Source organism: Leptosomus discolor, chromosome 4 (genome assembly GCF_034619465.1).
Source record: "Leptosomus discolor isolate bLepDis1 chromosome 4, bLepDis1.hap2, whole genome shotgun sequence".
NCBI classification, from domain to species: domain Eukaryota; kingdom Metazoa; phylum Chordata; class Aves; order Leptosomiformes; family Leptosomidae; genus Leptosomus; species Leptosomus discolor.
The window spans coordinates 37,806,754-38,383,469 of record NC_141394.1 but is presented as its reverse complement, the minus strand read 5'-3'; the positions used below and the strand labels follow the sequence as shown (position 1 = coordinate 38,383,469).

General features: G+C 37.2%; 1 protein-coding gene across 1 annotated transcript; it reads left to right on the top strand.

Annotated features, from left to right (window-relative positions):
- The first annotated feature begins 95,944 nt into the window (after positions 1-95,944).
- On the top strand, positions 95,945-573,132 carry GALNTL6 (polypeptide N-acetylgalactosaminyltransferase like 6). Its single transcript, XM_086464318.1, has 12 exons — positions 95,945-96,082; positions 267,484-267,592; positions 292,755-292,893; positions 311,048-311,214; positions 485,750-485,935; positions 490,799-490,982; positions 524,719-524,836; positions 536,277-536,384; positions 547,924-548,145; positions 558,684-558,800; positions 566,794-566,943; positions 572,965-573,132. Exons 1-12 carry the CDS (start codon positions 95,945-95,947, stop codon positions 573,130-573,132), a joined length of 1,806 nt encoding a protein of 601 aa, XP_086320444.1.
- The last annotated feature ends 3,584 nt before the right edge of the window (positions 573,133-576,716 follow it).

Here is a 576,716-nt window from a genome sequence, read left to right as displayed (position 1 = left end):
GTATTGATTTACAACACTATCCTGTTTACTCCATTTGAAATATTTAGTTTGCATTAACATTAATACTTCATTTGGGCTTAACGGGGCCTTTGATGACCAGTTAGGAAGAGGAGAAAAAAAAAGCAGGCTGACATGAGACCATCTGTTCGCTGTCTGAAGGCAGCTACAACCTAGGCCTTTTAACACACAGAGGAAATAATTCTAAAACACTAAAACTCTAGAAATGTGAGGAACAACAGGCCTACAAAGGGGTTTCTGAAAAAAATACCAATGAAAAATCAAATAGAATTACACAGAGAAGTATGTTTGATATGAAAATTCCTTGTGAATTGATCAGTATGTTTAGCAGTTCAGGAAAAGTAGCACTTATATTTTATATATTATAGAAGAGAAGGAATAGCAGGACCATAAAATACAGAAATGACTGGGGAAAATGATCTTTTACTGTAGTGCACAAAGTAATGTTTGTATTCTAAGCTGAAATAGCAAACAACTGGAGAGCCCTTTTAATCATACTAAAGAATATATCATGATATACCGAGGCCACAATGTTCCTTGGTTACTGCAGCAGTGTGGTAAAGTCATACTGCCTATTCATACCCCAGCAGCAAAAGCTAGGAAAACTTGCCTTGGCCTTGCAGAGGCAAGTCATCCATAATCTTAGTGTGTGGAAAAGGAAAAAGAGATGACAAAAGTTGTGGAGTCTTCAGAGTTGCCTAGGATGCTCTTTATGGCACAATGATTCCTAGCCTCAGAATAAAATAACTATTACTTGATAATGATGTCACAGAAAATATTTATTCTGTAATATTCTGGAGTATTGTTTACTTAATAATTTGGTTTTGAAATGTTTTATTCTACAGCATACCCATAAGAGTAACAGCCATAACTTTAATGATGTTTTAATAATATGAGATCTCATTATAACAGTCCATGTATTCAGTTTTTGCTGATAAGTGAAGTAAGAATGACAGCTGTTCTAGTTGAATTACTGGGTCCATGGATTACTAAAAAGAAAATTAATATAGTCATTATTCTTTTTTTTTTTTTCCTGTTGAGTAGCATTTAGAGGCTCCAATCAGGATTAGAGCCTCATTATAATAGAGGCTGTATAAATATTAAAGATGGCCTTACATGGTAAATATAACATGCTGTTGTTCTTTCGTTTAATGTTGAAACAAGCTGAGTTTTGTTTACAGTTTCAGGGAGAGAGGTCATGTTTAAATAATGTTGTTCATATTTAACTAATACATTTAATTCAATCATCCAAAACCTGTGTAAAGACTAACAAAAATTGTATCTCAGATCTGAGATTACACTGAAAATGGTCTCAAACCTACTTTACTTATTTTATACAGCAGCCTAAACATTGTCTTGCATACTGATCTTGGTGGTGAGGAAACGGAAGTAAAACAAATTGGTTTCTCTCATAAAACAACAGTGAATACAGTAGCACTATTTTGTTTATAGCATAGATGTGTATTTAATCAATTTATTGGTAGCAACCTAAAGAAAAGTGAACCAAGTTGAAAAAATATAGCATTTCATCACATACTGGAAAAAAGAATGTGTATAGATATATAGCAATTTATTGAAATTTACTGCACTTTGAGATATATTGCATATTGCAGGAAAGATAATTTATCTTTATATCTTGTGTTATTATCATATGTGTCAAATGGAATTTTAGCTTGTCACATTTCTAAAATACATAGGCTCATTTCGGGAAAGAAGTCATCACTGTATATGTATGTTTGTCATGTTTATTTAAAAATCTTAACCATCATCTTGCCTTGATTTTTCTTGGAGAGATGGAAAGAAATGACCGTATTTCTCACTGTTTAAAAGAGCAAACTCTACAGTAAATGGGTAAAGTCTCTAAAGATGATTGTAGCATTAGCTCATCCGGAGTGTGATGTAGAGAAAAAAGGGTAAACAGCATTTCTGCCACGATGTTCTAGTAAACAATTGGAATGAGCCTGTTCTTGGAACCAGAAACCTTCTCATGTAAAGAAGGTGCTACAAAAGCATTGTCAGCAGTCTAATACATGGCCTTTGGACTTCTTGTGATGACTGTTAGCAATTTCATGCTGGGCAACAAGCACTATTTGCCTATATTTTCTGTCTGATGCTGCTGGCAGGTACCTAAAAAGATAAAAGAAGAATAAAACCACCATCAACTGCTGCATAGCCTGGAAATAATAGTGTATGTATAGACTTTTGTCAAGCAGACATAATAATGTACAGCTTCTAATAGGTGAGGTATGAATGGTGTCTATTCCACAAGTGAAAATGTAGTGGTTTTGTGAATTTTATGATTACCAAACACTTGAAGCTCTGCACGTAACAAATTATCTCAATAGGTTTAAGCAATCAAGCATAAAATATTGCTGTCTGTTGGAAGTTCGTAGCAGTAGTTCATAGTGTCAGCAGAGGCAAATAGGCAAGAGAACATGGAAACGGTATGCAGCGTTTGTGTGCATCTGGTGCATGGCCTGCTGACTTCAGTGTTCAATGCTACTGGCAGCCCTTTGGTTCATAGATGTTGGTCTCCCTCGCTCTATGGATCAGGCAAAAGAGCAACCATGTTATTTGTTTATATCTGGATCCAAATGTATAAATAGCCAAGACATAATCCTCCTGTTAATGTATGCTGATGCCACACATGCTGAATTTTGCAAATGTCAGAATAGGCCTATCCTGTCTTTTTTATTTTATGATAGAGATGATTATTTGTTTCTAACTGGCAGATTGTCCAGTATCAGGTATATGTAAGAAGTCTCTAAATACAGTAGAAGTTCTTTAAAAAAATCCCTGAATTTAGAAGGAGCAAAAACAATGTTCTGTGATTCGATTTGATACATAATACTTTAAACCTAAGTTTTCTGACAAGTAGAAGTGATTTCTTCTGGGTTTCTTCCACTGACAAAATAGGGCATTTTGAAGGGTTCTATTTTAAGAAGTGACTGTAATAATTCAAAAATTCACACAAATTTTATTTTTCCAGCAAGAAATGTGATGGGTTTTAATAAAAAAATAAGTATTCAGGTTTTTCTGGTTTTAAGAGAATTGCCCTGTTCATATACATTTTTCTAATTCGTAGTGAAAATGGTACCTTATATGCGTGTGCTACCTTTTTCAGTGTGATTTTTCTATACTAAAATGAACTTCTCAATCTCAATTGTACTTCTCAAACTATTGAAGTAATTCAAATGTTTTTAGTTCTGCTTCTTGAAAATCATTTTAAAATTGGTAAATCATGCCAAAATGTATCTATTCAAAATTCTTTGGGAATGGGAAGCTTTGGAATTTTGCCCAAATTTCACTTTTTATTAAAAAAATCCATACTGTTTATGCTATCATTCAAGTTTAGCAATAACAAACCTTAAATAGTAAAGCGCTCACTTTGATTATACTAGTATATTAACTACAAAGAGAAGCAGCTCAGTTTTTCAGTTATTGGCTACGAGGAAAGAATCTTCAAGGTTATTAGGCTGGGGTTGGAAAGGTCTTTGAGGATCTAGTAACAAATCAAGTAAGTGACTATTTTTCTTCTTTTTGTTTTTGTAAGAAACCTTGCATTTGAAAGAAAAAATTACTCTGAGATTGTATTATAGCTACCTTATTTGGGGGTTTGGTTGTTCTAACAAAAATATGTACAAAAATGAAGATGAGAAAATAGATTATACTTTGCTTTTTCATTTTATATTAAATTGAATATTTTCATATAACAATTTTTTGAAAATACATTAAACTTTTAAATTTTATCATTGCAAAAACATATGTCATACAAAACAACAGTTATCCCTTGTAGATCACTTGGAAAAAAAATGCAACTCATTTATATAAATTGATAGCCCAGAGGAATCCAAGAACCATAAAATAGATATCCATAACATTACAGCAGATAAACGTAGCTTCTGCAGAAATCACTTCCAGAGCTTAATTAGAAATGTCTATTTTTGACAGAAACCTTGTGGTTTGAATTAACAAATGTAATAAAATATTCAGACTAGGAATTATAAATATGTTTTCCTTTACCCTTCGAGACAGGACTTAAATGGTAATGGAACGCAGTCAGCAATTTTTTTAATTATTATTTAGCAGTACAGTAATACAATGTTATAGCCAAAAATTAATCCTCAGTGTAGCAATCTTTTCTTATTAGTACATGGTCTGTGGTTTAGTAATATATTTACAGAACAATACCTGACAGTTTGATCACTGTAGTGTTTTCCAGAACCACCTCATTATTTCTAGGAGCAAGTCTGTGACTACTGTAGCTAGGTGTGGTCAATATGGAGCACAGAAATTGTTTTCTATATTCATTTGGTTTTTTGACATTATCACAGTCTTTAAACAGGCTGTAAACAAAAACTCCAGCTATTTTTGTTATATATCCTAAAAGAAATACCAATAACTCAGTTACAGATGATTCATTCATCTCCAAACAAATTCATGTCATTTAATAATGTCAAAAATTTAAGTTCAGCATAACAGAGAAAAATCCAAGAATAATATATTTGCCTGTATCAGTCAATCTTACTTATATTTTGCAAGCCTTTTTACTCCTGTCATGTTGTCAAAGGTTATACATGCAATAAGGTTTATGTGAGAATGTCTCAACCTTCATAATTATGACACAAACTCTCCGAATGTACAGTAAATATTTCAATTATGGAAAATTTTTGTTTTGGGAGCACTGTGGTAACTCTTGCAATAGCTCACTGTAATAAGTTTTGCGGGAGTTGCAAAGATTAATTTTATGCAACATACAGATCCATCAGAGTTCAGTGAATAAATTAGACCCATGTTGCACTTCAATGCAGTGTGATTGCCAATTGACAACGAGCATTGCAGGGTAACTCCAGTAATGTCTAGCCAGCCAATTCTCAGCCTCTATACTTCTGTAAATATTTGATATTTTCCCCTTTCTTGCTTTCAGCTGATCCAGTTATTTCTTACCCTCTGTCTTGATTCCTAATGACAGGAATTGTCTGGAAGTGTGCACCTGCAACAGGGAATCTTGGAGACACTTAAATTTGGTCTTCCCTAGCCAAACAGTTCCTGTCTCTTCTTTCCTATTTTCCTGTGATTCTGAGCTTTAGGGTTGGGTTTTTGTTTTGATTGGGGTTTTTTTTAGTTGATTGGTTGGTTGTGTTTTTTTGAGGGAGTAAGAACAGGTGCAGAAAGGCAAAGAGAATCAGTTAAAATAGTAAATACTCTCGTCTTGAATTGTATGATACTTGATACAGCTGTCTAGTTTGTTATTAATACAGCCCATTCTTCTAGGATGCCTTCCCATGGAATTGTGGTGAAGAAACTGGCTGCTCATGGCTTGGATGAGCATAAGCTCTGCTGGGTAAAACTGGCTGGATGGCTGGGCCCAGAGAGTGATGATCAATGGAGTTAAATCCAGCTGGTGGCCGGTCACAAGTGGTGTTCCACAGCGGTCAGTACTAGGGCCACTTCTCTTTGACATATTTATCAATGATCTCGACAAAGGGACAGAATGCTCCCTTAGTAAGTTTGCAGAGGACATCAAGTTTAGTGGGAGTGTTGGTCTGCTTGAGGGTAGGGAGGCTCTACAGAGGGACTTGGACAGGCTGGATCAGTGGGCCAAGGCCAACTGTATGAGCTCCAAAAAGGCCAAGTGCCGGGTCCTGCACTCGGGCCACAACAACCCCATGCAACGCTACAGGCTTGGGGAGGAGTGGTTGGAAAGCTGCCTGGCAGAAAAGGACCTGGGGGTACTGATTGACAAGCGGCTGAATATGAGCCAGCAGTGTACCCAGGTGGCCTAAAAAGCCAATGGCCTCCAGGCTTGTATTAGGAATAGTGCGGCCAGCAGAAGTTGGGGAGGTGATCCTCCCCCTGTACTTGGCATTGGTGAGGCCGCACCTTGAGTATCATGTTCAGTTTTGGGCACCTCAATACAAGAAAGACATTGAGGTGCTGGAGAGAGTGCAGAGAAGGGCAACAAAGATGGTGAAAGGCCTAGAGAATAAGTTTTACAAAGAGCAGCTGAGGGAAATGGGGCTACTTAGTCTTAAGAAAAGGAGGCTGAGGGGAGACCTTATTGCTCTCCACTGCTACCTGAGAGGGCACTGTAGACATGTAGGTGCTGGTCTCTTCTCACAGGTAATTAATGATAGAACAAGAGGGAACGGACTCAAGCTGCACCAGGGTAGGTTTAGGCTTGACATTAGGAAAAAATTTTTCACTGAAAGGGTTCTCAGACATTGGAATAGGCTGCCCAGGGAGGTGGTTGAGTCACTGTCCCTTAATGTGTTTAAAGGTCATTTAGATGTGGTGCTTGGAGATATGGTTTAGGGGTGTACTTGGTAGAGTAGGGTTGAGGGTTGGACTTGATGATCTCAAAGGTCTTTTCCAACCTGAATGATCCTATGATTCTATGACTATCAGAAATGTTAAGAAAGTGTGATGAAATTTATTATCCCTTAATCTGAGTCCCAAGGTACTCATTTTCCACCTTGCTCAGCTGATTCAAATTCTAACTGATGTATAGCATGGCTGTATTATGAAAAGTTATGTCACATTAACAATGTTATATTTCAGCAGGCAAACACCAGGCACTGTGTAGTAGCTTCAGCTGTTCACTGGTGTGGTGATGATATCCTCTGTCCTATTATGGCTGCTTAGATGCTCAGAAGAAAGGACTTATTAAGTTAACCGAAGATTTGTAAAACTGTCTTTTATGCCAGACAGGTAACGGGATGTGCAAATCAAAGGGCTGCTGTCATTTCTGGCTGAAGGCCAAAAAAACTTAGAACAATTCAACAGAGAATTTTAATTGCTCACTCTGTCATCTATGGTGGAACAAGGCTAATAGTCAAAATTCCTTTTAAGTGATCAAAAATTTATGCCAATGAAGGCTCAAAGTGTTGGAGATGCATCTTATGTATTAGGAGTTAAAATATCAGATTTGGATACTTCTGGCAATGCCTTTGTCTGGTGATGCTATAATTTCAGCAGCACCTGACAGTTGTAATAGAGACTGCTGAGCTATCGCAGGTAAGTTGCTTATCATGTAGCTTTGCACTGGAAGAATATTTAGTGAAATTAGTGTCAGTGTTAGTGACAGTGAAACTCTTTGGCAAATCTAGCAGGGAATTTAAAAGCTAATAAAGAAATAATCTATGTATCTCACCCTCCTTGTCCCTGTAATGTATAAACCTAAGGAATCTCATATCAGGTAAATCTCCCACCTGATCTAAAATAAATGTTAATAATTAATTAGTTACAGAAGTATTGATATCTCTTCTGAAAACCTGATAGCAAATTGGTCAGTGTTATCTTTTTCAGATAAACCTAAGACATATGTATCTTTGACCAGTACATCTTTCCTATTGTCTGTGAGTGGCTTGGCAACCATGCAATACCAAGGCACAATTTTCTTCCATGTTTATTAAATATTATTATTCCTTATTTTCTTTAGATATCAAAATACAGTTTTCCTCCTAAGTGGAGGAAAATACAGCTTGTCTTTGTTGCACCTGGGGAGATCTTGGCCAAGAAAAGGAAGACCAGGAATTTTCAAGGGTTATGTACAAAGTATGAAAGGTGAGAATTGGGAGTTGGAGGAGGCAGGAGTGGAAGGGCTGAGGCATTGAAATCACACCACACAAGTGAAGGGATGCTCCATACTAGGCAGAACTCACCAGGAGGCTGCTGCTATCTTTGCCTTCATCTTCTGTAGTAAATCTGCACATGTTGTCACCTTGGTGCATCAGCATGCGGAGGAATAAACCATCTTAATAAGCTTCAAAGGTCTTCCTCCTCTCTGCTCATGACAAGAACTGAGTAGTTGTCTCTCAATTGGACTATAGCAGCCACCATGGATTACTTAGGCAAGGCAAAAAAATTTCCTTTTACCTGGGATTTGTAATGTGTCTCCCCACTCCTCTGTCCAAGTGTTATATCACATCAGGACAGGAATTCAAGCTCTAAATTACAATAAGATTAAGCATACAGTTTTCTGGTTTTGGTTTGGTTTTGGTTTTTTTTTAATGTGTTACAAAATTACTTAACTAAATAAGATTTGATTATATGAATATCAAGCATTCACTATCAGACTTCTTGCTTTTCAGATTACCTTCAATGCTGATAAAAATTATTCTAGTGAATGTACGCTATAATGTAAATTCTGTGTGTTTACTTCTGCATTTCAAACCTAAATGGTACAAGCTGTTTCCTTTTAACACTTACATTCATTCTGGGTTTATTTATGATCTCCTGAGAACAACCACAAAAAATCTCAGTGTTAGTTGTCTTATCTTAGATAGTGGACAATGGAGCCAACATGTAAAACCATCTATTAGCATGTCAGTCAGAGTATTATTTTACTCCCCCAAAATAGTAGTCCTACTTTAAACAAGACTGTGAATTATGATTCAGAATCACAAAAACTCTCTTTTTAAGCCAGTAAAGATGACATCTGGGAAGAGCAGATCTAAGCCTATTCAAACCTCAGAGTTTTTACCTTCCATAAATTCAAATTATCTGCTTTCAGCATTGAACCAGCGTTTCAGAATGACAAAAGGAACTCATCACTGGTGTACAACAGGCTGACTTAACCACAGGCTTCACTGACAATGTGCAAGAGAGGTTTTGTAAATGTGCCATTAAGAATAACTGGTAGATATCTTATATTTGGAGTGAGCAAGAAAATAAATTCAAGTAAATATAAGTGATAGTTTTCAGATGGCAGCTCCCTATAAATTTATGTCTAATAATAATTATACTTCTGAGGAAATTAAGGAACTGTAAACTCTACTGAATTCAGATTTTAGATGAAGCTTTGAGAACCTTGGGGTTTGTCACATACAGAGTAAACAAAGCTGAAGGATCTTCACACACTGAAAGTCAATATGGTTGAAACTGAAGCTGCGGAATCCAGAGCAGAAACATGGATCACAACTGTCTGATGTTCATGAAGTCATCAGATTCCTCTATGAAGTTTGGTGATGTTATCTTAAATGCCTGCTTTGTGCTGAATGTGAGAGGTGGAATAATAATGTGACAAATAAGGATTCTGATTTCAGAATATTTGAGGGCAACAATTTCACCGACTTCAGTTGAGCCAGGAAGAAACACAGTATTTTTGCATGTTGCAAATATAGTGGAAAATGTAGGACCTACACATTCTGAGATCTGGTTCAGTATATTTGAGCCTCCTGTCTCTCTTTTCTACCTGACCACATCACAGAATTCCGATTGATCCCTTTTAACGTACTTGACATATAGTCTTTAAAAAAAAAAAAAAAAAAGCACAGAAACATTGGCAACATGCTATCAGACCAATTTCTGAATTAGAGTGGAAGTATTTTGTAGAAGGTGAATTGGAAAAACTGACACTGAATTTGTCAATGCAAAATGCTCAGCTGTGTTCTAGCAGTTTTGTAGAGGATTTGCCTGCTGGATCCAAGTGCGTGTACAACTGTGGTAAGAAATTTTAAACGTGACCTTCAGCAACACTTTTGCGCAAGAGGCGAACAGCCTCTCAGAAATTGCTAATTCTGAACACAATGAAATCTACCACTGGCTTCAAGTAAGAGCAGGAGAGGCATTTCCAGCAGTGATGAATGATGTAATTGCTTTTTCATGTGAGCAAATGGACACTCAGTGTATATAATTGTATTTCTTTAGTATCACTTGAAAATGTGTAATTCATTTAGTGTTTCATAAATTGTTATTTTGGGGTTGGGCCAGAAATTACAACAAAATTACAACAAAAATTGAAATGGCCATAATGCGGGAGCTGAGTGAGGACACTGACATGATCAATGTGATCTAACAAGTGAAACTTTATTTCAGTATTTCCAGTGCAATTTATAACCCTCAAACACACCCAATAAATACTGATGGGCTTCGTCACAAATAACGGCCCATAGTCCAACATGATTGGCGACATTGTGAGTCATGTTCAAGTCACGTTCACAAATGTTCACACCCATCTTCTTCAAGAAATTAAAACTGCGTCATTAATGGTGGCTGTCTCTTCTCCTGCACCTGAAAGATGTTCATGCCCCCTGCACCGGAAGTTCCAGTATGTCCCAGCTCAGGTTCTCTGGAAAGGCTGGATTGTTCATATGTCCCTTATTTCGTAGATATCCTTCCACAGCCATAATATTATTTTTTAATATGGAGTGCTCTTATAAGTAGAAGGAACCAAATCCAGACATAATTCAGGCTCATTATAGATAGCATCTTAACACTGAAATGTGCTGATATGAAAAAAAAATAAGTACAGGATAAATTATGCAGAAAAATAAAGTGAATACATGCAATAAACTAATTAAATATGAACTTGTTCACAGAAAAAGAATGTTTACCCTGTCCAGAGATACATTTAAGGTCTACTGATAATTAGAAAATCCTGCTAAAAGTACTACAGGACACTAAAAACTCCTTTACAATATTTCATGAAATGGTAGGATTTGAAATACAGGAAACTTCATGTACTTTCATTCTTTTTAGTACCATGTGCTTTAGCAGTTTTTAGATATGCTGCCTTCTAGAAAGCTATATCTTCTGTATGACACTGGCCTCACAATATTTCTGCTTTACTGTATTCTCCTGTAACAGATCAGATTTGGTATTGAAACCCTTCCAGGTTATTTGGACTGTTTAGCCTCTTGCACCAGATGGAAATTAACTTCTCACACGATCAAAATTCATCAGAACAGCATTTACTATAACAGATATTCACCTATTCTGCTCTAAGTGTCCATCCTTGGAGACTTTTGATGTGTAGTTTATGTGAAATACTAACTTTAAATGAAGAAGGAGTTGCACCAAAGGTTATGTGTCAAGTAGTACACACCCAGCAAGAGAGCTTGTTGCTAGGCTAATGGGGAAAATACAGTAAGTCAATGAAATGCTTAGAAGTTTCTAACAGGCATGTAGCTGTAACCTTTCTTGTTAGACTCAAGTTTGCTTTAGCACAATATTGTAATTTGCTGCAATCCAAGGGTGCTGTTATCACTTCAGCACTGTGTCCAATACATTCAGATGGCATAATGTATCTGCTTTTCCTGTTTGCTACATTCATTACTCAAGGACACCTTTGAAAAAGGATCAATCATTTTGTGCACATCTCCCAACTTTTAGAAAGGTTCCCAGACTACTATAGGAACCACATTTTTTGTTATTGATCATATTTTCAATATTCAATAACACTCATAGAGTTTGGCCATTGGAATTCTCAGAACACAGAGGATTTAATCTAATTTTAATTACGAATGTATTCATCTTTATTATATGTATTTATGCAAATTGGTGGCTAAAATAGAGATGGCCCTGAACTAAAATGTTGACTGCAAATACTCTGAAGCCTTTTAAATAGAAGTACTGATTCAAATTTTGTGTATCTCATGAGATTCTAGTTAAAAGGTAATTATTTCTGCCATAATTACTCTTAATCCCAAACTTCTAGGTAAGATTCAACTCTGAAGTCTCCTCAACAGTAAAGATGTGCTGTCTGTCATGGTGAAATGAGTAGTGATGAAAATAGTGGCTCAAGAACAATAACAGTTCTTTATTAGTCAGAATTTCCACTCCAGATACTTCTTTGCAGAGTTTCGAAAGCACTGATCCAACTCCAGCCCAGCTCCCACAAACAAGGACGGAGTAGTTTGTGCAGGTAGGCACTGCACTAAGCTGGATCTCTAAGAGATTTCAAAGCTTGAAACAGGGCACAGACAAGGGACCAAGGGTCATGGCCTTACCTCTGATCTCTTGTTTGAGCAGGAGTGAGAGGCTGTTCCAATAAGTACATGGAGCCAGTTCTTTCTATAGATGAGAGACGAGAAGTGGCAAATGATCTTTAAGCACGGCAACAACAGGGGTTTTTTTCACCTATCTGTCTACTCTCTATACATATACATGTTTCAGGATCAGATGAGAACCTTGTGAAATTAAAGAATTTTTGGGTTTTCTTCCTTGTTATGTTTTACCTATAAGAGCTTTTTTCTTTTTTGTTTGTTTGTTTGTTTGTTGTGCTTTTCTGTCTTGTTGAGGGGTATTTCTGTTTGCATTTAACTTCAGGCCAAAGCCAAGACCCACTGATTAGGAGAAGTATTTTTGTGTGTTTCAGAGACACCAGTTTTTTGAAATCCCTGAGACAGCTCCACTTACAGAGAGTGTTCTGGACCCTTTATGACGTTACATGATGGTGAATTTTGTAATTGTTTACTACTGCATAGGGTGCTAATAAATGCCTATAAATGCCTCTCTAATAGGCAAATACTATTTCTAAAATGTTGATTACTGTAAGTGATTCAGAAATCCTAATGAATAGTTATGTATAAGGAAGTAATCTTGAAAATGAGTTTTTGGAGTGCATGAAAACAAAGAAATGCAGCTTGATTAGGAGGTGCTGATGAGATCAAACAAGTCCAGCAGAAAATGGAGTTCTTGGACTTGACGGGAATAATTTTCTTAAGTGTGAGCAGATATGGTTCCCAAGAAGTGTAAGCATCCAAATAAGAGGCATTTAATCTTACAATAAAACAGTGCTTGAAGCATTTGCAAACATTCATCAAATCCTTTCAGTGTGGGCAAGGAATATTTTAGGCTAGATTGTCACTATCCTTTCTGGCAGAATTCAAGTTATGAATACAAATGGCCTCTACCTAGATGGCTAATAGTAACAGGTTACAGAATGCCTCAGGATCAGTGTTGAGACAGTATGCCTTTGCACCCACAGTTGGCTTAAAAAGAATATGAGGAATGAGGAGGTCACAGGCTACTTCTGGGTATGATGTTTCTTATGGCAATGGTTAAATTTATAGATTTGGCTGATATAATTTCCTGGTTGATAAATCACAGCTCAGACCTGCACTTTTATGCATTTCTTTCCCCGAGTTCATTTCTTTTGAGGAATTTATTTCTTGTCTGAGCTCAGTCCTAGAATACCCTTTTCCTCTCAAGCTTTCAGCAAACCTTCTATTTCACTTGTCCTCTAAGTAAAACTTTCTTTAATATTTCAGGAGTCCTACAGTGTTCCCACTGTCCCCTTAAACTTCAGGTGCTGGGAGATTTGGAATTTATTTTTTGGTTTGGGCTTTTGGGGTGGGTTTTTTTTTTTCAGTAAAAATGTTAACGTTTTTTCTTCTGCAGGATTTTTTGAAGTCTTTCCCAGATTGTCTGAGAAAAATCTTCCAAACAGCTTCTGGCTTCTTACTCTTCCCTTTTAGCTCTGTACAAAACACACACAAAAGTTCTCTTTCCATTTTTTTTCCCCTCTGTGGAAAGAAAACTTTCAGAAAGGCTGCCTTTCTCTTTGCTTGCTATCTAACACTCTTTTGTTTGAAGTATTGAGGTAGTGCTGAGTGAAAGGTATTTGTTTTTTGTTTGCTTTCAGGTAAGACTGGATTATCTCATGATGCCTTGCATTAAAATTTGAGCTATAAAGGATGATGCTGCCTACATACTGAGCCCTGTGTGCCAAGGTGCCTGAGGATATGATGTGCTTGATGTACAAACCCTTCTGAGATCCTCTTGCACATGTCACATACCCTCTTCTGTCCCCAGTTCAGACAGGATCCCAGGAAGCTATACATAGTATGAACATTAGTAATGCCACAGAGTTGTGTTCAGGTTGTGGGTCCTGTATCAGTAAAAATGGACTTTTAATTGCTGATTAACACAGAAAAGAATTATACCAGAGGTTTAGACTGTGAAATGAAGACAGGAGCATTTGAACTGCCAGCTACTGAAATACAAATGGTTCACTATTATGTTAGTAGTTTTACTGAAAAGGATATGCTATCAATTTCACAATAACACTTCCATGCTGACTGCTGTGTACATAAACTCTTGTTTAAAATACCACCAATGAGAATCAGTGCATAGACACAGATAGTTATGTCGTATTACCTTCCCCTGGACAGTGGATTTTGGCAGATGGGTACATCTGAAATTGTTCTGTGGTAAACACCTGGTTTTGTGAAAGATGATTTGTTCCAAGAAGTTTAACTAGTGGTTATTAGTCATTTTACATTCTAAGGGGATGCTATTTAACAGACTGGCATCTAGGCAGTCAGACAGATTTAAGTAGTGTTACTTGAAAACAAAGCAATGGTTGTTCATCAGCTGCCAAAGGTTAAAGTGATATATATTCATGTACAGGAAGTCAAAGGAGTCATTTCTGATGAACTAGAGCTGCTTTTCGTCTGTTACTTCAGATCAGAAAAACAATGGCTATTACACAGAGTGTCAGAAAATGCTTCTGGTAGTCAGACAACCATTCTCTCCAGAAAATGCAGTGAGTGAAGTGTGCTTTCATGGAAGCACCTGGAGGAGAATTCAAGATCATGCAGCTTTTGGGAAAAAGGAACTCCAGAGCTTGACCAGTTCAGTGTCTGCCTAGGAACATGAAAGACGTTTTCAGTACTTTATGTCAGCTTTTAGTCCTAGGTGACCTGACTCTGTGCTCTGTGAACTCATTATGAGTAGTGCAAAGTTTAAACTTCCTTCTGTGATTCTTCCTAACCTGTGTCTGTTTTTCTTCCAGACTTTGCTCTCACATATCTTTTCAGAGTGTTTTTAAGGTATCCAGATTGATGACATCTAGACAGGCACAACTCCACCTCACTCAGAATTTTACTTTGAGCTCTGTTATTGGTAGTACCTCATATATATTCTGAAAATGGTGAAAAAAGTCATGGTTTCAATGTTGAGGATGAAGGATAAAGTTTACAGATGGAGTGAGAGCACTGGGAATCCTGGAGTTTTCATACAAGTATTCAGCACATTTTAGATCCCAAATTAACAGCTGATAATGAAGTTATTTGTCTGTATTCAGTTCTAGTAAAAGTTATTAAATAGTGTAATATTTCCAAAATACTAAAAAAGTAAAGAATGTTATTCAGACATCAGATTTTTTCAGAAAGGAAGATAACTTTCAGCTCAGACACTTCTGATAAAATGGTAAAAAACAAATAAATCACATCATCAGTGGAAGAATAAAACAATCCTAAAAGAACATTTACTCTTTCCTTTTTTATACATGGGGAAAGAACTCATACTTCTTTAAGCTGGGGTTGTACTGGTTTCAGTTTGGTCGAGTGATTTATAAGGATGTGATTTTTTTGTGACAAATGGGAATTTCTTGTTGGTATTTTATATAAAAACACAGAGAAGTGATAAGAAACCTAATAGGCATTCAGGCCACAGGAGAAGCTTTGAACCACACTTAGTTCGGTAGGAGTGTACTGCACTCATCCCTGAATGAGATTTAGTTACCTTGTGCACAAATTATGATATCACCACAATAACGATGACAAATGCTCTGATTTGAGCAGGAACCCTATCTGGATGTTAAAGATCCTTCTCCAGGCATTGCCTTTGGATTTCTAATTTACTAACCCTGTTCATTATGAAAACTATGAGAGACATCAGCAATCCATATTTTAATAAAGAAAAGGAAAGAAGGAAAAGCATCCAATTAAAATTCCCTGGGAGAAAAGCTTCTTCAATATAAACACACAGACACATGCACCCACACCCCCGCTTTTTCCATTACAGAATTCTTAATTGTTTTGGGCCTCTCTCCAGTACAAACTCTTCACGGAGGACCTGACCAATGTTGTGTTTTGTCAGGTGCTCCTAAAAAGTGTTTACTGTAGGATGGATCAAGCAGGTGCGGTCTGAAAACCCTGACTCCAGTATAATAAAGTGAAAAGTGAAGATATTTGCTGACAGCAAAAGTTCTTTCACAGGGAAATGCAGGTAAAAAATTAAGTCTTTCATCAGGTCTCAAATATATGTAGCACAGTCTTTTTCCAGCAAAATAATGATGGTCAGCCATAAAGCTTTCCAGAGAAATGAGAAGAGGAGGTAACATAAAGAGAATAGAAATACATTTTGCACTTTGATTAAGTTTATTTGTGAGCTATTATATATGACATTAACTGACTCGTTAAAGCTTTCAAATCTGGCATCATAAGGCATTCATAAGACTTACGGTTAGTGATTGTGGCCTTAAAATGTCCTTGATCTGAGCACACTTGCTATTTTTTTCAATATGCATACCTACCTTCCTAAGTTTCTCCGTGAATATTTTTGTTGTTTTCATATTTGCATTTTATGAAACAATCCACTGGCTTCAGTCTGAAGTAGAACTCTCATTTGATCCACTGTTGCTTGTTCACTGTAATTTTAAACTCTTTTTGGCTTTTTCCTTGTGTATAATAGCTGGTCCTCATACAATGACTGTCTGTAACCAGGAGGTCCTGCTGAAGTTGGAAAATTTCAATGAAAATTTGGATGGGGAAACACAGTTTGGACTGTCAGTTAGACTGTGTTTATTATGGTCATGTGAGTTTTAAAACTTAATTTTTATTAACATACTGCCATTAAACATTTTGCAAAATTTCTCTTAAGAATAATTGCATAAACCTGGCTGTCCTGTGTAAAATCAAGCTCAGTCACCCAAACCTCTATTTATCTTTTTGCTAAGTTCATCAGATACATAAAATGATGCCTTTGTACATACACTACGTAACTTGTGTTTCCTTTGTAAAGATACTTTGATTAACTATTTGGTAGAAAATAACTGCCCAAATGCAAGATGATTCTAACAGAAAAGTTTAACTGTAGTATTTATTTAGTAATAAAGGCAAACTTATTTGTTAAGAAAAATAAATCTTTTATAATTGGAAGTAATCTGTGTGCTTCATGTAATCTGGCAGTAAATGACCGTGCACCCAGAGGGCTACTTAAGTTCAAAACCAATTTGGTAATCTTCCAACTGGAAATTACAATAAATTAAGGTCATTTCTCCAAGGAGTGACGTAAACACTTAAGTAATGGAGCTCCTCTCTTTATGTAGAATTACAGAAATAAAATTAGAGACTGCTTAATTACATCTATTGTTGAATGTTTTGATCAGGCATTTAAATACCTGCAGTGGGGCTCAAAATTGCCTTTCTCCTTGCTAAGACGGAAACTTTAAACCCCCAAGCAATCAAGGCAAGCATATCTGTTCTGCAGAAAAGGCAGTGCGAGAAAACAGGGTAACTAATAAAGCTATTAAAAAAGAAAGTAAACAAAAAAAAAAAAGGCCAGCCCTACAGATTGTGGATTTTTACATTTCATATTAAAATATATGCTGCTGTCTATTACATTTTTACACCATGTCATTAAAAAAAAACAATTATCAGTTGCTCATAGTGGTTTATGGTTTGTGTTTTATTTTTTTCAAATGCTATAAAGGTAGAATATAAGGGTAAGCAGGAATTTTCCCTTCTTGTTTCTCCGTATTTCCATGTAATTTTGCAAGATACACCATATCTTCAAAGGAGAGACTGATTAGTGTACAATATCATGTGGGACCACATAGCTGGATTGTCTTTAGTCTTCTCTGAACTTCAGAAATGATCATATGTAAATACTCTCATTTTCTAGTGTGACTACATGGAAAACCTCCTTTTGGTATTCAGAATTTTCTTCTTGGCATTTTTTATTGATATCATCTTTAATCAAACAGCAAAGTTATTCAGTGGCACAAAAACAGATTTTTGGAAATAAATGTTTAAGCAACTCAAGTCCTTGATGTGCTTTCCATGTTTCTGTCCTGGTAGCCTGACTCTGGCTTTTGAGATTTGCACAGGCTTTCTGATAGTAGTACTGCGCTAAGAAAGATGATTCAGCTTGGGGCTACCATGCACCTTCTAAGAGAACAGATGTGAGACATTTGAGCGGATTCTTTGCTGTTCAGTTTACTCATTAACCTAGTTAGTTCTGCACTCCACAATCCCTTGTTTTCCTTCCTTAAGATCTGATAATGCTTTCTCATGGGTCTTAAAGAGGTAGAAAGGAAAGACAGTACTGCACTGAGAAGACAAGAATGTACAGATGCAGCAGGATCTAGTTCAGGCCATTAGGTCTTGTGAGCAATAGACACTAAATTTAAAAATGCCTATGAATGTCATGTTTTTCATGTTTAAACTTTTTGGCCTATTTAGGTAAACAGATATGCAATAAGCAGATGCAAGAAATGCCAAGAAGGACATTCAGATGTATTAGCTGAAAAAGCCTGTGCAAACTACAGTTTATGTTGACAAGTGGACTATGGAGTCTGTGTTTTGTTGTATTTTGTTCAGTTTCTTAATGCATGAAAATGACAGGAGGAAATGTATTAAACTTATGCATATGGATGTGACAGTCATGCATGAACGTTCTGAATATAAAAAACTACTTATTCATCTTTCTCAGATAATACTGTTTGATGTTGTTCTCAGAAGTGCTTTAAAAATAAGCAGATAGTAATAATAAAGTAATAGAATTTAATTTTAACAGGAGTTTTATTTAAGTTCATGAATATGCATCCAGGTATCTTCTGCCTCTGGACTGGATGTCCATGATTTTCAATGCCTGTATAGCATGACTGTAGTCTTAGGTAGTCAATTAAAAAATGATTATTCATAGCAACATATGAATAAACCAAGAAGACCTCCTATATGGTCTATCTATGATATAGATACAAGTCTATATCATTATAAGTATCATTCAATTTCATGTAGACAAAATTGGATGTTTCTGAACATGCTTTTGCAATACATTATAATTGGGCAAATAAAGTTGAAATTATTTTCCTTTTTATATTTTTTGGAACGAGAATAGTGATGAGTAAGAGATATAAAAAATGCATGAAATCAATTTCTCTTGTTTATTTCATATGATATTTTATGTACCATTATATATTTACAATTAGGCTTTGTGAGGATTCAAATGATACAAGTGACAAAATACCCATTTTTTTAAAGACACATTCTTATCGTAGTAATGTTTAACAACTGAGTTAAAATAATTTTCAAAAGCTTCCTTTGCTCTGTACAATAACAAAACAACAACAGAAAAAGATAAAAGATGCATTTCAACCTTGCCCAACAATTAAAACTTTAAAATATATTTATACTGTTACTATATGTCATTATTAGTGCAGGAAACATGGGGTTTTCGGAAAATGGACAGGGGAAAAAAAAAGACTAAATCCATTCATTATACAAGGATGATAAAGGACTCTAAATTTATTTAATCCTTGCTTAAGGGTTTGCAAAGTCACTCTTTATTTCATCTCAATGGTGAGGTACTTGCTTCATTGAAAGAAAAAAGGTTTGCCATTGGCTCCAGCAGCAACCAGAATTTTTCCCTGGGAAGTGCAGAGTAATGCAGAGATCTCATTTATTTTCTCAATAAGGTGCTTATTGTAAGGTGTTACAGAAGTTTCTCCAGATCTGTGCTCAAATAAATTTCACCCAGTATGAATCTCAGCAGAACTCGCTGGCTGGAACCTGAGTAGAAATGCAAACATCAATGTACATGTAAAGAAAGGTTTGACTTAAGGTGCATGTGAGTTAGTAATACTTTTTAAGTGAAAACTATATGGTTTTGACTCAAGTTGTTCTAAAATTGGAAAGGTTATGTTTTGTATTTCTGAGTACAAAGCACACAACGGCCTCCTCTAGCAGGCTAATTTGAAAGCTCAGCTAAATATGATTAGATTGTAGCTTGCTTAGTAGTGAACTGTGCTTTGCTGTGAGACTGTCCTGTTCCTAGACAGAGACAGAGACTAAGATATGCTTGAACTTAAGGAAATGCTTTATAACATGCCAGTAGCCATGGCTCAGTTTATCTCACTTTGATTTCAGTGAGGATTGGAAGGACTTCTGTATTGATTATATGGGTTTTGTGAGAATGCTAAAGTATAAACAAATTATTAACAAGTGTATTTGGTTATTACACATTGTTTGGCTGAGAACAAATATCACCTGTCTAAATGGTTGGTTTAACTTCAAAGTTGCAGATCATTAAGATAATTTTAAAATACTGCCAATAAACTAAAGGAAAGGTTAGAATGTTTGTTCTACTTTTTCCTTCATTTCAGTATTTCACTATTAAACTGCTCCAGCCAGAAGCAGCTTTTCCACTAGGCTTCTGTGAATATCCCACCACCACCACTTTAGGACAGATCTTTTTATTTTTGAAAGAGGGGGGCGGGGGGGAAGAAATCCTAGAAGATCTCAAAAAGATCTTCATACCCCTGCTCACTCTGCATATCATAAAGTGTAAAATAGATACCTCACTTTAAACATGGGTTAGTATTTCTATTACAACCACATCTATAAGAGTGCATTTGATCAATGGTTCCTCTGTGGGAGACATTGCACCTGTTAGTACAATACACTCCTACCTCTAAGAGCTTATGATCTCAAGGTGCTAGTCTTATAATGGATCCCAGTGACCAAAGGGAGAACAGAAAAACCTGAAGAAAAGCCTGTAATATCCAGACTTACAGACCTTTGATTGTAGAATTGTAAAAGCAACAAGCAGTGCTAGCAGCAATATGGAAGAAAAATTTCAAGCTCCTTTTGTTAGTTTATAACAAGGGTCCATTCAGCAGTGTCTAGTCACAGTGTTGCAGTGCTTTAAGCAATTTCATTATAAACCCTGCTATTGAGAAATTTATAAGACTGCTATAAAACTTCACTCAAGGCTGATCAGTGCCAAAGAACATTCCTTTTCCACTTAAAAATAACATGTGGCTGCTGTTTATAAATGATAGGGTTGCAAAAGTGGAGAGCGAGAGATAGATTTTCAAAGGCATAAATTGAGACTGGACACCCATTCTTTGTTTCTTGGAATATCAGTCAATAAATTCAAAACAAAAAAGGTGAGGCAAAAAAACACAATTCCTGTGCAGCAAGCATAAATTTTGATGAATAGGAGGAAATAATGATGGAAATTTGCCTGCCTAAAAAAGAAATATATTTTTCCCCCTCAACAGTCTATTTTTTTCCAACTTTGTCTTTTAAAATTATAATTAGATTTTGGATTATGTTCTTTTGGTGATTGAAACTTTAAAAGGACAAGTTGCTAGAGTTTCAAAATTATCTTCTATAACTTTTCCTTCATATAATTTTATACCTGCCCATATTGTCATTTTAACAGCTTCCTGCTGTGATAAATTGTAATGACTATCTGCCCATGATCACCTGTCAGCTATAAAATATTGCAATATACATTTTGAAACTGGACAAATTAATCTTTGTGTGATAGACTTTTCCACTGTCTTATTTCTTATATACCTCTGTAATATTTCTTCTTCCAAATTTGGCGGCCTTCTAATTAATAAAATTAAATAAGAAAAGTTAGACAAAGGAAATTAAATTCCAAGTTGCCAAAGGACAAAGAGTGTGAGTAATCTACACAAAAGGTATTACAAATGAGGGCTCCTGTTGCACTTCTGTTCTTGAAGGATTTACAGATAATACAGGTTATCGCATCCCTTTCTTTCTTTTTTAGTATGTATAGTAAGTATATATGGTATTATTAACACTATATATTTGCTGGGTGTAGTTTCTCATTTCCATCAACGATGCTGATTTCTAGTAAGGTGCAGTTGGTTCTCATCAACTCAGATATAAAAGTCTCTCTTATAAGCACTCTGTCTCCTCTCCAAGAACAAATCTGTTGCATGCTTTTGACATGGATACAAGAAAAAGAAAGGGTAGCTCCAGATATGAACAAAAGGAAAAGGAGATTTTAAGGAAAAGGCATTTCTGACCATTACCCTAAAATGAAAAACTGAAAAATAATTCTTCTAACAGATTTGTAGTTTTTAACTTCCTTTTCTCTGGTGCTTCCTTCTATGGTGGAAGATCAAGAGAATGCCGCTGGTAGATGACAATCTAGTAAAAAGGAATGAATGCAGACATATCACTACTAAAGTAAGCCAAGTTCTAAGAATACAACTAGAGCATGGGATGTTTTTGCAACTTCCTTTTATTTGCAACTCCAGCCGTCTGAGGCTTTAGGCTTTGTGGGAAGGACTGACTTCTGCTGAAAGGGTACAGAACATCTACCTTCTCCCTCTAAAATCCTTAGGCACTGAAATGGAAAATCCCATAGAGTTGCCTCTTTGGAGAAGATACAAATTATGCCTAGATCAGTAAAATTTCTTAAAACATCTTTTAGTTGCAGTTAAACCATTAGCCAGATCAAACTCAGAATTAAAAGACAGAAAATAATTGTGCCTCCTGTCACATCTGGTGGCCTTTAGCTCAGAATTCTTAACTTATTTTAGAAAGGAATAAAGGACCTGTTACCAATGTGAGGTAAATTTTATCTAATCTAGCATTGTGTTGTTATTTCCCTGTTTCCAAATACATATTTCTATACCCACATAAGGAATAAAGGAGAAATAACATTGCTGGATTTGCCTGTACAGCTGGTTCATCATTTCATATATGCATATACATACAGAAAAAAATATTATATATACTGTGTGTAGGGATGTTTTGTCTTGACATGGAAAATCTGTTCTCATAGTAGCACATGATGGCAGGAATTTCTTCCCCCATGTATGACACAGCATTGAAATATGAGGTGTATGATTTTGTGGGAGAATAACGGTTTTAAGTATATTACATGTTTAAAATCCCAACTGAACATAATATAACTTTACAAGCTCATTTCTCCTGAGGCATCAACACCATTTATCACTACTACTTCCATCTGGCATGTCTGAACTATCATGATCAGCATTTTATGTGGAAATGAAAACATTCAATATGGTCTCACTTCTCTAATGCTCTGAGGTCAGACACTATACTGCTGGAGGCAGTGAAGATGCATTTTTATCACACACTTGAGAGACATCCATTTGACATATTTTATAGGTTTCTAAGTTAAGACCAGCCGAGATTTTTCTTATTTGCACTGCCCTGGCATGGGGTCATTAGCTGTAATAACAGTCTAAGATTAATTCAAATAAGCTTTGTTATACTGCAGTGTTAAAAGTTTGGCATATGCAGCCAAATATTTGGGATCTGCAAACCAAATTTTTGGGATCTGCAAACCAAATTTCTACTACCTTTTTTGCAGAGCTTAGAAGAGCAATGGAATTACTTTACCAACTGTTTTCTTCCCAAGGAAAGGCTGCATGTGGTTCGCTTAGCTGAGGTCTTTGTGAAGAGGTGTTAGTTGCTCTCCATTTCTCATGGAAGATTCATGGAATGTGGGCTGTTGACTTAGTTAAGAGTATCTTGTAGTTTAGGTTTAAAATTTCAAGTGTGTAAAAATATATGGCTGTTCCTTTTTACACTGCAAATTCATGAGTCTGTGTCAATTTCTAAGCCTCAGTAATCCATTACGTGAGAAGCAGTGTTACCACAAGTGTGTTCTATCATCAGCTCCTTCACAGCCATTTGTGATGATTGTTTTAAGACAGAGGAGGAGTTCTAGAATAAAATACTGAGCCTGTAACTCTCCATAGATCACAACACAATCCTTAATTTCTTTAGAATTCATCCTAATAATATATATCTACTTACATCATTTTAAATGCCATTTTTCAGTGTGACATTAAGATAAGCACATTGTTTTCATGACACTATACAGGTCATGAAAAATACGGGTAAATTTAGTATAGTCAGGTTGTGGTAAGTACATGGGAGGTTTCAGATATGTATGAAAATTTATTCTGAGCATTGCCTTTTATTGCCTCATGCTTTTTGTTGGTCAGGTAATATTACGTTAAGGCAAAGAATCTTCCAAAAAATTGTCATTTATTAAGATTAAAGAGTTGACACTTGATGGCAAGCACTGTCAGTTAGTCAGGAGAGAACAAGTTCTCTCTGTATACTACTGTTTTTTCTCATAAAAGCCTATTCTTCATTACTCACAGTGGATGTAAAAGAAATAAAAAGACTTTCCATGCTTACTGATTTTCAGTAATTCTACATCAAGTCCACAGAGCAGCAGATAAAGGGTCAAATTCTAGAACAATAGTTAGCAATTTACTCTGCTATTGTTCTTGTATTACTGCAAAAAGAACAGTGGCATATGATACTGTGCTAAGTGGAGAAGACTAGTACCTTCCTCCACATGATCTGTTTTAAAATTGTAATCTCATAAATACATTCAGAAGGCTAAAAATTACTTGATGGAAAATGTAACTTAAAAACACACACCTTATCAGAGAAGTTTGTTCCTTTTTTTATTACCCTTGAAAATTTCACGTTAGATAGATGCTGTCCTTTTGAAAAGCAGACAGATTACTTAAATTCTGTGGTTTTCAAATGTTTCCTAAACAAGAACCATCAGCAATTATCTGCAATTTACAGCATACTTACAGTGTCTACCATGTTTAGAATTCGTTGGGATTAATAGGTGTCCCTCATTAAAATGTTGTGATGTGACGCTACCCAGAGTTCTTGCAGTGCCAGTGTTTTTATATAGTCATGTTTAAAGGTGACCTCTCCGTTTAGAAGCTCATAAACATTTTAGCAGATCTTTCCATTATTTCTTTACAATCAAAACTTGGAATAATTTCTCAGCAACATTTCTAAATTCAAAATCTAATTCTGAATACATTTAAAATCTTGGGGGAAGACTGTATCGAAAACTGACATTTTCCTTTGGGTTCACATGCTGCTAAGAGAAAAGCACAAAGTGTAAATAATCCAATCTAGCATAATCAAAAAAAAAAAAAAAAAAAAAAAAAAAAGTAGTGTCTTAGTTTTAAGATGTTTGGGCTTGATACTTTTCTGATGGTGCCTGAGTTGAATGTTGTCTCTAACAGGCAGAAAGTAGCTCAGCACAGTAGTGGCAATATATTGGGGTTTTTTCTTATTGTTAATTTTTTCCCAACTTTCTACAAACCTAATCTTGAAAGCGCAAGTGGTTTCTCCTTCCCTTTCTTTATTTTTCCACCATTGTGAAAATTCCACATGTTTTAATTTTTAAGCAGCCAAAATATCTTCTCTGTATCTGTAGTCATATGTTGTCTTCCACTTGCCAGCTCAAAAATTAGAAATTCACTGTCCATTAAAATATTAAGAATAAATGGACCAGAGTACAAATGTAAGATTCATACATGGTACAGCACGTATATCATTAGGAGAGAAAAGGTAAATAACTCATATGGTCACCATCATCTCTCAAATTTCTCTTTCCATCTGTCTCGTGTTTTGTCAGTAACCTTGATCATAAGACAATATACTGAAGAACTGCTGAAAGTAATTAGCACCAGTGCCAAAATCGAGTTCTGCTTTTCTGCAATATTAGCTCAGGTAAACTATAATCTTAATATTCAGGCATAAACCAAATTATATAAATATATTAACAGTTAAATTATATTATTAGAAAGCCTCCAGCTATCTTCAGCATGCTTGGATTATTCAGAAACTCTTATGAGTAATTAACATAATAAACATGTATAAAATGAGAGTCTTTGCACATCATTAATGAAATATTTCCAAAAACTGCTATATAATGAATACATTATCTGTGATATCTCACTAAGATGATTCTGATGATTAGATAATTATTGTTGGTCCTTTTTGCAGTCTTCTCAGCTATGGCCTTTGCTACAAGTGCTACAGGATAACAACATTTTGGAGTCATTAATTTTACTTTGAAAATGAGGACTGTGTCTATATTTTAAGACTAATTTTAAACAAACATGATTTTAAAAAGATAGCGAAAGATTTTCAAAGTAGATGAGGTATTTTGTAAAGTTAAGTCTATGCAGTTAATATTCTTTGATTTTGATAGCTGACTAAATTTGAGTAGTCATTTACTGGGTCGTGAAAGTAAAATACTGAAATTGTTCATTTTATTCTGATAACTGTTGAAAATGGGACATAGTCTAGTAAAGCTGTCTTAATATTTTCTTTATCTTGAATTTTATTTTATTTTATTTATTTTATTCAGAAACATGTATATCCCTGTAGTTCTGTTATATATTTAATGAAAGCTTTTTGAGGGGAGGAATCATCTCTGTGCTTATATTGCCATTCTACTCTATTTATTGAATCAAATTAAGGGAAATGTCCTACATAGTGGTATTCCAATTACAGTCTCTAAACTTCTTCTAAGGATGCTGGGAAAACTAACTTAACTTGTTGTCCGTTGGTCTCTATGCATTATTCAGGAGTCCACAACTTCATAGACTATACCAAAGATCTATTTCAAAAATCACTTTTTTTATGAAGTATTAATTGTGAAAAAATTGAGTAACTCTCTCATCAATTCTATGGGGAACCTGATACCAGTTCTCTGACTAAGCTGAAGTATGTCTACTTCAGGTAGAAAAAAAACAAAAAACAAAAAACAAAAATTGAAATGGAGTAAAATGTCATTTAGATTTTAAAAAAAGACAAACCAAAAAACCCAAAACAAACACACACGCACCCCCCCAAAATCAAGCCAAAATTAAAAAAAAAACCCAAACTAAACCAAAAGAAAAAACCGCACGAAACCCATGTTTCACAGTTAGGTATTCCCATAATATTACAAACAGCACTTTAAAACATAACAGTGAAGAGCAGGTCACATAAGTGAAAAGTTACCAGCTATTGAAATCACAGCTGAGTGCACCGGCAGAACTCAAACATAAGAATAGATCTCCTGAATTTATTGTCTTCAAGGGCAATCCCCAAACCATCTGTCCTACGCTAGAATAAAACAATCAGCAAAATGGATGGGAAAAAATAAATCTCTTCTAGCAAAACTTTTGCAATAGGCAGGCTGACTCCCTAGGAAATGTGTCTTGTAGAAGCTGACAGGACTCATGTCACCACAAACTGCAGAATCATTGGAAATGGAAGAAACTGCAGATGTCAGTAAATCCTTCAAGATAGACAACATTAAGTTCAAACAAGGATAAGGGAGACTATGCAAAGCTTTTCTGGAAGAAATTCAGAAGACAGGAATACTTAGAACTTAACCGACTCCTTTCATCATCTGCTGTTAATACTGCTAGTCAGCATGTCTTATTCAGGATTGTGGCTTTATTTCTTTTCTTTTACATATGTATACCATGAAGACTTCAGCTAAAGGCAGCCCTTCTTTACGTAAATCGAGGTCCAGTTTATGTTAGGACATAACTAGTGCCAGGTTAGGGCCTGAACTCAAGCCCCAGCTCCATATATCCATTCCAATCTGCCAGCAAACCTGGATGTATATACATGTGAACATATGTATGACCCCATCCAAAAGCATCTTTAGAGATAGAGAGAGCACAGGATAAGGGAAGCTCAGTTTCTAAGGGCTCTTGGTTTTTGGAATAAGGGTGATTTTTCTAAATTCTTTGTGTAACACTGAAACCTGAGTTAAGCATCCTATTTCAGAGGTTTGAGCAGAGGAAAAACCTCTCTCAGCCCAAGTTAACCACCCATGAGCAGGAGAAAAACCATTCGAAACCTACAAGATCTCTGGTGCAGGTGACTTCCCAGCTCCTTCTGGTGATGGCACATGAGCAACTTCACTTCTGCCTCATGGTATTCTGCTTGCTGTGAGAAAGTAGTCTTGAAGTGTGACCCTGCCATCCATGGCGACATCCAGGGGACCAGGAGCCTGAGACCAGCCCCCATGCATACCACCTGTCCAGTATGGATAAACTTGATGGTGCTCAAAGTCAACCTTTTCCTCTACATTTCTCTCCGACATAGTTCAAGTATTGTATCACTAAGGTTGAAATTCTTCATGTGTCTGCTTGGAAGGCTGGTCACTTACGCTAAGATCAGAAATCCTGTTAGGAAAACTTCATTTTGGCAGGTAAAGTTTAGAGATGTCTTTGAAAAATCTTATGTGTTAATCCAGTGCTTAGTGTTGTGCTCAATAACACACAGGTGCAATGAATACCTTGAGGAGAAGATAGCAATCACAAAGTACTAAAATTTGTTGTGAACTGAATTCAGCTACATTACTTCACTAATATAGACATTTAGTTTATTTTCAGAAAGTAGATAATTCCAGAACAGAGGCAAGGCTAAAAGACCTTCACTGTTATTATAAATATCTGTTAATAGAGTGAAAAATTACTTCTGATATATTAACATAATAATACCATATACAAATATATTTACATTATCACAACTATTTTGCACAAATTTTTAGAACATCCATCTCTGTTAATACTGAAAAGCTGAATATTTTAATTATTTTTTTCTTAACTCACTGCCTAGCCGTTATTACTTCCAAATAGCTTTTCTCATTCTCTGAAAACACACATTTCAGTATTCATTGAAGGAATTAAAATTAGCATGAATTTGGAGAATTAAACATGACTGAATAGGATAGCAAAGAGTCCCGAGGGAATGGTTCTTTGTAGTTTTGCAAAATGCTGTGGGAGACCTGTGGGAAATAAATAATCACTAAGGTTTTTTTCTAGCTTCATATATGCTTCATACTCTTCTCAAGAGATAAACATGTTGTATACACTCTCTAAAGGGAAAACGTAACAACTTGATTTATTTATATTTGTTTTTTGAAATCTCAGGCTTGAAATCCTTTGAACAGTCAAAAGAAAAATGGAAACTCTAAAACACAGAGTTCCTAAATTACTACCATCCCAAACTGAACTCGGTATCTGTGTGATAGCCAATGATGTCACTGACGGAGGTCCTGAAAGGCTTTAAGTATCCAGATCAAAAGGAGCCATTTATTATACTAAAAAAACCCCAGAGTTCATCACAAGTATTTTCTTTTGTATGAGATAAGACAAGATTAATGTAATATTCTGTATATCAAACCATAGCTCATCAAGAGAATAATTACCATTTATACATTTATTTGCGGTTTTTTTTCCAGATGATTTTATGTCATTTATATACAAAATTCATGTTGCTGTGAATGATGTTTTTGAGCTACCATCTCCCTGGTGGCTTTGAAAGTTTGATTTGAGCTGTCTTTATCACTCTTCAAAAATACTTATTGAATATTCCTTTTCCTTTTTTTTTTTTGAGTTACAAATAAGTAATACAATGGGGAAAACTATGAAAACTACCTCAGAAGGACATACATATTTGAGTTGAAAGTGCTTATATGTTAGAATATTTGCGTTTAATCTGAGTTTATGTACCACTGTCCTAACATACAAGATATTAGACACTGATTCATGACCATTTCTGGAATTCCCCTGTAGTTTTATCTCAGCAAAATTATATCCTTAGGTAGAACTGAAATGTCAGTTGATGATTAGTGCCCTATTACACCTTTTCGCTGGATGGTAATGGAAAGCGTCTATAAATCTACCTGGTAAGAAGTCAATACAGATTATACCGGCAGTTAACTTGGGGGTTTGCTATTCTTAGGTTGGCAATTACATGTCACATTAAAGGCTTTTATTAAGCCAAATTTCAAATACCTATCACATAATATACTTTCCTGCAGATGCTGCAAGAAGAGCTTGTTTTTCACTATTTTGTGGTGATCCAACCAATGCCAGTTTATTGCAGAAAACGTACATCACAAATGAACTGAGACAAGCTAAACAAACCTTTCAAAATCTAGGACATGGCATTCATTCTCAGTGTGTGCACGATCATTTGTACAAGCCTGAAAGAAATTCGTTATGTCATCTCTGTTCAATGAGGCTAGAGAAAGCAGAAACATTAGCATCACTGAACTGTCAAAAAGCAGACCTATTTGCAAATGTTGAGTTTGAAGCACAGAAGGGAACATTCTGCACAGGATCACCAGCTTTGCCTAATGAAGACACGCTTGAAAATGTGGGCAGAACAAGTCTCAGGCATCACAACTTCAAGGACATACTTCACAGCACGTTCATGCCTCAGCTTTTTCTAGGTTTTTTGTCATGTTTCAGAGCGGTATATGGTGGAGAGATGGTACAGGAAAAGAGCCACCTTTGAATTCAGTGAAAGCAGGATTGTGCCCATTGCAACACTTCGAAAAGTATTTCTTTCAACTACAGGTAATACCAGTCAACAGAAACTACAGTTTATAACTCTAGGTTTTAAAAGGTCCTGCAGCAACCTATACACAGTGCCATCAAGTTTCAATAACCAGTCATTGCATACCTGCACCTCAAGATCTTTTCCTTGGGATTCTGGTTGGTGCCTGTGAAGCTAATAACATATTAAAGGATGAGGTGGCCGATTCACTTTTAAAAGAAGTTTTGAAATGGCTGCAGCTGAAGCGTGTCACAGTTTGAACAGTTCTTTTAACATTGCCTAGTTTTTTTTGGTCAGTCTGTACTATATCCACTTCACAGTGCTAGGTCCCTGCTTATTTAGAAAAACAAATAAAAACACTAAAAGAACGTGTGGAGAAGGAAGGGTCTTTTTAATTAATTAATGCAACAGGACAGTTCCCATGGCAAGGTGCCAAAACTCTCTTACTTACCATGAACACATTTTGATGTTCATTTATTGGGAAAAACTTTGACTAATAAAAGATAAATATTTGGAGGGCTTGAACCTGTATTGTGCTTTAGTGGCTTTCCCTGCAAAATGAGAATGGTATTATTTTCTTTCTTCTGTTCTTTGTTTGCCCTATGTAAATATACAAATAAAAACATATATACATTTACAGTGAGATTATATGGTTCAAGCTTTTGTGCTTGAGCACCTGTATTGGAACTTAGTCACACAAATGACCTTATTTTAAGAAATGTAAAATACTTTGTTTACAGAGAGGAATCAGTGTCTGCAAAAAACATTGAGAAAAATGCCGCAAAAGAATCTTCCAAAAGAATCTGAGTCTCTGTGTAAATATAGAAAATATCAGCTAAGCATTGTGAAGTTTAGAATTTATTCTTGTTGGATTTCATGACGTCTGTGCTGCTTTAGTAAAAAGTGACTAAGAAAATGATTCAATACTATTTTAAACATAGTCTGTCTTTCTGCCAGTTACAAACAAAATTCTAAAGACTATTGTAAAAGAAACTGCAAATCCGATTTGAAAGTCAGTTCTTAAAATCACTGAACAACACTGATACCAGTTTTCCCTAGCTTCTTTCATCTGCTTTCTGTACTTGCAAACTGTTCTCCATTTCAGATATTATTTCTCATATTTTCTGTAGTTAGTATGTGTCTCCTGAGGTTGGATGTGGATTCAGCTATTCCCAATTATTTCATAAAGCCTACAATTAAGGCTGTATCTCATTTTTAAAAGTCATTTATTCTTTAGAAGAATTTTGAGCCTCTACTAATCAGTAAATGTAGCAAAAAAAAATGGTACAATACTTATCACAGAGAAAAGAATGTCAGCTAGATATAACAACTTGGACCAATTTTGTTTCACCTGGGATCTTTTACAAAATGCTGTTCCTTGATTGCTTCCACTTATTTCTGCTCTCATATGACCTCTTTTCTGTCCTTCTTAGTCTTTCCTTCTGCTACTGCTCCTCACCTCCTTTCAGCTTTCTTTTGTTGCTTTTTTGCCAGGTTTCTAGAAATATTTGGTGTTCATAATCATTCGGATTAACAATTAATCCACATTGCTATATAAATGCTTACCATGCATGTAGCTTAATTAATATTTGAAATATTAATAGATCATGATACAACCACAATGTGGGGATTTCTTTTGGCATAATTTACATAAAGCAATTGTTCTTTATCTAGTGTAATTAACGAGCATTACTCAATTGATAGATCTTGGAGGCTTTACTTCCAAATCCACATGTTGTCTGTATCGTAGATAATGAAGACACTGAAAACTTAAAATTACACTAACAAACAATATCATGTAGTTAGATAGTCAAACCTAAAAACTGTAAAGCAAAACAGTAGGTAGTAGCTTGCTGTTTATTTGCACTAAGTAGACATTCAGATATTAATGGGGCTGTGAATAATCTGTGGATTTAATTTTTGCTGGAGCTGCTAAACAAACTCAAAGATGAGCCATAGTTTTTATCCTGGAAAAAGTATGATCATGAAAAATAGAAATAAACTAGACAATAGACTTGAAAAGTAGATTTAAATTCTAAACAGCTAAATGAAGTTAATACTTAATCAAGGCCAATGTGTAAGGGTAATTAATCCTGTTGTTGCATTTAGCATTCAATAAGTTTGTGTAGGGAAGTTAGGGTGCAAATACACATACATTTTTAAAATCATAACCACAGATTTACACCCTATCAATCTAGTAACAGAAAAAAACTTAATTTAGTTGTATATAGGTCTAGAACAATAACCTTTCTTAGTGTTGTGAAATAGAAAACTGAATATCTGATAGCTGTAGCTTCAAAGGTTTGCTGTCTGAAAAGGTGCTCTGTATAAATCCATGTTAAGTTTTACGGAGGCATTGGAACTACTTTACTTAAACAAAAAAGATAAAGAGTGATTCCTGAGCATGACACAGAAATAGCAGCATGAAGATACGAAGAAAATAACTTGAGAGAAAGAAGAGAATGGGGGGAAAAAATCCACTGGAGCTAAACTTGAAGAAATAGGGAAGGAAAAACATAAACTACAGTATATCTTCAAAAGGTATGCACGGGTGAAGAGTATGCTACTTAAGGAAACCAAAGGTGTTTTTTGATACACTAAATATACTTAACATTTTTATTTAAGTTACACAAAAGAGACCGATACTAGAGAAGTTTAAGTAGTATGGCGCTGCACGTATAAATGAATTATTTTTTAGATTTCAGAAATTTATTTTACAGGTAAGGCGTCTTTCTGACAGGGTCAAGTTTGTGCTGAGACCTCCTAAGTTCCACCCTAGTACTTGTTTCATAAGTAAAGCTCAGAACGGAACACTAAACTGAGAATGTAGTTTAGTGGGGCATGGGATTATGTGGTTTTCAGATAAGCATGATCTTAATAATTTAGTTCTACCATCACAAACTAACAGTGAAAAAAGATTGAAGGTTAACAAAGTGATGGCCAGACAAAGTTGTAGAATCAGACAGAGTTGAATTTGACATTGCTAATTTATAGCATGACAGCAGTGAAGCGTATTTAGGTGCTTACAGAAATTTTTATGAGAAACTGGGAATTTCAATGCCTGTAATAGATTCTGGTGTTAGAGTAACTGAGATATTACAGGCATACGAAGACTCAGAATAAAACTGGATAATACAAAAAATCCCTGAAATCACTATTGTTTTATCAAAATGACACAGAGCCTATCTATGATGACAATTTTTTTGTAGTAGCATTATCACTTTGAAATTGATGATCCAAGTCAGTCCTAAAATAGGGAGGGGAAAGCATGTGAATCTCAAGTTACTTACAGGGAAGACTGAAAAGAAAAAGGTGAATGAATTACCAAAAATGCAAACAGTATCATTTTAGAGAGGGGATTTTAGTACGCAGCTTTTGTTTCCCCTCCCTATTTCAGAAAAGGCCAGTATTTCTGAACAGAAGAATAACATGCCTTGTAAGGCAGCTCAGACCATCATTACAGTGCCTGAAAGTGATTGTGCATTTGACAGCACTAAGTATGAGTGACAGACAGCACTATGCACTTCAGAGGTTAAATGGCATTATTAAATTAAGTCAGTGGATAGATTATAAATATTTGGAATTAACACAACAAAGTTCTGTAAGTTGTTGTTGTCATCTTTGCCTGGAAAAAGACAGATGTGAAATCAAAACTTACATGCCAGTTTTAGGCTGGTTAGATCTGCCCTGGTATATCGGCTGGTTTAGACAGTGTGAGATTGAAACTGTGGAAGCTCATGGATTGTTTGGTAGGCATGGGTCAAACCGATCATTGGGTAAAAGGTCCATAGCTTACAACTACATTGTGTCCAAATTGATTTCATACTCAGAGACAAAACTCATAATATACAGGATACGCGTGCTTACAAAACCATAATAAAAGCAAAAAACCCATAAGCTAGGGCTCTTTGATATCAGCAATAGCATCCATCTCTCTGGGTGTAATTAATTTAATTTCTTTAAGGATAATACTTTTCCTACATTCCTGCCCATCGTAAGAGGTAGACAGTGAGGATTTAAAGTAGCATTTTGTTCTGTGCAGATCCCCATGAGGTCTTCTGCTGTGCGGTTTGGGAAGGGACCCAACTCATCCAGGTTTGTAAAAACTGAGGTAAACTCCTGACTAAGTTAGTTTGGCTTGTACTCCTTGCATTCACAAGAAGACGAATGTCTGACCTAATTTATGCAGTTTACTAGAGAATTACATTTTGACAGAGCACATTACACACAGCTATGGTGTCTCATCAGATCTAGTTCCTGCTGTCTATGTTGCATAAGCCACTCTCTACTTTAATTTCACTCAATTCCCCAGTCATTTTCCTCCTTTCTACCTGCTACAGAGAAGTGTGATGTGTTAATTACCTAATTAACACATCTTCTTTGTAATTAACCTGGCCTTTTCTTTATCCTGACTATCCACACGAGAAAGACGGATGTCAAGTGGATCAATTCACAGCAATCCAAGCTATTTACAAGCATATAAGCAGTTTAAAACAAGTAGTACATTGAAAAGGTCTCAATAGGGTTTTATTATCAGCTACCGAGGTAGTAAAAAATTTCATTTTCATTAGAATGATATCCATGCTGTACTGTCTAATACCCAGCTTGGGAAAAGCTGAGGAGTATTTGATAGAAAAAAAAAAAGAAAAAAAGAAAAAAAGAAAAGGAAAACATGCCCTACGTGGCAGAAAAAGGGAAGAGGAAAAGATTAGTCTAAAACAATCACCTGCTGTAAGAGTACAGGATCAGAGGGAACTTTTCCTGTCAGCAGCCTTTGGATGAGGCATTAGCCACTCTCTCCTGCTTGAAGTGTGTTGCTTAGTGTAGGTGAGTCTCCTGTGGAAAATCCTGCTAAAGGGTAATTAGGAGTAAGAGGTTTTCAGGGACAGACTACTGCTTTATTCTATTTGATTTAAGTGGATATTGTTATGGAGGGATTTCATGTTTAATTCGTATGGTTGTGAGTGTAACAAAATATTTTTAAACAACTAAGGCTAATTCAGAAATTTATGTATTGCTACTGAATACTGCTTGTGCCTTGCTTTCAGGTGATTGATCTCCTGAGAAGAACTCAAAACCTCGTAGGAACTCTTCAGTGTAGAGGTGTATTTTAAATCCATTCCCTCTCCAGAGCACAGGTGACCTACCTACCAGAGGCTCAAAGTTTTAATTTTGTCTACTTTGGAACTCTGGTGTGGAGAGACTTGTTGATAGTTTTCCTTTAAAAAGAAACATTAGAGAAAGGGAAAAGGGGGGGGGGGGGGGGGGGGGGGGGGGGGGGGCGGCGGCGGCGGCGGCACCAAACAACCCAGTAGTTGCATTTTGTGTTGTCAATGGTAGCTGATTACCATGAGAAGTAGCAGTGGTACCTTACATGTCTTATCCAGTTAATGTTTTGTGAAAATATGTAAATAGCCACCACCTGGTGCTTCCCTTCATAGGTAAGATTTTATTTTCTTTTTCTTTCATAGCTGTACATGTTCTCTTTTTGTTCTCTTTTTACATGGTCTTTCTAACAACTGAGCTACTATGTAAGAGGAGTTGATAATATTTTCCCATGCAATGTTTAGAATTAAGAGGCAGCTAGTATGACTTTCTGTGTAGCTTTATTCTGAAGGCATTCTATGAACACTTTTCAAGCAGTAAGAATCACAGAAAAATAATTTTAAAAATAATGCCAGTTTCTTATATGATATTAGATTTAGATGGGAGACGGTATAGTCTGTCTGCTCAGCTCTGTCAGTAGTGAGGTGCTTGTGGAAACACATTGAAGAAAAACTTTCAGCACTTGAGAAACTATCAGGATAAAAAAGTGGAGGCAACAATGACAATTTGAAGTGTTTTAAGTGTGGTGAGGTAGATGAGCAGGGATTTCCAGAACTACAAATTCTGACTTAAGTGGTTATCTTCTGCCTAAGTCATACTTCAGCCGCTGAAAACTTATTTTAAACCAGGTTGCTAATGCTTGGGTAGGAGTGGTATAAACCCAAAAGAGTAATAGCTCTAAGTTTCTTGGGTGCAGTGAAGAACAGCAGAACCAGGCTTTTTTTTTTTTTCCTCCCCACCCTTCTCACAGTCTCACAGCCTCACAGCTTTTTGCTTAAGAAAAAGTGAGAGTTGCGTTTAAAAAGGCTTCCAGAAACCCTTTTCAGCTTCTTTCTAGACCTTGGCCAGTGTTCAAATGCAATGTAATAGTTAACTCATCCTCAAATCAGGTGATTTTTCCAATTTTTTCTAAAGATAAAATACTTTCTGTTGCAAATGAAGTTTCAGGAGCACCCTCTTGAGTGCAATGCCCACTGTTTGGTGATGCATGGCATGAAGGATGCAGTCTTATGCTGCTACATGACTCACAGCGGAGTATGTCCTCAGTGAAAGGGGATGCTGTCAGCTTATCATGCTTTTTTTAATCTGAGTTCTTTTACTGTAGTTGTTCTTCTGAAAACATGATCAACTTAAAAAATTAGCACCCAAGCTACCTTTAACAGATTTGGATACTTAGCTGAAAGAAAGCAAAACTCTATGACATTTCTCACTTTGCTCTGTTGCATTCATCTGTCTCGGCCAGAGCTTAAGGCTGAGCCTGTAGATATAAAGCGTTGCCTTACCTGTGTGCCTACAGAGGTAGTTAGGATGGGAACACAGACTGCCAGAAATTAGTTTGTGTTATTCCAAACTTTACCAGTTCCAGAAAAAATATGAAGTGCCTTTTTGAGACACATCATCAGGAACTGACATTAAGGAGTCCAGACATTCAGTGTGCTGCAGGACCTGCCTACCGCCTCGCAGAATTGCAGGGAACAGGCTTGTCCACACAAGCACAGATGCCGTTGTCTGCGTGGTCTTTGAAAGTGCATCTGTATGATTCTGAATGTCTTTACTGTCTCTGGGCACCATGGCGGTGAGAACTGCAGCCTTTGGAGATGCTGGGGGTGTGCATCAGCTATTGATATCAACTCCTTTGTTTGTTAGGGAGGATCTGTACCTTTGAGTCCTAGCTAAGAGCTGGCTGCCTCCAGACAGGAAGAAATTGGCTTCCCGGTGTTCCTCTAAGGATGCTACCTGCCTTACGGCTCTTCTTGTGCATTCTTCAATCCACTTTAAAGCAGTATCAGAAATTTTCATTCATACCAGCACAAATAAATGCTCATTGAAGACAGTGGGGAACCTGTACCTGTGCTACATCCTGCTGCCTTTAAAGTCAGCATCACAAAGTAACCACACGGTACTTGAGAATGAGGTTCTGTGCAAGTCTTACAATTATTTCTTTACCGAGTACATTATTGCTCCAAAACGATGGGGAGAGGTGATGAGCATGGATAATTGCGTATGTCTAAGTTAAAAAATCCTGAACCATAAAGAGTGAAATAAAGTACACATTATAGCCCAAGCAACAGCCAACTAAATCACCCCTGATTATTCCTGACATCAGCCTCTGGGATTCCCTTTTTCCTCCTGAACTGTGTGCTGTAATAAGAATTTACAAAATAAAAAAATTGCCAACTACTGTTCAAATGATAAGTGGTGCATGCTAATTACATTTTATATGGTGATTAAATAAAAATAACCATGCAAATGTCTAATTTAAGAGTCACTCAGTTCACTAAGTCTTCAGACACTGCTTAGATGCCCTAGGCATTTGGTGGTTAGGCAATTTATTCAAGCTTTCAAAATATTCTCAGGATGTCTAAGTTAATGAAGGTTCTTGAAAAAGTTCCAGCTAGTTTGGAATATATAAACAGAGGTTTCAGAACAGTAAAATAGCACTGCATATATTTGCATTTTTGAGCCAAAGTACTCTGTGTATACATAAAAATAGACCAGGAAAGGAATAATAGATGTTCTAAATAATCTGAATATTTAGCTGCAGTGTATAGTGGACTAGTTCATAGATTATTTAATTGGCTGAAGAAAGTGAAACATAATCTTACTCAGATCTGACTTCTTTTTTTCTTTAAATAGGAAGACTTTGATATACATATAGACAGGGCCTTTGCCTTACTCACAAATAAATATAATTTTATCAGGAGAACTACATCATAAATGTGACTTCATTCAAATACAGTGAATTTTAATCAGTGGAATATGCAATTTACAGGACAGATTACAATGGCCTAGTGGATGGGAGAATAAAATGCACAATATGAAGAACATTTTCAGAAAGTAATGAATGAAAATTTACAGAAGTATAATTTACTATTTTTGCTAATAAGAAAGTAATGTTAATACCTGAATTACTATCTTAGGATCTCGGTTTTTTGGTAGAATTTTAATTGAATCTGGTCAATATATAACAAGAAAAAAAAAGAATGAATGTATGTCCAAGAAAACCCCTGCGTTTAGTTTCATGTTTCTGTTTATGTAGAAAACAGTACTGTAATAACTATTGCCATGATTCTTGCTAGACAAGATAGTTGTGGTGTCTGTATCACACAAGAGAATGTATGCTGTTCCACAGCATTGTGCTCTCCTAACTTACTTTTTTTTTATTTTAAGTCTCTTTACTAGATACCAAAATGTTTTCCACAGAGGTGAATGAGTCTTGGAGCATGACAAATGAACTTAAAAGTATCATCTGCACTGGGGCAGCTTCACCCCATTAAAGGAATAATTGATACAGCCATGTTGAAAAAGAGAATGATGTTGTAAGGGTATTAACCGTGCCATTCTGGGCCCAGTGAGAATTGTTTAATTCAACGTATGCAGCAAGTTTGTCTGCAAGAATATTCTGGTATTAAAACAGAGAAAAATTAGATCAAAAAATACAGAATGCACTTATTTTACCATGCATTAGTGATGCTTCTACTGCTCTCCAAATATTCCAACAAATAATTAGCTATATAAAAATATCCTGGCTCACCATTAGCCAAGCAATTAAAAATGATTCTTTGTTTCTCCAGGATGTTTGAATTAGAAAACTAATTTTTTTTTAAAATATCTTTAGAATAATAAAAATAATAGGTGGAAAACATAATACATATTTTTAGCAAAGTATTCCATTGCTCTTCCACCCTTTGATTAAATTTCCTTATGCTGGAAGTCCCTCAGGTTGGTTTTGTCATAATATTGGTCTGAATCATTTATGATCTTACTGGTGATCAATCGGTGACAATCAGTTGAATATCTCCAGTAAGTAAAACAAAGGTATACTGTTCTGGGTATTTCTGCTGTTCCTTTTTCCTTTTCTCACTTTTTTGGGGTATTCGCAGGAGGTTTTATTGCTGCTGTTTCATAAGTATGTTTTATTTTCACCTAGTATTTGACAGATTGGCTCTCAGCATGGAAATTATTTGCTGGGAATCTTGAAAACTCAGTTGAACCATTGCTGAGAACCGAGTAAGGAATAAAGATGCTGGTTTTGGCAGAGTGCTCTGTATTCATCACTAAAAACATCTGTTTCACATTGGTCCGCAGCACAAAAGATCTGCCTAAGACCACGAAGGGGTCATGACTCAAAAGCATCAATGTATTCCAAACACACTCTCTTTGTCTGGACAATGACAAAGGACAAGGCTTATTGGGAAGGTGTGTTACTGCTCTAAGCCTCCCCCGCCTGTACGATCAAGAAGTCCATGATTTCGTTCTCTCATCCCACTAGAGCCTGCTAGCACCAACTTCTACCCTTTACTGGTAGCCCCTACAGGTACAGTTCCACCCCTGGGTTCTGTAGAGGCAAACATAGGCAACAAGTCTGAGAAATTATGATTGCATTAGATAAATGCTAACTCACTTTACCCTAGACATCTGTGCTCATCTCCTGTGTGTACACAACAGCTACATTTAGCCTGTGGAACAATATGATTCAACCAAGTTGCTAATTCTGATGAGCCCTAAATAACACTGTTAAACAAACTGCTATTCCAAGTGCCTGAATGTGATTGATCTATTTTCTTCCTTTATAAAATTTGCCAAAAAAAATATATATATTGAATTAAATGGGAAACTGGCTAATAGGATGTCTCACTGAGCAGAGCTTGTTCTCCCTTTTCTTTCAGACTGTACAAATGTTACTTATTCATTAACATATAAAGAGTATAAACGTAATAGGTGTTTACATTTCAGAACAATAATGATGACTCCATCTAATTCTTTGTAGCTCTTTTGATCCATACTTTATCCTCTGAACTATTTCTAAAAAATTTTAGTAGAGAAACTTTACATAAAAATTCTGCAAAGAAAAATACCTAAACATTTGATAAGCTTATTTACCCTTTTTACAGACCCAGTTACCATAACAACTTGAATTGTAACTATAGTAATATTCTTTTATTATGAAATACAGTATTTTTTGTACATAAGTTATTTTCATAGGCATCTTGACCTTCAAAATTAAAGTTATTTAAGAATTTTTTCTGGAAAGTATTTCATAGTTTCATAGGACAACCTATACAAGGGATATTTTTTAAAAATGTGGTCTGATTTTTGTTTAGAAAAATCAAAAACTTCTCCCCAGAAATAATTGAAATATTACATACTTGTATTGTGAAGTCCTTTACTATCCCCTTACAAATTTATTTGGTTTACTCCCTTAATTCATTGGTTTATGAAAAGTAGAGAAGGTAAAGATTTTTTTTAAAGCTTATTTTTTCTTCTCACGTTTCTCTTCTCACATTTACAAGGGTGTTAGTTTAGTTACTTGAAAGTTGATAATTTCTATTTATATATGTAAGAACCTGAGGATAAAAAAAAAAAAAAGATAATGCAGGAAATACATTCTACTTCAAACAAAAAAATCCCATGCATAATAAGTATAGTAACGTAAACATATGTCCATAATATTTAATAAATATATAAATGTCAGAATATATATTATTATATATAATATATAATTTATTTGAAAAAATTGCCCTTTCTTAAGCAGCTTTGTATAAGCCGTGAGACAAATATGTAGATTTTCTGTAAAATGATTATTTTTTTCTAGATCCAAACAATGTATTGTAAAGGTATTATATTTTTCTACCAGTTTCTGTTTATTTCTCCCTTCACAGTTTCCTATTTTTTTCCTTTGTGAAATTTCATCTTACTTCTACTGTATAATGAGAAGCTGGTTCTCCAAGGATAGAAGACAGTCAATCCCCAGTACTGTGTTCTGAAGAAAGACTTAGCAAAGGAATCAAAGCAGTTAAAAGTTGCATTCTCTACAGCAAGTTGTTTCTTTAAAAAAAAAACAACCAGCTGAAACAAGAGAATTGAAGTTTTCAGAGAGATGGTACTCTTATGCCAGTTATTTTAAAAAACTTACACATAAACATCAGTATCTATCAGAATTCTGATGTTCTTTAAAAAGAAAATTGTATTAGGAGGTTGATACTATAAGTTATTGTAATTTCTTCAGGTCTGATTGTATCTTGTGCTATTTATTGTTAGAACCATATTTTCCTCACTGGTGCATCCTGCCTGAGGCCCACATGTTTTGAAGGTGCTGTCCCAGGAGGTGAGAAATGTGTAGTGGAGAACCGAATGTTCATGCTTTGGCACACAGGCTTTGTGTAAGAGAGTTTAGCAATGGCATCGTGACCGCTCCTAAAAAAAAAAAAGTTATTGCTACCAATTCTTTTTGTTGCAAATCCCATCCTTTAAAACATAAAACTCAAAATTTAAGACCATTGAATGAAGCTCTTTAGGAGATTTACTAGAAGAATGTGTGTTTTGTGACTCTTAAACAGACTGAACATAAGTGCTGAGCAGTGAAATATTTCTCTTTCAGAACTAGGACGTAGGTAAAAAACTTTAAGATCAAAAACTTCTTTAGAAGGCAGTGTAATCAAACCGCGTTATGATTGAGTAGATTTTAATGCTTGCAAATGTGTACTTGGACTGTTGGACAGCTCCAGCCAAGTCCTCATTCAGACGTCTTCCTTCCCGGTGTTAGTGACAGCCTTTCTGCAGTTATAAGTGTTTGTAAATTTTCTCTGCGACATTACACAGAGACTATCTTTGTCCTGATGTAAAATATGTTTAACAAGTGCAGTATCTCAATATTGTGGTCTTCTGGTACTGAGCATCTTTTTAGGTGATGCTTTTTGCTTCAGCATGGCCAAAGCTACATCCTCCATAAAGAAGCCACTTAGCTAGTTCGTTTATCTCTGGCTCATACACAACTTTTTTGTTGTAGAAGACTACAATCACTAATCAGACACTTTTCATTTGAGCAATTTTATGCTTCTCTAATTATGAATGTATTGATTATGTATGTACGTGTAACGATGTATACATATATATGAATATATACACATATACGTATACACCTATACATCGTTACACGTACATACGTAATTAATGTATATACATGTAACAATGTTAAGAATGCTGGAGGTCATCTTTGAGTGCGTTTTAATGCCATAAGTGCAAAATCCACAAGAGTGTTCATTTTCTAGAAAGAAGGCCTACAAGGCATATATGTTATGAAGAATTTCCAAATTATATTCTGTTATTTTCTGTCCACATGTCTGGAATTTTTTGATTTTTTCATACTGTGCAGCCTTTTAAAAAATATTCACACTTTCAGTAATTGTGATGATAAAACGCCAAAATTACTTTTAGTACTGTCTTTCACTATTTTTCATTTTCATCTTACAATCAGCATCTTGTTTCTCATTACTGTCTAGTCTGATGTTATATAATAGGTCTTCAGGAGAAAGAGTGCTAGCTTTCAAGTAGGTATGAGACCATTTTTATTCCCAATATTTATCTCTATAAGATTATATCTACTGTATAGACACTGATAGTATGTGTACGTAGCATAGTTATATATGTCCAGCAATTCATAGTGCACTTTCACTATCAGTGTCTATATAATGATCTATTTCTATATAATACCATAGACAAACTGCAGGAGCAGTACTGCAGTTGCAAATTTATGATTGCAACATAGAGGCTCTGAAGTAATTACATTGATAGGTCTTTGTTTTAATAACATGGAAATTTATCTTCTACAGGTTGAGAGCAAAAGTTCAACCATAGTTATTCTAATAGCTTTTCTGATAAGTTGTTATTCTGTAAGAAAGGTACTAAGTCTTTGGTTTAAAGTTTGCAGCAGAGGGCATACTACATTCAACAAGGCTTTAAATAGTGTTTAACAGTGTAATATTTTTATGCCTTGAAAGGGCCAGGATGATATTCAGTAACAGTTATTCATCTCTGGAAATACTTCATTTTTGTTGTTAGAAACAATGAGGGGGTTCTTACAGAAACAAAAATTAATTTGGATTTAACTCATATCCCGTTATCCTAGTACATAAAAAAATTCTGGGGTAAAAAGTCGCTTCTGTGAAATCAAAATCTGATACTAACGTTAGGCCTGTACAGAACCGTATTTTACTTCCAGTTGTGTCTTGTGCACAAGCTGTTGGAATACAAGATTGTGCTTACGGTGCTGTAAGGGAAAATTTGGATGCAGGAGCGAAAAAGCACTCCTACCTGCAGAAGCCAGGCAGAGGTATAACCAGCCCAAGCTTGCCACTGTATATTTCTTCTGTCCCTGCAGCAACACAAAATGATCAATGTCATGCAGAAAATCCATGACTCTGGAAGGATTCCAGTACTGTATTTGCAAAGACCAGTAAGACCTGTAAGTCGGTCTGCACTCAGATTAGAGCAGTGTGGCTGCATTGTGAAAAACTAGATTCAGCTACCCATATAGGTGCCTGGAGCAGGGATTAGGGAAAATGCTGTACTGTAACCTGCTCCTTAATATAGATAACTCCTAAATTTTAGTGTTAGAGAGGCCTGCGGGACATGAGGACTGAGGCCTTAATAGGTGAAGTGAGCATTCATGAAAGAAAGTAGATTGACTTAATTTTCATGTACTGTCATCTATTTATTTCCTTAACAAGGTTTGAACAGAAGGGCTCTTCTATATTCCCCTTTTCTCTTCCCACGTGTCATTTTGCACTAGAGATACTGTAGTAATGCTTTTTTTGCAAGCCAATGCTGTCCTTTGCATCTGAGATGCTAAAAATGTTAATTAATGAGCTTTCTTTCCGGTCCCACCCCTCTATTCGTTTGCAAGCATTCTGTAAGCCTACCAGAACACTCACGCAGTACTTGTCAAATAAGCGAATTAAGAATCAGCTTGTATTTTCAGGGTCAGTTTGGGCTTTATAGTTAATTATAGGATTTTTCTACAAATAAAACCAAGTAGTTACACCTAAAATGCATTCTAAATTATCAAGTTACAAAAAATATATTTTACCTTTTGGTGATATTCGTTCTAGAGACCCAGAACATTAAATTTAGTCTCATAAACTTCTGAATTTAGAAACACAGTCCATTGCTGTTTGAACCTTGGTATCAGGAAGTGTGAAGACAATAGCTGATGTCAAACTCCCCACGAAGACTTGCCACTTAGCCAGGTGGTCTGTGGAAGAGAAGAAAATGTCTCATCACATTAGAAAATGTTACAATTGTGAGGGTCTTGGGGTTCTGGTGACAAAACTACATATGTGCCCTGGTTGTGGCTGGGATAGCAATAATTTTCTTCCTAGTAGCTGGTATCGTGCTGTGTTTTTGATTCAGTATGAGAATAATGCTGGTAACACACTGACGTTTTAGTTGTTGCTAAGCAGTGCTTACGCTAAGTCAAGGACTTTCAGCTTGTCATACTGCCCTGCCAGTGGAGGCTGGGAGGGCAAAAGGAGCTGGGAAGGGACACAGCTGGGATAGCTGACCCAAACTGGCTGGAGAGGTATTCCATACCATATGATGTCGTGCTTAGCATATAACCTGGGGAGAAAGCTGGCCAGGAGCCCGTTGCTCAGGAACAGGGTGGGCATCAGTTGGTTGGTGGTGAGCAATCGTTTTTCATTTGCATCACTTTTTTCTTGCGTTTTATTTATCTTTCTTTTTATTATTTTCCTTTTCATTGCTTTTATTACTATTGTCATTATTATTATTGTCATTATCATTCTCATATTTTATTTTATTTCAATTATTAAACTGTTCTCATCTCAACCCATGAGCTTTCTTACTTTTCCCTTCTGATCTCTACCCCATCCCACTAGGCAGAGACTGAATGAGCGTCTGGGTGGGGATTAGTTTTTGGGTGGGATTAAACCATGACAGGATGATTAAGTCAATTGAATATTACACTGATTTCTCCTTCTGCTGGAGGATATTGAAGTGTCTGGTTTTAACAGCACGGAAATAATTTTGTGTGCTAAACTATGAGTGCAGTTCTATTAATCTGCAACCTAGTTAAGATGAACACGTGCCACTTCTCATTCAAAATTTAGCAATTTCTAGGACTGTTCTTTTCAGGATTTTCTTTAATGTTGGCACAGGTAAGAATAACTGGAAATTCAGAACTTCATGTATCTGATTTCCCAGCAGAGATTTTGCTGCCACAGGACGGAACCATAGTTTTACAGCCCTTTTTTTTCACCTATTAGCAATCATCCCTATGGAGCTATAATAACAGCACATACCTTTTGTCACCCAGGAGATCAGGTGGTGAAATATCTACTGATACCTTCCCTCACGAAAGAAGCTTCATGCAACCTAGATAAACTATCAATTTTTACAAATTTAGCTACCATAGATTTTTTTTTACATGTTCTGAAATGAAACATTTACAGAAGTCTGCACACATTCTGCTTCAGGTCTCTGCAAAACCTGTTTTTAATATTGAACTAATAGTTTGAACACTTGCACATTATAACATTCCCATCACCAAGGACAAATTAGGGATAGTAGGTAGATCAGTTAACATTAATGATATTTTAGAAATAAAAATATAGGACTGTAGTAAATAATAAAATACATCATCCATCAGTTCTCTGAGGCTTATGGCAGCCTAACTGGAACAGTTGTTCCTGTTACTGTCACACTTGTTTTGGTAATATGAAAACAAACAAGCGAAGCCAGAAGGATGCCTTTGCAAAGCATAAATCCAACTTGCAGACATATCATGCCCATTTCAACAAAGATTTTGAAGGAAAAACAGAACTATTACTGTTCAAATGGCTTATAAAAGTTCAAACTACTTGTAAAAATTTTGGAGAACAGTTAATCTCAAAAAACACATCGAAACTACCTAAAAGTTATGGGTCTGGTTTTGGACCATATATCTCCATTTATTTTTATCTTGTTGAGTTCAAATGATGTTGATGACATTATATAATTCATCAGTGAAGATATTGTGAGATTGGTCTTTTCTCCTGTTCTTAAAATCATCCTTGTATGCTAGATTAAATCAAACTCTAATTCTACTTTTGTATATTTCCTAATAAATCCAAATAACTTCAGTTAGGTCACTTAAGTTACTTTTTCTTACACCAATATTAATTAACGGACAATATGGTCAAGTTTATGCTTTTTGAAGTGAAATAGTCTATCTACAAGTCTACATTATGTGGTATTTTGTTAACTTACTAAAAAAAATTGTTATTTATAATAAAATATATCTATTCAGGCTTAGGTACCTTAAAACTTAAAATAAACACTTCAAGAATCATCTTACTGAATTTAAGAAATTCTGTTTCTCATGTAGTCATGCCCATCAGTGGCTAAAGATTATCTGAAGCTAAAATGATGGAGGAGAACTGCAAAATCCTTAACAGTTCTATATAAGACCTTCAGTTGTTCAAAGCAACCCTTCAAGTGGCTAATCTCAAACAACATGAGTTTGCCATTCATTTCTGAAGGCAGAGGATATTTGGAAAAGGTGAAGTCTTTAAACGCTTCTAAGAATCAGCGATAAATTACTTTGTAGTTTTTAAGGGATGACTTAGAGGTGGGGTCACTGTGAGAAGGAAGGGACTAGGATGAGAGTTATCTTTGTAGGGGTGACACACAAGAAAGAATTAATAATAAGATATTTTGAATAATCTTGAAAAAATTTGAATAATACTAAATTGGAAAGAGAAGCATAATAGTAAAAACTTGATATAAATAAACTCCACATTTCTCATGACACTCACATCCTTGATCCTGAATGATTCCTAGTACAACAAAATGTGCCTAGTTTCAGCTCATGAAACAGCTCAGTTTCATGCTCTTCAGCAGCAGTAGCTGAGTCTTGCTCACAAATGAGAAAGCTTGAAACCCAAATAGTTCCAAAGTTCCCCCCCAACAGTGACTGTGCATTTGCATTACTGCTCATGTTTTCTGTTTAGATAGCAGCAGAACCAACAACCTGTTCAGTGGGTTGAAGTGAAAGTGTGTTGTTTTTAAAAGATTAATGGTTCTGCAAAGCAGTAACATACGTAATTAAGAAGCCTAAATTCCTACTTTTAACCTGATTCAGTGCCCTACTCTTAAAAGAAATGTAAAATTTGGCATTTGAGTTGAATTCTGTCACAATATGAACCAAAAGCTATTTAATTGTAGAGCTTACACCAAAGTAGAAAGAAAGCAAGACTGAAATTATCTTGTTTTAGTCAGAATCAAAGGCACCTTTTCATCAAGTGAGGTAGAGGTCAAATTATGGAGAACAGTGATATAACTGTTGGATCTGGAAGAATCAGGAGTAGTATCACAAAAAGAAGGTTATGGCTAATGGCAGCATTTATGATGGGTACTTGCAAGGTAATGGAACCTGCAGTGGTCAGCATGGCAATAAGCTAAAGCTAAGCCATTCTATTCAAAATAGTATGTAACTGTAACCAGCAGGTAGACATAAATTCTAAGATTACTGCACAGGATATTCAGAGCTTTGAATAGCTGTTTCTTGTTTAACTGTAACCAATACACAACACAAACGAACCAGAGATCATCAGGTGCACTGATAACTTTATTTTTGTATTTTGTTTGATAGTGTGGGAGACAGGTTTTATTTCACTTTTGGTGCTTTATTTATCCCCTAACACTATGAATATACCTTAATTGGCTCTGATTATGTCTTGAAATAACGAATTGTAACAAAATACAACATGGTGTCTTATGGTATGTAGAAGTTTAGTGTATTGCGTCCAAGAGATGTTGAAATGTTGGTTATACCTTGTTGTAAAATTTGTATTAATCTTTTTTTCTTTTGGTAGTTATCAATCTCTGAGACTATTTTAGTGATTAAAAAGAAATTAATTCTAACATTGCAAAAAATACTTAATTTGTGTGATATATTTCAGAGTAGTACATGTATGTGGTAAAAAAGGAGGGGAGTGTCATGTGCAAAACCAGGATGTAGCAAATGAAACACATAGATATCATGGGAGATAAAGTACTCTAGACCAATTATAGTGACGAGAAATTTGGTGTTAATAAAAATGCAGGGAGAATTCTTAGCAAGTTCCAGAAACTCCAAGGGAAACTAGTTTGGTTTTTTTTTTTTAATAATTGCTTATTAAAGTAATAGTTCTTTAATAACGTATCTTCAGTAAACTGCCAAGAATTACAAAATAATATGTTATGCACTAATATAAAGATAGCTTTCCAGCAAAAGGCCAGAAAGACGATTAAGGGTTTGGAGCATTTTTCATAGGAGGAGAGGCTGAGAGAGCTGGGATTGTTCAGCCCAGAGAAAAGAAAGCTCAGGCTTATCCATGTGTACAAATACCTGATGGCGAGGCGGGGAGGGAAGTGAAGACAACAGATGGTATTTACTATTGCTATTTTTTTACGAGGGCCCCTAATGGATGTCACACAAAAATATTGAGTATCTTGGTAGCTGTAGGCAGCTCCAGTTAAATAAATACAAATAGTGTAAAGGTTATCATATCCGATTAGACTAGGAATAAGAGAAAATACTGCTATGGTTACATTAATGAACATGAAAGGGCAGAGTTATGGACATTTCTTCTTGGTAAGAAAAAGTGCCATGATAAAGAAAGAAATTTTGCATTACATCTTCTACTCTGAAATAACAGTTCAGAGTGGACATAGTTTTCGTGAATTGAATTCTTGTTGGTGTCCAGCATCTCTATAATAAACACTCTGGTAAGGCATAGGAAGAGAGAAGGAGGAAAGGTCATAAATAGTAATAATATTTGTGAAACATTCATAAAGGCTTTTATAATGGTGATTGTAATATAAATGTCTACAGAAGCTGAAAATCTCAATGGACCTCTGATAATAAACATCATTAGTAAGAAGTCCAGAAAATTACACAGCATGGTTGCTACTCCCTGGGGAAAGTACTTTCCCTCCATGACTCACTGTTAGATTATCATTTCTGTCTGGAAACTTAAGGCAAGTTTAATGGACATTGACTATTATCTGTGTCTTACAAGGCTTTTGTTTCTTTCTTTTTTTAAAAAAAAAGCAGACATGCTTATGTTAGTACTTTGCACACATATTACTCACAGATCTTGCATACTGAATTCATAGGGTAGTTTCTTGACCCAGCAACTACAGTGATTGAATTACATCATATTACACAGCATGAGACTATATTGTGTTACTGCTTGTTATGGAATATTATTTTGAGTTCTGAGTGACATGCAATATTCAAACAGTAATGCACACTATTTTTCAGCGTAAAACAGCTCCCACATTTATGTTGTTTTCTCAAGGTTGTAGGTTTGGATGGCAATTCCTGATTCATGGTACAGATTTTTGGCTGAAATGTGCTGTCCTAAGGAGGAACGGCATATGAATGCTTTCATATTTCCAGCTATTTGGCTAGTGTTGCACTTTCAGATCATTAGTCTCACAGAAAGGTACAGTTTACGTCAGTTTAAAAGTCTACAAGAAAGAATTGTGGCAAGGCAGGCTGGTTCACATAGCTTTGCTTCAGCTTGCTCACTAAGTGAAGATCTTCCTAAAAGGTATGGTAATCCCTCAGTCCCTTCAATGAAACATAAAAAGTAATGAAACTTTGGAAGTCCACAGAAATACCTATACAATGAGCTAATAATATTTTAGTTTATTAGTTGAGGATAATGTATTGTAAGGTTAACTTGGTGATGTGCTGAGAAATCGAAAGACTAGGCTAGAATGGTGCTGGAGTCTAAGAATCTGGTATACGGCAGGATTAAAATAAGATAATTTGTAATGTGATATTTAGTGATAGTATACTTTTCAGTATTTACTTATCACAGAACACAGAAGGGGTTTTTTTAACAAAGCCCAAGGGGAAGACACTTGAATATGACTTGCTAAAATTGACCTTTACTTACACATTGTGACTGTTACATGGCAGTATTATGATAAACTGACTGTAGCTTCAGATTTATTACTCAGACCTGACCTTTGATTGTATTAGAATATTGCTTTCAACCAGACTAAATAATAATGTCTCTGTGAATGTAAGGAACTGGCAGATCCAAGATGTCAATTGCCAGCTCAATTTTCCTTTCACCTGGGAGTACAGCATGTCACAGTGCCTTATTGATCTAAGAGCCATTAGAGTTCAGTGTCATAACTCCAGTTTTCCACACACTGCAGTACAGTGCACTGTAAAAGAGATGAAGCGTGAACTGGAGTGTGACTCTAGTCAAGACTGGTCAAAATTTGGAACATCTGTCTCATCAGAAAGAAGTGTAATTATTTTGAATATTTTTTTTTCTTAAATTGGAACATGCAGCCCAAATCTCTTTGGAAAGATATTTCACCAAAAAAGATCCTTCCAAAAGTATTATTGCATAGTATTTTTAGTATATTCTGGGAACAAACTCTTTTTGATTTAAATGCTTAGTTTTGATGAGTACTTAGTGATGAGCAGATTGAGAGCAGACCTGTGGAATAGGACTTGGGGGTGCTGGTGGACAAAAAACTGAATATGAGCCAGCAATGTGTGCTCACAACCCAGAAAGCCAATTGCATCCTGGGCTGCACCAAGAGAAGTGTGGCTAGCAGGTCGAGGGAGGGGATTCTCCCCCTCTATTCTGCTCTCATGAGATCCCACTTGCAGACTGCGTCCATCTTTGGGGCCCCCAGCGTAAGAAGGACATGGATCTGCTTAAGCAAGCCCAGAGGAGGGTCATGAAGATGATCAGGGGGCTGGAGCGCCTCCCCTGTGAAGATAGGCTGAGAGAGTTGGGGTTGCTCAGCCTGGAGAAAAGAAGGCTCCGTGAAGACCTTAGAGTGGCCTTCCGGTACTTAAAGGGGGCCTACAGGAAAGATGGGGAGGAACTCTTGATCAGGGAGTGTTGTGACAGGATGAGGGGTAACAGTTTCAAACTGCAAGAAGGTAGATTTAGTTTACATGTAAGGAAGAAATTCTTCGCTATGAGGGTGGTGAGACCCTGGAAGAGGTTGCCCAGAGAAGCCTGTGGCTGCCCCCTTGCTAGAAGTGTTCAAGGCCAGGTTGGATGGGGCTTTGAGCAACCTGGTCTAGTTGAAGGTGTCCCTGCCCATGGCATGGGTGATCTTTAAGGTCGCTTCCAACCCAAACCATTCTATGGTTCTATAATTCTATGTTATTTGAACACTTCAGACAATTGCATTGTTGGAACTGTGTTATGCTCCTTTTGACAACAGTATAGTAAATTATTTTGTTTTCATGATTGAAGGTAATATTCAAAATGAAGGACATAATTTTACTGCAAAGAAACAACTTGAGAACTTTTTTTTCCTAAATATCAGTACTGTTGATAGATTTTGCTGATATGTTTTGATTTAATAAAATCAGTATCTGCTGATAGAAACTGTCTAGGTAGTCAGAAAGGTTTCAGTTTGCTATAAACCAGAGGATGATAATGAATAAAAGCACTTCATTTTCACTTCTGCTCATCAAGCTTCAGAAGAATGATTGTATTTCTGTGTAAGAAGGTCTTTCCAGTGATGCAGCAGCTTCATGCGCCTTTGTTTTTCAGATAGGGACTGAAATCAGTAGGACTTTACCTTAGAAAGGACTAAGATTATATTCCTATAGAAACTTCCATTATTAAAATAATAATTAATTTACTTAGCCTCTACATAAAGATTAAAGCATTCGACCTACTACTATTATTACGTCATTGGTGCCAGGATTCTTCTGGATACTGAAGCATATGTCTGCTAGTATTCAGGCCTTAGCCAATTTTAAGCAAGTTCATAAAACTGTTAGTTATTATTGAGTCTTAAAACAACTTGTCACATGCTTCTGTCTCCTGTGTTGCTATGTGGATGAAGATCAGAGCAACTTATTCTTCCTTTTATGAGGCTCTGTAACTTTTATAATTATGTAATTATTTTAAGTGTACGTTTTTCCTTCCTTACTCATGGTGGACAGAAACATACTTTAGAATCTACCAAAGCAACTTCATAATGGAGGCAATAAGTCAAACTGAAAACGCTGATATTGTCTTACAAATAGCAATGTCTTTCAAATTCCCATTTATTAAAACCTAATTTCGTGATTACTATACTTGAAGACATACTTAGGTACTGTACACAAAGTTTTACACTTTTAAACATCATCTTTAAAATTCACCGGTAGTCATTCCACCATCACAAAGAGGTCTCCAGTCATCTTTCTTTAAAATCAGAACTGTTTACAAGAGATACTGGATTTTGCTAGTTTGTTGGCAGCAACAAGGTTACCTTTAAAGTGTTCACATTAAAGCAGAGGTTCTTTCAGGAAACAAATTCAGTATGTGATGCTTTGAAAGCAGCCATCAGTCAACAAAATGGTTGTAGAAAAAGATTCCACCAACTATTCCTCATTTCATTTGACTGATTGATCTGGTAAGGCCAGCACAGCAGAACCAGTTTGTTATTCCAAGCACTTTAAACTTAATCTCACTTAAGGAAAAAAAAAACCCAAAACCAGGAAAAAAATCAATTGTAATTTTCAGCTTTTTAGAAAACTCTGCATCTTATTTTACAAAACAAATACTTGTTCCTATTATGATGGAGGAAATAAAAACGCAACTTCTGTCTAGAAATTACTGCTTAGCTTATTGCTCTTTTACGAGCATTTCTTCCCCTCTGACTGAGAACACAGTTTAATTGCTCAATAAAATTGTAAGGTTTTAAGACAAAAAATCTACTATAAAATTAAATGAGATTTAAAAAATGTATGCTAAACAATGTGTCAGTTCATTACACCGGTGCTGGTGGTTTTGAGAGCTGAGAATTAGAGTCAGATTCATTAAAAATATATTGATGTCAGATGAAGTTGAGGCAGCATTTTGTCCTAAGTTTACAGCATACTCAAATTCAGCAAAACATTGAAACAAAAATTTTGTGGAACTGATCACTACTGGGAATATGAGGTCTTTATTCACAGACAACCTCATCTTACCAAATTGGAAAAAAATAAAAAATAAAAAAAAGTCTAATTGCAACACTGTTGTTCAGCGAGTTTGGCCTCTGTGAGATTTTATCTGTGAATTTCATTTACTGGGCAATGACAAGGTAGACAAACAGAGTTCTCCATGCCTGCTCTGCTATTCCAAAATTAATTAGAAAAGACAGTAAAAACAGGTTTTAAAGAAACTGAGGAAAGGGTGTTGGAGATGCACCACAGGGGAAGGATTTTTACCTCTAGCATTCTTAAGGGTTCACAAGATTTGAGAATAAAGCCAATGCCTGACACTTTGATGTGATGACACTCCACAAAAACTCCTGTCAGCCATTGCCTTCAACCTCCATGAGGTGTCTTGTATTTCTGTGCTGGAAGAAACGGTGTAGCTTCTTTAACCTTCAAACCGTAGCCAGGGCGCTTTTTCATACTGGCTTTGGCACCTTGTCAAAACAAAAGTAGAGTTTTTCAGGGACTGTAACCAAACAGCAGTCAGAGGAACAGGCCTGAGACTGGTGTCTAGCCCAGGTTTTCACCTTGTTATACTCGTGCAGGAGGTGGGCACTCCTCGTCTGGGTATCAGGAGACCATTCCCCTAGACTGGGTGTCAGGGTGCAGCAGGCAGAAACAGTGCAGTGAGCAGACCGCAAGAAACTGTGGATGAGCAGTTTGAGGTCAAGTAGAGGCTTCCAGCTCCATTTTGTTACAAAATCAGAAAGTTTGGGAGTTATTTGGTTTCTTTAAAATTACTTACACAAAAGCAAAATTCAGAGTTTTATAAGTCAATATGTTACTGAAATTAAATTGTGAATCCCTTTCAGAATCCTGGCCAGGATTAAAGCATATTGATGAGAGAAATATTATGAACATTTTTATACATATTTGCTCTCAGTTTTTTATATATACTTCATTGTTTGTTAAACCCTTACATCACTAGAGAGCCTAAAATAACGTTCTCCTAAAGCTGAAACCAAATGGACTTTATTATAATAAAAATTACATACTTTATTCTTCGTTATTTTTTGGTTTCACCATTAACCTTTGTACCTCATAGCTTTCCATCTGCTACTTATCTTTGTTCTACAGTTTTGAGAAGAAAGAATTTCGTATCAATAAGCCCAAATTGAGTAACAAGATAAACTCACTGGCTGTACCCTCATCTTCAGCCATGGAGGCAGGACTATTTCTTGCCAGTTGTAACCCTGAGTCTCAGGCTTGCTTGTTGTCAGAGAAGTATAAATCTTTATAGGAATATGCTAGCAGAATTGCTGAATCTCTCACAGTTCTCATATTAAATTTAGATTCCATTTTGTGGATAGTCATGTATTTGTGGATTTCCTCCTTTATGAATGGTTACATCACAGCAACACAGCAACTTTTACCACACTGCTGAGCAACAAGTGGTACAAATTTTGAGCCAGTGACCACTTCAGAATGAATCATCTACCGACAGCAGACACTTCTCTGGACTTCCGTTATTCTGATTGACATCTCTGCTTTTCTGAGATTAAACCTGTTTCCAGATGCCCTTTGAATATTTGCAGTGATGAAAATATACACATGAAGCATGTGGGGAAAATGCCTCTTATAGAAATGGAAAAGGAGAGAAAGATCCAACTTGGAAAAGCTCTGGACAATCCTACCTATTGATGTTTCTCCACAGAAAGAACAATATTAGATACTACTTTACCTATTGCAACCTCGTAAAATGCAGGCAGAGATAAGCTGACTTTTCAATTCATGCTTGCAGTTCCTCTAGTATGCCTTTCATACTTGGAAGAAAAGAAAGAATATTTATTTTCATTTACATTTTTTTTAGAAACAGTGGCCTTGAAGTCAGCCATTAACACAGTAAAATTAATGGCCTAGTGTTGCAGCTCCTGAGCAGAGAAATCCTGTTGACTTGCACAGGAGGTCTCAGATTGCAGCTGACAAATTTAATTTTGGATTGATCCTGATGTGTTTTCTCCTTGCAAATGTTTCATTTTCTGTACAAAAAAGGTGGTGATATTCATCCTTCTAGCTACTTCTAGCACTTCAGAAAAAAAAAAAAAAAAAAGTCTTCCTTACTTTGTTCTAGAATGTGACACCTTTCATTAAAAAAAAAAAAAAAAAAGAAGTCCTAGTGTCTGGACACTAAGTGTTACAAATATTATGTGAAAGTTAAAAATATTGAGGTCATTTTTACAACTACATGCTCTGATGTTTTTTATGTGTAATTCATTTTCTGTTAAACCCTTACATCAATAAAGAGCTTAAAATAACACCTTCAGATCTACGTGGGCCAAATCTTTTTCTTCTCCGTTTAACAGTTCTTAGTCAGACCAGTGGCTTTTGATAGCTTTTGATAATTGGTTATGTAAGAAGACACAGTATACAACTGCTGCTGAGATTGCATCCAGATGTTTAAACTCACTTAATTTTCCATGCTATTTTTACCTATTTTTGTCAGTCAAGTGAGTCTATTTGTGCAATAATGTGTGTTTCTATGATGGGTGTCTGAGTAATAGATGTATGTCTTCCTGCATAGAACTTTTATTAAGAAATACCCTATGATTCTCTGAATAAATTAATAATTCAGAATTTCAAATGTTTTCTAAATAATATTTTAATAACTCAGCATTCTACCAAAGAACTCTTTCACCCACTTTTGTATTCCCAAGGCTTTTAATTGTTTAGCACAACTGGAAAGCTTCACTGCAAGTGGTCAAGGTTGTGAGTGACTCAAAGCATTGTGGGAATTAACATCTTCTATTCTGATAAAATTCTATGGTAGGTAATGTGCTCATTCATTTTGAATGAACATTGCAAAATTTGAAATTAATTTACACTGATTCTCCTGCTGTTTCATTTTCTGAAGCAGCCTCAGTACTCAGTCTGAAGCACTTTTTCATGCTTTTTGGTACATAAATTATAAAGATGTACTTTGATACTTTATTTCACTTTAGAAAATCTTGGCCACCAATTGGAAGGAACCTTACTGCTCTTCAGGACATGTAGGACTCAGTAAACAAGTGGAAGAAAGTTTTTCATTTTCCTCTGCCAAGACAAATGGGTCAGTGAATGAAGTAGGCAATGTATTGAAGATGTACCCATCTTCCTCCCTAGAGCACTGAGAGAGATAATTCTTTGTTCTTGGTTGTCGTGTTTTCTGTAATTAGAATATATTTTTCAATTATTCCAGGTGCATTGAAGTTGTAAGTGGCTCAAGATGCACGTAGCAAATTACTATACTGCTGGTCTGTACTGGAAGCTGTATGAGCCATTCTGTACACTGATTTATTAAAGGAAGATAAAACAACATAAAAATCAAGCTGAAAGGTACAAAAAGCATTGCTGCTTTGGTTTTCCTATTTATGAAGCACTGAACTGTAGAGTACTCTAATGATAGCTTGTATTAATTTTAACAAACTTGAAAGTCTTGCTGACTAGTCTAACATTTAGGTGCTCTTTAATTCAGTTTCTCATCAACCTTTAGCTTTCTGCTGGAGGCACCACATTTGTTATGTTAGTGTAAATAGATAATTACAAACAGTGGTAAAATGAAACACTACCACTGGTAAAGATAAGAGGCTTTTAAAAGCTTCGTCCCACTCAGTTAAAAAAAAAAAATTAATTTAGATTAAAATACATGGATTGTGAACACACCAGTTTTATTAACACAAAATCCATTTTTGTGCTGCTTGCTAAATAGCTCCAATTTTATTAGAAAATACTCTCTTTCCTAAAACTAGCATTTTCTGGTTCTTGCTTTCTACTTACACATGAGCAGTGGAATTTGTCTTCAGAAACTACCCAGGGGATTTGAAAAAAATGTAATGCCTCTTCTCACAGATTGGTCTTTAACTAAAGGTTAAACTGTATAGCAGTTGAAACTTTGGTGATCCCGAGTCATCTGTTGGAGGTGATCTTTAGCCTTTTGTAAGCAGAGTTTTATTTCGCAAAAACACAGGGGACATGTTGTAAGGGAGATAGGGTATAATGCCTGCTGTGTTGTACTGGAGAGCTGAAGAAGAGAATACTAAAGAGGGAATAACAAATGTTTAGAGAATAGCACAGGGCACAGCAAGTTCCTCCTCTTCAGTTGAGTTTAGGAAATAAAAAGACCACTAGTGGTTCATTTGGATCTTCAACCCATAGCTGCACCTACTGATGCTGCTTCAGAACTTGCTTATGTCTAGGTAGAATATACTTTATCCTATAAACACTACAGCTCTTAACGCTTTCTTTGGCCTTTGTTTTGTATTCCATTATCCTCTGTGAAATTCATCCTGAGAGCATATACTGGGCACAGGATTGCACGAGAGTTAAGGAAGTTGTCAAATTAAAACATAAATGGGACAGGGACTATGTGCTAGCCCTTTTCCCAGGATGAATTTCACCTTTTTCAACATGAATTTCTGACTCTTCTTCCTTTGTGAGAGCTCTTCTATTTGTGTTATGGAGTCCTTGCACTCTTTAGAAATGAATATATATTTTAGTCCTTTATTAAAGAATGTGACAAGATTATTGACCACAAAGTAATGTCTTTGCTTTCCATTCTTACTTCTTAGTAAGACTGGTTAGGGAAAAAAAAAAGATTGGTTAAGGAAATACAAATGGACTAGTACTTCATAATACCTGTTCATAAATAACATCCTTGAAATCATGTTGCTTTTTTTTTTTTTTCTGTACTATTTCAATATCAGCATATGCCCTAAGGGGACATTACAAAAAATTGTAAATATGTTATTACCATTTCTTCATTCCCATGCTATGCAAAAGAGCAATCAATGTTGCAGCACTGTGGGTTTTTTTGATCCTCCTGACTTTATTACACATGAAGAACGCATCTTGCATCCACAGGTATTTGCTAGTAACCTTATTTTCATATGATTCTTGATAAGAATAAGGATAATATCCTATCTTAAATCTGTAGACATGGATGTATTCTGAACTAATATTTTTCTAAACATCAAGTTATAGAATTTAATTTTAAAGCCTGCTTAGCACTGACTTACCAATACTTGTGTTTTAGAATTAAATTAATTTGCTGGTTTTTTCAACTATCACAGTAATTTTTAAAGAGGTTTTTTTGCACAAAAAGTTTGTGTGCAAATATTTACACATATGGCAAGTCAATTTTCTGTATACTTCGTGAAGGTCACATTTTCAAGGAAAGCACATACAGTTCAGGGAAAAAATTCCTACACATACATGAACACATACAGACAAGCACAAATGCTATCTTTATGATGTAGTTTGTTTTGACAGAAAGAGAAATCAACTATATTGGGTGTAAGGGAAATTTTTAGGCTAAAGAAAAAATGCTTTACTTGTTGTCCTTGTGTAAAGAGAAGAGGAGAAACAGTAATCATACGCAGTTTTCCAGGGACATTAAGATGGTCAAGTGATAGAACTGTGTAAGAAAACGTGTATCGCAAGATGGGGGTGAGACATATGGCAAAGTTGTTGAATATCTTATTGAAGGAGTTGTAAACTGATTTCAATTTAGGTCAGTCACTGACGTTCCCCAGAACTCAAACCATAGCTTTAATAATCCTTTTTTAGCAATATTCTGCTTTTCTGTTAAATGTGGTGGATTTAAAAAAAAAAAAAAAAAAAAAAAAAAAGGAGTAACGGTCTTGCAGTTTTAAAGTACTTTTAGGAGGCTTTAAGAGGCAAAACCATGAATGAAGTGCTTTATATCAAGCTAAATAACTGAAAAAAGAAGTGTGTTGTTTTCCAATTTCTTTTTTTATGCTACAGGTTCAAAGTGTGATTAACTGGTTGTTATATTGTCATAAATATATTTCAACCGAAGAGGTGTTCAATCGGATGTTAACACTTTAAATTTATCAGTGTGTACCTCACAGTCAGCTAAAAAATCATTTTTGTGACTCATTTGTATGTGTAAAGTGCCATCTTTATCTTCTTCTAGTACAAAATATATACATGCTTTCTCCACAATATCTTTAAAATAGCTCTAAAGTGATCTCCAGGGAGCATACTTGTCATGAGATAATTACTGTCCTGTACTGTATAAAACTCTTGGCTGCTCTTCATGTTTTAGGATATCCCAGGAGAATAATCACTGTATTACAATGCCTTTTCTATTGTGATTTAATATCTTCTTGCACTGATTGACAAAGCAGTCAAGATGAAATTAATTTATCTTATATCAGTATTTTCCCAGCACAGACTGAAGTGCAAAGACGTTGGGTAATGCTGCTCAGAAGTGTACAACAGCCTTCCTTTCTAAAATTAGACTTCAGCTACCTACTTTTAGAAGCTATGAAACATGACATCTGGCAAGCTCATTCTTCTCAACCTGTTTTTATAACCAGACTTAAGATCTCACTGGATATTCCCTAGCTGAAGGTGCACAACGCATAGCTGCTGATACAATATGTAGATCTTGACACACACAAGTGGTACATAAACACACACCTGGAGAAGGTGCTGACATCCAGCGCTTGAGCAACTCATAATATGGGTCTCACTGGGGTTAGGTCACCACTGCCAGGTGGGGTTGGCTTGTGCAAAGCTAACCCAGATACCCAAATACAGGAGTGAGTAAATCAGGAGGAACTTTTCAGGCTGACTTCACTGACCAGTGAAGGGACTGGATAACTGCTGAGGAAATCCCTGTGGTTATGTTCACATCTGTCCTGGGAGAGTCACACAACTTTTCTCTTAGGCTCTTCAAGGGTTGTAATGTACGTCTCAGTCAGATTAAAACTTAGGTAGGCAGCTTCTTGGACTAAAAACTTTGCTATTTAGGTGACCACATGCCACCTTCACTGAGCTTCAATGCCATATAACAGCATTACATCGTGCAGCTTTTCACCTTACTCCCCTCCCAACCTCTGTGGTGCCTAGCTGCCAGAACAGTCCCTTCTTACTCAGAGGGCAGAGTCTACATTATTTTGTAAGATTCTCTGACTTACATCGGTAAAAAGACCTGTTCATGGTATTTTGAAGGAAAAGGGAACCAGACCAGAGGTGACTTGGGAACAGGGAAGAAAAAAAAAAAAAAAAAAAAAGAAACTTTTGCAAATCCAAATGAATATTTAAATTGTCAAAGGAAAGATGACTGATTCTTAAAGACAGGAGTTCAGTTGTGTGAATGCTTTTGTCATTGCATGTGCTTTTGAAATATGTACGTGTGTTTTCACAAAAAAAAAATACCCCACCAAAACACCTTAATACCTGAATTTTTAGTACCTACATAATGCAGCAAGGAAGCATATGGAAATAAGGCTGGGAATCATTTAAATCATTGTATGATATATCATGAGAGGAAAAATAAAGTTGTATGAGAATTTCTGATTCCTTTTTCTCCAGCTGAAAGACAGAGAAAAAGAGCAATATAGTGATTATTCGTGATGCAATTTATGATTTGCCCTTAAGATATTTATGGAACTATTATCTTTATTTCCCCTTTTTCTTCTCATATAATTTGATTTGTGAGAAAATTAATAAAAGAAATTACATACACAAAAGCATAGCCCATAAATGCTGCATACTCAAATTGATAAATGTGAACCATACTCAGTGTGATATTTAACAGAAATGAAAATATGATGGTACTAAAGTTATACCTCTCTTTTTTTTTCTCTCTTCATCGGCTCCGCTATTAAATGAAAGGATATCTGAATATTATGCATCTTTACAATGGACTTTTGCACAGTAAAACAGCATTTAGCATTATTAAAATGTGAGTTATTCTTGTAATTGCAATTTTTTTCAACACTAGAACAGAGATTGATGTACAAAATAGTCACTTGATAAGTCACAGAAAATTTCTTTAAAGCAATTAAGCTGTCTTTTGTTAACATTGAAATTACAGCCAAAGAATACTTACTAGGTTAATAATTGTATTTGTGGCATATATAATTGAGATTAAGGTAGAAACTAATCTAAACTGAATCAAAATATATTTTTCACATAATATGCTTCTATTAATATGTCTGCTTGTTTAGACAGACAACCACAAGCTCAATCTATGCACCTTGATGCAGAAGTGGAAACATCACCAGAAAACTCATCACAGAAAGGAAGCTTTGAAAATGGAAAAGCCAGTCCAGTGCTTGTTTCTTTCATGCTGTAGTAGTGTGGTTTCTCTATCTTCTATGTAGAAAATAAGAATAAGAACTTTTTCTTATTGCTATGTTGTCTTCCTCTGTTGTAAGATCATAAAGAAAGCTTTCAGATGCTATGGTAACAGTGGCTTATGAGCCTGAGAAATCACTAAAAACACTATCATTTGAATAAAATGAAAAATGTATTTTCTTGTAGACCCTAAGAAAATCAAAAGGTAGAAAAGCCTGGAAGAATGATTTGCGCAAAACAAAGAACGCAAGTACAGCATGCAGGTGAAACAGTGCTGTGGTGACATGCAATGAAGACTTTCATAGCTCAAATAAGAATGACTTCCAGAATAACCTTAAAAATAGGAATTGTAGAGAGCTTTCCCATTGTGGTGAAGAAACCGTTTGTCATACTTTAGCAATGCATGTTCTGTGGTGGTTACAAGTTTTACAGAAAAAATATTTAGAAAATGTATTCTTCTTAATTACTTTTGTTACCAGTTTTTGTGGTCATTAACACTGATTCTTGTGCATAAAGACTGGCTACTCAGTACGTGGAGCAAAACATATAACTGGGCATATTTTAGAAATCTAAAAATTATCTAAAAAAATCTTCAGTCTTACTGTCATAATCCAAAGTCTCACTACCTCTTTATAGGTTATAAAATAGAGGCCTTTTGTGCTTTTGGAAAGTTAGACTTCTTGAATTCCTATTATTGGAGGCTCAGTGAAGCTTCATGTGCCAAATATTTCTCTAATACAAAATTAAGTGTTGCTAGTTTAGGATTGAATCTTGGAGGAAAAATTCCATGTGTGAAAGCAAAGCACTTTATTTTTTTTTAAACACTGTAGTTGTTCAAAGCTATTCAGAGGTTATACCATAGCTTTGTCAAATTTTCTAAGTTTTCTTAGAAAACTTTATAAAGTGTGCTTCTAAGCAAATAACGAATCTGTTGTGTGTCTAGATAAATAGTATCACTAAAGTCCTGCCGTGTTTATTTCTGGATTTCCAAATGATCTGCCTAAAATAGTGTTTTTCACCCACATACAGACTTTCGGCATAAAGAAGGGAACCAAAGGGCAGGAAAGGCTTTGCTTTCTACTGGTTTGTAAAGTAGATGAAATACGCATGCCTGAGCATCCAACTGTTACTGTGGGCAAGCCCCCAGTAGCACAGGTTGTAGTGTCCCGGGGTTACAAATTAACACCATCATACCTGGGAAGTTGTGGGTTTGCTGTGGGTTTATTTCATTCCAAGTTTCTGCAAGTGTATCACACCATAAAGCTATGTGTTTGTTCTCTCCTGGGTGGCAGGACTGACCTTCAACCAAATATTTAAGAAACTCTGCAGAGCCTGATGTACTCACAGTGCATGACTCACCGAGAAGGAAGCCTACCTCTACAGGAGGTCATCGAGAGAGTAAGATAAAGCAGCACTCTGAAAGGAACAGCAGCAGGACACGGCTCAAAATACTACCAAAGGAAGAAAACTGTTTTCTTAAAGGGCAGCAGTATCCATTGCAGAGGCAATACATTTGCATTGCAACACTTTTAGAAGGTATGTAATTTTCAATGAGGTGTCATGGCATTCAGACAAAATGCCACACACAAAAAGAGTTCTTATAATCTATTGTATGTTTTTTAAAACTGCCTGAATGTGTGTCTGCCACTATGAAGAACTTAAGCAGTTTAAAGAGAGAAAGTTCTGCAGCTTCCTCACCTAAACAAAAGATATTTCTTTTCTCTTTAAAGGATAGACACAGATAAGTGTTGTAAATATTGGTTGTAACTTTATAGATGTGGTATAAAGCGGATGCGGTAACAGCACATTACAGAAAATGTATCTTTTCAGTCTCATTTTTTTTCTTCAGAATGTATTTCTGAAGGGAGAATTTAGGCTCTTACATGTAAAGGCCAGGAGCGATATTTTTAAACAAAGATACAAGACCAGTACTTTCCCTATGACTTAGTGATTTATGGTAGCATAGTGAGGCCTTTGATAAAATTCCCCTGACCTCACTATGCTCCTTAAGTCCTGTTGAGCAAGCGTATAAGCAGTCAAAGAATATATCTCATAGCAAACAATAATTGGTATTTAATTGTCTTCCTTTGCTTTTTAATCCAGTTGTACAGAATTTGAGTCACCTGGAGTACCCCATGCTCCTTCGAACTCTTATGCTTTAACATTGCAGCAGTTACTTCAGACAGATATTGAGATTTTGAACGAAGGCATGAGTGACAGAAAAGAGGAGAGTGGAGAGGGGAGGAGTAACATAATCCTCTGTATGGCCAGTGACCAGCCAGGCTTCCTCTGGCTCTCTTCAGATCCATGTCTCTAAGAGGACAGTAGTTGCTGGGTAGCATGACTGCACCTATTTAATTAGATGTTTATACAACAGCGCTATCCAGCTGTCAATTCTAGAAGTCCACTCACCGAACATACGGGAAGATGATTCTTTTCCCTATTATTAATTACCCTGTATAGTTCTCTGTTAGATTCATCTCTGTTAAATGTTCAAAATACTTGAGGAAGGGTAGCATTCTCTTTTGTATTATTTTTTTTTTTTAGGTAAAGCTATACTTAGATCTCTCGTACGTGCATGTATACACACAAATGTTTATACACATATGCACATGTACACACACATAGATGAACCCAAATATATAAAAGATTTTAAAAGGTAGATAATGGCATTCATACTAAAAAATTCATAAAACATCTTATTTAAAAGTAGATTTTGATAATCATATACACACATGTCATATAATATTGCAGTGTGTTTTAAATACTGTTTGAATGCTCTATAGCACTCAAACATATAACATCAAGACTGTCTGAAGGCAAAGGAATGTCAAAAGAAATATATTACAAGAATAAAAGTTACATAAAACTGCCCTTCTAAGTAAGTAACAGTCAGGCATGGCACTGGCAAATGTCAAAACAAGTAACAATTATCACGTGCAAATTCATATCTGAATGATATTATAGAGTAACTATGCCATGAACCCTGTACCTTGTCTGAATGTTACTTAATCTCTCCCTCAGATTTTGCCCACTACTATAGGTTTCGCACTACTTTAGCTTTTAATATGTAATGTGATAAAATAAATGTAAACATCTCAGTTTAAAAGATGTGCATAGTAGTTGTCTTGTTTAAAAAAAACCCCAACACCCTCTCTCTCAAAAATCCACCTCCCACCTTTTAAAAAACACAGCCATAACTAGATTTATTAAAAAATCTAACTGAATTAATCCAGTTATCAACAGACACTTTGCGACTTCAAAATTTATCTACAAGTTTCTGATATCCTGCTTTCCCTGAATATGGTTTGATTGCCCTAACATCCTTTTCTGCCAAAGTGCTATAACATTAGAACTGTAGCAATAGCAGTTACATTGGGATGATCCTACTGATTAAAGCAACAATCCGTCACTGCTATATCCTGTCTCTGACAGTGGCCAGTCACAGGTGCATAGGGAAAATATATTGAAAGGAAAGGTAGAGTAGGTGCATGAGCCTTTAATATTTCCTCCAAGTTTTTTTTTTAAAAATCAACAATTTCTGTTTTATTGTATTATTTGCACCCACATCATATACAGTAGCTTTTGATGGGTTTTCTTTTATTACTTCTTTAATTATTTCTTAACCTATTTTGGCTACTGCTAAATGCCATGGCAAAGGTACGTAATTTTATAATTGTTATTTTCTTTTGGTTGTTTTAAATCTGTTGCTTGATACTTTAAACATGTGTCACCTAGTTCAGATGTTTTGGTAGGAAAAAATGAATAGGGTTTTTTTTTTCCACTTAATTCAGAGCCTTCATAAGCCTATAGCACTCTATCCGGTTCTCTCTGAGCCATTCCTTTTTCAAGGTGGATAATATATGGCTTACCTGTAAGTTCTTGTATAGAAGCCACTCAATGGTTAGCCTCAGCACCCTTTTTTTCTATCTCTAATTCTTTTTGAAAGTACTATTTCAAGTCTGTACTACAGAAATTATCAGTTTTCTTTGCTCATTGTTGCAGAATAACCTAGACAGACTGCCTCTCCTCTGGCAGTAAAGCTAATATGAAGGATAACTAATATACTTAACGTGTTGGCAATTTCACGTTGAAATACCAAGCAAATATCACATGATCTCTGTGATTTATTAATATTTGATTTATTGATCTGTTTTTAAAATTATCTATTAGCACGTCTAACTGAAACGATTCTGCAGACGTATCTCCTATAAAGAAAGGCTGGGGTATCAGCTTTCCTTAGGCTTCTCTGCTATGAACATCAAAGCACTGGGATGCTCAAATTTTCTGTGATAGCTTTTTCTTCCCATAGCATTCTTGTGGTGTCCACAGGATCCATTGACCCTGAAATTGCAGATATTTGGCACAGGATTGCAAGGCCATACAGCTATTTGACAGATTCCATGCTTATAAGTCTATAAAATTAGTCATTCCTCAAATCTTTTCTCTGTCTTGCTTCATTAGCGGTTTCCTAGTTATGCTATAAAAGGTAGTGTTTCTCCTGTTCTGATTCACTCCCAACTTCCCTGTCTTTGATGTATTTCTGCCGTTAAGATCCTCCTGTTTCGTTTAATTACGGTACATCCTGTAAATAAGATGGCCCTTTTTTCAGAGAGGGGACCTTTTAGATGATGTTGATGTTACTTTTATTCTGATTGGCTAGTGTGGTGCATTTAGCTATTTTGCATGTCGTATTTTACCCTTTCAGCTGCTCTTTTTCTTTTTCTTTTCTTACAAGCTTCAAATTTTTATATACTACTGCTAATTGAAGGTAAGCAATAGTGTTATGAATAGTTAATACTATATCTCTTTTCTTCTATAATGATATAGGTCACTGTTACAAAGTCACTATTTGACTGAGGTATTTTGAACCAAATCTTGCTCTTATTAGAACTAAATCAGGGTTTTTTTCCTCTTTTTGTGTGTTCTGCAATGAGTTACTTTGAGTAGCAGTCCTATATGATATCAAATATCTGTACTTTGCATTATATATCATTTGACGTTTATCCACTGTGGATTATGTTCTCATTTTATTGAACACTCGGAACAAGATATCCATTAATCAGTTTAATTGAGCCTTTCTTTTGACCTAAAAATAGATCAATCAAACTTCTGATCTTTCTTACATACAGGGAACTGTATTTACTATTAAAATGGATCCCAGAATTAACTTGGGAACCTTAATTTCAAAAAAGCCATGGTAAATCTAGTCCACAGATAAGGAATGGAAAGAAAGCATTTTTTAAAAGGGGAAGAAAGAAAGGTCTTCTATAAACTGAAGAAGCTGATATCAAGAGATGTTTAAAGATCAAAGGAAATTTCTCCAAAGAGCAGATATAGAGATAGTCCACGGAGGAACCGTGGAGTTCTAGAAGAGTGAAACAAAGTTGCTTACAGAGATTGTTGTAAAATTTAGTGATAGCTAGGTTATGCAAGACCCAAACAATAACTCTCAAACCTCTCTTTCCCCCAGAACTACAGGATAACAACTTGCTTATAATATGTGCTTTAATTTAGACTCCTGTCACTTGGTTCGGGTGAGTTTTGTAATTTGATGTGACAAAGTTTCAAGATAAATGGAATAAATATTTTCCTGAATGCTAAGGTATGTCTCTTGTGTTGAGTCTGTGCACTCACTATACGCTAGGTTTGTACTTAACTCTAGAATTCCATCTCTGAAATAGCAAACATATCCATGACACTTCATATAAACGTCATTTAAATGAAATGTTAAACTGAAGTACTAGCTATGAACTGCCTAGCCACATAATCTGTAAATTACTTTTAATAATCCATAAAAGGAAACAGACTGTGTCATGTTAAAGGTTTTTGCTGTACCTCAACAAGCGCAGCTCTGTAGAAGTCGCTTGAGCTCTTCAGTTGCATTCATTCACTCTGGGAAAATCTCCTAATGCCTCAGGTGGAGAAAGGTCTTCAGCATCTAATCGTTGTAGCCCAGGTCTCCAAGACTGCAAGAAAAAGATGATCCTGTAGATGTTCAGATAATATAGTCTCCCTCTCTGGCCCACAATCCTTGAATGAATAGCTGAAGTCTGAAGAATAGCATGGCAAAATTGAGCAGGGAAGAAATGGAAATTCCATCATGTTGTTCTGATTTACTACACAGCATAAATGCGTGTTTTATACGAAAAATTCTGAGAGAACTCTGCAGAAGTGGAGTGGTTACTTTGAGGGTTTTCTCTCCTGTTGATGTACTTCTACCTCAGAACACTCTTGGTACCACGCTAAAGGTAATGTTACTACATAACATATGTGTACCATGATCCCATCCCTCCAAAGAATACAACCAGGCCGCATCCAATTATAGAAGTGGTCTCTTGTAAAGTTGTTGTCAGATCTAACAGCTCCTGTATATACTAGTCACTTAGTCATTGAGGACTACTCAAGTGTTTACAGAGAATTACAAAGAATTTACAGGATCATTGTGAGAGAGAAAAAAATGTTGTCTTCATAAATGCTGAAAAGTTCTTAATATAGAAAGACCAGTACGGGTGCTTTATGATCCATATCAAAGATTTCAGTGTTGCTGATATTTCAGTACAACTGTATAACAAGAAACAGCCAAAAGAATAAAACTACATGGCTGAGATTCAAATATGCTTGTAAAGCATAGTGTTTGGATGCTCAGTGAGCTTTGTAGCCCAAATAATTCCCACTTCTGTCACATCAGGAGCCTTAGGCACTCTTGTCCTATGACAGCATCTTGTTAGCAAGCAGCAGACCCCAGTAGAAACAAAAGCTTAGGGCATCGCTGCCTAACTGCCCATGAACTCCAGTTTCGTTAGAATTCTGCCTAACAAGAGACCTGGTTACTAATTTGATTTATAGAGAAGCAAAACCCTGGCAAATTAAAAGCAGCAAACACTCCTAAGTGATTTGCTGCAAATCAGAATATATGAGTAACTGCTTTAAATTAATCATATTCCATTAATTTCACATAACAGCAAAACCAGGATTTTTTTCCTAGTTTGAGTGAAGTTGTCTTGTTTGAAAATATTCATTATTGGAAACATTGATAGTAAAGGTGGTTTATAGACAAGACTTAATTATGTCAGTCCTTGATTGAAAAGTTGCCATTTAAACAGTATTATTGATGCCAGGAGACAACCAAGTCATCGTCACCTTACTCAAAAACTGCTTCAGAGTTCACAAGAGAAATGTATTTGGAAAACAGTAGGAAGATTTTCATACTTAATATAGTTACCACACAGTTACAAGGAATTAGAAATATTTGTCACATGTATGCCGTGTAGACTAGTAAAATAGTTCCTCAAACACCTAGCTTTGAGATCAAACAAGCTGAGCATACTCAAAGTATATTTTGCCATAGTTTTCCCATTACAAGTTTTTACAAGACATTGTAACAAGAGCTAACTTTGTAGAAGAAATTAAACAGGTGAAAACTGGAACAGACGGGTCTATTCTAGGTTTTGACATACATTTGGATTTGAGAATCCAAAATATCTTGACCTACTTAGCAGGATTAAATTGTAGAAATTATTCTTCTCCTGATTTAAATAAACGGTTTGTATATTAATCTTTACTCATCTTAGCCGTTGTGTGACTGAAAGCCAAATACGCATCTTTAACCATATGCTTGATGAGCCCATTTGGTATCCAGTCCCGCAACAGGAACGAGATGAAATCATTTGGGTTATTAAGGCAAGCTGAACAAGTGTTTTCTGGACTAACAGTCAATTGTACTTAACTGTTCCTCACAATCAGTAGAGATAACTGAAGTGAATTGTGATTATTATACGATTTCTAACAATCATGGAAGTAAAACGCAAGTTCCCTTCTTGGAGGCCATTTAGGATTGTTTTTTATTCTGAAGTGTAAAAGATACAAACTACAGAGTAGGTACAGCCTACAGAGATGCATGCTATGTGTAATGCTCAAAATTATAACTTGCTGATACTTGTGTGAAAATCTTGAGAAATAAGGTGATATTCTCTTACCACAGAGGTTGCTTAACTGCTATAAAGCCTAGTGTTATTTCTATGTTCTTAATTATTAAAATATCTATTTACTACCTAGAAATATATAGTGGGTTTTCTGTGGAAAGAGGTCAACACTGGGGTCCCACCGGAATCTCTGTTTGAACCCATGTTTATTAATGTATTCTTAAATACCCTGGAAAGGAAGTTGAATAAGTGAGAGCAAATGGTTTGCTGTTAAACCAAAGTTGTGGGAGTGTAATAAAGAAAAGGACCAACTGTGAGTAATTACAAAGGGACAAAAAACCCCACTGACAGACTGTGTGATGAGTGATGACAATACATGTAATGTAAAGTAATAGAGGAAAACATTTGAATTTTATGTATGCAGTGATGAGTTCTGAGCTGACTATTGTTATTCAGCAATGAGATTATGGAACTGCAGCAGATAAAGCTATCCACATTACAATAAATGTTTCCTAAGAAAACAGCATTTCAACACATTATGTTCAAAAAAAGCAAACAATATCAAAGAGGAGCAAACAGAAAAAGTCATTCTGCCGCTCTCTAAAACAGAAAAAAATCAACATTGTGTGTTGAAATGCTGCTTTCTTAGGAACCTTGCGAGCACCACATTCTTTTGAAAACTGTGTACAGTGTTCTGGTTTGTTTTCTCAAAAAGGATAGTGTGGACCTGCATGGCAAGGCGTGACAAGGATGCAACAGGATTTAGGGCTTAATTGGGCATTTGGTCTTGCATGTTTTGTGTGCTTTCAGAGACTAGCAAACCTCTGCCAGGAAGATGAATGCCTGGGTGAGAGGATACTCCATTTGGCCCACTTGAATTGCCCACCAGTCCACTTGCAGATCTGTTGGGGACAGAGAAGCCTCTGTGTAAGACAGAACACCCCTCTGGGACTGGTGTCAGAAAATCAGCCTGACTGCGCGTCCTAGTGCTGATCTGTTGTTTTCTGTCTCAGTGCTCCTCCAGCTCTTCAAGGTTCATTCAGTTTGTTGGTGACAATTTTCTCATGTCCCTACAACAAGCTATCACAATTTGATAAAGGAAAACACTCCTTACGAATGATATAGGTATCACACTGCATAGCCAGTGATACATTCCAACATTGTAGTCGTCTTTTCCCAGTTATGTTTTCTGTGCTTTTAAGTGCTGCCCTAGATGACAGCGGAGCTAGTCTGACACTTGCTCAGCAGCAGTTAACAACAGACCAAAAAAGCTTTTATAACACTGTTTATACCTAGTTGCGGTAACATTCAGATTTTTCATGTAAATTGGAGCTTTTTTTTCTTTCTTCTGAAACTTGTATTCACATAGTTAAGCAGAATAATTTTTCATTCTTGATGCAGAAATAATTTTGAGGTCTGGAAAGGTCGAACAGCTCATGGTCTGTACTATTTTTACAGATAAACTGGCACAAAAAATTGTTATAAAGCTTGGAAATTCATAACAGGAAAATCATCAGTCTGTGAAGAACCTGCTTGTGGGAATAAGCTAGGTAAGGCACAAAGGAGAAATAAGTTTCCTGTCCTCAGCCATTTGTGCCTTTCCTAAGCAAGAAAGGATAGGAGGTAGTTCTCACCATTTAGAAGCTTTGTGCCATAGTGAATACTAGAGCAGTAAAAACCACAGTGAGCATCCTTAAGGAGTAGATAATCAAAGGAACTAAATTACTAAGGCTTAGCTAGGTATCATTTAGTAACTGACAGCAGAGGCTCCCTTTACCTCTTCAGCTGTGAAATGCACTGGTTTAATATACCATACTTTAGTTTTTAAAAATCTTGATTTCGATCGTTTCCTCTGTTAGGCTGAATCTGATAAGGAAACTACATTTTTATTTCCAAGCAAAAATGCATTATTTAATCATTTAAATGTAGATGTGGGAGATGGTCATGGGCATGGACCAGCTAATGCCTTTGACTGAGTCCTAATACCTATAAGATGGTAGGCATTGCTCTAGAGAAGAACAGCTGTGGAGCAGCAGGATTTTTCAGACATGCATAAACCTATTTACTGTGGTCATTACAGCACAAACTCTTACTGTTCTGCACTTATGGTGTCTAGTTTTTCATGTACTCTTCTTGATAATCATTATCCACCAGAGGGAGCTGTGCTAGAATTATTTAAAAAAAAAAAACAGATTTTGTGTGAATTTTGGCTTCAAGATATTCTTCCTCACCTTCAGCCTAAAGGAATAGGGATGTCTTAGAAGTATGTGTGCTGAAGTAAAAGATCAATCTTAATACATGCAGTATGCCTTTTTGTAACCATGTGTCATGCTTTTATCCTTTTTATAAACAACTTTCAATCCTAGGGTTCATGGAAAATATAATGTGCAAGGCTCTGTGCCAGTTTGAGGGTGTAGTTATTAAGATATGATGCTAATGGAAATGACCTCTGTCAGTAAGATGGACTAAGCTGGTTTCTGAAGCCTGTCTGGTCTTTACCACTTCTGTATTTCAGATGCTTCCTTAGGCACATTAGTGCACTGGCACATTAAGTTACAGAATTAAAGGAAAGTAAATTCCACCACTATAAACATTCCTGCAAGTAAAGTAAGTAAAAAAAAGTTCAAACTTTCTCAAAATTTTTTGAGCCGGTGACTGCTGAATACCAAATATTTTCTTTTCTGAATGCTAGCTTGGACTGTGTAAAAGCAGTTGAATCTTTCAGTATTGGACTGATTTGATCTCTTATTTTACTGGTGTGCTATCTTCCTTTCACTTTTCTTTGTTTCCCAGTGCTCTGAAAGAATCCACCCAGATTATAGATAAATTTTATTATACTTCATTATAATTAAAGCTTATTCATAGGAATAATCCTCCAATCCTGAAAATTAGATACATGTATCATCATCATACATTAAGCTGTTCACATCTACACCAGGTATTTCCCAAGTCGAGACTTTTAACTGTAAATTACATAGCAATTCAGATCAAGTCTGCAATTTTTAAATTAGAATTATTTGTCTTGGTCATCCTTTGGGATATTTTTACAAATATGTGTAAATTAATAGATTGGTTTAAGAACTAGTTGCAGGTTTTGCTTGTTTTTCCATTGAGAGCCAATACAATCATGTTTAAAGTATTTTAAGATAAGCTTATTCTTCATATTGGCAGTGGATTCCGTGTATGCAAACATGAATGGCCCTTAGAAAATATTCCTATCTATATAAATTTTAAATTTCCATGTATGTAAAATAAAAAGGGAGTAACTGGATGCATTTTTACAGTACCTAGTTTATCTGTCTCCCTCACAACGAAATATAATCATCTATCTGTGGAGCACTCTGAGAAAGGACAAAAAACAAAGCATTTTGAAAGAAATACCTTAACAGTCAGGGACTAAATTTTTTGCTAGGATGCTAAAGCTGTAGTACCCTATTTTCTAAGGTTATATAAAGTGGTAATATACTAAATGTTTAGATGCTTTGTTATCTTCAGAAAATCAATATTTTTTGCAAGCCCCTGCTGAGTCTGATCAATCATTTGTCTATATTCTGCTCCAAAGTCTGCAGATGTGTTTTTAACAAAGATGATCTTTTGTAACAAACAGTAGACAGATTAAATGCAATTTATTGAGATTGAGTTTGAGGCAGATTTCTGAGCTGAATTGCCAGTTGCATCTTTTTGAAAAGCTACAGGTAGCTGCAGAAAGATGCTTTAACAACTTCCAATAAGCCTAAATCTGAACAATCAGCAGCATGCCTGAGGCTGCAGTGAAAAACTAGGGCAGATTCATTGCCTTAGAAGCCAATAAAGGCAAGTTTGCTACATGCTACAGCTACTGACAAGGGAGAGCATCCATTCAGCACCTGCTATATTTCAAGCTTCATTGAGCTTCTTCTGGGCAGCTCATCTGATAGCCCTGAAGGAGAGTTTAAATTTGAGCAAAGTCCAAAGAAAAGTCAAACAATCGTATTGTGCCTTGAAGCACTAGATAGAAAAAAATATTATGTATTGCATTATGTGGTAACTAACATACATTCATATATGATTTACACAATTTTGTAAGTGTTAGCCTTTTGTTTAACTGATAAAATGAATGCAAATAAGCCTGACACTGCATCTTTTTTTTACAGTTCTGGAAGCAGAAGGAGGCGCTTTGGATAAACTGTGATGTGACGTGGTCTTTCCTGTGAGTACTCTTAGTGGTCACAGTTCCTAAGAGTCCAGTCAAGTCTAGATACTGGTCTTAACACATAGATTTATATAAGGAAATTTATAATAAGGAAGAATTATTATTACTTGTACCATTGTTGTAATTTCCACTTTAATTTCTTTTCTGCCTTGATTCATTGTGTATGAATTCTTGGTACAGCTTCCACATTGGGAAAGAGCATCAAAGCATGGACTTTGACATTCCAAATGTATTAAAGCAGGTGACCCATTAGATTCCTCCATCGTCATGGCTTTCTTAAATTGGGACTGGTTGTCCTAGCTCCACAGCAGATTATCAGCAAAGTATTTCATTGCTGCCTTAGGCTTTTTTTATGAAGAATTAGCCTTGAATTTAATTTCAGCACTATCAGCTCATGACACAATATTTTTCCAGACAGAAATGTCATGTTTTAGACACAAACTGTGCTTTTTTTTTAATATTGTTTGCTTTCCTGCCTTTTTTCAGTGTTCGACAGCCTAGACAAAACTGCATGAAAATAAACATTTTTTTCTTCATTTCACTTGATCAAACTAGAAGGTCTGCTGAGGCATTTAGTGCAGAAGGAAAAGGAAACTTCATTTTTCAATTAATTTATTTTTCATAGAGATAACTTCTTCTGAAGTGTGATTAGAGCTGAAGAAAGAAAAAGAATTGCAAGGAGCTAAAAATTTCTGGAAAGCAGCTTCCCAGTTACTATGGAGGAAGGATTTTTAAAAGCCTGCTACAAATTTGGAGTTTCTTTCCGAAGGATCTGTCTGTTACTTCAGATTTGAGAAAACCGAGAGACACTGGGAACATTGAAATATTAAAAGAAGTAAAGTTATTTTCTTTTCTCAGCACAGAGTAAAGCTATAGATGCTTCATGGAGATACAAAAGCAAAAGGAATATTCTGAGATTGAGGCTATTTAGTCAATATATTCTCTAAGGGAAATTACAGAGTGATTAACAACATGAAGCAGACCCAGGGCATACAGCCAGGGATTTATCTCCTCTAGTAAGCAAGACATGAGAAGAGGCTATTGCAATGGTATTATTCAAAGATTCACTGAATGCGGTTATTATTGGAGCATTTAGCCTGACCTCTACAGCAACCAGTCCTTATCCTTTGCCAAGATAGATACCCTGTACTGAATCCAAAAATATTCCTGGATAAAGCATGTCTTCCAGAAAAGCAGCAGGTGAGTCCACCCATCCTATTAACAAGGCACTGCAATAGTTAATCCCAGTCATTGTTGAAATTGCATGCATTTTCTCACAGGAGTTTGTGTGATTTTAGACTTTCAGTGCCTGTTTCTTGATCTTGCCTTTTTTAAATGTCATATGCTGTTTTCTCCCTGTGAAGGTACCCAGGCATTACTTGAATTTTACCATTACAGGGCGGGGCGCAGAGGAAAAAAAAAAGGCAGTTTGCAAGGTCACTCACTGTAAGGTGTGACTTTGTGATGTCTGTCAGAAGGTGCATCAAATTACCCACCAACACATTTCACCTGGTAATGCTTAAATCTTGTCGCTTTCTGTAGGCCCATTCTACCACGCATTTTCCACAATACCTTTAACTTCCTATATCAGATTTCTACATCATGTAAGTTTTAAGTTTATACTATTTTCTGTTTCCTTCTTGCTGTTTTCTTATGCTGTTAAGTACTCGCATTGCCCTGGACCAGAATGCATTTTTGGATGTAATTCTTATCTTGATAATGGAATTGCTGCATGATTCTTGCTCTCTAGCAGCCATCTTATTTTTAAAGAATTACCAAATTTCTTTTGTCATCTTTCTTTTTAAACATTGTTTCCTAATGCATTTTGCTTATGGTGGCCTTCACTTCAGGGAAAATCATCCCTCTGGAAATTTATGTACTAACACAGTTCTTAAGGGCTGGGACTATGTTCTTTGTCCTTATGGAGAAATTGGTGGGCAGCTGTATTATTGCTATTGGTTTGTAGGTTCCAAAACGATGTCCAGTTCTGGTTTTGATTAATCTTTATTCAACATAACAACATCCAAATTAAATCGGAATTGCAATTAGAAGCAGTGCCTTTTGAGCCTGTAAGTTATCTTCTTCATCCTTCTTCAAACTGTATTGGCCAAAATCCAGATTTTCTTTATGCGTGTTAGAAAAATACTTACGAATTACTTTGTCCTGGTAATCTTTTTTTAAATCACTGATTTAAAATATTTGTATGATCTTTCCTAATTACCATAGTTTCTCAACTATGTTTTTTAAAAAATTTATTTATTACAGGAGTTCATATGCATTAAGATTCTGCATTATCCGTACTTGATATAGTTACAGATTTATCTAGTATAGAGTGACTCCCTTATTGGTGAGTTTTTAATTTTTGCAATAATCTGACTTGTTCTGTCAGGTTTCAGGCAATTCCTTTGCTCTTCTCATGAGTCATAATGATTCTTTTCCTTAGTGAAACAACTAGCATTGGTTATATAAGCAGTTTTATATTCTTTGTCAGTTCAGCTGAACTTGTTTGCAACACGCTGAGTAGGAGTTTGCGTGACAGTTGTCATCTCAGCACCATTTTCTCCCTGTTGCTAATGCAACAGCCTCCTTGATGTCCAGCTAGTCTCTGAGATCATTAGCTTATTATCATCATCAGTGGAGATGCAGCCTGTTCTCTTTGTCTGGCCTCCTCCCTTATGGGGATGTTGTATGCTATTTTGCAAAAACAAATCTTTCACTTTCCACTAGCTATGCAAATAGTAGTATGTCTGCAGCACTCACAGACTGTGCTGCAAGAATAGCTCTAGAACTTTGTTAATTGTGGGAGGACATTTATGAAATAAGGGACATGTGAACAATCCAGCCTTTCCAGAGAATCCAAGCTGGGACGTACCGGAACTGCTGAAAGCATAAACAACTTCCGGTGCAGGGGGCATGAACATCTTACAGGTGCAGGAGAAGAGACAGCCGCCATTAATGACGCAGTTTTAATTCTTGAAGAAGATGGGTGTGAACATTTGTGAACATGACTTGAACATGACTCGTAATGTGGCCAATCGGGTTGGACTGTGGGCTGTTATTTGCGATGAAGCCAATCGGTATTTATTGGGTGTGGTCGAGGGTTATAAATTGCACTGGAAACACGGAAATAAAGGTTCACCTTTTAGATCACATTGATCGTGTCAGTGTCCTCACGCAGCTCCTGCAAGTGGCGCCCGAACAGGGACCCTCAGATTCCTCAGAACAAAGTTGCAAGACTTGGAGAGGAAGAGGGTGGAAGGCTGACCGGAAGAGATCCGCTGCCCCAGCGGAGTAATAATTAAAAAAAAAAGATAAAAAGAGTATCAGCGATCCACCCAGTCGCTAAGTGGTAACTCACATAGTTACCAGGAAGGAGGAGAGAAAAGGAAGGTGCGCACCTCATCGTGAAACAATTACGGAATCTCACCCTGATCAGGTGAGCAGTCGGGGAGACAGATGGGGTTGGACAAGCAACAGGAGGCTGTCCTAAATCTGCTCCAACACATACTCTCAGTGAGAGGACTTAAGTATGAATCCTCGGCTCTTAAAGGGCTGTTATTATGGGCATGGAATAGAAGTTTAATCCCTTCTGTGGGAGTTGCTTTTGAATTCGCTATGTGGGAGGCCATAGATAAAGAGTTATGGGAAGATATAAGCTCGGGGGGAGCGAGAGCAAAAGAAGCAGGCAAGTACGCCACGTTATGGAAATTGCTTATGGAGATGTTGCATAGTATGAATGCTGAAAGAGCTGCTGCAGCTTCTGCCTTTGCTGCCTTTACCCCCTCCTCAGACGATTCTTCGCCAACAACTACTACTTCTACCTTTTCTACGCGAATTTCTGTTGTTGTTCCACCTCCCTTGACCCCTGTTAATCAGACACAGACCACGAGTTCGGGGGCTAGTGGGGCCTCCGCGGGGACCGCACCCTCGGAGGAGGAGGTGCGCCATAATGGCGCCGACCCGATCGCAGTAAGAAGGGACTCAGAAAAGAATGTGGAAAAACTAAAAGGGGGTGTGGGCAAAGAAAAGGGGGAAGTACGAGAACCAGCAGACCCACCCAAATCCCACCCCTATCCTGATGACACAGCGACCCACCCAACATCCCGCCCTTATCGCGATGTCACAACGACCCACCCAGAATCCTGCCCTTATCACACCGTCACAACGGCCTGCCTACAGGAAGACTCTCTTTCTCCGGGATCATGTCGAAACAAAAGCAGAAAAAGGAGCTGCTTGATGAAGTCCTACAGCAACTTATAAACAAACTATCGGCACTCAATACGGCAGCGGACAGCAACAAGAAGAATCCAGAAAACGCTGCGACTCATAATTCTTTTGCTGTACCATCATCACTACCAGTGCCTTTGTCGCAAATGCCTGTGCCAACTACTTCATTGTCAAATACGCTACTAAGTGAACAAGAAGCAGGACGAAGATGGAAAGGAGTTATTCGTGATGCCCTAATTGAAGGAAATTTTCTTCCTTCTGCCTTTCCTATCGTTACAGATCAGGCAGGAGGTAGAAAATGGGAACCGTTTGATTGGAAAATCCTTGAAAAAGCACATTCAGCAGTATCACAATATGGGCTTCAATCTAGTTATACTCAACAATTATTACAATTTATTTTTACAGCAGATGTTCTGTTACCATATGATTCACAACAGGTTGCTAACATTCTTTTGTCCCCTTCTCAACAGCTTATGTTTACCGAGGCACGGCAGCAACTCTGCGACCACGAAGCTGCACGACCTCGGCAGCAGGGAGATCCATTGTATGGTATACAAGCCCAAATGTTAATGGGCCAAGGTCCTTTTGCAAATACGGGTTTACAACACGGTTTTATAAGAGAGGTATTAGAATTGTCACAGCAGTTAGCTTACCAAGCAATAATTTCAGTCAGGGAACCAGGAAAGGTATATTCCTTTGCCAATATTAAGCAGGGTCCACAAGAATGTTTTCCTTCTTTTATTGATCATTTAGATCAGGTTATTAAAAGTCATCCAGATTTGGATGAGGGAATGAAGGAAAAGGTTTTTAAAATGTTTGCCTTTGAGAATGCTAATGATACAACAAAAAGAGCTTTAAGTACCCTACCCAGAGATGCACAAGTAGTTGATATGCTTGAAGTTATAGAACGCACCAATGGTACCGCGTCCTTACTTGCTGCTGCTGTATACAATGCTGTTCAACCCCTCACAGATAGAAAGGAGAGAGGCAAGCAAAAGAGATGCTTCAATTGCAGGACAATGGGTCACCTTATGAGCCAATGTAAACTCATTTCAGTCCCTCTGTAAATCAAACTTTCGCAGTTACACGGTGTACCAAATTCTAATCGCACTGTAGGTTTGTGCTTGCCAGGCAGGTTTAAAAAGTGCTTAATTTTTCAGTCATTGCAATAGGGTCAAAGCAGGTCCTTGTTCTAAAACTATTTTTTTTTTTTAAACTGTCTTATGATCTGTATGTGTCTGGTCAAAGATAAAGCTTCAAAATGCTATTTTTATTCATGATGTTAACCGGCTGTAAAATATGACACATTTTATCTAAAGCAGGCAAAGAAATTCAGGATTCATTTACAGGTTGCCTATAAAGTTGTGTAATTTGAAAAGCAGTGTTCATTATGAAAGAGCTCAAGTTGCTTGTAAAGATAATCTAATTAAAAAAGATGATGGAAAAAGGGGGATCTGCATAAAACATATAAAAGCCTTTGACAGATTTCTTGAAGTGCAATGGTGAATGGAAAATACCTGCTTGATAACACATAGTTGTTATTGAGTTTTCTCAGATTCAGTTGACAACCCAGATGCGACAATCTCTGTCCGGCTGCAGGAGACAATGAGGACTGGGACTCCCTAGGCGCGCCCCGGGACCCTTTCTCGGAGGGGCTCCCTGACTCATCTGGCTCGCTGCAGGGGCAGACACGGTCCATCTATGGAAAAAAGGTATTCTTTCTGGTCTGTTTCTGTAATTTGCTAAATGTTCACACTGTGCACCGATCGGCATTGATGTCAAAGTGTATTTTCACCACTCGCACTGATATTTAACTACGTGAATGGGGTTAGTCTGCTTAATGCTATAGTTGCTATTGTAGTAATCATATTTGCAAGCGTCTTCTTATGTCTTTTGTGTGAATGGTGTAAAGGAGCTCCTTGTGTGATAGTGTAAAAACTGGTTATCAATATTTGAATGTGTGAGTGAGACACAGTGTTATTGTTATCATTATATAGAAGATATTTTGTTAACAGCACTTTGCTGCTTTTCACGAAAAAAAAAAAAGAAAAAAAAAAAGACACGTGGGACAGCTACCGCACAGACTGGTGAAACTACACGACATGTTGAGCGACAGCTTTATGCATGCTTTGCTGTTTTAGGCATTCCACTTGAAATTAAGACAAACAACGCACCTGCTTATGCTTCGCTTCGCTTTGCATGTTCTTGCAATCTTTGGGGTATTAATCATCGTACAGGTATACCTCACTCTCCTACCTGTCAGGCAATTGTTGAGCGCTCTCACCAGACACTAAAAACAACATTGTTAAAACAAAAAGGGGGAAACCAGGGTTGGTTGCCTAATGATCAACTGATGAAAGCATTGTATGTTTTGAATTTTTTAAGTCTACCAGGTAACAGTGAGGAGCCACCAATGTTAATACACAGCAAAGGAATGGGTTCATTCTGGGAAGGGCTTCTAGAATTGCTTTATCATTATTTTTGCCAGGAGCTGTTGGGGGCAATGCCTTGCGTGAACTATCGCATTTAGCATGCTGGACTGCTAAGAAAATTAATCTGACCTCAAGCATACTAACAGAATTGCTGGAAGATGTAGATAGTGTTAGACATGCAGTATTACAGAATAGAGCTGCTATAGATTTTTGTTATTGGTATTAGGTCATGGGTGTGAAGATTTTGAGGGATTTTGTTGCATGAATCTTTCTGATCATTTCACAAGCATATACAAAATCTGCAAAAGAATATTAAAAAGATTGGCATTGATCGTTCTCTGCTGGACGTGTGGTTGAGTTCTTGGGGTCTAAGTGGATGGTTACTGCACTGGGTGAAGTATGGTATCCTTATTGTTATCATGATATTAATTGTACTGCTGATGCTACCTTGTATCCTACGGTACATAAGCTCAATGATCGAGCGGGCTGTAAAACAAGTCTGGATTGTTCAAAAAAAAAAGAAGAGGGATGTGTGGGAGGACATTTATGAAATAAGGGACATGTGAACAATCCAGCCTTTCCAGAGAATCTGAGCTGGGACGTACCGGAACTGCTGAAAGCATAAACAACTTCCGGTGCAGGGGGCATGAACATCTTACAGGTGCAGGAGAAGAGACAGCCGCCATTAATGACGCAGTTTTAATTTCTTGAAGAAGATGGGTGTGAACATCTGTGAACATGACTTGAACATGACTCGTAATGTGGCCACTCAGGTTGGACTATGGGCTGTTATTTGCGATGAAGCCAATCAGTATTTATTGGGTGTGGTCGAGGGTTATAAATTGCACTGGAAACACGGAAATAAAGGTTCACTTGTTAGATCACATTGATCGTGTCAGTGTCCTCACGCAGCTCCCGCAGTTAATATCCTGAAATCTGCTATTGAAGTAGGTCTCTGATGGCAAAATACTAGAGGCAGCTTATAATTTTACAGTTCCATGAAATTTACAGTTGCATTTTTACTGTTGCTCCAGACAAATGGCAAGCTGTATTGTACTTCGTACTGAGAGCCTTCGCTCTCACCTGAGCTGTAGTAATACTTCCAGCTCTTTTTCCTCCTTCCTCACAGTATAAGCAGGCACATCTTGTAGCTGAAGAGCTTACAAATTAGAAAGGTATGTTTTAGTTCAAACAGTACTGCTCAAGATTGATTCTTACTCCAGAGCTTACTTAACCTCTAACACTAATACAAATGGAAATTCACTACTAACTCACAATGTATATTTCAATACCTAGTTTTCCCTTGTGTTTAAATGAATGGATCAAATAAATGGAGGTGGATTGAGTATGATAGGCCAAAAGCTATGTATGAAAATGTATTCTGTTAGTATTATATGTCTACCACTGAATAGGAAGTATCCTTTCCAAAATGAGTACAGGATGTGCATGTCAGTTGCACATGCAACCTAAAATTTGATAGTCACCCTAATTGCTAATATATCGAATGACCCTCATACATACAAATGAACACTTAACACATTTCTGTAGCTCATTTACCCATATAAGTGTTTTTAAAGGGCACAGCCCTGAAAATTGTGTCTCCAGAAATTTGCAGAGCTGACATCCAATTACCACTCTCAAATGAGGAAGAAATTTAATTCCTTCTGTGTCGGTTACCAGTGAAGATGCTGTAGAAACTTGGGAGGGTGCTTTTAATTCTTTACATCAGCCAGCAAAACTCAGGCAACACCAAAGGAATCTTCTCCAGAAGTAACTAGGAACCGAAATCTGGGCTCCTCAACTCAGAAAGTGCTCTTTCTTTGCTTTAGGACAAGAAATAACCCACTGTAATTAGACATAAGTGAGTCCTTATGACAATACAATTTTTAGAAGGTTTCAAAGCGAAGGCTCACAAACCTATAAAATTGTACTGCAATATGCAACAAGAAGCAGACCTCTCTCTCAAACGTATACCTCTTAATTGGTTTAGGAGACTGTCATCCTATACATGCATCAAATATCCTGGACTGTCTGTGACACCCAGTAGTCCATCCAGAATAACAACCTGGCATTTGAACTCTCATTCCCACAAATTCACAAGCAAAGTAGTAAACTGGTAGGGTTTATTCTTTTGAGTATTCCCAGTGTGATAAGAAGAGATTTATTAGGAAGCACCCATTTTCTCTCCTTCTAAGGCTCATAAAAAAAAAAAAAAAAAAAAAAAAAAAAAAAGCCTGACATGACACAGGCAGCAGCATTGAGCTTCACTCACGACTTTGGGTTTGGTGGTTTTGATATTTTTTTTTTTTATGAAAGAGCAGTACATATCTAGTACAAAATATCCTAAAATTGCTGTTCTTATTTTAGATCATTACTTTTTACACATATAATTTTCATGTGTAGCTGAGTATTAACAATTATAACACTTAAAAAATAATAATTTTAAAGAGCAGAACAGCTTTCAGTTTTGGAAATGAGATGATTAAGGCTTCACTGAAAAAAAGATGTATATGGTGCTTTGTGTTTTAAAATGTGCTTGTGAATAGAGAAGAATTGTCTTTGGTTTTTGAAGCTAGTTTTGGAGTGATACTTTAACAAAGGAGTGATTTATGCACTTCTCTGTTAAGATGCTTTATACTGAATTATACTTTTCATTGACATGTAAAAGTATTTACCTAAAATCAAAGATGCTGACTGTCCCCGGAACACTTGATTATAGTCTGAAATCTTTGTTGAATCACTTTATTTGTATTATTTCCTTTCTGAAACGGGAATTTCCCCCTTGCTCTGGTATACCTGTGATATAATCTCCATTCAGCAGCAATGAAACTTAATGACTGGCTCTCTACATAAACAACTATTTCAGTTAACGAAATAAACTCCTTGAAACACTTCTTCAATTGCAACTAGGTCTAAGAAATCGCTGTTATGCAGGATATGCTGGAACAAAACGTTCCTGTAGGAAGCTGGATGCTCTCACACTTACATTACATTTCTGATTCTCTCGCAGCAGTAAGTGTAAAGCTCATGCTTTTGGCTCCACCATGGAGCTACCAATTGTAACTGCAACCGCACTGTTGACTCATCGTACAACTTGAATCTTAAACTTAAATGTCTTCATATTACTATCTCTAGCCCACCTGTCTGTAGTATAACTTCAGGTAGTTATAAGACATTTTAAAAGCACATGATATTTTATCGAAAAATAATTAGGAAGAGGAGAAAGATTGCTAAACTATCAAAAGCAGTAATTATAGTTTTTGAGTTAATGAATTTTTGAGACCACTTAGAAATACAAACATGAAAAATTCTTTTAAATTCTCAGTGAAGAAGCTGGTTTAGTACATTCCTATTTATCAAACAACTCTCTAACTTGCCGAAGTTCTTTAACTTCATCATCATATTCCTATGCTTATGAACTTCTGGTAGTCATAAAAATGTGCCTTCTCAGTACATATCCCAAAACTGCAGAATTTTGGTCTGTTTTGGTGAAGCTGTTTGATGTTGTTCTCATCTTGAAAACTGTTATATTCCATTTATTTCATGTTTCGTACTGTGTCATTTCCATATTAGGCTCAGCTTTTAAATTCTATTGCTGTCTTCCACAAAGGGTATAACTCCTTTCTCACACACCTGTAAGAAAAAAAAAAAAGCTTTAAAAAATGAGCTTAATGTAGTTTGAAACATAACAAAATGATCACACATGTCACATAATACTCAATTCCTAGTATTCTGTCAGATGAGGACGTAGCACAGTTCACATTGTTAGAGTCACTGTGGTTTAGACATAGGCAGTTGAAATAGCAGTTATTAGTTTTAGAACATGTTTTGTGTGTATTGGGAAGATTCATCAACCTTATTTGATACAGATTGCTGTGTGTGGACTAATCAAGAAGGATGACTAACCAAATGACTGTGCCATATTAATAACTTAAATAAATGTGTGCAAAGTCTAATTCTGCCTTACTTCAGGCATCCTCTTTATAAAGTAGGCTCTCTGACACATAAGTTTCTGAAACTTACTGGCATCTAAAATTTTGATGAACTTCTGTGGAGCTTTGGCCATGCAAAATACTGGGCATTCCAACTGGAAAAAACAGCATCTGAGACCTTGTTAAACCAGGAACTTTATGGGGTGGATTCCCCTCAAAAGTAAAATTTGAGTTTATCACAATGTATACTGAGGAACTTTGACATCTTTTAATTTGTCGTCAATGCCCTTATGCAGTTACATTGACCAAAATGACTCAAACTGTGTACACAGCTTGCTTCCTTCAAAAATAAGCAAACAAACAAACAAAATCTTAAGATGTATTTTGTCTTCCATTTTTGGACCTTTGCTCTGAACCAGCTGGAAAAGAAACAGGAGGCTTCTGTGACTCTGTACCTAGTGGATGACCCAATACATAGAAGCAGCTTTATTGCTTCCCTTAAAAGGCACTCCAACCGGATTCCAGCTTGGTTTCAATACGGTTTCTGTTGGGCAGAAACAATACTTTTCTTTCTGTGCTTTGCCTATTTCATCTTCTGTTCTTTTCCTTTAGCAGCTGACTTGTCCAAGAAATCAGGTCATTAGCAGTTTGAAATGTAAGCATTTTTGAAAGGATCCAGTTTTGAAATACTAATTCTTGGATGCAGACAACTGGAAAACTAGGTAAGACAATGCTCCTGGCCCTTGAGTAGGAGGGGAATACACAATTTTGAGAGCTTTGGACTTCTTCATAACATTTATTAAGAAAGGAGGGAGGAGTAGCATTATTCAAATGGATTAAGCAAGTCATTTGAGCCCCTCAGGCTGGAAGGGACACCTGGACCTATCAAGCAAGGTATCTGCTACTGCATAGAGTCACAATGTATTTTCCTAATCATAAAGTTAGTAAGGTCCTTTTAAAACAAATTAAGTTGTTTTCTCCTAATACTTGATGGACTTTTAGTTTGCTAGTTAAAATTTCATTCACAATTTTCACGATCTTTTTTTTTTTTTTCCCTAGACATTTTGCATACGATCTTGTCCCAAACTGTACTAAACAGATTCACATTTATTATTCTAGCCCTCAAGGTCATCTGGCTCTTCCTATATAATATTCTAATCATCTCCTTTGTTGACTCTCAAAAAGTCATTAACATATACCTACTTCCGTGCTAAGGTCACTAACGTGATGTTCAATAGCATTTTTTCCCAAGACCGAGGCTTGACCAGCCTTTACAAGAGCTGAATTTTACAGTGAAGATAGATTTCTTTTTTTAAAAAAGTATATCTAAATTATAATCTGAAATAGCACATACTCCCTAAAGATGTAAGTATATTTCTCAGTCAACTTGATTGAGTACAGTGAGAAATTCAAGAATGAAGCTGAAGGGAAAAGAAAATACCAAATAACTCCTGACAATAATGAAAAGTGCTTCTAAATACAGGTCTATATGCAGATGGCATCCCTTTTCTTTCATAATAATATTTAATATCGGATATGGGTTAATTTTTTTCTCTGTACAGAACCTCAAGAGACCAGAGGAAATTTTTCAGACTGAAATTTGAATTAGCTTGTGCTAAGAATAACATTTTGACTGACACGAGGCTGACCAAAGACTGACGTAGTGCTGCGTAATTAATCACGAAAACTAGGTAAGCTTGGCCAAGGCTCTTTTCCTTCTTGAGAATTTTTTCCCATTGTCTTCTGCACTGACAAAATAAACCTATTACCAAACAGATAGGTGCAGTCTTTCTGAAAATTAGGTACTATAGATGTGCCTCTATAAGTATATTTATGCAATTATGTTTGTTAAACCTACCATGAAAATGACTCATAGCAGTGAAAGCATGTTTTCTATATGCTGCCTGTGAGCATCTTCAAAACATGCTTCCCTGCTATAATTTTAGGATACTTTTCAAATTGCTATTCAAACAAGTGTGCTTAAGCAGCTTTTTAAGTGCAGATGCATAAATATGGTCAACAACAGTGTATAAAAAGCTACTGAAACCCCGGCTAAGCAAGGGCTATTGCAAAATATAGAAGACTCTTTCTTGTGAAAGCATGAGCTGTTGGATGCAAAACAGATTTGTGTTCATAGTGACGACAGGTCCTTAGCCGCAGTGCCCTAAGTCAGAAATTACATGATAACAGATATAAGCAGTGTGGCTGGGTCATGCACAATGGCAGTTCCATCTTCACTCAAATCCAGACATAAGCAGTGTTCAGAAAACTCTTTAAACAATGTGGGGGATTTTTCCCCCTTTTTCATCAATAAGATTGTGCCTCTCTGCAAGATATAAGAGTATGTGTCATTGTTATTCATGGAAACTGTCAGGCTTTTTAACTCCACCAGGAAACATGAAGAGTGAATGACAGATGGGGACTGCTATCTTGGCAAGGAAGTTCTCTGCTAGCAGAATGCCATGGTATGAGACCTGAAAGAAAGAAGAGATGACAATTTAACTTGTTCTTATACATAAACATCATCTGAAAAGAGACATTTCATTGTGAAGTAGCCTGAGATGCCATGATATCCGCTGCTATGTGTACAGGCTTATACTGTCTTCAGTCTTACCCATAGATGCCAAATGGTCGTGAAAATCTTGAAACAAAAATTAGGCTTAATACCATGAACGCATACTGTTCTGGTGGCTTCCCAAAGGCTGGAAAGCATTTAACTCAGGTGGGATATCTTGAGAATACAAGCTTGAAGGTTATTTATTGTATTTATTAAAAACTTCATAATCCCTACCTATTGCTGAGCTGTTGAAACTGGAGTGACTCTTTATCTTGGTAGGTGCCTTGTATGACACATTTTCACAAGCATATTACATGCTTTTCAGGTCAGGAACATGTATCAGAGTAATTAGCTCCAATATTATACATCTACATTCATGATATGCCAATGTCTTTGATGTAAGGTCATTTAAAACATGGGAAGCATATAAATTAAAAACTGCTCAACCAAGCCTGTGTGTGTGGGAACACAGATGGGCAGGAGAAGGAGGCTGATGGCCTTTCTGATGGCAAAATGGAATATCTGAAAAAGAAAATTCATTTTGGTCTAAACAAAAACCCTCACATACATTGAAATGGAACACTTCATTTAAACTTTTTTTTTTTAGGGTTTTTTGCTATTTCAGATTTTCATTTTCCTTACAGTGTTCATGTTTTACTTTTTTTTTGGGGGGGGGGTTGTTGTTGTTTAGTTTTTAACTAATCCATTTGCTTCCACATAAATCCAAATTCCGATTTTTTTTCATTCAGTAGAATCTATAATTACAGCAGAAATCTTCTTCCTAATGTTTTTCTCTCTCCTCTAGTATATACAAAATTGCAGATGCATGTACCTGGAAAAAGTTCTAGAGAATTCAGGATTTACTACTTGACAGACTTCATTAATCACTTCATAAAGAGCTCTTAACATTAGCTATTCTTAAATTTATCATTAAGTTCAGGATGAAAGTTTTTTGAAAATCCATTTGACTCTATTCTTAGCTATTTTTTCTCCTTGAACATAGAATGATCTTCTTGATATTGTATTAAATGACTAGAATTAGCTCCCCAAGATGTGGAAGTCCCTCTATATCTTAGTTTTAAAAAAAGGTTTCCTCTAAATAATGAGGGGGCAAAAATTCCCTGTTACATTTGCGAAGATTGGGTATTACCACGGAACATTTCTGCTCCAGAATGTTAGCTTTTTTAAAAAATGTTTGTCAAGTCACACGAACGAGTACTGTTTTATTGCCTGTAGCCTGATTCACCTCTCATTTACTCTGCATTGCTGTAGCTAAAATGAAGTTGTTCTTGTTCTCACTTTAAGGAAACACTTCAAGCCAGATATGTGTGTTCAAGAGTTCTAACTTTGAAGTGAAAGGACAGGAGAGAACGCTTATTTCTTCACATTACAGCAGCAGAGGATGTTGCTGGCTTTCTCCAGGTACATTTCAGTGTTGTCTAAGGACTATCAGCTCTCAAGTTAAGTTACTGCCGTTCCAGCACCTGACTTCTGACTATTTGGAGGCAAAACAAGATTTAGAAGCATGTAGTAAGCTGGGTTTTTCAAAACAATGGATTTGTGGATACTTTAACACCACAAATTGCCAGCTCTCATGAATAAAGAGATAAACATATACTCATGGAGATGTCCACAAATTTGATAAAACTGTCCCTGCCTTCAGTTTCCTGACAGTTAGTCTTGTCTTTTATTTAGGGCGTGAGGAGAAAAAATAAAAACATACAAACAATCCAAAACCAAACCAAAAAAAAACAAACCACATGAAAAAAAGCCTCAGCTTCTTTACATTCAGAGTCACTTAGATTGATGTAGTATTTTTTTTACATCTGAGAGCCACTAATACTTCCTCACCTTTGTGCTAATATGAAACTTGTTGAAATTACATGGTTTAGCTCAAAATTTTCAATACGCTTTTGATGAAACTCTTTGGTTAGTTTTATCTTTATTTCCTTCCTAATATTCAGTCATGTCTGTATTTCTTATGTTTGACCCTATAATGTGTTCCGAGTCCTACTACTGTTGAATATCCTATGAGCCTGAATGAAGTTTGAGATTGAAAAGACAATATGTGATGTCGGAATTGTAATAGCAAAAAAAAATCTTCCAGTTCTCACAATGGCTATTTTCCTTCCAAGGAAAATACTAAACATCTGGTTAGTAAGACTATAGATCAACCTGACAGTAACTACTGGTTATTTAATAAATATTTTTCTGGGTGGCGTTCTAGTTCTTTACGTTTTAGTTTTGGTTAGCTTATCTCTAGTCTTCAAAGTTCACATGTAAAATGGCAAATACTAATCATTAAAAAGCAGAAAAAACTCTTACTAATACCCCTTAGAGAAAATACTTTCTGATATAAAGTATTTATCTTAGGCCTTATTTCTTTCAACATTTATTTCCTTACTTGTATATGGTCAAATCAATATTGCAAATCACATTCATACCGCTCATCAGAAATTGCTGGATTTGGTGATTATAATTTTAAATAAAATGACATTCTCTCCTTAATGATGGAGCAATACATAGTCATTAGAATCCAGGTTACGTAATTGCTAGGTTGCACCCTAGAATATATAAAACCATCACCTTGCCTTCTATGGCATCTATGATGCCTTTCTACAGCACACCATGGAATTCAGTGCAGTAATGTAATATAAGTGTGCTCCTTCTTACTTGCTTTGTGTTTTTATATATTTATACTAACAATTTGCACTGATGGAACTGGAGCTGTCAGCATTATTATCTTAATTTAAATTCTCTTTGGCAGTTTCCTCATCTTCAAATCTGGAAAAGTATTTGTATAGCATTTGTTGTCCTAGGTATACTTCACAGAAATTAATAAACTGTTGGTGAGTTAGGGAAAGACTACACATTATTAGCATTGAACTGTTAATAGCAAACCAAGGTTTTAGTTTGCTCACTTTTCAAGATGATATCTTGATCTCTGACACAACGGTAAGAGGAAAAGGTGCAAGCCATTACAGTGCTTGAGGTGACATGAGGTCTCTGTGCAAACCACGACAGTGACTGTCTTCAAACCGCAAGGATGTATAACATATCCTAGGGAATGGCACGAAGGCATGGTGAGGGTTTGGGGCATGTGGTGCTTAGCTGGCTGGGAGTGCACGGAGGATGACAGAGATAAAACACAGCGACATCTCATCCATTCATCCTTTTAATGTGGTTAAGTGAAAAAATTACTCCTGGTGCTGGACGTGGGCTTAGTCTTGTACAGAACCGTTTTGAGCAGCCCAAAACAGAACTGGAAGCAAATGAGCAACAATGTAACTTGGAGCTCCCCCTAGCCCATCCTCCTCTCCTATTTATCACTGCAGATACCTCCGAAGTTTGTTGGCGATGTCTCTAGTGAGAAATCAGAACTGAAGGTGACATCTGCTACCTTTTGATATATTCTGCATATCTTACAAATTTGGTGAAATGAGACTTTCAATCTTGTTAAGGAAGCTTTGCAGAATATACTACTTTATTTCCAGTAGTATAATGCTATTTCAGATCCAACCTGGACCAGGTGGTGTGATAAGAGTGTGGAGGCCCTATGTATTATCAGACAAAGGAAACTCTTGGATGTGAAAAGAGAAATGTTGATGTGAGGCCTTACTAGATACTTGGAAAATGTATAGTAAGCTTTCTGAAATGGGCCAGAGAGAAGACCCAAAAGGACGGCTGATCTTCAAAAAAAGCTGAATGCTTTTCCAGCTAACACAGGGTTGAGTTTGTTCTGTTCTTGTAAAGCTAATATGTTCCTACTGTTTATTGAAAAAAGATGATCTAAAAGAAGATAAGTTTTTTCATCCAACTTCCTGCAAAAGCCATGTTCCTGTGCCATATTTAGGTCCAAATTACTGCGAATTTTTGTGAAAGACAGAATGAGCAACTATTTTTCCTGACACCAGTGTTTTATGATTACTGAGCTATTTAGAAATATTTGACATTGTACTGATTTTCTCTCAAAATAAATTTTTCTGATTACCCTTACATTTCAGTTATTTCTTTTGTGTAGTAATGAATCTGCAGCTTATGAGGTAACTGGCAAAAAGTCTGATCCATCAGCATTTTTGTTTGCTTTCTTGAGTTTATAGTGGCACAGCAACAATGAAGAAGCAATCATCCATCATCCAGCTAGTCAAACAGAATAAAGATTTGTAAGTGGAAATAATGCATGGCGTTAGCTTTACTCAGCTAACTTCTATGTGACTTTTACTGGAGCAATAGTTTTTCCTTGGAATCTAAACCAAATTTTATAATTCTGGAATAGGGATGACATAATTTTCTAAATGTCAAAGATTTTTGCGGGGACTCCCCCTGAAAAACTTTTCATATTATCTAGATCTTTACACTGCTATTAAAGTTTTTATTTAAAGTAATGGACCTTTAAGTGTACCGTGCCTAGAAAATCTTCACCAGCTAAAAAGACAAGGTCTTCAGCAGTATAACTACTTCAATTTTAATAAATGTTTGTAGTATACTTCTCAAGTAAGTTTTCTGGCTCTGTGCAATATTGCCAAACCTAGTAACTTTAAAAAGTCAGGATCCAAAAATCTTGATAAAGGACCTTCTTTTGTGTTTCTCTCTGGGGACTAAATACCTGTATTTCCTATATGAGTAGGAGGGCTCCTAACTCTCTCTTTCAGCTGAAATTCTCAGTTAACTTTGAGAACAAGAGTTTGATTCTAAGAAAAACCCAACGAGTAAGATTTAAAAAAAATACTTCCATGGTTAGCAGCATTACAAATATGTGACAATGATTTTGGAACTTAATGACAAAACGGGAAACAGAGGAGGCCAAAATGACTTAGAAAAGGAAGGTCAATAAAAGCCTGTTACATGTACTGTTATTTATAGCCAGAGTATATATATAAATGAGCATTTCAGTTTTTGAGGTGAATATGTTGAAACTTTTCTCTGCAGAATATATTGAAAATATATGTTCTCTGTGGGAGTTTGCAGGATCTTGGATTTTGAACTTCTGTAAAGGAGTACTTTCTTATCCATTTCTATTTCTAGTATGCTACCAGTGTCATGCCTTTTCCTTGAGGTTTTAGTTGATCTAAAGTGATCACTAAAGACAAGTGATACAGAAAGAGGGTGTGAGGTGCTCTGAGGGACTGATGATGTCTGAGGATGAAAACCAGACGTGATAAAAGCATGTCAGTCCCCTGAATATCAGAATCGCCAATTGTTCGCTACTCCATTTGAGTTCTGGGTTATCCTAGTAGAACAGATCCATTTGCCCCTCTTCCTGCCTTTGAGAGTAGTTTGCAATGCTACGTGTCATCTCTAGCTAAGCAGACTGAAACAAAATGTGGGAACAGACCTAGTCATTTTACATCCCAAGTTAGCTGGAGGTAAATACTGTAATCAAAGCAAACTCCCATTCCATTACCTTTATTCACTCTTTTATATGGCAATATTACAGATGGTTAATCATGATTTTACTAAATTCATTCTATGTTTAGAGCATATCAACCTCTGCTGTTTGTAACATTGAATACGAAGGTGGCTACTTTATCTTTCATGTGAGTGCTGAGTTTGGCTCCTGCAGTATAATTCACTGAATAGTGGCTTTCCTGCATGAAGAGTATTGATTAGCCATGAGCCGGAGTCTCTTTTAAATATTTCTATATGTAAAGCTGTGACCTCAAAAAAGATTTACTTTGCAGGCTGTCTGAGTTCAGCTTCTATGTTTGAAATGCATGGCTGAAGAGCTTCTTGCAGTTATCTTGCTTTGTAGCTCTCATCCCTGCTAGGGTGTTCTACACTCTGCTCTGACTTTCTGTCCAAGGTTGTTTCAGAAGTCTTGGTGGAACTTTCAGCTTAGGAGGACGTGTAGGAGCAGAAATGAAAATGTGTCCCCAAGACACTAAATTGTGGTGCCACAGTGTGCACAGTTTCAGAATGGATCTCTTTTGTTCTTTTTCATATATGGCTTGAGATTTCACCCGGCAAATACTTGAAGGTTTCAATGTATACCCACTGAAGAAAGTGTATATTCTGCAGCTCCACTACAAGTTATTCTAGAGCAAGCATGTGTTATTGCCACATGCCTTGATGTGTGTTTGCAGCTTCTAATTCACTGAACAGTGACGCTTCTTTTTTTTTTTTTTTTTTTTTTTCCTTTTTCCTTCCATTAAACTAGCTTAGCATCTTTAAAATTCAACAATTCTTATTAGGGCTAGGTGGCTTATGATTGTGCGAAAAAAATACCTGCTGAAAAATGTGCCTTTATTCTTTACAAAGCAGACCTGAATTTGCCAGTTGTGGACTATGACCCTTCCTACAAAATCATTCTCAGGATCCAGGAAATGAAATTGAATTTCATCTCCTGGGAGTGAATGTCTGCATTCACTTCGACCTCCAGAGAGGGATTTAATTGGCATGCGGTGGAATTCCACTACACAACATCTCCTAAATCTTTCCTTCCAGTAGTCCTACTTTTTCTATACAATCATTATATGATCTCATGACAATCATTTCTATACTTAGGATGGTTCTAGCTATTATGCTTCTCGCGCTGAGTGGAAGAACATCAGGGCTGAATCCCTTCAGACAAAAAGGCAGCTGAATGAAAGTCTTCTATACGCTGGGAAAGTTTCCTAACCCTGGATTACGAGCTAAAAAAGTAAGTGGAATTTCTGACAAGAAGATCACTGCCCTTTGGTTTTGTGAATACTTCTAATCTTTTGGTGGATTCAGCTCTTGAATACAAACTCAATTTTTAAAAATTTGCCTGAACTGAATACCTTCTTGGTTAGCTGTAACAACCAAAAAGTGTAGCTGCTTGCATAGCCTTTTTGATGATCTTCCATGACATCCTTACATCCTGGCAGGGGTAAAAAGAAAACAGTGAAGTATATCCTTTGTCACCAAGACAATAGAGCAAAGACTTGCACATGACACTCTGCTAAGCAAGATTAATTTACGTAGGTCTTGCAACTATCAGGGTGTGTGTGAAATTGTCTGGAACCTACAGAGAGAGTACAGTATCAATGGCTCACTCTCAACTGTGGGAGGACACATTTTGCAGAGCTCTGCAAGGATCTGTCCTGCATGTGAGCACATTGAAGTCCTTGCTAAGAGTCTGGATTACAGAATAGAAATTATTTATCAAATTTGTATATGACAGTGGAAAGTAGGCTAAAATTCAAAGTGATTTTGACAAACTGGATAAATATTCTGAAAAAAATTACGATATTCAATAGAGACAGTGCAAAAGGGAGTATTCAGCCATGGAGATAGAAACAGGAAGAATGAATTAGGTGGTAGTTAATTTGAGGGAAACAAAACCAACCAGAGCTTAAAATGTATCACAAAAGGGTCCTCTACTGCTGTTACAACCAAAGCTTGCATTGCACATGGAAGCATGGAAAAAGAGTATACACTGTGACACACACACAATTACCCTTTTCTTACAAACACTTACAAGGTCCCAAGTAGCATATTACGTCCAGCTTTGGACATTGCATTCAAGAAAGGTACAAATCAGTTGAAGACAGTCCTGATGAAAGCAGTAAGACATGTCAGCTGTTGAGATGCCCTGGAGTGCCTGTGAAACAGTATCTGCAAGTGGGCTTTAACTATGTAAAGATTGAAGGGAATACTGTGCTTGCTGCCTCTTTGGTGGCTAACATAATACTCTGAAATCACAGCAAGGAAGATTCAAGTTAAACATTACGGAAAAGTTTGTAACTGCAAGTCAGAACAGATTGCCTGAGGAGGCTGTAGTGGTGCTGTTGCTGGAGGACTTCAGAATGGGTTAGACAAACACTTGTCAAGAACAGCATAGATGTAGTTGATAGTGCCTTGGGGCAGAGCCGTGGAGGAGCTGACCTCACAAGGTCCCTTCTAGTCCTACTTTTACGAAGAGTATTATGCTATTCCCTCGCACCCCACCTTCAGCGTTCAGAATTCTTCTGTTCCTCCCACAAGCATTCCTTTATCTCCAACTACATTCCTAAAAATAACCTTTTACTGCCTCTTTTACTATTTTATTCATGTGTAGAAAATGTTTTCTGCACAACACAGTTCTGTGGATGGACAAGATCGACCTCAGCTATGAAAAAGGACAGGACTACTTCTCACCATTCATAGAGATGCACTTTGTTTACAGAAAGAGGATTCTCACGACAAGATTTAGACCTAGACATTCAGAAATATTTTAGCCACTGGTAGAAATATGGGCTGTGATTGAAGTGGTAGCTTTTTATATGCAGGGCAGGGAAAAAAAAAAAAAAAAAAAAAAAAAAAAAAAAAAAAAAGGAAGTTAGAGATACCTTTGTTTTTCAATATTCATTCTAGACAGATTAATGTTACGAATCTGGTACACATTTTCACGTGGTTTGATGTGACAAAGCTGAAGGGGCAGTAGGTCCTTGCAAGCTTAACCTAAGTGCCCCCTTGTTCTCTGAGAGGACGTAGTTTCAGAAGAAAGGGTAATTGCACCAGGTACTCAGAACGAGCAGCTGAACTCAGCCCAGAAGCCCAAACGGGTCTGATGCAACAAACAGGGCAAAGCCGACAACCGGAGCGACATCGCTTCGAACATCTCCTTCCCCCGGCGCTGCTCCCGAAGCTGGATGACCTCGGCCCCCGCGGTGCGGGAAGGCAGGGGTCGCAAGAGCAGACGGCCGGCGGGCTGGGGAAGGCGGCGCGGCGGGGGGAGGCCGGCCAGCCCCCAGAAGGTGAGCGCCCCGGCACTGCCTGGCGCAGCGGGCCGGGGCGCCGGGCAGGGACCCGCCCGCGGGCTCCCAACGCCGTTCCCCCCGCGTTTCATGGAGGACGGACTGGAACGGGAATTGCAACCCCCGTCCCCGGTGCGCGGCGGCGGTGGTAGCAGCGGCGGCGGTCGCAGTGGCGGCAGCGACAGCGGCGGCGGCACCGCCCGGCTGAGAGCCGCGGGGCTCCGCTCGCCGCCGCCGCGGAAAGGTGCGGAGCCGGGGGGTGGCATCCAGGGGGCGGCCGGGATGAGGGGGCGCGGCGGGGTGGGGCGGGGCGGGCCCGGCGCTGCCCGCCCCCGGCCCGGCCCGGCCCGGCCGGCGCACGTGGTGGCGGGGGGCGCAGGGCCGTCCCCTCCTTGCCTACCTCTCCAGCGCGGAGGGGCGCGCTGTGCCGCGGCGCCGGCCTCTGCGCTCCTCTCCTATTTTTTTAAAATTATTATTATTATCATTATTTAAACTCTTGCTTAGCAAATTGCGCGTAATGAGCTCATGATGCCGCGCCCCCCCACCCCAGGCAGGCAGGGGGAGATGAGGCGGGCGGGCGCGGCGAGCCGCGGGGATTCCGCGTAGCGCTAGCGCTCCCGCGGTGCCCCGGAGCCTCGAGGAGGGGGCGCTCTCTCGGGCCAACGCCGGTTACTGGACTCGGGTTGTGGGGTCTTTTTAACCTCCGGTTTTTTTAAATTTTATTATTCCCCCCCCCCGCTGTGTGTCGGGCTGTTCGCCGCTCTGTGCGCAGGTGGCTCCATGAGCTCCCCCGGCAGCGGCACCGCCGCCGCGCAGCGCCACGCCGGGGCGGGGGGAGCGGCTGTCAGCTTCGGCCACGCCGCCGCCGCCGCCGCCGCCGCGGGGGGCGGCCCCGCCCGGGCACGGGGCGGGCGGCCGTGAGGCGGGCGAAGTTTTTCCGCGGCGCCGGGGCCCTCCGAGGGAGGACAGGGAGGGAAGGACCTGGCCCCGTGGTGCTGGGGTTACTGCTACTGCTGTCGCCGCCGCCGCCAGCAGAGCCGCTCGGCTTTGGCCATGAAGAGGAAACAGAAGAGGTTTCTGCAAATGACGCTGCTTTTCACCGCGGCTCTGATTTTCCTGCCCGACATCGGCCTCTGGTCTCTCTACAAGGAGAAGCACCTGGTGAAGCCCGCCGAGCCCGCCGAGCCGCAGGTAGGTGCGAAGCCGCTCGGGAGCACTGCCCCGCGGTGCTCCGCGCCGCTCCGCGGTGCCCCGCTGCGCCGGGCCGGCGGTGGGCGCTGCCTCTGCGGGCGCGGACCCGGCGCTCTCCCCCTGCGGGGCTGAGCGGGGCCCGGCGCCGGCGGAGGGGTCCGGGGCGCGGGGGCCGCCGGCGCGGAGCGGAGCGGAGGGCGGCAGCGCATGCGCTTGTCCTGCCTCCGCGCCGGAGGGAGAAAGTTGCGGGCGAATGAATGAGCCTGCCGGGCAGGGCTTCCCCGGGCAGTGCGCGGGTGAGCCGCCAGAGCTGGGGTGAAATGAGGAGGATGTGGGATTTTGCATGTTCCGTCCCTTAGCCGAGGGCGATGATGTTGGGCTCTAATTCCCATTACGAGAAGTGGAGTTTTTACCGCAACTTTTGTTTGTCTGCCTGCCCGTAATACTTCATGAACCAATGTGTGGCTGTGTGTCTGCTAAAATTGCCCAGGATCCATTTGGGTAACTAGCCGCCTGGATTTTTTGTTTCGTCTTCCTTTCTGCTGAAAACTCGACAGAAGTGACTGACGGTCTCTTCTGAATGTTACTTATGCGACCTGATACAACTACGCCGTGTGTAACTGCTTGTCAGACTGATGTCACAACGAACTTTTAAATATTTCCAGTTTACGATCTCTTCAGTCACCACTATTAATAACTGCAGTTGACATAAGCAGTTTTTTTTTTTTTTCTTAAGTTATTCTTCAACTAGCTGGGTTTATGTATGGCTCATAAATTACAGCATGACCTGCATTAAGTGAAGTTTAGTTTTAGGGAGTTGTTGTAATACAGTACTTTGAAACCCTACCTGTAATTTACCAAAGCTTATATGTGTTCTGTTCAACACTGCTATGCTCCTACACTGTAATTGTCAGTGTAATTTAACTGTAACATAAATATTTCATAGATCATTAGTAAGAAATTATGGGATTGTTTGATCTTTTAGCTTGTTTACCACTTGCATGGCCTTCATGTTAGAGTGTATTGGACAGCATCATGTATCATTTTACTGTATTAGTAGTCTTAATTTCAAGGGTCATCACCCATGTGTATGATGCTCTTTCCATATACTAAATGTATTTAAGTCAATGGCTTCAATCGAACAGTAACATATTTGATTCTTTGTTAATATAGCTATCCATTACAGAAGTTAGTCCTCCAAAGTATCATAACTGGTTAATGAAATACTCTGAATGGAAGATACTTTATTACTGCAAGAGGAAGTTAGGGATAGCTTCTTAATTGGAAGCTTACTTTATCTTTCCAAGGGTTTTAAAATGCAGTAGGTGTCAGGTCCTAGATTTTAGTTGGAAGTAATTTCAGCTGAAAGAAAATTATACACAATTATAAGTGTCTGTCATTAGTTTACAAAGTGCACACTGTAGTCTTTTGGAGTTTCTAATTTACTTTGTGATTTAGGGAAAGCTAAGATATTTAATTCAAATAATGATTTTCATGTTTATTGCATAGCTCTTTAGAAGACACATGCCTTGACATAAGATGAAATTTCTAATGTTCAAGACTGCACTCTTAAGTATAGCTTGACTGGATAGCACTCAAAGGGAAATAACCTTTTTTTAAAAAAAGGTTCTGGATAGAATGATGGAAGAAAACCTTGGAGATCAGCAGCTGAGTATACATGAAGTGAGACTTGCTAATGAGACCCCAGCAAACTTTAAATGCTGTTTTCTGAAAGGGGCTTTTTACTAGCTTCCTTTTCTCTTTTTTTTTTTTTTTTTTTTTTTTTTTCCTTTCCTTTTCTCCCTACCTGAATACTAATTGAGCAGTAATGGGACTGTTTAATGGGAAAACAATAAAAATAAGCAATGAAACTTTGAACCTTATAGCTGACTCTAATGTAATTCTGTTATCACTGTCAGAATTGAAATCATGTTGGGAATGTTACTACCCAGTGAGGATAGCAGGTTGAAGTAGAGGTGAGTAATGCAATTATGGTACTTGCGTCTTTTGATGTGCCTTTTGTAACCCAAAATGCATACAAGGAACAAGGGTTGAAGTACAAGTTTTGAGTTCAACTCTTTTAAGTATAAAGGAAATCGTAAGAAGATGGTCAGTGTATTTCTTTGAGACCACACTAGAAATGAGGTCAAACTAGAAAAGACTGCATTAGAAAGAGTGAAATAGTATCATAGTAGAAATACAACTTTTTCCCCATGTTAAGTTAGTAGGAGATGCAAGAATTTCAACACTCAATGCCGTCACTCTTTGCCCTTGAGGTGTTCAATTGATACTTAGTGTGACAACACAAGTTTCAAGGTCAGTCCTACTGAAACTGCAGCAGACTTTTCTTATGTATTCTAAAGTTAAGTTACATAGGTATGTGTGTAGAGTCAGCACATAACAGTGACTAACAGTCAGAATGCGATAGTGTGTCCTGACCATGGAAGAGGGACAGAGCTGTCAATGATTTCAATAAGTTAGCCATAGGCTGAACTGGTTTTGCCCTTGTGGGTAAAGTGTGTCTAGTGGTATTCTGACATCAGCAGTACTGTTTATAAATATGACATCTTTTTTAAGAACAATTAAATTAATGTTATTGATCAGGTGCTTTTGAGGAGATGGCATGGTGAAATTCTGATTTTCTGATGTTATAAACTAAACTTTCCAATTCAATGCTAAAGCAGATATCCCCAAACTTCCCTGTGAATGAGGGCTCTGTCAGCCTCTCCCACCACCTCAGCTGCTTGCCACAGTGTTGGAGCGAGGGAGGGAGAGCAGGCTGATGGAGGAGGCATTGATATCCTGACAGCAGTAAGAAGAGAAGCTGTTCAAAAACAGACCACAATGCAAAAATAGTCTGTTTCTATCAATGGTAGAACAGTGTCCCCTGGGGACTGTGTCGTTCCCAGTGCCTAGAAGAGGGCACTTGTGCTCTTTAGTGCTATCCAGAAGTTTTAATATGACAAAATAAATTGACTTTTTTATTCTTTAAAATAGTGCTGCAATAAGTTACATAAGAGTATTTTTTTTGTCATCATGCAAATTCTGTTGCTGAGCAGAGCAGCTCTCCTTTAGGAAAGATTAAAAGATGTGAAAATGGTATTGACAACTCTGATTTCAGACAGCATTAATGATTATGATCACTGTACATTAATTCTATAATCATTATTAACCTGTAAGTGTTTCATACAAGCTTACTTTTTTTTTTTTTTAACCTATCTTGTTTTCCTAAGGTTTTCACTTGTGAATTTGATAGGGTTGATCTTTGTATTTTGATAATTGTTATTAACTTGGTTTATCACAGTGTTTAAAGTGGAGCTTCAAGAGTAAGTGTACAGATACTAAGGTTCTGAGTTAGATGCAGCAGCAAGCTCTCCATGAAATACAGTTTGAGAATAAAGTGGTACACGTGAGGAAAAAAAAATCAATTTCTGGTTTAATTCTTTCTTAAGTCAGTCTTCCTTGCTGTACTATGGGAAGAAGGGAAATTGAATAGCATATTTTCATTGCCTTTTTAAAAAATCTTATAAATTCCTTAACACATTATGGTCTCCTTGAGTTTTAATTACAGTTTTTGCAGTTAGTTTAACTTTGGAGGGGTTTTTTGGGTTTTTTTTTGTGGTGGTTTTTTTTTTTCCAGTCACTGAAATATTACGTATGTGTTATATAAATATCCTGTCTGATCTATTCTTTTGATAAAATCCCAAGGCCCAGGGTGTTTGAATGCTAAGTTGCATGGATAAAACTTTTATTTCAGTTTTGTTGTCTGTGGAGGAAAAGCAACAGTGCTGTACAACTGGTGGGATGTAATCCTAGTCCAAACCTGGTTATCTGATGCTATCTAATCTAAAGTTAATTCTACTTTATTTGGCTACAGTAAGGCTTTATCCTTGTCTGTTTATATTCTTCCAGTTTATGAAAAATAACCTAATGTGAAATAAGGGAATTTCTTGCAGCAGCTTTCAAGTGTCTGTAATATAGGTATTCGGTGAAAAGTATTGTCAGATGTATTTCTTTGTTTTTATGGGATGCTAGTGTGGTTGGGTAAAAGGAGGGCAGTCTGTTGAAGTAACCCCCAATGCATTTCAACTTCGTGTGGTACTTTTTTTTTCATTCAGTTGTCATTTTCCTGCTTCCTGGTGTCAAATCTCCTTACTTAAAATTGGATTGAACAGCAGCATCTCTTAGTCACAGATGCTCTGTAATACTTACTCATAGGTGTATTACTGAAATGCTTTATGATGTGTAAAGTGAGGAAAGAAGGTAGATTTCTGGCTTCATTTCACTTATGCTTTGGCGCAGTGGGGCATGCTGGTTTAACCTCCTGCTTTAGGCACTTCTGCAGGAGGAGCTCTCAATGGTGTTGGCCCTTTTTATTTTTCGTGCATGCACGGTGCCTAAAGCAAAGACCAAAATACAGTCATGCTGTAAGGGAAAGCTTTGTTCCATGGGATAGAGTCACACTCTCTGTCCTGTGAATGCTGTATTTCTTTCTGGTTAACCCCATGATTAGGTCTTTCTCTTGCGATATGCGAGGAACAGATTTAAATGAACTCCTCAGGATAACAACAACTTAGTTCTTACAAATCCTGGGCCTGTACTGTAGTTGGAAAATGGGCACAAAATCCACCTTCCAAGGCTGGTGGCTGTGAAAGTCCTGACTTTGCCTCCTGAATCCAGGAAGCAGTTTCAGCCTGCCTTGCAAACAGTAGTTAGTTGCTAAAGCCCATGAAAGAGGTGAAAATTTAAATTTACCCCAAAGTACAATGTTTCCTACTGTTTAGTACACAGGTTCTAATAATCATGGTTGTTCCAGGACAGTTAACTCTGTTTATTCACTATTGATGCCAGTGAAGTATGAAGCTTGGGTTGGTGAATTAGTTTCTGGAGCTGTGTAAAAGATGCATCTTGAAAGTGAAACTTACTTCCCCCCCCCCTTAGCTGTATTTTCCTTGCTTTTCCAGTTGATTTCAACAGCTACAAAATCTTGTACTAAGTGTGGTTTGGTTAGGACACAAATAGACACCTATTTCCTATGATTGCACTGTCAGGACACGTGTCAGTTATGTATGTATTTAGTTCCACTGTCCTGGTTATTACCTTTGCTTTCACCACAAACATGTGAGGTGGGAGAGTTTTGTTTCTCTTTAACAGAGGAGTAAATAAAGGATAGAGTGACAAACAGGCCCAAGTCTACAGAAGTAGCTGCTTGACTATTGCTGACATTAATTTATACTATTATGGGAGAGTACATGGCCAACCATAAAAAATAATGGTAAAATGAAGTTTCCTTTTCTATGCTCAGTTTCTATGCATGTGCTGTTGTGAGCAAGTCCTCATTTCTCTCCCCAGAGCAGATTGATGTGTTCAATCCATTCTTATTCTACAGCCCTGTTCATTGCTGTGCTGCTATGTCAGCTCCAAGGGCCCCTATACATGGCAAGGCAAAACAGAACTTAGTATCTTAAAATACAGTGCATTGGCAATCTGCATTTTCCATTTGAGTATTTTAAGCATCATACAGTTAACGCTTTTCTAATTTACTTCTTTATCTGAATTGTTCCTGTATAATTTCATTCCCCTGTATATATTGGAGCCTACTGAGGAAAATATCATTTGAGGTCTAAAGCCTTTGTTACTTTTAAGATACAATATAATTTTTGGCAATTAACAGTATGTTTATGTTGTATTCAGCATACCAGAGGGAGCCCTCCTGTGGTTAATTTAATACCTATCAATTTTCAGGAATGTTACTAAACAGAGTATATCTTGCAGGATAAAATTAACTGTTTTCTATATTTAGTTTTCTTTCCATTTAACTCAGATTTTGTAAAGCATTTCAGCTAATATTATTGTTTGTAGTGTTGTTTTTTTTTTTTTTTGTTTTTAGCACAGCCATTTCAAATTTATCCAGATCCAAACATGAGGTCAAGAAACCTCTGTGCATGCCAACATTTGGACTTGTAGAAAAAGCACTGTGATGAGGGGGACTCTGTGACCTTACTAAAGCAGTGGGATGCTGGATTCCTCACTGATGGGGAGAGGGGCATACCCAGGCTGTATTTTGTCCCCTCACTGGGACATGATGTTCACTTCTTTCCTAAACTTCCTCATCTCCCCCTCATCTCCCTGTGCAGGGAATGTAGCTCTTGTGTTTGGGTCCGGTGAACCACAGCAGTACAGTAGGTGCATCCTGGTTGGGAGCCAGACTGCACCGCGCCACTGTGCATGCTGTTCAGTGGAGATGCAACTGCATATGTAGGCAGTTGTCTAATCACGTATAGATAAAAGAACAATTCAGCTTTGCTTTTCTTTTCTTTCTTTCTTTTTTTTTTTTTTTTTTTTTTTTTTTGAATGCTCAGACAGGTAACTTACGGTCTTTGTCTGGCAATACGCTGATGTGCACATTTACAGCAATTGACTTCAGCAAAATGGAGTGTATGCTAACCATTTCGATGGATTGGGGCCAGGAGCAGACATGTTTGGTTACTTTAAATAAGGCTGAAAAGAAAAAACCTCAGAGGTTGACATATTAACTACAATGCAGCTCAGAATCCCAGGCTAAAAATTCTACATCTATCATAAATGTTCCTCACTGTCAAGAGACTGAATTACACTGACTGAAAGAAATAGCAGTCCCGTTTTTTAGTGTTTATTTAAAATGGTAAAAGGCTTTATTATGAGATGTCAACCTGCTGAACCAACTCCTTTCAGAGAATTCCGATGTGAACTGTTTTTTAAGGCCAAGCTCTATTGTGATTCATTGGTTTCAAACTGATTTTGACAATTGTCACATTTGGAGGAGTTTTGCTGGGTGATGGGCTTGGCTGGGTAATATTTCTCAAAATGTCTTCAACAGAGAAATCCTTTCACTCATCTTTATGAAAAAATGCTATAGAAGAGACCTACTTGAGGAGGTTTCCTCGAGAGGTAAAGGAGAGAAAAAAGTACTATTGCAGGAATTTAACAGGATTTCATGCTTCTCTTTCACATTCTTCACCTTCATTTCCATAATTTTCACACATCGTTCTTCATAGGGAAGATGACATGACGCCAAATCTATGCAAGCAGCTGGTAATTCAAGTCAGCTATTTAATCACTAAACTAATAGCAATATATTAAGAGAATTGTAGGAATAAAAATGATTGGGTGTGTGTGCAGCTAACATGGAAAGGCTACAATATCCCACTCCTTTTTTACTGGATGTTTGTACTCTGCAGGGTCAGAGCTGCCATATTCCTGTTCAAGGTAGTGCTTCACAGGGACAATGTTATCTTACGCTGCCATTTTAAGATCCCCTGGCAGATCTTATTGAAGGAATTTCCTATCCCCTCTTTCTCCTGGAAAGATCCTGTTTGTTGAAGACCTCTGCCCTCACTTTAGAAAGCACTCACTAGCTGAAATACGAGGCTTTCATCTGGGCACGTGTGGATTTAACAGCATCCCTTTCCCCCTGTCACCTCCAGCTGTTGGTTACCATCCAATGCCTGAGTTTTTCAGCCAAATCTCTGGTGACAGGACTTAACAGCATTTGACAGATGCTTCATTGGATCATCTCAAAACACCTCCACAACAGTTTAAGTCTATCTGCCAGACTTTTCCCTGAAGTAGCTGAAGAATATTTGCATGTCTTCGTCAGAGCCATGTGAGCAGTAACCCCTGTGAGAGCTGCAGCAACAAGGAGTTTGGAGATTGGTGACATCTGGCAGTGCTGTGAATGTGGAGTGCCCTGAAACTTCTGTCAGGTTTCTGCCAGCTAAGGGTTACCATGTCCAGTGCAGTTTCCTACACTTTGCCAGCTGGTTTTGTTTTTTTTTAATGTCAGATTTACACTGCAAATTGGACATAGTTGACTAGAAAATCTGTCCCATACAACTTAAATGTTTCATCAATCAGTGATAAACCGATTCTGTGCTTAAGATGTAATGGCAATTTAACAGTTTACTTCTCTGCTATACAGTAGTTTATGACAGGATGTGATACTACTAAGAGATTTAGGTAGGCAAAGTAATTATCTGAACTAGAATTTGGTCAGGACACCAGTGTTAATGCAGAGTACTTTAGAAATTGGATTGCTCACTGAAGTGTGTAAGTATAGATTTATCAGACTAACTTAAAGTGCTCATTTGCTTAAAGAAGTATAATTTTTCATACTTGTACTTAAAATAGAATAACAGATGAGTTTATTTAGAAAATTTTTGCCTGTTTACTTATTGTTGCTATCTGAAAATAGTTTCCTATAAATTAAGTGCTAGGGGAATGCAAGCAAATGTTTAGGACAAGGAAGAACATTTTATAGCCAGCCTGTGACAAGTTCTGTTTATAGATGAAGATAGGGAAGCGCGAGGGCTCCCTGTGTCTCTGTTCAGAGCCAATGTCTGTAAAATACAGGCCCTGCACATGTATTCCTGCAATGGTAACAGCTTCTGTAGTGCGAGATAAGTATTTTATCCCATATGTTTTTGCCTCACTTAAAATCTCCCAGTTTTGCATTGGATAATTGTCTGTCATGGGCAGATTGTCTTTCTGTTTTGTCATCCAGTCCCTGAGCTAAAAGTTGTGCTTGTAACGTAACATTTGGGTAGTGCTGCTAAAGCTTTACATGGTTGTGTCAGAGAAGGCAACGTCAAACAAGTGCATATGTACTTGGGAGATTTGAGATATTCCCACCCACAAGATTTAGCTCCAACAGATATTGGCAACTGACATCTCTCTTCTGCACAGATTAACTCTACCCTTGGCAAAATTTTGCCAGTCCCTGGCAAAGCCTGCACAGATGCAGCAGTGGTTAGCCAGAGATAGATAACTTGAGGACAGACTGTAAATTGTACCAAATCTTGTGCTGAACGACTATCCTTCAGTGGTTCGCCAGCTGTGAATCATCTGTCTTGCACAGAATGTAATACATAGTTTAATGCAATAGTTCACTTTTATGTGAGGGGCAAAATACCTACTGTGGCCCTTCAATGGGGAAAGCCCTCTTATTTTCAACATAGCAACATATCTCTGCTTCTTGCCTCTTTTTCCTTTTTATTTGCCTTTTTTGGGAAAAAACACATTTCAGTTTCTTTAATATTTTTGCTATCTCATTTCATTGCTGGGTAAATTATTACATTAGATTGCTTGAATCTTGGAAATTTTTCTACAGAGTGGTAGTTTCACATTAACATGGGGAATGCATGAAAAAGACACATTAATGCCATCCTACAAGAAATATATTGCTATTTTTCGGTCTCTGATAAGCGACTACATTCTAAGTTGCTTTTGATATGGATGCAGAATGAATGACAGGTTTAAACAGATGTTGTTTTTCCAGAATTGCTCAACATAAACTAAAGTGACAGTCAAATTGCTGATCAAATTTTGCAATTACAACATCAGTATAAAAATGTAAATCCATAACTTTTATGACATTAAGTAACAAACTCTCCACTAAAGTTACAAAATCGTTAGAGACACACCGTACATGGACATAAAAAGTACTTGGGATGGCTATAAAAATTAGCAGAAAAGTAAAAAATGACATGCAAAAGCCTCACAGCAAAATATTCCTGCAATATATTTAACCTGTGTGGCACATCAGATTAAATCTTTTTCAGCATAAAGGCATTCTTGACATAATTTCCAATGATGGTGAAGCAGTGGGAATTTCTCCAAGTGTATCAAGACACTCCTCCTAATGATGGTCAGATTTTATTTTGATCTATATTAACTCTTGATCTATAGAGTGGTCTGAGAGAAGAATGGTTTTATCTCTCCATTTTCTCTAAAGTAATCCATTTAAGAGGTACAAGCCAAATGAAAGCACAGCCAGAACATATATATTAGCCTATGCTTTGCTAACATAAAGTGAAATTGCATTCATGTCCACCAACTGCCTATACTAAAGGAATTTAAAAACAGAATGGAAAGCTGCCGCCTTTGGCAGTGCAAACGGACATGCCATGCGTGCAGGAAGGGCTGCGGAGGAGAGCAGGAAACTTCCGGAGCTCCATCAGGGAAAGCAGCAAAGCTGCAGAGGGACGGGGAATAAATCTGACTGGAAACACAGTCCACTGCCTTATGTCATCTTTCCACATCTTCTCTATCTCCTCATTTTGTGAGGAGAGAATACACCAAGAGCAGTAAAAATGCTGAGACATTGTTTAAACAATCCATACACAGTGTAGAGAGAAACTGCTTGACAAAGAGTTGTTATTAACATGAGACTTACTTTTTATAAAACTGAGGTGGTATCTCAGCAAATTACGGCTCAGAAATTCCAAGCGCTGCAGTTTGTGTGCTGACCCCACACGAGTGATAGTGCAGTCACTAAAGATAAAGGTGTTTTCATTGAAGCAACTTCAATATGAACAAGTGAGAGAGAAATTTTTCTTCAAATGCTCAAGACGCACAACAGATGTCTCCTTCAGAAGCAATGAAAAAAAATTGTATTTTATACTGGGAGAAGGGAAATGGAGATGGCATCATGCTAAGCAGCAACCTGCTTCTGCATCTGGAATGGATGTGCATGACAAATCAGCACAGGAGATCAAGCCCAGGACACATGTATTTACTGCCTATGCACGTTGTAACCCCTTCAGACAAAGATCTTGGAAAAACTTGCCTTTTTCTTATGCTTGTTCCGTGACTTATGAGTAAAATCTTACTGAATTAAGTTCAAAACTGAAGTTCAGTGGATTGAGACTCATCTTCAATGCATTTTAAAGAAATTATTAGTAGAATAGATTCTTCAGAAACAGTTATTAGTGTGGGCTTTGAGGTTTTCGTTTTATTTTTGTATATATACACACACATGTACACATGTGTATGATTGTTTATGGGCAAGAGGAGGTGAGGAGACCATGTTTGCTTCCTACAGGGAGAGGGAGTTTATTTTTCTCCGTGTAACATGCCCTAAAAATCTTACGGAGAATGGAATGATTTTGTGAAAGACACCGTGTGAATGTGTGGGAAAGCTTATGTTTGTGAGTATAAGTTCAGTACAATCTACAGTGTCTTTGGCATTTTCCAGGTTTTTTTAATAAATGTGGGGGTTTTGTTTGTGTTTTATCTCTCCTCCCTCTTTATGCACAGCTTGTATGTGGGCTGGCTTTATGTTCGGGTTTTGAACAGTGATAACTTTAGATGATCCACTGAACTTTTTTCCCCCCGATCTCTTTCTAAGTCTTGAAATATGTAGGAAATAAAGATGTTGGCTCACTTCATCTATGCCCTTGATTCTTTCCTGTAAGTCTTTTCTACTTTTTAGACAATGGACTCCCATATAGATTTCTTTAGGAGACCATACACAAGTTTGTTTGAAAAGTACTTGCCCAAGGCTGCTATCTTTACAATATACTTTGCTAACTGCTTTTCTGCTGACTTGTGTGATCTAAAAAAAAAAAATAATCAAATGACTGGCCTTCTCTTCCATTTAATAACCTTCTTCATATTTCAGATTAACCTCCAATTTACTGATCTGGTTGTTAGAGAGACCAGCTACTCTCTTTCAATGATAACTGAGAGTGAGAAGCTGCCAGACTGTTAGTTTGGAAGTGACAGGTAGGAAACATGAAAGAAAAGAAAATGTACAGCCAGGACAATAGTAAGGGAAAATACATCCCATCAAATATATTTCTGGAACTTCTAAGTCATGTTGCTATCATGTTTCCTATGCCTTCTCTTTCATGTTGCTCTAATCTGCATCTCTGGCATGTACTGTTATCAGATTATTATTTTTTTTAAATGCATGCCACCTGCAACCTTGCTTCTCTAGTCTAATTTGTTATAGCATATTAGTAAAGCTGCTTTGGAATACCCTGGATTAATGATGCATTTAAACTGTTTTAAAATGACCCTGGGCTAGGTCAATTATTGAAGTGGTGCCAGCGAGGAATATTTTATTTTGATTGCAGTAAGCTCTTAGTTTTGTGTTAACCGCATCGCACAATCATGACCTGTGGGCTTTTAATGTAGGAACTGAAAATGTGGGAATAAAGCATGCTTCATATTTTTATGTAGCAAACTGAGGGTCCTTCTCAAAAGGAGACTCTATAATCTTGTTTTCTTCTAGTGTACACACGGCCACCTTTTTGTGCTAGTGCTATGTCTGAGAAACCGGAAGCTGGAGACAGGCTTTGCAGAGGATGTCCAAGGAACAGAAGTGCATGGGGAGAGGAGGGCCTCAGTTCCCGCATGGCACTGTGGAAACAAACAGTGTTGATGCTTGGTGATATGCTGACACAGGGCTCGGAGTGGCTTCCCTGAATCAAGCGTGCCACAGCTGGGCAGAGTGTGGTGTCAAGCAGTGTTTAAATGTGAAGTGATGGAGCTGTTAAGGTGGTCTATGACGCATACTGGGCTGAAAACTATAGGAAGGAAGCATATCTTGTGCCCAGCTTTGGTATACAAGTGGGAAATTACTCTTATTTACGGTTTAGGGTGAGAGAATTCTATAATACAGGTTATTTCTCAAAACTTTATTTGTAAAAGCAGTGCATTTAACTTTTTCTTGTAAAATTCACATCCATGATTATTGCACAGGTAACTTCATATTTCTTTTCCCTTTTGGAAGTGGAAAGTGCTGTATGCTGTGTCCTGCCTTGGAATTGAGATGGAACCAGGGCTTATTGTGTCGTTTTCAAAATGCAGGGATGTGTTTTTTCACATCCCAAACATCTTTCTATGTTTTAAACTGGTCTGCTTTTCTGTGCAAAGCTGTACTGTAGTTTCTTCACTAGATTCTAACATTATGGGCAGCTTATGCTTCAAATTTAAACCACGAACAAACAAACAAAAATCAGCTTAATAATAAAATTTAGTAATGTAGTCTCATCTTGATAAAACTGGCCTTGCCCACCCTTCAGTGACATTGGACTTCACAGGTTTGGCAGTGCTTTGGCAGCTTGAGTAACTTAAGTTTCACCAGTAACTTTAGGCTGTGGTTGTAGTTATTTGTTAAATAGGTCTTCTGCAAGAGGAGCTGGAAACTGACACCAGTCAGGGCCTGAAAGTAGACCTAAACAGAACTTGTAGAAATTTGCTTAAAATGAATAGGATGTGCACCCCAGAACAATGTTTTCAATGAACTATCTAAGAGGAATAAAACCAGTGTTTAACATCAAGACCCCTACCTTGTGTAAGAGAACTGTGATTTGGCAGTGACTGAGACGCTCAAGAGATCAGCAGAGATCTTGAAGAGCAAGCACTTAAGAGGAGAAACAAAATGTAAAACAAGACCAAAAAGATGCATTCCAGTTGCTTCAGAAGAATCATGGGAAGGAAGATAAAAACCATGTTATGTTTTGGGGTTGTTATTAGTCTGAGGTACTTCCAAGGTGCTTGAAAACTAAGATGATCCATGCCTAGGAAACAGGGGCATAAACAAATGATCTGTGGGATCAATAGTCAGTATTTGGAAGATTCATTATAATGGGTTTATATAGAGAGTTTATATAATGGAAGAGAGAGAAAATAAAAAATAGGAAATTTGGGGTAGGATATAGGCAGAACTTTACTGCTATAGTTAAAGAACTCTCCACATAATCTCTTTTTTCATCTAACTCTCTGAAGTAAAATGTGGATAAATGTAAAAGAATGTATATGGGAAAGTAAATAATCCTAGTTGTATGTATACAGCAATAACTTTTGACATAGTAATCAGTACTCAGGAAGGAGCTCTTGATGATTATATTAATTTTATGAAAATGTTAGCTTTCGTTTCAAAGAGGGTAACATTGTTATGACCACTGTGTGAATTTGTTGTGTACTCTCAAATACTATATGCAATTCTTGCGCAATCATAATCACCATAGATGGGGTGGAAAAGATACCTATAAAGGGTGACTGAATTAACTAAAGGCTTCGTTGTTGAGTGACCGATGAGAGGACTAAGAATATGATAGAGGTGTCTGAGAAGAGAGTAACATGGAAAAGATATGCAGGTATCACTTACTCTCTCAACAGAAATAAAAGCATCAAATTAAATACTGTACCAGGTTCAAAACAAATGACAGGTACAGGTCTTCCTACAATAGGTTATTAAACTGTGGAGCTTTCTGAACCAGGGATTGTGGGTATTAAAAGCTTACATGGCTTCAAGAAACAATTGAATACATTAATGGAAGAAAAACCCATTAGCGCTAACGACAGCACCTCTGGCTTGCAAAGTCCTTGAAGCACCAGTTGCTGGAGGCTGGAAGGGTATTGTGAGTAAGTGGTTTGTTTGACATGTATTTATATCTTTCTTTAGGATTTGCAGTTGATCACTGTCAGAAACAGATAGTTGGCTAGATGGACCTTTTTGTACGGCTTTTATAAAAGTCATCCTTAAACTAGTAACGTGTAAGTTAAAGTCATACATAGTAGCTGCTGATAAGAAATGAAGTTGTGGAACAGGAGGAGACTTTGAATAAGTTGCTGGATGCTGCAGAGTGTTCTGGTAAACCAGAAAGAATAATAAATGCCAGATAGGTTCAGTGTTATAGCTCCACAATGAATTTGAGTTCTGGTGCACTGAGAAAGCACACACCTTACTTTTACAGTGTAACTGTAAAAATAAATGTTTGCATTTTCCTATTATAAATGCATGTCTTAGTGTGTGAGTGAATATTTGAGGGACACTAAAGACACAATTTCAATATTCTAAACTTGATACTTATAGGGGCACTGACCCCATCATCTCCATCCTCTCTTAGGTGCTAGCAAATAGGATCAGAGAGCCTTGTGCATACTTAGTTTGCTTTTAATTTTTATGTGACATTTTCTCTTTCTGTCTCCTAAATAGTGTTAAATTTTTCATACTCAGGACAAAACAGGGACATACTGAATACGGTGGAGTCTCGTAAGGAACATCCTAAGTCTGAGATCGTGATACTGTGTTAATATGTGGAACAGCTTGAGGAGTTGTGTTTTTTGTTTCAGGTTGTTTTTTTTTTTTTAATACCAAAGGGAAATATTTGCCTACATTGATGTATTGCATATAAAGAGGAGATTATGGCCTTGAAATACTTGAATTACTCTGTGGAATATCCACAGAGCTGTACATTAGTATCTGTGTAACTCAAACTCTTGTGTACGTATAGATATGAATGTGATGTTTTGCTATTTCCAAATGGTTCCCATTTTACTGGTATTGAGCTTTGTTTGTTATCAAGGCTGTATTTTTGATTTCAATGTGAATAGACTCTATCACAGGAATGTGTATCTTAACCAGGTAAGAATGAAGAAAAAGTCTTGTCTTTCCCCCCACCTCGGTAGAAGTTACTTACAGGAAACCTTATTCATTAGGATTCTGTAGGCTGAGCTCATCAGGGATTTGCCAGGTGCTTACCAGAACACCACTTAAGAGTTTGCTGACAGTAACTGGTAAAGATAAAAGCTCATGTATCTTTTTCCCTTTCCTTTTTTTTTAAGTTTTTTTTTTTTTCATTTTTTTAGTGAATAGCATAATGTGAAGTTGCTAATGCAAAGCAGTACAAGTAAGATGGAAAACTTGTTTTTAAGGAATTCTCCTGGAGTTTAGTTTTAGAATCATAGGATGGGTTGGGTTGGAAGGGATCTTAAAGACCATCCAGTCCAGCCCCTCTGCCATGGGCAGGGATATCTTTCACTAGACCAGGTTGCTCAAAGCCCCATCCAACCTGGCCTTCAACACTTCCAGGGAGGGGACATCAACAGTGTCTCACCACCCTCATCATTAAAAAATTTCTTCCTTATGTCTGATCTAAATCTACCCTCTCTCAGTTTAAAAGTGTTGCCTCTTGTCCTGACACTACAAGCCTTGGTAAAAAGTCTCTCTCCGTCTTTCATATTGAGCCCCATTTGTATATTGAAAGGCTGCAATAAGGTCTTCTGGAGCAATGCATGCTTATTTGCTAAAACCAGCTTTCACGCTGCGCTTTTACTTATGATGTAGAAATGTGTTTTATTTCTCTCTTTCCTAATACATGTCTGCTATATAGTCCTAGCTTGTATCACACTGCCACTTGTATATACTGTCAACTATACCGTTGACCAGGTGTCAGGGCTTGAATTTTAGAATTACACAAGTGCTTCCAGAGTATTTAAAGCAAAACAACAGGATTTTCAGAAAAATAGTCTTTGTTGCTATCATCCTCATTACTGGAGTAAAGCTCCCATTGCCTTCAATTGGAACTGGGTTTTGTAATCAATGCTGTCAGTCACCATCTGGACTGACTTTCTCTTTCATATCTGATTCTTACCATAGATTCCTTCTTTTCTGGGATGCCATCTGTCAGGCAGTTTCTTTTGACTTATTTCCAGCATCAACCTTTGTACCTTCTTTCATGTCCTCTTTTGTGCTCCCAGTAACCTTTCAAATCTTCGTTCACCCTGCTGTTTTCAAAGTACATTTTGAAAACTGTGTACACAATGAAGTACCCTAGCAACAATAGCTATTACCAAACCGTAGGCAACATCACAGTCATCTGAAGAAAATCTGTCGAGGCCAACACTTGGAAGGCATTGACCCCAAACCCTTTTTTCATCCCTACGAGTGATATTTCAAAGCAGTGGCTGAGGGAGACGTTTGAACCACTGATGACTTTGATAAAGTGAATAAAAGAAATCAGTTAGTATAGCAGTTAACCTAATAATAGCTTACAAAAGTATCAGCTCTTACAGGTTTAAAAACAAGATCAGGTAGCATTAATGTCAACAGTATAACTGTTTTTGAAAGGCTTTTACTCAGTAAAGCCATATTTATGAAGACTTAAAAAACCTGTATTTTTGAGCTGATGGTTGCTAACAGTCCTGCATACAGTGTTCTCATCTTGACACAGTTGGTGTTAAATGCCAACAATTTATTTTGCACTTTATAAGCAAATAGAATGAAAAGTGTGAACCCAAAACCTTCCAGTTTGAAAGACAAACCAAAAATAAGAATGTATTAGAAATAAATACATAACTTTGAAAAAATAAAATAAAATTTGAAAGTAAGTCTAAGATAAGGTTAAAAAGGGATGCATCTTCTTAATGAAATTAAGATCAGTAGTTAGCATGTGGTTTAATTAATGAGTTTTAAGTATAATTCAGGTATGATATTCACTGTAACTCCTGCATGGAGGAGATTTGTATGCAGCCTTTCTTCCAAGTGGTTTCAGGGACACGATTTTTTCCAAACAGAATTTGAGTGAACTCTTGTTGGTTTGTGAATTTGATTTGAACTATAAACAAGGATGTTTTAGACTTTCAAAGAGAGAGAGAAAAAGCAGTAATTTTTATAGCAGTAGCTTTTTTTTACTGTGTATACTTAAAAAAAACCCAGCTCTCTCATATTATGACTAGAGAGCCTACAGGTAGAAACAAACCAATTACTGTGTTCATATTGTATTAATTCTGAAAGGAAAACACTATCTAGTATGAAAAGTCCTGCTTATTTCAAAGGTTAGAAAATGTGGCAACAGAAAATTGTGTAACAGAAAACTGAAATAGAGATTTTGCAGGATCAAGGCTTGCCAACACCTTACCATTCTATATTTGCTCGTGGTTATTTTGCATGAAAAGTAATAGTAGAAGACTGCATTGGGAAAGTACAACTACATTGCAGAATGATTAAAAACTGACACACAATATCTGTAGATAATTTTGTTTGTTTAAATGTATTGAAATGAGAACAAGCGATATTCTTCCTGAGAAGCTAAGTTGGCATAAGATACATGCCTTTTTCCAAATATCAAATCCACTTCTTGCTGGGAAATGGTGTGAATGACCAAGTATGGGCCTGTCCCTAGGTGACTGAGGCTCTATTCATGACTCTTCAGTCTCTCTGTGATGTCTAGCTTATCACTTCGTCTCTCTGTGATTGGCTTCCCTTATTTTTAAGATGCAGCTAGGAAAACTTCCTCTGGAAAGCAGTTTTCAATTGCAGATGAGAAGTGATACATAAGAAACAGATGACTAATAATTGTTGTATGGCTGGTGTACCTGCTCAGCTTTTCCTTACAATGTTTTCTGGTAGATGCTGCAGGGAGCTGGCTACTTAATGTGCCTTTTTTCCTAGGATAAGATAGCTGTGATTATCTTACACCTCAAACTGCACGTTGTCGTTCTTGTACTATTCCCCCTTGAGAGGAAAATGAAGAGATTTGTCTGACAGAAAAGTTAGAGAGATTTTTAACCCAGGTTAGTGACACACTTAAGTATTTTTCAGTCTTACATTAAACCTTCAGGGTTCCCCAAGCAATCAGTCTGACCTATTTCTATTACGGAAAACTAGCCATTTCCCTCATGTCCCTCTTCCTTCTAAGCAGTCAAATAAGTATGAAAAAAAAAGTATCGTTTGAAGTTTGACACCAAATTTACTTGTGGTGCCTTTCTCTAGAGTAATAATAGTGTCAGCAAGGATGAAGAATCTGGCTGTAGTCTATCAACTTTCAGCAGCTCTGATAGTTTACCAGACTCGTATTTTGCAAGGCAGAGCTTCAGCAGCTCCTAATTTGGATTTCTTTCTGTCTGTCCTGGAATTTTTCTGATTCGGTTCATGCACTCTTAGCTGAAATGGAGGAAAAAAAAAAAAGTCTGAGGAACAACCACTGTCCTCATGTCACCTTATGGCTCCCCTCTCCCAGTCAAATTTCACAGGATGGTGGCAGCCCTTGCTTTAGGGGCCAGTGAGCTTGTGGTGTCATAACCTATGTAGAAAGATCATGTATATGATTAGGTTTTCTTTCCAGGCAGTGAATTGCGTACAGTTAAGATGCTGCTTGGAACTGTAATAGAGCAATGTATGGGAGTTTTTTTATATACACCAGAAAAAATTGTTGCTACAGACTTTGTTGGATGCTTCTGCCTTGAGTGATCTCTTCAACTGTATTTTGTCGGTATGGGGGCTTTCAATTTACTTATTCATGGGCACAATTCCATCATTTTATCACTTTTTTATGACCAGGCCCTGAGCTGTTATAAGGTGTGAATCAGTCTTGTTCCCACAAAAGCAGCTAATTTCAAACGCCTTCTATGATACAGTAATCAGTTAAACATGCAGTCGTCGGGGAATTGTAAAAAGACAAGGCATTTAATAGTGGGGGATCTTGTCTAGTGCAAAAGGATTTTGCAATTAGGAAAGATGCTCTAGTGGGCCTGTTGTACTTCTGTTTCTTACTTAAGTCTTCTGGTGGTCTGACTGAGCTTCTTCAGATAGCTTAGCAACATGTCTCTGTCTTAGAATTCCTCTGAAGTAGTGGTTTCCCAGGGAAACCCCACTTTTTTTAAAGAGTCACTTTAAAAATCTGGGCATTATGAGGAACCAGGTAAAAATTACTACTACTTAATTTTACTATGTAAACTTTTTTTAATAAACATTCGTTAGCTTTCGTTTGGAAGTGTTTAGCTTTTGTTGTAACTATTTGCCTTTTTCACTTTATTGCAATGAATAGTCACAGTATATTTACAAAATAAAAGCTTCTTTATTGGATAAATCTGTTTCTATATCAGTTTCATTATCCCTTCTCCAGCCCTGGCTACTAAGAGGTGTTACAGAGGATTTTTTTTTTTTTTTAAATGAGTTCCTGTGATGGATGGTTATGGAATAGCAAGCCCACAGGGAAAATTATTTCTTCCTAATCCTTGTAAGTTAGCGCTTGGCTTATGTCCTGTAGTCTGAAGACTTATATCCTGTATACTTTACAGCTAAGTTCTTGCAGTACTTCATTTTAGCTGATTTCAAATTTTGTTCATTACTGACTTCCAGCTTGGGAATATTATTATTCCTTATTATTTGGCACTTCAACAAAATCAGTCAAGAGGCCATCATTCTAACAGAAAGCTGTGACCGATTGCTTTAAAAATAAATGATACTTGCACTGACACAAGGGAGAAAAAAGTTCATTAAGACTCATGTTGGAGAACTCTCATCACTTTTTCCATTGCATTTGACATTGCCTGAGAGACTGTTATATATTATGTTTATTTTTAGAGACTATTGTTCTCTTTCTCTTTAAAACTGCTCTGCAAGTTGAGGAAAGCAATAATGCTTTCAAACAGAACTTTTATTTACAGAAGCAGGTCTTTGCGTGTTTTTGTTATAGTAAGAGGCTATCTCATGAAAAATCTCTTAAAAACAAGTTTGACTTTGACAAGGAAGAAAAAAAAAAACGTAAGGAGAATCAGTCTGCTTTGGGGCACATAGATTGAAAACCTGTGCACCTTTTATCAAGAACGTAATGACATTTATAAGTGCGACCTTCAGCACCTCATGCTTATTATAATAATTTCTTTTAAAGTGATGAAAAAGTAAACTAGATTTTTCATTTAGTGTACTTCCCCAAGATTGACCTACTCTGCTACTTAATGTCCTGCTCATGTACAGAGCTCATACAAAACTAATGTATTTTTATAATTCTACAATTGGGAAGGAAAAATATCCTTTCAGAGCTAAATGGTTAGAGTAAATGAATTGGAGTATGCTTCAATTCCTTTCTTAATGAATGTAATAGAAAACAATATGAAAATGTCAAATTATTTTTGTTTTAGCATAGACCAAATCTAAAATACAACTAGTTTCAATTAGAACATACTTAAATGCACAGAAGCGTATGGTTTAACCAGATAAATGGTAAACCAACAAATTTCCTGGATTTTGCAAATTGGTAAGCAGGTTCACGGAAAGCCACACATTTTCTTATGTGTCTTGTTTTCTTTGTCCTCCTCTGTGTTTCAATTCCTAGTCACTTTGCCAGGATAAAATACTAGTTATTGCAGGGGCCTTCTTTCTCCTTTTGAGTACTTTGTGGGTTTATCTCATATAGTTAACATCAAATGGACTACAGGATTGTGGTTTCCAGGGGCTGGGACTTCAAACCACCTTTGCAACTCCCTAATTTCAGCCTTCAAGACTGACTTTTGGTCAGGTGACCCAGACTACTTCACCCTCTTTACTTGCAAAACATGCCGTGCTGCTCCTCTTTCCCAGTAATACCAGAGCATCATGACTTGCTTTTACCTGAGCTGAATGCTTGTAGGGAGAAAGAAATTTGTGACTAAATAAAAATTCAGAAAGTAAAGCTGTCGTCATATATTCTACATTGCTGAAGCAGCTAACACAGTATAACAGCTGCCAAATTACGTGTAATCAGCATCTACACAATAGAAGGCACTCTGCATACCGATGAAGTTGTGATTAACACCTATTAACAACATGGAATTTGTCAATGAAAAAGTAAAGACGATTCAGTGCAATATTCGGAAAGAATTACTGTCTATGAGGTTTCCTGACTTTGGACATAGTAATTTTAGACTGTTGTCAGAAATTTGATAACATTCTAAAAACATGCCTTGAAAAGCTGTGTTCATAACTGCTAAGAAGAGGAAATTTGTTGCAAAATGATACTTTAATGGAAAAAGTAGTGCACCTGTGCTCCTAGCTCTTCCACTTTCCCTTCTGACTGTGTTAAACCATGAATTTTTTTAGGCATTTCAGGTCTCTAATTTTCTTGGTATTGTCTAGATTTTTTTTTTCTTTCTCTCTTTCCTTATTCTGCATCCAAGCTCAATAAAACTTGCTGTAGTAACCTGTGATAGAAGGATACGCTAATTACTGTAATACCATCCTTGTTAATCCCCCTGGAATAATGTAGAGAACACATGGGCTTCTCTGCTGAAGAGTTACTAGAAGAAGCATGTCAAGAAAATGTGATTTTGCTTATGGTTTGGTTTTTGGTTTGGTTTTTTTTTTTGATGTCCCCAAGAATCTCAGTAGATAAGTAGGGACACTGAATAGGGTATTCTAATTATTTCTGATGCTGAGTTTCCAGTTAGGGCTTGTCTTGGGACTTCATGATACAAAAGTCAGCTTAGAAAACTGTTTATGGGTTTTAATCAGCCTGGAGTCCTAGGGTAGTGTCTTTACTCTGGTAAAGTCATAGAAATGCACTTTTGGAATGGAATGCTTTGGCTTGGTTGACTTAAAGCTAGGTCTGAAAAGAGACCTGGATGTTAGAAGTGCTGAGCTTTTCAACACTTATCACTTAGGACAACTGCAAAGTGTTCCAGAAGCCTGTTTGACCTTGAGGATTCAGCGTGTCGATCATATGCTTACTTGTGACCTGCTTAAGGACAGGGGGAATGGGCCTGCATAGAAGTAGCTGGAAAAACAATGCGGCTCAAAATGTCACTTAAGAAGGCAAGCTGAAGGGAGATGCAGACAGCTTTCATTGATAGTGACCCTGGAGCTGTATTTTAGCATCCTTTCTGTAAAGGAGTTGCAGTGGTGTTGTTTTTTTCCTCAGCATTTTTCTCTCTGACATTAACATAGTGATGAGAGCATGTGTAGACTCGGGTTCAGTTCCCTTCTTTGCCTGAAGGGAGCTAAGTGTCAGTTTTCATCTCTCTGGTGAAAGAGAACTACCAATTTTCAGGCAATTTTAAGACAAGAATGCTCTCCTGTTCCCTGCTGAAGATGCACCTGAAGAGAATTCAGCACTTGTTGGTTACCATCTAGGGGAAATGATGTTATTTCAGTGTCTGTCTCTCAAGTGGCTTAACTTTCAGGTATGCTCAGTATTCACAGCACCTAACTGGTTGAAGAAATAGGGGATACTGGGCAACTTACATGCTGTGCTTGGAGTGAGAGGTTTAATGCAACTGGGTTAGCTTCTGAGTAGTGGAGAAGTAGGTGGATTTCTGAGCTAAGAAAGCCTGCACATGAGGTCAGCCTATTTAGCATGAGTTCTGGAAATACAGTATCATATCTCTTAGCTTAGTTTGGCAACAAAAAAAATAGCTTACTTAGAGTTTTGTGAAGAGAGGTATCAACAAAGCCTGTCATAAAACATACTCACTGTGTTCTACTGAGACATCTTGTTGTGTCAGAGTTCCTGGTTTGTTCTCCTTCTGCAGTGTATTTTGTCAGGGTTTTTTATACTACTCCATTAACAAAATGGGCTTGTCAAAGCCCCTCATCATGGTTTAGAAAAAGAATAAATTTAGTAGTGGCTAAGTTGTTTGAAGATTAGTCAGTCTCTGTAGTAGTCTAGTATGTTCTGCTAGGAGAGTAGCATTATTAGCCAAATTTAGGGTCGTTGTTTCATCTGTGTAATCCTCACTGGTGCCAACAGAGGCACACAGCTGTATCTAAGAATAACTGGAGCCAGAATATGTAAAATCAGAAGTTGTATGCAGACAACTGTAATGACCATGGTTTTTTGTCATTAAAGACTATGCAAATTTTAAACAGTTGTGGGGTTTTCAATTGATTTAAGGATGCAGCAGTAGAGATGGAAAACTTGCAATGCTGTGCTTTTTTTTTTTTTTTTTTTTCCTGGTGAGATGACAACTGGCAGAACTCATGCTGCTCTGATAAGACTTATGGGGGATAATTAACTTGGGATTTTGGGCTTTCTTAGTGTATACATCTGTCACTAATGCTGAAGCTTGCAAACTGGAAAAATGTGGTTTATTAGGTTAGAACTATCTGAAATGTTTACAATGGACAGGGAAGAGCTGGACTCTGATGTCAAGTTATTAGACAAATTTGTATCAATATAAGACTTTTTTTTTTAATAGACAGGCATTTGAAAGGTACAAAGAAAAGTTATTCCCTGAAGTCAATAGGCACCCATGTTGAGGGAAGACAAGTTGAACTATTTGTATGTCTAGAGTTGTTCTATGAAAATGAAAGCTGATGTTTTTATGACTAGAAGAATTCTTTAAATCTCAGAGGTCTGTATTTCATATGTGTAAAGCCCCTTAAAAAGTGAAAGTGCATGATGGTGTGAGGCACTTAAGAGTATCTGGTGCTATAACTCAGCTGTTCTCAGTGCTACCAAAAAATAATACTACTTCTGCAAGATGAGGTATTGTCTGAACTATGTAGAATTTACTGCCTCTTGTTTCTGTGGGTTTGCTTCCCTTGGAGCTGGTGCAAGGTCGTGTCACTGGACCTTGATGACCCCTAAGGCCTGGGTAACCTGAACCCCATGGAAATCATTGTGAGGTTATGCAGGGAGAAAATTAGAAGGGTGCTGGTGAGACCACACCTCAAACGCTGTGCAGTTTTGGGCCCCTCACTACAAGAAGGATATTGAGGTGCTGGAGTGTGTCCAGCAAAGGGCAATGAAGCTGCTGAAGGGTCTAGAGAACAAGTCTTGCAAGGAACAGCTGAGAGAACTGGGGTTGTTTAGTTTGGAGAAAGGGAAGTTGAGGGCAGACCTCATCGCTCTCTACAATGACCTGCGAGTATGTTGTAGCGAGGTGGGTGTCAGCCTCTTCTCCTCAGTAACAAGCAATAGGACAAGAGTAAACTGTGCTGGGGAGGTTTAGACTGGACATTAGTAAGAATTTCTTCAGCAAAAGGATTATCAAGCATTGGAACAGGCTGCCCAGGAAAGTGGTGGAGTCATCATCCCTGGAGATATTTAAAAATCACGTACACATGGTGCTTAGGGATGTGGTTTAGTGGTGGACTTGGCAGTGTCAGGTTAACGATTGGGCTCGATGATCTTAAAGGTCTTTTCCAACCTAAGTGATTCTATGATTCTGTCTGTGGAGAGTGAGAGTGGATGTGCACCAGAGAGAGAGTTAACAAGCAAAATCCTTTGGACTCTGGAGTATGAGTGTGCGTGCGCTGCCACACGTGAAGTGCCATCTGGGGAGCGCCAGTACTGTTCTGCTAGCTAAAGGGAATCCAGACAAACCAAGAACTGTGACAGGGAGGAAAGTGCTGCATGAAAGCCTGAAATTTCATCTGCAGTTTTGCACAGCAATTCGAAGAGTCATTAGTAAAGTATCACGAGTGAAGTGTCAGGAATCATTGGTAACTGGAAGAACGCCGGTCTTAGACATCTCCAGTTACGCTGGGGAAAAAAATGACTAATTTTATCATCTTCTTATTAATAGACTCACCATGAAGCTGATTGTTTTCTGGGTTCTTCTTTAAAGGGAGGAAAAATGGAAATTGTGCTGAATGGTGTTTTGCCAAGAGCAGAGACCTATACAGCCAAGTCTACATGGTCATGCAATTAGTTTTTGCAGAATCAAAAAAATAGTTCAAAGGAATAAGCATGCAGAATAAATTATGAGGAGGCAGTGAGAGTGAAAGCAGCGAGCTTCGGTGGATTCAATGGTACATCAACGAAGTTTTAAAGAGAATATAGCAAACATAAGTAAACCCAAGAGGTTCAGAGATATGTGTCCTGTCTGTGTGTGTCCCCCCGCTTAGAGATTCTTAGAACTAAATTTCATCGAAAAGCAATGCTAAAAATCTGTTAAAAATAGATTTATTTATTTTTTTTTTTTTTTAAATAGGCATTCAAAAAAACAATACAGAAGGACAATTTCATCAGCAGGCTAAACAGGTACAATGTCAGTGTTTTCTGACTGCTTCCACAGAAGTCTGTAGCTGGAAGAATATTTACTTTGAAGTAGACATATCTACATGAAGAGTCATGGTTGTGGACTTCAATACCATTGCTCTCGGCAGAATTCTCCTGGGCAATCTCCCGTTCCACTTTTATGTGTGTAGTACTGCAAATATGTGAGTACTCCAGACTTCCCATCAACCTGGTCATCTGTCAGGGAGTTATTCCTGTGACTCACCAAGCAACCAAGAACAATGAAGTTCTGTTTACTCATCCCTCACTTGCTTTCGTCTACTCCCTAAAACATACTGGATCTCCAGTTCTCCTTTACATGCATAGGATTAGTCTTGGAGGATGAATTTTCCACTGAGAATAGATATAAAAATTTACCATGGTTTCTTGCAAGCAATAAAGAAGTGAGAGAGGGGATAAAACCTTGAATTAATAGCAAATAGCCAACACTATTTCACTGTATGATCAAAATTTTGTGAAGACAATTGAAAAATATATCTGGCTGATCAGATTTTCACAAGAGAGTAAAAAAACCTGACTCAAATATAGTCACAGGCCTTGAAATCTCTGTCCAAAATATTTTAAAGGCTTCTGTTTGTTCTGCTGCCTTTCAAAGATGATTTGATTCATAATTTTTTTTTTGTTGTTCTGATGACAGGAAAAACGAACTGTAAATTTGTAAATTATTCATTTGCAATGTGGAGTGTGATTCAAGAAGTTTGACTGGTTCTAAACCACAAGATCCTTTCCTTCCTCCAGACACTGTGCTTCCAAGCTTCTTAGGAAAACCCCACAACTTGCTATCAAAATTTCATGTGTTTCTTGTTTATTTTTAGATGAAGAAAAGAGTGGGTGGGGCTGGTTGGAACGGTAACCAACTGCAGAGTTGGAAGGCTTTTGACTGTAGCTGAGGCTGCCTGCTCCGCTCAGAGGCGAATTAATCTCTGGGCAGTGCCATGTGCTTCAGTTGCTGTGCTTAAATCATTAACCTAGAATGTGAACGTTTTCGGGAATGGAATAGCGGGATTCCTATCTCTTACATAACTATTTTGGTAGTACTTGAAGGAATAACCTTAAAGTGCCATAACTTCTACAAATATATATGCTGAAATGTAATAAAGTTTCAGACCTAGTATGGAAAACTAATATCTCATCAAGGTTACTGTTTAAGTTTACTATTTTCTGCTCAGCATCTGAGTAACATGCAATAAAGCAATTCAGTTGTTTGGAAAATAATGTAAAACAGTGAAATATGAGATTCATCCAGCAAATGGAGGTAAGTGTATTGCAGAGAGGGTGATTGATTTTTGGTGTTTTCTAGTGCTTCCAAGTTCCCTTTTCAAGGTGTTTTTACATTATTGAAAGTTCTCCACGTATTTTTCAAGGACTAAAGGACTCAATATTGTTGTGCTGTATTTTTTTTTAAATTTTGTTGTTGTTGTTTTTGTTTTAATCTGCATTTTAAGCATAAGGGACCAGTTTTCTTGTGTGTTGTTTGGGTTTTGTTTTAGTTTGTTTTTTAAACAGTGTGTTGTCACCTGTGTGCTTTTAAAGAGGGAATAAAATCTATCAAAGCAGAACAGCAGTGTTTCACATCTGCTTTGCACCTGGTTCAGAAGGCATAAATCTTAACACACAGTACACATCATGCTCTTATTCTTCATTCTTGAGCAGAATTTTTTCTTTTTTATGGAAAATGAAGCAACTTAAAATATTTTTCTCTTTGTTTGTTGCTGTAGGTGGTTGCCAGATAAATCTTTATTGTTTACAGCTATAGTGACAAACCATTTTAAGACAAGAATTTGCTTGTGCTTAAACAGAAGTTCATATACTTTTAAAATAAATAAAATCCAGTCTGGTCTAAGCATAGTTTCTGGTGTTTGTTTCTGTAACAAACTGTAAATGTGACATGGAAGTACACAAAGTCTCAACTGATGCTATTTTTATGCCAGAATCTGGAGAAGAGAAGGCTCTGGGAGGACCTTATAGTGACTTTCTGGTACCTGAAAGGGGCCTGTAAGAAGGCAGGGAAAACTGTTCACAAGGGTTTGTAGCGATAGGACCGAGGGGTGATGGTTTTAAGCTAGAAAAGGGTAGATTTAGGTTGGACATTAGGAAAAAGTTCTTTAATATGAGGGTGGTGGATCACTGGAACAGGTTGCCCAGAGAGGCCGTGGAATCCCCATCCCTGGAGACATTCAAGGTCAGGCTTGATGGGGCTCTGAGCAACTCAGCCTAGTTAGAGGTGTCGCTACTTACTGTAGAGGGGTTGGACTAGGTGGCCTTTAGAGGTCCCTTCCAACCCAATGCATTCTATGATTCTGTAATCTGATATATGGATAGATTGTCTGGTTGCACTGTGTGCTAACAAAACTGGAGCTATTAAAGGTAAATGTTTCTTTCACAGAGATCATAACCCAGGGTTTTTATCAAATTTGAGGAATTTAATAAATTCAGATACTGCTATCTGAACCCAAACTATTTGTGTTCAAATTGCAATAGTGTTACTTCAATTTTTTCCATCAGGTAAGAGTAATATGGGAGGATTATAATCATACTTTGTTCTTGTATCGTCTGACTATCTAGATACACTAACCCTGAAATGTTACTCACAGCATTATGGTTTGGAAGACAGCAGCTGGTATTTTCTTCTCTCCTACAGGCTATGACAGTCTTTTGCCAGATTGGGGTATTGTGCCCCTTGCTTTCAGACAGATTTGGATAGTTCATGAGTTTTCAGCTCTGGTGTCTGTCACCTTTTTGTGGTGGTAATCTGTCTATACCCATCTGTGCAGAAGTAAGAGGTTATTCAGGTATTGAAGTGGGAAGGAAACAAAATAGCAAGTTGGATTAAGTGGAATTCACAAGTGAATGTTAAATGGAAAAAAAAACCAAACAAACCCTACCTGATAAAGAAACCTCTCTGGTGGAAAAGAGCAGGAGGGAAATGAAATTGTTGAAAGAGCACAGAAGGGGAAGGGAAGTGACTGCTAAGAGCAGACATAGGTAGACGAGCCCTTTGGGTAGATTTTAGTTTTTGTCGCCACCAAGCTGATAGTTTGCCACCAAAAAAAAAAAAGGAGGGGGAGGGGGGGGGAGAAGGAGAAATGCCAACTCCATGTCTACAGCCAAGTATATTCCTTGGTTTTTTTTAAAAAAAGAAGAAAAAATATGATCCAATAGACCACCTCCACAGAGCCAGAACAAAATGTAATAATCCGTTTCTGCTTCGGAGGGCAGCTTCTGAGCTGTATGCAAGTCCATGGCTTGTAGAAATCTTAAATAAAAGTCACATATTTTGGGAAACCTAAGTGAATTCACTCTTGCTATTGCGATTGACTAGAAATAGTGTGAAAGATACAGAAACCTCATTATTTTAGGCTGGTTTTATCACCATGCAATGCAAGAAAATAAATTAATCAAAATAATCCTGAGGAGAGTCCAAGACCTACGTTTACTTTTTTCAAATGTATTTTCTCACATGCTTCTGCACTGCCAAAGCAGCTTATTATACTGGATTCTCACATTAAAAAAATAAGTAAATGTTTGTTTAAGCTGCGTATGATATTAAATAAACAAACCCACACATTAGTTTCACTTATTTTATGACTTCATGTTTGAATATAAAGTTGGAATTTATGGTTAAAGTTTCTTTAACCTCTGTTTTTATATTATTATTGTTATTCTTATTGTGTAGTATTTGAATAATTTAATTAAAAATTTAATAATTTATCTTGGCAAGTCTAGATTAATTAAGATTGAGACACAAAAAGCATTTTGTCTTGCAGATCTTCTGTTTATTTGAAACATTAGCTTATTTGTAGGAGTATTTCAGTGTATTCCATGTCCTTCTTTCATGGAATATTTAATTATAGCAATATTTCAAATATAATTTTTTTTAATGCAGTGGCATACTACAGTGGGAGGAAGAGTGGTCAGCATCACAGCTGCTTGTCTTCTACTCCTTTGACTTTGTTCTCAGAAATATATGCATCAAGTCCTATTGAAAATGTGAGTTCAATGGCTCTGCATAAACACTTAACCATATGCATGGGTTTCTTTATGATCAGTTTAAAGGACTTATGCTGAATCTGTGTCTTGAATGAAAGATTAGTCAAAAGGAGTATGAAGACACATAAACCTTGCTTAAAGTCAGTTCCATCACAACTGTTCAGAGCCATTTTGCTTCACATTCCTCAGAGTTTAAAATAATAATAATAAAAAAGCAATTAAGAGGCCTGTCTCTGTCCCTTCAGTCTAGCCCCAATTTCTAACTTGAGGTCTATCTGCTCAGCTTGGCTTACTGGTCTTTAAAGCTCAATGAAACATGAAAAGCATTTTGGGAAAGGCCTCAGTAGGGCAATTTGAAATTAACTTAGGCCAACTACAGTTTGCTTATTCTATATTGTAGATTTTGGGGGTTTTACTAATTATCTTTATGAGATTGCAGACTCCTTGCATTTATAGTTCTGAGTTAATATATACTTTTGAAAATAGCTGGAGTTAAAATAATGCTGATATATAATGATTAACTGATTACAATCAATTATAAATTTATATAATTTATACAATTTTTTTTTTGCTTTGGCATTGAATGTTTAGTTTTTCCTCTCTTGCCCATGTTTGAATATGCTCTGCTTGCCTCAAAAAATTGTTTCCTGTTGCATACATATTGGGAGAGGGGAAAAAGGCATTTAAAAAAAGTTGTTCAGAGGACTTCACAGTTGCCTCTAGAAAAAAATATAAAACACTTTAGAGTAATTTTCAGTGGTGATGTTCTGCTAACTTTGTGAGAAAAGAAATGAGTTTCGTGGGATCTGCACAGATGGAACCATTTCAACAATCCCTTCTGTTCTCTTTCTTTCTATCCATGTTTTAACAAAATGACTCACCAGCGTTGAATCCTAGATTTAATAGTCTGATTTAATAGTCTGGGCTTCTAGTGTTTAGATGGGAATGAATTAATCTGGTCAGTGTGTGACAACTTGTGTAATCACTGAGATTTTAAAGTGTTAAGTCTTTTTTTTTTTTTTTTTTTTTCCTTCTATACTTCAGTTTTGTACATCAAAAGAGAAACTATTTGAGGTATTACGTGGTTAACAGAATGTTATAGTTTTGGCTTAGTTTAGGAGTGAAAACAATGATGTTTGCAAGCTGTGGGAGAGGAAGGTTTGTGTGCAGGTCAGAGCTGGCACTAAGGTGGCCATGCTGGTGGTGCCTGGCTGCAGCCGTCTGCTAGGAACTCAGCCCATGCCAAAAGGAATTTTCACTTGGCAGATTCAAGTTCTCCTTTTGAAGAACAGGAGCCAAATCAACCGGAGCACTGTTTTGTTAGTCTACACCAGAGAGTTTGATAGCCCCGTGATGCTAGTTTTGAGGGTGTGGGAAAGGAAGAAGAATGGTATATTTCTGTGGATTATTTTCTATACTGTCCTAGTGGAAACAGTTGTGCTGACAATCCTAGTGGAAACAGTTGTGCTGACAACGTTTCAGTGCAAGCCTAAGTCAATTCTGTAGCTATGGGCTTTACTGAAGATAGAAATTGTGTTTTACAAGTGGAAAGTCAGATGTCGGGAACGCAGCTTTGGTAAGAAAGTGCTGACTGCGTAACTTAGGAATGGCTGTTGGCCAACTCCTGGGGAAATACAGTGCGTGTGTCTTGTGCCCTCCTAGTTACACTGCACCGGCTGGTTTGAGGTGACATGGAGGGGAGGTGTTAAGGGGTAGTAATCCGCAACATGCCACCAACCATGCAAAACTGGTAGAAAGCCGGATCTGTGCCTGATGCTGTCCACAAACCTGTTTGGACTATGTGTAATGGTGTGCCAGGCAAGGGAAAGATCTGAAGTTATGCACACACAGACCAACCAAAGTCATTTAAATCAGGTGTAAAATATCAAAACCAACTTGAATAATCAGCAAGTTGTGGATTGCCTTTCTGCAGGCACTTTGTGATGCATAAGACCCGTTTCAAATAAAACAAAGTCTTTTTTTTTAAATGTAAGAGCTTGAGTTAGTCCGTAAGTGCACTTCTGTTGAAAGACAATGATTATTTGTATGGAAGCTTTTCATTAAATGAACAGTGTATTGAGTGGGTTAAATTTGAAGCGATTCTTAACATTTTTTACAGGTTTCTCCTATTTCAAGTGTGACAGCAACGAATGCATTTTGCAGAGTTATAACCTGCTGTCACTGCATGTTTACTTTTAAAACAGAACGTTTTTCCCTAAAGTTACTCAGTGTTGTGGACTAAGTCTTTAACTCTTCTCTATTGCTTGGAATCATCCTGGTACTACAAAGTAGTTTTTAATTTGTCTTAACTGGACCCTTGAGATTTTCTTTGCTGTGATTCTACATCACTGTTTAAGAGCACATCACTGGTGTGGCCCTCACCTGCTGGAGAGTGGTAATTTGATCACTGACAATAGAATAATGTGCTTTAATTTGAAGATGCAAATGCAGTTAGGGTGGAATAATGAGTCATTTCCTTCATCATGTAGACAGTAACAGCACCATTGACTTCAACAGACCTGTGCTGTTGCACATCAAGTGAGAATTTGACTCAAAGCCTGACTAATGAACTCATTAAACTCCTGTGACTCAGAAATAGGACTTTTTTTTTTTCTTACCATAGCATAAAGGGTGAGGTCTATTTAAACAGATTTAATTAACCTGTCTAAATTTGATCATCTGACTAATAGGTGTTCCTGTTCATTTAGGGATGAGGCAGAATCATTGTGTTTTCTAATGAAGAACTAAAACTAAGGCTGTGTGCCAATTTGAGATATGTAGCGTTTGGATTGGAAGGGGAGATTTGGAAAGAAAAAGAAAGCCATCTGAAGACTTAATAGAAAAGAACTTGGCCAGGAAGGAAACATAAGCATTGCTGGCTGTTACTTGAAGATAACAACAAATAGATTAGAGACTATGCTTTTATTTCATGTATTTTGTGGTGGTCTTGTGTGAGAGTTTGCACACCTGGTGTTTTTCTTCTCTTTCAAATTTATTTCTCATTCGATTTCCTTCTTTCTCCTGGTTCTCCTCTGAGAACTGAGACTGTGGGAAGGCTGGGTTTAAGGTTATTTCTTTCAGGAGAGCTCTGATTCATCCTACCTCCAGCTTAAGTAAAATATTTACAGTATAATCATGGTTTTTTTTTCTTTTTTCTGTTTTTTTGTTTTGTTTTGGTTTTTTTTTTTCCTTTTCTTTGTTTTCCTTCCCTGTTCTCTCCAGTCCCCCGTGCCTGACAGCTCAGATCTCCTTGTCTCCTGTACTGAACTTACCACCTGCTTCCATGCCCCTGTTATGTGTGTTACCAATTTCAATGCTTCCGTGGCACTTCTCTGAATCATTGGGAAAGTCGCTCTTATTTCTCTCCCCTAGGGCAACTTTGTTTTCCCTTCGACTCAATCTGAACTACTGTTGTCTCCCCCCACCCGAAACCATTGTCTCCTTCTGTGTGAGCTGAAGTGACATTGCAAATGCTGTCTCTGTCTTGCTCCTGGTTGTTCTTGGGCTGTTTCTTTGCTTCTGATTCCCTCTCTGCACTCTGACCTTGATACAGCTATTCTTCTTCCTACTGTCCATCCTTTTCTCTCTAGGATGCTTCAGAACTACTGGGAGGGATATATTTAGGGCAGCACAAATTAGGAACATGAGCAAATCTTGGTGATGCTGCTGCTTTATAAGCTGATCATTACCATTTTGATCAGAAAAATGTGCCTGTCTCTGGCCTATACTGTCATTTTCTTGTGCTTGCCTTTCTGTTATATAAAACCAATATCAATTTCTGCTTTTTACAGCCACTTTCGCTCTGTATCCTTGTTTGCCATGCAACAGTGGGATGACTTTTCTGTTCTCTTTATTTCTCTCAGTTGGTGAGATTGATCTTATTTTACTGAAACTTGCCGTATTGAGGGCTTTGTAGAGAATGGATTTTTTTCAGTTTGCTAGTAACTGGAAAAGTAGGAATTGAAATGAGTTTTAAAATATACAGTGGACAGTCATTTACACTTCTCATTCTCCATATCTTTAATAATTTTTAGAGATTTTCAGACATCTATCCTGTTTTCTGAGTCATCATCTTTCCTGGAGATGGAGAATCCCAGTCCATTTAATCTTGCCTCATAAGAAGACAGGTTGTGTGCTTGTGATCATCCATTCCCAGTGCTACTGAAGCTTATGAAATTAGGAGGACCAAAATTTCATGCATCCTTCAAAATGTAGATACATCTTGACTTACACAGCAGCGCAGTAATATTTTTTTATTACCTTTCTAATAATTGTTGGCATTCTGACTGTGTTCTTGGATATCTGCCGAGCACTGTCTCTAGTACATACTTTACTTTTCCATAGCATGTATGATGTGTAATTCTGGCCAGTAACTGAAGAGAACATGTCAGTGCACTGACAATTTCAGGTAGGCAAAAATGCAAACCATGGAATTTGGGTAAAATATTTGTAATTAATAGACTGGTGTAACTGATTTAAAGTTTCTGTATCAGCTAAGGAATTAGAGATCATTGTGATAAACTTTAAAACTAAACTTTACTAAGGTAGGCAATCACTAACACCATACCTCTTGCTGATAGTTTTTTGTACCTTATTAATCTTTGTCACTGTGTATTCAAAGCAGTCAAGTCCTTTAAACTTGCATTTTACGGATGATGCAGTAGGAGCTGGCAAATGCTGGTAACACAAACATCGTGAGCATGAGCCAAGACAGCTTGAGGTTTTCCCACCTCCCCATTCTACTCCTTCACTTTTCACAGCAGATCTGGAGGAATTTTTCTCTTCTCGCTCTGAATCATAACCAGGTGCTTGTCAGAGGAAAATGCTGGGAGGAGCTGGATGGCTCAGCACTCAGGAATTCAGATATAGTTGATCTTTGGATCTTTGTGACCTGACCCTACTCTTGGACGCATGGGTAGAAAGATCCTATTTGCTTTAGTGGTAGATCATATGAATCAATGCACTCAAAAATACAGAGAGAAGTTCTCTCTGGTTTGGGAACTGCAAATCTCAACTCAGCACTCATTCATGGCCAGCAGACACTGCCTGTATGGTTCAAGGAGGCCAGTATTAACTTTCTCTGTGATTACTTTTCCAGAGTTGACAGATAGTAAGTTTTAGAACATGGCTTAGGTGAATGGACAGTGGGGTGGATTGGAAATTGGCTGAAAGATAGAGCTCAGAGGGTTGTGGTCAGTGGCACAGAGTTTAGTTGGAGGTCCGTGACAAGTGGTGTTCCCCAGGTGTCAGTACTAGGTCCAGTCCTTTCAATATATTCATCAACAACCTGGATGAAGGGGTAGAGTTCACCCTCAGCGAGTTTGCTGATGATTGATACAAAACTGGGAGGAGTGGCTGATACTCCAGAAGGTTGTGCTGCCATCCAGCATGACCTGGACAGGCTGGAGAGTCGGATAGAGAGGAACCTAATGAAGTTCAACAATGGTAAGTGTGGGGTCCTACACCTAGGGAGGAATAACCCAATGCACCAGTACAGGTTAGGGGCTGACCTGCTGGAGAGCAGCTCTGTGGACAAAGACCTGGGAGTCCTGGTGGACGACAGGTTAACCATGAGCCAGCAATGTTCCATTGTGGCCAAGAAAGCCAATGGGGTGCATCAAGAAGAGTGTGGCCAGCAGGTTGAGGGAGGTCATCCTCCCCCTCTACTCTGCCCTGATGAGGCCACATCTGGAGTCCTGTGTCCAGTTCCGGACTCCTTGGTTCAAGAAGGACAGGGACCTACTGGAAAGGGTACAGCAAAGGGCTACAAAGATGTTTAGGGGGCTAGAACATCTCTCTTGCAAAGAGACACTGAGGGACTTGGGGCTTTTTAGCTTAGAGAAGACTGAGGGGGGATCTTATCAATGTTTATAAATACTTAAAGGGTGGGTGTCAGGAGGATGGGACCAGTCTTTTTTCAGTGGTGCCCATGACAGGACAAGAGGTAATGGGCACAAACTGGAGCACAGGAGGTTCCACCTGAGCATGAGGAAAAACTTCTTTACTCTGAGGGTGACAGAGCACTGGAACAGGCTGCCCAGAGAGGTTGTGGAGTCTCCTTCCCTGGAGACATTCAAAACCCACCTGGATACTGTCCTGTGTAACTTGCTTTAGGTGATCCTGCTCTGGCAGGCAGATTGGACTAGATGATCTCCAGAGGTCCCTTCTAACCCCTATCATTCTCTGATTCTGTGATTTCAATTTTGTGCAATTTAACGACATAAAAAAAAAAACAATTGAACTACTGGTATTCGCTAATGTCAGAAAAATTTTGGTCAAGATTAACGACCTGAAGGCAAAGAGCATGTGCCATGACTGATCTTGAGTTACTGTAACTTATGGTAGTTTGTAATTTCAAGCCAATGGAGCTATACAAGTTTACAATGGCTTAGTTTTTAAAAGTAAATTAACACGATTAGATTCTGTAAATATGGCATTTCAGCAGCCAGGAATAAGAACAGTGTGCAATTCTCTGTACTAAATGAGTGAAGCATTTTTGTGGGAATTCTGGATGTGACGAGCACTTTAGAATAAAAATCATATCTAGGCACTTTAGGCATCAAATTCAAATGCTTTGGCTATGTTCCATAACGTACACGCACACATACGTGTATGTTTATGTTAAGGATATATATTTCTCTCTCCATGTCTCTCATAAAATTCAGTTGTATCAGTCTAACTGCAGAATTTTACCCAAATTACACAGTTTGCATTTTGCAAACTTAAAACTGACAGAATATATTTGTAAATAATATATCCAGATATATGCAGAAATAGATGTTTTCAAGTAAAGCTAGAAAGCTGTGTTATAAATTCTTGCTATGTTCTTACCAGAACCGGGATTACGGTATGCAGAATTTTACATATGCCCTTGAGAAATGAAGCTTTCAATGTTTAAAAAAAAAAAAAAAAAAAGAGGGGAAGAAAAAGAAAAAGGAAGTGGCAGCAGCTTGTAAACTATGCTTAACAAAGTACTTAAAATTTTCACGAATCTTGTATTGGGAAAAGTGATACTTTTTTTGCATTCAAAATAAAGAGAATTCAAAAAAAGTGAGATTACAGCATCAGCTAATGGAATATGGCATCTGGCTATACTGCCAGACTTGCAAGAAAGAGGCTAAAGTTGCCATGACTTCAAACAAGATGTTTCAGGTTGTTTGTTGATCTAAAATGGTTTGGTTTAGTTCAAAATAACTCTTAAGAAAAAAATAATTTACATTTTCTACTTTCTACAACATAAAATTTTCCCCAAAGGGAAAAAAAAAATGAGCTTCTTGGAAAGCATTTTGAAATTTCCCAATGAGATTGAATTATTATACTTTTTATTTTAATTTTTTTTCTATCTCTGTTTCATTATAAAGGTTTATGAAGCCATTATTGATAGGGATATGCAGCCATTTAGAAACTCCTTCAATACTGTCAATTTGATATTGAGAGATTTGACTTATGTATAGAACTCATCTGTAGCTTAGTCTGATTAAATTTTGTTATTGGCCTCAGAATTGCTGTGGGGAGGGAGAGTTGTCCAATTTCTGCAAATACTGGGGTAGCGGTTTCAAACTGAAAGAGGGTAGCTTTAGGAGGGAGGAATTCTCTACTGTGAGGGTGGTGAGACACTGGAACAGGTTGCCCAGAGAAGCTGTGGATGCCCCTCCCTGGAAGTATTCAGGGCCAGGTTGGATGGGCCTTTGAGCAACATTGTCTAGTGGAAGGTGTCCCTGCCCATGGCACAGGGTTGAAACTAGATGATCTTTAAGGTCCCTTCTGACCCAAACCATTCTATGATAATGTCAAAGTACATCTGAAAATTACATGCACGAATTTTCTACTCACGATACTGATAAGCCACTAGAACTATATTGTACTGATAATTTCGTGCAAAGTTGGGGTGGTTCATCACTACAAAGAACTGGATTTTCTTTAAGTAAGGGGCTAACAATTGAAAGGAAATCATATTATATAAAAATACAGAAGATCTTTTATCTAGAGCTTAAGAATTTCTTCTCTAAAAAGGGAGCTCATCACCTGGAAGTGACAGCTGAAAAAAAGCACCTAGTCTCATCAGGTCATTAAATAATTGCAATCTACTCATGTGGTTCAGCCAGAAAAAGACATGTTACTGATTTTATGAGGAAAGAGAAAGGAAAGTGCTAGCACAACCCCACACATCGCTGGCAGTACTGTGTGCCCTGGTTCCCCTCTCTTTCTGAATGATGAGTGTAAAAAACAAAAACATGCAGAGAGACTTCTTGGGTAACCAGAGGAGGGGAGATGAAGCACGCAGGAGGAGATTAAAAGATCCTCTTGTATTTTGCCAATCAGGAAAAACAAACAAACAAACAAAACCAAAACAACAACACCCCCCCACACCCCCAAACAAACAAATGAAACAAAAAACAACCCACCTTCAACCGTCCAGCATAACTGCAGAAAATAGCCCAAAACATTACAGTCAGTAACACATCAAATTGGAAATGTGAAGGAGGTCCTTAAATGTAAAAATCATGCAGAAATAGCACATCAGAGCAGTAATAAAGTGGAAAAGAATCCTTGAAGACTATGTTTGACTAGTTTATGAAATAGATTAAGTTTTCGAAGTAGTAGGCAGCTGGAGTCGGTGTCTTGGGGGTTTCCTTGCTGTTTCTACCCTACAAAATACTAAATTGTGTTGAAGGAACATTCAAAATATACTCCAAAAAGTAGAGATGCCACATAAAAGCTTAAGGGCTAATCTGTTTAGTATTAAAGATTTTATCTGGACAACATAATTAAAAATACAAACAAAAGTTGTGTTTTTAAAAGACTTTCTAAATCAGTATTTTGGAGCTTGGTATTGTAATATGCTGGATGCTTCTAACACCACAATTTTGTGAAAGTTCAGGGTGTCAGCTGCTCGTGTGGTTGTACTTTCAGTTCTGATTTGGTTTGATTTAATTATGTTAGGTTTCTTTGAAACTGCCAAGTTACTCTGTGTGATAATACAGGTCTCATGCATAGGGGGTTGCAGACTTTGCATAAATATTCAGAAAGGGAATTTTAATAAGCAGATTTACTATGCGTACCATGAACAATGATTTACTACCTAATACCAACCAACTGTGTTTCAGGACACAATTAGTGAATTAAGTGTCAGTGCTTATATATTTCCGTTATGGTTATGTACTTTTTAAGAAGTCTCCTAAGCTCCTGCATGCTACTTAGGTACCTAATTATTATAGGAAATCTGCCTCCTGATTTTTAAATCTATTCAGTATCATTAAAGAAAGTCAGAAAAGAGGAGGGCAGCTTGAATCACAGAAATTAATTTATAAGAAATAGTCTAAGTTTTTTTCATGACAAAAGTTTCAGCATGCTCAGGATCCATGCATATTTTCTGAAATTCACAATGCCATTCCGACATAAATAGTTCACTAAGATATTTCCGTCTGTGATATAGGAAAGGATACCTAGTACAAGTTTCAGGTCTCTTAAACAGTGCCAGAAAGCCTCCAAAGCAGGATGGTTCTGTCTTGTGTGGAAAGGGGAGCAATTACAGCTATATGACAGCTTCAGCAGCAGCTGTGGAAACTTCGTTAAGGTGTGGGCATTGCCCCATGGGTGAGGCTTGGGCTCCTGAGGAGCCGTAAGTACCTGCCAGGTTCCTTCTTGCAATAGCAGCAGGCACTGTTCCACCTCTTGTACTTCAGCGGAGGCTGCCTTTCATCTTGCAACTCAAGCAGAGGCCTACTTGAAACGTACGTATACTTACATGCTGTAGCAGTTGATGCTTTCTTGTGCACAGTAAAAACAATATCGTCATTGCTAATAACCTTGAGCTCACTGTGCCTGATGTGAACAGGCATTATGCTAACAGTGTGGGGCCCAGTCCTGGCCTTTTATTAGGCTCATTATCAATTATGAGGATGTGCTGTGCAAGCAGGGTGGTGGCGCTGGTTCTCTGATGATGTTGTACAGCCTAAGGGTAGAGGTAACAGCAGAGGCCTTGCAAGCGTGGGCACAGGGTGCGAGCAGAAGCCCCACAGCCACTGTGTCCCACTGATGGGCGATGAAGAGGGCAGCCTAGAGATCTGTGAAAAGACTGGTTTCGTTTTAAGAAAACTAGCCAAGCAACAGGACGAGGCAGCTGCTGTGGTCTGGGAAAGAAACACCCGTGAAGAACCTTGCAGCAGGTGATGCAGGGCAAGGGGTTGCCATTGTCTGCAAAATCAAATGTCTGACAAAAGGAAAAGATCCCAAATGTGGGAGGGGGAAAAGATCCCCCTTTCGATTCTGCTTCCCCTCCCAGATAAGCTCTCTTGAGTCTGTTTGCTTTGCCCTTGAGCATTGAGACCATCAAAGTTGAAGTGACCATCAGCTCAATGGAATCAGAACATCTGAACAAAAAAAAAATCGCAGAATTTCTTCTGTGATGTTAAAATGAACGTGTAATTTCATATCTCATCATTGATAGTGTCACGTTTGCATAATCTCTGTAATGCACCTGTATTGCACCTTACTGACAGGATATCCTTCGCTCATATTTTGAGGGCTGTGGTTGGCAGATTTCTGTTTACGTCAAGCCCTGGATTGCGGAGTAGCAGATTGTGCGGGGCGTAGCTCCATTTATTAGAGCAACCTACACTATAGTGGGCTGTAGTAGCTATACTAGTATACTACACTAGTATGGTGAATTATGAGGAATGTGTATCTAAGGAATACCATATACAAACCACAATATACAGGCGAGCCATAGGATAGACTTTTAAATTCTGCAAAGTACTTTGTTCTGGTATAGTACTAGTAATTGCAGTGTGGAGTCTTTTACCTGTAGTGCAGAAGCCTAAATTGAGTAGTGGTCATTGCTTGCTTGGGTACTAGCTGCAGGAGATGCTGGATCCAGTCCAGCTTCTAACAGACAAAACTTTGTTTGTGTACAGAGAATTGCAATCCCAGCCATGGAGATGTTCAAAATCACTAAGAATTATTCAATAACTCCTTTTTTAAATAACAAAACAAAACAATACAAAACCCACCATAGTTTATTCTATCTTCAATCATTTCCCTCTCCTAGATCATGGAAGAGAGAGAAGCTTATTTTTCAGCATGAGTGAGAACCAGTTTGTATTACTTTAGGGAGTCTGACTAATAATTTGAAAGCGAGAAGCGGGAGTGATCTGAAAGGTTCAAGAAAAGAGAGTATTTTTTCTTTATGAGTTACTGAATATAAAAGACTGGTTCTGTCTTTTGTTTTTGTGGGGGATAGAACTCATCATCACAACACTACCAACACCATCAATCGGAACAACCCAACAATTTAAAAGTGTTCTGTCATAGCTTGTGGTTGCATGATTGTTCAGCTTCTCTCTCTAGAGTGAAATAATCTGATGTAGTATTGAAACTGCCACTAAGAATTGTTAATGTGTAATTTATCCTTGCAATTAAAAAGCATTTTTAACTAAGTGTCACAACACAGTGACAAGTAAATTAGGCTGTGATTTACATTATAGTGCATTGCAACTTGATTTAGTGTCACTCTGGAGGAACTGACAAACAGCCCCAGTGGAGTATGACAGTGCTTTCAGTAAAGAATGAATTCATTTCCCATGTGTTAGTAAGGTTTGAAAGATAGCTGCTGCCTGGTACTGAAACAATGATTCATATTTTTTATTTGTTTTCTAAAATGTTAAGCAGTACAATTGCAAAACTTTCTAGACAGAAAGAATACTTAGGTCAGACACAGTGATTGATAACTAGGTGTTTTTATAAAATAAAACTTAGTTTAACACCTTAAGGCTTTTTTTATTGTTACAGTGAGAAAGGAAGATGAAATCTGGTTATTTTATATTTTCTTTAGTCATTGTCTAAAATTGGGAGCTTTGGAATGCCAGGATATGAAAACCATGAAGAAGTCAGGTTAAATGCTGCTAAATGGAACTCTCCAAAGGTAAGTTAGGTGAAACACTATTACTATTTGATTTAGAAAAAAATATAGTCCCTTAATTATCATCAGTAATATCAAATATTCACTACATTAGTATTTTGGTATATCATTCACTGTTAGTTTTGGATATTTCAGTTTTTTCTTGTCTTCTTTCCAATGAGTACAATAACAATATGGAAAATAAGTGTGAAACTCTGAGCCTATAATGCGGGTGTGATTTTTGTTGAGGGGAAAAGGAGAAAAAAATTCTCATACAATGAGCTAAATGAGTCAGTCATTCTTCTCATTAGCTCTAGTTAGCTGTTTCTAGGGAAACTATACCAACAGTAATGGAGTGAGATTTACCAATTTGTTCCATCTGTACTTGCTCTGTTCCAGTAACTGGAAGTAGCTGAATGAACTTCTCAATGTCCTGACAGTATGAGAAATGTTCTTTCGGTCCGTGGGATGACTTGGTAGTTGCAGTCACTGGAGGTGCTTAAGCAAAGACCATTTTTGCAGTGGGAAGGAACCTCCATTATTGTGAGATAATCATAACGTTCAATCCTCTAATCCACAGTTCTTCCCTCTCCTCATGTTAAAAAAATAAAAAAAAGGAGAGTGCAAATTCAGTTGTTGATTAATTATCTACATTATATGGACATGTTCATCTGTCAAATAGTTGCTGGAGGTGCAAGTGGGTGATACTCAGTAGTTCACTGACTAGCTGCTCAGTTCTTCATTGCTGTTTAGCTGCCTGAAGCTAAAGGACAAAGCAAGGAGGAAAAATACCATAAAAATTTAGAGTCCAGCCATGACTGTTTTGTAAAAACACAAGCTTTCACACTCCTTAAAATCAGAAAAACATTTTGTCTTACAAATACTTCCTGTTGGATATGTAGAAGAAAAAATATATTACTGGTCTTTTTTTTTTTTTTTTTTTTTTTCCTGTGCATTGCCAGAAAATTATCATTTGGAAAGAGCTGGTATTGTAGGGAGGAAGAAGTGTGTGTGTGTGTGTGTGTGTGTAAGTAGCATGTTAAGCATTTATCGGGGCCTTAGAGTGGGTTTAGCAGTAGTCTTTTATACAAGGGAGTATGTCTTGCTGTAGAAAAGAACATTATTATCATTACATATAAGCAGTTCTTGGGTAAAATGGTCTGACTCTGGCATATTTTAATACTTTGCCAGATAAAAGAAAAATTACAGACCTTATTAAGTGTGTATAGTGTCAGTGAATTGGCAATGTACTTTTCTGTGTAACCAAAATGTTGCATAACAGAATTTGGAAAGGTGTGTGCTGATTGGCATTATTGGAGGAGGTACTGAAAAACCTGTGGGTAGAAACTGTTTTAAGATGGGATAAAATGAGGTTTGGGCCTTTGTGTTGTCTTGGCTTATGTCTGCTGTGTGAATTACATTCTGCCATACTCATGTGAGTATCCTGAAAACAAGGCAGGTATGTATTTTTGTTGCTTGTTTTTCTGCAGACAATCTCGGGTTTACTTCATGAAGGGTGGGAAAATACCCTATGGTACAGGGATTTTTCTCCCCAGCTCCCTTTAGATCCTCTTCAAGAAAGATGATGAAAAACTGACAGGAAATCAATGTCATCCAAACAGTTGCAGACAAGTGAAAAAAGGTGACACTAATTCCATATTCTAGGCACATTGACTACCTTTCACAGTAAATTATCAGAGTGGATATTCATACACAAATACACAACATCAGCTATAAACCAGTGAGTATGAGCTCTGCAGGGCATGCTGTGACCTGCTTACTCTAAGGTCACAAACTCTCAAGAGCCTGCAAGGAAAGAAGTGTTTTTCATAGCTTACAGAAGCTGGTTTCCCCACCATTTTTCAAATCGGTCAGCTTTGGCAAAAAGTGTAATCCTTTACATCACAAAGTGATTTGGCATTACCGTGACTCAAGTGCCAGCTATTGTTTTACAAAATATAGGTAATAAGCAGGCAGGTCTAGTGACTGATGGTATTTCCAAGAACTTTTTCTTCGTGAGGGGTTACTCCTGTTCTTATTCATCTGCCGTAGCCTTAGTACCTTAATAAAGTGTCCTCAAAAAATCGTGAAACAAATTGACTAAATTTGGAACAAATTACATGGCTTTTTTTTTTTTTTCCCTAGGGAATATTAATTCAGCCATAAATAAAAATTCTTAGCTGGGACTTATTATACAAGATCTTGTTAGACAAATACCTTGCACGCCAGAAAAAGTATGACAGCACAAAGGCAAGATTATCTTTTGGTAAAGCTCAGGTGTAGCAGCTTCATTTCCTGATTTCTCAGGCTGATGGCTGGAGTACTTTGCATGCATAAGGTGAGGTGTGCCATGGTGTCATCTGCGCCAGACTGTAAGCCAGAAATCAAAACATCATAAAGTGAATTTTCCTCCTTGAGGAGATTTCCTTCTGTTCCTGCTCCTGCTGTCAGTGAGGTCAGTACCAGGACTGACTTCAGAGCTGGAAGTTCAGTCATCTTTGGTCTTTCCTGTGCAAAAATCAGGGAGCAGAACAAGGGTAAGACTGGAGCAAGAGGTGTTTGTTATATACTGATATGTCTTTATTAGGAGAGCTATGGACTCAGTCACAGTGAAGAAAGAAAATACTTCTGTGACCTTCCCTACAAGAACATTGATCGTCACACTTTGTAACTCTTGGAAGTTACTAATTTTCAAGTTTTGGGAGGTTTTTTGGTTTGTTTTTTTTCCCTCCTCTGAATTCTCATGGGGTTCTTCTTTGTATACTGGTGGTCTAATGTGTTGAGAAGATACTTAACACAAATGGAATGGTGCCCCTTTGGTACCTTTTTTTCCGGGTGATCCAGTTAAAGTAATAGAGGTATAAATGCACATGTGTGGTGAGGTCTGTGAAGAGAGAGCTTCATACTGAAAAGCTGGGTGGACCAATTCCTGTTCTTTCCCAATTTTGGTGTTAGAAAGATGTATTTTGTATGGAGAAGAAAGTAGATAAGTCCTCCTTTCGATAGCTATGAAATGGTGTTGAGAGCACAGGAGCCAAGTTTGATATTACTGATTTTTATAGATGTGACTTGAAAGGTAGCCAGACTTTTGTATTTTCTGGTCTTAAAATGATGAGATAGGGTTGTTTGTACTGTGTTCTCCTTGGTAACTTACACTCGTCTTATGCCCTCTTTTATTTCTCTCCATGGCATTACAGAAAAACTCTCTTATGTCTGTCTAAAGTGATTATATTGTGCTATTTATCTATGCATGAAATATGTCTACATTATTGTCCAATATAAGCTAGATTGTATAAGGGATATTACCTGAATGCATATGGGAGCAATAAATAGAGAGAAAAGGAAAATCTTGCAGTGTGTCTTAGGTATTGAATAGAGGAGCTGCTGGCAAATCGTGCTGAGGGGAGGGTCTGACTTATTTCTCTTTTTTGTGTGTGACAGACAGACAGAGGTATGAGTGGACTTATATTTAACACTGTACTTATAAAACCAAAATATAAGAAATATTAAAAGAGAAACTACATGGAGGCATGAGCTCGTGTCTCCATCCCTTTATTCCTGCCTTTCTTCAAAGATCCGAGAACTGTGTGGCATTTAGTAAGAATTAACTGCTTGGAGCTGGGCTTCATACTTTCCATGAGACTGTTTATACATGTTTATATACAAAATAATATAGTTTTCTACTGTGATTTATATTATGAGTTTAAATTCATTTTCTGGTGCAGTTAGGGTGGATTAGAAACAGAAAAGAGACAGTGGGAAGGGAAAAAAAGTAAAAGTGGTGGGGCAGGAGACTTCAGGAGAAAGGTGATGTGGCAATAGCAGGAAATAATCCTTCCAAAGAAAAGAAAATATGTTTATTGCCAATGGAAAGGCAAAGATGCCTGGGACTGATAAGGAGTGTAAAAGAAAGAAAATTACAGTGCCTTTGAGTTTTCTGCTACAAAGGATGTTACAGGACCTTCATCACAGGACATGGACAAAGAAGCAATTTTCTCTCAGGGTTGCTTGGCTTGTTTCTATTTAGTGTTTTAAAATGGACGCTAAATACACTAATTGCGTTGTTACAAGTATTGTTATAAACAGCAAAAATGAAAAGGCAGGTTTCTGTGGCATTTCTTCCACACCAGCAATTTGGGAAGTTGACAGATGAAACAGGCATTTAAGGATTATTAAACAACATATTTTACAAAATATATTAAAGCAGGTATAATTTCCAAGCCAGTTTTACTTTGAGTATATCACATGTTGATAATTTTTACTTAACCTCAGCTTAAGCAAACTAGAGTGCACAATCTTTCCTAAAATTTGTTAGATTATTCTTAAATTATAGGAACATTTGCAATACTGTTTGCATATAATAGGAGCTTTAGTTGTAGAAGATGTACTGTGAATACTTTGTTGCTTTATGTAATTATATATCCTTAAAGCTGTTTCATATGTTGTTAATGATAGGGAGTTTGAAGGCATTTAAGTTTGTACAATGCACAGATAGACAAAAGAAGGAAAGGATTTGCTTTGTTAGCTTTTGTATTTTAGTAGGTCTGGGAAACAGCATAACAACGCTGATCTGGAGGGAATAAAAGCTTGATAAATGTTGGGATAAATTGTGGGATAAATTGTTTGACTAAGAAATTGGTATTAAGTGGGATGAAGTCGTGCTTCTGTTCTCTCTTTGTTTCTATGTCCTGGTCTTTCAGTCTTATCCAAGTAAGCATCTGTTATCCTAAAATTTCTCCACATACCCTTATGGCATGCTATAGAAGTCCTCAGCACTGTGTTATGTATGTACTGGCAAGTTGCATCACAGTCTTAACAGTGCTTTAAGTGCATTGAATTGAAAAACTCAAAATTATGTCATGGGCCATAGAAGGCTCCCAGCTGGGGCTAAGTACCATGCCATGAAGGTCCTTCTGTGAGCAGCGTGGATGTGAGCCACTCTAGCCTGAGAAGCTGCTTAGTTCTAGTACCAGAGATTGCTGCTGAGTGTGAAAACATGCACAAGGTAGATACAAGTCAGAAAAATTTGCTATGTAAGCTATTTGATTTTACACTGAAGTGAAATGTCTGCTGTCTCTCAGCTGATCGCAGTGCCTGTCTGGATGAGGTTTTTTCCATCTGCTTCCATCCAGCTCAGAAAAGTGCTGCAGATAGCGTGAGTTAAAACAATTTGTCATTTTGTAGATCAGAGAACAACTGAAGCAGGCAGGTACTGGTCTCTGCTACAAGGCCACAAGCTGAGGGTGCTGCCCAACTCAGCTGTTTGTCGCCAGTGGTTCTCCTCCCTGCTTCTTGTAGAAGGTGTCTAGCTCCATCCAAAGTGTCAGAGGAAGCTTTCTTGCCCATGAAGTAGGGAACAGGCTTTGTATGACTGCAAGCCTAAATAATGATCAAATATGCAACCTGTGCCTTTGAGATTTTGCCACAGGGAGTTAACTCTCAGACTGATGTGGGGAAAAACAAGAGTAACTCACTTTTTTTAGCAAAATACAAAAGTATACAAATGTGCATTCAGGGAGACATCTTACTGAGAAACTAGCTACAAGTAATAACATTAAAATTTGCTTGAGTGTGTGAAGGAGCAATATTGTCTGTTTTCAAGACTTAAACTTATGATTACGTTTGTTATGCAATCACATTCATGCTTCTTTACTGGCATTCTTTCTAATCGTAGAAAATGTATTGTTTTATTAGATTTTAATAGTGTATCTGAATTCTCAGAGTGGTACTTTGAGCACTTGCCAGTTTATATTAAGAGAAGTAACTGCAGTCTTTCATTCCTTTTTTCATCCCCCTTCTCCATTTATCTTCCTGGAGGAAAACCATGGTAGACTTTGCATTTATGTACTAAGTATTGTTCAGCACTGAGCGTAACATTCCAACTAAAAAAAGTCCATAATATTTAATGCTAGAGAGGAGGATTGAGTCAGGGATGGTTCTAGCTGTTGTGGAATTGAAACAGAAAAGATAGAAACATTTAATGTATAGGATGTCCGCAACTGATACTAAGGTTTGGTATTTCTAAGTCTAGTAATTATTTCATTTATAAATGCATTTTATGTTAGCTGAGAGAGAGAGAGAAATAAGTGGTAATAGGAACCATGTCATAAAACTATCTGATCTTGAATTCTTAGTTTTTTAATTTACTCCAGTAATCTACTAGTTGTAGTTTGGTTGCAGAGTTGCAAGTTCCAGCCATTTAAAAATTATGACAGCCTTAACAATTTTGTACTATTCACTTTCAATTAAAAAAAAAAAAAATCCAAAGACATACAAAATTACAGGTAAACACTTAAAACACCTGTACCAGATTTTAAGTGGTATAAAGTGCTGTAATTTTACTGACTTCAGAATTAATTCTAATGTGTTGAGAAACTGTCTCTTCACTTTGAGTCTTCAATAATTTATCACAGTAGTTGAGCTCAGGGAAAATTGATGATAGATTGCACAAACCTGAAAGAAAATGCAAAAACTGTAGGGGAAAAAATATTCAGATGAATGTTTACAATATTTGGTTTTTGACATCCTGTTCATGAGGAAAAATGTTTATATATGGAATTTATATAATGGAAAAAGCATTCTATTTTAAAACTCAGAAGGACTTCAGAAACTGCTTAAGGAGACACTGAACTGCTTATGGTGAGTCTTCTTAGGAGAAGAAATTCTTCACTGTTTAGTCTTTCAGTAGTGATTTATCTGCTGTTGCGATATGATTTTTGATACACCTTATTTAAAAAACCCTATGGTTTTAAGTCCTATCACTCAAGCAAATAATTAGCATGAATACCATTAAAAAAATTCTCTTTCTGTTCCCTCAAATTCAAGTAAGTGACATGTGATGCTGATTACTGCCTTCCAAATACGTAAATGCTGGAGGGTTGGATTTAGAGCATGTGTATTGGTAGCATTGGAATATTTTGTGTAAATCCTTCTACACTGAAAGCAGAGTCGATAAGAACGTGTTTTCTCACATTAACCGATAATGCTGTGTGGTAGAAGATAGTATTTGTAGAAGACTCAGTAAACAAAGTAGGGTCATAAAAAAGGTCAGTGAAATATGCAGAACTTTCAGGCCAGAAAGAGGCCTACAGCAGTAAGAATAAAGATTTTTGTTTTCATAGAAAAAGAAAAGAAGAAAATAAATGTTCAGGTGAAAACACTGAAATAGAAGGTCAGGCATAAACACATGTATGTCTACATGAAGGGCTCTTCATGCAATTTTGTCATTTTTACAGTAAATGGATAACCAATATAGTCCTTGGAGCCTTTAGAGTGATTTCACTTGTCCTAAAAAGGATTAGGTCTGATAATCAACAGAGGAAAGAAAGAAACAAGCAGATTAAGGCATTTGTAATTTGTAATCTGGATTATGTAGAAACTCCAGTGAGGAAAAAAATATGTTCTTTATAGACACTTAGAAGTGATTCTACAGCACTCAGTAAAATCTTGTAAACTGGAGAAGTATATATAAAAAAAATTGTCAGAAGAAAAAAAAAAAAGACTCTGCAGATAAGGCAGTTATATTGGATGCTGTGATAATAAAAGATAATCTGCAGGAGTGGAGTAATGGCAGTGCACTAATGAGTTCTGAAGGGGAGAGAATGGCAAAAAAAATGTGTTAACTTACAATTGCCACAGATCCACAGATACAGGACTTTTAATTGGGGCTTCATTCACTGCTTTTAAGGACAATGAGTAAGGATTTAGTTCTGGGTTTTATGAAGACATCAGCTGGGATGTCTCAACTGTTTTATTTTGAATAACATCCCTGCAGCTTTGTGCAATTCATAGCATTCTGTCTTTTCTCTCTTGATCTTTTTGTGGTCATGTCACTTCCTTCACAGAGTAGAGGGATGACTGAGGGAGACGGGCACCTGGTGTAATGAAACTGTCACTAGCAAAGATACAAATATTGAAAGGCTATAAACTAACATTTAATATTTGGGTATTTTGATGTGTGATTTCTCTCTTCTCCACCCCCCCACCCCCCCACCCTTAGTGGAAATACTTAACTGAAACCGATTCAGTAAGTAAAGATTCCTTCGGGTTTTATGTTTGGTTTTTTTTTTTTTAAGTGAAAATATATTTTTTTACTTTGAAATGGGCTGTGCTTGCTATACCTCTTTTAGAAGGTTCATTCATACACAGGCACACCAACATGTACTTTTTTCTGTGTACAGATACTGTAGCAGTTCTGTGAGAATGTGAACTCAACATTGTTTGAATTAGAGATACCTGTAATGCTGCTTTTTTATTACACAGATTTCAAGAACAAACAAATAAAAAACCAGAAGCCGGACAATAACCTACATGTTTGTAGTAAAGTAATAGAGTTCTGAAACTATATTCCACAAATATGATCTGTTCATTCACAAATGTCTTGAAACTTCTAATTTGATTTGAGGGTTAGTGAGAGATCTGGATGGGAATCCCAATAAGAATGGGGTTCCTTATTTCTCGTGGCTAACATTTTATAGATTTTTAGAGAAGACAATCAGAAAGACAATTCCACAGTGCTTTCAATAAAAATTAAAGATATAACCTTCATGTTTGGAGACAGGGGGAAAAATAAAATCTCTGCAAACCATAATCTGTATCCCAGATGAGTCTAAGAGTTTTGCATGCTGTGAATACATTAACTATGCGTGCTAATGCAACATTATCAGTACAGCAATCTCCAGCAGTATTGAAGTACATTCCACATTTTGGGCTTGTCTGAATTTTTTAATTAAATACTGTATTTTATATTTGAAAAAGTGTGTTTTCTGTGCATTAAGGGCTAATAAGTGCGACACACCATTTATTTTCTAATCATCAGCAACTTGTCTTCAACCAAATTGTAATGGAAGCCTCTGCTCTTTCCTGAATACTTCAAAAGGGGACTTTAAAAATAGAAGCTGTAGCTAGAGCAATCGTTAAAAGCAGCGAGGAACACCTGAAGAAGTTTTGTCAAATGTAGTATTTTAAAGAAGTTCATATTTGTCGTCATAATTATGAATGCTAGTTCTTTAACTTAATAGCTGCAGAGACTTGGACTAGTAACAGTACATTTTTCGTTCATAATAAGCTTCTATAGATGGGCATACTTTTTTTCACTTGAACAAAATCTCAATGACATCCACTGGTCCATGTGTATGCCGTTTCAAAGCAGGAGCTCTTTGAGATTCATATGTGATGAAGCATTTCAAAACCTACTTACCTCTAAGCACATGATTTTAATGTGGTGATTCCAAAGTGAAACAATGTTTCACTTTTAATAAAAGGAGGCCTGAGAAATTTTCAGTTAAAAAAAGGAGGAAAAACGAATCTACTATTAAGATTCTAAAAGTGTCTCCTTTCAGAGCCTTGGTCTAGAGATGAACACTGCACCCTTGCGAAGGATCCAAAATTGGTTTTGCTCTGTATTGCAATGAAGACAAAACTTTTGCATATTGTTTGTAAAATGCCGCAGTCCTCCTATATATGTAGCACAGGAGCGTTCATTACAACTTGAACAAGTTCAAGGCAATGCCCTACTTGATTAGGGTAAGAATTATTTACTTCAGCAACCCACCTAAAATGTCAGAGATACTTGAGTTGATACTGCCCAAGTGACTGAGTGTAACTGACACCAGTAATGATTATTAAAATTTAGTAATGATGTTTAACAGCAACTACTTGCTGCTCCTGGGTTTGAATCTGTATCTACCCTGCTTTGGTGTTTGCTAACCTCTTATAAAACTGGAATTAAGAGTAGGTGTTGCATTAAGCTATTGCTTTTGGGCACGAGGAAGTTACATTTGAAAAAGGCTACCTGTGCTTAAATGGAACTAACGTATTCACTTATTCACAGGTGATTTAAACACAAGATCCACAGCCTTAGAGAAGTAAATCTTGATTTTTAAATTTAACCTGGGAGTCTAACTCCTATAAGAATCTGAACATGGAAAACAAGATCTTATGTAAATCAGTAGGACTTACCATTTTAAGTGCTTACTTTATTTATGTATTTATAAATAAATACAATTTTTCTATATTTTATATAAAGAATATCAATTTCTTTTTATCTTAAAATTTACTGAAAGATTAAGTTGGTTTGGTAGCTTATAAGTAATGAAAGCTTTGCAAATATGAAATCATGTTAATAATTCACTAAGTCTGAAGTAATTTTTTTTGCAGATCTTGTTAATAAATAGTAAAGTATGTTAAAAGATGTCATCATTCTCCACTAGCTAGCTTGTGTAAAAATGTGCCGTGCAATTTGCAGCATAAAAATTTAAACTATGAATTCTATCAGTTGATTACCAATTATTGCTAAAATGATTCTTTATAAACATTTATTACTTATGTTTCTAATTTTCTCAAATCGCTGGGTTCTTACAATAAATTTCATAGGACCCTTAAATGCTGCTTGGAACAGCTGTTCTTCCAGAGTACTGACACTCCTTGTAAGTTTAGTTCATTTTAGTGTCTGCTTAAACTTGTGCATGGCCTGGTCCCATTATTTTGAAGGAATATTGCGAATAGGATAACTTTGAAATTGGAGAGTTTCCAAAGGTGCCTGTTTTTGAGAAAATAATGGAGAAATGAGATTGTAATGTCTCTAATTGTTTTTATATTGGATAAGCAGAAAAATAGCTGTGATAAATATTTCATACTGCTGCCATTAGTTTTCACTAGGACGAGATCTGTGTGATTGATATCTTCTATGAAGGTGTACAAGATTTGTTATTTAAGAAGCATCATTGCCAAATGAGGGCTAGGCTATAATCAAGACATTACCAATGCTGTCATTCATTTCCAGTTATAGGATGTTGTGTTCAATCTTAATTGGCAGTACTTTAAGTTAAACCTGAGATTTGGTTGCATGTGACAAAATCTTCACTAGACTGAGACATCAAGTTGAGAAGGGTATTCTGTTCCATGTTCAGATGCTTGTTTCTCATGTGCTGTTCTCCTAGTTTTCAGTGGTAATAATTACCAGGTGAGTAAAAGGGGCCATTTTAGTTATTTGTAATGTAGGTATGTGTAAATAGCTGTATGTATGAGATGTATGTATGTACGCATGCTATTCAGTGTAGGTATAACATATAATGCTCACATACTTTCATATACATAGATGTCAATTCTTTCCTTATTGATCTGTCACATCTCTATACTACCTACACACAGTATGGTTGATACACTATTTTTGTAAAAAGGTAATTCAATGTAACAGATACCCAGAATAAGAAAATACAGTAATCAAAATGATAGAGTTTATGAATTACAGTAACTACATGTTTTATTACATACACTTTACATTTTATCATAGTATACATGTTATGATTATTACAAAGATTGTAGCTCCTGAAATAATTTAAATGTTGATTTGATACTGGTACTAAATTGCTCCTTACTTTTAGCTGATACAGCTATTGTTGTTACCTGTTCTATTGCCTGGTGGAAAACAAATAAATAAAAATTAATGGGAACAAAAGATTCGCAGGCCCAGACTAAGTTTTGCATGTGCAGACTGTGGTTCCAGTCAAGTCAAAGAGAGTAACATTGCTGTCTAGCAGCATAATAGCAACATGGACGTAGTTTAGTGGAGACTCCTGAAACAAAGAAATCCAAAGATCTGAAATGCAGGATTGTAGCGTAGGTAGCACAGCAAAGGGTCACAAACCTAGCTTAAAAGCCATCTGTGGCTGATGAAGTTGAGTGTCAATATAGGAGAAAGTGTGATACTTCATTATTTGCTTTAAGCACAACTATGTATGATGAGTATTCTCTGTTAAAAGGAGACTGGGCTATTGCATACTGTCAGTTTTGAAGCAAGGATGTCATTATAGATGTTCGTAAGTGAGGGGTAGAACTCAGAATTTCTGTGTAAAGAATCATTTTTTTTTACTGTTTTGAAGTATGTTTGTATAGCTTTTTGTTTTCAGCAGAGATAGTGTCTCTAGTCATACGCTATCTGCTTAATGAAATGCCCTCTCATGACTTCTCTCTTCTGTGAGGATAAGTTTGTATTTTTAAGAATATATTTAAATTTGGGAAGTCCTGATGAACAGTCTTCACTTTGTCTCACTGACTTCCATAGGAGTATTGCCAATGATCCGTTGCCAGTGGATCCAACAAAATACTTACATTTGGTACTTGATGCAAGACTGTTCAAGAACTTTAAATTTAGATGAAATAATATGAAATGAAAACTGAGGAGCAAGCAGGGATGGAGCTTCTAGTCCTTGAACTATTTAACAAACAGGGTAGAAATTTTCTTTGGTGAAGTGTGAGTCTGCCTTAATCCCAGCTGTGCCCATTGGCTTTCATGTCTTTATTAATACGGCATAGGATTCTCACATTTCTAATCAATGCAGCATTTGTACGGTGAGCCTGATGCTTTTGGCTTATTGTAAGTGTGTTGGCACATAGTTGCTGATTCAGTGTGGTGTGGGTTTGCAGGTTGAGCCTGGCAAGTCTAATGAGCTGTGATGGTGCTGGATTCAATATGCAGGTGTCAATTTTACTGCACGGTAAACTCATTGTGGATATGTTGGACTCGCTATTAGCACACAGCTAGTCCTGTGCTTGTGCGTCTGTAAGCTGTGGTTTTATCTTTGCTCTGGACAAATTTCTGAGAGGAAAAAAAAGAGGACTGCATATGGCAGTTCTGACTTCAAACCCTGTGAGTAGTTGTGTATGGTTTTTGTATTGTGAGCAAAATGCTTCTTTGTTGCAGAAATGAGCTGGTATTTGTAGAATATCAAAGGAAAAATTGAGATGCTTGTTGCATACTTTTCTGTTCAAAACAAAATTCTGAACTTTTTCAGTCTTCAGTCCTGTCAAAATATAGTTGAATGGGTTGCTTTATGACTCCAAGGATTAGTTGGCAATCCATGACACTGAATATTTCTGATAAATAAAAACTTTTCCTGTAAAAGGAAAATGTTTCTCGTGCCTTTGCTAAATTTATGCATAACTTTTTTTCCAGGTAGATTGCATAACAAAAAAAGCATAACAAAACAGTCTATTGAAAGGTTTATGCATAGTGGTTTTTTCATGTATGCAAATCGTTAATACATAAAGAATTAATGGGCACAGGTATTGAATTCAGTCTAGGACTGGGAATATATTTGAAAGGAAATGATCATGAGTGATACAGCTTAGTGTCATCAGCGTAACAGTGAAAGAGGAGAATGTAATAAACCATGATTTGCCTGTGGAGTGGAATGTGAAAAAGCTGGAGGGGAGATGTACTCTATAGTTCTTTGGGCCTATCCAGATGTCAGAAAAAAAGAAAAAGAAACAAGTGGGCAATAGATTGGTTTCCCCTCACCATTAGTAAGTTCACTGGGGCCTGTTTGTGGAACTGATAAATCTGGATAGGAATTTCTGATATTCATTCATAAATAGTTAATCTTTTTATAAAGTTAGGCTCTCTAGTTAACTTTATTTAAATTGTGCATCTGACATGATTTCATTAGTCATCTGATAACTCTAATCAGCATCACTGTACTACAAAAAATGCGTATTGTTAAAAAAAATGAGGTTCTAGTCAGACTTGACAGTCACTGGAAGGTTTTTTGGATTATACAGTCTTTTAAATTTAAATGTCATCTCTGAGGGGTATTGAGCAGGGGAATAGCTTGTGCTTGACTTAGCATATCTGTGATTGTGCTGTGTATCCTCAGATGGTATTCCCTGGAGCTGAGCAACTGTATCACTCTGTTTCTGAAAAGGGTAGGAAATGTGTCCATTTCTGACATCAGAAGTAGTTCTTTCTCTTTATTTTAAAACATGCCTTTCTAATTCAGAAATGGAAAATAAGAGGGAACATAGGATTAAAACATCAGGATCTCTTCCTGAATTGGATAATGACTTGCTGAACAGAACTCCTGAGCCTGATGAAGTTACACTGTTGTATCTCTAGAAGAATGTGACCAAAAAAATTAGAGTTTTCAATATTTCAGGATTACTTTAGGTAGGTTCTTTCATCTGTTTGGAAGGGGCCAAAGAGGAATTGAAGACCTCCCTTCCAGATTTCCAAGTGCTTGGGGGGGATTCAGAGGAACAACATGCTGACCCAGTTCTGTTAGGGTGATTTGTAGCTTCAAAGGAGATGTGCCTCATTGTTTTTCCTTTTGAAGCACAGCTGAGGTCAGCACTTCTTTGAAGCCCCACAGTTATGAAGAAGAACCCAAGCTCCTGACTGCATGATCTAGCCTATTCAGACCACTACTGGGCGTTCTTGCCCATCTATGTGGCTATGCATCTGTGAGTTGCCTTTGTGTATTGTCTGTGTTTGTTGATTAAATGCGTGTTAATATATTACGCTGTCAGGCAATAAATTTAGTTTGTTTTCCTTTGGTCTCTTTCCTTGCCCAATATTTGAAGAACTATTTCCATCAAGGCTATACTGGTGTCCTGACCAGTTAAGTCAGTGCTGGACAGTAACTCTGCTAAGACATAAATGTATAAATAAATATATCAAGAGTCTTTCCTTTCTTAAATGTGGAATTTATTTCCCTAAAATTACATTTTGATTTAGAGTTAGAAGTCTTTGTTCCTAGGTTAGTAATTGCGTTAGGCACTAGGCTGAAAATGAGAGCTCTGCCATTGATTTAAGAGGTGTACCAGTTTCAGTGAGGAAAAGGAACTGGACATACTTCCACAGATTTTTATTTTTTCATAACTCATTTAAATGCCATGAGTTAGTTTCATGTAATTTCCTAGCTATCAAAACTTCTGGGAATTAATTACTTTAAGTGTATTTTAGCATAGAAAAAGTATTACGGGGCAAACCTTAGTTGTTTTGGGGTTTTTTTCAAGGTTTGGAATGACGGGATTTGTAATGCACAGTTAAAAAAAAGTAAGTTTAAACAAGTTCTCTGAAACATGTTATAATCTTTGACCTTAAAAGCATATTGTGTAAATTATATTGTAATTGGAAACTTAATTAATTCCCTTCAAAACTATATGCAAATTGTGTGGCATATTTTAGATGTTGTATGGCTATGTCATTGAGTAATCTTTAAGAGGTATTCATAGAATCATAGAACAGTTTTCGTTGGAAGAGACCTTCAAGATCATCGAGTCCAACCTTTGTCCTAGCACTAAACCACCACCTTTGTCCACCACTACACCACTAAACCATGTCCCTAAGTACAACATCTACCCATCTCTTAAACACCTCCAGGGATGGTGACTCCACCACCTTCCTGGGCTGGCTGTTCCCATGCCTGACAACCCTTTCAGTAAAGAAATTCTTCGTAATATCCAGCCTGAACCTCCCCTGGTGCAGCTTAAGGCCATTTCTCCTTGTTCTATCGCTTGTTACCAGGGAGAAGAGACTGATCCCTGCCTCGCTACAGCTTCCTTTCAGGTAGCAGTAGAGAGCAATAAGGTCTTCCCTCAGCCATCTCTTCTCCAAGCTAAACAGCCCCAGAACCCTCAGCTGTTCCTCATACAAGTCATGCTCCAAATCCTTTACTAGCTTGGTAGCCCGCCTCTGTACCCTCTCTAGCACCTCAATGTCCTTCTTGTAGAGAGGGGCCCAAAACTGGACACAGTAATTGAGGTATGGCCTCACCAAAGCCGAGTACAGGGGAATGATCACCTCTCTGCTCCTGCTGACGACACTATTCCTGGTGCAAGCCAGGATGGCATTGGCCTTCTTGGCCACCTGAGCACACTGCTGGCTCATGTTCAGCCGGCTGTCCATCAACACCCCCAGGTCCCTCTCTGCCTGGCAGCTCTCCAGCCACCTCTCCCCAAGCCTGTAGCACTGCTGGGGGTTCTTGTGGCTGAAGTGCAGGACCCAGCACTTGGACTTATTGAAACTCGTGGAATTGGCCTTGGCCCAGTGATCCAGCCTATCTAGATCCCTCTGTAGACCTTCCCTACCCTCAAGCAGATTGACACTTCCACCCAACTTGGTGTTATCTGCAAACTTAGTAAGGGTGCTCTCTGTCCCCTATTTGATGGTGAAGGGAGGCAAGTAGTGTGTTGGAAGTAACTTTACCATGCAGTCAAGTGTTCTCTCTCAATAGATTAATGCAAAGTATTTGATTAAAGAAAATTTCGTTTCAGGTGGGTCACTTGTCTACACCTTACTGAAACTGCATTCTCCTTGGACTTGTTCCATTCAGTCAGAGCTCTCAAAGTCATCAAGGTGGCTCACAGCAGCTTGCAAAACTGGGATTTTACATGTAAATCCAGATGGCCTAAATTCCACCCAGGTCCCCTTTTCATATCTGTTTCTTTATTGAATGCCTGTAAGCCTCTAGAACCAAAGATCTCAGGAACACAAATAGAATTCAGGCTATCTGGACCTGAGCTTTTGTCCTCAAGATAAAATGACATGCATAGCATGTACAAATTGGTGTTTGTGTCCTTTAGCTGGTGTTCCATATGCAAGTGAATTTCACCCTTTAAAAATCATTAGTGTCTCCTGTTCTTAAAAGAGAGGTTATCATCTTGAAGTTTTCTGTTTTCTTTAAATAGCTCAATGCTAAACTTCTAGCAAGTAGGGAAAATTCTGCTTTCTTACAGTGTCTCATGTGACTTTTTGGATAAATAAATAGACAACACTGAGAGAATACAGAAGCCGTGTCCAAAACAGACAGAAGAGCAAAATTAACAGAGAAACTTGGGGTATCCAGTCTATCTACACATCATTTTCATAATTCCTTTATGTATTTTTTTTGTGGAGAAGTTTGTGATAACCTGCTTAAGAAGTATATTCATTTTGAGTTGTCATGCCTGTGAATTCCCTCTTGAAAATAACAGAGGTGAGGAGTTGTTACTCTGTTTTATATTTTAACTTCTAGTGATCTTTTGAAAGGAATTTATAGTCTTTCACTTTTGCGCCAGGAGAATACTATTTAGGGAAAAAAACCCACACCTTCAAAGAAGTTTTTTTTTAACAGAATTCTATCATCTCGTTGGACAAATGATAAAAAAACTTTTCAACCTTGATGGATAAAGTAGTGTAGAATAAAGCAGTGTAGAATAAAACACCAAACTAGTTGCAAACTCCTTTTAAATGCAATGTTTAATTGCGATAGGATCCTTTTCTATTATTATTATTTTACCCATGACAATTTTTAGATAAAAGCACGGAATAGGCACACTTAATTACCTAATTGTCAATTAAAATTTAAGTTAATTGAAACAGGTTTTGCTAATTTTTTGTACTGTGTTATTTATCATGAAAATGATTTAGTATTTAACTTTGGACTAGATGGCTCACATAAGGTTCCAGCTTTGACCTCTGTTCACATTGCAGGAAGGAGGTAGTTCAGTTGCAATAAGTAGCATCTATCTTAGATTTTTTTATGTTGTCTGGTAACCGTTTCTTGGGTTCAGAATTTTGCAGCAAGAAGTTTAGAGCCTGAACCAGCTAGAAAGAAGAAATGATTGGGTGAATTGAGTTGAAAGCAGACTATTATTTCTGCTTTTTTTCCCCTCTCCATACTCTTATAGAACAAAATTCCAAGCAGTATCACATTTTTTTCCTGTAGAGTCTCTGTGTCTTTCCCTTTGTTTCAGTAGTTTATCTGAGTCCTTTTCCATAAGCTCAGTTAGTAGAAATGAGAATATTGAATAACCTTTGAAAGACAAATGATGATGTCTTACATCACCTGACAGATGAAAAAGAAACAATGGAAAAATTTAATATTCCCCTGCTGCTCCACTTGCACCCGTATAGAAGAGCCAAGGAGAAATCAGTCCTATGCTAGTATTTAATTTCTCTTTATGTTGTAGTGCATAGCAGCGGATGTTTCTTGACTGAATATAAGTGGAAGGGAAAAAATACTTTTTTTTTATATGCTTGCAGTAAATACTGTCTTAATCTGTATTCAGACCACTGAAATTAAAGACGTGTCTTCTGCTGTCATGTATCAGCTGTGACAAAGTATGCCAGAATCTGTCCCAGAGATTCCCATGAACAAAAGACTTTCATACACAGTTATTTTTAAAACTACAGAGCTCTAAAAAGAGTTGTAATAAAATTAGAAAACCATTTTATTTCCCACTCCATTTTACAGGAAGTTTCTCTGCTAAAGTGCTTATAAAAATGAGTTACTGTATTTTGTACAAGCAATAATGTGTAATTCTAGGTGTATGTGTAGTGGATACTACAGGGAGATCACACATAGGTTCACAGAGGACTAACAGGGAAATACGCCTTACCTTCCAAAGGTGCATGGAGACTTTTTCCTGAAAATGCCCAATATAGATCTTTGTTCCTCAAATAGAAATAAAAAGGAGTTTTATGCCCAGTATTGTGTAATCTTTGCTATAAGGTCAGAGATGGACAGGAATATAGAAATTATAGCATGGGAGGAATGTAATGGATTGACATCAAGGAAGCAAACATAGATAATATAAATAAAATTGAGTTGTTTTAAAACATAGGCCTGAAATGCTGTATTACTTAGAAATTGCCTAATCTCTCTTTGAATGTACTTTCTTCAAACTTAAATCCTGTTTTCATTATGCTTCAATACTAATGATATAGCAAGGTGTAAAATTTAAGCTTTGTTAATATGGTTGGATGATTAATTATAGATGGAAAGTGAATGATGATAACTGGAGATTAATTAAGTACACTTATCTTTTCTACTATTATAATGCATTGTCTTTACCTTGTAATATGCCTGGTAAAAAAGAAACATTAATACATCCTCAGTGAATAGAGTTGAAAAATCTGTCATATGTTTTTATTTTGCTATTGAATATTTGTTTCCAAACCAATCTGCTGCAGAAAGACAATCGCTATGAGTCAGCAGCTGCTATTATCACTAAATAGAGACTGTTGGTTTCTTTGAAGATGCAGTTTTCTACTCTTTGTAAGATTTACATAAGTGGTTTTCTGAACACAATGAACAGTTACAGTCTAGACATTTGGTGTTTTCATTTGAATCTTCTGGTCGCTTTCTCTTCTGCTAGACCTGTCGTAATGCAGATGAAATCCACACAAATAATCAGATAAGAACAAGTCTTTTTCTTCGGCAGCTTGCATATACGATCTGATCTCTCTCATCAAAGTCACTGGCTAAGCTTAGAGTTAAAAAAAAAAACAAACAGAAACAAATATGGAATTTGAAATTCATGTCTGTTGTTGTTGTCTAGTGAGTTCATTTCACAAAAAGATGCATGCTCTGTGCTCTCAGCTGGTGACAATGTTCATAAAGAAGCTCCGGCTAAGACTCATATAATTGGAGCTTTCACAATAGTATTTGCATTTCTCTCCATGTGGTAAATCCACAATCAGTAGTAACAGGTAGAGCGCGCCCTGGGAAGGTTCATGATCAATGGAGAGCAGCTGAACAAGGCAGCCCAAAGCCAGTGGGCCTGCTAAAACTTTTCAAAGGCAAAATCTGTCCTAGATGGGAAACAGTTGGTAGATGGAATGTCTTGTTTGTGTAAAGGTCTCCTGTTGTACAGCCCTTCAAAGAAAGGCAAATGCTTTGTAGGCAGAATGGTTGTGGAGATTTTTTTGGCACTATTTGTGAGTTAATACTCATGAAAGGCTGGAGAAAGTGAAATTAATATTAAAAAGGAATAAGATTTAAGGAATTTTTGCAACCTGCTGTAGGTGAGCCTGCTTCAGCAGGGGGTTGGACTAGAGAATCTCCAGAGGTCCCTTCCAACCGCTACCATTCTGTGAAGAAATACTTTAGTAATATGAGATAGATAAAGGTAGTACGTGAAATATGATTTAATGCTTAAGTCTAATGTGTAATAGAGCATAGATATTTAAAAATAATTAAATTCATCATGTTTATTGCACCAATCCTTAAGTATTAGTGAGGTATATGCTTCCATAGGTCTGTAGTCCCCAACTCACCATAACTGTAAACACAATAGTAGTACAGAGAAAGATGAGGGGTATAAGCTATATAATGTGCAATAGTGTGATTATTGCACATTTGAGGACTGTTGGCTCCCCAAGGAGACCAGAAAAGCTAATTATAAAATGTCATACAGGGATTTTTAGAATGAGAGGCTGCTATCCATACCAGTGATAAGGGAGCAAAATACCTCTCTCCTTATCTTCAAAGTACTTCCGTGACAGCTGTCAACAATGTAGACGATTACTATGTCATTTCAAAGGGAAAATGGGATGCTAAATAAATATATGGCACAACTGAAAATATTCAATGATTGTATTTTGAATAAAATGATTTGATATTTTCAATATGGGCCTCAGTTTTAACTTGTCCCCAGTTGGTTAGCTAAGTCATGGTATTATTTCTATTCCTTGAAAGAATGTTTGCAGTCATGAACAGTTCAGGAAGCAGTCGTGAGACTTTTCTGTAATTTGCTATCTGCAGAATTTGAACTGCTACTTTTTCATAGCTTGTTCACTAAGATTGTATGTTATTTTATGCAACATTGCACATTACGTGTTTTATGTGTACCTATACACATTAACTCCCCCTTAACTCTTGCATCTCTCACTGCGGTGCTGTCTGTGTTTTCACTGATGCTTTCGCAGAGCCAAACCTGTAATTTGGGTAAATGCTGATGTTACAATGTAAGCTGTAGATTTTTGGGTTTGGTCATTTTTGTTATTGTGGTTCCCTCCCTCCCAGTTGTAGAAGCACTGCAGAAAAAGATAGAGCTGTAGATTTATTGTCTGTCTTGCTTGCTTTTTTCTCTGTTTTCCTTTTACGCTTTCCCTACCACTATGTTCTCTGTTACTTGTAGAAGCAAAGCTTGAGTTAATAGTTGACTGAAATTGGTTTGTCTTTCCTAAAAAATAAGAATTAATTATTTTTCTTTCTTTTTTTTTTTTTTTTACTGCTCCAACTTTCAGTGACACTTGGGTAGTTGACATTCACAGTCCTGTTGTTCCTAAGCTCAAAGAACTAGTTTTTTGAGCAAATTTTTTTCCACAAAAGCAATGAAGTAAAAGAAAAAAAATAAAAAACAACAAAAAACCAACAACAAAACTCCCAAACAAACAAAACCTAACAATATGCAGTAGATGATACATACTTTGCAACATGTATCTTCTTTTCAATAAGATTATTTGTGTGTTTTTTGCATGTATATAATTGCAAATGTCATATAAATAAATGCTACATACATACTGTGAAAAATACGATACTATTACAGTGATTGCAAACATTATTCTGAGAGGAGCAGGGAAGAATTAGGTGTCTCCTTTTACCTTAACACTTCCAAATTTTTTTTCAGTAGTTTGAATAACCAAAAATTTGATGAAACCATTTTGACACAGTGAGGTAAATTATACTCTCTTCCTTTGCCTGTTCTTTTGTTGCATCTCAAAACTTCTACCTAACTAGGTCAGAAGTTTCCATCATTTTCACTGTGATTTCTCTATGCAGTAAACTTTCTTTGTAGTCGATGAGAATTTGAACAAAGAACAGCCGTAAGATCAACCTCTTTCTGTAGAAAGATTTTGCATCATTGAAGCGAAACAGCTGAGGATGTGGCTCTCAGTGATTGAGACGTTTTGTTGAGTTTTTTTGGTCTCAGGCAGCTCTACCAGACTGTTTAATATAAATGAACGTGCCATGTTTAGCAGTAATAAAACAGATGGATGTAGAACTGTTGGTTCATACAAAATGGACTGTATCGGAATAGGAGTTGAGCAGAACACCTTAGGCTAAGTACCTTTTTGTTCTTTTGTAACTGCATATGCAAATATATATCCTCTCAATGTGTTTCTCTTCCTGCAGCTGGCTTGTTTTCCTCTATCTACAAATCACTTACCAAGAAAATGTCAAAATCCTGAGAAGAAAGGCTTGTGTTGAAAAGATACTGAGTATTATAAACATGTACACTGACACGATTTATATATATTCACTGTGGGAAATTTTCTTTGTATTATTTGAAGGAATAGCTTTTAAGCAATTTATTTACCTACAGCAATAAATCAATTAATGTGTTACATCTATGAATAGATTTTGAAGTGTCCACCCAAACATAAAAAAACCTCATTGGTATTAAAAGCCATTATGTTCTGAAACTGCAACATACCTTGAGCTTCTTACTCAAGAAGTTCTTAATACGATCAGACATGTTCACTATGGTTACTAAAAATATGCTTGATACTGAGGTGGGATTTAATTTAATAATTTAAATTTTAATTTTAAAATTATTAATTTTTCCATGGAATGTCTCTAAATGGTTGGGGTTGCATTTATAATCGTATAAAGTTTTTGGAAGCATGCTTGCTTTTTGTGTAATTTGGTTGAGTTTTGTGCATGCATAAGTTGTATTCTTTAAAACATGAAGCTGTACTTTGTATTTTATGAATGGTTAGCGGTCACTCTTCTCTTCGCCCCACTCCCATGTGTCTCTATGCTATTAATCTATGATAACAAATCAAATACAAAACATACTGCACTATGATCAATTTTAAAAGGGAAACCAATATCAAGAGCTGTTGTAATTCAGAACCTCCCCTCCATGTGAAAAGTGTCTTGTTTTGCATTTAAGAATGCAAAATTAACCATTTTGATGTAACAAAAGAAAAGCAGTTCTCTTAATACCTTGTGAATTAAGAAGCACTGATTTACTGATTATTTGTGACTGATCTCTTTGACTTCTCAGTAGTCGCAAGCAGCAGAAGAGGCTGCTGTCCTGGGCAGGTTTTCTGTGCACACATGCATAGGTGCAGGTGCGCACCTGATTCTGGAGATGGATTCCAATTTTATTCTGGTGAAAAAAGTTATCTAGATTACTATCTTAAATGTATTGCTTGACTATCATACCCTACGCCTTCCCAGACTGCTTCCAAGAATGCTATAGAAATGCTTATGGGATTGCTTACCAGCCAGCTGCGTGACATTGGATTGCTGTTCTCTTAGCACTAGTCTGACTTTGTCAGATTTACATATTCAGTTGTCTTAGTTTTGTTGGCTGTCTGTGAATTTCAGTATTTTAATGTGGGATGTTGGAATATTTTAATGTACAGTTTGTTAATAGAAAGTAGTTATAAGAGGAGTAGTACCTGATGCAGAAATATGTAAAAATTACTGCAATTCCTTACATATCCTTATATATCCTTACATATAAAAGCTGTGTTGTTCCACGCAGTTATGTCCTAGGCTATAAAATATCTTTCTCTACTCATCAGATTCCTTGAATTATTATTGTGGAACTAATTTATTGGAAAAAGAAACTCAAGCTTCAGATTTATTGTTATTCCCTGTGAAATGCTATGCATTTGAGAAAGACCATAATTGTTGAGCATCTGAATTCCTATTCTTTTTTCTTTTCCCTAAGACCTTGTAGTATTCTGGTTTCCAAATCACAGATTACAGTGTCTTTTTATCACTAGCATTAGTTCTTTATTACAAAACAGGTTGCACAAGGTGAAGCAGAGTCATTATAGCAACTGTAAGTCCTTACATAGTAACAAAATCTACTTTAGTCTTTGGTATGATCTCATCTGGCAGACAAGATAGAGAAAAGAACAAGACTCGTATGCAATGCTGAGCTGTGTTAACAATTCCCAGCTTGGAGCTAAAAGAAAGTGTAAGTGTGTGTTTTCATAAATGTCTTATACTTTAGAAAGTGATTTAGGAGCAAGTAACCTCCAAAATACAGTGCCATCTGCACACTCTACAAACATTAAAGTGAAGAATCTTGTAAACATTGTATAAACAATAGTACCTGAGGATTTCAAACTGTATTTAAGCTACGCCAAGTTTTTTTTGCATAAATTTGCCAAATTAAAAGAAAAGCCTCGCACAACTTTTGAAAAACAAGTGAGCTGGTCACTAATCTCTCTGTTCCCTATTGTGAACACCAAAGATGCAACATTTTGTTTTAAATGCTTTCCCCTCTGTGCAATCTGGCAATTCTCCACAAGAACAGTATTCCAATGTTGCAGAAATATGAGCAAGTAGGTGTATTTTCCTTTAATGACTCTGTGAAGAGTCTTTCCTCCAAAGCATTGTGCAGAGCACTAGATAGAATGCCAGGGAACTGGTTACAAAGATATCCATAAAAGAAAAATACCAGCCTCATAATTTTGTATTGATTACCTAAGCATTAGTGACTGCTGCACAGCGTGTCTTCTGAAATCACTGGATATGAAGTGTGAATACTCTTTAAAAAATTTTATTGACTTCAAAATGACAGTTTTATTCTCACGTTAGTAAATTTCTGAGTGCTTCCTTTTTCATGTGACGTGTCTAGAAATTCAGTTATCATTACCAGAACAAAGGCTACGTTGCAGGTGTACTCTTATCAATAACTAAGAAAAAGATTGTCTCTAAGTGCCTAAAACTGTGGAGGAGCCTGTGTGCCTAGCTACTGAATAACTGAAAATGCCTTCTTGTAAATATTTCAATATTATGATGGCAAATGAAATCAGTCTCCCTTATTCCACACACTCACCCTCCAGAATCCTGTGGTATCTGATTTCCAAATGACAAATAAGGGTTTTTTTCATTGTTAGCATCAATTTGTGGCTGCAAACCATGTTTCCTCATCTGATTTCTGTTGATTTGCATTCTTGACCTTTGTCTGCTTCTGTGGCTGCAGGTTGGGTACCTAAGCTCTGGTTCTTTCTGATGAACTAGATGCTGTAAGGGACATCCTTCTTTTCATGGTGAAGGCTTAGCTCTTTTAAAAGTAGTGCTATTTGTGTTGTAGCAGCTTTCCTACCACTTATGCCAGGGAAAGGTCTCAATAAATCATAAAAATTCTTGTTTTCCCTCTTCCCCTCTTTTTGTGAGTACCAGTCACAGCCAGTTGACAGCAGAGTACGATGCACACTGTTGCTGCTGGAGGAGGTAGAGTTTTCACCAGCCAGCTTCCTACTATCTCCTGGAAGGCTTGTATTTCAATATCAAGATAAAACTCAGCTCTTTTGTAAGGCAGAGAAAGGTCCAAGTGAAATTTATGATTTATTTTTATTTTTATTAGTGGTAGCTGTTACCACAGTGCAGCTCCACAGGATTACAGTACAGTTCCTCTTATACTATATCAAAACCAATGCTTCAACCATTCTTAGTGTTTGTAGAAGTTTTGATCTAGACATGGCCAGTACAAATGCAGAAACCTGATGAACAATTAAAATGCAACATCTCTGAAATCTCTGTGAAACTATGTAGCCAGACTTGATCCTTGTCGTTTATAACCATTTTTAAGTACTGCTTTTTTTATCTCTTTTTTTTTTTGGGGGGGGGGTGGGGGGCAATTGTTGGGTTTCCTTTGTTTACTTTTGTGTTTATTTGGTGAAGGTTTTTTGAAGCTAGGGAGAGAAGTTTCTTCCTGGGAAAGAAATAAGAAAAGAGTATTTAATTTTTCTCATCCTGTTTGTGAAAGTATTACAAGGGAAATAAGATTAAATATAAATTATAATTTCCTCTGAAAGTGACAGTAAATGGGAAAGATATTTTGTTTGTTTCTTTTGAACCAGTAGGAGACATAAACAAAGAAGTAAGTGTTGCTTTGGGTCAGCCTGTGGTACTTGTCTTCTGAAATAAAACTTTTGCATAAAGTCTTTCTATTTGTTCTGACATTACAGAATTTTTCAATTTGAAACTAAAATAAGTAGCATATATAGTAATTTGTGTATGTCAGTGACTTCAGTATTGAAGTATTGAAAAATTATGACTGAGGTCAGAAAATATATGGTATATTAGCAATGTTTAGACTCTTTAGTAAGTTCGGAAACATACACAATTCTTTTCTTTCAAGAAATAGTTTTAAAACGTGCTCATTTATGTAAATTTGCTGAGAATATTCATTCAGAATGCACATTTTTCATTTACGTGAAAGAATGCATGAGTATTAATTTCAGAATGCACATTTTTTGAAACACGCTCAATTTCTAAATGTACTTACCTTGATGTAGTAATGGCAGTGATCTAAAAAATGCATGTGCACATGCATGTGTGTGTGTGCATGTTCCCTTGTGACTAGGGAGCAGTTACTCAATTTATGAGCGTAACTAATTTCAGAGTATGTCTCTGGATCAGCAACGTTCTCTTCCACACTTGAGAAGTCAAACCAGTTTCTTCTACAGGAAACTGCTGTTCACTTTGAAGGCTTTGCTTGGGTTTTTGTGAGTTGCTGCTAGTGCCAGAACTGCTGTGCGAAGAGGTGATCCTTCCCCAAGTTCCTGAGTTGATGTGAATGCTTGCTTTTCAGGTGAAGTCTGCCACTTCAATGGCACTTGATACTATTCCAGGTTCAGTGGGCTATCCAAGCACCTCCTTATTTTCGAATAGATATTTAGGAATAATTTTGTGCTTAAATAAAATTGAGGATTTTGTTACACGCTTTACTAAATTGGTCACTGTGCAAGGTGATAAAAGGAGGAACCTTATAATGTAAGGCTAGTCCTTAGATCTTAGGAATTACAGGTGCCCTGAGCCCCTGCAAGTCTTTGAGTTATAGGCATGATTGGTCTTTGAAATTCTGTATTCTCTCTAGCTGTGAGAGGGCAAAGAGTTTAATGAAGTTAAGATTTGCTCAGAAGATTTATTTTGTAAGTGATTTTTTTACTTCTTCTGTGGACTTGGGTATTTGAAAGTCACATCTGTTTCTTACAGAAATGTGTTTTCTTCAAAGGTGAGCACACTCAGATTTAATATCATTGGCATGACAGACAGAAGTCATATATATGTATGTATGTTTATATTACAGGGAAAGCTTTTTGAGATCTAAATATTTAATGAAGAAAACATAGATGAGGTAAATTATCACTGTCCTTTCAAAAATAAATTACTACTGTGATCTCTGAATCAAGATTTCAAGGTTCGTTCATGTTATCTCGCAGTATGTAATTTCTTACATACCTTTGTAAATCCTATAGCTGTGTCATATAGCCTAATCGTTTAGCTACTGTACACTTGTGTGCTAGTATTGCAAAATGAGGAATACTCTGCCAATTCTAAGGGTGCATTTACTCTATTTTTTAGCTGACAGAGTAGACGTAATTAAGAATGGACTGATTTCCTGGATATATTTGAAAGTCTTTACAGAAAACTAATAATTTTTCTTTTTTTTTTTCTTTTTTTTTTCTTTTTTTTACAAATAAAACAACTCTAAATGCTTTGTTGCTGTTGTGTTTTGTTGACAAAGAAGCAGTGGAGCAGATGCTTCCACATCAGTGTCAAGTCCTACTGTAGAGGCTGAGGTTTGCAGATTTCTTTGACTAATAGAACTATGCAAGGCTGTAGGTCAAAAGTTTCTTCTTCAGAGTCAGCTTATTTAATTCCATTGTTGTTATGGTTAAAATCTACTACTATTTCAAAATATTGTCAAACAGTATTGGTTACTTGGTAGCTTAAATTATTCTCTTGTCAAAGCAATGTTTGGTTTGGAGATAGAAATTTTCAGGAGGTTCATAATCTCTTTATCATAGCCCAAGTGGTTTTTCTTTTTTTTTTTTTTGTTGCAGTTTTAGTAAACTCTGAACAGCAGCAGTGCAGCAGTTACTCAATCCCTTTTCCATATTATTTGTTGAACATACTGAAAAATGCAGAGCTGAAGACAGATGTTGTAAAACCTGTAAATATTGCTTGTTGTGGAAATGACCATAGGTTCTTTTCTTTGGTTTCCCATCTTTCATACATAATCTTCTACAAGAATGCTTTTGGTTTTATTCCATGCAAGTTAGTTTCTTTAAGAAATTGTGAAAAACTACAAAAGCATTTTGGGAATTCAGGTAGGCAATAAGACCAGCTGATTCTTTCTGTACTAATTGAATTTTAAGAATCCAAGTATAAATGTGAAATACAACTTTCTTCAAGCTGATACTTACCATACACCATTACATGGAATGCCACCTGAAGCGCTTCTCTGGTGGATGAAATTTACCCTTATGAGTCCTTTAAGTTAGTGATTTTGTTTAGAAGATATATAATCAATAGTTTTACGGTGCTGCATAAAATATACATGAGGTAATGATTAATAGAGGTGGTACTGCATGTCCTTTTTATAGAGGTTTCTATCTGCTGGCCATGTATTTGCCTAACAAGGCCAAGAACCAACATTATGGCTTGACAATTCTTGATAAATGCTGTGGTGAGGTCTCTTACTCCATCAGTGTCTCCCATGAATTATGCCAAAACCAATATAGTCATTCCAATCTGCAATAGTTTAATGAGGACAAATAGGCCCTCAGAGCCAATCTGCAAAAATGTATGTCATGTACGTTCTCTGTGTGACTATTCAAGTATCTTCCATGGCCCTGATGCTGCATTGTTAAAATAATACGTGAACTCAGTTGGGACTATATGGTTGTTATATTATTGGGTGTAAAAGGCTGGTGATTATAACCAGTCATTACAACAGAACCCTGCAGCCAAAACACAGGATGTAAAAGACTGCGAATGGTAAAGAAATGCTCTTTGAAAAATGCAAATGCTTTAGCAGAATATAAATAAGGAATTGTCAGGCTCATAGTTAGATTTGTCAGCAGGAATAAACTCCTTTAACCTAATCAAACATTAATATCTCCTTCTCACTGACATTAAAGTAATGCTTTGAATAGTTGAAAACTGTAGATTGTCATTATCGTGTAAAAAGAAAACATTTTCTATGTATATTTGTTGTTAGTAAATAGTGATACAATCATTTTTCTAAAATCTTTTCATCTCTCTCCATCTGAGGTGCTCATCATAGTTCTCTTCTGTCTTCATGTTCTGTTTTTGCTTTGATGGGTAAACACAAGCTGTAAACCGGTGTGAATGTCATGAGTCCAAATTTACAATTTCTTTAGCTTATTGCCTTCTTTAGCAGCAAACATGCGTATAAAGTAAAACAGGTATATTTCTTGTTTCACTGAATCTGTACGTTATCTGGTGTTCTGCTGCTCAGGACAGCTTCATAGAAAGGACCGTTTAGTAGATATGTTTGGAAATGTATCTTTTACATTATTATTCTGAATAAGATAAGTATGAAAATCAGAAAAAATAATTTTCCTACATGGTGTGTTTGTGAGAGAGTGTTTTACATACAGATGGTCTGATATCTTAATCACTTAGGGCCACATTCAACCAAAAATATGGACAGACTCTGTTCCATAAGCTGGATAGCAGATTAAGGCAGGCTTCCTAACTCATTCAGGTGGCTATGGTGAGAAAGGGTGAAGCACTGTGCCTTGCATGCAAAAGAGCAAAGTAGAGAAATTTTCTGTGTTTGCCAGAATTTGTGACAATCTTCTTTAATCTTTCAATTCATAACAATATTGCTCATTCTGGAATGTCTGGAGTCATCATATATAGAGTTGTTAAAGCTCAGTCTGTGGAAATGTCACATAGACACAGAATTTCTGGGTTTTTTTTTTAATAAGAAAAGTCTTGTAATTAAAATAGCAAACTTTTTAGTGTTCTGGTTCAGCATTTTTCACTGCTAAGAGTCTTTGCTGTCTTCATAACTCATGCTTTTTGGCTTATTTCAACAAATGTTATATGAGTCTCAGGAAACTATATCAGATGTATAAATCATTAAAAGTTGGAAATCCTTTAACTTAACTTTGGTGCAGTGTGCTCAAGTCCTCATAGAGAGCTTTCCACTTTTTGTTGCTCATTGTATGAGATGGCACATATTGGGTCAAATGCTTCCAGGGGATGTACAGAGGGATACAGTAAAGTTGTAACCTGGGAAGAAGCTCTTCCCAGCCCGCACTGTATGGATGTTCCTTCAGGATCCTAGGTGCTACCTGGTCAGTAAGAAAATATGCTTATGGTGATCCTGGAAATCTCCATCACTGTGATGTGTACAGAAATTCAGGCACTGCAACAGAAGTTGTGAGGTCACGGAGGATCACGCTGTATTTGGGAATGATGAGATCCAAGATAATTTTGGGGAAGCATGGCAAATTCCTTTATTTTTCTGAGAGATGTAGCAGTAGTAACATTTTGGGTGTGAGTAATTCACTGAGGTTAGCAGAATTCCTCAAAATTACAATACAGAGTGAATTTTCAGAAGTGTTACACTAAACCTGTGGCAAGAGGGGAAACAAAGCAAAATTAACACTTTTTTTTCCCTTTTATTTTTAAAAGTTTTGGGGTTTTTTAATTATGATTTTTAAATTATTTTATTCATGTTTCAAGACCTGTCGAGGGCAGTAGTTCTGATTATGGTGGGGGGTGGGGGTGGTGTTGGTCCTTATTGGTTGGTTGAGTTTTGGGGGTTTTTGGTGCATACCTTGGGTAACCCAGAAAGTAGGCTTGTGTATCTGGCTAATGTAATATCCTATCAGAAATTAAGTCCTGCACTAGGGATACTTTGACATTACAGGGTGTCTAAATATATGTGCTTTAAATGCTGATGCAGAAATAGTAGGGCTTTTGCTTTGTGGTTTGTTTTTGGTTTTTCCCTCTCCAAAAGAAAGTACAATACTATTCATAATATTTGATGCTTGAGGAGGCTTGGAAGAAGAGCAGAAGGGAGATCTGTACTCTTGCTACTAATAATTAACAGTAAATAAATGTGACAGGGTAAAACACATGGAGGAAGCAGGACAAGCGGATTAGCATGGGATACAGCACGCTTGCAGGTTTTTTTTGCCAGCCCAAATGGTACAAGATGGAAATCCTGCTGCCTGAGTTGAACTGTGAGAGTAAAAGAGAATAAAAAGATATAGATGCATATAAATGTCACCTTTGCCATGTGAGATAGGTTGTCTGTGTATAATGGAGGCCAGAGAAAAAAGAATTATCTAAACCAGTTCTTTACCTTGCTGAAAATGAGTGATTGGTAGAATAATAACCTAGCAAAAGGGCAGTGAAATGAACACTGAGGAAACAGATGTTATAGCAATAATCTGCTGGGAGTCCAGAAACTCTTAAGAGTGTGAGCAATAATCCATTGGAAATGGTTGAGAAAAAACTGTAAATGTATTACAGCACTCACTATGGAACTGCAGACAGATTTCCCAGTTACTCTCTCAAGTATTGGCAAAATTAAGCAGTATAATATATTTTGTATAAGGTAAATTTCAGTTTGATAATGAGCTGCTAGTTTATCTTAAGGACCCCAATGAAGAATGTTGTGCTGAGTGTCAACAGATGAACTAGTTTCATGTTTTTGCATAGCGATGTGTGATACTCTGGATCCCAGCTGTAAATGAAGAAGAAATCCAACCTATAGATTGTGTGTGAGAGGTATTTTTATTTTAAAGTTTTCAGGCTTTTTTTTTTTTTTTTTTTCTGTTAAATATTTGAGCTTTTGGTCCTCTGTAACTAGGGCAACCAACTTCAGTTGCAAAAGTTTAGAACAACTTAAAATTTTGCTTTGAAATTGTTTCATTATTGTATCAGGTCTGGAGACCTAGGCTTCAAAGTTAGTATCTTGCAGACCCTAAAACTGAACCCAAATGTGCCATGATACTGGATTTTCATCTGATTTAGCTGAACTGCTGTTTAGCAGTAATAACAACTTAAAAAAATATTTCTTCTTCTTGATATGACAGAATAATCCAAAATAATTGTTACTTAGTTAATTCTGATCTGTTGCTCAGTCTAAGTGTTTTTCTGCCTTTTACCGTGCTCAGTAATGACTCTAAGCCAAAAGCAGAAGTCCAGCGTGTGAAGCAGATGAACTGGTCTGTGTCATGTACAATAAACTTCCACATTCTTGGCAGAAACAGTCCTCTGTTTCTTCTTTTCCCAGTTAAATAGACTTATAACTAATAATGACCAATATTAGTATCTCAAAGACTTTTCAAACCCTTAGTTTGAACCACCAATGTCTGCAACACTGGATGAACTTTCAGGACTCCCCTAAACATTAGTTCCTGTTGGCGAGTGCCAGTTAGTCTAGTAGTTTGCCTTGATGTCGTATAGCTGTTGCTAATCTGAGAGAGGTTAGTTGAAAAACAGTTTGTTGATTTCTTTCGCTGCCTGTTTAAGGAACTAGAGAATTGTTTCCTGTTTCTTCATGGTACATGTCCATGTGGGTGAGAATTGCATGTCTATGACACCTCTACCATTTACTATCATGGAATTGGATTGGGACAGTGCCATGTTCTTAGCTCTTGGTAGCAATTACTGCTACCTTAATTTATATATATTAAGAAAAACATGGAAAAAAAGCTTCTCATTCTTCTCCTGTTGTGTTCAGCACCTTGATGACAGAAATCACATGGGCTTGAGCCCAGTAATAACTTCTTGTTCCTCTTAGAAATCTTGCCATTTTCCATTTTTATAATGTATCTTTTGTTTCCAGTGAGTGCTAGATTAGTAAGATTAAAATAATTATTATCAGTTCTTAACGCTTTACCTTGCTCATGGTTATTCACTCACTGATAATAATGCTGCTCCTGGCACACATGGGACTCTGTCACAGTCAAACCTGAAACAAATGAACTCTTTATATCCATTCACACTGATAAGCTGATCATTTTCTCTTGCAATGTTTCTCCAGTCCTCCTATGAAAAACTTCATTGAACTAGTTACTTTTCTTACTCTTTTTTGGAGGTGCTGCCCTTGCTCTGCTGTGTTTTCACATTCAGTTTTTGATCCTTGCAAAAACTTGCAAAGTGGGTAATATATTGACATTTTTTTGCAACTTCTTCCAAGTTTAGATACTGCATAGACTTGTATCACTGCAGTTTGTGTGGCTTCAAATACATGAGCTGGTGTTTGGGTCGTCGGGGGTTTTTTGTGGGTTTTGGTTTTGGATTTTTTTTTGTGGAGTTAGCTTTTTTTAGTTCTGTTTGCTTTTCTTTCTCAGGAATATTTCTCGAAGTACTTTACTCGTAGTGCAGTGGTGTTTCTGTCAACTTCTTCATACATATTATGCAAGCACTAGGGGTTGTAAACTGTTGCAAAGGAATGGAAAGCGGATTGTATTTTTGTGTCATTTCCCAGACACATTTTTAGACTTTGCCTATTTTGTACACTATGACTCCAGAACAGGTTTTTTTGAACTCTCTCATAAAGTTTTTGCCCATAGTCTCCCCTTTTCTTGTAGGGTCTTAGGTTGCTTATAAGGTTAGAAAATGTCAGCACACTCAGCTGGGACATTCTCATGGTTTTTGCAAGAGTTGTTTTGAGACACAATGCCAGGATGTATCTTTCTGAGTGTTTTAGTCCAAAACAGTCTGGTCATGTTTCAGGTACCCAGTAGTCTGGAAGATTTTTAGGCAGGTTGCAGTATTTCTGAAATTTGTCACGTTCTTAACATGCTTGCTTTAAGTTAACTGATACTTATTGCCCATTAAAAAAAAAAAAAAAAAAAAAAAAAAAAAAATGCTAAGAACCAGTTCCCCTCTTCATTAAGAAGACACAATATTTTTTAACTAGTGCTCAATAATTTGCTGTGTGAAATTCCTTTATTTCCTAGAAATTTCTATTCTTTTAAAGACTCTTTTCTAATATACATAGTGATTATTTTTTCAGCTTCTTTATATTTTCAGAAATTGCATAAAGTCATGAAGCTCTACTTAATAGTGCCTATAATCTAGTCTGCATACCATAATTCCTGCATAAGACAGGAACAAGTTCCAACAACTAGTTTAAATGGCCCAAGCCTTTTAATAGTACACTTACTGACATTTTCTGAGGATAAATGATGGCAGGGTCAAAAGTATAAATTGTTTTAGTTTGCAAAGAGGTTATTGCTTAGATGCATGCCAATTTTTGCATGGTAATGAGGCAATTTGTTATTATATGTTAATATGTTATTTTTCTATTTTAAAAGTATAATGAATGCTTGATAGGTAGTAAAATATTCACATAAAATATTATGGGTCAAATTCATGGATCTTCTGAGTTTGTAATGAGACATGAAAATATTCTAGTTGAAAAAGGTTCTTAATATGGTACATAGAGGAATGTGACTGTGAAATATGTCATGAGAAATGGAACAAAACAAAAAGATAGTATTTTCTCTGAAAGAGATTTAAAAAAAAACAAAACAAAACAAACCCCAAAAAAACCCCAAAAAAACAAACACAAGGAACCTTCCTTATCAGGAGAGCTTCTTATACTGTTTGTTGTCTCACTCAATCCAAACTCTGTTCAACTGACCTTGGGAAAAAGATCAACAGTGGAGAAACCAATTAAGAATTTAGTAAAAATTGTGATGTGGGGCAGAGAAGACATGTACATTATTTCAGTCAATAGGCAGAGGGATTTGATATAAGTAAACAAAAAAACAGGGCCAAGGTATGGCTCAGAGCGCTAGCACGTAGTTCACTATACTGCTATACAGTGAGCAATGTAAAGAAATGGTGTTGCTTATGCCAGCTACTGCTCTCTTAAATAGTGCATGAACAAAATTCAGGGCTTGAGATGGCAGGTCACCACTTATAAATTTGTTTTGACGTGGCTGCACTGATTTGAGGGCTTGGAGAATTTAGCATATAGTATATCAATTAGTTTTGGTGCCAGAGAATGGTGTCTGACCAGTTTTATTTACCAGTGTAGATACAGGTTAAATGAGTGCCGGCAAATGAAGTAATCAACTCATTTTTGTTCATCTTTGTTAGCTAATGGTGTATTTATGTACTGCATATTCCAGTTTAGTACACGCAATGTAAACACTGGTGTCTTTGAACTGAATTTAAAACACTTGGCCAGGACTTGGGCCTGTCTGTGAATTTAGCTTGTAATTTCTGAGAGCTGTTACTCAGAGCATTAGCTACATATGCAACCTATAGTAACAGAAAGCCTAAAAAAAAAAAAAAAAAAAATAATCAGAGTGGAATATTTTTTAAAGTGATGAGCAATAGCACAGAAGATAATTTCTGTTATAAAAGTTATGCAATTATAAGGTATTGATCAAATTCTATAATTCCATAAATATTGATAGAACAGTAATTTATTTTAAGAATAAGACCATCTGAAAGATGGTGCGAAATGACTGAATAACATCAGAAACCTTGAGTTACTGGACAATTTTCTAGAAGCTCTCCTGAAAAAAGAACTGCTGCAGCCATGCTGTCTTCTCCTCTCAGTGATTGCCTGGTGTGCCAGCACAGCTAAAAGAGTACATTTATCTCCCTACACCTCATTTGAATCCCTTATTAATGCTGACATCTGTTCAAATCTTAATTACCACATTACCACAAATAGTCCCTTGTCAAATCTAACCTAATTTAAAAATAGCTCAAAAACAGAAGTGCAAAATGTGTCTCTATGTAATACAATGATGTTTTATTAATACAGTAAATGGATAAATCATTTGCATAAAATTAAAAGCACCAAGATTACAAAGATTTTATTAAGTTTTTGGAGATTTTTGGCATGAAAATCTGTATTGTTGATAACTTTTGTATGTATTAAAACTGACTCAAATGCATCATGCTTGGAAGGATGATCCATAATCTTCCCAGTGAAACTTTTTTTATGAGATATATGGTCATTTCTAGTTTTGTGTCCCTAGGTGATACTTTTTACAGAACTGCAAACGTTATTATTAAAAAAGAAAAAAAAAAAAAAAAACACCAAGACTGAAGATTTTTGTGCCATTTTTGATACCTAAATATTGAGCACATTATCAAATGTTTGAAATTAGTACTTGAGTAGCAGAACAAGACTGTTAGAATATTTCCTGTTATCCAAGAAAGAGTAAATCAATGGCCTTTCTTCCTTGATGCTCCAGATGTGCCTACCAAATGTTATCACACTGTTTATCTTTCTTAATGATATTGTTCAAGCCTTTGGACAGTCTCATGGTCTTTACCCGTCAGGTAAAGTGACGAGATCTTGATGGTCAAAATCACAGCAAAACTAAAAAATTTGCCCCTTAGGGTTATATAGGTGGATTGTAGGGCTTTCAGGTGCATCTAATCCTTGATCAGTGGTAAAAGAGATGTAAAGAATTGTGAAGATGTGTTACTCAGGCTAAGAAAAAAGGGTACCTTCTGGTATACTGCTCATCCACTTGTAACTAAACAAAAAAAGTGAAATAGGGGAAAAGTGTGTGTGTGTGTGTGTGTGTGTGTGTGTGTATATATATGTGTGTGTGTATGTGTGTGTGTGTGTGTATATATATGTGTGTGTGTGTGTGTATATATATGTGTGTGTGTGTGTGTGTGTATATATATGTGTGTGTGTATATATATATGGACCTTCCTGCCTGGGTATTTAGAGCTTGATTACCAGAGCTTGTATCTAAAATGTGATTGTTAACACCCCAGCTGTTGGCAAAATAAAAGCTGTATCTGAAACTTATGTATTTCCCTTACTACAGGGGTTGTTGCTTTTGGGGAAGGTTTTGAGGCAAAATCTACCAGGTCGGATTTGAGAACTTGACAATCCCTAGAGTTTTCCTTTGGTACAGCTCATCTGTGCAAAGGGACTTTATTAATAGTTCTGTCAAACGTAAGAATACAAAAAAATCACTTTGTAAACTAGACTTTCAAAATGTCAGCTAGACATTCTTGTATCAAGTTGAATGAAGCTGCTTCAGAGCAGGCCGTGAAGTTGGTTGGTTGTTTCTGAAGGGATATTCTAAGGTGTTGAAGGAACATAGGAGGTTAAGCGTGAGAAGTGGTATGAGCAAGCACTTCTAGCCAGTGCACAGAGGGAGTACTTCATAAGAGGCATGTGTTGAAGCAGTCCAAAAATTGTTGGACCCAGTGTGGTGGGTTGACCCTGGCTGGATGCCAGGTTCCCACCAAAGCTGCTCTGTCACTCCCGTACTCAGCTGGGCAGGAGAGAGAAAACATAATCAAAGGCTCGTGTGTCGAGATAAGGACAGGAAGATCACTCAGCAATTACCATCATCAGCAAAACAGACTCGACTTGGGGAAAATAGTTTAATTTATTACCAGTCAAATTGGAGAAGGATTATTAGAAATAAAATCAAATCTTAAAACTCCTCCCCACCCCTGCTTCTTCCCAAGCTGAACTTCAGATTTTCTCTACCTCTTCCCCACAAGCAACGCAGAGGGATGGGGAATGATGATTGCAGTCAGTTCATCACACATTGTCTCTGCTACTCCTTCCTCATCGCGGGGGGGGACACACTCCTCAAATTCTTCTCCTGCTTCAGCGTGAGGTCTCTCCCACAGGAGACAATCCTCCATGAACTTCTCCAACATGAGTCATTCCCACGGGCTGCAGTTCTTCACGGACTGCTCCAGTGTGAGTCCCTTCCATGGGGTGCAGTCATTCAGGAACAGACTGCTCCAGTGTGGGTCCCCCACGGGGTCACAAATCCTGCCAGCAAACCTGCTCCAGTGTGGACTCCTCTCAACAGGTCCACAAGTCCTGCCAGGAGCTTGCTCCAGTGCAGCGCAGGCTTCCCACGGGGTCACACTGCCCTTCAGGCATCCATCTACTCTGCAGGTTGCAGGCAGATATCTGCTCCACTGTGGACCTCCATGGGCTGCAGGGACACAGCCTGCCTCACTATGGTCTTCATCACAGGCTGCAAGGGAATCGCTGCTCCAGCACCTGGAGCACCTCCTCCCCCTCCTCCTTCACTGACCTTGGTGTCTGCAGAGTTGTTGCTCTCACATACTCTCATTCCTCTCTCTAGCTGCAATTGCACAGGTTTTTTTTTTCCTCTCTCAAATACATTAGCCCAGAGACGCTACCACCATCACTGATGGGCTCAGCCTTGGCTAGCAGTGGGTCCACCTTGGAGCCATCTGGCATTGGCTCTATTGGTCACAGGTGAAGCTTCTAGCATCTTCTCACAGAACCCACCCCTGTAGGCCCCCTGCTACTAAAAGAGCTTGCCATGCAAACGCAATACACCCAGCCAGAAGCTGATTTGTGGTTCATAAACCTCCGGGTACAGAGAATGGAAGATGTAATGTATTTGCTCTTTCCCTGTCCAAAAGATCCCTGTAATACAGAAAACCAATGGTCATCTATAAAAATGTTGTTACTTCTGTGCGTCATGATGTCATTTTGTGCTTCTCCAGTGAAAACCCAGCTGTCTCATCTAGACAGCAGATTTCTGTAGTGATCTAGATGAGGTTCAGAGCACTTCTAATGTGGGAATCTCAGTGACGGCGAGATGGTGGATTTCATCTCTGTTCTTTGAGTTGCTTTCAATCTGTAAGAAGTAATTACCATTTAGATACTTTTCTTCTATTGTTTTAGGTGAATTATATGATTGTGGTAGTCAAGAGGAGGACAATGTTGTAAATCAATGTTAGTGACATAATCTATGAGAATTGTTCACTTAGTGTCTACGCCTCAAGACGTCAGGCGACCACACTGTATAAACTTCTTTGATTCTAAGCACATAAGTACTATTTCTGACTTTTCTGATGATTTAATCTTTCCTCATGAATACAGTCAATCTCTGTATCTTGCCATTGGATTGGCTTCTAAATACATATGTATGTGATACACTTATCTTGGGGATTTTTTTTTTTTCTGAAAATAGTGTGCCGTAAACAACACAATGCTAAGATACTGTAAAGAGGTAGAAGTAACATCTATTGTGCAGTTCTAAACATATGCGGTACCAACATTAAAGGTCGTACCCTCTGATTGCATAAAAGAATAAAGTTCCCCCAAATGCAAATTTTAATCACTGTGCTTTTAATTTAAATGTAAAGCACAGATAGAGTGTATGTTGCCTTCCATGTTTATGCATACACTTTTATTTAGTTTGCAAGCTGAGACTACTCATACGTTCCTGTAAAGATTTAAGTGGAAAATATCTTCAGGTAAGCTTGTAAAGAAGAGGAAAATCTCAATTTAGGTCTTAATTTTCAATTCTGTACAATATGTTTTAACTTCATCTACCACCTGACTGTTAGAAGAGTCAGATGATGATGTTTTCTTTGAAAGATTTTAAAGCTGAGATCATGTCTTTCAGGAGGTCTGATGAATGTTGGTATTTGGATAATCTATTGTGATTGAGAATGAGTTTATCTGCTGGCTTGTCATACATCAATAAGACTGAATATTTTTTGGTAATGCCTTTTGCGAATAAAAACTTGTAAGAACCTTTGGAAGTTTTGAATGAGACAAATGAATGAGCTGAAAAATCAAATAGTGCCTTCCTCCTAAAATTATGTTCTCTTGAGGTATTAGGAGTATGAAATTTATGACTAAAGCAGGCAACTGAATTTGCTATTTTCTTATCTCTATACTATCAGTAAAAAAAGAACACGTTCTGTTAATTTTCCCAAGCTCTTGAGTGTATTGGGCATCAGTGATTTTTAAAGAGCTTAAGGAGTGGGAGTTTGCTGAACATAAGGTGATGTGTCACAAATACCTTTTTTTTTTAATGCTAAAAGAGCAAACAAATATTTGCTTTTAATTTTTTGTGTCTTTTGTTATGCAGAAATTAACTTATATCTATGATCCAATGCATGCTAGATTCCTTCCTCCAAAAACAATACAAAACTTCCCTCTCTTCCCTACCAAATAAAAGAACTGAAGGGTGGGGCATGAAAGAGGGTCAAGTTATCCTTACCTTGGGGCAGCCTGATCCATGTTCAATTAAATACTACGTTCTTTGGCTCAGCATTACTCTGCTCTAGACTACATGTGAAAGAATGATACAAGAGTGTTGAGTAGTTTCTGATTTTGTGTATTTCGTTACATCTAGTGATGAATTTTATTGTTTGTTTATTCTGGCACAGTTTAACACCATAATACATCATCGACTGAGTTAGCTGAATTCCCTTCTAGTGCAGAATGGCTTACCCACAACTAATGAGTGACATCTGCGAGGTTCCAGCAAAAGCAGCTGATGCTTAGAATCCATTTTGGATTACCAAACCTTTAATATGTATAATCGCATGATAGCAAAAAGTCCACTGATCTCTGTAGCCCACAGCTGGCTGCTGGGGGGAAAATAATCTGTTTTCACATTTAAACACAGATGATTTTTGGTAGCCAGTAGAAACAGAGTGTTTGGTGATGCATAGTTTAGGAGTTTAAATTTTCTAATGGGTATCTAGGTAATTGCATGCTTTTTCCTGTTACAAGCAAGTGAATGAAGCAAGAATCAGGGAATGCTGTTCAAAATTGTTTTCTAATTATTGAGCCATCTACCTCAAAATATACCCACAGTCCTCAGTCCCTTCTAATTTCTGTCACCTTGCGTCTGCTTTCTTAGTCCCTTCAAGAGCATTTAAGAACAACAACGCTTTTTAGCAGTCACAGCTTGCTGTCTATATCAGGAGTGCTAAGATCAATACCATGTACTCTACCTCCAGAGGAGATTAGTGCATTTTATGCTTAAAACTTAGTGTGTCATCAGCACTTCTGTTTTAGAAATGCTAATATAATTCTGCAGCACTAAGGACCTTGCTGAAGGCTTACACACTTGAAACCAGCAGCAAGTCTCTTGCTGTAATTGTAGTGTGCTGTTGCTGATTGTTATGCCTGTTGGGTGGGCTGCTTTAAATGTGTGCTTCCTTTTCTATCTTTTCATGTGTCAGTCTCTCAGAAGTTTGGAGGGGCTTTAAAAACAAAGTGGGATTCAGTAAATGCATGGATGACATTCAGTCACTTTTGTTTTGTTAAAAAGGAGGTAAAGTTCTGAAATGGAAAATGGAGCTTTGGCTTTTCTTCCCCAGCAGTGAAATATTTCAGTCTTCTGGTCCTATTTACTCACTTTTACAAATACTATATAAAGTGTCATATCACTGTATTGTGAAATATAGTCTAAATGTCTTAGCAACTAATTGATTCATTATCTTTTCATCTGCAATGATCCAGTTGACAAAATTGAGGATGTGTAAAGTCAAGTTTTAGCTATATCTGTTTTTCAAGATGGGCTATCCAAAAGTTTACTGAAACGGGTGGAGCTGATCATTGCAGTCAGTTGAACAAGAGTAGGTTGTAGAGGCTCTGCTTTCCTGAGGAGCAAACACTTTCTCAGGAGCTTGTCTTGGATCCATCACATTTTCCCATAGATCTTAAAAATTAGAATGCCTAGGTGGTAAATAGTAAAGTTTTCTGTTCCACTAACAAAATAGCCCAGTAGTTGTATGGTCTACACATGCTATAGGGAGATAAATTTACTACATTTGTGATTATGATGCATCTCCTTTGTCACACTGATGCATCTGCTTCATCACAACTGTCCTGTCGAGGTGTCCTTGCTTGGTAGAAGTGCTTATGTGACTCAGTTTATTGATTTCTGAACAGTATCTGTACAGGGTCATTAAACAGATCTTGCTGCTCCTTCTCTGGTGATGTGCATCTCTGTACCATACTGAAAAGACTGTCTGATTTTATTGCTGGGAGTGATCAGTTTCGCATAAATTTATGTTCCACACTGATGTCTCAAGTCACGTAACAGCACACACATTCCCATCTCAGTCTTCAACCATGGAGCTTATGTTACTGGAATGACATTTCTGAAATGGCTGCTCACTCAGCATTGCATACTGCAAAGATAGGAGTCATTCAAACTAATTATCTTTGTTATTTCACTGATATCTTGATTTGATACCTCTTGGCCGTATTTATCATTACTCCATTCATGTTGGGCTCCTTTTTTAAGATTTACTCGTCACCTTTATTTCCAATTCAGTGCTTATCCAGCGCCAGTGAAGTCAGATATTCAGTCTCTTCCTTGTCTTCTAATTCTCATTCTTTGCTGAAGGGGAATGTCCATTCATTCATCACAGAACCACAGTCCTCTTTGGCTTCTCAGGTGAGTATTGCTTTTCTTTTAATATAGAGAATATGCATTCTAAATTCTTGTTTGCTTATGGGACCATATTTTTTTTCTTGAATATGTTCGTTGGACTCCATCTGCTGTGCTACAGATTTTCTGCCCACCTATGCACCTGCATAATTGTAATTTATAGATATACATATATAAATATCTACACACGTCATTTTTTCCAGTGCAAACCAGCATCATATGAATTCTGTCTTTGCTTTGCAACTGTGTTTTCTTTGACTGCCTCTGATCTTGTCACCCTTGGCACTTCTTTTTAGCCTGTAAGTATCCTTGTTGCCAAAGCATACGTAGGGGCAGAGATCTTGCATTAATTCAGGTTATATTTATCTAATTAAGCATCTGTTTATTATTGCTGTTCTTGAATTCTTTGTCTTTCCTTAAAATTGGGACTGTCTTTTCTTCTATCTCTGAAAGATCTACATCTTTGACTTTTCACTAAAAAAGTAACCTCAGGTTGGAAACCAGCAAAAGGTTCATAACCCAAGAAGAAATCTTCTACCCTGTTAGGCATCAGATGCCTATTTGCTGTGTAACAAAGATGAAGTAATTGCTGGTCTTCCATGAATATAAGCATATTTCTTGAAATGAAAGATGGGATTATATTTGTTAGAATATTCTTAGTAAAGTAATAGTGACACCATCGTTTGACCAGTTTTGGCGAAATAATCAATTTTTAATGTCTCTTGGAGTTGGGGATACCTCGTTTTCAGTTTAGATTAAATGCAGCTTTGTTTTTTTCACCTCTGAGGAAAAGAATCCTGCATTACATAACCAAAACCAATTAGCTCCATACTTTCTTTCCATATGTAGGATGCTAGTCATTATTGTTCACAATTATCACTAAGTGTAAAAACATTTTTTTAAAAAGTGGGAGAAGTAGCTTAAGTACTTTTTTTAGTTAGGTAAAACTAGGTGCACTGAAGCATTTTTCCATGCAATTTTTTTCTTATACTTAGAAAAACATAGATATAATTTTTGATTACTACACTATGTATATTCCATGTAGCATATAATAGAATTACTGATAAGAGAAGCATTTGTTGCAGTTAGCCTATTGTGATTACTGTTTAAATTTCTATAGCTTTCAATGTGCAAATTTATGTTAAAATGTAAACAGTTTGCTAGAACAGCATCACTATATGGGCAGAATAAACTTAATTATATGCAAACATTTTTGGGGTTTATGCCTTTCTGAATGATAGGAAATCTTTTCTGAATTCTGTTTTATTTTAGAAATGTTTATTTTAGAAAATGGTTGGGTTTTATAAGGATCCAAATGATGGAGCTTTTGCTATGTTTCTCTATTCAGTTTGGCCATGATTAAGCAGGTCTGCATGCTATAGAGCTGCTGTTGTCTGTGTGCTAAAAACTACTCCTTGCATTGCTCTTTACTGACTGTATTGATCCACGATTCCTGACACACTATGTACTGAAAGCAGCAAGAAAATTTCTGTAGTCGTCAGCACTGCATAAGCAAATTCAAGTAGTGTATCTTCCTCCTCTTGTGTCCAAGGTGTTCTGTCTCATGGGAAGTCACAAAATAATTTAAAATGCTTTAGAATGGATGAAGACAGTTTTAATTTTCCAGCCTGCAGGTAGTATGGGCTCTTTTCAGGATGATTGTGGTGCTTGTCTCTGTCCCTAAGCACATGGTCACTCTTAGCTCCACTTCACTTGAAAAACTGTTTTTGTCCATCATAGCAAGCATTTCCTGTGCTGAGAGGGACTTTGCTAAGCATATTCCACTAAGCATGAAATGCAGTAGCTCCAAAACAAGTGTTAGGAACCTTTCCTTCTGATCTGTAATGTCTTTTCCTGGTGCTCAGAATGTCATTTCATCACAGTAGGTTATCTTTCATGGGAAGAAGTACTTGATTCTGTATGTAAACTTATGTTTATGAGTTCAAGAAATAGCAATTCCTAACTTCTTTTGGACTTTATAGTTATGGAAAATGTATGTGTCCATAACATCGATAAATAGAGTGCCCATGGCATAGCATGTGGTGGCCATGGCTGTGTGGGTGCACAGCTTCCTATTTATATTTGCATCCGTTCTTTACAGTAAGCACATTTAATTCAGGTAGATTACATCATCTTACAGTTAAAAGGGCTGAAACAATGCTTGAGATAAGTTTTCTTCAGAAGGAAAGGATTGCAGTATTCTAGTACCTTTCAGGTGATCTGTATTTGCTTGCTCTGGTTTTCATCATACTTCTCTTGAAAAAGAAAAACTGTTTTTATAGTATTCAAATGCATTAGATGCTTCCTTTGAAGTGTTGAAACTGTATTCTTAGCCACATCTTACCTAATTAACCAGCACATTTCACAAAAATAGTATGTCAAGGCTCGGACAAGAAAAGCTACCATAACACTAAATAATCAGTTCTTAAATGAAAGGTATCCTATAAGTAAGTTTTAGTCTCTGTAAAAGAGTATCCTCCTAGGTGGAGGAGTACTATGGTTTTGAGCTCTCAGGGAGTCTGATTACCTACCAGTTGAATTACTTCCTGAATGAAACCCCTAGTTTTCTTTTGTGCAAAGGGTTTTGACAGCTGTTTTTTGGGGTTTTCTTTTTAATTACATGAGATTTATGAATGAACAGACACAGCAGTCATGCTGTAAGTATATAGAGGAGGAAATAGCAGAGGGAAGAAAAATTAGGGTTCCTTTCTTACTTTGAAAGATAACTTCATTGGACTTGGAAGGAAAAAAAGATTCAATTAAAAAATCCATTATCATGTTTGAGTTTAAATGTATCTATTAACTAATTGAAAATTATTACTAAGATTATGACAGTGTATTCCTTTTCTTAAAGTAGGCATTTTGTGTGTACGATTTTTGTCTTTTAGCTTTTTACTTAAGACATGCCTCATCTGAAAACAAATTTTCATTGCATTTCATTTTTCAGATACCTATCCAATAGAAGGCCATGAGTTGGCTGCCGGTTAATGGTATATGATTTTTTTGTGTGTAAACTCTCTCTTAGAATAATTCTATTGAACCTCAGTTTTAGGTAAGCTGATACCTTGCTGAAGAAAACTGACTTCTAATAATTTCTCCTGCTTGTTTTGATATAATAGCATTACCATGCCATTATTTGTCAGCTCTTTTATGGGGTTGAGTCAGTATATTCAGACCCAAATGAGCTCCAGACCTGCAATATGTTGCCACATGTCCATTCAACTCTGAGATCCTGAGAATGCTGTTTCATGCAGAAATGGGATCTTTGTTTTACGTGTGTGTGAATCTGCACCGTATTTCCTTAGAGAGGTGTTTGTAGTTAAGAAGTTATATAGTGATGTGTCATTTCTTTGATATTTCTTTAACATGTATTTTAAGATGCTGGATTAGCATAGAGTTTGGGTTTCGAAGACTACAGCTCTGTAAAATCTTTAACAACAGTGAGACCAGAAAGGGGGACCCTTGTTTAGGGAACTAAAGATTGAGTAAGTCCCTGAATTGTTAAAAGATATCAAAATCTGATCTGAGATTCTGGGAGTTTTTAGATCTGGAGTTTTTGATTACGGCCAGATTTCAGTATTAACAAAGTTATCTATCCCAATTTTTGTTGTCTTAGATTGTGGAGATCTGTAATATCTCAGTTGACATAAATAGATTTGCGTCTATGACAAGTGTGGAAAATGACTGCAAAACTGAAAATCTTTGACTGCCTGTACTTTAACAACAACAACAAAATATATGTATAAAAGAGGATGAATGCTTTAGTATTCTTACCTTTTTATGACAGCCATTGCCTTTGACAATATTACTGCACTGCCCAAAGAAAAAGAACAATCTCTGTTATGCTTTGCTTTCATTACTTGAGTTATCTTAAAGAATAAATGTAAATTGTAGTTCTGTTGTTGGAGTGTGCCACAGGTGACAGCATTTCATTCTGCGCTCATGTTTTTTCATAGCATAAGCACTAGATGAATTATTTTGTTGATATTCTCTTTATATTACATTTATTTAAAAATCAGTGAAGAAGCCATATTAAATAAATACATTTTTTTAAACTGTCTGCTTTGTTTTTTCCAATGCTGGCATTTTTCTTAGGAAAACAAACAAAGAACAACAAAAATACTCTATTTCCCTTGTTAATTTGCAATAATGTCGGTTGAGGAGTTTATTCATGAATTTGTTAGGAGGGCTTTCATGTAGGTTATAGAACTGCGTATACCGTAGAAGCGAGTTAAGTCTGAATCCTTGCAAGTTGGAAAAACTTCTCGAACTTTTACATAAGCTGTGCTCACACCTGTTTTGTAATAACTATCTGGAACTGTGTTGGGAATGTATGAGATTTTTTTTTTTTTTTAACTCTAAAACCTGATTAATATTTGTGGCAAACCCATAGCACAGGTGTTTTTCTCTTAACAGTGACCTTATAATATATGTTTTAGTTAAGCTTTTTCTTAAGTTAATTTTCTTTTATAGAATAGCATTAAAATGTAATGACAAATTCTGTTTTCACTTATGCCATTTTGATTCCATTAGCTGGCAACAGAATGTGGTCACTGGTGTTTCAAAACCATATATCACAATTAAATACTTTGTCTTAGGGCAATGTGCTTTCAGGAAATTGATTTTTGAGTTAAACACTGAACATGGTAAATCTGGGAAGCCTTTATATGCTACTAATGCTATTTGTTATCTGTCAGGTGGGGAATGGACTTCCATGTTTTGGAATGAGATCATCCCTTCTTTCTGATTGAGGAAAACCTGGTCACGGTGATTCAAAAGCATAGTAGTAGTCACACTGGGGTAGATCTTTCAAACTGCTGTGCTTATGCTGGTATATCCCTGAGAAATGCCAGATAAAAAAATTGCTTTCTCTCTCTTTTTCTTTAGATCAATAGGAATGGACTAAAAGAAAAGAGAATTAACCCCTATTTCCGTTATATCTGGGAAACAGCACAGAACATTACTGTTTGTTTTGGCAGCAGTTTTTTGTCTTTAATTCTGCGTGGGGCTACGAGTACCTACCTAGCCATCCCCCGCCAATTGCCAGTGTTTCATGTCATATAGGAACTGGCATTTTTTGAGCTTATGTTGTTCTGCTTATTATACCAGATATATCATGACAATTAAGCAAGTGAGTGTCTAAAGAAGGTAGCGTATGTGAAATCCGGAGCTGCTTTCTTGGTAGCTGATAATCCAAAACATTAAAGCTCTGTGTATTAATTGTTCTACAGTTGTTTTGACTTCAGTGCTGCTACAGAGAGGAATAGTGGTGAAGTGACTAAGCTAGATTAAACCCAAGTGCAGTCTTTGAGTTTAAATCTTACCACATTTCTGGTTTAAAGTTATTTATTGCTTTTTGTCTGTTCGTACATCTTATTCCTAATTACAGCCAGCTATTAAGATTAATGCTTACCTTGAGCAAGCAGTGTTTGCCAGGTTTACCTTTTGTTTTGTCTGCCTGATGGATGTGCTGAAAGGAGAAGGCTTACAGGATTTCCCCCTCAGAAACAGGGAAGATTGATCAACTGTAATGATAAGAACAGGAGCATCATTTTGGCTTTACCATGGGGTAAAAGCCTATCAAAATGATATAGTTACACAAAAGTGAAAATCAATTAGTCAGTGATTGTAGTTTTTCTGTGTTTTGTTGACCTTTTATCATCTGATTAATTTTCTGTTTCATACTGTTGTAGAAAATGGGAAAATATGCACTCATATTTTTGCTTGGTTTGGCTGAAAAAGGTGCTATTTTCTTTTAGTATTAGCTTTTAGTTTTCATTAACAGACTGACAGGTCCATTCCTAAAGTAGAGAAAATTTGCAGTCATCTCAGAGCAATAAACACACATTTAAACTCAATGACCTAGACCACAAGTTTAGTCAGAGGAGTTTTAAAATATACCCCAGGGTAGACACAAAATGACAAAAAAGCAGAAAGCTGTCAGGGCACTTTTTGAATCTTAGACCGGTGAAATTTGATGTTTCCTTACTTCTATAGGCTCCACATGTATACAGAGGTCTGCTTTTCTTCCTTGCTTATGAAGGCTTGTATACTATGTGCGGGACAATAATGCTGCTTTGTTCAGTTAGGCCATATTTGACTTTAATTATGGTGTCAGAAGTTGAGCTAAAATGATCAAAAATCTATTGTTAGTATATTCTTCAAGCTGAGAGACACCTTGATCTTTATTTAACCGTAGTTACTCTTTTTTTAATTAATCTCATTAAGGAATGACATACAGTCATAGATCTCCCCGCTCCTTTTTTTTTAAATGTTATTGGGAGGACTGAAAGACTGAGTAATCAAAAATCAAGTAATGGCTCCATCCTCTTGAAAAGCTGCATCATTAACCCCATTGCCTATACATTTTAATTAGGGTGGGTGTTGTCATGCTGATGCACATGGGTAGCGCTCCAGTGACCATGACAGGTTTTGGTTATGGTTTGACTGGCTGCCTGTGGTGCAATTTGGGAGCATGGGGAGGGAGGGAGGGTGTGAGGTTCCTCTGTCAGAGAGGGAAGAAGCCCCTTTGGGGACAGGCACTCTGATACTGCTACATAGAGATGGCCATGGTAGAAAATAAAAAAAATAAAAAAAAAAAAAAAAGGTGACTGTGCAAGGGGTTTTGAAGAGGAGGGGTGTAACTGGTGGTGTGCGCTGCACATCAGCCTGGCATAAGTGCTGAGAGACTTGGGATGCTCCAGGAAAAGATATGCTGCAAGGTGGCCCCTGCAGGAAGCAGCAAGGGTCAGTTGTTTTTAGTACTTCATATTATATCATATATGGCATATCAGTTCAGGAACTCTTAGCTCTCAAGAAAAATTATTGGTCCGTGTTGTATACAGAGTACCATAGGAGGTTACTCACTACTGCCAAGGTAGTCCTTCTCCCATCGTGTTTTTTTTGAAGAGTGGACACTCCCAAAATCTTGCACTTGTCCTTACTGATCTAATATCCCATCTAAATAATTTTCTGGTTTTGTTTAAAAATATTTTGTATCCTTCTGTTGGATCACAAAGTGTTTGCTTTCATAGAACTTGCCTGCAAATTTAATAAGTCATGAATGAAAGCACTAGATAACATGCTGTCTTATTTGATAAGGAGCCATTTGCAATGATTTTTCCCGCAGTCCATACATGAAAGAGTTTGTTAATTAATTGTCCTCCTCATTTTTTTTTTAAAGGCGGGTCCCAGCATATCCCAAGAACTTGTTGGGCAGCTGTTTTCAGCTGTGTCCCTTATCAAACGCATGCCTGGGTAACTGAAGCTTCCCATTCACCCTAAGTCTGGGATTTTGGATGCTTCTGTTTAATCATTTCAAAGGAAATTGTCACCCATACTACCTTTTTTGATGATTGATATTAGAACTTTATTATGAATTGTATGTATGTACTTGTATATAGCCAACTAAATAGCCTTGATAGAAAGAATGAACATGTGGCATATCTGCAGGACAGGCAAAGCTTATTTTTCTGAATGTTGCCACTTCAAATTGATACTGTCTTTGGATATTACATTTTTTTAAAAAGATGCTAGTTTGTTGAAAATGTAGTCATTCTGAATATTTTAAAAAATGTTCCATCTGTGGAGTAAATAGAGAAAACAGTTCAAAAAAATCCAGTCTTGTGCTGTAAATTATCCCCAAATAAAGCTTTTATTTAATTTGAACACTTCTTTATTACCTTGTAATACTTCATATGAAAAGTGTATCTTTGTGTGGTAGTGGGGATGCTCAAGTAACAGTTGTTTCCTGAAATCTACGTAAATCAGAAGTCCTATATTAGTCTAATCTGTTAAGTGGAAAGCTATGTAACTGTTGGTTTGATGATAAATCTGTGTTTCATTTAATCCACTTCTCTATAAGTATTATATATGTGTATCTTAAAACTGAAACAACAAATTGTGTAATAAACTACTAAAAAAAAAGAGACTCCAGAAAAGACTGAAATATACTTCTGAGAATTTATTCCAGCTACTATCCTTTCAACAAAAATTCTTAATAAAAGCCTAATCTGCATTGTTCCTGTTTATTGTCCTTTGCTTTTTCTCCCAAAGCTAAATGTGCCAGACATTGTAATGAATTCATTATACGTAGATGTCAGAACTGGTTTTGGCTTTTCACATTTGCTAACAGGTAATGAACTAGAACAACTGACAATATATGCAGATTTCTTACTGTGAAGGCAGTTCTTTAATTTGAACTGATGACCTGAGTACAGGGTCCATTAGGATAACCATAGATGGTGTGCAAGGGATGTTTAGCAAGAAGAGTTTCTTAGTATTTTTCCTTTTCCTTCTTTCAACAGAAATAGATGTCATTTGATTCTGCAATTACTTTGAGCCAAGAATACTTCTGTCAAAGGCAGTGTTTCACTAACAAAAACCTCTAAAAATCTTGACACCAAAATTTACAAATCTGAATTTTTCATGTGTGCAATATCTTTCCTGATATATTGTATAATGATCTTCCCACAATATACCACAAATACATTGCTTATTGAATTAAAATAGGAAAGGCAAACTACAGAACATAGGGATCAGACCCTGGAATGTGACACTGTCTTTTAAATTTAATTCTATAGGCAAATGAGACTAATTCATTTGCATCCTTCCCAGACATTACTTCCCTCAAATTTCACCTGCAGTAGTTTTCGTAATTTCCTATTTCTTTTTGTTATGAAAGCATACGGATTTTCATCTCATGATTCCATCTATCCGATTTTATCCTGTTGAGATTAAATACCGTTTTATAAAAAGCAGTGAAAATATCTGGAGTCATATTTTGCACTTGAAGGGTCAAAACTTGGTGTGTGGCTGAATTGTACACTGTGATGATGATAAACATGACTATTGGGATAATTTGTTGAGTGCTGACAAGATGATATAAAGCAGGAAGACATGGCCTGTGTTGTAAAACAGATTGTAAGGGTTAATTGCTGCCTCTGGCTTAGCAAATGGAGAAAAAAGCCTCTACAATTCACAGTTTGTACTTAAAAGTCTCTTTGGGTGGCAGATGTCCGGATTTTGTAAAACTGTTTGGGTAACACAAAGACAAGTAGAGAAAAAAGAAAGAACAGGAAGGAAAAAACCCCAACCATCTCTGAAGGACTGCGGAGTTTCTGTGCTAAACCCTACATAGTATTTGCCTTGTTTCTGAGGGCCTACCTGATTTCCTAACATCTGCCTGTAAGCTGTGATACTGCTTCCATTGCTTTGTCCTTCTTTATAAGGTTAACTAGGAAAGCAAAGCAATGAAATCTTTACATACATTTTGCTTCCCGTGCTGTATTAACGCTAGGGCCGTGGGTGCCATCCTGTCCATGCTAACCTCCAAGCAAAAGAGGAAAAGAAGAAAGGTGTGGTGGTGTAGTTTGTCTTTGCTATCCCGTGTAAGAGCTTACAACATTTCGCTAAATGAGGATAAGTGAGCACTTCGTAAAGTAAAGCTGAAAATCATTACAGGAAGACAAACAGGGTGTCTTCAATTAGTTCCTCTATTAGTGGAGTACTAATGCAGAAGATCATGGAAGAGGATCTAATTCACTAACACAAGCATGAATCTTATGTCTGAAGACATCTTGATAAAGGCTGGCTTTTTTTAGTTCTTAAAAAGTGCTCCCTGGGGGAAAAACAGTCACCCCCTTTGTAAGCAGGCATGTTTGAAGGCTGATGAAATATGTTTTAAACTGGAAGCAAAAAAATTACATGAAATCACAATTTAAAATCCAGTAAACTAAATCTCCTTCCATTATTCAACTTTTTTTCACATTCCTTTGACCTATAGTAAGTTATGTTTTTCTTCTAAGATAAAATTTAGAATGGTCTTTATTCTCTCTCTGCTGGCTCCTGAAGGCTTGTTTGCACCCAGAAACTATTTCCAGGTTTTCCAGTTCTTCCCCTTTGTTGCCTTCATAAAGCAATAAAACTGTGCAGATACCCATGTTCAGGTCAAAGTTCAAAAGGGACAAAATCTTTTGTTTGCATTGCCAACTGTCCTGAATTTTTTCATTTTTCTTCCTTTCTAGAACTGTTCTTTCCTAGCAATTTAGTCCTGATTTCAAAATTTTCTGGATATGCTGAAACAACAGAAAACACTTCTATTTATTAAATAAAGCCTAACATTACACATACTACAAATGGAATGCCTGATTTACAACTCCACCTCATTCAGAAATTTGGTTTAGCAAACCTTAATATACAAATTAAGTCCAAAGTAGGGACAGGTGCTAACTAACCATTCATCTGCTCAAACATAGTAAACTGAAAAAAATTACTGGATGAATGCTTTTCTATTCCTACCTCTGCCTTCTGGTTCTGAACAAACTGGGACTCAGCTAAAACACTGGACTTCGTCAGAGTGTTAATAATCACTTCATAAGAGAACTGAAATTTTCTACATTTCAGCAAAAAACACCAAAGAAATTAATGAGAAAGTAATTGTGATCAAAATGGACTCTGTAGAAAATAAGCTTCCTATGCATTTATTTGTGGTTGGTGCAGTTGGTTTTTTGCTTGTTTGTTTGTTTTAACTGTGTCCTGGTTTTATTTTCTCAGATCTAAATTTATTACTACTTTATTTTTTTTTTTTTTTTTTAATTTGTGGCCTAGCAGACACATTTATTCTAACAACATAATGTTTCCTGCATAATGGTGAGGGGCAAAGTTTTATCCCTGGGGTATTAATAGCAGATAAAATAATAAAAGGGATTCTGTAATTTTTATTAGGCTTTTGAGTATACGGTGGTAAAGCACATTGACAGTAAAGTGGTAGTCTAGATGTGCTGTGCTCCATACAGTCTTTGCAAATTTTCTATTAATATTGTTCAAAAATATGTATTGTGATTCTCTGCCATCCCTGATGGTGATGAGATGGTGAAATGATGTTCTTTTTACTGAGATATGGTGAGATAGCTGCTTCAGTAAACCTTGGACTAGTTATTCGTTTGGTGTTTTTTAATTTACTTGATAAATGCAAGAAAGATAACTGCTGGTAAATTGTTAAGATACACATTTAGAAAGGCTTCATGGAAGCTCAGGTCTTGCTAGCAATATTCTCATGAATGTAGAATCTGTTTAAGAGAAAAGGAGAGATGATTTTTTTTTTCCAAGTGTTATGAGCTGCAGTAGTTGTTTATCTCGACCTAAAGTAAAAAGTTTAAATCCAAAGCTTGCGTTCACAGAAGGTGAAAGAGTTACACTGCTTTTGCGCCACTGGTGGCAATAGGAATTATGCTGTCAACAAACCTGAGGACAGATAGCAGTAGCTAGGCGTGAAACCAAGCTGTCATTTCTCCAGGTCTTTATTCAGTGCATAATCGCAGAAGTTCTGTTGTCAGGAGATTACAGAACTCTGTAAATGAAGCTAGGGAACATGCCAAATAAAAATTGCCATCTCTACACCAACTGTTAAAGGAAGTTTAAGGTAGCTTGTCTTGCACAATTTTGAAAAAAATGAAATGAACATTCTTTCTGACAATCATGAGAAAGATTATTAAACCAATCGGAGTAAGATTTGCTGGAAAATATGACTGGGCTACTAATTCACTAGCAGATTAATTTTGTAAACTACATCCAATGGAAATGATTGATCTACCTTACCAATTTCTTAAAAGTGAACTTCATCAGGAAGCGTGCATGAGTAATGATAAATGGTGTAGCAAAACTATGAAAATTTTTCTTTTCTTAATAGGGAGATAACTAGAGCAGCCATACCAAAGTGCGCTGCATAGAATTGACTCATGATGGTAATTAACAAACTCGGCAACTAAGTGTGTGGCCATCAATCATCCTAAAGAATTAAAGAAAAATCAATTAACAATTTAATTAAAAGTCATTTGATGACCTCAGTTATTCTGTTTAAATAAGATCATAATTTCACTTCCTAGTTTAGAATTTAGACCAATTATTTAATTGAAACGCCTATGAAATATTGACCTAGTGAAACATTTATTCTAGGTGTTTTAAATATAGATTATCAAATTATCTTAACAGCTACATATCATGTGAGATAAGAACAGTAGTGTTCCTTTTATTTTATGAAAAATTTTTACTACTGGTGTTATCCTTATGCACTAATACAGAGGTGTTTTCTGGTAGAAGGGCACTCAGGCTATTTTTACCTGCTCCTCAAATTTTTAGCAGTTATCTGAGGGCTATTTTTCTTTTACTCATCTACAGTCCTTGTCCATTTTCTTTGACTTTCCTCTGGTGAGAAAGCATACTAGGAGTAAATTACTAGTTTTTGTTAATTCTTTTCCAAACGTCTTTGCTGCTGTGGTTCGTCCTTTCCTTATATACAAGAGGCATCTCAGTCCTTGTCTGAGTTCTGTCTCTTGACTATAGGAATTTCTGTTCTCCCAGTTTAAGATTTTTGGATCTGCAAGATGCAGTTAGCACTCAGTTCAGTCACCTAGATTTTAGGTTTTTTTTAAAATGCAATTAGTTTGATTTTAAATAGAATATTGGACTGTTTAAGCAATATACATTAGTATTTTTGTTTGATTGGGTTTTAATTTAAAATAAAATACTTTTTTTTAAACTTTGCAGAGTTGTAAAGCCTTCTCTTGCACTTCCATTTCCCCATATTTGTGCTAGTAAAGGTTAAAAAAATATTGAATGTAAAAAGAACCATTGAAATTTAGTATTCCTTGAATGCATTCTTATCTTGAGCAAAGAAATTGAAGGAGAAAAATACAGAATATAAAATAAGAACATATTGGCAGTCCTGTCTTGCTGCTGGCATAGTTAAGATGGTGGGAGACCTAATATGAAAGAATTACCACCCTCCCTGCCTCTGCGTTCTGCCCTGGTGCACACAAGCATCTGAGACGATGAATATTTATTTCCCTGTTGCTGAATTACAAGTTTCTGATAACAGAAGGTTATCGACATTATCACCGATTGTCATGGATGGGATGAGAGGAACTTGGTAACTTGATCTTAGTAATTTCCTAGGTGTCACTTGGCACTAGGACAAGCAGAAACATATCCAGCAGAAATGGGACATCCAACCTAATAACAGCTAGTTAACATGGGTATTTGCCACTATGAAACATATTACAAAACTTTGAGCATCTTTATGCATTTCCCTTGACTTCAGGAAATCTTCCTTCATATGCATATGTTGAGATATTTCTAATATGCCCCGCTGATCAACATTCATGTGCTGGGAAAAAAAGAACATTTGGTAAACTTAGGCTCAGGATCATCTTTAATTGTTCTTTTATGCCAGTGAAACCAGTATGAAGGTTCTGCTTTTGGCAGCGGTCACCAGTAGGATATTGGGCTACATGGACCCAGTATAACAGTTATTAAATTCCTTGGAAAAAATCACTGAATTAGTAATACAAATAGACCATCAGGTTCAGTGCACCACATTCCCCTGCGTCTCTTGAAGGTGACAGTAGTATGCAGTCTTTCTGCACAGCTCCTGTATGCAAAGGTACTCTGTCCGTCCCCATCGCTCCACACGTAGAGTGTTTTATTAAGTAGAAAGAAGGCAGTTTACACCATGTCAGTTTTACAACTCCCTTTGCTGACACAGGGAAGCACTGTGGGTTTTTTTCAGATTTATATTGCAAAACAAGCTTGAACTATTTTTACAAAGCTCTAAAAGCACCAACTGGTATCTGTGAGAACTTACACTAGAAATGAATAATTTGAACAGTGTTAGGGTTTTTTTTTGATGTGAAAGTTATTCGTTAAACTGACTTTTTAGTTTAGACTTAAAAATGTGGAAGATGCATAATGTGATATCTTAGTCACTGATGTATTGAAGGTCACATTAAATATTTACTGTGAACAAATCGAAATATTACTGAATGAGTCCTTGGGGACTAGGGCCCTCCATCCTTCAATCCATGAAAGCCAACTTAACATGCAGAGTTCTCCTTTCTTATGTTACATTTGTATATAAAATACAATAGACATCAGAATATATGGCCAGAGAGCTAATGATTTTTTTTAAAACAAAAGTCAATAGAAATGTAAAATTTATGTTAAGAGTTGAATTATAAACACTCTATGTACATACACAGTGTAATCTGTAGTATGACTACACAGTGTATAAGATACCTATGCCATGATAGATTTGGTACTTCAAGTTGGTTGCTATTACAATTTAATGTCCTAACTAAATCTTGCCCACAGTATACATAGTTTTAATGTACTCAAATATACTTGAAATGTGATTAAATTGGTTGTCATGTGCTTTGGAACTTTTTATATCCTCTTGTATATCAGTATGTCTTCTGGATATGCTCACCCATGAACACTTTTAAACATCTTGTTTCTCTTAAACAATCATAGTCAGCTCTTATATGTCCATTTTTATTTCACTTGTAGACCTTTATATTGCACCCTGTCATTATGTGCCACTTCATAATTTATTTTATAACAGTTAACTATAAGACAAGGACTGTATCTTGCAGTTTTCTGCACTAATCCAAAATGATGTACTGTGTGATTTAATAGCCCAGGTCATGAGCCAGGCTTCGTTCTGCTAGCTGGAGTTTATTTATACTGCTTTAAAATGTGAATTTATCCCCTTCATTTTTTTCTGCCTCTAAACGTGATGATTTTGTGATTCCACATTTTTATCTTGACTGAAATCTTGTTTAAAGCTAATCTTATTGTAAGAGCACAAAATCAGTTTTTCCTTTATGATTTTTTAACTTTAATTCTTAGTCTTGGATGCTTGAAATGTGATTTTTTTTTTTTTTTCCTGTCTAGACTCCATGTCTCTTAAGTTGCCTAAACAGTCATCTAGCTGTGTTAAACTTGACTAATTTTTTTTTTCTGTCCGTGTAGTATGTGATTTTTGTAATGGTGGTTTGCTGATTGTTTCTTTCTTTTTGGTTGATATTTTTACAGGCACTATTTGTTACGAATTTTACTTTTTGCTACTGCTATTTTTATGTTAATTCTTGCACACTGAATTCCCATAAACATTGGAAATTGTGGTAGGCTCTCCTAGCAAAGGCATCAATAGCATGAAAGACTGCAACTTACTGATCAGTTTTGCTGACAATGCATGATCTTGACTAGTTTCTCTGTCATTTAGACCCGTAACAGTACTGCAAGCAAAACATAGCAATAATTTATTTTTATCTTTGGAAGAAAACACATTTCATGTTGATGCATGTCATACATCTATTGACGAAAATATCGCTGATTTACCAATACTTTTTCCAAGCAAACGTTTACATAAGTTTCTTTAGTTACCCTAAATTAAATAGACAAAGATTTATTTGGGCAAACTAGCCTAATGTTGTCCCTCCATAAGTACGAGCTAGTGTAGTATTTACACTACTGGGACGTACAGTCCTGCCTCTGCCCCATTTCCTGCTTCACCCCCTCCTATTCTGAGGTAGTTTGTGTATTATACTGCTCAAAATGTTGTGAAAATTTGTATTTTTTTTTTCCAAAACAAGTTTAGTAATCCCAAATGCAGTTGTAAGTCCTCTTTTGTCTGCAACTTAAATTTGTGTTATTTTTTTTGCTGTTTGTAACTTTGTTGTATGTGACTGAGCAGCCTTTCCTCACGGTTTCCTGAGGTTGTGAAAGTAATTTGTTCTCTTTTAGACCATGTCCAAACACACAGTTGATTTTAAAACTTTTAGGTTTCCATGGGTCACAGTTTTGTGCTTATTTTTTTCTTTTTCTTCAAGAAACTGCAGGCATATTTAGCTAAGTGAAAGGCAGGGTTTTGATAAAATCAGGTGATTCTAGGAGCCAGAGATTAACAGAACTATTCTAATACGTTCAAATAAGAATCGTTAAAATTTTAGTAATTTTCTATGCAATTTCCTTACTCATTAACATTTTCCATCACTTCTAATGAAGTCTGCATGAAGCTCCTTTTATTTTGAACAGTCTTCCTTCTTTTTTAAACTTAGCTATTTGTATGTATTCATATTTTTTTCATCATGTTACAATATAAGAGAAGGGGTTTTATTTGTTACATGATATTCTGCTTTGCTTTATATCCTTTTACTGCTGCTGTAAACTTTGATTTTGTGAGGTATTTTAGCATATGCTCTCTGTGAAAGATACAATATTGTATGAAATTTTATTGTCCTCTTTAAGATTGTGAAGACATCCTGTTAAGTGTAGTAAATTGTTTTAATGTACGGCAATGACTATTAAGAATAATAGAGGAACATAAAGGACCAGGAACATATATTTGTAGTGGAAAGTTTGGTGATAATTATCTTTCACACTGCATGATGAATGTTTCAGTATATAAGTGGTGGCAATTTCTCAATGATAAATCTCTCAGGTATTACAAAGGCTAAGAGCAAAACTTTTACATCAAAAGCTGTCGTTCTCTTCTGGTACAGCTATTTGTAAAGGCAGCCTGGAAAATAAGGCTTTCTTTATAATGACATCTGAAGTTTCACAACATGGTTATTTTAATCAGTATTTAATTTTCTTAACAGACCAGGCTAAAGGTACTTTAGCTTCAGCCTTATATGGCAATCATTAGTGTAGCAAAACAATGATAATGTGGCAAAATTATCTGAGTTGTGGTGGTTTGTAGTTCCACCATATAATGAGAGGGGTGACAAAAACTTTACCTTCCCGCTGCAGTTTTCCTTGAAGAGCATGTGAATGTTTTTAATCTGAAGCTTTATGATATACTTTTTTGTATCATCCTTGCTGTAAGATGATACACATCTTACTTTGCATGAAAATTTGGTCATATTTAAAGAATACTTAACATAAGTAGAACTTTTCTGGATGAAATTGTGACCTTGAAACTTATAGGACTAGTAGAGCTTTGTTACACAAAGGCCACTGCTTCTGCCATTAATCATAATAGACTGTGCCTACAGCTATTGTTGGCTTTTCAAAGTGAATTATTAAAGATATAGGAACATGAGAAGTATTTATTGCAGATCGTTTTATCAAGCAAAAAGGGCAGGAGTCGTTTCATACGGACTGCAGAAAAAGGGATGTTTTTCCTGTCTGTATTTACAGTAGGTCTGTAACTTCGTGCTTTTAGAACATGTCAGCTTAAAATCAATGTACTATTTAAGGAATAAGGATTTGATAAACCCACTGCTAAATATTAGTGTCTTTTTTCACAAAGGTATCTTCAGGGTCCTTTATTACAATGCATGCAAGCTATGTCATCTGAAATCTCCCTGCATATTTAAGCAGTTCTCTCTTCTATGTATTTTTGGAAGCATACAGGATGTCATCACAAACTCCTAGGGGTTATCTGTTGGATAAAGAAACAAATACTTGACTGCCTTTTTATCTTAATTAAATCCTTACTGATAAAATGATGTATTGATTTATAGCTCACAGACATGCCAGGAACTTGGGCTTTTAGGCTCAAATGACAATACTAAAAATACTTTTTTAAAACAAAATGACAATTCAATAGTAATATTATTTTGAAAAAAACCTCATTGCTGTCTTTCTGTTTGGTTTAATTAGTTGAACCAACACCAGAAGAAAAAGAAAAAAAGTATAATCACCAATCATGAGAAATACATCATTTAAGTGACAGACGAAGAGAGTGAGTGAAGGACTCCTGAGATGGGCCAAAGTGTGGCCCCTTAATGATACATGCCCAAGTGACTGACCAGGATGATACGATTTTTCTGGGGAAGGTATGCGTGAAAATGTTGGATGCTGTACTAGGATGCACCAGTTAGGAATTTTCAATAAAGGGAATTCTGGAAATGTACTGGAAATTCCTAATTGGTGCATCCAATGGCCATGGCCGTTCAGAACAGAGCATCGCCATATGAGACTAACAGAGTTTCCTGTGAAATTGTAGTTTGTTTTGTGATGTCTAAAGATGCGTATTTCCTTATTCAGCCTCAGGGCCTTCAGAGTTAGGCTCAGTACAAGCATATTGTGCAGCAAAGGGAAGGCAGTTTCCTTCCAGCGGAGGACTATGAAGATGATGAGGGGACTGGAGCATCTCCCTTACGAGGAAAGGCTGAGGGACCTGGGGCTCTTTAGCCTGGAGAAGAGAAGACTGAGAGGGGACCTTATCAACACGTCTAAATATCTAAAGGGCAGGTTTCAAGAGGATGGGGCCAGGCTCTTTTGAGTGGTGCCGAGCGACAGGACAAGGGGCAGTGGGCACAAACTGGAGCACAGGAGGTTCCACCTGAACATGAGGAAAAACTTCTTTACTCTGAGGGTGACAGAGCACTGGAACAGGCTGCCCAGGGAGGTTGTGGAGTCTTCTTCGCTGGAGATACTCAAAACCCGGCTGGACGCGGTCTGTGCAATGGGAGCTACCCTGCTGTAGGTGAACCTACTTTAGCAGGATATTGGACTAGATGGACTCCAGAGGTCCCTTCCAACACCCACCATTCTGTGACTCTGTGGTTCAAAAAGTTCCAGAATGGGGTGATACTGCAGAGGTGAGTTGATACCTACAGATGAGTCTCGAAATAGCGAAAGCCTTCACTACTGGTGATACTCTGAGTGTTTCTGTTTCTTTGAGTTTGGAGAGTCAAGAGGTAAACGAGTGCAAGTGCTAAGTACATCATTCCTTTGTGCATCCATTGTATATGCTCTGTTGGGCTATGGATGACACTTTTATATTTGTATTTATATGTATCTAAAATATATATATATTTATATTTATATGTGATTTATATTATTGCTGTCTAATCTTCTTTCTTGGTTGGTTGGATGCAATCAGTTCCACAATTAGGTGGTATTTTTATTAGTCGATGCTTGCTATCAAGTTATGGATGCAAATATTCCGCAAAACATATTTATAATGCACTTTTTCAGTGTCAAGTGAGAAAGATTTTGAACTACATGTGCTAAACAATTAATTGCATAACTACTCACAGGTGATGGGCGTACAAGGATGCATCAAGGATATGACCTTGCAGTGAAAGATGTGACCAAGGTCTACTCTTGTAACATGGCAAATTAAGTTTAGAGAATTTCTGTGCCACAATTACCAACTTTATTCACCCATCTGAAATTCACTGCTTAGGTCTCTGTGTGGATTGCAGGTGAGAATATGTGTCTCATCTTTGGAACTAACTTTGAAAAAAGAGTGTTACAATATTAATATCGCATAGCAATAGAGCAGCTGGTAAGGCACAGTTGCATTTGGCATTCTTTGTGTCAGAATAGCACTTGTGTTTGAAAACTTTGTTGTGTGCAGTGGCTCACACAAGTTCCCTTTTTGGAAAGTATCTTCACTCTCAGTGTGAAATTGAAGCTCATTTCTCTGGGATACTGCTACTAAGGTATCGGAAAGCAAATACTATGTTTTTTCTCTGGAAGAAGTGGAAATCTTATTTTTCTTTCTTTTCAAGGTGATAATTTAGATAAGGTGCTGTAAACAGATACTTACATTGTATATAATAACTTGTAGATTTTTTTTTTTATCTGAAAACCAATTAAGCATTGGCCAGATAAGCTGCTAAATCCTCTTACGGATTCAAATTATCCTATACCTTCCTCTGAGAAGAAAATAAATTTATTTGGACCTAGAAAGAGGACTGAAATGAGACATTGCAATGCAGATATGGAAGGGGATAATAATGATTTTATACATCTATAGTATTTTAAGCTGGATTTTAGCAGTTGTTCAATATTTTAGCTTTTACAGTTGCTACAGTCTTCCTGGGAATCCTATTATTTAATGAGAACCAAACACAATGTTGGATGAAAAATGAGAATGCTGTTTTTCTGAGAGAAAAAAACAAAGAAACATTAGTGAACCTTAGTTTCTCATATAGTATTATCTTAGGAGCCCCTCTTACTCAGGAGTCTTAAGTACACGGAAGTTCACTGCTTAATTACTGAGCTTGCAACAGTTTGTATTCTATTCTGGAGCTTCATTAGAATATTTTTCTCACTATCTAACCATGTATCTTGCAGCAGTTAAGGCCATTTCTTCTTGACCTGTTCATTAAAGACGTGTTTCTGCTTTACATATTTTAAAATTGCTCTTGAGTCACAGCTCAGCTCTTGTTTGTATATAAGAGCATTAGTTTGGTGAGGAGAATAAATTAATGATAAAGTCATCCAAAATAATGAACAGTAGCACAAAGAGGGTGAGGATGATTAGAGACTATTTTGAAGCCTCCTCTCGGGCCCTCAGTAGCAAGATCTGAGATCTCTTGGAAGGATCGGTGTTTTCCAGGGTGCTTCCAGGCATGTGTGAAGTCTGGGGAATAATGTCAGTCTTTGTTAGTATTTCAGGTTTTAGAAGGTACATTTAGACGATAGAAGCTGCTAGGCAAGCCCGGGCATGGGCAGCTGTGCCCCACCAAGTGGGGCACCATCACTTTCAGGGCCAGGCACATGTATTAAATGTGTTTCATGCATTTAAATGTGAATTTTATGGGGTATTTAAAGTCTATTAAATGTATGAGTGATAAAGCTGACATCCAGATTTTTAGCAAATTGCTTGCTAGTATATAGATCCAATAAGTTTATTAAAGGTCCTATTATTGTGTTTAACTCCTGTTATAGATTGTGTCTCAGGTTTAGGTACTTGACCCAGGCAGACTCTATTCTTATGATTTTTAAATCCTTAAAATTTGGGGAAAAGTCTTGTATTTCTGAAACACTTTGGTGGTTGGAGGGCAGCAAGTATGCTGTATGATGAGAATTTAAATTTTCTGAGAATTTTGCTCATCACAAGCGGGAAACCACATAGATAAAGTTGAGCCTGAACTTTAAGGTTAAAAAGACCCTTCTTATTGTTGTATTCTGTGGTGGATTTTAATTGTAAAAAATTATAGAATTTTTAAAGAACTAATCTAATGACTTTGTGTCACTGTTAGTAGATAGGAAAAAGAGCTGCATTAGAATGCTCTCTCAGCAGAGAATTTCATTATAAATAAATATATGCACTAGTTTTAGATAAGTGTATATATCAATATTAACAGGCATTTAAAATCTTGACTGTAATATGTTTCATAATTTTCTTTCAGCCAAAGAAGGAAGAATGTCAGCCACTAGTAATACTTTTGAAGCAAAGTAATACAGAAAATATAGTATAGTACTCCCAGAAGATGAGGGTGTGAATTTTCCCATACATCATCTTAATGGCAACATTTTCTACAAAATGACAAGGGGCACTCCTTTCATATTTCATGACTTCTATTTACCCAGCTTCAAAATGCCAAATGTGCCAGTGAACAGCACTTTAATATTCATGGGTTTCTAGGATGGCTTTGACAGTTGTCAGCTAGAAAAATTGCTTAATTAGAAGGAATCTGACTTGTGATTTCTTCTTCATACTCAGCCACATACACAAACATGCAGTGTATATCTCCCCATTTGTCTTATACGGAAAATATAATTCATGAATGAGAGTATTCTTTTCCCATTGCACTTGACTACGTTGATTTAAAATGCATTTTCATTTGTTAAAATTACAAAACAGCACCTTAATAGACAATATACTAGAATCTGGGGGGGGGGGGGGGGTGTTTTGTGTGTGTGAAATCCTGATCAGCACTGAAACTAGTGACTCTAAGTTGTAAATATAATTAAAATAGCATTAATACTAATTTATGTTACCAAAGAGACAAACATAAAACAGGCAACCATTTTCCAGACAGTTGAGCTATTTGTGTGAGAAACTGTTGAAGAGATTGAAGAGCAAGTCAGACTGTTTTGAAACAACAAAGGTTCAGGTGGGGATCATGTTCATACTGAATTATTAATAGCAGGAGGAAATAAGCTAACAAAAGCTTTGGAAAGTAATTGGACTATTCTGTAAGGAAGATCAAAGATAATGGCAGAATATGTTGTTTTGAGAGGAGGAAACAGAGTGGAATATAATAATTATCCTAGTGGATGAAGTCCTGTGGAGTTTGGGGTTTTTATAACTTCTCATACACTTTAAAGGATAAGAAAGAGGCCGTCAGTATGAAAACTCGAAAAGCATGTCTATCAACTCCTTCCAGTTCATCCAGTGCTCATTAAAAATGAAGTGATGATCAGAATGTGAGCATGTCATTTAAAGAAAGTGCATTGTTTGGACCACACCAAAGGTCCTTGTAAATTAGATATGAAAATGTAGGAAGCTAAGCAGCTAAGTATCTTTAAGTAAACATGAAATGATCACATGCTTTTAAGTCAGATATAATGTATTTTGTAAATGACAGTATAAAAAACAGGCAGGAGATTTCCTCTATAGCTCTGTCACACAGTATTTTAACAAGGATCCTGAGTTTCATGGGTGTATAAGTAGAATGACAAGACTGTAGAGTCTCACATACAGCTTTACTTAAAAGCAATACAGCCAGATGCAAAAGAGTACAGTCTCTCATTAGTTTAACTTAACTGACTTTCAATGAAGTGAAAAACCCCATATTCGAATTCTACACAGTTTTTATTGCAGTTGGACTTCTGGTTCTATCAAAACTTAAAGCAAAATGTAAAAGCACCTTTTTTTTTTTTTTTTTTTTACAATTACATTTTAATTTAATTTTAATTAGTATGTTAGGTTCAAACATGAATAGGATTTATATCTTTATCACTAGAATGTCATGAGTTCCACTATGCTTCCAGCTCAAAGCAATAGCTAAGTACTTCAAACTGTTGCAATTAATGTAATTTCTTCTCTCTATCTGAATCACAAGTTAGAGGGATTTTTTTTCAGTTTTAGGTCTCAACAAGAAATAAAATCCCAAGGCTGAATGCAAATTTTGTAATCCAAATTGCAGTAAAAATAATTAAATATATACCTTTTAAAGTTGTTTTCAACCCAGGTTGTCATTCCATTTCACCAGTAGCTCTGACTGTGTATTGTGGCTGTGCAGAGGTGCTTTTTTCTCTGCATTTTATTCAGTGCTTTGTTTGGTGCTCATAACACTTGTGGTAGAGTTCTTAAGGAGTTCTGTGAAATCATGTTGTGTGTAAAACTGCAGATACTGTACACTGCAGGCAAGTTGCAAAATGGGACATTCTTACCAGTGCTCGACCAAAAATATCTTCCTCACTAAATTCACAATGAAATTTCTATAGTCAGAAATCAGTTCTTGTACCATCCTAATGGTTCAGTAGTGACAGCAGTAGATCTGAAGGTAATCTGGAGGTAAATTCATTATACAGAGAGTTCTTCATCATTTCTTGTCCTATTCTGCTCTCTTAATAGTGCTATGTGATGGTAGATCCTGAGCAACAGAGATATTCATGTTGATGAGTAAGTGCTTTGCTGCACTGAGTAGTCACTAGCTGAGAGAGTAGCTCTCTAGAGCTAACTTCTTGCAAAACCCATTTCAGAAAAATGAATAAACATTTTCTTCAATCCATTTGTACTCAGGGAAGCACTTAAACACTTGTTTGAAATACATACCTAACTTCCTTAGTATGCGATGAAAAAAGATATGGCATCTGCATTAAGTCTTGAATTCTGAACAAAAGGTTTAGACTTGATGTGACAGAGGATCAGTCCTGAACTTTCTCTTCAATTGCAAAATCTGCAAAAGCATCTGATCTTTTGAATATGTTAATCTGTGGCAGTGGTCATTCATCTGCCCTTACAGTAATTCAGGTTTGTCTTGAGTCACTTCACAATAATTTATTTGGATTTTAGTTACTCTAGGATTCTAATGCATGTTTTTATAGCTTCTAGGAATGTTTTGGTTTTTTAGTTATGCTTATTCCCTGTAAAAATTACTTTTTGAAGAAGGGCATTTGACTTGTTGCAGGCATAGATTTTACCACAAGAGAACTTTTACTGAATGTATTCATTGTGGTCAAGGCCACAGATAATTAAACCTTGAGAAAGAGGGACAGCAGGGAATTAATTGTTTTTATTAAGAAATTACCATGAAGATTCATAAATAACAATGAGGGTAGCCACAAAATGTTACTATACTGGCTTACTGTTTCCATTCATCAATAATTATTGTTATTTCTGGATTTAAATACTGATCCTCTAAACACTTTTGTGCCTGTGTATATAAATTCAAATGAACTTCCATTAACTTCAAGAAGAGTTCTCATAAAATTATATATGCATAAGCTTTGCAGATGTGGCATTTCAGGTTATTAATATTCTAGATAGAAACCAGAGAATTAACTTCCACCTGGCATTAACTGAAATAAAGCCATAGCTTTCTCTGAAACTGAAGTGATTTATATCAGCTGATTTTTTTCCTTAAAAGATTTTAGATTTGATGATTATCAAAATTTGCATTTAATCAATCAGTATTAGCAGTATTCAATACCAACTTTGCCACCCAGAGATGGGAAATCAAGGAAATTATAAAGGTAGCTGTATTTATCTTGGGATCCCAAGTACACAAGTATTTCCCTGGCTTTTTCACATAACACAGCATTGTGCTACATAAGCAATATGTTCTATTCTGGAGTAATATATTAAAGTTAAAAAAAAATTGCAATCCAGTAGTTATTGCCGTCTGATGTGAGATGATCAAGAGATTTTTTCAGTGCTGTGGCACTTTCAAATGAGGAATACTAATCAGACTCTTTCAGCATTTGGATGAGGAATAGGTCACTAGAGAATATAACATTCTCGGGTGACATGCCATTATACAACAGGGGCATCTCTGAGAAATTCTTTGACATGGCAGTATTTCTTAACATGATTTGCTCAGAGCTGGTCAAATTTATTATAATCCTGCACAGCTAGTAAATCTGCCGTCAGCCCGTCAGTTACATCAGTAAAGCTACCTTTTCCCAGATGTCAGTCCATAAATCCTTTATTGTATTTATTGTTTGAGTCACAGATTATTTCACCTCTGGCCTTCAGTTTCTGATAAAAGAACAGAAAGAATTTGTTTCTTCCTCACAAAAAAGGATGTTAAATTTAAATTATGAATAACATATGATAAAAAAATCTGCATACTGTTCACACGTTGTCCTTGATGTAATTCATCTTACTACTCTTGTGAATAAAGTTTAGCAAAGTGTTGGTATTTTTCATGAACTTAAAAGTTATTTCGTTAAAAGAAGTAGTAAACTTCAGTGAAAACTCTTGAACTTTGAATTCTAATCTGCCATGTTCCATTTAGAACATGTAGTTCTTAGTACGTGTTCAGAAAACGGAAGTGACTGGGGGAAAGGTTGGACTTGCTGCTGTGATGTGATGTATACACTAAAAAATCATGAAAGTGTGAAATACACTGGACTTTTGCTAATTTTCAATTAACTATAAATTGAGCAGTTGCTCAGAGCAGTAACATTTTCAGTAATATATTTCCCACATGACTGTTATTTTCCATCAAGCTTCTGTCTGTCTCCGTGATACTGTGTTGTAGATATGCTCAAGTTTGACATTATAGTGTTTTAGCTTATTTTCCAGTGAAGTACAACTCATAAAAGGAGGGGATTTATTTTTTTCAGTGACAGGCAATTAAATGCATGTATAAATATTCTTGGGTCATTCTCACGTTGTTTTATACAAGTAAGAATATGTTATGGTACTAGTTTTAGTAAGAATAATACAATCAAACATGGAGGTAACATGAAAAATTGAGAGTTTATACCATAGGCAGGTCCTTTTAATCTTCCATATTATTAAGAAAAAGGCATTTGTTTAAGTGTATTACTTTGAATATTAACAAATAATGATAGATAATTAGTCATGCTAGTAAATGGAGCACTAACGTAACAAGTGAGATAAGCCATCAGGTACAGTCTTTGGCAGTGGCGGGTTTTGGCCTTCTGTATAGTGATGAGATTGGTAAAACCGGATAGACGTGAGAATGCACATTCAGAAGAAACAACTGCAGTTGACATGTTTGTGCTCTCTATGCCTTGGCATCATTAGGAAGGGTTCTCAGAAAGTATCTAAAATGTTAGTAGCTCTGAAGTCAATGAGGATGAGGAGATGGACCTTGGGAAGTGGAGTGAAGAGGTAAATCTAAGCCAAGCCCTTTTAGCCTGCTAAATTTAATGTAGACAAACTGAGCAGAATAGCATGAAAATAATGAGTTTTCAGTTTATGATGTTTGAGAAGTGTCCTGGTTTGGCTGGGATAGAATCATAGGCTAGCCATTAGCAGTTTCAAGCCAGCCAGGGCAGCTGACCTGAGTTAGCTACAGGTGTAGCCCATACTGTAATGTCATGGTCATTGTAAAGGGAGGCGGTTTACTGAGGAGAGGGAGCTCCTATGAGGTTATTTCTGCTGGGGTTTTTCTGGCTCCTCCTTTGGCTTTTGTGGAGGACTACCCTGCAGTAGATTCTGACAATAGCGTATTCATTCAGCTAAATATTTTTTTGTTTGTACCGGAGGTGTTTTCATTAAATCTGTTGTACTTTTTACCTACAGGTCTTCTCTCCTTTTTTGTGATTCTCCTTCCTGGCTGGTGAGGTTTTATTTGGGTATTAGAGCCACTGTTACAGTTTAGCCCTGGGTACAGGCTAAATGTAAACAGAGAAGGTTGTGCTGAATCCTCAACAGAGGACTTTGAATTCTAAATTTGGAGTTTTAGTAATAATAATAATGATAATCCTGTATACAATAGACTTCACTTATGTGGTAATTTCCCCACATCTGAAATATACACTTATCTTTTTTCGAAAAGATATGGTACAGGTTAATGTGTGCTATGAATCGGCAATGTACTATACCATTTCAATTGTTTATTGAGTTCCTCAGTCATGGTGGGCTATGCAAAGCCACATCTCTTGGCACTTATTTCACCAGCTCTACAGTCCTCTCCACCTCAGCTGTTTCTGGTCCCAATTGCACAACTCCCCTGTGTCCTCTGTCCATTCAGAGCCTCCTCTGGCCCTGCTCACCCTTCATTATTCATTGTTTTTCAATGTCTGCTGATTGCTGTGGATCTCTGGCACAGTCATCCAAACCAGTCTGCCAATTCTTCACTTTTGTAACCCGAATTCCCAAAAACTTGCACTGATCTTTCCCAGCTATTTCAGATCTTTCTGAAACTATTGAGATATCCCCATGACCACAGAACATGTATCATCCCTGTGGCAAGGACACTCCCTGTCACCTACACACAGAAAAAATTTGATGTAGCTGTGGCCAAATTAAATTCATAGCAATCAGCAAGTAGAAAATAGAAAAAAAAAAAATCCAATAAGCCGTTATCTTACAGCATCTCTTCTTTCTTGTCGGACCTGCGTGACTATTTTTTTAATTCCTTCAGTATGAAAACGTTTGTAGTACATTCTGACATCATTTCTTTCTTTCTTTCAAGTCGTATCCTAACATTGTAGATAGTTTAATAATAAGGATACTAGTAGGTCCTCAAAAACAACTCTACCTATCTACCTACTTAACTGTTTGTATCTCTGTTTTTCCAGTTAATTCAGCTAGACTATTCATGATTATTAAGCGCCTGTACTTGTTAGCAGGGCAAAAGTTAAACAAGTAATAAACAAAGATGTATACAAGGAAGAAATGAGAAGTATAATTTAGAAATTTATCATAAAAGACAGATCCTGTCTTTATGCCGAAGATTTAAATGGAAAGGTCAATACTTTAATATTCTCTTTGGCTCATCAAATATGCTATTAAATGTCAGGACTTTACTAAGGTGCATACTAAATCCGACTCCAGTATTTTGGTGTCTCAGTCTTTGTCCAGGCCTGTTATTTTTCCAAAGTGTCAGTAAGTGTACTCTGGGAATTTTGGAGAAGGAGATGAGTCACAGTTTTTGTATGATTGTAAAAACCTTACCAGGGATGGTGTTTCTCGACATAGTTACACTGAGCTTACGCATGGAAAGGGTACCTGCCTTCTTCCTCTTTTGCTCTCTGTTGCTATTTAATTGACTGCCCAATCAGCTGCTGTTCTTCAATTGCTGTATCCCCCGCAGCTCTCTATTGATTTTCTGGTAAAAAAGTTCACTGAGACAACTGCACTTGAATCTAGGCTTTTTTGTTGTTGTTTCTGAACTTTGCTTTCTATTAGTTTAAACTTGTCTGTTTAAACAGACAAGTTTAACTTTGTTTAACAGAATTGTTGTTTAAACAGACAAGTCTGTGGTTTTCCCTTGCAATGGATAGATAGTGTAGAAATATATTAAACAATTATGATTGCCTAAAACATTCATTAAAATTGAAATGCAGGAAACATTTATTATATCAGTGATAGGAAGCTGCACACCACTGGCTAAATAACATATGTGTCAAAAAGATGTATTACTGGAATTTTATATAGCTTTTCTTCTTACACTGTAGCCTGGAAAAGAAACTCCAAATCTCAAAACACTGGTTAGGAAAGTAGCTGAGATCGAGACTGAATTGTTGAATGAATTTCATAAAAAAGTATATTGATTTCATAGGAATAAATTGATAGAATTTTGTTTTTCATTTGTAGATTTTAGTCTGGTGGTTTTATAACCAAAAAGGAAATTATGTTTTTCATTAATGTTTAAATTCCTTGGTAAAGGAAATTCTATACAGTATTACACTTATTTTTGTTAAAATAATATATTTTCAGAAATTAAAAGCATTTTGAACAGATTTCAATTTTATTAGTGAAGTGAATTTTATTAGCTGAAGCTCCCTTCAGCTCTATTTGGAATAGAAAAGTCTGTGTCTAACTTTTGCCTTGTAATTAACTCTATTTGCATGTGCCTAGCACATATGCTTATCTAAATCAAGAAAGCATTCAGGATTAGACACATCCAGTTTGCATGTGTGAAAGACTTTGCTCCTTATCAATCCACAGTTTTTTCAAATTGCTAAGAATTTGGAAAACTCCAAATCCAACTCTTTATGGGGCCGTAGAAAACCTCCCTCTGCCATCTCACACTTTATTCTAGTCAGGACTGGAATACATGATCTCTAAAACCAGTGTTACAACTTATCTCTTGGTATAAAATCAGTTGTGTATCTAGGCCTTTAGATCAATAGAGAGTCTGAGAGAGGCAGTAAAGTTACTGATAGAGGGCAAACCAGATTAAATCAGGACACATTCAGTTGGATTTAGCAGAGATGTTAGGAGGGGAGCACAGCATGAAAAAGAGCAGGAGAATTGTGACAACATCGCATTACTGCTGACAGCTGATGTGCACTGTGAGTGTCTTTTAGATCTGCCTACAGAAGTATTGACACCTGGACTGAGTGTTTGATGTGTATATGGGATGCAGTATTAGTGTAATTACATATAGAAACACATAGTAGTCTAACATTAGTACAGTAGCTGTATGTAAAACACTTGGTTCTTTCAAAGCCACAAGTTTATGAAGCCTGTCAAACAATTCTGCCTTTCTCAAGCATAAAGCCCTGAAGAATATAACGAAATTACTTTATCTGAAACTCTAAAACTACATGCCATATATAATATTTTAAAATAAACGAACAGAACAATGCAGCAATTTAAGTGTTTGTCTGTTTGCATAGAGGGATGGGGTCCAGCCAAGAGTTTATCTTGATATGAGACCATATGACAAAATTGTCCCATTGACAGCAAGAGAGTTATTCTAGCCAGAAGAATTCCCAGTCCCTCGTATCTATTTACAATTGTGCACTCCCTACTGTGATTTCTTATTTGATTAAAAAAAGTCACGTCATACTAATTTAAAATGTAGTAGATTGGAGAGAGAAATAGAATACTAACAGATAATCATTCTGCTTTTTTCTCTCTCTCTCTTTTTTTTTTTTTTTTTTTTTAATGAATAGTATGTCTTGGATTGGTTTGGAAGAAGTGTTGAAGTCACGGGTAATTCTGTTCCTTTACATAAAACTTTACTCACTACCCTGAAACAAGAATGAAGTAAATCACTAGTTTCAGAAGATTTTTGATGTATTCTTAGCACTTCAAAAATAAAACTATTTTTTGTTCTCATTCACAACTCCCTGTAGCCTGTTCCAGCTAATTTTAACTAGCTGATGTCTGTATCTTGTGTGAATATTATAAAGAGTGACATCTAAACTACACTTTTCAAGGTGACTTTCAAAGCTTCTGCTTCCTCACATGTTGCCTGACTAAAGTTGCATGAGGTCTTGTAAATTATAACCTGTGATAGAGATTGTGATATTTTAAAAGGATTGCTGTATCTTTTTTATACATTTTGGTTTTTAAAGATTGGGTTACATTATCATTATCTACATTCACATACACTACAATATGGAGAATAATTTTAACCTTGCTACATATTGATATCAAAATGCACAAAGGCTGCAGACTGTTTTAAGGGCCATAGCACACCGAGCTGTGCCAGCCTCCTCTGAAGCACAGTTGTCTCTGTCAAAAAGCTCACCCTTGAGGTTTTCAAGTCGTTTTGGCTAAGCCAATATATATAAGATGTTATATGTTTAGAGCCCATGTGTGTGGTCAGTATAGGTTATTCAGTGGAATTAAATACCAGTTCACATACAGACTGCAATTTGGGGGTTCAGACTACCTGCCTGGTCCGAGTTCCATTCCCAGCAGTACTTCCCAGTTCAATCTCCCCAAACATACTGGCAGTGGTTTCCCTTTTTGCTCTTTGACACCCTTACTGGTCCCTGGGCTGTACGGTAAAGAAATCTTACATTGGTGGTATGCTGCTACAGGTGAGCTAGCTGTGGCCTAGTATAATGATGATGCAATAAACACTGTCATAGAATTCTGTATTAATGAATTTCACCCCCATCTTTTTTTCCTCAAGAGTATGTTTCTGAATATGTTGAAGGTAAAACTCAAAATCCAAAAGAATTAGGATAACCCACTGCTGTCAGCTGGAAACGGAGATATGATCTATATTTTATGTATTAGCATCCTATATGTAACAGACATCACTTGGACTGTTGCTAAGACTCTCTTGAGCCTCTTGTTCCCCTGCTAGGATTACAAGCTCCTAATTTTCAAGCAACCTTTTGGAAAGCAATTAATGCAGAGCAGCAATAAGCTGTGTCTGTGAACTCTGTGGACAGTAAGAGCAGGAAGCTTGGACTTCACATTTTCATTTCTGAAGGTTTATTTTGCAAATAGTAATGCACAAAGTTTTTTCTTTTGTGCAAGGTGATTTTTAAGCAACTCTAGAGATTAAACGTTGAGGTTCAACATTCATAAGATTCTTCATTATCTACTGAATTTTTGATCGGAGCCACGCTGCCCTGCACAACGTGTGACAAAACTGAAAAATTGGCGGGACATTTTTAAATTATTAGTTCAACAGAGGAAAAAAAAACCCTGACTTTTCTAATGTCTGGAGTGTACCTTGCTTACAGCTAGAAAGCAATTCAGTGTGATAACTGTAAGTGTGAAATGAATATGAAAAGATTAATAAAAATAATGGAAAAGTTTTGGAGCAGCGTTGGATTTAAAATTGTTCTTGGTACAAAATATGTAATCGAGTACTATAATATTTTTGATATAATTATATTCTAAGAATTAGGGGCTAATTAGTGCTAAGGAGCATTCCCTGTATTCACTTCTTACTACATGCTTTTTACAATATTCTCAAGTCATTACACTCAGGGAAGTACTACATTTGAAACGTGTAATCCTTTAGATTCTAACCTAGATGTATTTTTTGTGAACCGAAAACGAGAACATTCTACCTGCTTTTAAAGCCCCAAGTCGAGCTTGCATTATGTGTTTTCTCTTGAGCATTGCCTTTTTGGGGGAGTCTGGATGTATGGTTCTGTAGTGGCTCCAAGGTAAGGAATTGTCAAAACTCTGAAATGCAGCCAGGTCCCCTGTGTGTCCTGCTAACACAGCAAATTTACTTATAAGGTACCTTCTCTGTTATCAGCAGGAGAAAAGCTCATTCAAAGTTAATTCTTGCTTGAACTTCAAAACTGAGATATCCTTATACTCTATCCTTAGTCTGAATTGGAACACTTGCCCCTGTTGGCCAATTCTAAAAGAGAAAATTACCAATCAGATCTTTGTTTTCTTCTGAAGACTTATAATCAAACTTAGAAAATTTAGACCTGAATCCCTTAGAGGGCTAGATGCTTCATTGCTAGTGAAATCAATGGCAACTCCTTTTGAAAATGTTCCAGACTGGATGTTATGACATTAAATATTTTAATACTAGAAGGTCTAAACCAATTCAAAAATACTTTAAATTGCACTGTAACATTATTTAATGTATTACTTTGAATTAGATTATATTGTATTAATATAGTGTAGCTATTACAAAGGAGTTAGTAAAGATAATGTTTCTTAATAGAAAAAAAAAGGTAAGCAGACTGGTTAAAGTGTCAAGAGGAAAAAAATATGTGTGCTTGTTGCTGATCAGAACAAACCCACGTATTAGAAGAACATCATATTTTGAATTCAGAAACTAATATGCTTTATTTACTTACTACCTTGGACGATAGTTTAGAAATTTATGTATCTATAACATTTACCAGTGCTGTTGTAAATAATTCCCATTAATGGCCTTCACTTCTTTTTTACTTTTTTATTTATTTTTCTTTAAACTTAGAGCAGCGCCAGAATTTATGCTCTGCTCTGTTACTATTTCCTGGGCATGTCTGACGGCTGAGCTATTTGCTTGACCTTAAGATTTAGAAGTCTGAGGAAGAAAGAGGACAATTCATCTCTCGACCCCAAATTAAAGTCTTTCCGACATTTTGATGTAATACTTTGCACCTCGCTAAGTAAGTGTCGAGTGGAGGCACTGACATCTGACACTACAAAGACTAAAATATTCATAAATACAGAATGTAAGAAATAGCACTCTCTACCCACAGTCATTGCTAGAAGTTAAGGCAAATATATTAATCATGTCTTTGGTATCCCCCTGTTTACCTTCGTTCACTTGCCTAGAACCAAAGATAAGACAGGCAGCTTTCGAGCAAATTTTCGTCTTTCACTGTTTTGAATGCTGATCATGTTCGAAAAAGAAGGAACAAAATCTCCATTTAAAATTTCCAGTATTCACCCTTTATACAATCCTCATCAAAAAATAATCTTTTAAAAGATGGGGATAGAAGAGGAATCCGAAATCAAGTTTGTATTCCTTGTTGTATTAATTATTACAATTGCTTTTCTCACTTTCTGTGCTTCAGCAAATCTCTCTAAATAGTTTAAAATCTGACACTCTGTAATGATTAGATGGAGCCCTTCAAGCATGTTGCTGTCATATCAGCTACTTAAAAAAAGCCATATACGGAGGAATTGTATCAATCTGAAGAAGGCCTAACTTCTTTCAAAAATTATCTGTTGCACACAGGAGAAACTATTCCTTGTGTTCTGTTCTCATGTTTCTCTAAGCCATTTAGTTTATCTTTGGAAATAAAGAGCCAGCATTTGTTCTGTATCTTTGTTTTCTCTTGAACAGGCATTGGGTCAAGCAAGTCAACGTACAGTACAAAGTGTACTAGAGATATAATTCCTGCTAACTATTGTCCACTGCTCCAATATCAATCTTTTGTGAATGTTTATCCAAAGTGCTAACACTTCTGGTTCTGGCAGCTCTTGTACTACCACTGAAATGCTTTACTATTTTATATGCTTCTGGGAAGGGGCTGGAGTAAAGTGGAAGAGAAGGAAAGACATTTTCCTGTCCATGCTTGGGAATGTGTGTTTTTAGCTTAATGGGAGGCTCAGAGAAAGCCTGTGATCTACAAAGACAAAAACATTCATTTGAAATAGTGTTTCAAATATAAAGAAAATACAAATGGATATTTCTGTTTGTTTGTTTGTTTCAGGAAGTTATATTTCTTTGCCATATCTGTGATGGAAAAGAGAAAGGTAGATAATTACTTTTTGATTTGTAGGGTCAGCAATATTGCTTTTTATAAAACTGTTTTGTTTTTTTTCATTTTAGGTTTGTGAATTCAGTTATCTGATGGGTTTGTGCAAATGTCAGGTTTCAGAATGAATTATTTGTGAATGACTTAGATATACAAAAGAGATGCATGAATTCAGCTGTATTGAATATTTCTCATGTACTTCTTCAACTCAGTCACTACCCAGTCAGTTGATTTATCAAATTTTTAATTTTTAAGCATAGATAATAAGATATCACTTTTTGTCATAGTATAAGCATTTAAGCAGCTGTAAAAGAAGGAGAGGAGGATAAATTCAGTTAGTTTGGAAAAGTATCTTTTCCACTTTTACACATAACTGGCTTCCGGCAAATTTAAGGAGACATTAATTTTTATTTGGTTTGTGCAGACCTGAAAGATGCTGAGCTCATCAACATGATAAATTCATTTGTACACTTATTTTGAAGATTTCATGAAAACTGGTAGCAAGATTTAGTGGTGTTGACATCAAGTTAGACTCATAAAAAAAAAACAACCACAAAACAAAAACAAAAAAACCCTATACAAGTAATTGATTATAATGCTGAAAACTGAGAGAACATTTACAGTCAATTGAAATCTGGATGACTAAATATAACTTCTTGCAGATAAATATGTGAACATTAACCCTTATACGTTAGAAGATTCTGGTTTTGTTAGAAAACTAATAAAAACATTAATTAATTAATAAGTAGATTAAAAATAAATATCAATATGTATAAATAAATAAGTATCAAAACAAATTATACTCAATATTAGGTACAAGAGGCATGGCTGTTCTGCCAAAATAAATAAATAAAATAGTAATAAATTAACTCACTGGGTTTTTTTCAATAGAACCTGATGAAAATATAAAGATCTAGAGATGTGTTTGTGAGAACCAAGAGCATCTGTTTTGTGCCCATGTCTTCTCTAGAACTTTATTCCAGATGCACAAGGAAACAATACTGTTTTCACCTGGATCATCTTTGTACTCTCACTGTAATTTTTTTCTATACAGGATGTTCTTGTTTTTTTTCTTGTTCTTGTTTCATTATTAAATCAATCAATATCAGTATTAGTTAGGCATTTTTTAACTGCTTGCTGTTGTTTTACATTGAATTTCTGTCCCACCAAGTAGAAAGTTTTTCAAAATATTGAGGAGTTTCTGATATTTTGTGACTAGCGGAGGAGCTCTGGGAGAGATAGGAATGGTAGCAAAACACAGATTACAATTATGAGACTGGTAAAACTATATAAATGGCACGTTTTAAAAGAAAAGAGTCTCAAGTTACCGCTTGACATTAGAGACAGTTTTTAAAAATTACTTTTCAACCTCTGACAATTAAGGACCATAAAAATACTTATTTTTAGTATATGTTATTTTTGCCAGATAATTCTGTAGTTCTTTTTGCCATATGTCAAATTGACTTTCCCAAAGAAGTTTAAATTCTAGCTTGAATAGCTCTGTGTTGAAAAGTTAAATCAATACTTATGAAAAAAAAATTCTTACTAAGAATATGAGCTGTGCAATTAATTATTTGAATTACTAGCTATGCTTCTAAGATGTTTTCAGGAGTAATTACGGTCTCTCAGTTTGTTATATTGTAAGCAGTACTGTCTCTTATGGAAATGGGCTGAAGTTCTAGAGGCTGGGTGTGATATAAATTTAAGGTTTCATAGAAACCTTATTTCACCATAAAGTGATTATCTTTCTATGATCTGACTTAGTATTATGGAAAATGCTTGCAGTGCATGGATTGTGAAAGTAATTTTTTTTTAAAAAAAAAAAAGGTTGTATTATTTCCACTAGTTGAAGTAGTTACTACACTGTAAGTTTGAACTATGAGGAGTATTGTTCTTTTGTTGTTGTTGCCTTTTGTTGTCTTAGCCAGCACAAGAAAATGTTTTGGTTGTTTTTTCGTTTTATGGGTGGTCTTTAAGTTTTCTTATATCATTCTTACACAGCTTAAAGTTCTTGGTAGAGTTCAGTTTCAATGAAATCAAGCATTATGTCACAGGATGCATGGAACATCCCATATAATACTTTATATTGTTTCAAATGTTACAAGCCAAGATCTATGAATATGAAATTGTGTCTTCCCCCAAAATGTGTATACACTCAATATGAAATGACTATGGCTCCATGACACCGTTTTCCTCGTTCTTAAATTTTGAGGTGGAGCAAAAAGAGCTAGAGAAGTGACTAGATCCTCAAAGGTATTTAGAAACCTGTTTTCTTTATTAGTCACCTGCCTCCTGGATTGAACTTTGACCCTGAAATTCTGGGTCAAAAGATGACTGGTGTCAGAAAGTTAATTAATGCCAGATCCAGAGTCTCCTAACCAATGCCTCATTTGCTTTAAATAGGCACAGGCATTTGGCTGTCACTATTACTAGAATTCAATTAAAAGAATCGACATGGGTATTTACATTTATTTCTGGATAGAACTTGTTACTTTATTTCTTGTTAATGAAAACAGTTTCATGATTAATGTTCCTGTGCTCTTTTCTTCATGTACTGCTTGTCATTTTGTCATTACTGCCTGTCATTACCATACTCCGTAGAAGCAGGACTGACCCTGCATAATACACTGTCTTTTGTTCTTTTCATGTACTGTTTTCCCTAATTTTCTGACACCTTCACATATCTTTGGAGAGCCTTTTTTTCTTAATAGTTGCATCCTTCATAATTTGATACTTGCATTTGTGGGTGATGGGGTTGGAAGGAGAGTCTGGTTCAATGACTCTGTTCCCACAGCTTTGAAGTTATTGGTCTTACAGAATACTCATTAGACTCCTCCTCTGCCTCTCCAGTTCTTTTGTGAACACTTTCCAAGATGGTGACCCTGTTCCTTTTCTTTCAGCGGAACAACCCAATTAGACTGGCTAATATGCTTGTATTTTTTAGGCTTATTTTTCTTTTCATATTTTGAGGATCATTCCTTCATGTTCTGACAGTAACTACTTACATATACCTTTTCAATGTTTTCATTAACTCTCCTTGTGTGTTTATAAAGAGCTACCTTCAATGGTACCTTTTTCCTCTGGTGTATATCAACTCATTTCTCCTACCTGTTTCTTTATGCAGTATGCCTTCCAATTTTTATCACCCTTACTGCTCTTGCATTACAGAATGTCTTTTTACTGTTCTGCATTTTTGCTGTCACTGTTCTGACTATGCAGATTAGCAGCATATTTACAGTATTGTGTTTAGCTGTATCAATACATCAGAAAGAGAAATAATTGCCCCACTACAGCTATCTGTACCGCCTATGTACAATCTCTAGCATATAGTGCTAATTTTGTAATTCTGTTCATGTTCAGTATATTTTATTTTTATTCCTTGTATCTTTTCCTACAGTGCTGTTTCCTAGTCAGTATTTTCTGTGGTTTATATTTGCCCTCAGAGCGTTTCCTCTCTGAGTGTATCTTGATAAAGTCTCAGTCAAATGATTGTCATATTTATTCACTAATATTATATCTTTAGTCAATATGTTAACCACTTTGTATCTTTGACTACAAATGAAGTTTAGAGTGTGTTTTCTCCTCCTAATTCTTGAAAAAATTGTGATTTTACCATATCCTTGCTTACCCCACCTGCTTCCATTTAACAGAGCACTGGTTAAGACATAATCTTGCTTTTTATCACCTCTGTGTCAATGCTGTACATTTTTCAGATGTTCTTTTGTACTATTTTTGAAATTCAGGGATTGACACTGAAATTCGGGGATTGCTGCTGTCTGTGGTTATGCAAAAATTGTGTTCAGGGCTATACTATATTACTGTAAATGTAGCAATAGTTGTTAATTTCTGTGGCTATGTTTTTTGGTTATGCAAGCAGTTCTTAGGGTCTTTGTGAGACGTATACAGAGTATGAATTTGCAAAGGTTTTTATCTCTTATAATGCCTTTCAAAACCTTCCTATTAATAGAAATGCTTACTGTAGAGGGGAAAGGAAGCAATGCAGATGTTGACATCATGAAGTAGCCAGTCTGACTAGGGTGAGGGTGTCAGCAGCGCATCACATGCAGGGATGTTCCAAGCAGCGGTAATTTTGTGGCCTGAATGTTTAAATAAGAGTTCCTGCTTCCACTCTCTGACACTTGATATTGAATCAGTGTTACCTTCTGTGTGCTCTTCTCTTCAGCTGCACTGTGAATTTGAGCTGCATTGGATGCATGGCAATGTTGCCACCTGTTTCGTGTTGCTTGATTTGTTCTTTAGCAACTCTTCAGTTCAGTGTAAGAGAGCTCTTGAGTCTGTTTAAGAGTATCATTTGTGCTCTCTTGCTAGTAATCAGTGACATATTTCAATTGGAAATACAGTAGAAACAGATAGAGTTGTTTGACTTCTTAGGGAGGACATGAAGGCCATTAACATAATCATAATGCTATTTAACTTCTGTAGCTATAGTTTCCTCACTAGGTGAGAATCATGGGGGAAATGCTATACAAGTACACTCATTCAGTTCTTGATCTTTTTCTCAGCCTTACCAAGACAAATGTAGAGTTTCTACAACAATTGTTTAAGCAAACCCTGTTCAAATCAGCTAGATAGCAAGCTAGGGCTTGAGGCATGGAAAACTGAATACAGCATAAGATTACACCAGTACCAGATCCATTGTATTGTGAAACACCGTGGGGCAGTATGCAAGGACCCCATTTCTGTATTTTTGTTGTATTAGATATTTTTGTCCTGGACCATTAATTGAGAGTTACGATATTGCAACATGAAGTATGAACTTGGAGAAGAAATGGTAAGCTATGGAAGAACTTCAGAATATTTAGTTTATTTTTGGAATAAAAATAAAACATTATGTTATTATATTGCCTTATCAATGCATAATTGGTTTCTAACGGATCGTTTTATTGATTTTTTTTCTTTTACAATTTAAGAGAACAGATCTTCTTTGATGATTGTATGATGTCTCATACACTGTACAATACAGAAAGTAAATATCATAAAAGTAGATCTATCTCTGTCCATAGTTTGCAAAGTGTGAGGAATGTAGATGCATAATCCCCATATTCATGTTTTTCGTGGAGTTTCTGTCAAGGATTCAATTATTCCTGTTATTTCCAATAGAATAATAAGTGAAAGGGTATTTAGTCTTGAGAAAGTAATGAATTATATTACTAGTTAATTTAATTTGACTTACGTTACAGTAGGGCAATAAATCATATGCATCCTTAGATTGGCTTTGAAACATTTTTATGGCCAAGATCAGGATGTAAATTGAAAAACTGACATACCATTTTAGAAATAATGATACAGCTGCAGCAGGGATAGAGATGGCCAAGGATAAAGAGGCAGCCTCATTTTCTGAGATAATTGCACCTGTGCTCCTCTCATGATTTTTGACATGGCAAGAGTGAGGCCTCAAAGTGACTTGTTTATGGCCAGTGGCTCTGTTCTTGTCTGGGACAGGGAAAGTGTAATCCTGGGGTCACCTCTCTTATGAAGTAAGTTTTATGATTAAAAAAAAAAATACTTCTATGAATAAGTTATGGATTTGTAGTTTATCAGGAAGCCGTGGGCAGCGGATAAGAAATATTTTTACTCTAATTATACAACTCTTTTTTGCTAATTGTTTTTGTGCTGTTGACTGTTCAGGTGGTTTCTTTCTTGCTCAATTGTTGAAACTCTTTCTTTACCCCTTTGAGGTTAAATAAATGAGGTGCAAGTTGTTATATGACATTACGGATCATCTGTTGGATTCAAATATTTTGATCAAAAGCTACCAAAATTTTTGCTTTAAAAAACTTGTAACTTGAATTTTTTCATTTTTGGAGAATAGCCCTACCTGTCTTTAATTCTGTAGCTAACCTCACTAGCTGTGAATCAGCTGAACGAGTATTAAATAAGAACATTTATTCAGGTTTTTTTTCCCCAGTTCTAACAAAACTTAAATCATTGAGCATGTCACCAAACATGATACATGAGATTATTATGGAGCTATGATCCTGAAAATACCAATACTGTAAGAGATATTAACAATAATCGTTACGTTTAACATTATGTCTGTGTAAAGGTAGTGCCTGTACAATTTTACTTGCCTTGGAGAACAGTTTAAATGCAGATAAGTAACACAACAAACTCACATTTGAAATACGTGAGTGGAGTTGCACTATATTCAAACTTAGGAGAAGATATCAATACAGCATGACTGTTAATATGTAATTTAGCAGGCTAAATTACCTCACTAATCTCCCTAGGATCACTTCAAAGTATACGAGAGAATATGGCTTCTCCAGAGAGTAATTCTTGAGCAGAAGCCTAATTTAAGGCTCTGAATTGTCCTCTGGAGAAGTTTATTGCTCTCCTTTGAATAAGCCAGGAGCTTGGTTAATAATTACTAATTATTTATTAGCATGCTAAGGTAGGTATCGAAAAAGGAAATCAGGATGCGTATGAAATGTTGATCTAGTTATAGCTATTTGGGAGATTCTGTAATTTTAGGCTAAATGGCCCACTTTGGTCTCTTATTTCTACAGTTCCAAACTTCCTGTTGAGGAGCAGCAAAAAAAGGCTTAAAACATTTACCAAAATAAACGATATTATAACAGGCATCACATCAGTAAATCACAAGAGAACTTCACATAGGTTTTGGGCTAAACGCATGGGGGAAGACCAGAAGTAGACTGAGGCTGTTTAGAAGAAGTCCTTAATCTACAAATTCCTGGGTGTTACTAAGATGCAGTATCTTATGAGTCTTGATAGGTATTCCATGCTCCCCTGAGTTGTCTTTCAAAGACAGTCTCTGCAAGAGATGCAGAGGTAAAAACACAGTCATAAATATTGCCTTACTGAAGGTAAGTGTCTTTCCTGAGACCCTGTTAGCAACTGCCAAGTTAACAGTCAGAGAACTCAGCTTGGGAGTTTCACAGCTGTTGCCTTGTAACTAGCAGAAGCTGTAGTATTGGTCTGGGTATTTTGTTGAATTGCCCTAAAATTGCATGATGGTTATGTTAATTGAAATTAAATGTTTTCTGAAAGTCTTTAAATCGATATCATAATTCTAGGTCATTTTCTGCTTGGTAGGTGTTTGTTTATATATACAAGTGCATGAGCTCATCAAGAAAACCTCTCAGGTGAGTTCAGTTTCCAGGACAGGAAAAGCTTTTGAGCAGTACTGAGCTTCCAAAAGCCAGAATAAGTGTCTTGAGATTGAGCCAGTTTATGGTCTTGTAGGACCTCCTAAAATAGATTGAATTTGAGCTAGCTCAACCTTCTGCTTAAACTGTTTCCTAAACTGGAGTAATTGTATTAGAACTGCAAACAGATTTATTATCCCTTCAGTTCTTCCGTCTAATTACTTCTGGCCCAATTGTATCCACCTGACTCAAATAATTTTTAAAAAAAAAAAAAGGAAAGTAAATAGAATAATAATACCACACTAGAAAAATCTACCTATTTTTTTGGAGGGTTTGGCAGGTTTTTTTGCGTGGGGGATAGAGAAGGATAGTTTTATGAAAACATTTAAAATAGCATCTAGCTTTTCCAGTGGGTATGTCTGTACTGCAGTCAGAATGTATGACGAGCAGATTGATTAGGCATACCTGTTTTACCTTTAATCAAGCTGGCCTGGATTGTCAGTGATGTCATAGTTTCATTTTTTGCATAATTGCATTGCATAGATTTCTACATGGATTATACTATCTTTACTAGACCTTGTGTATTAATTTGTGTGTGTTCACTGCTATTCTTGTTCATATGATATCACAGTCATGTATCAGTGAAATAATTAGACAAAACCTCCACTGACGAATTATTGGTATGTTGATTTGATGTAGAGATTTCTAGCAGATGTTTAATGTGTTAATAGCATGTCCTATTCATTCTCTGAAAAATGAGAATCTTGTTGAATAATGTTTGTTTAGGTTTGCATAATGCAACAGAGCAGAGATACTCAAGCTAGCTCAGCCTGGTAGAGCAGTATTTTCAGATGGCACAAGATAATTGCATACAGCTGCATGTTAGCAGCTAATGCAGTACTCCACCTGGGTTTATATTACCATGCTTCTCAGTGTAGGTAATTAAACAAAGCAGAAAAGATTAAATCGAATTTCCCTCCTTTATATCTATAGGCTAATATAAGTTCTTAATGTTCTGTTAAGTAAATGAGCTTAAAGTTGAAGTATTGGGAGCAATGAAGCAAAAAATTTGTCTAATAATGAAATATTTAGTACTATCCCTCATTGTTTTATGAGGGGATACTCCTCTTGATGCAGGTGGATCATTTTGACATGATTATTTTGACATATCTTGTCACAAATAGTCAGCTATGTTTTGTAATACAGAAAGTTTTGTTTTCCTAATTAATGAAATATCACAACTTTTCAGTTCTCTAAGGGTTATAATTTCAGTTAGGAAGCTCCAGTTCCCTATCAAGATGCTTTAATTTACAGTCCTAATCCAACCAATGCCAGTAAAATGTTCTAGTATATTATCTGGCAGTAAATAAAACCTGTCAAAAAAATCAATAAAAAGAACAGTGCTTAACAAAAGACATATGCCTCATAAATAATATGTCATGACAACTAGCAGCCACAGTAACATATTTGAAGGAAAAGGCTGAAAAAAGTAACCAACCAGAAGGAACTAATGGGTTGTTTTTGCTAGAGATCTGCCATTGACTTTTCTTGTCACAATATTATTGCATTAGTGATGCAAAAGGGTTTGTGCTGTGATTTTTCTAGCATGCTATATAATTTCTATATATAGAAATTTCAAATAGCAAAGATCAGCTTAATTTTTATAAAGAGCAAGTGTGTCACCCTATCACTAATCCCTTTATGTATTAGTATCAGTATTACTCTTCTGTCTTAACCCCAGACCTGACTCATTGTTTTCTAAAAATATATGATACACTTATGCAAAAGGCACATTTAACTACTTATGAATCATCAGTTCAAATCATAAAACAACATTTTGGAAGAAAGATATCCTAATAGTTTGGAAATGACAGATAGGTTAATGGATTTGAGAGAAATCTGTATGTTTCACTTGAACTGGCAAACTAAACTTTCACATCTGTAGATAGTAATGTTATTTTGAATATTTTTTTTTTTCTAATGAGTATGCTGGAAATATTTGGGGTGAAGCGGCATGTTTGCTTTAACACAGTGTATGATGATGAAGAGTAAAAAGGCAATAATAGCATGGAAGAGCCACACCACCACTACCCATCCCAAAAAAAACAACCCAGAACCTCCCAATCCTGTCTTCCCAAAACAAGATATAAAGGTATTATGAAACACTAGCATGAAAATAAGCTTTCGGGGAGATTTCACAGCAAGAGTTAATTGGAGACTTGGATGAAGCCACGTGTGATGTCATGGAAAACTTGGAATGTGAAGGCCAAAAAGTTTTTATACAGAAGATGGTGGAGACATAATGTAGTTGATAGGGCATAATGCAGTAGAAAATAGCAATAAAATAGTAATAAAATAGAATAATAAAGGACAACAATTTTGGAATTGTCATCTTGAATTGATTCAAAATTAGAAATTTAGTAAGGCTAGGGAGGAGGAGAGAAAGCAAGAGACATAGTGTACAGCTTTATAAGTTGGAGGAAAAGGAATGGACTGTGGCACTAGTGATTTCAAAGAATTTTTGTGCTTTACTGCTTATTTTTGTGTCAGCTTTGTATTTAGCAGTTAAATTAAAACATAAATCTTCTACGTGTTCTCTGATGCAAAGAAAGAGGAAAGAAAGTTTTAACATGAATGTGTAAGAGTTCCTTGAGTACTTAATGGACTGTTTTTTAAAAAGTTCAGTACTTGTCCGACTTAATCTGCATTTCCTCTGTGGGTGGCAGAACAGCTATTGTGAAGCATTGTCTTCCAGTATTAACATTTAAAAAAAAATTACATTTAAGTTAAATGTGAGGCTTCACTAATCTTAATACAGTCATAGTTTTCCTTTGTTTCATTTGTGACTTTACTGTACAAAGAATTCAGTGCTCTTATTACTGTTGGTGAATTGAAAGTGTGTTATTATCACATCAGCCTTACAGAAGCTAGTATGCAAAATGGTAGCAGGAGAGCATAACATCACAGCCCTCCTGATGTGCGAGGTGCAGAAGTCGTGCTATTTGCTAATTATGTGTCTTTTCTTCTGTGAACAGAGATACTGAATAAGAGCAGAAATGGTAAAGTCGCATTTGGACTACCTACTATCATATTTTCAGGAGACTAGCATGTCAAAATTCAAACAGCAAAAGAAATCTCTTCCTGATATTTTTAGATAAGAAATACTCCTTTTGGGAATAGGAACATTATTTCTGCTAGTTCAGAGGAGAGGCAAAACGACCCAGTAGCTTCATTAGTCATTCTCTGTGCTTTTCAAATATGTCTGCTTCGAAAGTGCTGTGTGGTGGGTTTTGTGGATAGGGTGGTGTTGAATATGATTTCTGTGTTTCTGTATACTTACATAGGAGGCATATTGAGGAAAAATAGAGAGAAAAGACTGGTTTGGGTAATGTGAATACTGCAAAGAGGATCATTTCAGCACTCAAAGAGTCTGGTCCTGTCGTCCCACAAGCTGAGTCTGGTATCCGGTGTGCAACAAGCCAATTGTACACACAGAGTCAAGATATTTATTTATTTTCAAATCTGCACAGAGAAGGGTGCTGGGTGGAAATTCCGCAAAGCTAGCACACCTTGTTTGGCTTTACAGTTTAAATACGCTTCATGGTTACATAACTTCACAGAATCACAGAACGTTAGGGATCGGAAGGGACCTCGAAAAATCATCTAGTCCAACCCCTCTGCCAGAGCAGGACCACCTAGAGTAGATCACACAGGAACCACGTCCAGGTGGGTTTTGAATGTCTCCAGAGAAGGAGACTTCACAACCTCTCTGGACAGCCTGTGCCAGTGCTCTGTCACCCTCACAGTGAAAAAGCTTTTCCTTATGTTAATGTGGAACCTCCTGTGCTCCAGCTTGCACCCCTTGCCCTTTGTCCTATCTTTGGACGTCACTGAGAAGAGCCCGGCTCCATCCTTCTGATACCCTTTACGTATTTATAAACGTGAATGAGGTCACCCCTCAGTCTTCTCTTCTCCAAGCTACAGAGACCCAGCTCCTCAGCCTCTCATCTTAAGGGAGATGTTCCAGCCTCTTCATCATCTCTGTGGCACTGCGCTGGACTCTTTCAAGCAGTTCCCTGTCCTTGAACTGAGTGGCCCAGACCTGGACAGAGGAGAGGGGGAGAGGAACCTCTCTTGACCTACTGACCACACCGCTTCTAATACACCCCAGGATGCCATTGGCCTTCTTGGCCATGAGGGCACCTTGCTGGCTCATGGTCATCCTGCTGTCCACCAGGATGCCCAGGTCCCTTTCCCCTATGATACTCTCTAACAGCTCAGTCCCCAGCCTGTACTGGTACATGGGGTTGTTCTTTCCCAGATGCAAGACTCTACACTTGCCTTTGTTGTAGTTCATTCTCCCCGCCCAGCTCTCCAGCCTGTCCTGGTCTCTCTGAATGGCAGCACAGCCTTCTGATGTGTCAGCCACTCCTCCTAGTTTTGTGTCATCAGCAAACTTGCTGACAGCGTACTCTGTTCCCTCGTCCAGGTCATTGATGAATATATTGAAGAGTACCGGTCCCAGTACTGACCCCTGATGGACTCCACTAAATACAGGCCTCCAGCTAGACTCTGTCCCATTGACCACAACTCTCTGATTTCTTTCCCTCAACCAATTCACAATCCACCTCACTACCCCATCATCCAGACCACACTTCCTCAGTTTAGCTGCAAGGATGCTGTGGGAGACGGTGTCAAATGCTTTACTGAAATCGAGGTAAACCACATCCACTGCACTACCATCATCTATCCACCTGGTTATGTCTTCATAAAAGTCTATCAGGTTGGTCAGACATGACTTCCCCTTGGTGAAGCCATGCTGACTGCTCCTAATGACCCTCTTATCCTTGATATGCCTAGAGACAGCGCCAAGGATAAGTTATTCCATCCCTTTTCCGGGGGTGGAGGTGAGGCTGACTGGTCTGTAGTTACTCGGGTCCTTCTTCTTTCCCTTTTTGAAGATTGGAGTGTATTTGTTTTCCTCCAGTCCTCAGGCACCTCTCCTGTTCCCCATGTCTTACCAAAGATAATGGAGAGTGGTCTGGCAATGACTTCTGCCAGCTCCCTCAGCACCTGTGACTTACTTATTATGCATGCTCTGAAGGTGTTTATTGTTATGCTCTCTAATCTAAAATGAAAAATATAAACTAAATTAATTAGCTTACAGGTTTTCAAGGATGTTTTTCCTCAAAAAGGTGGGTTTTTACTGATTAAATGTCCTTGCCTAGATCATGTATATCGGTACAAGCAAATAAGATTATTTGGTGATACTTTCCGGGATAGGATATTTCTCTTTTATCAGTCTGGTGGTGGTGTTCTTATTCAGGGGGATAGTCATTAGTAAGGTATGCGTTGTTTATAGACTGCCTGGTCCAGCAGACAAGACAACAGGCCTTGAGTCTTGTGAAATACAGGATCAGAATCTTGTGAAAAACAAGGCCGAAACCAGGACTGAATTTGGGAAAGAAAAGGAAGGAAAAATTACATTGCTAAAAAGAGAGGAAAAGAAGGAAGAAAGAAATTTTCATTGCTTGCTGTACATCAGTCTTCTGTGTGATTTGGGGAAAAACTCCAAGTAGACACGAATTTGGAAGGTTTTTAGTATACTTCTATTTTAATTCTCCATTGTTGAGAAAATATATGATAAAATGCTTCCTGTAAAATATTATTAAGTGTTATGTTGTGGTGTTAGTAGATCTGTGGATGGATCCCACAGTGCTTAGGATTTTCTACTGTTATGGTCAGAATACAGAAATTTGTCCTATTGAAAACAATGCTGCCTGTAGATCAAATGGAAATTTTCATTACTCTCTGTGAAAAGTGTCACTCTTGGGGTGGGACTGAGATTAATCATCTTAATTTTGACTTGTGCTAGGCCTGGATTTGTCTAATGTCACATCTGTGCACTTATTGGCACCTTCCACTAATGTGAATGGGAACAGCCTTGCACACTTCGCCATGCAAGTACTGGAAATCTGAATTAAAATATGTGCTCAGCAGGCAGTGCCACAAAGGTCAATATGAGGAAGAATATTCTGTCTGCAGTTTGGGCAGCATGAATGATAGCAAAAGAAACCAGCAGTATAAAACAAAAGAAAATGTAAGCAGATATTTAAAAATCCCAAATCATATTTAGAAACATCAAACCACAGAATGGAACCCTAAAAAGGGATTTACGACGTATCACTTTTAATTCTGATTTGCAGTCTGTTATTATGATATAATCTGTGGTTGTCTTTGGGGAACAGCAAACAGCATCTGTTAGCTCCTTGGATTCCCTCCAAACCACTTTGAAATAGATGTGAATATAGTGAAGTAGTGTGAAGGATAGGCAGCTGGTGAGTGTATCAAATCAATGAGAAATTCTTGTTTTTCAGGGTATTCTGTTCTTTATATTCTGGTAAAATTTATTGTTGTGAATGCTGAGTTTAAAATAAAACTTAAGCTTCTTATTTCAAGTGCTGTATTACTGCTTTGCAGTGTGAATGTGTTCACAGCCATCATTGACAGTTTCTGTAAATTGCATAACATAGAAACACTGAGGCTAGCTGAGCTTACCAGTCAGTCTTGAGCACTACACTGGAGTAACTGAACCACTTTGAGGCTGTGTCTGCTTTGGGTTCACTGTCTCTTTGAAGTGCCTTGTCATGCCAGGGAAGTCTGTCTGGAGATGAGGCAGTGTCACTGGGAAAGACCACTGCAGCTGGCTGACTTCTGCAGCTCCAGCAGCCTTTAAAGCCCATGGCTCAAACTCTACTGACAGAAAATCCAGGTAACCTTTTGCAGATTGATGTGAGCTGATTCTGTCAATGGTTTAGGCTGATGCAAATGAGTTTGCTCCTGAGAATAACTGGAAAGTATTTGGTTGTGTTTGCACAGCACAGAATGCAAGCTGACGTATGCCGTTGTTTAGTTTTGTCTTTGATGGGTGGCCATTGGTGGCTAAGTTTACATCAACAAATAGTGTGGATAGCACAATAGCTGCTGCTGGGGTCCCAGTGTCTAGTTTACATGCGCTCCAGAGGGGTTCATTCTGGACTAGCTCTAGACTGATTCCCTGGATTGAATGCTCGCTAGTTGTTAGCTAGTAGAATATCTGGAAGATCTCAGTTCTGTGAGCCTGTGCAGTTAGTTCCTCTCTCTCCACAAAAGTCTGTATAGATATAGACTAGAAGCCCAAGCAGAGGAAGACTACAATGTAGGTATACACCTATACCACATTTTCCTTCCTCTCCTCCCTTGGTATTTTAATGAAGTATAATCACTTCATTTGGAAAACTATATTACAATTTAATTAACCTCACTGTTTCGAAATGCCTTTCAGTGTTCTGTCCAATTTCTTTAAATTGTGTTATACTTTTAGTTATTTCTTACAATAATTTCATACAAGCTCTGTGCTTTCCTTAAGATGATTGTCCTTAAATCTATATAAAAGATATATCTTCTGCACCATATGTGATTCTTTTCCATTTATAGTTATTTACTTTAAAAATATGACTAATGAATTAAATGATTAATATATAAGAAAAGTAATTATATAGGATATCTAGATATATCAGGTAAAGGCTGATTTCTACCCCACGCACTTCACACACAGTTTCTTATGTTTTCCATTCCAGGAAATCTCATCTCATGCTTACAGGATTTTTTTTTGTTTTTATAGTTTATTAATAGTTGCCTCACATAGCAGTCCTCATTGCCATTTACTTGTCTAACTCAGTGTGCCGATCTCCAGGGGTATTGATGCCTATTCAGTGACTTGATGTCAATGAGTGCCCAATATTGGGAGTAAGGTTCTTATAATGATATCCCTACACCCTGTGATTTGGTTTTACATTTGTAACTCCCAACCTGCATGATAAGATCGTATGTATCATATAACGCAAATCAAAGATTCATACAAAATCTACGGTGAGAAGAACGTATAGGAATTTTCAAGCCTTTTAGTGATATGTCTGTTCTTCAAAAATCACATTAATCGTGAGCATGAATAGAACAGTTAAGCTGTTTTTTGCCACGTATGTCTGTGAAAATATTTATAGCACAGAAAATCTTAGGTATGTTCTCATAGTGAAGAAATGCAATCCTAAAGAGGTGGTTATTTGACTATGTGAAATATTACAGAATTTATATAGTGAAAGACATCAAGAAAGAGCTTTATTCTTAATGCTTTCATTGGTCAACTATCTCACAAATTTATAAAGAACTTCTCCATCAGCAGAATTGTTTGATTATTTTTGGTAAGATTTTGGAGTTCTAAACATGGCATCCAAACTGAAGATTTCATCAAGTTGGGCTTTATATGTAATATGAGTAACAGAAAAATAATTTACAGGATAAACCCACTTTCTTTTGATTCCTCATCAGATTCCTTAAGATGTTCTTAAACTAGGAAGAGTTTTCTATGTTTACTACACAATTTGCTTGCTCAGAAACAAATTCTTTTTTCTCTCTATCTTTTATTCCAGGACAATTAATCTATTAATGGTAGGGTCAAATCATGGAGAACAGCAGTCCCTTAGCCTTTGTGATTTGGAGTGTGCTGAACAAGAGAGTTCCTTAATTATTTTTAAAAGCTAAGAGACACACAGTAATTGGGAATGTTTGTCTATGTTCCTTTATAATATGAAGTCTGTTTTTAAAGTAGTTTGGCAACAGAACACAGATCCCTGTTTGAAGCAAGGGGGGTTTATCATGGCCTGGATGCATGAGAATGTTCATATAGCACTCCCCTCACAGAGGAAAAGAGAATAAGCCTTTGAAATGCACGGTCATTAGCATGGTCAAAAGTTTAACCTTCCAGAAATAGATGAGTGCTATTTGTTGTCTCTTATTAGGGGAGCTGTGGGTAAAAATGGCTCTGAATCCCAGCTTGTGGATACCATGGTGCTCTTGTAGGAACAAGAAGTTTTTAGTTATGTTATTACTCTTAAAAACCCACCCACCCATATAGTACTGAGTAGTTGATTACTTCACTTTAATGCAGTGGAAGCCTATTTATTCCTAAAAATCTATGAAGAATATAACGGAGGTCGTTAGTAAAGCAATTTAATTACAATTCTGCATGCAGAGCATTAGCAGTAAGCATTAGTAGCTGCTGGATCAGTACCTTTGCAGTTTGACAACTGACTCAAGCTGAAATTGTCCTGAACTCTGTCAGAACATCTTGGGTGGTGACTTTTGTTCAGTGGTGGTTGTTCTTTGAAGTTTGTTGTTTTGGGGTTGGTTGATTGGGTTTTTTATATTACGTATAAAGCTTACCTGCTTATTACATTATGAATTATATAACACAATGTTGAAATGGAAGCTAGTAAATCTTACCTGTGATAAAAAAGCAATTACTTATACTCTGTAAAATTGTATTTATGTTTATTGTACACAAGCAGTATAAGATATGATAGATTTAGCAGATTATTTTCTTCCTTTCTTTCAAGTATTATGATTTTCTGAATGATGTAGCAGCAACATTTATGGTTCTTAGAGATCTTTACCAGATTTTTAAGTGTTCTTTTTGGTTTTGCGATGGAAAACAGGCCTAATCCTGCTTATTTGAAAGTCAAGAGCAACATTTTTTTTCAGATTAGCTGAAGGAACTCAGATAATTTAAACAGATTAGTTGAAGACATTATTATTAAACTCTGCAAATTCATTATTACAAGTATTGTTTGTCTGTAAATCTCGAAGTGTTTAAAAGACACGTTTACAAGAGGGATGCTGGTGCCTAAATGTCCCCAACAGGCATATAAATCAAGCATTTAAATGTCAATGTATTCAGACTTCGCCTGTCAAGTACTGAGAAAACTCCTTTGGATTTTTAGTTTCTAATTCCATAGCTGTATAAACTGATAATTTGCTGCTTCTCAGCATTTGCATGGCTTACAAAATGTGACCAGTGACCTGAGCTGCAAGGAACCTGTTTGAATCATTGGCCTTGTTTGTGAAAACAATGTTTATTCCATGGTGCTATGCAGAGCATATTCTTAAATGAGCTGCCAGAAAAGATGGTGTAATATGATTTTGTCTAAAATATTTCGCTGAAATATTGGAGACCAGAGTCACACCTGCTCTCTTTTTTAAGGGATTTACATTCAGGTTTTCAAGTTAACCCGTCAGCTAGTCCTTTTGGAGGCTTTCATGATGGAGCTGTTCTATTTAGCATTAAGTACTTAAATATCTTTTAAGCCAGAGAGAACTCCTCTGTAACCTAGTGATTAAGGCAGCCCTTTGGGATGTGGAATCAGGCTTTCAGATTCCATGACAATGAACATTTCAGTATTCTAAGTTAAGCGTTCATTAGAGCAGGGACTTGAACTCAGTCCTCACTCCTCCCTAGTGAATACCCTAATCATGGAGCTATGGCAATTCCTATGTGTTTGCTGTGATTCATGGAGTATCTTGGGATTCCTTGTGGTGCCAGGGAGGTGTGGTCCGAAAGTATGAGGATGAATGCAGAGTCTTTTATCATGAGCTGGCCGAGACACTGGTCTGGAAGTGGAAAGCATGTATTCAGATGCCCTTTAGCTGAAGGGATTTTGAACCTGTGCTTTCTGTTATCTCACGTACACATTGTAACCAATGAATGACCGGGTAAAACAGCAATTCTGTCAAATGTGTTTTGAAATAATCGATGCTGCTTAGTTTTCAGAAGGAAGCTCAGGACCCTGTTACAGAAAGTTTCAGAGTTACAAATCAAGGGATAAATGCCATCCTCTGCCAGAAGTGAGTTGTCTGAGCCTGTGAAAGGGAGAGGACTCTTTCTTGTCTGCCTTTTGTAGTGACTACCATAGATGCTCTGTGCTCAGTGTGCTGACTGTAGTAAAGACGTTTCCTAGACACCTGCCTCTCCTTAAACATCATAAAAGTGTCGTGGTCAGATATATATACTCATAAAGTTGTAGCCTTGTCTAAAAATAAAGGTACATTTTGCAATAGGTTGGATTTAAAGAAAAAATATACATTGTTTTATAAAAACTTCAAGTTTTGAAATACTACATAAAAACTCTCTATATAATCTTCCCTATTATTAAAACCAGCAAATTAGTTAAGTGAAGAAGTTATAATTGCAAGTGATTTGTATGGCATAAGTGTGTGCTGCTTTGTAAAAATAATTGCAGTTCTTGTGCCAAATACTTTTAAATCTCTAATTGATTTTTAATATTTTTGACAGGAGGGTCCTTTTGTGAGCTTTAACAATTAATATTGTAATAGAGCAATCTAGGGACTTCCATGATTTAGCTCAAACAGTTTATACTCTAATACATTGTAGAATTTTGCACTCAATTACTGTAAGTAGAACTGATGAAATGTCTATTAAGTTTGTTCAATATTTTTCAAGATAATTTTAAATTTTAAGTAGTTTATGACACTATTGAGCATAAGGCATAATGACCAGAATTGCTAATGTGAGATATCTGCATCAGGTTGAATATTTGAAGGGAGATTTCCAGGCAAAATGCATATTTCAGAAATCTCAAGTAGGGAAAACAGTGGGTTTTTGTTTGTACGTATTATTTGACTTGGATAGTCTTACTGTCCTCCTACTTCAACGTGGGAAGGTGAAATTACATGGAGAAGGGGATTTTACCAAATCCATGCTTATTGTCTGCTTCATAGGCCCAAATTTGGACAAGTTTTAAGACTTTTAATAATACCGCTTTTTACATTCCCAATGAAAATGTTTCACTTCTAGATGTTCAGAAGTGAAAAGTGTTCACTTCTAGATGTTTCAGCTAGATCTTCAAAGATCTTTTTCTCACATGGCATCTTTAACTTTGACCATTCCATGGAGCATCAGAGCAGAATCCTATGGACTAGTGGGTGGGAAAGATGGAAGGAAACATGTTACAGTGTCTGCTGAGGGAGGCTTAGAATTGAAAGTGTTGCCCACAAGATCTGCATCGTAAGTGACATGGGAAAAGGAAGGGAGTAAAAATGGGCATAGGGTCTGATAAGATATGGGATAAAGAAGCTAGGACTGGATTTAAAAGGCAAGGCACCAGAAGAAGGAGAAGTTAGGAGTGGGAAGCGAACCTGTACGGTTTGATCTGGTTATGGTTGTACTGGGATAGGTGAGGTATTTTCAAAAAGGGCGGTGAAAACAGGATGAAGTACAGATAAGAAAAGAGGCAGATGACTTTGTGGAGTCTTGATTTTACCTACATTGGTGGAGATTAGATTTGGGATGTATTTTGAATTAATCACCTTTTCTCCATTTTACAAGATCTGATTCAAAAATAGTCATTAAGCACTAAAGATCATTTGCTTTCCAGACAGTACCAAAGAACATATTTTAATTCCAGAATAAAGTTGCTTCCTAAGGAAGGCCACAATAGACATGGAAAGGAAAAGAGAGAAGAGAAATTGTTTAAATTTGATGAAATATATCATCAGTCACACCAGTCCTGCCCTTGTCTGTGGAGCAGTTAGGAACCATTAATATTAGGGATATATTCAAATGTATGGATGGTACCTTATTGGCTGATGGCTTCTTTGATTGCAGATGAGGCTGTAAATTGATTTGTATGACACATACGACTGCAAGGTGTAGCTCTTTCAGCATGAATTTTAATTTGGTAGAGATAAGATGTCTATTTTCTCATTTGATTTAGGAGTAGAGATGCACACTTCAAATTGATTATTTGGAATGCTAATGCTATGAGAATCTCAAAATAGTTTAAAATTGAAAATAACATCTATTTGCCAGGGGAGGCAACTGTTTCTTTTCCTTACGTAGTTTCAGTGGTAAGTTCTAGCAAAATTCAGTGTCCATCAATAATTGTTATTCATTGTCTTTAAATGTACTGAGGGCTCTGACAATTATACATCTAATGTACAGATTTCAAACTTAACAAATACGGATTTCAAACTTAACAAATATGATTCTTAAGATTTCCTTGAAATATAGAATCCAGAGGGTGGGTGAGTTCATCTTTCTTCTTCATTTGGGAATGCTCATTCCCGTGAGTTTTACCTGATAGAGTGTAAGCAATACCTTGATAAATCCATACTGCCATCACCTGGCAGCAAAACTGCACATTTCCTTGCTATGAAGAGGTATGTGGGAGTTGGGGTGCTTCCCTTCTCCTCACCCCAAGCTTAAGTGATGAAGTCGTTAGTTTTTATTTGATGTGTATCTGAAGTCATTCTTGATAAGGCTTGTACATTTCTAATGTTGCATTTTCTGAACTTGTAGAAACTTATTTTATAAAAAGAAAGATACTCACTATAGTTTCATAAAAATCTAGTTGCTAATGAGGAGGCTTTAACCATGATTGATAATTAGTATTATTGACTTGCTTCAGTACCCTGAATACATTTCCTGCCTAGACATCACAATCACTTTAGGTTACCTTCTTGGAACGTTCAGTGTATGGTCTTGTTTCTTAGTTGAGGAAAGTTAAGAATGTTTCCTTTTCCATAGAAGAGGTAGGAATTGCTTCTTTTCATTGTCTCTGTCAGTCTGCTATAAGTCTTTGGAAGACATTAATTTTGCACAGGTTGAAAATTAGGCCAAAACTGGTGCCTTTTGCATAGTTTAATTTAATGTGAGGTCCATGATAAACATAAATTATGCTAAACTGCTAATTTTCAATTACTTCATTAATCATTAGGCAGTGTAATAATGTTGCTTTAGTTTGCAGTTGACAGTTTTCTTTTTCTGCATTATTTTTGAGCCCTGAAAACTAGCAACTTTTTATAAATGAGCTTTTGAAAATGAGCTGGACCTTTTTTTTAAATGCGAAGGAAGCATTTAATATTTGACATAACACAAATAATTTGTTAACGAGTTGTAGGGGTTTTTTTAAGGGTAACTGAAAGCAATTTGTGCATTTAAAATCAGTAAAGATGGGACAATGTATCAGTGTACATTAATTCAGGTCCTGGAAGACAATTTAAGGAAAAATTACACTAAGGATGAAAAAAATTGAGTCTTTAAAAGAAAACTACAGCACTGTTCCAAAGCACTGTGAAGTTTCCACCCTTGGAGATACTGAAAAGGTGTCTGGACGTGGTCCTGGGCAACCAGCTGTTGGTGGCCCTGCTTGAGCGGGGGAGTTGGGACCAGATGACCTCCAGAGGTCCCTTCCAACCTCAGCCATTCTGTGAATCTGTGATAACCAGGTGTTAAACATGTATTGCTTAGAGGCTGGATTTTGGGCTGGATATGATCCTTGGAAGTCAAAAAGATAGGTGCAAAAACATGTATTAAAAAAACAAACCAAACCAAAACCCAAAAAACCAAAATCCACCACATTTCGGTTTGTTTATTTTTAATGATCTAGCTTAACAAGTATTTATGGATTTTCTTTTGTGAGAGTTCAGAGCACAGGTGAGTTTAATTCAACATAGAGGATTAATCCCTTTACTCTGATTAGTCTTGTTTTTCTTGGTGGCTTGAAAGTGAAGCAAATACAACTGAAGCCAGATCTTGGCATAATTTGGTAAAAAGATATAGTTTCATTTGTAATTTATTTATTTGGGGAAATTGCGTAGCTCAAGAGAATACTAATGGGATATATAATCTTATCACCTTGAAATAACCAGTTTAAATAAGGTAACTATGATTAGTGATCAGAGCTTTTTTGGCATTCTAGTGGGTCACTGAATTCCTTTGTGAAATGAGATTGGTCTCAGTCCAGTTAACAGACTTTCAGTGGGTCTTTTGTATCTCATGAAACATCAGCTTTTGCTGACAGTTTCCACAGATAGTTCAAGAACTTTTGTGGTCAATAATGTGTTTGAGAGAAGAGCTGCAGGTGTAATGTATTTAGGTATGTTTTGATGCTGCCTGATGCTATATCTGCATAAAGTAGGTTGTTTCAGGGTCCTCAGGATAGATAATGTCTCTAGGGTTTGTTTGTTTTTAGAAAAAAGTATGTTACTAATTTTAATCAAAGATCTATAATTTTTAATGCTGCCTGATCTTATTTTTTTTCTATTATAACAATTCAAATCACTTTGAAACAATTTAGTTATATCTTTATTGCTAACAATGTTTAATTGCACACACAAAGCTGATTTGGATTCTAAGCTTCTCTGCTTTTTCTTCTGCTTTTTAAAAGACATTTACATATTCATTTTTTTTTTAATAATTACATTCTGTCAAAGGTCTTCAGTTAGTAAACCCTTGAATTAGTAAAAAATCAAGACTATGAATGGCAAAGTATCTTAATTACAGGGTGTGAATAAGCATGATTTTCCTGAGGATTTTGCTTGGAGATTTGTTAAGAAAACATCCTCTACCATATGTACTATGATGCTGATTTAGTAGTATACACTATGAAGGCTGATGCAAGGCGTAACTATGGCAACTTATTGGATCAAACCTCTATGACTTCTCCCATCCCAACAGCAGAGAATCTACAAAGTTAATTTTTGCATGCCAGGCTCTGAAGTGCCATCTTGTACTGCTTTCCTCCTGCCAACCATTCTAGACAATAAAATTGTGACCTTTTTTAAACACTTATAGCAATGAAATAACATAATTGACAAGTTACACATAGATCATTGTTATTTTGAATAGGAACATAAGCATATGAAGAAAGAGGTTTTTAAACTAAACTGTCATGAAAAGTTAAACTCATTTTGCATTCAGTTCAGTCATTCCAGGTAAGAGATTTAAAACCTTGGGATTTGTGGGTTTGAAAAATTAGATTTAAAAGCTTATAAAAAACCCCCCACAAACCTGAATAATTTCTCCTGCTCCCCACATAGTGTGTATAACCTTCTCCTTTTGTAACCAAACATACTCACTATTGCCTGTCACTTCATTCCTTAGCATGTGATGGAGCCATGGAGATCTTTGTTGTGTTCTTCAGCTAATGCTTTCATCCTAGTTTGGACAACTCTGCTGTGTTCATTGCAGTACTCATCTTACCTTCGTATCTTAAGAAACAATTATACAAAGTCATTAGGAGTCATAAGCTTTTTCTATGCAGACATAATAAATGCTTGATTTGATGGAGAGGACTTCATTGAAATAAATTATCCATCAAAGTAATTGGTAATTACGACTTACCCTGAAACTTTTCAGAATATAGTTGAGTAACAGAAATACAAGCAAGGTCATTCTCCTCTTGTGTATTAAAAAGCATGAGATATTTTTAAACTCTGTGCTGCGGATTCCAAAAACATGTACTGTCCAAACAAGATAGCTGTTTGCATTGTTTTGGGCTGTGCAGAAAGAGAATTTCAAGGGTCAGTGGAAGCTCCTCAGTTAAATCTTTCTACCCATCCACAATGTTAACATTTATTCCTCATCCCCTGGTCTGAACCCTCTCTTTTTTTCCATTCTTGAGACTCAAAGGTCTTAGACCTTAATTATTCCCACTAAAAAGTTCTAAAATTATCACAATAAAATGTTTGATAACTATATTAAAAAGGGTACCTTGAATGTTACTTTTTTTTTGCTTGGTTTGCATCTGAAACGTATATGAAGGTTTTTCTGTTTCCATCATTTATGTGTGGTCAAAGAAAGAGCAAATAGTAGAGATTTTATAATTTTTCTGCAGAATTTTTTATGATGTAAACATGAAGTTGAAAGTTAAGCTCCCTATACTTTTCCTGCCTGTGTCATAATATACATAGTCTTGTGCTCATTGGTTGCACTTCTTAATTTGTATTCTGTTTTGTACTCACCTTCTACTGACTAATTCTTTGCTGACGTGTCAGCTGATAAAGCATCTCTCTCAAGCTGATTCAGGCCTATGTAGAAGCAGACAGTTAAAAAACATTGCTTCAGCCATTTCCTTTTAAAATAAAATTATCATCAAACTGTGTGAGTCCAAGCTGTGCCCCAGAGTCCCATAACATCAAGGACAGTGATTTGATTCTTGCAAGCATCCATGCCATTGCATTTTGTGCCAATACAAACTTGCCATCATACCTATAATAAGTCTACTGTGATGTGTACAATGATTTGGGGGTAGAGGGAAGAAATCATACACACCTGCCAAAACATTCACAGAGCTCAAATAAATTATTCAGTCTAAGCCGGTAACAACATAGCAAGAAGCACTAATCCACTTCTTCATGTAGTACTCTGTCTCCTGACTGCTATTATGGTTATCCAGATTTTCAATATGGCATGTAAGAGTGAAATAAGGATTATTTAAACCAGCAAGACAGACTACCTAGAAAGATTTTTTTTTTTTAATGAGTTAAGTTGCAGCTCATGTTTTATATTTGTGATTTAGTCATTGTGCATCTGAAAACAGGTATGGTGCTCCTTAGTTTCTTCAAGAGATTGTTCATTTTGTTGGAAAGATAAGGCTTTTCTTTCAAGTCTGCAGTGTGTGACAGTCTTGCAAGTATTGAGTTTGGAAGGAGGCTGAAAGTGAACACCACACAGAATGAAGAGCTAAAAGGTTCTTGAGAAAAACTGTTGCAATGCAGCTTCTTTGGCTAACTAGGATACAGGCATCTCTGCGACTTGCTAGTTGCAAGTGTCTTCCCCAGGTAAGCTTCCTTGATGTTGCAGTACAGTGCAAAAAATGGTTATAAAAGGGCCATTGAAGCTAAATCCATTCCAGATAGTTTTAATTATTTTATTGCTACTCTAATATTGAATTTGAAGAAAAGGCTAACTGAAGAGTAATACTTCATCCATCTTCAAGTGATTCTGGATGTATGTCTACTCACAGTTTTCTATTGAACTGAAAAATGGAAAAGGCTGTGAAAGTAACTTTGATGGTATTTCTTTATTCTTTCTTATATAATTTTAAATAAATTCTCTGTATCAGCGATAACTAAGAGTAAATAATTAAGATAAATTAGTTACCATTCTTTTAGACATAAAGCCCACACTTAAGTAAGCCCACATGTTCAGACAGTCCTCTCCTAATGTCAGAAGCCTGGGGAGATGAAGAGCAAGACAGGTTTTGCAGTAGTTGGAGATAGGGTGAGGATGAATAATAGTAAGATTACTATTGAGAGATGCAGATTATGCTATGGGGGATCTGGCTGTGGGAGACAGAGAAGCAGCTCTGAGATAAACTCTTTATATTACTTTAAAGTATACACAACTACAGGGCAGCTGCATCACAGATTTTTTTATTTTTTTAATGTATGAACTCCAAGCTGTAAATATGAAAATAGTGTAAAGTGAAAAGGAAATCTGAAGCATAGAATTACCTTTAAAATAAGCTTTCGTTTAGCAGTATATAGCTTTTCATTGATATGAAAATATACTTATCAAATTGAAAATGAACACTAGAATAAAACAGTAAAATGTTAAAGTTATAATAAACCAGTAAAGTGTTAAAATTATGAGGACCACTTCTGCTCTTAACACTTACCAGAGCTGATGTGAACACAGTTCACCTAAGTGCCTCATGTCTTTTCTGTGCTTTCATCATAACTATTTCTGATCTGCCTTTCAAGCTGACCTGTTTGCGGAGTCACATGTTTGACATACATCATAGGCAGTGCCATTTCACAAGGGAATTACTTTGTCACTGGAATTGGTGTTACTGTTCTCCTAATATCTGTATTTTATCTTGGATCTTCATGGCTCTGGACTACTTGCATTCTTGAAAGTCTCCATGCTAATAAAGCAAAGTAGAGCACATCATAGGCTTAGCAATGTGCAACTAAGAAGCACTTTGTGGTGTTGATAACTGTTTGTTTTTGTTTTTGGTTTTTTTTTTAATTGAAATACAAATGCTGAATAGAAGCTGCAGCTTTGCATCTTAGAGGTGCTTGGGACTGTCATTGTCCACAGATGTTGTCTTTCAAGCACCTTGAAATCCAGCTTTTGAGTGTCAAACTTTACCATTGCAACAGGCTCATCTCTCTACACCTCAGTCTGGGTGTGCACTCAGTCATTTGTCGAGGGGTCTTCTGGCCTTCTTGGTCTTGTTTTGTTCCTAGTGGTTGATTCAGACTCCATTCTGCAAAGAAAACATCATTAAAAAAAAAAAAAAAAAAAGTGTCCCTGTTGTTGCTCTGCTGCTGAAATTTATCCAGTTCCCTATCATCGAATCCTGAGTAAGTGGACATTCAGAGTTAATGGCCATGCTGGTAGGAAACATGTTATTCCGGTACAGAAGAGCTGTCAAGTGCCAAAAGCTCTTGATTCGTCTATTGCAGTTTCTCTGAGAATGTCTGCTACCTGTCAAGCTTCTGATACAAGATGGATACTGTAATTTGCAGAGAGGGTTTTGATGATAAGTAGCCCTCGTGTATCAAAATCCATTCATAACCTGAGACAAGCTATCTTGGAAGCTCCCATGAAAATAGTGCTGCTTTCTTTGGATACAGGAAATTAAGGTTCTGGAACTGAGTTAAATTATTGCCATTGGCAAAACAATTCCTGTCATATTTTGTGGGTTTAATTTTTTATTTTAGGATTGCCATAGTGCCCAGAAGTCTGTCTTGAAGCATATTTCTCTGTCGTTGGTAGGATAAGGCTCCAAGGGCAGCCCTTACTTCCTGTTGTATCATCTTCCCTAAAAATGCTAAAACCTTTGTAACATTGATGTTACCCTGTTTTCTTCATAGTGTCTACTGTGATGCAATGTGTATACCAATTCTCAGTTGTTGATCAAGGCATTAATAACTGATTATAAGGCATTTTGTTATTGCTGCAGAAAAAGTAATGTAATGTAATGCACTTTATTGCTTATAAGAACCTGCAAGTAGTATTCTTAATAAAGCTTAGTAATTATAATTATCGCCATTGAAGTAAGCAAGCAGGGCTTTAATTATAACCCAAAAGCTATAATTTGTTGTAAAAAGCTGACATTGTAACACAGAAAATTTCTGGAGTTCAGCCTTGCTTTGAAAGATCTAAATAATTGCACCAGTAGTCCCTATGACAGGTTTTCAATTAAAGAAGTGGTTGAAACCTGTGCTGCACAGAAAACCCAGTCCAATATCCATTTTCAATAGGGTTATGGTATCACTGTCTTGAGTTTTGTTCTGTAGATAATATCTTAAAATTATTCAGTCTTTTTTTTCCTCAATTTGATATACTGAAGCTTCTTTTATGCTAATGTTAATAGGAATTAAGTATAAGAGTTTAAACCAGTGTCTTATCCAGTATCTTGGACAGGTCTGGAAAGACCAGGGAAGATATCTAATGAAAGAATCTATAATGAGCTTCGAATACTAATACAAGGCAATTCTTTCTTGTTACAGAGGTCTTGAAGCATCAGAGTTGGCAGTTCTCATTGCTGTCATTCCAGCAAATGTACCTGTTGAGACTAGCCTGAACTTTTAAAATAAAATTATAAAATTTCTAGATAGAAATGTGAAAAACATCCCTATTATCATCAAAAAACACCTTGAGACTAAACAACTGACATATTTTAAAATGAAAATGCTCAAAATGTAGAGGTTCCACAATACTTATGGAAAGGTATAATTTATTTTCATTACATAAAATCTGCATTAGATAGAAAGCTGTGGGTCATTCAGGAATGTGACAGCTGAGGGTAGAAGCATTTTCTCATGAGGGTATAGTGATGCTATCAGAGAAGGAAATAAGGCATCTGCAGAATTCTGATAAAGAAAATGTTGTATCTTGATGATTTTAAGCCTGTAGAAAAAGCTTGTCTAATCTATCTCAAAAGTCACTAAAGCAGCAGAACTCATTTTTGAAAGGTTGACCTATCTGCTGTACAGCCTATTCAGGAACAGTTTTAAAAGGATCATGGATGTACTCCATATCGTATGCTTCAGTCTCAACATCACTGAGTTTTTGGTACAGTGATTAAGACTGAAAGACCTAAACCAAAAAAACTCGTGTGAGTTATCTCCTCCTGTGAAATTCTGCAGTTATCTGTTAATGACATTTATAAAACAGAAAAAAAAAAGTTACTGCCCTGACACTAATGACTTGCTCACTGTTTGTATTTCCTCTACCTTATTACAACTGCTGGTGCATGTTATTAATACTAACATATGTGCAAATAATAATGTAAATATTATGGTGTATAAAGCTGGTAAGTTTTTTGTTCAAAATATACTAGAGATTGTTTCAGTCAGGTCAAATTCTGTCAGCCAGACATCATTATCTTCTATTGTTATTTACTTACCTTCTTACGTATATAAGTCCATGGACATTTAGTCAACCTCAGATAGGATCATGACATCCAAATCTCTTCTGGGGATCATGAATTAAATTAAGACATTTTGAATAACTGTTTCAACTCTAGAATCCCCTTAACTAAAAATATTTTTGTTTTATTTTTCACAATCCGATGTAAGTAGTATGATTGCACTGCATCAGAACAGGAATGAACGAAATTGGTGTTGAAAGTTTAAGATGGTTTATTTTGACACCTCTGACCTCAAGTCATTCTGCTTTATAATTTTTTTTTTTTCCTTTTAAAGCAATCTGGAATTTCTTTTGTGTTGTTTTTGAGCAATGAACAAGGAGGGAAAAAAGATGAATATTCACTCATCTGATCATCATATCTGCATGCATAGTTGTCTGTATTTTCACACCATATATGTTGGAATATTCCTAGTGATGATGGCAGGAGTAGGGATAACAGTTTCTAGGTCAATGATGGAAAAATCTCAGTCAGAGATAACATTTCCATATGTTCTCTCCTCTTATGTACTGTCAGCATGTGTAGGGCATGTTCTTTTCTTTTTTTCCCCTTTGCTTTCTGGGGTATCCACTGCACTTGGACTCCACTCTGGAACCTGATCTGCTTACTACTTTTATCATTATTACAGGTGCGAATAATGCTTGTGAGCAGGTGGGGAATTGCTGAAAGTGTCCCCTTGCTTTCTGTCCCACAGTTAGTTGCTAGATCCTGGTGTGGCTGAGAGCTAGACTGTCAGTTCTGAGCCCTGAGCATATGCAATGAATTTCATTCTGCTGCATAAGTTTCTTTCATCTTTTCTGCAACATACAGGAGGTGTCTGTGAGTATTCTTAATTTTATCATTCTTATAGTAATCATTTGGTGTACCCTGTTTACACTATATCAAATTAAATTTAGAAATCTGACATGATGAAGGAATACGTTATTTAGCTTGTATGTTTAGACAAAAGCACATACACAGAAATTAAATATGGACATGTAATGCAAACTGATAATGCAGTTAATATGGATTATAGTCAAATGAGTATATTTATGATTTCTTGCTATCACAGAAATACCCGTTCTTTTCATCATCAGTATTCACACTTTATTATCTTAAAAAGGTCATATACTTGTCACGATATATAGGATTTTTTAATAACACAAGAAAACTTTTGTGCTTCATTTTAAAAATGCAATGGTACATCATCTATTCTAGCAGAAGTAGAATCTGTATTTTATAGTTCCATAAACATTGGTCATGTGTAGATTTTTGTCAGTTTGCAGTTTAATATGCAGTCCTGTAACAAAATCACAGAATCACAGAACATTAGGGATTGGAAGGGACCTCGAAAAATCATCTAGTCCAACCCCCCTGCCAGAGCAGGACCACCTAGAGTAGATCACACAGGAACCACATCCAGGTGGGTTTTGAATGTCTCCAGAGAAGGAGACTTCACAACCTCTCTGGACAGCCTGTGCCAGTGCTCTGTCACCCTCACAGTGAAAAAGCTTTTCCTTATGTTAATGTGGAACCTCCTGTGCTCCAGCTTGCACCCCTTGCCCCTTGTCCTATCTTTGGACATCACTGAGAAGAGCCCGGCTCCATCCTTCTGATACCCTTTACGTATTTATAAACGTGAATGAGGTCACCCCTCAGTCTTCTCTTCTCCAAGCTACAGAGACCCAGCTCCCTCAGCCTCTCATCTTAAGGGAGATGTTCCAGCCCCTTCATCATCTCTGTGGCTCTGCACTGGACTCTTTCAAGATGTTCCCTGTCCTTCCTGAACTGAGAGGCCCAGAAGTGGACACAGCACTCCAGATGTGGTCTCACCAGGGCAGAGTAGAGGGGGAGGAGAACTTCTCTCGACCTACTGACCACACCCCTTCTAATACACCCCAGGATGCCATTGGCCTTCTTGGCCGCGAGGGCACCTTGCTGGCTCATGCTTATCCTGCTGTCCACCAGGACCCCCCGGTCCCTTTCCCCTATGCTACTCTCTAACAGCTCAGTCCCCAGCCTGTACTGGTACATGGGGCTGTTCTTTTCCAGATGCAAGACTCTACACTTGCCCTTGTTGTAGTTCATTCTCCCCGTCCAGCTCTCCAGCCTGTCCAGGTCTTGCTGAATGGCAGCACAGCCTTCTGGTGTGTCAGCCACTCCTCCCAGTCTACCAAGATTAAATGCATTACTCTATAACAAGTAGTTGTATCATACATACAGGTCAGATATAACTTAAAATATTTGTTATATGCTATATATATATTACAGATGCATATTATATGTGTGTAATATGTATATACACAATGATCTGAAATAATTTGTTACATTAGGGTAATATAGGTCTGTTACATCATTAAAATATCTCATAATTTATTTAAATACCAGATTTTTTAAGAAAAAAACACAGTGGTCATGTCAAATACAGCTTTTGCCCGTAACCACCGTGCGTCAGTGCACATACTCTGAAATCTGCTCTATGTCTTTACATATTACTAAACCCTGTGTAAGTGAGAGCACAAGTTTAGTTGTTGTGATATCAGCACAGGGAACTTGTGCTGCTATAAGCTTTAGGCACTCAGAGGTGTTCAAGATGATTTGGAGGAAGAACAGGTAGAGAGGATGAGATCTGCTAATTAGGGTTGTCACAGCCCGAAGTCATATTATAGCAGCTGATCTATTTACGCAGCTCCTATTCAAAAGATCCAAACCCACTCTCCATGTTCCTTACTCACTTGTTTGGCACAGCTAAAAAGTAAATGTAAGTAAACCTAACTTGAGGTGGTGTTGCACAATTGTAACTAAAGGAAACTTACTCTCATAACCAAAATTTAACCTGACTTGAGGAGGCACAAAAGTGATAAAAATCAAACTTTGACCAGAGCTCCAGAGGCTATGTGAGGGAAGCAGCAATAATATCTGGCAATTTGTAATTCATCCTTCAAAACATGTCCATACATGTTACTGCTGGGCCTGCAACCATGTGGTCACAAGGCTGTTCGTCTGTTCTGAAATCATCAGCCTAAGGAGAGAAGCATTAGTTGTTTCTGTTCTGGGTTTCTGGGCACTCCTGTAGTCTTGGGACTTTGGTCCAACATCCGTCCTTTAAACAAGCTGACTGAAGTGTTTCAACTCAGTGTCTTGGGTATCCCACGTGCCTACCCCATGCTCACTCACATTCCCTCAGCATCTGATGATATTCAGGCATCAAGTTTAACCGGTTTGTGGATATGCTAGATAGCAAAGAGTGTAGAACAGCAGAGGAACTTTATCGCAGTAGCTGATTTTTAAAAGCACGTGGAGAAAGATATGTAAAAAATACCCTTACAGTTCAAGCTGAGTGTTTGGATTGGGCAGAGAGGGCACCTTGCCCTTTATTCTCTAATATATGACGTCAATATGTGATACATGGTGTCAGTAAAAAAATCCTCTTCCTTTGAAAGGAATCTTTTTATTTCCACAAGTTCAGCTGGGAAATTCAACTCTTAGTCCCACTCATCCCATCTGTGCAGAGGAAATTTATTGCTCCAGGGAACAGATGGAGTCAGTGACTGTACTTTGTTGTGCTGTGGCCCCCCCATTCTTGATGATTCACGTTCCTTGAGTAGGGTACTTTTCTAAAGTATAATACAGCAAGCACTATTATGTGAGTTTACTTTATACTTAGCGTGTAACAAAAAATAGAGTTCAGAGTGCTATTCATCCAGGCTCCGTTTTGCCGCACCAGAATTTCTGTTTCTGGGTGGATTTGAATTGTAGTAATATCTGCCTAAATGCTGTATATACACCTATGTGTGTGCTTGGAAATTTCTTTAATTTTGCTTTTTAATTATATATCTGCTCTGGAAAAAATAAAAAAGTCAACAAACAATTCTAAAAATAGAAAATCCACCCCTTGTAATTTGGCTTTAAAAATCTTTGCGGTCCCTGAAAACACAGTATTCACTATGCAGAAATTAATTTCAAGAGAACGTTATGATCAAAAGGATCCGTTTCAGCTTGTTAAACAAGGATAGATTAAAAAAGTTGTAGAAACAAATGCATAAAGATAGTGTATGGACAGTATCACCGATACAACATTCATCGCTTGGGTGAAGTCAAAATCTTTGAGTTTGCTATAAGACTGACTGAAATTTGCTATTTTGGGGTTTTTTGCTATGGGATGTTTTGATGGTAGTTATCTTCAGTAATAATTGTAGCTGGACAGACAAACGGATTTCTGCTTGCCAGCATTTCTGAAAATAGTGTGTTATTACCCAAGAACTGTATCTATGTGAAAAATTTTAAAAGCTGATGAAAATTCTAGGTGGCAGCTTTGCAGGAAAACAGACACAAAGACAAGAATACTTTTAAAGATAACACTGCTTTTATGCCACCTAATTAAAATACTTTCTAAGGTGCTTTACAGTGTTATATAAAAACACTTTTTGACACTGCTTGAATTAAGCTCTAGTGCACCTTCCATATTTGTTTCTGAAAAACACGTTTAAGGATGGTGTTCTCTGAGCCTGTAGTCTGGGCTGTATTTGCATTTTCCTACATTTTCACCCTGTATGAAAGGGTGTTGTACTCATATGGACATCTCCTGTGTCTTCCCCACCAAAGGTACTGCACCATAATGGAATTATTTTATTAACATCAGCTAATATATTTCCTCCTGGCAAAACATTTTAGGATACTAGACTGCATAGCATGTAAAACATTTGTCCCCACTGTCAGTTCTATATGCACCAACAGAACCCCGTGCCCATAAGCAATTATTATGTAGTATAATCTCTTCTGGAAAAGATACCAAGTAAAATAAGGAACATGGGCTTTGCACAATATGCAAAAGGTCGAGGGCCCAGGGCATATGAAGGTTTTAGATCTTCAGGAAAAGCGAGAAAACACAGCAAGGTCTCCTGTCTGTGTCTATCCCCACTCCTTAGACCAGCTGTTCTTTCAGACAGGCCCTTTCTTGCATCTACAGATCCTCTTTGGTAATAATGGTTAACCAAGAGAAAGACTTTATTAAATAAAGTTTCTTTTCATTCTTATGTCACCAACCACTCAGCATCACTTCAGCCTTGCTCTTTAGCAAAACCTTCTTTTAAGGGTCAAGTCCTTATGTTGAGATGACAGTCACTGCTGGTGACACTTGTGTAAGCAATCGAAGAAGGTGACAAGCATTCCAGTAACCTGTCAGCAGCTTACTTATGACAGCTACTCACAGTTGAAATGTTCTTGAAACATAGGTCACACTTTTCCAAAGGCAGCAAATGTCAAATGAAGTCACAACTTTGATACAGGTGTGTACAGACATGTGTCTATTATACTATACCATGAGGATTAAGCAGAAAACAGGGAGGTGCTATTTAGAATAAGTTAGAGACCATAAAGATTTTCTCTGTCTACATACATTTTTGGCTTTACAGTAGCTGTAATACTTCGATATTTGTGATTAAATTGTTGTCATATGACATTGGTAATGCTGGTATTTGTTCTGGTAAGTAACAGGAAGGTATAGGAAACACCTTTGGTACTTCAGTAATTCTCTCTACTTTCAGTTAATAAGCATCCAAGCTATAGTAGTTATCTGTACATGATAAACAAGTATAACTACAGGTGTTATTTCTGTGTCTGCAAAACCTGTTTTATAGATTGAAATTTTTTTATGATCTTACATAATATTGCTGTGTCTCTTATGTATGTTTATCGTAGCTGAATTGAAATGTACCAACCCGATGAGTCACACCTTGTGAATTAACTGCAGTAATAAAAATTTGTTTGTGTGCTGCTCAATGCTCTACTACATAATGCAAGTAATGCCTGTAGTCTTTTCAGCAGGCATTTCGAGGATTCAAAATTACTGAGATTAAAAATGAAAGTTAGGGGTGTTACAGCTAGCATACTTATAAAATTTTGTCATGAAGCCAGTTAACTGTATTTTGAGGTATGAAAGAGTTCACTAATATTTTTCACATCTGTTAAATGTAAAACAGAGAAAGTGGATGACACAATGTGACAGCTGGTATTTGACTGTGTTGCACTAACATTCTGTCCAAGTAGCGCTTTTCTTGTATGTAATATCCCAAATTTTTAACTCTGCCCTGAATGGTGATGAACTATCATGGAGTGGCCAGCATCTACACTATGCAGCTCCTGGTCTCCAAAACAAGATGTCTCAGTGAAAAACACCTGATGGGAATTGGTGCTCAGAATATGATTACTGCAGAAATGTATGTGAAGTAGTTGGCAAGGGACAAAAGCGTGACAGAGATCATTCTAATGGTTCTCAGTTATGAAGAGTCATGTTCCCTTGCCCAAAATTACTCCCAAGCACTTTAAAATGTATTAGTGCAGTTATAGCCTGTTGCCTTTAATAGGCTGCAGTCTGCCCTGTCAGATTATTACATTTTTTAAAGCAACAAATTACATCAGTTGTCAGTGCTTTCATGTACTGCCTGGCTTAGTAATATCTGCATTATCTAGACCTTTTTGATAGATGACAGGTTTTTTTCAATACTTATTTGACTTACAGTGCAAACAATTTCTTCATTGTTTTCCCTTGCATTGTTGGTTTTATTTTACTTTGTTGCTCTTTTTATGACTGAAATGTGTTATGGCAAGTATATTCTGTGATGTGTGGTCTTCCTTTTTGTTTTTAGTAGATGCATGGCTGTAGCCTCATATTTTCTACAAAGAGAGGCTGCTGTTTATGGCATTTGTTTTCAGGTGTGTTAATTTGATCGAGCCCATTATGGCCTTAGCAGTATGGTGTTTTTCTTGTAAATGATTCATGATAGGTCCAGAAGTCAGCTGACTGCGTGGTTTCACCCGAGGCACTTTGAGGAAGGCTCTAGGCCAGTAAATGCGGGTTCATCATGAGCCACAGAAAATTGACCTCCATCTGTTGGTCCCCAGATTGAGTTCACCCCAGGCTTCGCCTATTTCTTAGGTACCGTTTAACAAGCAACTTGAGCAGACGGTCTGCTATGGATGTTGTTGGGTTTTGTTTTTTTTTATCATAGATCACTGTGTGGATGGATGGCTCTAAGGCCTCAAGAACAATTTATCTGGAGATAACTCTTTAAGTTATGACATTTCCTTAGTTTCCAGTTCACAAGGGTGATCCTGTAGTGGTGGTTGCGTGGCCACAGGTGTTGACTTTTTAGCTGACTTTATGCTGTTCTTTTATCATTATGTAACGATTAATTAATTTGATCATTATTATGCTAATTATTAATTTGCATTATGTAGCGACCCACTTACTGATTTGTATTTCTGTGGGTAATGTGCCTCCAGCTTTTGGGTGAGTTATGTATTTTTTAAAGATAAGTGAGGAATGTTTTCAGTGTAGGGCTGGCCAGGGAGCAGCAAGGCCCCAGCAGGAGGGCCAGGCCACTCCTCAGGAGCCTGTTGGCAGGGCCAAGCCGGGCCATCAGCACGCAGGTGAGGGTCAGGATCAGGCTCAGTGAGGAGAACCAGGGTGAGATGCAGCCTGGGATGGCCAGGCAGGGCCACGGGGATGAGGGGGCAGCCTGTGAGTCAGGACTCAGCTTCCAGGCCCATGGATGGGCCTGGTTCAGCAGCAGTGGTCACTCACGTGAGGCCTGGGCCCCCCCCAGCCAGACCACAGAGGGGCAGGAATGGCACTCGCAGCCCTGACAAGGTTCTTCCATATTAAAAGTACCTTACATAGTACAGTTTCTTAATATATCGATTTGTTCTAAAACCTGTGAAGTGTTAAAAGAATCACTGTAATGTGATTATTTGCCATCAAGTTACACTTTAGTAATTAAGATACAGTGTTTGTGAAAAATATTTTAGTATAGCATTCATAACAATTACTTTATAGTTAGCTAAATTTTGTTTCGAAAATCACCATTTTTTCAGATAATATAAATTCATTAACAGAAAGAAAAAAGCCATATATAAATATAAATTCAAGTAAAACTCCTCCAAAAGATTTTTCTGCAGTGAGTTTTCCCTTTCTGCATGTGCTACAGGCACCCGGTGATTAATCAAGCACTGATTCAAAGGACGATCCCATCCTTTAAAGAGATGTAGAAAATGTTAATGGATGAAAAAGAAGTTGCAACCAGTTGCCGCAGAAATTGAATGAGTCTTGAGTTGAATGAATTGACTTAGTTGAATTGCTTATTAAATGAATTGCTTAAATTTCACTTGCTACAGATAGATATTAGATATAGATTAGAGATGAAATTATGTTTTTGATTTCAGAAGAGACTGTTAGCAATGACTGAAGGGTTTTTTTCTCCCTATGGTATGAGAAGGACTAGGTTATAACTTCTCTTAAGGCTTTGATTTCCTCTTCAGGTCAGCTTAAGGAGAATTATTCTCACTTGTAGTGAGACTGGTATGTTGAACTGAAATTGGGTGGCATAAACATTAAAAGAAACTGTTCTTAATTTATGTATAGTGCTAAATAAAGACAATCTGACATAGATGAATACCTGAGCATAGATGAATGACAAGTACTGACTTACAGTGGTACTGAATCAGTACTGAATGGTAGTGCATACAGAGCCGCTGATGAAGACAAAACTGTGGGCACATGACTGGTGCATGTTTGCATGCCAGGAGGCGTGATGGAGACTTCTCTAAGTCAGAATGTGTCATGGGGAAGATGTTGCAATACCCAAGTGATGCACTTTCGGTAGGGTTTGTACGTGCAGTATGGGCTTGATACAGGTAATCATTGAAATATAGATGTGACAAAGGGCTGTATCATGCATGTGTTCTCCAGGAAGAGCAGAGTGACATGAGGCCTTTACTGATAGGGCAATTTGTTGTCACCACCTGTGTCATCAGTGCCATGCCTGTGTGAGTGAGATAAAGAGGTACTGGGGGTCAGGAATGCGTGGGTCTAGCTGACTGTGTAAAACCCAACAGACATGCTTAGTGTGCAAGAGTGTATATGAAGAAAATTATATCTTACAAAATTTCCAGACCAACTATGAGAAAAATCAAGGAGCTAAAGAATTTCTTCTCATTTAAGGATAATGTGTAATAACTTGTTTGAAGAGAAATTGAAAACTCAAGGGTTTTTTCTCCATATCTTTAGGGAGCTGCAATCTTTCCTCTTCAACCATAGAGATGAATATTTGTCCAGGCATCAGCATCTCAATTACTGTTGTATCTTTCTCCCTGGGCTTGGCAAAGAACAAGGAGATGGCTACTGCCTTTGACTATGCCACTCTGTTGTCCCTATTATAAAACATGAAGCATTCTCTGCTTGGATTTTAATCCCCAAGTCATTCGGGGGTTACCCCAGCTCTTTCATTATTTCTTGAAACATCAACTCTCATCAGCCAATCGAACTCAGCCTAAAGCCTCATCTCCCTTTTGTATAGATGCCTGGGAGGAGCACAAGGTAAACTTCTATGAAATAATGTAACTATTCCTTAATTAAAAAGAAAAATGCTTTGTTGTGATGATGATATCTTGAGTTCAGTACTAGTTAGGTTCACAGTCCACTGAAAATACAATTTTTTGTGCTGAATGATACTGTCTCATTGCTTGTGTTTTCATGCTCGTCTGTTTCGGCTTAGATTGCAAATACATTTGGGGAAAAACTAGGTTTTGCTGCTGAGCAGAGTGGGCTTGTGATTACTAACTAGGGATGTTAGACACTGTCATAGTGAAGGATGTATACTAAAACTTTAATTACAACTGTTCTTGATATTGTGGCTGAAAATGTGTCAGTGGGAAAAGCTTATTGCTTAAACTCTGAAATTCCATTAAAAAAAAAAATTAAAAATCAACTATTCAATAGATTTGCAGTTAGTGTAAACAGAGAGGTGTGACTATTCAATTTAGTAACAAAACCATATACTTTTGTTTTACTGCTGTTTATATCGTTCATGCTGAGCACAGCTAAGAGCATAACTTCAGTTTATTTGTCCTTCTTCACCTTGACTGGATTTGATAATTCACCTGCAATTAGAGGATTAACAGGCTTCACCTGTGAAAACTCAGGGATGCACATGACCATATACAGGTGTTTCTAGGGGCTCAGAAAGTGCCGTTCAGAAAATTACTTGAGTAAAAGACTGTCAGAGGTTTGCTTCATTTAGGGTTTGTGGTGACCTGATCATCTTTATGTAAGCGATGGCCTTCTTCAAATGGTTTTATCCAGTATCTAAGGGTACAGATATTCATAGAATCATAGAGTAGTTTGGGTTGGAAGGGACCTTAAAAATCACCTAGTTGGAATCCCTCTCCCATGGGCAGGGACACTTCCCACTAGACCAGGTTGCTCAAAGCCACATCCAACCTGGCCTTGAACACTGCCAGGGAGGGGGCAGCCACAGCTGCTCTGTGTAACCTCTTCCAGTTTCTTACCACCTTCATAGTGAAGAATTTTGATATCTCTCTTCTGAAGTCACATGTATGGGTGACTATTACTATTAATGTCGTGATAGATGCTGTAATATAATAAAAGGATCTTATTGTATATCTATAAATATATTTCTGAGATATTTTACAAATTACTACTGAGCTGTTAATATTTCATTGTATGGTATGTGTGCCAAGCCATTGTATACTAGAGTGATAATGCAACACGTAGAAGTGAAAATTTTCCAATTAAATGGATACTATGCATTCATAACATGCTGTGCTAGCCATCATATGCTAGTAACTCTGATTGTACAGAATTACATCTTGAAATACAACCTGGATACACAATTCTAGTTTCTATATAAAGTTATGGAGATCTGTGGCTTCCAGTTTTGGATTTTATCTATGGAACATCTAGTATTGAATTTTGCCTCACTGTATTTCTGTCAAGTGTGCTAGCCTGTGCCTCCAAACACTAAATATCTCCCAGGTTGCTTTTCATTTTGTAAACAGAAATTTTGTCTTCAAGGGTAGAGGAAAGGAATTCCTGCTTTTATACCTGTAGGGAGGGGTTGCATTTACGAATAAAATAGTAGAGGAAGAAAAGTAAATTACAAATCAAGAAAAAAATAAGCTGTCACTTGGTTGGCCTATGATCTTTTAATTTCCTATTCATCTTTAGATATTTCTTGCCTTGTATTTTGGATGTGCTGACATGTGAATAGTGCATATTACCTTATTATCTTTCTGTAATCACCGTGTGTTTGGGTTTTTTGAATTACTATGTTTATAGCTGTAGGCATTGGAGTCTCCAGAACTGGAGACCTGGGAGGAACAAGGGAGATCAGGATGCAGCTATTACTATGATTTTGTTTGTTCTTACGAATTCTTCATTTTAAGGTTTTTCAGCTGCTTCTACAAGTTCTCAAGTCACACAAGAGATGTCTATGGGCTTTCAGTCTGAACATTACTCTGTTAGGAATGTATAAATGAATAGGACTATGTATTTAGTTACTTTCAATTTCATTGTGTTTGACATGAAAATTCTGCTTATGGAAGTGCATATACATCAGGTTTACCTGAATCTCTCTTTTTCATCTATTGTATGTTCTGGTTTTATGGTAGTTCTGTGGTTTTGACCTTTATTAGCTTCCCTTGTGAACTTTCTTTCTCTGTATATGAGCTAAGTCGTAGCTCTCTGATGTTTCAGTTTAATGTCTTTGTACCTGAGATCTCATTAATGTTTAATATTCATAGATGAAAAGTTAAATTTAATGTCTCCATGGATTCCAATGTATATTAAACTGACCATTTAATGTGTTTCCTTTTTGAGTCCTCCCCAGACCTGAGACATTTTAAAGTTCAGGTTTTTTGAGTATTGAAATATCCAGCTAAGAGAAAAAGGGGACTAATAATATTAATCCCTGTAATTGTAACAGTCATCAGTAAAAAGTCAGTTTTTAAAGAACAGCTACTTCATAGTGCTAGCTGAGATAATATCATTTCTTCTCTGTGTCTGCATGGTAGTAATGGTCCTGGTTGTAGAGAGAATTGGCCTTTAAGGGAGCCCTGGAGTTTGCCTTAGAGCCACTGAAGCGTAGCTGGATATCAGATCTGCTGGGGAACATAAGGATACCGAGTTCAGCCAAGGTAGCGCAGAGGGAATAAGAGTGTTTTATGTTTATGCGTAGACACTTAGCAAAGGCAGAGCAGAGACTCTCCGAAGCTCTCAGTCAGAAGGCCTGGTGAGAGCCAGCCTGCAGGAAGAAGTGAACCAGCTGGGATGAAAGCCTCTGCAAGGGCCAGGGTTAACCGGCACTGCAGCTGTGACCCTGCGAGAGGCTGGCAGCAAGGGCTGTTGTCTGGAGTTTACTAGAAAACCTGCCCTCAGAGGAGGGGGTTATGGAAACGGTCCGTAAGGGCCTGCTGCAGCACCTTGTCTCAGGGGTGAGGGCTATGGGAAGTGCAGTACCATTTCTCTGTCTGCCATGTATTTTGTAGAACTTGCAAGGCTCTTGAGCACAGTCATTTCACGAATTCCTCGGTGCAGTGCCACAGGAGGGTCTCAAGTACAAGGTGCTTAGATATGGTAACTAACATTTTCAAACCTAAGTGCTGACATCAGTAGGAGCTGTGGGTGCCTATGAAAATTAGACTGATGCTATTAATATAAGTAAACACAAATTTAAATACCTAGCTTTGGACATGGGATGGTTTCTAGTTCTTAGGAGACTAAAGGTTGTCTTTAAGTCAAGTAATGAACCCATATTGGAAAAGAATTATTATCTTGTTTTAAAGAAGCCTTCTTCAAAATCTATAGAAGTAATCTGTAGCAAAGGTGGATATAGCTTCTTCTGCCAAAGAACTATGATAATTAATTTTAATGTCAGTCTTGTGGCTTTTTTTAAAATAAGGATTTTATGTTTAAAAACTTTTGACATAGCACATAGCTCCAGACCTATCAGTTTGGTCCCTATATACTATAGGGGAAAAGAAGTGTGAGAAAAACTGAAGGTCAAATCTTTGAAGCTATGTTTGAGTTACAGTAGTTTACCCTGTTCAATGATATGTAACCTTCAATTCGTACCAAAAGAGTGGGAGACAAGGAGTTAGAAATTAAACCTCAATGTATCAATCAAAGCTGTTCACGTTACTTTAATATGCTATTCACATTCTGGCTGTTGATAAAATTAGATTTAATTAATCACAGTACTCCATTTAGTGAAATATACTGTGATTGGTTTTGTAATTGAAATCTATTGGCATAAAATGGAAAGGTCAGCTTAAATGGCATTAGACAGAGAAGATCATCTGTTTGTCCAATTTCAGAGTTTTTGGTTCAGAGGAAAAAAATGAGGTCATTGTTTGAATTTGAAATAGTTCATTGAAAGCTTTCGTAAGACTTCCCTCCTTCCACTCGTCTTATTTTCCCAGCTGGGGAAGAGTTTCTGTGCATACCTGAATTCTTTAAATGTGCTCTCAATGCTAGGGGAAAAATCAGCATTCATTCAGGCACAAGCAGAAGTACAAGACCTGTTAGATCATCATTCCCAGTAATTTGGTAATTTTAAGTATGTGAATCCCATTGAACTTAAGTAACTTTTCAGGTTTGTGATGTACTTTAATCTTGCCTGCTTTAATTATGTATAAACATGTCAGTCATTTTTCCACTTTAATAAGAGAATTCAGTGCTGCTTTGTAAAATAGTGTGAGCTTGGGCTGGAAGTATGGAGTATGTGAATGCACAACGTGGATACATTAGGCTGTTTTATTTTCAGTCAGAGAGGGAAAAAAGCATGTTACATTAAATAATTTAATCTTTCTTATTTTCAGGAAATGGTCACCTCCAGGTACTTGTCTTAGTTCTTTGTCCAGTTAGCATTAAAGTTTCTTGTTGGTTTGTTTGTGGGTTTTTAATCAGCAGTTTATTCTTGCTATTCTTAGTCTTATCCAATTACTATCAGAGTAATGCTGTAGTTTTCAGATTTTCATGTACTCCCAGGGTCAGCAACAAGAGCTGAGAAGAAGCTGAAAAAATAAGAGAATTTAGTCTAGAGGAGAGAACAATTTTCATGTCCATGAAATATAGCTGCTGGAAAGGAAATATGTTATTCCTGTCTCTGGTGAAAAGAACAAAGAAATAATTTAAGCCTTTTATGGCAAGCAATGCAGGTTAGATGAAAGGGGAAGTTTTCTAATTGCAGGAATAATGAAGTATTGAAGTAGATTGCCTTGAGAGATTGTGCAGTCTCTGCTATTGGAGGTCTGCAAGGGCAGATTAGTTAGATACTTTCAGGGAAGTGATTTAGGCATACCCAGTCCTGTTTTGAGGTGGGGCAAGATTATGTCTCAAAGTACCTTCCAGTTATATTTTTATGATTCTGTGACTGATCGTTGAATTTCACGCAATAAAGCATGGCTTAAAACATTCTGTAGTGGTGAATTTATTTTTGGAGTTTCAACAAAAATGGGCATGACAGGGCAGCAACAGGAGCTGCCATAACATCTTACTATTAAGATTCTGCAGAACTTCTGCAGTATTAATTAACCTGTTCTTCCAATTAACTGGATTCAGTTAAAGGAGAGCAAAATTTGTTCTCTTTAGTATGTTAAGGTATTCATTATATTCTTGTGTTATTGTTCAGTTGGTAGAAAGTAAGAGAGAAAACCTTTTTCTCATATGCAAGGAGTATGCTAAACAATGGTATTTTGTCAAATTCCCCTCAATTTGCTTTATTTTTGGAGAGTTACCTATAAAAAGGTATTTGCATGGGAATAACTTGACTTAAAAACCCTTATAAGAAAGGAAAGGAAATGATCATTGTGGGAATGAGTATGAGATTGAGAAAGGAATAAGCATGGACTTAAGTCAGATTCAGAAAGTATGATGAGACCAAAAAAAACCCCAACCAAAACCCCCCCAAAACTCTAAAACCAATTTATTAATAGCAGGAAGAAGCATTATAGCACAGATTGGGGAAAAAAAAAATGTAATCTAAATTAAATTTAATTTTACATAGGGAAGTGAAACAGAGTGTAGCTCATAGCTTTGGAACTGTTTTATTAAAAAGTAGATAACTCACACTTCTCTCATGATCATCTGTGAGCATGTACAACCACCAAAAATTTAGTTCCTTTAGTTCCAAACTTCATAATGCTGGAATCACTAGCAAGGCTGCTGTCAGCCTCGGTAAACCCACACTGAGTTCACACAAAGCACAGAAATTGTCACGCTTCTGAAGACCTTGGAAGAGGTCTCCTTATCAGCTTTGTATTGTTTTAAGAAGGCTGAATAAGAATGTAAACCTGTCAGTTGTGTTTAATTGGCTTGCTTTCTGCAGCAGTCTGTGGAGTTTGTGTGAAAATCTCTTAGACAATGGAAATTACTACCCACTGCCTCCATAAGGAAAGAATTCTTCGAGAGATCGAGTAATGATAAATATGCTGCAGCATCAGAAGGCTGCTGATAAGAGTTGGCGCTTGCATGTGGGCAGATTAGTTTGATTGAAGGTCTTCTTTAAAGTGCTAAAGATAATAATTGTTTTCTAACATGAGTTCATTGCTTTACTTAATTAAGCAATGTTTTGTTTTCTTTAATCCAGTGTAACCTAAACTGCAAATTCCAAAATCGTGTATTAATGCTGCATTTAATTGGTATGTTATGATATCAGTTCTTGAACTGATGGATGTGTTTGCAGGAAGAAAGAGACTTCTAATAGGAACAACATTACCTTCTGTGAGTTTTGATTGGGTTTTTTTTGTGTAAAAGTTTACTTTTTATTCTAGATAGTCTGGAGTATTTGTAAACAGGTTAGCACTGTATGACACTCAGCAAGACAGTAAAGTGTTTTCCTCCGCCATATGGGCGTTTTTGAAAGCTTGAGTATTCTGCAAATCAGTGCCCTTGGAACATTAATTCTGTTGTGGCATGGATCAGCAAACAACTTGAAAAATACTGTTTAAACAAATCAGTCTTTTCCCTCTGTAAAAATGTTTAGATGATTGTGTAAAATAAAAAGTTACTATATTTCACCTTTATGCAGAGGCTGTTTCATAGTATTGTAATTTATCTATAAGGATTAGAATTTAAAGACCATTAAAGCCCTCATTAAAAAAGTCTGTTGCTTTTCTATTCTAACGATTAAAAAATGTATTAATAGAAGGTTAGTAGCTTTTACAAACACGGAGCGAGGGCAAATAAAGTTTTGCCTTATACTGCAGTCAAAAAAACAGAATATGGTGTCTCATTGCTGCAGAAATCTGTTTATTTGTAGCAAATTTTTTATTTAGTGGTAAAACATGCCAGGTAGTAAGTTTGGCTAAAGTTCGTTTCTGCACCTGACCTTTCTCTTACAGCATTTCTGTTACAACAGACTATGTTAAAAAAAAAAATTTAAAAATCCATTTCTATTGAAAATATTGGTCAGTTTGAGTTATTTTTTTTTAAAAAAAAAGGTAGCTATTTTTTTCTAATATTGCTGGATCAGTGGTATCAGATTTGCTGCAAAGCTGTTATCAGCTGTACTACAGATTTGAGGAATGTTACACTCATGAAGAAAATCTAATTTTTTGTAAGTAAAAGGTGCACCAAAGGAGAAAGAAAAATTAGAAAATGCTTCTGAAATTGTTGTTCTCATGCAACAACAAAGAAGTTGAAATTTTCTCATTAGTCATAACCTAACTGCAGTGATCATTCTGTACTCTTTATGAAATATGTTCAGTACTCTGTGAATATTACGTAAGAGAGGAAGTGCTTTTATATAAAAGAAAGTCAAAGGCAAATTACTTTAGAAGTAGGTTAGCAGAAGAAAATATGGTTGTTAATCACCATTGAACAGATATACCAAAGTGAGAAATTATTTCCTGCTTAAAACCTGACACTTGAATCCTACAAAAGTATTTTTCATCTTGAGTTGGTGCAGTGGCAATACAAAACAGCATGATTCTTAGCATAGTGAAAATCTAAAGACATTATTCCAAACTTGAGGGAAAATGCGTGTATCTGAGAAGTCTATTAACAATAAGCACTATCCTATCTTTATTATTCATCCTTGCAATATTGCAAACTACAGGTAGACAAAAAATGAATCAATCCCCAAACTGTAAATAGATTTATCTCTGTTTCTTTTTTTAATTAAGTTTTAAAAATTAGAGAAATTACTAATAAACTGATTCTTTACCATGGACATAGGGTTTGGGTTTGGGAGTTTGTTTTGGTTTGGTTTTTTATTATTTTAAGGAGAAGAGGAAGACTCTTTGTATAAAAGAACATACATACAATTTTCTGTGACTATGTGGCACATGGTTAAAAAACGCCAGAAACCTGTCTTATAATAAACTGTTCCAGGAGTGACTCGCAGTCATTGTTTATATTGTTCATCAGAAAGCTCTTAGAGAGACATAAAAAAAAAAAAAGCAACCAACCAATACCCAGGCTCACAAAAATCCTACTGTTTCTTCAAACCCTTTTCCTGTCTTTTGATGTAAAAAATAACTTCTGAAAGAGGCAGTCATTAAAAATATGCAGCATTAACACAGCATCGGGTATGATTTTTGAACTTGCCAAAAATGAATGCTCAAGTATGGATATAGGCTCTTCTGCAAGCTTACCCTGTTGTGCTGGCAAAGCAACTCTTGAGTTGAAGAACACCTGGAGAAGCAGCACACTGTCAGTATGTGTTTTAGTTCATTTAGATCTGTCGTAGATGCTTATGTTACTTGTGTTTGGTTTCTTTTCACGAAGTTGCAAATGAGACACGCAAAAATAAAACATTAAGAGAAGATTGGTTTAGGTGTTTTAGTTATTGAGCAAATCTGTCAGCAGGTTAGACCAGCAGACAGAAAGAGGTGGGAGTTGCTCACTCTGAGGAATCTTTTTTTATTATCCCTTTAGTCTAGATCCTACCTCCTGTCCAACTGTCGGTTGAAATTGTGTCACTTAGGAAGCCAAGGTTTGTAGGTCACCTTTGGCAATTTGTGATGTTTTGGGTTAAACAGATACAGAGTCCAAAGTCCTCTGGAATTCAGTGCATTTTATCCCTTGTCTGTGGAACTAGTAACACCCTCATCCCCCTCCAAAGGGACTGGAGCATCTGTCTTACTGAGAGAAGCTGAGGGAGTTGGGTGTGTTCGCCCTTAGCAAGACAACATCTTTGTACCCATCGTACTAGTGGGTATAAATGCCTTAATGCAGGGAGTAAAGAAGACTGAGCCAGACCTTTCTCTGTGGTGCTGAGTGAAAGAGCAAAAGGCAATGGCTACTGACTGAAATACAGAAAAATCTGTTCAGATGTACTGTGATGTGCCCAGGATACTTACTTGGTGCTCTTCTGTCCCATTCTGCTGTATTCTTTTGGGGATTTACAATACTTTGGCTTGTGTTATCTGAGTCATTCTTAGCAGTCAAGAAATACAAATGTCAACTTTCTGGTTGCTTCTCCTTTGTAGTAATAAGAGCTGCCAGCATGTAACTCATTGTTCATATGACGAAGTAACTGAAATAGCCCTGGTCCTTTCATCAAGGTGATAATGATTGTTTTGGAAATGTTAGATGTTAAAAGAAATGAGAAATCATTTTGGGGGGGATAGCTTCAACGCACATTAGAGTTGCAAAGCTCAGAACTTTCCTTGAGGTGTCACTTGGTATAGTCAACATAGTAGGAGTCCATGAACTCTTTTCCTGATAACTTGTAACATACCCATGTTTAAAATTCTGTATCCTGAATGGCAGTGCATGCTTCAAGCTCTTAATCCATCAGTGATGGATGCAAGACAGTATCTGTGCTAAAGAAGATATTAGTCTTTTCATACCAATGTATATTTCTAAACATCTGTAACCTTCCATAATTTGACAAGATCTATCAGAACTTTTGGGCATGCAGATGCATCCTTACAGAGTTCTCATTCATGCAGTGCTCAAGCACTTGTACACTGGGTGAATAGAAAATTGTGAAGTTTTTAAAACTCATGTTTTAACTTAGTTTTTTTCTGCAGTTTTTGTGACTTGAATAATATAACTGTAGTGCAGCAATAACAGCTTTTATACCTGTCTATGAAAATCTCAGTAATGAAATGCTTGGGGAGCTTGGCATTTTCTAAATAACATTATTAACAACTTTAATTTGGAATTGATGGCATGATGCTACTGGATTGTCCATGATATTCTAGAAACTAAAAGCACAAAAAGTCTGATATAAGTGTTTCAAAAATGAAATAACCCTGAGTTATTCAGATGTCACAGATTAAATCAAGTGCTGCCCTTTTTTTGATGTGCTGGGCTAATTTTTTCTACTAATGTAAATGTCAGTGCAATGAACACTTATTTGCTGTGGCATAACAAATAAATGGCACGGGAAATCTGAGCATATGAAGAAATTCATTATGTCCTCAACTCTCTACTATATTGCTGCAAGCCAAGAGTTTAGAAAACAATTCAGGTTCATAGTTTTAGAAGTACTTAAAAATAAAGTAAAAATAAAATTTAGAGGCAGTAATTACATCTGAACGTGTTCTGATTTTTTTTTTTCTTCATTTTTGGAAGATTCTGAGCTTTAGAGCCTTTACCACCTTCTCTTGATAGCAAATAGTAGTTCTCTACATTTTACTGAACAACCTTTGCTAATCCTCAGTGTCTTCCAACCTAATGAGCATATCCAGATCTACAGCAGTCATGTCTTTGAACCTGTTGTAGGAGGGTGGTGCTGTAGGATGAGGTCCCCCAAAAGTCCTTCTGGCTCTCTTGTCTCTCCAGTTCTCCCTGCCTATCTCTGGTATGTCCCTGAAGTGCTTCTCCAATGGGCAGCAGTTTTGGCAGGCAATGGCTGGCCAGCAGCGGTGCAGGACTGAGCAAACTGTTCATGAGTGGCATCAAGATGCGCCCCCCAATGGGCAGGGCAGCCTCTGTCCACCACCCTACAGCCTGCCACTGCACCTGCTGCAACCACTGCTCCCCTCCTAGAGGGACAGTATCCTGGAGAAGATCCCTGAGTAACATGTAGCCTGGGAGTTCAGAACTATCAGGTGATATTTGCAGGCCGTGTGGTGCTTGCTCCTAGTCTCTTTAGGAAACGTCATGCTGGATCCAAAGTACTAGGTGTGATACTTTTATTTTTTGGTGATGGGAACTTTACAGGCACTTAAGAATGTATTGTTCCTATTCGCTCTGCATAATAACTTATACACAGATCTCAGTTATATTTGGCAGTTCACATGTAAGACCTTTTTCGGTTTTAGTCCAACACTGAAGAGATACAGGAAAGGAGGGCCGCACAGGTGATGTTCAGAGCTGAAGCATAAAAGCATGGAGTGTGACATTTTAATTGTATACCTTTTCTATAGATCAGGCTGCCTTATGCCAAACACATCCTTATGGGAAATAATATTTTGGCTTTCATCCCTAATATCCTTAGCCTGTCACTGCCCCAGAAGGAATTTTGCTTGTGTGTGGAAGTGGGAGAGCACTTGACTTCAGATTTGGGTGCTGTAGTGCTAATATTTCACTTTTACGCTCCTGTGCTAAAATTAGCATAAACAGAAAAAGCGGAAATCTTTCAAAATGACTAGTTTTCATGACTGCTCCAACTCTTGGGAAAGAAGCTTTATGAGAATGTCTGTTTTCCTGTGCTTGTGATAATACTAGAAGAGTAGTCTGGGAAATGCACATGTGATTTTACAGCTGATTTACAATGAAGATATGGTGGTATATATCCAATGACACCACTCTTTTAAAAGTGACCCTTAAGTTGATTCTGCTAAAGGAATGAATTTAATTGCTGTGTGGGTTCTGATTATTTTTTATTATTGTCTTGTTTGATCAGAGCAGTTGGTCAGAGCTTAGAGTCCTGAGAGTTATCTGTGTTAGGAGGATGGAAAAAAAAATAGTGAATTATCTGGTTTACACAATGCTGTTTACAAACACTATGCAGAATCACTTATTTAAAGAACAAAGGGGAATCAAGCAGTCGTTTCTGTGCTTCTCTTGAAACGTCTGTGAAGGTGTCTAATCTCAGTACTTCTCTACCGCCTTTCCCCTGTGCATCTTTTCCTAAGCAGGAACAAGTGCTTATATTCTAGGTATGATTATTTACTAAAATTCATTAAACAATTGGAAGTGGTTATGCTGATCAGCATAGGATGTTTTGTTAATGCAGTATTTGATTGTATATTGGTGTTTAGTACAGTAATTCTAGAGCTAGTGAGCAAATCCTCAGGCTCAAAGTGAATCTGTAATTATCTCTTCTTTTTTTTTTTTTAGAAAGGTGCATTTCCATTGGTGTATCATCTTCTTTTACTTGAGTTCCCTCTAATTGTCTGCCTCCGCAGAGTGAAATTAAAAATAAATGAGTTATTCAATGAAGGCACTTATTTCTGAGTTCAAGCTTTCAAATGTCACAGCAGAGGAGCTTTTTTCTGCTCTGAGAGCCCTAATAGTCTGTGAGTGAGTTTTTGGTAATTGTGCTGTGTTTTGGACTTATCATATTCTCTGTAATTGAAACAGATGTTGAGTCTTCTCTGGAGGAGAAGGATCTTCTGAATCTGTGTAGTACTGTATCAGTCTTGCATCCCAAAAGGTTTGAGGTTAATGTGAAAATGAAATAGTAAGGCAGATGCTGTATGTAATGTTGCTGTAGGTGGGTAATCCCTTTTGGACCGAAAGACTTAAACATGTGCGACTCACAGCTGCATACTACGTGTAACAAATAGTTGGATGATAAATTGTTGTAGGATTTTTTTGACAGCCAGTCAAAATCCAGCTCTTTATACAAAGAGTGATATTTGCTATTATAATAATGCTGCAATGGTTCAGTTCAAGTGGCTAAGGGCTGTAGAAGCAGACTGCGCTATTTGTCAGTGACTTACAGGAATGTTTTGGAGGCGAAAACCCTGAGTATGTTTCAGCTAATCAGCTATGCTGATTTCTCATTCTTACATATTGATACATTGCTAAAGAATACGTATAACCATTGCTTCTGTATTAGGGTGAGGTACTGGGAGGGCAGGGGTGCCTAGGCCTTCTCCTTTCTCATACCTTGGTTTCCACTGGAAAGAAGCCTACTGCGTATGTTGGAAGGAACTATAATGTTCTCCAGTCATGCTTCCAGCTCATAGGACCTCGTGTCTACAAAAGAGTATTGTTGCCCATGCAGTTATAGGCACATGTAGAACTAACACTTCACACCAATCTGGCAGTGTTGCTGCTGTTTAAATATATAAGAACCGAGAATGTGCAAATAACAAAGGTATTCTCCAGGATACTTTGTCTCCCATGATCTATAGCTCAGTAGTTTGGCTAGCCACAGATTAATAACTCTTGATAAATTTTTCTTTTATGGGCTAGAACCCACATTTATTTGATAATTTTTTAAAATGTTTAAACCAATTTTTTGCTGAAGTAATAAGGTATTTTACAGCATGAATTAAATAATTTTTGGTGTGCCTGCTCATATGTTACCCCTAAAATGAAGAATTCCTTTTGTTGCCACCTTTAGCATTTCTGCTTATATGGTGTGGTTCATTTTATTCCAGTTTAGCTCATCACCTTATAGTTAAATATGTGTTCAGCAAAACATTCGGAATCTGTTAACGCATTCTATCTTGTGAAGTGACTTCATATTCGCCTACTCAGCACTTGTCTTTCTGAGACTGACCGTAGATATTGGGATGTGGTTTCTAGGCTTTCTCATGTGTACTTACAAGTAGCAACACTATCTTTGTTATTATTATCTAGCCATTACACCAGATAGTCATAGCCTGAGTATAACAAAACCAGAGTTTATTCTAGTTTGGTGCAAATGGCGTAAATTATCAATGTATCCAAAAAGATGGAGAACTGAGAAAGAAAAGTAGGGAGAAGACAAGGCTAGAATAAGAATATTAAGTTATTTTCCCTTTTATTTTTTGGTGGTTTTTTTTGTTTTCCTCCCTTTGCTTATTTAGCAGCTAGAGATGCTTTAGAAATGGAGGCACTTCCAGTCATTGTCGTTTGGAAGAAGGAGGCATTTGAGCATACTTAGACAGAGTTTTACAATGGAGCCTTCTAGCAATTTTAAAACATTCCAGAAACTATGTTTAAAGGTCTTTCAAATTGCAATTTGTTTACCCTTAGGCAGAAGTGAAATGGAAGAACCAGTTTTCTCAAGTGCTTTTGTATCTTGTTAAGCAAGACAGCAACATCGAAAAATAGGAAGAAAAATTTCCTTTAGTTGCTGACAATGGAGATATTTAGTTGAGGGACTGAAGACAGTTCTGATTTCTTCAGAGCTATAGAATTTTCACTACAAAACTTTTGCTCTTTCCAGAGAGTTTGGCTGTGAAACTCTACAATCCTTCCTAAGCCCTGTTTCATGCTCGCTGCAGAAGTAAAACTAGTGTGTACACAGGGTGAATTTCATGCAGTTCCTCTAAGGGCCACAATGTTCACTCCCCACTGAGATTATGCTGTCTGAATACCACTCATAGGAAGCCACTTGCAAGTGCAACACGTTTCGTTTCCCCCTACATTGAAAGGTTGTTAGAGCTGAAAAGTCACCATGGTATAGATTTTATTTAACAGTGTGTGTTTTGACGGGAGAGAGTTAAGGGATTTATTAAAAAAAATCTAAACAAACAAACGCAACAATCCAAACAAAACCCTTAGTCATTAAACAGGGACTTATGATGGCAGCAACACTATGGGTTTGGATTTGTTTGTTTCCTATTTCCTCTTAGGGCTATGTAACTGTCCTAGGTTACAGTGTAAAATGTGCCAAAAGGAAAAAAAAAAAAAAAAAAAAAGTATTCTGTTACCATCTTCAGGAGCTGTTGAGACCAGGTGGGGCGGTGCTCCCTGCCTCCCCCCTCTGGACTATCTCCTGTTACTGGGCACAACAATGCCTTATCGCCTGACCCATCGATAACTCGCTCCTGGGCTATCTCCTGTTAATGGCCCATCAAGGAACTGCCTCACGACTCCCCATCCCATTGTGAGATGCTCCGCCCGGGGGGAAGGAGCCAAGCAGTCCATGCCAAATAAAAACTGAGATCTCGAACACCCTAGCAGCCTTCTTCCACTGGATTCCCAGAGGAGTTTCTTCCCCCCACTGGAGCTCCAGAGGACAAGAGCTACCTACCTACCACTGGACCTTCGGAGGAAGACCAGACCCTTTTACCTGATTGCTGCCTCCACAGAACTACATCCATCGCTTCAGGAGGACTGCAGCCAGCATCTTATCAGACTGCTACTGCCACCCTAACAGGGTGTCAGGTTGTATTTCTGACTCTGTCAGTGTAAACCAGTGGGTTGTTTGTTTTTCCCTGCCTTGTGTTATATATATATATATATATATATATATATATATATATATATATTAGTAAAGAATGTTGTTCCTATTCCCCATATCTTTGCCTGAAGGCCCGTTGATTTCAAAATTATAATAATTTGGAAGGAAGGCGGTTGCACTTTCCATTTCAAGGGAGGCTCCTGCCTTCCTCAGCAGACACCTGTCTTTCAAACCAAGACAGTAACTTTTCCAAAATGTGAACCACAGCAAAACTTCAGTTAGCTTTGTGTGTGTCACGTGATATTTGGATTTATATTTCTCCTTTTGCTAGACTAATTTTAGTGAATGTATTTACTTAATTATATTATTCTTGCAAGAGGGCCCCCTGGTACATTAGACTCGTAGAAGTTATCAGGTAAATTAACTACAAGTAATTAATATTTTTTAAGAGTAACGGCATCAAAATGCAAATAGGCAACAGGAAACCAGCTGTAAACTCTACTACTCAGCTTTCTTTCAGTGTGCTGCAAACTTACCACTTAAATCACTGTTTTTAGGGAAAGAAGCCAGCACAGGAATAGAGTAACAAAAGTGAAGTTTATCCTGCTTTTGATAGTTTTGAAAGTCTTGAATTTTTGGGACAAAGTTCTTCACACCAGCTGTACCCATATTCACAAGTGATAGAAGTTTAATTGAAGCCAATCTGTCTCAGCCTGACTTAAGGAGCCAGTTAGTGCTTCAGAGTGGATGATTTTAGGAATTTGGACTTAAGAATCATGGTTAATGCTGTTGCAGCCTGTATTCTACCTTATGCTTATGGCTTAAAGAAACAAGCTATTTCATGTTACTATTAAAACATTAGCATTATTTGAACTCAAGAATTATTAAAATTAATGAGTTTATTTCAAGTATATGAGATGTTAGATATTTTGATAACATGAGATACTTTTATCAGAATATCTTCAGTTCTTCCAGGTGTGAAGCTCTGACTTGTATTATGTTAAAACATGACAACAGAGTATTTTCTTAGAATATGTCTGTAAAAGTTGTAATAGAGGAATAAACACAGGCTGGATTGCATTTTGGTCTAAGTTACCTTTAATATTAAAACTAAAAAAAGTAGGTCATGCTGGCAGAATGTGATGGATTTTTCTCAATAACTCCGGGATTTATTGGAGAGCCCTGAGCTTACAACACTTTGCCCTGAATATCAAACACGCTCAGAAATATCAGCTGACCCAAAACAGAGATTTTCTGCATGGATCATTATCAGCCAGGATTTCTAGCATCCTTTGCTCGAAGGTAACCAGCCATGCTTGGCATTCCTCACTTCTTGCTTACAACTTTGAAAGCCTTCGAACCCCAGTTTTAAGGATGACTTAGCTACCAGATCCACATCATGTAGCTTGGCAAACGTTTGTGTGTCCTAAAAAGAGAAACTGTAACTGAAAATGCTGGGACAACCTCACTTGGAGCCACTGAGTATAATCCAGTTTTGTGCTGCCACTAATTTAAAATCAGTAAGAGAAGTTGGGGGAGTCCCATGTTCATTTGGTTTACATACTTCATACATGAAGTTCAGAGCATTGCTCTTACATACGCATAAGATCTTTATAGAGTTTTCAGTGTTTCCTAGTAGAAGACTGATCAAATGTTGCTTCCCTGGAACGGCTTTTCAGGTGTGTTTTCATATGCCCTTTGATAACAATATTTGTTACATGCATTATACATAGGCTCGTCGTTCTGGACCACTTACTGATTCAGACCTAGACTTAACAGAACTAGAATTTTTATATTACTCCTAAGTAGCAATGAATTGCTTCCTCACTTTCTTCAATACAGACACAGTAGATCATCTTCATTGCTTATCAAAATTTTCTCCACTTCTTTTACCACATTTTTTGTAAATTAAGCATTTAGAAAAAGACTAACTTTATCTGAAACCTTCTGCAACTTTGTACTGCTTTCTATGGATCTAAATTTTGTGTACTTCTAATTGTACTTTTCTATTTTATTTTTCTATAAAATTCCATAATTTGGCAGAAAGAACAAGAAAAAAAGAAAAGCTCAGAAAGGTAGATTTGCTTAGAAGCGAAAAGTGGTTCTTACCTTTACCCAAGAATTTGGAGCTTGGAAAAGGGAAGCCAACTTACCTCCGGCATGTTCCGTGGGGGGGTTTTCTGGGTATTTTTTTGGGGGGGTGGGGTTTTCTTTTTTTTTCCTCTTATCTCTTACTATGAAGAAAGATCTACAGGGGTTGAAAGTGCTTTGAGAGTGTCTTTGCAATGTGCCTCTGATGCAGTGAGCCTGGCCTTATGTGAATAGCAATAACTCATCGTTAGCTATTAAAAAAAATCAATCAAACAAAAAAACCCCAACCAAACCCCAAAATTAAAGGGGAACATTGAAAGGTGCTGAATAACTAGAACTCCAGTTTTGCATAAGTTACAGTTTAAGGAAAAAATCAAGGTACTTCATGAGTTGAAGGATGAGGTATTTTTGAAACCTGTTCAGTTTTAGTAGTCGGTTTAACTTCCATGATCTTCTTGCCAAGCAGTCATAGCAGGACACTGCTGGAAAATGTTAAGCATGAGTTGTTTGACATACTTTGATTAATTGCTTATCAAGAAATAAATTCATGGTTTTCTCACGCTATCTAGAAAAACAGCTTCATTTAGCACAGTAAAGTTTCAGTATTTGCGTTGGATGAACCAAATTTTTTATTTGCTTGTGCCATATTATAGATGTTCTTCTATAATGCTGCAAACCACGTACATATGTATATATTTATTTCTTTGTTTGTTCACTGTTTTCACAGACACTTCCATTGGGCCTGGGAGATGGACAGCTCTTTACCTGGACTGATGGCTTGAAAAGGAAAGACTGGCATGATTATGAAAGCATTCAAAAAGACGCTATGCGTTCAGGTATACATAAGTTCAGACCAAATTTAAGTGGTTTATTCATTCTTTCTCCATATGGTTGTTTTTTCTTTTCAGTCAGTTGAAAAGCATTCATAACAGCCTTTTATTGATTGAACCATGTCACAAGGAAATAAGGTTATAAACTAAGGGGTCAGACCAAGCACAAAAAACTTATCTGAAAACAACCAAGTGAAAATAAAAATAATGTGGGTTTTGCTAATAGCTATGTAATGATTGTACAAAGAAATAGGTAAAAATTTTATTAGCAATATTTTTCATGTTGAAATCAGTTGTTATACTGTGACCAAATATAAGCAAAAGTCTTGGTTTTGAAAGGTACATATGTTACAACTGAATCTGAGTTGTCCTTAAATCAGTGGATAAAATCTGAGTCCACTACCTATAACTGCCAAGAACATCCAAGGTTATGTTAGAAACAAACTTTTACCGTTTTACCATTGTCAAACTCCAATCCTTTAGTCTTGCTAAAGCTACTTCATTTTGTTCTGACAGTCTAAAATTATTTGAAAATGGGAGCAAGTTGAATTTGCAGACACACTGAAGGACACTTTGTTACATTGAGTAATGTAATTTTAGTGTACCTTCACGGGCTGTATGCCATATGTGCAAAGTTTTCTGTCATCAGAGCACGTTCAGATTTTAATCTTTCTTTTATAATATAATTTACAACTATTCGACGTACGATGAATTAAATTAAAAGGAAGGAAGGGAAACAGCAGTTGAATTGAAGCTTAATCAGTGTCTGAAAGTCATTATTTTACAAAGGCCAATCTACTATTATAAAATAAATTATGCTGTCTTGATGCCACTGTCAGAAGACAGCCAAAACATGCCCCAAAATGCCTCTGTAACTGAATCCAGTTGACACATTCATAAGATTTGGTAAGTACTTAATTGTGCAGAGGCCCAAACCAGTAGAATATTTCAAGTATAGGTTAATTTTACAAACCATTTTTCCCTTTCTCTTTTGAATCCTTTTGATCACTAACTAAAAAAAAAAATTATCCTTTCCTCCCACATGTGTTTAGGAGGAAAAAAGGTGAGAAGGGGAATAAAGTTATTCTAGGCATCTTTGGAGTTGTCAGATGTCAATGTTAATTGTTTTCCAAATTGCTAAGTGTAAAATCACAAATATCTAAGAGACAATGTACAGAACAGAAGAAGCAGGCATGTAGAAACATGCACATATGTAGGAAATATCACATGTTATTTGGTTAGAATGGACCTTTTTGAGGGATGTGCACTGACGCTTTGGCAATGTACTTTTGATTCCTAAATGTAATGTGGACTGCATATGTTTTGGAAAATAAACAGTAATTCTTACGATCATCTGATGGGTAGCTGTACTATTGCCGATATAATGCAAGCCACTACATGGAGTCGACTGAGGAATTAGCAAAACATGTTATGTAGCTTTGTAATTTCCATTCCTACTCCTAACATTATAACTGTAGTAGAACGCCCTAGTATGTGAATATTTTTTCCAGTAAACTTCTATTCTTGGTAATAGTAGTACTACTACTTAAAATATTCTGACTTATTTTTCTTTTTATTGGGTTCCTTGTGATAGTGTGTGCTTAAGAAATACTTTTAAATTATTTATATCCGTCATTATTATTCATTAGCTTAAATAAACTTTTGATTATTTTTTTTCTTTGAAAACTACAGTATTGTAATACAAATGCAATGCTAGAATATCTCAGTGCACTCTTCTGGGACATACTATATAATTTCTGTCCCTAATAACAAACCAAAAAAGTAGCTGAAATCAACTTTTAGTTAAAAATCAATCTGAAGGCATGAAATAGCAACAGTGAAAGGGCTTCTCAGGACATTTTAGGAAAGGCAGTCAATACTCGTTACACAGAAAAGAAGAAAGGAGTGAAGTCTTTTTTTAAATTCAATTCAGCAGTTTATCTTTACAGCTTACAATTTCCTAAGCACTGGGAATGTGAATTTCATAAATCTAATTATGGAGAGGTGCTAGTTTCTCCATGACTAGTTTTTCTGTTTCAGGGCCAAATGTTTTGATCCCCTTTTCTCCCCCAAATTGAAGCCAATGTTCCTGAATTTGAGTGGTCTCTCCTCAATAGAAATAAATCAGTAATTTTAAAGCTAAAGAGAAAAGAGTTTTGCAAGACTTGCAGAAAAATGGTACTACTTCTATTTGTTTCAAGTGTTCTAGCTCATCTTTTTTGGCTCTAAAATTAAAAATGGTCTTGCATAGAAACACAGAATCATAGAATCATTAGGCTGGAATAGACCTCTAAGATCATCAAGTTCAGCCATCTACCCAATACCACCATGCCCACTAAACCATGTCTAGAAGCGCTACATTAACACGTGTTTTGAACACCTCCAGGGATGGTGACTCCACCACTTCCCTGGGCAGCCTGTTCCAATGTTTGACCACTCTTTCAGTAAAGAATTTTTTCCTAATGTCCCTCTAACAGACATCGAAGTGGTTTAAGTCCACCATGAGGATCAGAGCTTGTGAATGTGAAGCTGCTCCTGTCTGTGTATAGAGGGCCTCATCCACTTGCTCTTACTGGTCAGCTGGCCTGTGGCAGACCCCCACTATAATGTCACCTGTCCCTGCCCTCCCTTTAATCCTTGGTCAAGCTCTTGGTCAGCTCCTTTTTCATCCCTAGGCAGATCTCCAGCTGGATTCTCCAGCTGGTCATTGACAGAGAGGGCAACACCCCCTCCTCGTCTCCCCTGCCTGTCCTTCCAAAATAGTCCGTATCCTTCAGTTCCACAGTCCAGTCACAGAAATCATCCCACCACGTCTCCGTGATGGAATTTGTTCGTGCTATAGATACTTCCAAGGTCATCTTCCTTAAGCTGAAACTATTTGCTGAAGTCTATTTGAGTGGAAAAGCCCCTTGTGGACTTCCCACCTGAGAAAACAAAGGATGGTACAGATGTAACCACACCGTAGCTGCTGCTTTGTGTCACTGTTCCAGCAGTGAGGGGCTGAATCTGTCCAGTGTCCACTTGTACCACTCATCATTTTTATTTAACGTTCTTTGATAGCCTAGAGTCCCACTCTGTAAGATATCAGTTTTGTAGCAGAAGATGCATTAACTAGTAGGTACACTGATAATCTAAAGACCTGTGACGTGATTCATTGTGGATGTTTCTTGAGATAAAGTGCTTAGTTTTGGAAAATATCTAGCTTGTGTGTTAAGAACAGGAGAAGCACATCTGAAGCTGTTCCATGTAGCAGAGTCCACGCCAGCCTCTTCACGTGTGCAAGACTACATCCAGACATGGACATCAGATCATCTTTTTTTAGTGCCCTTGTGGATTGTTACTCTGTTCTCAATGCAGAAGCGACGTACTCTTAGTGGATATATGTGGGGGGGTGTGTATGTATATATATAGTCTGCTCTACTGCTAATGACATTACAGAAAGAAATAAGCTCCTCAAGGAGGTACACCAATGTAAGATGTAACAGGTGGTATGGCCTGTAATTAAGGCTGCAGTCTGGGAGTCTATAAATTTAAGTATCATTTCTGCTTTTCTCACAGGTATTTCATTTTCTCTGTGACTTGATTTCTTGGAAAGACATAACACTTTCTGGCTCTGTTGGGGATGTTGTAGGATATTGTTTCTTACTGGTGGAGAAAATGCAAAGCAGTCTTTGGAGTCTCAACAGCTCATTTGTCCAACAGCTGTATTTTTTCCTGTGCCCTAGTAAAAATCTGTACATTAGCATGTGATGTGGGACTGCACTGCTATCCATTTTGCTTATCACAGCAAGGTCCAGTGGACTATGCACGTGTTCCTCTGAGATATTGCCATGATCTTACTGGTACTGTTGCACAGATGCCCAAAACAGGAATTTGCTCCTACACCTATGCCAAGCTGTATCTTGTGAACTGGAATTGCTAATATACAGCCACCACTGAAAGTAAATGATCATCCAGTGTGCTTGGATTTTCCTCTCTGACTTCAATCCATGTGTCATTTTGATTTAGAAAAGAAAAAAAAAAAAAAAAAACCAACAACAAAAACCCAACTAACCCAACTGTATAATCAACAACTTGCATTTTCTGAAGTTAACTGGACACGTGGATGGGTTAAAAATTCCCCACTGACGGATCTGCAGATAGTTACCATGTGAGTGATTCCGTCATCTCCAGAAATGATGATGCAATACCAGCACAAGTGGTTACAATTTAATGAATGTTTTCTTAGTAGTCAAATGCTAGGTCAGTGAAACAGATAATTCATGCCATCCCAGTTAGGTCATTTTCTTGCAAAGAAGAAATGACTTGGGGATCCACAGGTTACTTGTAAAGTATTTTCTGGCATGAATAAAAAAAATAAAATGTTCCTAGATAGGTGTGGAAAGAAATTGATTTACATGATACTAGTAAGAGTATTATTTAGTCAATGTAGATAGAATGCCTAACCTTTCTTAAAGAAATTATATATGGATCTTTGCAGAATAGAGAATATGTTGAAAGCGTCATGATGTTTAGCGTTGATGTTTTCCAAATAAGACATCCCAATTTTTTATTTCAAAATTATGCTTTTTCTTGGAACTTAGTTGTTTTAAAATCCCAAAAATTGAGTGGTGGGGTTTTTTTTTAAATTAGTTATTTATTTTTTAAAGAATTGATTTTTTTCTTCATCTAGAAAATAGGAGAACAGTTATTCATGCGTTCCTGTTACCTTAACCTGCAAAGAACTTTTGAAACTCACAGGGCAGCCAAATGAGACACAGGAATGATATTGGTCCAGGTGACTGAGAGATGAGTCTGTTTCGGTTGAGAAGGTTTCCTCATACTTACTTGTATTGCTGAAGGTTGTTCATGAAAAAACAACCAACCACCGCAAAAAAAAACACCAAACAAAAAGCACACCAACAAAACCAAAACAAACAAAAAACCCCAACCACACTGAGACAGTATTAAAGATATTTGTGCTGGATATTATGCTTTCGTTTATGTTCCTTAAAAGTCTAACCAAACAGCACCCCTATTTCAAATGTACATATAGACAGACTAACCAGCGTCTGTTCCATCTGTTATTGGAAGGAAAGACATCACCTGGTTACACTGTTCATTTAGGAAATACATTTCTTGTTCTTTTCAGATACAAAGATAAATAACCTTTCATTATAGCCAAATTTTTCATCCTCTACCCATTGTCACTGTAAGTAATTCCAAATCCAAATTCCAATTCCATTCCAAAATTTCTAATTTGGTCTGGAATCTTTGTAGCTCTTTGGCTGCTATGATAGAGTGATTTTGACAGGTTAATTGTATATTTTTTGTACGCTATCATGTTTACTCTTGCTTTTTTAATGTGTTAGGAAATGCACCAGAACTACTTCTCTAACACCAATCAATTTTCTGTTCTACTTACAGCTTATTTCTCTTTCCCAAGTTTTTAATTGATTTTCAGTATTTTTCAATCTCTCTGGGTGGAAATAAGACTTCCAAAAGAGTTCTAAGAATTTTAATTGGTTAATTTTGATACAAGAATGCAAGAAGCCAATAGAGGGAATGTGCTTTTGGGTTGCGGAAGGACTAATTGCTATACTGTTGGTAGAACAGAGAAGTTACCCCATTAGTTGCCAGTTATCCAAGCCCTGATTTACTCAAAGGGAGAAAGGAGCATTTAATGACTTATATTAAATATACTGCTCATCAGTACAGAATAGACGTAGTGAAATGAAAATTATTTCATTCAGTCAACCCAATCACTTCCATTTTTCCCTGAATACTATTCTGGCATTACCTCAAATCCAGTAATTGAAATATAGGAAAAAGAAAGCAAAAGTTTACCTAAAAAAAAAAAAAAAATGTAATTCCTGAGTAAACAGTTATGATAAATACTTAAGGAAGAAAAAAAAATGTAGTTTAATTGTTTGCATTTGCTGAAGTCATTAAGTTAATCAGATATTACAATGGAGGGGGAGGGAACAGAATAAGCTAATCAGAGAAACTGACTTTATTGGAGCTGATATGTCATGCCTTCTCTTTTGAGAAGAAATCAGCATTTAAAATAGGAGCTGTTTCTGTTAATTTATTTTCCTCTGGGTATACAACTGATGACATGCCTTGATGAAGAATATGCTTAATTTGCATTAAAAAAGATGAGAACTATAAACAAATTCAAATCTTACATCTGTCATAATTTTTCGTTTGATAAGTAGTAAACAATGTCTTATATATATCAGAAGAGCATTCTTGCATTGCAGTTCAGAGTTGTGAGTGCACGCTATAAATGCAGCTTGCGTAGTAGTAACCTGGGCAGCTACCGGTATGCATATTAGTCCAGTTACAGCAACACTGTACCAGGGCAGTGTAAAGCTGCCTGCATCTCTGGATAGAGTAGAGATCCTGGATGCCGAAACTCCTAATTTTGCCATTTATCAGCTACTGTGACTAGGCAATTTTCTTCGTTTCCTCAGAGATCTCACTACTTCCCTTCGGTTGTCTTGGGAGGACTCTGAGGACATGTCTGTTCATTTCAGGAGCATGGCAACTGCTGTGGCACCAAAGGCCACTGATTTTCCAGGCTTTCTGTGCAGAACTAGGAGTCTGAGATCCCTGAGTGCTCCCATGAGGGATGAGGTTCACAGAAGAGAGCCATGAGGGCCTAAGGTAGTAATTCAAAAGCATCCATGAGAAGAAATTCTGGTGATCCTACCTCTATCTTTGTCCTGTGTAGTGAAACTAAGAGTCCTAGAGAATCAATGTCATTGTATACTCTGTTTCTGAAAGTTATTTTACCTATTTCCCCTCAAGAAATGCTCAGCTTTATGTGCTCATCGATTATAAGTAATAGCAGTAATGATGAATTACAGCCCTTCTCAGATGAGAGGAAGGATTCAAATGTGTAATTCTTGGGCTTTTATAGAAGTACAGATTGAATGTTTATATTTAGATACGGTGCTATTTCTGATTATGAAAAGCTGTTTCTAACTACAGGTGATAGCTTTCCCATTGCAAAATACTGCAAAAGGGGAACTGTTGGAATAGAAAAATGGAAACTTTCCAGCTGAGCAGAACTTATGGGAAAAAAAAATGTTTCATTTCTGAAAAAAAAAAAATTATCCTTTATATTAATAAAATTAGTGGCCAATGAATTGATGTAGAATGATTACATACTGCAAATTCCGTAGTGGTTTTTTTTGTTTTCAACTTCTGTTCTTTAAATACTGTCTTTTTTTTTTTTCTTTATAATGGCTTGGAGATATTTTTGACTGCTTGCATGTGTATACTGAAATTATTGTGTTCTATAAGGGGCATTGAAAATTCAGGGTAATTGGAAGGAAATTTCTGAGAGAATGCTAACAGGTAAGGAGTTGTGTTTAGAGCACTAAATTTATGAAAACCTTTGTCTTCAGAAGAAGTTGGTTAAAGAATCGATAAAGTGACTTCTAAGATGTGACTGTCAATACTTTTATGTTTGACTCTTGAGGCATTTTGCTCCTGTCTGATAATAAGATCTCAGAGGAAAATAAAACTTCTAGAATGTAGTGTATCACCCACTGGTTATCCTAGCAGTTATCAAACCATTTGCACAATCTTTATTGCTCCTATTTGTATATTTAAATAGCAGGTGGAAGCCTTATGTGGAGGGAAGTAATGAAGGTTTTAATTCTCTCCTATATTCAGTATAGTCTTTACCTTTCTGCTTCAAAATGTTATCTTCTTCAAAATGTTATCTTGTGATAGGAGGGTTCAAAGATCTTGACCTTTACATGCCTCAGTGCAGGCATTTCATAAAGATTAGTTCTGTAAACAGACAGTATGCTCTATAGTTCTACAAACATTCATACACATTAGTTCTGTAAACAAACTAAACAGAGACATTGAAAAAGAAGTGACCTGGATATGTTTGTGATAAAAATGGAAATAGAATGAAACCTGCATTCTTGGGGTGGAATGTTACAAGAAGGCAAAAGAAATCAGGAGTACTTTTGTACAGCAGTAAAAAGTAGTGAACACCTGAGATTTGACTTCTGTGTGACCTAAAGAAATTGTGCACTGGTGATTTTTTTTTTTTCCTATCACTTCTGTTCAAGAATTTTTGAGAATAAAATGCAGTAAAATAATTCCCCCAACTTCTGTGATTAATCCTTATCATTTTGAACAGTGCCCATTCATAAATTCAGAAGAACTTGTCAAAGCAAAGCCTAGTGCCAGAGTGCCTCTAGAAGATATGAGGCAGCATCATACAGATAGCAACAATAAATGTAATTCCCTGTTGGTTATGAAAAAATTGTTCTGTAATACTTATACAGATAAATATGATCAAAGCTGTGCAGGGAAAGAAGCATATTCTAAAGTATTTATTTACTTATCCCATATTTCAAATGGGATTACACACTGGGAATTCTGTCAGCATTATATATTGAACGAATTTACTAAATTTAATTTAGGCCTCTGAACTTGCAATTCCTCTGGAAAGAATTTGAAAAGTTGCAATATAATTGGAACTGTAGTGGTAGCCAAGTCTCAATAAACAGTAATAACCTAATTGTCTATAGCATTAATCGAGAATATGCTTCATGCAGTTTACAATGTATTGTTTTGTAAAAGGGAAAAATGTTCTTCAGTTTATCTTAATGCAAGTCTGACGTGATTAAAAATTTCTGAAATGTAGTGTTAATCATTGCTTGTCAAGGAGATGGCATATAAAAGATTTATAGTATGAAAGAGATGGTTACAGTCTACTGCAGTTATGTAAAGTGTTTCACATATTAAAACACATTTGCTCGTTAAATATAAAGTGCTGTAGACTATGATCTGATTCTACAACTCTTATTCAAGCTTAGTGGTCTGGATGTCCTATTGAAAACATTAGATCAGTTTGGAGCCAGGTGCCAAACACAAATAAGAGTATTATACTCTCAAATATTGTTTTGGAAAGAGAGATTTTTTTCAGTGTTGCCTTCTCCAGAAGTTTAAACCCTAATACCTGGAAAATATGGTTTGTTTTGTTTTGTTTTGTTTTGTTTTTTCACAAGTGCTTAAGTTTTTCCTGGGATGACTACAAACTTGCCTCCTCAGATTGTGAAATGGCATCTCACTACATTATTTAAGTGATGATTTGGAGTTAGTACACATCCACACTGGATCTGAAGTTATTACCTAGTATTACACTGTTGCAGAAGAATCCAGGAAGCATAAGGCTGTGGCTGTTTAGCATTAGTCAGAAAACTGTGCACATGGTAGAACTAACTCTTGCCACTTAAATCTATATGTAAAAAGGAGTTTATGTGTGGCTGTAAATCGGAGTCAAGCTTCCTTTTTTTCTCACAGCAAAGACTTGAGTCACTTCTTATAGTTGAAGTTAACTAGGTTCTTCCCTGCCTCCCCCCTACCTTTGAAAACTCATCAGTGATACCACTTAAATGTAATTGGTAAGCTATTTTTTAAGGACTACCAGAAAGGCTAAGGAATAGAACTTCATAATAGAAGACGGAATAGAGTTCATAATACTTCCCTTTGACTTGTAAATTAGAGCACTGAAAATGATCTTCAGTGTACCCTTCTGTACTGGGCATTGGCATGTTGATTTTTACCGTGACAGACACAAAGAAAGAAAACTGTGTTTCCAGTAACTTGACGTGAAATGTCTATGACTACAGTGTAAACCAATGATACATACTCTATATTGAAACTAATGTTCAAATTTCAAGAAGTGCTCTGTTACAAAAATGATTAAAATAGCTAGTCTTTCATCTCTATATTTTCATCTGTGGGGGAAGCATGGTGTCAAATCTTTAACAGACCAAACTCTGCTCTCTCTTCCCTTGTGTTTGAATGTTGATCTCAATGCTTACACAATTTTAAAAAGAAAGAGAGAAACAAACAAGCCAAAGCATAAATAATATTTAAAGAAAACACCAAGAAGCAGATCTGCCAATTAACTTGTGATAGTCCCAAGTATATTACTGCCGCTTCTTTATGGTGGCAAAGATCTGTCAGTGGATTCACACCAGTAGTAGTGATGAAGTGCTGATGTTGGTGAATGTATTTGATGTGTAATACTGGGGGTCTATTAGAGTTACTGCCTGAAGTAAGTGAAAAAGAAGGGAAACTCAACTTCAGAATTTTTGAGGTGGGGCTTTTTAGGTGGGCAGGGTGTGTGTGTGTGGGGAGGTCTTAGCTCAAATCTGTCTTTTCATTTATCATGTGTAATCTAAGGTGTTTTATTTTGGGGCACTGCTAGCACCCTGTTGTCTTTCTCCTTTTGCTTAAACTTTTTCAGGACTATCAAAGTGAAATTTAATAGGAGTTCATCTGTAGATACTAGTTTTCTTTTTTTTTTTTAAAGAGAAATATATTTTGTAGTAGTTCTAGAGAAGGAATTTTATCTGGATAATCTTCTAAAACATGTGGCTCATTTGCAGGGAGAGTTTGAAATGAGCAATTGAGAGACCTTCAGACTAGACACGTCATTCTGCAGAAGGAGGAGGAGAGCTCTATACACCATCTAAATTGAGCTGGTTGTCTCTTGTGATAGGTGTAAAAATGATCAAGTTTGTCAGTTCAGGGCAATTACTGCTTGACTTGGTGGCACAAAGAAACATTGTTTTATTTTGAATTTCAGTTTCCATTTGTTGCTTGTTTTGCTATGAAAATCCAAATTCAAAGAAGAAGGGGGGAAATGAATCCTGACTAAACTGTGGCAAAAGAGCTGGAACAAGTACAGCAATTATAGTGTATCAAGACTATATTTTCAATTCAGAAGCAATGACAAAAGGGAGGTTTTCCTTACTATTTTTGTATTGTCTTTTAAGTTTAAAACATGGAATAAACTGCTGTCAACCAGCTTTAAGGACTATTTCTTTTTAAAAATTTGAGGAAGACATTCCTTTAACCTGAATCCAGGTCAAAAGACCTATAAGAGGAACTACAATTTTAAAGGTTTGCCAAATGATTGACCAAGACTTTTTTTGGTCTAACCTACATAATAGTTGAGGGAATTTCCTATCAGCATAGTATGCCATATGGTGCCATATATTACCTACACACTAGTGAGTAACCTTGTGTGATTCTGTGATCTAGAATACCCATGATGATAATCACAAGCATGCCATTCCAAAGAAATTAGAAATCTCTTTACATCCTAAAATTCACCAGTTGCTTTCCTTAACATTGTGATTGTTAAGGTTCTTCAAGAATGATGTATAATGTATTGCTATATGATACTACCTATGTGCTTCTATTTGACTTGATGTTGTAAACTTAGATTTTTTTTTTCATGGAAAATACAGTTTAGCAGAGGACGTAGTTAAATTCACCAAGACAATTTTGGAGTATTTTTTTAGCCCTTTGGCCTTCAAAAGGCCAACAAGATGTTTGGATTTAAGAGTCATTCCTGAAAAGAGCAATAAACACTGCCTACTTCCCTGTCACAGCTTTTTTCTTTTGAGGATGTGAATTAAGTTTGCAATTACAAAAGAAGTCTAGTATAGTTATCTCAATGCAGTTTATGACTTAAATATGTGTCAGGTGACTTTCCTTCCTTCTCCTTCCAGTTTTCATTAAACAAGCTGACGGAGGGATATTGTACTGGTGAAACAATTTGACATCCAGTCAATATATATGAAAAGGCATGGATATGTGATTGTTTTGCTGTAATTTGCCTTATAAACACTAGCTCATCAAATGATGCTCTGTAATCACTGCTGCTCAATGAACATGGCTACCTGCTGGCTGCGGTTATGTGACAAAGTTGTCTGCCTTCCATCCTTGCAGTGGATTGGTATCTGGGAGAATCTGTCCTCCTTCTAACAAAAAGAAAGTAAAAAAAGAATTCATATTTCCAGAAGTGGGATTTCGTTCTGCCAACGTGCATGAAATTTCTGCTGTCTACAAACTGGAATCAAACTCTTTTTTTAGGCAATCATAACTAAAAGGCCTGCAGGCGATGTTGAAATGTGAATATTAAGACTTGCCAGGAAATAGAATGCAAAACGAAACTAACTTTAATGCTCAGCTTAAAAAAAATAATCAAGGTATATTTTTTTTTATTGCTTAATTACTTATTCTTAAAACTTGGAGACACTCTTGCTTTTGGTATTTGTCAGTTAAATGATAGCTAAAATAATTTCAGGTTGCCCTGACTATTACTTCTATTTTACATGCTGATTAACTGGATAGCATGTAAGTGTTTTGGAAACTTTGGTCAATGTCTGTGAGGCTACTGATGCTTCTAATTGTTCCTTGCACTGTTATTTGGCAGCTTACAAAAGGTGAAACAGATCCCGAAACACAGTGAGTACTGGTGTATAAATTGGGGAAGGAATAGTCTCCAGATAGTGAGTTGCAGACACAATAATGCTGATTCCCTTGTCCTCCCAGGTCTGCTTTCCTGCTCTTTTCAGGAAAGTCTGTTCCGGTTATTGAATACTTTGAGTCACTCTTCAGCTATTTTTTTTAGTTGAGAGACTAATCTAATTTTAATATTGCGCAGAAAAATTAAAAGAAGCCTCTAAGTAAATAACATGTTAGTTTATTTGTTTTTTCAAGGTATTTTGTTCCTAGCTTTTACTAAAACAGTTATACTGGGAAGAAATCCAAACTTCATATGCTTCAGAAAGAAGAGTGAAAGCTGTGAGTTGTTAAAAGTTCTAGAGGGCTGACTTTTTAATTAGCTGCCATTAATCAGTAAGTTAAGCAAGTTGCTAACATACTGCCACTTCAGTGTGGTATTTAAATGACTTTTTCCCCCCGTTTATATAACTATTAACTTTTTTTTAAGTTTGTAATAAACTGTGATACAGACTATATTTTCATCTTTTTTTTCTGCGGAATCTGAAGATTTACATGGAAGTTACGAGACTCCAAGCATTTCTTGGCAACATCATATACTCTAATATTTTTTCATTTTGTGTCTGTTTTATTTAGTGGATAATAATTACACATCTTAAAAATAATATTAAGGATACTGATAAAAGGCTAGATTCTTGGCTACAACTTTAGACCACTGGTGTAGTTCAGTTCAGACCTATAAGAGGCAAGCTTAATACCACAGTTGTAAGAACTAAGTTCAGAAGCTAAATCCACATTTTGAGAAGCTCCTTTAATGTTAATCTTTGAGAACAGCGGTCTTTCTGAATGTTTGGATGAAGAACACTTTATGTTTTCAAATATTCCTTGGTCAACTGATACAACCAAAAGGGAAAAGAGAGAAGGAAAGGAATTGATTGGAAGGTTTCTCATTGCTTAGTGGGAAACCTGAATGTACTGTGTAAGGATTTTTTTTGTCATTCATTTATTTATTTTTAGGAAAGACCTTAAAGGCATCTTGGAAGATAGGTTCTTTCAATAAGTTTAAGTGTATTTTGTGCATTTTTACAGACCATCTGGATGATTAATCTATTGTAAAGGCAATGAACTCATTACTAGTGATTTCTGTCAACCACAGGTCTGATTTTAGCAAAAAGATCATGGATTTTGGAAAGTGTATTCTGAAAGTACAACTAAAGGAAAAAAAATCAAGACTCAGTAATTTGAATGAATATCAAAAATTGGTAACATTTTGAAATGCCAAATGTAACCTTATACAGAAAACCTTCCTCAATGTGGAATGTCAAATTCTTAATCCAGTCTGAGTCCTCTGTCCTAATTTCTCTCAATTTGAACAATACACAGTAAGGCTTTTCATGTTTTAAAGATTCATTTTTACTGTTTAAGAAAGTACAGGAAAAATTAAACATGCAGAAACACTTTCTGTAAGTTAAAGCATATCAAATTAATGCAGAGATGAATTAACAGCAACAAAATAGACAAGCTAAGTGGGAATTTTTTCTCTGGAAAATATGAGGAATAATGATTTATTTCTGCTTTTCTAGTTCACGTATAGTTGACAAATTAAAAAGGTGGAATTTCTAAAACAAAGCATCAATTTAAGTTAGTCTCTGCTTTATGTCCCGGTCTTCAGTTACCTGTGGTAATGGAGAGCTAGGGAAGTGTGTATGCTTGGTCTTTTAGCGTGCTTGCTAAATATTCCCTCCTTACTCCTCAAGAACTGGATTTATTGAAGTGCTTTTATCACACAGACAAAAGTAGAATTCAGAATTACTGTGTACTGTGTAAATACATCATGAATCTGCATAGTGGAGTTTAGTATTTTTAATTTTTTCTTAGTGAGAAAGAAATTTCTAGGGAGTTGTTTTATATACATCTGAAAGTTAAAGCTGTGTGCAGTTGAGACTTTCCGGGTTGATATTTCTGTCTATGATAAAATGAGAAAGCATTGTTTTGGTTCACAAAGAGGATTTTCAACTTGAATGTCTATCCTTTGATAATGTTATTTAAGTTTTGTCATTTATAAGATTTTGAAAAACAGAAATAGTAATTTTAAAAGTTTGGTTTTCAAAATATATTTTTGATTTACTTCTTTTGACCCAGACATCAACAAGATGAAAGAAATTTGTCAAATACTTTTGGCTGAATCTGAACATCAGTTTTCCGCAAATTAGCTTTTTCAAAAAAGTCCTCAGTGGGCATATGCTGGTTCCTGCTGAATTATGCATAAATATGGGCCTTGGGATAAATATTGTGTTCTGTAGGTGATGAGTTGTCCTTTGGAATAGAAAATATTTTAAACTAATTAGTTGAAAACATGTTGAAGGTGATTTTTTGAGTCTCCACATCTGCCTCTGCTTGATTCCACAGCATATATTGACTGGAAATTTCAGTCAGCTTTAGTACAGGAAATTAATGCAAATTTGTGTCAGGGATTTGAAAAATAGTTGACATTAATTAGACTCCTGTTATTCAGAAGGAGGTGGATCAATGGCAAGGGATGAAAAAAGCTGTGCTCGTAGCAGGTCAAGAATTAATTTTAGTTCTCCTTAACACAAGAATGTCAGTCAGTCATAAGGCTCCTTCAAATGAAGAATGTGTTTTAAACCACAAAATGAATGATAAAAGGCAATATTAATGATTGCAGCATTAGTAGTATCCTATAAAAAGAAGGAAAGGCAGACACTGGGAAGTGTGGTAGCAGTGAGTATATGCAGCAGTGTATGTAGTATCAAAACAGTTTTCAGGAGAGTAATGTATCTGATTTGCCAAGAGGAGAAGAGCATTGAGATTTAAAGTGTTGCTTTGGGTGTGGTAGAAAAACATGTATTATAAGCAAAGCAGAAGGACTAAGGTAGACCAATCCCAAGAATGTGACGTAACTTGAGTTTCCATTGTTTATCTGCCATAACTGCGCCTTGCAGTTACCTTAAAATGTTATTACAGTTCCCTCAGCTTATATTGCTTGTCCTGAGGATAAATCTCTGAATTTGGAGGGGGGTGTACCTGTTTTTTTATTAAGCAAGATAATTATTTGCATACGCAGCTTCAGTTTCATATTAAACCAATTGTCATCTGAGAAATATGGCGCTGTATTTTATAATGCATAAATCCAAGTGGACCTGAAGAAGAAATAAAATGCATATATACTGCCTGAGGAAGTTATCTTCTTGGCCCTTAGTGTGCAAACTCTACTTGCTTATGAACGCTCTTCTCAGCTTTACAGAAGGAAGAAGGATGGCCTTGTCACTGAATCAGGTGGCACACTTCTTATTCCTGGTCTGCCTTAAACTTTTAATGGTGAATATTTACTATCTCACCATTTAAGAATGGATTATTTTTCATTTTTTTTTGTTATGGGTCTTAGAGGCTAAATTTGCTGGGAGCTGCGACAGGTCATGTTTTCTTTCTCTGTAGGGTACATATCATGGAGTAGTGCTTCTAGTGTAAGAGTGATTACACTATTGCATGCTGTTGACTCATACATAGCTAAATTATTTTTTACAGGTTATTCCATCAAAAGCCACAAATGCAACTTGTAGAGCTAGGTTAGCCTGAATTCCTTAAAGAAAAGAAAATAAAAAATTAAAGAACTCCTATTAATAGATTTGTTCCGTGGCACATCCTGTTTGTTTTGCTATGATGGTATATGGTAAATGACATGGTTATAATTCATCTTAGAATGAAGAAAAAAACAGGGGGAGGGAAGAGTCTCGTGTTAATTAAAGCTGTTAGAACCCTATCATTTTGTATTTCTGGACTTTCTAAAACTACCTACGCAACTGTAATTTTGCGTTAACTTTGTGGAGCTGTTTAGTGTGTACTATGTTAGTAACACTTTAGTTTGAGATCAGCTTGGATACATTCTTTAATTACAGAAGACCCACTCATACTAGAGACTGCTGGAATGCCATTCTTGATGCAGTTTGTATGAATTAATTTATTTAAACACTGAAACAAACTCCTTGCCGCTATTAGTAGATTTTTTTTTTCTCACATAATCTTATTCCATAGTACGTCCTTTTTATCCTAGCAGGTTGTTAAGTTACTAAACCAAACTGCAAAGCCTTTTTGTATGGTTGAGTTCTGTTTCTCACATGCTTGCTTATTCGGTGTTTGGCTCTGATTAATGGTCTACAGCTAGTCTGTTGTAATGTTAAATGAAAAAAGTGTTCCAGTGGCTGTGGCATTTGGTGATAAGTACTTAGACTAAATAGAAGATGTGCTGTGCATCCCTTAGCCACAGAGTTATGATTAGATTCAGTTCAGCCTGCAGAATGTTACTGAGGATATTGCTGCTCTGCTGTAGTGATAGAGCAATTCATATCAAAACAGTATGTGTTGCTGCTTATCTTGCATTGTACACTGTGGGATTCTAAATACACTGGACAGACCAAATAGTATGGCCTTCTTTTTTTTCTTCGTTGTTTTTTTTTTTTTCCCCTAGATTTATTAGTGGGAAAGGGGGTCTTTCTGCCTGCCCAGCCGTTGAGGTACTTGCAGCACTTGCAGCAAGTGTTAAAAACCATAGTTTCTTTTTTTTTTTTTTTTAATATTCTTATTGTTGTGAAGTGTTTGTTCAAGCCTTCAGACAATTTACTTTTCAGGGTTCATATGCAGTCACCCTTCTGATGAAACACAACAATGCTGCTGATCAGCCTCATAATGTATTTTAAAACAATTGCTTTTCCCATGCACACTGTATTTTTACTCTGCAATGCATATGTTGGAAATTCAGAGGCTGCATTTTAATGTTTCAAATCGATGATAAAGGTGAGGGATACACTACTTTAATGTTCCATAAAGCACAGGCTGTAAGATTTAGGAATTAATTATTGATTCAGAAAATGCACATATTTAAGATAAAGCACACTGTCTTGATTTCAAATAACCAAAATGTAAAAGTTTTCATAAGCAGAGGTGGATTGTTCCAACTTTTAGATCTATAATGCACCTTTTCTACTAGGACACAACTGCCAACAGCAAGGGCCAGGTTGAATTTTAAAGTGATGTCTAGTAAAATGCCTAGATACCTGCAAGAATTAATCTGAAGAGCACTGAGCTCATTTTTTCTTCTTGCAAATTGCTTGACTCAGCAAACAATATTTTATTAAAGATAAACAAATAACATAAGGGCTCATTTGTTAAGTGTAACAGTAATAATTTTGCAGTCCGCTTTGTCCAGGCAACAGCTAGGCTAACTGATTGTTCCCCACTCCTGAACTAAAACCTTCCTTACTTTTGGGAACTGTATTGTCCTGTGATTCAACAAGGCCCAATCCAAGATGCCAGAGCTTTGGTGCTGTGACCTGGGACTTCGGCCACTCTGCCAGATGTTGCTGTTTCTTGCTCCACTTGCAGTGCTCCTTCATTCTTCTGTTCACCACCAGTACTGCTCATCTCATCTTTCAGCTGCCCTGCTTCACCACTCTGTCTTTTGGTGGCAGTTTCTCTTGTTTCAGCTTTCAAGAAGAGCACAGGAAACACTACCCTGCCCTTAGTGTATACAGAAACTGGTAATCAGCTTCTCCCGCTTCATAGACTCTTAAAAAAATCTTGTGCCATTTTTTTCCTTGCAGTCTAACACAGAACTTATGATCTTAGATTAAGACGAAGGGTCAGCTCAAGTCTAGTTAGTCTGTAGAAATATGGAAATTATGTCTAATGCAGATAAAAAGCTGTGGTTTACAACTTTTTTTTTTTTGCATTACTTTTTTTTCTTTTCTTTTTACAGACATTCTTTCCAAACATATGTAAAATAAGTACATTTCCAAAGTTCCTGTTTGGCCCTCTCATCTCCAGGAAACGTGCTTCCTTAATCTACCTCCTACCCAGGATGAGATTTCTTTTTGCTGAGGGATGGGGGAACACATTATTGCCATAAGTATCGATCTCATGTCTATGTTAGCAACAGATTTCCTTCATTTTTATCTCATGTGAATGATAAGCAAATACTCTGAAGATCCAACAGCAGTGCAATCTGAATGTACCCTTTTAAATTTTTTATGGAGCATGTTCTTCTCTCTTCTCTGTTTTTTTTGTTCTTGTGGTTTGTTTTTTTATTTTTCAGTTCTGAATGTGAGAAGGCAGTCAAATAACAAAATTTAAAGTTGTGTCTTTTTCTTCCTTTTTTTCTCCCAACCTATGGTATTTGTATAAGGCCATTCCTGAAGAGAGAAGCAATTTAGTTCGTATTTCTCCTGCCAGCCATCACGTTACTATAACAGCAATCCGGAAAGGACAAGGCCTCATATTCGCTCCCAATAATATTTCTATACCACTTGCTGAGGACTACATGGTCTTTGGAAAGAAAACCTGTATATGCTACTGGCATCTGAAGGTTAATAAAATAGAAGGAATCTGAACGCTTTCTGCCAGAAAACTGGAGTGAAGTTTGGATTGTTTGTTTTCTGTAGTAGTTTGATATTGAAACGGTAATAAAAAAAAAAAAAAGTTATGTATTTATAAAGAAATTATTTTTTCTGGCTTGAAAATGTTTTGTTCAGGATTTTCCTTGACAAGGTCTTTATTTTTCCCAGTTGCACAAGTAAGATTTGATGACAATTCTGTCTGAAATGCTAACAAAAAGTCCTTTATATTGCCTCAGACTTTGACAGAGTTATTTAATAAATAATTAAGAGTATCATAAATCTTACTGCAATGGCTTTCCAAGCTGTTACTAGGTAGAGCAGCAAAAAGGAATAAAACAAATAGGTTTTTTTGATCCCATTTCTGTTGATGTAAAAATCAATTAAATTACTTTCCTATAAATTAGGCTCATGAAGTTGTGCAACTAGTGGGATACTCTGAGAAGTTTGGGAAAAGTACAACAGACTTGGGATAAATATATTTCAGTTTCTCATTCAACTTTTATTGACTCTGAGGAAAAATGTAATTCCAGCAACTTATCCCCAGTCCTCCTCCTATTTCTCACAGAGTTGATAGAAATTGAAGATTGGGATCAACCTCAATAGATGACCAAAGTTGTATCAATCGTCACTCTGAGGCACAGTATCATTTCTTTCCTGACTATTTATGGATTCCACAGTTCCCTAGATTGCCTATCCCATTGTTTCACTACTCATACAATTAGAAAAGTGTTCTTATTTTCTATCTGAAAAGCCATAAGATATGTATATATTACACACATTTTTTACTACTTGGATAATCACATTTGACATCAGGGCAGTTACTTTCACGTGAGGCACATGCAGTTTTAATTTTCTCTCTGCATAACAAATCAGCAAAGAAAATTCCTTCATGAGTTTATTGACATAAATTTTTTCTGCTTTTTACTGGAAATGAATATAAATACACAAAACTACAAAAGGCATTTGTTCAAAGCAAGCAGGTCATTTTGCTAGTATGAAAGGAGAAAGTGATTCGATAAAACAAATTCCTTTTTCCTCTTTTATCCCAAGGACTAGCCCATACTGGTCCCTGATTCGACTCTTGAACTAATTTTAGGTTAAAAGTGTTCACCTACATCTCTTCTAAAGGTTTCAAAAATACAAAATTAGCAAACAGGATAAAAACTGAACCAAGTGTGGATACTCCAGGAGAAGCTGACATTTACTGTAAAAAAAAAAAAAAACCACCAACAAAAAAAAAAGCCAAACCAAAACCCAAAAAACACCTATTTTGTGAATTTATCAAATCACCTCTCTGTTCAAGGTAATTTAACCAGTATTTTAGTAGATGTGCTGCACCTTGTCTTCCTGTCTGGGAGGATAAGGAAAAATAAAGAAGAAAATTATTTTGTTTGTACTCAAATGGAAGTTCGCTTCCCAAAAAAGCAGAATGTGGTGGCAGTTTGAATTGATAATCTGTTATACTCATTATTCACAATAATATGAAGTCCATCTCCACAACGCAAGGTGGCAAACTTGTATACAGCTGTGCATTAGGGACATTCAGAAAATATGTAAAAGACACTACAGATTGATTTAAACAGAGTTTTTGCCCTCTGATTTGGCCAGTTGCACTCTGACTCCCATAAAAGGTTATTGTGTTGAAGTTTGTGGCAAGAAAGTGGAAGATTATGTCTCACTCAATATTTTTATTCAGCTTATCTTTATTTCCCCTTTTACTTCTTAAAGGGTTTTTTTTGAAGCTGATGTGTGACTGCATTCATTTTGAATTTGTGTTCCTCTGTCTACCCTTGCTAAGAAATACAATCACTCTCCCCCCCTGGGACTTCAGTTCTGCATTGAAATATTGTTCTAGCTTAAGATTAGATACCAGTTCTCCCCATGAGAACTTTCATGAGAGAGGATGGGATCTGAGTTTGTGTGTGATGTGCACATACAATGTACTAGATTCTTGTTGAAATATTTATGGATCGCAGACAAAATTCCTAATATACTTTTAAAAAATGGCAGAATTATCTTATCCAAAATAGTAAGATGCAATGTAAGTAAGAAGATTTACTTATTTGTAGGTTCATGTATTAAAATAAACTGCTTTTAGTAAAGCATTTAGTGCATGGAGAAATCTTATTCCCTATCGTGAATGTTATTGGATTAAAGGATGCTTAAATGTTTGACTTAAAGTGTGTGCTTAGATTTTTTTGCGAATTACAGTCTTGACTTGGTGTGACTGTGAAGTCTTGTCTGAGTAAACTAATAGCAGTGAGTATAAACAGTACATAATTCAAATTTGTACACAGTTCTTCCCCACAGACACTGAGTGGCTTATGTTCTTTATCCACTTAGTTTCCTGTGTTAAGATGTCAAGCAATTGCTTAACTTCCTTTAACTTATATGGCAAAGCAAATCTTTTTTACCATGCCTATTGAATTGTAAATAATGTTCATCTGAATTATGAAAGCACCCGCCCCCCAAAAAAAAAACCCAAAAGACCCTGAAACCTGAACCTGTTGCAATGTGTTTTGTTGTTTATAATTTTAAATAAGGTCCCCTATCTGTTGCATGTGGTACTAGTGCAGAATTCCTCTTTTGTTGTGTGTTGAAATTGATTTATAGCTGATATATTTTCCCAACCATACCAGTTTTCTTTATAGTTATCACAGCTGGCAACTGTTCCAACATGGCTGACCCAGAGCCATTATTCTGCTATTCCACATTTGTACTGAGTATACAGAATGTTTTTTTTTTATTTTCTTGTCTCACCCTAATCCTCTTCCTTTCATGCCATCTGCTGAACAAGAGAGTTTATTCTCCTTCTGTTGTATGTAATATAAGCAGAAGATGCTTTAACTGAGGTGTTCTTAAACTATCAGTTATCACAAGTTGTCAAGCATAAAATTTAAAACCTTTAGGGCTAGGTACAGAGTGTATTGTTTCCTAGGAGACAGTGACATCCTTGAGTGGGGCTAAAAAAGCCTTACAGAGCATCTAATATTTGGCCAAGCCATTATTTTATCTGAATGTCTATAATATCTTTCTTTACCAGTTTTTTGTCTCAATATCTATGGAGAAGCATTTTGAGATGGTGTATTAAAACACTTACAATAATATAATGCTAAGAAATGTGGAGATGTCAACACCAAAACCATCATAGTGTTTTAAGGAAAAAAAAAAATCTAGCCTGTTTTCAAACTGTTGCTTACATTGAGTACTGAGTTAAAAATCAGTGTAATAACTTTGTAATCACAAAGGTTAGACAGCACTGTATGAATTAAACAGTGCTGTTAGGGATCCCACACAATGGAGCATTCTGATGGGATTTTTGGGCCCAGGTTGAATATATGTGTTGTTCTCATGCTTTTGGGTTCTTCCCCCCCCCCGCCCCCGAAAAATCAAAATCAAGGTAACTGAAATAAAATTTCTGATTGTCCGTAGTGTCTGGGGTTAATTGTGCTGCGATTGTAAACCAGCCTCAGAGAATTAGTATCAAGTCTTAGTGCTGAGTTGGTTTTATCCATCAGATTTGGGTGATCCCCCTTTTAAACGCAAAGAGGCCAAAAATTCACTGTTGGGCTTTTTTTACTCTCTCTGTTCCCTACAATACTTTATAACCCTGATGTACCTTCTGAATTGCTGTTTTGCCATCAGCCAGAACAAACAGCATGGGAGGGCTAATATCTGTCTATTGATGGGTTTAAAGTAGCCTTCTGTAGCTGGTAACAGGACATTAAATTACTTCATGCTCTTTTACACCAGAATTTTACTCTTCTTGCATTGCAATGTTCCCCTTTCTCATGCTGGCATTTTAGTAAATTTTTGGGTAGTCCAGCTTCAAGCCAGTGTGCAGTGATGGCAGTTTCCATCAATCATCTAGGAAAGCAAATCAGTGACAGCAGAGAGTTTTAATGTGCTTATGATAATTTGTGATGCTGAGGAAACTCATACATAGCAATTTTATGAACAAAGGAAACCCTTCAGACCTATTGATTATCCAAAGGTTGTATTTATTTTTTTTTAATGCTTATCTTCTGAGCTCTCTATTTCTTTGCTCCCAAGGTCACTCATAAGAAACGGTCTCTTTTTACCTGAGGTCTTCTAGAGAAATCAGATGACTGCTTTCAGCTGGATCTGGTGGATGACCACCTGATTCCTGGCTAATCAGAAGAACTGCAGGGTGTGCGAGCAAGCAAACAAGAAAGCTAGTAGAAATATTAATGGGATTCATAAAAGCCAACAAGCCTCTGTTCATGCTTTACATGTATATTCTAGTATACTGTTAGGAAAGAGTCTTACTTCACAACTTCCATTTGGGCCTCATGGCCCAACTTACTGTGTAAGTGCAAAAGCAATTTACAGACTGCAAATAGTCAAATACTTCTGCAGGACAATATGAGAAAGTTCAGCCCATTCCTGAGTTGCTCTAGATAACAACCATGATATCTATTCTTTTGGCTTATGCACAGTGATAGTACTCCATATTCAGTGAGGAAGAGTGGAAGGCTACTTTAAAAGTACTTGTTTTCAGTTTCACAAGCAGGGGACAATACGAAGAAACTACTAATATGAAAAATATTCATCTTTGAATAGCGAAATGCAAATAGCTTTTCCTTTAAGAAAAGCAAAGAATCTTCATACAGGGTCAATAGCTGGAATATACAGAAAATTATATCGTAAAAACATCGATTAGCAATAGTATGTCTTATAGGTATTTTTTTCTGGAATTTCCATTATATTAGTAACTACATGGATAAAGCTCTTATTAAAAGCAAATTAAAATAGTTACTTTGGGTTTATTTAGAATATGTGCTGAAAGAGAGGGACTAAAACATCTGTGTCTTGGGGGCTGAATGACATTAGCTTATTGTTACTGTGTTATGAAACAGATTTGATATAATTGTACTATTGAATTGTGAGTAGTACTCTGACTCATCAGCTGCCTCTTTAATATTATAGTTCCTCCCTGTATTTAGTATGAAATCATAAAGAGTTACAAGAAGCTTAGTCTCTAGTCTCAGATATTGTATTATATTAGTGTTTTATGTGCATTTGAGGACATTTGAAAATAAAAATGACAAGATACCTGTTAGTAACAAAATAGCATAAACAAAAGAGTGTTTCATAATGCAATCTAACCTTGTAAGTAACATTAATTATTTTCATTAAGAATTTAAGTGAAATTGTTATTATATATATCGTTTGGAATAAAAAAATTATTATTTCATCTGGAAAAAAAAATCTAAAATTGAGGAAATACAGCATCTTTAATTGTGTATTCTATGTTTTTAATGTTTTGTGCATGTGCAATATGAAATAGAGCATTGACAGAGGCTCAGGGGCTTTAAGGATACCACTGGATGTTTCTCTCGGCTCACAGTTGCTTTCCCCTTTCTCCTCTCCTGCAGCTGCTCCTGATTAGCTGAGGATCAGGTGGTCTTAGTCACTTATCAAATCCAGCTGGGAAGCTGATTAATTTCTCTAAAAGAGCTCAGGTAAAAGGAGGTGTTCGCTTATGAGCAGGCCTGGAGAGAGAGGGACAGAGAGGTTATAAGCTGATCAATTAGATGTAGAGGAAAGCATATTTTCTTGAGAACCTGAGTAGGCGTGAAGGGCTTAGAAACTTGAGTTCATCCTCTGCAAGAACAAGAATAAGAATTAGTTGAGAAGAAGTGAAGGTTTTTATATTCTTATTTTCTTCGAAGTGATTTTGTTTGTTCTCTACTCTCTGACTGGAAGAGATAGAGGTATAGTTGCCTGAGGTAGGTACTAAGCAAGCCAGGTGACTGATGATAAGAACTAACTTGGGAATAAAAAGCTGGAATAGAAAGTCCGTGCTTTGCCAGGGAACAAGCTTCTTTAGGGAAGCAAAGCAACCAGTTTCTGAAACCAAATCAGCAGGCTGAGACATTAGAAGCACTGAGTACATCTGGCTGGTCCCTTGGAGTGCAAAGGTGTTCAATGAGCCTAGAGCAAAACATCTGGTTTCCTTACCATTTGTTCTGGAAAGTTGGACATCCTAAACTTCAATGTTAAAGTTGGCTTTGGAAAAGGTGAGTAGGGGGTGGGGTGCTAAAATGTAGGGTAACTGAGTAATCAGGTTCCTCATATCAATAAAAAGCAGTATTGCTGGAATGATCCATTTGTTCCTAATTTTTCTATGAAAGCTTGATTCTGATGCAAAAAGGTCTTAGTTTAATTTACAATTCAAATTTTGATGTATGAAATGGCTTTAAGCTGATTGTGTCTCTGGAAAGAAGGAAAAGTAGTTGAATTGGGTGAATTCAGAGGGTCTTCTGAGTCCTGTTATTTGTACCTACTTTGTATTTTTGTATCGGAAGTAATAGGAGTGTCACTAAAGACATTGCAGGAAATTCCTTAGAGATGTTCCAGACACTGTACTAATTGAAGTTCAGTCTAACTTCTTTTTGTCTTTGTAGTCCATTTTGTGCTGTCAGTTTGAGGCAAATAATTGTTTTATTTCATTGTAGGGAAAGGTGAACATGGAAAGCCGTACCCTCTTACAGAGGAAGACCATGATGATTCTGCTTATAGGGAAAATGGTTTCAACATATTTGTTAGCAACAATATAGCACTGGAACGATCCCTGCCAGACATCCGACATCCTAAGTATGTAGATTGTTTCCTGGACTGTTTGATTATATCTTTGTATATCTCTAAACCTGTTTTCTGGAAGAAATGGTCAACAAAAAGCAGCCATTTCAATAAATACAAAATGGAAAATTTATCATTTTTGTTAAATCATTTGCTCTATCTGTCTTTTAAACTGACCTCTCATCTTATTAGTAACACACTAAGACTATAGAAGGTCTCTTAATTACAGAATGATTTTCATTGCATTTCTGGGTAGTGGTTTGTTAAGCAGTGATAAATAACATTTCATGTAGTTTTTCAGGCTTTCATTTGGTAATAGCAGTAGATCTTTGGGCTGGGGGCAGGGTGACAAGTTGCATAAAATTTTTCATTAAACGTTTGGACCAGTGTCTCTAAATGTTTCTTTTGGCTTTTTTACATGAAAGTGGAAGCAATCCAACAGCTACAGCTTATCAGGTGCTGATAGTGCAGCTGAATTACACAGTATAGACTTATGTAAAAACAAAATGAGCAATGATGAAATGCACATGCAGAATTTGTGGGAATTGGATGATAGTATTGTTCCTTAATAACATTAATATCCTACAGGCTATTCTGGAAAATAACTACTGAGCTAAAAATGGTCATGCAGTTCTCTGCACACATAACTTTCTCTTCATGTTCTGTAATTTTTGTCTCCCTTATATGAAGAGTAAAGCTTTCTATCTGTAACAGGAAAGGGCATGTATGCCTTTCTAAGCTTCATGCTCTAGTCCTCTAGAGTCATTCTGAGCTCTGAAGGGGGGGATGATTTGGTTTGTCTCTTTATGTGGTGTTTTTCCCTCTTTTAGTTGGATGCTATGCAATTAGTTTATGGGGGAAAGGTACAGGAGTGTGACAAAACTAGTTGTCTCCATGACTAGGCTTGTATTTTCCTTTGGATAAAATTCCCTTTGTTATACAATGCTTCAGATTAAGATATCTACTCGCTTCCTAACCTATACAATTTTATTGTGTGAATTAGTTTGAAATTCTTCAGGGAACTGAACAGAACTTGAGAGCTTGACAGAAGTTCAAGGGGGAAGGGGGGAGGAAATATGGCAACTAACGCTTCTTGTTCTGTCAAATGTGGAACTGTTGTTTTTGAAGAATGAACAGTATAAAAACCTTTGCATAGTAAGATTAAAAAAAAAATCACAGTGGAGGAATTAACCAAATATTTTTTTAAAATGTTGTTGCAGCTGTTTCTTATTTAATTGCCATGTTGTGTTCTATTGAGAAAACTGTTTATCTGTTAATTTGTATATATTGGTGTTGTTTGCATAGGATTAAGTCAAAAGTAGTAACTTTTTTTAACAAGCTGTATGTTTCATATACTTTGTTTGCCTTCTACTTTGCCAAGTTACCTGAAATTATTTATGTAAAGAGTCCTTCCAAGAAGTTTGAGTTCTAATGTACAACTTCAAAGCTGTGTTAAACTGCATTGTTGGCATAATAAATATGCTCATCAAGCGTCCTGCTTTTTTAGCAGGACTGCAGAGGACAATTACTAGATACAAAAGGAAGCTGACATGTTTATCCTCCCTTTGTGTTTTTGTAAGTTGGTATTCTGACAACTTGTTTGTCACCCGCCACTGTCCACACAGTCAATGACATTTCCATGCATGTCCCCAGAAGCAATGTGAGTGATGTGTTGTCAGAAGTGACATATTAGGAACAAGTCAGTGCTACACCAGCCTTTATCTGCCCCCCTTCCCTCTGTACAAATCCTTTAGTGACTTTCACCTAAGTGTCTTGTTTGGGAAGGTTGAATCCTTAGGTGTCTGTATCACTTTCACATTCCTATTCCACTAGGCTCCTGTGGCATTCAGTGAAGTCTTGTACAGTGGATGTTTTGGTAGCGTCCTGAGTGAACCGACTTATGTCATGTCCTTCTAACCTTCCTTACGTTAAACACTTTTGTAACACAAGTAGACCATTAGTTAATTGACTGTATCATTTATCATCTAAGAGTAAAGATAAAAAAAGTTCTTGGGTTGAATTTGTGTACTAAGTAGTATGCCGATTAAGGTGACAAAGCTGGGCTCTGTGCTTCTGATGGTTACACTTTGTAGCAAGTCTCTGTCTTGAATTTCCAAGAGGTAGAGAAGCCTGACAGTGCTTTCTGACCTAATGTCAGAAACACACCTGTCTCTCAGCTGCTATGTGTTAAATATGCTGCAGGCCAGTCTCAGACTGTACTTTGCTTTTGGAAATGTGTCCTCTCTGCAGAAGCGTGTGTGAAATGTGAAGTAGCTCATATCTCATAAGGTTTCTTTCAGAGAAACTCATTGGAAAACTATACAACTTCAATGCCAGAAAAGTGTGTTCTTACTGAAATAAAATTAGAGTGGGTAATTCAGATGAGGTATAGCAGGCAAGATCTAGTTTGGTCAGGTTCTGAGTATCATAAAGGGCTTTTGCTTTGTGGGGCTTCTAATGGCCATTCAGCTTTTAACTATCTTCTTTTGCATGTTTCTGGAGTATACTGTTATTACAAACTTTGAGGTTTTGATCTTCTGTCTCTCTTTCATGTATCCCCTTTGCACAGGGGCTTGCCTGTGCTGAAGACTAATTTCCTGAAAATGCTGACTAGGATTTGTTTTAAAGAAGCAAATGGAATGGTTTTATTGCCATCAGTAGAGAAAATTCACAAAAGAAACTTTCAAATATGACAAAAACTGAGTGGTGAATCCTGTAGCTTGGATCAAAAGTTATTTAAATTGAAAGAGCAGCTACAGTAGTTTCTACATTTGGCTGAAATAACTTCACTGAAAATATTTTATTCCAAAGCCTTAGACCAAAGAAATTTCAAGTCCTACTTCTAAGTGTTTGGGTTTCTGGGAAGTATGCAAAGATAGCAGGTAACCAAAACTTCTTAATCTAAATAAGCTTTCTCCTTCTTGATCTCTTTGGAAATTTGGCTTGAGATTTGCGAAATACATCTGGGAGGGGGATAGGTGGAACAAATGCTTAAATGATTGAGCTCTGAGAAATCCAAGTTTTCAATATTTTTTTTTTACAGTTATCTTTTTTATTTTCTTTTAAGTGGGATATATTTAGAGTACTTCAGCAAGATGTATTCAGATCGATGCCTCTTTCCTTTTTAATATACTAAAATGTGTGTGCTGTAAAAAATCCCTAGAGAAATGAAACAATTAACTTCTATTTTAAGGCTGACTTAACAGCTTCCCTGTGTCCTTAATATTTTTCTGTTGCATCCCTCTAACATCTCCCATGTTTTTTCTGTCTCTCACAGCTACACTTGAAGAATATTTTTTCCATTTCTAAGTGTTCTTTGGTGTCTTGCCTCTTACTCTCATGCAAAAACATTCCCACAGTGGGTGCCCTCGTCAAGTTGCATTAGCTAATTCTCTGTTCTTTGCACCCCCGGCTTTAATTTTAAAATCAAAAAAACCCAAACAAAACAAACCAAAAGCAAACCAGCAAAAACCAACCAAGCAAAACAACTTTGTGCCTTTTTTTTTTTTCTTTTCCCAAATCAAAATAAAAATCTGAAACAGGGTTATCATCTCAGTTTGTTGGGTTTCAGGACTGATTTGGTGAAAATAAGTGTTCTGGTCACCTAAAGTGGAAGGCAACATTATGAGTTTTGCATAGTATTGATAGTTGGCAATGCAATTACTATTTAATAGTTAGAAGTTCTGTACCAATATGAAAAATACTTCAAAACCCACAAGAAGAGTGTTTTATTTTTTCTTTTACCTGCCCATGCCGCTTTCTGTAATCTGGAGTACAACAAACCTGCTAAAGCTAGGAAGAATGCTGGCAGTATTGTTTTCTATTGTAGAGACACAAATGCTACTTATTCTAACTGTTTAGTATAGCAGTTGCCATTAATTCTTACCTTCTCAATTATTAAATATTCTGCCATTCATACCAGTTTTGTTCACACAAACAAAACTGAATCTGATACAAATTTCGAATGGCATTCAAAATGTGATTTTAATGAGGCTTGGGGGAATGATTGCAAACATCTAGACTGAACAGTGAATATAAATTTTGTGGTACATCCTTTCAAACTATATGTTTCAAACTCCAAAGTCCTTGTGAACTAGGGCATCCACTTTTTTAGATTTTCATTCTTGAATCAAGGAATTCAAGTTAATTCCTAATACCATTAGAGGTGCAAGCATTATCGTTTAAAATCTTTGGGTTTGGAATGTTTGTATAGCTTGATTTCAAGAATGGGTCTCCTTTTATCTACAATTTGTGGATTAATTGTTGATAACTTGTGTAGTCACAGATCAGATGCACAAATCCTTGTTGGCTTGCCTGAATAATCTCTCACAAGAAATCCAATCCTTTTTAGGTTTCCCTGGGCATAGCTAGATTAATTTTGTAATGAAATTCTTAATGTTCATATTGTACATTAAGGATGCCCAATCTGATTTTTGTGATATCTGTTTTTAGCCCTTATGGGCTGGAGTCAGTGTTTCCAAGCATTGGCTGCTGGTCTTGCTGTTGCTGTGTGATGTGGTGGCCCTTTGCTGTCTCTCCCAGAAGTATTCTTTTTCAGAGGTCTAAACTACTCATATTTCTTACATTAAATTTTTCACAGGCCTCAGAAGAAATGCATTTTCATATTCAAGGAAATACAAGTGTCTAGCTTAAAGCTGTGAGATCTTGTGTCCTGAACACAAATGAGATTTTCTTTCTTTTTAATAATAAAAAAGGCAAATTTCACTGTACCTGTCCTGCATAACTGAAACTTTTCAACTCTTCGTCTTCGTCAGCAGCAGAAGCTGAAAGAATGCCTGAATGTTTCTTTCTCAAAATATTTGAATGCAGCATGGTTGCTGTCCCTTGTATTTTTAAAAGAGGCTAAAATGAATATGTGATGGGGTTTCTTAGGGGAGTTTGGTTTTTTTTTTATTTGGCTGATTTTTTGTGTGTCCTTGGAATAGTTGCGGAGTTACTGTTAATCCTTAATTATATTTCAGTAAATTTTGCGGGAAGACTAGAATTGCTAGACTCACATGGGAAAGGTATATATTATATAAATATTATAGTTATACAAACTACTGCATAACTGTATCTGATTACTCTAAAAATTTTCAGTTATTGCATTGAATGTATTTAATTACTTTCTTTTTAGACATACGGTGCATTTGTCACACTTTAAGATGTGTATATTTTCCTTAGAAATATGTAAAAATCTATCTTTAATCCAGTTCTCCAAGATAGATTCTAATGAATTCCTTCAGCATTCTCTGATCTTTAGGATAGGCTTAGGTTGTCCTGCTTCAAGGCATTAAAAGAAAAATCATTTAATCTAATTTAAGTATGCTGAACTTCACTATATTTAATAAGGCACATGGAAGTAATTAGTTGTTTGGATTGATCTGGTATTTAACTTTTTATTATATGTTGAAAGAAACTAAGAGTAGCACGTTTCTTTCTAATTCTCATTCACTTTGGGAAGTCAGAAATGTCTTCATACACACATACATGCTGCGTTGCTTCATACTGTTGTTTACCGGTATTACCTTAACCTCAGCTGGCCACAGAGGAACTGGTTAAACTCAAATTGTGCTTTTAGTGGGGTGGTGAGAAAGCTGGACTTTATTACTGTGACTGCTTTTCAAGCATTTTGTGTAGTTACTTCATAATGTAGTGAAGGTGGAAAGTCATGTGGTCAATTATAGGCAATGTCCCCATTTCCAAGCCTCACCAGATTGTTCTCTGCAATTGCTTCAGGGCATCCCATTCAAAATGCAGCTTCTCAAAAAAGGATCAGGAATATTCTATACTCAGGAAATCTTGTGGCCTTCTGTCTCTGTCATGCCTTCTGTCAGTTCCTCTGCATGGTATTTATTGATAGTAACAAATAACATGGAATAATTCCCAAGTGCTTTCTGGGTGCTTTGTGTGTTTTTTATTATGGCAGCAACAGCTAAAATGTGACTGAAGATTGATGATTCCCCTTCCATCATCTTGGTGGGAAAGAGGCTGCAGTGTTTAATAGGCCAGTGAGGAGAGTCCAAGCCTGATCGGTCTGTTTCTGTTTACTGAAAAGAATTTGATAAAAGAAATAAGCTGTTTACACAAGTGGAAGAAAGTAGTTCTTGTGTGTTTAGATGCCTTGCACGTTACTTAGAATCCATTAAAGCCTCCCACGCTGCTGAGAAAATAGCAAACTGTGGTAAATATAACTATGAAATCTAAGCTTAATAGGGAGAGGAATGCTGAAGGATATTTACCCTCCAGCCAGTTCTGTACCTCTGGGTTAGCCAAGTCTATTAGCATTTGGCCATGGATAAAGCCAGAACTTTTAACTCTCAAATAACACAATACTAAAACTGGAAAGTAAATGTAGCTTTACTAAGATCCGTGAGAAATGTGAATGTTCTGGGGGTCCATAGCTTTGCAGCTCACAGGTGAAAGTGATGTTGTTATATTGCTATTAATTTAATAGTTTTATGAAAAGCCTCAGTATACCTTGCTTTTTTTATATATCTGTTCTTCCTTCGTTTCCAAGTATTTTTCTTACAATTAGACATGTATCTAATGTGAATTTGCATAAGACTGGATACTTCTTAAGCAAATGAAATTTCAGCTCCAATATTAACAAAACACAACAAGTGCCAGCCGTACATTCTCACTGGCAACAGAATTAACTGTTATCACTCATGTAATAAGGACAGCAAATGTGCAGCAAGGCTGGAATGAAAAAGCAACTTCTTTCTATTTTGCCTGGTTTGGTTATGGATAACCTTATCAAATTCTAATTTTCTGAAGGCTGTGCTGGCCACAAGGTGTGGTAGCAGGCATGAGAACTTACTGATCATGCTGACATGTGTGGTCCATGAGGTCTGACAGCAGCACTCTCACAGTGTTTGCTTCCATGTCTGCTGGCTGTGATTTTTGGTGTTGTAGACACTGGTCAGACCTAGTAATATCATACGTATTGTGTATGGGAGATGACGTTGAGGGAGGTGTGAGTGTGGTCACATATTGCTGTGAAATGGAGTGGAGGAGAGGTGTTGGTAGATCACAGAAGGATTGTCTTAAAATGCTTAAGCAAACTGGACACAGTAAGTCCATGGGTCCTGGTGGGATGTACCCATGAATTCTGAAGGAACTGATACCATTTTGAGACTATTCTCAACTGTCTTTGAATGATCACAGCAATTGTGAATCACACAGGAGAGGTACCTGAGGACTGGCACAAAACTGCGAGGAGTGGCTTATACACCGGAGGGTTCCTAGAAGCCTACAGAATAGCTTTGGAATGTAAGGGTGGGTGGTAAAAGGATAATTAGGATTTCTGACACAGAAGTTAAAGGGTAGTTGAATGTCACGGGTTAGTTTGTCCCAGAACTAGCATTCTTAAAACGCACTTCGAGATGACAAAAAACTGGGATTCTAATCCTGTTTCTTTTTTTTTCAGCCAGGAAAATTAACCTAGATTCAAAATAGAGGCTTTTTATTGGTCATGTTAAAAAGTCTGCCTGACTTTTGAGAGACAATTGGATAAATATGCTGGGTGTAAAAGAGTGATTTTTGAGTACATTGATATTTCTGTAATCCTCTCCCCTCAAAAACGTGGTTTGGGTGTTTGTGTATATGTGTATATTTTCTATAAATTGGACTGCCTGCTGATATTTTGTATTTCATAAGTAATAAAGTAGAAGGTTTAAGCTGGAATATAATTATAGTACTAAGATGCCTGTAATGTCGGCTTGCTTGTGAGGGATTTTGAGATAGTATAAAAATACTATAATACTATACCATTCTCCCCCCGCCCAAACCTAGATTTAATACATACGGGTGAGTACAGAAGTTTCTTAAAGCATGTTAAAAAATGATTTCTTTTTTTAAAAAAATGTTTTGTAAGATCTTTCCATGAGTAATGATTTTATACTTCACAATCTTGTAAAACAAAGCTTTGCAACCATAAATGTGCTTTGTGTCATAAGCCTTATCTGCCTCTTACGTTCTTCCCTTGGTTAGAGAAACCTTTTCGTTTGAAGGACAAAGCAAGGCAAACTCACTAGCTTTGGTTTCTTCAAAGACATGCAGTGCTGCTGGAGAGACTGTCTGTGACAGACCAAAATGATGCAATTTGACGTAAAGTAACAAGTACCTAGTTTGGCGCTATCAGTTCTGATGAAGTCCATGCTGAGGCAAACCTACTTAAATAACACAGGGCTTTGCCTGTTTAGTTTACAAGACATGTTGTTTGTTAGTGCATTTAATAGCAATAATGCAAATTATTTCTACTGTACAATTTGATCTTTTTTTAATGAAAATAGCAATAATGTTTTGGAGAAGGTTTATTTGTTCTAGTAGGGAAAAGTGTTGTGACATTTATTGAGGCCCATACCCAGTAATGCCTGCTTGCTTCCCAGCTGTGAGCCTCTGTGAAAATAAAGGTTGCTTTCCCCTCCATTAGCTCACACCCAAGCTAATCTTACAGCCTTGTCAAATGGCAGCAGAAATTACTAGTTATCGCTGCTTTATCAGGCTTGGTTGACAAGGCTAGATTGGAACAGAAACATGGTGTGACTGAAGCTTGTTGCTGTAAATTGAATACTTTGACATGCTAAGACAATTACTATGTAAATCTTCACTGGAAAGTGTTTTGTCCTGGTAGCTTATAGAGGGCTTGTCAATAGCTGGGAGCCTAGTGGATGCTGTAGTTCCTTTAATAAAGGGAAAGAAAAGGTCAGATCTGAAAAAGCACCTCAGCTAAGAGACTGTGTGCTGACAAAGCCGGGGGGGGGGGCGGGGGGGAGGCTGAAAATCTTTCTGTTTTGCTCTAACTTTCTCTGGCACTTCCTGTAAGAGGAGAAAATTGGAGATGGGCTACTTTTATTATCCAGTAACTGCCATAGTAGGCTGCTACCTTGCTTCCTCAATGCAGCAATGGGATGTCTGCAAGACATTGAAGTTCTCCTATGCTATTATCTATTAGAAAGGGTGATTTACAAGGTGGTTGATGTGTCTAGAAGGCACAAAGCCTGGTAACTGGCCAAGGCGTTGCTATTGTCATCCTTTAATGTGCATAAAATACTGTTGTTGTTGTTATACCCACAGGGTCAAACAAATTGCTGCTTTTATGAATCGGCTTTCGCTGTCAAGTGGCTGAAAAGGTGCCAGCCCTGCTCTGCTTTCTCATCATTTTAGAAGCCAGTTTTCTTTCGTTTACTTTTTATGGAGGTAGTAGAGTTCTGCGTGTTTCTGTTAACAGAGGAGCTGTAAAGATGGAGAATTTTGCAGTTCTGAATCTTTTCTTAAGCTAGTATGATGTCTTAGGACTTTTTTTTTTTTCCTACTTATAAACTCATCAGGGAATTAAACAGAACTACCCCTATACCTTGAAATAAAAGGATGCTATTTCTTTATTTCTGCCCAGTAGAGTAGTCCAATCTACAAAATGAAATCAAATAGTCTTAGGACCCTCGGTAGTGAATAACAAAGGAATGTAATTGTAACTTCTTTTCACTACCTCTTTTTTTGAGTGATCCTCTCTCAAGTTGTGTCTTATTATTACCTGCTGCAAATAGTTCCCGGTGTTTCTGTGACAATTTTTTTTGTTTCTTCCTCAGGCAGATTAGTATTTCAGGAATAGAGGAATCTCTTACTATTCTTTTAACCTTCTAAAAGTCTTCCTTTGCAACTTTGAAACTGACTCTAAAATTGTTTTATTCAGAAACTCAGTTTTCATTCTTGTTTCAATCCAGCAGAATAATTCTGCATCTCAAAGGAATAAGTAAATTGGTATTAAGTGTTCTAAAGCAACTTAAAGGGTGTGACAGTGTATCATTTTTATGAATAAGCCTTGAACTCCTGGAGCCAAACGCCCAGATATGAAAACATAACAAACTGTAGGATCAGCATGCCAAATACAAAGAAAGTAGAAAGTTCTGCTATGTCAGTTATGTATATTTAACATTTTTCACTATACAAATTATTTACAAATAGTTTCTACCTTACCTTTTTGTAAAGAAATTTGATTTCACAGTAGCTGTTTTCTGGTGACCTGTGGGAGCTGTGTGTAACACAGACAGTGTGGTGCAGCTTTCAGAGTTCAGTTTTTCACAATGGTAGTAAATTACATACTTGAGTCATAACTATGGTTAGTGCTTACTAATGTATCTAATAATGGAAGGGAGAGAGGAAGGAGATTCTTTGGCCAGAGGTAGCGAAGAGGTACTTACTGCTTTGAAAACTAATTTGGAAACAGCTCACGCCCTGGTGGAGAGGTCTTCTGTTTTTACAGATCTCATCTGAAAGTCTCTAAGGGACAAATTTAATGATGTAGTTTTAATCTTTGATAAGAAATACCTGATATTAAGTTCTGAAATATCATGGAAAGAAAGACAAGATTGATCAGGGATAGCAGTTTTTGAAAGCGTAATTCAAGGTTCATAATGTTTGGTCATTGTTAATAATCTTGAAAATTAATAATAATCTCGTTAAAATGATCTTGTATCTGATTCATCAGCTAAGTCATTGTTTGGTACCAATTTTTTTCATACATACACAAGCGTTTGTGTCTATAAAATTTTTTTCTGGCAATGTCCAAATTGCTAAAGTTATTTCATAATTCTGAGGATTTGTGAGAGGGAAATGTGTAATGCCCCTTGCACGTTCTCCTTTTCTAAAGTCCCTTTGTTCTGAATGTTAATGTAGTGACTTCAGTAAGAAAATACAGGTGTGAGTTACTTACCTGGCAGGATGACAGTTGCTTATCATGGTTATTTTTTTCCTGGTTATTTCTGCCAAGGCATTTGTATATAATTTTCAGACTTAACACAGAAATTGTTCTGAGATTTCAGAGTTCGTTAAATAATAAGTTTGCAGAAATCTATTAACATTTATGCCTAGAAATTGTCATTCTTGTAACCTTAGCTTCTGAACCTAATATTCAGCATTGTTCCATGAATAAGTGCTTCTGTGCCGCAATTAAATATGCGATGTTTAAGTGCAGGAAAAGACACATCTTTAGGAAAACATCCATGGTACTTTAATTAAAGTCAATCTGTAGTATTCTGTGAAGGTTAAGCAGAAAATGGTTATGCTGAGTAGGAGTGTTTTTCTTAGTTTCAATCATCAGGTTCTTCTCCCCCTTGAACAGCATTCCTGCCGTGAGTCCTAGGTATGTATGGTAGTTTCTTCCTTCCCTTACCCCCTCCAAAGTTGTTGATTTAATACGACACTTTTGAAATAAGTGACCTTGCTTTCCAAGGACTTAAAATAATCTGGTTTCATGGCAGCCATTTATTCATTTTGAAAAGTGCATCCAAAAGACTAGTTATTATTTGACTGAACTCTGCCTGAAAAGTTCTGTGTTTTTAAGTGTCTAGGGCAAATGCATGGTTTAAAAGCTCAAGAATTTGAAATACCCACTTTCTTTAAATTTTCTTTTAAAAAAAAAGAAATCTGCCTGGAGAACACAATGGACTTCCACTTCCCAGTTTGCCTTTATAATGGTACCAGAATGCAGTAGGATTATACTGCAGAAGTAAAATATTTTGCTTTAATAGCTAACTTGCCGTATGGAGTAAGGGGGTGCAATCTTTGTTCTGTGTGATCTTTTCTGCCTGACTACAAGCAGTTACTATGTGTGTGTTTAGGGGTAGAGGAGATAATCTTAGGAGTAACTTGTATATTAGTTATATCTTCAGACTTACTAGGAGGAAAGAGAATAGGCAAATCAGTACAGCGTGCATGACTGGTACAAATACTCCTCCAATCATACAGTAGCTAGAAACCATAAAATGTTATCACTGTGGAAGTCAGTAGGAAGATAGAGTCCTTGCCTCCAAGAAAGTGTTGGGAAGAGGTTCTAGGAGATTAACTGGAGATTAGTAGTAAAGGCAGAATAGAATCTTAGAATATTTTGGGTTGGAAGGGACCTTTAAAGGTCATCTAGTCCAACCCCCCTGCAGTGAGCAGGGACATCTTCAACTGGATCAGGTTACTCAAAGCCCCGTCCAACCTGGCCTTGAATGTTTCCAGGAATGGGCCTTCTACTACCTCTCCAGGCAGCCTGTTCCAGTGTTTCACCACCCTCATTGTAAAAAAGATTTTTTCATTATATCCGGTCTAAATCTACCCTCCTTTAGTTTAAAACCATTACCCCTTGTCCTATCGCAACAGGCTCTGTTAAAAAGGTTGCCCCCATCTTTCTTATAGTCCCCCTTTAAGTACTGGAAGGCCACAATAAGGTCTCCCCAGAACCTTCTCTTCTCCAGGCTGAATAACCCCAGCTCTCTCAGCTTGTCCTCATAGGTGAGGTGCTCCAGCCCCCTGATCTTTTCTGTGGCCCTCCTCTGGACTTGCTCCAACAGGTTCATGTCTGTCTTGTGCTGAAGGCTCCAGAGCTGGCCACAGTAGTGCAGGTGGGGTCTCACTGAAAGCCGCTGTCTTAAAGCTCTTAAGAGAAGGGTTCATGTTAATGTCTATGATGAGAGTACATGGTGTAAGAGCAAGAGATAACATTCCCATATATTGCTGGATTCCAGTCCTCGCTGTGAAAAGGGCAAGCTGCTTGAATTCACCACTGTAGTCTGGCAGTCTGTAAAGCTAGGAATCCCAAATCTGCCCCTGGAGAAGATAGGAGGCCTGAATCTCTTTGAAGGGTTAGGATGTGCCACAGGATATGCAGATGCCTGCTGTTCCACTGCACTGAGTGCTGATGATGCAGAATGGTATGTAAGTAGAGATATGAGCATGTATATGAGCTGAGATCGACTGATCAGGATCTCTCAGAATGCTTTGGGGAAGACAGCATCAAACATGGAACCATTAAGCCTCCGGTTCTGTAAATGGTCACTTACCTACCATTGTTGTGGAGGCTCCATTAATCATGTAACTGAATAAGGGAAGCTGAGGAAGAGATAATGTGAGGTTTCTTAACTCTAACAATTTAACTTACAGGGAGCTGTACTTCAAGTACCACTTGATATGTTTCTGAGCAAAGTCAATGAATGCTACCTCAAACGTTAAACATTAAAAATTCCACTGAGCTATTTGGTTATCTGAGGAAACACAAGTATGGAGGTAAGGATGAAAGTGAGGAAAAATATAATGAAAACAGGGGAAGACTAGTCAAATAAAGTGCTTTTAGCATCCTTAAATATTTATCCTCTTATCAGTATGAGCATGATGTCAAATATACACATGTAGCCAGGACTGATTACTGAGAACACTTTCAGGGAAATTATTGTGATGAAAGCTGAAGTGAAAAATCAGTTTGGTGTACTAATTTCAGGTAGACTGATTTAGTTTTCTGCCCTCGATCCCACAGGCAAAATTATCAAATGCCGTGGGAGGTTTTCCTTCTGAGGCTATGCGTGTATTTATACTAACGTACATTTCATTCAAACGAGCTATTTTACAACATATACAGAACTGAGTTATCTGACCCAAATGACCTGTCTTCATCTTCATTTACCATTCAAATCAATCTTTTTACTGCACACTTCTCATGAGTTATATTAAAAGCTACTCCAGATGAAAATACTACTAGGGCAAAAACTGTTCCTGATGGAAACAGACTTAAAATAGCAAATAATACCTTAGTATTAAAGATTATTTTGAAAGACCTAATAGTTGCACCCTTTTTTCAATTCCCCACTGATTTTTTTATATGATTTTCTTTAATTCCTTAATCAGAATATGATGTGATACTAAGGCTGTATGATAATATATTTGTCTTTATCAGTTCCACTATGATTTGATAATGAAAAAGATAGCATAAAGTAATGTTAATTGGCATCAACTATGTTCGAAGCTTTTCTATGCTGAGTTTGATCTTGGAGCAAACCTTTACTTAACTGAAACTGGCTTAACTGTGTATCTGTTTGACTTAAAACTATTAACCTTTCTTCAATATTGATTTTAAGATTTATTTCCAGGCCTTTGTGGATTTCCCAATATTCCAAGCTTTAATGAAAGTCAATGTGTTCTTTGGACACTATTCTGCCATTCAGACTAGCTGAATAACACTTACTGTCTGCATAGTGCCTACATTCATTTAAAGTATGCAAGTTGCAGTGTATTCAGGAAGAGGCTGACAACTGGAATTTATGTGTTCAAGTACTATCATTTTCTGAATAGATACAAGTTTGACAAAATTTTCCACTGAAATTTGGCTTTGGAAAATAAAATTATTTTGCTCAGCACTATGTGAAATATTCCTGTAGGAAGTCAGTTCAGTTTCATTTAACTTGCGTACTGTAATTCAAAAAGGTTTACCTAATTAAAATTAGTGCTTATTTAAACACTGTTAAAATTGAATGGTAGTGGTAATCTTTTATACATAGCGTTTTTCCTTTCTATGGTAAAACTGGCTTTATTTTTTTTATTTTAATACATTTTTGGTAAGATTGCACTCTTCAGGAAATATGAAAGGCTCTTGAATTATAATTTCTTATTTATCTGGAGAATCAAGAAGCTCAAACATTCATCCACAGACTAGTTAAGCTATTAACCAAATTAATTTTAGAGAGTAGACGGATTGAAATCAGGTTCTGTACGTTGCTTAAAACACCATTATGTTAAGATTATTTTGGCGAGAGCAAAAAGCGTGTAGCCTTGAAAGTATGACTTTATGGAGGCTGAAAAATAAAACAGTTGTTTATTAAGTGGTATGTTAGAACCTTGGAACCGGCATAAATAATAAAGCAAGGTTAGTTTGAAGCTATGATCAAAGTTTATATCAGCACCTCGCCAAATGCACTGTACAGAATTTTTTTGTAATAAACTAGTGTTGAAAGAATATTTCTAAAAATCTTTGCTGATGCAAAATTGTTGCGGTTAACGGTAAAAGTATCTTTCTAGTACCTTATCTGATAACTTGATGATGTTTCTTGGTTTTAAACATCAATCTCCTCAGTAAAACACAGATGGGTTGAAATATTAGTTAAGATAAATCTATGTATGTCAAGATTTATGGATTTATGTCAGTTACTGTTGTGTATAAAAGCTGTTGTGTTTTCCGCTTAATACATGAATCATACACCTGCCTAGACTGCTCTATTCTGTGTTGTAGGCAGCATTAATAAATTTAAATATAATAATAGTTTACGATTATGGACTTCAGTCTGACTGAGTGATATGATACAATAACTAGTTATTTGTTCTAGGCACAAAGACCTGATTGTTATTTGGAAGACTAGCAATGGCTTACAAGAAGCAGCATCTGTGCTTCCAAGTAGTCTTCTTGCAGCCAGGTTATTTGGCATCACTTTTAAAATGTAGGATATAAAGAACCACACTGATGGACTTTGAACAAATGCTGTGTGCATATATGATTGTTCTCTTGGTAATTCCAGGGTCTCAGCAGTGCATATCTAACTGCATCTTTATTCCAGTTCATGGGCTTTTCCCGAGCATTACAGCCACCCGTCAGATCTGTCCTGGAGCCCATCACAGCACCAGCTATACTCTGCTATAGATAATGCTGACTAGAACTTCAAATAAAATGGATTTCTGTTACGCCTTCTAAAACATAGTGATCTTCTGTTGCTGTTAGAATTTCATGTCAGAAAGCAGGGGGCTAAAAATGAACAGAATTTGACTTGCTGAAGAAAGGCAAGTAGGCCACCACTATGAAACCTAACAGACTGTCTTGACAATAGAAGATGATGAAATTTAAGGTTTCATTTCTATGAATATGAGAATCTGACTAGCTTTTTTGAGAAAAGTAGGAAAAGGGTATTCTGGTCATTTGTGGGTCTTACTAGAAATCAATTGACATGTAGCCAGGTACCTTTGAAATTACTATCAAAGTAAAAGTAAAAATAAATTAGAATTAAAGGTTGAAGTGGAGTGATGGAGACATGTAAGAAAATGTAAGGTGTTTCCCCTTTTGTCATCTAAGCATGGCTCTCTTTTTAGGGTTAGTAGAGCAATGTACTCTGTAGGAAGAATGAAATATTTTTAAACTAAGTCCATCGATGTTGCTTCTCATTCTCATCACTTAGAATATACAACTACTCTGAAACTACCAATGAGAATATCCAAATCCGATGACCTTCCCGATCTGTATACGCTTAAGGTTACAACATTGGCCATGCAAATACACAAATTTCAGTACAACCTCTTTCAAAAGGTATATTGTTGTACAGGAGGGGCAACACTTTTAAAAAGAAACAACATTCTGATGTATTTGGATGTTTTGGGTATTATTTTTTTTCACTTACTCTTTAGAAGTTGTAGTCTGATGTGTGTGGTGTTCTTTTGTTTGGTTTTGTGTGATATTTTTATTTTTTTGTTTGTTGACCTGGGGTTTTACAGAGATGGAGAACCAATTAATTTTAAAATCGTACTTACTGGGAGTTAAAAATGCTAAAGGAAAAGATCTTGCTTTCAAGAATAGCATAAGAACTACATGTTCTAGTTCAAGAAGCACCGCTGTCGGCAAACAACTGGCAACTGTAGGTGATGATTTTGGTAGGTGATTTTCTTAATTTAGAAGCTGAAACAGCTACATATTGATAATGGGCTTCCTTTGTTGTACTTCCTACAGATAAGAAAAAGAATTTTTACTTAATTCTGTTGCTGCATTGGAATTTTTTTTTTTTCCTCCAAAATGTTGGAATGTATACTTAGACTTTTCTATCACTAGGTAATGAGCACCATTTTCTCCAGAACTTCACATTCTTGCAAAGCAGCTGTCCTTTTTCCGGTGTGCACATATGTTCTGCTAGCAAACTGCTTATTAAAAAGTTTCAAAAAGTATTATTTTTATGAATAGCTTATCATTAAATTCATTGTCTGTCACCACATTTAAGGAAGAAATGTCTGAATTACAGATTTAAATCTTAGGATTTTTTATTCACAACTATGTAACAGTTAATAGTTTACAAAAACAACTGTAGTAGCTGTGAGCTTTTATTATTTCTGTGGAACATTTCTTCAGTGTGGTAGCTGTACAATAAATTGGTAAATACTGATTTCTAAGTGACAGTATAAAGTGGAAATGCAAACTAAGCTGCAAATATATGTAAGTCAACATTATAACCTACAGCAGTATTTGATATGCATAATTATTCTTTCTGAAAAGCAGCAAAGATACCTGTACTTTTTTAAACCTAGAAGTTATAGGTCTAAACTTTTTTTTTTGCTTGCTTTGTTTATTGCAAAGCTGACATGTCCCTGCTTGTAGGGATACCTTTATCAGTATGACTTTCTCTTGGGGAATGAGAAATGATTCAGTTACTTTGTCCCCAGAGCTGAAAATGCCATGCCTTGTTAACAACAGAGGAATGTGTGTCTCTTCCCTTTTTTTTTTTTTCTCAACAGAACATGAAAGATGAGATCCTATCTGTTTCAGTAACCTAAACATTAGTCCTGAAATATTCTCAGCTATTAGGGGAACTGCATTGCAAGGCCATTATTTATTTTTAAAGAATAGGGGTTTTTTACTGAAATATGTAAACTACTCAATATTGAAAATGGTAAGGTTAAGCACTGATATTGCATAGATGCTGTTCAATTAAGATGCTCAAAGTGCAGTGCTTTCCTTTCAAAAATGGAAGGTTGTTTACATTTCCTTGCCTGTATCAGTCTGTGTTTTCAGTTGTTTTATCTCTATGTTTAATAACAGCAGTCATTTTGGATATCTAAATGTGAAGCTGGAGTTGTATTTGTAGATGATGTTGCTTTGTATATTGTAAACATGTCACCCAGGATAATACTGAACTGTTTTCTAGAGTTTGTCTGTTGGTATAGTAGACTGTTTTTGCAAATTTTATCTGCTGTGGACAAGGAAAGGATCATTTCAGATTTTCTTTTGCTTTTTATTATGTTTCAGAATTCTTTCTGGTAAGAGGATTTGTTTTCTGGAACTAATGTCATTGAAGGTACAGCCTCTGTTATTTTGCAGGAAAAAGTTTCCAGTGAAGGAAAGTAATCAAATTCCACCCAGTTAGATTTTTTTTTTTTTTTCCATTCATTCCACTTAAATTTTATCATGGTTCAGATTTATTGTATGCTGTAAGCAATATACATGTTTTAAATGAACTAGTTATCGTCACATGAAAGTACTGCTTGATTTTACTGTTAGATTTTATGCCAGTAACCATGACGGTTGAATGGCCCAAATAAGTGGCAGTGTATGCCAACTCAGGCTTTTCAGTATGCTTATACAATTATTTTCTTGTCTCTCCAGCTGTAAGCACAAGGTATACTTGGAAAAGCTACCGAATACTAGCATAATAATCCCATTTCATAATGAAGGCTGGACTTCACTCTTGCGAACAATACACAGTATTATCAACCGCACTCCAGACAGCCTGATAGCAGAAATCATTCTTGTGGATGACTTCAGTGACAGAGGTAAGGCCCAACTGGGTTTTTTTAACTTGAATTTTGTAATGCAGTGTGGCCCATATAGAAAGTAAGGGGAAGCAAAAAGCATGGAGGTCATTCCTGCTGAACTGCTTGCCTTGAAGTACTGTTTGGTTGTTAGCTGGAATAAATAAGTGGCTTTTGTTTTACTTTGTGTGAATACTGAAATTCATGTCAAAGAGAAGAGACTGTGAACTATTCATTGGCCCTTATTAATACAATATTTTGAAGATATTATTTCTGAAATACTGCAAATTTTAGTGTTTCAACATCTTTTCCTTAGGCTTCACTTTCACTCAGAATACCTATTAACTTTGACCATTTTGGATGCAACTCATTAGATTTTAATCCTGGAATTTTGAGTTAGACAGCTTCATATACTAGTACAAAATAGCCATACAGAGAAATGTGACACTCCTGAAGGGAATGTGAAAAAATGCCTTATAGTTAATCAAAGTTTACATCATCTGTATATAGTAAAATTATGAAAACTGCGATCACATAATGATTTCTGCCATCATTGAATGCAACACAAGAAATTAATGCTCTAAGTTCCTTAAATAAAATTTAACAATTCCTTAGTTAAGATTGCTCCATAACAATGATATGGAACTGAGAAATGGTTTTTCTTTCAGATTTCAGTACGTCTTTTAAGACTTTAGGCATGAAGAGCTTTGCCTTTTCTTTGGTGTTTGGTGGGGTTTTTTACCTGTTTCTGTTAAAACATGAGTTGCTAATGTGCCTGTGAGCCTTGTTCTGAGTAGAATGATAGACAGCAAAAGAGAGAATTATGCTCTTTGCTAATGTTTTAGGTAAAACTTTTGTCTTATCTAAGAACTTACAGGGGCAGATTTCTGACCTGCTATTGTGAGAAGCCCCTGGGAGAACGAGAGGAATATTAGTAGAGGGCTGAAGTACAATCATTTTTGTAAGATTTTTAACTTGGGATTTCAGGGGTTAGAAAGATTAATGCTGCACACATCTGTGTTACCCTCTCATATCTGCCAGTTTAGTTGCAATATGTCCTTTGATGAACTGCCTCTCTATCTGTAATGCAATTTAAGTGGAGTTGTAAAGTGAGTACAGTTCTGGCTGTTCTATGGCTATAAAATCTAGACCATGGATGAAAGGTTTCAAAACAAGAAGTGTGAAGTAGCACAACAATTTTTCTGCAGGCTAACAATTTCCTAGTAGTAAACAACTTACAGAGAAGTCTGAAAGTTGATTTTATGAGTTGTCTGACAAATAAAAACACTCATACTCAAGGAGCAGTGATTGAGTCTATGCTTGTTCAATATGGTGATACTGTAGCATTTTTTTTAATTAAGTTCATACTGACTATTGTTGATATACTCTTAAATGGGTTAATGCTTTAGAAAGCTTATCTACTTCCCAGTTATTAGAAAAAGAGTTAATGTCAGTAAACAGGGAATATTGTAACCTCTGTTGCTCTTATCTGCCGCAACTTAGGTTCTGCTGCTGGCTGAAAGTATTTTGGGTGCAAATATTACCTGTAATATTAATTCCTATAAAAATCTCCAGAATATTCTTTATTTTCAGTTATATAACTCTATCTAACTTTGCAGTGGAACAGTTTTCAGTTGGAAGAAGTGATGTGTAATCTATGCTAGGTGGTCCTGCTTTGGCGGGGGGATGGACTAGATGTTCTTTCGAGGTCCCTTCCAACCCCTAATGTTCTGTGATTCTGTGACATAGCATGAAAATGCTTAACAGAAGTATCTGGTCTGAAAATCTGAAACACACCTATTAAGAAGACTTGTATGGACCTGGGCCTAGAACTGTTGTACCACTAGGAAGGCTTGCTTACTTGGTTTTTGGTATTGTCGAAATAAAAATCATAAATGCGTTTTTGAATGGTTGCCAGTTTTGAACCTGAGCATATTTGGTAGCATATTTAGTACTGTATGTTTTGAGAAGAGCAAACACACAAGAAAAATGTGCTAGCATTTCTGCTTTGAATTTCAAGTCAGGTGAATCATTTTGGTGCATCTGAAGAGGATTTAAATCTTGTATTTCTGATAGTCTAAACTGTACTTAACTGAGGCTGTATCATGTTTACTTGTGCCCTTTTTTCTTTATCACAAAGTGGCCACATGTAATACAGTTGGGTTATTTTATGTTGAAAAAATGCTGACTGATATCTATCCGCCTCTCCTCCCAGTTCATAAAATAATCTTTTTTTAAAGTGATTGAATAGATGCCTAGTTTACTGTTAGTAGTTTTTCACCCTTTAGTTGTTTTTTCCTAGACTGATAAGAGCAGTAAAGCAGTGTGAAAGATATTGAAGACAGATCAGGTCAAAAAATTGACTATGTGTGTTCAGTTGTTGTCAAAACGGATAGAATCATTGCAAGCAAAGTTTTCTGCACTGTTGAAGCAATATAGTGATTAGTGATAAATCTGTATCCTTTTCTGTCATTGTATAAATTCTCCATGAAGTTTCACATGTCAAATAGTTGACAAATGGTTATTTCCTTTGTGAAATCAGTTATATATTATTTAAGTGATACTGTGTATGCTCTACTTATTCCACAACTTTGTATTATAGAGAGAGTTTTCTGCTAGGAACCTAAACGTCATTTGTAAATGGCTAAAAGTAAGAATGGGATATTTCAATAGCACTGTTACTTTAGAAGTAGTGATTAAATGACAAATGTTTTTCCTCTAGGGTGTTCTACTAATCAAACTTTCCTTTTTACAGAAGTCTAAGAAGTTGTTATGAAAAGCCAGTCCCTGTTAGAGTAGATGAGAAAAAGTAGAAGCTTTAAACCTGTGTAGAAGATGGAAAAAGTGCTGGAGCTTTTTTGTTTTCTTAACTGATGCAAATATAAATACTGAAATGCACACAAAGAACTTCTGATAACAGGTGATGAGAATGTTTTAGTGCACAGCCAAGTACCCAGGAGTTTGCTAGTTTCTCTGCAAAATTACTTGTGTGCCTTCATGTTTGGCTTTTGTGATCAAACCCAAAAACTTCAGATAGTTCATGCATAATATTCACCATAAATTATGACATTTAGATGTTATAAAAGTAAAAGGACAGCTGCACCTTTTAAAATATCAATGTAATGCAGACTAGAGACTTGGTATTAAGAAAGAGGGAAGTAAGCAAATATTATGAAATTTGCAAGTGCAATATTGGGTTATGGACAAATTTGATATAAAAAACCACATGAATATAAGAAGTCATCTGTGACAGTTGGAAGGAAATGTAGATTTAAATACAGGTTCCCAAAGTTGCAAAATATCTTTTTTTAATGTGATTTATAGAGTTTGTATACTTGATGATGGAGTGAGATGGAGAAAATTGATCAAATTAGTGGAACTCTTTGTTTAAACGAAAATAACATTTGATATACATTGCAAACAGAAATGGCCAGTTGGTGATGTACTGGTGAGATGAGAGGGAACTGAATCTAGAGTTTATAGGAGTTTTAACACACAAAACAAATACATTGTCACTTCACAAGCTCTATGAAAGAGAGGCAAGTATTAGACTTCTACTTGGTTTGCCTTAGAAAGCTATTGTTAATGTAACTGGTTATGCTGTCTGCTGGCAGACTCTTAAATTTAAGAAATTTTTTTTTAACTTTTCCCAACTGATTTAGCAGTCAGGTCTTCACTAGAGACTTCCACTGAATATCTTGGTTCCAGGCCCAAGTACCGAAGCTTTTTCACAAAAGTTTAATGATATGTGTACCTTTGCCTACTAAGGTGTGCAGAATATTTCTGACTTTGTGATGTCTTTTGGGTTGCAGTTCTAATACCTGATTCACATAAGCCCTGTATTCCAAACTGTGTAAGTTAAAGGCTTGTCTGTTTCAGTATTTGTCACCTACCATGCAAAATATTGGAGGTATGAACATACCTCTGTATTAGGCATCTCTGCAGTGGCTTTGCTTGCAGCTCTGGTACTGTGAGCTTGATTTCTGGTAAAATAAGCCTTGCGGAACATGGCTTCTTTTCTGGGAGAGTTTTTGTGTGTGTGAGGGGGCTTTGAAATGGGAGTTGGGGTAGGGGGTGTGTTGGTTTGCATGTTTATATTTGGGGATTGTAGCATATCATAGAATGGTTTGGGTTGGAAGGGTGCTTAAAGATCGCCTAGTTCCAACCCCCCTGCCATGGGCAGGGACACCTTCCACCAGACCAGGTTGCTTAAAGCCCCATCCAACCTGGCCTTGAACGCACCCAGGGAGGGGGCAGCCACAACTTCCCTGGGCAACCTGTTCCAGTGTCTCACCACCCTCACAGTAAAGAATTTCTTCCTAACGTCTAGTCTAAACACTCTTTCAGTTTGCAACTATTACCCTCGTCCTATCACTACACTCCCTGATCACGAGTCCTTCCCACCTTTTCCTGTAGGCCCCCTTTCAGTACTGGAAGGCTGCTCTAAGGTCTCCCTGGAGTCTTCTCTTCTCCAGGCTGAACAACTCCAACTCCCTCAGCCTGTCCTCATAGGGGAGGTGCTCCAGCCCCCTGGTCATCTTCGTGGCCTTCCTCTGTACCCACTTGAGCAAGTCTGTGTCTTTCTTACACTGGGGTCGTCGGTGCTGAATACATGGGGTATTTATTGTTGACATAGTTTACTCTGAGGTTACAATCTGTTGGCAGACAGGTCTCTGAAAACATGGCAAGAAGCAGAATATGGGCAACAGTTTTAGAGGAAAGGGCAAAATGAAAAAGGATGCAAGTTTTCATTCATTCTGTTATGGAACAGCTTGCATTTGCAAAGGAATACTAAAAATTCCAATTAATGTTTTAAAACTTTGGGGGAACATAGATATGCATAACTAGTTGGTTAAACTGTTCTTGTAGGTTGCTGACACATGGTAGGTTTGTACATTAACCTTTATTCCTTTAGTATTTTAATGATCTTTTTTAGCATAGTCAGGCCTGTGAACTGCTACTAATGCAGCATATGCCCATGCATGTAAAATTGGCCTACCAAGCATTTAGCATTTTTACTTTACCCCATAGCTCTCTAACTGGTAAAGCACCTATTATAAGAAAAAATGAACAATGCCGCAGCCAGCAATGAATTTTTTAGCAGTAACAGTTGTCAGGAAGTTTTTTAGTTTGCAAAAAATCAATCAGATTTGCCAAGAAAATAAATTGGACAGCTTAGCAGCCAACAGCTTCATTCAGGACAGAACTAGTTTCTGCCACTGGCAATGAAAGGGTGTTTTGGTGGAAAATGACAAACTGGGAACCCTTCCTTCATGTTGATAAGCCAATCCCTTGTTTACTGTGTTCCACTGTCTCTGTCCCCTTGCTTAACTCTGTTTTTTGCACCACTACTCATTTCAGAGTATCATACTGCCCCATATCAGATACCATATGCTTTGTGCCAGATCTCTGAATAGGCTAGATTAATAGCATGCAAGTCAGTCTGCAGATGCAACCTGTGACTACTTGATCAGAGATCTATTTAGTTGGTCAGTGAATTTCGATGCCAGTGATGCACTTTTTTGTGTGTGAATGTGGACAAAGATCTGGTCTATGATCAAATTCCCCTTATAGCCTGCTAAACCCTTTTTGGCCTTATAGAGGTTGTCTTGTCTTATTTTTAAACTGTAGTTCTGTAAGTTATATTAGTCATATTATGCAATAACAGAGTTTGTGCTAAAAGCAAAGCAGCTCTGTCAGAGTATCAGATTGCACAGCTTCACACTTAAGAAATACATGCTATTTGTTGCATGAAGATGAAATTCCCTGTATTTTGCTTGCAGACAGCTAGTTTATGTAACATGTCACTTGTAATTCCAATTTATAGATGCTTGGCTTCAGATCATGGCTGGATATAACTTTTCTGATGAAATGAAAGTGAAGGTTATATTGTATGAATGACTATCTTGTCATAGGAAACCTCTGCTATAGACAGCAATTCTCTGATACGATGAAAGCTCTCTTCCCCAAAAATTGCTGCTGTTGTCAAAATATACAATGTTTAAAAAAGAAAATTGGAAGAGCATGTTTATAATATTGTGAAAGTCAACCTCTACCAAAGAAAATGCTTTTAAGTCTGTCCCTTCCCTTAACTTTAGGAGCTTGTTTTTGATGGTGGTATATAATTGCTCAATGACTTTTCTTTCAAGCTGAGCTCTTTAAAGTTACACAAGTGATTTGGTTTTTCTTAAATATTAATAGTTCTCCACACTTGTATACCAGGGAGTATACTTTTGAACTTGGGTGTCTGCATGTCCCTGAAAACTAACCACCCTGCTCCTTAAAAAAGCATGTGCCTGTGGGGATTGGGGCACCAAAAAGAACACTTCCAACAATGTCCATGCTGAATGCATCCAAAGTAGTATAAGTAAACAGCTCATTAGTGCTCTTCCCAGAGACACAGTAGGACAAGGAATGGGATATTATTAACTATTAATGGGAAGGTGTTTGGAATTGCCTCCTGGCGCTGTGCGTGGCCAAAGTGGCTGCAGCAAGGAAAATATACTATGACATGCCTTTCCTTTGAATAGAAGGGGTATAACTAAAAGATGTTGGGTAGAAACAGAAATCGGAATCTGGGCAAGACTTGCTGGAAGTTGGAGAGAAGCCTTAGCTGCCAGCTATGGTATGTGTGGAGGAAACAGTGATGGCAAATGGCGGGGTTGAGGATCATGATTGCTCCTGATGGCAAGTTAAGAGTTGCATTACTGTGTATGGCTTCTCAGAAAACTGAGAAACAACCTTTTGTTAAAACGGAAAAATCATACTATGCAAGTAATTTTATGGCAGTATTTTGTGACAAATCGCTGGGTTTGTATTTGATGGTGAGGAGTTTTGTTTTGCTTGTTTTGTTGTTGCTCTCCATGCTGTGATGGTATTGAGCGTAATGAGCATTGTTTATGTGGTTAGAATACCCCTCTGGCAGAAAGGAGGAAAAAAAAAAACCAAAGCACCCACAACACAGTGGGAGGAGAAAAGCAGAAGCGGGAGCAGCCGTGCTTCTACAGGTATTACTATACTAAGAATGGGGGTTCCAAGTGAAGTTAGAAGTATGCAACTGCTGTTGAGTAAGGTTAATGAGCTGGGGAGTAATGCTGTGCTTATGAAACTGCTTTCAGAATTGATGCTAGCTTGGCGCTCTCTCTGGAGTTATGTTGTACAGCATAAATATCTATCATAGCAGAGCTGTGCTGATGCAACTTCCTGCTACCTACATAATGCGTCCCATGGTTGGAAGTTTATACAATAGGAAAGACTTCAGAAATTACCCGCTATACAGTGGGATAGACTATAACAAATGTTGAGAGTTAAAGGGGAAGGAGATAAAGGCACGCAGAAATCTGTCACCTTGTCTGTGTATTAAACTGAAATAATTCAGTTGAAAAATTAAGGCTAATTCTGTTTTAGCTTTAGAGATGAAAACAATTTGTTAGTGCTGTAGTATGTGTATATCAATATTTACATCAGTGCACTTAAGCCAAGCTGGCTTCAATATACAACAATTCTCTGGAGAACACTAGTCATTTGGTACAGAGTTCCACTTCGTTTAGGAACAGCTGAGAAAGAAAATAAAACTAAGTGGTGAATGTTGAATTTGAAGCACACTTACTTTAACAGAAGTCATGAGGAGTAGTATTATCTTTTGCGTCACTAAATTTTGTGTATGACATTGACAGTAGCTTTGAGAGGTGGCCAATGTTATTCCTATGCCAACAGCAAAATCCTAGTGTGGTGTTATAACTTTCTGAAGCAAACTGCTGGGTATTGTCAATAAAAAGAAATGTTGGGTAATAGGATAATAAATGCTAATAAGTCCTTGGATAAGGTTTGGTACTTGGTTTAGTTCTGAAATATTTGAAATGGTCTATTTTTTTAATTAAGAACAAACTGTGAGTGTCTGTGTAGAACTGTAATGGAAACAGTGATTAAACAAGAGTATGCTTTTGAAAAAGGAATTTTGTTGTTCCTCCCCTCCTTCTTTTTAGGTTTACCCAAAATATGGCTCTGCCAGGTAAGTTTCTGGTAAAAAGCATTGTTATATCAGTAGGGAGTGGTTCACTGAAGTAAGTTTCCAATCAGACAAAAGCGCTAGGCCAGATCTTGCCATCTTTTCAAGTAACTAGAGACTGGGGAACCTGGAAGTGACTTGCAAGGAGCAATCTGTGCTTGTGATGTTAAATGGGCCTTCTGTGGAGGACTGTACAGACTCGTCTTGCCATGGAAGAGCACTGTCAATGTTTACCATGCTTGTCTCCTTGAAGTTACTGTCCTTGGGTTATATCATGGACAGAAGGGAGACTGCTGAGAACAAGAGGCAATACTTTATCTTTTAGACCAGCCCAGTTCTTGATCTTAACTGAGAAGGATTAATGAACTGTTAGTAATAAGGCTGCTCAGTGACCCTATCAATTAGAGTATGATTTTTGCAGTAGACACGGTACCTAGAAAGAGGACTTGCAAGTGAATCGGTGTCGTCCAAAAATCATCCCAAGTGTAAATGCTGACACCCCAATTATTTGAAAGTTCGAAACTTGAGAGAGCTAATGTTGCTATCTTGAAAAGTCTTGTCAAGTATGCTCTCATGAACCACATTGCTGGCAGATATATGCAATACTGGACCTAACTCACATAGGTATTATGTATAAGAAAATAAGTGTGAATCCATGTACCTGTTATCATGTTAGGTTTATAGCTGAATAGTTATACCTGAAACATACAGCCTTACTTGCTGGGAAACCTATTGCTGCAGTCAAGTAATTGTACAAAGGTAAAGACAGATGTTTTCTGCTCCCTAAAGAATTTGCAGTGGCTTCTGCCCTGCTTAATGTAACATCCCAGAAACCAGAATGATCCCAGCAACTTCAGCTGCACTGTTCATATCACTGATAGGGTAAGCAGATGTTTACAGGAGCAGAGTTTAATGCAGAAAAATTTTGTAGTAGTATTGACCCTAACATTAGCATATTACTACTTCATGTGCACTACATCAGAAAAACTTTGAGACTGGCTCTCACATAGGGTTAAAAATTAAGTCTTTTTGTACAAAGTTGATAAAACAATACATCACTATATTTAAAAGAAGATTTTTTTAAAAAAAAAAAGTTAAAGGCCAAATAGAAAATTAAACAAATTCCATTTCAAGATGTCTATATTGACAAGAGATCTAACTAAACACAGGATTTGCTTTTTTATACTTAGGATATTGAGCTGTAAGATGCCTCTTTCATTTCCTCTATAATGCACTCACACAGATATTATTTGAATTTTATTAAAGTTGGGCTTGCTTCTGGTCAAAATAAAGTACTCTCAGTGTAACAAGTACAATTTAAAAGACATCTGAGCATGAGTTGGAATAAACTGATTTGAATCTGTAATACCAAGTTTTCTGTTCTTCCCTGTCTTCTCAATTTTGATTATTTAATATAATGATTTCTGTTATGGGAGTTTTTATTCTAAAATTACGGAGTAAGGGCTTTTTCCTTCAGCTCCTTGATGTACCTTACAATAGCAGTTTCATTACTTGAAGGTGTTCTGGCTTGCCGGAATGGCTTTACCAATGGGAAGAGAAAGGGTTGCCCTGCATTTGAGGGCTGTTCAGCTCAAGAATAATGGTCATCTTGAAGGCATCTGCAGCCCATCTCAAAATGCTTGTCATTTGCTGGAGGAAAAGAATATTGTCATGTTGTGAGAAAAGGAGAGGTGGGAAGAACTTCAAATAATTGAAATTGTACACTTCACATAGACAGAATTAATTAGAAATGTGGCTGCTGTGGGAGAAAGCTAGGAGTATCCCTGCATCCCAATGCTGCCTGCACTCAGGCAACTCAAATGCAACTCAGCTGTAAAAATTAAAACTCTAGTCATGTAATATTAATACAAAACCAAATTTTTACTTTTCACAGTTCTTTGAACTGGTTATAATAGATAAGCAATTTCACTTTGGAATACTTGTGGAATCAGAATATGATGATTTTGTTTCCCCAAGCTCTGTATTGGTCAATCTTTCTTTGCTTGCCCACCCTATGAAATGCTTGCTGGGGGTGCATCTTGTTGATGGCTGTAGGCTGCATCCCTTTCTCATGTGAACATGTGAAGAATTTTTGAGATAGGAACAAATGGGCAGTCTGTACTTAGCAAGATTGTCCTCTGTGTGTCAGCTTCTAAAACCATTTGTCATACTTGTATGGAGTGTTGTTCACAAGATACCTGAGGTTCAGAAATCAGCATATTCACTCTGAGTAAGCTTGAAATACTAGAAGCATATTTATTCATGTAGTAAATTAAATGTGTTCTAGTTCTGTGTCCTTTCTTGTATTTACTACGCATCTCAGAATTGATTTACATTTCTTTAAGGTTAGATTGAATTATGGCTGAAATTAAATTATATTTTGAAATTCGTCATGTGGAATATTCAAATTTGATCTCATAAATAGGAAAGAAAATTTCTAAACCTGAATAAACATTGGTTTCTAAATTGGCTTTTCTCTCAAACATCAGCTGTGTACTTTCCACTCGAAAAAGCATTATTATATTGCAGTGATACATTGAACAACTTGACAAGAGACTTGAACAATTAGCTCATGGTTACCTTCTTCAGCTATTGTAATTAATGAACTACGGAAAAGATGCACATTAGTAGCTGAAAAATTTGAAAAGATAGAGTTCTTACCCATTTCCCTACGTTCCTCCTTCTATTTTAGTGTTATAAATGTCAAGAAAATTCTTTTTTTTTTAATTTTTTGTTTAAATGTCAAAGTTGATGGTATGAATTAGGTCATCTTAGAATCGCATTGGCGTTTACCAATTCTTATCTAGTGCTCTAAATGTGTTACTTCCACAACTTCAGTGAGTAGTGTAATGGAGACGTTAATGAACTTTTACATCTTTGGATGATATGTCTCCTGAATAAAATATTCAGCATGAAAACCTGTAGTCAGATGATGTGGGATAGCAGTTGAAGTCCATTGCTTTGGAACCCTTGCAAACAGGTCTTCCAAACCAATCAAATTTTCTTTTCTGGGTGGTTCTTTGTTATTAGGTGTCAGAACAGGCCTGAGATCTTTCATAGTAGTATTTTTCATGAGCTAATCAACTAGTTTTGCCCTAGTATCAACAACATAAAGGGTTCTTTCCAAAGATTAGTTGTCTGTTATTTAGAAACTTTCTTTTAATTTAAAATGGAAATTTATTCATGGTCTTTTTCATACCTGACCATTGTTTCAATGTTATCCTTACTCTAAATAACCCATTATCTTCTCATTGAACCCGGAAAGGGCTAGCAGCTTTCAAAGTTAAATTGTAAAGTTACACACTTTGGTAAGGTGTGACAAGCTTTTGAATTAACATTCCAGTAGTCTTTCTGAAGATGTTAGTTTATTAGTCAGGGTTGTCTTAATTGCAACATTTGAGTTCACCTAAGTAGACTTTAAAAATATCTTTCCCCTTTCCTGAATGCAGACTGTCAAGTAGGCTTATAATCACCAATAAAAATAGCAACATCCTTGAAGAACAGGCAATAGCATTGTGCATGCCATGAGTTACATTTTTATGCATCCTAAAGTAACTTCAGAAAACCTTTTGCATTATTTTACTGTATTACAGTGTTTAGTGGTTTGTTTTGTCCTTTCCCCTCCGACCCCCCCTCCTGTTTCCAATTCGTGGGCAAGCCTGAGATCTGCTAACATTATTCCAAATATATTACTGATAGTATAAATAAGCAGTTATTTTCCTGTTCATTCACTGGTACCAAACTTGACATACAGGTAAAAACTAAAAGTGGATAGTGTAAAGAAATCTGTGAGATTACCAAAGCAGGAAATTATGATAGTCACTTTTAAGAGAATTTTAAACCCAGAGTTCTGGTAGTAACGCACTGTGTATTGACCTGTAAAAGCCCTTACAGTCAGATACTGGGTGCAGATAGTAGCTTCTAATAATTTCTCTGGGAGATGGCTGGGAGAATGTTGAATCGATTGCTAACTGTATGTATTTTTTTCTAAACTAAATGCTGGTGTCTTTTCTAGACTGCTTCTTATATGTAGGATTCCTAATATTTCATTTTTAAGTCTTAACATGACCTAGAGAAAGAAAAAATCCTGTAATAAGTTTAGCAAATGAATGCCTTCAGAGCTTTATATGTGAGAACAAAGGTTTGTCCTGTCCTATTAATTTGGTAACCCTGACAAAATCAGAAATGTTTGAAGAGCTCTAATAGCTATTCTGACCTTGCTTCAGAGATTGTGTAAAACAGAAAATATTTTCATTTTCCATTAAAGCTCTGGTATATTCTATTTCTCTCAAAACAAATAATAAAAAAAACCCCTCAAACGACTATAGAATATTTTCTATGAGTATTAAGAGCTGCAATTCATTTGTATTAATTTAATTTCGATGCTTTTCTGTTGAGATAATACAACACAATTTGACAGCATTTGTTTCTAATGATTCTTTCCTGGCTAATGGCAAGCAGTTCCACTATCATGTGAATTTAATTTATTTATCCTGCATAAATGAAGGCCCTGTTGCCAAAAGCATCTATTTTGTTTAGTGTCGCATGTGTTTATGCAGATTCTTATTTTGTGCAGTCAAAAATCAAAAATGTACTTATGCACATTTGTTCATTGTTCTGTGCATCTTGGATGTCTCACAGGAGGCATTAATGACTTATGAAATTGTCTAGTTACAAATCTTCTTGTACAAAAATACAATTATAATTTTGATTAGCCTGAAAAAGGAATGTTTTGTTGCTCTCAGAAATCACTATCCAGATATTTCGGTCAACTTTGGGGGGTTTTCTGTATGTGCTGTTTTCCCAAATTGATCTCATGCATCTTTCAGGCAGATGGGCAATTTTATGAAGTTTATAAATGGCTGAACGCTTTAATGTCATGCACAGTTTATTGGGTTTTTTTTTAAATGTTACTGATTTGTGAACAAAACATTAATAACTTCTCTAGCAATTATAAAGGATTTATTTTAATTGGACTGGGTCAAATCAGGCTTTCTAAATTAGATTAAGTTCCACATACGCTGGTAGATCTTGGTGGAGAGTGCCAGAAGCAAGATGACTTGGTACATGCTATAACCTTTTCAGCGTTCCCCTCTGCCTTCACAAGTTACAGATGGAAAATGCCTTTAGTTGGGATAGTGATTTTTTTTTTTCCTTTTTATTCTATTTTATGCTTATGTTTTGTGAGAATACATGCTTCGTTTTTTTCACCTTCGCAAGGCTGCTGCATAATTCCGCTGAGACATAGACAGCACACAGAGGCAAATAAATCTGTTGATTTCATTTATGGTCAGTGACTTAGCAACCTTTGTTCACCTGCTGTAGGAACTCCCATATCTGCCCTCCCCGTGCACAAATTTCAGAAATAAGCATTTGGACAAATGCTTTAAACCTGAAATGAAGCTAATAATGAAAATAAAATGCATGCATCTGTCTTATTAAAAAAAAAAAAAAAGGGTGGGAGGGAGAAAGAAATATCAAAAATGTTTATGAAAAGCTAATATATAATATACAGCTTGTTTGAAGATAATGTCTCCAGTCTATTGGTATTTTGTTCCATAATGTAACACTGGCTGGAGAGGTGACCAGACCACCCAGGCTTGAGAAAGGCTAGACTCCTGCAGACTTCAGTAAAGCAGAGTGCGCTTCATGGTATGGAAAATCATAACCATTTAGAACAGGTAATTGTTAGGCAATTTGTTTTTATATGATTGAGAAAACACTTCTGTTTACACTTGTAAAACATACTGCAAATATGTGCATGGCTTTCCAGGATGCAGATTTCTAGTCTCTGCTGATTTCTGGCTTTGGAAATTTGAGTGAGTGTTACTATTGTCAGAGAGATGTGTGGGGTTTTGGGGGGGTTGGTTTTGTTTTGTTCTGTTTTTTTTGTAAGATATAAAGCTAATTTCTCTTACTGCTAGGTCAGGATACTCTTCCACAATATTTTCTGTCTCAGAATAATGAGGGAATGCATAATATTAATTTGCAGGCAAAATGGTGATTCTTACTAGATACCTAATAATCCTTAAAAATTAGAAATCTCTCAAGAAGTCTGGAAGAGGATGTCTGGCTAAAGTCTCTCTTTTCCCCTGCATTTGAAGGGCAACACACCTAATTTGGAAAACAGAGTTGACTTTTTTTGTAAAGGCGCTGTTTGTGCACAGCTATCAAAATAGCAAACTTGGTGCTTTTAGTTTTAGCAGAATAGACCTGTTTGCTGTCTTACTCCATTTCTACCTCATTTAATCACAGAAGAGACCCAAACTAATTGTCTTTAGATGTTTGCAGGTGTGTAAGGCTTTTGAAGAGAGCTCTCCGATGCCTCATGGATTTTTCTGATGTCTTCTGGCTATACTTAGTAAAGCGGTTGCCCATTCAGTCCAGTGTTTTATTGTAAGAAGTGTAGGATTTGATTGCTGGTGCTTTTTCTTTAAGGATTTCTAAATGTTCTGATCAACAAATTATCATTGTCTGTAGGGAATGCAGCCTGTACAATGGCCGGGTGAGAAGGCGGTGTTTTATAAGAGTGGGGAACATCTCGGGGCAGTAATCTTAAAGGCTAAATACCACAACACATTTTCAGTAAAGAAATTTTTCATAATGTCCAATCTAAACCTCCCCTGGTGCAACTTGAGGCCATTTCCTCTTGTCCTATCACTTGTTACTTGGGAGAAGAGACTGACCACCACCTCACTACAACCTCCTTTCAGGTAGTTGTAGGGTGTGATAATTAAAGTTTTCTTTCTGACAAAAATGAAATCATATGTCTTCCGTTTTAAAACCCACATAATAAATCATCCCTTAGACTGAAAATCAGTATTGATGGAGAAGGCAAGGTAAAGGAGAATTAATAAGGCATAAGATCTCTAATTTCCACTGGCGTGTATGCATAGTGGTTGTTTCTGCTGCAGCTGCACCCAGTAGCTGTAAGCAACTTTCCTTTGCCTTTTGCAGCATTTTCTGTATTTGTGGTACAGTATTTCTAATCAAAAAGGAAAGCTGCTCACATTTAAGACAAATTTGTAAATATTCTAACTTCACAAAGTTGTCTTTAAAATGTGTTATGCAGTTCTAATGGAAAGTGGTGGTGTTTTAAAATGTGTTGCAAGTACAACTGATTCATTTAGATGAGAATTGAAAAAAAAAAATACTCAAGGATAATAGTCCCACAGCCTGTTCCATAAAGTAGTTCCAGGTGTATAGGAAGAAAGAGAAAATATGTACAAACAAATGTAATGATATTGAAGTCTGTATCCTTTTGCACTGCAAAATAATTCAGAACAGATGTTAGTCTTGTTCTTCTTTGAGTGGTTTACTTATTGCAAGTCTTAACTGAAGAAAGCAGTGGTAGATTATGGTAATGAATGGAAAACCAAAACAACCCAAACGTATATTTGAGTCTAAAAGTGTTGCTGTCCTTGAATGTATTTGGAAACAGTAACTGAAGTGCTTGCTTCTTATCTGCAAACATTCTCCTTCTGTTTTTCTGTTGGCAGTTTGATATTAATTATAGGAAATAGATTTTGCGCAACAAACCGTAATAATACGTGAATGTGGCATTGAGGTGTACTACATGACGAATTAAAATATGTACATCTAGTCAGACTGTTATTAACAAGACCTTAAGTATCCTCTTTTGACATAGTCCGTGTTTGCTTTTTTTTTTCCTTTGGAAGGAAGTTAAACATGTTCTTAACTAGTGAGTGATAATCTGGATGCCAGCTGTGAATGTGAGGGTATGAAATGTAAAGTAGATTGACAGTGTACTTTTATTGATGTGTACTCCTGTAGTACACATGATTAAGTTTTGAAAGTAATTGATGATTATTACTTCTGGACTGAATGGATTATTTCTGTAAAGTCTTGTAAGTGTTGCTGGTCAAGGTAATTTTAGCTAAATTTAGAGCTTGAACAGGAACTGTGGGCTAATCTTTTCTTCCTCTTTCTCATGTCTCCACCCTTTTTTATTTCTTGTATTTTTTTGAAGTGTTATCTATTTCAGCTTTGTTTCCTTCTTGCAGTGGGCAACTTATGCTGTACCTGCCAAATGTTATATATTCTGAAGTGCTATGACTTGGTTATCAATCACAGTAAAATAACAGTAGTTATAAAAATGCAATTAAAAGCAAGTTTCTCTTATTTCAGAGGGATAGAGATTGGGAGCCCTTCCAAGAGGTGTGAAATTCTGTGAAGTGTACGTAGATATCAAATAGTGAACTGTTCCAGCCCATTAGTTGGTCATGGTGTCATCTTCATTTTTTTATACGGGGTTAAAAAACCCCACCCAAACCCTACAAAAAGCCAATCGCCCCCAGGATTGTATGCTGTATTATGAAATCTTTGAAAAACTGTGGCGTACTCGTTTTGTTTTCAGTCTGTTTTGCAATCGGGTTTTAGGCAGATGATGTTTTATTTCAGGATAGAGCCACCTTCTATTCCAACATACTGGCTGCCTCACAGTCTCTCTGTGATGTGAAAATTGTAACTCGCATGGCACTCTTGCATTACACAAGCAGCAGCATGAGCTGTGAGGCAAGTCAGGGGTACAGTGATCTGACTGTGCATACTAGTCTGTATGAAATAATTTTTAACTCTAAGGTGCCAACCTCTCTTGCTATTGTAAGTTGTATTGCAGATGCATATGTGGTTTTTTTTAGCAATGCATCTGTGCAGATCGTTTCTGTAAAGCCACTTAAATGTGTACACTTCCTTGTCCTAAAAAGGTAAATACAAATGAGGTAGCAGAACTCTGCGAACAAAGTTACATCCCTGCATGTGTACAAGAGGTAAGTAGAGGAGAAGAAACAGAAATTGTCTTTCTGTTTCCTGTCTCCACCCTCCTTCAGGCTGTGTTCTTTAGCATCATGGGGAACAGATTTTCTTGTTTCTTTTAGTTTTTTGTCCAAAAAAAAAATTGCTGAAGATGAAGCTTCATAGCTGTGGAATGGGCTACAAAATCTCAGGGAACCTGAATGATTTCAGGTTTCAGTAACCTGGAGAGAGAAAACTGAGGAGAAAGAATAGAGGATGGTGGTGGAGTCATTCTTGGAATTATGTGTATTGAAAGGGATCTTGATCAGTACCATGTGGAGGGAGCTGAGGGACAAGAATGAGAATCTGTTTTGCAGGAAATGCAGAGGGGGATTGTATCAAAAAGGGGTTACTGGTAGAAAAAATCAAGTCAAACCAGAAACGTTGTTCTGATACAGTTATTTTAAACTTTGAGATGCATTTGCTTTTTTAGCTTTATCTTCCTGCATAAACTTGCATTTTAAGATGCATCAGCACCATTTCTCTTGATTTCTCAGTGTATTAATTTGGTATCAGACATCTAAAAGCCAGTTCCCATTATGCTGTAAAGGTAAAAGTAGATTTTCGGATGATATTTATATAAAAATACAATATATGACTGTAATTCTTCCTGTATCTGCTTTAGATAGCTGGAAAGAGCTTTGGAATGATAAAGTTATGCTAGTGTTTCTGATTTGTATATGATATATAAATCTTGTTGGTACAATATATGTCTTATTTGTGAGTGTAAATGGAATTATTTAAGTATTAGATGAAAAACGAACAATCTAGTAAACTTAGTATTCCTAATGAGAGGCATAATTTTAAAAAAAGTCCAGAACTATAAGCAATTTTCATTGACAGTAGCATGCTTGTTTATTTAATTGACTGTTTTATTCAAAGCCATGTTGTGAAAAGTATTATAGTGCTTTCTAAATCGTTCAAAGAGTATTTTCCTTTAAAAAGATTCTTATTGAATGTTCGAATACAACTTCGTGGGTTGCTGCCAAATATATATTTGTTTTATTTTATCTCTGTTGCTTTTAGAAATATTGCACAGGAAAAGCAGTAGTACTAGATCTATGGAAATTTTTCTTTAATTCAATTACTCTTTTATTGGTTTGTCAGCATATAAAATAAGAAAGATGTTTAGTATGTGTGTTTTTTGAAAGAATAAGTTGTTCTAAAACTACCAAAATGAGCATGTCCCTTCTGTGTCATGCCAATTCTCTCCTTTAAATTAGTTACAGAAATGCACTGTGTGAAGAAATGCATTAAGGCTTTTATGAGAAACATGCTTGCTTTTACCCAGCTTCATAAGAAATATTACTGAAAAGTGCTGAAATAGGCATTTTGTGTTTTCTTTCATATTTAAATAGAACAAAGTTGCTTCAGGACCGAGGTCAATATCCAGGCCAGGAGTGAAGAGCTGCCTCGCCATCTCTCAGTGAGAGAGCAATGGTTGGCTGGCCGGCACTCAGAACTGGCCAAGCACAGCAAATGCAGAGGGAAATGGATTAACGTATCTGATAATAATGACCTGCAAATATGATTGTCTTTGTGTAAGACTCAGTGCAGGGCTAGTTAAAAGACTTAGACTAAGCCATGAGAAATCAGAGAGATGCAAAATGGCTCATTTCTGGTTCTCTGATGAAGTGGCACTGGGATGATATAAAACGCCTTTCTTCGCTGTTTTTCTGTGTGGTTTTAGAGGCCTAGTAGTTGTCAAGGAGAATTGGAGTGATTGATGTGTTAAGGTAAAAAGCCGGTGATGTAATCTTTGTCCCAGAAGGCATGTTGTTCCTTGGTATATCGCCTGTTTTACAAGGAAAGGCTTAGGGTAGATTGATTATGTATGAGGAAGAGTAAGCTAGAAGGATTAGCCAAGAGAGTGTAGTATTCATCCAGACAGTTTCCTTTTAAAATTGAACCAAAAAAATCTATGCAAGTGGTGATAATGAAAAGCAAATAACCTTGGAGTGAAACATAAGTGAGAAATTTATTGTGTGGAAATAAGAAGAAATAAGCTATCTTTGTATTCATTGCAACAGGAATGTGTGTTTCCAACTATACGTGCATCTAATGCTTGTCCCTTGTGTGTTGGGCAACTTTTTAGGGCACACTATTAGCTATAGTGGCATCTAGAGAGTAAAGTCTGAAAAAACATTGAGATGGTATTGTTGCTTTCCTGTTTTGTATATTTCTAATGAAAATTATCATTCTAATTCTAATTTCATAAATCATATGACTTATCCTGTGGATATACAGAGTTGTCTAATGCAGCATCATGATTTTTGTTCTATGTTGTGTTTGTGGTGCTAGGTGTCTGTCAAGATTTATTTGGGAGGGAAAGAAAAACCAAATGAAAACTTTTGTATATAAAAAACCAATTAGGAAATAATACATCTTATTGATTCTTATGTTGATTACATTATTTCTTCCTGATTATGTCAGTGGGACTTCTGTTATATAAAGCTGTGTAACTTTATGCTGAAAGCTGGTGGGCTATGGGTGCTTTTGATAGATTGTGCTTCCTCTCTAAACAGCACAACTAAGCACTGTGACTTTAACTGGTTTGGGAAAGATAGAGTTGAGCAAAAATTAAAGCACTAGACAAAATTAAATACAATTAATTTCTGGGAAACATATTTAGAATTTCTCTTGGAATTTCAAGTTATCCCTTTTTTCCATTGAGCAATCTGATATAAGAAACATTTTTAGTTGGAGCTATGTCTTAAGGGAGAGAGGATTTTTTACTTTAATCCTGTTTTCAGCTTTTTAAATTGTCTTTAAGATCTGTCTTGTATTTCTTTTCTTGATATTGGACATCTGTGAGCATATTTAACTCTAAAGTCATTCTTGTCTGCCTGGTATTTTAATATCGTCCAGTCAATTTGCTTTTCCAGTGTCATAATCTAATTTCATTTTTGTCTTTTTCCAATTATTCTTCAACAGGGAAACCAACATCATCTTATCTAATTCAGCAGAATGAATTTAGTCTCCTTAAAATTCCTATTGCTTTGTATGATCATCCCATACTAGGAAAAGCATCTCATTCACTACTTTGCCCAGAAGTACCTCTAGCCAGCTGGAATGCTAACCAGCAAATGAGATTACGCGTTTGAGAAGCTTCGTGCCGAACGGGTATCGCCGCTGTTGGTATCCAGCGATATTCCACAGGCACAGAACATCTTATGTTAACATCTTATTGTTAACATAATATGAGCGGGGTAAAAAGAGTTTTGCTGTGGGAACTTCTCAGGTGGGCCTCAAGATTTGCATACGTTTATGCTTGTTTTGTGTGTTAAACTCCTACGTGGTTCCCTGGTGTTCTGATCAGATCTCTTGCCTTGCCAGCAGATTATCACACAGCAATTGGAAACATTCAGTTTATGGTCCCTCAAAGCACGTGTTAATGACTCCGACGTTTGAACAGTAAAGCAAATATTTGTTGGCTCTGGGATGCAGTGAAAACAAGACCTGTGTAAACTGCGATGTACTCTAGTGGCACAACACGAACAATGAACAATAAGGAAATTTTTGGGTTTGCACGATTTATTGGAAGTTGGTGTCTTCTCCTTATGCCTGTTTTGTTACTGTCCGATACCTGCTGCCTTGGTAATATGGCTATTACTTGAATGAGCATGTATTTCTCTGTTCTTTTAATTTTAATGGCCACTGCAGTTATAGCTTCTGTTTTGATCTCACCTCTGTAGAGGCTGCAAACCTTAAGATTATTTTAGGTGGGCATGCCTCAGGTAGGTCACTACAGGAACTAAGGCAGGGCATATATATATATATATATATTTTATTTTTTTTTTTTTTAAGCCTGCATTTAGCAGAATGAAACACCTAGGGTTGATATTTTCCCTGCAGTTTATGATACCTGGAGTGTCGCTATACTGCTGTTACAGCAGCTTATGTAAGGATTATGTATTAGAAAATGTTAGCAGTATAAATGCTTTTATACTAATAAAACTGCGCACACTGAAGTGATGCAACCTTCTAAAGGGGTTTCCTTATTTTTTTTAACGTGGGTTAAAGGTTAAACGCTGAGGTGAATCATGTTAGGCTTGTTGACCTTACATTGAAGTGGAAAGGCAGCAGCTATGTAGAGCAAATTGCCTCCATAATTTCTCTGACCTTCTTGGCATTGTATTAACAATTTGCAATTTCAGATTATGTCTGTCCTCAGAATAAAAGTCAGGTTTGAAAATAATTTGATGAATCATTAAAATTGTAGATTGTGACCAAAGGGTTAAAATGGTTATTTTGGTCATAGAACTGTGGTTGAGCACTGAAATTGGTTTTAATAGAATAAATTATTGAACTATCAGTTTAATCTTTCCATAAAGTAAATGTTACAAAGAGTGACACTTCAGAATATTAGTGAATGTTATAAAGTAACCAAATAAATGAGAGGACTTTCACTTGGTGTGCCTGATCCTTAAAACCAGTTATCACTGTCTCAGTGTTCCCTTGCTCATTATGGAAATCTATTTAACCCTGCTTGGGGTTTTTGTTAAAAGTTTTGCATTGCAGGCAGAATGTAAAATGGTGATGGCTGAGATGGACAGGAAGGAGTTATCTGTGATAGAAAGAAGGGGACCAATGACTCTGAATGCTCTCGTTTTTCCTAATGCCCCAACAAGGGATTTACCACAGGCTCTGCTCGCTTCTCCCCTGCTTGCCAGCACTTGCCTGATTTTCTTTCTTGATGTTGAGAGACAGCTTGATCTGGGACTGTCTTGTGATGTGATGGACTCTAGCGTTTTTTAGTAACAGACACAAATTGCTCCCAGGGTGACAATAAATTATTTGGGTGTTTTCAGTGTTCCTAATTGCTGCTTTTACAACCTTTCTGCAGGATTGTCAGGTGTGATTTAAGCTGACTGCAGGTCATGACTGAATTGAGAAAAGACAATGAAAAAGTAAAGGACAAAAAGGCATAACAAATTCGTGACATTGTCAGTGCTTGACTTTCCTCTCAGACCATTATGGTTACTTAAAACATCTTAAATTTTAAAGCACATATTTTCATAGCAATTTTATTTAGCATATGATGTTGTATAAAGTATACTGTAATTTGTAATTTATTGCTATTTTGAACACTCTACAAGAAACTATACATGCATTTCTTATCTGTCCGGCATCTACGAGACTTAGAGGCTAAAGATCAAGTATAATTTCTTCATTAAGTGTGGTCACCCATCTGGAGTACCCTGATAGACAGATGATCGTGAACAGCCCATTTGTCTTGTGAGATCAATGTTGATTTTAGCTGTTCAGACACTACAGTCTTTGGCTGTTAACTTTCAGGAAAGGAAGTGAAAATAGTTTATGTTCTCCATGCAATTGCTAAAGTTTTGTACCTTTATCCAAGGATCTCCTCATTTCATTTTGTTTTGTTGGATTTTTTAAATTAAATTATGTTACGGTGTTGCAAATGAAAAGAAAATCCTAGGAGCTTCTGACCTGACCAAGTTATATAGAAGAAAGTAGACTTTTGAATAAAATAGAGGTTTTATTCCTATCTGTTCCTTAACACTTTTGCAGTACTGCTGCAGTTTTAGTGACTGTCTTCAACTCATGTGTGTTTACATAGATGTTGTGACAGCTAAGCAGGGAATGTGGGAGAAATTAAAACAGTTAACCTTCTCAGGAGTCTGAATTCACATATATGTGCACAATTGTCTTGGCTACCTTCTGACTTAGCTATGCCTAATTGCTCTTATCTCTTAGAATTGACCATTATTCTAGACATTAACTTGGATTTGGTTTTTAATGTTTCTTAAATTATCTGCTGAAACTTACAGCACAGCATCTGTATTCGCTTTATATTTTTTGTGACGTTTTATTCTCTAGGTAGTTCCTAACTGCCCATTAATAGCAGAAAAATTCTTTCAATAATGGCAGAAATTCTGACACAAGGGAACTTAATTTTTATTATTTTTTTTAGAAACACACTGTTAAACTATCCTTGAGACTGTTTTTAATATTTCTTCACAAAGTTTTTAGATGCACACAAATGTCTTGCAAGTGAACAGATGCAAGTACTGCAACAGTGAGGTTAAAATAAGAAAAGAAATGCCAATGGCCCCTTTCAGACTGAGTTTATTCAGTTATTTTTTTATCCTGATGCATGGTACTGCAGATTCTTTGAAGAAAAACTGGTTTTGGGTTGTGTGTGGCTGTGTATGTCTATCGTGGTCCTGATCTCAATTGATGCATATAGGAATTACTACAAAGCACATAAAAATATAAAGAGATGGGTTGCCACACTAACAATTAATATTACCTGTGTCTTTTAAAGGTAACTAGTAGCAATGGCTTGAATATTAAAGAATGCCTTAGTCCGAGTGAAGCTTGCCCTTATGTGAGGCGGTTATGCTTTTCTGTTTGAGTTATTTAATTCTGTTCTCATTTTATGTGAGAAGGTGGTACCTTCTTGGAAATGCATATAGTCTTCTGTAGAAATAGCTTGCAAAATTTGGTATTTGCTGATATTCCAAGTAGTAAATGCTCATTTAAACTGGTTAACTGTTCCTGTTTAGTGCTAATGTGCACTGTTAACTCCATGCTCCAAACTCTATTCTGAAAGTTCTCTTCTAGAGCATGAATGCTGATGTGTATAGCATGTCTCAGTACTTAAAGCACTTTTGTTAGAACTGCATCATGGTTTGGAAACTTCATTTAATTTTGATTAATTCCCCATGTGGCTATGTACAGGCTTTAATTCCTGGACTCCGTTAGATCAGTGAATGATGTTCATTTTGCCTTGTAATTTCCTAGGATTAATTGTTACAACCCAGGCAACCAAATTTATTCCATTTATGAAATATGAGTCAGACTTAATTTTTGGAGGTGAAAACCAGTACTGTATATTAAAGCATCCTGCCAACTCCCTCCCTAGTTAATGGGTTTGTTTGCACTATGAAGATGACAGACAAAGGGTTAATGTGAGTTACTTTCTTTATGACAAGAAACTGGAGAGAATTACTTTTTCTGATATGAAATTGGGAGAGATAAGGAATGGAAACATAGTAGCAAATTGATGACATTTTGCAAAAGAACTCAGAGAAGGTTCTGTATGTTTGAAAAACAAAACCAACTTAAACCTTATGGGTAAACTTACCCAGAAAGTAAAAATTGGGAAAAAGCAGAAAGCTTTCTTAAAAACAGACCTACCGTTGCATTAAAAAAAAAAGAAGCCGCTATGAAATTCAATTATAACTTAGTATCCCTGTTATTTTATAAAGAATAGAGTAGAAATTAAAAGCAGAATTTATTTTAAGGTTATGTGTGTGTTTATATATTTTTTTCTACTGCTTCTACACCTATCCTTGCATAGAGAGCATTTTCATGATAAGTACACAATATACACGGGGTTTTTTTTTAATAGCTCTTAGGTCTGCAACATTTTTCTCTATCCTTTTCACTTTCACATGTCCACTTTGCAGCATTTGTGTTTCTACTTGCCCTCATTTATTGAGGCATAAACCAAATCTATGGGCAATAAACTGTTTCTCTTTAAATAGGTGTCTTAGGATTGCATCCCCGCAAATGCTTTTTACTGTTTTTAAAAGTTGAGGTGTTTTCTTGTGAAAATAGTAATATCTTTATTGGCCTTCATAATGATTTTATTTCTGTAACAGTTTATATATATATATCTATGTACATATTAAGCAAGCGTATTATCTCATCTTAGTTCATTTTAGAGCACTTTATCATCCATGCTAATCTGAGTTCTTTGATTTCTAGTTGAAAGAAAAATAAACACCTCTGCCTGCCCTGCGCCTCCCCCCCTTTGCAATTTTTTTCTCTTTTTTGGGTCTCAAATATACACATTTAAGATCTACCAGGTCTGGTTGGATTGCCTAATCACAGCTGAATGTTTTCTACTGCAGATACTCTTCTGGTGTATTATTCATCTAAACTTCTTAATGTTTGCTTGCAAAAGCCTCTAGACTGTATTTTTACAAAACACCTTTAGTAGCACCTTGCTGATATGAAACACTTATGATCTTTTTTAAAGCAAGTTTCATCAGGAACTCAGTATCATTACAGAATTTAAAGAAAGCATACTCTTACAGAGGTATTAAGTTGATTCTCTCTCATATCAGGATTTTTAAATGTTCGAAAATACTTGCTTTTTGCCTGGGAAATGTAATAGCAACTTCATTGCAGTGAAGTGCAAGAGCTGCTGTAGATACGACAATCGTACAAAAATAGCAAATACAAATATTGATTTTTAAATAGTGTAAATTACCCAGTAAAGTAATATGTGTATCTTTAAAACTACGTGGAATAAAATGTCTGCATGCTAATGAGATGAAAAGGATCGAGCCAATGTGTAGTAACCACTATGTAATAATCACCCACCAGTGTAATATTAACAGTGTAATCTTATGTCATCAACATCATTATAGTATTCTTCTCAACTTTTGTGAATTATTTTTCCCAAAGAAATGGTCTTTTATCACACTGTCAAGGTCAGCAGTTCCATGTACTTTATACCAATATGAACAGTATACTCAAAACTAGAATTTTGCACAAAATAGTTGTCAGACACCTCAGACCTTAAACTAACGCATTAAAACAATCAGTGAATTCACTTTTCCACTTCCTTGTATACTTTACGATAAAATGCTGTTATAAATGAAGCGCTCTTCAGTGCTAGCTGCATTATTCAATTGGGCTTGATTGTGATCATCTAATCTAAAATCCATAAAATTTATAATGACAGGAGTACCAACCAGATTCGTAGGTAGCAAAAAGTATTTTTACTTGCTGTTGATCTTTCAGTTATTCTGAAGTATCTGGAAACCCAACAAAATCTATACTCTTCCCTTTTGAATATCCACAGAAAATCAGCAAACTTCATACAATTTCTTGGTCTGTTTTCCCTGTTGAGCTGACTAGATGATATCAACCAAAAACTATAGTTATCTGTCATTAAAGTTGTACTGGATGTCCACAGTAAAATATCCAGTAAAACTGAACACATGTAAATTCTTAGTTCTGGCTGTTACAATACAGGGTTAGAGCAATGCTCCACACCCAATCCCATGAGGCTGATAGCACATACTTTGAAAAGAGTAGTAGTGATGCATACATTAAATACCTTTTTCAGCAATCTGTGGCTTAGTAACTCTCTGAGGCGGAAATACTAATGTCTTTCTTTTTAGAACCTGGTGGCTTTTCCTTCCAGGAACTTGTGTAATGGTTTTGAACAATGCTTTGTGGCACTGAGTTCTGTTTTTAAATGCATGTACTATAGATCAAGTACCTGTTTAGGTCACTTGCATTTGCATTCATACTTGTCAGTTCTTGTATTAGAAGAAACAGTAAACAAAAGCAAGGTTATCTCTCTACCTTTCCTTCATCATTTGTGATTTCACACATAAGGGTGGCCTTCAGTTTTCAGTTGTGCCTCTTCTGCACTGAAGACTCAGTCTGTCTGCCATTCCTATAATTCCTTGTTCAGAAATACTTTTTCTACCATCTCTTTTGCTCTTTCTTTTGCTTTTTCTACCTCTCCTATAACTTGGGTCATGGCACAGAGAGCGCTTGTAGATAATACTAAGATCCAGGCACACAGCAGATTTGAGTGTCATATAGAGGTTTTATATATTCTTTGCATTCTATTTTTTGTTTTGATTACTAGTAAATGTTGAGCTGTCATTTCCACTGAGATGTCTATTTATATCTAGTATCAATATTTCTTTTCTGCATGGTAGTAGTTGTCAGCTTGGTCCATCACATTTGAAGTTAGCCTTTTCTTTCCCATGTGAGTTATTTTGTCTATCTACATTGAAATTCATATGCCATCCCATTATTGATGGAAGAATTTAGAGTCTTTTTGCTAGCCTTTGTGTCAGAAAAAAAATTGTCATTTCGCTATTAACTGTTTTCTGAATCATATATGAAAAAGTTGAAAAGCGGTTCTTTAATAAGTCTTTGGAATTCCAGTGTTGGCTTCTCTCTGGTATGAAAACTAGCAATTTGCCTACCATTAATCTTGTGATTAGGCATTAATCCTTTTGTGAAAGGAATTTTCCCTCCCTAGCATTTTAGTTGCTTTCTCTTTTCATGTTTGGTAAAAACAACACATAGATTCTGTAGGATAATACATTATCCATACGTGCATAATTTCTGTAGTTTTTTGCACTTTCTAAAAGTTTTCTTGATACTGGTGTCAGACTTTAGGAACTGCGGTTTCCCAGATCCTGCAAACGCACTTTAAATACTGAGGCTGTATTTGCCACATACTGTTTCTCTAGTGTCAAAGTGCTGAGTGATATATGCTGCATTTGCAATTCAGCCATTTCATGCTAGGGTTCCCTTAAACTCCAAGTGGAATAGCCTCTGCTTCAGACGTTCTCATACTGATCATATTATGTTTTACAGTTGCTTCTACTATTGATTAATATCATAGACTCTCAGAATGGTTTGGTTTGAAAGGGACCTCAAGGATACCTAGTTCCAACACCTCTGCCATGGCAGGGGCATGTCCCACTAGACCAGGTTGCTCAAGGCTCCATCCAACCTGGTCTTGAGACAGAGACAGATCGAAACAGATCTTCCATCATATCTGTGATAAGTAGAAGTAATGTGAAAATCACTTCAAACTCTTCTACAGAGGGTGCAGATACCACATAACTTGCATAGATTTCTGCCATAGTCCTATCTGATTGCCTTTATACAGTAGCCTTACTTTTTGATAAGCTTCATTCTTTGGAAAAGGATTTATTGTTAAGGATGTATACCATTGCAAGCTGTTCCTCAACATCTTTTTTTCTTTTTTTTTCCCCTGTGTTCTTGAGGTAGGACAGTCAATTTTCTAGCCATGAGGGTTTTTTTGATCATTTAATTTGACTTAAAGTATAACCTTATTTTAAATGGGCTTTGATGCCTTGCTGTTTGATGAGGCGAACTCCTTCCTCTCACTCTGTCTTTTTTTTAACTTGTTGTACATTTATTGCTCTGAGACTGAAGCGTAGTTTGTTTGAAACAGAACAAAGACTACCAAAACCAAAAATCCCTCAATGTTTCAGGGATGCTTTTTACCCTTTCAGATACTCCTTTTAATACTCACTTTCTGAACTTTCTTATTTTGATGTAATACTACTTTGACTATCTTATTTCTGTCTTCTGCAAAAATGTAGAATATAGGGAAGTTAAAAATCTGTATGGAAGTTGCATTAAATTATTCAAACCATATCTTGAGTATTGCTCAGGATCTAGTGAAAACTTGTTTTTTCATGTAGTTTTCTTTACTGTGTATTAATATATACTAATTATATCAAAAAATAAGTCTTTGAAATTGTGTCCTGACCTGAACTTTATATAAATTGTGTTGATAATGAAGTCATTGCTGATTTTGTAATGTTTCCTACACACACTAATCTTTCTAATGTCCATTAGCATATCACGGTCATTGATACAATCGTGGTCATGATTTCATTTGTAGCAAGTACTATTTTTCTCTGATCAGACCTGAAATGTCAGTCTATATTTACTGTCTGCCAAAAAAAAAAAAAAAAACCAAAAAACCAAACAAACCCAAAACCCCCAAGAAACAACAAAATCCCAACAACATAACAAAGGAAATTTCGCTGCACTGTTGGATGCTAGATTGCCAAATATTGAGAGAATTGGAGCTGTCCAATTATGCTGATAGGTGACTTACCATGGTCTTGTCTTTAATCTTAATGCAAAATGAATGGTTTAGTGCTGCTTAGCAACTCAAATGGCTGTCAGTCTCTATAATAATTTGTTTGGGGATTTTTTTTTAAGTCGGATCTATATGCGTACGGTCTTTAAGTACTTAGCCTCTTGACATCCCTTCTGGCAAGCCTATAGAATCCCAAACCTACAGGATTTAATAACCCTGCTATGTGAATACTGGCAATTGGTAAAGTCGTGCCAAAACAAAGCGGAAGGACTGATTATTCCTCATCACTATTGTGAATATGTTGGGCTGGCTCATAATAGCAAATATTTGACTTGTTACAGTGTTTGCCTCTTCAGTGTCAGCCACTATAGTATCTCCAAGACATTTGGACTTCTGATCTGTTAGAGTAGCATAATATAAATAATTATACCTGAATGTCCCTCCTAAGCAGACTGTCTACAAAGATTTGGTTTTTTTCACACAATCTCATCTGTCTCCTTTTTTCTAAATTTGTGTGGTTTTACTTCTTGATGTTTATGTTTTTATTATAAATGATTGAATATACACCCAGCAGTGTTTTCCTGTATCCTTTTACAGCCTGGCCCCAAGCGATCATGTAAGGGAAGAACTCCTGTAGTTCGCCACTTCCATTTAAGCTTTTTCATGACAATTGAATTAGTCCTCTGTTGCTTTTACTCATCCAAGAGATTGACATGAAACCATGTGTCTAGAAAAGAGAAACATTTCAGAAATATTTTATAAAATGTAAAAAGCAATGATTGTTACGTTTGCCTTTATTAAGGATCTACAAAAGCAAAGACATAGCTAATAGCTTCCTACTCCCCTTGATCTGAATAGGCTTAAGCCTTCAGTGCTGACTGCAAAATAAATCATGATGAAGGAAACGTTGGCCCCTTTGACTACTTCCTCACTGTAATTTTTAGCTGATTTCTATACGTATCGTTAGGTGTTATCAACATTGCGACTTATGCACTGCAAACTCTTCGTAAGCTTAAATCTTGGTTCCTTTTTTAATTGCACAGAATTGTGACTATTATGAAGCTGATCTTGCAAATTCAAAAATATTCAGTACTTTAATTATGCTTGCTTTATTTAAGTGCTAAAGGCCACAACAGGCCTGCAATTGCTAGAATGCTAACAGCATATAATACAGCCAATTGCAAACAGCAGTCTAATTTGTTGATTTCAAGTGAGGTGCAATTATATTGCTTCATTTGCTGAGCAAATCATATGAGAGCTTCTCTAAATCAGCCTGATTGTGTAATGAAGAGCTAATTACAAACAGCAGTGTTCTTGCAGTAAATTTATGGTGACTGCTAATGCCAGGTTGGCAGCAGTATGACAATGGCTCATTAGTACGTTTACAAAAGCAACGGTGGAACTCTGCCCAAAGCACAGCAACTGTTCTCTATTTTGGGAGGCCAGAGTGATTACCTCTCTCCCTTCCGTTGTTATTACTTTAAAAAAAAAAAAACCACCCACACATAAAAAAACCTCACCACAAAACAACAACAAAAATACCAAACCAAACAAAGAAACCACAACAAAAAACACTCCACACTTTTGTTGCTGCTTCTTGGAAGGAATTAAATAGCACTTCTGGAAAAGCCCATGGTAAGATGGAATGACTTGGAAAGCCCTTTTCCTAACCTTTAAGGCAGGTAGGCTTTGAAAATGTTGTATGACCAGAAGCCTTCTCCATTAGTGACAACTGGAGGTCTGGTATGTCCTTTTGCAATTCCTTTTCTCCCATTTTTTCTTCACTGCATGGAGTCAAGGATAGTCTTGGCAGTCCCAAGGCTAGAAGAGGATTTCTGATAGCATTATGTTTATGCCAGCCCTGTGCCGAGTATAGATTTTTAGATTTCTACATTTTAATATTTTTTTCTGTTTAAGTTGAACTTGGTACAGCTTCTGTTATTTAATTCTAAATTATGTTTGCTGTCAGATCAACCAACTGGAGTGGAAAGATGAACTGGTCACTATACAAATTCACAGCACGGGATAAGTTATCTAGTTTTTCTGAGGTTTCCATTAATCTTTTGGGTTTTATTAATTTATCTGAGTTCCACAAAGCATACTTTCTTATAGCTGCTTTCAAGCAATCAGAATAATTTATTTCTGAATGGATGTGTGTAATTGCCTGTTCGTTTTTAAGCCTGACACCCACAGTAGATTGAATGCTATTTTACACAAAGGCTTCTAATCTAGTAAATGGTGCACTGGGACTGATTTCCTATGAAATTGCCTGATACGCTTTCTCTCTTGGCACAATAGCACGGAATAAATTTCTTCATGTATATCTCCGTCCTGCTTGCTTTCTCCTTTAACAGAATAATGAACCTGTGGCCTCTTATTATTTCCTCTCTAATCCTGCTTAGTGACAGGTGATCCTTGATGAATGGTCTGATTTGGACAGCCATCCCAAATACAGAAATACACATTCATTAGATCAATAGCAGTGGACTTCAACTTATATGAAGCAGACTTCTCTGAAAAATATGTACTATTTAACTCTAACAAAGTAGCAGGTTTCCCCTCCACAAGCTCCAAAGTGGCTGTTTGCTCTGACGCCTTTGAGTTTTGACTGGTTTTGGAGCTTCACACAGTGTGAAGGCTGTGTCCAGGCCAAATTTCTAGATCAACACCTTGTGGTCAGTAATGAATTCTTGGAGAAATATATAAAAAAGTTAGTAGGAAGAATATAGTAGTCATTGGTAGCTGTTGACTCTGTCTGGGCTGTCATTTTACATAGCCTCCAACAGAGGGCATATACTGTGCAATGTGATTTTGAAATTCCAGAGAAGAAATTAATTTTTTATCTAATTTTACATTTTATCTAATTATACATTTGTTAGGCATGAGGAACATCGTCTTTTAAAGATTACTATTTACAAAGTGGTTTGCCTCAATCTTGTGAAGTATACATTCTCAGTGAGAGATTATAGATCCTTTTGATTTTAGCTCCGTGTTATAACATAAAATCTGTTTCACTGAACAGATCTTCTGCTTCAAAACTGATAGTCTTACTAGCAGTAATTATTATATCAAGAGCACCATATTTTTGTTTCATAAGCCATAGAAAAACTATTGCAGTAGAGAATTTCATAGTTATTTTTCTATTTCCTTAATTGATTGTTTGTTCTCTGGAGAATGTGGGAAGGGGAAGTCACAAAGGAACAGCAAAAATTTGTTTCCCAAAATTATTCTCCCAGTTTTCAGGCTAGACATCAGACGGAAGGGAAAGGTACTATGGTTGTATGTTAGCCATACTATTCTAGAGAAAAATCTATGGACAGCCATGTTTCTTTCTCCTCTCCCTTTTTACCTGACAGAAGATCACTGTCAGTAGAGTGTTGAATGGTTGTTGTACTGTACTGAAGTATTTCTTTCTCATTTATAGGTGGTCTTCCTCTTAATCTGCAGGGTTAGAGTTCAGTAACTTCAGTTGACTTCATAATTTTAACAGAATCCTGTCATATTCAGGAAAGTTTGCACTTTGGATGAAGACTGGTATCTGACTTTGAGGTGGCTCCCAGCTTTCTGTTTTGATCTTGGATTTGCAGGCTAGTCTCCTTATCCACCCTTTCAAAGAGCACCCATTTGTCTACTTCTACTCGTGATCTCCCTAACCAAGATGTGTTAGAGATAGATCTTTCACAAATTATTCTCTTTCTTTGATTTTTTCCATTAATCTGAATTTTAAAGCTGAGTTCAAAACAAATTATTCCTTTGGGTAGGGTGGGAGAATGGAACAGAGGAGCAAACCACCTCAAAATGGGCTAATGCCTGAGGTATCTGCATGAATTTTTGTCTAGTTTCTCATGAGTACCAGCATCAGCGATTTGTTCCCTTTTGGTATTTGTATTTATCACTTACTATTGTTCTCTGTCAAGTCTAGAGCATCATTCCTCTGAAGAAAGGACTTGAATTTTTTTGTATTTCTGGAAAATAAAATATACAGATATCTCTCTATATCGCTTTTTCTCTTTTTTTCTTTTTTCTTGTTAAAAAAAAAAAAAACCACACATAACCAAATAAAAGTTTATGGTGCTCTATAAAGTTAGTAGAAACTGGTTTTAGTTAGAGCAAAATTAAAACAAATTCAAACTGACTGAAAATCATTTTGTGGGATGAAATGTCATTATATAAGGAAAAAAAAATGCTTTCTTTGTAAAACTCTTGTGTGAACTTGATCTCTCAGGAGTTAGCATGAAAATATTGTTGAAAGTCAGAATGCTTATTATGGAACTCTAGTTTGCATATGCATATCTGATATCTGTACCATATCTTATTTTGCTATTTTGTATTGTTTACATTTGGTAAGTCTTTTAATTTTCATGGTTATGATGCCCTCTTGAGTGTACTTTACAAAACTGGTGTCTAGGGTTTGGTTTGCTACTGAAGAAAAAAGGGAATGACATGGCAAGATTGATTAATGATTTGGCCTACAGGGCAGGCTTCAGTTATTCCAGAGTCATAGTGACTCAGTTGACTGGAGGTGACGAACGGATGTAAATTGCAGGATTATTCGTGCATGTTACTGTGGCAACAATACCATTGAAAAGTATTAACATAGATTATGGATAAATACAGCTTTTCTTTTAGGAATGCTGATACTACTCTTTGTGTTGCAGCACTTCATTAATTCAGTTATATCTGATGTTCACTGTCAGGGAGTGTTTTTCTTTTTTTAAAAAAAAAATAATATGAGAAATAATTTCAAAGAGTGTTTGAAGTGTATGTGGGGCATAAAAAATGGAAGATATATGACTTTCTACCTGGTAGAAATTTGCACATTTGGATAAGGTTTGCATGTGAACATGAATGTATGCATGTCGTGCATGATGCATGCATTTGTACTCTTATGCTAGGTTATATAGTACCATTAAATCGTTACTGTCTTTATAAGTATTAAGTAGGTATCTTGCTTAGTGCTTTCATTCAGACAGCAATTTTTACTGGTAGAAGAGTGTCTCATTTTGGTTAACAGATTGCTAATCATTCTGACAAATAATTTTGCATTCATGATCCTTTTGTGGAACTGTCTGGTTTGACGTGTCCTGAAGTACTTGACTGTTACCTATATGCGTTCAAGTCTATGTCTCTCCTTTAATTGTGCATTGGACAGCTTGTGTATTAAAGGATAAGGGTTAACAATTGATTTCTATTTATCACTTCCTAAAACACCACCTAATGCTATCCAAAGTCATCCCCATTACACTGATTTCATGCTAAGTGTCCTGTTTCAGTAACACGGCTATTCCATATCATTAGCTGAATCGGTTTTCTGGGACTTACTAATAAAATGGCAGTCCCAGTTCAGCATATCCCAGTTAATCCAGTATTTTGTAGCAATGTATTGCACTTAGGCAGCAGTTCTCATGAAGCGTTTTACAATCACGTATACAGAACCGTTGGACTACAGCTCTCTAAGTGATAAAGGGCAGCTGTTAACCGAGATTTTAGACAGTGCAAGTTAATGACGAGGGGAAAGTTCGAACAGTTACGTTAAGGCCAACATACACTATTTTGACATGCAGTACAGGCTCTTTGACATGGGCTCAATTCGGTCAGTGCTGAAGTCTGAAGGCTTACCTGAAAACCCTTAGAATAAATAATCTGAGACTTTGTCATTAGAAGACCCACTCACTTTCCTGTTCCATTCTCCAAACCCTCTACTGGCCTCCCTTGAAGAGGAGGAAGTTTCATTTTATGTGACAGGTTGCTTTACTTAGACTTTTTTTTTTTTACAATATTGCAAATATGCTATTAGCACATCTTTTGATTCTACTGAAGTAATAAATGCACCTCTGAAGTACTAATAGCTTGTCACTCAGTTCAAGTTGCCATCTTCAAAAGGAACATTGACTGGACTTTGCTCCGCACGCCCCCATATTTCACAAATACTGGCAATAGCCTGACCACCAGCTGTTTCTCATCCTCATTTCTTTAAAAGAGTGCTCATAAATTTTCTCTTAAACAAACTATAGATGAATATTATCAACAACTGTAAAAAGAAGTATATTCATACAACCCCTTGGAAAACAAAATGTGCCAATTTCTGGTTGAACATGGTAGAAACGTCAGTCTTCAAGGCTTTTCTGCTGCCTTGAGTCTATCTAAAATCTTTTCTTTCTAAGTGGAAGAGAGGATGTTTTGAGATTACTTCAGCTCTAAGTATAAAGGTCGTATATAGACTCCACAGAGCAAGCCCGTTGCATGAGTTTTGATATCCTGATAATCACTTGTAGTTATTTTTTCTGCATTAAAAATATAAGTAGTTGTATTAAAGCTTTGTTGCCATTCCAGAAATGGTAATAGATCGCTCACACCATCACTGAAATAAGCAGTTGAGATTAGTAGTAGCAATCTGAAAGTGTCCAATTTGTACAGTTTAGGAAACTAGGATTAGTTTTCGCTAATGTGAAAACTAGTATTGGCGAATTTTGCTGCAAAGAAGGAAGGAGAAAGAAGAGGAGAAAATTAGGTTTTTCAGTGTCAGTTTGCCTTGCAGCTGCAATGAGATGAAGTTCTCCAAGGAAATCAGATAACTGGAAGAAGTATTCAAGTAGAGCACTGAAACTCCTCCTACTCTTCTGCAGTGTCACTCCCAAGTTTTTATGGTATTATCCAGATAGCAGAAATGTGTTATGTTATCAATATCATGAGGATAGACTTTGGGCAAAGGGCTCAGAACTTTTGGGGTGAGCTGTCAGTTCACCCTTTAGGTTGTAAAGCTGAAAATCACATACTACTGAAAGGAAACAGATAAGCATACAATAAGGGGGACATTCTGTGTATGAATTTCAGATAAGCTTTAAAAAAAAAAAAAGTCCAGTTAGAGCCGTGACATATAAATATGTTGCTTTTCTGAAACACAAATAGAATTATGTGGTCATAGAATCATGTCCACATGTCTCTCATATCAGATTCTTCTCAATATCTGAGGGAATAAAAAGAGTTGTTGTCAAACTATCATTTTCTCTGAGGATATATAAATTTCAACATAAATTATGGTATACTTGTAGGAAAATATTAACTGGAAAGTGCTGCTGTTTTGCTTTCTTAAATTGAATGGGAAATTATTAAAAGATTTGTATCAAAGACATGTAGTTGATACAACAAACAGCACAATGGGTTTCAAGTGTTAAAAAGATGATACTCGTTTAAGCACGTGGAATTGTGACTAAACTGATGTGCTTTTTGCTATTGCAGTATTTTAAATGCTAGCTCCAGACTGTTGTTAAAACAAATTTAAACTTCAATGAGAAACTGTCTGAATTATGTCAAATGTATTTTGAGCATACTTTTCATGAATTTTCTAGTACATTAATTTATTGATGAAAATAGTTATAAAAAAAGAGTGTCTTTAAAAATATTGCTTGATTTCTGTTCTTAAATAAGTCTTAAACTATAATTCTGGGGAAGCTAAAAGCTATGCTCGCACTGTTACAGATCGGAAGGTTGTTGATTCTGCTCAAGTTTTGACTTTGAGTATTTCAGTGAATCTGTTACCAAGCAGAAATTACTTGTGTAAGTTAGTTGACCCATTATTATTACAAATTCATACATGACAATCTTGATAAGTTCACAAATACTGCATGAACAGAATGAGGGAAATGACAAAAGATCAGTCCTTTCAGAAGATTTTTATCTTAAAGTTTGGTGCCATATGTAAAAATGGTAAATGATATCTCTAACCACACAAAAGTACCATATTCCTTAATTATAGGGAAGCTGCTGTCAAATGTTTTAAAATCAAATGGTCGATATTTATGAATATATTAGTCGTCCTCCATAGTCTTCCAGTTGTTCAGTATAGCCCTGAAGTCTGATTTCGTAGCATCCTAAGGAAGTACATGGTTTTTCATCAAACATCACCAGAATTACAGTCAATAAACCATCTTACCTCAAGTGTATGAATCAGACCATGGGCAAAGTCCTTTTTCCTAAGTCAGACATACTCTAAATTGACAAGCATACATTTTTTCCAACAGGAATTCAGTGTGGCACTATCTGAATGTTTATTTTAAAGATGCTAGCATAGTACAAGCTGCTGAAATGGAAACTGATTTTCTGTTTTTCTCTTGTTTGGCAGTGGTGTTGGTCAAAGAGATCCCTAGTACTGTTTTACATGTGTATACACAGTTTTCATTATGTTTGTAATACTTGACTCTGACACAGGGAATTTCAAACTACTGGTGAGAAGTACTTTACTGGGGAGGCCAGCATTACTATCTCAGTCCTGCAGATAGGGATACGGAAGCACAAACACAATCACAGTTTGTCTGAGATCACTGAGCTTACCAGTAACAAGAGTAGGAATAGACATCAGGTTCTCCTTTTTTTTTTCTTTTTTTTTTCTTTTTTTAAGGCATTTCTTGAAGCAAACAAAATGTTCAATCCTCTTTACAAAATTGAATTATTTGGAATCTTCTCATGTCAAATTACTGGCTTAAAAGCCTTATTATCTGATTTTACAGTACAGGCAAATTCTTCCTACGGACATTATACCTTCCTACCTTCCTTTTCTTTCTTCTAATACAGTATTATATAAAATGAACTTTAAAGATGTCTCATTTTGTGTTTTGCCATTAGTGAACATAATTTTTTTAAATACTTTTTTAGTCTTTGAAATTAAATTGGCTTTTATATCCAGATAAAATCAAATGTTATGTTATTTTAATATACCTAAACTAGGCAGGGTATTTTCCCATTTTACCAGGCCTACTCAGTGCCTGTCAGCATGCAGATGTGTTCGTGGGAGCCTTAGGAAAATCACATTTAAAAGTCTCAGGAAGTATTAATGTGGATTGTTTTCTGCAAACAGACTTGGTTTGACAAGCAGCTGCTGAAAACATGAAAACCCTCAGTTCTTTGCAGCATCCAACTTGCATGCCCATCAGCTGGAGGCTGAGATAAATCTCTGCTTCTAGAATGAGAGTTACAACACTTCGTATAGTATGTCAAAATCTATGCAGAAAATAAGGCATTTGAATTCATGTTCTCTCCTTGTAGGTCACTCTAACAAGTTAAGTATTCCTTTACCTGTCTGCAAAACTTAGTTTCACGCTTTGAAGGTTAATTTGGCTCACAGCAGAGTTACAATGGCAGGTAACTTAAACGTGACAACGTGTGAATGTTCTCATATAAGAAATCCGGCCCTTGACACTCATGTTTTTTAAGCTACATGATAGTTTAGTGGTGAACACTTACAACCATCTGTGAAGATGGCATGTAGCCCATTTCTATTAGGTGCCAAATAAACATGTTTTTAGATGGGAATCTTGTGCAATACTGAAAATGCTATCTCAGCTACAGAAAGGTCATGCGTTGTGACAGTTTTGCCAAGCATCTCTTTACACTTCATGATACTTGTTGACACTAACAAGCCAGAAAAAGAGAATTTTTCTTAACAGTGAAAGTAGGCACCTGTGCCTGCCCACAAGGTAATGTAATTGTAGGAGTGACCTTGAATAACAGAATTTGACAGAAAACTAACACAGAACTTCCTGTAGCAATTCTCTATTATCAATCTAATTCCAGAGTGCATTAGTAAATTAAAGAACAGGGCACAGATTTTAAACTTTTCGAAGAAATTGGTAACTGGTAATGAAAACAGAAAGTGCTCCCTCCCACAAATTGTCGTCTTCGGGTTTTGGCATTGTGGTTAGATGAAAAGGGATATTACAGATTTGCCATTTGTCATGAAGCTTAGTCATCTTTATTACGGTCATCTTAATTATACTCTTAATTCAGCTCAGAAAAGTTGTAGCCTTTGGAAAATATCTAATTTGTAAAGTTAATTGATAAAGTGAAACTTTCTGCTTTGTGTTTTGTTATCACTTTTTTTTTTCTTTCCTTTAAATTCCTGCCTGTCTGCCTTTTAGCATTTCTCGAGGAATTACTTGTAAAGTATTGTCTGCTGTAATTTTCAGCATGGTTCAGTGCACCAACTTACTAACAGTGTATTTAAAATGTTGAGTTATCATCACATGAAAACCTTTGAAGAAAGTTTGTATCTTATATATATTTAGAAAATAGGCTGAAAACCATACTGTGGATAGTTAGTGTTTAGAAATTTTACTTACACGAAGAAATAATATATGTTTGAGCAGCCTTATATATAATTTCAGCCATATTTTGTCATTTCACAATTCAGCAGAAATTATTTCACACTAATTCCCTCTTTAGAATCTTAATAAAAATTCAGGCATATTTTTACCCAGAAATTATCTTAGGTGAAGTTACTCTGAAGAGTAACTCTTTTTATTCTCTATTATACAACAATATAAGATTTGTGAGAAGATTCAGTGGCATAACACAGAGTTAATCAAAGCATAAATAGTTCTCTTACAGTCATACTAGTCCCCATTGCATATGCGCAGTTTTCGCATGGCTGAAGTGTCAGAAGAAAGAATTAATTTATCTAACTTGATTATCCTGAAGAGAATAACCTAACTCACAAAATGATGGGACTGGTGGAATAATTAAAATCCAACTTGCGCAACTTATTCATGAATCTGAATTAAAGTGAAGATAAAAATTAATTTATCTTGGATGGAAATAATGCAATATCTCTTCCAAACTGGTTCAGTTCTGAGTAGTGAAAATTTACATTATGAAAATGGATGAACTGATTCATTATTTGTGGAAGTTTCTGCCTTCCCTATTGTCACTCTTACAACTATGCCAATGAACTGTGATCCCAAGTTTTCATAGCTGTAAGGTATTTGTACAGGTGCTGCAAGATCTGCTCCTATTTTTCAGCTAAGGACATGATTATGGTGCAATATAATCAGTATTACTAATGCCATAAACTGCAAGGGCATAATCTGTACCATCTGTGGAATATCAGGAACTATAACATAGTATGTCTGCATTGGTATGCAGTTGGAGTTAATGTACTGTCTGCAGTAATGAACACAAAATTATTGTTCTATTTGCCTTCAGTTATGGCAATGATTTATGTTACTCAAATACAACGAGAAGAATTGGTGCAAATTTGCTTCAGAGAGGGCCAGTGACCAGCATAGAGGTTGTAGTAGCTGATGAAATACAGAAGCATAAAAGAAGCCTGAAACGTGAATTTGTAGTGGACTGTCTCTTGTAGCAGTATTCAATGTGCGAGAAAGGTGGTCCTTACAAACACCACTGAGCTTGCGTTCAGGCATCCTTGGGTGGTTGTGACCTTTGCCACTGACCTGCTGTGTATATTTTGGTAATATATTTTACATCTTCAATAGCCATTCTTTTCTGATGAAGTCATATATGACTGGGCAGGGACCATTTGTTATTCTGTACAGTGTCTGGTATAACACATTCTCAAACTTGATTAGCTCCATCTTACCTGTTACTATAACAGACCTTCCTCATCCCCTCACCCCTGAAAAAAAGTTTTTTACATCAAACTGATTTTTTTGTTGGGTATCTTTCATTGATCTCCACTGTTGGTACCACATCATACAAGGATTTAAATCCAGAGAATTAATTTTTGTAGAACGGTGTTTCTGTTCTGTTTGTTCATACTGCATTTAGGTGTAAGTTGGAAATAGCCTTTCATTTTTATATGCATAACTAAATTTTTAGTCATATGTGGTGTCAGTATAATAATTTTTCAGCACCTAGATGCTATTGGATATGTAAAGAATGAAAAAATATGGAAACTGATACTTACTCTTGATTTTGTCTTTTTTTTCTTTAGAGTGTTGATGGTACATTGTCTTGTGGCTCTATTCACATTCTGTTTAATGGAGTCTTCAATCTAGGACTTTTAAGAACAAGAGTTTGTCCTCACTCAAAAGTACTAGTCATTCATAGGATTGTGGTATAGGCTTTGAGAGTCTAAGTACATGATCGGAATTAAAGCCAAATTTTACTTAATGTTGCTGCTGTTTGTCTTCACTTTCATTAATTTCACCACCGCTCCATCATGGTTCGGAGCTCTGAATCATAATTTTTTTCAATCTCTAACACATTTTTTTCCCCAAGGAGACGCTACATTTAAAAGTTAATTAGTTTCCTCACAAATGTAGAAGTCAATAAAATTGAGTTATGATTATTAAAATCATAAAAATAGCATCAGTCTTACAGATCTGGAAGATGTCTGAACATGTATTCATCACATGCAAATTTCATTGGGATACAGATCATCTGCACTTCCATACTCTGACAAGACAATATGCTAAGACAGGGATGAGCTCAAAAAAAAAAAAAAAGGCAAGGTCATGTTTAAAAAGAAAAAAGAAAAAAAAAAAGGAAATGTTAACTTGTGCCAGCCTGCAGAGCTCTTTTGCTATCTGACCTCTCCTTTTCTTCTCTTTCACTCCTCTTTCATGATTTTAATTTTCATTTGGATAATTTTGGAAGAGCAATTAATTTACTCGCCTGTGTAAATGTGCTGGTAATAACAGGAAGGTAAGTGCTTGAATCAATAGTGGATAACTTAGCTACAAGTAGAATATCTGAAGGAGGAAAAACCACATCAGGAAGCAAACAGCAAGTTACCAGAAATTTGTGTGTGTCAAATACGTTCAAGTTCCTAATTGCTATTTTTGGCAAACATATTTTCTTCAGGAAATTCAGGATTGTGTGTGGAAAAACATGTCACTCAATATGTGTCCTACTACATAAACAGCATAAATTAATAGCATGTCCAGTGGCAGGGCTATTGTTCCTTACTCTCAATAGTGCAATAGTGTTGCAATATTTAGACATTACAAATGAGTTTAGGAATGGAATGAGCCTGCATGTTTTCTGTAAGGGATATGAATGTTGACCCTTTTTTCTGTTTGCTATTTTTCTTTGCATGAGATTAAGCTATTTTATTTTTGTCTCTCATTCCTGGTCTATTTCTGAAGCTGTTGCTGCTATTGATTTGCAATTTGTGTTGCTACACTTTTGTAGAGTTCTAGTTATGGATCATTTCCACTGTGGCTCAGAGCATCAAGATACGATTTTCAGTTTAAAAACTCATAAATGACATTCACATAAATTAGTAACTTGTAGTATAGGTGAAACTACTCTTGCATGTGCAACTGTGCTCACAGTGATGGTCAGTGGCTCCTAATTAAAAGAGCAAGGTGTCCGTGGATACCCATAGGCTTGTGCTTTGGTTCTGATAGCTTTATGTATTTTTGCTATTGGAAGTTGGACTAGAACACGTGCCTGTTTAATGACAGTCAACAGCTGGGAGGGAACCTAAGCAGGCTTGGTTGCACGATTGCAGTTTTAAAAGATCTTGGCTATTTGGAGAAATTACCTGGAAAAAATAATTCATTTATTGCAATAAGGCAGTTCACAAGAACAGATGTGTTGCTGTTCCTTTTAACAAAAATATTCAACTTATTAAGTATAGGATGATGAAATCTTGATTATAAGTAATCTTGAGAAAATGTATGTAGATATCTGAGCCTATCATCTACATGTATACATAAAAGTGAGGTATAGTGAAACTAAAGCAACCAATGAGTCAGAAAAAGAAAAACAACAAAAAACCCAGTTACACAGAAACTATATAAACAACAGTACAAAAGATGATTGAAAATAACTTTTTCCTCCACTCAGCTATAGTCTTCACAAAATCTCACCAAAAAAAAAAAAATGCTTGCAGATTTCTGCCTACCTTTATGCTAATGAAAATGGTTTGAGTTTGGAGAGAACTCTGGGAAGTATTGTGTACATTTGCCCTACTTTTTTGTTACTTTTCCCTGGGTATCTCTTTATGGCTTTTAGACACAGAAAGGGTGAATCAAGTGGTTGCTTAGCCTAATCCTGTACGCTCGTTTTTATGTTGCACCATGAGCCATAGAGGAGTTTCCTTTCTGAAAGAAAATTGTTGCTTTCTTCCCTGCTCCCTAGATTTATTCCTAGTCTAAAGTATTTATAAAAGGCTCTTTGCACCAAAAACACCTGTAAAAGTTCAGTATTTGATTTTTATATGAATGGAAATGTTCTATTAAAAAGAAGTTGATTAGGAAATCAAGGTTCTTATTATACCTGTTGGGGAAACAGTAATATATTTACAAATATATTACAAAAATGTGTAATCTATATACACAGTATACTACAGTCCTAGTCTGCAGTATGTATCTGAATTTTATTTGTCTAAACTTTCAGTGAAGTCTTAAAGGTTATTCCTGACTCAACGAAAATATCAAGGGCAAGTTACAAAGTCAAAACCTGTAAATAGACCAATTAATAGTAAATAAAATTAAATTTGTTTAGGTATAGTATGACAGAATGGCAGGATACTCCTTTAAGTCCATCAGAAGAGTAATATGTAAAATGTTGTAAGTTGTCTTTGTAAAATGATGTGCGTGTGCGTGTATATTTTTCTTGTCCATGAGATTCCAGCAACCTGCATCTTCACATTTCCTGTGATTTACACTGTGTTTGTAGTTGTAAAGTGTGTTCAGACTTAATCAGTACAATGAACCTTATGGAAAAAGTGATGTAGCTATTAGGAAAAGTAAGTACCCTTCTGAGTAATACGAATCTGAGTTAATTTGAAGAAAAATTTTAATCCTTTTTGGGAACCTGCTAGGAGAATGAGACATTCTTCTGGAACCTGTCATGAATCACAGAATCAGAGAATGGTAGGGGTTGGAAGGGACCTCTGGAGATCATCTAGTCCAACCCCGCTGCTAAAGCAGGTTCACCTACAGCAGGTTGCACAGGACCGCATCCAGATGGGTTCTGAATATCTCCAGGGAAGGAGACTCCACAACCTCTCTGGGCAGCCTGTTCCAGTGCTCTGCCACCCTCAGTGTAAAGTTTTTCCTCATGTTGAGGTGGAACCTCTTGTGCTCCAGTTTGTGCCTGTTGCCCCTTGTCCTGTCACTGGGCACCACTGAAAAAAGCCTGGCCCTGTCCTCTTGATACCTGCCCTTTAGATATTTATAAGTGTTGACAAGGTCCCCTCTCAGTCTTCTCTTCTCCAGGCTAAAGAGCCCCAGGTCTCTCAGTCTGTCTTCATATGAGAGATGCTCCAGTCCCCTCATCATCTTAGTGAAAGGAAGTGTTTGATCATTTTATACCCTTTTAAAATTTGGGGTAATATTTTCTCAGAGTATAAAACAGATAAGAAATAGATATTATTTTAAGTGATCAGAATCAAGTGTATTAGAGTTCAGTGAGGAAGGGTTTTATCTTGCAATACCCGCTTGGTGCCTTAACAAGGCTTAACAGGATCCTGCTGAAAAATTTTGAGGACTGCTTCAGACAAATGTTTTGTGGTGCATTACCTAAACGTGTATCATTTGGGATCTGGTGGCCTCGGTTACTGGAGAAACACTGGATTTAAAGTCAGTAAAGTAGCCGGTTTATCAAAAGACAAAAGGTAAATGGTTTTCCCGCCATTAGTTTCTTCACATTATGGTAAAAAAATTGTCAGACTTGATCTTACATAGCAGAGAGACTTAAAGAGAATGTGGAATTACTTGTGATTGTTAAATAAGTGAGGTGCAATAAGAAAAATTCTGTAGCAGGTATTATTGGGTTTTGTTCATGTATATGCATATACACGTATGCATGTGTGCAGCACTCTGTTTTGATGTAGACTTGAACTCGGAGATGGTTTACTTTTAGCTAAGCCTATTTGTAGTGAAGAAGAACAATTTCTATGTGACTGTTACTAGCCAATTACTTTCCTTCTATTTAATTTGCTTCTATTCAAATCTCAAATTTTATTGGAAGTTTTCTTACTATGAATAAAAGTGAATGGCAAATTCCATTTTGTAACTGATTTTTTACTAAATCAGTGAGTTGGAAAACCAGTTTGAAAACCTCTCTTTTTTTCATGAAAACATGAGTAAAACATTACATAAAATTTGATTCTGTACATGAAACATTTAATTTCACTGGAAGGAAAAATACTCCTTTTAAATCTTAAAATAACAAACTCCAAATCAAGATAACAGTTGCATTTAAAGCATTTTAAATGAATATTCTGAGTTCAATTTTTAGTTTTTTCATCAGAACAATTTATTAAATTTAACATGAACATCTGTGCAACCATTTGACTCCAAAATGCATTGCTCAGCAAATAAATTCTTTTTACAATTTTGGCAAGATCTGATATTGAGTCTGTTTTAGTTATGAGTGCTGACATGTTAACAGCTACCTTTTACTATATGTAAATGGAAAAAGGGAAATACAAAATAGAAATAGTTAATGATGTACCCTTGTCATATACAGGCTATGCATTTATTTTTTTATTCCACAGTTTGGTGAGATGAAGGTTTTACCAAAACTAAAGTTACAGATCAACAGTATAAGAATTGTTCATTTTTCTCACATCCCAAGTTTGACGTACTATAAATCATTACTGTCTCCTGACTATGCCAGTTACTCTATTATTAATATTTACTTCTTAAAGGTTATTTCTAATTTTATATGTGTAATTACAGTAGCAAATTATCAGATAAACCTGCTTAACTAATTACTTCTGTTTAAATTCTATTATCTGTGACTTCAATTGATTGTGAGCAAGAATAAACTTAATGACCAAAACTCTCTCTGAAAAATTAGAAATTGAGATTTGAAACCTTTTTAAGATATTCTTTCCCATGTGAAGAGTTATTTATGTTATGCCACTTAAGTTAATTATGGATGATACTCAGAAATAAGACTATAGGGTAAAATCTTTAACCTTTGAGATATGCAGGCTGTGGGTCTGACTAGCTGCTTATGTCTAGTAGGTGTGAGGCTGCTTTTGTCAGACCTGCAGACACTCTTGAACCAGAGTTGTCTGAGGATCTATAGAGAGCAAAAGAGTGTAAATCCAAAGGACTGAGACTAATGTGCTTGGGATTTAGTGTCCTATTTTACTGTGTATAGACTTAATCCACTTTGTCGGATTTGTATCGTAGAAGATTCTAAACTCTTAGATGTACATTTGGATTTCTGGCCTTCCGGCTGCTTGAGGCAGGCCTGACAGTAAACTGTACCACTATTGTAATGAGTGATATCACTGACATTGCTAGATTTTGCTAATTTCCTCATTTCTCTGTTTGCACATAACCTGCATCATGTTAGCTCTTTCCTCTGCCCAACTCATGGTCACAAATCTCTGCAAAGGAAAGGAGTTGACAGTAACCGTAGAAAGAACTTGCACAGTCTGGACTGAAATTTGAGGCTGTATGAAATCTCCTTTCAAGGTCAGAGCCTATCTTTATCACATTCCAAAGAACAAAAGTAATTTTGTATTTATGGAGTGAATTCTAATACAAGTTTTATTTCAGAGCAAGAGGGGATATGGAGAGATTATATGTTCTATACTTTTGCTTTAGTAGGCTATTTAATAATTTTTCAGCAACAGCATCAGTAAGTATCAGGGATACTCTGTGTTGTGCTGACCCAGTCTGAACATTGGTGTGGACAACTAACCAGGTTTTCTGGGTTTGATACAGTACTTCAGTGCAATATAGCAAAACAAGATCTGTGCAGAACCTCTTCTCACTGGCAGTGGTATTGAAAGATTGTCTTCAAACCTGGGTGCCTATTTTTTACCACTTCTAAGCTAATCATGTTCCCTCACGTAAGCTCAAGGTAGTTATTATGTTATAGCTATTTTAGTGAGTGTTTTTCTTCTAGTTTTTTTTCTTTCTATAACTGTAATGATTTCTGTAAAATTTTATTTGTTGAACACGATAAGCTATTCTTATTGAAGGCTTTCAGTTTTCTTCATTGTTTTTGGTTGATACCAACAGATTCACATACATTTTACAGACACTTACAGACATTTTTTCTCCCCACTTTTAAACATGAGATGGAAAACAAAGTGGTCATAGCACATAAGTGCTTTCTTTGCAGTTGTATTAAGTGCTTCAGGACTAACACCACAGGTTTAAGCTTTCTTAAGATAACACTGTTCAAATCTTGCTTGAACAAATATATAAGTTGTAATTATACCAGTGACTAATGAACAGCCATCATTTATAAAGCATCCAAATCAGAAATGTTGCTGATGCTAAATGAAAAGTAATGAAAGGGTTTCCTGATTTTCAATTGTACTCAATTTGAGTACTTGAATTAGTCAAAATAATTGTCTAATTTGGACAATGGATTCTTGGTTTTGATAACTCTGCCTTGAATAAGTATCTTCCTTGGTAGAAAAAGGATAGTCATTTCTAAGTATTTGTTGTAAACATTATTTTGACATGTCTATTGAACATCAGTGGATTAAATCTAATTGAATTTTGATTGCCTAGCAGATTTGTAATGGATTACATAGCGGGAGTCATTGATTTGTATTTACAGCTGTAATACACTACTTAAAATTCAGCCTTCTCATAAACAATTTCATTTAATGATTCTCTTTGGCATATTAGAGTCAGCAATGAATTTCAAGAACTTACCTATTACCTATCGTAAGCATGCCTTTATAAAACAAGAAAATAAAAATGTGGGGTTTTTTCTCTAGTTGGGTGAAGGGAAAAAATCTAATTTAATTATGACTGACTTATTTCCTACTGTTAAATTAGGAATATATCATATTGGGAAAATGGCAGGGCCAGATGAGCAAGAATTTAATTTTTTTTTTTAATCTCATTATACTATGTGACAAAACTTCATGAAGAAAATAGCATTTCCAACAATACCTGATCAGCAATGTTAGCACAAAATTTCGTAGCCTCATTGACATCTGAACAAATATACTACACAAGTGTTGCTAGTAAATCTTGCAGTGATGTTTTTCCAGTGGGTAAAAACACCAGGAAAAAGTGCATTCTGGAGGATTTTCAGAGAGTTCCTGTTTGTGCGGAAAAGGCAGAACAGTTGAGGTGTCAAATGGAGAAGGAAGGGAGTCAACAACTGTAGTAGCAGACCTGGAGCAGGACCACCGTATTTGACACGAACTTGGGTAACAGGAGGAAAGCACCTAACCTCCTGCCTTGGTAGCCAGCTCTGCCCACACTCACTTTTTTTTTTTTTTTTTTTTTTTCCCAGACACTGCAGATCTCCCCCAGCAGTTTTATTTAGAGTCAATGCTGAAAACTGAAGGTATCATGTCATGATGCTAGGGTCTTTCTTACTAAGCTTTGAAATAAAACAAAAGCTCGTTGTCAAGAGCTGATATTTTTACAAGGAAACAGTTTGTTGGCATAGTATTCATTCTAAATTCTAGTTCATATGCCTCATTTCTCTTTTGAAGAAGTTTTGCTGCATATTTCTCTTAAGGTCTAGCAAGTTCTCCTCCTATTGATGTATATATTTTTATTTTTCAGCAGTAGAATAAACAGTAGCAGCAGGCTGCTCATTGACCTTGAAAAACAGTCTCTTAACATTTTGCTGTGTATGTAAATGTTCTTTACAAAATTACTCATGTTTATTACATGGGTATTAATGGGCCCTGAAAACAGAAACAACTCTATTTTTGTGATTATCACTTCTTTCCTTTGTTGCGTGTAACTGTTTATATACAGCATTGTGAAATAGTTGCTGTGCTTCAGCAGCTGACAGAGTTCTAGATACACCAAAGTATTCAAGATAACTAAAAGGATGCTATTCAGCGCAGAGCTCCATGGACATTGATGTTCTGTAGGAGGAGCTTGAATAAATAATTTCCATGAGTGTTCAAAGATGGTGGGGAATACAGTCAAATATAGAGTGTCCATGTTAGAAGGCAAACATTAGACCTGCCTAGTTATTTCTTAGGCTTTATGATCTCAGGAAAAAAAAAAAAAAAAATTAATTATTTTAACTTTGAGAAGTGATTTCATCATTAGCCTTGGGTAGGGACTTTTTTTTTGGTACAACCTGCTTTAAAATATTTCTTGTTGCTTATGCAGCTGTTGTAGCTTGTAATGTCCCTAATGCTTTTGCTGAGCTTGAGTTGTTCTTTAAGGAGATTTTTCTGTCAGTCGTTTAGAAAGAAACAAGGATTAGAAAGAAACAAATAACTGCATATCATCCAACTATTTCCTGGGAGGAAGGAGGCAATAGCTTCATCTCTTGGTCATTTGCTGTGGTACTGGCACTTGTCTTTCTACTGTGCTGCAGCAGCTTCTTTGAGAATCCACACACATCAAGTGAACAGCCAGAAAGCAGAGGAAGGCATTATCCCTCACCTCAGGATGGTGTCGCACTCACTCAAGGCTGTCTCTGCCAAATACTGCAGCTCAGAGTCAGAGCAGGGTTTGGTTGCTTTGTACTGGTATGATAGAAAAAGGCTTTACCTCTGTTAGGATTGCCTTCTCTAGGTCTGGGCTAGAGACTAACACAAACAGTAGGGCACAAGTAGAGTTAAAAGGTCAGGTTTCTTCTGCGTTTGAGAGTCTTCTTGATGGTGTGTGGCTCAGAAGAGAGTATGACAGAAGTTGCTGGATTGTGAGAAGTTGGGGGGAGAGGAGACAAAAGAATATTCCATAGAGAAAGGTATAATAATTCATTGCTTGTAGCAAATCTGTAAAGGTGAGCCTTTGCTTGACCCTTTGCCATGTCAGTCAACCATAAAATGACTTTCAGAAGAAGTCTGGTGGCTGGGAAGCTTCAGCTATTACTGCTGTTTGCTGGTAACAAATTGCAACAAGAAGCTCCTAAGTTGCCTCTCTAAATGCCTGAAGTACGAGATATATGTGACAGCCTTTTGCTGCTTCATCCAAAGAAAGCTTCCAGCCTTGGATAGCTTAGAAGTTTGGCAGGAAGTAGTTGCTACAGGGAGCAAGTTTAAAGTTAAAATTAATCTTGGGCTGTTCTATTTTCCTCTTTTGCCAGACTTTGCAATGCAAACAAGTGATCTTTACGTATGTCTGCTTGAATTAGTTGATTCTTTATGTGAATTGATATTACTAGGTTTCGGCCTACATAATGATAGTTTTGCACTCCATGGGCAAATGGAGAATGAGTACAGGAGGTCTCACTCTGGCATCTGATGGTATATTTGCTGGACAAGTAGCCCAACAGTTAAAATATCAAGATTTTCTCTCAAGAATGTCTGTTTTTCTACTATATAGTTTAATCCTTCTGATGTAAAGGTTTTATGGATGTCTGAAAACATAGAATACACATTCTCGTATACATGCTGTGCATGACAACTGTTATGCAAAGGCAAACTTTGGAGGTGTAATTTGAAAACTTGACTTTAGCTGACTTATAATGATACTTTTCTAAACACAAGCCTGAAATCGAGCAGGACTTCCATACTACTTGATTAGGGAATAGTTGTGGTCTTCTCAAACAGTGGGGACTTCTTTATTTTTTAATAGAAATTTTTTTAGCCAGTATTTCATGTAGTATGTGTTGTGCTGCTTTTTTCTTCCATGCTGGGAGGTTCTTTACCAGAGCGATCTAATGAAAGCTTCCTCAGATATGCTATGCCTTTCAATAGGCATAGTTTCAGTACTCGTTAGTCAGCTGGTCAGACAGTGTAGAGGTTTACAGCGTTACGTTTGTGTGCTAGCTAAGCACTGTGTTTACCAAATGATCTTTAATCAGTTCCATAGCAGGGGGCCAGATTCCAAACTAAAATTTTGATGCAGCTTTGTTTTGACATGCTGATATTTGTGTCCTTGTTTTTGGATCTGTGCTTATCTGTTGACAACTAACTGGTCCATTTCAAATTTCCCAAGTGTGAAATTCTGGCAACTGTTTCCTAGTCCTTGGGGAGTAACAAAGAAAATGTATTTTTCTACTAGGTCTGTCCCTCCAGTTTCTTATGAATAAAATTCTAGTAAATAAAGCTCAGTTATTCACCCTAACCCTTCTGAGAGTGTGTTTCATGTCAAATAGAATTAGAGATGCACCAGACTCTTAATTTGAGGTCTAGGTTTGGCATAAGAATCATCCTTTCACGTGTGAAATTGAAGGTTCCCTGCTGGCTTAACACAGCCCTTAACTCAACAGCTGAGCACTTGGCCACAGTGCTAGAGCTGTGAGTATCTTCCTACAAATAATTCCTCCCCATGCTTTTTAAGCTGGGGTGACCATGAGACAGGCAGCCCAGCATGTGCCTATTGCAGATTTCTATACAGTTCTGCTGGCACTGAAAGAGCGAGCTGAGCTACACAATTCAGTGGAACTTTTCCCTTTGTAATGAATATTTGTACCAGAAGTCTGTATTCAGAGTTCTCAGAGCATTTCCAAAAATTACTGTTTGAGAAAGACTTTTTTTTTTTTTTTTTAAAAATGAGAAATAAAGTAAAACTAATTCATGTAGTTATTTCTGAGTACCATGGAACTCTCCAGTTGTCAACAATAGCTGCAAGTGACAGCCTGTGTGTGGAAACCTGGTTTGTGCAAAGTATGTTATTAGCATCAGTGTGAAAGATCAATAGGTACAATTGCTTAATACTGTGATTATATATTGAATGAATCAAGAAAGATTTTATTTATTCATAGTAACAAAATTGTGTAAGAATTAAACGTTTTTCCAGTGTGCCTGTTCCTTCTGCGAAATTTTTAGGTGGTAGTTGCGAGCCCTTCTCTGTTCAATCAGTTTTCTTTTCATCTATGATCTAAATCAAAAACCTGCTTACAGCTGGGAAGGCTAACTTCTCACAAAAGAAAACTGTTTGCCAGCTCTGATAGTATTACAGCAAAGAAATTCTTTCAAAACATAACAGCTTTGTTAATTTTCAACTCCTAAATGATTTTTCCTTATGTTTTCGTTCTCTCACTGACACGTTCATAGATACTTGTAGATCCTGATGTTCTATTTGAAACAATTTGATATATACCTGTTTTACTTTTAGATGGAAATGATCTATGCTCTCTCCATATTGTTCCATACTGCCCTGGACTTGGAAGACACCCACCTAGACAGTAAAATCATGTCTTGTAGTATGGCCACCAGGCAGAATAAGCTTCAGTTACATACATGGAGTTTCTGTCTTACCACAAATACCAATCAAACACACAACAGATAGAAGTTAAATCACTACATCAGCCTTTCCCAGTTTCTTAAATGTGGAGCATCATCTAAATGTCTTAAAAAAAAAAAAAATCAAACTATTTTTAAATTCAGGTGAGAGGAAAAAAATACAGCAAGCTCAAAGCCTGGACTCAAGGATCCAAGAATGGTATTAAAAACGATCTCATGACCTTTGAAGACTTCATAGATAAATTTACTGTATCTTGCTTTGCCTAAAAATGCACAAGAATCTAATTGATGCATTAATTGTACAGCATAATTTCTGACTGTTTTTTATCAGAGTACTTTTGAAATCAACATTCTATCCAAAATGAGTTTTGCACTTGTGAACCAAGGTCCATGAGGTTAAAAATTTATTTGCATGCCTGTCTGAATATTTGAAGCACATCAAATAAAATGGGTGAAAAGATGTATATGGATATTTACAACTAAGTGTTTTCAAAAGATCATTGCCAAATATTTTTCCATTTTTGTTTTTTGAAAATACCTGCTGATACTTACTAAAATAAAGCAGCTGATTGCAGCAAATTATGTTTCCCAATGAAGGTAACATAAATATTATGTTCTCACTGAACATTTTCCCAGCTTTAAGGAATAGTGTCACTGGACTGGAAGTTATGATTTTCCTTTCACCTCACTTTTAGAGAAAAGCCATCCAGCAATAGATAGCTTATTAGATGTAAGAATATGTGTTAAAGGGCATAGAAACATAGTCCATACAGGATATTGCTTCATGCTAAGATGCATCATTTGCATTCTAAATTTTGACTAGCGACAACAAAGATTTAAAAAATTACACTGCAGGGAAACACAATGAAGGACATTTAATACAATATTTTATTCATATATATATATAAAATTAAACATTACTATACAAACAGTCCCTTGGTTAATTTTTGCTCCTGACAAATTACATCCTTTTTATAGTTCAAAAGGAGATAGTTTTCCATCCTTCCATCTGCTGTCCTTGGTCTCTTACTGCATATCTGAAATGGAAGTGAAATCTTTTTCTGCTGTACACATGCTAGCATTATTCCTCTTCCCCTATGTGTAATTTACACAATGTATTCAGTAAGTATATGGTGTGGGTTATTTAAAATTCTTTGATTGTACCTAGCAACATATTTTTTTGAATGTGTTTTTAGACATTGACTTTTGTTCACTTTTTAAATGTATTGTTGTTTGCTCCAAAGCCAAAGACTACTGTACTTGTCTCAGATTTATTCAAATAATAGCATATAGACTTTAGGAAAATATAAGCTACAATCTTACATAGTAATATGCAATGCTTATAACTGAGGGAGCATCTCTTTTTCTAAAACTTCTATCATTATAAAATACATTCATGCCTTTCACACAAATATGTAAAGCAGCAAAACACAATTAGGTCAAAGGTAAGATTTTGGGAACTTTTAATGAGGCGGCAGCCCTGGCCAATTGTTTTATCAAATAAAATCTAATTGTACACGTCTAGGGGGAAAAGTATTTCACGTAGCACAGTTCTGTAAGGTGTGGAGAATTCACTATCTATAGGATTGGCTCAATAGTAAAGAACCAGGATTTGATGCAAGATTTACTAACTGCGTAAAGAAACGGGAGACTACGAATAATTGTTAAAACACCTTAAACTTTCGGGGAGGATGTTTGGGGTTTTTTTCCAGACAAGTATTAAAAGTACATCAAAACAAGAATTAACTGCTCTCATTCTTTGAGATTATCAGTGTAATGAGCCTAAGGATGAAATTTACACTATTAGAATATACCATTAACTATAAAGAACATGTTCTACTAAAGCTAGTAAATGTAAATCAGTTTTGTGAATTCAGTAGTAGTATACAAAATGCATTTTAGACTAATCAATAAATTGCAAGAATAAAGGCTCTATGCAGGGCTACTTCTTGAGCCTTGGAGGTCATATTGTAACGGTATACATTTTTAAGAATTAGAATTTTTAAAGTACACATTAATTGATGTGGGTCAGTGCATGCTCACCATATGAAGTGCGTTTCAATTATCGTTGAATGGCCAGAATTCTATTACCGGAGTCCACCAACATGTGAAGGCTTTTATTCATTGCGCTGTTGTCCTTTTCTTGGGACCACATTAAAAGGTGGATTTAATTCTAAAATGCTGACAGATGAATTCTCAAGATAAGAATTCAATCCAATTTTCATTTAATTTGAAAAATTGATTGTTTCCCTTTATTTGATGTAAGCACTTGTCTGTCTTAAACTTTGATATAAACTTAAAAAGTGTGTTAACTCCTGAAGATTAAAATTTATTGGCCTACCTTCATGTGTGTGCCATTTTAATGATTCCTCAGGTTATTTTACTGGAAGAAGGTGTAAGTGTGGCAACCTTATTTGACCTCCACCCCAATAGGCAGGAGAGGGGAGTGAATGAGAGCACTCCATTTGTATATATGTCCAGTCAGGTTTTTAATTTTCAGACTAACTACAGCAACCCAATGTGAGCATGAGTTCCACTCCAAATTGAAGGAATATTTTAGGGTTTGGAGTTTGGTTTTTGGGGTTTGGATTATTTTTTTTCCCAGTCTTGAAGGGAATTTAATCTTAGGCCAGACACAAATTACTGTCTTATTTACCTACACTCATTTGGATGCTTAAATTCCTAATTGGTATAAATCTTTGGTATACGTTGGTATAAATCCTGGACTTGTGCAAAGTATTTGACATTATCCTGCACGACATCCTCGTTTCTAAATTGGAGTACATGGGTTTCACAGATGAACTACTCAGTGGATCAGGAATTTGCTGGATCATTGTACTCGAAGAGTTGTGGTCAACGGCTAGATGTCCAAGTGGAGACCAGCGATGAGTGGCATTTCTCAAGAGTCGGTACTGGGACTCGTGCTGATTAACACCTTTGTCAGCAATATGGACAGTGGGATTGAGTGCACCCTCAGCAAGTTTGCCAATGACACCAAGCTGTGTGGTGCGGTCAACACAGTGAAGGGAGGCCATCCAGAAGGACCTTGACAGGCTAGAGAGGTGGGCCTGTGCAAACCTCATGAAGTTTAACAAGGCCAAACACAAGGTCCTGCAGCTGGGTTAGGGCAGTCCCAAGCACAGCTACAGGCTGGGTGATGAGTGGGTCGAGAGCAGCCCTGCGGAGAAGGACTTGGGGATGCTGGTGGATGAAAAACTGAGTATGAGCCAGCAATGTGCGCTCACAGCCCAGAAAGCCAACCACATCAAAGGAAGTGTGGCCAGCATGTCAAGGGAGATGATTCTGCACCTCTACTCTGCCCTCGTGAGACCCCATCTGGAGTACTGCATTCAACTCTGGGGCCCCCAGCACAAGAAAGGCATGGACCTGCTCGAGCAGGTCCAGAGGAGGGCCACGAAGATGATCAGGGGACTGGAGCACCTTCCCTGTGAGGACAGGCTGAGAAACTTGTGGTTGTTCAGTTTGGAGAAGAGGAAGCTCCAGGGAGACCTTCTAGCAGCTTTCCAGTACTTAAAGGGCCTACAGGAAAGGTGGGGAGGGACTCTTGATCAGGGAGTGTAGTAATAGGACGAGGGTAATAGTTTCAAACTGAAAGAGGGGAGATTGAGATTAGATCATCAGAAGAAATTCTTTACTGTGATTGTGGTGAGACACTGGACCAGGTTTCTCAGCACAGTTGTGGTTGCCCCTTCTCTGGAAGTGTTCAAGGCCAGGTTGGATGGGGCTTTGAGCAACCTGATCTAGTGGAAAGTGTCACTGCCCATGGCAGGGGACTTGGACTAGATGATCTCTAAGGTCCCATCCAACTCAAACCATCCTATGGTAGCAGTAGGCATTTTAGTCGGTCCTCAGTGCAGTATTTCGAAGTGAAAGTTAAGAACTCTAGAATCCCTGTCATAGACTTGCATTAGCTTAAAAATGTATTTATAAATAGTCTAATAAAAAGTAGATGAGAAAAAATGAGGACAACTTTTTACCTAAACTCTGTGAAATCCTTATTGTCTGCTTAGTGCTTGAGATTTTTAGTCTTTATTCTAGAGAAAGCTGCCGCCTTCTACACTTCTGGGTGCAATTTCTATTGGAGTCATGGTACTATTCATGTGCCTGAAATTACAGCTGTGCTTAAAGGATTTCTGGGTCAAGGAAATGATCAAAGATACAAGTAATTTGTTCATTGTAATTTCATTTTCTCTATTTCCCCGCTGTTCGCTAGAAATTTCTGCAAATCATTTTACTGAAACTAATAATGGAGCTATAGATGATAAAAAGTTATATATTCGTGCTTTGAGAAGCAGCTTGTAGTGCAAGTCAAAATAGTTGTCTGTGTCTGTCAAGGTCTGCTTCTAAAGAAATGAGTAACTTCAAAAACCTTCTTTCTGAAAATACCAGACTATTGAATGCACAGTTATTAGCACCAAAAAAAAAAAAAAAAAAGTCGTCTATCTTACACATCTCCTAATTCTAAAATGTGAACATTACATTGTTTAAAATGTAGATGACCTGGACATTCATGGTATTATTCCAGTATTTCTTTCAAATTATTGCACTGTTAAAACATACTTTTTGAGGGAGGAAGGATAGGAGATCATCTACTGCTTAGGTATGTTGAAGAAGAGAATTTGCTATTGAGGATCTTTGCTTTATTGCAAGGCCGTATACACTCATGAGCATTTTTGTGTATTGATATAATTGTACTTTTATTGGTTTCTTTCACCGTGATGACAAAGGGGTAGGTCCATGTGTCTGAGTACTGCAAAGAGTGTCACAAAAACTTGTCACAGGACATCTGAATGGAAGTCTGATCTGGTTTTGGGATGAGCAGTCTCGGATATGAGTGTGACTCCATCCTGGTGCACAGAGCATGTACTTATTCCTTGTTTGAATATAGCAACCAAAATGCTATTCAAAACTTTAGTGTCAACAGCTTTACACATTTATGTAAATATCCCAGGCTGCACTTAAAAATGTCTGTGTGTGTGATTGGAGCAGGTTCCTTTTTGTATTTGCCTGTATTGTAATCTTTTCGATGTGTATGAGATAAACACTCTTTTGTTGCATAGTGCTGTAATGGAAAAGAATGAAGCTTAAGGAAATACTGAAAAAAGCTTTCTTTTAGAAAGTACATCAGCTCTCTTTTTTTGTAAATATAGATGCAGGTCCATGCAGCATAGTCATCAATACTTTTATTATCTTATTTGTTTCCTCTCTAAGGGCCTAATAAGACAGAATGGTGTTTGAAATAAGGAGAAAAATTCACTTATTACTTTTATATGCATTTTATGTCTTTTTTTTTCATTGCTCAAGTTGAATAGTCTGAACAATGTAATTTATAACAATAGGCTAGAGTGACTCAATGATTAGCTGGCCAGCCTGCAGACTCTGAATTTCTGCTATTCAGAGATGGCAGAATTTTTCAAACCTTATTTTTGCTTCACATGCTTTTATAAAAACACACTTTCCATTACCACAGTGATAGTTTTGTAAAAGTAATTTGGAAACTAACTTTTTCCAAAAAACATACTTAAAATGTAATGATATTTCTGTCTTCACTGTCTTTTGAATTTACTTTTTGTTTTACTCGTTCATTTCTGTACATTAAATGCCAGTATGTTGCAGTTAGGTTTTGGGAAGTTCACAGGGATTTTTTTTTTTTTTTTTTTTAGTTTTGCAAGATTTTAGAGAGTGTCACTGTGAAGAATCTAACAGATATCCACAGACCTTTTGAGTAAATTTAGTCTTCCAATTAAGAGCAGCCCTCCTACCCCTCTTTATTCTCCTTGGAAAGCATGTTTTCTTCCTTAAAGCACCAAAATTGTTAAACTGTGCTGCACAGGGCAATATGAGATACTGAGAACTGCACAGTGAGCGTTCAGAATTTGAAAGATTTTTCTTCCTGTTAATAAGTTCTAAATTTTAATTTCTATGTGTCCTAAACAATTGCAAACTATTCTCGCCTGATAGTAAGGACAGGATGTGTTCACTCACTTAACACGCAGGCATCTCAGTTTTGCACTGTGAGCATTAATCGGTTGTTAGCTGCATGTATAATTCGCAAACATCCCAGTGACCAAGACAAATATCCTGTTCTCAATGTAACAATGCTGGCAGGAACATGACCACAGTGTTTCTACTCGTGGCAATTCTTCTAAAGCTGTTAGAAGTCTTTTTCATTGGACTAATAAAAATTTTATTTACTGGAGTCTTTCACCTGGCATGCGGAGGTGGTGAAGAGGCAGCTTAGTACCAATACTCCTGTTTAGTAGGAAATGGCTAAAAGGGTAATTGATGGGCTGTCCTGAGAAAAAACTGCTTTGCAGTTCTTAATGCAGTTAGCAGAACAGATGATACTACTAGTAAACATTTTTGGCTTAGACTTAATTGTATGTGTGGAAAAATTGTGAAAGACATTTGCTTTAATCATTTATGTGAAAGCAGCCAGAAGAAATGACACTATCAGATTCCCTGGACTAATGGAACTGTCTGAATAGGCAGGCTGTTCTTCTTCCTTTATCTGGTGAGTTGATATTTGGAGTACTGAACATTACCGTGCATTTTCGCAATTTTACTGCTTGCTGTTCTCTGTGGAAAAAATAAATCAGTAAATATTTGCTATTCAAACAGATACAAAAATATGAAGCAAAGAATGAAGCAGTAAATTCCTCCTCTTAATAAATTTTCTTGTTTTATTTTTCCCTTCTATTTCTCTTTCCAAATTCATTTACTTATTATAATTTGCTGTTCTTTTTTGTAAATAACTGGGGTTCTATTTATTTTTTTTTTTCCTACTGGGGTAATGATTCAGCCTGTGTACCACAGAAAAGCAGAACAGTAGAAATGCTGTTTTAGCTTCTAATGTAATTAATAATTAATTCCGTTCGTATAATGTAATTAATATAATTAATCAAAATAATTCAAGTGAGGTCTTTGGGTTTAACCCAAATAAATTTCCAATTAAATGAGGAGAAAATTGCTGTTAAAGCATTTATATCAGCTTTGATGCGTAGTTCTATAGCTCTTAAACAACCAGGTGAAAATAATCCTAATACCTTTGGTGATGTGAAGAATGGTCACCATTAAATCTCTTCTGTCTTAGTGCTTTGAGTTAGTTACCTCTCAGGTTTGTCACTCCATGGTAGGTATTGGGATGCATGCAGGCAGGATTAGGCCTCCTGGTGCCAGCCTAGCGATTTGAATCACTAGGGGTGGAGTAGTTGCTCAGCAGCTACTCAGGGATGCAAAGAATGCTCAGCCACTTTTTCATACACCTTTATCATGATCAAGTCTGTGCAGTACTACTTTGCATCATCAGACTTCTGGGTGATGAGTCTGGGACACGGATCAAGAAGAATGGAGAGAACTTTCCAGTGTGATCACAATCAGGTTCTTGATTTCTCAGCTTTTATTTCCTTCACACCTGCTAAGCCTGATTTAGATGACAGTGAAAACCATTGGGTCAATGTCATCTATCAAATTACATGAGTTAACAATAGTGTCAAGCAGAAGATGTCCTCAGTGAAGTATCTAGGTTCCTAGTGAACGGCTATACAAGTGCTAATTAAATTTTGTACAGTGCATACACTTGTAAAGGGAAAGTAAGATTCAGGAATCATGGTGGTTCTGTGGATCATGGTGGATCAGACCAACTGGGCAGATGTTATGGCACACATCTGTCACACTGGACAAAACCTACAGTTGTTTTGTTTCTATATTGGGTCCTTTAGCTGATACAATCTGGTATCAGCAGGCGAGTTCCTTTGCCCAGGCTGCGGTGCAGTGTAGATACCTGAGGTTATGCTGAATGAACTACACTTGGTGGACTAAAGGACTGACATGATGACATTTCAACAGGGAAATGGGCTGTTTTAAATGCTTTTTGACAGTTGCAGTTATTTTATTCAATTAATCTTCCTATATTGGAGAGAAGAGACAAGGAATTCCTTTCACATATGTACTGTCATTTCACTCAACTTAAACTGCAGTATTTGAGCATTCTCTGTGTGTGTTTGCAGTAAACATGAAGTGTACTCAATGCAATGCAAGCGAGCCAATATAGACAAAGGGATGAACACATAAATGATTCTTAAGAGGTGAGAGGCAATTGTGACTCTAATTTCTTCTCATGCATTAACTTGTTCAGTCATTCAACTGATATTCTGGAATTCTACAGAAGATGCACAAAAGGATAGGGGAAGATGTAAAAATAGTGCAGAAGAAATTTTTTCTGCTTTGCAATCTCATTTGTATTGATTGCAGAAGTCCAGATCTTTGTGAATTGAAATCTCCATGCTTGTACGTTTGTGCAGTCTTAAGAAAGGAACTAAGGAAAGAAAAGTAGTGGAAAAGAGCACAGCAACATGTATGCAATTTCCCTACTTCTGACTTTCTCCTCCTCTGTTGGTACTACTGCTGATGCACAGAATGTGATGAAAATGGGTACAATTCAGATAAGGGAGAACAGAATGGTGGAAGGTGGAATTTATTTCCAACTGTAGATCATGCATCTCTCTGCAAATTCACATCTTTATGTAAAAATAATGTTTACACACAATGCATAAACTGGCTTGTTGCCAAAGGCAGTAGACATCACCATATGTAAAGCAATAAGAAACCTGCAATGAGTGCATCCTGTGAGAGGAGTGTCAGCATTTTATTTTGACAAGTCTGTATGTATGTATGTGTTTGCATATGTATGTCCATACTCATTTAAAATATTTTTTAAATATTAACTAAATTCTTACCACTGAATCCTTAGTTACTTTTGCTTTTCTAGGAAGACAGTGGATCGAGTTTTACCATTTAATTTCTGGGTGACCTCACATGTCCACATCTTCAACGCATCTAGAAGCAAGTCCTCACCTGATACACTTGTTAATTCTAGTGAGTCAGTGGAGCTACAGCAATACTTACATATCAGCTATAAATATGCAATCAAATGGCTCCTCCTCTTTTCCTGAGAATTTTTGTGCCATTTTTCCATGCATCTTTCTTCTGGTTAGCCAATACAGAGTCACAGTCTTAAAATGTTTACAGCTGTTTATGTTATTTTATTTTATTTTAGGGTTTTGTATAAACAGTTATGCTCTAGGTGTTACATTCTGCATATCCAGTAAGTCCACAGAAATTTTAAAGCAAAGTTGGGAATAAGGATCCATTTTGATATAACTTGCTGATCAAGACTGCCTTAATTTTTTCTATTCCTCTATTCCAAGTCAAGCTTCTTTTGATGTATTGTCACCTTTTTTTATTAGTGTTGTTTCATCATTGGTTTAGTTTAAACCTGGATTTAGTTTATTACAACCGAGAGCAGAATTCAGCCTCGTTTTTGAGGGTGTATAAGCAAAAGTTATTGCATTTTTTCATGATTTTTTAATTATTGGGCCAATCCTCCATTAACTCTGAGTGAACTACCTTGACTTCTACCCACTGCCGTTCATCAGAAAATACAATTTTTCAAGAGATTTTACAATCAAGGTTTAAAATTTCCTTTCTGTCCTTTTTTATGGAAGCAATTCTAACATGCACAACAAAGCAACCTAATGTTAATTAAGGTATTAGCATGGATGTGCAATTAGTCTTCAAAAATAAATAAAAGGGAGGTCAGTGAAAGAGGCAAAAACACTTGAATATAAATATTAAAATTTAGTTTGTTGATTTAAGTAGTAAACTACCTTAAAATGATATATTATTCATTGTGTTTGCCTCATTGCCTTTGCCTTGGTGCTTGTAGGCAAATAGTAGGGATAGATCTCAAGAAAGATACCTGCAGGGAGAGTAGATCGAAGCAAATCAGAAATGGTGAACTGTTAATGCATGTGAAAAATGTGTTTTCCAGTCTGTGTGAATGAGAGTCTGGCATGTTTTGTGTGTGTGCCGTGCTTGTTTGCTGCCTCCCTCAGTGGGCTTCTCTGTGTCAGGAGTTTCATGAACAGCTGAACAGAGAGCAGCAGCAGAAAACCTCTGGTTGGAAAGTCACCACTGGTGATAGCATGACTTATCGCACAAAATCCTTAGTGGCATATTTTAATGTGCTTATCCATGTGCTTTCACTCCATAAGTAACTGGGAAGAAATGTTAAAAGCCGTACTATTGCTATTCTGTGCAAGAAAATCCCATGACAATGGAGCCCACCTGCTCTTTTTTGGGATAAGGAGGCTGGAAACAATCTAGAAACCTATGCCAGCTGTGAAAGGAGGCTTTTCAAAGAAATGGAAAGAAAAACTTGTGGCTACCAAAAAAAAAAAAAAAAAAAAAAAAGGCAACAAATCTTGTTTAAAGTATTCCAAATGAACATATGGATTGAAAGAACTTAAAAAAAAAATAAAAATCTGAAGTTCTGATTTGCTTGTTACTGTGCTTGTACTAACCAAAATCATAAAACAGTAATGAAGAACACTAGTTGCTACTTATAGATGAGAACAAGGACTGTTTTCTCTCTAAAATCAGAGTATTTATTTGTTCCTAATCTTTCACGTAAAGGACTTGGATGTTGTTAACATGTGCTGCTGTGTTGAACTGTCCCAGGCCACGGGCTTTTTGCTATTTCCCTTTCCCTGAAGGAGAGCCTTCTGTATCTAAAAATTCAGCAATAGAGAGGGGAAAAGTAGAAAACCACAAATAAACGTATATGTCAGATTGCATATAGTTTGCATTTTCCCATAGGCCATCAAGGATAGGCTGTTTTCAGTTTCTGTTACAGAAAATGAGAAAGTGCCATACGTTCTCTCAAGCAGATCTTCCTGTGATCCACCAGAGTCAGAGCTGACAGCCTGTCCTGCTGTTTTCCTGTGTTGTCTCCTCTCCAGAGTGAACGTGTGTGTCCTCCTAAAGCAGAACAGACACATGGCTCTCCCACTGGGAGTTTGTTATCATATTGCCCTATATTGTCTTTGTTTCTGATGATGTTCTGTTCAGACAAACACTGTCTACTGTGAAAGCAGGTGCCCTGTTCACAGCAGCACCTTTCCCGTGCGGTTCCCATCTTCTCAAGTATAATTGCTTCAGGAGATGACGTTCCCCTATTTTAGTTAATGGGTTGTGGTTTTCACTTTTAAGTGCCTGCAGCTCATTACTACTTCATCTTCTGATGCGTGTGTAAGGCTGAAAGAGAACAGCTTTAGCCCTTTTCTCTTTTCCACCAATCTCTAAACTACTCTTCATTAATACTCTCTATAAATCTTGCATCAGTATAAATCCCCTCCTGGCTTCTAAGCTCTACTGCATGCTTTTCTGACTTTTTTTATGTGGGTTCTTCATTCCTTTCCTGTGATAATCCAAGACTTTTCCTTCCTGTATTTTTAGTATCCCAGCCTTCAGTGTAACTGTATTTTTTCATGAAACTGAAGGAGAGGTGAAATATATTTCAGTGCCTAGCAGAATTTGCAAGCATTTGCATTTGCTCTTGTGAGTCCTACCATTTGTGAAAACAAAAGTTAGTGAAGTGATTGCTACAAGAGTATCAAATCCATAAGGATTAATGTGAGTCAGCTTTAAGGCATGTTTTTGCTTATTTGATTTTTTTCCTACATGTACTTACAAACATGTAACTATTATTTGTGCCACATATGTTGTGTTTACCAAAACTGAGTTCACAAACATGTCGTCTTAACCAGATTGCGTATATCTATTTAAAAGGACCTGTGCAATCATTTAAAAATATTGACATGCAAAATGGAGTAGTTTTTTTTTTAAAATGTGTTTTTATTGTGGTTCTGTCTTTATTTCATATTTTTGTTTCTTCTTTTTTCATCCTCAATACAAGTCTCACTCATGGATGTTTTCTTAGTTTTCACATTCAGACTTTATCCTAGTCAGTTCCTTGCTGCAGAATCTCGGTTTCTGTCAGTCTGATCTGGGATATCCTACATTGTGCCTCACAATTGTCTTGAAATCTTTCTTTGGTAACTATGAATCTTATAGTGCTTTTTCCCACAAGCAGCTGTAGACTAAGTGCCATGTCTTCCTTGATTGTGAATGAATCTCATTGTGTTCTTAATTTTGTGTTGCTAAATCTGCATGCGTGATTTTGATTTTAAAAAATTATATCTGTGTCCCTTTATATAGAGGGAAAACAACTGAAATTACTTCTGTATCATAAGGCTTTAATGTTCTGAAATGTTTGTGGATATCAGGCAATGCTCGTTACAAGGAAGTTCTAGGACATCGTGTCAAACAACCTTGGTAAAAGACAAGATGCACTGCATTTCTACAGTGTCACATCCGGTTGGTAGTTAACCTGTTTGAGAAGAAAACGGAATTGATTGTCATACTTTTCTATTGGCAGACTTGTCATGGTGGTTTCTCATCTTGTTCTTTTGTAGGTGCTCATGTTTTTTTCTGTTGGTTTTGGTTTGGCTTTTTTTTTTCTTTTTTTTGCTCTAGTATTTTTCTGGGGATTGAATCTGTTTGGACTTGTCTGTAGATTCTCAGGTCCTCAATTGTTCTTCCATTTTATAAAAATAGGTACCATGCTTGCCCTTTTCCCGTCTCTGGGATGTTTGTCCTCCATAATCGTAATGGTGATGTAGAAATTGGTTCAGATCATTTCTTAGTTACTCTAGAGTGAATTTCATCAAGTGCTGTGGGCTGGGCCTTCTGTCCTTAAGGTTAATCTTGTTGAGTAGCTATACATAATTTATTGTTCTTGTGAATATTCTTTTTTGATTCAAGTCTCCTTGAGTCACAAAGATCTCATTAAAGTAGTTGCATTATGTCCTTTATGTCACAGTGTCTGTACTCTGCATCAGGTTAGTTTTTCAGGAAAGCATTTAATGTTCCTTTCTAACAACTTTCACCCTTGCTTAAAGTCTGTGGTTTTGTCAGCAATCCTATTTTGTAAAACTCTGTGCCATGATGTTGCTCTTGATGCTGTCTCCAGTGCTGTACATTTGCCTTTGTTGATACTTGAATGAATCCCCCCATAGGGGAGGGATGTAGTTCAGTGCAGCAGAAGATGCTTTGCAGAAGGGAACAGTAGGTGTTGAGGAGGCAGAATCTGCACTGTTGTTATCAGAGGGAGTTACTTTGGACTAGTTTCACTCTCATCCTGTTGCTTGAACATCCTTTAGGAACAAAAGGATATTTGATGTGCTTCTAAAGACCTTCTGATCTAATGTTGTCCAAAAGCAATCCAGTTTTCTTCCTCTGAGCCTGTTCCAGAAAGTTTACCAAAGCACAGTAAGTGGACGCTATTGGGAGAGTCATTTGAGAAGTAATTTCTGATTTTGGCTACTTTTACATTTAGTTTTAGTTAGTGTCTTACAGTTTGGCTCCTGTTAGTTTATACACATAATCAGCTGAACAGCAGGAAATGCCTTTGTTTCAGTCCTCCTCCAAGTGACATTTTTGAAATTTTGGGGCATCGAATACTCACCAAAAGTTTCAGAGATTTCCTGCTCTCTATGACTTTTCTTAAACTTAAAGCAAACAACAAAAAAAAAACAGTCTTACAGGCAGAAACTCATAATAAGATGAATGCTTTTCTTATTTTTTTAGTATGTTTTAAACTGGTCTTCCATGAACACAGGCTGTTTTATCCATTGATTTGTAAAATAAAATTACCCTGACTTATTTTTTTTAACTGTGAGTTAAGCAGTTGAAGAGATAGGTTATATGTTTTTAGCTATGAATTTCTTTCATCGTAGTATGTGTATACTTTTGTTTTACTTTTTCTGTTATTTAAAGTTGTCACAGGTTAGGGCTGGGCCTGCCACTGACAAATGACAGATGCTCTCTATTAACCCCTCTCCCTCACCAGAAAAAGAAGGGAGAGGGAGAATAAGGGAGAGAGGCTTATGGATTGGAAAAGAAAACTAAAGCAGTTTTAATGAAACAATAAGATAATAATGCTAATAAGAAAATTATAAAATATAAAGAAAATTATAAAATATAAACAAATATACAGGAAACCAATACCAAACCAACCCCCTCTGATGATGATATGTCACCACTGATGCTGCAGGGCTGGCACTGGGGATGTCCCAGGCTGGACTCTGTGTCAGACAGGAACCGAGTGCAGGAGCTGGATTCCAGAACTGGATTTAGAAACACACGGGCCAGGATCACAGACAGAAGAACAGACAGAGTCCTCCTCAGATCCCAGCTATCAAAGAGAGCTTGACCCTTGTGATCCCTCAGCTTTATACTGAATATGACGTATATGGAATGGAATACTTAGCTGGTCAGTTTTGGGTCACTGGTTTCTCGCCCCCACACGTGTGACCTTTTTACTTCGTTATGACCCCTTCACTCACAGCACCTCAATATGGGGTACAGGATTCATCAGAGACCTTAGTTGCTATAGGAGCAAGTATAAGCAAGAGCCTTTTTGCCTACTATTCCTAGGTATTAACTATAAACATTGAGCACTATCACTACTAGAAGCAGTCACTGTCTGGAAAATCATGCTTTTGATTTCAGAAAGTGCAGTTACTTAGAAGAGACTCAGCCAAAAAATGAAATCACTGAACAGATTTATTTCTGATTTAGCTTAAACCAGCACAAAAGTAAAACCATAAGTTCTAGCTGGGGTAATTTTGTATTGTCAAAAAGAAAATGGGGAAAGTAGTTTCTTATTTCGGTATTATGCATGAGCTTAGACTAAATGATAGGGTAAAAAAAATTACAGTAAATGCTAAGCATGGTTGCATAGATTAGGTATCTATAGGACACTGAGCATCTTAGTTAAATATTTAGCGCATTGTAGTGAAGTTACCTAACTAGTCCTGGTCTACACAGGTATATGCAAAAGAAAATGGTGAGGAAGATGATGTTATTTCTCATTGTCTGATGAATGGAGAGATATTTAAGAAATTATTAGGCGAGAACATAAAAGGGAAAAAAAAATGCTGTTTATCCTGTGAAGTATAACTACAACATGTAACTCATTCTTTCAAGATACTATGGATACTGTATGTGTAACTAGGTGTGCAAAAATTCCATCAGGAGAAGTCATACAGACCAGATCTATTGATTACTGAGAAAAAAAGATGTTACAGATGCAACTTCTTAATCTGTATTTCCCCAAATTGCTAGCGAAGAAAGCATTACCCTGGAGGGATCTCTCTATATCCAGCTGTTTCCTTCTGATTCTCTGCTACTGACCAATGTAAGAAGTGGAACAATGCACCACTATGCTTTCCTCTGGTCCTGGGTTGGAGCAAATTTGCCTTCAGTGAAGCCTGGATGAATGAGAGCTGGGTCTGGTCCCTGGCAGATTGCCACATCTGTCTGAGGCACCAAGCCTGGACTTTAAGCACCGCAGTCAGGCACCTCTCAGGCTTTCCAGCCAGGAAGGCTTGGAACCACCCAGCTGTCAAGTTGGTTTTGTAACACTTGTTTCTACCCAAATTCATGCATTTACTATGGGATAGAAGCAACTCAAATTTCTTTAACAGAAAACATTTTTATGGTATAGGTGATCTGTCTGCTTGAGTATCACCAGGCTGAATTCAGAGGAGTTGAGATAACAAGATTACACTCTAGCAATGCATTATTGACTAATACATTTAGTGTTTAGGGAAATTGAGCATGTAGGTGATTATATTTTTGTCATTAAATGATTCTATACTCCTTTTAAGTGCTATTGTATGTATATTAAGGTAATATTCCTAGCTTACATTTTGTCTATATCTCCTCTGAATCTTTGCAAAGGCTTCATGTGCGTGGTGTTGTACTAAACAGAAAATAGATTATTTTTTCACCTCTGTAGCCATAAGAATAAAATGCTCTTACAAACTCCAAATATGTCCTAATAGGTCTTTAGAATGTTTTTGCTCCTTTTTCCCCCCCTCTTAAATTAATGTACAAGTGTTACTGGTGAAATTGTATAGGTTCTAGTATAAGTTATAGTGCAGAAAACTTTTCCGTGTGCAGTAGGAAGAAAAACACAGTCTGCTGTTTAAATGAAACACGAAGGCCTCAAAGAGGGACAAAAGCAGCATGTTCATGCCAAAGTCATGCTGCCTTCAAGACATTAATATCATCGTAATACACTGAAGAAATGAACTCCCCTCTTCTAAAAGTCATTCATACAGAAGATAGAGAAGGCATTTCATCAGTGCAGTCTTGGTACTATTTTCTTTGACTCTGTTTTTAGGAAGACCATTAACTTCCATTGTAATTCCACTGGCATATTTCATAAATACTTTCCCCAACTGAGAGAGAAAGACATCAATATTGTTAACTATCGTTATCTTCCATAATCAATAATATCATTAGACTATATAAACTTACTTAATATAACCTATAGTGCTATTACAGTAATTTAATGCAGGGTCTTTTACATCAGGCAAACCAACACTAAGCTATAGAATGCATTCTTGATTCTGAATTCAAAATATATAATGTGACAACTGATAGTTAATTTTTATCATTTGAAGTAACTTAGGAAGGATGTGAAGATTTACAGATGTTAGCCCGTATTATTTAGCAGATTAATGCAATTATTGTTATTTTACTTGCGATTATTTTTATTTTACAGCGGTGTTTGTTTGCAGACATGTTTTTAATTCTGGAAAGAAATGCTTTAGTCTTGCCTTCCAAATGCATGCTAAGTCTGTGTGAAAATCTGTCCCAGGTTACTATGTTATTTAACCAACTACATACACAATGTGCTATGTATTTATTCCATGTACTTGAATGTTGTTTGCTTTGTTTCAGCTTTCCCTTGACAAATGTGTTCAGAAATAAGCCTCATTCACAGGGGTTTGGGACACAACTACAGTAGAACAGAAATCCATAAAGTTGCCTTTTACTGTAATTGTTTCATGTTTCCAGCCCTCCCAGGATCATTTTGCTTATGCACTCCTCTTAGTCATAAATTCGATTATTCTACTACAGTGATTTACTCTAAGAAAACTAATATAATTTCTTCAAAACTGTTCAGTTGTGAGCCGTAATTCTCTGAACTGCTGTTTAACTTTCCAAGCGTTATAAATGCATTTCCCTAGCTGCTCCCTATGGAAGTCATCTCATAGTGAAGTGTCATTTTCCCAGTGGACCAATAGCGTGGAGTAGTAATAAGTGCAAATAGTAAATATTTTTAAGACTTGCAGTATAGCAATCGCAGAATACCACCCCATTTATGAAAAACATTCGAATAGTAACTGTATTTTAAACTTAAAGTCCTGTCCTGACTGTGAGATGTGATGTGTCAAACAGATTCAGAGCTATGTAACCTGCTGTTAGAACCTCATGAATATAAACGCGATAACTTTGTGGATGGTTTTTTGGACCATAAAATTGAGTTATGAAGATGTAGGAAAAGCATGTGTAAGAGAGATCCAACACGTCAAAGCATATTCTTAAAATTTTAATGAATAATACCACTGTATTGCATACCTTTAAGTACAAAAGACAAACAGCAGGCCGGAAAGTTATACTTTTTTTCCATATATATCTCATCAGATACTTAATGGAATACCATTAAAAGTGCTTCAAATAGCAGATGCTTCAAATATTAATTTTTAATTGCTTCAAATATTGCATTTCTGAGCATTATGCTGCTTGTCTTAATTATTTGATTACAGTATTTAGAATTTATATGTAGTCAATTTTTTCATCATACTGATGGAGAGGTTTCTTTATCTAAGTCTCTGTAAAAACTCTGAATCATGATTTCCAGAGTGATAAAAATTGTGTAAAGGAGGAGACTTCTTACAGATGGTAAGTGCACATATGGACGCAGACACACACATATATGCTTTGTGTGTATTAGGGCCACATGTCTTTCCATATATTTATGCAGAAAAATTGTATCATTATCCATTTTTCTTGGATGAAATTTAAACATCTTTAATTTGTTACTAAGAAAAGAGGGTTAATATGTAGATGTGAGAATAGAGATGTCAAAGGGTGGATACTGTTTACAGTAGGAGGCAGTGAATTCTCATCGCCTTGTTGTCTTCCCTTGTGACTATACACATTTTGAAGATGGTTGAGGTAATAAATCTATATAGGACTGTATTTTGCTGAATGTTGCTGCCAAATGTGAATTGAAAAAAATACGCAGCTTAGCTAGAAAAGCAATGCGTTTGTTCTCTCCAGATCTGAAGTGGAGACTTCTCAAGAGGAGTTTCAGAAGAGCATCTGTTCTCTTGGAAGAGGCGTTCAAAAAGAGAGAAAATTCTTAATTGTTTTTACAAAGCAGAAGAAAAAAGGTGTCAGTTGTCATTCATATGGTTGAAGATTTTAGTTGCTGTATAGGGGCTGTGTTACCAGACCTTACTTTAAGATTGTGACAGCAAGGACTGTGGCCCAAAAGGTTCCTTCCAGATCAGTGGTGTTAAGGGTAAGGAGTGGTATACCTCTGTGTTGATCTGAGATAACCTTTGAGAAGAAATTAGATTTTTCCAGTGTTCAAAGAAGGGGGATTCTGTTCTTTAACCCTTTGCAGGTGGGTTTCCTCTTCTCTATCATAGGTAACCTATTCTACTAGGACAGGCATGGAGGCTAGGGGGAGGAATTGAAAAAATCAAGACAGTTCCATGTTCTCACTTCCATTTCTTGCAAAGTACACCTCTGTAGTGCAAATACCTTTACAAAAAAACTGAGCTTTGTAAGGTAGTGAAATTAAGGTAATGTTAACAGCTGTAAAGCTGTATCATATTAGGTATTTAAAGAAAAAAATTAAAAACAATTTGTTATACTGATTTCTAATTATCTTAAATTTTTCAAGTCTCTCCTGGTCATAAACCCTGTCATAGGCAGACATATACTAATGACTGCAAGCCTTGCATTTCTACAGTTTCTTGGTAGATATCTGTGGTATTTAAAACTGTAAGTAAATATGTTCGTGCTAAAAAAAATATTTTCTAATTGTTCTTTATAATGGTTTGGTTTATACAGATGTTTCAACTACCTGCTGGTGGGATTACTTGAAAGCATTTTAAAACCTCATAATGCATGCTTAGGACTGCAAGAATTGCTTATATTAGCTTTCCTCTATTATCACTACATTATTTCAGTATGTACGTTTGGGTGGGTGGAGGTGTAAATGAATACACCACTCATGTTACTTTGGAATACATTGCCTGTATAAACATGTATTCTTCAGTTTTCCTAATGCTGCAAGTGTGCATCTATCATGAATTTATTTTTCTATTTCTAAAACAACATCATGAGGTTCCTTTTCCATCTGTTACAATGTTTCTGTATTCAGATAAGCTTCTTGATTCTACCCATATTGCTTCTGTTAGATGTAGTATCTCCTCTAAGAGCAACCTCAGCCTTTTTTTGGTGAACACTGTGAGGTTGAGGTACTCTCCAATGAAAAGCAGACTGATGGTTGCAATGAGAGGGTCTGGATTGAAGGTGTCTCTTTGTTTTTACTGCACAACAAGCTACTGACAGACTTCATATACAAAGTGAAATTCAATAAAGATAAATAAACTCAATAATCTGTGAAGCCAACCTTACCTTAGACTTTCCAAAGGATGTTATAAAAACTTAATCATCATTGAAAATTATGGTGATGTTATGCTACTGTCAACATCATAAATACATTTTCCCATTAGTGGTCTCTATGATGTTTCTATTGTCATAGAAATTTGCAATCATTTGTAATTTTACTGTTTCTTGAGACTATTTCATCAATAGATGCACCACATTCTCTTGGTCTTCTGAATGCTGCAGTGATTTATCAGTGTTCCCATTGTCCCATCTCTACATAGAATATTTGCTGCTATGATAACTTAAAAAGCATACCAGCTTTTTGGATCAGCCCAGTTCCATTCACTTTGCTGAAGTGGTACCAGTTTACAACAGTTGAGTAATTATCATTTAAATACTAGTGATGAGGAACAGCCTTATACAAGGGTGGAGCTCTGTTGGGCTTTGCAACTCACCATGCATTATTTAACAATTATCAGATAAATGATACATGCTGTAGTAATTCTAAAATGAGTAGCAGTACATCTATGACTGAGAGTAAAAGCTGTGTAAATGATTTTTTTTTTTTGGTTCAGATTGTCCTAATATTAACTCCAAATTAGATTAGGCTAGTTCTTCAGTCTGGAACACTCTGCTGATTTATTCCTGTACATTTGCCCTTGGTTACTGAGATTCTGTCTTGGTTTGAAAAGACAGGTGTCTGTGGAGGAAGGCAGGAGCCTCCCTTGAAATGGAGAGTGCAACCCCCTTCCCTCCAAACTATTATAATTTTGAAATTAACGGGCCTTCAGGCAAAGATATGGGGAATAGGAATAACAGTTCTTTACTAATATATATATATAACACAAGGCAGGGAAAAACAAACAACCCACTGGTTTACACTGACAGAGTCAGGAATACAACCTGACACCCTGTTAGGGTGGCAGTAGCAGTCCGATAAGATGCTGCCTGCAGTCCTCCTGAAGTAATGGGTGTAGTTCTGTGGAAGCAGCAATCAGGTAAACGAGTCTGGTCTTCCTCCGAAGGTCCAGTGGTCGGCAGGTAGCTCTTGTCCTCTGGAACTCCAGTGGGGGGAAAAGCTCCTCTGGGAATCCAGTGGAAGAAAGGCTGCTAGGGTGTTCAAAATCTCCGTTTTTATTTGGCATGGACTGCTTGGCTCCTTCCCCCCCCTCCCCGGGCGGAGCATCTCACAATGGGATGGGGAGTCGTGAGGCAGTTCCTTGATGGGCCATTAACAGGAGATAGCCCAGGAGCGAGTTACCGATGGGTCAGGCGATGAGGCATTGTTGTGCCCAGTAACAGGAGATAGTCCAGAGGGGGGAGGCAGGGAGCACCGCCCCACCTGGTCTCAACAGCTCCTGAAGATGGTAATAGAATATATTTTTTTTCTTTTGGCACATTTTACACTGTAACCCAGGACAGATTCAGAGAACATTTTCATAACAGGTGTAAGAATTTGCATAAATAAGTACCAGAAGACCATTGCCGCGTAAGTTTGTTTTAAGGTTGCTTTATTGTAGACAGTGACAGTGACGTTATAATATATGTTCTCTGAGCTGCTGCCCTAATTTTTATTTTATTTTGTAGTCATACGTGTTTATTCTGAGGATACTGTCTTGACAGCTTTTCTTATAGCTGGCCAAAACTTTACATCCAAAATTTCTTTGCTTCTTACTGGCTCAATGATAGTGGTGAGAATCTGTTGGCTTTTGCAGTCAGTAAGCAGCAGTTGGTCCTTTTGTCTCTCCCTGGGAAGAGAACCTCCTGTCTTATCCTGAAGACCTGTACCTGACTTCTGATGTTACACTGGTCAGAACCTCTTTCATTGTTTCATGACAAAATTTGGTTTCGACTCAAGTAGGTTGTTGTGTTTTGTGTATCTTACTCCTTTTTATTACCTAGCAAACTCATCTTGACAATGTGTAGCGTTACATACCCACTTTAGCTTTTATTTTCACCCTTCTTGAGGAGGCATGTCTTTGTATCAACCATGATTGCTAGACCTTGCTGCTTCCAGTGTGTAGCATCTGATTTCACGTCATGTAGCTATTTCACTACCTAGGTGTACCTCCTTTGTGTTACAGTACAAATCGCATCAGTGGCTTCTCACTGACCTTGATGGAAAACAGCAACTGTAGGCTACATGAACTTAATTATTTTGTCAGCCTTGAACTGCTGCATTTCAAGTCTCTCTACAATGTGGCAGTTGAGGGAAACAGAAGGTATTGGAGGAGACTTAGAAAAAAAGAAGGGTGATACTGTATAGGCTGTAGCAGGGAACCCTGGAGGTAGGTCAAAATAAGACAGGAAGGAGAAAGTGTGGTTAGATGAATGACTGATTGATTTGTCAGCAACCCTTGTAGGTCCAAATTAATTTATCATTAATAACCTCCATGATTAGCATTTAAACAATGGTTGCAAGTGAGATGTCCTGAAAACTAATATATTTTGGATTATGGTGTTCTTGGGAAAAAAAAGTATTAAAATGCTTATTGTTCATAGTTTGGGGGGATTCAAGGAAATACAGAGATTGACCATTCAACTGTAGAACAAAATAGTTTTAGTCCTGCTTCAAGACCCTGTTTCAGTGAATTCCATAAATGCCCTTGTTGGAGACATACTGAAATAAGACTTAAACGTTGTTATTGTTTTACTATTTCAGTATATAAATGCAAATGCCAAATGAACTTTCACTGCACATACCTTCATCTTGTTTAGGGTATGTTAATGCGGTATGATTCATGCTTAACTTTTCACTCTCAGCCTCCTGCTTATGTGATTCTGGAAACATTAAAGCGATCGATAATTTTGCTGCCAATGTACACTGCTTTTGTGGATAGATTGCTCAGCTATGTCACATATTTATTAAATAATAGCAGTGAATATTTTATTTGCAAATTTTTATGCTGTTGTGTTAGCCACATAAATTGTAGTTCAGTGCATATAAGTTCCTGGATAATTAGGTACTGTAGGAGCTGGCTGAAAACGTGGGTGAGCAGTCAGTGTTGTTCCTTTAAACATACACAGCTTGAAAAGCAGATGGAATTGTGTTCTCATGACGTTTAAGGACTTTTAGAGCACTGCGTATCACCAGCATCTGGAGACCAATTACTGAAGAGGCTCCATAGGGGTCCTGCCTCAGGGTTTTTAGTTGGATGAATAATATATAAACTCTATAGTTTCCCACAGAGAGCAACTAGAGCAGTATCAGAAGGAAATAAGCCTTTTAGGACTTGAACTGAAAATGAAATAACAGCACAGGATTTAAATGAAGCGGTTTTGCTTTTACATACAAAGTTGAACATAGTACATTAGCTACATGAATTCTGATTTTTTTTTTTAATTTTTTTTTGGCTTTATCATTTCAGAATCTTGCTTTTCCTAGTTTTGGCACATATCTATTTGAAAGCCTTAGCGAAACTCTATAAGGCTTATTCAATTACTCCAAGATCTAGCATACTAAATTTCCTTTTAAAGAAGAGGCAGAAATGATTTTTAATATGTGCATCATTCATTTTATAACACAGGTTCATCATTATAGTACTCAAACCATAATCAGATTTTATCTCAGCTATCATTGTGTCTGACTCTGTAAAAAGCACAGTGAGTAAGCCCAACTAGAAACAAATTGCAAAATGGCATATGCAATACTATTCAAAATCCTCTTTCAACTCATGATATCCCTTTGATTTCCTAATCGTTGTCCTCTGCTTCAGTTTGCTTGAAAACAAAACACATTTGAAAAGGAAATAAAAATATCTGAATGGAGATACTTGGATCTGAGAATAAATTTATGTCTTTTGCTAACAGAAATCCTTCTCTACTGATTCATTGCAGTACAGATGCAAGTGGAATTTCACTGAGTGGGCACTTTAAAGCTGAAGAATACATTAGCTGGAGAACATGATAAAGACCTTTGCAGAAAAAAACAAATGAGAGTGGCTTTAAAAAAAAAAAAAATCCAAACAAAAAAAAAAACACGCAAAAAAAAACCCCAAAACAAACAAAAAACCAAAAACAACAACAACAAAAAACAACAACAAAAAAACCCTCCAGCATTGTCATTGGTGCTATGCTTGCTTTAGGTTACAACTTCCTGACAGGTATTTTGGGTAAATCTGGAAGCTCAGAGCCTTGAATTTCTACTTGTGGTAGAAATCTTCATGAGGCAAGTATTCCTACCAACTTCAGCATAACTATTCAGCTGAATATACAGCTGAACCATTTGCAGATTTCATCACGATACGAAAATCTCCTAAATGGAATGGAAATTGAAGGGAAAACAGCCATAGAGTGGCATTCCTGGATAAAAAGGATCAGAATGTATGTGGAAGCTATGTGTTATAATAACATTGATCAATTTGATATTCAGAGCATCAGAAAAACAAAAGTAGCTTACCCTCCAAGAGAATAGAAAGTACCATATTATTAACTAAATAATTATTGGCATGCAGTGGAGTGCCAGAGCTGCAATAAAAATCAGTTGTGCCAGATTACATATCAAACTATATTGAAAGTATGTAAGTTATCCTGCTTTTTTGCATGAGAAACTACCCATGTACTAAAGGGAAAGAAAAGTAGCTACTTGGACTAAGTATCATGCTAAATTGAACCTGGCTAATATAGCAGAGCTCAAGTTGCACTTTAATGAGATTTAAAAAGTCCCTTGGCTTCGGCTGTTCCAAAACCTGTATCCGTATCTGAGTTGTCTCAGGTTTTTCATGTGCATCATTTCTGTCTAGGGCCAGTAGTCAATTTCTAATGATGTTTGAAAAAGTCGATCGCTATCTCTTCTCCTTTTCCTGTTTTTTTCTTTCCAGCCTCTGTTTTCATTCATGAATATTGTATCTAGTGCAATTTAGTGGTAACCTAATCATCCTTTATCTGGTTGTAGTCGGTGCACTGGGCCACTGCTTCTTTGTGAAAAGAGTATCAAGAAGATTATTGACCTTGAAGCTTAAAAGTGGCTAATGCTAAACTTTGTGCCTCCAAGTTCACTGTGGGAGTTTAAAAGGCAAGGAAAAGATTTGGTTGGTCACAGCAATAGAAATGAAAAAGGATCCAGAGTGCATAGAGATAGTCAAAGTAGCAAGGAAAATAAATTGTGGTAAGTGCTGGAGCAGGGTGAAAAAAGAGGAGGCTTCCAGTTATCACCTAAAAAGAAAAAAACTTTCTTTTTAAATTCATGCTCCCATTACAAATGTAGCCTAAGAAGAACAGGTCAGGCTCCAATTTTTATTTTTTTTTTTTCTATTTCTTCTTCAGCTCTTAGTCCTGAGTGTCCAATATTGATTGACATTTGCACCACAAAAACCATTATGAACTGGCCAGGATGTCTAAGATGATTCAGGAAAAATGAAAGGACCAACAAAGTCATTGTGAAGTCAATTATGATAGCTCTTGCTGTGAGGAAAAAATTAACAATGTGAGGAGGGAAATGGGGTGTGCGCATGTTGTTGTTGGGTTGTGGGGTTTGGGATTTTTTTAACTAAGAAAACTGAAGACTTCAAAATCAAACAATCAAAACTTGATTTATGTGAAAATAGAATCTGTTGATAACTTCTAATACCCTCCTAGAACATACAGGTGAGCTGAATCTAAATCCCTGAGAGCACAGAAGTATGTGGTTCGGGTATACACTGCCTCCATAACAAGACTTTTGAGCCTGCAGTCTTGAGTGATGCTGCTACAAAGCAATAAAGCAGCTTAGAAGAATTTCTGCTTCTACTGATGCTGTAAAAGAATATAAAACCAATGCAAATGGTCCCTGTAAGATGATCACTATCAATTTCTGTGCAGACCGCTGGCTTAAGTCAGGCCAGGAGGAGGGGAGCTACTTGTTTCTGCCACCTACACACAGGGACTTGCAATTCCCTCTCAGGGAGGATTGTACCCAAGACATTTCCTGTCCTTATCCATTGGTCAGCCTCAGAGGTTGCAGCCGAATATGCTACCTCTCTTCTGAGCATCTTCATGGCAAGATGAAAGCTCTGTGGGTTTAGCATAGTAAGTCCATAAAATGAGAAGTCTGTAAAAATAGTCAGTAATAAGGCATGCTTGATCCCTCTAGGCACAAAGGCACAGCTCTCCTAAGCTGCTGGAATGAATCCTTCGACTCCTTGGTATAATATAGTTACGTCTCTTGCAATAAGGACTCTTGGACTGTGTTCAGCTACATGTGGGAATGGAAATGCATGCACCAAAATAAAAGTACAAAGAAAAAAGATACAGCATTCATTTTGAATGCCTTTGTTTCTACTTACGACAGCACTTTTACTATGCCATTACAGTTTCTGGGGATGGGAGACAAAATAATACCTGGTTTAGCATGTCATCTTAGCTGTTTCTGCTCTATGCCCTTCCATCTGTGAGAAGTGGCTTACACTAACTTTACACAGCAGCTGAATATAAAAGATGTAAGCTTTGCCTATGCCCAATTTTAAATCGTTTTTTATCCATCTGGCAACTTCACACATTCATTTTAGTATCAGATATACTTCACAATCTAATTATCAGTTAAACATAATTCTTACCCTAATTTGTCTAATATGATTCTTTTGTTGTCTCTCAGTTTCTGCATAATTGAAATGTATTTTGCAGAAAATAACTTATAAACTTTCTTTTGTGTAAAGCTGTATTTGACTCAACTAGTAAAACTGTTAGTTAATTTACAAAAGTAAAACCTTTCTAGGAGTGGTAGAAAAAGAACAAATGTGATTTGATTTCAGTTCTGGACTTCGTAGCATTGAAAATGAGAAAAAGTACTTCTTACTTTGCTAATTGAACAACTTCTGTGTTGGACCCATTTGGGGAAAGTAGGTATCGATACCAGAATTCATCTTTAGGAATTATTTTTTTTTGGAGGAAAACATACTTCGGTGTGTTCAAGTAAGCTGAAAGATGCTTGCTTCATGTTCTGAGTCTCAGCCTCTGGAGAGCTTGCCTTCTCAGTAGCCGGCAATGATAAGCAAGGCTGTCAAGACTCTGATTTTCATCTCCTTACAACTTTAGCACTGGACCCTTCCTTTGAAAGTTCCATGAAATATTAAAAACTTGTTTCCTCTGGTATTTCTCATCTAATTTAACACATCTGTACACATTTCAAAAAGATCACTTTTTCAAATTCGCTCTAAACTGGTTGGGCCTTTTAGGAGTACTTCTGAGTAATCTCTAATGATAAAAGTTTAAAACCCAAAGGCAGTCTGAATCTACTAATCACAATAGATGGCTTTTTTCTTTTCTTTTCTTTTTTCCAAAAGAGATGCATACGTTCCTTCTTTTTTCTGTTATGCATGCTGGAAGAATTTTTGAGTAAAAATCATTGTGTTTGCATGTATGTATGTGTATATATATATATATATAAAAATCACACTTTTATATATATATTGCCATCTTTTTTTAGTGGGTATAAGGTAGAATTAAGAACCATCATCTTTGCTTTTCATAGCATCATCTACTATACTATAGTCTAAATGAAGGGTTGCTTGAAAAATATGTTCAGTGACTTTTTAATGAAAAATTCATTCTATTCCAAAATAAAATGCAGGTTTACATTTTTAAGGTTTGTTTAACCTTTTAAAGCTGATTTAGCATCCTAAAAAATAAACAAGTGTTTCAGCTGCTATATGTAGAGGATATACGGTTGTACTCCATACTCTTGCAATGTTTACAAAATGTAGTATTTTATTTATCTATTAAATAACCACATTCTTTTTTTTTCCCCCGTTGATTGTTCTGCCAAGAGGTGTTCAGTCAAAAACTGTCATCTTTCTGGTAAACTATCTCCTTTGTCAGATTAATCCCTTGTTACATGAACATGGCATTGTGACTGCTCAGCCATTTCCCAGGAGGTGAGTTGTGATATTCCAAGCAATCGCATAGTTCTCTCCATATTTTTGTCAGTGTATTCAAGCAGATCAGTAACAAAGAAAAAAAAATTCTCTTTGACCAGAGTCTCTTTTAATAGAGATATCCTCCAGGCTACTTTGATAAAAAGGCAGATATTACCTTTTTTAGTTTACCACAGTGTGGCAGTAGTTCTTTTTGGCTCCCGTGAACCGATCCTGGCTTCTGTTGCAAAGCTTAGGCGTTTACTACTCGGCATCCATCTGATATCTTTCAACAAATTCCAACTTATGTCCTGCTGATAGTGGCTAGGTTCCAGGAGCTATAACTACAGTATAGTAGAAATCTAGTATGATCTTTTAGCATCCAGACTATTTTCCTCCTTCCCCTTTTCATGGAAATGCGATGCAGAATTTCCTTACTTTGTTAAAAGGGTAATCAAGGCTGGGATATCTCTGTCAGGATTTTCCTAGGGCACACACCCCTGCATTTCTACTGGAAGTCACTACTTTCAGCTTTGAGCTGCCCCGTTCTCTATTCTTACTTCAGGGACTTTGCTGTTGTTTTCTCCATTTCATCTTTCTTCTTTCTTGGTGATGGTGGCAATCTCACTACATCTCACTGTACCAGTTGATTCAAAAGGGCATCACTTTCTGCTTTCATTTTTAATTTCTTGTTATTCTAGCCTTACACACATATGAAATCTAGGTGCAGTATTACTGTATTAAGGGATGTCTTTGTGACTACGTTCTGTTTAGTCAAGTATCACAGACTGGTCTAAGTGTATAAACTAGAAAGAAAACTTAGTATACAAGGTAGCTGGTGTGTATGCACTGTGATTACAACTATAATCAATAGGTTAAGTCACTGAAGTGTTAAGGAGTTTGTGCCATCTTCCTTTCAATAACCTGATTCAGTAGAAATCTACTCATTCATAAAACTTCTTTTAAAAGTGTGGTCCCTCTAAGCCTGTGAGAGTCAATAGCACCTGATAATGCGTTCTCTCAGAAAGGTCAGTCTGGAGGTGGCAGCCTGCTGCTTGTTTCCTGTAGGTATCTGAACGAGTGACTGTGCTCTGATTTTGTTGTGTGGAGCATATGTAAGAGATCCTTTTGATGTTGCATGTTAATAGGAATTTTCTTTTACACTCAGAGCAACCAGAGAAAGGCCAACCAGTCTGTTACATATTTCTAAATAAACAGTTGTGTGTGTTATGAACTGGATCTTTAGAACAATGCTGAGCATTAAACAAAATTAATGTATTTGCTTTTGAGTGAAATTTCAGACTCCTGTGTGAATCTTGCCTAATTACAATGTCATCCTTATGGAAATTCCTGGTCTGTTGATGGAAAGTGAGAGTATCTGAGGCAGAATTGTTCACTGACTTTAAAATATGGAAGCTGGAATTATGGGGTCTTAATTCTAGATCTGGTGACTAGGCACAATGCACAACAATATATGCTGATGGAAGTAACTAGACTGTTTTGTCAGCAGCCATGCAGAGAATAATACTGCTTTGTCTTCAAAATAGTCAGGGAGTATGGTACCTGCAAGATGAAAAGGTGTTGTGTTTTGTTTTGATTTTAATTTGGAGAGCTGGTATATGCACTGGGGCCCGATGAATGAGTACATGCCTGTATTACTCTTTAAGAGAGGAAAGTCTATCAAGAAAAGGCAGGGGTTTTTAATAGAAAATATCGTAAGCATCTGAATCCTGGGTGTTCATAGAAGTTGATATGCAAAATTCATTAACAAAAAAACTAATGGGAGATCAGCTGCAGGTTTGGAGGTTTATGATACTTTCTCAAGCTATGTAGTAGCTCATCCACTGGCGGATGAAAGGATGAGCCAATTGCTGATGTCTGGGTGGTGTGAATGATGTCACACCTTGAGCTGTATCAGCAGTGATCAAGGGAAATAGTTTCAACTATGTCAGTTGTAGATTTGCTGGCAATTCCAGAAATCCAAGGTTTCTTGAAGGGAAAGTAACAGTAAATTATATCAGTAAATTTCTACAAAGCTTTGAAAAGTTTCATAACTTTCTCAAACGGGAGAGAGAATAAGGAGGGAATGAGAATTGTTATCTCAGAAACCAGCACTGTACAATAGTCAAAGATCTGATGAATCCTTTTTGTCAGCTCTCATGTTGGTGACTTCTTCAAAGAGAGACAGTGTGGTTATTCCTAGCTATTAAAAATGAACAGTCTGCGGAAAATAGATAGCAATTTAAAAATGCCCTCTGATGTTTTGCTGACTAAAAGATGGAGCTATGCTGACTAAAATTAATTCTGTGTACAGTGCCTGGAGTTTTAGGGCGTGTGTTAAATTCTGATGTAGTCCTTCATCTCACATAGTATTTACCGTAAGGACTGTGTTTCCTCAATTCCTTGAGTTCTAACATTATAATTTAGGGATTTTAAGATTTTGGGGGTTTTTTCCTTCTCAGTGTAGTTTAACTTGCTGATACCAACTTAGAAGTATAGCTAAAAGCAGGTAATGTTGTCTGAAAGGTTGACTCTGAAATAGTGGCCAAAAATGCAAATTAGGAAAGCAGTTGAGTGAAGAAAACAGAAATATTGTTATGCCATTAATGTACCCTTGATCCATCCACAAGTTGAATCCTGTGTGCAATGCTCTCATCTCAAAAATTGCGCAGCGAATGGGGATAGATTTGTAGAAGAGTAGCATGAATGCTCAAGTTATGAAATTGCTTTGCTACAAGTGTTGTGGAAGCTAAACGATTATATCGATTTGCGAGACTGGAAAAATTTAAGGCAAATTCATTGAGGGTTCATAAATACATAGGCAAGCCCTTCACCTCAGGACACTCTTAGGTTCACACTTCTGGAAACAGAGAGAGGTGTACGAAGGTATAATGGTAAACTCATCTATTCTGATATGCTTTCAAAATTACCTGCTATCGGTCACTTAGAAGTTGCTGGACTCACTGAACCCACAAAGAGCTTGTGTTCCAAACTGATCCAAGATAAAAGTGAAGCTGAGAAATGCCATAGATTAAAAAATTCCTTTTACAATAAAATAAAATTAGAATAATATACAATAAAATCCAGATTCAGACACATTTTCACACAGGTGTGTTAAGCACTTATATACCCTCCCTGAAGTGAATGATGTTTTCTCTGGTTTATGACTGCAGAGTTACTCTCTACTCTTTATTTTTCAAGGGAAATAATTTCTAAAAGTACGGTCTGAGCAGACAAAATGTAGATCAGTGAGTAAATATTTAATGGGAGAATAGTACTTAGGGGAAAAGAGATACTGTTGTTTTAAGAAAATGAAAGGAATTAGGTTTAACGGATACACATATTTTGGTTTTCCTTCTGTTATTGAGGATTCATGATGAAGATTTACTGTTAAATGACCATCGTATGGTCATGAGAACAGTAAATCTTGACCATGAGAACTCTTAAATTTAATGAATCAAGGTTGAATTCTGCTGCTCACAAATAGAAATCTGGAGACTTGTCTCAAATTATTGCAGGTTTATTCCCAGTCAAGCCAGATCCAGTTTTGAGCCTCTTTTCTTCTTTGTGAAAAGAGATTAGTTAATCCAAAATAGAATTTTAGGCTATTCAAGTGATCAAAAATTAACCTCCTCTTTACAAGGTAGAAAAAAGTTCACATGTAGTATGTTTTCTCGGACTTTCCTTGCCACCTTCTCCCTTTCGATGTCACAACAGGAATTGTAGACAGGTTAGTCTTCAAAAGTCTGGTCCCTTTCCAGTTCTGTGAAACAGGGTACCTTACTTCACTTATGTGAAATAAAAGTATTGACTTTTCTTTGTCATTTTTCCTTTTGGTCTGGAATCTACTGCAAGGGAATAACACTTTGAGAAAGCAATAAGGCTGGAGGTGTAGACTTAACAAATGCAAAGAATACAAACCAAAATTATCTGCCAGGGAGTGGAGTTAGACTGGACATAAAGGAAATTGAGCTCATGGTTAATAAAGAGCCCAAAAGGAGTAGTAGAAAAGCTAGAAAGAAACATTAGATAAAACTTCATAATCACATTCTAATTATTGAAATATAAATTATTGCTTCAGTATTTTTTCTCATTTTATTCTCTAGATATTATCTTAATGTGTACAGCTGATACTAGTTGTGAAAACTGTTGAGAATTTAAAACTTTAAATTAAAATAACCCACATAATTTCCACAATGCCAAAGCTAAGTGCTGAGACCAATTGTCATTTATTTATTGCTACTTTTTAGTACATACTATAGTTGTATTCAGAACTTGTTAGTTATCATAAAAACAGAAAGACTGTTCTTGCTTCAGGCATTTTATGTTTGTATTTCAGATCATATCTTTGACTGGTGTTTATAGATTCTATAGCAATGCTGTTAATTTAATTTTGATATTTGTTAGCCAAGGGAAGGGAAATAATTTCTGTTGTGAAAATAATATAGAAAGTCTTAATAATTTTTTTTTCTTATTGAAATGTTTCCCCTTTGGAAAACAAGTTTTTCTGAAAGTTAGTCATTTCTTCTATGAAGAATCTTCACTTTCTTTGAAAAACTTCAACAGTGTAATAATAGAAAATAGTGAAAAATAAAGAGATAAGTGATTTCAAAACCATTTTCACTTTACCTTGCATCACAGATTACTCTTGGAAATTAAAACAATTCTGACCCATTCTCAGATTTTAGGATTGCATATATTTTAACTTTCTAGCTTTGCTAAACAATTTTGAAGTTGTTCAAAGAAGTCAGTTTGTAATTATCCTTACTTCTCCTTCCTTTTTTTCTTCTTTTTTTTGTTGTTTTTACTTATCTTTGCTAGACAGACAAATACAAATAAGAAACAGTTATAAATTATGAAGCATCTGAACAGAAACTTGTACACAACATAATGCCTTGAAAGCTTTGTAACAGTGTCATATCAAAGAGTAACCCCATTGTTTTATTTTACTCAAGAAAAATAAAAACATAATTTTATTTTTATATTGAGTCTGGAAATTCAGTTTTTGAATTATACAGGATTTCCAACTATTTATTAAAGTCTAACAAAAGTTTAATGAATGCAGAAAATTTTAATACTATAACAGTGTTGTGCTGTGTATGCGTGCTGTGACAGTGTGTGCTATTGTGAATTAGTTGGCAGAACATTGGCTTTTATAGTTTGCACCTACAGCTTTCATAAAACTTTTACCAGTTCTGCATGTCTTTAGAAAGCATGAGCAATTTGAAAGGAAAGCATTGTAATCTAGAGTCCAGGCTGAAATAAACTGTTCTCCCTTTAGTTGCAGTTCCTTATTTTCTGTGTACTGTCAATATGATATTTGTAGCACCTTGGATCTGTAAATGCATTTTTGCTGCAGCTGTCACTCCTTGATAGTGGTTAATTTTAAAGCCACAGCAGATATAAAAATGTTGAACTATTAACACCACCAACAAAAGCAAACTTTATGTGGAATACTCTATGTTGTCCTAAGAGTGCCTCCTAAAACGCTGTAAAAGCAACTAGATGCAGAAGGTAACTGTGGGCTCAGTTAAAGCTAGCCCATGTGGTGTCAAAACCCAACAGCTCTGTAGCTCCCATGGTACCAAATCTCTCTACAGCAGCACAAGTATACAGACCATACGTCACCAGGGCACTGAAAGCTCTAGAAAGTCTCTTTATTTTACTGCTTTCCAAAATGCTCATATTTGAGAAGTTGATCGTTCTTATGACTGTGGGTTAACCTGGTAGAAGTAGTTACTAGAGAAGGTTCCAGGATCCACTTTATGAGATTTGTATTTACACATCTGTATAGATAATACTTTGTATGTCCAGAGCATTTTCTGTTCTGAAACTTTTTGTTTCCTATCTCTGGAAAACGGGCCAAATGAATTTGGAAAATTGTAGCAATCATAAGCAATTATATTCTTTTTTTCTGTCGTTCAAATAGATGTCATTAAAAAAATGACAGAAGTCCTTGTAACACAATTACTTCTTTATAAAACTGTAGTAAGTAGATTAAAAAAAAAAATCTAGAGAAAAAATGGAATAGGTGTTTTATTATATTTACATATTTTATGGATATTAGATCCAGTCCAAAAAGTATAACATTTAATGAAATGCATTGATGATGAAAATATATAGCTATGAAATGTGTCTGTTTTTTCAAATGTACTCAATATGGGGATAAAAAGGAAGTTCTGGAAATTTTTGAACCTCTCTTTAGCTTCAGTGACATATGTCTTCCCATTAATTACTCTTTTTCCAGGTGCATCACCCCGTTGCAAACACTCTTTTTAAGCCTCTGAAGGACTGAAGAACTCTGAATTTGAATTTGGGGGAAAAAAAAAAAAAAACACAAAAACCATCACGTTTTTTAGCACACACAGACCTTTGATAGGTTTAACACATCCGTAACAGCTGTTATAATTTGCCATAATTTTTTATGCAACATCATAAAAAAAAAAGGCCATAACTCCCATCTCTAAATGCAACTGGCATATTTCTTCCTGCTTCCCCTGCTGTGGACTGCCAATTATCAAGAGTGAGTAATGAAAGAGTGAAGCCTTTGGAGCAGCCAGTTCTCAGAACCATTAGTTTTCTTTTATACTCTGGCCTAATTCCAAGAATGTTCTAGATGAGAAATAAGACATACCATGTCATTTCATGATAATACCATGTAATTTGGGGGTAATAAAGAATTCATTTCTGGAGAGAGAAGTGATCTGATATAGAAAAGTTCAATTTCTTTTTCTCTAGAGAACTTTATCTCTTCAGATGTGACCTTGTATAATTAAATATATTTCAAATAACAAGAGAAATGGCAGCAGAGCAGACAGTAGAATTCTCTATTTTATGTAGAAATGAAATGAAATTATATGAAGCAGTCAGTGTAATATAAGATGAAGTAGATTGCTGCTATTCATTGTTTCCAGTGGAATTCCTGCTGTTTGATATTATTCATTACAGTTTCATGAGAAGGCAATCGTATTGTCTGTGTGACTAGAGTTTTAGACTCACATTTAATTGCATTAATTCAGAAAGTACTGGCAAAAATCAGTACTTAATTGCTGTTATTACTTGAATATAAAAGAAAAAAGAGATGATGTCCACTGTACGAGAAGTTCCAAATTTCACACATGAAATACCAGGTGCTTGGAAGCTACAGTTGTGATTCTTAAAAGAATAGGTGTTTAATAAAAGAGGATCTAAATCCTCTTTTGTTCCAACTATAGATTAAAAATACTTCAGAACAAATGAAATCATTTCTTTCCCAAACCACCTGTTTTTCCTAAAATCAGCCAGCCTCACTAACCTAAGTCGGATAGTTTTGACTGTTTTAAGATGACAGGCTCAGACACAAAATCTCCTGTATTTTCTGTAGTTTGAATTCTATTGCATTAACATACCTGAGAATATAATGACAAACTGGGATTGTCTCAACGTGTTTTTAAATCTGGTTTTGTGTCAGTCTTTATTATAGTCCTTATACTGAAGGAAAGTGACAGAACGTAATGGTGACATGTTAACTGCTAGAAAGGCATGAGAATGGCTGAAAATATGTTTCCTGAAACCAGCACGAGTCCTCTGTTGCATTTTCACGTTTCACATTTAGTCTTTTTGAGCTGTTACTTTACTGTAGTGGTTAACAGTGCTCAGCTAATAATCTTTATTGTGGTGATCATTGGGTTGCTTTCTGAGTAGAGGCGTAGGGTTCTTTCTCAGCATTGAGCTCGCATCTAATTCAGATGAGCCATCGAGTGTGCAAAGGAGGAAAGAAGGAGCATGCATTAGCCTGTGTCTTCACCCTCTGTCTCCCCTGCTTGCAGTGTGGCTGGACTGGCGGTGGCAGGCTTGTCCTTGGGCCACCTAGGTGTGCTCGTCCTGAATTAGCAGGTATTTTGCAGGTGGCAATGTGGATGCAGAGTCCAAGTTACAGGAAGCAATGCACTTTAGCCTGCACTCTGACACACTCTCCAGAAGGCATGACAAACATAATTTTTGTAAATGTTTTCTTTAGCTCTGATTTTACAGCTTTGACACCAAGTGATACAGTAATGTCAGATGCTATCTAGAAAATATAGAATAGCTGAAACTCCTCGCAATGGATTGTCCCTAGACCTTTTCTTTATGACTGGTGGCATTTTTAAAGTGATAACATAATGTAACATGGCAAATCTTATTCTATAAATGAAGAAAAATTAGTCTATAAATGGAGCCTGCTAGAAAATTAGATTTAGATTTCCATTCACTTAGGGTACTCATGGTTAATGGCATTTCAATACTAGCTGAAAAGGCAGTTTTAGGAACTCGTGGTCTGAGGTAGATTAATAATAATACAGCAAGGTGACTCAGTATTGAGACAGACTTTTTGTTTCCTTCACGTCATATCAAATGTTAAGGAATGTAAAGCTTAGGCATAAAAATTCATTAAAGTTTTTCTGTATGTTTTGCTTGCAAAAAGGAGCGTCCCAGTTTCAGCATAAAGTATGGAGTGGGTTTTAGAGTTGGTTTTTTTTTTCCACAGTATTGATTATGTATCACTCTCCACTCTGTTTGGGGTGAGGGAATAGTGTGTTGAAGTCTGTCTCAGAACAGTACCTTATATTTTGGTAAATATAAACTCATGTTTTATGCCAAGGTAAAGGCATGTGTTAGACCTTATTCTTGTGGAAAGAAGCTTCTTGGAGTTCCACGGGGAGAGAAACCATTAAAATCTCTTTGAACAGGGCTTCTACATGTTCTGAACTCTGGCATGGTAGCCTTCTACTCTACCAAAAAAATAGTTTTTTCATGATGTTATTTCTTTTGAGAAAGATAGTGGAGTTTAGAATGGAATGCAGAAGAGAGGTATTTTGACCTGATTGACTTTGCTAGTGTCTCAGCTGTTGGCTGATGAATCTGTGTTCAAAAGAAAGTTTCTTTCGTCTTCTCTTGCAAGTGTCCTTCTGTGGGCATTATCTAATCAAGGGTTAGAATGGGAAAGCATTTCGTTATACAGGTCCAAATACATGCCAGCTAGCTTAAGTCTGTCTTGTAGTTTGAGAATCTAATGTCTTGTGAGGTCAATTTGAGGAAGAGTTTTGAAATAAATAGTTTCAATGTAACCTCAAAATTAATGTTCATTCATTGCCTTTTGAACTGTACTGCATCCTTTGTGGAAATCATGCTTCACCAAGAGTCTAAATCATTTCAAATGTGTAGTGTTGCTGGGCTTTTGTAACTGATGTAAAGCTAAATTCTGTTCATAGAAGTTTGTCTTTATAAAGCTAGTAAAAATTAATTTTATTGAAGTTGCCAATTCATGTGTATTTGTACTGCTAAAATATTTGCTTTTATTCTGTAGATTGCAGTCTTACATTTTAGTTGGTTCTAAAACTGTATGCTTAAAAATACTGTTTATTATTTTCTCAAAGTGCAAATTGCAACTGAGTATCTGAACATGAATTATGCAAATTCATATTCAGTGCAATATAAAAAGTCCTAGTTTAATCTTATTAATTTCACTAATATGACTCAGTATCAGCTACACATATGAATTCGTTTGAAATGCTTAAGAGTTACTCATATTATAAAGGTCGTGAGAATTTAAGTAGTATTTTCTGCAGCCCCAAGCGTGCAGAATACCTAAAATAAAAATATATGCAAGGAATACATGAAGCCACCATTATTTTGGCGGTTTGTAGTCAAATAGTCAGGAGTTGGAGCTGAAGAGCTCGTTTCATACAGATGTGTGCATGGTTCCCATTTGTATATTATTTCTTCCAAAGAAAATTTAGTTAATACTGTGACCCTAGACTTTTAGAAAACGTAAGTGCAAAAGAAAAAAGTTTTTTCCACGATGGCTTAAATGGATGGATGCTACCAGCAGGATAGGTATCTGATAATACATGTCATGTATTTCCCCATCTGTTCCTGTGTGTTAACACAAAATGATGTGATGTTGATCACAAAGGACTTGATAAGAGGATTACTAGTATATTGTTTATTGTTTATTTTTTACATCATAGCAGTGCAAATATTTACACAAAACTATAGTAGTCTTTGGAAGAACAATCTCAGTACCTGACTATCTAGCTTTTCACTCTTACCGCTGTGTGAGCCTAACATGCTGTCAGATACGTTGGTATTTGAAAAAATTCCAATGATTATGAAGGTTTTATATTGATAGTGCTCAGATGTAGTCCTGCACTGTTATGTGTATGTGCAAAAGTAGAAAGAAAATAAAGTATCTCCTTATAAGAGTTTTAAATTTAAGTGCTATTATTTCATAAAGGAATGCTTAAAATAAATTTTAAAAAACTTTAAATATAGTATTAATTTTTGTGTCACCAGTATCAGAAGTAATGGTAGACACAGGTTTTCAATGGAAGTGTTATCTTTACTGTAAGTTTACGTATATTAGTCAAAACTGTTTTTCAACTGCTTACAGTTATGAAAGGTTATTTGTCTGTTCTCCCTTTTTCTTCTTTTCACATTTTCTTTCTCAAATAAGTGTGTGTGTATAGAGAGCATTTTTATATGTGCTGGGGCAATAAATCTGTAGGCATATGTATGTAGCTGTCGCTAACTTCCTTTTGAAGTGATGGCCTGTGAATGAGAGGCATGGAGACCACGTATATATATGTCAGGCAAGTGCAGCATCTTCTGTCTGGCACCCTGAAAGCTCATCCAGCTGAGTCCTAATAGTACTTTGAATTTTCACTTTATAAGTTCTTGAGGATGAGCACAACTGACACTGTGATGACCTAATTGTGACCTTCTATTCAGGTTAATCCAAATATTATTCTTTGTTTTATTAACTATGTAATGGCACAATGTAGCTTCACTACAGATTGGATTTGTAAAATGCTTGTCTTGAGAAGAGGTTTTATGAACATCCACTAAAGCTGCAATCACAAGGAATGCAAAGTAAAAAAGTGTGAAGGGAAACTCGAAAGAATTTAGATGCTAAAATCTCCATCACTAGGGAACATATGCAAACTATGTTGAAAAGACTGCAGTAGGAACAACAAAAATCAAACCTCTGACACGAGCCACACCCACATCTGTCAAATTTCAATTCTCTGTTGTGAACAAAAGGTTCTTGAGAGGATTTTTTCCTTTTTCTTTTTTTCCAAAGCAAAGATGCTGAGAATTGTTTTTCTCAAAGAAATAATGTATTTTTTCTGGGTATTCATAAGCTGTTGAACCATTTTCTGAAGTTACTCTGATAAGAAAATCAAAAGAAATCTTCATTAAGTCTATGACATGAATTTCTGTAAGGTTGACGTACTGAAAACAGTCATAACAAGGAATTGTTGAGAAACATTATTAGTAAATAATGCTACAATTTCCTCTGTATAAAATAGTTAGCAAGTACCTTCAGTATGTACTGACCACTCTTTAATAGTGATGTATTAGGCCCACTATGGATTAGTGTGATACTATTTTCTTCTAAAAGGTAGATAACCTGTGAAATACAGATTTGAGTGAATTGCCAACAAAGGGATTTTGTAAAATAGCCAGTAGAAGGGTCGAAATTTTTCAATTCCTTGTACTTTGTCTTACCTATACAGTCATGATGATGCATTGAGCAAAGAATCAAGTTTCTTGAACATTAGTTTTCTAGTTCATATATATTTATTCATTTACAGATGTAAAATAAAATGAGTTTTTATTCCTACTATTTTTCATTCTAATTAGAAAGTTAGTAGTCAGCAGCATACATTCTCTAATACCACGAGGGGGGAGGGGGTTGGAAAAAAAAATTACATTACTTCAGAATAACTGTATGCAATTCTTGTATTCGTGAGCTACCTTAACATTAAATGAAAATATCAAACTAACTGAAGTCCTGGATTGTGCTGCTTATGAAAGAACAGAAAAAACCTTTTCATTTCAATTAATGTTTTCCTTTGATCTTCCTTTGAAAGGCAAAGGAATTTTTAGTGCAGGTATTATTGTTCCCGCTACCCACAGTTCTCCTCTAGTGACTATTTTCTCATGGGTTTCTAAGAAATGCCTTGATATATATCTCAGAAGTTTGCAGATTAGAAGACTAAAAATTAGTAATGTTCCGATCATTTTTTGAAATATTATGTTTTGAAATGCATTTTTCTTTGGACTTTACCTTACAAAGTTAAATTTTTATGGACTTAAAATCAGAGTATGTCTCAGATACTAAAAATAAGACTTTTTTATTTTTATAAAAATAAAACTATACAGTGGTGAATCACCTCATTAAAATTTTTATTTTAATAATAGTTTTCCAGTATTTACGTACTGCATAGAAGAGATAATAGAAAAGAACGTTGTAATCATAAGTAATGTACAAAATAAACAAGCATGTATTTTTATACAAACCACTTAAATAGCATCTCCAGAAGTCTAGGTGTGACGTAGTCCTGGAAATATGACATTCAGGATCAACAACATTAATGAACTTCAAGGTCTTACAAATCCTCTGGCCCTATAAACACAAGGACTCTTTCATCTCTGGATGCTCCCCATCAAATAATCTAAATAGATATAAGATGGTAGAGTTGACATACTGTCTTGTTTAACACAGAGAAGCAAAGCAGTCATGGAAAGACTGGACAGCAGCAAAGCTGATGCTTTCACAGAGCTACTTATTTGCTTTTTAAAGTGTTTTTCTGCAGTACTTCAGGAGGGAAAAGGAGATGAATCTCTGAATGTTTGCTCTCATAGAAATCTAGTGTGTAACAAAAATGTATATCATTAGCCCTGAAGATGACACATGAAAGCACCCTTTCCAGTTTGTAGCACAAACTAAACTGGATGGTATTCAGATGTCGGTAGTGGCGCTCAAAGTTATCCATCCTGTGTAGATTTGAAGAGTTGCAGGATCTTAATAAGTTTTTAGAAAGCCTGTCATATTTCAGTCAAGGTTCTAAATTTTTCATAGCAAAACTACTTATTGTGATCATCCTTGGCTAATGCATTCTTCATACCAGCAAAAAGCTGCAGGACTTGGTAGAAGTGGTTGTGCCAGGTTTAAAGCAGTCCCTGTGGGCTGTATTAAGAAAACTGAGAGAAACACACTTGAAATTCTAAACTTGTGCTCCCTTCTGGTTTTCATTACTTGTGTTCAGACCAAAACATCATATTCCTCTTTCTTTAGACAATCATGCAGTGAGGAAGTATTACCAATTTCTCTGTTTAGTTGAGACAATCACTAGATACTTACTGTCTCTGGAGGATAGTTGAAAAACTTAAACTTGAGATGGTCCTTTTTTCTCTGTTACCATCATCAATTCTTTTTAGTTGGGTTTTTTTTTACCTTTTGGTGGATATTTTGAAAGATATATATAAGAATAGGGACTGACAACTTGTGCTGTATGAAATCAAAAAAGTAAATGTTTATTCATAAATATTTTTATGTGGAAAACAATAAAAATGGCATTTCTATCTCAAATATCTACAGCTATTTTTGAGTTTTTGAAAGTGTTCACCTGTACTGGTTTTGGGTTTCTTATAATAAGATTTTATTTCTTGCTGTGTAAGGTTCCCCAGCTACAGGTTAGCTGTGCTTTTTTCTCCTTCTGCATGTCTCTGCTGCTGTAGACATTTTTAGACATGAACCTTTCTTTCTCATATAGTATTTTCAACTGGAGACAGTACAGTGGTGTAGCAACCATTTTTGTTCAGCAGGTCTGATGGTCTTCAGAGCTTGTGATTCTTTTCTTGGCTGTGGGCACCAGCATATGTAACAATCAGATGAGCCTTTTGAAATAACAGTGTTTATATTAACAATACACAAGGCCTTTTAAGAGGAAAAACATGTTTAAAAATCCACACATTTATTTTCGGTCTTGCTGCTCTATAATTTCCAGCTGAACAGACTTGCTTTCTGTTAAACTTAGTAAAATATATGTCATTCCCTGCTTTCCCTGTTCATAGTTCCCTACTGTGCCTAGAGAGTGTTACTTTTTGAACTTCTACATTCTTTTGATGTCTGTTGTGCTTCAATGTCACCTAAAGCAGTCTTTTTTCTGTACAGAATTATCTCTGAGCACTCCTTTAGTATTTGCAGAGAACTGACTTAAGCTGAACAGTTCTTCATTTCTGTCTTTGTACCAGACTTTAAACCAAACTAATATACACGTGTTTAGTAACCTGTGCACCGATATACCATCACTTACTGTATGGATAAGCAATTCTATAGTTAATTTTTGTTGAACATTTTTAGGTCAAAATTATTTTATCATCTTTGAGGCTTTGAGCTCTTTCTGCATCTTGCAGAATAGTTTGAGCAAAATTGTTTCAGCTTCTAAGGTGAGCTGAAGTACTGCCATGCAGGACCTAGCAAGACATAAACAATATTCACTGTTGTGTACTGATATCCTAACCTACATTAAATCATAGATCAAATGCTTGATTTACATAAATAACTATCATTCTGTTTAGTTCAATATAGCCATATGGATTAACTCCAGCTGTGGTTCTGTTTCAGTAAATTCCTTTTCAGCTTACGAGTATGTAAGATTGGATCATTGTATTATACACAGCAGCTATGTATTATTCCAAGTGCCCAGACTCCTTGGAGTGATGAAAGAAAAAAGCTATTCTTTAATGGATGTTATTAAACCCTTTTTGCAACTTCAATATATGAGACAAAAAATAGCCACATCATTATTAGCTAATTCTGGCCATTGCCAACAGCACCAAACACAATGATTCTGATAATTTGTTTGTACCTTGCTGCTTTCCCACCAGCAGTGGGACAGCCCTACATCACTTCTTTCCTTTGCCTGCAGCCCTTAGGTTGCACTTGTCAATATGTGCCCTGCTTGAATTCCTTATGTATTGTGAGGATAAGACAAAGTAAGATCTCCTTTCCCTTCCACAATGCTTCTGATGTCTAGCACCTTCAATTAAATCAAAGGCTATAAACCCACGAGTTTAAAATTATTCTGGCTTCTCCTCTTCATCAGAAGATACTTTTAGAAATTGCTAATCAGCAAATGTTTCAAAGGCCGTCGTGATACTTCAAATGGAAGCTGGGTCTGTGAATGGTTCTGCTGTTACAGGGGATGTATTTTCTCGCCCTTGCTGGATTTCAGATCTCTTATCTGTAGTCACTCAGTTATCACCATAGGTGAGGAATGTTTCATTGATGTGAGTCACACATCATCTATAGATTTGAGTTATTACTACCAAATTCTCTGAAATGCGTGCAGTTAAGGATTCTCAAGTTTGAGAATGTGATGTTTGATATTTAATCTAAGAAAACATTGTAATTTTTGTGCTGTAAATGAAAAGGTTTTGCAAACAGGCTAATACCCACACCTTCTCTAATGAAATGCAGTCAGATTGATATTATTTACCATCTTGGTTATAAATGCATCTCATTAATGAAAAGGTGCTACTAATCGTTTCATAGGCATCTGAAGAGAGGATATCATATATCAAAGTAAAAGGTCTTTTTAATGACAAAACGAAAGCAGATTTGAAAGAAACTTATTTTCTTATTCTGAAATAGATACTAAATGACTTCTGTAACATACAGGAAAAATAAGATTAAGCACTTTTTTTCCCTAATTATTTTATATTTTTATTTTTCATCTTCATTATTGGAAGAAACAAAGAACTACAGGTTTCCAGGATTTTAATTGATGTGTATTAACTAATATATATAGCAGGAATATTACAGGATTGTGTAAAGTCATAACTGTAAATCTGTGAATGTGAATCAAATGCAGTATCCACTCTTGCAAATAATCCAAAAGGACCTTTCAATGATCAGTTTTAATGGTTAATGGCAAGATGGTGGTTGCATTGCAAGATAGATTCTAAAAACTAATTTTATAATACTTAGTACTATGAAACTTTAACAGCTACAGAAGGTGATCCAAAGATCATCCCTGGTTCCAGTTCAATTGTTTTCCTTACTACTTACTTTTACTTTGTTTTAATAGTCAGAATATCTCAATATTATGATATATTGCTCTCATAGAAAAAGTACCTTGATAAAAACAAAGTGCTTTAAAATATTAGTAAATTCATTGGTGAAAGGAAATAAAGCTACAGAGGTGACCCTAAAGTCTCCTGCAGTTCATGGTAATTGGATAGTGTAACTCAGTCCTGCACGTGTAAGTGCATATACACTTCTACTGTGTATTCCATGCTAATTAGTTAGGAGTAAGATCTCTGACTGTGGCCGTTTTCACCTTCTAGCAACTTTGTGAGTTTGACACATTAATATTAGTTGTTGTTCGAAATACTGAAGTACACTTCGGCTCACGTAACTCAAATACACAGATGTTTTAAGAGTGTTTGTAAGGCTACTTACCACATAAACTAATCTGACTTACTAAGAAGTGTTACATTCTCAATATACAGTTAACATTTAAGTCATATGTATGCAAGTGCTTTTTTCACTAGTTTGTATTTCAGTCTTCTGTTATTTTTCTTAAGTTTTTCAATGCCACTAGGTAAGCTAAAATGCTGCAATAGTTGGCATTGTATTTGAGCAGTGATGTTTAATGGTAGCCTTGGTGTCAAGTCTTAATGTTATTAATTAGCCTTGGGTTTGAAATTAATAGTTCTGTCTTTTAAATCCTGCCGTGAAATTCATGAAATATAGAATCTGAATTTCCCAGAGCCATAGACTGAATCTTCTGAAATTAACACTTCCAATGAAGAGGATGCTAAGTACTTCCCAGGTGGTGGATCAGGCCTTTACAGTGTGGATGATTTTCAAGGGATGCAAAATGACTGAGTTAAAGTAAGTATTATATATGTTAATTTGAAATGTCCTCTCAATATTCAAGTATTTATTCATTTATATTGTACAAGCTATTTGGTTTTTGAGATGGGAACACTCTTTTACCTGGAGAAGCAGAAACCTTGCATGATTTTTTTAATACAGAAATATTGCAGGACTATATTTTCCTGGTAGTTATGAAGACTTCCAAAATGATGTATTAAAAAGAAATGAACCCTGAGTACAGGAAGGCAGGCAAATAAACTTTTTTCCCTTTTTGATTTGTATGGCTTAAGAATGCTAAGAATTAAGCTCGAATCAGACAAACATCACAGTACTGATAAATTCTATTCTGTTTAGTCCTTCAGTAAGTAGTACAAATAAATCATTGTGTTCTTGTGAATGGTTTTCCTATGATGGGGTATAGCACAGTGTACGTTTCAGTGCAAGAATAGGTGGAGCTTAGTTATGTAGTTGAAATGCTCACCGTGTTTTCTTGAAATACAGAAAATAAAAATCTCTGTTCCTTTCTCTCCCTGTCTCTCTCTCTTCCCGTGTTTACAGTGCAGATGTTGAGTAACCAAAGTCATCTGGAAGTCAGGTTGGTCCTGCAAATTCATTTAAGCTTTGCATGACTGATTATTTAGTCTGAATTTCCTGTGAAATAGCCCTTGTTTGTTTTTCCACCTAAACCTTTCAAAGACAGCACTGCTTAATCAAGGGAATTGCTGTTATTGAAACTTGGCTAATAGGAAGGATCTAATACCAGAAGTGACTCTCTCTGCTGCCAGTAATCTTCAAACCATATTTGAAGCTGGACTTTGTGTGTATTTTTAGATACACTTGAGTCGCTAGAAATTAGAAGGAAGGGGGAAAAAATGCTGAAGGTAACTTGACAGGCCCAGTCTAATCGATGTGATGTAACAAAGCAATTGTGGTACATGCTTTCTTCAAGGTCAGTTACTGCTAATAGAATCATAGAATCATTAGGTTGGAGTAGACCTTTGAGATCATCAACCATTGACCTAATACCACCACGCCCAGTAAACCATGTCCCGAAGTGCCACATGGACATGTTTTTTGAACACCTCCAGGGATGGTGACTCCACCACTTCCCTGGGCAGCCTGTTTCAATGTTTGACTATTCTTTCAGTAAAGAAATTTTTCCTAATTTCCAATCTAAACCTCCCCTGATACAACTTGAGGCCATTTCCTCTTGTCCTATCGCTAGTTACTTGGAGAAGAGACTGACCCCCACCTCGCTACAACCTTCTTTCAGGTAGTTATAGAGAGTGATAAGATCTCCCCTCAGCCTCCTCTTCTCCAGACTAAAGAACCCCAGTTTCCTCAACCGCTCTTCACAAGACCTGTTCTCCAGACACACCACCAGCTTTGTTGCCCTTCTCTGGACATGCTCCAGTGCTTCAATGTCTTTCTTGTAGTGAGTTGCCCAAAACTGCACACAGTATTCAAGGTGCAGCCTCACCAGTGCCGAGTGCGGGGAACGATCACCTTCCTACTCCTACTGGCCACACTATTTCTGATACGGGCCGGGCCAGGGTGCTGTTGGCCTTCTTGGCCACCTGGGCACACTGCTGGCTCATGTTCAGCCAGCTGTTGACCAGCACCCCCAGGTCCTTTTCTGCCGGGCAGCTTTCCAGCCACTCATCCCCAAGCCTGGAGCATTGCACAGCGTTGTTGTAACCCATGTGCAGGACCCAGCACTTGGCCTTGTTAAACGTCATTCAGTTGACCTCGACCCCCTGGTACAGCCTGTCCAGATCCCTCTGCAGAGCCTCTGTACCCTCGAGCAGATCAACACTCCCGCCCAATTTAGTGTCATCTGCAAACTTACTGAGGGAGCACTCGATCCCCTCCTCCAGATCATTGATAAAGGTGTTAAATAAGACCAGTCCAAATGCTGAGCCCTGGGGGACACCACTTGTGACTGGCTGTTTGTTTAATCAGAAGGAACAAGAGAATATTTCAAGGATCTTTGACTTGAAATTTCAGTGTTTCTAGGGGAGGGGAGGAAGTATGCCTCATAATACTTATAATGTAGATGTGATCATGATGCAACACCACTCTAGCTATAGTATTTAAGATGCTGTCAATAACCACTAAATTGGCTTATAAGATAAATGCCAGAATTGCAAATCTAATGACATACATAAAAATTAAGAGAAAAAAAATGTTTAAAAGTATTACATCCAGAAGTGACACAGCAGGAATTTAATAGAACAAATATCAGAGTATAATGAGTATTTCTCAGTTTTTTGTATCAAACCTATATGAGTGCGCTTAATTACAATTCCTTAGGAACAGACATTGCTGAGCTATCCAAGAGCAAAAAGATTCACAGGACATAAGATTTTCTAAAGTCTAGATGTGCAAGAACATCTGAAGCATCATGCCTGATGAAAAGTTGTCCTCTATTTCATAATGGGCAGCAAAAGAGGTTTTTATGGAGGTAGAATAATATGTAAAAGAAAAAAAAGATTTCTTCTAATTCTTCTTGTGTTTTACATTTGACAAACTTTTCAAAGTTTGAAAAGTTTTGTGAAAGTCTTTTTGGTTTAAATTCAAAATTAGAAGTTAAATCTGTAAAAAATTTAAAAATTGAATAGCTGGAATGCATCAAAAAGGCACGTTTTGGTCATGTGCCCCAGAAGGAAAAAGGCCATTACTTTGTAATTATTGTACGTGCAGGGCTGCTTGTGAAATTCATATTGTAAAAATTGTCTTGAGTTTGGCATACTTATGTCTAAGCTCTCAGCAAATCATTGTGTATTTGACACCATAATTTTTATGTGGCAGAATAAAGATGTTAGTGTGGAGAATAAAGGGAAAAGAGAGAAATACTTATTGGGGGAGATGATTATTATAGGGGCCTCTGATGGTCTGCATACGGGGTTCCATCAGTAGTCTTGGGGGTAAAAAAAAGCAAACCGAAACCATTTTGCTGCTTGTTTCACCACATGGGAAAAATGGTACTTATCTTCCCCAGAAGGAGACTGTGTATATTAAATAGTTAATATGTTTGATGACCTTAGAAGGTGAAAAGTGATTTAACAGTACTAAGTTTTAAGGATACCTTTTAAGATAACTAGTAAAACTACTTGGTGCTCAACTATTATGTAAAATAAACAAGTGTTGTATTTTGTAGTAATTCAGTATTATCTGTTCATTAGTAATACTAAACTCCTATTGATACCTAGTTGTTTCCACTTGCTTCAGTAATATGGGGCTTCTATGGTCTTTAAGTTAATCCTATTGATCAAAATAGGGTATTTCAAGAATGTGGGCAAGTAATCCCTCTGATAAATTCACTGAAGAAATTCACGTAAGTGGCTTTTGCGCTCCTTAAATATAGTGTTACTCCCTATAGTATCAGAATGATGTAGGAAGTCCGTTTATTCAGTTGATAATATACAGTTGCTTCCATAGTTTATAAGCAGCCATTTTGTGTATTATGTCTGAGTAAAACACCATTTTTGCAGCTTCAATCCCTATTTGATTTGCTCTGTCCCACATCTATAGATTTTTTATTATTATTATTTCCCAAAGGGCTTGCTAGTAGTTCAGAAAATTTGATACAATTGATGTTACAGTCACAATCTACTCAAAGCAAAGGAAAAGTGAAAATATGGCTTTAGAACAGACTATCAGAAATACTAGTTGATGAGGAAAAGGTGGGAAAATGTGACAGTGCCAGGCTGACTCCAACAGGGTGGTTTCAAGGATAAGCAGTATCTGTTATGGAAGTATGAGCAGAGGCTGACTGTCCAAGCTGTGTCTCTAGCCCTCTTCTAGTCCCCTGAAGCCTTTTTATTTGTGAAAAATGGCCCAGGACTCATCTCCATGACAGAAAATTCATTTTTGCACATTGAACCGTGGAGCCCTGAAGTAGTTCTGGCAGCTACTGTGAGACTCATATAAGGATCCAGCTTTCAGATTAGTCCCTGGCAATCAAACTGAAAACCAGCATAAGAAATGCACCTCCGACAACAAGTTGGTGAGCACTATGTCTTATTTTTTTCTTTTAAATATTAAGGGTCCACTAGTGCAGTACTTTTTAAAGTTTGTTTTTAAGATGTGGATCAGTTGTTTCAGTAGTAAATGTGTTTGAAAAAGCAAGAAAGGAAAGTATGTTGTGGTTGGAGGAGGGGAGAGGGAAGACTCATTTACCTGAAATATTGCGCTTTTTCCAAACTGGAAGAATGTAACTATTATGATAGGTCATTTAGGATTATGTGGCTTGATCAGTCAAAGTTTCTTGTGGACTCCAGAAATCAAAGTTATGAAAAAGTAATAATCAAAGCTATGAAAAGGATTACTACTTGTACGGTCCTCATTGCTGAGAAGACCCTCTTTACAACAATTCTTTTCTGCCTTTTCTTCCAAAAGCTTCCTAATCTTCATGGCGAACATTTGACATTTAGTAGCAAGAATCCACTCAGAGGTTCCATTGTCCTCTGAAATGCTGTGTAGATTTGTGCCAGATGCAGCATGTTAAATTACTTCTTTTCGTGCCTTCTGTTTTTCTGTGTGGATACTGGCATTTGGCACATCATTAAATATTCTGACTCTCATTGCCATAATAAAGAAGAGGTTTCAGAGAATGCACTGAGAAAAATGTTCAGTTACTTCAACTGTTGTCATGTAGGAGGCTGAGACCTGGTGTAGCCTTGCACAGTCATCTTACCAACTGAAGTAGGTCTAGATGATCACTGAGGGGCAAAGGTAACTCACTATATAGATTCACTGCTCACTGTCTAACATTTTGCAATAGCATATTGCCAAAGGCCAAACTCAGTACTCAGTCTGCCCATAGCAGACCATGTTAATTCTGTTGGCTTTATGCTAGCTGCATCCATCATGTATATGGCCTCTGGTCAGTCCAGTGTCTTGAGTAAGACTGAGGGGGTCTTCCCTGCATTGTTTGGGTCCATTCAGAAGGTAGGGCTTAGTTCTAGTTTGGGTCCATTCAAGGTCTTAGTTCTAGTTGGTGAATCTTGTAGCATATATATGGAGTAACAGTTTCAGAAGGATTTCAAAAGAATTTTCATATTGAGTGTTCTCCATATCAATAGCATATTATGGTATCTGTAACATTAATACAGTGCAACAGTTCAAATACCTATAACTGATAAATGAACTAACTTTCAGTGATTCTCCCAAGGTGCCTTGCTTTAGTGTCTTGAAAACATTCTGTTTTCAAAAGGCAAGAAACTCTTCAGCTCTGGCTGTCATCTCTTGAGATGACGCATGCTCAGGCTGATGGACTTGCATTCTGTCTGAGACTTTCTCAAGCAAAACATTGATCTAGTGCCCTGGATCACACTTCTTAAATTTGAAATAAAATATTCCTCTCCCTGGAGTAGGTCTGTGTGTGGGCAACCTTGTACGTTTATAAGCCTATGTTTTATGTCAGAAAGTGAGTGTTGTTTACTGTTACAGACATATGCTGTGTGTTTCAAGAACTCAGTAGGAACTCAGGCCTTGATTGTTATTGATCAGCTAATGACAGAAATGATTATATGTCTAAGCAGTCTCCACCTTTCATGTGATATCAGACAGATGTGCTTAGGTCCTTTTCCTTTCTCCTTTTTGAAAAAACATTCTAGTTGTAAGTCTTGCTTTGTATCATCTTTTCTTCAGGAATCTAACTGTAACTAAACTTATTTACAAATAATTGTTGTATTTGTAAAAGAAAAAAACCAAATGTCTGTATTTTCTAGGGAATGTTTATTAGAACTTATTTGGTTATAATACTAGCAGTTTGTAGTCATTATTTAACATGGACTTTTTCTGCACAAAGGATATTTTCATGTGAGTAGGCATTTTTTGTGCTGAGGGACTACTGTCAAAGCCAACTCTTCTATATGAGTATAATCAATATGGTGCAAGTATAACATCATACAATGTATATTACTGAGAGATGCAAAACCCCTGGGTTTTGCTCTACAATTTTAGAAGACTTTTACCAGGTATCTATGATAACTTTAGTTTTGGTGGACACTTCCACAGAGACTTAATTCTTTCAGTATATTAAAAATCTTCATTTTTTTTTCTGTAGATTTCCTTTGTTAATTAGAGAGCTCTCAGACTGCTTCTGTAGGACAAGCAAAATGCAAATTTCCCTATGAAACTCACCTCTGCAAAGAATCTTGATCTCCTCATTATTTTGGGGCACAGGCAGCCTTGTATAAATTTTACTAATACTTACTGGTGCCATTCATGTGATAAATTCTTTTGAACAGACATCATATACTTGCGGGGGGCATTGCAATTTTTCTCTGTTTGAGGTTAGTCAGATATTTCTGACCCTTGATGAAAGTGATTATGTGAAATTCTTTAGTTACAGTATACCATCCAAATAGCAAAAATGGCTTTTAAGGAAACAAGTGAATGCTGTGACCTGGTTATAGCACCTGACAAAATCTTGCTAATATCTCAAATATTTAGCATCCATCATTTAGCATCCTACAAGTTCTCTTCATATATTTGTTGAGAGTACAAAAAGTTCCATCCTTAATCTTTAAACACAGAAGCCCATCATCTCTTATTGTGATTGATTAATTCTTTAACTCAATCATCTAGCAAAAACATATAGATATCACATTATTGCTCTCTCCAACCATCTCTAGTGGGTTAGCTTTAACTAGCTAATTTTAAAGATATTACTTGATGCAATGTTACCTCAGTATTTTGCTACTGAGATTCTTAGGTATAAATCGTGTGTAGGTACCTTAAAAGGCTAAGGGAGTCTTAAATACTATCAGAAGTTGGCTGCTTTTTGTCTTTTGGGGTTTGTAGTATTTGGTTTGTGTTAATATTTTGCACATTTAAGAATGCACATATTAGCAATTTACAATGAATGTATCTGATTGCCAGAGGAACTGTAAAACCAATCTATTTTTTAAATGACATATGAGGAATTCTATCTTGATTTGAAAACTAGTACACCATCAACAAGGTATTCCCCAGCAAACAATAAAACAAAATGTGTTCCAGAGAGAATTGGAGACAAAGACAATTGTGTTCATCATGTCTTTAAATTAACTGATTCACAGTACGTTGTAGGATTTGGAGGGGAGAGAGAAGGCATCGTAGTAAACAGGTCAAATGTAATGAAATCGTAAGAAGTAAAATGTGGGTGTGAATAAGGAGCACAGTTCTTCATCCCTCAAAATAAAAGCTACATAATTAAATCTGGTTATTTATGTTACAAGGGGAAGGCTGGGATTAAATTTCTGATCAGGATTAAAAATGCAAAAATCACAGTAATTAAACTCATGTTCTTAATATTACAATCTGTTTGTTATTCTCTGATAATACTAGCATTCTCATGTTTAACTGTGCTTCATTAAATTTTATTTTCTACCATTGGACTACCCTATATATCATCTCTCCAAGATTTTAAGAGATTAATTGTATTTCAGTCATGCAGTAGCCCATACTTGTATGGCCTAATTAAACACATATTCACTGCTAATCCAGACAGATAATTAATAATAATGTTGACATATAAAAGCAAACTGTTCCCTGAGCTGTATGTGCAGAAAGGATGTAGTTGTGTGCTGAGGGTAGAGGTAACGACTGTTTTACAGGCAGCTCCTGCTGACAGATTGACTGGGGCAGTGATGGGTACCTCTCTTAGAGGAAGCTCATGGTCCACAAAGTAAGAGCAATGCTGCCACACTCTGGACTTTAGAAACGGAAAAAATGAGTCCCCAGCATATGCAAAGGCACGTGAGTTGTCCACTTTCTGACACTAAGTGTGAGGAATATTTTAGTTCTTGGCAAGTTAGTTCTATGTTTGCAAAGTGGTATATTTAATGGTGTGTCCTGCCAGGAGCTAAACAATTACTTTCTGTGAGAATCTGCTGTGCAGGCGAATCACCTCTGACTCTTTAGTTGGTGATCCTGTAAATCTCTTCTAAAATAACAGCCTGTGCTGGGATGCCTGCAATATACCTGTCTTTCCTCTACTGGTGGTGCTGATCATGTGATTAGTCAGATTAGGTATACTATTATCCTGATTATCCTCTTGTTGCCTTTTAGTCTTACCCATAAACTACAGAGCTTTGTATTGTGTGCTTTGTGTGGTGGTGACTGATGCTTGCTGGTGCTTCTAGAGCTGAGTCTCAGTCAAAACCTGCCTGTAGATGTTCTTTTCCATATGGTTTGCTTCCTTTCTCTGCTTTGGGAATACGTTGAAGGGCCAAACTGTGACAGGGTTGATACTCACAGAAGTGAATGTAACCTCTTCATTTAGCACAGCTAAGTGTAACCTCTTCACTTAGCACAGCTTTTAAATGTGATTCACTCTCTTGGATAAAGTCCTCCAATCTGGCTTTCACCTACTGAGGGACAGAGGGCCGCATACTTCGATACACATTCTTTCTTTGCAACGCCACATAACTTTCAATATTTTGTATAAGACTATGAGCAAAGTAAGGAAAACTTCATTAGCTTTGGTTTCAGAATTAATTGAATTATTTATTGATATTATCATAGGAGCTCTCTGAATCTTCTTAGGGGACAGATAATGAAAATGTTTCTCTTTGCTCTGCATTTCCTAAGTATTCCTGAGTTTCAGAAAAACAAACTGGAGAACCAAAAAATTTATGTATTTGTTTAGCTGCTCATCAATTACATTCTCCAGGATATTAACATTTTCTTTTGTAGTCATAAAGAAACTTTTTTTTCTGTTGCTGTTCATCTTTTAAAGCTATTGTTTTTTTGTTTCTGAATTCATAGGCTTCTTTTCTCCTTGCAAGATTCATTTTACTGTTTTATTGTCTACATTTTTTTCTGTGCATCTTCTGCATTGTATTTTAACCTCCTAATGTAAATAGTTGCCATATTGTCTTCTTTCTAACTGGTTTCAAAACCTTATCTTCCAAGGAGGAATTCACTGACATGCTCAGGACTCTCTGCTTTCAATAGTCAGTGTATGACAATACTCCCCGTGGCCTCGCTTGTAGTTAGTGTGAAATGAGAAACTGGCAAGTAGTGCGCTGTTGGGGTGGTGTTACTACACTTTGGATATGGATGATTAATGAGGTTTAGGTCTGGAAAGGAATATTATCATAACCTGATCTCTCTTGTATACTTATATACAGTATACCTGTGTTTTTTAGAGATCATACTCTCAGCAGCACGAGTGCAGCTGGAATGTATTTCTTTTCCCCCTGCACTGAAAATGTCAATAATTTCAGATTAAAAAACCTGCTGTGTAACCAGGCCTCTACAGAAGACAACAAAACTTATCTGAAGGGTTAATCTCTGGCTGGTGATGTGTCCTCATTATCATCCTGAGCAATGATTGATTTTTCTAACAAAGCCTGAAGAGAGAATAATGCCAGTATCATTTCTAGTAGTTGTATAAATAATAGGGTGGTGTATAATATTTTGTGACTGTACAACTTGGTATGCTCTTGTTTAAAGTTTTTGTGTGGGTGGCGTTTTTTCCTACATGTTTGTTTAATTTGAGTGTATTGATTTCTCTGAGTAAGAAAGGTTTTCCTCTCTGAAACTCAGGATAGGAACAATATTTATCTTACTGTGCTGAACCTATGTTGCATAGATTTTTGGTATCTGGCTTGTCTGACTTTCATGATGCTGTGATCTCCATGGGGTTTCTAAAGCTGGTCTCTTGTCACTTTTCTTCTCCCCTTTTTAAAGCTATCAAGAGATAGAACAGAGAATAATTGCTGCCATAATTACTGAAATTGTTTAGACAGCTATATTATTTGTCAAATTTCATTCTGCTTAAAAATGGTTCTTTATAGATCCAATTCACCAAGCATCAATAAAGAATACAGGCAATTAAAAATTGGATTTCAATGCAAATTTGGCCTTTTCCCTATTCTGCCTGAACGCACATTTATCAGGCTCATAAACCCTGCTGTTGACAGCATACCATTGAAATAACCAAGGAACAGCCATACTGTTATTGTTTCATGAGCCTTTGATATCAAGATTCATTTCCCTACAAAAGAGTTTGCAAAAGGTCAGTAACATGTCATAGAAGTCTGTACAGAAACAGCCTGGGGACATATTTGCCTGAATTTGCAGAGTCCGCAGCACTGATGGGCCTGATACCTGCAGAATTACTTGCTCGAACAAGCATTTAACAAAAAACTGATCTTGTCTTTCATTCGTATATTCCATTATTACTGATGAGTTGTGATTGTAGAATCACAAAATGGTTGAGGTTAGAAGGGACCTCTCAAGATCATCTTATCCAATGTTCCTGCTCAAGCAGGGTCAGCTAGACTAGGTTGCCCAGGACTGTCCAGATGGAGACACCACAGCCTCTCTGGGCAAACTGTTCCAGTGTTTGTCCAAATTCACAGTAAAAAATAGTGGGTTTTCATATTCAGATTGAATTTCATGTGTTTTCATTTGTGAAGTTAATCTGGTTCTTAACCTTACAATTATTCTGTGTATAGGAGAAGGCATGACACAGTCTTTCAGGACAGATCCTCCTGTGTATAGAAATCTGACAAAGTTTCAGCAAATGTTGCTGCCTGTTATTTTCTTCTTTAACACTTGTAACACTTTTTAATTAAAGAATTCTGTACCTACTATTTCGGTAAGGACAGGCAATGGAAATTTAGCTTTCTGTTTATTCTGTAGGACTATGCTTTTAAATAAGATTCTTTACAATCTAACAAATTGTTGGATGAACTTCACTGGCTAAGAATATTAAAATTTGCTTTTCAATTTCACACTCAAAGATTCTGTAATGGGGAAATGTAAACATTTAAATTTGAAGCCACACTAAATGGACTTCTTATATCTAAAATCTGAATGTTTATTTATGTACAGTAGATGCTCTAAAAGGAGGCCTCTGAAAGGCAAATGATGAGATACAAGACTCATTTCATCTTGGGAAAATTCAGTCATGTTCTCACAATGAGATGTAATAATAACTTCTGTGGAATCTAAAACCATAAATGACATTTAATGCTTTGACGTGTGATATACATAGTGAAAATAGACTATATCAGTGTTGTTGAGTTTCATTAATATACACGGAGACTAGAGGTTAGAATGAGCGTTCCAGTTTGTGACTGAGCAATTACTGAGTTCCCAGCACAAGCCTACAGCTCTAGGTCAGAAATACATGCTATGCAAGTTAAGGGCAGGACTGATAAGAAGTTGAATGGTGCTTTCACCTTTCCAAAGTATGGATTTATTTTTTGAAAAACTTCCCTCCTTAATGGCAGTCACAAAAATGATCTCACTCTTTATCTTTTCTCCATTATCGGGTAGGGGCTGCTAGCGAATGCTCATATTTTTTTTTTTTTATTATTGGGGTTTTTTCACTAGTGTCAGAACTCCCTTGATCAAAGCCGTGTTACAATTCAATACTAAAAACCAGTACCATAGCAGTGATTTAAGAGATTTCATGGTCAGGAGCTTAGGCTCCTTTCCAGCCAGCAGCCAAATTCAGAATGGAATTAAATGCTCTTCCATACCTGGAGCTAAACCTGGTCACTACATACAATGTTGGATTTGGATTTTTTAAATTGTTATTAAATTTTGTGATTAAAATCAAGAAAAACATGACATCGAGAGCAGTTTATTACATTAAAGGATCATTTCATGTTGTGTTATTGTTATACAGTTAAGTATAGGCGTTTTTTGGTTAGAACAACAAACACCTAAGATTGCCATATATAGATATGATGTGTGATCCTTCTAATAATAATATCGCAAAAAAGTATTAGCCTTATTCCAATAATGATACTGCTTAATAGATTTCCGTGGCAGACATCATCATCTTCATCATATTTTTACAGAAAGGTGTGAACTACTGTCATCTGAAGTAGTGTTCCCACAGTGACCTGTTTGCCCATGAGATCTGGGTGCTAAGAAGTAAGGCCAGAGCTGTAAAACTTACACTTATTGTATGTGAGCTGCATAGTTGGTTTTTGGAAGGGCTGAGTCTGTTCAATACTCTGAAAATGTTGGCCATGCACAGTCTTTATTGTTAGTATTTCAAAATTACGAGCACTAAAGAGAGATTCTCCTTAGAGATTGGAATAACGTGTTTATGCACACATCAAAGCTGGAGAAGGAAAGAAAAAACACTGTGACTCCCTACTTTTAGAGGAAACTTGGAACAATTTCCGTCCACATTTGACAGTTGTTTCATTTATAATGGTAGTTCCTTGTATCAGCTTCCTATGTGTTTTGTTCTTTTGCTTTATAAAGCCTTTGTTTGGATCTGTTGAAACAACATAAAGTTCTACTGGTGAGTAAATGTGATGGAGGATAAAGGATCATTTAGCCTCACAAGATGAAATGCATTTGTGAGTCCAGAATCCTTTTGTGCCTTTTATGTGTTTGGAACATCAAAATGTCACCCTATTACAACAGGAAATATAATTTACCCCGTTGGGAAGAAAAATCTGTAACTTTATTATATGGCTATTGGAGTAGCAGGTATTTTCAATGGATAACTTTCCAAGTGAAGACTGATAGAAATCCAAAGATATAATTATTAAGCTTTTAGCAGTCTTCACTATCACTTATGCAACCAATTTCAGTTGGTTTGTATGGGTTTGCTGTTATGAATAATTGCCCCACCTGCATGAGCAGAGGTTACAGAATAGAGCCCCTCCAAGCATTCAGGTCAGGCAGATGTTTACATCCCCAACCGCTCCGAATACAAACCCCGCAGTGTAAGGATACAGAAGTAAAGCAATGTAGGAAGAAAGGGGTTTTTTTCATCAGTAGAGATGCAGAAGATGCAAGTATGTGAAAGTTAAAAAACAGTGTCAGGAGAAAATTCACACATATAACTTCAATTAGCTTTCGTGGAGATCATGGAGATCAATAGTTAGTGAAGGTAATACAGCAAGGGCTGGCTTTGCTGCTTGGTAGTAATGGGTGGTCATTATTAGCAGATTAGAATATTTTGTGAAGACAGCCTGTGATGCTGAGGATGTGTAAACTCTTTGTGTTAGTTTCATGCTATTTTGAGAACTTTTACTGATGAAATGTGCCATAATTTGCTTATCGGTTTTGTTATGAGCTTTGGTAAAAATTCCAAATTGAATTGCTAAGGGAGCTTTGTTGTTCAGTAATATAAATGAAAATATTAGTTACATAAATATTGCAACATGTAATTAATGTCCCCAGTGCCCTATTCATTTGCGTCTTCCTGGATCCCAGTTGCAAAACTAATAGATTTGCTACCAGCGGACATTAATTGGAGGTGGCACTACTTTAGTTCTGTGTGCATTCCTGTTCGATTGACTTTATTGTAACTTGATTACTTTTTATTCAATTCTAAAAATTGCATTATATCAAATTACCATAGCATAGCTCCTGATATGATTTTCTCACAAATTAAAATACTTGTTATCGCTATACTTGCATTAATTTAAATCATTAATCATGCTGTATTTCAGTATTCCCCAGAGGAATAGTTTAGTAATCACCAATAGCCCAGTATTGCCTTAGTATCATTAAATGTGAGTTATTTGTGCTTTGAGTAATATAGAGAGAACTGTGTTACCATGTTGGAGGAACTGGATGTCAATACTTAAAATTATGGAAAATGGTTTTTAATGGGTAATTTTATTTAGTTTGCAATTTTCCACTTACCAGGTTACATGGCACTAAGGAATAATTGTCATGATATTTAATGATTTATTTATATACCTTAATTTGATCAGCTCTGGGTTTGCTGCAGGATTGATTTTTATTTATTTTACTAATAACAAATAGATGCATATAGCACTTTCTAGTCAAAGCACTCAGTATCTCTTCAGGTCTTTAAGCCTAATAAAAATAAAACCTTCAGTAGGTACGACTTTACTTCAGGCTCAGTGACTGTTACTTAAATGCTAACACAAACTTTACAGACCAGACCAGAGTACCCAGTGCTTCAGCAGCACTACTAATTTAGATGTCCCTGTGCCATTACACGACACAAACAAATGGCAACCTCGCTGGGCTCCCACTGTTTTTTGCAAAGTCTGTCTCTCCGTCAGTTAAGGTGCCCAAGCACGTTAGCAGCTGCAGCATTGCCTATGATCATCCAAACCAGTTGATTTCACATGAGTCAAATACAGCTGACCAGCCCAAGGATGACGCATGTGACAGCCAGAGATAAAGTGGTTTTGGCTGAGGGGTATTTGCTGTTGAAAAAGCCTTTTATGGAGACTGATGTATGCCTTCTTCATTCTGTTCATGTGGAGGGTATGTTAAAGTGCCTTTTAGTGATAAAGCTTTCCCACCATAACAAGAATAACTTGCTTTCATAAAGGCAGAGGGAGAAGAGAGAATGATTTTCAACCAGGTCCACTTCGAACATTTTAGGGCAGATTAATGTTGCTTGCATGGTGATTGGTTCTATAGGTGGGTTATCCTATATGTAGTTTGATGGTAAAGTCATTTTCTCTAAGAAGGTAAAATATATTTCTGTCTATTTTGAGCTGTTTGGCTCATTACCTAGTCATCTTTGCGTTGTTCTTCACAGTGTGCTGAGATAAGCGAGCACCCTAGCCGTTATAAGCATGGTGAATGTAGTTATGAAAAGGAGTGATCTCCAGCTTTGATTCAGTATTAGATTTTTCAGACCACAGTGTTTAGTTTTGTCTGCCCTGACTGTCTAGATTTTTTCCTATATTTAAGCTACAAAGCTCTATGTTGAATGCAGGTGGGAAATTTGTCAGTTCATAGGGTAATACAAAATGCCATACTCATCAGAAACTCACTCTAGAAAGATATGAGCCTTGACTCACCAAATATCAGCCCTGTTTATATGTCTTACACGCAGTGGGTGCCCAATATTGTTTAAGTCAGAAGCAAGCATGTGCTTTTAAAGAAAATCTCCCTGTCATCCCACTTGACTCTACTTTGGCTCATGTCATGAAGTGTTCCTGGATTGAATCACTTACCTTCCTTATCATCCTTGTTCCTCTGCAAAGCCATCACAGACTCACAGAATGGTGGAGGTTGGAAGGGACCTCTGGAGGTCATCTTGTCCAAGCTCAAACAGGGGCAACTAGGGCAACTAAAACCAGTTACCCAAGACTGTGTCAGGCGGCTTTTGAATATCTCCGAGGATGGTGACTCCAATTAGCTGATCATTGTGGGGAAAAACTGGTGAACAAAAGGCAACTAAATAAAAGTATATAAAGCAGATAGTTTCAGTAAATAGCCAATTCTATGGCAAAAATAGTATCCTATGCATAAAATAAAAATATATCCTAAAAATACCTTCTGTAGGATTATGGGGAAAAGAGAAATTACGTCACTGCAGCATGGAGATTATGGCATTCCTGTAAAAAGGGTATGTTTATGATACAAGCACTACTGTTTGGATGCCGTGCAAGTTCCCCTCTTCTTTTTAATTAACTTTTGTTATGTAATTTTTAACTTAAATTTTCTTTTAAAAGTACTTGATTTCTAGAGAATTCAAAGCCCTTATGTGAACACCAGACTTGACCTGTTCTTTCAAGTCTGTGTCCTGAATGTCAAAGTAAAAATCTATAGTTTCTTGGAGGTGTGGGAGCAGGTGGCAAAGAAATCTGCCCCTCCAAAAATCCTGTAATGGTATTCGTTCTTCCATCATATAGACTGGAGAGAATAAAATCGATAATCTTCAGGATGAGCACGATGATCCTTCAAATCATAGTCAGTTATATCAGAATGTTTGATAAAATTTTATGTGTTATTTCAACAATATTTTCTCTGCCATAACAGTTTTCAGATGTCTTTACAGAGCTGATGTAATTAGAGGAATTGTCGTTTTAGTTTTTCTTCCAGTTAAATCATGAGTAATTCAGGTCTATCACCTCTCACTACTCAGAATTCTGGTGACTTCTGTGTGCTTGATCGATAGTTTTCAGACTTTCTTGTCATGTAGTCATTCTGGATTTAGAAAACAAACCAGTGGTTTTAAAGTGAGCATTTCTATTTGAAAAATGCACGTGAGAGAGTGTCATGAATAAACTATTTTACAGACAAAGGTTTAATACATTTAATTTAGCTTTTGAAAGGTGGGTGAGAATATCCTCTGATGTTCCAGTTCTGAGTTAAGCAGAGGGAGGGCACTGAGCAGAACTATCCTGTTAAGTGTTTAGCAAAGCAGTCTTTTTCACCTCAGATATGGGACTATGTGCTCTATTTAGGGCACTAAGTCCCTTCCCTGAAGCAATGGGGAGCTAGGAGGATGATTCTAACCATTTCATCAAAAGCTTTTGGTTAATAGGGTTCTGAACAAAGCTCCTCTCGCTTTTCTTTAAGCTTTGGTGAAGTCATAGTGTTCTTGAGGTTTTCTTTCATGTTACTTTTCATGTCTTCAAGTAAAGACATCATTTCAAAGTAATTTTCTTTAAACAATATTATTCTCACTCCTTTTGTATGTTCTCTGCTTCGTACATTTCTGTGCTCTGTTAATCATTTCTTTCCACACAGCCAGTAAAGCATACAGAAAATCTCCAACTGTTGTCATCTGTTTCTCTTCCTTTTCTGAAAAATCACAGGATTTTAGGTGTTTGTATTTTATTGCCTTTCCATTCTTCTGTTTACTGTCTAAAACATGAATAACGATGGCTTTTTCACTACATTGGGTTTTCATCACCTATTGAATTGAGTCCTTCATTTTCCTATATTCATGGCATCCTCTTTCTACCAGACATGACAAAATTCTTAACAGCAGTTATGCATATAGATAATGGTGTTGTATGCATGACCAATGTGGTGTTCAGTTAAAAAAAAAAAAAGTAAAATACTCTGCACATATTCTAATAACAGATCATCTCCTATTTCTGCCTCAAATACTGTCTAAGTTTTCTTCAAATATATACTTTTTTAGGGGAAAAATGTGGTATGTGTGGTGACTAACACCACAGTTAATCTCTAACTCATTAATTAGTCTCTGAAATATTGTAGGCATTCATCCTTTGACACAGAAAGGCAATGTTTCCACTCCTTCTTCAAGGTTCTGCTGTGGGATAGCAGTATATTCTTTAAGCAATGATGCCCAAGCTGGAACTGACAGCTCTTGTCACAGGTTGTGTTGGGTGAGAACTGAGTTGATGGGTTCAGTTTGGCCTATGTATGCCAGCAAAAGATGTTCCAGTCCTCTTAATCAGAGATATGCAAAGCATAAAGTAAACCCCATTCTTCCCTTATGAGTAACTGTTGTAGCAATGGATCTCTAATTTTCTTCTTGCTGAGATTGCTGTGTAGAGGCAGCATGGGAAGTATTATTTCCATTTTTTGGAAAAAATCTCTCTATGTTATTTTGTGAGGGCCATGAAGGACAGAAGTGCTGTCCGCTGCTGTGTCCTGTCTTGTATTTTTTTCTGCTGCACTTTTTAGCATGTCTTTTCAATGCTCTCATCATATGAGCACAAAATTTTGCTTATACATTTGAAGAAAGAAAACTGAATGTGATGTAATTAATAAATAAAAGCAAAACTGAGATCAAAACTGTGGAAAAGTTGATATACGCTATTTCTAAAAAACTATGTTCAGATGATATTCAGTCAGCAATGGTCATTCAATGGGAGGATGCTTACATGTTTCAAGGGTGTTTATAAAAGTAACTTTAGCTGCCCCTTAACTTTGTACCTGAAGGAAAGAACCTACAACATAGATATTAAGGGATGTATTGCACTAAGACAACAATCTGTCATCTGGTCCTTTGGGAAGTAGTATGTCAAATTGTTTTAATTCTTAAGCAGTAGCCCTAAAATAACCGGATGGGATGCACTTCAGAGTAAAACTAGGGAAGCATTGTCAGCATTGTAAACTTAATAAGGTGGGTGATGTGGATCAATTCATGCTGTCTTTGACTTTCTGCTTCTATTAGAATTCTGGAAGATCATTAGCTACCTCTGGGATGTATTTGATTAATAGACTTGGTTAAACAAAAGAGGTGAGGTCAAGCATGATCTGAAATTATGAAAAATATGTATTCCAAAGGGAATTTCCATTTTGCAAATTACGAATGAGGAAAAGTACCTTCTCTCTTTTGATTCTGATTAATTTAACTGTGCTTTATCATAGCAATAACCTGTTATAGCTTTGTTTTGCCTGTAAATAAAGTTTTATGCTATACTGCACTGTTTAAAAGCAGTATGTTAATGTACTATTAGTATGCATGTTAAGGAATAATAAACTTAAAAGACAGTTCTAAGTATTTAAAAACACTATACAGATTCTTTAACTTAGAATAAGGCGGGGAAGTGCACATCTTTATGATGTCCTTTTTTTTTTCCACTGGAGATGATGATACTTTATTTTGCATCTGCATCATTTCATACAGAAGACAATTCAGCCAATTCACATGCCATTCTCTATGTGCACATATTTATCTGTGCCAGAGATGGAGCTATTGGCTGCTTGTTATAGATGATGATGTTATGGTGCTGTAGAAAGAGTGAAAATTAAATGTATTTTAACCATTAGTAATCTCCCTATTTTTCTACTTCCCTTCCTTCTCAGTCCATGCTCTTCCAAAATTTATCTAGTAGATCATTTCTTTCAAGCAATGATGAAAAGCAGAAATTACACAGACACGAGTGACACTTTAGTTTGTTTATCAGGTTGCTTCTATTCTTTATGTCCATTGGTTTGTGTAGATTAAGCATGCTTTATAGCCTAAAAATGCTATTTCTGTCTTAGTTCCTCATTGTGCTATTCACAATTAGTTTTATGATCTATACCAAGAATGTCTGTGTCTTATAAATCCAATCCATAACTCTGACTTCTCTGTTGATGGCAGTGAGTCCCTAAAGATATAATATGACTTAAATTTCCTTATTATAACATATGTTTTGGCTTCTAAATTACTACTGTCCTAAAAAATTCTGCCAACACAGGTAGCAGGTTTGCACTAGCTGGATCTTAATCTGGAACATTGGTATCATTCTCCTAATTAATAACATGAGCCTTTTTTTTGTTTATTAGCCTCCACAGGCATGAATTTATCTTGTTTGAATAGGTAGTTGTGCCCTTTTGATGGAATTTTTATTTGCAAAACTTGAAAGTTACATCAAAGGGTTTACCAATAGAGTAAAGCTTACTGGGTTTTCATCTTTTCAGAGCCAGTATTACTCAGTCAGCATATACATGCTTATAACTTAAAGATCTGGACCAGTTTCTTTAGTACGAAGAACTTGATAGTGAGATACCGTCTTTCTGCAACTGCCTTGGTTGCCTTCTAAACAAATTAATTTAATTTTCACTAAGCACAAATGAAATTCAGTGTAATTATATATGTTTACCACAACTGTTTCCTTTATTGACAGACTTCACAAAATTTTCTATTTCCAACTCCATCTACTGTTTCTGATACAAAAAGAACAACATACTGTCTCTCAAACACAGTCACATCAGTAAAAGAAGATGTGGCAGAAACTATTTAAAGCCTGGTGTAGGGTTTTTATTCATTTGATACCAGTTTTCCCAGAGTTGTTTAGATATTATGGTTGTTTGTTATGTTTGAAAACTGCTCAGATATTGGGACATTGTTCAGCAAGATTTATAAAAACAGAATGCAGATTGAGTGCCACCAAAGGAAAAAAAAAAAGCACTAAATATAATATTAAGTGGCCATAAGGTCTTAATCTAATACATATGGGAAGGTCTTTGTTTTTCAGCCCAGGGTTGTATTAATGGCTTACATTTTACATAGTATCTAAGTTGTTATAAACTTAAGCAATCATCACCTTTAGGTTTTTTTCTTGGTTTTATACATGGAAAATCACATGGAACAAAATCCTGATGAAGGACTATCTCCCATTCATTTAGCAAAAGGGCTGTTTTCCAGCTGTCACCTCAGTGAAAAGAGCATTTAAAGTTACTTACGGGGAAATAATGTTACAGGGGAAAAAAATGACGGCTTTCTTGTACAAGCTCTTTAGGAAGAAAACAATCTTTTTCAAATGTGGTTTTCAGACTTCTGCTTCAGCAGACGTGCTGGTTCATCAGGCTGGTTCATTGCCCAGGCTCCTCTTATAGGTTCTTCTGTTATTCTTCACAATTGACTGTTGACTTTATTGCATAAAAAAAAGCCTTCATACCATCAGCAAACTAACATCACCCTGTGGTTTACCCTGTGTTTTCCAGGTAATTTTTTAATATATTTAATGCTATAGGTCCTAGTATACACTATGGCAAAACCTCGCTGGTGTCTCTTTTGAGAAATACCATTGATTTTCACCCTCTACACAATATATATTTCAGTCACTGTATATTTATACATGTCAGGTGTTTTATCTTATGCTATGGCTTATTAAATTTCTTAAAAACCTCATGGAAATCCAAGTGGATGACATCAGCTAGACCACCCTTATCTTTGTGCAAAAAAGTCTGGAATTTTGACAGGGCAGGATTTCCACCATACACACTGCTCGTGTTCCTAGGAGCTTTCTTGGGCAGCCATCCTTTTGTTTAATCTCTTTTGACATCCATATTGAGAACCACAGAATTCAAAGAAGTTTTTTTGCTGGCACTATAATCTCAGGATCAATAGAAGAAAATGCAAGCTTCTTCCCAGCTGTTTTACTGTAGCAGTATTTATTTTATTGCTGTGTTTGCTGACCTGCTTCTCCACTAACAGCAACATCAAAGGAGTCTGGAATCCACCATCCTTCAGATTTCTGCTGTTCTTTTTCCTGGGCGGAAAAAAAAAAAAGATAATAAGCAAAATTAATGGATTGATGTAACTAATGAAAGAGAGAAAAAAGGATCTGTAATCAGAGGGATAAGAAACTGTAATTTCATTAAGGCTAATAATGCCTGGAAAAAAGATTCAAAAATGATTGTAGTGTCAGATTGATGGGAAAATGGAGCAGCAGCCAGTTGTTCATGATGGCTCTCTGAGAAGTTGCAACCTCTTAGATACATTTTCCAAATAGACTTTGATGTGTTGCTTCACGTGATTTAAAATACAGAACATAAACAACTTTCACATGATTTAAAATACAGAACATAAACAACTGTATCCATCTTAAAATCAAGCAACGTCCCCATGCATTCTTCCTGTCATAACAGTCCAGTGTCTCTGCACAGACACATTCATTTCACTTTTTATTATCCATAGATTCGGAGAAAATATCAAGTGAGGGAGAAAAAAGAAAAAAAAAAAGGGGGGGGGGGGGGGGATAAAAAAGGCAGCACTGATTTCCTGCACACTCTGAAGAGATCTGATGCCTCTAGTTTTAAGGTATTACTCAAACAACTTTCTATAATACCAAATCAGTAATTAGTTGAACCAAATTGACAAATTTCATAGTATGTGGCTCTTGCATGTAAGTTCAAAAATTTGGACATGCTAATGAAGACACAGAATTTCATTCCCAGGTATGCTGAAAATGTAGAGGATTATACACTTTACTGTTCTGAGCAAATCTACATTATCTGCCATGACCAAAAAAAAAAAAAAAAAAAAAAGATTCAACCAATTAAAAAGTAATTTTGAATTGATGCTTTGAAATGATAGAGAAGAAATACTCTAAGCCCTACAACACTTTCATTTAACGTGCAACCTTTATTAGTATGGTTGAGAGGGGAATTATTTCTAACCATTAGGTAATCATTTTACATGCTGAATTGTGAGACTTCATTGTTCAAGTAGCTTGCACAGCTAAAAAATGGAGTTGGAATTTAGAAACCTGCCAGGCAGCTCTTCCAGTCTGGGAACCAGCAGCTTCCTCCACTGCTCTCCCTGAAGTCAGCTACTGGCTACCTAAAATGTCTTGTTTAGTCTGGGCTGTCTGTCATAAGGTGCTTTATTCCTAAATTGGCTCTTGACTAGTTTTACATGGAAAAGTGTTTCCAGGTGGTTGCAGGGATAGGTGCTTTCTTTGATAGCATGTAATAGAAAATCAGCTAATGGGTTGCATGTTTCTCTTCTGAGCCTGAATATAAAGGCATGGTTTCCAAGCCATGACCTTAAAAATTTATTTTAAGACTTTTTTTTTTTGCAGGTACATGGATGCAAGTACCTTTTTCTGTAGAATGTCATGGTACTTCAGGTAAAGTGAGTGCAGCATTATAGCCATTCAGTTTGCAAACAAAGTAAACTTTGAATGTTGTTTCTGACCTTTTCACTTATCCTAGAAATATTATTAGGAAGTTCACCTACACTGCTGTTGTACAGTATTAATGGGAAATTATATATAGAAAATTCTTTGGTTTGTATGTTATATGGAAATTTATTAAGGGTTTTAGAGAATCTTATAGGCATGGAAGAGAGACATATTTTATCCATTTGTGAAAAGAAAGAAGACAGGCGTGGAAAAATGGAAAGTGAAAGATGATTAGCATAAATATATAGTCTTCCTCTGTATGCTGTTGTTAAATGTAGGAATGAAAATTGTAGGTATTTCTGGTTTTCTGTGTAGTTAGCACAGTTTTGTACTAGGGCATACCACAGATAATTACAGTTGCTCTTAACCTCTGAAAGCTTCTGTAGTTTGACATAATCAGACAAATGTTCCTTCATATTAATGGCTGTTTTCTAAATTATCTGGCTATATTAGGTTATGAATGTTATTATGCAATAACTCAAGTAACAATAATTGAAATGTTAATAATTTTAACTTTTTTGATTTAATAATTTCTAGTGAATTTGTTGTTCTGACATGTGTCTAAGCTTATAAAGAAAAGGATATTTGGTCCATATTTTCTTGAAACCTAAATTGCTTCATTTCCGGAATACACCAGAGTAGTGTGAAATATTTTAGCAATTATATATAAGACAGTATGCCGTATTTCTTGTACTCTCATTATATCTGGAATGCACATTCTATGGCATGCCAAACACCTGAAACCATGCATTGCCAGGTTTTATTTACAGTCTATAGCTAGGAATTTTTAATAGAAATTACCCGTAAATAACGTAATGTGTGTAACAGAATCAATCTTGGCCATGATAATATCAGTTTAGGATATCTTGATTATTAACAACAGAATACAATATATTACACTACAAGGTATTTCATTGCTTACCGTTCACATGCAAATATGTTTCATAAATTTTGGAAGGTATGTACCTTTCTGCAGAAATTATCAGTGATTAATAGTATTCACTTATTAAACCATGATGAGTGGTGTAACATTTCCTTGTCTTACATTTTTGAAGGATTTTTCCAATGTGAATGAAGACTATAGGTAGGATAGCTTTAGGAGAATATGTTTGTAGGATCTCTTTCTTAATCAGCAGGTTTGTGGACTGCTTAAATTTGTGTTAAAATATGCATACAACCCACTCCCTTCTTTAAGGTGCTTTCATATTTCCCTGGAATTTGTCCTGATGGCAGTGAAACTAAACTTCAGCTTGTGGGCTCGGAATAGGAAAAATACATAACATTCAGTCCTCTAAAAGTCAAAGATCTCCATGGTAAAACATGTGTCAAATTACTTACACTTTTTTAGTTACTTAAACAAAGATGTATTAATAACAGAGAAGTTTCAAATTGGAAAAGAAAAGCTTGTTTAATTACTGAGCTTTACCATTTCTCTTGAGGTGAACCATGATTGACATTTAGAGACCTCATTCCACAGGTTTCTTGTTTCATAGAAATACTATTGTGTTTCTGTCAGAACGTAGCCATCTGGCTTAAAACTTTCACAGCCTGTTACTGTTCTAAAAATGTGCTTTGTTGGCATATATGAACGGCACAATACTTCCTGTCAGAAAGACATTCCATAGAAACACTGTAGTGAAATAAGGAATTATGTGTTTCCTTACCTAGTGGAATATGGTCCCTGTGTAATGGACTATCTGTTGCCTAATCCTGTCTAATATTTAATAAACCTGTGATATTTGAGATAATCAGATATATTTCTCATTTTCATATATAAGCTAAGGTTTCATGCATTAACTTTGCCTACAGTTTGGGGTGTTTTCTATGGGCTGTTTATTGTCTTGTGATGTTACAGTATTTTTACAAGTCCTAATCCTTAGCTGGTGATCCCTAATAATAGTGAGTTCTACAATATAATATCATCATCTTTATAGTTAGTACAGTAATTACGATTTTTTTCTTGGCTGAGGGCATGCCTGTTGAGTAGATATTGATAAACAAATGGTAGGGTTTCTGAGTAAAATTTCTCAGTGTAATCATATTAAAAATTAATCAAATGTATGCTTTTTTGCAATGTAATTGTGAGCAATTGCAAGCTGACACTGTCTTCATGCCTTACCATGCTGATTCACCACCTATATCAAACAGAGCTGTCATCTATTGTATAAAATTGAAAACTCTTCAATAAAACACCCTTAGTTTTAAAAATAGCAACAGCAATAGAAAACCCCTTTTTGTTTATTTTTTTAATCCAGTTAATTAGGTTACAACTAATCTAGAAGAGACAGTAAAAATTTCTGTATGCATAATCTCATTTTGTAATTTTGCATCTGGAGTTATTAGTTAAAACATGCAACAATATATTATAGCTACTGAAGATACTGCTTATGGTGTTCTAAGTAGGGAGCACGTACAGTTGTTATTCTGTATTGACCCAGTTGTGAGAGCAGTTGGATCATTAAATGACAGGTCCACTTTGTAACCAAGGGCAAGTTGATCTTAATTCTACAAGAAACCTACCTGAAGGCGTATCTTCTTTTTTTTTTATTCCCTAAAACCTGTTTCATTTTAGCCTGCCACTCTCACACAGTTAAGCTTCAACATAAGACGCAGTGGCATACAGCCAATCTGTGCTTGTCATGGTCTATCATCATACATCACAAAAGAGCGTGCATACACAGCTTTTCCTGCAGCAGGATTTTTCTTCCCTGTCCTCACCATTCTCATTTCACCTTAATTAAGAGCTTCACACAATATTTATATTTCTGTTAAAAAAATTCACGCTAGGAGGACAGGAGAATAAAAGGTTATGCTTTGAAGGGCCAATTTATTAGGAGACGAAAATTTACCCACCTTTGTTTTCTGGTGATAGCTGAGTAATAGAGCTGAGTGCTCATGCCTCTCCCTTTTGTAGGTGTCTGTGTTTAACAGAATTGAATCCATAAGGGACATGAACAGAAGTAACATTTTCTGAACAAACAAATTGCTTACTTTTTGAGATGCCTGTTGCCTCTACCTGTTTTCTTTTCACATAGGAAGCAATGTAAAGGAAAGAGATAGGCTCAGAAGGCAACACTCTCCTCAAATTCGCCACGAAAGACAAGTAAAGAGTGCAAACAGAAGTCTGAAAGCAGCCTTTAGATGCCAGATTTATGAGAATCCCACTTTGTGTGATTGAATTTGCTGTAGACTGCTGAAGGGTGAAATAGTGGGTAGTGTCTAGCCCCATCAATAGATGTCCTTCTGTTGACCTGCTGGCTTCAGTTTTAAAGGAAAAAAGTTTTAAGAATAAAGCTTCAGCCTAAATATAAAGTGATGCTCAGAACTTTTACAGTTTATGATAGTTCAGAATCCAGTTTTTCTTTGTCATCTTAAGAAGAAAGCCACTGTCTCTGTAAAAGTTTCAAAATTTTCAAGTCTTTTTATGATCATAACCACGGTTCATTCCATCAAGGATCAGAAACAGCGACGTGATTTTTAGAAACAATTAAGCAGCAGGCTCAAATTCTACATGTTGCATGCTGTAGAGTATAGACTCTATAGACTCAGCATCTAAAGATGCTGCATTTCCTAAATGATTTGCTGTGAATTATTCAGTCTGCTGTCAGCTATCTGTTAGTCCCTATAGCTAAGGGCCTATGCTAACTGCTTTGATAGGTCTTCCTTTTTCTAATTGCATTTCTTTGCTGTCTTGTAAAGTATTTTCATTCACCTCTCAGTCCTACTGGTTGGTTGCTCCAGTAACAAGGACTGTCAATGACTGTGGTTAGTAATTATGCTGATGTGAGCAGACAATCCATCATGGTGGATTTTGCATGTGGCAGCTGATAATTAATCATGGGGCCATGGTGCAGAAACTAAACAGCAGAGCAGAAATTTGTCTTCTAAAGACTAGTTCAGGGTTGGAGCATAAAGAATAATGAGCCCACAGCTGGTGGCTCTCGTCTGCCAATCAGTCTTCCTATTTTGCCTTTGAAACTCTTCTGTAGGTTTTGGTGAAATTGTCCATGGAAGTGATAATACTAGCTCAGTGGAAAAAACGCACATTTGAAGGTTTCGCTTTGATACTTTTGGGTGGTTTTGTTTTGGGGTTTTTTTCATGTTTCCATCTAGTACATAGTAAGAGATTTTAGATACTTGATAAATTAGAAACTGGATGTATTAGTTTTGCCACCAGGTATGGGGGGGAGCAGTCTGTGCAAGGGTGGAAGGTCTTGTTGCTATGCTCATAACAGACTTAAGGTACCCCCCTGAGATCAACAGAAGACGCCTGAAAGTAACATGAATATTTGCTACCATGCTTTGGCAGTATATCCAGAGATGGCTGATGTTCTGTCAAGGCATCTTCACTTGGATTCATTTGAAACTGTTCTTCCTGCCAAGGATTCAGTATCTTGGCTGTAGGTTATTGTATGGAAACCATTAGAAACCATGAAGTTCTCTGTGGCTTGTTCTTTTAACTTGCCTAATACTGGCTAAGGTGGCATTGTTCCTGCAGGCATTGTAGTCCAATGTTTCCATCATGGTAGGATCCTTCAGCCACACTGGGTGTAGCCAGGGAGAACAGATTGTACTTAGCCATAATAATAAGGGTTTATGGAGATTCAGAACAAAAAAGAAGGGAGCAAACCAGCATTCATTTTTGTGACTTGACAATAGCATCTCACAGCTTCTCTTTGAAAATTTTGTCACTTCCTTTGCATTGATTTTTGTTTTACTGCTAAGTTTCATCTTCCTTGCAGGCTTCGTCATCCCTTGCTGATAATTATTCTTTTACTGTCTCCCACCCCCAGCACTGGCTGGCGGTATCAGCTGGTAGTGTGTACCATTCCTCATGGTGTTTGAAGATAATCCTACAAGAAGTTATGTCTTGCCTATAACTGCCAGTCTTAGAGCTACTTAGTTTTATCTATTTAGTCCAGGATCCCACATGAGTGCATTGCTACATCTGAGTGTTATAAGGCGGGATGCAGACACAGCAAGCACTTGCAGAGCAATTGGTAACTTAGAGAATGCATTAGAAGGAAATTTGGCCTAGTAACCGATAAAGAAGAGCAGTCAACAATGATTTCGCTATTGCCATCTATGCTTATTTCTACCTGAAAGAGTTTTGTCACGAAAGGCAGATGAGATAGGATTCTACTCCTTTTTGCTTCCTGATAAACACTCCAGCTGAAGCTAGCCTGGCAGAAAGCCAGTGCAAAAGATCAATCTTTGATTTATTTTTCTTTAAAGAAAAATATAAAAAAGCAGTCTATAAAAAGCAGCACTTCAGAAAATCGTTAAACTGAGCGTAGTTTTTGTGGTGTTTTAAAAGTCAGCATCTGTCTGATAGCAATAGGATATTGAGTGAGATAGCCATACTGAGTCAGACTGAAGGTCTGTCATATTGATAAGAATATGATCCACGGTTCTTTGAAAGCTCCACTTCCAAAGCTCTACTTATATTCTTTAGACCTAAAGTTGTAGTGCATCCATTATATCCAGTGAACCTTGAACTAGTCCCCAAATGTGCCCTTAAATAAGCCTTACCTTCCAGCCCAGTGGGTTGAGCAGGTGACTTCTGGCTACAACATGTATAGCTATACAATGGGTATTTAATTACATCATCCTTTTCTCCTAAAATGAGAGGTTGTTGTTTCATCTACCGATATTAACCAGTTCTGTCACTGGTGACATTTCCACCACTGAGTACTTTTAATTATACATTAAATAAGTATCTGCCATAAAAATGAAGTTACAATTCCTCTTGCCTCCAAGTAGAAGGATGGACTAGCTACCTCTTAAGGATCTTTTCACCTATATTATATTTTGATCTATGTTTTACATAGGAAAACAACTTCTCAGTAGTGCTTCTGGAGAAAATTAAACATCTGCATATGTATGTTATTTATTGACACTCTCTCATTTAGAAGGAGCATCTAATCTGCTTCACTTGATTCTTAGATAATTTCTAAGTATACACATTTTTTGTCATGTAGTTCACTGAATGCAAATCACTGAGTTGATTGTTTTGTTATTGTTTAAATCCTCCCTTTAACTGTTAGAGTTCACACAATGTGCATGGACCTTCCTATCCCTATTTTGAGTGATAACTGTATAATTCTGCCAAAGTTTTCTTTCATCCTCTGTCTTTTCTGTTCCAGTGAAATCTTTCATAATGTTAACACGTTATACCAGAAGTTCATTTGCCTTCTGAGATGCTTCATTACCTTTCAGTTACAACCATTCTCAAGTTTTTTTTTCCTCACATTCTGGATACTTGAAATCATTGTTGCTTATTTGCTAGAACTCTGTAATACTGACCTATTCTGTATTAAATAGTAATTATTTTGATGAACTAGGGCCTTTTCAGAGATATTGTCTGATAATGAGAAAATAGTGAAAATCTGGAATCCAGAGGACTCTGGATAAAAGTTTTCTTCAGGACTTTTGTGCAGCTACTGCCTGATGTTGAGTACTTTCTGTGTTTTGCAGTCTATAAAGTAGGGCAAGATTACTCTCATCTTTGACAATTCTAAAAATAAAAAGTGTTCTCGATTTTGCTATTATTTAGGCATCCTAGGCAAAAATGGTAAAACTTTCCCTCTATGATTTAGCATAGGAAAGACCCTAAATAAAGATCTGTCATCAAGAGGATGAAAGATTGGAGAAGGATGCCTGTTTTACTCTTTTACCAGAAAAGTAAGGATCTTAGATTTAGCCTGAGAGCTTAATCAGATCAAAAGCTCTACTCAGTCATCAGGAAGCTCTGTCTGTGAGTCTGTACAGGATCAAACCAGGGAAAGTGAAATCAGGGTTTGCTCTGATGAGGAGACAGACACATCTGGACTTGATTGTAAAAATGGAACTTCTAATGTTGAAAACTAAAGTGATGCACATAGTTTTCTCATCATACATAATGAGAATCTGTACATGAACGAATAGTAATATGAGCTGAGGTAGGTTCTCTGCTGGTTTTTCTCCTCTGTTCTGAACATCACAGGAAGAATTCAATGAAGAGAAGTCATCTTCTCTCCCAAGAATTTGTTCTTCTTTTAGCTTCTCAGTTACACCTTACAACTTCTCACCAAACCAGCTTTTTTATAGTTTGTTTAGAGCCTCTACTGCCTAATCTCTTTCATGTCACCCTGTTTCCTGATCTGCTCACCTGTTTTCACTGATGTATTATAATGTTAAATGTATTGAATGAGGGTAAGAGTACAACTTGCTGCCCAAGATCAACTCGTCTTGGAATTATCGCTTTTTTTTTTCTATTAATTAATAATTTGCCCATACCTTAAGTATTATCATCATCTCCTGAATTATTTTTTTTTTTAATTTTACAACAGAAAGGTTTTCAGATTTGGGTTTCATAACATTGCAGTTTCCTCCAGCAATTAAAAAAGCCCTGAAACTTTTTAAAACATTGTCTAAAAAAAAAACAAAAAAAAACCCAACACAAAAATAGTAGAGTGAGAGAAAGGAAAAATAGGGGGTGGGGGGAAAACACCTTTTTTCTCTTGATTTATTGTTCTCTTCAATAGGAATTGCAGAGTATTGTTAGATTATTTTCCCATCCCTACACATAAAAATGAGATAGTTACAAAGTAGTACTGTCATGTGTACTGACTTTAATCTTCTTTTTTTACACCGTGAAAAATAGTATTAAATTAAATTTATTATAAAAACTAAAGAGCAGAAGTAAAAAGATTACTGAAGAGCATTCAATGATATCACAAGCAGTTATGCTCTAAAGACAAGTTTAAAAGTTGCAAGAGCAAGATGCATTTTAATTAAGACAAAGCTTTCTGTAAAAAAGAGGGACTGCAAAGCTGAAATAAGCTGTAAAAATATTATGTAAAATATTGAGATCTTATATAACTTGCAACTACTGTACTACGTGTTTATTTCTTCCTTTTGTGTTTTCCTTTTGTTTACCTGTAGCACCTGTCCACATTGCCATCTAATCAGTCTCTCCATTGTATCTTTCCACAAACCTACAGCTGTCTAAAAAGAATCTCTCTCCTTTTCATTTGTCTCTACTCCACCTTGGCTTGCTTCCTCATTTAGGTCATTAGAATCACCATAAGACAAATAATAATAGTGACTCTCAATTTTTTTAAAAAATCCTATTTGTCTTACTGTTTTAAAAGTGAGAGGAAGGAGATGGGTATGTATCACAAGATTAAGTACAGGAATTACATTTAGAAGCAGCACAACTTGGTACAAGTGTCAGAGGGTTGTCTGATTTATATCAGTAAGAGTTTCACAGATTACTAAAACTCCTTTTGAATTTCTGTGTGTGCCATTTACATGCTGTAAAACTACCTACAGGCAATGCTGTCAGCTAGTAAAGAGTATGGTTTTTTCATTCTGTTCATAATCAATACTCCCTAGAAACTACCTTGTAGTTTCTACCGTTATAACATGGAAGCCCTTCTTGCCCTTCAACACCATGTGTCCTTCCTTGTTGGACAAAAATGTTGAAACAATTGCTGTAGTTTGAGGGGTAAAAATGCTACCCATGAAGATTGTTTCGTGATGCTTTATCTAGTCGCACTGTAATGTTACCATGATGTAATTCAGTACTTGAGCAGATGCCAAGAGGTAACTCTATCACAGACAGCAGCATAGCCACAGGATTTAAAACGCATCAGACTGACCTGCAAAAAGCTACATTAATTGAAGTTGGTACACTGTAAACTGGCAGACAGAGTGGTACTAATGAAGTGTTGAGGTTAAAAATGTACGAGTCGGCATAGCAGTTATCATTAAACTATAATAAAGACAACAGCCTCAAAATGTTTTGAGACTACCAAACAACTGTTTTGGCTGCACTGTTAGAATAAGATTTGTAAAGACACAAAAGAGTCTGTAGTCTTGTGTATTGTAGGAGTTAAAAATTTGTATGGTGGCACTAAGCATCAAGATTAGAGGTACAGATTAGGTTAGTAATGCTTCATAATATCAGACAGTATATATCCTATTTGAGACATGACCCCACAAAATTCTTAATTTTTCTCCTAGGTCACTGAAGTGTTGCCTACCACTGCATTAAAAGTACTAGAGAATCTGTTATGCATGAGTAAGAGATCAGTATAAAATAATACATAAGAACAAAAGTTTCAGATGCTCTTATAAGAGCATTTACCATGGCAAAATAGTTGTTCTTTGGGTGTAGAGGAAAGGTCTAATACCCATTGCATCCTCCTGCTTAGTATTTCTGATTATGTACACAGTGTCAATTTGTAAAAGTATGCCGTATCATTCACCTGTGGGGTTTTTTCCCACTGTTTATGCTGTAAATCAGTGCTATCCTGCCTGTGATCCACTTATCTATGGCAGTTCTGTTTACCTTTATTAAGAGCTATTTCCATGGTTTTTGCAGTGGTTGAAAGACTTCATGCTGGGTTTGTAGATGTATAAAACAAGGATAAGGTAATAAGCGGGAAGGGCCTTGGAGCTGGACAGTTGGCAGAAGGGCAGAAGGGGACTAGCAAGCTGATACGTAATGAGGCATGAAGAAATTGAGTTACATGTGTCCAGTAAGACAGGCAGTTGCATTGCCATCTAGTTTCCAAGGTGAGGTACCTGCAATGTGTGGGCTTTTAAGGGTGGTTTCCAAGCTTCAGTAACAGTTTTAGTTGGTGGGGAGGACTAAAGGGGAGCAAATAGAATGCTTTTGAGTCAGATCAAAAGAAAACTGGTTTGAACAGAACAGCTCCTGGGACCACTGCAGGATTGCAAAGTAGAAATGATGTGTGTTTCTGGGAACTGCATTGCAGGAAGGAAAAAAATAGAAATTTTCTTCATGCTTAGGGTTGGAAAAAGTGGCAGCGTATTAGTTGTAGGAAAAATATGGTGATGAATAACTTGCAGATAAGGAGTGCCTGCAGACAGACAGACTTGAAAACTGAACGAGTTACTGCCTCTTTTCCTCACCCCTGAGACTTTCTAGGACTTGAGCCTGAAACTTGGTGTGAGACACAGACTGGGAGTTAATTAAGAGCTAACTTCTGATCTTTGAGTCAATTCCTAAGAAGGAAGGAAGACTGAGGTAGAGATCGAGGGTTAGTAAGGGCCATTTGACCTGCTTCCTGCTTTCCGTATTTCTTCCAAGTAGAATACCCTGCACATCGTTTCTGAAGATTTTTGAATAGTGATAGCACAGTCCCAGTCAAGAGAAACTGAGTGAATTTTAGTTTTCATTTTTTCATAAAGGACGGAATAAATTGGGCAACAAGCATTTTAGCAACAAACTTGGAAAGGGCATGGTATTTCTGGGATAAAGAAAATTAAGTGCTTCAGGGAAGAAAGAACTGCTAATGTTTTCCACGCCTTGCATTACTACATCCCGATTTGGGGACATTTCTGACAGTGATATTCACATTTGTGCCATATTTGTTTCATGCTTATCAAAGTTTTACAGAAATTTGATTTATCTTTGGATGTTGCTCTGGGGACAGTAGAATTATGTTCATTATCCACTAGAATGTGTGCTAGCTTCTTGGGAGATAATATAGAGGAGTCATGGTTGCATGTGACACCACCAGCTAGAGAAGTCGGGGAAGATTGCTGGCTTCACATATGCTCTGTAAAACTGTGGTTGAAATGGTAAAACATGTTTCTGGAAGAACAGTTTTTACTTAAGTAGAAAATATTTTGCTAAAAGATGCCAATAACCAGAAAAGTACAGTGCCAAATATGATTTCAGATGTAGCTCTATTTCAATCACTACTAAAAATCTATGACAGAAAGCAAACAAACAGGGGGGGGGGGGGGGGGGGGGGGGGGAAGAGATAAAAACTAATCCTTCATGAAATTTCTTACTGAAAGCCTACAAAATAGCAGGGCGGGAAGCAGTATGTATCCGATTTTCAGGTTGTATCAAAATTCCAGCTACACAACCCTTAAACAATGTCCCCATATAAACTGTAAATCTGCACTGCTTGGTATCATCACAGCTTAGGGCTTCATCCTCTTTGGCCTCAGGAGAAAAAAGTGTAGTAGATCCTTTTGAAATATTAGCAATTATTTTAGAAGCATCACATCATTGCTTCATTACTGTTTTCTCAAGTAAAATGTTATTAGCTAAAATACTGAAAATACTGAAAACTGTTTTGGATCTAATTCAACATTTTGATCAAAATGTGATATTTTGAGGTTTTGTTTAAATATTTGTCAACTTTTAGTGAAATTGTGGCATGAAATTGAAATGAATTATTAAATCAGAAAGTGAAAATGTTTCATTTGAAAATTGGTTTGACTGTACGTTTCAGTGTGTGGGGATGTTACTCAGAACTGACTTGCTTTTTTATTCCATTTGACAAGAATGGCCTGGTAGCTCTAAACTAAAAGGTTGCTATTGTTAACTCCACTTTTTTAGAGGAAAAATATTTTAGTTGGATTTCATTTTCTGCAATTGTATAATACCATATGTATTTTTAATCTACTGTGTCCCCTGTGATCCCTTTGGCTGGGGTTTGGAAAGGAAGAAGAGGAAATGCAAGGAGACAGGTGGTCTCCTTTCTGACATTGACCTGTTGAATCCAGTAGAAGAACAGCAAAAATGGAGACAACAGGCTCAAGTCTATGTGTTCCTGGACCTCGTTTAGTCTTTTACACCTTTGCAAAAACAATGTGAAGCGTAAGCATACTGGGTTTTGTAGTACGCAACTTTTCACTCCGTTTTCACAGAATGGATTACAATGAACAGTTGTCCTTTGGGCAACCAGAGCACAGCATGCTTTGACTCTCTTCTGATAAGTAATAGTCTTGTGCATATAATTTTTTCTGCAGCCTGTAAGAACATGTTAGACTCCTTGCCATTTTACATAATGTTTTTAGTGCCAACGTGTATGTTGTGACCGAGAAGTTAATTAGCCTTAGACCAGGAGGTTCGTTCGAAACTAAAATCGTGGCATGATCCAATACACTTCAATTAAACAAAGTGCGTGAAAATGGCTTTATAATCAAATAATTAATTGAAAATTCTCAGGGACATTTGTTAAGTGAGACAGGTGCACAGAGAGCACAGGCAAATGCCAGAGAGGAGTCTGTAATCAGCATTCCAAATATTATCTTTTTTGTGAGCTTTCCATTCACTTAAAGTGAACTTGATGATTACTTGGGGAAGCACTTAGTTTAATATCAGACCGTGCTGAAGGGAAGTCTACTAAATAAACTAGGCTTGGGTGAGTCTGTGGAAAGCATTGACAATACGCTTTCAAGACTTCAAAGCCATGATGTAAAGATCTATAAAAAGAAACGTATTTTTGTTTGCACACCTGTAGTCATGTAAAACATTTGGGTACAAAGTACATGTAAAACATTTGCATACAAAGCCACTACACTGAACACAGTAGTCAGAGGAAAATTCCATCGATTATGCGATCCCAGCCATTAAATACTGTGATTTAGCTGTCATGTTACAGATGCTTGTTTTCCGTGGGACACTTTCAGTTATAGGTTGCAAAGAAATTAATTGATTTTGTATGGAGGTCAAAAATAGTTGAACTTTGACAAAGTTTCTTCAGATGCTTTAGAACTGTAAGAACTTTTGGTTTTCTGACATAAAATGAAGTGCAAGTATTTTCTGAACTCACTAACAGCATGTATCACGGTCTGCTTACTGTAGCTTGCCAGTTCAGGTGGACTTACTTCTTTTTGTTTAAAGTATGAACCCAGATCAATCTAATTATGCATTATCCCATTAGGTTTAACTAAATATTTGTAAAGAGAAAAGCGAAAAACTGACCTGTGCACAGATAAAAAATATTGCCATTCATTTTTAATTATTAAGATAGAATAAAGCAATTTTTTATTTGTTTGCAAGTATTAATATTAATATGTCCCTCTGGAAATTGCTTAGTACAATTTAATTAGTAAAATATAGTAATTCTTAAGCAGAAAACCTTTTAGGTTCTGTAGATGAAATAATTGCATTAATGGGTAACTTAATTAATTGCACTTTCCTATGAATAAAATACTGCTTAAAGGAGAGGAAGTTTTGGCATCTTAGTTAAATTCTTCTCTCTTAACAGCTTTCATGCCTAATTTTGGCCTGTTTCTGGTTGTCTGTACATCATTCTCTTTCCTCATCTGAAAAATCATCAGCATCCCTAAGCTCCAGCCGTGCTGTTAGGAGTAATTCACTAATGTCTATAAAAGCAAAATAGCCTAAAAATAAGTAAATAAACAAAATTGTTTTGGCCTGGATTTCCCTATTCTGATTTAGAACACAGCTGCATGAATGCGTGTGCCAGCATAAAAGGAACAAGATCAAGTGGTGGGGTGAAAGGGTGGTCAAATTGCTTCTTTTGGACCTACCATCTTAAAATCTTCATGAAATATCATCTTTAGTGGATCTTAAGGCGTCACAGCCTGTTTTAATTGTACATGGCCGGTTCTTGCTGAAGTTAGAAAGAGAGCTCGCTGTGACTTCAAAACAAGCACGGTTTTAACTCATGTGAAAGAATATAATTGCCTAAGCTGTTCCCCATCACAACTATATAACTCAGGCTTAAAAATGCTCAGTAGTGTACAAACTCTGCACAAGAACTAATCATTTTCCACATTTGGAAGCTTTTTGGTGTTTTGCTTTGGGGTTTTTTGGGGGGATTTTTTTTAAGAATCAAAAAGTAGTCAAGGTTGGAAGGGAAAGAACTGACTTCAGAGGTAAAGCAAGTTGCTCAGGACCTTGTCCAGTTCAGTTTGGGATATTTCTAATGGTGGAGATTCCACAATCTGTGTGGTCAAGTGTATGATCCACGAAAAACTACTTTGACAGAAACAACACTGGTAGTCAAGCATAAGATTTCTTGATAAATCTTTCCTGGCTTATCATATCACTGATTTTAGAGAAGTGCTTCAGATCATTTGCACACAGTCTGACTTGTTCCCATTCCTCATCTTTGTTTGAAAATAACCTTTTCCAGGGCTCCTGGCTTTGCCTGCAGGTTGTCACCTGTGAGCATATAGCAATATTCAGTAGTTATCATGCAGGAAAGCTAGGGTTGATTTCGTGCAATTAATTCTATAACTGTGTCACTTAATTGAGAGCCTGCAATACCTTTAAAAACAGTGGTGTAGTAACAGTCCGTTCACTAGAAAAAAAAACACCTAAACACTACAGTAAATTTCCTGTAAAACATGTTTGATTTAGAAGAGACAAACTGTACAAAAGGCATTTAATTAGATGGAAATTTAAAGTTAATTTAACTAGTGTTTCTTCATCAATTCATTGAATTTTGCACATCGAGTTGCTTCTGTTAATGTGCCCTTTCTTCTGTCTCTGTCAGCTGAATCAAAATGGAATGGAGGTCTATCTTGGCTCCTAAAATGTTCCAAGTGAAATCCTTCTGGTGCTGAGTCTTTTCTGACAAATGTCCCAATATGAAGAGTTATCTTTTGACTGTCCAACTCCAGTGTGTGGCAAGATGTGGCAAGCCAGGCGTTCAGGAGTTTGAGAACAACTCCTATTGTTGTAATTAAGACAGTTGCAATGTGTTATACATGCTGTAGTAGCAGCTGAACTAAGAGGGGCTGAGGAAACCTGGCAGACAGGAATCTAGTTCTCCAAGCTTAAGGGCCACACTGGAAGGCTGGATATAAGCTCAGACACTTGCACCTTATCTCCCTCTGAATTCTGCGGAGGACTTGAATGTGGTCCGACAAGGCATTAGTACTTCGCATTGTGATGTTTACAAACTGGCATGGTTTAAGAAAGCTCTCTTAAATATTTCTGTGGGGTGAAATGGGAGTTATAAAGATGCATAATAACTGTTGGCTTTGCTTCCAGACTATATTAAGATACATTGCTTTTTCTATACTGTATTTTGTACAGAATATGTGCAATACTGTCTTTATCTAGGATGAAAGCTAGTCTCACTTTTAGTAGTGTCTTGGAGGGGGAAATTGTGTCTAGTTTTGTAGGTAGTTATTGACAAAATAATGATGCCCTCCCTTAATAGAAAAAATATTGTATGCCCATATGTCATAGCTGAAGAAGCTGTAACTAGTCTCTTCCTAAGATACTAGAATTTTGAAAGAGAAAGGGAATAAATATAATGGACTGTGCTTGTTACTTTTGTTAATGTGTAGATACATTCAGATCATCAAGAAAGATTTTACAGGAGTATGTGCAGCTAACAGTTTTCCGTTTACTAATTCTAAGTTTGATTACATGTGGGAAAATGGATTTTTCTCTTATAAATTGTGGAACTGACACCATTTTGAGTAAGCAGGGCATAAAACCCAAGATCTGTTGGTGTAGACAGCTGTTTTCATTTATCTTACAAAATAATACCTGAATTATTTGTGGCAAGGTCTGTAGCTGTAAGCTGAACAGTACCAGGCATGTGTATGAATACTTAAACTCAGTGATCAAGATGGCTAAACATTTTAAATTTATAGAAGGGTTCCTAGTACAGCTTTAGCCTGAGACCACCAACTGTACAAAACAGTTCCCTGACACAGTTTGGGAGACAGCAGGGACCAGGACTATTCCTGTTACACAGCTTGGGGGTTGGTGCGGTTGGTTTTGGTGGTTCAGAGAGGTTAACAGCATGGTTGTTGGCAATCCTAAGCTGGCCTGAGGGCAAAATTTGGCAGTGAGTATTTCACTAGTATAGATTCGGTCTGTGACCTCTGTGTCACATTGACCCTCATTTCACAGGCTACCTGGTTGTGCCTACCTGCTGGCTAAGCTCCTGAACACCATGCCAGTACCACACTAAACCAACAGTCATCCTCAGGAGCCTGAAGCTCTACCTAAGGCCCTGCTTTCAACTTTGAAGTGAAGGCAGATTTGGATCTGTTCTTGACATTCAGCCACACCGCATATGCAGTCCACTGGGTCTAGCTTCCCATTCCAGATTTCTGCGGCATGGAGTCATAACAACTGTTGTACTAACCAAAAAACAGACATCGAAGAGCAGAGAAAAACCTTAACAGGAGATACAGTAGTGTCCTAGGTTACAGTGTAAGATATGCCCAAAAAAAAATATTCTATTACCATCTTCAGGAGCTGTTGAGACCAGGTGGGGCGGTGCTCCCTGCCTCCCCCCTCTGGACTATCTCCTGTTAATGGGCACAACAATGCCTTATCGCCTGACCCATCGATAACTCACTCCTGGACTATCTCCTGTTAATGGCCCATCAGGGAACTGCCTCCCCATCCCATTGTGAGATGCTCCGCCCGGGGAAGGGGGGGAAGGAGCCAAGCAGTCCATGCCAAATAAAAACTGAGATCTCGAACACCCTAGCAGCCTTCTTCCACTGGATTCCCAGAGGAGTTTTTTCCCCCCACTGGAGTTCCAGAGGACAAGAGCTACCTGCCTACCACTGGACCTTCGGAGGAAGACCAGACCCTTTTACAAGATCGCTGCTTCAACAGAACTACATCCGTTGCTTCAGGAGGACTGCAGCCAGCATCTTATCGGACTGCTACTGCCACCCTAACAGGGTGTCAGGTTGTATTCCTGACTCTGTCAGTGTAAACCAGTGGGTTGTTTGTTTTTTCCCTGCCTTGTGTTATATATATATATATATATATATATATATATATATATATAAGTAAAGAACTGTTATTCCTATTCCCCATATCTTTGCCTGAAGGCCCGTTAATTTCAAAATTATAATAATTTGGAGGGAAGGGGGTTGCATTTTCCATTTCAAGGGAGGCTCCTGCCTTCCTCAGCAGACACCTGTCTTTCAAACCAAGACAAGTAGTCATAGTCTGTGCATTAGTGGGAGGAGTACCTATAAACTTCCATGGCTCCACCTTATTCTTTGTCAGCTCTGTCAGTCCATTGCCATGGACTCAAGTGCAGGTTCACTGCTGAAGAGGTTAAGAATCATAGCACAATTCTGATCATATGCATAGCAGCATATAATGAAAACCAAAGATAATAATGGAATGCTTATGTGAGACATCCTGATATCCAAGTTCTGTTTGCCCTGGAAGTGGGACATTCCTACCATTTTAGTAATATTTATTACTTTTAGTATATTCCAGTGTTATCCTGGAATCATTTACGGTCAAAGAAACACTTCATGATTTTTTCATGTTAAAAACAAGCAAATGATACCAGGTAGAACAAGAGAAAAATAACCCTGGTGCAGGTTTCAACATGACAAAAAGCAAATAAACTCCTAAGGTATTTGTTCCTTTAGTCCAAGACTCCATCAACACTGAAGGCTGATTATGTGCTGTGTTACCTGTTTGATCTGAGACAGGCACAGAATGGTTCAGTCATTCCTCTGATAGACTTCTTGAGCTCCTATTTCTGTGGTTCCTCCTTCAGACTGGACAAACTGCTTGAGAGAGTGCAGACATAAAGTTAACGGTTTCTTCTTTGGCTAGCAACTGCCAGATACCCCAGAATATTGGATTTCATTCCTTTCCTTAGGCTATGTGGAAGCATCTGAGGACAACAAATTCTGTCACATATTCACAACCTCATAAATGTTGAAATCCCTGATTTTCTCTGTAAAGACAGCGACCATGTATTTTCATATCCATAAATAGAGCTGTGAGTACACTCACCAGGAGCTTTATCGGATTGCTGCCTTTAGCACATATCTGGAGGGGGGGGGCATAAGGATCCAGCATTAAAAGATAATAGTTAAAATGCCTTTTTATATGTAGAGAGAGTTATGAAATGGCACTCTCAGGCACAGAATATCTTGCTGCTGTTTTCCTTGCACCTGATATTTTCACTTGCAGTCAGTCAGATGTGGAGAGATCCCATTTAAATTCAATGAAAGGATGTTGAAGTAGGTGTGCCAGAGGAAGCCTGCACGGCTTCCCCAGCTGCACAGCAGCTATTGAGGACTTCTGTATGGCAGGTAGGACTTGGGTTTGTCTCAGTGGCTCCTGTGGAATACAGAAGACCACTGTTCTGGTCTGCAAATACAGTTTTCTAATGCAGAAACTTGCCCAATGAGAGATCTGCTAAAACTGGGAAGAATCAGGAGATTACAAACCAAGGGGTTTGTTCTGTCCCACTGAGCTCATGAAAAGAGAAGGTAGCAGAGCCTAAATCACCACTTGCTGCTGTGGTGGGCTGACCCTGGCTGGATACCAGGTGCCCAACAAAGCTGCTCTATCACTGCCACTCCTCAGCTGGACAGGGAAGAGAAGATATGACAAATGGCTCATGGGTCAAGATAAGGATGGGGAGATCACTCAGCAATTACCATCATGGGCAAAACAGACTCAACTTGGGAAATTAGTTTAGTTTATTACCAATCAAATCAGAGAAGGGTAATGAGAAATAAAACTAAATCTTAAAAACACCTTCCCCCCATCCCTCCCTTCTTCCTGCCTGGGCTTAACTTTATTCTCAGTTTCTCTACCTCCTCCCCCCGAGTGGCACAGGGGAATGAGGAATGGGGATTGTGGTCAGTTGACAACGCGTTGTTTCTGCCACTCCTCCCTCTTCAGGGGAGGACTCTTCACACTCTTCCCCTGCTCCAGCATGGGGTCCCTCCCATGGGAGACAGTCCTCCACAAACTTCTCCATGAGTCTTTCCCACAGGCTGCAGTTCTTCACGAACTGCTCCAGCGTGGGTCTCCTCCCCAGGGTGCAGTCCTTCAGGAACCGACTGCTCCAGCGTGGATCCCCTACGGGGTCCCTAGCAGTAAACCTGCTCCAGCGTGATCTCCTCTCTCCATGGGTCCACCAGTCCTGGCAGGAGCCTGCTCCAACACAGGCTGCCCACGGGGTCACAACCTCCATTGGGCATCCACCTACTCTAGCCCACATGGGGTCCTCTATGGGCTGCAGGGGAAGGGACAGCCTGCCTCACCATAATCTTCATCACAGGTTGCAGGGGTCTCTCTGCTCTGGCGCCTGGAGCACCTCCTGCCCTTCCTTCTTCCCTGACTTTGGTGTCTGCAGAGTTGCTTCTCTCACATATTCTCACACCTCTTTCTGACTGCAATTTCTCCTGCACAGTAACTTTTTTCCCCTTCTCAAATACATTATCCCAGAGGCGCTACCATGAGAGAGATGGAATTTTTTCACTACTAACTTAAGCATAGCAATAGGAAGCTGGTTCTGTTGCTTTGGGAAGGAAGAAGTAGAAAGGACCTAAGAAAGCACAGTCGTATGAATCCAGAAGACTTTCACTGTAAGCATGCTTCAAGCCAGTTGCAGGGGATGGAGAAGGAAATTATTTGGATTTTGGTTTTCTTTTTAAATCTAGTGTCTATTCTAACACACACGGTAATCTAATTAGTTCTAATGAAATAAATTATTCAGGAACGGAGAAAACCAAGAAGTAATAGAGATAAAATAACGATTTTTATTTTTTTCTAATAAGTCTAGGAGGTTTCAGGGACAACCAAGTCATAGATTGCTGAATATTTATATTAATAGTCATTTCAACAATCCCTTATCCATCAAACAGGACTTCTGAGTTTATCAGCTTGGGAAAGCAATGTGTTAAATATAGTACATATGATAGTTATAATTATCTAATCTATATAAATAATATCATATATATTAAAATAATTAAATATCCGTTTATGTGGTAGGGCATTTCATGATATAATACAGTTATCACTTGGGTTTTAATATTGTCTGTTGATTGCACATGCCCTCTTTCTCTCTCATTGTCTTTTTTAGGTCACCTGAAGTGTAAGTACAAAGGACAAGGTGAAGCCAAAAAGCATTGTCTAAGTCTTTCTAGACTTCAAACTCACAATTTTTCTATGTTCTTTCTAAGACTGATGTTTTACAAATTCCACATTTTTATTGTTTATTTGGGGTTTGGGGGAGGCAGGGGGCTAGCTTGTATTTCTGCTGAAAACTTTCTAACATGAAGCTGCAACTCTCAAAACCTCAGCCTATGGCTTGCTCTTTGGAATGTAAGGTCTTTGGTTACTGTTTGTGTTGAGAGCTAAATTCTGCTAACAGATTTGCTCTGATTCATCAACATGAGGTGTTTTCATTTCTTAAATTTTCTTTTCTATGAAAGAGCTTGTGTTAAGTCTTGCAAAATGCAGACTTTCAGACAATGCTTAAAAAGTATAAAAAATTAAATACATTATTTATTAATGTTACTTCATAAAGTTTGGGGTTTTTTTCTCTGTGAAGTAGCAAGTAGCTATACAGGATGTTATTGGAAACTACTTTGGAAGTGATATACTATCAAGACTTCCTAGAGTTGAGGTTATCTATGCCCAAGTTAGCTATTTAGAAAACTTGACCAAAGTATTTTGGATCTACTTAGATTAATTCTTCTCCATAATTTTAGGAGCTTTGCAATATAATATAAACTTAAAACCTAAGCTTTTTCTCAGTGATTGCAATGGGAAGCTCTAAGAACTAATTCGTAAATATCATTATTTTGGAAGCGTACTGTATGTGTTGTTGTAGAAAGGTGCCCACTATAAAATGAATTGTTTATTACAAATATTAAAGTGGTTAGGGTACGCTAATGTATGAGCTGTATATGAAGCTTGGAGTGCTTAGCCTTATCGATGTTGTTTTGAAAAAATGTTCTACCCAGAAAGTGTACAGATCTTGAACAAACAGATGTCTTTTAGTACCTTTGTAAGCTATGCAAGATCAATTTTCAAGCTGTCACAAACAGTTTTATATGTATTTATTATATCCTTGTTTTGCTAAGATTCGGGCACAAATCGTGCAGACTGTATGAATGAGCATACGATGGCACAGGAATGTCAAAGTTTGGAACTAAGTTTTGCTATATATAGGGGTGAACTGAATAACACTGTGTGAGCCAGGCTCAGTGTCCTGGCTGGCTGATCCTCCATTGTTCAGAGTTGTTAGAAGCAGACATGGAGTCTATTTGAAAATCACCTGTGTTTGATGGCACAGGCTTGCTGCTGTTCAGCCGTACCTGGAAACTGCAGTTCCCCCGTCACTTACTTGCAGTGGTTCAAGGTAACTCCCCTTACCCCAAGATCTGGCTTATCTGCTATGTTTGATACTGTGGTGTATGTTTGATGCTGTTGTATCCTGAGTTGAGATGTATGCTTTGAGGGCATGGAAAATAAGGTCTGACCATGTATTGGGTATTGGTCTGGTCAACAGGTATGGAGGCCAGCAGACAGTTCCTCTGAAGCACGCTGTTCTGCTTCAAAATTACTTTTATTGAGCTAAATGATGTTAGTTGAAAGAGAAGGAGTTTCCCTCCAGCCTGTAGTGCAATAGGAGAGAAAACCAGTAGGCTTAGAACAATATTTAAAACAATCATAAACTGTAGATTATTCCAGGGCTTTTTGATACTTCCTTAACATGTTTCAAGGCAAATGGGCAGTATCGTAACAGTCAGACATGCTGACTGGCATGTTTTTGTGATTGGCGCTGGCTCTTCCCAGTGATTCGTTTTCCCCTCATGCTACCAGGATGTACCTATGAGTGATAAATCCTTCCGTTCAAATAGACCTTGCATAGGTTCTTTTATGATCTATTGAACTATAAAAGGACTTGCACATATTAGATGCTGAATCTCAGTATTTCTAGGTGTGAGCACACTCTTCTATCCCAGGCCAATATCTGTTGGGAAGATGATTTTCAACTTTAGCATCTGTGGAATTATCAACTCTTTTCCAGAAAGAATTCATCTGGGAAAATATGGGTGCAAAACATTAAATTTTAAGGAGAATAAAATATTTTAAAATATTGCCAAAGAGAAATTTCCTGCATCATATAATCCCTTCCCAGCCAGAGGTATAGCTCATTTCTTTCCCAAGGTATGAGGTTTTACAAGATCTCTCTTGATTTTCATCCAACAATGTTGAAGTTCTGAATGATAAGTCCAGCTTATTGGAGTACTGAAGGACTTTCAGTGTTAAATTACTCTGAAGATTCCTTGCCTACTTTTGAACCTCTCCTCCAGGCCTAAATGAGCAGAAAGAACTAAAAGCAAGTGTGCTGCAGAAACAGTAATGGTAATTTCTTTGTTTCATTTGAGCACAAATCAGAATAAATAAGTCTTTCTTTTATGTTCTGTGAAAATAGAAATGGTTTCTCCCTTAATACTGCACTGTCGTTAAGGCTTTCTCTGTATTTTTGCAAAGTTGCAAAAGTAGAGGCACAAACCCTCAGTTCACTGCAACAACAGTGAAAAGTATTTACTCTTTAAGTAGCAAGGAATTTTATGAAAAGCTCAAGAAAGTACAGAAAGAGCTGTACAGCTGAACTAGCTGGGGCAGAGCTGATGGAAGTCTATGAACCTCCAATTTTATCCTCACACAACCACAAATTGCAAGCTAAAGATAATACCAAAAAAAAAAAAAAAAAAAGAGAGATGCATGGGGAGAGGGGAAAAAAATCTGACTGAAAAATTCCTGGATGTCACATGGCATTCCATACCCTCAGAATGCTTCCCTTTCCCTATTCCTTTAACAAGCAAGTCTTTGGGAGCTTTTTTTTGGTGAGGCTTCTGTAAAATTTACCAGACTGCTTTGCACTGAATTTTCACTTTGAATTGAGAAATGCTTATGCTGTACTATACATTAAAGTAAGCTGTATTAAAAATTGACGTTAAACTTGCAATTTTTACCAACAAAATGAACAAAATCCAAAATGCTGCCAATCCATGTTTGCTGCAGTTAGTCTACCTAAAAATCATGATACGTATGGGAAAAGATACTTCCAAAGACTTGGTGGGGCTTTCAAGGGGTGGTGGCATTAAAAAAGCAGTTTACAGGTTCATCTTAATATGAAACATTTTTGAAGTCTTTTTTGGGGGAAAGCCATTTTGGGGAAAAATACTGTGATTTTGGACTGAATTTTAGCACCCGGTTTCTACTTCAATGCCACCAGTTGGAACCAAGTCTGCTCGGAAAACAAAAAATACTTGGAAGCAAGTGCTATAAAAATACGCATAGGCAATAGCAGAAGTAAAGCCAACAGTCTTCTGCAGTACTGCTTGATAAGACATAGTATGCGATGTAACTAGTTCTGACATTTTTCAATAACACTGCAAAGCTAAATTCTCACTATGAATCCCCTGGCATGCCACTTTCATCCCCACTTCCACCTACCATGCACTGATACATTTTGTGAGTTTACTAAATTTTCTTGGTTCAATTCTCTTGTAAGAGTTACTTACATAAGTATGGCAATTACCTTCAACTGATTATGGCTCTAGGAGCTTTTTGGTGCTTTCTGTCTTTAATTACTAAGATACTGTTTGTTTTACTCTTGACTTTGATAACGTATTTTTGTTTATGAAGAGTATATCTTTTGAAATTAGATTAAAAATTGGTCAACTTAAAAAGCTGTCTGTTTACTTAATGTCAAAACTACATGGAGCAGACCAGAATGATTTTGAGGAGGTTATCAGTTTTGCTGTAGATTAAATGTATGCTGTAAAAAAAAAGCTGAAATAAAAAATGTAAGACAAAATGCAAATTCAAGGACTAAAAAGAGAACTAAAGCAAAGTGAAACCTGCACAGACATAAAAGGAGAAAAGTAAAAAATGCATATCCTATTACACACTGAATTTCTCTGTCATAATTAGGTCTGCCAGCAATGTACTATGCAAATATGAAGATATGTCATTCTGGAGCTTATAAAACTGTTCATATCCAAATAATTATGTGTTACGTGTAGGGCATATTTAATTAAAAAGGTAATCTACTGTCACCGATGCTAAAGGTGGTACACCTTTTGCAGTGAGACGTTTCTGATAGAGCTATATATAGCCAAATATTTCGTAACATGTCAAGTTCAACCTTCAACAGTATCACAGTGGAAGGTCTTCTGTATCTAAATCTTAATGTCAGCATATCTTTTTTTGTAGGTCATGTTAACAACACTGTGATAAGGGTCATCACTTTTGGAAAGGGATGAAAATTGTTTTCGTAATACAAAACTTGTAGTGTATGAAACTTTACAGAAATTCATAGAACTTAAAGTATTTTCCATTTCTTGGCCAGTCAAGTATTGCAACTTGAGCCTTATGTATACTAATCCATTGGAAGAAAGTTGAAGAATACATGATCAGCTTTTCTACATTATGTATGTACTTAGGTTATTAACATGTTTAGATGGATGTAAAGTACTTTGGAAGAAAGTGAAGCCTGTGATAATGTTCCCTAAGTCTCTCAGGTGCCCACAGTGGATAAAACCCTGTTCACAGACAATGGTGGCTTGGGAATAGGTCTCAAAACTCTTTGGAGGACAGCTGTTTCCTGCCTTTGATCTCTCCTGTGATTGCCGTGTGGATGAATTGTGGGTAAAACCATCATAAACTTGGATGAAAGTGTGTGTAAGGAACAGCATTTTAAGGTGCCCCTGTACCTGTAAACCAGCTGTAGCTGGTGCCTCTCTCATTCTTCTTGACTGTGAAATCAGTATGGTGTCTTCACCCGCGCAGTGTGAATTAATCTGTCTGACTTGATGACACAGTGGAGGAGGAGCACTCGCACACTTGGGCATCAGTTTCACCCTTGAGATGTGTTTAACAGCTAAGATGTAATTTAAGATGTTCCTTGCCAATGGCCACTGTTGCTGTCTCGCTTCTGAGATGAAATAATTAACATTTCTGTGTTGTATTGTGCCATCACCTAACTCATTGGTGTCCATTGCCCTAAAATTCTCGGGTGATTACAGGCAGAACAAGCAAATGTTTATATTCTACCAAAGTGACTTTTAGGTTAGGGACTGCAAATTGTTCTAGCTGAACTTGAACATCTGCTTATTACTCAGTTTTAGTACCACTGTGTTGTAGTCTGAAAAGAGGCTCTTCTTGGAGTTGTGAGAAAATTTATCATAGATTATTTTTTCATTATAGTCTTTCAGACCCTAAGGGTCTGATTTTTTGAGTTTACAGGGAGAGTATAAAATTGAAAACATAGACTTCAAAGTTATCAGGTTTCAGATGTTTATCATCTTTGTTAGAGTTGTATCAATCCATTAGTGAACTTCAGTAAAATTTTTTTGAAGATTCCAAGTAAGAGTTGTAAGACAAAGCAGGTGACTTTCTCCTGGATTTGGATTTATTTGCATATACTTCATAGTCTTCGTGTCACAATGTCCACGCTATTAGTTTTTGCAGGAATTTGCATAGCCAGTTCCTTTAATAGGAATTTCAAGCCTGTTTTATGTCTATATGTAGTGCAGGGGAAGGAAGATAAGAATCAGCAAAACTATTTTAATAGAATGATGTCCAGAAAATGTTTGACAGTACTATATAACCATCCATTGTTGTGTTATTTCTTTTTGTTCTGTATTGCTGGTCTTACATCAATGGCACAAAGTACTTTCTTGTTTGTAGGGCAGTCTATTACAAATGAAAAGGATGAGCCATAGTAAATGGCAAGCAAAATAAAATGTTAGATTAACCCTGAGCTGACTCAGTACTTGCTGTTGTCCTTACGCTGAGATCCAAAACTGCTGCCACACAGTAGCCTCCACAGTGTTTCTCTTGTATCGCAAAGTTTTGATAAAAGCACAGAGTTTATTGTTACAGAAAAGTCTAGATTTTAGCTAAATAGCAAGCAGTAAAATGGGTGATGAAAGGCTACGAGAAACATTATACAAGCTAATTATTAATTTGTTTACAACTCAAATTGCTGAAAGCACCATAACAAACTTTTAATTACTGGTGTGGAAGATGGACTTAATAGAGCAATGAGAGCAAATGATTGCTACAATAACCAGAGTTTTCTGTATTGCACTGTTATTTCTTGGACAATGTACTCTAATCAGTACCATGTCAGATAATTTAGAAAAAATGTCATTGTAATCTAAAACAGAACTATAAGAGCGCCTTCTTGTGTGTGGCCACATAGCTGATGATTTCATCTATTCACTCCTGCTAGCCTTAAAAGCCAAGACAGCTATGAATGATTGAACAGCATTGTATTCCAAGTCAGCAGAATTGTTTCTTGAAACAAAGCAAACCCGATGAATAACTTAGTAGAGGTACTTTGGCTCGTATCTGCGGAGTGCATTAATAAATACTATATTTTGGGGAGTACAAACAAGGATGAAAATGTAAGGTACTCTTAATTTTAGGATACGACCTCTTTGAGTCATACTTTTTAAAGGTGCTGTATGTCTGAATTATCCCTCCTGAGGGTAAAGCCCTAGAGAGATGGAGACACAAAGACTGTCAGCATCCCTTTTAGATGCTTGGGGAGTGCTTCCTCTGTCCCGATTGAGGCATTTAATGACTGTAATGTTTATGCCTATGCATGTCTGCACAGTTGGGGATTGCTCCTGCTAAGTGGAATTTAAAAGAACCGGTACACTCCTGTAGCTTCTGGCAGGAAACTTTGATTTGTGGGATTTGTGTAACGTTCCTTCGTTATCTTGGGCAGGCTACAAGTGCCTGTTTGCATGCCTTTGGCAAGAATTGCTCAGATCCATCTCCTGGAGTTATGTACTTTCTTCCAAATAATAGGAAAGGCTGAGACCATTCTTTTAAAGTATGGTAAATGTGCGAGTAAAAATGATGCCAGAAGAAGGAAAAGTTAGAGTTATCACTATGTAGCATAGTTTCACTATGGAAGTGGAAGTTTTTATTCCACAGTGTTTACATATTTTATCTAGTGGATATTTTATGCAATATCAGCAGCAGGGTGTGAAATAGCTACCCTATATCAGGCAAAGTGGATATTTCCATATAGCTGGATATATGCATATTCAGGCTCACACACGTGCACACGCATACGCACAATGCTGCGGGCCTTAAAAAAATGTATTACAGGCTCCTACGGTGCTGCAAAGATTAGGTGGATTCCAAGGACTACAGTCCTAGACAGAGAGACATCTACTTCTCAGAGGGGTTTTTATGGCTCTCTTCTTAACATCTATTGTTAAATGTGGAGACTGAAGATTTTCTATATGTTACTTGTCTAAAAGTGGTTGTAGTTGGTTCGATTACTTATGTGTATGTTGTTCACAGGAGTATTTGAGAAGCATCAGTATATTCAGTATTCTTTAATCTGACAGCAATGGATATAACTTTCCAATCCTACCAGCCCGCTATCATTTTCAAACAATATTTTAGCCCATGCTATCAAAATTAATTTTTTCTTCAATAAGTACTTTTTAAGAATGATTTCTATGCTGTTAAATCATTCTAGAATTCAAACCGCTATCATAAAAGCAATGCATTAAAACACTTGCAATTTTTTTCAAGAACACTACTCTCCCAGCATCAAAATGGATATAAGCCAATATTTCTCCCTTTGAAAGGCCTCTTGGTGTGATTCTGGTGAATTTCTTGAACACTATATAAATATAACTTACAGCCAAGCGTGTTTACAGCTTTGAAAGCTAACTGAATTAGATTTATTCGACTGAAGAGTTGGATACAACATTAGTTTATAGCCACAATGTTGTTGTCTATGGGTTCCAACAGTTTATATTTGTGTTTTTGTTTATGGGAAGGAGTCTTCATGCTATGCAGTGTGTTAGTCTGAAGCTTGTAGTTAGTGCTGACAAAGATCATCTCACTACTGTGCATGAAGTCAGGAGCACCAAACTCCAGATCTTTTCCACCACCCAGAGGGCAGCTGAACTTTTTGAAGTTTTGTTTCTTTCTTGAGACCCTGCTTCCTGGGTTTTAGGTTCACACCTCAAGTATCATCTAATTATCAGTAGCTGAATTTTTGATGGGTCTGTGTTCCTGTTCATAACTGAGCTCCCCTAGTCTGGAAGCTGCAGCCTTACCTGCACTGCTGTGTTGGGCATCTCTCACTGGAAGCATCACAAAGAGGGTTTGGTGTTTCTGGCTTTCCAGCAAGATAACACTTGTTTCCCTACTGTAACTCAAAATTATGACAAGTCCCTGGGTAGTATTTTTGCTATATCAGCACAGGAAAGTTTAGAAGGTTCCCATCTTAACTCCTGCTGGTGATTTCAGGCCAAATTATGATGAGCCATGCCAGTGAAGTTGGCCTTGTTGAAAAACACCGAATCATTTTACAAAAAATTAATAAAATCTGCTTGTTGCTTTCTTAGAAAGCAAAAAATATTACAGGGTATAAGCTGCCGTCAGACTGCTCCTCCTACCACACTAAATCCTTATTCTCACACCACTGATGGTATCAGAAGGTTGCCAGAGGAATCCTCAGCAGATGACACAGCTGCATCTGAAGTGCCTGACACAGCTTGTCTCGCCTGCCTGCTCAGCACTGGAAAGGAACACCAGCCAGCATAATGCTGGCTCTGGCTCTCCACTGCAGGACTTGCACAAGGTGTGTTTTAGTGACTGAGTTCAATCTTACCTCACCATTTTAAGCATCTTCTTCAAATAAACTCAAACAACTCTGCAGTGGCCTGAGGTGTATGCTTCAGACACTCGTGTTTCAGGTGGGCCAGACACCATCCAGCGAGAACCAAAAGCCATACAGCAATTGTGGTCATAGTGTTATGTCCCAACAAGTACGATTCAGCTGTGCAGAAATTGCGACTGTTTTGGAGCTTGATAGTGTCAGGTCTGTTTGCAGAGTGGCCTGAGCAAATGCACACAAAATCTCCCGTGTAGACACATAAACCTTATGAGCGATCCTTGGCTTAAAAGCCATTGTATTTTTAAACTTTCAGGTTAACTTCCAGTAGCAGGTCTTGAAGTTCATCCACTAGAATTAGGATGCACCAGGTGCACTGCTGTTGATTCTCAGTACATTATTTTTCTTGTCTTTGCCCTTGAGTCTTTTGGATGAGCAATGAGGTCTTGACCACCTGGGAGAATGGGATATGATCTCATTTATACTGCTGTGTCTGCTGGCTTGAGCCCAAAGAAGTTATTTGACCACAGGACTTGTGGGCAGTGTGGTTGATCTAGGTTTATGTTAGTGTGTGAAAATGTGATCTGTTTTATTTAAGAGTCATAAAATTATGGGCGTTAGCCTTAGTATCTTGGGGATATTCAAGTTCATGCGATGTTTTGATAAAAATAATGTCTGTGCTCTCAATTATGTGTAGTAGTCTTCCATTTCTCCTCTGTACCTCTGTGTTGAGTAATACGCTTTGAAACATTTCTTAAGCTGATCGAAAGCACCAGTTTTTAATCCTGAGAAGCAATTCCTCTGCAATTTAAGAACAAAATGCCACACTGAGTTACATGAACATCAATCCAGGTTAACTCCACTAGTTTCTATTGCGTGTATTTGTAATGATATAACCAAAGGCAAAATCTCATTTTATATAAAAACATTTTTGAAAGTCCTATTTTAACCTTTCTCAAAACACTATTTTATATACAGTTGCTGGTGCATAAATCATTAATCATGGTATACAGTGCTCTGATAGGGACGTCTAGGATTTTCATTAGCTTTCACACTATTTTGTTCACCAACATTGTAACGTGTACGTGATTTATGCTACAAAATGTCTTGAGAAATGCTACGTTCCACAGATGGTAAGGCACCTTACCTCGTTTTCTCCCTTTCATCCTACCTCAGACACCAGGACAAATTTAAAACTGCTCTGGTGAGCTTTTCTTCAACCTTCACATTTTTTCTGCATTCCTTAATTGTGTTTAATAACCATGAACGGTATTCAGTGTCATAAAGGCTGAACCTTGTTTGCTCAGCCAAAGCCCAGAGTACATTTACCAACATACTAAGAGTTAAGTCATATCAATTCAGATGTTTAGTAGTGATGAATATTAAATTGATGTTAGTAGAATCACCAGAATCAATACTTCATTTGTGTCTCAGTATGTGACTGCACTGGAGTTTCGTTCATTCCTTGTCTAATTATCCCTATTCACATGCTCAGAAAGTGAAGCAACTGAGATAAGAAAGTTGTATTAAGGTGACTCTGGCAATAATGCAAGTGTTTTGGATAATACAAGAATTCTGTTTATTTTGTTGTTTAGTAATGAGAATATTGCAAACAGGTTGTGTAAAAAAAAAGAACAGTATTTTTTAGTCAGGTATTCATATTCTGCATTTTTATAGATCATGATTAATGTTAGTGCTCAAGTTTAAGAAGACACTATGTTTAGGTTTTGAATCTGCAGTAAATCAGCAAACGGAAAAGTTAATTGACTTGAAATGGTATTTATGTATTCATTCGTTAAGATCCCAAAGTGGCAAATATTAATATGTTTAAAGGTAAAATTATTTTAAATTTTATATATATAAAATTATTTTTTTCCTCCCTGTAGAGAACCCCAATTATGGTTTTAAAAACTTTTGCTGATATTTTGTTAGGCTAGGCAAGAAACTGCCTGATTGGTGTGAGTGCTGGCAAGAGAGGAATGCAGAGCATGAAATAGCAGGTGCATGTGCACATGCTTAGCTTTTTGTACCATGAGAACATCTCACGTACAGCAAGAACACCTTGATTTGTCCTTGGGTCCCTCATGCTGCATACAGAGTAGCTTTAGGCCAGTGGATTCTTCTACTTCTTTGTATGATGAGACAGGTTTGTTAACCTGGGCCCACTAGGAAACTCAGAAATGCACTGCTGGATCTTAGCAGCAGTTTCAGAGAGAAGAGCCCAGCACAGTGCTTCAGTCAGTAGAGCTGCCAGTACTAATTTCCATAGAATAAAAACAATTGCATACATAACAGAATCATACAATCACAGAATGGTTTGGGTTGTAAGGGACCTTAAAGATCATCTAGTTCCAACCCCCCTGCCATGGGCAGGGACACCTTCCACTAGACCAGGTGTTGCTCAAGGCCCCATCCAACTTGTCGCAGAACACTGCCAGGGAGGGGGCAGCCACAGCTTCTCTGGGCAGCCTGTTCCAGTGTCTCACAGTAAAGAATTTCTTCCTAATATCTAATCTAAATCTACCCTCTGTCAGTTTGAAACTGTTACCCCTCATCCTATCACTACACTCCCTGATCAAGAGTCCCTCCCCACCCTTCCTGTAGGCCCCCTATAAGTAGTGGAAGGCCACTAGAAGTTGCGCCCGGAGCCTTCTAAGCATAATCTTTTTTGGAATACTACTATCCCATTTTGCATACGCGCTTATGTGTGTGTTTTTCTACAGTCTTAGCCTTAAGAGGCAGAATCAATCTCTGAACTGTAATCCTGACTTCTGTGCCTAGTGGGATAGCCATGGACACCACAGAACCTATACTCCCAACCCATAAGAATTACTGCAAGGTGTGTTAGTGTAAGAGATCTGCACTGTAAATAAGGAGATAGAAATCTTTGTCTTGATGTGTAGGAGGTTTGCTGTTGACTTTGGTGAGATGACTTCATCTGAGATTTGAGTTTTGGACAATTTCCCACACTTGCATAACATTGTGAAAGGTTTTTAGTGGTTGTTATGAATTGTGCATAAAAAAAAAATATGTTGAATTAATGTGTTACTTGAAATACCACTAAAATGTGGTAGTTGTGAATTTTTCCATTATAGATGACCAGCCTGGAGGTCATTTTCAGTATTTGCAGTTCCTCTAACTTTATTTACTAAATGTATAAATCATTTGCTATAGTTACTCGTCCCAAAGTAGCTTAGTGCAAGATATTTTCAAGTTGTTTCATTCTCAGTAATAATAACTTACTCCCTTATTAGTGTGGCTGGCAAAGAGTGGAATTACTACTTTCAAGAGCAGAATTATGACTGTCAGAAAACATGACCCTCAAGTATTCTAATAATATATACTTCTAATGAACAGTCAGTATTTTGAGAGGAGCAGTCACTTTTTCTGAATGCTGTTGACTAATAAAGCTTGTGTTGCATTAGAAATGTGAATGCAAGTTCTGGGGTTTTTTTTGAACAATTCACTTTTATATTGTAATTATTTGTGATATTATTTTAAACATTATTATTTATATTTCATGTTATTTCTATTAATCTTTAAATAATAATAGAGTACAAAAATTCAATAGGAAACAAAACAAACTTTAGATTATTGTCTTCAAGACACCCTGCATTAATTATAACAGCAAACTATAGGTAGTATTGATCTTGAATTTTAACTGTCTTTCAGTAAAAAGGCAAAACATTTCAGTTTTGAGTTCCTTCAGCATTTCTGGAGAGCCCAGATTGTTAGTGCCTGGAGTAAAAGATTTGAAATGTTTACTAAAGGGCAGTGAAAATAATTACTACAGAGAAACTATTGCTACTGAAGCAAAGTAAAAATATTTGGTTTTGTCAAAAAGGCATTATAAGCATTATTCCAGGGCTTCCTGCCTTCCCAAGATTTCAGTTGTGATTGAATTTTCATGGTATTGCAGTTTTACAGAAAAATCATTAATTGTGAAACATTATGGTCCTTGGACTAAATTGAAACTTCATGTTTTCATTGAGAGGTCCATTTCTGGAGGATTAAAACTCACAATTTTACACACAGATAAATATTGTGCATTCAAAGTGAATCTCAAAAGCCACCTTCTTATTTGGTTTTCAAATGTATTTGCATTTTAAGTACATCTGATAACATCCAATTACTATAAGCTTTGAGGCAAACTTGTCTCTCTCTTTTTTTGTATATATAATTATGCTATTTCCTAGTATTTTGCCTTGTTACTTTGAAATACGCTGTGAGGACTGGATTTAAGTAGTGATTTCAGTAGCTTATAACAAGTGTATAAAAAATCACATCAGACATGGTCTGTGTAGCAAGATGCTGAATTTCTTTTATTTCCAGTTAGTTGGGAGGTGGAATAACTGTGAAAATGCTGTTATATTGTCAAGTACAGAGAAAGCTAAGATGGGCTGCTCCAAAAATGTGGAAGAAGGGACATCAATGTTTTTATAAGTGCAAGACGATAGTTCCCTTTTGGGAGCTGGCAGTATCCGGTAGTGATTGTATTGTTTATGCTCTCATACCAAGGAATAGTGTAAGCCTTATCTTAAGGTGATAGGAATATGCCAGACAGTGATTTAATTTATCTCTTCTTTAATCAAAGGACACTGACACAAATAATACAGGAAGAATACTGTTCGACCTGGTAAAAATCTTTAAATGGCTGAAACATTCCTTGACACAAATCTGCGTGGTATATATTTTGTCTGTAAAATAATACTACCCCAATATTTATAGCAGATTATTCATAAACCTGGATCACCGGCCCATCTGTTCAAAGGCTGTTTTTATTCTTACTGTGTATTTATGTTTCTGTTTCTTTTAACTTACTCAAGGGTAGAACATTCATTGCTAACATTGGTACCAAAAGATCATTTGACCTAATAGGTCTATATTGAGTCCTTGATTTTTTTTCTGCACTGTTTAAATTATTTCACAGGGATATTTATGCGAAGTCTTTTACATATATAAATGTTTAAGCTATTGTGATTCAGCAAGCATTTAATTTCTTTTCATTATTTTTCTATTTTTTCAAAGTGTAATGAAAGTATTACATTGTTTTAATACAAGAATCATGAATTATATTATACAGGTCACTTCAGGACTATGTTACCTGAGAAATTAAAAGAACAGTATTTTGAATGCTTTGAAACTTCTATATTTTTAATTTATTTGCAAGTATGTGTTGCTAAATGCCTTGGACATGTATCACTCCCAATTACAGGTTGCTAACCTGAATTCATCACACTCACTTCCTTAAAGTGAGATTACTTTTTATTAACATTTATTTTATTTATGTAACATCTTCTATTAGATCTGATGATCTAATTGAAAAAAAGCTATATTCATTATATCGCCTACTTTAATGTAAGATTTGATCTGTACTGCAAACCCTTGTTCCCCCTGTACTCTCAGGCTGTCACAGCTATGTAACACTGATATTAGTAATTCTCATGCAGAAGTAATTTTCCTAAAGCACGAGGGAGTCTCTTGCCATGAGTGGCATCAAGTAACTAAATTACCTGCATATTGTCTAAAAGAATTTACATGAAGAGAATGAAAAGATGGGAGACTATCATCAACAGCTTTAACCATTTTCTTCCTCTTTCTCCCTTCTGGGTTTTGTGTTTTTTGTGTCTTGTATCTTCAGACTTCTGCCTTAGCATAAAATAATGGATAGTAGGAACTTGAAACCTGCTCTCAGCATCTCAGGAGTCCTCTCCTCATATGTTAGAAATTAAACTGGATCTCTGCTCTTTTGGAGTAGCATTAATAGTTCCTGACATTGTGTGCATGCTACATATTTTAAATTACCAATTCTTCTATAGACATACTGAAAGAGCTTCTCAGAATTGATTTCTCATGATGTTCAATCGATACCTGACTCAAGTGCCTTTCACCCTGTTCTCTAATCACTCGCCTGAGCAGTAGACTATGAAATTCTTCAGCTAACTTGAGTAAGAATGGTTTAAGGACATCTCTGAAAGCTTCATATTGGAAGTTTGATTTTGCCTGCTATCTTACTCTTAGCAACTCTTTCTGACTCTGCAAGCTTATAAAAAGCATTTTAACTTTAAACAATAAAGTCCCATTTAGCTGAATGAGTCTCTCCAATTTCTTAAAGCAAAGGCTGGCTCAAAATGGCGAAGAGGGTAGGATGGACCAGAACTGGAGACACACTCCACACAATCTGACTTTCAACAACCTGGCTATCAGTAAGCCACAAATGCTCATATAGTATGATAATTACTTAACAAAGGCTAAACTGGCTAAAAGAGCTTACTTTTTTTTTTTTTTTTTGCAAGTCTGATAATGCCTAATGACCAAAAGTGATTTTGCTGCTTAAATTGCTTTGTACCATATTAGGTACATCAATAGGAATTTTGTCTGCATTAAAGCTGTTGGATCAAATTGTTAATTTGTATGATATTGAGACAAATTTGCTTACAGTACACTGACTTCTGACTGAAGTTTCTTCAATGTGTACATTTAATTTTAGTTTAAGAGTATGATGTGTTAATGCAGAGGTATAATGTATAGTCCTGCACTGTAAATATCAGAGGCTATAAAAACATCCTTTCTGGCATATGAAATGTAGCTATGTACCGTTTTGTTCATCTTCATCTCAAAACCTGCTGAATAGTTTTTGGTCACAACAACTTGGTTATGTCAGTTTGGAGAAAAGGAAATATTTCTGTTTCTTTTCCACCTCTATTACACCCTGTTTTTAACACTGAATAAATGCCAACAAAATAAGCTTTAATGGTTGGTATACTAACAATTTGCAAATAGTTCCAAAGAAACATTTTCCCAGTGTAAATCATACTGATAATAATCACAATAACACAGAGTTAGATTAGAAGGTGATGAAAAATTCTGAATATCGTGAATCATGGAGTGGTAATTATCAGTTGTAATGAAGCGCATCTTCTAAGATCTTGTTCAGGATGTACAGGGTTCTACTTTTTGAGGAGATCTGTTAAGATCATGATCAAGTCCCTTTCTGTATTTTTTTGCCAGTGATGGACTGCTTCCATATGATTAGTATTACTGGATTGCATTATCTAGTAACATTTGCAAACCTACTTGAAAAATTACAAAGCCTTTTCTGAATGTGCTAGAGGGTCTAAAAATGATAATTCCTCTGCCTGAAGTCGTCAGTGTGCAAGCTTTATTTCTACTTGTTATCTACTATTCTGTCAGTCTGCATTTGTTTCGTCTCTATGCCCTTGTCCATGTGCATGTGTTGTCACCTGCACTAGTAAAGGTCCTTTTTTCTTTATTTTTTTCCTGATATTTAGGCCGTTTGAAATAAGCTAAGACTGTCTGCCAGTCCCATCAGCATTGTGAACATATGTTCTAGCGCATGTGTTTGTGCGGCTGTTCTTCAGCATGTACTTCACACTTCAGTCTCTATATCCCATTGCCATGCTCTGCTTCACTGTCAGCACCACTACCCATGGCAAAGCAGATGGTGTGTAGAAAGAACAAGAGATATTTAGTAACAACCCATGACCAAAACATTTTGTTCACAAAGGAAGATAATTGTAAAGCATAGGTAATTCATAATGTATAAGTCCAGTCAGTTAAATTAATAGCAATACTCAAAATTGTGGTTTTGCTCACGACTCTCCTCCTTATCTGAGTTATGGTTCTTGGATTAGTAAGTACTTGTGCACTGCTTTTAAGTCATTGTACAGTGATAAATGTTGCTCACTAATTATATCCAATTCCATTTTTCCAGTAGCTTTTACAAATGAACTTACTGAAGAAAAATAACAGAAAGTGAGGTCAGAATATTTTTACCTGTTAAGCTTTTTCATTATTAATGAGAGTTTTTAAATTATTCAAGTACTTATCTCTCATTGTTATCAAGGACCGCTCAATGCTTGAAGACCTTTAGCGTTCTGGCCATTACTTACCAGTTAGCTTATCTGACATGGTGATTGCTTGTTAAATGATTTTCTCTACTTAGTTTAGCCATATCATTTAATGAGAACTTACAAATGTAAGCAAGGAAACTTTTCTAAAAGCACCTGGCTGACTACCATTAATTCCTCTCACTTCAGATAAAGAAGCAAAGTGATTAAATAAATGGTATCTCTTTTCCTAATGCTCTGCAACATGTGGCTGAACTGTGAAAATTTTAGATTATGTGGAAAAATCTTCCAGCCTGGCATATGCAATTCATAGCTGTCTGAAGTTGTTAATGTGAGGAATTGTTGCTAAAGCGTATGTTCATGTTATCCTTGCAGGGGTGAATTGTGCAAAGTGAAAAGAACATGAATCACAGTGAAAACATGAAGCACTGAGGTCTTTTGAAAACAGTCTTTGCAGTTTGGTTTCAGCAAGAACATTTATAGGATCTAGGTTATACTTGGGGAGTAATTTTCAGTTCCACAAGACAGTAATGTAATTGCTACCACGGGATACATCGTTCTGTGCCTCCCGTAAGCGTTGATCCATGGTAACACCAGTCACAGTTTTCCACTCTACACTGTCCTGCAGACGATTCCCATTCAAAGGCAGGTGTTAATGTGGCAATTAAAGGGGAAGACACAGCAACCAGGTAGAAGGCAAGTCATTTAGATGACATGAAAAATGAGGAAATATAGACTCCAGTGATTTAGAAAAAAACCTAAAATTCAGCAAAGCCTGGATCCATGTATTTCTGATGGGTCAAATGCTGCGTGGTTTGAAACTGAGTTGTATAACAGAAAGAAGACAAAGAAACAAGTTGTTCTTTACATATGATTTTCATGACTGATGACAGAAAAATCTGAGAGAAATTATACTGTGGATCAGATGACGATATACATCTATTTCTGCTTTGCTATATTTTCCAGGAGACATTCAGTGCAAGGTAACCATTTTTTAAACACACATATCTTCACCTGAGGCTTGTTTTCAGAAAAATCCAGAACATTCATAAAAACTTACTGGGTGTTTAAAAGTGCATGTGGGAGTATTATGAAGTATAAAAAAAAAAAAAAAAAATATTGGTCCTGCAGGGTCTGTTTAGCTTAGGCACTTTTGCAAGCCTTACATGACATGAAATATATTATGTCATTCCAGAGCAGAATAAGAGTGTTTCACGAAGTTACCAGTAGTACCCATTCTCCATTTTTACTAAGGTAATCACCTTTTTCACTCAGAAATATGAAAAGGGGATTAACTTTAGTTTTTAATAATGAAAAAATAATAAATGTTTTCTCGTTTTTTCCCTAAAACAGTGCCCACAGTCTAGTTTTATTCTTTAATCTCATTTAACTATGTATCTCTAATGGCAATAATGTAGAATGTGTGAAAATGTATTCTTTAATCTCATGTAACTGTAGCTCTAATGAAAATAATGTAGAATGTGTGAAAATGTATGAATACATAACCGACTGACTATAAAAATCCCTGTCCATTTTCTTGCAATGCATCCATTTTTGTGCAGAAGAGAGAATGTGAAGAAATGTGGAGCCTATGGAAAAATAAAATGAAATTAATTGGAAAAATACAATCAATTCAAAGTTACAGTTATTCTACACAGATGTATTTAAAACATAGGTGAAGTTTTGACAAACAAAAAAACTGGGCTTCATCAAAATAAAGAAATTAAAGATTCTGCAGCCTGACAAGAAATTTGGTGAAAACACCAATGTGTAACAGAAATACATAGAAAAGCTCAGTCACGGTATTAAATTAGCTCCTACTACTGGTTTGCCAAATCTTACCTGTATTAACATCCAACTTATTAATTAATAGTGAATTATTTCCTCACTTTAAAACACATTACAAAAATATAATTTATTTTTCAAAGTGTTCAGTGTACTGAAGGGTTTGACTGGTTGTATGTATGTTTCTTCTTTAATACTATTTTCCAGGTTACTTTTGTGAAGACATTTTGGTGCATGTGTGGTTTTTCCCTGTCTGTGGATAAATTCATGGCAAATAGTTTTGGATAAGCTACCTAGTTCACTTCAGTGGATAAATCCCAAGGTATAGCTTACATTCAGGTACTCCAGGGATGTGACTAGAATAAGGCCTCCCATGCATACGTTTGCCTTTATCAGTTCCTGCAGTTAACTTGGTTCAGAAAACTTTTCAGAAAATAAATAGCCCCAAGTTTGAGTAGAATTATTTGTTCTCAGCTTAACCACCTGAGATGGGTAAGCTTTTTTTCATTTGCTTTTGTTGTCTAACCAGTCACTGGAGTGAGATGGGAGCTTCACAGGGAGTGAATTTCCCATCTGCTGTCACCTCCCATCCCCATGTGTATACCCACACAGGTAGAGCGGTTTGTATTATTATTTGGGGGCAATGTAAAAGACCTGGTGCTACCTTCTGCAGTCCTTAGGCTACACTGGCTTATTGGAGTCAGAACTGCCTTGACAGCAGTTCTTAAAGCTCCTCTTGGTGGCGACTCTGGAGCCCTTCAGGCTCCACGAAAATGAGGCCCAGGAAAAATGAAATGACACAAAAAGTGAACTGGGGTCCTGCAGTACCTTAGTGGCTTTGGAGGACAGCAGCTCTCGGAGGGATTGTACCTGGCTGAGGTTTAGTGAAGCTCGTACCTGTCTGAGCTGTCAAACACGGAGATGGCATTATAAATTCTACATCCTGTTCTTCTGTATGCGCTGAAGTTTTCCCTGGTTTCCCACGAATTACCTGTGTTATATGAAAGCCCTTGTCAGAAGATCTTGGTTTGATACAAAGTGCATTTTCATAAACTCACTAGATGTATAAAGCTATTGCTCATGTGTGTAAAGCTGCCTCAGTCTTATCACAGATCCTGAATCATTACACTAACAAGCCCTGAGTCCCATGGTAAACCGTTGTCTGATGAAACAGATAGCTCTGATGTTCAGAGGCTGGAAAGGGTCTTAAAAGTAAAAACAATATTGACATTGACGAATAGATGAAGTACTGCCTTGCTGACTGTTGCTTTCAAAGTATTCTGCAGAGTTTTGCTACATTAGTTGCTAAAGAAAAAGACACGGTAGGGTTATTGAAACAGGCCGTTATGAGAAGTCACTAAGACATGTTCAAAGGAAACTGAAGTATTTTTTGTTTTCTCAAGCTCACTAACATCCTTCCAAAAGCATAATGTAAGTGTACTATTATATATACAATTTAGTCATGGAAAACAAGAGTACACCTTTGTATCCAAGAATTAGAATGTATTGTTAATCTAATGTTTTAATTGCCTAATCAAAATACAACAATCTGTTAATTTAGTGCCTTTAAATTGTATTTACATTTATGCAAATTATCTAATTATTCCTTGTTCTTATTAATAATACAATTAAAATAGTTGTAAGCCAGCATCCTATTATCTACCCTTTCCTTTGGTGTAATGCTCACCCACCCTATGTGTTGCTCCACTGAGTTGAGTTCTTTGCCAGAAGGAGTATGCAGCTGAGGATGAGGGTTTCTTCCTCCCAGGGTTAGTTGTTACCAAAATACCAGATCAATAGCACTCTAAGACCAATTTGTATGTGTTAGAAAGCAAGGCATTCTTTTATTGCAGCGCTGGGTGCACGCATGAATCATTTTGCAAAAGTGAGCGAGCGCATTTTTGGTCGTATGGTTACAGCCTTTATAGACCTTTCTTGTTATACATTCGTCATCTTTCCCCGAAAAGGCTGTGTTATTCTAATGATTTCCCAGAAATGTTTTACATAGGTTCCTTCCCGCTTGCACATGCTCTATGAAGCAGAACTAAATGGATTAGCGATCTTTCGAGGGTCTCTAGTGGTTTTCTGTAGTTTTCCTCATGATGTCCTCTAGTTGAATCCTCCTTCTTGAGCACAAGCCAGGGCCCTTTTTCTGATGCAACCTCTTGTAACAGTCAGTCATGTAGATGTTTGCTAGGCATCTCCTCAATGTCTCCTTAGTGTCTGGTATGTATAGATAGCTTTGAGGGAGCTCCTGCTGTTCCTGAGTTCCTGCAGTTTCGTACATTCCTCTTTCATCACCAAACAGGCTATGCAGAATTTCACAACCCAAAGTTTGACATAGTTTCACAATCCCTAATTCAAATGTTAGCAAAACCAAAATTCATACAAAAGTAGAAAATTTCACTTTGTTAGTTTTTTTAATCCTTCTCTCTAGATGCTGTAATTTCCTTTTAGGGGGGTAGCCGTCCAACTACACAAGCTAAAATGCAATGGAAAAAAAAAAGTAACTAAAGCTCAGAAAAACAGTATAAGCAGTGGCCAATTTACCACCAATAAGTGTGGTGTAACAGCTGTGGCAAGCTAGACAGTAATCATCAGATCTTTAAGCAAGTATGGTCTATGTTTCTTACGTGTTTTTACACATACAGCAAATCTTACAGTTACAGTTCAAGACACGGCATAACAAGCCCTATGTCCTGATGTGTTCATTTTTTTTATAAAGATTGAGTTCTCTTACTAGCATTTGACGATGCCAAACTGAGTGGTCCACAGATCTACCATATAAATGAGTACTTCAATCCTTAATTCCCTTGAAAATTAAATTTACACTTGTGTAAAGCTCTTGCTTTAAAGAATTGGCTGGTGATCCTAATAAATGGAGGGCATTACCTTTGTACTGAGGGAAATATCCTGTTAAGGGAGTCTCTTACCCTCAAGAGAATTTCCTCTGGGCAAAGTGAAGCATGTGTCAGTGAAAGAAACCAGGTGGCATGTTATTTCCACCTTCTGAACATCTGTTCATTTGGAAATCGGATTTCTTTGTATTTCATTTGTCTGTGAGTTATAAGTGATCTCCTTTTCACTCCAGGCCGCAAAATGAACCAAATCACAACATGTATTGCTAAGATGCAGTCTGCCCTTTTACAGCAGAACTAAAAGCCCAGCATTTTCTTCAGCAGAATGATAGCCTGATATGAATAGGAGTCATATTCATTTCAGAATATTGTAGTTACTTGTATTTTACCTTTTAGTTATGTACTCTCTGCTGTTGTGGTTTTTATAGTTTTCCTGTGTTCGGCTTACCCACTGTAACTTTTCTTTACCTCCCTGTTATTTTTCTGTTGCTCTTATTTCCTTTCAACTGCTTCTAAGAAAACATGAACACAGGAACGTAACTCTATAAAAAAATTCAGAGCTCTTGTTCTCAGGTAGCTTTGAAATTAAACTAAACATGTTCTGTGACCTATAAGCACTGTCACAGTTTACTTTCCAGAGCTTGACAAACATCTGCCACTCCAGATGATGATAAGTGAATCTAGGAATGTCTTAGTTAACCAGAAAATTGAGTCAAATTTAAATTTTTTGCCAATTTTTTATTAATTTCTAAAAGTAAACCCACTAAACAAAAACAGTTACATAACTGGTGTGTGGGTCACTGGTGGCACTGTTTCTCTGTTTGCTTGTACCTGCATTTACCTATTCTGTGTGGTTTCTACCTGTTTTACTTAGGCCTAAGTGATGCCGTTACAAGAGGAGGAAAAAAAACAAACATCAGGGAATAAGTAGTTAAATATTAAACGAAACCTGACAAAAATTGAGAGAAGTGATTACAACATTTCCATGGAAAAACTACAAACTCTACAGGTCAAACTACAGGTAAAATGAAAGAATACTTGTGGTTTTCCCAGGCAAGCCACTGCTGGAGCTGACATAGAGATTAGTGAGTTGACTATTGGAAAGGGACAGCTGCCTTTGTGATTCTGACTGGTTGGAGGAGGTTATCTGTAACACCCCACATCTCTTGATATGTGGCTCACACAATGAAAAGTTTTCCCAGGAAGAATATTTTATGCCTTGATTTTTCTGCATTGCGCTTATATACTTACCACAGTAGATCTTCACATGGTTGGTTTTCAGTTTAGAGTGCAGAGGGTGCATTGATTAAATATATTACATGTTTGCAGCCAATGGCAACAACTTCCTACTCCTTTTATTACACCTTTTTTTTAAAAGACTTTCTTTGATAAAGGTGGGAAACTTCGCACGAGCACAAAATTGGGGGAAAGTGTAAGTGACACCTATGTGTGAACCACAACATTTCCAGTTCAGCAAAAAGATAGTGAGGGGAAGATGCAGATAGTTCTAGTCAGGATCAGTGGGGCTTCTTGGATCAGCCAAGATATTGATAGTCTGCCTAATACTTTAAGTAAAAAGTGCTTTAAAATGAAAATGAGACAATCTTTTGGTTTTCTGTTCATGTATTTTTTAAATTCGAGCATTTTAATCATAGATTTGAATGCAGTTTGAACAAAGTTATTTTTCATATGTTAAGGAAATCTGAAATACAAAGGTCATTTCCTCTGTCGAATCTGTAATCTGTAATAAAGGTATGAAAACTGTGTTCAGAAGTATAGCATTTTGTCCATCTTTAAGGATCTGTGAAATGCTGTAAAGTGAATACGACCAGTCCGGTTTTGGAATAACTTTACACTTTCCGAGAGCAGTAAGACATGTTTATGGCAATGATTTATTTTTCACTTGATATCTGCTAATCTCTTACTCCTTTACTTATGAAAGATTTCAAAAGATCACTAGGAGGAGAGTGTTTATACAAATTTACAATTTTCTTTACAATACAAATAAAGGCCAGCTCTAACAAATTCTTGTGTTTGGATCTGGACTCACGTAGCTGTCTATACAGAGATGGAATGAGCCCAAGGCTCAGCTTCCAAAGGGATTTAGAAGAGTCCATGCCATCCTTACTCCTTGTGACCAGAGATGATCATGTTACTGTAAACTTTGGTAACATGTAAAGTAAAAAATACTTGATTATATCCTATGTCACATGCTCCGTCTTTTGACATTGCAAGACAGACAGCAGTTTGAGGGAGGGAGGGTGGTGGAGGAGTGTTCAAAATAAACTGTCATCATATGAAAGCTGCTGGGAGTTTGGATCTGCTAGTTAATATTAAATATAATATAATATTTATTTATTTATTTAAAACTTGGACCTTAGCTGTTCATTTAATATTCAGTATGTCTTTCTGTTTCTTAAATTCACATCCTTAATGAGGGAACCTGCCAGACTAAAGAGCATCAGTAGCACTGCAGAACAGTTGTGACAGCTGGGAGATAGGAAAAGACAGGTTGATTCAATGTGTAAAACAAAGGGAGAAAAAAAGATAACAAAGAAAAGAAAGAACTTGATGTCTCCTCTTCCAAAGCTTGATTTATGCAGCAGCTCATTTATTTGTTCTTTTTCTAGTTTTAAATAAAAAGTGAAAAGTCAGTCATCTATCCATGAAAAAACATGACGTTATTGTTTGACTAATAGCTCATACTGATGTTAGGGGATGCCTAATTATGCATGAATGTTTGCCTAATTATGTAGAGGAACATCATCAGAGCAGATTAGTCTATGAACAGAGAATGGTTTCCTTTTTGATAATTAATTCTTATGCTTTGAAGTGCGTAACCCAAACAGCAGTCTAGTTCTTTCACAGTAAGATTTCTCTACACCTAATTTTACAAGCAAATTGTTTGTTGCAAATAATGGAAGGGAAAAAAAAAAAGATGCCTGACCTAATCTCAAAAACGTGACTCAAACAGAGTGGTCCACAGATCTACCATATAAATGAGTACTTCAATCTTTTTCTTTGCCAGTAGGTTGTCAGAGAATTCCCATGGACTGCAGCTTTCTGAAAATCTCTTCAGCAATATTAACTCCATCTTCTTTCACTGCAGTCCTTGACATAGCCATGACTGCAAAGGTTATATCAAGAACAAATAAATGAGTGAAACAATTTTGAGAACTACAGTTCTAGCTTAATTAAGAGAAACTTTTTAGTATCAAAGTTTCAGAAGAAGGGATGTATTTCCACTCTAGACAAACTTCAAAAAGAGAAAACTCTTGAAATAACAACTAAGAAAATAAAATGTTTGGATGACAGAGTGCAGCAATCAAGATAAAGAACTGGATACTTGCTTCCACAATAAGTGTTCCTGAAAGTTATAAAGACCTGCATTCCAGCTGTGAAAAGTCTAGTAATGCCAGGTGCTGTGTTGTAGGAAATAAAATTCGGGAAATACAAAGGATATTTAAAAGTTTATGGCTACATACATAGTTCTAGCATTTGCACGACTAGGAATTTAAGGCCTCTTTCAGTACAATAGAGAAACCTCATTGAGTATCTTCATGTTTTATCCTGCTGCAGATGCAGAGCTTAGGTAAATTCATCACTCCATAGTAAAGACTTAGTGCCTCAGAACTCCAGTTTGTATGTCAGAGAAGGCATTTTTAAAAAGACAAATGTTGATATGAAAGTTGGAAGACAAGAGTAACTTCTTGATATAATATCAAACTTCAGGGAGAATAAGATATTGCCCAAACTCTCTTCTGTACTTCAAAATCTCAGTTTCAAAGCATATTTCAAGGACTTTCCTTATTTACAAGAGCAAACCCATGCACTAGGAAAAAACACCCACTAAATTCTTAAGAAAAGGACTAATTGCAAGCTCTGCTTAGGACCTGACCATTTACTCAGGATTGGTTAGCCTATAGAATGGACAAGAACTACAGAAGCATAGCATCTTCAGTTCGGCAGAAAGTTATTCAAATATTCTGTTAGAAGATGGCGATATTCCAATATCTTTAAGTTAGTAGAGCCTAAGGTTTGCAACAAGTTATAATGTCAGTAGAATTACTCTGGGAAATAAAAGTGTTCAGTGTAGGGGAGCTGTACCAGGATTTGATGCTACTTAAAAAGTAATTACACAAGTTGTATGACTTCTATTTCCACCCTCCACAAGGACCAGTGTTACTGTCCTCTGCAAATATAAGGTCAGTGCCATCCTCGCAGCAGTGTTTCACCAGTTCTCCAGTACAATCTGTCCTTGGCATTTGAGAGGTTAAAAAGAGCAGTATGAGAGAAAACTGTTCTCTGAAGACAGCACCTACTCTAAAAGTCAGTGATATATTTTGGAGGAAGAACTAAGAATATGTCAAAGATCGTTTCAGGTCAAACAGAGTAAACGGATCTCGAAATCTGCAAGACTGTTTACAGTGTTAGAAATATATTCCAAAACAGAAGTATTGCTTGACAGGTCATCTTTTACAATATTTGACAGTTAATATTGTCAGGATGCAAAAGTGTGGCTCTGAAAACGAGAGGATGGCATTTGTGACTAATGTATTGATCTCAAGGAAAGTTACACTTTCTTGGATTTGCTTCAAAATAACATTCTTCTAATTGGCCTTGCAACCTGGAAGAAACATCACAACATGTTTCCCTTGGGGACGAGTTACTGTGTAAATACCTGTGTAGTAAACAGACCTGTTAAAAAGAATCAAATCTTAATTCAGCAAGGTCACCCTTTTGACAGGTCTGTATTACATAATTTTGGCTAGAGAATGATCTGTAAAGTCAGATGCACTTTTTTTGTTATCTTGCTGTATTATCATAGTTTCCCTGATAACTAATCCAGTTGCCCAGATTCTTCTTTGTGCTGTAGCCAGTTACATTGGTTGAATTAGTGGTGTAACAAAGTACCAAAGCAAGTGTGTCCTTCCATGGTAGAGTCTTTGTTGTAAAACAATTGTCCATAAAAAAAGCTTCTGCAACTTCTTCTGCTTGCTTTCTCATCACCTGAGTAGGCAGTATGTCCCTGAGCATGCTTCCGTGGGTCACGTTAGGTTCAGGACTACCAAGATGGTACTGGGAGCAAATTCTTCCCAGTTTGGTTGAACTTTATCCCATAAGCCATGCTGCTGCAGTGGTGAAGGTAGCGAAATGTTCTGCAAAGTGCCATTCAACATGAGTTGTATGATTTCTTTCCACCTTTATGGTCAGGCACTGTGCTTTTAGTGCTCTCAACCCATACGCTTAGCAGGAGGACAAGCAGAGAGGAATGTAGCTTTCGTTTCCTGTTTGTGTGCTAAGAGCTCTCTACCGTTTAATCTGCTGTATCATTAATTGAGTTCAGTTTCTTGATCACATTCCAATTCAAGTGATTATTATATTTACCTTGCAGCAAAAATAATTTCATGCTAATTAATTTTTACTTCCCATTTCAGACTGTTTTGCTGTATGTTCTTAACCAACTTCCTCATCCAGTATAAGGTGGTTGCATTTTATAATGTGTCATTCCTCTGGTGAACAAAATTATTCCTCCACATATTGTAGCTGGCAAACCATTTGGATACAGAGGAACAGACCTCTAAAAATAACATACCGCCTCACTTTTTTTTTCAAAGCTAATATTGGGGAAGCATTCAGAAATAGGTACAGGTGCATATATGAAGAGCCAAGTCATAGGCTTTCTTCAGGCAGTTCCAAAACCTTTTCTGAACAGGGACATTAAAGGAATGTGAACAGCCTGAATATGTAAAAGATAATTGCTTTAAAATTAGATACAAAGAAAAGGTAACTGTGTTTATTTTAAATATTTTTATTTAAAAGGTCTTTTGGGGAGATATATTTAATTGTCATGGCTGCAACAGGCCAAAAAGCAGAGGTGGATACAAGGGGGGTTTTTAAATTTGTTTAATTTTGTGTATTAAGCATATAAAATCAATTAATGAGGAGTAAGTACTTAAGTTCTTTTTGTCTTCATTTTAAGGTATAAAATACATGGAGCACTGATTAATTCCTGGAAGGGTTTAACTGTGATATGTAGAACACAGTTTTGATAATTTTGTTACTTTGGAGGCTTTCAGGTAATAAATAATAATTAGATCATTTAGTCTTCTGATACAAGGTAGCCCCCCTCTTTCTCCCAGCTGGAGGCCCCTTTCTCAGAGCTAGGCTGATGCCAATGTAGCAAATGAAGGAGTCTGCTCTCAGCTGTGGAAAAGGCATTAACTTACCATACAACACCAGTGAGGGTATCAACAACTACCTCGTACAACGGGCAGTTGAAATAAATCCATAAAAGCAGATAACCATCCTTCTTTCCTTCGAAAAGGGAAAACTCAGAGCTGTGTCAGCACTACCAGCAAACTAGCAAGCCAGCCCTAGCTGCTCATAGGGTGGTCTAACTTGCTGTGCCATATTACTGCAACCTCAAAATGAAGCGTTTTGCTCCTTTCCCTGTTCGCAAAATCTGGAATGGAAAAGTACCTCAAGGATTTAATGATGCTTCCATGGCATCTGTATGAGAATTCACCACGCTTGATATCTGAGTAACCTCCTGCGTGTATTCAATTGCCTGAACACTCTCCTTGTTGACAAAGAGGTCCTAGGTGCTTCTGTGCCTGCGACAGAACAACTGCGATAACAGTCACAATTGTGTGGGCTCAGGGAAGTGGAACAAAGAGATACCAGAATCTCTGCATGTCTCTATTGACTGGAGCTATATCCTAGGAAGGTCTCAGCAAATCTAGCTAGCCTTGTAGATTCTGCAGTCCCAGCCACTCCTGTCATGATGTCCTGGTTTGAGCTAAATCAGAACTAAGTCTGTTCAGTGATTTTACTTCTTAGCTGAGTCTCTTCTAAGTAACTGCACTTTCTGAAATCAAAAACATGATTTTCCAGACAGTGACTGCTACTTGCAGTGATAGTGCTCAATATTTATAGTTAATACTAAGGGATGGTACGCAAAAAGGGCCTTGCTTATACTTGCTCCTATAGCAACCAAAGTCACTGCTAAATCTTGTACTCCTTGAGGTGCTGTGAGTGAAGGGGTCGTAATGAAGTAAAAGGTTGCACCTGCAGGGAGGAGCGAGCTAGATAGGTGACCCAAAACTGACCAGCTGAGTATTCCATCCCATATACATCATATTCAGTATAAAGCTGAGGGATCACAAGGGTCAAGCTCTCTTTGATAGCTGGCATCTGAGGACTCCGTCTGTTCTTCTGTCTGTGATCCTAGCCCGTGTGTTTCTAAATCCAGTTCTGGAATCCAGCTCCTGCACTCGGTTCCTGTCTGACACAGAGTCCAGCCTGGGACATCCCCAGTGCCAGCCCTGCAGCATCAGTGGTGATGTATCATCATCATAGGAGTTGAGTTTGGCATTGGTTTCCTGTATATTTGTTTATATTTTATCGTTTTCTTATTATCTTCTTTTCTTGTTACTGTTTCATTAAAGCTGCTTTAGTTTTCTTTTCCAATCCGTAAGCCTCTCTCCCTTATTCTCTCTCTCCCTTATTTTTCTGGGGAGGGAGAGGGGTTAATAGACAGCATCTGTCATTTGTTAGTGGCAGGCCCAGCCCTAACCTGTGACACGACTGTGTGAAAGCCCATACACTACAAAACAGATTTGTTTGGAGAAGTTTAACTTAAGCCTATCATGAATGAAATCAGGCTAAGCTATGTATTCAGCTGCTCTGTTCAGCCTCCTACTCTCAGTAATGCTGACTTTTTCAGGCTCAGGCAAAGGAATGCGCGTTTACTGTTGAGTTCGAAGGTTCATTCGACTTTTAATAGGCTGTAGTTCAAACTCAACATCAAAATGAAGGTGCTGTCTGGAAGTTTATAGTTATTGATGTGCAAGTGACGAACAGAACTATTGCACATTCAGGATACTCTCCATAGCCTTGTAGTGTATTATCCAAGGACTTTGACTCATTATTAGTATCAGAAAGAGACTGCATTTTAGCTGGCCCAAAGCCGGCTAACCCGAATGTCACAGCCAGGAGAACACGTTTCCAAGTGATTGGCATGAATGTCTTTCCAAATCTCTCTAGACCAGAAGTAACTATATAGCTTTTCTCAAATGATCTTATTCTTAGGGGTGCAAAACTTTTGGAAAGAATGGGTTATGTAGTGCTCAAATGAGGTTGCTGTTAGCCAATTGCTATTATACCGAGCAGTTACAAATTTTGCTCTTATTTTTCAGTCTGTCAGAGTTACTACAGCCAACAGTTTTCACAGTACTTGTCTGCTTCTGGAACTTGTTTTAGTCTGGCATGGCTATGGATGAGATGCTAAAGTCTGTCTGGCAGAAAACCTCCCCATCCTTCCTCCAGGATTACTGAATCAGGACTAATTAGGAGTAAAAGACTTTGGATCTGTGTATCTGAAGAGAGAATACTATCACACTCTTCTAGGTGAAAAGTAAAGGCATGATGGAAGATAACCAAAATATTGGGCAACTACTGGAAATGGCAGTCAACTAGAATGGGTAACCAAGTAGAAAAAGGGGCTTTTACATCTTTGAGAAACAGAAAGAAGATCCAGTAACTGCAGACTAACAAGTCTCAGCTCACTACGTGGAAGGATCATGAAGCACATTTTGTTAGGTGGTGCCTAGCCATCTGCAAATACATGAAGGACAAGAAAATAACATAGGATGGCTATCACTTATTTACAGGTTGCAAATCATGTTTAAAACAGTCTGATTGCCTTTTATGATGATCGTGGTCAAGGAAAGGGTGATGGATGGAATTTTCCTTGACTTTAAGAAGTTTCAGTTCCTGTATCGTTCTCGCTGGTAGACAAAGGAAGCATGTGCTGCACAAACAGGCTGTTAGATGAGTTGAGTCAGTGGACTCAAAGGGTAATTAATCAATGGCTTGATGTCTGTTTGGCAGCATGTCTTAGCTAAGTATTGGGGGCACTGTTAGTCAATATCTTCACCAATAACCTGGATGATAGAATAGACTTCTATGATTCTATGATGAGACTGTACCCTCAGCAAATCTGTGGATGATACTGAAATGGAGAAAGTTGTTGACACATCAAATAGTATAGTCTCAGTCCAGAGATGCTCTAGGATTTGGCAAAATAAATCTCATTAAGTTCATCAAGGCATACAAAATTCTGCACCTAGATTAATAACCCCATGTACCAGTAAAAATGCAATCTGGCTAGCTGGTGTGCCATGAAGGACCTGCAAAGGTCTGAGTGGATACCGGGTGAATAGGAGAACATGGTAGCCTTCAATCACCAGGAAAGCAAACTGGATTGGACTATGCTAGGATGAAAGTAAGCAGATAGAAATTATGCTTTTTATGATGTTGATACTGTATATACCTGTAATTCAGCATCCACTTTTGGACTCTGTGATTCCAGAAGGATGACGAAAGCTGGAGTTAGTTTAGCAGAGGACTGGCAAGAGTGTCAATGGGCCACAAGTATGTGACCTTTGAGAAGAGGCTGAGGAACCTGGGCTCCCCTAATCTGGGAGAGCAGCAGCTAAGTGGTGATCTAATAGCTGCCTGCAGCAGCGTGAGTGGGAATTGCACGGGTGGCAGAAACAAATCCCTCCTGGTACTGGCAGTACGATTAGAGACAACAGCCCCAAGATGCACCTTGGAAGATTCTGTTTGGACTTTAGGAAAAAGTTATTCACCAGCAGTGGAGTAGCTTACCCAGAGGTATAACATGGGGAGTTGCCCTTCTTGGAGTCTTTGACTTGGCTAGAATAAGTGTCAGGCCTTTGCAACATTTCTCTGTCCAACCAGCATTTCCAACCAATCTTCTGCACATAAGAAACTTGAAGGGAAAGTGGAATAAAGAAAGATAATGTACCCAAATCCATGGGCTTGCCTTGTATTCGCTCTCCAGGCTCATTTCCTTTTATGGTAGAATATGTACAGGCAGTGAAAGTAAAAATGGTGACAATGCACTGGAGATGCCTATTTTGTCAATTGCAGCAGAAAACAAATAACTAAATAATTATAGGCCACTAAGTTTCTTTCATGTGTTTTCTGTCAAACTTAAGACTTGAGCTAGACAGAAACATTTCTGTCATCAAAAGATTAAGATGAGGTGTTCCAGGAAAAATGTATACTCAAGGCCTCAGGAAAGGAATGGAGGGTATTCTTGCTAATTTTACCTGAGAAGATAATCCTGCCTTGCAGAAAAGGACATAAAGTGATAGAAGTCCTTTTCACAGTGAGAGCCATGGATGTTGCATAAATGTACTTGCAGAATTTTCTGTGCGTATTGGGCATAAAGCTCTCTACTGCTGGCTGGAGAGAAAAAAAGGTTTAAAAAATCTTCCTGAGTTGGCCTGATTATTGTTGCATGTTGAAACAGCCATTTGACTGCTTTGATTTTCACCTACTGAAGTGGTCACTTGCAGGTTATTTTACTGACATAAGATCACAGACTACTACTGTTTTGGCCATGTTGCTTCCTCCCATATGCCTGTGCTGAGGTAATGGGAGAGGCCAGCACACATTTTCTACTACTGTAAGTTTTTCTTGGAACTATTTTTATATGGCTAGTGTTGGGAATAGCATAACAGCTCAAATGACATACTTGTCAGTCAATTAAAGTTAAAAAGAAACAGATTTATTTCAATTGTTTATCAGGGCATTTAGCTGGCTCTGTTGATGTTCTTAATTATTTGATAAATTGCAGGTCAATGATACTGTAACAGAGGTTGTCAGTATTTTGGGACAGAAATTAGAGGTGCTACAGAGGTGCAGAGGGTACGCTGTGTTACAGGCCCAGATTTGGGATGGACGTGCCTGGCTGCCCAGAAGAGGGGCTTAACAAAAGGCTTTATTTTCTTTGTATTTTCCTTCCTCTTTCACAGTCCATGCTGCAGTCCAGCAAGTCCTGAAGACCAACTCTAACTTTCACATCACCTTTTAATTCTCTCTTAACACTCTCTCAATAACCTTGGAGGAACATTTCTTGTCATGTAGCATGTGTTGCCACAGGGTACCAGTGTGATAATGAAATATTCCCTGTATGCATCCCAACAGGAAAGAATTGCAATTCTGCTTTTCACTACTATGATTATTTTTTTCCTGACAAAAGGCAGCCTTGATTTCCAATTTATTTCTGGGCACCAGTTTAAGTAACTGGGTACTCTGCTTGAGTAGATCTTTAATTGCTATGACCAGGCAATTGTGTCTTTGCTATTCTTTTAGAAAAACTTCTCCAGACTTTAAATAAAGACAGAGAATGCCACACAAAACAATTACAATGGAGAATTTGTTTACAGGCTATCACTGGAAGAGACATAATGCTTCCTTTTATCATCACTTGTCATAGCATGACAGCCTGTAAACCTCCTGCCCATGCATTCTTCTTTATTTGTCACCTCTTGTGCCAGCTCTTGCCCTGACAGGTGCCTGGCACGTGGCAAACCTATGATTCATGGATTCATTTGATCAACACTGTGAAGAAAAGAGTGATGTGTTTTCTTTTAAATTACAAATTAGACATTTACTCCCCATATCTAGTAACAGGGGCTTTGGCTTCTTTATATCCAGAGTGCACCATTTATAGATCACTGTAGAATTTAAATACTGGGTTCTCTCTCACGCCTGTGAAAGTGAAATTTGTGTAGTATTACAGCATATAAATGAAAGCATCCTACCTCCCTGTTTTATTGCCATGGCAAGTTTGCTTGAACTGTTTCCTTTGCTAATAAATGGGGAGAATGCTTTGTCCCTTGGACATTTAAAGGCCTTTTTATTGCAGGTTGCCTTCTGTTTTACGCACCACGTTATAATTTCTTTCAGAGATTTTCTTCAGAATTAGTTTTGCTCTGATATTGATTGATGCATGTTTACTTGAGCACGTGAGTTTACCTGCTTCTAAATGTGTATGTGTAATATATAGGTTTTGTGTGTAAGATGCTTCTTCTGGAGATAATATGAGCAACACAATAATTGGGAACTGTGAGAAAATGCAGTTGTACTATAGAAAATAAAATATCATTTGTTTTCTGTGAAGGAAATGTATAGAGTTCTGTGAAAAAGGGCAGTTTATTTTGATATTTTTGGGAAAAGACAAGGTTAAAGAAAAATCAAAATCTGTTAGTAATCACAAGTACTTAGATTGTTTAATTTGTTAATCATAATTATTCCTATATGGAGAATGCTGAAGTCTTGTCTAGTCTGTTTTAAGCAACACTTGAGCCGTGAGATTCCCAGGTATTATCTTTGTCAGAGCATCTGTGTCTTCACAACCCCTGGCTCAAACATGGGCTCTTTTATTAAGTAGCTAGCCTTTAAAGTCAGCTGCTGACTGCAGGTCCTGCAGAACTGCTTTTTTGCTTTAAAGAGTCTCACCTATGATAATACCAGTGTATTGATTAATGCAGGAGTGGCTTTAATGAGTGGTTCAACATGGAAGATGTGTTTTTACTACTTATATAAATAGTAGAAAATACTACAATTTTCTTTAAAACCACTACTGTTCTAATGTCTCTGGCTGTTACTCTGTGTTTGTGTATGCTTTTAGAGATTGGTAAGATTTGAAGCAGATAATGCTACAAGACATTGCTGGGGAAAATACAATATGAAAGCGCTTCCATATTGATTTAAGTTGAAAAAAATCATTACTTATGGATCAAAAAGGGGTTTTTTTCCTTCCGCTTTAAGATATTTTCATTTTTACAATCATATTGGATTTGGTCATTGAACTTAAATACTTCATGATGTTTTTGTAGTTATTGAGAATTTTTCTTAAATAAATTCCCAAACTGTCATCTTGGCCAAATCTCAGAACTAAAGATATGGTAGGTATTGTTACTGGCATCAGTCTATGTCATGACTTACTGTTAGGATATTACTAGCATGTAGCTGTTTTAACAAATCGAGGTACCTATGTAGCTCTAGTAATCCATATACTTTGATTTGTGTGTAGACATGATCTTTTTATGTCACTTGTCTAACTAATTAACACTTACTACTTCTGTTTTCTTCCTGATTACTTCCAAATATGTCTAAATGAGGATGCATTTAGAGTTCTGTGTGAACAAGACATGAAAATTTTGTTTGTATACTTCTTTTTTGTGAGTTGTTCTTTGAGCGACAAGGAGAAAATAATAAAATTATTCAATCATGGGACTAATTGAGTAGATGAAAACAATTTTGGGCTATGTAATTCTGGCATTAAAAGATGTGCTGAATGTTTTAATGCAGTTCTTCGCAAATCAGATGACACGCTGTCTGAAATGTGTGAAGAGCTATCTTGAGGGAGAGAGAGGAAGGCAGTATAGAGAGCTCTTGTTTGTTTCACAGAATTTCAGATATTATTCTGGCCAAAAAAAAAATTAAAATATTTAAAATTTGAGGCACCTCTTTTCCTGAGTTTACAAGGAGCCTGAAGCAATGAAAGAACAATACAAACTACCATTGATTTCATGGAGTTCAATCTCCAATACAACTGATGACAATCAAATTATATTATTCAGCTCTTTTGTTATTTAGCATTTGATAGAAGCACAGAAAAGAATGTATCATAATATGATAGTTTACATCATCTGTCCCTGAAGTGTATTCCTGAAGAGATAGGCACTCAGCTTTTAGAATTCACTCATTGCAAGATGTGAAAGGAATTAAATTAAGGCCTTTGTATGAGACTGAATTTCATTGAGTTTATTTGGCCCAAGACAAGTGAAAACAATCAGAATGCATGAAAAGAGTGTGTTTGTATTAGTTCATTTAAGCATCACTGGTGGCCATATTCAAACTGTCTATTGCAAGGGCCTTACCTTAGCCCTTGTGACACCTAACTACCGAAGGTCCAATTCAGGTGTGCTTTACATTTCCATACAGGCAACAGAGAGCTTACAACTCCACAAATAACTTAGGTTGTCAAAGTAAGGCTCCTGCCTCTCTCCATCAGAGAGTTTAGGTACTTCCTTGGTAGGTGCCCTCACATACAGAGAGGAAAACTCCTAGAAGCAGCTCACAGGGAACAGTGAAGCAATCGTATCTGACACATGGCCAAATTGAGAGCTATGTAGTAGGATCCTCTGATCAGCAAGTCTTGGTGAACCCATCTCTGAGGGCAGGCGGGTGAAGATGGAGGATTTGCACTGTAGTCAGGATGTTAATGCTTGCTCCCCATAGTTGGATATCTGTGTTCAGGCTGAGTAACCTGAATCTTTTTACTAATTGTCTGTACAGTGTGCAGCAATATGGCTTGCTCTTGGTGCAGGGTTGCTATGCATTATTCATTGCAAAGAAACTTAGGGCCTGTGGGTGGAAGAGGTCAGAGGAAAAAGGTTAGATGACCTTAGAGAACTACAGGAAATTTCCAGTGTCTAAGGACTAACAAAAGCTATGGTACCTAACAGGTTAGGTTTGATTTACTTTGGAAATATGTAATATCCTGTCGCTTTGAAACTGTTTCATTTTTCATGGCTATAAGATGATACAATTTACAGCATAGAAAAAAATCCAGATTGACAGCCCTAACAGACTTTCTTGTATTACCTGCAAGGTCTTTGTATCTTTGTTTTTAAGGTCTATTTCCCTTCTTCTATGTTCCTGTGCTATGAGAATAGCCTCAATGGAGCTCATAAGAACAGGAAAACAGTTCGATAAATATACACTTTAGACAGTTTTGCACGTGAGCAAAAAATGGTTCAAGACTTGATTTAACCTCAGTTCAGTCATGATACTGAATTGTAGCTGGTATCTAAAATGAGTCAGAGTGGCACACTGCCCTTGTCCCGTCAATATGGTTGGTCATACAACAACAACCATTCAAAGACACAGTACATCTGTTGTCATTGTGACTGTTGGGGGATTGCGTTGGGTTTTTATTGAGTACGTAAGTAGCAAAATGGGATGAAAAAAGGGATACCTCTTTTCCTCTTATTTCAGAAGTTGAATGTGTATTCTACAGTCAAACACAGAGTAGAAGATGAAAACGTTTGATGTTTATCTGAATGTCATTCTTTATTTTTTTTTGTCTTAGACTTGTCATTCCTCACTTGATCTAATACTTCTCCCAGGTAGTACTATGAACAAAAAGCGCTCTCCTCAGGTCTCCGAAGTGTTGAATTTCTCCTCCCAAACCCCCCAACCTGTTCTGTAATCCTTCAGGCTGATGTTCCGAGGTCTCAGGCTGCTCCCTCTTCTGTGTCAGTGTAACATCAGGATTCATCAGTACAGAGAAGCATCCCATGCAGTACTCACCCACTAAGTACACATAACTACACACCAGTGTTTCTACTCCTTCCTAATCTGCAGATAGATTTGGGACATCTTGTGTGTTGGTCAACTGGGAAGAAAAGGAGCAGAGACAAGAAAGAGCATGTGTAGGGAGCTCTATTTCAGCAGTGCTTGATTTTATTTTAACACAAGTTCCTTTATTCTCTGCACTGTGACTTGCTTGCTTGTTGCCTTTAATCTATGTGTCAGCCTTATATGCTCCAGGGGACTACTAAATGGTAGTCCTTTCCAGTAGTCCATAGCAAAGTCTTTGCAATGCATGGTGATGTAAGGTCTGGATCGAGGCCTTTACTGACCATACTAAAGCCTGAAGCATTAGTAGCTGCTATAAGAAGCAATCATAACCTGGCAAACCCATTTCAGTGAGACTTAGCTTGCAACTCCTAGCATCACTAAGCGTGGCTTATCACCAGTTTCAATTATTGGAGACTAAGCTTTTCTCTCCCTCTTTCCTTGCCAAAAGTAATTAACAGGTTTTTTCCAAAGTAATGAGTCTGAGAAGCTGAGTTGTTATATCAAAGGCAAAAGATCAGGATTTCTGTTGTAGATGTATTTAGGAAGAGGCAAACCATAGGGTGTTTCTTGTTGTTAGGGGGTTTTTTATGATTCTTAGAGTGTGTTTCTAGTCAGAAGAAAAAGTGTTCCCAAAGATGCTGTTTTGTGCTACAAACATGGCCAGATTATGCAGATAAGAGAACCTATCAGCTACTCTGCATTTGCAGCTTAATGTTATTAGGAAGTCAGCTGTCCATGTGCTTCATGCTGGTATCCAACTATTAAGATCTTCCCTCATGTCTGTTTCCCTTACCATTACAAAAACAATCTAATCATGCTAGTTAATGCTTACTTTTTAAAAATTTATTTCCATGCATAGTTCTTCATAATTAGTTGATATAGGAAACCTACTTGGAAAGGACACTGTTTATAAAATGACATGCCAGAATGTTTATCTGGCCTTGGGCTGCAGGAACCAGAGGATGGATGAATATCCTGCAGTTGTTTTGGCCATGATTGTATCGTGCATGGCAGGTTGCCAGTAGCAACTGCAGTAAAAGGTCTGGAGTGTCAGTGTCTTCCTCTGTGTGATAAAACAGAGAACATTTGCACTTTCTGAACCGTCACAGGGAGGATTTGTGGCAAATTTTGGAGGACTTGAAGTGAAAAGAGATGGAATTAGATACACTGCTTGCAGGTTGTATGCCAACCTGTCCTTCTGTTGGCTCCTCCAGGCCTGGCATCACTGACACTTTTTTTGCCCTTCTTTCTAGAACATTTAAAAGAGAAGCTGGAGGAATACATGGTCCGTTTTGCCAAAGTGAGGATTGTACGTACCAAGAAACGAGAAGGGCTCATTCGGACCAGACTGCTAGGAGCCTCGCTGGCTAGAGGAGAAGTCTTGACATTTCTGGATTCCCATTGCGAAGTCAACGTGAATTGGCTGCCTCCCTTGCTTAGTAAGTGTATGAGCATTCATCAGCCATTAAAATTAGAGCGTACAGCATAGATTAAGCAATCAAAGCCATGTCCCACAACAAGCAGGACATACACTGTATAGAAGTGTTTGGAGCTCTGCTGCAGTGTCTGAAGAGTCAGTATGAGAGAGAACTTGGAGAAATGCGAGCAGCTTCATTTTATGGTTCTTGTGACTAAAGATTTTGAAGTATCACTTTGGCCTATTAGAGTTATAATTTGTTTTAACTACTGCTAAATACACTGCTAAATCTAGTATTATGCTATGCCCTTACTATACACCTGAAAACTTTGGTTATGCAAGTATTGTACTCCTTCCTAGTCCTCCACATTCCATTAAAACGGTTTTTGCTGTAAATGTATCCAACACCTCAGAGTTAAATCCAATACCAACTGCATTCACAATAGGAAGCTCAGAAAGAATGATTTGCTATTGACTACTTTACTGGATTCCAGCTGCTCCATTAGTCAAAGGAATGGAAAGAATCAATAGTTGTAGTCGGGGATTTCACTTCAGGAAACAATATCCCCTTTTCTACACACCTGACTACATGCAAAGTGTATGTGCTTCGCAGAGTGCTTTTTTGCTAGCAAAACCAAAGAAAATTTCTGAGTTTACTATTAAACAAATTTGTATTAATTAAAAGAGTATGTTGTAAGTATGTGGCAGGATAGGGTTTCACCAATTAATGGTTATTGTTTCTTGAATTCTGTTGCTAGGGCTGTTTGGCCACACAATAAGCTGATAAAGCATTTACAGCCAAGAAGAGATGCTATTCTGCTAATGAACTAGCTCTTGAGACCAAAAAAAAAAAAAAAATACTAGTAGCTGTTTTTTCTTCAGATCAGTAACAAGACAATGTACACAATTCCAAATTTATATCCTTTCTAGTTTCCATATCAAATTACGCATAATCTCTCCCCTTGTTACTACTTTGCCCTTAATCACAACATCAGCATTTTTAAAAATAACTTCCGTGTCTTCATGCAAAGCCCAAATGGCATAAAGGAGCAGAGGGAAATACATGTTTCAACAAGCTTTCCACAAGCAGCCGCAACAAGTAGCTGTTAAACACTCTGGAGTACTCTACATATGCAGCCATTTCTCCACTGCTTTCTGATTTTGCCCCACTGTGCATAATACGTTATGAATAATGAAAAAAAAGTCTCAAGATTTTCACTCTTGTCCTCTGAAATATTTTTAAGTTACTGCAGATGAGACGTAACTCTTCTATTTTGCGAACTTAGACATGGGAATATTGCAAGTATGAAAAACAGTTCCTTTTCTTTCTTTCTTGTCTGAAATGAAGGTACATCTAGCTGTGTTTCATCCTATAAAAGCTGAAAAATAAATAGAATGGTTACAAAAGATTCATAATTGCAGTTAGGTTGCAGTTGGGTATTGAACTGATGATCACAACCCTTGTTCTCAAGCCAAATTGGAAAGGTGAGAGAAGCTTCATCAGGGACTAAGTCCCAGTTCTCCTTAATTCTCAAGTGGAATGACATCCTTCTCATTCCACATATAGGAGAAATGCACATAGCTAACCAGCCAGAGGATCTAGAAATTGATCTTGAGTAATATTGGAGCCCAGAATCAATAAGCTTTATTTTGAAAGGAAAAGTAGAGCGTTAAATGAAGAAGGACAAATACAGAATGAACACACAGCTAGTAAGTTTAAGGATGACCTGTGCCCTGTTTTCCTAAAGGGATGAGAGAACTTTCTCCTAACCATTACATGGGAAATATTTACTATACTGAAATCAGATGACACCTGGATGCTAATAATAGTAAAGTTCATGTATTTTTGCAAGTATTTATCTAAAGATCTATCTTGTGATTCACTCAACACTGAATGTGACTGAATGTCATTCAAGAAAACCACAACAGAGGATATATTAGGTGTCTATTGCTTTGAAGCTGCCCTATTTTAGCTCCGATTGTGTCTGCTACACGTAGTGATAAGTCCTCGACAGGAGCGCAGTTCAGCCCTGCTCTGGCGTGAAAAATGCCGGTCTTCACTGAGAGGGCAGCTGTTTCCACTGTTCCAAACCAGGTTTTGTTCAAAATGACGCCTTGAATGTTAGAGGACAGGGAGGTGGTGAGGAAACCAAGAGAAATCCCATGAAAACTGTTCTCAAAGTTATTTAGGTATCTAACTTACATTTTCAGAATTGACGGTCACTTTTTAGACCAAAGAAACACTGAGTTATTTCAGTACTTGTTAGGTATCTAAATACCTTTGTAGAGGTGAGCCACTGTTATTTTCAGTTACAGTCGTTTCTTTTGTTTTCTTAGAAACAGGTGCAAAATGGCATTTCTTTATTTTCTTTAAGCTTTATTTAGCTTATTTCTTTAGCTTAAATGGGTTTCTAAACTGAGATAAGCCACCGAGATCTCAGAGTTTTGCCTGATCTTCACTAAGCAGGAAGCTGTAGTCTTGTAAAAGTGTTGGCAAACACAGCTGTTTGTTATCACTCCTCAGTAGTATAAAGTCAGCAGAAGGGAAGATGTGACTTGGGCTCCAGCTGCTGTAGTTGAGAGTCTAGTGCAGTGTGATTTTTACATGTACGATGATGTTTATCTGTAGCATATATGCATTGAAATAATGCATGGAAATTTTCAGACCAGTAGGAATTTGTGAGAGCATGATGAGTAAAGGCAATGGAAAAGGAAACTAAAGCATTTCAGCTGTGGTTTTCAGTGTCTTGTGTTAGCAGAAGGTGGGATAAAGAGCAGTGGATGGCAAAGGCAGCAGCATGTTCATATCTGTGAAGTTATGATAGTAGCAGTCTTGTGAAATGCAAGCTAGCCCTACATGTTTTTATGTTTCCTAAATTCATATGGGGGCTATGTTTAAGCCCAAGAAGTATGTATGCAAAATTCATTATTTTAGGCATACTGAAAGAAACATTGAGGCTGCAAGTTTGATTACTCTGCCTTTTGGTGTACACAACTACAAACACCCTGGTTTCTGCAAAAGTCAAGATCTTCCTGTGGTTCCTCATCATCTCTAAAACATTTTTGGGGCTGAGAAGTATGTTCTGCAGAAACAAGCAAGAACAGGTAGGTAAGCAGCATCGTGCTTGCAAAATTCTTGCAGAGTTGTAGAAATGAAGACTGAGATTATTATTTGAGCAATGCTCAGACTCATTCTCCCTGGCTATCTCTGCATGCGACTTGGAGATTTCCAATCCTTCAGTCTATTTAAAGGCAGCAGCTTTTAAAGATCAAGAGAAGGATGCTAATGTATTATGAGTCTACCTTTGACCTGCTCCAGCCAATTCAATCCCATTTAGATTCTCTCCTCCGATCAATTTAGAAGGGAGGGATCAGAGACAGATTATTATAAACCCTGTAACTATTAGCAGGACCATCACAGGAAAGGGATTATGTAAAAATGACTTTACATAATGATTACAGATAACACTACATAGTATACCAGTGAATGTAATTATATTTGGCAATAGCAACAGTAATGCAGCCATTATGTCTGAGATGAGTTTCCTAGAATTTTGTGAGAGCCTGTGCTTTAAAATTATTTTACTGTTAAAGGATAAGCATGTAAAAACCTGCTGAACTTCCAGGAACAGTAATTTCTCACTAGCAGTCAGCATTGTTTCCTGATTTGTACAGTCTCTAAACAACTAAGAATAAATATGAAAACTATAGATCTTTTGCTAAAATAATCTTTTTTCTTAATTTCAGTCCTTCAGAAGCAAGGAAGCAGAACCTGTGTTATCAATTATTACACCAGTATTACCTGCATTCCTATCTAAGTGTTCATTCCACACTCAGTCCTCTGATTTTTTTTTTTAGGGCATTATCAAGCACCAGTGAAATCTAATCCTTAAAAACAAAACCCAAGTTTTCCACATAGGCCCTACAATGTGTTACATTTTGTAAAGAATCTAAGCTACCATTCAGAGAAAAATTGGAATTTTGAGAGTTTGGCTTTTAAAAGGGTTCATAGATAGTTTTTCGACTGTCCTTTCATGCCAACACAGCTACAAATTTTCCCTGTACTTCCTCGTTTCAAACCATTATTCTTCTGCCTGGTCCTTGCAGGTAGAATATCTTCTTAATTTTTCTTTCTTTTCTGAGGAGCTCTGTGGGTTTAAGCAATAGGACTCACCAAAGCAGACTCAGGCCCACCCTGCCTGCATACTAGAGATGGGAATTTGATTTAGCCTCACAGTTCTAATTTAAAAGGAAAAAAAAAAAGGCAAAAAGAAACTCCTTTCTTTAGAAAACGGGTGAGTAAGAATAATACTGTGAGGCCGCCTTTATATCTCACAGATCGGTACAAAAAAAAAAAAAAAGACACAAGACCTTTGTTGTTCTTTGTGTTGGAGTTTGCCTTTAATTTGTAGCATTAGATCTCAAAGCTGATGCACGCTAGAGCCCCAGGAACAGCAGCTGAATGGTTGCAAGGGCTGAAATTCACATTTAGGAACACAAATCTCTCTTACAGGAGCTTGCCATACGCGCTCCCCACAGCTGAAGGCGTATTTTTACGTTTTGTGTGCTGGCTTGTTCCATAGCTGACATATTGGGGACAGCTCAGAGTAGCAAAGTGACAGAGATATAGATGACTGGACTCCTGTGGGTCGCACAGGGATATACCTCCCTTTAAAGAACTGTAAATGCTTCTAATCATTGCCCAACTGCATTAAGTCCAGTCTGCATTTGATACAGATTTGAAAAATGAAATTATTTTGGGGGCCTTAGGGATCAAAGCAAGCAATCTTCAAACATCAGAAAACCTATGAGATTCACTTTGCAGTAATGTGATAGATGGCTTGACTAGACATGCCGTTTCCTATTTTCTACTTTCATTTTTCAGACCAGATTGCACTAAACCACAAAACCATCGTGTGTCCTATGATCGATGTCATTGACCACAATCACTTTGGCTACGAGGCACAGGCGGGGGATGCCATGCGAGGAGCTTTTGACTGGGAAATGTACTACAAAAGGATACCGATTCCTCCAGAGCTCCAGAGAGCTGATCCCAGCGACCCCTTTGAGTAAGTAGAGATAAAGGGGAGAGTGGGAACATGAAGCAGAACAAGCAAAGGAGGTAACTGTAGCAGAAGAATCCAAGCCCAGAAATGTCCATGTAGGCCACTTCATACTAATGAAAGGTAGTAGAAGCAAACAGCTTCTATACAGGTTTAGAAAACCTGAAAACTAGGAAGAACATCAGGGCAACGAGTTGCAGAATTCACAAGCTGTGCCTGGAAACACGAACCTTCACCATCTTTTCTGGCCCAGTGGTTGTACATAAAAGAAACAGGCACATACTTGTAGTTAAGAGAAAGTATTGGCATTGAACAAGGAGTGAATGTGACTACAGTTATTCTGTTTATTCCACAGAGCACTTCCTGAACAGACTTTAGTTTAATAATTTCTTTGCTGGAGATTGATGCAATACATGCATTAATAGCTGAGTCCACATTCTGCCAGCAGATGCTTTGTTTCTTATGACTGGTGATATTGCTACTGTATAAGCACTGCTGTAGCTTAAACACAGGGCTGTAAAACCTGAACAGTGTCAAGCTGATTTGTAAATAATTTTTTATAAGCCAGCCTCCAATCACAGTATTATATAGATCAGCTCATTCACAGGAGTGATCTTCCATGTTTCACAAAAGTAGATCCTATTTTCTTTTCTTTTAATTATTCTCACGTAAGGATCAGCTAGGATTAATCCACATCAGCAGAGAGAGGTCAGACAGACAGGCATGGTTCAGTGTGGCAAAGTCTCTCATGCAGCATGCATGCCAGCAGGGCTGGCAGCAGGACTGGCTCTGATGCTGTCAGTAGTCCTGGCTGAAACTCCACGCTGCAGGTTTTGGCAGTTTAAAAAGTCATCATTTTCCCCTTGCCAGAACAAAACCTGGAAACAATAGCAACAGAAAACCTGTGTCTCTGGCCCAGACTCTGCACTATTTTGAAGTAATGGATCTGATTCCTGCAGAAATTGACCCTTATATCCAGGTATAAGAAGAAGTAGATATAGGGAGAAGTAGGTAATTGCAGCATTCAGTGGGCTTATTTTCATTACTCTGCTTGTTCCTTTTTACTTATCTCCATCTAGGCCCATCAGTCTTCATCTTGTATTGGTGTAAGTGCTGATGAAGTACTTTCTATCATCTGCCAATGTGACCACTCCACAACATAGATGCAGCTAGTGCAATCACATAACACTTCAGAGTTGCTAGAGCCTCCATTGCTCTTCCACAAGTCTTCCTGGTCCTCTGAGTAGTTGTAATTTCTTGCCACTTGCTGAAAGTCACCTAGCACATTGTATAACTTGGTTCAGCGTTCAAAGTCTGTGTATAAGTAAAACTTCTATATTGCCAGTGTAGCTGTGGGGTTGCTTATCAGCCGTATTGCACATTTGCAGTTTGTAGTATACATCTCTCCAAGACAAGAGAGGCCTGAAGAGGAGGCACTTGTAGGAAACTTTCCAGAACAGATGAGGCTTTGTGCAGTACAAAACAGAAGTGGTGGTTTTGCATGAACTGTTGTTACGATCAACATGGCAGGAGTTGATACCCACCTTGCCCTGCCTACATTCATAAGACACAGATAAATGGATTCGCAAGGAACAACATATAGGACAATGCAACCTATAAATCTGTTGCAATCTGAGTAGTCATCTCCGCAGAAAGGTGGAAAGGCTTCCTGGTTCTTATGCAAATCAGTGAGAGTCTTCCTTTGTTTTCCCCATTAGAGGATACCCCTCAGAGCGATGCAGGTGGAAAAGCAGCATTGCATATGGAACCACCATGTCTGTCCCCACACATGGCAGCAGGATTGAAGGGTGGCTGAGCTAGGACAATATCTTTGCTTAAAAGTACCCGCTACCTAGAATGGCAAGAGTATAGAAGTGTTTTGAATAATCAGTATGAATTTTGTTTAGGAGAGGGATTCTTTTCTAATTCAGAGTCAGTACTGCTTTTCTCCTAGGCCTTCTCCGTTGACACCTCAAGCTTTTAATACCTTGCTTACAACAAGTATGGTAAACATCACAAACCATTTTAGTTATCAGTAACTTCATTGACCAAGCAGCTTCTATAGAATTAGAGAGACAGAACAGTTTTCCTTCAGGTACATATACACTAAAACTAGAAATGGCTTCAGCCAGCACCATAATTATTATGTAACTATTTTGTAAGCGATAGGGATTTTTTTTATCTAGGTTAAATATTTTACTATTTGTATCCTAATAGCTTTGTTTCTTGCCAGCAGCATCAGATTTGAGGTGATCCTTAATGAACTGGAAAATTGCCAGCAATTTTAGTAAAACACCAGCAAATAATGGGTACGTGGTCCAAAAACTGCGCTGATGAGTTTTTTCCCCTGACTTAAAATGCCAGCTCAGTATGTACGTTAAGCAGAAAAGGTTGCATCAGCCTAAGTAATAATGTACATAAAACTAGATCAAACTACAGAAGACCTAAGAGCAGTCATGGTATTATCTGAATGATACGTTTGCTTTCCATCTGCACATGATCAAAATACTGCTGCAGCAGACACCAGCAGAGTGTATGCTGTTGATACAACAAACTGAAGTGTTGTCAGGTAGGCTTTTGATGTGACAGTAGCATGGAGCTTACTGAGCTAGTCTTTCTGGAATCAATTTTGCCCTGCTTTTTTTTTAAAAAAAAAAATACTCCACTGTGGTTGGTGTTTGACAGGTACTCTCCTGTTAGATGCCGTCTATCTGGACATAGTCTTTTAGTTCAAAATCCCTCTTGTGATGAATCTAGACATTCTCAGCCATTTGTGGTGTGAGCATGGGCATGATTTATTGTTCATACACCTGCAGTGCCACTCCGACAGCATCTCCATCTTTTGCTGTGACAGAACTTGAAGTTTCATTCCAGATCTCAGCTTTTGCTGATACACACCCACACCCATTCTCAGGCCCTCTGCAGTTGTTCGCAACAAGTAGCTTTACAGCAAGATTTGGCTTGATGTTTATGACTTTACGACTGTGTAACACACTCAGAAGCTTCCAGTCTGCCTAGTGTCAAATTCAGGTACAGATGATGTGCTAGCACCAACCTATGAGTCACATAAAAAAATGTATAACTGCATTTGGATCAGTCTACATTAATCTACAAAATTTATCATTTTGGTTCACATGTAGTTTGTCACTGGCCACCCCAAATTTCCCGTAGCTTTCACCAAACCAAACTGTAGCCATATAAAGTGTATTTTCAATCAAAGCTTCTACGTGAATTGTTAGATATTGCTTTATGCTCATTGTAGTGTTTAGGAAAGTTTAACAACTATTCCATAAATGGATCTCATGTAGCCTTTAGGATTAGCTATTTTTCTGAAAGATCTATGTTGCTGTTTTTCAAGATACATTGAATCCTTAGAGGCATGGAAATTGGACTTCACCCCTAATAATGTTGCCTTACCATCCAGAAACTAAATCTGTGAAGTCCTTGTTGGTTTCCCTTTTGCATGTGCCATAGAAGCAACAAAGGCTTTATATTGCGTTCAGCTGATCTGTCATATGTGCAGCTCATCACAGTCTGCTGTAGTGATTTTTCTCTTGCAGTTCATGTACAACTACCCCAATATATTCTGAAGGGGGCTTCGTCCTATTTTCTTCTGATGCATCCTACTTCAGTAGGGAGGGGGGTTAGACTAGATGATCTCTAGAGGTCCCTTCCAGCCCCTACCGTTCTGTGATTCTATGATTCAGGCTTGTGTAAATGACACAAAGCAAATTGGTGTTCTGATGTGTTGTGGGAAATTGTCAGACAATCGTGAAATCATCATCATGTCGTGATGACGCCCACTATCTTGATCCCAGAGTCAATGATCATTCAGCAGAATTTGAGATGACTTGGGAAATTTTCTTCTAATCTATAAGCAAGGAGGACCAGAGATGTTTACGTCCTTTGTGGCAATGGTCTCCTTGTCTTATTATCTCTCGCTGGTTTGTTTTTCTGTTGTAGCATAGGTTTGGGAGCCCTTATGGGACGTAAGAGCATGGTCTTGTGGCCGTTTCATTCTGTGGTGCAAGCACTATAGTCTCTGGAGGAGTTTGCCTAACCCAAGCGATTGCCGCTTAAACTAATAGGGTAACCTTGTTACTATAATGGACTGTGATATACAACATGTCAGTTTATATGATTTAATAGCCTGTTTGGGCTAAAAGCTCTGTGGAAGTTTAAAGCAGTTTGATATGCTCAAGCCTGCTGGGGATGACTGCTCTTTATTTCCTGGCAGCACTTAAGTTACATCAATTCATGTTATCACATGCCCGATCTGAAAACAGGCATCAGTGTCCATTCATGCCAGCAGCAACATATTTTTAACCAGACAAGAAAACATCAACAATTCAACTCAAAAAACTATTTGGAAAAACCACAAACTAATCAAGAGGATTAATGCAGCACAGATCAGTTAGGGTAAGAAAAGGCTGCAGAGCTCCTCAGAGCAGTTTTATGGTAGGGTAGCTTTATGATACAAGAGGGAGGGAAAGGTGTGGGTGAGACCTAACAGCATTGCTATTGAATTGCAAGTCAAGATGGAAATCCAAACCCAGGAGAGAAGTGTGGTGCCACTTACTGGTTGCCAAGACTTCTAGCACCTAGCTGGGAAAGTTAGTAGTTTTTTGGTATATGATCACTGCTTACTCTCCAAGAGTTCCGTGTTTGCCTTCTGATGTGGAGCTGTCATCTCCAGACCTCCCTGAAGGGAGACAAAGCTGGAAAATCATGTAATTCTAGCAAAGGAGCAGAACAATAGTTTAGCAAATACTGGGCTAGCCAAGGAAGTAGACCCAACTTTGTAACCTCAGACAAGCCATTTTAGTTCCTGTACTCAGTTTCCTATTTATAAAATAAGAATACAATCACTCCACCGTTGCAAGGCTACTTTGGACATGAGTCTGGCGAAGGCTAATGGTTTATAGATGTACTTTTTGGTAAAATTTTGGACATGCTCAAGGGATGGAATTAGGTACATTTTTCTCTTCCCTTGCATCACAGACTCTCAACCTTGGATGTAATGTGATCTTAATGTAGCCAGTTGTGTGTTAGCTTGGGAAGATTGCTTGACACTTTCTGTTGAATTGTGTTTCTAAAATCATATCATTATTATGCAAGCAGTTGTCAGCATGCACTTTTATTTGAATTTGACATACTCTCAGAATTACTCTCTTTTTCTGCACCTCCTTACTTTTAGTATTTATATATGCTTTCTACAACATGTAGGTGCAAAGAAAGTCTTTGCTAAGACTGCATTTCAAATCTGACAAGTACTTTTACAATTTTATGATCATTTCCTGGAGTTTAGAAAGTGCTTTGGACAATGATTTCTGTTCTGTAGCTCCCAGTGCTTTATAGTCTGTGTCTCTTATGGATGATTTCTGTCTATAAACATATTCGTAAAACCTCTCACAACCAGAAACAATCATCTATTTTCTTTAAAGCCTGAGTATAATCTACTGTTTTGAACTGTGCTACAGGAATGTTCAATGTAAAGGCATTATTCTACAGAGAAGCAATCTCCAACCAGTGTAAGTTTGTGTAATTTAAGGTCTTGATTTATTGTTTTGACAAGCTATGGTCTGTAGAAGACTAATAGTGAAGATAACAATAGTGGAGATAACAATAGCTTTTACAAACTGCCATCCACCCATGGCCCCATGAAAATCTCAGATTTTTTTCAATGAAAAATGCTGACACTAACACACTGTTTCAGTAAAGATATGCATATTCAATCACTTTCTCCTGCCTTTGGTGGGATTTCAGTGTAGAGGTTCTGTACAACCTGTACAGTTTCTCTGAAGGCCAGCTGAGAAGAGATAACTCTATAAAGAGTGTAGCCTATCAGAATAAAAAAAAAAAAAAAAAAAAAAAAATTTAAAAATCAAGGATAAAAGCTGCTGCTGGTATAATTTGTGTAACCTCGCAAGAGTCACTCAATAAATTAGTTGAGTCCTACATACTAGATGAATTGGGTAGATTCGGGTTTGATACCCAACTTTTCACTTGAATGTTGCTAGTGGCTCATGCCTCCCAAGACAAAAGGGAGGATTTTGTTCATAATGCCTTGATGCTGCAGTGCCAAAGTAGCTATGTTTTTCTGCTTCTGTGGAAAGTTGTATTTCCAGTTTTCTTTCATAGTTGGAGCTTCATGGTTAGCATAAAAATGTAAACATCTTGAATGTAACGTTTCTAGAGCTGTTAGCCTCCTACTTCACACAAGTATTAACTTTAGAGTTTGACAGTCTATATGCCCATATGCTGGGGCAGATTCACAGAGTGGGTCACCAAAACTACCAGTAATTAGAAAACTAAGTAGTGTCTGGACATAAGTTTAATATTTCTTTACATAAAAAAGACTGGGGTAGTGGCCAAGAAGGAGAGAGATATGTTGCTCAATGCATACAGGTGAGCTATTTAATGTTATCAACATGCTATTGGTACAGATGACTTGGCTTTCAAAATCATGAACATGAAAATCATGAAAAGTCAACTATTTTCCATGAAGAAAAAGAAATCACCCTTTTCAAATAATTATTTCTATTTTTAATTCTATATTTTCAAGCCATTTTCTTTAGAACTTTCATGCAGAATTTGGTGACACCTATTGGTACTAAGAAACAGAAAACCAACATCCTTCTCTTATATTTTATACCAGCATAAAGTTGGGAGTGACCTCTGCATCCCCTTCCTATTTCTGTTTGTTTGTTGTGGTTGGTTTTTTAAAGAATGATCTATTGCATCTAAAGCCTCAATCTAGTGCTACATTGCTTCCAACAGAAGAGAGAACAAAGACTAAACCAGCTAATTTTGTCAGACCCCTCTGTGCCAAACTGCTCCTATATATGGACATTGATGCAAGTTCCATACATGCTCCTTGTCTCAAGTTTACTAATACTCTGTACCATCTGTCCAGTGTGAGCAGTTGGGGTTGGGGGGATGTGCGTGTCATTTCCGCCTTACTTTGGACGGGCTGCCAGATACTCCACAATATCACAATGCTTTTCTTCCTTTCCCCTCCAATGCCCATAGTTCTTTTTTCAGAGGCAGCGATCAACTACGCAGGGCATAGAAGCATCTTCACCTGCTGTTATATACCTTCTGAGTTTTTGTCTACATGGAATAATTCTGACTGTCTGGCTGTCTTGACGTAGGACTCCCTTAGCCCTGAGGTGAAGAGATTTTTCTGGCTTCCACTCTGAAGAAATTAAGCTGCCAATGCAGTGTGTGCTGGAAGCATGAAAAGAAGGGGCTGGGAAGAAATTTATATGTAGCCAGTGTTTTGGTACTATTCTTACTATATCTAATCAGAAACTTTCTTGCCACAGCTTTAACCCCTTTATATATTGTCATGTACAGTATACACTTGGAGAAGACCTTTCAAGTACTTGAGGACTCATGTTAGATCAGTTCATTGTTCATTTTCAAATAAATTATCTTACTTTTGTCAGTCTCTCCTAATAAGTCAGGTTTTCTAGATCTCTGATTATTATCTTTGCTCTCCTCTGGACTTTTTCCATACTGTGAGCAGATACTGCACCAGCCAAAGCCTTATCATTGCCTAGTAAAAGAGAAGGGTGACTTTGCCTGTCTCAGAAGCTATGTTGCTGTTTATATTTCCTTGATGCTGTTGATTTATGCCAGGCTTGTGCTGCAGTGTAACCTTCACATCATTTTCTGCGGAACTGGTATCTAGCCAAGCGTTCATCATCCTCATCTTATAATTCAGATTTTACATGTTTGAAGGTGAGGCATTAGTCTTGATTTTTGAAGTGCCATGTCCAAAAAGGTGATCTGTCTTCATTATCCCTAAATCAGTGTGATACTTTGTAGCTCAACATATCTTTTTTTTTGCCTTTGTTTACTTCACTTTTCCAATTTGCTAAGATTTTTTAATTCTGGTTTACCCTCCAATTTTTACAGCCTATTGCAATGTTACTTGAGCTCTATTTGAGGTTCATGCAAGTGGCAAACTCTATTCTAAATCTTGATTGTAAGAATGTCTATTTGGTCCATGCCAGAAATCAAGATATGCGAAGTCTCTGGCTTTCCAACAGTACATCCAGTGGTTCCTCCATTTTCTCAGCCAAAAATGCAGCATGTACCACTTCTGTGGCCCTGGAAAATTTGTCAGATTTGTAAGCCTTTTTTGCTGCCAAGCAAACCTTTATAAAATGGTACAGAAGGCTTCCTCCACATGCTCTAGATGGCATCAGATTTACAGCACAATGGCAGCTGGCTCTTCAGGTCACTTTCCAGACCTGAGACCAAGATCTAGGACCTCATGGGCACATGTTCCAAACTGATACAGTTGTGCACAAAGCCCTGTTTAAAGCTCCATGGAGTACGGTTGCTGAATTGCACCATGCAGGTTTTTAATGCAACACTGAATTGAATCAGATGCAGGACAATGTTTGCAGATACTGTCTCAAGGTAATTTCCATTTTGATGTTGGGTTATAGGTGATTGCTTTTTAGTAATGGCTATCAGCAGGTTTTGCATCTTTCTGACAGTCATTAAGTCTCTTGATGTTTCTGTAGCTGTTGACCCTGGCAGTTATCTGTGAATCAGGTCTTTTATCTGAGACTTGAGTGCGGAAAAGAGAGTTTAAAATATTAGGAGAGTTCAGTATAGGTATTGACATGATGATCACCTTAGAAATAAGACATGCAGGACATTCTTAATTATCCCCAGACACACTAACATCTATTTTCTTTTCATGTAACCAAAATATTGTTATTTTAGCTGGAAAACAAGTTTTGTCAAGAGGCAAAGGCAAATGCCTCCAGCAACCTGTGAGTTTATTTATAAAATGCTATGCGTATCTTTTGAGAGACCAGGAGCAAATGAGGCTCAAAACAGTTGATGTTTGTTGTTTCACAAACTGCGAAGATAGTGCCCTTTATTAGGGAACAAGATTCATGTATCAGCTTTGCTCATTTCTAAAAATACTTATTTCTTTTGTGGGAAAACACCATATAACTATCTCTTCAAGTGAATTATTTGGAAAATCAACCTCTCTGATGTTTTCTGTTGTTAAGCTGGTGTGTCAGTGTTACTTTCAGTGCTGGAGAGGTGCTGTGGGCATTAAACTACACAAGTCCATTTGCCCCTACAGAGAATGAGGTGCCTGCAAGGAGAAAGGAGACCCTGCTCCCCCCGCTCTCCTGGATATCCAGCAGAAAGTTTAGCTGATTCTGCAGAACTTCCCTGGCTTCTCTGTGCTAGGGCAAATAACCACTCTTTTTTTCCCCATGAGTACGAATGACCTGTGGACATGCAGTGAACTAGGAGTGGAAGAGATGGTGATAAGCCCGGAGCACACTGGGAGAACAGTTACAACATTTTTCCCTTTCAAAGCATTGCAAACGTGCAAAGGACCTCCTAGAGTACCCGAGGAAAAGGTAAACAGCGGGAAGAAAGTAGTTCAGAGCAGTATTTCAGACCACTGTCTGAGGACCTCAGGGTAGTGGTTTTGAAGAGACTCCCAGAAGGTGCCAAAGGAGAGCAAACTTAAGTTCTCAGCCCACAGGAAAAAAGCTTGATCAGTATTCTGTTATACTGTCCCCAGCTCTCTGCTTTGAAGTGGGTTTTAATGCCTATCCCATTTTGTAGTGATTCTTTTTGACAGAATGACAGTTTAAACAGCAACACTGTTCAAAGTGCAATCTTTGTTTGTTCCTGACTTCTTCAAAGGGCATTCAGGGAAAAAGAATAGTCCTTTGTTAGTTATAGTTATAATATGCATAAATAGTTGATATAGCTAAATCATATGGGCCCTGTTCTTTCTGGGATGTTCTAATTTGACCTTAAATCAAGCAGCATAACCAAAAAAAAAAAATTATTATGCATGTCCAACTATATTGCCTTAATTTTTACGCTTTATCTGATATTACTGTAATTGTTTGCATTTCCATTTCTGCTAAATAGGGATATCATTATTATTCTATAGCAGAGTGATGTTAAGAGACATGATTGCATTTTTCATAAATCACAGGATGCTATTGCTATTGCAATCAATTTCCGGTATGAGTTTCTAATGATAATTTAATAGAGTCATAAATTTTTAATACCAAAACAAGAGTATTGTGACTGTCTCAATGGAAGTGGTAATACTTTAAGAACATTCATATATCTGCTAGAAGGTAACAACTTGCTCCTAATTTCTGTAGGCAAGAAAGGACTCAAAATTTGTCAAAATGTGGATATTGGGGTGACTGAGACTAAACACTTTTTATACTGCTTTTTTTTTTAAATAACTTAGTATAACAGAATACTGATCAAGCTTTTTTACAATACTTGACAACACGTGGTCAGGTATTAGAAAATAAGTCTTTTGATCACCTATGTAACTTTCTGCCTTTTTCCTTTCATTAATCATTTATCGAATATGAAAATTTCCCAAGCTCCGCAGGCACAGCTGGCCATAGGCTGTAAGAATGTCTGTGGCAAGGAAGGCTGATAGATGGGCCTTAACTGCAGACAGATTTCATCTGTCTCATCTAATGCTTATTAAGAAATCTAACCTCGGTTAAATTGTATTACACAAACCTTCAATTGTATCAAGGACTGCCAAATAGCGGTTTTCTGCAGTTTTTGCTGGACTTACATCTCCACCTACTGGTTGATGGGGCAAAGTCCCATTTAAATGTTAGTTTAATGAAATCCAAGCAGTGTTTTTGCTTGTAAAAGCCTTCCTTGCGGTATTAAAATAATTTACAGCCACGATTTTCAGGGGAAATTTGTTCCAAGTTGTTTGGTCATGTATATAGTGAAGCCACTGACTTCAGACTCCTTGACCTATGCTTATTGGCCTAGGTCTTAATAAATAAAATATTACAAGATTTTTTAAATCAGAAAAAAAAAAAAAAAACAAACTGTATTTAAACCCACCTACAGATCCTTTCAGTGGGAAAGCACGAGCACATCCAAGAGCCAAGTACACAGTAGATCTGTAGAAAGTTATTCCTATGTAACTCAATAAAGCTTAACAGCATAACAAGAATGATGTCACTAAATAAATGATTTTTCAAAAAAGAAACAGAAAAATCTGTTGTAGCAAAGAACTCAGACAGCTGACCCATAGGATGATTATCAGTGTTGGCATCCAGCAGAAAATAAAAGGAAACAAACAAAAAAAATCCCAATAGCAGTTTAGAGCTTAGCAAAAAGAAGATGCTGATATTTAGCAACAAAAAAGTTCAAAGCCAAAGTGGACTGATAGCGAGAATTCTTTCAGAAAGAGAATTTTTCAAAGTAGATTTCATCCATTGGTAACAGTGGAAGAAGAGAATGCCATTTGTAAAAGCTGGTGATCATGGACAATGTCTCCAGTGTGATAACAGCTGTGAAAAGGGCAAATGCAATCCTGCAACTTTGCTGTAGCCCTTGGCCCTTCATCGTTACAGAATATTTTAGAATCTCAGCTGCCCTCTACTCCTTTTCTTCACAAGCCAAGGTTTCATCTCCTCTCAGCCTCAGCTGGAATCTGTCATGCTTCTGTTGTCTTTTAGACACTATGAGTCATGTAAAGAATAAATACAGTACAGTGCACGGTGAAACTAGAAATCTGATGCTTGGGCTGAGTAATAGTAACTCTCACACACACACATTGTTAGTTTTACAGAGACAGAGTTTAGATCAGATGCTACATCAGGTGCATCTACAAAAAAAGCCGTACAAGCCACTTAGAATTGTCTTTTTCTACAGATGTTCATGTTAAACAGTGTTAGAATTCAGATGCTAAATGAAGTGTGTTTCTTTTAATTTATTTTTTTTTTCCTTTGAGAAGTTTCTTTAAATAATTACACAAATAACAAAAAATAGCAGCGTGCCCTGAATGGAAAAAGACATATTACCCAGCTGTAAAAGAAATTTTCCAAAAATTGGAAGTGGAAGATAAGTGAAAGAAACTTGAAAGGCATTTTGCTCTGTATTTATAAACAGTAGGCACCAGCAGAAATATTAATTACCTATTGAGATGATAGCTGTAGTTCTCAAGATAGCTGATTTTTTAATTTGACTTAGATAAAGTTAATTATGAAACTTTATTAAATGAATTTGTAAATTTCTGCATATTGTGACATTCTGGATGTAATAGAGAATCCAAAATACCCTGAGAGCAGACCTGAAGCAGAAGGTGTGGAGTTCAACCCATAAAGCCACGACACCAGCAGAACTAGAGGGCTTTCTGTAACTTGACAGCAGCAGAGATGATGCCTGAGATCTCTGAAGATGTTGGTCTTTCTGGAAATTAATTGAACACACTTAAGCAGCCAGGCATTTGATCTGTCAGATAACTCCTGGTCTGTTGCTACAGAGAAATCATATCCTGTTTCAGTGTCCACTTCAGTGACCTTCTTCAGCCTCTTCTCATAAAATGTGGGATCCACAATTCCTCTGATTGTTCTGGCACAGCTCTAAGTTTACTTTCTTTTCTCCTTTTTTTTTGAAAATAGCAGGCCAGATTTGTATGCAGCATCATACTGCATGCGATCCTCAGCAGTGCTATTGATCTATATCTGCTGGAAAGATCTCTACTAATAGATCTGAAAGTTGCATTTGCCCTTTCCAAAGCTTATCTGATGCTTGTTTCATCTGTTCCTGAACTATCTGACCTTGCATATCTCAGATACTGGGAACAGCTATTCTTGCAAAAGTTCAAATGATCCAATCTTGGTTCTGATGAGGTAATGGGCATAAGATGTACAAGAGAGCAGCAAGATGAGATGTATTTGAAAGATTCCCTGAGAACTTTGATGTTGCTTTTCCAATACTTGAGTCCATTGTTGTTCAATAAGCATTGATGTTTTTTCACTTCTATTTCTAATGAAGACTGAAATTAACAGGGCTTTTTGTTTACTTTCTTATTTGCAACATTGTTGATAGTAATAGCGTGGCACTAGGAATAGTTCTCGTAGAGCTGGGGGCTGAAGTGAAAAGTGTTTTGGAAAGGTCCTATATGTTGGGAGGAGGAGTGTTCTGAGTTCTTTGATCCTTCCCAGTATAACTAATATTTAATATGTCTACATTTAAACTAATGGGGGGGGGGGGGTGGGGGGGTGACAGACAGACAATCTCTGTGAATCTGAATCTTTGGTAGCATCACTTTACCTTAACACAGATACTGTTTTATCAAAAAGCTCAAATAAACACATTGATTTTTTGTTATTTTCCTTATTGTGATTTGCATGTGTAATAGCATGGAAAACCCAGTACATTTTTAAGGGAAGAATTATAGCAGTTAATTATTCTGAAATTTCTAAAAACCATAGTTGAACATATATTACTGGTAAGCAAGATTTTGGTAAGTAAATTTTGCCAGCTGGAAGTGTGACAGGGATGACTAGCTTTTTCATATTCAAAATACACCTTGAGACTTCCGGTGTCTTGTATATTTGCTATCTGTTTAAATAACGATGTTAGCCATAAGGTCAGAGTCTGTTAATGTTTACTTTGGAAAATTCCGCCTTTCTGAGCCTTTTTTTTTTCTCTTTCTGGTTTCTGTCTCTGTAAGAGTGATGTTAACAGTATACACATCCTTCCAGAGATATGATAGAAATGGAAAAAGTAAACTTTGGTGTCCTTAATCCGTTTTTCGAAGTTAGATATTTCAGTCTGAAGAATGTACTGGTTTGGAGATTCTCTTGTTGGGACTCAAAAAGATGATAACAATAGCTGGAGCAGTGGTAGCTCATTACAGTGCCAGAGGCAGGGCTGGTAACTGATGTGCTGTCACATTTGTTAGCTAAAACAGATCCCTGGGGATTTTCATGACAGCTTTTCTTTCTGCACATTTGATATTCCCTATTTCTGAATTATTCAGCATTGCTACTGCTAAGTCAGATAGTGTCTCTGGAGCATAATTAGCTAAGCAACGGTTAAAAACAGGAAAAAAAAAAAAAAGAAATATCCCAATTATATATTCATTGCTTTGTGAATACTTGAATAGCAGTTTAAAATACCAACTATGGTTAACAGGAAGCCACAAGGCAGGGCTGGGCAACTCTGGAAAAGATGTCCTGGTCTCAGTCAAGTTAATAACAAAACTCCTACCATATAAAGAGGGAAAAGTTAAACCTCTCAAGATACATAAAAACAGACAGACCTAAACTAATGCTGAAATGTGATCTATCCTACATCTATCTCATTGTTGAAGAGAAATGGAAGGACAGTCCCTTTTTGCATGTGTTAAATGCTTTGGTTGTTCTTTTTCCATGCCTCACCTCCTTTGGAAATTGAATCAGTATTCTGTCTATTTGCATTTGAATTGTCAAGAATGTGTCAACAATCCAATTCTCTATAAACTATCTTATACTAAACTCAATACACTATGGTGCAGGAGGGTTAAAGTCAAACAGAAATGTCCAGAGAGGACTGTTGGGGCCAAATTTTGCTACCACATCTTAGGCCTTCTTACCTCATTTTCTCTAGCTGTTAACTTTCTTTAAAATTTAATTAATTTAAATTAACTAGTTAATTATCTCTTTGGCAGAAATTTTAAAAAAAAGAATCCTGAAATATTTTTGGACATTTAGCTGTCATGTATAAATTTAAGGAAATTACACAAAAATAAATTCCACCAATATTTAATGTCAGCTACAACCCATTTCAAGTTGTCTTCAGTTGGTGCATACATAGCTTTATTATCTCAAAAATGCATGGAAATTATATTTCAGCTTTCTGTGTACAGGCCTTATTGGAAAGCAAATGGGCAGCTGTGTATTTACACTGAAGCAGGGAGAGACAGCCGTGTCATACCAGCTGGCTTGGTTGACTGGTCACAACAAATACAGCTCAGAATATGGAACTTTTGATCCATGAAGATAAATTTCAAAATATTGTTGATGGAATAATTTTCAGTGACAAAGATACTCAGAGGATGCTGTGCACAGGTATTTTGTAAGCCTAATAAGAAGCTGATTTCAACAAGGAAACTTTTGAATTTGAGATTTCTGAATGCAAATGTCAACATTATGGAAAATAAATGAGAAGAATCAGAAATGCTGGTATAAAACCAAATGTTTTGTTAGAATTGTTATGCTTTATCATTATCAGCAGTAAGCTTGATTACTGAGTAGAACATCCTGGAGGACAGGCTTAAAGCCAAATTAGCCATCTGTCCATATTAGTTACCTGCAGGAGTGATGTCAAAGTTGGCTCCAGAGACCCTCCAGCTGGTGTTCTCCAAGCGAAATACTGAATGTCATCAATCTAAGTGCACCTTGCAGACACACTTGCCTGCCATAAAGGTAGTGTCGACATAGTCTGATAATAACAACACAAAGGAGATGAGGTGAACCATGGAAAAGTTGTTTGAGACAGAGGTTGTGCTGGCTGTGGCTTCCCCACTTTCTTCCAAAACTGGAGTGATTCTGTGATTCTGATTTCAAGCACCCAGAAACCTTCAGATTTGCGGCACTATTGCAGGTGCAAATGATACTGCTGGGTGTAGTATAACTGGAAAGGGTGGGTGTACTGTTCTGGGTTTCAGAAGCAGCCTAAAATTTAGAATTCTCCCAGGGGTGCTCTATCAGGTACAACAGATGCAGGGATTTCCCTAGTGATTTGCAAATCTGATCTAGAGAGTGAGAAGGAGGAGGATTTGTGTGGTATATGAGATTATGTATACTTGCTACGAAATTTTCGGACAGGCAAGATGCAGGTTTATTGAATGACTCTGGATGAAGGAAAAAGGGAAAAGAGAAGGATGATAGTAGATACAGAATAATTAATCTGTGTTTGGAGGCTATTATAAACCACCTAATCAGAAAGAAGTTAATAAGGCTCTCTTTGAGCGTAGATCAAAAATTAGAAAAAATATTAAATAATCCATGTGTAGTTACCTAAAAGATACTAAAATTATTAATATGGAATTGTCAGGAACTGACCCTATCATAGAATTGTGATTTCCTTTTTTGACAGATGATGTGGTGCCATGAGACCCAGGGAGAACATGACCAGCTCCCTGCCACCAGGTTGGGGAGAGGATGCTCCTGCTGTGAGGCAGTCTGTCACACTGCTGACTTAGCATTGCCTCCTGTGCTTTACAGTACCCACCTCCAGGAGCCATGTAAACTCACTGAAATGGGGGGGGAGGGGAAACCCCACACTCAGGAAAAGTGTCTAGTTTTCTAGCATTGCAGTGAATTAAGCAGTGTGAGGAGGACAAAGCAGTTCCATGGGCAGGAAACCACACACATGCAAGCTACAGTGGGGGGGATTAGAGGAGTGAGTGGGGAGTAAGTTCTCTTCCTTCGGTAGCAGCAAGCCTAGATGTGTTAAGCAAATTTAGGAACTTGACTACTTAGAAGAATAAGGAGGCAGTAAATGCAGTCTTCCTTCCAAGGCTTTTGGTGTTGCCAATGTTGCTTTCTCATAAAGTTGATAAAGTGTGGATACATCTTTAATTTTCAGCAGATGACTACACAACAGGTTGAGAAGAAATTGCTGTCAAAGAGTAGCTGTGAATGGTTTGGTGTTAAATTCTGAGATTGTACCAAATACTGATGCAGGTCGCTGAGGCAAATGTCTCTGAAGAAACCCATATCCTAGTTCTGTTCGGTGTCTTCACTAATTATCTGAACAATAAATAGGTAGTAAATTTTTAGAAACCAAGCAAGCTGGCATTGACAGGGGCTTACAAGTCATTGGGAAAATGGAGTCAAAATGCAAGTTGGTCCTGGCAAATTGGAGAAATAATTAGAAGAAAATACATGAGATTTGGCACTGAAAAGCATCAAGTGCCACAGCTGAGGAGAAATTTAAAGCATAAATACAAATAGCCAGTTAGTCAGCATTGTTAAATAAACAGCAAAATTCAATTTTCACTGTGCAATGTGTTAACATCTATAAGAAATTGCAGGTAGCTCTTCCAGTCTGCACACTTGTGAAGCTGCAGATGCATTACTGTGTCCAGTTTTGACCACCGTACTTCGGAACCATGCAACAGTTGTTTGGAGGCTGGAGTTAAACTTCAGTTTTTTAATCTAGATCAGAGAGGGAGAACATTGTATCTGTTTTCTGATATGAAGAAGGTGGTTAAAAAGGGGATAGTGATTAGTTGTTTCCATGGAGACTGGGGCAGGTTTTCAAACAGTTGTAACATTGACACCCCCCCCTTGTTTATTTACTGAAGTTTGCATCAGGCAAAGGCAGTGTATGAAGTGGTCAAGGAGAAGACAAACAGGTTCATCAACCCTTAGTATTTTAAACTTCAGTGGTGGTTTACTTGTGCACAACTGTTTGTTTTGCTATGAAAACTACATTTCCATGGACAAAGAACAGTGCTTAGTGATTTGTTGAGCTCTTAAGCTCAATCAATGGCCTTAATTTAGTAACTGAGGTGTAGGGAAGAGCATTCTTAATTCACTGAGGTACTTCATTTATGTGTTTGTTTCATAAGAGGGAAATAATAGCCTAGTAATTAAACATTTTGTGATAAAGTCAGTTTGCAAGGCTTACAATAACAGGAAATGTTTAACTTTAAAAAGTTTTGGTTTAAAGATTAAGATTCATAGTATTAAAAAGTAATTCAAGAAAATATTAGAACAAAATATTCAAGGTTAACACTAGTGGCATGTGTGAAATCATATTTCAAAGGATTTTTTTAAATGTAGTTCCTGCATAGAAGCCCTGAAAACATTTTATTTAGTGTTATAGGTCAATATTTTAATTCTTAAAATTAAAAATAACACGTCTTAAAATAAGGTGTTTTCAGCAGCTAACTAGGCTGGCAGGATGTCTAATTTCACTGAGGCTGTAGGAGACAGGCCCAGCTACAGCAATTTAGTGACTAAGGAAAACCCTCCTCATGTATCAATTTCTAAACAAACACCTTTTTGCAAGAATTGATATTTCAAAGGATTATTTACATCAGCAGACAAGCCATGCACTTCCTGAAAATGGATTATTTTTGTGGTTTGCTACTTACTGCAATAGATTGCATGCTGACTTCTTATTAGAAAATATATTTAAAAGATCTTACATTATTCTCCACCTAGACTACAAATTAGCTGTGCTTCATCGACAAAACTCTGTAGTTAGAAAACTAAATTCAAAATCTTTCGAGCAAGAAGAAAAACGTTCTTGACTATATTCCTTTCTCTGAAACAGGAGCTTTTTATTACTTACACTATTTGTCAAGAATATGATATGTATTTCTTGCTGAATACTTGGCTGTTGGCTGTTGTCTTGATAATGAAATACATACACACATGGTCTGAACATATCTTGACAGTAGAGCGAACTTCATTATTCCACAGAGATGTGAAGATCTATTGTAGGAATATTGGCTCGGTTGCATAGTGTTCATCATGTAGACACCATTGCTCATGGCAATAGGAGTTTGTGGAGGCTGATATTATTCTTTTGAGTTTTGCCTGGCACTCATCTTTATTATTGGTGCACAGCAAATAATATGTTGATCTTCAAGAACTACAGGAATGCATACATGGATCTTTAGCTGGCATCTACTGTGTACTTTCAGAGTTCCTCAACTCTGAAAAGTAAAAATAAACTTTACCAAAACAAAAATTAAAAGACTTTTTTACTGTTTCTCAATTTTCTTTAGTCATTACTTCAGATGCACCTGTACAGTCAGTAACAAGAGTCTGTGTCCTACAGCAGTCATCTTTAAAAACTGAACCCCAAACAGACAGTGCATCTCTTGCTTCATTGCTTTCTGATCTAATAAATCCCACAGGAAGTGAAATCAAGTCTCAAGGTGAATCCCTCCCCAGTGACCTGGGGACAGGAAGGTTGTTTTGTATGTTGCTTCTGCATGGGGAGTTGGTGTACGCTGAGCTTTCTCCTTGGGAAATGCAGGTGTATGAACCACTCTCAGATTAATGGGAAAGTACCTAAAGGGTATTGGTACAGGCAGAGTGATGTTTGAAGAAAGCAAGCTGCTAATGCAGAGCATGCTGTGTCAGATTCACTTGAAGCTGCTGTCCCTGCTCTGGAAGGAGAAGCAACAAAGAAAAAATGCTGACCTCTGTGAAGCTAATTCTTCTTCTAAGAAAATGTACTCAGTCTTTCTTTCTTGCTGTTACTCTTTGTCAAGAAATTGTATCTTCCAGCTACAGCGGGTTTTGGCCTCCAGAAACAGTTGCATCTGCAAGTGATTGAAAGATGTTGCCAGGAATCCACTTCACCTGACCCCAAGACACAGCTTGGTTGTGACTGTGTTGCTTTTCTGCCTCCATTGAGAGATTAAGCCTCATCACTAAACAGCAAACTCAGTTATGATTGGGGTTCTCTATGCAATACTTCGAAGCAGATTTTTTTCCCTTTGGCTTGTTTGCTTTCCCACTCACTCCTAATATTAGTTGTTAATGGAATAGCGTCTTCTATAATTACAGTGGAGGCATGGTTCTGCTTTTAAAATATAGTTATGAGGGGAAAATATTTGCAGTGTTCTGTTTCATTTTATCTTTATTTAGAAGCATACACCCTGTGAATAGCTTCAGAAGGAAAGCTATAAAAGTGATTCTGTCAATGCTAATAATTTCAATCTTTGACCTGCAATTCTATGTTTTATAATGTACTTATTTGTGTTTTGCAATTCGTATTTAATTGCATGTCTGAAAAGGCTCGTGCATAACATTCTTCCTTTAAATCTTTCATTAGTTTTATTTTCTTGCCAGCAGAATATGGCTGAATGCTACAGCAGCTGCTTTACAACTATAACTCTTCTCTCTTATTACTGGTAATGACAGCCAACATTTTATTGAGTGTATTAAGTTTGGTTATGTCTTGTTGTATAACTGAAGTTTTCAGGAAAATATTTTCATAAATACAGAACAACAAATGTCAGACTGACCTAATTACTGTTCTTCCCTACAATTTCTATGGGCTCTCTTCTGCTAGCTGGAGATGAGTTGTTTGAAAGTGTATTCATTAGCAAAGTATTCAGATGTATTATCCTGCTGTTTATGGCATCATAATTCCTTCTTTCTGTTTAGCTGGTAGTGAGGGAATATTTCTACTCATGAAGGCAAAGGAAGGACTGCCCTAAGTGGAGGGAGTAAAACCTGATATTAAGATCCATGCTGTTGGGCTTGCGCTAGCTGCAGAGAGAAGCATACCCTGAGAACTCCCCCCTTTTGGGGGAGCTGGCAGAGTTTCCAGCAAAGAGTCAGGGAATTGAGTCAGGATGAGTAATCAGTGGACTCAGGTCGAGTTATCCAAAAGAAAGGAGATTACAGTGTCAGTGTAGACACAAGCAATCCTCTCATCAGAGGACTTCCATCCTTCAGAAGCGTACATCTGTTATTCAGTTAGCATAATCCGTGCTGACCCTGGTCATTGTCACTAAATAACAGGCAATAATCTCAAAGATTAAGGGCATGTTACTGACCAGTACAAACAGAGATGATGAAAGTGCCTGCAGGGCTAAAGTAGTGTCCCATGGTGAGAAGGTTCTTGGCAGATCAAAGAATCACAGCATGGTGGGGGTTTGAAGTGACCTCTGGAGATCAACTAGTCCAACCCCCCTGCTAAAGCAGGTCCACCTAGAGCAGGCGGGTTTTGAATATCTCCAGGGAAGGAGACTCCACAGCCTCCCTGGGCAGCCTGTTCCAGTGCTCTGCCACTCAGATGGAGCAGTTTGACTCTAGGGAAAACAGATGATTTGATGTGTGAAGCCCATCTATAAGATGACACTGAGCATGGGTTACAGCAGCACCTTAATCTTTTACTGAGATCCAATTCATACTTCCAAGGACAGGCTCCACATTCAAGGCCAAGAGGCTGGGAAAAGTGGAAAAACCTCCAAGTGTAGACTCAGGGCCTTAAAGCAGCCGCTGACAATCCTCTTGGAATCTGCATTTGAAGTATTTCCATGAGAAGCTAAGAGATCCGTTGGATCAGCAGCACTGAGCACTCTTTGTGTAGTCTGTAAAATGATAAAAGTATTACCAATTCCATCCTATGAATATCATCTGCTTAATGAGACTATCTGTCAGTGACCATCTAGACAATATAAAGCCCATTTGTTCGTGGCAGTGAATGTGACCGTGATGGAGGAGATTATATGAAACGACCGTTTCATTGGGGCTGCTAGCTGCCATTTCTAACAAAGACTATTCTCATTTTCTTTTATAAAGGATTTGCTTTTTCTGTTGTGTTTTTTGTGTTCATTTTTGGTAGCTTTTTTTTTGTAAACTCTTAACAGTGAAGCCTTTATAGGTCAGTTATTGTTATATAAGAGTCCGTATTACCATCCAGCTTACTTCCTGCCACTTCAGGATTTAATATGCCTTTTGCGTGCTTTCTAATTTAATTCTGAAGTGATAGGGCCTTCACTAGCAGATTTTTGGAAATGATTCAGGGATGACTGATGGCCCGAAATTTTTCCAACTCTTCAGCTGTTTCTTAAAATAACTGTATCATTTATTTCATTCATATACTGTTAGTCTAGATAAATGTGAATGAATAGTATTTCCTGGAAGCAAGTATAGACAGGAGTCTTGGGATTTGAGTTAATGCAGTTGCAGTGCTTATGTTATTGTTTTCAGTTCTCAATTTTTTTCTTGCAGTATTTTCATTATAGATATGTACAGGTTAGAGTGACCCCTCCTGATCCTTGTGCTGTCACATAGCAGGCAGTGGGACGATGCTGGCACAAAGGTGTGCACGAGCAGAGTGAGCCTCTGCATCCAGGAGGGAGAAATCCTGCAAAGCAGCTGTGGTCTCTATCGGTGAGTCACCCAGAAGCCAGCCATGTACCCAGTCTAGCCCTATCCCACATGAGGCAGCTTTATTTATGGGGAACTGCCATTACACAGCCTTTGAATTACTCCCAGAGGTCCCCTTCGGCTTGCTGTTCTCAGAAATACATGTTGTACCTTCTGGCTATGTGAAAATTTTAGGGTGCAACTCCTAGGGTCAGGAAGGTTGGCTGTCACACTGATCGGAGGTACTCTTCTGTGTGTTGGCAGTTACGCTACATAGGGATTCTTGTTTCCGGCTCTGAGATCAATGTGGTTTGCTTAGAATAATTTGCACTATAGCCTGTACAAATTAGCAGAACTCTATGGCAAATTCATTACCCTTATTTGCCTTCAAGATCAGGTCCAGATTTCATGTACAACAGCATAATTTTGCTGGCAGTGTGTTCTTCATACACTTAAACCATCTAAAGACCCAGCTGCAGGTTTGCAAGACAGTGGTTCGAAGCAGAATCATGTATTCAGCTGTGCAGTTTTCTAGTGCTTCACCTCTAGATGTGACCATTTATCAGGAAATAGTGTAATAAGTGTACTTGTGACACTTAGGAAAATAGGCACTTATATTTAGAATAAAAGAAAAATGTGATGTTTCAACTGGGATAGGCCATTTTCATCTCAGCTGAAGATCATAATATTCATATAGCTGAAAGTTTCCAACAAAACTGATCATTCATAACAGCAGTCAGCAACTCTTGCCATCAGAACATTTTACTAATAGTTAATGAAAACTATCTATATCTAGTTTTGAAAACAAGTTCACATCCAAGTGAAAGCAAAACACTAGATATAACTCTCTTTTGAGGAAATAAAATAAGCTATTGGGTATCTTCTGCAATTCCTGACAGCCTTACTGTTGAAAACCTCAAAAATATTAATCTCCCATAAATCACATTGTAGATATTCTCTCTCTAGCTCATTATTGCTAAGGCACATTTCCATGCATTTTTAGTACAGAGTGAATGAGCTTATGCAAATGCAGAGAGCTATCCCTAGACCAGACTTTCATTTTATTTTTATTATAAAATGGAGATTTTTTTTTTAATGTGATTTACTATGATGATAAAACAGGAAGGTTCATTTCCCTGAGTTTCCACAGCCCTGCCTGCCCATCTTTACAACAACATCAAATTAAAAGCAGCTGCTGTCATGGGACAATGAAGTGCTCCACCTCTTCGGTTTTCAGCTCCTACATCCTTAATCATGAAGTGCTTTCCAGTGTTTTTCTGTCAGTTCCATTTTTGAAAAAACTGCATTCCCTGTTTCACAGTTTTTGCAAGAAAATATTGTTGTGCCTTTGGTACAGACAAGGCTAAATCTAATTTCATTGTAGTTAAGTGCCTGCCTCTCCATTACCTTCCATAATAGGTTGACATAGCAAATTATAGAGCTTTAGCAAATAGCAATCTAGGAGCATGTCATTGTTTAACCCCAGCAGGCAATTAAGCACCATGCAGCCACTCACTCACTCACTCCCCACCCCCATTGGGATGGGGAAGAGAATTGGGAAAGTAAAACTCATGAGTTCAGATAAAGACAGTCTAATAGGACTGAAAAGGAAGGGAAATCATGATAATAATAATAACAGAATATACAAACCAAGTGATGCACAATACAGTTGCTCACTACCTGCTGACTGATGCCCAGCCATAGGCCAACTCCCCCAGTTTATATCCTGTGCATGACATCGTATGGTATGGAATACCCCTTTGGCTCGTTTGGGTGAGCTGTCCTGGCTGTGTCCCCTCCCAGCTCCTTTTGCACTCCCAGTCTCCACTGGCAGGGCAGTATGAGAAGCTGAAAAGTCCTTGACTTAGTGTAAGCACTGCTTAGCAACAGCTAAAACATCAGTGTGTTATCAACATTATTTTCATCCTAAATCCAAAACACAGCACGATACCAGCTACTAGGAAGAAAATTAACTTTATTCCAGCCAAAACCAGGACAGAGCACATTTCCAGGATCTCAGAATACGCTTGGTTGCCTTGTTGCCTCTTCAGGCATCTTTTTTTTTTTTTTTTTTTTACCTTCTCATAACTTAATGGTAACGTTCTTGAAATCATTCACCACTGGCAAATGCATCACCTCCTTTTGGTAGGAATGGCATGGCTACACAGTCTCCCTCACTACCAGTATGTAATAATTTCAGGCTTCTACATTAACTCCCAAAGACAGATATAAATGAAGTATTAAAATTACCTTTTGTCCCCATTTCCTGCCTGAGTTTGAAGCAGCGTGTGTGCATAAGGGTAGAGTGGGAGCAGTTGCTGACAGTACTGCTGAAGAACTGATCAAAGGAATAATATTCATCCACATCCTCAGCTCCATGGCATATCACAAGCCATATCATTAGCTGTGTGTCTCATCCACTTAGCCTAGTGTGAGGGCTCTGTCTGCTTGAATCAGTCGCTAGGGATAGTTTATGGGACCCTGAAGAAAAGCCCATTCCATCAGCATGCAAGGCAGCAGTATTTTAAAAGACTGTGCCAAAAAATCAGGAGCAGGTTATTGTAACTATACTTTCACTTATTTAAAATCTTTGTTACTCAGAAATGTTCTGTAAATGACCTTCACTAACTATTCAGTCTGATCTGGCCTGTGAATGGTGGGGTGAAGGAAGAAGAAAATCCACTGAAACTCTTTGCAGTGCTTCAATACTAGCCCTTCACATTTGCCCACCTAAATCACTCAGTGTTGTGCAAATAAAACTTCAACCTGAAGTACTGCAGGAGAGCCAGAACAAAAAAAACAGTCTTATGTTTTGTGCGGAGTTCATGGTGGGTGTTGTAATGCGACTGCCTTTTTTGTCTTTTTTCAAACTGTTGCAAATATGCATATGGTGCTATACAGTAGCATGTAGTATAGTCACCAGAATGAGCTCTTTTCCTCACCTGGCATCCATAAAAAGAACGAAGCAACTGTTTTACCAGCCCCCATGGAGCACATATGGCAAGGAGACAAGGCAGGCCTAATGGACACAGCACCGCCAGTCCTGCCTGCAGCACGGATGCCCTGATGAGCAGCGCTGCTGGAGCACTTTGTGGGCCAGCTGCTTTGGTCCACTTGTGAGGTTGCACTGCGAGGTGTGAACAGTGCAAAAAAGGCTGTTCCTGGAGCAGTTTGTAATCCCCAGTTGTGAAGTCACTTTGACATGTTATGTACAAAGCTATTTTTCTGGCCTGTGGTGCCTGTAAATCTGCTTTAGTCTGCAATAAGTACGTAATGTTTTTGAGTTATAGAAATCAGAATCATAGAGTTATAGTAGTCCAAATAAATTCATTAGAATCACCTGTAACTTTTAATAGCAGACTGCTGACTAGTTGGATTTGTTACCATTATTTATCTAGGGATCTCTCTTGGGAGGACAAGGTCTGAATTAAAGGACTATTTTAGAAATAAGAACCTATGTTCTGGCCAGTGGCTATGTTTTAAGAGGATTCATTTATCATGTTTAAAAATTTCTCCTTGAGTTTAAACTTTGCTTATGATGCTATACTGGGCTTAAGTAAATCAATAAAGCAAAAGTAAGCACTAGAGAAGGAAGATAGGTCTCTGGTTTATACCTCTACATCTAAAGAGGGGAAGATAACACTCTAATTGGATAGTAATTCTGCTCAGCTGCTGCCCCCATATATTCTGAGAGAACTTCTGTGAAGGTAGTGATGGGATTTAATGAACTGTTGTTGTTCCCTAATGCTTGGGAGATGGTGATGGAGTTACTGTGCAACCAATACAGATAATCTAAAGATACGATGCAAGCTTGTTTCTTATTTGAAAATAGAAGTTTAATCTCAATTGAGACATCAGTTTACCTAAGTGTTACTTTCCATGGATGCGGATTTCCTTGTTAGCTTGAACAGATTTTTCCTGTTTAAAAGTAAGATGTATAGTCAGGTTAGAATATTGGTATTGCCTTAGAATTCCAGCCTCATGTTTCATAATGACCCAAAGGCAAAAGATGATGGTAGGATGTTCACTGTACTTTCATGATCAAAATAATTGGATTTTCACAACAAACAGAAACAGGGTGACTTCATACACTTCTGAAATTCTTAGGCTGTGCAAAACACTTAGGTTAGCTTTAAATGCAGAAACTAGTATAGTTGAGAAAGAATATATCCTTTTTCTTAAAAACAAAATTATTGGGGTTTTTGTGTTTAGTTTTAGATATGCTTCAAAGTGAAGCTTACCAAAATCCAGGGAGGATAAAGTAAGTTTCTGTTTTGGGGACAGTTGGTAATATTTTGCCTCAGATTGATCTTATTTTTTACCTTTAATTTTCAAATATTGTATTTTCAAGGGGCAGCCCTGAATGCAAATGATACCAATCAATATGAAAATGTACTGTCAAGCAACAGAGTTGTGTTAAATTTTGCTTGGAGGGTGGGGGATTTTCCCCCAACAGTTCTTACTCACTTCCTACTAATAGGCTGAAGAGTGTTTTGCTGCAATTGAGCTCTGTACGTACAAGATCCATGTCTGCTCATGACATGAATGTGGTTCAGCAGCTCCCCTTTCTTGCTTTTACAGCACTCAGGTCTCAATCTTGTACGACTGCTTGTGTATTTACCATGACTGGTGGCATGATATTCCAGCTGTTCTTTTGACCCTCAGTTTTGTCCTGAACGCCTTCGCCTGCACGCCATTTCTAGAAGCTTTCATTTGCTTTTTGCTTGAGGGTGTTCATTTCTGCTGACCCACCTCCTTAGTCCAAGTCCTGTAGATCTCCTTTAGCAATAATCCAGATAGATTTCCCTTGCATTATGAAAGGTAATTATGAGAAGGGGACGCCTACAGAGTCTTCTATCTCTACCTACCCGACTTACCTTTTCTACAGCTTCATTAATCTTCTAAATATGGGAGGGAAGGCTAAATGGGCCTCAGCATCATTACCCTCATAAGGGCTCGTCACTCTCTTACAATATGATTTTTTCAATGAAGTCTAGCAATGTGTTAAGAAAAATATGCAAAATATGCAAAGGAGCCATGTGATGAAATCATAGTGAAAATTTTTATAAACTGAACCTCGAACATTTTTAGAGCTTGCTTTGTAGCTGACTCTCTGCAGCTGACTTTCTGGCTTTCCCTGGAGAGGAATGTGGTTTTATCTTAGTAATTCCCCCCCCCAAAAAAAGTCTAATTAAAAAATGAAATGCAATTATATAGGGACTTGTGAGTTAATTTTAAGTAATACAACTCAACTGCTATGTGTTTCAGCACAATGATCTATTTTAATATTATATGAACTGATAGGTTATGTAAAAACTAAGCCTGATGCCTTTTGCTTTCTTTTTCATACTTGGGAAACTATTTGCTTAGATACCAAAAAAAATTATACTTCTAAACTTAGAATGAGATAGGTATGATGCCATTTACACAAGTTTCCTGTAATGAAACTAACTGGTGGTTGTGAAACCACTTTCATAAGCTCCAACAACAGTCACTACATAACAATACAAATTTTTATCAAAATATTTTGATCTCTGTTGGTCATGAGAAATTTGCCACGTTTGGCTTAAAAGTGAGGCCTCGTAGTTTCAATAGAATGACTGTTGCTTATGTGGAGATGCACGCTACACAAGTGTGAGTCAAAGTAAATTAGCCCTGATCACCATCCTGCATAATAGTGCCTTCTTCGTTAGGAAGTAGCAGAAGAAGTAAAGTCAGGAAAAGCTTGTGTGACTTTGTCACAACCTGTCACAAGCAGCTGCTATCACTAATGGGTACTGTTCAGTACCTACCTGCTCTTCTTTCACAAGTTTGAGTTGTCCAAGGAAGATGTTACTTTAAGTTAAAACATAATGAAACTCTGCTAAATCTGAATGCGACTCTGCTCTGGAAAAGGAATGACTTCATGGTCAACATTGACTAGAATGTGAATGGAAATGCTTAAAAAGCAAGCTATTTATCCTTGCAAAGTTAGTAATTTTGTTCTAGCCTATGGGTGAGTGAGTAAATAGTGAGTGAGTTTTAGACTGAATATTTTAGACATTATTTGGGGAAAAAAAATTAGAACATTTAGCACAGAAAGAAACATGGGTAAAATTTTAGTGCTATGCCTCTTATAGGACGGGTATCTCACAAGTTGATTATCAATTGTGAAATAGTTGCCTGAACGATAATAAGCAGAAATGTATGAAACATGCATGCGTATACACAGGTATTTACTGTAAGTAAGATGGAGACAGTGTGCATCTATATTAAATCTATCAATGTATGATGAATTTTGCAAACAACTCATTAGAAAGATATAACAAAGGAAAATTAACATAACAATATCCTGACTGCTTGAGTGACAATAAAATTATACAAACGTTTAATAAGAGAATACAGATTACTGAAACCAACTGGATATACAGAAGGAAGGAGTCTATACAGTGGGATACAGCTCTACAAATTTGCATGAGAGTAGCTTCAGTTTTCTTTGTGAAAATTGGTGGGGTACCTTACCGTAAATAGTCAGGACTTCAGTTACGTACATTAACAGATGAAAAAAATCAGCTGGCAATTTACAGTGCACTGTGATGACAGCTCTGAGTGTACAGTGAATGAACTGGAGTGGAGGAAGTTTTTATGGGGAGCAAATCAACTTTAAGACAGACCTTTTCCTTACACAGTTGATCTGCTATATATTTTAAGATACCTTTGCCAGACTCTCTAAGGAGATAAGGTTGTGGATATCAGGAATGCAGTGGTCTGCAAAACCTACATGATCATTTAGTACAGACAGGGACACAAATTCATCACGGGTAAAAGTTGTTCACAAGACTAGACACTTATTCTTGAGGAAAGACAGACAGACTAAATCCCATAGGCTAATGTCACAGATAACAGGTTATACTTTTTAAATTTTGATGATTTTATAAACATGGAGATTATTCATGTTGTTAGAATGGGTAAAAGATAGAAGAAAACAGTGCCCTGCAGAAAGTCAGTACCTTTAGAAGTACATTTTTTAATATATTTGGTTAAAGAACTAAGTATATAAAAAATTCCGCCTTTTATTTTACTACTTGATAAATTCAGTAAGTCTGATCCAAATTAATTCCAGCTACATCAACATCTTTTTCTGTGCACAGTGTAGAATCTGTCCCTCAATTTGCCTTTAGCTGGAGCAACTTTGAAGTTCATTTTTCTGTCATTTATTTTATTAATCTATATCACCTCCTTGCTATTTGATCAACTCGTCTTAACTTCAGTTTCTTTTATTTCTGCATTCACTTCACTTCATGTGAGTGACCAAATCTGTCTCTTACATTAAACATACATAGATATTAGTTTTCAGTTTTATTAGAATCTTTTATTATCTAGGATTAGTGTCAGCTTCTGCCCTCTGCTTTAAGAAGCTTTGTTGCAATATCAGGAGTCACTGCAGAGAGCACCAGGAGCAGTAACCACTGAAACAATATATTTTAAGTTTTCACTCTTCTGAGGTGTCTTTGGTGGTATTGCTAGGGTGGAGGGGTACTCTCCTTGATTAACAAGACATTGAAATTCACTACAAAAAGTGCACAAGCTCAGCTCAAAGCTGTGCTTAGTGGGTCATCAGTCATTTCTGGGACTGTCACTGTGCCAGCAGCAACCTGTCCCCTTTCTTCCTCATCTGTCACATCCATGACTCCACAAGGTCAGCAGAACCCAGCACTAACTCCTGATGTGGGTTGACATTTACTCCAGTTTTTGTACTGCGTGCCAGTTGGTTTGGCACTGAAGGTCAGTTTGTCTAACATATCCTGCATGAGGTGGATACGTGTTTTCGGCATTCATCCACTTCTGTTCAGTAGTTCAGCACAGAGCCTTTAATCAGTCTGGATTACACAGAGAGATGCACAGTGCAATATGCCATTCGCTGGATATAATTATAATGACCGAGTTTCAGCTGTTCCAGTCAGGTGATCCCTATCAGCCCTTTCCAAAGGACCCCAGTATGCAGCAGCATCATCTCAATTCAACAATGAGCACTGCCAGGTGTAATATTTTCTTTATGTTGAATAATAGATCGCAGAAACCTACGTTCACCTACTGACATTATGACAGTAAATGGATGTGTCATACATTGGACATCACTCAGTCTCAACATCAGCGTACCTACTGCATACATCACCTAGCACAAGTGCTTTCCCATTTTCATTTCCTAAGTGTCTTTCTGCATGCTATCAAAACTCATCTTTCCTTTTCACAAATCCTTTAGTTCCACTGTATGTATCACTCTTGCAGTGTAATGATTCCAAACCTTGCTATGCAGTTCATTTGTTTGCAATATACCACATTTATTTCTAATGCAAGTAACTTCATGCTCCTTTTAAGTCTGTGTCATTCTTCCTCTTACCTTGAAAATTAATAGCTGAGATTATCTCTTTTCTTCCTCTGAATGTAAATTGAAGTCACAAATACAGTTAAGCTACTGCTACACTTCTTTTTAGTGTAGTTTAATTTGTTTGTGAGCTATCTTTTCACGTTAAGCACTTGCCTACCTGTTCTTCAGTCTGTCTGTTTTTGCAAAACATAATTTTCTTGGCTTTTTTTTTGCACTCTCAGTAAACTGAGCCCTTTTTCCATCTCAGCACAGCAATCTGTGACCTCTTGGGCCATTTTTTGGATCAGCTGGCTTTTACTTGCAATATTGTTCTTTTAGGTATAGTCAGTGAGTCTGTGCAGTACTTCTCATGTGGAAGGTCTTTGTTCTTTCAAGTTTTTGCCTGTAAGTATTTTACAGCTTCCCACTGTAATTGCATAATATTATGCTACAGTAGCTCAAGTCTGTTTAAGTGTATGAGTAGGACTTTTCATGAAAAATTACTTCTACAAACATAGCTTTGTACTTGGCATTTCTATATGGAAGCCATTAAACAAGAGACTAATTCTTCTTTGGGCTCAGTGCAGTTCTTATCTGTGTGAGTGATCCTATTGACTACAAAAGGACTTTTCATATCAGTCATGATTGTAGGACTGGACTCTTCATAGTTTGGAGACAATTTAAAGCCTATTCAACAGCAGCTGCTTGTGGCATGGAGTGGAATATGTATCCTGTGCCAAGCGGTCAGGTTCACATGGCTTATTGCACATTCCACTCCAATGAAAAACAAAAAGCCATCCTGTTTGTCCTCTCCATTGCTCTTCCTGCAAAGCAACAAATGTCAGAACATGTTGTGGAATAAGAATTAATTGAGCAACATTACATACAATTTTTTTTTTCTTCTTTTTTTTTTTAAATAAGTGCAAGATCTATGAGCTTGCTGCTGTTCCAGTCATTGTTTGGTAGTTTTGCTAATTGTAATAGATGTTCTGAACTTTTGCATCTAAATAACAAGGGGTCTCTTTACCCAGTGTTACCACTGGAAAATCTACAGATTATTTATAAAGTATCATTTGTAAGTATCTGCCGATTATTTTGCAATTTGAAGTCTCTGACTTTTTCATCTTACATCTGATTTGCCTGTGGGGATTGCCTTTTTCTTAGGCCATTCACTGTGTCAAAAGAAATGAAAGATATTGTACCTAAGAAAATTAGAGAAATCCTGCATTTCCCCAGTGATTTCTGTGACTTCATTTCTTCTGCTGGTAACAATTTAGATATAAGCATTCTCCATGCAAGTCCATCTTTATAAAAGGACATTGTGTTTTGATTATTTAGAACCTGAAGTCACAAAGGGCATGTTGTAATTAGATTTACTTAAGTAGGAATTGAAAATGTGTTGTAGTAGTCAGAATCCCCAGGGGAAGGTTTCTAATAAAATCTCCATTGAATTTATTCGTATGTGGAAAGAACAGTCAATATTTGAGGTATGAAATGTCAATAAAAGTTAAAAAGTATTAGCATTCAGTGTGCATTACAGTGCATGGCCTTGCCAGTTAGAATACTGCAGCATTGTTTCACAAAGCTTGTATGTGCTTTCAAAAATACAATCTCTATGGAAAATAGAATTAGTCTGTTAAAAATAGAGCTCCCTAGTCATGAAAATGGGTAGTTTAATATAAGATAAAATCTAAAATTTTTTTTAAAAAAAAAAATCTATCTTACAGAAGTTAAAGGTAAAATATCCATGTTTTTTTGTTACCATTGTCCTGGTTTGCCTGGGACAGACTCACAGCCCAGCCATGCCAGGCAGGCCATTAGCAGTTTCAAGCCAGCCAGGGCAGCTGACCTGAGTTAGCTACAGGTGTAGCCCATACTGTAATGTCATGGTCATTATAAAGGGGGAAAGTTTACTAGGGAGAGGGAGCTCCTGTGGGGTTCTTCTTGGGGGTTCCATCTGCTCCTCCTTTAGCTTTTGCTGAGGACTGCTCTGCAGTAGATTGTGCTAACAGTGTGTTCATTCAGCTAAGTATTTTTCTGTTTGTTCCAGTGGTGTTTTCACTAAATCTGTTGTACTTTTACCTATGGGTCTTCTCTCCTTTTTCCCAATTCCCCTCCCTGGTTGGTGAGGATTAATTGGGTGGTAGAGCAACTGTTATGGTTTAGGTACAGGCTAAACGTAGACAACGATGAATACAGATGAGAGGATTGTTTTCTAACATTCATGCATGTGGGGATTTGCTGGCGTCCTAATGGTGGCAGAGGCCACTCAGCTGTCTGCTTGCTATTTTATCTTCTCCACTGGCATGGTAAAAGATAGCAGTATAAAAAGTGTTAAGGCAGAGAAAATATGGCAGAACGTTTTTCCGTTAACTTGATGTCCTCTTTACTAAACTTTTAACTTATGCATGGATTCCTGTGATGCCTACCAGTCCCAAGTTCACTGCCAAATCCTGAAATCAATGGTAAAGGCAAAAGTTTTTATTTTCTAGTCAGTTCTTCTGGGATGGTGCCATCGGCTTCTATAGCCCCAAACAAACCACCGACAGTAATTCAGAACAAAAATGCCTCTAGATGGGATAACTTTCCCTCAGGGGCTGTGCGGTGTTACAAAGCATAGGATCCAGTTTCACATCTGTTCTCCAATGAGGAAGCGTTGCCTGGAAGCCATCTAGGTCTCTCTTACATTATGTCTTTTCTCTTGCTGACCAGCCACCAACAGGAAACCGTTCCTTCTAGCCTCTTGCTCTAAAACTTCTAAGGCAAGTGTTGAGCTGCATTGATGGAATTGAACAGTTGGGTTAGACTTTCTTCAGCTTGTTGTCTGATCAGTGTAAATCCCTTTGTGTGCCCCTTTCACCACAACTTCAAGGAATTAGTGAGCAACATTGAAATCCTGAGAGCTGTCAATGTATTTACTGCATTGGAAACAATCATTTTGGTAGTGGGGGGGGAAAAAAAAAAAAAAACAACCCTGCTTACTTTCCAGTACCAAATTCCTGCTTATAAATTTAAAATGCGCTTCTTATGAGTATTCTCTAACACTAACTTTAAATATCCCATTTGTTTTCCTTATTATCTGTGGAAAAGGCTAAGTTAATTCAAGTAAATTCCACACATTTGTTCATGGAATAAATGGAAACATGGGAAACATAGTGAATTATTTGCTTATGAGTTAAATTACCACTGTGAGACGAAGTTTAGAAGTTTTAAATGCTGCTGTAGAAAAGCAGATGTTTAACTTTCAACAGCTGCTGTGTAGCCACCTGCTGTCATCTTTCTGCTTTTCTCTATCCAGTACCTATGAGACTAAAATGAATTGAAAAGTTTTGCTAACTTTCAAGTGTGAGTTATTTCACATAGTGTACCGAGACTACATTAAGTACTTTGGCAGGTTTCCAGAGTCCTTTTCTTTTTCTGTTACGTGGGGTTTTTTTTAATGAACAGAATTTGTTGGTTTTTTTAAAAATGGGTTTGTGCATGGCTGTCTATCGTGCTCTATATCTATCTACATATATATCATATTGCCTGTTTCTCATCTAGAGTCCGTTTTGAGGTCAATAAAGGTAAATGTTTTTTACAGTACCCTTTGCATGTGCCTTCAATGGCTTTGCAATTGTGGAAGCCAGTCCACCTACATTGACACAAACACACAGAGGCACACACACATGGTCCAAACACTTTCATTATTGTTTGTATTGTTTTATTCTTTCTTCAGGTCTCCTGTAATGGCTGGAGGTCTATTTGCCGTTAACCGGAAATGGTTTTGGGAGCTGGGAGGCTATGATCCAGGATTAGAAATATGGGGAGGAGAGCAGTATGAAATCTCCTTTAAGGTAAGTCACCAAGTCACCTTATACATCACTTCCTTACTTGTTTGGCACAAGACTCATGGGATCATGATGCTTTCATTCATACTGTCCAAAATTAACTAAAATTGATTTAGTACAATGCTACTTTTTCCTTTAGGAATTCCCTCTAATTTCACAGAGAATTATGCTATGCTCCAGAAGCCATACAAAAACCACACTGAGTGCAGTTCCCTCTGAAAATGGGATAGATTACCACCATCAAAGAATGAAGCTCTACCTTGTTCCTTCCATCATATCTTCTCCACTTACCTTCTCTTAGATGCTGCATTTACTTCACGCTCCAGTGTTGAGCTCAGCTCAATAAGTCAAGCGATAACTAATCTAGAATAAAAAGAAAATTGCATAATTTTCTGCCTAGATCAACAAGTTTGATCATCTCTGGAGGCAGGCTCCCCTGGAGTCAGCTCAGGGAAATGGGTGGAAATGGAAAGAGAAAGTCATAGGCAGAAGGACCGCTTTCAGTTGCAGCGAACCACTAGATCGGCTCAGCTGCTATAAGATGTTATCTACAGGCCAGCTTTTCAAAATCAGATTATTTTTTTTAATTGCATTTGAATTAGTGGTATGACAAAATATATGGGGAGTTTTCAAGTGCTCAGGTTCTGTACAGCCAGCCACAATATATGCCTATATTCTCTATGTGGACATGTGTATTCAAATCAGTTTCTTGGCTTTTACATGTCAAATTGAAAGTCTTGTTACTTTCCACATATAAAATAGGTATTTGCATTAGTTTGATGAGGACTAATATGTCTTATTTTAAAGACTGAGTTTATCGTGTTCTAGTATACCCAAAAAACTTTACCTCATGGCCTCTACATGTAAAGATTTTCAATGACTTGATAGAATTTCATGACATACATGAATTGATTCAGGTGTATTTGGATAAAGCTTGTAACTGAAATCAGAATTCACATTTAGCTTCAGGATCTTTCCAACCTACTTCCAAACTTCAACAGTGTAAAGCTCAGTAAATAAATGTAATATGTCAGCCATGACTAATGTCGCATATCTTGCTGAATCTGAGTTTCAACAGTGATTAAAACAGAGCTGAGGCCATTCCGTTGAACAAAACATACAGTGTGACCTGACATTGGACTGCCAGGCTGTCTCTACAGCAGTTATCAAAAACAGCAAAATGGTTTGTATTAACTGTGCTACTCTCATGTTTCTCGAAATCCTTTTTATACTCCAGCAAAATAAAACAAGAGTGCAAGGGAAACCTAATAGCTAGACAGGGTATTTAGAATATGTTGATTTACCTTCTGTCCATTTAGATTGTTTCAGAGGCAAATGTAAGTAGTCACTAGGAGCTGTCACAACAGTCTCTGACAGGTCACCCATATTCCTTTTATTCATCATCACAAAGAATATGCTTGTGCTTTCCAGTCTTTGTATAGAAACCATGGTAACAGCACTGGAAATTGAGATACTAGGTTGTCCCAGTGTGTTTTGCTCAAGTGATAGATTTTTTTTTTTTTTTGAGTAGCTGTGTCACACTGGGTCTCATTTCAATCATATCTCCTGATTCATCTCATTAGCATGTACTGACCTTAGGGTCCCTGTCTTTTCTTATTAGTGTTAAAAGAATTAAAAGATACTCTTTAGAAGTGATTGCTGAACAGGAACAACTTTTTTTGGAAGAATTTAACAGATACAAGTTTTAAAAAGAAGGCTGCTGTTTTGTTTCGAATGACAAAGAATAGGGGAAAAATCATGGAGGTGGAAGGGAGAAACAGAAAGGACTGTTATTATGTCTTTATTATATCAGAATTACCAATATCAGTTGGGGAAAAGTTTCTGCTTCAACAGTTTCTGCTGTAGCTATAGATTCAGTCATCTTAAAACTTACTTGAAAAGGACAAGTTAGCCAGACAGTTTAATTTACTGGCTTTATTCACAAAACTTGGGAATGTGGTGGGCTTGTCATCTCTGTTATTCACAATGTCAGTGAAAATGCCAGACAACCAGCCTGGTTCGGTTTCCTCAGCTGCTTGAGTGGGTGTGAAACTAAAGCTTACCTTTTCTTAGTGTCCACGTCTATGGCCTGTGGAAGCATCATAGGATGGGTGCCCTGTGTTGTTGCCATGTCTCACGTTAATGTTATTTTGTTTGGCAAGTGATCATTTGGAGTATCCTGCCTCAATAACATATCTAACCACCAGATAGTTAGCTATTCTTATACATTTCTTCTTTGATTCAACTAATTAAGTGTTTTGTAAAAATGTGACAGGTTTTAACTAAGAAGTTAAAAAAAAAAAAGCCGATTTGAAATGAAATATTTAATTAGAGGACTGTTTTAGGCTGATCCTTAACTTTAGAGACAGACACAGTGTTCGTTTTATGTTCTTCATATACCTTGTTTTTAACTTTGAGATTCGTTTGTACGAAAGCTGCAATAAAAGAGTAAATAAGTAAACCATCTTCTACAGTAAACAGAGACCATGCTGATGACACAACCTTCCTGGTGTCAGACTGGGGATTCTTGTGGTTAATTCAGATACTGTGATGTAGTTATGGAGGGTTGCATGCCAGAGCAAGAGCTGTCATGTGCTCCCTGAAATGAAGTAGCGTCTGGTTCATCTTGAACTAGTTGCCCTGCTCTGTGAGCTGGAGTGAGGAGTGTTTGCAGATCATTTCTGGTCCTCAGTGATGCATTTTAAACGCTATGGATTGACACACTACTGTAACCCTTCTGCTTAACATTTTAACAGTAGGTCCAGGTACTATAGAATTCAGGTAAGCTGTGGCATGTCTTTGAATAGCACCACTAATGTTTTGATGCAAAGGGAGCTTATGGGTACACTCAGGAAGACTTTTCACCAATGTGTGTGTCAAATATGTTTGTGTCCAGGTTCACTGGTGGGAAACATGGAATAATGTTTGAGAAATAGTATATGTTTGCTATTCTCTGGCCTAAGTTTATTTGGAGAAGAATTTCCTAGGTGTGGGGATGAAATTTCATTCCACGGAAACATTCACATATTATATAGGGAAAAGATCACCTAACACTAAAGATCCTATTAAGGAAAAGCATCTTCTCAACCGAAGCCCTCTGCATTACTGTATCAGAGACATCCATAGTCATCCCCACAACTCAAGTTACAGAAGTGTTTGCTACAAAGCAAGTGGGAAGCCATGAGTGCAAAGTGTGGGCTTAGAATCAGAGAAATTGGATCTTTCAGAAAAGTATGATCTGTGCTAGCCAAGACCCAATAAAATAGTTTGTCTGAAGTCCTCTGACTTAAGGAATTATAAGCTTCTTCATCATGAACTTAATATCAACTGCTCTGCTCGCTGTAATCTTCTCTGCACTTTGCAAACCCCAGACAGGCAATGAATTAAAGTCTGGTGCTGGAACACAGGGCCGTCATGCAAGCTCAAAGGAATCACTTATAGTAGCAAAGCCGTATTGCTTTATGAGTTCAAGATGCTAAGACAGAGTTCAAGGACTGATTAAATATTAGATTAGCAGGGCAAGTGGTTGCCTGGGGAGTTGGGCAGCAGTTCCTGACAAGAAGAAGTCGAAACAGACTTAGGAAGGATACTCAGGCTGGAAAGCTTGGAGAGAAATTGTCAATTTTTATGTTTCTCTCTAGCTGTTTTCAGTAGATGTGACCTGGGGTGACAGACAGCAGGCTTCAGTACAGAGCTTGGTCCTAATGAAAAGTCTTTATCGGGGGTGGGGGGAGGAGGGTTGCATTATCTTATTGTACAGGGACAGAAGGTGGGTGGTGTAAGGAAAAATGTGTTTGGAGGGGGGAAGGGTGTTCAATGGAAAAAGAAAAATACTACAGAGAGTGAGTCTGCAGTGAAACTAAATTTACTGCAGTTTCAATTCAATAAGTTTCTCCAGAATACAGTATGCTTTATAAGGTTTCTGTGATGTTTGGAATTGTGCCATAGCAGGAAAGAAAACTTCCTCAAACTGCAGGCATGACTATTCCAGGTTCTGAGTAGTCAGGAACACAGGAGACAGGGTAAAAAAAAAAAAAAAAAAAAAAGCTGCTGCTTTAAAATTTGTTTGACCTTTATTTCCTCTGCTACAAAACCCCAAAATATTTCTCTTTTGTTCTTTACTTGCTTGCTAACATTGCTGCAGAGAACAGCAGCAAGTATAGCACTAGATGCCATGCTGATTAACTGCTGTTTCCAAATCAAAGCACATGCATGCACATTCAATGGATGGTGAGGCAGCACAACCCATGTCTCAAAATATTACTTCTTCATTAAATAGTTTCTTAGATTAATTTTTACATAAGAAATAACGTGCAGCATTTTATTTTTTTGATAGTATAACCTAGGGATCAATTTTTTTAATTGGAAATATGTATGATATCTTGCTGATGATACTGTTCAGCATATGCTAGACTTGTGAAAGCTGGCAAAGCATTGGAACTGACCTGATTAATAACATCTCTTCTCAATAACCAGGGAAGCCACTATTTAGGAAATACTAGATTTAAATCTTTTAGAAAGGCATAGTTTATGTAGTAATCACCAAAATATAAAGTATTGAAACATACTAATTTCCTGTGTTTGCTGAAGATCCTTGTGGTGGGTTGGCCCTGGCTGGACACTAGGTGCTCACCAAAGCTGCTCTATCACTCCCCTCCTGAGCTGGGCATGGGGGGAGAAAATACAGTGAAAGGCTCATGGGTTAAGCTAAGGACTGGGAGATCAGTCAGTAATTACCATCACAGTCAAAACAGACTTGACTTGGGGAAATTTTAATTTATTACCAATCAGATCAGAGAAGGGTAATGAGAAATAAACCCAAATCTTAGAACACCTTCCCCCCACCCCTGCCTTCTTCCCATGCTCAAGTCTGCTCCTGATTTCTCTCCCTCCTCCCCCTGAGTGACGCAGGGGGACAGGGAATGGGGGTTGGGGTTAGTTCATCGCACTGTTGTTTCTGCTGCTCCTTCCTCCTCAGGGGGAGGATTCCGCACACTATTCCCCTGCTCCAGTGTGGGGTCCCTCCCACAGGAGACAATGCTCCACAAACTTCTTCAACATGAGTCCTTCCCACAGGCTACAGTTCTTCACGAACAGCTCCAGCGTGGTCTCCTTCATGGTGTGCAATCCTTCAGGAACAGACTGCTCCAGCATGGGTCCCCCATGGGGTCACAAGTCATGCCAGCAAACCTGCTCCAGCATGGGTTTCCCATGGGGTCACAGCCTCCTTTTGGCATCCACCAGCTCCAGCATGGGGTCCTCCATGGGTTGCAGGCAGATATCTGCTCTACCGTGGACCTCCATGGGCTGCAGGGGCACAGCCTGCCTCACCATGGTCTTCACTGTGGGCTTGTCCTGGTTTCAGCTGGGATAGCGTTAATTTTCTTCCCAGTAGCTGGTACAGTGCTGTGTTTTGGATTTAGTGTGAGAATAATGCTGAAAATATGCCGATGTTTTAGTTGTTGCCGAGTAATGCTTACCCTAAGTTAAATGTTTCTCAGTTTCCCATGCTCTGCCAGTGAGCAGGTGCACAAGGAGCTGGCAGGGACCACGGCCAGGACAGCTGACCTGAACTAGCCAAAGGGATATTCCATGCCACAGAACGTCATGCTCACCATATAAACAAGGGGAGTTGACCGGGTGGGGGGCAGACCAGTGCTTGGGCATCGATCAGTGGGTGGTGAGCAATTGCAATGTGCATCGCTTGTCTTTTCTTGGGTTTTGTTTCTCTCTTTTTGTTATACTCCTTTTCTATTACAATTATTATATTTTATTATTGTTGTTATTATATTTTAGTTTAGTTTAGTTACTAGACTGTTCTTATCTCAACCCACGAGTTTTACTTTTTTTCCAATTCTCCTTCCCATCCCACTGGGAGGGCGGAGGAGTGAGTGAGCAACCGAGTGTGCTTAGTTGCTGGTTGGGGTTAAACCATGACAGGGCTTCAAGGGAATCAACCCTCCAGTGCCTAGAGCACCTCCTCCCCCTCCTCCTTCACTGACTTTGGTGTCTGCAGAGTGGTTGCTCTCACACGTTCTCACTCTTCTCTCCAGCTGCTGTTGCGCAGTAACTTTTACCCCTTCATAAATCCGTTATCACAGAGGCACTACTGCCATCGCTGATGGGCTCGGCCTTGCCAGTGGCGGGTCTGTGTTGGAGCCAGCTGGCATTGGCTGTATAAGACACAGGGGAAGCTTCCAGCAAAAGCCACCTCCGTAGCCCCCCCGCTACCAAAACCTTGCCATGCCAACCCAATACAATTCTTTACATTGGATGTTCCTTCGGCATCGTAAATCATACCTTAACAAAAATGCTAATGGCAATACCCTAGCCTCTTTGAAGCCTGTCACCTGTATCTAGAGTTGTTTTATCCTTATCCATGCTGACACATCTTCCAGATTCTCTTCATCCCTGTTTTCCAACACACATCTGCAAGTTCATTAATCCCTTTCTTTATCGTCATTATCATCATCATTATTAATTCCCTCCACTGCTGTCAATCTTGGCAGGAGGTAGGGAGTGAGGGAGCATTACCACTTGTCAATGCAGTTGTAGTCTATATGAAGAACTGACAAACATGGAATAGTGCCACTTTTCTCAGCATTTTAGGGATGCCGGTGAGTATTGTTGAAATACCCACAGTTATCAGCTCCCGGTTTACAGTTTTAATATCCCTGACAGGAAATCTCACTGTTCCACAAGTATCTGGTTTTGCTGTTTGTGAACTCATTGACTGCAGATTTGCAGTCGGTGATCCTGTTTTTCAATTTTTTTCTTGAATTTAGTGGAACATTCTCACTACATGGAAAAATTCACGGGAAAGCATTCTTCTTTCTCCTTTTCTACAACTGCTAAATCTGTTCTTTTGGCTTATATTTCAGGAAGAGTGACTGAAAAATGCCATGAAGTTTTTATATTCTTATTTTCTACAACTTTTTCAGCCCCATTGTGGTAATACATTTCTCCTGTTTGTAGTCTGTCCCTCTTGTGCAATGCCGAGAGCACCAAGCTGACAGCTTTGCATGACATACTTTATATTCCTCTTCCAGCATTTTACTGGTTTTTGTTTTTCCCATCCGTTTTGGTGTCTCTCACTGTTGTCTGTCTTGTTACTGACTCTCAGCAGCAGTATATTTCCCAATTAGTTTTGAAGCTTGATCCAAAATCCATTCAGATTCCCCTCAATCTTTTACATAATTTGCTGCATGTTTATGTTCCTGTTCCACAGCAACACATCCTCCACTGCTCAAAAATCATGAGTCTCTTACTGCAGTAATTATGATTACAGTGTAGCATATGGATTGGAGCCTCATTCTCGTGTGCACAGTATTTACATTTTCCAGATAGTCCCCAGGCTGGATCACTCAGAAACTAGCGTGAAAAAACTAGAGGTTTTTTTTCACTCAGGGAAAAAAAAAACACAAGAGCAAGCAGGATTCAATTTTAAAGACAAAGAAGTGATGTAAAAAAAGGGTGATTCACCCAAAATCACACAAGACTTGTAGAACAGAGCCAAAAAATGCATCTGTGACATCTAAGCTCCAGTCAGGAATAAAGCCACGTAGCCACAGCTTAATCTCTTTTAAAGCTTGTGTTAATGTCTGTCTTTTGCTTTCAACCATCCCTATAAAGTGTTTTGCAACATTCTGTTGGAAGGAGCTATATAAAGATAAATTATTGTATAGTATATAGTTGACACATAAACTATTCTTCTTCTGATCTTTCTAAGCTGAAATTGCATTGTTTTGGTTTCGTCTTTGTTTTTTATACATCAGCTGCAGACCAGATTCATTGCGTTTGTAAGAAGCAGACATTAGCGATCTTGAGAGTTTCATTGCTTGCTTTTTAGATAAACAGAGAGGCATCAGTGTTGTGATATCGTTCTCCCAAATGCCCCACGCCACCTGAATTCCTTTCATGGTACACTGGGAGTCTGTAATATTTAACACAGAAGTCATTCTCCAGTTTCTTGCATTTAGCGCATGTGACATAAAAATGCACATTTTAAAGACAAAGTTGCCAGAGTTGATCTTCCCAGGAAAACATAAAAAAAGCTTTTAAAATCATTCTGAAGCTGAAAGATAAACAGGAACAGCTGCTAAATGTCTTTCAAGGCAGCCCAAGTTTCATTTCAATTACCCTGCACAGCACACCTCAGGTGCAGCACAGCATTTTCAAGTTCTATACCTATCAAATATAAACCCAACACAAAGTGGTTTTTCCTCCCACTTGTTATTTCCTCAGCACATCTGACAGCCTTTTTTTCTAATTCCTTTTCTTTTCTTGATTTTTTTTCTACTGATATCCTACTGCTTTAGAGGAAATGCAATATATGTATACTTTAGCTCTCATTGTCTGAGTTAAAGTAACACTGGCCTATATACATGTATTTCTGCTTTCTTAACTTTTAAATTTGTTCTATGGATGACCTTTCTCTGAGTCAAGCTGCTATGCTGTGCACTCTTAAAAGACTAAGAAACCTTGATTAATCACAGTAATATCTTGTCTAGTCTTTGAAATAATACCATAATTTAAAAAGCAAGAACAAATAGTAATATAGGTCTGCACTTTCATTGATGCAATGGGTTGTTTGAAGACAGCCACAGAGAGGAGGTTCCTGCTAAGAAACGTACAAGTGATGTAACATACAAAGAAAGTATAATAAAAAGGCTAATAACATTTGTTGCTTTAACAATGGCATTACTGGACTTATTTTAACACAACATTTTTATGATTTATTTTAATATGTTTATAAACGTGTTTTCCAGTGAATTTAGGTGAAATGGGATTAAAAAGGTGAGGGCTTCAAGGTTTTCTTTAAGAAGCAAATTTTACAAAATGTTTTTGAAAAGAAAATAATGATCACGTCTACATGGCATTGCAAGACTGCTCTGGGTTATAATGAACTGTTTTGGCATGGAGGCAGAGCATTCAAATCTCTGTTTCCAACCCACCCATAAATTTCCTCCTCTAGGAGACCAGACAGGATATCCTCACCACAGAAATAGGCACTGAAATACTCTTGATTCTACATGCTTCCATTTGGCAGAGTGATGCCCAGGACAGCTGCCTTTATTACCCTGTGCCACTAGCCTGCAAAATTTGTCTCCTCTTCTGAGATGCTAGCATGCCCCAGAAGCACCTGCCCAGAGTTCCTATGCCTCAGTTAGCTCTTTGATGGGAGGTGGTAGGTAGCAGCTTCGTGAGTAGCTCTCAGCTGTACCTGACTGCACAAGGGTGACCTTGGAATTTCAGGACAAAGCCAAGTGCGTGATCTTGCCCCACTTTTGGTGGTTTCAAACCTTCCTTAAACATTTACTCTAGTGTATTTTGATTTGTTCTGCAATGAGGTGTAGATCCTCAAACATTTCATTACCGGGTCTCAGCTTGATGCCATTGCTAACAGCTAAGGAACTATAAGGGCTAATACACAAATGACCCATAAGAAGCAGCTTCCTAAATCACTTCGCAACTCAAGCCTTCACTCTAACCCCAGTTTTCTCTGTTCACAGTGTGAACAGCACCATCAGACTCAGGGGCTGAATTCCAGCGTGCTACCTTCAGCAAGTGCTTGAAGTCACACTCAAGCATTAAGTTATCCCATATTGAAGTGTTTATCATTTGTGTGTTCAGATTACTAAAATTTAGTCCCAAACTCACAGCCACAGTGCCAGGACCACGCAAATACCCACCCAACACAAACGGGCAAGCAAAGCGAAAGAGGCCAACCTCTTGCCCATTTTCACTATTGTTTTAAATGAATGGAATTAATCAGGGGTTTTTCCTGTGATTTTAAAAAGCCAGCAGCTACAGCCAGCTGGTGGGCAGGACAAGAGAGACAGAATAAGAAATGTATGGTAAAAAAAGCGTAGAGATGCACATTATTCTCTGCAGGCTTCATGCAGAATGTCAAGTATTTGTGATCATATCATATTGTCCAATACCTTTTTTTAAGGGTCTGGTTACTGTTGTTTTAATTCAGAGTGTGTCAACTTTCGGATTAATTCCTTTCTGTATGGAAATTGTTGGTGAAACTTTCAATTGTCTATGTTCTTCTCTGCTTTAGCCTAAGTTACAAACTTAATTCATGCTGTTTGCTCCAGAGTGCATCAAATATAGATAAAATTCCTTTGTGCATGTAATGCATGGACCTAAATTCTCATCCAGATTCATGGAGATAATTCATGAAGCATCTTTATGCATGTCCATGTGTACAGAGACATGGAAAGGACAAACCCTCTTTCTTTCTCAGCTTTGGTGTGGTTTTCTTTTAAATTGTGTGGGAGGGTGTTGGGTTGTTTTTTGTTTTCAGTCTAAAGGCTGAAAGCTGAGACCTCAAGTGTCTCTTAGGTGGAATAACAGCCATTCTGTTCTAAATTTGTGGGGAACAAAAAATTGTTTAGCCAGGATTAGGAAATCTTTTTTATAATACCGATGTTTTCATTCTAGATTAATTTTAAACTCTTGCTGTGTGGTTGCTTTTAGGATACTTAGAGTTCTGCTTGGGTTTTGTGGTGGTTTTGTTGTTGTTTTCCATTTCCCTGATTTGCAGAGGCAAATTGCCTTTTTTTTTTTTTTTTTTTTTTTTGGAAATCAGAAATTTATGGAAGTGGTCAGTATGCTACATAAGTCATCTAATAGCCATGTTGAAGTCTGGTGGCTCTGCATTGCCAGAGCATAGAAAAACATGCCCATAGGTTGGCATGATTGCCTGCCATAGTTCCTCTGACGTAGCACACAGCCTTGTTCTCACATACACTTGGTAAAACCTAGTCATGCTAGGTAAAGTATTATGAAGAACTCCTTGCTTGATGCCCATCAGAACACAGTTTGATTTTTCAGGCTATGAAGTACTTGCAGGTCCCATCAGTTTTGACTGAATTTTGGTTGCTCAGACCTGAAGCATAAAACCTGTGTACTCCAGATGGTTCCATCCATTTCAGTGTTAAAGTATTAATGATGAAACGTAGCAGCATGCTCTTCTTCCTCTGCTTACATAAATTCGATCAGAAGGAAAGTGATTTTTGTTCCTTTTCTTTATAAAATGAAGAGCATCTTAATATTTGAGCTCTGTATTCACTATTCAAAATACAAGCCAGGTGTTTTGGAAAAAAAAAAAATACTTCCCATTGATCCTGTGTGTTTTAAACAACAGACACAATATCTTGGTTATGCTGCAGGAGGGCCATTGGTAGATATTATAAATTTCTTTTATGATTTTATTTTGAACATACCCTGCCTTTGCAAAGTGAGATTCCAGGTAGGAGAGTCTTCCATGTTTACCTAATCTCAGCTATCAGCATGCCAAGAAGGCCACCACTATGAATGTGGGAGGGGTCAGTACAGAACAATGTGTTGTTTTCACAAACAAATTACTTAAAATGCCTTTTTTGCCCCATTTGTTTCCAGGAATCATTCTTTCACTTGCTTTCTGTCTCCTTGCCAGGTGTGGATGTGCGGAGGTGGCATGTTTGACGTTCCATGCTCTCGAGTTGGGCATATCTACAGGAAGTACGTCCCATATAAAGTCCCTTCTGGAACAAGCCTAGCACGGGTGAGTAATTGGGTCTTGCTGTTTTTCATTTTCATCTCTCATCAGTCTCTTCATTGCCTGTGAACTAGTTTCCAGTAAATCATTAAAATGGAAAATGAATGTTTCTTTATTTTTCTGAAATGAGATGTGCAATTGCTGCACTTATGCTGCCTTCCAGAGATAAGATTGCCAGGAATAAAATGGAAGTTTAAAAATACAGGGTTGGACGCCTCAGCACAGAAGCCCATCTCATGCTGATTCAAAAGAACCTAGGAATAACCTAAGGCTTGCGTTTCTCAAATTGCACAGCATTGTCAGTCATAGTTTTTAGAAGCAGGACCAATTTGAATGCACATTTTCTTATCAGAGTCTCCTGGAAGGGATGTTTTCTGAGGCAAAAGGACTGAGGAACAATGATTTGAGCGACTGTTTAATTATTGTGTAAAACCTGGTTGTGGAATACAGCCAGCTTGGAGCCATGTGAGTGAGAAATTACAAGACCTCTAGACATTTCTCAAAGACTACTGAAGACATCCATATCCATGAGGGGCTTTTTGCTTAAGAGAAAATGTTCTGTAACTTTCTGGAGATGTTCACAGCATGTCAAAAGATGGGAGACAAAGGGCACAGATGTAGCTTGCAGGCAGGTACTAGTATTTATTCATGCTTGAGTTTAATCTTTTCTGTTTTAGAGGATTTTCTTTTTTAATAAAATGGCATTAATATTAAATTCTGCATATTGCCATAGGGTAGTATTTTATGAATCATATTTTTCTTAATAATGAAAATGTGGCATGAATAAAAGAATAAATTTCTTGCTTTAAAGGGGAAGTATTCTTGGTTTCAGCACCACGGGACAAGGCTTCTGTAGTAGCTGCAGCAGAGGAAAGAGGCTGCCTGTGCTGCCTGCCTGACAGCTGGCTAGGCAGAGAGGATTTGCCTTAAAAGAGCATCAGTGCAGACAGAGCAACACACAATACAGTAATGGGATTAGTGGTGGTGAAAAAAACTGTACTGAAAAACTTGTGAGATGAAGATCTTCCCCCAATATAGCTCTGAGTAGTGTCAGAGTTTCCCCATCCAGATTTTTTCACTGGCTGAAATAAAATGCTTCTGTTGTGGTAAACCCTGCAAAAATCACATGCAACTTCAAATTACAAATCCTAACCTCAGCCTCTGGTTTTCTCAAAGTATCTCATTAGAAAACATGCTGTCTTGTGCATTACCTGTAGGAGCAAAATACAATCCTTGCTATTTGGACTAATAGCTTCTTGTACAGTTCAACACTTAACTAGCTTTCATGGAGGCACTGTGAGTGCTTAGAGCCTTCAGGTAGCCACAGCCTGCAGCCTCCCTGTACTATTTATTTTAGCTTGTTTTCAATAAATCATTTGTGAAATTTTCCCGAAAAACATTCCCAGTTATAAAAATTAAATCTGTGCCGATGCACAGACTGACTGTCCTGTATTTTGTGGGAAAAGATCTAGTGTGCTGATAGGGTGCATCTTATCCTTCCCATTCAATTAATGGATAGCTGCTTTTGCATTGTGGGGGTCCAAAACATGATGCTTAGGTAAACTTCTGGCAGATGTTTATCACTGAAAGAAAATTTGAATTCTCAGTTCCCAGCTTGTTTTCAAACATTCTAAACCAAAACATTGATGTTGGGATACACTGCATCAAGGCTGCCAAGAGCACAAATCTTTTGTATGTTTTAGTGTTTGGGGCTATCTCGGTAGCTAGCCAAGGAAGAGAGGTTGGTCCCTGACCCATTAAATTGTGTGTAGTTGTAAGCCTAAAATTTTTGTCTCATCTAAGCCAGAAAAGGAAAAGCAAGGACATATTCATGTTCAGTTTGTCCAGCCCCTTGATACAGACCACTTGGGTTCCAACTACTGCCCCAAATGGAGCTGTAAGCCAAAATAATACTAGGGGAGTATGCACAGGACTGGCCTGGATATTTCAGCTATCTTCGCATTATCCTCCAAATACCGTATTACGTCCTCCAAAGATTATAGTCTAGCACTTATGAGTATTTTATCTAAAACTTCCCTGTAGTTCAAGAATATAATGAGTAACACACTCAAGAAGTATTATCCCTGCTGCCAAAAGCAATACATTTCACTACTAAGTAGTTTCCACAAAGCTTTTTACTAAATTCTTTTCCATCTTCTGCTATTTAAACAAGGCTGCTGGAGATGCAGTTCACAAAGGAATGAGCTCTAGGAAACCCAACTGTGATTATAGAAATGATTGCAAGAGCCTCTTCATTAATCAAGAGAGATTTTCGCCTTCTGCAGACACTCTGTTAAAGAATGACAGACTTTCCCATCGTGTCCCACAGCACCAGAACAAGGGATATGAGGAATGGAGTTAGGAAGAGGACAGATCTTCTAGACAAATTCAGGCATAGCTCAGATCATGCCATGGGTTTCCTTTCAAGCTGTTTCAGCTTATGTTTGCCCTTAACAAATAATGTTTAAAGTGACCGTATTACCTTCCCTTGGGTAGATAATGGGATTTCACCTCTCTATGTCTTTTAGCAGCAAGTTTCAACACACGGTTTCACCGAGCTATGTAACACCTCACCAGTCTGGATAGCTTTTTAAGAGCTGTGACCCAGCATGAGGATCATATATGCTTTATTAAATGAGAGACTTGTTGAAAACTCTATTCTGCCTCCCCATCACTAAATAACTGTTAGTGTACCACACACAACAGTATGTATCGTGACATCAATTTTCTGTGTGCTTTTTATCATATTTCTTACCTTCTTGTCACTCAACACCTGCGAGGCCTACATGCATGTTTTGCTGACACATACCCCATAAATTGAAAAGCATCCACGTATGAAACGCTGTGTCAGTAAAACTGTTTGGTGGTACAGAACAAAAGTAAAGCAAGCTGTAAACATGTGTAGTAGATTTGTAAAACAGACTGTGACAACCAAACTCAGATAAAAAAGCTGAATATTTTTGTCTGGAGATGTCTTAAGATGTTTCTGTTTGCCAGATGCCATCAGCGTGCAATTTACAGGTAATTGCACATAAAGAAAGATTAATGAGCATGCAGATGTCTGCACTGATTCCACCTTATGATGTGGAAGCACCACATAATTATTCATTCATTCCAAACCTGTCAACCTCTGTACAAAACTGCAGTGACTAATAACTAATTTTGCCTGTTTGTCTTAGATAAGACATATATAGAACATGAACCCCCAAATCTTAAAGTCTTATGCAAGATATTGCCCTATTAAAAACTTCTGAATTGTTTTACTAGATTATTTTAGTTGCTTTGTGGCATTTTTGACTGTTGCTTAATTTTTAACAACTCTAGCTAAGCCGTTTGCTTTTAGCCAGTGACCTATGAAATTAGACTTTAAGATATTATTAGTGTCTTCTTGTAGGTGTATCTTAGTTTATTATTTATTTTATTTAGTGTCCTATCGGGGGCGGGGGGGGGGGGGAGCGTTTCTATTTGTGGTTGTATGAAAGCCATAGTAAATTTATCAATAAAAGTTCAGTGTTCCATAGGATATACAGAGATGAACTCAGAATTTCAAAATATATCTACGGAAATTTTTTTCGTTTGCAGGTATTTTACACAGCATTTTAGCATTAACTACAGAACATTAGAGCATTAGGCCTTTCTGAAGGCAAGAGCAATCTCACTGAAGTTCAAGTTTGGATGCTAACCCAGCAGGATGGTGAATCCTAACCTTAGGCTGAATTCCTCCCTGCACACAAGGACATGGGATCCCAGAGCACAGTGATCCTCTGACCCAGCAGGCACAAGCACGATGACATTTGCTTCATTACACTGTGTCACTGAATTGGAACTTGCACGAGTTTGGGTTCAGGAATTCAGCTGATGAAGGTGGGTTCAGATTCCCACCTGAACCATTTGCTCAGCCTTGTCATGTGGCTTTGAAAGGGCTTTTCACAGAAAAGTGCTGTAGCTATGTCATCGGGTGCTGTGACGACGACTGCATTTTTAATAGAGCTTCTATTAATATTATTGTTTGTGGTTGGTTTTTTCCCAGCTGCAAATAATGTTAGGGGTCTTCTTAAAGCAGCCCATGAACATTTTCTTTTCAGTTTCCAGGGGAGTTAAAGAGCTAAGGAGAATTAGTTAGGTAGCAGCTATGTTTTCTCATGACTGGAGTGCAAACCGATAGATGTGGCATGCTGTTACGGGAGCACTGCTAGCTTTTTTGTGATGACCTCTGTAGCACAAAAGACTGTAGCACAAAGTCAGTTATGATTCAGCAGTCACAGTAAGCAGCTGAAACATCAGCTTAGAATAAGCAAAATATTTAGGAATCAAGCAAGAATCACTTTCTTGCAACAGCACAGCTATAATATATGATAATAATGATGATTATACAATACAGCTTTTAAGTTTCCTTTCTAACTTTTTTAACAGATTTATAAATTCATCACTAAAATTAATTAAACCAAGATCTCAGAGCACTTATCAAAGAAAATCTTCAAATTAATATCTTCTAATCCTTGAATACAAGAAAGTCAAAGCAATTTTTTTAAATTCTAGGTTTTTTTCTATTTTCTCCAATCTGAACAGAAGTTTTGCTTTTAAGATAATAAACACAACAGGACAGGCATCTTAGCCATACAAAAGGAATACAAAGAAGATGGAGAACTAGATGTTTCTGGACAATAACAAGATCGAAGTGGTGGTAGCTACTTTCTAGGATTCATTCCATAGGCAGGCACTGGAACTCAAGTTACGTGGCTAAAGAAACCTATTTTGCATCAAACTCCTGAACTCTCTTCCAGGCTTAGCTGCAGGGGTGGGCGGTGGTCTATATGCGCCTACAGAGTATGTGTCTGTACAGCGAGCATGGCCAGCAAGTAAGCGGAGGTGGTGTTACGCTGCCACTCTGCTTTCTGCAGCTGCCCTACAGCCAGCCTGCAGAGACCTGCAGCCGAAGAGCTGGGGGCAGGCAGCATCCTCACAGAGACCAGGCCTGTCCCTGCCCTCCAAGCCCCTCAGGCTGGCCTCAAGTGAGCCGGTGAGCAGAAATGTAGCCTTAGTCAGTGGGCTGTTTTTTTTGGCTTTTTATCGCTTTTTTCCAATGTGTAGATCTCAACATTTTTCGAGGTGGAGATGCCAACCTTTATAGAGAGAATAAAATCCTGGCTGCTTCCAGGTGATGTCTGTGGAATTTCAGTTCTAGGTGTTGCAGAATACAGGCTGAGAATAAATAGTCTCTTGCTTCTCTGCCAGCTGTGCTAACTCTCACAAGAGTTGTTTATATACAGCACCAGCTTTGTCACATAGTTAGCATACTGTCTTCCATGGAGATGCATTTCTTTTATGCCTGCAGACATGTCTTTATTTGCCTGGGGTTTTTTTACACAAATACAAACTATTGCTGGACTGAAACCCAGTTAAGTTCTAAACACAGTTAAGTGTAAAGGGCCAAAATAAGATACCCAGGAGGGAGGAAGATTGACAAACACTAGCACAGCCTAAGTTAAAAGGGAGTTAGGCAAGAAAGGGAAAGGGGATGGAAACCCCCATTGAGACGTAACTGTTGTGGACAGCTTAGGTATCGAGACCTGAAAGTCACAAAAGTGTAATTAGTGGCCAGGAAATGTTTTATTGTGCTTTCACTGTAGAAATACACAGGAATGAGAAATGGTTGTATTCTGACACTGATGGAAGGACCTTTAAATGAAACTGAGGGTACCATTTGTCTCCTTGTAAGTACTCTGGAATTTTGTACCCTGCTGCCTCTGTCATATGAATCCATACTTGTTGGATGGACTCCTCCAGTCGTACTTTGTTCTCATCCTCCATGATGATTTATTGTGACATTATGCTACCCGTATTCCAGAAGGACATAAAGTATAGTTGTCTTGGCTGGCTGGATCTCAATACACTTTTAAAATACATTTTACTTAAAACAAACTGTGTATTATTTCCAGCCATATAGCTGCTTCCAGAAGTAAACAGGGCACCCATTTTGAAGTAGCAACAACACTGTGCTTCACAAAACAAACAATAAAAAACATTTGAATTAGGAAGGCTATGTAGGCAGAGTGAAAAATAACACCACTGGAATTTTACTAGGGAGGAAAAGAGATTGAAAAAGAGATGTCAGTTGCTGCAGAGACTGTTGTGTTATTTTTAGCAAATAAACAGTCATATCCTTTCTTATACTTCACAACTGAAATACAGTCAGGCCTCAGACGTGCTGCGATGATTCATATTTGACTGGTGTAATTGAAAGTGGTTTTTGATGTCCTGGCTGATGAGAGAAATTACTATCATGGCAAATAAAACTACACCAGCTGGTGACATCCAGCTTCCTGGAAAATGTTCAGATTAAACGTAGGACAATAGGAACTCGTTACAGGCTCCAAATGTTGCTGTAATAGTTTAATATCAACAGAAGTAAAGTCTGTGGATTGGGGTCAGGGTTGGTTTCGTGCAAACAGTGAGATAGGTACAAAAGCAGAAAAAAATGGCTTATACAGGTGAAATGAAAAATAGTAAAACCATTGTGCTGCTTTAGTGTCACTGGATAACAAAAATCTACTTTAGAACATCTGGAGAAACTGAAAACAGGAATTACATTTTTATACTAGTTTAACTGCTGCATCTAGAACATCAATTGGAAAACATGCAACTAGAGAATGGAGTAGTGCGGGCTTGCAATGCATAACAGAGCACAGCTAGGTAGCTCTATTACCAATGCTGGCATTGCAAGCCAGCACACCCGCCACAGTTCTGAAATGTGGAACCACCCCTCTCATATTAGGGACCAATCTATTTAAACCTTGCTTAGAGGAAATATTTATGAATCTGTCCTTTGACATGTCCCTGCCTCGCTCCACTTTTCCATTCTCAGGGCCAGTGTCTACTTTCTTCTCACTGCATTTATTTGAGTAATATCATGTCCCTTGAAAATGATAAATGATCTTACATGCTTAAAAAGAATAGACAGTAATTTGATCAGAGAGATGTATCTTCCCTATTCACTGAAGAAAGTGAAAGGGACAAAATGGTCCATGAAAATTTTCATTTCTTCAAGTACAGAAGTCCTCATTTATCTCTCTCTTTCTCCAGTCAAGTTGATTTAAACTCTTTTATTGTAGTCCAGTTATCAGTGACATTGTAACTTGCTGTCTTTTAGACTATTGCTGAGTGAAAGTACAAAACAAAGTCACAGTCTTAAGTGTGTGAGTTCATAAAAACTTAAAGAAAACTTGTCTAAATGTAAGCCTGACAGTAAAGGATTTACCAGAGAGTAAAATTTTAACAGTGGCACAAAACTTAATTACATCAAGAATGTGTACATTGGCAGCTGATGACAGCTGACGAGTCGGTCTTAGTGTGGTTGCCATCACTTTTGTATGCATCTCACAGCTTCTTGGTGACAGCTGTCACAACCTTACATATAGAAATATGCATCTACTGAAATATCATTTGGCCTTATTTATTCTAGTACAGAAATTTTTCGCTGAAAATGACAAGAGAACAAATTATCATTGGTTTGTCATGGATAGGTCCTGAGAAACTCCTCAGATGTCCATCTAGAGTCCCTGTGGCTTCCTTATGTTGTATATTAATTCATGTAGCTGATTAGTATTGAATTGATTGTCATTTAATTGCTCCTATTTAATTTTTATTTTTCCTTTTTTTCCTATTAAAAGACCAGGGTTACCAATCTGGACATCTGTAAACTTGCCATGAATTTGACAACCAAGCTAAGCTACAGCAGTTTTTAGCTGTAGAAACATGTTTCATTTTAACTTTGCATATGCGTTTAATGAGGTGTTCAGATTGAATGCAAGCAAGTGCAATGTAGCACGAGGATATCCCAAAACTGATTCTTCTTATTGATAACAATATTTGATGCCATTTGAGAAACTGGCATTTAAAGTTTTCTTTAGACGATTACATGAAGAGTAATAGAGACAGAAATCAAGAAGATTCAAATATAACTCTTTGTTTGTTTGTTTGTTCTAAATTCTTTGTAGATTAGCTTCACTGTGAGACTGGAGTGCTTAAATGATGCTGTAAGACATTCACAAAATGCCACCTAATCTGATAGGCTCTTAAACTCCCTTGACCTGTAAGTTCTGTGGCAGTGTACACACGTACAGTAAAGTCCTAACCAAGTCAAACTGCTTAGCACCTGTTTTACAACTAGACTCTGTCAAGATTTGGTAGCTATTCGTAACCATTCCTATTTCTGGGGTTTAATATGTTGACATGCTCAGATTGCATCTAACCTTGCCTAAGGCTCAGGCAAGGAGGAAGTGACTGTCCTTTCTCCACCGTGTCAGACAGTCACCCCAGATTGCGGAAAGGGCAACACTGGGACTTGAAATCACATCCTGACCTTAAGGTAGGCCTTAAAGTGTTCAGAGATGAGCACTCTCGCTTTGGTTGTACGCCTCTACCTTTCTGTTGTGATAAGGTGAGTAAAAGACCAGCAGTTCACTGACATAATTTGCAGAGAAGAGTTATGTTCCTAGGAGGTTCTTTGCACAGGGTAACTTTTCATGCTGTTAGACAGGCACAGAATGGGGATCTTCAGCTTAAGAAAGCTCATTCATCTAATTTTGGACAGCCTGTATTTTTGCTCCAAGAACATGCTGGGTTAGTGTGTTCTAAATAGGAATGTAAACGGTGTTTGCCTTTATTGTGCAAGGTTGCACCAGACTAGCTTTCAGGACAGCAGCTCTTCCTGACTGCATTCAATTCAAGTATGGGGACTAACTGCAATTTGAAGTTTTACTACTAGTCTGTACATGTTTATGTTAAAAGGAAGTGTGGTGATTACTGAGCTTGCGTAGTGATAATGAGGATAACAAACCCATGCTAACTGATGTCAACAAACCTCTTTAAAACTGAAGTGTATGGATGCTAAGTGCTTGCTTCCTAGTAACTGGCAAATTCAGAACTTCCCACGAACCTATTGAAATTTAAAGGTCTGCCTCATAAGGGTTCAGCTTATGACAGCACTGTATAAACATGCTAAGGATAATATATAAGTTTATTACAGGATCTGGCAAGGTTTGGGAAGACTTTTAGCATACGATGGAGAGAATGGTTTTGGAAGAACTGGGGAACAAAGTTTTAAATAGATTGGTCTGAACTGTCTTACCTGATACTTGAGGAATGGTGGGAAGAACTGATTTTTTTTTTTTTTTTTAAATGCAATGTTTTGGTGGGTTTACACACCCCCCCCCCCCTCCCCCCAGTCAGTGATAAAAGACTTACTGGAAAACAAAGAGGTTTTGACTGGTGAATGAGAATTGTGAACTACTGACCAGATATATCAAGATTTCTCTTGGAATCCTGTTTTATTCAGTTATAATCATCTAAAGCAGAATGCAGTTCTTTCAGTGCAGCTAAATAACTAAAGAGAAAACTCCAGCAGAGCCCGCTCTTAATATTGATAGGGTAAGTCGCTGCTGGAGTTACTTTGAATTTTTCTTTCCTAACAGATTTTATTTTTTTTTACTGTATGGTTCTTTTTACAGTAAGATTTTTAAATATGAAAATAGCACAATTGTAAAGTGATTGCCAAAAATAGTATGCTATTTTCTAGAACGGTCTTAAACTGCATTTGCATTATAGTAAATGAGGTGTGCAGCATTTCAGTGGAAGATATGCTAGAAAGATCACACCTTTTTCCATGATTTTGGCTTCTTAATTTAATGTGCTTAATCATATTTTGGCCTCATCTACAAAGTCTCATCACATAGTATTTTTACTTGTCAGGAGATTTCTGTGTTATAGGGTTTCTGCCAGAAAGGTGGGATTGTGATTTCAATGTTGTTCTTGAATTTGTTCTGGTTTTCTTTGTCCTACCCAGTTCCTGTATTCTTGAATTCTAAGTTCTTGTAAAGTAATTTAGGTTTTCATGAAATTACAGCAAAAGTCAACCTTATGTGGGGCACGAGCCATTTTTAATAGGAGTATAAGCGTTGTGAATTCTTACACTGCCTTAATTTTACTTGCTTTATCCTTGCAGGTTTTAATGCATTTGCTTCACAGAGAAGCACATAGAAACTTATCTTGCAGTGTCAGCTGAAAGTGTTTCGTTTCTTCTGTATCTTGCTGTCTTTGTATTCAGATAAGCCTTATTAGTTCGGAGACATTTAGTTTGTGTGGATTAATAAAATTCAGGAAAGGAATTTTCAAATGAATCTTGAAAGCAAATCAGAGTACGAATCAGACTTACTTAGATGCAGAGAATGTTCTGAGAAGAAACATTACCTTATGTTGATGATAATCAGATGTATATTGTCCTCCAGCTTATTACAGGGTGAATCTCAGCATTTTGCAGTTAGTGTTCTATAAAAAGAATATTACAAAACTTGATGATCTTGTTTTTACAACCAAGCAATAAGAACACCCTAGTGTCTCAGTGTCATCCAGTGAGATGTTGCTTTGTTGGTGGAATAAGAGGTTATTGGGCAGATGTGGAAGTGCAGAATAGACTAAGCCTGTACTCCACTGCAACATCTGCATATAAATTTGTGGGGATTGAGTTGTAGGAGGAATTTTAAAAACAAACAAAAACACAGAAAAATTTGACCACAGCCTATTTAGACTCCATGATGTTAAATAACAATAAATATATCTCTTCAGTCTTGTCTGTTCAGGATTTTTCCTTACAAGTCTTTCTTGTTGTTTGTTTTACAATTTGAGTCAGCTAATTTAATTACAATTTGAATAAATTCTTATGAAACAAAATAGGTAATTCTGTTTCCTGTAAAATTCCAACAAAAATAAACTTTGTGGGACGTAATCCAGAACTGGGTTTCATGGAACAGGAATAGTCTTAGATATGTCTATAGGATGAGTGCAGAAAGCCACAAGTTGCCACACCTATTGCATGATCTGCTTTGCTTCAGGTCAGCTCCGCTTCAGGGTTACGTGCTATGCTTTTGCATAGACTTTTGCAAACAAAGCAAAGCTTCTAGTCCAAAGGTAGTGCAAAACCAGCCGTGAGACAGGGCAGAGCAAGCTTATGACTGTTTGCCCCCATACGTGCACATGTAAGACCTGATTTAGCTAGGAATTGCTAGGTGACTAAGCAGTATAATGACAGCTGAAAATTCAGATGCCTTTCAAATGCAAAGTGAAATACATCAGAAGGAGTAATTTGAACCGTTCATGCACATCAGTAGGTTCTGAACTAACAGGAAAAAATTATAGGTACCACTGTGAGCAGCTGAAGGAAAGCTTCTGTTCAACATCCATCATTAATCAAAACCCATGGGAAGATGCATAAAATGTATGAAGGAAATAAGGTGTTCAGCGGACAGAAGACTGTATCTTACAGAACAGTAGAGAAAGCAGGGTGCTTAATACTCTTTAGTGTTTGCTCTATAATGAAGACAGCATACATTTACTGGTATTTTTCCACATTTTAAGGCTGAGAAATTAGACCAGCTAAGCTTAAAGTTATGTGAACTACTCAATATTTTTTGTGATTAGTTCTCCCCTTTAGAAATATCATTCACTCAAAGCATGAAGAAATTAATGATTGCTTTTTTCTGCCGCACAGAACCTGAAGCGCGTGGCAGAAACATGGATGGATGAGTTTGCAGAGTACATTTACCAGCGACGGCCTGAGTACAGACATCTCTCAACTGGTGATATCTCTGCCCAGAAGGAACTTCGCAAGCATCTTAAATGTAAAGATTTCAAGTGGTTCATGGCTGCAGTGGCTTGGGATGTCCCCAAATATTACCCTCCTGTGGAGCCTCCACCTGCTGCCTGGGGGGAGGTAAGGAATACACAAATTAGATCAAATTTAAATAAGTAACATTTTACATTGCAGGAAATTAAAATCGTGAAATTAGATTTAGCTCCTATGATAAGTAGTGTTATTAAGGGAGTTCACAGTGATTGGAACAATCCCTGGACTAGCTATTAAAATAAGAAACCGTCATGTCTTAGAACTATCGCTGTCCCTTTTATAATTCATTACAGTTTTGTATGTACAGGCCATAAGATGCAAGCACAGTGAGGACAAGAATGTGGAAAAGAGTACGTAGCACTCATTCTTGCATGTCACAAGATGATTTTAGATGCTGAGAATCACCTTAGTAAAAACGAGGTCTGAAGGCAACACTTTTTTTTTTTGTGTGTATATCCACTGATATATCTCCTCCTGTTCTTACAAGGACAATTGTGTGCAGGTGGAGTTAGGTTCACTCAGCTTTCTTCACACGTGCAAGTGTGACAAGCGAAGCCTGGATACTTTTCTTTTAAAAAGACTGTTTTTGCTTAGCTTGTGGTCTGTGTTCTGTAGTTGCTGTCATGACCAAATACCACTAGCTGACAAATGCAATTTCTCATTTAGGGAATGAGAGGAGGGAGAGACCACCAAAGAGAAGCCAATATCTAAGCATCACTCCAGAGCAGAGTGCGAGCAAACAGCCTGCTGGAACTCTCTACCCATGATCAAAGATGTTCTGCATTTAAACCTCTCTGAAGAGCAGAGCTGTAGCACAGCGTGCTTTGACAGTTTGTTTTGTGTAGAAGAAGTAAAAACACAAAGAGTGCAGGGACAGGAAATTATTTCTGTAGCTGCGCTGAATAATTGCGGTGGCCTTTTACCCCTAGGAACTACAGCAATTTCACTCCATGGAAAGGTGGTGTACAGAGGGCTTTTTCGCCCTCAGTTCATTAAGATTTATGAAGAAGGCTTTGCTCTTTCAGTGTATTGTGCTACTTTTTAAAAAAACATAGGATGTACTGTGAGTTCTCTGATTTTGCTGGAGATGTTTTTGGGTCTCTCGGACAATTACCTTTGTCCTGGTTTGGCTGGAATAGAATCACAGCCTAGCCGTGCTGTTAGCAGTTTCTAGTCAGCCAGAGCAGCTGAGCTGAGTTAGCTACAGATGTAGCCCATACCGTAATGTCATGGTCATTATAAAGGGGGAAGGTTTGCTGAGGAGAGAGATCTCCTGTGGGATTCCTGCTGAGGTTCTAGCTGGGGTCCTTCGTGCTCCTCCTCCTGCTTTTTCCTTCTTCTCCTGCTCCTGAGGACTATGAGGGCCAGACACTCTAGGTTGAGCATAACTTTGCATACTTTGTTTTGCTATTTCATTAAATCTGTCCTTGCTTCAACCTTTGGACCTCCTGTCCTTTTCCTGATTCCCCTTCTCAAATGGGGAGGGGTTGTCAGGTGATAGATCACTGCTATAGTTTAGCCCCTGGTATGGACTAAATGTAGACAACATTTTATATTTGAAACCAAAGGATGAAGTTGAAACTTTGACCAGAACCTTTGGTAACACACCTCTGCATAGCCCCAGTGGTCAAGGGAATTTCTAAACAGTGCCTCTACTATTTGTCAGAATTTCTTTTTAAAAAGGCAAATTACCTCTCTCACGTTAAGAGTAAGGATGTGACATTTGCCTGTCAGAGTCCTCTCTCGGACTTTCACTGAAACAGTTTTGTGAAGTTGCAAATGTAGGTAATTTATTAAGGTGACAGATATAACAAGTATGGAATTGCCATTGATAAATGCACTTACTGCAACAGCACTAATATACAATAATAATGCTGGTCAAGTTTTCCTGGGTATTCTTTGCCAGAGGAGAAGGTGCAATTCTTACCGAGAAGGCATCCCTATCTTGGGTGGAGGAAGAGGAGCATAGCCCATCAACCGTCTCTTCTAGATCTTCAGTCCATTTCTCCCAATTTTTACCCCTTATTCTCTTTGTTTGCCCTCCCATAGGTTATGTATAGCATGATTTACGTGGAGAGTTGAGTAACATAGATATGTAGCATGATCTCATTAACATACACAGGGGTGTAACTAATGTTAATTTTCTAGATAATTAAGGAAAAGTTTCACTCCAGGGCATCGTAGCCTTCAGAGTTTTGTGCTGAAACTGGTTTTCTGCTTATTTCCTTACTTTTTAGCCAAAACAGAGCTGCCTCACTACCACAAGGCTCCTTCTTTCAGCTGTTATCTCCCCTCGCAAGGTCTGTAGAAGGGAGAAGCAGATACCATCACTCTTATCCTTTTGCTTTTTTTTGCCAGATGAACAAATTCCTCAGCTCTCATCCTTGCTTTATCCAGGGCATGATAAACATGTTGCTTTGCCTTGCTTAAATTGAACCTTGCAAGCCTAGCATTTCTCCACAACCTCATTGCAAAATTTTAAAAATAACTTTCTGTGGTAGTAGCAATCCTGAATTCTTCCTTGTAAGCTACCAGTTGCAGATGTTCAAAGGAACTTCAATTTATATGTGTCTTACTGTTTGCTGCTTCTTGGCAATTATGAATTCCTTTCTTGTTAAAGTTTCTTCTATCTGTGATACTGCTGCCCACACTTTATGGTATTAATGTATACCAAGAGGTAAGGAATTTATAAGTAGAAATCAGGCTGGATTGGGGTGCTGTGACTGCTAATATGACCTTCCTTCACCATTTTCCACATGTATATACGTGTGTCCTTGGAGGAATGTGATCATGAGATGCGTAATTTCTCTGGCCAGCTGAACAAACCTTAAATCAGAGGGTCTAAGTGGAAGAGATTGTGAGTCAGGTATTCATTCTTTTCACAGCAATATTCATATACTCTTAGCATAAAAGCAAGACTTTTTAAAAGTAAATCAAAGATCATAGCAGTGGTATCAAATCTGTACCTTAAAAGTACTTACTGAGTTCTTAGGAAAGAAGTGAAGACCAAAGGCTTTCTTTTTTCTCTAAAATATACTTTCTCTAAAACAACAAGAAGAGAAGCTTCAGCCCTACTACTCCATTTCTTCCTTGAGACTGTCACATTCCTATGAAGTTTTAATTAATTTGTTGGCACTTGCAAGGAATTTGAACGAACTTGAAGGTCAATGGCTGTCATAATTGGAAGCTGAAAGAGGAAAACAGACTGTGTGTTATTGCTTTGTAAGAATCAAGCAGCTCTAGAAACCTTGCTGATTATACACACCAAAAGTCTGTGCTGTCATTTAATACCCTCTCTGCTTCCACTTGGAAAGACTTTACATTTGCTTGCCTATGCCAGTGTAAGAAAGAATAAACAATGAGGTACTCACAGAATTTTAGCTCCAGTGTTTTGATATCCAGCAAGTAAAAGCATGTGGTGTCAAAGCAAACATCTCCTCAATAGCCTCTGCACAATTCCTCTTTTTTTGCAAACGCATTTATTTAAAATCTGACACTCACATTTCTTGACAAAATCTGTTCCTGATGGAAAAGAAGGAAATTCGAAAAAAAAACAAAAACAATCTGCCTCATTACACTTATCATGGCCTTCTCTCTTCTGTGTGTTTGTGCCTTTTGTCCTTTGTAGCTGGCAGGGCGTATGTTCCCTTGATAGTCTGTTCTGCCTTGTAACATCTGAAATATGTGCAATAAAGCAATGTAACAGTGAATCCAGACAGATTAAGGTTAGTGAGACTGTCAGTTCTGTGTCTGGGTGAGATAACTGTACTCTTTCCTCTCCCACTGTGGAAAAACGAAAAGTTTTCGATTAGGTTTTGTTCTTATCCTTACAAATATATTGGAAAGTATGCTACCAGCTGAAAAACAGTAATACCCATCCCATTTTCTTGCTAAGACAGAATAATTTATTTTAATGTGTATTTGAAATCCTATTGAAGGAAGTTTAAAACAATAGCTGCATTAAGTGAGATTTGGACACCAAACGTTTTCTTATGAATTTACAAGCTGTGATCCAGCATGAATATATTATGTGGATATCACAGCTTCCAACAATATCTTTGAAAACACGTTTTACAGTAAATCAATCCTATAATGTCAGCCATTGTCATTTATTTTAGACTTTGAATCCTATAGACAAGGTGATATGGAAAAAAAAATTGGTTTACTCGGTCAAAAGAGAAATATTTAAGCTTGGTTTCATTTGTTGTTACCTGAATTTTTTATTCAATGATTTAATACACAGCAAGTCTCTAAGTCACTGCAGCAGCGTTAAGCTGTAGGACCTGAAAAAAACTCCTTTCTCAGTCCCAAAGTTGTGGATTTTACAGAACTGTTTTACAGCACTGACATGAAAATGTCACCCATGAAGTTAAGTCAAGTAACACATTTGAAAAAGGATTAAAGCCTAAGAACTCACTAACTTCTCTTTTGATTACTTCCTTTTTTTAAAGTGTCATCCTCATACCCTTAATGAGTTAATCTCAGCCCACCAAGTGTCGTGCGTTGTACAAGAGCGATATAGCCAGCTGTTCCCCACCCTCCGCAGACAAAGTGCTGCACAGCTGGGCTCTTCAAATTCTTTCATTGCAATCAGTGTTGCAGTGAATAACAGAGTCCCCCTGTTTCTTCAGTGAGGTCTTTGGCACTGCCTGACTTCTTTTAACTGACTTTTCCTTTTTACAGCTCACACAAAGGATACTTTTAAAATTACTATGTATCAGCTGACAGGAATGGTGGCTCATTTTTCCATATTTGATCTGTAGACGTTGATGGCCCTACAGTTAGCTGATAATGTAAGCAGTGCACTAAAGCTGGCTTTAAGTGCTGCTCAAATGAAAAAAGCAATATAAATGAACGTTGCTAATGTCTTCTAAGAGCTACAGCTGCTTTCTTATTTAAGGCATTAAATCAGATGTATGAAAAGTGTTATATAAACTGATAGCACCAAGGTGCCTCTCTTGTTGCTGTATTAGGGCACCCTAAGGGTAGTCCCAGCACCACCTCCACATTCACTGTTCTAACAGATGACCATATTGAACATAAAGTTGACTTTAGATTGCTATGCTTTCCCACTTCTGGATTTTGGTGCAGACGGTTTCATGCCATGATCAGCGTGCAGGGTAGCTCCCAGGACCCTGGGGAGTGCCTCTTCCTCTCTGGCCCCAGGAAGGCTGAAGTGTCGCTGGGTGACAGCCTGCCTCCAGTGCAGGCAGGGCAAGGCTGCATGAGCCAGGACATCACCTACTACCTCAACAGCAAATCTTGCAGGAACTCATTTGCCTGTGAACAAAGTTGTAATGTTTTAGAATTGTCAAAGAATATTGGCCAGTATAAGCACCTGACCCCAGGAAGCTTTCATTTCCCCCTGTAATTTCTTTTTCAGCCTAAAATATGTTCCCTTAAAAACAATGGGGAAATTCACTTTGCTTTAAAGTACAGAGGTGTGGGGGGAGGTGGGGGTTTTTTCCATTTAACATGGAATATATTGGTGTGTCCGTTGCACAACTCCTGCTAAAATGTTAAAAAATCTCAAAATTAATCCTAGCAGGTTCTATCAATGGCCTGCAACCCTTCCTTTTCCTCAGAAGACTGTTGCTTTTCCGACAAGAAGGTTATCCTGGTAATCAACGCATCCGTTGCTTTCCAGTTTCCATTCCATGCTTGAGTACTAATGACAAATACTATTTGAGAGTGTAGTGCTAGACCGTCTTCGTCTGCCTCTCCCGTGGGGAGCTTATCAAATCATATAACTGCTGGCTTTCTGCAAAACTCTGTTAATTTAACCAGAGGTCAAGTTATCTGGGGGACTATATATTCTGCAATATGTAAACACTGTTTGGGAAACCCCGATTTTTTTTTTTTTTTCTTTCTTGATAGGTGTTCAAAAATACCACTTTCTCTCTTCCACCCCGCCCCCCCCCCCTTTGAATACTTGCAGCTTCAAATGTTGAGAGGTAACAGTGTCTTCTTCAAACCTGAGGTCTAGTCTTTCAAGCCTTCTGTCCTCCTGTGTTCCAGCTCCCATTTTACATCACGATCCTCTTTTCCCATCGCAGTGCCAGTGAGTTAAGCTACTTCTTTCTCAAGGTTTGGCCTACCCTGGAGAAAAGTCTTTTTAACACAGGCTGTCTAACTTAGAGGAATCAAGCTGTAGTTTTAATATAAGTTCACTGCTTTTTGTAAACCCCAGGATTCCTGTATGTAGGCTTACCCAGTGATTTCCCCTTGCAGCTTACTACCTCATGTAAAGCACAGAACTCAGATGTGACACCAGCAGAAATTCCATTTGGGTGACACGTCTTTGTTTCCTGAGCGTCAGTGCAGCACTGAGAAGCCTATAAATCCTTGCTGGGACACCTCCAGTGTAGAAGAAGAGAAAACAGACCCCTTAGAGTTTGTATTCTCTGTGCTTTTACTCCTCATCTGCTCTCTATAAGGACTACAGGGATCATAGTCTTAGTATCTATGTCCCAACATGTGTTAGGATGGCATTTCAAGAACTAAATATGCATACTGACTTACCTATAGTGTCCTGTGCATTTTTCAGAATGTGTTTATTTCTGAAACAGACTTTAGGATCACTGCTAACCATCCTTGTTAGTCCATGCAGACTCCTTGAACAGCATGCTTTTTCCATATGCTTATCTGTGTGTAAAAATGACAGCATTTAAGGTTGAGCAAATAAGCTTTGCATGTAACGACTCAATGCCCTACCTGCATGGGTGATAAAATCTGTCTCCTGTTCATCCCCAGTCTCTACAATTGCACATGTACAAATGTTGGAAATATGTGTTAGGATCACTAGCTATTTCTTTGCTAGTTGTAACTCATTACCTCAAAAATTCAAACTCTGTTGTGCTGTGTGACAGGAGATGAGGCAGTTCAAATGCATATTGATGTATAAATGAGAAAAAAGCCTCTCCTTGCTGTGCTTCTGCTTTACCTCCTTCGTCCGTGAAAGCATCTTAGGGGATTTGCAGTCCGTGTGGTGCTGGTGCTTGGCAGAACATTCTCCGTGGCTCTGGCAGCAGCACGATGGCTCAGTTCAATTTCTACCAGCTGCCAAGGCCACACAGAAACACCAGAGAACAAAAGCACAGACTTGACTGAAATGCCTGTATTACAAAAAGAAAATGAAAAACAAACCACAACCCCTCTGCAGTTGAAAGGAAGGATAAAACAAAACAAAAAAAAAAAAGAGGAGGAGCTAACATGTAAGCTGCAACAAACCAGAGGAAAAACTAACTCAAGGAAACCTTTCAGAAGCAGAGGGAAGAGGAGAGGGAATAAAGAACAGGGGAGACAGATTCCAGCAGTGAAGGAAATAAGTGTAGTTTGAGCTGAAACTTTTTCCAGAAATGCATTGAACGCATTTACCGCATAGTCTAAATGACTGAGAATGGGATGGAGCGATGCCATCGAGACAAAATTATGAAAGCCCTTTAATCCAATAAGCATTCATTGGACGTGGAGTGTATTCACTGTCATTTTACAATTCTGAATCACATCAATATACCCCAATTATTAATGGCAATTGTTAGCAGCTCCATTTTAATTAGCTCACATGCTCTAAGAACAGAACTGATGTATCATTTAATTTTGTATTAAGCCACTAATCTTTATTTATACAATGTAAATTTAAGTGCACTGAGAAATGATTGAACCCTCGCAAAAAATATTATACTTAGAGTAGGTATTTCACATGAAACTTTAAAACTATAAAATTAAAATTGTTCTCATTATTCTTCCCTGTCTCTCTTGCTGGATGATATGAAAATGAAGACAGAGTTGTTGAGAACTAATTCCCTTTCATCCTTTTTTTCATAAAGGAAAATGCCCTTTTGGCATAACCCTTTGTACTGTGGGGCTGCTCAGTGCTGGGTTTCTGCATCTGGTTGTGTTTATGAAATGCTAGTGTTTTACCTCATCTATAGCAATTTGTATTGAAAAAAAAAAAAAGAAACAATACCCTAGAACTGGGCTTGTCCAGTTTTAGAAGAATACTTCTCTGAGCTCTGGTGAAGGCTCAAAGGTTTCCTGGAGCCAGTCGCTCAAACTGAAGCTCCCCCTGTCATTTGCCCAGTCTGCCCTTTTCTAGGCTAAACGATGCAGCTCCTAAAACCTTTCCTGAAGGTGGTGGGTTTTACATTTTCTTTACTTCCTGTTGCTTTTCCGTCCATCTAAATCTTTCTCAGATCATGGGGAGTAGACTCAATTCCAGTCCTCTAGAATCAGAAGAAAGAGCAAAGTAACTCTCCCATGTGTCTTGCAAGCATGAGGATTGTCCCTCCTTGCGATGGTTTGTGCTATGCTGAGAAGTTTTCCATCCTTTGGATGTGTATGAATGTAACGGGTTTGTGTGTGTATGGCAAGGTTTTGGTAGCGGGGGGGTTACAGGGGTGGCTTCTGTACGAAGCTGCTAGAAGTTTCCCTATGTCAGGTATAGGCAATGCCAGCTGGCTTTAAGACGGACCTGCCGCTGGCCAAGGCCGAGCCCATCAGCGACAGCGTTTTTCACCTCTGTGATAACGTATGTAAGAGAGTGAAAAAGTTGTTGCACAGCAGGAATTGCAGCGAGTGAGAGGTGTGACAATATGTGAGTGAAACATCCCGCAGACACCAAGGTCAGTGAAGAAGGAGGGGGAGGAGGTGCTCCAGGCGCTGGAGCAGCGATTCCCCTGCGGCCTGTGGTGAAGACCATGGTGAGGCAGGCTGTCCCCCTGCAGCCCATGGGCGGTGGAGCAGATGACTGCCTACACCCCGTGGAGGGCCCCCACGCCGGAGTAGGTGGATACCTGAAGGAAGCTGTGAACCCTTGGGAAGCCTGCAGTGGAGCAGGCTCCTGGCAGGAGCTGTGGCCCGTGGAGAGAGAGAAGCCCACGCTGGAGCAGGTTTGCTGCTAGAGACCCCGTGAGGGGGGCTCATGCTGGAGCAGTCGGTTCCTGAAGGACTGCACCCCATGAAGGAGACCCATGCTGGAACAGTTCATGAAGGACTGAACCTGTGGGAAGACTCACGCTGGAGAAGTCATGGAGGACTTTCTCCCGTGAGGGGGACCCCACATTGGAGCAGGGGAAACGTGTGAGGAGTCCTCCCCCTGAGGAGGAGGGAGCGGCAGGAACAACAGAGTGATGAACTGACCCAAACCCCAATTCCCTGTTTCCCCCTGTGCCGCTCAGGGGCGAGGAGGGAGAGAAATCTGAATCAAAGTTAAGCCTGGGAAAGAAGGGAGGGGTGGGGGGAAGGTGTTTTAAGATTTGGTATTATTTCTTTACTCCTCTCTGAGTTAATTGGTAATAAATTACGTTTTTCTGAAGTCGAGTTTGTTTTGCCCGTGACAGTAAATGCTAAGTGATCTCCCTGCCCTTATCTCAACCCCACAAGCCTGTTGTTATATTTTTTTTTTTTTCCTCTTCCCTGTCCAGTTGAGGAGGGGAAGTGATAGAGCGGCTTTGGTGGGCACCAAGCATTTGGCCAGGGTCAACTCAGCTCAATGAGGTATGCCCTGGCGATGTTTACATCTGTCGTAACAGAATATGGCAACAACAGTGACTTCTAAAATATTTTCCATGGAAAAATACAATTGTCATCTCGGCTGTATCTCCATTTGGCATCCAGCTTTTTCCTTTTTTTAAAGTAAGGATAAAAGTTGTGGCCACAATGTCAAAATATGCACCTGCTTTCTACATACCGTACATACAGAGTTTGCGCGTGTTTCCATGTATGTCTGTGCACTTTGATTACTCAGTTTCCATGTATCTTGTTGACAGGGTAAGGTTTTTTAAGAAATCCTCTTCATTCTGGAGATGTCTAAAGGATTTTTAAACAGCCCAGCTAAGGTACTCAAAGAGAAATGTGCATGTTTTTGCAAAATAAATTTGGGATTTTACTCTTTTTGGTGGCAGTGGGCAACCTACTCCTTTTCAACCCAGTCTTTCAAAAGTGGTGCATAACTGGTATGACTGATAGTCACAGATCAAGTATTACTCAGTTGCTTCAGTCTGAAATATGAGATTTTCCTCTTAATTTACACTGCAGAGTGTTTGCAGAAGGCATGCAGACAGTACAAGGAACCTCCATGAGTAAGCATAGTTTCACTACAGATTTCTTAAGTACTTTCTAATTTTATGACCTTCTGGCACTAGTATGTCACCTTTTCTACAACAGTGCTATTGTGTCAAAGTTAGAACAAGGATTGGGACAGGGTGTGCCTGAGTTTTCCAGAAATACAGCTCCAAAGCCTGTGAGAGACTCATAGAGAAATCATTTCCTCTTAATACAGTTGATCTCTCTTGCTCTGGTAGGAGGGAAGAAGCAGTCAAACCGAGCTTTGAACTTCTCAAACTTCTTTTCTCTTAGTTTCTTTGCATGAAAATATTTCATACAGACCTACCTTTCATTTGTCAACCAGAATATTTCACACTTTGTTGCTTCAAAAGCTGATGCCAAAAAGAATAGTTCATTCCAGGACATGGCGCTCTACCCTGTAAAAAGTAATTCTGACTGATTTTATGTAACTCATGGTCAGTCTCAAGCCCTTCAGAGCTGAACTCCTAACCCCCTAATGCTGGAAGCTCTGTTCTGCAGCCTGGTTTAATGTGAAATGTTGCTGCTTGGTTTTGCAGATTCGAAACATGGCGGCCAACCTCTGTGTGGACAGTAAACACGGAGCCATGGGGACTGAGCTGAGGCTAGACATCTGTGTGAAGGATGGCTCAGAACGGACGTGGTCACACGAACAGGTATTTTAACAGCAGAAAGAGAAAAACAGGGTAAAACTGTTGCTTCTCTTTTCCAGTTTCTAAATTTTTCTCTGAGGGCTTCTCCTTTTCCTAAGGCAAAGCAGGGTGTAGAAATAATTTGTGAATGATTGCTGACCTTAACAGCTTTTACAAGCACTCTTTAATTTAACCTCAGAAAGTCCAACCGCCTGGGCTGTGTATTCATCTTCATTTCCAAAAGGAATTGTAGTGCCCAAAAAGCTTTCCTGGTGCCCCATTCTCCCCCACAGTGTCATGAAAAAAAAGTTGATTTCAGTTCAGTTACCTGAAGATATTTTAAATATAGTACCTGGGCTTGTAAAGCTCTAGTGGTTGTCTGCTTCGATGCTTTTGTATTTTAAATGAATATGAGACATAAGCAAGATAAACGGGTAAAAGATAGAAAGAAAAGGATTTCATAAAGACACAAGGGATGATAAAGACTCAAAAAAAAAAAGCTTTCATCTAGGTTGGTTAGGTAGAAAAATATTAGCTTTCAGGAGTACAGAGGAAAAGAGATCTGATTTGTACTCATTGTGTCTGTGAGTGCCATAGGAAAGGGATCACGACCCCAGGCTGCGGGTCTGGCCAACGTGAGCAGAGAATCTGGATGAAAAGTACAACCTAACCGTTTATTAGTAATTTTAGTGACATGCCTTTCATGGGGGAAGGTCCCAGATTAGAAAAAATTCCCGATGCTGAGGAGAAAAATTGACCTGGCAGTCGCACACGGCACTTTGTAAAAGCTTAAAAGCTCCGGAGAGAGGAGTTCTGAGGGGTATTTGAAGTGCTGAGGTCAAGAAATCATTCTCCGAGGATACTAAGAAGTGCAGGGGGAGAGGTGCGAGTGAATGAAATGGAGAAGCTGAAGGATGATCACAATTTAGGTAAGTGCCAATAAGGCAAAAGGGAAGTTGCTGAAAGAAGACTTCTTCACCCAGCTACCAAAGACACAGCACAGTGATAGGATGCTGAGACCAGTTATAAAATCCTGTTTTGTTTATGAAAGACATCCAGTAATTCAAACAGTTAATTGAAGGAAGTTGTATGGCCCAGACTAGATCCCCACAGTGCTCTTTGACTTTAAAATCTGCGAAGCTGAAGAGCTCCAAACCCTCCTCAAGAAGGGAGGGAGTCCTGAGACTGAGAGAAAAGAGGGATGAAAAGGTGAGAGAAGAAAAAAAAAAATAAAATAAAATAAAAAAATAAAAAAATTAGCAGGGAAAGCAGAGAAAAAGGAGACTTGGAATATCTGTTGAAGGAGTAAGTACTGATGAGGAAGGGGAAGGGACGCAAAGGGAGAAGGAGGGAGAGGAATCTGTTTCAGCGTGCTCCGGTGCATTGCGGTGTTTGGGATCAGACTTGATGTAAAGGTTTCATTCTACGGTGATGACGAAAAGTGACTTCCTTAAAAGAAACAGGGTTAAGCTAACACGAAAGGAGTTCAACCAACCAGCTCCTGGGATCGCAGAAACAGAACTAGGAAGCCCCACGCACGCCCAGGGGCGGCGTGACCTACGGCTGCCGGGCTGCCGCGGCACAGCGCGTACCTGCGCCCTGCGGGACAGCCCGGGGAGCGCTGCCCGGGGCCGCTCCTCCCGGCGGGGCGGGGCGGGGGCGTTGGGACCGGTATGCGCGGACCCAGGCCGGAGCCGTGTCACGCGCTTCGCCGGACAGCGCGGCGGTTTCTCGGGGCCGCCGATGCGCGTTGCCGGGCGCTCGTTCCTCCGGCGGCGGCTGCAAGGCGGGAGCCGGCCGGCAGGGGGCAGCCCCCGGCCGGCGTGGGGAGCCGGGCGGCGGGGGGCAGCCCGCGGGGGGCGTGGGGAGCCGGGCGGCGGGGGGCAGCCCGAGGCGGACAGCCCCCGGGCGGTGCGGGCGGACCCGCTGGCGGCAGCCCGGCCCGTTGACCCTGCGAGCAGCCCGTTTGCTTTCGGTTCGGTTCGTTCGCTGGGGTTTTTCTCCCAGGAGGGAGCACTGCATCCAAAGGCGGTCCTTCCCAAGGATAGTTACCGGCAGTTTATCCGCCTGTCAATCAAAAATCATAGAAATCATGCGAGATGTGTTAAAGAGTCTTTAGAAGATAATTAGGGTAATAAATAAATAAAATTATAAATTATAAATATACATATCTATATATTACAAATATAATATCTATAAATACAATTGAATTTATTATTATTAATAAATAAATGTCATTTCACTTTCTTCTAGAAAGGAACTTTATTTTCTGAAACTAGAAAACAGAAGTTTTAAAATTATTTTGTGTTTTACCTTATGAGATAAGACCTGGCATAATATCTACTACTGTACTGCTGGGTAACTTTTTTATTTGCATAATTTTAGTAGTGGTAATATACTGTTGATTTCTGGATTAGCTTAGAAACAAAACAAAACTGATTTTACTCAAGTATTTCAGACTTCTGTTATGAGACACATTATTCTGGCTGATAGATTTGAAGGGTGAGTTTGTGCAAGGTACAGATTTTGAAGACACCAGATGAAAAAGAAAGGAAAGAATTACAGAATTGAGGTAGTAGGCCTGGCTGAACCTCAGAATTTCTATTCCATTGAAAATGGGATAGAATGTGCAAAATATTTCATCCAGAAGAGAACTTCCAGTTTTCCTCTAGAAAAGAAATTCTGAAAATGTTTCATTTGAAATGGTCAAACCATTTTGATGATGCAAGGTTTGGGGGACCTTTTGAGAAACAAGACAGTGTCCTTTTCCCCCTTTTTCCTGAAGTTTCTCTCATCTCACAGTGGAGGGACCGTGTGTACTATGTTGGGAAGCACCTGGGCTTCCACTGCTCCAGCCGTAGCCAACACCTCCATGCCCTGTAGCTCCCCAGAAACCTGCAGGCAAAATCTCAACTTCCAATCTGGCAAATAAAATCTGTCACTGTATTGGTGACAGTCAATAGAAGTGAAAAAAATCCCACAAAAGCATGTTTAGGTTGGTATATTTTGATGAAAATTTCCCAACAAGTTCTCCTTATTCGATCCCAAAAGCTGCCTAGTCAGGAACGTTACCTGTACTGCGTGTAAGACCACAGTCTAATGAAACAAGGAGAAAGAATGTGATCTTCCACTTGCACCACAGTAAGCTGTGAAGATAAACTTTGTTAAAGAGTGCTTGGGAAGAACTGCCAAACAGCTGACCAACCCTCAGAGAGCTCCTCTATTGCTTTTATCTTCCTGAGTTTGTTGCTTACGTGACTTCTACATATGCCAGTAGAAACTAGCAGTATCAATTAAAATATCAAGCATTTTATTATCCTATTTCAAATAGCATTGACTGACACTGAGATGGTCTTGTAACTTCTGGTACAAATTTACAGGGTTCGGTGGCAAACTAGTAGCTTGATGTGACCAGTGCAGCAGGCATCAGTGCTGCCACTGCTGCTAGACAGAGAAATGATCCTTTGTGCCACTTGATTCATGTCACGTTACCAGGGCAGGTGTTAAAAGCTGACAGTCTCAACAGTCATGCTGGGGTGCAAAGCCCTTTAGCAGCCCCCAGGAGAAGGAGGAGACCTTCGACCCCAGGGCTGTACAAGCTGCAGATGGTAAACAGCAGACAAAAGGTTCTTGAGGCACTTGCAGGCTTTCTGGTAAACAGAAGGGTGAGAAGCGAGGATGAGTGTCACTGCAGCTTCTGGAAACTTCCCCAGAATTAAAAAACAGAGGGGAAGGAAAGTGGCAGGAGGATGGCACGGTGGGCGTTCTTTCACCTCTGCCTTCCCAGAGCTAATTTCTGGCTTCAGGGGAAACTGGGGCTCCGCTGGACTGATAACGTGCCCAGCTCTTTCTTCTCTACTTGGAGGTATTAGCTCAAGTCAGAGCCCAGTTCTGAAGCATGGTGTTTCATCTTCGTGCGGGGCACATGTTGTCCGCTCAAGTCCAATGCTGTAGTCAAAGCACAATGCCAGCTGATGGACCCCAGCCAAGCAGCAAGTAATAGAGCAGTGTTGTCAGTCTGGAAAGCATTAATGATATCAAAAGGGCCTTTGTCCTATAGACAGTCCCAAGCTAATGGCTGTATCAGGCAATCATTCTTCAGGCCCTGTGCCAATTATAAATGAAGCTGGAAAGCTGTATTTTCCCCAGTTACTGCATGACAGGGCTAGACTACATGAAAAGCTAAAGCATGAGGGCTGAGGGGGTACTTGGTTGCAAACGCAGAGGATGAGGCTGTGTTTTATGGGCTGTGTGGCATGAGAGAAGGCGGAGGAGGAGAATGAGCATTCCCTGAGCCAGGACAGAGGGTTTCTTGGGTCCAGGAGGGAGCAGTGAACAGCAGCTGTCTTGGTTTGAAAGACAGGTGTCTGTGGAGGAAGGCAGGAGCCTCCCTTGAAATGGAAAGTGCAACCCCCTTCCCTCCAAATTATTATAATTTTGAAATTATCAGGCCTTCAGGCAAAGATATGGGGAATAAGAATAACAGTTCTTTACTAATATATATATATATATATATATATATATATATATATATAACACAAGGCAGGGAAAAAACAAACAACCCACTGGTTTACACTGACAGAGTCAGGAATACAACCTGACACCCTGTTAGGGTGGCAGTAGCAGTCCGATAAGATGCTGGCTGCAGTCCTCCTGAAGTGATGGATGTAGTTCTGTGGAAGCAGCAATCAGGTAAAAGAGTCTGGTCTTCCTCCGAAGGTCCAGTGGTAGGTAGGTAGCTCTTGTCCTCTGGAACTCCAGTGGGGGGAAAAGCTCCTCTGGGAATCCAGTGGAAGAAGGCTGCTAGGGTGCTCAAAATCTCCGTTTTTATTTGGCATGGACTGCTTGGCTCCTTCCCCCCACCTCCCCGGGCGGAGCATCTCACAATGGGATGGGGAGTCGTGAGGCAGTTCCTTGATGGGCCATTAACAGGAGATAGTCCAGGAGCGAGTTATCGATGGGTCAGGCGATAAGGCATTGTTGTGCCCATTAATAGGAGATAGTCCAGAGGGGGAAGGCAGGGAGCACCGCCCCACCTGGTCTCAACAGCTCCTCAAGATGGTAATAGAATACTTTTTTTTCTTTTTGGCACATTTTACACTGTAACCTAGGACAGCAGCCCCGCAAGCTGCAGGGGAAGAACCAGCCTGCTGTTTGTGCATAATATGTCTGGAAATTTAGGTGCAGCCTTGTTTCAAATCAACAAGCAGACAGGAATGAATGAAGGGGCACCAAAGAGTTGGTCCATTTCTTATAAAATCTGATGCAGGTGGCCCCTAACAGCTTAGGTCAAAGGATCAACAAAATCCAAAGTGACAGGTAGTGGCAAAGCAGAGCATTATGTACTCAGGACTTCAGCTAATAATATGTAGCATTGTTGCACAGTATGCAGCGGAGAGACAGTTTTTATATTGGACAGATTTAGTGTTTACTAGAGAGAATTTTCTGTATAATGGAGGATAGCTTAGAATTATGACATTGGAAGGACTGTAGGCCTTCAAATTTCATCTGAAATTACGAGATCTTAATATTAATTGGATGTAGAGAGAAGCAGAACGTTTTTTCTGATCAATTTTTTTTTCCCCTCTCTCTCAGTCTTAAAACTGAGTTCCTGCCCCTAACAAGGTTGATTTTATAATAGTATCACTAGGAAGAAGATATACTTGTTGATTTAAAAATGAAACTGGTTTATAAAACAGGAGGCTAAGAGGGAGGAAAAAGAATCTGTGCTAGTTTAAATATTAGGATCTAGTATTACACAGATCCTGGTTTTCAGTGGAAGGGAATAAAAAATCCCTACCTGTTACCACGTCTTTGCTTCAAACAGGACATGGCCCTGGCAGTCTTCAGAAAGCACATAGGAATGGAAAGGGCAAAGGGATAGCCTGGATCAGTATGATCTGATTTAAAGGCTAGCTTGAGCTCTTTCAGGTGTACTGATGCATTCAGTGGGGTAGTAGTTCCTCAGGCCAAGGTTCAGAGAACAGCAGGAATTGGCCCCTTGGCTCACCAGTTGTGCACAGAATGAGAAATCTGGGGAGCCACCCACTGGGAAAGATGAGGAAGGTCCTGCAAAAGGAGCTCTCTCTTGTAGTAGTGATGAGAGCGAAAATATCGCGTTCCTCTAGGTATTTGTTATTCATCACTTTGAACTCTAGGTTTATTACTTAGCTGTAGAAAGGCAAAGGGTAAGAGAACGAAAATAGCCTTTGTTGTTTTTTCCTTAAAGGAAAATAATCTTGGCCTTCTCTTTTTCAAAAGAAACAGCAGCATAGCTTGCTTCTGTACCAAATCTTACTTCTGTCTTCACTTGTGAAATGATGAGTTATCTTTGTAGGGAGTCTATGGTGCGACTTCCAAGAAACAAGAAGAGAAGTGGAAAAAGACTTAACCTTTTAAAAAGCACAAATTGCTTTGAAAATTAAGTTAAAGCTGTCCACTGCATTTTACTGCAGATAAATGTAAAAGGCACTCTGGGAGAAAGAAGAAATAAGCAGGACACAGGGGCAGTTTAAGAAAATGCTGGCTAGAAAATCTATAATACAGAAGTAAATAGGGAGCAAGAGCAGGTAACAGAGAGAACAAGGGCTTACAATAAAACACACAAGAAAAAAGGAAAATATTCAGATATATACTTGTATTTTGTGCCTTCAGGCCAAGGGAAACAGCAATGCCTCTTAAATGTGGCATTTAGAGGATGGTACAGCATTGAAGATGCAGCATTTTTAAAAGATGTATTATCTTTTAGGAAGACCACGGAAGGAAGATAGCTATCACAATGAAAGGGTTAAAACCTGGGAACCACAACAGAAGTATTCAGAATCAGACCCCCATGACATTGAGCTGGGATTTGTAGATACTGGTTCAATCAGGAAATGTACACACTGCAGGGGGCAGGGTATTAGATAAGGGTCAAAAGGATGCTGAGATGAGGTAGCTGCGGTGCTGGAGGCAGCCTGAGCACAGTATGGGGAGCTGCTTCTCTGGATAACGAGCCTGCGTGCAGAGTTCCACATGAACCATCACAGCTAAACAGTTTCCACTAGCAAAGTTTGCTCGTTTAAACAGAACTTCACTTTCTCAGTGTTATGTTTCAGTTTATACTGTGGAAAATCAAAAGTGATGCAGAAAGCCAAAGAATGGTACTGACACAAAAAAAAAAACCAAACCACACCAAAAAAAAAAAAACCTCACTGATCTCAGCAGAGCTTCTAGGTAGTAATTTAAAACCTGCAAGCCATTTTCTGCAAGGATTGGTCCTTGAGAAAGGAAAATGCACTCTGTATCTTTAAATTTGGTGCTGTCAGACCTGTCACCTTCATCTGCTGATTGAAAGACTGCAATGTCACAGCATCATTTCAGGCAGCTGGTGTCTAATTGACAAGGATTCCTCTATTAACTGTGATCCTCCATGATTCCTCTCAGGCAGGGAGAAAAAGGGCTTTAACAAGCTGCCTGCAGCTCACAGGTTTCGCAGTAGAAAGATGAAGATCATTTAACATGTGTTGTTTGGGGGGGAAAAAGCAGCTGAGAGAGGATATACTAACAATGTCCCACATAAACAGAAGGAAACTGTTCATTAACCATGGGAAAGATGCTATGATGGGAAGATGTCTCTAGGTAGCTTCTTCAAACCCAAATGAGAGCTAGAGGAACATCATTAGCATAGGCTTTCTGAGTCCTGGGTAGTTGTAGTCCTAGTGCATACAGGTGCTGTTTTAACTGGGGTAACTAAAGGCTTTAATACAGCATATCCCCTCTCCTCTCCACAGTACTGTGTCGCCTGAGATTTTTTTCTTCCCTGCTATAGGGATTATGCCCTCCTGGGGTGTATTCCACATCATGGCTGATGCACTTTAATTAAGGTAGTTGGCATCACCGAATCGTACACAGGCAAGTTCTCATTTAAACAGCAGCTGGGATGCGCAGAGTAGGGGAACATGTATCGAGCTGTGTGTGTGGTTTTAAATGTTTTTCACTAGTAATATATCATTATATTGCCTGATTGTTTTTCTAGCTCTTCACCTTTGGTTGGAGAGAAGACATCCGCCCCGGGGAGCCACTTCACACCAGGAAGTTCTGCTTCGACGCCATTTCGCACAGTAGCCCTGTCACATTGTATGACTGTCACGGGATGAAGGGAAACCAGCACTGGAGCTATAGGAAGGTTGGAGTCACTGTGGGGCATCTCAGAGGTTCAGACTGTCTTGAGCCTGTGTTTAGTTTAGCTCAGGCTTGTGTTTTCCCATCAGAGAAATTTTGTTTTAAAACCTACCCCATCTTACTCCACTTTAATTTTGTGGTAATCTCTCTAGAGTATGTTCTTTTGAGCATTCAGCTATTTGGGTCAAATTTAAATGAAAATGGATCTGATCCAGCTCAGAGGGTGTCTGTGTTGGATCTGTTCCCTGAAAGGTGTTTTACCATTCTGGCACTTCAAGATGCTTGTGTCATTTTAACAGAGGCACTGTTGGAAATATTTTCATCCGGTGTGACAGCAGCAAGAAATGCTGCTCATGAGTTAAATATTATTATCTTACTACATTTTAAAGATTACAAGTGGCATAGAAATCTTTCAAAAAAAAAAAAAAAAAAAAAAAAACAACTTTAAAAGCACTGCTGTAAGCCTAAAGAAGGCAAGAGTTTATAAACTAAAGATAAGCAGCTTAGACACTACTTTGATCTGCTAAGTTTCAGCCCATTTTTATAAATCACTGGAAACAGGAGGTCAAGCTAAAAACTATCAGAGCCTCATTTAGGGCAAAAAGTCCTGGTAATGCTACTGAGTTGTTGTTAGGTTTTTTTTCAAATGGTTTATCAGCAAGTTGCTTTGAGTAAAGATTTCACTAATAAACTGTATTCCATGGAGGATAAGGACACACATTTTTCTGAAGCACTGAATGATTCCTCTCACACATCCTTCACTTTTCTTTGACCACTGTGCCTTCCCCACCACCTTGCTTAAGCTGAGGCCAAAGTGCCAGGAGCTGGCCTTTGCCAGATAAACCTCAATACTGCTTTCTCATTTGAAATTCTATATAGCAGAAAACTAATTCAGAACCATTAAAAATAGGTTTGCCCTGACCCTTTTTCTGAGTGCCTACTTATCAGCCTGTGCCTTTTTACCCTATTTATGTTGCAATTGGAGATCCACCACAAGATTTCCCAGACATGTAATCCCTTTGAAACTGAGGTTATTATTATCTGTAATAAAATCAGAATTCATGGGCCAGATATTTAGAGGATATAAATTGCCATGGCTGTATTGCTGCATATCTGGCTTTATAATGCCATAATAATAACTCCTTGCTTCAAAACCCTTCCAATTTATCTTTTTGCCTACCCAAGCTGCAAGAAAGAAGCTTTCATACCTTTGGCACTTCATTAGTGCTTAATGTAGCCAGTTCATAAGACAAAATGCAGGTCTGGAGCTGCCCTCTATAAGACTCATCACCTTTGATAAGCACAGAACATGGCACATAACTAAAAAAAATTACATTTGAAAAAAATACACAGTGTGAGTTGTATTAAATTCTCTCCACAGCTTCATTTTTAATTTCCAGAAGGCTGATAGGGCTTCTGTAAAAGTTCTCAATGCAAGGCAGGCATTTCCATCTCAGCAAGAAACTCCGCGAAATTTTGTTACCAACACAGTCTTAACTGTAATACCAACCTGACAGCAAGCTGATTAGTTTACATAAACCTTCAAATTAAGAGACTGCATTGGAATAATAGAATTATGTGTACATGGTTTTCTTTGGGATTAGTTTTAGTTTGGCTAAACGGTAAGTAGTGTTTTTATTGTTTCACATAGTCTATTTCCTCAGATACAGGGCAGATTTATGTTAGAGTTTTTTGGTGGTACAGCTATACCTTCAAAATCATACTGATATAATCCTTATCTAGTTTTGAAAGCATCTTGGCAATAGGATTTATTTTAAAAAAAAAAAAAAACAAGTACAAGAAAATTATGTTATATTCATTTAACTGCATCTGTACTAGAGCCCTTTACCTAAAGGATGGTATGCTAGTAAAATCACACCCTAAATAAATAAAATTAGTAGTCTGTTTAAGCAAGAAGTGCCTCCTTTTAAAAAAACAGAGAGCAGGTCAGCAACTCTGTTCTGTTCTCTGCACCACTTACAGATGATGTAGCTTCCTAATGGTCCCGTACCCATCCTGCAAATGAACCTTCCCATGTTTTAGGAAAAATGACCTTGTTTGTCAATATCTTGTAAGATGCTTAATATGAAGTGTTTCTTACATTGCTGTCATACTGCTCCTATAAAACTAGAAGATAAGAGAGGTTTATGCTTTTAAGGATAAGTCGCGTCTCGTGATCATTTGCATCCTTGAGCCACTGGTAAGAAGTAGTTAGGGCTGTGAAGTGATTACGAAGTACTGCAAATAGAGTTTGAAGCCAGGCATTGTTTTAAGATTCCATATTCTTATACCATAGAAACCCTAACAACCTGGTTTTGGATACTGGCAAATAAAAACAGCTTAAATATTTTAGTGGCAAGTAGAATACATTAATATTTTACTTTGGGTAAGGAGTGCTCCTCTGAAAAAATTTCCAGCTGATCCCCATTACCTGCACTTTGTTTCTCATTGCAGTGCAGTCTTAGAGTGTGCAAACTGGATTCTTTTCAAATGAATGAAACCAAAAATACCGCTAATAAACGTGTTAAAAAATATTCTTACTCCCATACTGCTTAAAATACATCTGAGTGACTGTTTGAAAGTCTCCTAAGTCTGTGATATGAAGTAATCAAATTTTTTAAGACCAATTCAAAATACTGGTCTACAGCCAAGTATACCTTTAAGAAAACCCTGTAAGAAGCAATAGAGTAGAATGAATCTGAGTAATACTATAAACACTACTGTGGGTTGAAAATAGAAGAAAGTTAGTTTATTATTATTATTTAATTTTTTATGATTTTATTATTATTACTAATACTAGGGGGAAAAATATTGACACCATCATGGTGCTCCCATCAATGATGAGAACAATGTAAGAAATTAGATAGATAAATGTAAATAACCTGAAATTATTAGAGATTTGGGAGAATAGTGGCTTCCCAAGCTAAAGACATTTTCTTGACTCTGTTTGAGATTCCTAAGCATGCCAGGGCCAAAGAACAACAGTGCCTACAAATTTCCATCCCTCCCAGTGAAGAAATACATCTCTGGTTTTCAGTGCAGCATCATTCTGGGTTGACAGGCAATACATTGGTTCTGATAAAATATGATTCAATTTATGTGCCCTAGTCCCATTAATGCTATTTGTAGAGCACAAGTACCCAAGAGAGGACTGATTTAGTAGGTCTTTAAAAAGAAACAATTGTGCAAAATCAATTTCATTATACGATAATTCTACCCTGAGCCTAGTGATTATGATAGACGCTAGACTGACAACGTCAAAAACTGTGCCCAGAACAGCGTGGTTTGCTCATACTCTCCTGACAGCTTCAGGGACAAACTGTAAGTTCATTCTGCGCGTAGTAGGCACGTAGATTATTTCCTCAGACAACTGAAGACATGTCATTGTGATAGTGGCTTTTATCATATGGACATCTGTCCTGCTGAAACGGCACTGGGGCTACCAACTAATTTCAGATAAACTACTGCAGCCACCAGCTGATAATGACTTCCAGTTGCTATTGACCTTGGCCATAGTTATAGCAGTGACCTAGAAGAAATGAAAGGCTCTGTGTCTCATTACCAATCCCCTGAACTGTCGAGACCCATTATCTTATGGAGAAGTTTCTCCTTCTGCAAATAATCTTCAGACTTGCCTTCATGCAGAAGAAAAAAAAAAAATCACTTTGCTGTTTTCAGATGTTAGAAGTGTCTCCACAAGAGCTCTTGTGGGTTTTTAATATTGATGTAAAGAGGAATTTATATATTTGTCTTGGAAGGTTCTTATCTGGGATGCACACAACTGTTACCCCTTAAAGTCCTGAGCCTGTTACCATGAAAATCTGTAAGAGCAGCAGGCTTTGACCTTAGGTCAAAGTAAATTTGAGATGGTAAATTAATAGGCCTTTATATATAGCTAAGTTAGCCAGAAGTTTTTCCAGAGTGGTAACTGTGTCCCTGTTCTGAAAAGACAGTCTTCTCTCCTAATAACTAGACTTTCTAAAAGAAAGCACCAACAATGCTTCACTCAAAAATTGCATCCCCTGGATATTTCTGTGAGAAGAAAGACCACCAGCTCTCTTCAGAAAGGCTGGAGCAGTTTTCATAGCATGCTTGTCACACTGAAGCGATTTCCTTTCTTCTTGTACCAGCTATCCTATTAAAGCTTCTAGTGTTCCAACTTTGGCTTCCCAATAGCTTGGCTGACCTTCACGGCCAGCTATAAAGCAAGCAAAACCAGATGCAACCTTCCTCTGAGGCCCCACAGCAGGCGGGGTGGCCATGGCACACTCACTGTGTCCTCATTTTGGGCAGTGCCACTCCATAAATCTCTCACAGGACAGGAAGTCCTGTCAAGGTGCAAATGGGTGCCTGCTCCACCCCATAGGGTACTTGGGAGTTCTTGCAAGCCCACCTCCTAGTAGGGACGTGATTGACATTTGTACACGGTACAGTTATCCCCTTCTTCCAAGCTGAAGTATCCTACCTGCTTACCTCACAGAGCAAAATAGAGCGTGACAGAAAGGCCTCTACCCATTTGGTTTAGTCCTGTCAGCTTTGACAGCATCCCTCTGAATTACAGTCTTGTGTGTGCATGTGTTTACCCACTGTTTTGGGGGAAGGGCAGATGCTGGAGGTGAAAACCAGTGTTTGTGAAATGCAGATGTAACACCATCACCCTCAGCCAGAGCACAAGATGCTTTTGACTTTGCTCTTTGTTGCATATGTTAATATGAAAAAAAGGGCATTGTACTTTACCAGTGTTTCACAACCCCCAAAATCAACCATTTCATCTTTCCTAAATTTAAAAAACAAAGAACCCACTTTCTTTTTCAAAAGTGTTTTAAAACAGCTACTATTTCTTATTGGGTTTTTGTGTTATGTTTATTTTTGTCTTCATACTTCTTTTTTGAATGTGGGGTATTTTTAGTTAAAGAAAAGTTTCTGTATGATTGTTGCTTAGCACCCAGAGCACTTTTGTGAGTTTTTAATTAATCAATTGCAACTTGACAAGTAGCTTTTTTTGGTTTTTCCATCTCACAAACTGGGCAAGTGGGCACATCCTGATTTAATAATAAAATACTGGCAGGGCATGTTTGGCACGGAGGGGAAAAGCCTGGATGTGGTTTACCAAGAGTAATCTGAAATTTATTTCAAGAGGTACAGTAAGTATGCAGTCCCTGGAAACTTTCAAACCATCCGATCACCCACACATCTGACTCTGTCAAACACTTTCCTACTAAGTGAACTAAGTACAATGAAACTACCCAACTTGCATATACCAGTTGCTCATCTGGGTAGTTTCTGCTTTAGCTAACATTCACAGTCAGGTTACTTACAATTTGCTCCAGTTTTGTGAAGTAAAATTAACAAAACTAATCATCATAAATAACCTTTTTAAAGCAACTTGATCCATGCTTTGAAAATCTCCACAGGGAGCTAAAACTGTTAGGATTTACTTCTTACTAGGACAGAGTGTATTTCAGTGGATGGTCTTTTCAAGGCCATAGGTAAAGTCTGCGTTTCACAGGCTGAGAACTGAGATCATCAGTCCTGTATCCATCTGTCCATCACACCAATTAATTTTTAACACTTTTATTAATTTGGAGAGTATCCATTTTCCAGACAGGTTGTTACAGATTCTCCTGCCCAGAAGCACAATATAAACTGTCAAAACCAAATCCAAACCAAAAAACCCCACTTTTCAGGTTCAGACATCTAAAAGGGCTCCAGACAAGCACATTATATGCAAAGATTATCCAAAGACATTCTATTTTTTCATTATATTGTGTGGTTGTTAGTTAAATACCAGAAGATGTCTCCTCATCTGAATACCCCATTTCATGAAGGATAATAACCCAAGGGAAAAAGCACTCCATTCTCTATGGCTTCCTAATAATAGCTGTGGTTATTACATAAGGTTAGCACACAGAGACCGCAAAATCATTTCAGTTAGGGCTGTGTTAATCTATGCTTTGTAAAATAAGAACACTTCCAATGACTTGGCATTTGCTACTTAATTCTATCTTTTTTTTCATTCCTGTAGGACAAAACTTTGTTCCATCCCGTAAGCAGCAGCTGCATAGATTGCAACCCAGCCGAGAAGAAGATTTTCATGAACAGATGTGATCCTTTATCTGAAACTCAACAGTGGATTTTTGAACATATTAATATGACTGTTTTAGAAAAAATTAACAGCAAGGCCAGTTCCTAGAAAGAAAAGAAAAACAAAAAATGAACACACCTAATTACGTACAGACTGCAAACTACATTTTTGCCAGCATCTGGGTCAAAGAAGTCAGGAATTAAATTTCCTAGATCCAGAAAATCTGTCCTGAGGATTAAGAAAATGCCACAGCAAGATTCAGCAGGCTGTCCTTGTGGATGTACCTGAAGAACTTGGCCAAGAGCCTTACCGGATGCTGCTGAGAACTTCAGGCTGAAAATTCCCTTGCTGGTCGAGGGAAAAACTTTGTTTAAAAACTGTTTAAAACTATTCCAAGTTAATAAAGTAAAACAAAACTCTAGACTTTCTCAGGTCAAATCCTGCTGTAGTGAGTAGCTCAGAACAGATGCTGAGGGATGGGTCTATGGTGTGCATGACAGCTACAGGAACCTGAAGAAATCCCAGGTTTTAGAACTAAACATGCTGGTAGAAGAATAATGATGTCCCAGCACTTCCTAGACAAGATATATGCTCTGTTGACATTCTTTTAATAAAAGGTTGGGTTAAGCAGGTTTAACCCTTAGAACTGCTGCAATTAATTTTAAATACCTCCCTTTTACATTCCATTCATTACCAAAATAGGAATGGTAGAAATCTTAGGGTCTAGAATTACACTGTAGTGAAGCATGAAATGAACTGTAAGATTTTGCCCTCACATTTCCCCCCTTCAGGAAAAAAAAGTGAAGCAATCAAATTTCTATACATGATATATTTAGCAGTTGTGATTCAAATCCTATTGTCACACAAGGTAAGATTGGTTTTTAGTGACAAATACAACAGCAGCAGTTGCAGCATAATGGAAGGCTTGTGGACTAGCTATCTTTTCTAAAGGTAGAATCCTTACCAAAGTATAAATTACATTGAAAATAGGCTGGGGAATAAAAAACCATCAGGAGAGTAGGAAATAATTGCATGCTGAACTAGGTTAGTCAAATTAACATTGGTACACTGCCATCACCTAAAAGCATGTTGACTCCCTGCAGCGCAGCTTAAAAGATCTTCCAGAGATCTCGCAGTGCTCTTGACAGATAGGAATGGAGAGAAACATTGACGTGAAACTAGTTGGGTGGTTTCAGAGTTTTTGAAATCTGTGGTGGAAATTATAGAATAATAGAATATTTTGCGTTAGAAGGGACCTTTAAAGGTCGTGTAGTCCAACCCCCATGCAGTGAGCAGGGACATCAACATGAACTTTCCAGAGTTAGCAAGTGAATGGTACTGTAGATCTCATGATGGAGGAAACAAGAAGTGCAAACAAGTTAAATGTTACAGTGTTTTGGTACTTTAGGCATAGGCACAATTCAGGATAAGACAGACTTCTGTCACATATGATCATTATGGGTCCTGGTGTCCCAGACCCATCAAGCTGTTGGCATGAGAGGCCTCTAAAACGTGGGGGAGGGGGGCCTGTGGTTCTTCTCACTGGAAATCAGTTAATACTGACATATGGAACATAACTGACAGGTTTGCAATTTTTCAAGGTAAGAGCAAGTATAAATTTATATCAAGTAAGTGCGTTGCCTGCTTTTACTTGAAAGATGTTTTTACAGATGAAAGCACCATAAATGCAGATGCATCACATCCTCTAAGAGGTAGCTGTAACAGTGCTTTCAGGTTCCAGAAATATCATATGTAATTAAGTTGCTTATTCTGATTGCTGGAGAGGTGGCTGACTAACCAAAATACTGATGTGCAATCTACTCTGTTTTGAGGGAGTAGAATGACTGTGTTTTGTTTATTTCTCCTTAAGATGTGTTTATGCACAAAGAGCATTGATTGCACCCAGAGGACAGTTCTAGTGCCAATAACTATACGCTATTTTATGGCAGCACCTTGTAGTTGTAGATTAAGACCCAAAATTGTACGTCATAGGGACTTTTTAGGAGGGGAATGAGATCCTGTAGCATTCAGGATGCATGCTTTTGGAAAAATGCATCCATACATTAAGCACTTGCTGCAAGTTAGCGAAGAGATCTTTCAAATTATCTGAAAGAAATGTGTCTATAGAGTTAGACTTCTCATTCTATGATTTTAAAATAAGTGAGTTTGTTTAGGTATTGTTTACATTAATTTGAAGATACGGTGCTCAGGAACAGAAGCAGTAAGGCTACTGTATGAGGATACGTAAGATTTGGTTAGCGATCAGTACACAGAACCAGACTAGCTGCTGCAGACTGTCAGCCTTTCCAGGTACAGTGCTTGTAGTATCATTTGTTTGCAGCCTGAACATGAGGAAAGAGGGTTTGGAAAAAGAAGAAAATGGCTGCCTAAAATGTAAATACAGCCCTCAAGCTGCTGATTTTAACTGGCCCCAAACTGTCAAAGTCCTGGAAGCAACACTGTATGCCCAAAATAGAGAGGCAAAGGAGAATTGCTAAACAAGCTAAGCAGTTTATGTTATGCACAGATTGGTAGGGTTATATCATTCCGTGTCTGACTGCATCTCAGTGGTCTGATTTTGAAATGTCTAACGGGAAGTACCTGCTGTTGGGGCAAAGAACTTCTGTGCCTTCTACAACCCTCGTTGAGTAATATTGTACAGCATCTTGCACTGACAAAGGAAACCTTCCCCTTACTCGTAGCTGGACATTAATTGTAAGCTGTAGCAGTGCTTGTCAGAAAACAGTCCACATAACCAATAGCCAGATGTTGTGGGGGAGGGGGGGAGAATCTGCATAATGTTTTCAGGTTTTATAGGCAAAATATAAGAAAAGTATATTGGAGTTTGTCATGAGTCAACAGTGAGCAAGGGTTGATCAGTCTGGAAATATAAGGTTTAATGAAGGTCCATATCTTGAGGAAAGTTTAAAAGAACTTGCCACAGTGCGGCATAAACATGCGCGCGCACACACGTATATGTGTGTGTATATATATACATATGTGTATGTGACCAGTGGAAAGAGGTAAATGGAGGAGGGAGTTTTGTTTTCACTTCATGGGCTGATCTTTCAAATGTTTAGTATAACCAGAACTGTACAGAAAAATTATAGAACACATTAGACTAATAGCGAAGTCAGTTATGTCACTATTTTCAGCTTAAACAAATTACTTTTTTTAAAAAACTGAGACAAAGAAAGCTAGCATGCAGCTTCACCACAGACAACTCTAATCCTCCTGCTATGGGTAGAAGGTGGCCCTAGGGACAGTGCTTCAGACCTGTGCTGCTGTAACATTTGGGATGATGGATTTGCAAAATGGTTATGACTTGCTAAGCATAGGACTCCTTCAACAGAAAGTTTTATTAATAACAAATGAGTATCCCTACCCCTCAATTAAATTCTGTCTTGAGTGTTCTCCAAAGCTTTCTACTGATAACAGTATTTCATGACTAGTTTAACATTCAGAATTTCTTTAAGTCTTCCTACAACCATGCCTTTTCCACCCAACAAACATCTCAAGAACTTGATAGGATCTTCCTCTCATATTTCACCAGGGACATTTATCTTTAATACGAATTTCTTCAAAAGACTATAAAGTTTCTTCACAGAATTTTTTTAAAATACCAGATAGTTCAGAATGTATTTTGAACTTAGTGCACTGGTAGCATTAACTGATGTGGGCTTACCATTTCA

What these genes read in the sequence shown, in the direction of transcription:
- GALNTL6 (XM_086464318.1), top strand. Translation starts at nt 95,945, where the DNA reads ATGAAGAGGAAACAGAAGAGGTTTCTGCAAATGACGCTGCTTTTCACC. An exon ending in CCGAGCCCGCCGAGCCGCAG is followed by an intron (nt 96,083 to 267,483) that starts GTAGGTGCGAAG and finishes CTGTTTTCACAG; the next exon opens with ACACTTCCATTGGGCCTGGG. An exon ending in CTGGAACAAGCCTAGCACGG is followed by an intron (nt 536,385 to 547,923) that starts GTGAGTAATTGG and finishes TCTGCCGCACAG; the next exon opens with AACCTGAAGCGCGTGGCAGA.